The 576,716-nt window shown below is 38.2% G+C and overlaps 3 protein-coding genes, 1 non-coding gene and 1 pseudogene across 7 annotated transcripts in view; 3 read left to right on the plus strand and 2 right to left on the minus strand.

Moving 5' to 3' along the window:
* Nucleotides 1–21,377: 21,377 nt before the first annotated feature.
* NEDD1 (NEDD1 gamma-tubulin ring complex targeting factor) lies at nt 21,378–75,211 on the minus strand. 2 transcript variants are annotated; one of them, XM_053585363.1, is made up of 15 exons: nt 75,133–75,211; nt 72,923–73,066; nt 69,294–69,388; nt 64,787–64,903; nt 61,495–61,635; nt 49,613–49,842; nt 47,902–48,103; nt 47,335–47,530; nt 44,212–44,340; nt 40,579–40,626; nt 29,990–30,192; nt 28,983–29,139; nt 27,914–28,070; nt 22,099–22,165; nt 21,378–21,687 (listed from the first exon to the last, which is right to left on the minus strand). In XM_053585363.1, the coding sequence occupies exons 2-15, from the start codon at nt 73,056–73,058 to the stop codon at nt 21,583–21,585; spliced, it is 1,983 nt and encodes a 660-aa protein (XP_053441338.1). In that variant the 5' UTR covers nt 73,059–73,066; nt 75,133–75,211; the 3' UTR covers nt 21,378–21,582. The 2 variants fall into 2 exon arrangements, with proteins under 2 accessions (XP_053441338.1, XP_053441339.1); XM_053585364.1 differs by lacking the exon at nt 75,133–75,211 and adding an exon at nt 74,572–74,859.
* A 39,071-nt stretch (nt 75,212–114,282) lies between these two features.
* CFAP54 (cilia and flagella associated protein 54) lies at nt 114,283–453,926 on the minus strand. Its single transcript, XM_053586325.1, has 70 exons — nt 453,525–453,926; nt 443,945–444,050; nt 441,340–441,483; nt 439,592–439,763; nt 435,429–435,487; nt 428,307–428,450; nt 425,576–425,689; nt 425,350–425,451; nt 419,276–419,474; nt 408,296–408,477; nt 408,049–408,214; nt 407,051–407,136; nt 404,389–404,523; nt 403,206–403,356; nt 396,610–396,686; nt 383,733–383,861; nt 383,256–383,382; nt 381,710–381,796; nt 381,496–381,617; nt 368,956–369,132; nt 365,106–365,198; nt 364,690–364,875; nt 356,246–356,382; nt 349,180–349,327; nt 341,364–341,519; nt 338,207–338,329; nt 328,241–328,366; nt 326,284–326,398; nt 324,062–324,148; nt 322,907–323,033; nt 309,775–309,889; nt 309,328–309,425; nt 296,866–297,096; nt 294,536–294,678; nt 292,859–293,037; nt 291,088–291,315; nt 286,557–286,780; nt 286,328–286,463; nt 283,637–283,745; nt 269,316–269,468; nt 267,337–267,531; nt 265,577–265,664; nt 265,051–265,260; nt 262,229–262,295; nt 260,163–260,345; nt 255,960–256,046; nt 245,118–245,240; nt 241,892–241,945; nt 236,773–236,971; nt 235,209–235,288; nt 233,435–233,604; nt 226,908–227,013; nt 224,309–224,456; nt 222,478–222,635; nt 222,126–222,305; nt 221,897–222,023; nt 216,258–216,413; nt 206,620–206,725; nt 205,613–205,706; nt 203,402–203,404; nt 197,476–197,571; nt 196,829–196,970; nt 182,288–182,461; nt 180,308–180,531; nt 174,580–174,750; nt 157,893–157,999; nt 153,798–153,939; nt 143,902–143,976; nt 116,910–117,042; nt 114,283–114,904 (listed from the first exon to the last, which is right to left on the minus strand). The coding sequence occupies exons 1-70, from the start codon at nt 453,839–453,841 to the stop codon at nt 114,897–114,899; spliced, it is 9,516 nt and encodes a 3,171-aa protein (XP_053442300.1). The 5' UTR covers nt 453,842–453,926; the 3' UTR covers nt 114,283–114,896.
* LOC128582740 (U6 spliceosomal RNA) lies at nt 215,909–216,015 on the plus strand. Its single transcript, XR_008379186.1, has one exon. It is a non-coding gene; the product is annotated as a U6 spliceosomal RNA (small nuclear RNA).
* An 87,473-nt stretch (nt 453,927–541,399) lies between the features above and the next one.
* The window catches only part of CDK17 (cyclin dependent kinase 17), a 108,084-nt gene continuing 72,767 nt past the window's right edge, over nt 541,400–576,716 (plus strand). For all 3 annotated transcript variants that reach the window (XR_008378899.1, XM_053584842.1, XM_053584841.1), the window contains exon 1: nt 541,400–541,533. The gene's annotated coding sequence lies outside the window, so the exon portion shown is untranslated. The remainder of the gene's footprint in view (nt 541,534–576,716) is intronic.
* On the plus strand, nt 552,134–552,420 carry LOC128581703 (non-histone chromosomal protein HMG-17-like; annotated as a pseudogene).

Below are 576,716 nucleotides of genomic sequence, written 5' to 3' on the forward strand. Positions count from 1 at the left end.
CAAGGAAACGGTGATAACATTAATGTCTAAGCCACAGCAGTCAGTTACGATCATATATTCATTCACCCATGGATTCATTCACAAGAGATATGAGGTTGAGGTTCCCCCAGTGTTTAGGGGCCCTAGGGATCCCCTAACAGTCAATTAGACCCAGTTGCTGCCCTCCAGAATGGGATTCACCTGAGCCGCGCATAGAGCCCTCTTACTGACCCCAGCTCTAGGACACATCCAGACTTCCGAAGACGCTGGTGCTTTTTAATATTCAAGACAAGCTAGAATCTGCCTCAACTCCTCCCTCCTCCTGCAAGAATGGATTGGTTTGTCCCTGAGTTCCCCAGAGCAGAGCAGAGCCTTCTTTAATAGCTCAGTGAGAGGGATGAACGAATGATTTGATTAAACAATGCACGCCCAGGATCCCTAGAGGAGGGTGGAAGGAAGGGGCAAACCCTGCCACTCAGGAGACAATACCACTGGTGCTGGCATATAACCCGCAAGGTACCCTTCCTTCTGGATAGGACCTTGCATCTTTGAGCCACTGATCACTTTCCCAAGAATAGTAGAGACTCCTTCAGCTGAAAGTAGTAGGGACCTGCTCAGTTTAGCTCCTCCTCATTGAAAGCTTCCAGGGGCAATCTGGGTGCCCTGCTATAGTTATATTTAGGGGTTCCTTGTGGTTGCAAGAGTTCAAAAGCTTTCCCTTAGAATTCTCCCTTCAAGGAGTTGCTCAGATGATAACTTCCACAGCTGAAGGGAGTCGAATCTTTGTTAAAAACAAATGCCAGGCTAATGGGGATTCTCTTCTCAACTTATTAGGTCTTTGGAGGTTTTAATTCCCCAAACACCATCTGGACAGGGCAAAGTCTGTTTCCTTTTTCTATCTAGCCCAGCTAAGAATGAATTTTTTTCTTTAAATGAAGTTTAGGAAGATATATTCATCTTCTATTGCCAGGTAACAAATTACCACCAACTAAGCTTAAAGCTGTGATTATTCATATCACACAGTGTTCGTGGACCGGGCATCCCTGCACCAGGTTCTCTTCTCAGGGTCTCACGAGGCTTCTGTAAAGTCTTGGTTCGCCAAGAGCCTCATCTGGAGGCTCCACTAGTAAATATTCACATCCAAGCTCCCTGAGGGAATTCATCTCCTTGTGGTTGTTTACCTAAGGTCCTGTTTATCTTGCTAGGTATTTTTCAAGATTCACTCTCAGCTCCTAGAGAAGTGGTTCTCAATCTTCCTAATACCGTGGCCCTTTAATACAGTTTCTGGGGGGTCACAACCCACAGGTTGAGAACCACTGTCCTAGAGGCTACTCTCTAGGCTTTGCTACATGGTCCCTTCCATTGACCCTCTCACATTTCCAATCTCTCTTTTAAAACTCACCTGATTAGATTATGTCTTCCCAGATCATCTTCTTTTTATTAATTCAAAGTTTACCAAGAAGAATCTAATCATGGGAGTGATATCTCATCATATTCAGAGGGAAGGGCATTTTATACATGTCTTAGTTCATGCTGTTATAACAAATGTCACAGACTGGGAAGTTTAAACAAAAAAACATTCCTCGGCCAGGCATGGTGGCTTATCTCCGTAAATGCCAGCACTTTGGGATGCTGAGGTGGGAGGAATACTTGTAGGCAGGAGTTCAAGACCATCCTGGACAACATAGCAAGACCCCGGTCTCTTTAAAAGAAGAAGAAACAATAATTGTCACAGTTGTTTGCAAACAAAGAAGGAGGAGGAGAAAGAGAAGAACAAGAAGGAAGGAAGGAGAGAGGGAGGGAGGGAGCGAGGGCGGGGAAAGGAAAGAAAGGGAAAGAAAAGAAAAGATGCTGGGAAGTCCAAGATGAAGGTGTCCTGAGGGCCAGTCTGGAAGGGTTCCCTTCCTGAGTGCAGAGGGATGACTTCTTGCTCTATCCTCATGTGACAGAGGGAGAAATCATCTCTTCTAAGGGCACTAAGCCCAGCATAAGGATGATCTAATCACTTCCCAAAGGCTCCACCTTCTGACACCACTGGGGAGGTACACATTCAGTCCACAGCAACAGCACGTGCATATCAGGGCTGGGAATATTGGGAGTCATCTTAGACTTCTGCCTACCACAGAAGAAAATCAAGGAAAATAAACAACAAAAAAGTTACAGCAAGTGCTAATTTACAGATGTCAGCTTTCTACCTAAAATGTCTAAAGTCCAGGTCTCTAGGACTTAAGAAGCCCCCTTTTTACCCGGTCTTGAGCCCTTAGCCCTCTCCAACCTCTGCTTTCTCTCCTCTGGCCTCTGTGTGAGTGGGTGTAGAACCCAAGCCGCAGTTCAGAGGAGAAAAGGCGCTTCCTGAGGGCCAGAGGGAAGAAAGGCCACTGACACCCACCCCGTGGTGCCTCTGACGTGACAGCCAGGCAGCAATTAAAAGCGAACAGATCCGGAAGATACACCTGGGTTCAGAGCCCACCTTTGGCACTGAACTCACCAGGGAAGCCCCAGGTCACAGTTTCTGAAACTTCATTTCTGCATCTTTAAAAAGAAAATGAGATTTCCTCGATGTCATTGCAAGTACTGGGTGCTATCATATACCATACTTAACGTAGCACCAGTATGGTCAAGGTGAAACAGTTGGAAGAAAATAAAATCCTCCAAGAAAGCAGCTGAGAGAAGGAGTTGCTGTTTCTCACTGCATCTACTGGGTACCCTGCACCATGCCAGAAACTATGGGGTCTACAGGTGCCCGTGAAGCATGAAATCTGACCTTAAGAGGTGGATGATCTAGTTGGAAAGACAAGGCAACTTCCCAGGGAACAGTTAAATTTTTGCAGAGAGATGGATTGTGAGCACAGAGGGCTCTCTTTTCCGAGAAGGACTTTTCACCCAGGACCTACAAGCTCTTGGCCTCACCAGATGTTCACCAGGGCTTTGGAGGCCTACTTCCCCTCAGCAGCTCACCTTGCCATGACCAGAGTCCTCAGAGTGAGCACACTGGAAGTATCACACTCACGTGGGCCTCACAAATGAGGCCTTCAGTGAATGACACAGCAGGCCAGATATGTTTAGTTATCGGGCAGGGGCTGGCTCCATTCCCCTCTGCCGGGTAAGAGAAAATATGAAATCAGACTTCCTTAGAGAACCTGCTGGGACCAGAGATGGCTAAGGGGACTACTGTGCTATTTTCCTACTCCTCCTGTAACAAATTGCCACAAATGCAGTAGCTTAAAAAAACACAAATATATTATCTCACATTTCCGGGGGGCAGGGGGGAGAATTTCATAAATCAGCTTAACTGGGCTATAATGAAGATGTGAGCAGAGCTGCCTTCCTCTTGTAAGCTCCAGGGGAGAATGTCACCATTTCCAGCCTGTAAGGGACTGCTTGCACTGCGTGGCTCAAGGACCTGCGTCCCTCTGATCTCTGCTTCCTGAATCACATCTCCATTTCAGACTGTGGCATTCTTGCCTCCCTCTTGTAAGGACCCTTGTCATTATATTGGGCTCACCAGGAAAACCCAGGATCCTCTTCCTATCTCAAGATCATTAATCACATCTGCAAAGTCCCTTTTGCCATGTAAAGTGACATAGTCTCGGGGTCAGGCTATAGATATTTCAGGGGCCCCTTACTTGCTTACCACAGGCACCTGTGTCCCTGAGTCAGACTCCCCCGAGCATGTTCCTGTCTCCCACTCCCAAATGATTTAGAAAAAAGCTACTCATCTTTAGCTATTTACCTGATCTACCCTACACACAAGCAACTTGGGGATTAAACATATTTCCTTAGGAGTATGTTTGTTGCAGTTATCATGAGAAAAAGATGTTGCGCTCTACATATCACAAGAGAATAACTGATCATTAAAACCTGCTTAGGGATGCCCTGATAGGTCCCATTTAATAAGGTTTGAAAACAGAACCTATATATTTTTGACAGCGTGCTACCATTCTTCACTTTAATGTTTGCAAACAACTGCAATAATCTATAGCACCTATGTTCTCCTACCCTGCTTTCTAACTATTCTCTACATTGACTTGATACTTGCAGTTTTTTGACAGTTCAGTGACAGGCACAAATTACAGCAGTGTTACCAAGGAAACGAAGGCACCTCAAAAACATAAGATTAAAATAAAAGGAGGAGGGAATAGTCCAAATTGATATTAATGAGTCATTGTCCAAATGTAATCAAGGACCACTGGTCACATTCTGGCGGTTGTTTCAGGAGGGATCCCTGGGTCGGTCGGTCAGCGGGGAAAGCCTCCTATGTGGACAAGAATGCTTGTCTCCCACAAGAAGCAATGGCTCAAAGTTTCTGGAACCTTCTATTCTCCCTTATTTATGCATCTCTTCTATTTGGATCATCTCCTTTGTTTTTCATCTCTTCCTGCCTTTCCCCTTCTGAACACATTAGTTACTATGGAAACATTGGTGTGAATGTCAGAAGGCTCGGCTCAGAAATGCTTCATAAAGTCAATTTATAGAATGGTCTGACATTTATCTCATGTTTGGGAAATTTAAAGAATTTGTGATATTCACGACCACGGATAGGGGTGGGTGGGTAGTAAACACTGCTATTTATGGATTTTAAAATTTGCTTTATATATACACTGAGAAAACAACAGGCTTTGTCTTTTAGGGAAGGAATAGCAACAAAAACAGGAGTCTGGCTTGGGATTTGAAATTGGATTCAGTTTCCAACAGTTCAGGAAAGGATTTCCACTTGCTAAGTTTGTAAGGCTGACTAGAATCTCATGTGTCAAAATAAATGCTTTTTGGGAAAACCATGGTTGGCTTATTTTTTTTTTTTAACTTTAACCCAACAGTAAGACAAATGGTATTATTCATAATAATATACATAGGGCAGCAAGACATAGAAATGTTAATGCCCATGCTGTAAAGATCCTTATTTTACTAAAGTGAATTCCAAAGTTAGTGAATAATAATTACAGCTAACAAGTACAGCACATGTATTATGTGGCAGGTTTATTGGCAACTACTTCAAATGTATTCATTTATATGAGCCTCATAATAAACTGGTGCGGCAGGTGATCTCATTATTTTCTTTTTGCACATAAGAAAACTGAGGCACAGAGAGGGGAGGCAATTCAGCCAAGTAAATAGTAGAAACAGGATTCAAACCAAAGCAGCCTAGCCCGAGAGCCTATGGTCTTAGCCAGCGTTCACAATGTGGCTCAGTGGGTAGGGCGCCGGCCCCATATACCGAGGGTGGTGGGTTCAAGCCCAGCCCCGGCCAAACTGCAACAAAAAAAATAGCCGGGTGCCTGTAGTCCCAGCTACTCGGGAGGCTGAGGCAAGAGAATCGCTTAAGCCCAGAAGTTGGAGGTTGCTGTGAGCTGTGTGAGGCCACGGCACTCTACCGAGGGTGATAAAGTGAGACTGTGCCTCTACCAAAAAAAAAAAAAAAAAAAAAAATCAACTATGCAAATAGCTTTGAGGCATCAGTTCTGGATGAAAAAGACAATCCAGGCACTTTAAGTATTGTCTTTCCGAAGTTGTTACCCCAAACCTTAAGGCTTGCCACATTTTAGTTGAAGACACTGTGCGTTCCTAATGATTACAGTTTGATAATGAGCGTAGCTTAGGGTTCAATTTGGTTTTCAACTTGCAGGCTGTTCCATATTTTGTTATATATAAAAGTAAAATGTTTTGCTATACGATCAGCAGGAAAGCTAGAAATAGATAAAAAGATATTGAGCTGAAATTCCATTGTATTCACCAGAAAATGTCTAATTACAGAGAAAATACAGAGTCAATCTGTATAGCAGCATTTATTCTTTGCCACCCAGTATTTCCCATTTCCTCTGGCCATGCTCCCAAAGTCCTTTGAGAAAGTGCCACTCTGCCCTCAGTCTGTGTTTGACCTACCAGACCCCAGGAGCAATCAGGCGGTCCAGGCCTGAGCCAATCAGTGCAGCTTATCCTCCTGACCTTATTGATTGGTTCAAAGATGGGCACGTGTCCGAGCACAGCCAATGAAACACCACAAGACTTTTGCTGGGAATACTCCAACGGAAGAAGGGCTGCTCTAGCCATTTTTGCTGCTGCAAGGGGATGATCTAGAGTGCACACGAGTCACCAGGCAGAGAGACTAAAACGTTGGGAACAAAAAGCATGTGTAAGATTTACGAGAAAGCCAGCCAAATGGCATCCTTGGAGCCTTCGGTGCAACGGTGTCCAAAATGTGTTAGACTTTCAATTATTGAGTCACTCCTGACGTTTTTAGAAAAAAATCTAAACTCGTTTGAGCTGGCTTACAACAAACAGAAAAAGGCTGGCTGGACACAGCACGAAGCCATATGTGTCCTTGAAGAACAGACATTACGTTTTGTTCACCCTGTTCATAAACAAGTGAACCTGCCCTTTTCTAAGATTTCAAAATCCATGAACCTCTAAAAACCAAAAATCTCCTTGTAACTCATTTAGTGACAAATCTCACATGACCTGCATGAGGAGTCTTTGCTTATCCCAGTTTATGTCAATATTTCTGCGTTTTGCTGCAGAACGATTAATGTCTGTGATTACAGGATGCTACACAGACGCTATCAAAAGTGTCATGCTGTATAAGATATAGACAGACGATTTTATCTGTAATAAATCCAAAAATATAAATTCTGAAGCTTCAAGGGATTCACATAAAAGCTAATGAATTTCTAGTCACATGATAATTGAATGAATAAATTGATTGAATAAATAAGTACTTAATCTCTGAATAGGATGAGACTTGAATTCCAAGACTTGAATTCTCAATCTTTACATTGTAAACCACAAGACAAAAGCATCCATCATACCAAAATTCTATTGAAAGCAAAATTATGCTTGCATGCCAGACGATAAACATATATGAAATCAAACATCAGTTTGATAAACATCAGGACAAAGTGAAAATTCGTAAGTTCAGGACATAAAGCAAAAGGAATTAAGTATTTTCAAGAATAGTATCAAGAGAACAGAGAATCTGGAAAAAGAAGAGAACTGTCTGCCTGACTCAACTGCTCTACTAACTATAAACACGGATTGTAAGAGGTAGAAGAAATAAGATTCTGAGCACATGTGGTCATGACATCAACTAAATCTTGAAATTCATATTCCATGTCCACATGGAATTTATTCTAAGTCCTCTTTCCCAAGTTCTAACATTAGAAATATAAAAAAAGTTACTTTTTATTGACTTTGTAGCCAAGAAATCTATCGTGTTAGGCAGAATCAAAAAGAGTTCTAGAAACTAATATTACCCTCAAAGTAGCAAACACTGGCGGCCATGACTCATCTGCTTCCTTCTTTATATCCAGAATCTATAACAGTAGCTAGTACACAGTATGTATTTCATAAGTGCTTTGTTAATAAATGATATCTTCTGATACTTTGCCATCTGCCAACAGGGACAAGTTTACAGTGGGACAATTGACAGAGGGAGGAGAAAAATTAAAGAAAGAAAAAGGCCTCCAGGGTGGTGACTCCAGTAACATGAAAAGAAAAGAAAATCTGAACAGGTGCAGCTAGAAGTCTATGTAACTTACTTAAAACACTGACCCATAAATCACAGAGTAATCTTTAAATTTGGAGAAGACTCTTGACTGATAAACCATAATCTTTAAATTTGGAGAAGACTCTTGAAAGAGGAATATGCTTATATTTATAGAAATATATTTTATATATGTGATATATTATATAGGGTGGCCGTAAAGTTCATTGCACATGATTTTAAACTGTACACAAACTTTATGGCCACCCTGTATATTATCTATGTCATATATGATATATTTTGTAAGTGTTGTATATCATATATGATATATTTTATGTATGATGCATACTAACATGATGTATAATATGACATGAATATTTTATAATACATATGAAATATATACAGTATATCATATATGTAAAAAAAAATATGTACCAAGTATCTTACTATAGCTAAGGAATGGTACAAGCCTAAAATGTGTCTAGCTCAAAATGGCCCTGGTCTGAAAAATACTGAATCATTATCTTTCTATTCATAAAACTTCTAATGTCTAAACCACCAAGCTGTAAGAGCCCAGCAAGCTCCTCTTTCCTGCCACACCAAGACACTGCCAAGTTTTCCTACTTCCATGACACTGCTCAATCCAACCTATCTTTTCCATGGGAATAGTTCTTGAATGTCTCCCCCACTCCAGTTCCTTCTCCAATCTTCCTTCCACATAATTGCCAGATTAGTTTTCTTAAAGAAAACTTTGATCCCATCACTGTTCAGAAGCGTCAATAGCTCCCCGTGATCTTCACATTATCCTGGTTTGCCACCTGCTTCTCCGGCTGCCCCTTTTCAGTGTCCAGTACTGAAGCACGCTCCTCTTAAGCCTTGGTCACAGCCCCTTTTCTTATTCTATATAGTCCCCTGGCCTTCATTAATATCTAGAATGTCAATGTATCTCTTTATCTCTTTTTTTAATTATATAAACTACACATACTATAAAACTTAACCACTTTAAAATGTGTACTTTTAGGTCAGGCGTGCTGGCTCACACCTGTAATTCTAGCACCCTGACAGGCTGAGGCAGGAGGGTCATTTGAGCTCAGGAGTTTGAGACCAGCCTGAGCAAGAGCGAGTCCCCATCTCTACTAAAATTACAAAAACTAGCCAGGTATAGTGGCGGGACCCTGTAGCCCCAGCTACTGCAGAGGCTGAGGCAGGAGGATCACTTTAGCCCAGCAGTTTGAGGTTGCTGTGAGTTAGACTGAGGCCCTGGCACTCTAGCCTTGGGAGACAGAGTGAGACGCTGTCTCAAAAATTAAATAAATTAAATAAAATAATAAGTACATTTCAGCAGCATTGAGTACATTCACAATACTATGCAACTATCACCAATATCCAGTTTCATAACTTTATCACCATCCAAAATAGAAAGCCCCATATCCAGGAAGCAGTCCACCCCTTACCTGCTAGCCCCCAGTAAGATCAAATCTGTGAAGCAGTCCACCCCAAGCCGCCAGCCCCCAGTAAGCTCAAATCTGCTGTCTCTTGCATTTGCCTACTCTAGCCTGTCCATGTAAACGGAATCTTACAATATGTAGCCTACAGCGTCTGGCTTCTTTAACTTAGCAAGATGTTTTCAAGATTCCTCCACGTTGTAACATGTATTCAGGGTCACATTCCTTTGTATGATGGGACAATGTTCCATTTTATGTATATACTACATTTTGTTTATTCATCCATCTGTTGTGGACATTTGGATTAAAAACCTTTTAATTATTGTGAATATTAGTTTTTGTTTAAATACCTGATTTCAATTCTTTGGGGAATATACCTAGGAGTTGAATTGCTTGATCATAACTGTATTTTTACTAAGGAACTGCCAAACTGCTTCCCACAGCACAGCACAGCAGCTGCACCATTTTATATTCCCACCAGTAATAAAAAAGGGTTCCAATTTCTTCATATCCTTATCAACACTTATCTTCTGTTTTTTTTTTGTTTGTTTTGTTTTTTAATTATGGCCATACCAGTGGTATCTCATTGCAAAATCTCATTTTGCAAAGTGACTTATGATGTTGAGAATCTTTTCCTGTGCTTGTTAGCCATTTGTCTTCTTTGGAAATAATGGCTTTTTCATTTTTTTTTGCCCCTTTCTGAAATGGGTTGTCTTTTTTGTTGTTAAGTTGTAGTGTGAGAGCTGAACTAATGCCATCTTAGGGAGTTTCACCACCATCTTAGGAGTTAAGTTTCATTTCCCCACCATTTTGTTCTGTAAGTTTCATTTTCCAGTAAGCACAGGCAATTCCCTGAAATCACCCAGATGGTCACCAGATGGTCACCCCCCAATCAGAAGCCTTACTCTGGATCAGGCCACATAGTGGCCAATCCTGAAGTGTCCCATACCCAATACCTCTGTACGTCCCACCCGCTGTGCTGAATTATAAAAACCCTCTGCCCTGGAGCTCTGGGCTCCTGGCGTGGATCCATTGCAGAAGAGCCCCTGGGAGCCCAGGCTCGAGCTTGCAGCAATAAAGGCTCTTTTGCTTTTGCATCGGACTCGGCTCCCTGGTGGTCTTTGGGGATTTCGTGATCTGGGCATAACAGTAGAGTGGTGAGAGTATTTTATTTGCTTGTGGCTTTTTTTTGAAAGTTGTAGGAGGTTTCTAAAAATATATTCTTAGCTATCAGATCCTTATTATATATGTATTATTTGGTAGTATTTTCTCTCACACTGTGGGTTGTCTTTTCATTCTCTTAATAGTGTCCTTTGATATCCATGTTTTTACCTTTGGCAAAGTCCAAATTATCTGCTGTTGTTGCATTTGCTTTGGGTGTCATATTTAAAAAAAACATTGCCAAATCCAAGGTCATGAATACTCGTCCCTGTGTTTTCTTCTAATAGTTTTAAAGTTTTAGCTTTTAAATTTCGATCATTTGAGTTCTCATTTTTGGGTATTTTATGGTATGAAATAGCAGTCTAGCTTCATTTACTGGCATACTGATATCCACTTGTCCCAGCACCGTTTGTTGAAAAGACTCTTCCCCTCCCCCATAGAATGGTCTTGGCAACTTGCAACAAATCAGTTTCTACAAATGTATGGAAAAACCTCATTGCCTCTAGACCCACATGTATCCAGCAGGCCTTTCAGCCTTTTCCATCTCAGTATCTCCCTCATCTTCAATCTTTCCAAACATGTTCATACTCCAGTGTTCTTTTTGAACAATATCGTTCATCTAGTTGTGGGAGCTAGAAACACCCCCTCTCCTCCACTCTCCATATTTGATTCCTACGAACTGAATCTCCATAAGTTATCTTGAATCTGTCCAATTTTCTTGAGCTCCTCTGCCATCCCTCAATCAGGTTACTGTAGTCTACCCTCTGTACCATTAAAATAGTCTCCCAAGTAGAGTCAACTCCCTGGGTCCATTGCATCATTCTTTTATTTTGCAGGGAACTTTTTTACAAAGATGAATTTAATTCTCTCTCTCCTTATCCCTTTATCCCTTCCTCAAGCCCCCATCTTGTCTAAAATTCTTCAATGTCTTCCAATTACTGTAGGATAAAGACCAAATTTGCAGTGGTAGTATGCAGGGCTCTGCAAGACCTGTGACCTTCCCCTCTAGCCTGATCATATGCCCATCTTTACCCTTCAGCTGGGTAACTCCTACTCAATCTTCAGGTCTCAGCCCAAATGTCACTTATTCAAATGACTCTGCTAAATCACATCTCCTTGCTAATAATTATTATACATGTAGCACATGCTATATTTCTAATAGGGCTTTTCCTATTAAGACATTTTAAAATGATACAGCTGTGGGGTTGATTTTAATCTGCTCCCCTCTAAATTCAAATCTCCATGAGGTACGCACTATGTAGACTGGAAAAATTCAAGACCCTTCATGATAGGAACTTTCTAGTCTTATTCACAACCATTCTCCTTCACATTCTCACTCTTAACTTCTGATAAAAAAATCCTATAAAATTCTACTGTTATGTTTTGTTCGTGTTGTTGTGTGCCTGATTCCTCTTCCTCTTTTTTCCTGTAATTATCTTGTTATTGCGCTAGCCCATTCTCTTTTATCCTTCATTCATTTAAATTTAATTTTTGGAATACCTGCTATGTACCAAGTCTTGTGTGAAGATAAAGAACAAAACCAGGCTTGATTTCTAATTCAAAGGAAGCAGGGAAACAGGTCTATAAACAAATACTAAAAACCCAGATAACAGTTAAAATAAAAATGTCAGGTAATGATTCTCTGCCTGAGAAAGTGAGCAAAGGCTCCAATACAGAACGTGTCATTTTGGCTAGGTTTTGAAACATAAGAATGGGAAAGGATAAGTTATTAGGTATAAACAATGTCAAGTTATGATAAAACATGTCCCCAAGCTTGTTTGAGGAGCAGCAAGTGGTCCAAAATGCCTAGCACATTGGGCCTTCGCAGAGAGTGAGACTGAAAGGTCAAAGATCTGAGCAAAAAGTCTATGCCACTATCTCTTAGACACGACAGGTAGAGCCCTCAGCCAACTGTCCTTTTTCTTACATTAAAAGGAAAAGTACAACTTTCTAATCAAATGTCAGTGCATTGTGAGATCAGATGCAACGTAATGTAACACTGTGGTGGATGGATCCTAGGGTGGCCCCTATGAATCCTAGACCCTAATGTTCATGACATCCCCAGATTTTGGCTGGAACCTGTAACTTACTCCTCGCCAAAACAATATGGCAGAAGGAATTTCACTGATGAAATTAAAGCCCTAAATCAGTTGTTTTTGACTAATTATAAGGGAGATTATTTTGGAGGGAAGGCTGATTATTCAGGTGAAAGTCCTCACAAGAGGCACTGGACCCTCCCCAAAACAAGAAACTCTCCTTGCAAGCTTGGCAAGGGGCCAGCCATGCTGGAGAAGCCAAGTGGCAAGGAACTTCAGGCAGCCCCAGTAGACAGCCTGCAAAAAGCCAGGGCCCTTGGTCATGTAGCCACGAGAAGATGAATTCTGCCAAGAACCTGAATGACTTTGGAAATTAATTCTTCCTCAGTCAAGCCTCCAGATGAGAATTCAGCTCTGGCCAACACTTGTACCCCTGCAGACCCTGAGCAGACAACCCAGTTAATCCATCCCAGACTCTTAACCTAGAGAAAGTGTAAGTCGTTTGAAGCTGCTACATTTTTAATGACTTGTTATGCAGAAACAAAAAACTGATAGAGACTTTAAGCTAGATGTTTTTAATGTTGTCATTTTTTTTTACATTTTTTGCCAAAATAGCTTATGCGTCTGACCCTTTAGATATTTGACTGACAGAAAACACCAGTTAGAGCAAAATTTAAATGTGTTTCCAGCCAACTTCTCACTAATGTAAAGTGACAATACAATGCTTCCCTTTGATGTGCTCAGTGGGATATGCAACTTTTTTATTTATTTGTTTATTTATGCTTAGTTGCTAAGACTCTTATTCTTAGCAGGTCTTTTTTGGGGGGAGGGAAGGGCCTTTACTGAACCAATAGTTCTTAAGTAAAAAAAAAAAAAAAACAGAGGCAGAAACATAGCTGCTTGGAGGATAAAAACAAAGTCTTATAGAAACAAATGGAAAACACATTTACTGCACAACATACAATCCCACATAAAACAGTCAACAGCCTGTTTTTCCTGCAGTATGTCCCTTGCCTTTGCTATTTGAATCAGTTTCTTCCCATATGAATAATTTTATAATAGGGAGTTGATGATCCAGCATCAAATAAATCATCCCTATGACTGATATGGTCAATTTATATATCATAAAAGCAAAGAAGGGATTCAGACTCTCTATGATACTTTAAAATGAAAATATTATGCTTCAAGTTATACCATTCATCTTGATTACAAAATAAATTCACAAGCACTATATAAGTACATATGTTTATGTGTTTATTTTATAACATTATAACTCTGTAACATCCTTTATAACTTTTTACCTAACTTTATAAAATTATAACATTTTTTTCATCTAATGCATTAGACAAGATAAACATGTATCATTGAAGATAATTTTGTTAAGAATACACCCTATACAAAAACCTACCAAAGATAATTAGAAACCTACCTCACTTATGAAAAATAGAATTGAAACTCTGAGATAAAATACTAGGAGGGGAATACAATAACTAATCCTCTCCAATCATGTTAGAATTTAATCCCCATATTAAAAGATGGGCCAGTATCCAAAAATAAATAACTCCCATCTATAGGTTAATAAAGGGTGAAAACTCAATAGATGGAAACCATTTGTCATTTATGTACATACCAAGGCTTAGAACTATGAAAATTAGAGCTAATAGGATAATTATTAAGCATAAAAGAGACTCCTCAAGCTAACAGCCCACCTAATGTTTAACAGGTAGTTTCTAGATGCATTCCAGTTTAAACCTACTGTATTTGATCAGGGTCTGCTCAGGCCTTCGACATTTCTTACATAACCACTGAATAGTCTCCTAAATGATTTTGAGGCCCTTGCTTTCTTTTCAAATCTATTTTTTTATTCCAGTCAGAATCATCTTTCTAAATCTGATCATGTCATATTCTGCTTAAAAGTCTTAATCCATTTCTCTTTGTCCTTGAAAAATCCTAGAGCCTTGGCATGCACCCACAACTGCTGGCGACCTGACTGGCTCGTCTCTGCAACCCATATCCTGCCCTCTCCATCTGGCCTTTACTTTCCATGCACACTATTTCCAGCCTGGGCGGTACTTCCCCCTCCCTCTCCCTCTTCACCAGGACTATTTCTACTCATCTTTAAACATGTCATACAAAGCCTTTTCTGATTTCCCCACACCTACCTTCCCCAGTCTTCTCTCTGCACAAGCTCCTCCTTGTGGCCCACGTTCCAGCAGTTCCCTGCTATTAAATTCAGACAACTTTGTTCTTTGTTGAAGTCATTAACTTTGTTAAAGAGAGTTCAATAACTATAGTAATATTTAGACATCCATTCTTTGCTCTCATTCTTTTTGGCAGACCAAGATTCAGTGTGATGATCTTTTTTAAAATGAGAAATAAAATGTTTTCTCATTTCACTAGTATTCAGTTGTCTTTTGACATAGACGTGCCTCGTATAAATTTTGAACAGTTCCATTTGTCTGAATGCAAGATGAAGCGTAATTGATTTTTGACATTTTAATTTTAAGTGAGCTGGTTGTCAGATTTCACTTGAATAAGTCCCACGATATCTACATCAAGGACACGTCGACTATCTTCAAACATTAATGTCATTTTACTCTGTTCAAAAATTTGTCCTACTACTATAAATGCTATTATTCAACATGTGTAAAGGATTATAGTTTATCAAATTTCAAGTTTATTGTGAATATTGTACACACCACACAGAAATTAATAATTTGTAACAATCTTTACTTGTTCAACATTATTGAACGACAGGTAACATTAGACCTATGTAAGAGATAGTACTGAGCCTCCACAGAGGTCAAAGAACCACACCAGACATTGGGTGGAGAGAGAATTCAAAGACAGCCTCTGACCAGAGAGGAGACTGGAGAAAAATTACCCCAGTTCTGTAAGAACTATAATAATGGTAAGAAACAAATTTTTGAATGCACAGAAGAAAGCATGATTACCTTTGGGTCAAGGAACAGTATCACAAAAGAAGTGACATATGAGACGTGTCCTGAAGGATTTGTAGTTTTCCAGGCAGAAAATCAGTGAAGGTGACGGCCCAGAGCCCCGAAAGGGCACATCTCTCCCTGGAACCTGAGATTGGAATAGCAAGTGCAGGATACGTGAAACAGCAAGAGGTAACTCTGCAAGAAAGGACCAGGACGCTACACCAAGGACAATTAGATTCAACTTTTATTAGGAAACAACACTAGTGGAGGTGTACGTAACACACAAGAAGGAAAAGAGGAAAACAGAAAATCTAGTTGGGAGGCTCTTGCAAAAATCTCAAAAAGGTATGATGAAGCTCCAAACCACAGCAGCTGGGATCAGGGATGTCAAGAAGTTTACCTACTGCTGCAAAAAAAACAGCCAAGAGAATCTCAGGGACATATAATAAGCATTTATTCTCAATTGGGCAGCACTTGCCAATCTGGCTGAGCATCTTGGCAGAACCATCTCTGCTTTACATGATTCTCATCTTCCTCTTGGAACCATCAGCCAGCCCAGAATACTATGTGTGTTCTTTTAATGTCTATGTCAGAATGATAACAACAGGTGAAACATGCAAGACCTCTTCAATCCTAGAAATGGAACTTGCTTTATTGGCCAAAGCAAATCACATGGCCAAACTCAAAGTCATAGGAAGGAGAAACATACTCTACCTTTTTAGTAGCAGCAAGTCTGAAATCAAATGGCAAAGGACAGGAGCATATTGGGAATATGCCCACCCCATCCAAGTGTTCTCAAAGCCACCACTCAATCACAGCATTGGACTTGAAGTTAAGGACCTTGTGGTCTGTTAGGTCCAAAAATCTGCCCACCAACACACAGACACACACAGACACACACACACAGACACACACACACACACACACTACTATAATGGTGAAGGTGAAGCAGGGACAAGATAATTGCAATAAATATCCTGAAGGAGGAGGCTCATGTCACTGTTCCACAGCAATTCTGAAATCTGTTGAATGGAAATTTTCTTGATTAGGTCTCCGAGGGAGTGCCTACCTAAGACATAGTTCTCCATCGCTTTTGACTCTATCCTTCAAGATGTTCTTTTTTTTTCCATCCTCCTCAACTACACCTGAAAAGGACTTTCAACCATACAGCACTTTTGGCAACTGAGCAACTTTCTCAGCATACTTCCTGCCTTAGAAATTTGAGGGCCGAGAGGGTTTTTAAAAAAATATTTTCAGGGCGGCGCCTGTGGCTCAGTAACTAAGGCACCAGCCCCATATACTGAGGGTGGCGGGTTGGAACCCAGCCCCAGCCAAACTGCAACAAAAAAATAGCCGGGCATTGTGCTGGGTGCCTGTAGTCCCAGCTACTTGGGAGGCTGATGCAAAAGAATCGCTTAAGCCCAAGAGCTGAAGGTTGCTGTGAGCTGTGACACCACGGCCCTCTACTGAGGGCAACAAAGTGAGACTCTGTCTCTGAAAAAAAAAAAAAATTTTTTTTTTTTTTCAAAAAGCCTCAGTCTCCTTAAGTCTCAGATGGACTGTGCTTCTGCTAATTCATTTCTCTAAAACTATCTGAATTTTTATGTATTTGATTCCACTCCATGTACCAAAAACCTGCAATTCTTTACTATACATACGCTCCCCGTTTCCCTCTCTCAATTATGTTTCTACCAGTAAGGACATTTTAGACCAAGGTGAAGCCAGGCCCTAAGCTTCCTAAGCCTCCTCTTTACCAGCTGAATGTGTCTACTACAGACACCGAATTACTTTTATTCTCAGGTATCCTTAACACCATTGAAATCTATTGAAGACTCCAAAAAACTGAATCTATAACCAACGTGGGAAGAATTGACTTTTAACGATATTGAGCTTTTTGATCATGAACATGGCTCTGCATTTGTTTACATTCTCTTAACACTGTTTTGTAGTGTTTGTTATACACATCTTGCATATAGAAATGCAACTGATTTTAGTACATTAACTGTATAACCTGCAACCCTGTTAAACTCACTTGTTTTTTTATATATTCCATTGGAATATTCTACAAATGTCATCTGTGAATAGAGACTTTTTACTTATTCTTTTGCAACCTGAATGCCTCTCATTTCTTTTTCTTGGCTAACTGCCCTGGTTAGAAGCTCCAATACTATGTTTAATAAAAGGCACATCAGATGCCTCTGCTTTGTCCCTGACTTTAGGGGAAAAGCACTCAAGTTTTTCATCATTAAGTGTGATGCTAGCTTCTGAGTTTTTTTGGATATCCTTTATCAGGTTGAAAAAGTTCTCTTTTTATTCCTACTTTGCTGAGTTTTTGTCAGGAACAAATGTTGGGTTTTGTCAATGGTTCTTACTCTATCTATTGGGATGATCATATGGCCATCTTACGTTAGTCTGTTAATACAGTGAATTACAATTAATTTTTTAATACTAGCCTAAATTTGCATTCTTGAGATGATGTGGCTTGGGCGTTTGATCCATCATGTTGAAATCTGATCCCTAGTGTTGAATGTGGGGCCCAATGGGAGGTGTTGGGTGTTAAGGACGGATCCCTCATCAAAGGCTTGGCGCCCTCCCCACCGTGAGTTCTCACTTTATTAGTTCACATGAGAACTGGATGTTTAAAAGAGACTGATACTACCTCCTTCCTCCCTTGCTCCGGCACTGTCCATGTGATATATCTGCTCTCCCTTTGCCTTCCTCCTTTTTTCGAAGCTACCTGGAGCCCTTGCCAGAAGCAGATGCTGGAGCCATTCTTCTTGTACAGTCTTGTAGAACTGTGAGCCAAATAAACATCTTCTGTTTATAAATTACCCAACTTTGGGTAGTTTCTTTATAGCAAGACAAATGGAGTAATAGATGAGATAAACTTCACTTAGTTACATATTATCTTTTTTACACATCAATGGATTCCAACTGCTAAAATTTTATTCAGAACTTTTGCATCCGTGTTCAACATGAATACTGGCCTGTAGTTTTCTTGTCATGCTAATGCCTGACATGGTATCAGGGTAATGTCGCCCTGAAACGGTGAGTTGGAAATTATCCACTACTTTTCCATATCCCAGAAACATTTGTTGAAAATTGGAATATTCTCTTCCTTAAATATGTGGAATAGTTGACCAGTGTAGCCATTTAGGTTTGGCATTTTGTCAGAAATATCCCATAGTGCTGTCATCCTCTCATTCTTGATATTAGTAATTTATGTTCTTTCTCATCAGTCTGCCTAAAAGTTTATCCATTTTATTGATCTTAAAGAACTTGCTTCTAATTTCACTTGCTTCTAATTTTGCTTTCCACTGCATTAATTTTTTTCCTTCCTTCTTTTTCCCCTTACTTTGGGGTTCTTCCACTCTGTTTTTATAACTTCCTAAGATGGAAGCTGAGGCTATTGGTTTTGAGATCTTTCCTTCTCCCACTTACACATTCAATGCTATAAATCCCCTTTGTAAGTACTGCTACCAATGACTCCCACAGATCCTGATATCTTCTGTTTGCATTTGCGTTCTTTCCACAATAATGTTGTATTACTTCTTTTCTTCATAGCTAAACTATTTTTGTCTTTATATTTAAAATGAGTTGCTCATTCTCAGGATAGTTGAATTTAAAAAAGTGAGACTCAGGGCAGCACCTGTGGCTCAAAGGAGTAGGGTGGAGGCCCCTTATGCGGGAGGTGGTGGGTTCAAATCCGGCCCCCACCAAAAAAAAAAAAAAAAAAAAAGAGAGATTCAGTCTGACAATAAATATGGGTAACTTTGACAATTTACATTTAATGCAATTTTTGACATGGCTGTTTGAATCTATCATCTTAGTGTTTAATTTCCATTTGTCCCATCTATTCTATTCCTTTTTTTTTTCCTGCCTTCTTTTGAATTTTTTATGCTTATGTTTTATCACCTTTATTGGCTTGTTACCTTTTGGGGTATGGTTGCTTTAAGGGTTTATTGCTACATTCCCACCAGTTTACTTTCATATGACATTACACTGCTTCACAGTACACGGACCTTAGAGCAATGTGCTTTCCTTCCCATCCCCCCAACCTTGATGGTACCGTCATACATTCTACTTTACACATGTTAACCACATACCTTATTATTTTTTGCTTTAAATAATGTATTATCCTTTAAAGTAAATTGAAAATGAGAAAAAAACATCTTCTGCATGTGGTCACCACTTACTATTTTGGTGTTCTTCATTCTTGCATGCCCTTGCAGATTTCTGTCTGGTATCATTTTCCTTGTGACAAAAGGCATTTTTAACATTTCCTGTAGTACAAGTCTGCTTGTGATGAACTCTTTCACTCTTTCAGCTTTTTTCAGTATAAAAAAGTTATTTCATTTTTGTTTTTGGAAAAATATTTTTGCTGATATAGAATTCTAAATCAAGTTTTTTCTCTCACAACTTTAAAGCTGTTGCTCAACTATCTGAAATTCTTATCTTCATCTGTGTCTTTTTTTCTCTTGCTGCTTTAAAAAATTCTCCCTTGTTGCTGGGTTTGAGGAATTTGATGATGACACACCCTGGCATAGTTTTCTTCTTACTTCTCGCAGTTGGGGCTCCTGAAATGTCCCAGGTCTCATTGGTTTCTCTTTTTTCAGGGGCACCTATGTTGCCTGACGGTGCTTCATGTCCAGTATCTAACAACTTTTCACATATTTTACCTTATTTCAAGTGGTAAGGTAACTCCAATTCCTATTATGTCATGTTGGTCAGAGACAAAGTTTCAATTTTAAGTTTCCTTTTTTTTACATATCAAATTATATCAAATTTAATTTTTTGTATTTACTTAGCTTTTAATTCCCAGATCAAAAATGTTTCATCTATACACATGAAATTATTGAGGTTGTTTTATTAATCCCACATCTTTTAAAACACATTATGTGCATTTATTTTTTTAAAAGGCAATAGGAAAATATCAACAGATTTAAATACAACAAGTAGGCAAAACATACTAATACTTACATCTTCTAAATCTATTTGATAGTGATATAGAAGGGAACTTGTTACAAGTCATAATGTTTTCATAATCTGTCAGGAAAAGATCACATTAACATCTCTATATGCTTTAATACAAAAGTATTCTATGAGCTACATTGGGAGAAAATCAAATTCCTGCTTTTACTTTTAGAAGTAATTATTAGTATGCTTATGCTTACTAACTATACGCTTAAAATTTTCCATCATTTTGGAAAACTATAAAGTTAGTAAGCTAAACTAGATTTTTTAAAATTTTAGTAAATATTTTCATATCAGAAGTCAAATTTGGGCAGGAGAACAATATACAAAGTACAGAGTTTAAATCTTTGGAACAAGAGACAACCAGAAGATGAAAAAGTCAGTAGGTCTCCTAATCTTGCACCACTAAAACTGTAGATCACAGCATATAGATGCTCTACCTACTGCCAAAGAGGTATAAATTCTTTTGACAATTAACCTTTCTAAATAACTTTCTGGTAAGGTCAGTCATATAAAAATATGCACTGGGAGGCGCCTGTGGCTCAAAGGAGTAGGGCGCCGGCCCCATATGTTGGAGGTGGCAGGTTCAAACCCAGCCAAGCCAAAAACTGCAAAAAAAAAAAAAAAAAAAAAAGAAATTATGCACTGTGCACAAAAGAATTAAAGAAAGCTAATGATACAAACCATAAAACACAATAATCCACACTTGTCGCTTGGGAAAACAAAATGGCGATAATACTACAATATTTAATATCTAATATGAAATTTTCACTGATTATAAATTGAGTCATATCAATCTGAAACTTTAAGATATAATTTTGCATGTTATTAATTCATGAGATAATTGGCAGATATAGCTCTTATTGAGCCTTACAAATGCTCAATGGTTTTTTATAGGTAAAGTTAGTTAAAAAATACCACTCAGGAGTAGAGACCTGTCAGAAGAACAATATAGTGACACAAATGCAAAATAATATAATGTAATTTGTGCAATTCAAAATTCCAAAAATTGTCTTATCAAATGTACATGTAATAAATAATAGTCAGACTTGACTTCATCAAGTTAACAAAATAATTGCTAGCTAACCCTATACTGTATTAGCCAATGGCTTAGAAATACAAATTGCCATTTTAAAATTACTTTGTCCATAAAAATAGAAGGCATATCAAATTTCTTAAATCTCAACTACCCAAAGAAGTTTGAAAGGCAATTTGTCAATCAAAAATATAAGTCAAAAAATGATCATTAAAAAACATACATTACCTATTTTTATGCATAATTTTCTTCTCTTAAGAAAAAGGGCACTTAGTGTATAGCTAAGGCTTTCACAAAACAAAGATCCTGTTGACTTTCGTATTAGACAGATGACATACTGTAGTTGTTAATATAAAAATATAAATATTTTTGACAGAGAAGATTAAATAGTGGTTATTGTAAAACCCCATTACCCTTTTACTTGAAAAAAAATTTTTTTCCCCAGAGGCCATGAAAACAATACTGATTCTAGGTCATCTTGTGCTGACAGAAACTTCCCAAGTCACAAAACATTACGGCATCCACTGAAACTTCAAAAGTGGGCCCGCAGTCTTTTGTTTTCTTCTCGTAGTCTTTCAATTTCAGCCACTAAACCTTCATTCACTGAGTATCTTTCCAGCAACGAGTGCATTTCATTCTAGAAAAAGGGGGAATGCTTTTTAAATTATTGGTATTTCATATTTATTTGGCAAGCTATGTTTTACATACTTTCAGCTCTCATTTCTCTCATGTTCAACTTAACAACTCTTACTGCTTTAATATAAATGAAAGATCATTGGTGAAATTAATATAATAGGAAAATATATAATATATTTGCATATTTGGGAGACTTTTACTAATGGGGCAAAAGTCATAAAGAGGTAGCATGTTAACTATTACAAGTCAAAAAGGTGACTAGTTAAAATCTATTTTATTCATTAAATTTCTAAAACTCCCAATTTTTTATCTCAGAAACTAGTTATAATATCTAAGTGAAAATATACTGGAATTGGAATTGTTTAGATCCACACACTTTCCATTCATTGAAAATACAATTTGGTACACATACCAGTTGCATATGAAACTGTTTAATCATCTCCACTTGCAAGTTCACAATGTCCCTATGGCACGCTTCTCTAAGACAGAACATAGAACACTTGTTAGAAGTGTAACGGTTTAATCAAGACACTGATTAACCTGTAGATGTTAATAATTATAATAAAAATATCAATGAACCCAGCATTTATTTGCTATCTGCTAGCCACTGTTTCTTATACCTTAAATGTAAGAATTCATTTAATCTTTACAATTATGTGCAATTATTACCTCCATTTTATCAACAAAGTAACTGAGCTACCAAGCGGTTGGAACTTGTCCAAAGTAACACAATTAGTAAATGGTGGAGCTAGGTTATAAACGTAGGCTATCTCCCCCAGAACTCTCACTATACTATATTCCTTTACAGAAATTACCATTAAGAAAATTATGAAATATGATAATAAAAGCAGCACCATACAACTTACAAGCTAGAACATTACCAAATCATACAAGCTTCCTTTGTGCTCCTGACACTTAAATATTGAGGAAAAGCCCCCCAACCCCAGCAAAAGTTTCTACTCTCCTGAATTTTGTTGAACTAAGAAATATTTAAAAACAAATACATTTGTATAACATGTAATTCATAGTGCAGTGTTTCACTGTTCTCGATTTTGACCATTACAAAAAGGGTACCATAACCTATAAAGCCTTAAGTAGGTTATATTTAAGATTCATGTTCTATATACTTGTAATTCATTGCTTTGCACTCACCTATCCACTTTTCTATCTAATAATATTTTGATTGTTGCAAGTTTTGGGTTTTTTTTTTTGAGACAGAGTCTCAACCTGTCACCCTGGGTAGAGTGCTGTGGCTTCACAGCTCACAGCAACCTCAAACTCCTGGGCTTAAGCGATTCTCTTGCCTCAGCCTCCCAAGTAGCTGGGACTACAGGCACCCACCACAACTCCTGGCTTGGTTGTAGTTGTCATTGTTGTTTGGCGGGCCCAAGCTGGATTTGAACCCACCAGCTCTGGTGTATGTGGCTGGCACCTTAGCCACTTGAGCTACAGGTGCCGAGCCGACTGTTTCAAGCCGACGTTGTTTTTATTATTACAATGTTGTCATAAACAAGCATATGTGTATCTCCCAATCCTCATGTGCCAGTATCCTTAGATGACATCCTGGTATACTTGCTCATTTTTATAAAATCATGCAAATTGTATTCCAAAGTGGAATAGCAACAGTCATTTTCATCATCAGTGTAACAGAGTTCCTCTTGCTCTGTATCCTCACCAAGACTTGCTGTTACCAGACTTTTTATAATATTTTCTCATTAAATGGGTATGAAATCTTATTGCATTCTCAGTTCCCTGATCAATTATGGGGTTGAACACCTTTCTGATGTTTATACACAATTCTTCCTTGAAATGCCCATTTATGACTTTTTCTTATTCATTTATGAGAATTCATTATATAATGCAAGCCTTTGTTGGTTATATGAGTATTTTCTTATTCCTTCATGTTGCTGGTGGTATCTTGTGATAAACAGTTCACATCACTATGCCCAAATATACTAACCTAATAATGCAAATTCTTCTTTTCTTTTTTTTTTTTTTTGAGACAGTCTTACTATATAGCCCTCGGTAGAGTGCCATGGCATCACAGCTCACAGCAACCTCAAACTCTTGGGCTTCAGTGATTCTCTTACCTCAGCCTCCCAGTAGCTGGGACTACAGGTGCCCGCCATAACACCTGGCTATTTTTTGTTGTAGTTGTCACTGTTGTTTTAGCTGGCCTGGGCCAGATTCAAACCCACCAGCCTGGGTGTATGTGGCTGGTGCTGTAACCATTGTGCTACAGGAGCTGAGCCTTTTTCTCTCTATTTTTATAGGTAGTACATTTCCTTATTTATAATAACTTCCCTACCCTGAACTTATAGATAAATTCTCTTATGTCTAAGATTTTACCCTTTAGATTTACTTTTACACTACATGGAACTGATTTTTTTCAGCAACATGATATAGGAATCAATACTTATTTTCTATATGAATAGTCACTTGTTTTACACACATTTTCTATATGAACAGTCAAATGCCACAACATAATTTATTGATCATTCCCTGTTTGGCATACAAATCTGCAAGGCTACCTCTCTTACATATCAAACCTGTATGTATAGGTTTCTTTCCAAGCTATTTGATTCCTTTGGCCAATATGTCCACCCTGTGCCAAATGCTATACTATTTTAATTATATTTTAATAATTAAGACTATTCAACTGACAAACCCCTTTCAACATTATTCTTCTCTGGAGTGTTTTGGTTATTCTTCGATTTTCTTTCTTCCATATACATTTTGGAATCATCTCATCACTTTCTTTCAAATCCCAGTTGGGATTCAAGACCCATTTAGGTGAAGTGATAACTTTATAATATCTTTCCATTTATTTAAGTGTTAATTTCTTCTAATAAATTTTTTATATGTTTCTCTATAAAAATCTTCACAATCTTTAGTTAGATTTATTCCTAAGTACCTTATTTTTTCTGTTGTAATTCTAAGGGTATGTAAATAATTTTTTCTTCTGTTTTCAGTTATTAATAAAAGCTTTATTAAAAACTAATCAACTGAAGGTATCTGAGAACCACCAAAGTAGCCAGTACTTGAAAGGCCATGGTCTTGCAAAAAGGGAAGTCTAGGTAAGTCCCACATTTACCTCCACTTTTCTCCCTGGAGTACGTGCTGACGCCACAGCGTAGAGAAATGAGGCCGAGTCAAAACAGTGGCCTAGACCTTGACATGGTCTCACTGGGTGAGGGAGCATTTATAGTGTGAAACTACCAACACAGCCAAAGCTAGAGGGTCCAAGATCCTGAAGAGGAAAGGCCTGGGGAAAAGTAACCTCAACAATTTCCCCTCAAGACTCTGCTGACTCTTAAGCAATGCTTGGACTTGGTTAGAAGGCTGGGAACCAAACATTAAAGAGCAGATAAAGAATTTTGGCAGGCTAGTGATGCTGGCAAAACAGAAGTTGAAGTTCAAGGCCCACCAAGGTCAGAAGACAGTGAATACTCCAGCCATTCAGCTGACGTCCTAGAAGAGCAAAGACTAAACCCTAGGAATAAAGGCAAACTGGAAATAAACCAGTCCTCAGAAAACCTGAAGCCTAGCAACTACAGATCTCTTGCCAAAAGACACTTAAATCTTCCTGAAAGATAGCGTGAACAGATGCCCAGACTTCCGCTTAGGATGTAATCTGTCAAACCTAATAATGAGAACGAGCCTGGTAACCTACAAAATCATATGTTTTTTATTTCAACCAAACAGCCAACAATGCAAAGAAATCTAAATGAGCTAAAATTCAGAAAATCATGAGTCCTTCCTGGGAAAAAAAGAACCATGATTGCTTTCCTCCTCAACAGAGTAGAGCAGGAAAAAGCTGCCCGACAGGGTACAGAGAACTAGCTGAAATTCTAAGATTTTTAAAGGCCAGGTGAAGACTGGCTCGATGGTTTAGGATCCCAAAGAACACCAGCCACACAGAAGGTCTGCATTCACCCCCCAGCTTTCCCCCCAGGCCTTCACTGAGTACTTAGGTGACACTGAAGGACAGGAGAAGCAGGACGGCTGACAGCGACCCCTAAGGCACAGAGCCTGGTGGAGAACCAGAACAGGAGACGGAAACTGGGCACCCCTCTGAGGCACTCCAGGCCCTCGTGGAGAGGAAAGGCTGGGAGAACCCCGCAACATGCTCCTCTGTCTCCACAATGACACATACGTGTAGCCGTGTATGACCTGCTGGAAGCTGACAGCAGATCCTTCAGCCAGTCTGGGTCCTTACCGAGGCCCCGGAAGAGGCTGTCTACAGAAGAGGCAGAGGCCCCTCCTCCACGCCAGGCAGAGATATGCTGGACATGATGAAGGCTGGAGGCCGAAGGCAGGGCAGCAGAACCAAGAGAAACCCTCATGGCACCGTAAGCCTTCACGACACACACTGCCAAAAGAAACTTATCCCCCAGGGATAGAAGGAGGCAGACACAGCTTGCCGGAGGCACAGAAAGCCAGGGACAGAGAAGAGAGTAAAAGAATCAACCTCCAGCAACCCCGAAAGGTGGCAGCAGGCTGTAAAACACAGAAGTTTTAGCATCATCCCAGCACTCTGATCCCCGGCCTGTTCACAGAAAGGTCCTGTGCCCATGGCCCTCAAATCATCTGAAGCCACTGATGACCTGACTGCCAATGCTGACCAGCAGATACGTTACCTTACTCCTGTACTTGAAAGCATGGATAGCTCTCCATAACCTGTGTGCTGAGGCCCTGATAAGACCCTTCCCGGCCTCGTCTCTGGCCACAGCACCTCCTTTCTGCAAGGAATCCACGAATGTCCCATCATTTTCTCTGCTCATGCTGTCCTTACACAGTTCAGTTCAAAATAAATTTCAGTGATACCTTTCTGAACCTACCCCAGGAAAAGAACTGCTTCTTTCTGTTGCCAGCACCACTTTGTTCAACTCACAGTCAGCTGTATCCAGACAGTTCTAGTTTTATGCCATAAATATTTATGTATTCCTGAAAAAAAAAACTCATATTCTTTAAAACTGTGTATTAAAAATAAAAGAACTAAAGGAAAAAGGATTAGGGCAGACCACTCGATACCTATGCAACTTCGTAACCGGAGCAGTAACAGAGATAATTAAATCCTAATAAAAATACTAGCAAATAAAGACATAGTAGAAGTCTAATAGATATTGAATAAGAAACTTTACCTTGAAAAGGTGACAGCAGAGGAAGGGTTTGGGCTATGAAGTTATGGAGGTAAAGGGCAAAATGCACAAAGATAAGGAATAATCACAGAGTTAAGCGCTTCTCGCAGAGCACACAGCTAAGCCAAGAGAAGAGGAAGTGAGTAAGAAACGGACTCGGAGAGGGAGTTTGCTGCTTTCGTGTTTAGGTGTATTGTTCCATGAGCAAACAAAATCTCCTCGTTGTACTGTCCACACTGTCCTATTTACCAATTACAAACGAATTAATTCACATTAAAGAAACAGACATCACGGCAGTGTACACTACACCTGTCCCAACTAGACTGTAAGGCCTTTGGGGCAGATCATCCATATCTTGTACATATACTAGACATAGTAAATGCCAAAATGATCATTTCTCCTAAATTTTTAAAAATATTTTGAACGTTAAAAAGAAAAACTGCACATTCTTTAATATTCTTGCTTATGATAATCCAAACCTGAGCTAGAAAATTCATCAACTATAGATTAGAAAGGAAAAAAAACAAAACAACAAAACCCAGCAAATTATAATAATTGAAGAAATATTGAGATAAGTAAAAGTAACATTCTAGAAAGTATTCTTACAATGGATGAGAAAGACAAAGATAGGTCTGTGAAAGAATTTTTTAGACGAAGTATTATTCTAATGTATTCTATTTGAAAATATTCAGAATGTTCTTTAAAATATATTTCTATACGTTATTGCTACATGTATCAACCACTAAATAGTCACCTATAAATACTATATGTAAGAACTCCACTTGAGCTTTTCAGAATTTGTACATATTTTGATGATATAAAAACTCACAATGGCAGCCTGTCTGCTAGAATGCTATGCCAAATTATTTAATAATTACACCTGGCAAATGTGCTTTTTTTCTGGCCAATCATCAATAAATTTAGTACAAGATCAACAAAACTTGTTGTTATGTTTTCTAGTTTTATGGTCACCAGAACCTAGACAAAAGCAGTAACCACCAACATTCCTTATAGTTCTGGTGCTACATCTAGTAAAAAGCAAAACATTTAAGTTCTAAATAGAAGAAATAATTTCTCAATTAGTACCTAAAGTCATCTAATGTTTCCTGTATCATGTTCTGAATAAAACGGATCTGAATAGACGTCAATGGTGCGTTGGGCCGGCTGTTTCCAATGGTATCAGCTATTTTTTCTGAGAGTGAACTGGCAACTCCAGCAGTGACAGAGGATGCTATCTTTGGATCTAAAATAAATAGAGAAAATATTAATAGTCAGCTTGGACTAAGAGACATCAAACATTTCTAAATAAGATTTGGCATGAGAAAACTTGAACAACTGGCAAAGAACTGTGTTCCTGTGACATTTAGAAAAATTCACCGACTGGATACAAATCTTAGAAACTTTCTATGACATTATTTCTAACAGTCATTTATCTATCTGTATTAACTGCCAGCTGTCTAATGTAATGACATGAGACAGAGGGATTAATCTTGAAGAATCTCTGAACCATTTCCTCTTATAAAAGATGAATGTGACAAGGTGTACCACAAACTAGATAAACCAAGACTATTAAAAACAAACAGAAGGAAATCAGGAGTAAAGTAGCGCTACAGGAAAAGCCCTGGAGTGTAGACTAATGCCATACAGCCACAGAAAGCTTAAAGACAAACACAGATATTTATGTAACAGATGCTTCTACACAAAGAGCTGCTTTCTATCTTTGAATAGATAACTCTTATAGCCGAACCTAATATTCGTTTAAATGCAATGAAGTTTTTATGGGTCTGTAGCATCAATTCTAAGAATAAGACTTTAATATGATGAAGAGAAGATTTACAATTTCAGGGAGTTAACCACCCCTTTTCAAAGGGTCCTACATAATAATTCTATCTGTATCACATTAAATCAAGACACTTACGTATTACACTGAAAATGAAATTCACACCAAGAGATGATCAGATCGATGTAACTGAATTTAACCATTCACATGAATTTCATTATCTCCAAATAAGAGTCAAACTAAAGAAATTATCTATAAACTAACCTCTATGAATATTTTTAGTTTATGGTCACTCTATTTCTCTTTTACAAGTTAAATACTTAGGAGTATTCTGAACTTAACACTTTCAAATATCAAGAAGTGTTATGTACTTACTTGGAGTTGAGGATCCATTGACTGGGGGTTCATATATCAACTGGGCTTCAATTTCTTTCTCTGGCTTTTCAAATTTCTCAGAATTTCTTATTTGATTAGATGATAGAGAGGTATTTAAATTTCCAGTTTCAGCACCAGAGGTGATCAACTTTGCAAGCTTTACATTTAAAATAAATAAAAAATTAACATATGATCTCTTATTTAACTAATATTATACAAAAAATTTTTTATCTACCTTTCTCTTTTTTTTCTAGTAGATAAATGTAAATGAAGGAATAATAGGAAGGGACACGGAGGAGGAAAAAAATACAAAGACTAGCAGCAAAACAAATTAACGCTTACTAATAAGAAACAATGTCAACGATAACATGATGAAAGTTCATTTACAAAGCATCTGTTGTTGAGAATCATTTAAAATAGAAATTGCTAGCAAAAAAATTTAAAAAAAAAAATCCCAAGTGGTAAAACATGTTTTTATATTTGCATGATATCAATGTCATTTTAAACAATTATGTAAAAACAAAAACGCACATATTGTACACCTCAAAGACTTGGCCTTTCTTGTAATACTTGATCATTCTGAACCCTTGAAAACGAAATTTTACACTGTATGTTGTATTTTAGAAAAAAGTAGTAATTATGAATTACATTCTCAGAACTATTAATTTCCTCTAAGACTTAAGAATAAGTGACCTGACAACCCATTTGGTGTTCTATGCTGCAACAGAAATCCCCAAGAATTCTGGGATAAAGTGTTCTTTTACAGGCAGATATATCAAGTATTTCCTCTTAGAAAAAAACAGCATTAAGTTTATATCTGCTGTTACCTTCAACATATCCAAAGCCATATTTCAAAAGTATTTTTTAGTTATTAAAAAATGACACCAAGATATATAGATATCTGTCTACCTCGTAAGGGCAGCGCATTGTCATTAACGGGGGAATGTCCACTGGCAGCTTGTCCACTTCCTAGTGATAAACACCAGGAATCATTTTTAGGCAGATACCTGTTTGAAGGCGTCTTTAGGTTCCTGTTTTCCCAGATACATTTTCTTAGACTCAGCTGTCAGATCATGATTTTCATTTTCTTCTTTCCCTGGAGATCCCATAAAGACATTAAGAGGACTAGAATGCAATACTGGAGTGCTTGAAGTTACTGGATTTTTTCTTGGAGGAAATACTGAGTTCAACTGTGGTAGAAAGTCAAGGCCTGAAAAAAAAAAGGAAAAAAATTAAATTAGCATATGACAGATTACAATCATGAGTATTTTAGAAAAGTACTTAACATGGAAGGCAGATTACTAAGGTGGAAGATCTGGGATGTGGATTCAGAAGACGAGTTTGTGGGGGGGAGGAGACAAGATGGCTGACTGAAGCCAGCTTTCCACAGAGGCTCCTGTCCAGAAGGAGAGTTAAAGGACAAAAATTCAGCAAGTAACCTGGTGGATTTCAGCTGCACTAAGAGAAAAGGTTAAAGAACGCACGTCAATCCCACTGAGGCGAGCTGATGACAACAAGGATACAAACAAAAGGCACAAAATCCATCACCAAGTAGACGGGAGTCCCCTCCCCCATGAGAACGGCTCAGAGTGCCCCACAAAAAAAAGAGCAGAGTTCACAGGTCCTCCCACTACACTCCACAGGACAGACCCTCTAAAAACTGGACCTACCTCCTCTACTAGGGTGCCACGGCGTCCTCCTGCCAGGCATAAAACTGTATAAACTATATATAGTTTCTACGTGGAATTCTGAGCTCCCAGCGCTCCCTTCACTCACACTGAGGTCTGGAGGCCAGTCCCCCAGGAGTTCAGAGTCTTGGGTGATTTCTCGAGGAGTGTGGACGGGGCCTCGACTGCAGCTGGTCAGTGCCGGCTCCAGGGCACGGGAGTGACGAGAGGAAGGTTGGCGGAGAGGGGACCGCACCCAAGTGGCAGTTCCCTGAGGCACACTGCGACGGCTGTCTTTTGGTGACAATACGGCCAGGCATAAAACTGTGTAAAACTGTGTGTGTTCTCTGCCCGCAACCCCAGGCTCCCAGCGCTCCCCTCTGCTCTTGGGCGATTGTTCAAGGGGTGTAGACAGTGCCAGGCTGCAGCCAGTCGCTGCAGACTCTGGAGTAAGGGAGCGGAGAGAGGACGGTTGGCCGGAAGGGAGCTGCACGGGAGCAGCAGTTGCCTCAGGCATAGAACAGCAGCCCTCTTTTGCTAGCAATACGGCTCACTACAGAATATTCTGAAGCCACACCCCCTGTCTCCCTGGGCAACCAGAGACTCTGAGTTTAGGATTTGCCTGAGGCAACTCCAACCTGCAAACGGGGGGAAACTCCCAGGGCGGGGCTGATCCAGAGGTCCGCTTTACTAAATCTAAGACGCACCTGGCCCTCAGGGGATCGTCAGCCTATAGACAATACAAGAGCAAAGACAAGCTGATTTGGAACTCAATTCAGCTTCTCTTCTGCAGGGGAACCGCAAAATTGTTCTGTTCTGTCAGTAACATTAATCAGGGGTGAGACTGGACCTGAGTGAAACCCCCCCAACCTTCATCAAGCACCCGAGGTTGTCAGGCCTCACCTCCTCCTGCTAGAGAGAGGCAGAGCGCAAGGGCCTGGCAGACTTCCTTCTGATTCAGGCAAGTGCAAACTCCTGGAGAACCGATTCACTATAGGCAACTGGGTCAGCCAACTGCAGGGCTATCAGTGACTGGATGTGACAGTGGTACAAGGTGGGGAAGGAGGCAGCAACCTTCCCAGACTGATCTATTGGCTGGGTGGCTCCTCCTAACTCCACGCAGCACTGGAGCAAGCCACACCAGAGTAGTCACCAGACCCCTGTGATCCAATTCCCAGAAACCTCTTAAACTCTCTCACCCGAGACAGGTGCAGACTAAGAAAATTGATTTGGACCTTTTGAACTGAACCAATTGCCTGAGGACAAATCAGGTGGTGCCCTGGGTGCACGGTGGTAGGAAGGTTTGATTTTTCTTTTCCAATTGTTTGCCGGTGGGGGGGCGGGGTGACTTAATTGCTGATATTTCTCCACAGCTGAGACTTCAATCCAGAGTATCTGTTTCACTAGGGTGGACCAGAAACCAGCTGAAAACAAGACAGAACCACTTAGCCCCACCACACCAGACAGGGCCTCAGTTTCTCAGGCCACAACACTGTACAGGCCCTCGACAAAGCCCCAGGGGAAAAAAATCAAAGGAAGTAAAACAACCATGGGGCGGAATCAGCGGAAAAACACTGGTAACATGAATAACCAGAATAGATTAATCCCCCGCAAGGAAAGATATGGCATATGTAATTGAAGATCCTATTCATAAACAACTGGCTGAGATGTCAGAAATCGAATTCAGAATTTGGATGGCAGACAAGATTAACAAAGTGGAATTAGGAATTCGAGGAGAAATTCAAAAGTTGTCTCAAGAATTTAACGAACTTAAAGACAAAATCACCAAAGACTTAGACACACTGAAGCAAGAATTTGCAGCCCTCAAAGATATGAAAAATACAGTAGAATCCCTCAGCAACAGAATGGAGCAAGCAGAAGAAAGGATTTCTAACATTGAAGATAAAGCCTTTGAACAATCCCAAACTCTCAAAGAGGAAGAGAAATGGAGAGCAAAAACGGATCACTCTCTCCGAGAGATCTGGGATAATTCAAAGAAGGCCAATATCCGAATCACTGGAGTTCCAGAAAAAGATGAAGTGGCCTTGCTGGGCACAGAGGCCCTTCTGCATGAAATTATGAAAGAGAATTTTCCAGACATGCCTAGAGATTCTGAAATTCAGATAGCGGACAGCTTCAGAACCCCAGCACGACTCAACCCCAATAAGACATCCCCCAGGCATATCATAATTAACTTCACTAAAGTTAATATGAAGGAGAACATTCTCAAAGCTGCCAGGAGAAAGAAAACCATTACCTTCAAAGGGAAGAATATTAGAATGACTGCAGATCTCTCTGCTGAAACTTTTCAAGCCAGAAGAGGGTGGTCACCGACTTTTAATCTCGTAAAGCAAAATAACTTTCAACTCCGGATCTTGTATCCAGCTAAACTGAGTTTCAATTATGATGGACAAATTAAATACTTTAATGACATTCATATGTTGAAGAAATTTTCCATAATCAAACGAGCTCTTTAGGATATTCTCAGATCCATCCTCCATGATGACCAACCCAATCCTATACCACAAAAGTAAACTCACTCAGAAACTTCGGATCAAACTCCAATTTCCACACTGGCGAAAGGATTAAAAATGCCCACTGGACTTTTGAAAAACTCGATACCCAAAACTTCACCAGACTTATCAATATTCTCCATTAATGTGAATGGTTTAAACTGTCCTCTAAAGAGGCATAGGTTAGCTGATTGGATACAAAAACTCAGGCCAGATATTTGTTGCATACAAGAGTCACATCTTAACTTAAAAGACAAATACAGACTCAGGGTGAAAGGATGGTCATCCATATTTCAGGCAAATGGTAATCAGAAAAAAGCAGGTGTTGCAATTTTATTTGCAGATACAATAGGCTTTAAACCAACAAAAGTAAGGAAGGACAAGAATGGTCACTTTATATTTGTTAAGGGTAATACTCAATATGATGAGATCTCAATTATTAATTTCTATGCACGTAACCAGAATGCACCTCAATTTATAAGAGAAACTCTAACAGACATGAGCAACTTGATTTCCTCCAGCTCCATAATCGTCGGAGATTTCAACACTCCTTTGGCAGTGTTGGATCGATCCTCCAACAAGAAGCTGAGCAAAGAAATCTTAGATTTAAGCCTAACCATCCAACATTTGGATTTAGCGGACATCTACAGAACATTTCAGCCCAACAAAACTGAATACACGTACTTCTCATCAGCCCATGGAACTTACTCCAAAATCAATCACATCTTAGGTCACAACTCTAACCTCAGTAAATTTAAAGGAATAGAAATTATTCCATGCATCTTCTCGGACCACCATGGAATAAAACTTGAGCTGAGTAACAACAGGAATTTGCATACTCATACAAAAACATGGAAGTTAAATAACCTTATGCTGAATGATAGCTGGGTCAGAGATGAGATTAAGAAAGAAATCGCCAATTTTTTGGAACAAAACAACAATGAAGACACAAATTATCAGAACCTCTGGGACACTGCAAAGGCAGTTCTAAGAGGGAAATTTATAGCACTGCAAGTCTTCCTCAAGAGAACGTAAAGAGAGGAAGTGTACAACTTAATGGGACATGTCTAGCAACTGGAAAAGGAAGAACATTCCAACCCCAAACCCAGTAGAAGAAAACAAATAACCAAAATTAGAGCAGAATTAAATGAAATTGAAAACAAAAGAATTAATACAACAGATCAATAAATCAAAAAGCTGGTTTTTCGAAAAAGTCAATAAAATAGATAAATCTTTGGCCAACCTAATCAGGAAAAAAAAGAGTAAAATCTCTAATCTCATCAATCAGAAACAACAAAGACGAAATAAAAACAGACTCCTCAGAAATCAAAAAAATCCTTAATGAATATTACAAGAAACTTTATTCTCAGAAATATGAAAATCTGAAGGAAATTGACTGATACTTGGAAGCACGTCACCTTCCAAGACTTAGCCAGAATCAAGTGGAAATGTTGAACGGGCCCATATCAAGTTCGGAAATAGCATCAACCATACAAAACCTCCCTAAAAAGAAAAGCCCGGGAGCAGATGGTTTCACGTCAGAATTCTACCAAATCTTTAAAGATGAATTAGTACGTATATTATTCAACCTGTTTCAAAAGGTAGAAAAAGAAGGTAGACTACCCAACACGTTCTATGAAGCAAACATCACCCTGATCCCCAAACCAGGAAAAGACCCAACAAGGAAAGAAAATTATAGACCGATATCACTAATGAATATAGATGCAAAAATATTCAACAAGATCCTAACAAACAGAATCCAGCAACACATCAAACAAATTATACATCATGACCAAGTTGGTTTTATCCCAGGGTCTCAAGGCTGGTTCAATATACGTAAATCTATAAATGTAATAAAGCACATAAACAAAGTAAAAAACAAAGACCATATGATTCTCTCAATCGATGCAGAAAAAGCTTCTGATAATATCCAGCATACCTTCATGATGAGAACACTTAAGAAAATCGGTATAGAAGGGACATTTCTTAAACTGATAGAGACCATCTACAGCAAACCCACAGCCAATATCATATTCAATGGAGTTAAATTGGAATCATTTCCACTCAGATCAGGAACCAGACAAGGCTGCCCATTGTCTCCATTGCTTTTTAACATTGTAATGGAAGTTTTAGCCACCGCAATTAGGGAAGAAATGGCGATCAAGGGTATCCATATAGGGTCAGAAGCGATCAAACTTTTGCTCTTCGCAGATGATATGATAGTATATCTGGAAAACACTAGGGACTCTACTACAAAACTCTTAGAAGGGATCAAGGAATACAGCAGCGTCTCGGGTTACAAAATCAACGTTCATAAATCGGTAGCCTTTATATATACCAACAATAGTCAAGTTGAAAAAACAGTTAAGGACTCTATCCCATTCACAGTAGTGCCAAAGAAGATGAAATATTTGGGAATTTATCTAACAAAGGACGCGAAAGATCTCTATAAAGAGAACTATGAAACTCTAAGAAAGAAATAGCTGAAAATATTAACAAATGGAAAAACATACCATGCTCATGGCTGAGAAGAATTAACATTGTTAAAATATCCATACTACCCAGAGCAATATATAATTTCAATGCAATTCCTATTAAAGCTCCACTGTCATACTTTAAAGATCTTGGAAAAAACAATACTTCGTTTTATATGGAATCAGAAAAAAACCTCAAATAGCCAAGACATTACTCAGAAATAAAAACAAAGCAGGAGGAAATCACACTACCAGACCTCAGACTTTACTACAAATCGACAGTGATCAAAACAGCATGGTATTGGCACAAAAACAGAGAAGTAGATGTCTGGAACAGAATAGAGAACCAAGAGAGGAATCCAGGTACTTACCATTATTTAATGGTTGACAAGCCAATTAAAAACATTCAGTGGGGATAAGATTCTCTATTTAACAAATGGTGCTGGGTGAACTGGCTGGCAACCTGTAGAAGACTGAAACTGGACCCACACCTTTCACCATTAACTAAGATAGACTCTCACTGGATCAAAGATTTAAACTTAAGACATGAAACTATAAAAATACTAGAGGAGAGTGCAGGGAAAACCCTTGAAGAAATTGGTCTGGGCGAGTATTTTATGAGGAGGACCCCCCGGGCTATTGAAGCAGCTTCAAAAATATACTACTGGGACTTGATCAAACTAAAAAGCTTCTGCACAGCCAAGAACACAGTAAGGAAAGCAAGCAAACAGCCCTCAGAATGGGAGAAGATATTTGCAGGTTATGTCTCCGACAAAGGTTTAATAACCAGAATCCACAGAGAACTCAAACGCAATAGCAAGAATAGAACAAGGGATCCCATCGCAGGCTGGGCAAGGGATTTGAAGAGAAACTTCTCTGAAGAAGACAGGTGTGCGGCCTTCAGCAGACATATGAAAAAATGCTCATCATCTTTAATCATCAGAGAAATGCAAATCAAAACTACTTTGAGATATCATCTAACTCCAGTGAGACTAGCCTATATCACAAAATCCCAAGACCAGAGATGATGGCGCGGATGTGGAGAAAAGGGAACACTTTTGCACTGCTGGTGGGAATGCAAATTAATACATTCCTTTTGGAAAGAGATATGGAGAACACTTAGAGATCTAAAAATAGATCTGCCATTCAATCCTATAATTCCTCTACTGGGCATATACCCAGAAGACCAAAAATCACATCATAACAAAGATATTTGTACCAGAATGTTTATTGCAGCCCAATTCATAATTGCTAAGTCATGGAAGAGGCCCAAGTGCCCATCGATCCACGAATGGATTAATAAATTGTGGTATATGCACACCATGGAATATTATGCAGCCTTAAAGAAAGATGGAGACTTTACCTCTTTCATGTTTACATGGATGGAGCTGGAACATACTCTTCTTAGTAAAGTATCTCAAGAATGGAAGAAAAAGTACCCAATGTACTCAGCCCTACTATGAGACTAATTTAGGGTTTTCACATGAAAGCTATAACCCAGTTACAACCTAAGAATGGGGGGAGGGGGAAAGGGATGGGAGGGAGGGGGGAGGGGGGTAGAGGGAAGGGGATTGGTGGGATTACACCAGCGGTGCATCTTACAAGGGTATATGTGAAACTTGGTAAACGGTCTGTAAAGCTAGTGAATGATGCCCCATGATCATATCAATGTACACAGCTATGATTTAATTAAAAAAAAAGGTGGAAGAAAAAAAAGACTAGTTTGTTTCCCACCTATCCCCTTCCTGGATGTGTAGGCCCTAATAAAAGTCTTAAAACTTCTGTGGCTGTCTGTAAATGTAAATGATGATATGCATCTCCCAGATTCATGAGGCTTAAAAGATATTGTATGTGAAAACGGCAAAATGTTTTAGTATTTGTTTTAGTAACTAAAAATTCTTTTGTTTTTATTAAGTCATATATACATAGAACATGAATACATTTATGCCTTTGTGGGATTCAATGTGCTGATTGTTTGTACAAATTAGAGTGCTTACATCCTACTAATTAACATAGTTTTCATCTCATTTACTTCATCACAGTGTTAAGATATTTGTGTTCAATACTTGATAGATTTGACTTGTACCCTTGCAATATGCTCCATAGGTGTGGTCCCACCATTAACCCTCCCTCTATCAAACCACTCCCCTCCCTTCCCATCCTTCCTTTGTCCTGGGCTATAGTTGTGATTCATCTCTCATATGAAATTGTGAGTGATTATAAACTGGTTTTTATAGTAGTACTGAATATACTGGATAATATCCAGCATCCTTTCTAAATCAGAACACTTAAGAAAATAGGTATAGAAGGAACATTTCTTAAACTGATAGAGGCCATCTACAGCAAACCCACAGTCAATATTGTATTGAATAGAGTAAAATTGAAATCATTTCCACTCAGATCAGGAAGCAGACAAGGCTGCCCATTGTCTCCACTGCTCCTTAACACTGTAATGGAAGTCTTAGCCACTGCAATCAGGCAAGAGAAGGCGATCAAAAGTATCCATATAGGATCAGAGGAGATCGAAGGGCTCAACTACAAAACTCCTAGAAGTGATCAAGGAATACAGTAGCATCTCAGGATACAAAATCAATACTCACAAATCTGTAGCCTTTATATATACCAACAATAGTCAAGGTGTAAAAACAATCAAGGACTCTATTCCCTTTACAATAATGCCAAAGAAGATGAAATATCTGGGACTGTACCTAACAAAGGACATTAAAGATCTCTATAAAAAGAACTATGAAACGCTGAGAAAATAAACAGCTGAAGATGTTAGCAAATGGAAAAATATAGCATGCTCATGGATGGGAAGAAATGTCTATACTTCCCAAAGCAATCTACAGATTTAATGCAATCCCTATTAAAGTTCCTTTATAGATCGTCATACTTTAAAGATCTGGAAAAATTAGTACTTTGTTTTTATATGGAAACAGAAAAAACCTCAAATAACCAAGACATTACTCAAAAATAAAAACAAATCAGGAGGTATCACACTACCAGACTTCAGATTATACTATAAATCTATAGTGATCAAAACAGCATGGTACTAGCACAAAAATAGAGAGGTAGATGTATAGAACAGAATTGAAAACCAAGAGATGAACCCAGACACTTATCATCATTTGATCTTTGATAAGCCTATCAAAAATATAAATTGGGGGAAAGATTCCCTATTTAACAAATGGCGCTGGATGAATTGACTGGTGACTTGTAGAAGACTAAAACTTGACCCCATACCTTTCTCGTCTAACAAAAATTGACTCTCACTGGTAAAGGACTTAAACTGAACACATGAAACTATAAAAATTCTTGGAGAGAGTACAGGGGAAACACTTGAAAAAATTGGCCTGGAGAATACTTTGTGAGGAGGACCCACCAGGCAATTGAAGCAACATCAAAAATGCATTACTGGGATTTGATCAAACTAAAAAGCTTCTGCACTGCCAAGAACACAGTAAGTAAAGCAAGTAGACAGCCCTCAGAATGGGAGAGGATTTTTTCAGGTTGTATTTCCGACAAAGGTCTAACAACCAGAATCCACAGAGAACTCAAACTTATTAGTAGGAAAGAACAAGTGATCCCATTTCATTGTGGGCAAGAGACATGAACAGAAGCTTCTCTGAAGAAGACAGGCGCACGGTCTACAGACACATGAAGAAATGCTCATCATCTTTAATCATCAGAGAAATGTAAACCAAAACCACTTTGCGATATCATCTAACTCCAGTAAGAGTAGCCCACATCACAAAATCCCAGACCTACAGATGTTGGCGTGGATGTGGAGAAAAGGGAACACTTCTGCACTGCTGGTAGGAATGTAAGCTAATATATTCCTTTTAGAAAGAAGTTTGTAGAACACTCAGGGATCTAAACGTAGACCTGCCATTTGATCCCACAATTCCTCTACTAGGTGTATATCAAAAAGATCAAAAATCACTTGGCAACAAAGATATTTGCACCAGATTGTTCACTGCAGCTCAATTCATAATTGCCAAGTCTTGGAAGAAGCCCAAGTACCCATTGACCCATGAATGGATTAATAAATTATGGTATATATACACCATGGAATACTATGCAGCATTAAAAAATTCTTGATTTAAAATACATCTATGATATATATCTCAGAAGGCAGCCTTGAGAGATGGCTCCTAATCATCCCTGCCTCTGCATACATGCCTTTGGGTAATACTCTCCTAATAACCTGCTTCTTTTTTATTTTTTCTTTTTTTTTTTAGAGACAGAGTCTCATTTTGTCACCCTTGGTAGAGTGCCAGGGCATCACATCTCACAGCAACCTCCAACTCCTGGGCTTAGGCGATTCTCTTAACTCAGCCTCCTGAATAGCTAGGATCACAGGTGCCCGCCATAACACCTGGCTATTTTTTGTTGCAGTTTGGCCAGGGGCATGTTTGAAACTACCACCGTCGATATATGGGGCCAGCGCCCTACTCACTGAGCCGCAAGCACTGCCCAAATAACCTGCTTCTAACAGAGGAAATATGGCAAAAGTAATGGGATGTTGCTTTTAAGATTAGGTTACAAACAGACTGTGGCTTCCATCCTGGATACCCTCTCTCTCTCACTCACCTGCTCTGAGGGAAGCGGGCTCCCATGTTGTCAGTTGCCCTATGGAGAAGCTCAATTGGCAAGGAACTGGTATCTCCAAACCTACACTAGCCACATGAATGGGCTCAGAAGCAGATCCTTGTCCAAGCTGAGCCTTGCGTTGATGCAGCTCTGGATGACACCCTAATTGAAGCATCAAGCAACTTACAGCCAAAGGTATCCATGCTCCAATTATTAACCCACAGAAATTACGATAAACGTTTGTTCTTTTAAGCCTCAGAGGGTTGAGATAACTTGTTACACAGCAATAGATAAAGATAAAACAACATCACTTTAACTTATCATGAAAATACTTCTAAGTAGATCTTACCATCTCCTTTGCCTATAGACTCTTCACCTTCCTTGTTAACTACAGCATCTATAACAGAATCAGAAAATCCAATTTAAAAAATAGTTAAAAAGAAGCTGTATCAATTTAGGCTTCCTATTCATTTCCCAATGAGTTCTGAGATTAATAATCTCAAGAAGCAAAATCTGAGTGAGGTTAAAGTTGAAAGCTAGCAGTAACTACTAGCCAACTGATTTAAATTTCCCCTTTCATTCTTTGAGCTTCGTGCACAGCAGTGAATATGAAAAGCTGACTCTATGGTGCAAGTCATTTAATGAAGCATCGAGGTACAACAGAAGCCCTGAAGATCTGTTATCCAGCTCTGCCCTGACCACCTAATAGCTTTTTAACTGTGGACAAGCTTCTAATGCAATCAAGTTTCAGTTATTGTATCTATAAAATGGGGATAATGCCTTGATGATCTCGTAAGATTGTTTTGGGGATCAACTGAAATAACATAAAAATATTCTGCAAAGCAGTACAATGTTATTAAAAAATAAGGTTTTATTAATATGTATTTCAAGGGTAGAATACATATAAGGACCAGTAATATTGTAATAGTAACTTACCAATTCACAACCAAAATTGCTTAACTCAATTTTTAAGATTGAGTTAATCTTAAAATTAAGATTTTAATTTAATCTTAAAGTCATTAATAAATTTACCAGAAATTCAAATGGCTAATAAGCACAATATAATTACACAGTTGTGGAAATGTCACCTTACATGTATGCATGTATTCCCCAATAACTGCACAGCGTGTATGTGCACACACACTTTTATTTATTTATTTATTTATTTGTTTTTGAGTCTCACATGTGTCGTTGGTAAAGGGCTGTGGCATCACAGCTCACAGCAACCTCAAACTACTGGGCAATTCTCTTGCCTCAGCCTCCCAAGTAACTGGGACTACAGGTGCCCGCCCCGGTTGTAGTTGTTATTATTGTTTGGCAGGCCCAGGCTACATTCGAACCTGCCAGCTCCAGTGTATGTGGCTGGCACCCTAGCCACTGAGCTACAGGCACCGAGCCCACACACACTTTTAGAAGTTATTAGTTTCCACTTAAATAAGTATTCATGCTTACAAGATAAAGAAATTGAGGCATATGTCTTAACACAATAATTAAGTAAACGAGATGAGGTATTTATTAACCAGTGCAATGTAAGCACTCCTAATTCTATATGAAATCAGCACACTGTACTCCATAAATGCATTAACGTATACACGATCTATGTGTTTATGATTTAATAAAAAAAATTAAAAAAAAAGAAATTGAGGCATAAATAGAGTGTATTTACTTCAGTTGAGTTGCATTCTTGACAATGAAAACCACCAGCACTATCATCAGTAACCATGTTTCTTATTATTATTAATATGAAATCCTAATGACAAATTTTATCACATTTTAAAAAATAGAAAAAGCGATTAAAGAAAAAAGTAATTTATGGGTGGTGCCTGTGGCTCAAGGAGTAGGGCGCCGGTCCCATATGCCGGAGGTGGCGGGTTCAAACCCAGCCCCGGCCAAAAAAAAATCACAAAAAAAAAAAAAAAAAGAAAAAAGTAATTTATTTATTTAGCTTAAAAAAATGTAAGAGAATGTAGTCTATAATCCAAACACTTCCCAAAAGCTTCTTCCTACAAAAGGTGCTCCAGGGAAATCTCACATACCCAAACTCCCCAATTCAGTACTAACCCCAGAAACCTTTCTTACCTTCAGCCCCACATCCATCCTTACTCTACAAACTATGTAGTCTGACCTCTCTTCATCCCGAAATGAAAAGAATCCTTCCCCTTTCATGAGGTGGAATATAGGGGAGTGTGACCTGGTCATTTTCGGGCTATGGTAAGGCAGAAGACACTCAATAATTCTGTACCATCATATATGTATTTATTCCTTAATTGTAGAAAATTTGGAAAAAGGACCATTTTAAAGTAAAAAATAAAACTGTGTAAGAGCATGAGTGGATGTAACAATTTTTTTTTTTTTTTGAGACAGAGCCTCAAACTGTTGCCCTGGGTTGAGTGCCATGGCATCACAGCTCACAGCAACCTCCAGCTCCTGGGCTCAAGCGATTCTCCTGCCTCTGTCTCCCAAGTAGCTGGGACTACAGGCGCCTGCCACAATGCCTGGCTATTTTTTGGTTGCAGCCGTCATTGTTGTTTGGCGGGCCCGGGCTGGATTCGAACCTGCCAGCTCAGGTGTACATGGCTGGTGCCTTAGCTGCTTGAGCCACAGGCATTCTGCTACTCATGAAACTTAGATTCTCTCTAGTTTTTCACTATAGATAAAAGTAAATGTACAAATCTTTGTGGGCTTTCTTGAATATTTTCTGAAATAAATTTGTAGAAATGGAATTATCAGGTATGACTATTTTACCCTCTAGAAATTTACCCATATTATTGATAATATTGCTATTAGCAATGAAACTATTCCATTAAGGAAAACATTATCTGGCCGGCGCAGTGGCTCACACCATGCATGCACAGCATGCATGTGCACACACACTTTTATTTATTTATTTATTTTTTTGAGACAGAGTCTCACATGTTGTCCTTGGTAGAGGGCTGTGGCGTCAGCAGAGCTAGTACTCTAGAAGGCCAAGACAGGCAGATTGCTTAAGCTCAGGTATTCAAGACCAGGTTGAGCAAGACAGAGACCTCCATCTCTACTAAAAATAGAAAAATTAGCTGGGCATTGTGTAGACACCTATAGTCCCAGCTACTCAGGAAGCTGAGAGAGGAAGATCATTGAGCTCAGGAGTTTGAGGTTGCTGTGGGCTAGACTGAAGCCAGGGCCACACTAGCCTGGAGCAACTGAGTGAGACTCTGTCTCAAAAAAAAAAAAAAAAAAGTGTGTGTGTAAATATATATATCTATATTACAAAAAGCACAGCTAAACAATGTACCTTGTTCACATACTATGATTAATGATACATGTTTCCATTTATCAAGATGGTAAAGTTTTTTTTTTTTTTTTTTTGAAAAGCAACACCTACAAGGTAAGGGGTGGTGATGTGTGCCCGCACGTGCACACACATAGAGTACTTTATAAAATAGTATAAAAAATGGGGCAATCTGGGCAGCGTCTGTGGCTCAAAGGGGTAGGGTGCTGGCCCCATATGCTGGAGGTGGCAGGTTCAAACCTAGTCCTGGCCAAAAACTACAAAAAAAATAAATAAATAAAAAGGGCAATCTATCACCTAGCCATATTTCTCCATGAAAACATTTAGTAAATACTAATTAAACACTAATAATAATGTATAAAAATTTGTAAATTAGGAATTTTTTGTATATTAACACATCTAAAATAGAAGTAGATACAAGGAAAGGATTGCCTATGAAGGTAAAACTTCCTCCACAAACTTCTGTGGAAATTAAAATATGAACCTGAGAGCTATCTGCATAATCCCCATGTGAAAATTACCATATATTTTAGAATGATAACATCTGAAAATCAGGGCAAAGAAAAAGATACCACCACAGGGACTGATAAATTAGCAAATTGCTATGAATAGTTAGACTGAAGCTACTACCCACAACTTTTAGCCAGAATAAAAATGTAAAAACTACCAGCGTTACAAAAAAATATGATCTCCTGATCTGAGCAAACTCACCCTCTCTGATAGGTGAGAACATGTCACCTAGACTACTTTTCCCAGTATCATCAAAGCTGGAGAAATCCTGATTTTTTCCACTGTCTGTATCCTTAGATAAAATATCTGTATTTATGCTTCGAGGCAAACCTAATAGGAATTAGATATAAAAATAAGTGTTAATACATCTTAATAAATTTCACAATCGGAAGCTAGGTTGTAAAAATTAATGCATTACCCACATTGCTGGTAATATTAAAACTTTATCAGGAAAAGAAAAGAACAAACAGTAAGAGCTAAGCAAACCAGGAGTTTCAGGGAATGAGGGGTTCCTCAAAAGCAAATCGCTTATTTGTTCACTACCAACATCTTATTTTAGCTCCTTTGATGAAAATGTTCTAAAATAATATATGTACTTTGCTGCACTCTCAAGTATACTGAATACAACTTACTTTTGACTCTTATGATCATCCACAAATGACTGAAAAAAATGTCCACAAGACACACAGTGCAATGCCTAACATACAGCAGGATTCGATGACAGTTAGTTCTCTTCCCCAACTTAGAATGAATGGGACTCTTTGTTTCCCTTTTCTGACTTTTTCTTCACTATCATGAGTTAACTTAACATTGCCCTCAGCATTACTGATCTCAAATGACTTCACTAACCTCTGTAGTTTACTAAGAGGAAGGCAATCACGTATCAAACTTATACAGAACAGCAGGGTAGACCACAATGAAGAGGCAGCAGCAGTTTGCATTTGCTGGCCATACAGGATGCCTGGCTCTCGGGCAGCAATGTGGAGCCCGGCAGGCTCAATAGCTTCCCACTCATTACTAGGATAAGAACTGAGTTCGTGAGATTCAAACACTTGGAGGAAAGTCTGGGATCTGAACTGGCAACATGTTACTGTGCTACATTTTCAAAAGTATTTCATTTGGCATCTCAGTTGGAAATGAAAACTGAAAAGCTTGAGATGAAAACAAAGAATACCCTGCATACCCAAAATGCCCCAGAGCAGCTCATGAAGTAAACTTTTCTAATAACACCTGTTAGAAAGCTAAAATAAAACAGAATAATTTGTTTCATTGCTGGAGAATGATTACACTAAGAATTAAGTTGCTATAGTGAAAAAATTCCCTCTCATTTTTTTCCAGTTTGAATATCTTAACTCCAGCCTCTGAAATTTTAGGAAACAGATGTTTGGTATCATTTGCAAATAGTGCCAAAGTCTTATATTTTTATTTTTTAACATAGCTGTTTCCTATCAAAAATGAGCACCAGCAAAATGTGAGAAGTTCTTTTGAATAACTAAATTAGGACACCTTCAAGTTGAAGCAACATACGTTTTTTTCAACCCTTAGATTAATCTTACACAAAGCTTAAAATAATAGTAAAAGCGATGATGACCAAGATGACGACAATGATACTAGCAATGCTATAATCTGCTGAGTGTCTACCATGTGCCAGGCACTTCTGACACATCTTCTCTCATATTCACATGACCTTAAGAGCTAAATATTGTCCCAGCATATGAAGAAAAAAGTGAGATTCAGGGTAAGAAAATTGCCTAAAACCACCCTATAGGAAGTGACAGACTTGAGACTAAATAAAGCGACTCTCAATGTTTCAGAAGGAAAGAAAAATATATGTGTGTGTATTTGAAACAGAATGACTAAGCAAATGTGGCAAGATTCATAAAATTTATAAAGCAGTGATTCTGTGAAAGGGCAAAGCTCAAGAGTTCTTTGTACTAGTGTTAAAACTTTTCACTAAGTTGGTCATTCGAAATGAAATTAATAAAATCTGTTTGCAGGGACAGAACACACACTCATTTTGCTAGAAATTTTGGGACTTTACCAAGAGTAATCACTAATCAGTGACCCAGCAGACCCAAGTCTTTCATTTCCTAATTAATGTTATCATTATTCAGTAAGAGCTTCCTCATTAAAGCTCATGAATTAAAGCTCTCTGAAGGAGAAACTTCAGAGAATTTATACCAAATGAGAGAATATTTTGTTTAATTTTAAAGATTATAAATAAAATTAACATTGTAAAATGATTTTGAAAATAACATGAACTTTCATAATATAGCTTATTGAACATTTTGGGGCTGACATCATCCAAAATTATATTTCAAAAACAATTTTTTCTCTAGGACCTAATATTTTTCTATGTATAATGACTTTTATATTAGGATTATATAGATATCTATCACAGGAAATTTACTATTTTTTAAACTATTCTATATTATCAAGGTCAAAAAATTAAAGTTTTGCTTCTACTTTTAAACAGCAAACTCAGAAGACACCAACAAATATTTTTGCCCAAGTACTTTACTATGAAAATTTAAAAAGACATAGATACATGTATTTCTAGCTAGCATATTTTGGAAACATACCAGGATACAGGTAGACTTTTAAAAATATCTGTTGACAGTGCAGCATAACTTCTTAAAATAAAAACAAAAAACATTTTCACAATTTTACACAATATGATCCTTAGTGTGGGCCCAGAATACAATAAGTATCGGAAGCTTATCATTATACCTTCATAAAGTCTAAAATGAATTACTGTTTCAGAACCATCTCATCAATCTGATTATCAGAGTAGAAGAAATCATTTCAAAACCTGCAATATTTCCATTTATTTTTATTTAACAAACTACAAATAGACTGCTTGATATGTGCCAGGTACTATTCAGTATTTAAAAAATATTCATCACTTGACTTTCCTCTGAAATACAAAAATAAAAGGAGCCATTAATAACTTTTTTTAAAACTAGGAGATCAAATTATAATGAAAGTGTCAAATTTTCATATCTCCACTAATCTGAAGACACAATGAAAAGTCTACACAATGAATGTAGTAGTGTTAACAATGAATAATTTTGGAGTTGGCCTCATTCTAGTTTTTAAGATAATATTTCTCTTAACAGTTCAGCTAAATAAAGTAATTGCCTTTTTGTTGACTTTCTTGAAATTTATACCTAAAGTTAAACTTTTCACTTCTTCAATAACATCTAGTACAATATTTTTCCCTAAATACTCAAGTGAATGTTGAGTTCTAGGTTCTGAAATAATAATTATGTATATATGGAAGAACCCCCCCTCCCCCAAATATGATATGTAAGCAACACTTACCTGCTTTGTCTTGAGCAGCAACCGCTCCTTTCCCCACAACTGTTGTCATGGGTTGTGGCAGAACGGTAGCAACGGATGTGGTGGCTGCCTCTCTGCCAATTCCAGAATTCTGCACTCCTCCACTAGTGCTGCTCACACTCACAGTTCGTCTGTTCACTGCCGTGGGCTTATTTGAACAGCTCTTATTTAAACCTGACTGAAATGGAATGAAATATTTTAAAGCTCACGTTACTAATGTTTCATACTACACATTAATATTTCATAAATTCCCTGTTAAATTAAAAAATAAATTTTTCCCCTTACAAATCTTAAGCTTGCTGGTGGAGCTGAGCTTCCCTGTGAACCAAAAAACTCTTAAAATAGTTTTGAAGAGAGGATATATGCAAATTAAGTACCAAAAACTTAAAACTAAGCATCAAATGGTTTTTACTAAAATTATCTAAAATGCTGTGATATAAAAACAATTACAAAGCAAAACTACACAGTTTAATTGATAGCATATAATTTCCATATTCTGAGTTAGATTTATTTAGTAAAATCAAAAATGCAGAAGAGAAAATATTTCACCTTACTGAGAGCAGTGGAGTACTGAAACGCTATACACTGCACAGATGTCTTGTGAGCACTGATGGTTTTAACTGGTGATTTCAACATCCTTAAATCATATTGATATATTTTCCCACGGGAAGATCCAATAGCTAAAGTGGCTCCATCAGGCATAAAATCTACTGCAGTTAGAGGCGCGTCGGCCACTAAAGTCTTCACTACCCTTCAGAAAGTAGAACCAAGTGTATGCAGACGCGTTAGTATATACAGCTGTAAAAGCTTACCTAACATATAAAACGCTGTACACAAAAAACAAAGTTACTTAGAACTAGGCAAACAGCATACAGATCCCAATTGTTTAAAGCAGAATGTGAGAATCTGACTTCGAGACATTCCTAATAAAATGGCACATAAAGAACTGCTGGACGTCCCAACCTATTTTCCTATTCTTGTCCAAGAGATGCGTTCTGTATCTTCTAAAGGCAGTACCTATTTCTAAGAGTGTGACAATTCCTGTGTGTTACTACTACACAAACAGGTTCTCGCCTCAGGGCTGAGGAGGCTCTAAGTAGCCACTTTCCATTTGATGACCCGTGTGGGCCTCTAGAGGACCATGACCTTTCACAGGGGAGCAGCTGCTACTTTATTCTTAGTTGTCCATCTCTCGACCAAAAAGCTAAGAGGAACAGAGTTCGTGTGGCTCAAAACCTAATGCAGAAAGATGGATACTCATCTGCTGAAGCTGGGCTCTGTGCTGGTGTGTCTGGGAGAAGAGAATAATGATTTGCTAACTCTTGGGGTTCTCAGGAAATTAGTCCAAAAAAAGAGAGTAAATTAAGTAACAGTAAAAATTCTAATGTCATTAACATGGGCTGACAGTGAGACCTTCCTTCATTGTAATGTTAATCTTCCCCATGATCTTTACATAGTTAGATGTCTTGAATACAACAGCGGCTCTCCTGCAGCTCTTTTGTTTTAGTTGAGTTTAGCTTTTTTTTTTTTTTTTAGCTAACCAAGCACACCTACAACTGAAGATGGGACAATGGGCCCAAATGCTCAGATTACGTCTCCCGTGCTCTAGATCAGTGTTTCAGTGTTTCTCCACTAGGGCATTTTACATGCAGGCAATAGCTGACAGTATCAGGACACAATTTAGGTATCACTACTGGCATTCGGTGGGTGGAGGCCAGGGATGCTGCTCACTGTCCTCCAATGCCCAAGGCAGACCCTCCCTCCCCCACAGCAAAGAATCATCCAACCCAAGAGGGCCACAGATTAGAAACTTGCTCTAGATAACAAATCAGTTCTAAAGCAAATTAATCACACTGCTTTAAAAACAAATGTTTAGTTGTGTTAAGAAAGAATAACATGTATGCTAAAATACAGATGTGAAGTTATTAATATGCTATTCCTCAACATTCATGTCCTAGAAGTATATAGAATAAAACCCATGCCCCGGCAGTGCCTGTGGCTCAAGGAGTAGGGCACCAGCCCCATATACTGGGGGTGGCAGGTTCAAACCCGACCCCAGCCAAAAAAAAAAAAAATCCATGCCCCATCTACTTTGCGTTGCATTAGAAGAAAAAAAAAAAAATTCTTATCTTGCTAGGTATATCAAGTATATAAACTTCAGATCCCCAGACATTAATCAGAGCTCTACACAAATCACATAAATCTGCTAATGAAATAACTTCATTACTAAATTAAGAAATGAGCATATCACACTACTTACTTCTTACTTGAAGTATCATACAGAATGATTCTTTTATCCAAGCCTACAGTTACAAATAGCAATTCATTGACGGGAGAGAAGCAGATGCCTGATGCTGGAGCTCTGTGTGTACTGTCAAAGTTATGGTACGGACTCTGACTATTCACATCCCAGAGGGTTACCACTCCATTATCCGAAACACTGCCCAGTAGGGATTTCTTAAACAAGGAGTACTTCAAGTGCCGTACAGACTATGAAAATAAAAGAATAAACTTTACGCAATTATAAGATTCATAAAGACATTTTCTATAAACTATATAAATAATAGCCAACCAAACTATTCACATGGGGTTTAGGATTTCTCTGGTTTATAAAGTGACAGGTTTCAATCATGACAACTATGATATCATTTAGTGGACTTGACTGTGAAACATAGCAGTATTCTGTTAATTAAATATTTGTTCCCATTTTATCATCTTGGAAAATAGCAACCTCAGTCTCCCTCTTTCAGAGGAAAAATACAATTCATTGGGATAGTTTATCTTAATTCAAAAGGGTTAGAACATTCCCATAAATAAAAGGCCCAGTTACAGTCAAGTCACAAACAAGTATAAGGGAATGGAGAGAGAGAATAAGTAATAATATTTCTTGTTTTCTATATATATTTTAGGTATTTAGATATATTTGAATCTAAGAATCCGATGGTACAGACAGTTCAAGGCTTGAAGTGTGATAAAAAATTAAACGGCAAAGGACAAATTGGCCACACTCTAGACTGGGGAAGTACTGTATCCATTCTTGCAAAAGCATCAGCCCGAGGGCAATGCTGGCCTCTCTCTAAACCCTCATCTCTGGGGACAGTAGAGACACCTCTCTCTTCTAGTTTCTATGCTTCAGTACAAACAAAGATCCAGTTTGAATAAACAGGTCTTAGATTAAAACTGGCTGAGTTTTATCTACATTTACTGAAATGTTGCTTTCAAACTTATACTGATGTTATTGTTTACTGTTCTGAGAATTAAGTACTTCACGTTTAAACTAATTTCACCCACAAATTCATATGCTACTTACTTCTAAGATGTTTCAAAATAAAACTATTAGCCCCCAACAAATGTTTAGGAATAACATAAAACAAATTCTAAGAAAACAAAAGGAGTATTAGTTACCAGGCAATAGTACTTATATGTTAATCCATTAAATTTGGCTCCTTTATTTTCATATGGCTAAAGTACGGAGATAAAATGTTGACTTATATGGTTTTTATCTTTGTTGAGAAAAAGCATGCCACTTGAATATACAAATCTTTCATCTGCTCTACATTCAAGAAAAATTACATGAATCTTGAATATCTAAGAGACATAATTAATGTTTCTAAAGCCATACAGAAACCTATCAAAACAGAAGGCAAAGCATTCATTTTAAAAGACTGTTATAGTCCTTTACACAATCTAAATATGGATTAAATGTACAAGTAAAATTTAAAAAGAACTGAAACCATAAAATCATAAAACTGGGTGGATTCTCAAAATTCCTGAAGTTCAACCTCTTAGCCACAGCAGGAATTCGCCTAAAACATCCTGAAAATATGGACACCCAGAATCTCCTTGAACATAGTCGGAAACAAAGAGCTTACTCCTTTACATAATAAAACTTTGTGAATAACAAAAATGTATTTCTTGATTAAGTCAAAACCTAAATTCCGAGTGGCGCCTGTGGCTCAATGGAGTAGGATTGCCAGCCCCATACACTGGAGGTGGTGGGTTCAAACCCAACCCCAGCCAAAAATGGCAAAAAAAAAAAAAAGTCAAAACCAAAATTCCATATATTGCTTCAAGTTCTTGGGACCTCCAAGGCAACTCATTAAGGAAAAAAAGCTAAAGGAACCATAAATGTTCCACTCAGATAGGCCTCAGGTAGACACTCAAACTCTGCAGGACTTAAGACACTCTCAACTCTACAAACCTCAATGTTTTCATTTACAAACAGAAAACACTCTTGTTCACCTGTCAAGATTGTTTTGAGGATTAAAGAGCATTGTGCACAGAACCAGGCACACAAGAGCCGTCTCCCTGTTCTCACAGGCTCACACCTTCTTACTCACTGTGTCTCACACGTGCATGTGCACCGTCCAACCAACCACCCTGACTTCTTTAAATGTATCCCCTTTATCTCTTTGATAATATTAACAGAATTTCACTTCTGAACTTCAGATCATCTCTTTAGAATATTAAGATATTAGTTAATAACCCTGGATAAACAAAACATTGATCTACCAAATTATATTTAAAATAAATATTAACTCCTTTTGGGTACTGGTAGCACTTACCAAGCTCCATCTTGTTCTGGACTAAACAATTTCTAAGAAAAAAAATACTATCAAGAAGCTTATGAGGAAAAAAATAATCCCAGCGCTATAAGCAACAATGCTTTTTTTTTTTTTTAACACGATACATCATCAATATGTAAGAATCTGTGTATCTGTAGAGGAGGGAGATTGTTTCTAAATATAAAAAGTATACTACTCACTACAAATGAGAAGTTGGCAAACTTATTCGCAGAAGGTCAGAAATAGCCCGTGCTGTTGTACAACTGAAGTAGTTACAGACAATACATAAATGGCCAGCCACAGGTCATAGTCTGCCAACCCCTACTATAGATATTTGGAAAATTATAAAAATCATCCCTAATCCCACCACCTAAAGAGAAACTGGTTAATATTTGGGGGGGGCGGGCATATCCTTTAAGCATTTTTCTGTGTATACATACATGTGTGTAAATTTAACAGAGTATCAATAGAAAACAAGGGATCATGCTTTGCTATTATAAATAGTCATGTCATTAGTGTTTTCTCCTACATAATTTTAAGAACTGGATAATACATGGATGCATGAATATATCAATTTATCTAAATAATATAATATCAGACATTTAGGTTCCTTCTAATTTCCAAGTGCTCTACTATCATTTTAAAATATTGCTAATTCATGAAGGAATTTGTATTTCATTGCTATTCATACCTTCAAGGTTCTTGGTTGAAAAATACTAAAAGTTCATCTTCTTTTGTGAATTTCCCATTAATTTACTTTGCCTACTTTCTATTAGGCTATTAAGATTTTTAACTTGCAACAGTTCTTACTATGTTAATTCTTAATGCTCCCATAGTTTTTCAGTGCTTTTCCTAATTCCTTTTATTTGGGTTGAATTTTGTTGTCTTGTATTTTTAAATTTTATGAAGTTATATATTTAATCAAACTTGTTCCCAATGACTTATAAATTTGTTATACTTAGAGAAGCCTTCCCATTGCATACATAAGAACATACATTCATATTATCTCCTTAACAGACATTATAAAGCTGCAGAAAATAATACAAAGATAAATACTATATTCACACATATGTAAACCTATATACTCACATACTACGTATACACAAACACATATGGTATTCCTTTGATTCCGCCCCTCCCTCTCCTTGGTTCTCAGCATCTTTGTTCAAGCTCCCATCATCTGTCACCTGAGCCAGTGCACAGTCATCCTACTTCCGTTCTCAGTGGCTCACTACCCACCCTTCACTCTAATGCAGAAGTAACATCCTCAAAACTGGAAATCAGAACACATTTTTCTCTTGCTTAAAATCCTTCCAATAGGGGAAGTCTGAGAAAACGTTGGTTACAGCAGTGGCAAAGTTTTTGAATCTCCTTTAATTCCTGTGTAAGCATGCACATGTGTATGTTTAAGTGTGGAAAAAGGCAGGCTTGAGAATACCTATCTTTAGAAAGCCCTGCTAGTTGGTCCTTGGCTAGGATCCGCAAACTTGGGTTTTGGGAATGTTCCCACTATCCTAACTGGTAAGAGTGGCTCACTGTACTGAAACTGTGAAAAGACATGGTATATAGCTGAATGCTTAGTTTCCTTCTGAGAGTATGGAATTTTGGTATATACTAGGCAGAGGGTACCTTGGTAAAAAGTCCCCAATAAAACCCACGGCAATGAATCTCCAACATGCTTCCCTGGTAGATAATGTTTCGTACATGTCATAATTCGATGCTGGAGGATTACCGCGTTCCTGGTTTCCCACAGACTTCACCCTATCAGATTTTCCTTTTCCTGATTTTACTTTATATCCTTTCAATGTCATAAATCGTAGCTCTGAGTCCTGTGAATCTTCCCAGTGAATCATCAAATTGGTGGCGTGTACACTGTTACACTAAATAACAAATCTAAAATCCCACGCACAACATTTACAACAAAACTAGAATAGGTATTCCCATGAAACCCAAAATACAGGCTGCTAAGTCAAACAATTAACATCCACAAATCCTTCACGATTTTAGTGCCTGTGCAGAAAGAAGCAGAGGGAAATAACAAAAAATCTGAAACAGATCTAAGAACAAAGCTGCCCATAATAGCCAAAAGGCTATACAGAAAAGCATGATGTTTAATTTACGAGATCAGCCAAAACCAGGAATACCCACTGAGTCAGAAGGTCTATGTAAAAGGTCTGGAGGGCAAGAGTAGTTTAGCCCCAGTGAATAACCACAGCTGACCAGCCAAAGGGCATCCCTCCCATGTTAGGGCCCCATCCTGCAGAGACACTTCTGGGAGAGGAAGCAAACCCGAACACAAGGAAAGTGACAGACCTTAAGGACAAAGGTCCACATGCAGGCAGGAGAACAGAATAGTGCCAGGGAATCTAAGAAAGCACTGTCATGAAAACAGACAGACAAAATAAAAACTATCGGAAAACAAGAGAGAGCTCTGTAGGTTAAAGAAATCCTAAGACTCATCTCTGTCCAGAAGTTCAGAGAAACTAATTTCACAGATAAATCCCGCACAAAGTTATTATGAAAAGAAAGAGAAAAAAGGAGAAAAGTACTGTCAACAAGTGGCCAAAAGAACAAAAAATAATACATGGCATTAAGAAACAACTTAAATTAGAATGAGAGAATGCAGAAATAAGATGTCAGAACTTGGAAAAGAATTAGAAATTGTAAGTCTCTTCAAAAATGAAGGCTAATTTAAAAAGAATCCAAGAATAAATACCTTAATATTGTCCTTTAAGGACAATACCTTAAAGATAGATAAAAAAGAAAGATTTTTAAAAATCAAGAAGAAATAAGGAAAAACTCTAAAAAACCTGAAAGTGATAAACCATTAGAAAGTAAGCAAAGAGGATATAAAAACAATAAAAACAACAAAAAGCACAAAGATAAAGAACAAATACTAAAAACTATAAGAAATATTTCCAAAAAAATAAAAAAAGATTTGAAACCACGTATTAAATAATATACTATACATCTAAGAATAGCAATATAGAATAACCAAGATCAAGACATTCTGGTAAAATTAATGGACCTTAAAGAAAATAAAGCCTTTAAACATCAAGGAAAAAAGAAAAACTGATTTATTATAAGGAAAAAAATAAATTATCACCAGACATTTGAGACCAAAGGTAACAGAGTAACATACTTATGCTCCTCATGGAAAGAAAATGAACTCACGACTAAAACACGCTGAAGGAACTTACACTCTCAAAGAAAAAGTCAAAAGCAGAAGATACATACTCACAAAAACAGTAACATACAGTGCTCGTTGTTACTATAAAAATTTGGAAAATAGCAAAAAACAACAGAGAAATGTTTACGTCAACAGTGGAAATGAACAATGAAGAGTAAGGAGATGAGAATAATTGGGACAGATCACTAATGAGATAATCAGAAAACAGGATTAGACCAATATAATGATTATACACGTATAAACCACACAGAAGACAGAGCTGTGCACAAAAACACTATAAAAAAATATTTCACTAACCTTCCTTTAAAAGAAAACTGGAAAAGAAAAATAGAAGGCAAATAATTAGCCTTTAAGAAGTATATATAAATATAGATTACAGTTAATTCATGCTTACAGGTCAATTATAAAACTGAAGAATATAATATATAGGAGAGTAAGTATATTCAAACACAACAGAAATATACAGAGAGTATGTTACCACATAAACATTTCATACCAATACTCCTGTATTACATGAAGACCTCTTATAGATACAAGACGCTATAGTCAGTCAAACTTTTTGGGTGCTGAAATTCAGGTATAAACATAACTAAATAAACCAAATTAAACTCATTCTTGATAAAATAATTATTTTTAAAACTGTAATCAATCATTATTTACATTTCCAAGATCTCTATACTCAAGGAGCTTCTAATGCTTACAAAATCTATACATGAAACATCAAAAGTTTCACTTAAGAAAGCTAAAATGGATTTAACATATATTGAACCATGTTGTATTTAAAATCCCTCAGAAAACCAGCTACATTTAAAGATCATTTTTTAATCTAAGGAATCAATAAAATAGATTGACATTTTCAACTGCTTGGGAAAAGGCTGCAGTCTGAGAAAGGCATGACACTGGGTGAGCGATTTGTGAGCCTAAGCTGCTGAACTTGCCGAACAGTGATGTGCACGGGCAATCTGAGAAGGCTGTTGGGCCCGGCAGCTCTGCAGAAGCAGCGAGCTTCTTCCTCCTCTGTAGAAAGACATGACAATCCACATAAAACAAATAGCTTCTATTCAGCTCAGACATTTTGAAGTATGATTGTCAATACATTCAGGAAATCTTTATTTCTGATATGAAATTCAATATGATGCAGATACTATGAGATTCTATGGTTTTGTCACTTTCACTAAGAAACCAATTTGGTAAATTTTTTTTTTTTTTTTAGATAGTCTCGGTCTGTTGCCCTCCGGTAGAGAGCCATGGCCTCATAGCTCACAGCAACCTCAAACTCCTGGGCTCAAGCGATTCTCTTGCCTCAGCCTCATGAGCAGCTGGGACTACAGACACCCACCACAATGCTACTTTAAAAGATGGAGTCTCGCTCTTGCTCAGGCTGGTCTCAGATAATCAACCCACTTCAGCCTCCCAGAGTGCTAAGATTACAGACATGAGCCTTAAAGATTTCAAATCTTTGACTGTTCATAGAAAAAAATAATAATAATTTATTCATAGATGCGCCTTGCCTACTATTTTGCTCAATAACCCAGACTCTATCTACAGTAAAACTGATCAACATAGAAATTGGGCTGAGTACCAGTGTGTTGAGATGCAATTATATCAACTTTTTGACAGACCTGAATTTTTTATAAACACTGTTTAAATTTAAGAAACAAATATTGCATGTATTTATAAAACTTAAACAAATTTTAAGAAATTTTCGTAATTTTTAATAATGAATGCTCAAGTAGCAATTCTATGCTTTTGTCAATTGCTTGTAGGAAAAAAAAAACTAATTAAAATAAACTCCAAAGATTCCAATGACGCTGGCTGTAAAAGGGAAACATGGTGTGCAGAATCAAAAAAACCATGACTTTCCTAAGAAAACTGGGACTGCATCCTTACATACACAGAGGCCAAATTCTATCTCCTAGCTCATGTAGTCTGTAAAGGTGGTATAGCTTATCAGAGAAAAATGAAATAATACACTATACAAAATGTAACTATTTGTTCCAATAACAAAGGGAAAAACATAACACACTCCATCCAGTCTTTTTCTTCACTTACTTTAATGCTCTTCTTATTCTAATTGGTCTAAAAACACAAAATAGTATTACTAAGGTCAAGTTATGGCTGGGTTTAGAAGGAATGCATTAAACTGAAAGATGTTCAAACCAGTTTGGAGAAGTAAATCACAAAAGCTGTTTAATGGGTTGTTGTCTCTACCGAAAACAGAACAACTAGTAGGCATGGTGGCACAGGAGGCTGAGACAAGAGAATGGCTTGAACCCAAAAGTTTGAGGTTGCTGTGAGCTGTGATACCACAGCACTCTGCCTAGGGCGACATAGTGAGACTGTCTCAAAAAAACAAAAAAGATACGTTAGTGGATAGGTACTACAATTCACTAAAAGCTCACAGTAGCAACTAATGTTCATTGCCCTCTTACCCAATGTTAGGCACTGTGATAAACACATTCGCAATCTGATTTAGACATTATAAAAGGTCCTGTTGAAAGTATATTACCATTCTCACTTTACAGATGAGGAGGAGGCCTAGAGTTAAGTGACTTGTTCACGGTCACTCCGGCAGCTAAGGGGCTGTACTCCCCCCACTCCTTAGGAGTAAAGCTGCACCACGAGATCGCACAGAGAGGCACACTGCCCAGAAAGGAGGCAGCAGGCACACAAAAATCTCAAGTTCTGGCTTACCTGACTTTAAAGAAGAGAAAACCTTTAAGCATTACTGTTTCCCTAAATTAGAAGATAAATATAATTCCATTTTCCCTATGCAAAGCAATCAGAGAAACTCCTCTGTAAAATCATCAGTACGGCAACCTGTCACCTAGAATTGTAAAAGTTACTTCTTTTAATGTGAGGAAGAAGTACAAAAAAATGCTGGGTTCCTGTACAAGGTGACAAGACAACAGTGCAAAGGAGAATACTGCAATGTTCCCAAAAGCTTGGGATCCTCACATACTCATCTGCTCCTGAGCCAGAAAGAAAACAATGCCACCACTTTTGAAGAACTGAGATTTAAAATGGTCAATTAAGATTTGTGAGATCTGAAAGTCCTGGAATCTCAGTTTTCTCACTTGTAAAATGAGAACAACATATACCTCATAAGCCAGTAGCAAAGACTCACTGAGAGAACTTAATATAAAGCACTGACCAGCGTTGAATCACAGTGAGTGGTAGGTATTCTATGCAGTGATAACTTCTGCCCAGAACTGGCTACACAAATACACAGAGATTTTCAGCACACGCCCTATTCCCTCCTCTAACCCCAGATCTAAATACCCAAGACTTGGGCGGCGCCTGTGGCTCAAGGAGTAGGGTGCCGGCCCCATATGCCAGATGGGGTGGGTTCAAACCTAGCCCCGGCCAAAAACCAAAAAAAAAAAAAAAAGAAGAATTAAAATAAATAAATACCCAAGACTTTTGCTCAGCCTACCACTGAGACATCATTTCCTTTAAAATGCTTTTCCCCACTTCCCCCACTTCTTCTCAAATGGGTTAGGTACCCCTCCTTTATGTTCCCTTGGAATCCTACAATTTATTGTGTTTCTAGCACTCAACATATTATTTGGTTAATTGTCCACTTACTAGTTTATCGCTGTTCCTAAAATGTAAACTGTCTTATTCAAAGCCTTGTCCTCAGCACTTAATAATAAAGCACTCAGTAAAGCCTATTAAATTATAGGAATCAATGAAAAAAATAAGTGATGTATACATAATTTTTAAAATTCAATCATTTTATTTAAATGTTTAAAAGGTAATAAAGAGTAACAAGAATGAACACTTAAAACGTTTTTCTTGAAACATTCTAAAAGATGAGAATAAGCAGAATAAAAGCAGGAAAGGAGCAAAAAAAAACTTCTATCAAAATACACACAGGCTACAGAAATAAAACAATTATGAATTATAGGAACTAATTAATTTAAAATTTCCAATATAAATTTTGTCTAATTAGATAAAGGATATTTATTAAAAAAAAAAAAAACTTAGTTACTAACATGCTTGTTATAAAGTGTGAATGTTTCTGCCTAAATCTGGGACAAAATTAAGAGAGTTGCATGTATCTTATTTCTGTTATGTCTTATCTTTTTACTCTCATAATACTTTTTTTTAATGAAGAGAAACTCTTAAATTTAATGACATTAATTGTAATATGTTGGTCTTTTCATTAATGGTTGTGCTTTTGTGTTCTCTTAGAGAATCTTGCTTACCTTAAGATTTTAATGATACTATCCTATGTTTGCTTTTAGAAGATTTACTGTTTCATTTTTCTCTTTTATGTCACTTATGGCCCCTTTCAAATTAATTTCTGTGTATGATGTGATTATAGGGTTCTAATTGCATCAGCATTATTTATTGTGAAGATTAACCTATCTCCACTGAATTGCCTTCCTTGCAAAACTGGTTACTGTATACATTAGTTTCTAAACATTGTTTTATTAATCTAGTTGACTACTGTTAATATGAAATCTCACTGTTTTGATCATTGTAGCTTTGTGGTAAGTCAAAGTATTTCTGATTTGGCCTTGACTGTTCAAGGTCCTTGGCATTTCTGTCTGAATTTTAGAAACAGCTTGCCTATTTCTACCAAAATATCTGCTTAGATTTTGATTGGTATTATGTTAATAAGTAGATCTATAGACCAATTTAGGAAGAATTACTATCTTAAAAATATTGATTCTTCCATGAACATGGTATAAACTTTTCATTTATATAGACTTTTAATTTTTCTCAGTAGTGTTTTCTTTTTCTTTTAGAGGTCATGCATGTTTTGCTGGATTGTTACTATGTATTTAACTTTTTGATGTTATATTATAAATTGCATTTCTTGTTGTTAAATTTTAATTTCCAATTCCTTGTACCTTATATAGAGAAATGCAGCTGATATTTGTATATTGCCCCTTTAACCACAAATTCTGCTAAATTCACTTAATAATTTTGACAGTTTCAATTCTTTTTAAAGAATCTATAGGTTGTTTCTGCATTGCAATGTATACATACTATATTGTGTCATCTGTGAATAATAGTTTTATTTCTTATTTTCCCAATAAAACTTTTATACATTTTATTTTTTTCTTTATTGTGTTGACTAAGATCTCTAACCCAGTGTTGAATAGAAGTGGTAATAGTTAACATCTTAATTTTGTCCAAATTTAGGAAGAAACATTCACACTTTATAATAAGCATGGTAGTAACGGTAAGTTATTTATACTTTCTTATGTTTTTCAAATAGAGCCATTTTGGGGATAACCTGTGAGTAACTATATATATTTTGATATACTATACATAGTATATATGCGGTCTGACAATTAAGTTCACAAACTCGTCACTACAGTCACCTGTGAAGTACTTGCCTTGGAAAGCTGTGCCCAATGCCAGCACCTAGTGCACCCTGCAGAGTAATTCTGGAGCTCTTTTTCTGGAATGGCCATCAAAGCTGTTGTCATATTACCCTTAGTGTCTTCCTTTCAGTATTTCCTTTATCTTCAGGTAATGAAAAAAATCATTGGGGGGCAGATCAGGTGACTACAGAGGGTGTTCCAATACATTTATTTGTTCACTGGCTAACAACTCCCTCACACAGTGTCATGTGACCTGGTGCGTTGTTGTAATTCAAAAGCCATACCTTTCTGATGCCAAGATTTTCAGTTAAGATTTTCCTAACCGTTTCTCCATCGATGTTTACCTGGTCTGCTATGCTTCTCACAGTCAGCCAATGAATCTGACAATGTTTTCATCAGTTCTGCTGGTTACTGGCCGCCCTGACCTCTCTTCATCAGTGACACTTTCTCTCTCCTCAGAAAAACACTTAATCCATTTGTACACTGTTCTTTTTCTTCAGGGCTTTATCCCCACGAACTTGAACTAACATATGCATGATTTCACTTCCACTCCTCCCAAGTTTAACAAGAAATTTAATGTTTGTTTATTCCTCTAATTCAAGCTCCTACAGACTTGCGACAGCACACAAAATCACGCAACTATAATGAACACCACTCAGCAAGACATCACTACACGTCAGCAGGAGCACAGCTGTGAGACACTGATACGCCTTGTCGTGAAATTTTAATGAATTGTTTGTACAGTGCTTCCAAGTAAGCACACGGTGGCAAAATTCACAACTTAATTGTCAGATCTTGTAGCTATATTCTAAGAGGATGTCTTAGAATTAAATTGCATAATCAAATTTCAGTAAGGACCACAATCTAGTACGAATTAGTTTATTTAAACATTTTTAAATACTACCATTAAAAAATAGCTAGTAGTTTTACAAGGTAGCCAAACGCAAATTTAAAACATTTAAAAAATTTTAAAACCTAAATTCACTGTCTCATATAATTCAAAATCTATTTTACCAGTGTTGTTTTCAATAAACCCATACTGTACCTGATTACTACCATGGCCAAAAGGAGTACCAGACAAATTAGTGGTTACACTGTGCAGAATAATTTCACCACTAACAGATCCAGAAGCAACATAGCAATCATTCCAATTGTATGTTACACAAGTGACTTCACTTTTATGATCCTGAAAGAGAGAAATGAAAGTAAACGCGTTGCCCCATAACCTTCAAACAGCCCATTGTCATGTTTTTGTAAATAATAAATATTATCTATTGGTCGATCTAATATTTACTTTAACATTTTTCCCAAATAACCTTAAAAAATTATTCAATTGAGTAACTATCTAATGAATACCAAGTCTATTCAGGAAATAGGTTTTTTTTACATAACCATAATAATGATCCAAGCACTCTGAAAAAAAAAAAAAAAAAAAGACATTATGGAAAGGCAATTTTCTGCAAAGCATTATGTCTACCTTAAAGATTTGCTTCCACTGACACATAACATCTATTACAAGTTGACTATGATAAGAACTCCTGCCCTTGAGAGTATTACTGCTCAAGTGAGAAGACAGGACATTTATATCATGGAAAATGGCACAGTGATGCTAAATGAGCGGTGGAGGCAGCGTGTCAGAGGAAAGAGAAAGATGTCACTGTGAACTGAGCCGGCAGAGGAAGCCTTATGGGAGACATGAAGCTTGAGTTCAACCTTAAAGAATGGATAGGACAAAAGTCACGGGAAGGGGAAAGAAGCCAGACCTTTCAAAATGGAGCAGTGAGAACAACAAATGGGCAAGTCCCGTCTGAAAGATAATAACTAGAGGCTTCTCCCATCTGCTGAGCACCTGTTAGTGCCAAGAGCCTGAGAGGCAAGGTCATTTTGTCCATTTTACAAATGAGATGCGCGAGATGCCAGAAGTCTAAGATACCTGTGCAAGCTCATCTAACTGCTCAGTGATAAGCCCAGGTGCAGTCCCACATCAAACTCCAAAGCCTCCACCCTTTGACTATACCAGGCTGCTCTCAAATCCAAATGGGAATGAATCCACCTTGGGAAAACAAAACTTTTGGTTTTCAAACAAACTGAGGGCACAAGGGCTGTGTTTCCAACATCAAATTAGAGAGATGTCTAGCAGAAGCACAGAACAGTGATTAGAGTTAGGAGGACAGTTTTTAACAGTTTGGTACCATATTTCAGTAATATAAACAGACTAACCTCTGTATCTAATAAAATTAGATTTGTGTAATAACAAGAATAGCTATGCTATTCCTTTTCAAATGGTCCTTCACTTTCAGAGATTTCTTTACACTTTATTCCTTTTCTAAATCAAAGAAACAAATATCTTGAGACAGCAACAGTAAACGTTTGATGAGAAGAAAAAAGGAATAACAGACATTTGGTGTATCATTCCTGTTCGGGAAATAAAGAACAAGGGGTCCAGTACAATGTCCATGACTTTGTAAAGAGCCAGGTATCGTCCTAATTTCAACTATGGAAAATGAGTTATTTAGTAAACATTTACCAAGCACCTAGCAAGTGCCAGAAATTGCCTTAAAACCCCAGGGAGGGCTGTAGAGGAAGACTGTAAGGGTGAAAGGGAAGATTTTCCACTATCACAATTAGTCAAAGACTCATTAATGGAATGAATGCAGGAACAAAGCACTCTAAGGATTCAAGGAAAAGAGAAAACACTATCAGGACTGAGAGGGAAGCTGAGAAAGGAAAAGTGAGTAGAACTGTGCCAGCCAGGGATGGGGCAGGTGACATTCCTAACATGTGACACTGTGTGACAAAACCGGCCATGGAACCTAATCTCTTCTCAAACTCTCTAAGACTCCCTATTCATAGCGGAGTATCCCTCTAAATACCTTGAATTCAAATATTTCATAATTTAAAAGACAAAACAATGTATCTCTGGATTTGCATTTCATTTTCATTATTAGTTGTTTGACATGGAACCAGTTACTTAACATCTCTGACTCAGTTTCTCTACCTGTACACAGGAGGAATGCTACCCAATTCGCAGAGTTGTTGAAATAAGCAGAATAAATATCTGTAGGCACAGCAGTTGTCATACAAAAGGACTCAATTTTTTTTTTTTTTTTAAAGTTAACTATTCTCATTACTGGCAACTTTTCAACTGCCAATGTACTATCTTTTCCACAGCAAAGATTTTAGAGTTAAGACTCTTGAAAGCGTATCTAAACCTAAAATAATGACCTTCTAAAAGTAATACTTAAATAGCAATTATAGGATCATATTTTAACTTACCTAGGAGAAAATAACTTTTCTATATACCATTTCTCTAGTAAGAATTAACTCAATGACATTAAGACATATACCAAAATGACAATGATGTCTGGCATTTGCTACAAAATAATCTGGAAGTGGGAGGTCAGAGAGTGTGTGAGTGCACAGATAAAACCATATTGAACATGAGCTGATCACCGCTGATGTCAGATGATGACACAGCTGATGGGCTAAAGGAAGATCTTTCTCTGTATGAATATATACAGAGGTTTAAATTTTCCATTATTAAAACTTTTTTAAAGACAAAAATTAAAACTAATATTAAAGATCAACTTCTAAGAAATACAAAGACCCAATAACAAAAAGTAGAATTAAAAGAAGAAATAACCAGAGACTTTCTTGTAACAAATATTTTTACGTTCTGAAACTGCAAAAAGCTATTTAAAGAAGTTATAAACAGTAAATCATCTTATAAAATATTGTATTACCAAGTTAAAAACACACACACCAAAATAATACAAAACAACAGCAGCTAAATATACTACAGAACTAAGAAGCCAAACCCCCAACTCTGATTGCCATGCTAAATATCACCCTAAAACCAGTATCCTCCTTCCCAAAGAACCCTAAAAAACCCCTGATGATGGCAAACCATAATTCAGGGGAAAAAGAAATGAAGGAACTGGTTCACTCAAGCAAGACCAGAACTAAGTTAAAAAATAAAGAGAAAGTTTTAAACATTAATAATAATGCCTTGGGCGGCGCCTGTGGCTCAAGGAGTAGGGCGCCGGTCCCATATGCCGGAGGTGGGGGGTTCAAACCCAGCCCTGGCCAAAAATCACAAATAATAATAATAATAATAATAATAATAATGCCTTAATGATATACATGGAAGAAAAAAGACAAAAAGGAGTTTTTGTTAAACAGGATCTTTATTTTCCCTAACAAATCTCACTTCAATTCTGAAGCAGTTTATTTTTATCATAAAAGCTCAAAATTAAAAGTTTGGTTACGACTCTAAACACATTGTAAGATTCCCATTTTTTGTAACTATTAAAAAAAAAAAAAAACAAATTGCTTACCTTAAGAGATCGATGAACTCGTTTTGATTTTAAATCCCAAATATTAACAGTGTTATTAAGGCCTCCGCTTACCAAATACATGGATGTAGAATTTAAATTGACATATGTCTGCTTTTGCTATTTAAAAAAAACAAAAAGTTAATTTAATAGAGTGAACCCAGTTCTCATCCAACATTTGTAGAGTATATGACAAGTTATTGGTAGAATAAACCATGCTAATATTTGTACTACAGAGTTACCTTTCATATGGCTCCAACAGTTTATAAGGGGATCAAAAGCTTCAAGGAAATCAAACACATTCTGTTCTCTTGCACAGAAGGGTGACAACAGAGGAAGCTTAGAAAACACCTAGGGGTCTTGGTTTCCCATCAGGGACTGCTAGCCCTTCATACCTCCTCTTGATAAAACCTTATCTTGTATTTCCACTGAGTATCTTAAATTAAAATCAATTAGTTATTTGACATAGAACAAATTCTTTAACATCTCTGTTAGTCCAGAAAATGCTAAAGATAGAGGGGTGGTTAAAGAATTTCTAGTACAGACTCCTCATTTTACAGATGGGGAATGTTCTTTGAAGAGGTCAAGATACTTGCTCTAAATCTCCCAGCAAATTTCCCTCCAAGAAGCCCACGTCTCAAACATCGTAACATCAAAAAACCTGACTCACATTCTTCACATCTCTATAAAGACACCATCCATCCAGTCTCTCAAGATAAAAATCCAGATAGTGCTTGATTCCTTGTTCTCCACCCCCTGCAATCTATCAGTAAGTTCCATAAACGTCAACCCTAAAATAACTCCCACATGGGCCCCTCTTTATCTATAGCTACTACTAGTACTAACCCAACCATGGCAGCAGCCTCCTATTTCACTTCCCTGTTTCATTCCCACCTCTGCTTTCATATGTTGCATCCTCAATAAGCAGGGTAAACTCAAAAAATATAAATCAGATCATGTCTCTCCCTTGTTTAAAAATCTTTAATGACTTCCAACTACATCTAGAATCAACTCTAAATCCATCAAGCTGGCTTTCTAAGCCCTACTTCTCTGGGACCTAGTCTTACCATGTTCTTTCTCATCCACTAATTCTCCAGCCACACTGACCTATTCCTTAAACATACTACCACATATTTGCCTCAAGGTTTCTACATAGCTCTTCTCCTTCCCCGCTCAATTCTCTGAACCCTAACTGGATGGCTTTTTCTAGTCAACATACAACAACTTGAACGCCATCTCTTCAGGAGACTTCCTTGACCAATAAGGTAACTTGCTGTCACAATATCTAATTTTAGTCCTCTCTATAACAACTTATCAACATGTGAATATTTGTTTGCTAGTTGACTGCCTGTCTCCATCAGAATGTCAGTTTCATTAAAGACTCTATCCATGTTCAATAAATATTTATAAAATAAATGGCTAAATACAGAGGTTATCTATGAATGTCACCTATGTGGTGGTGCCATCACTAACTATGCTACGCAGAACGTAAAGGGGCATAGTCTTTCCTACTTACCTACAGACGCACTACAAAGTTATAATAATTGTTCTTGTCTCTAGTTGAATGCCATAGGGGGAAAAAAAAAATCAGTGAAATGAAGTCCAAAGGAAACAGCATATGACTTAGTTAAAAGGCAAGCCTTGTAGATTTAGGCTTACGCATCTCACCATTCTGAGCTTCTGTTTCTTCAGAAGGTGAAGGTGAGGACTAGATCTACTGTTGAAAGGTGAGGACTAGATGAAAGTTGAGGACTAGATCTACTGTTGTTACCACACATCTCAAAAACATCCTCTGCTCAAGAGAGTTCTTAAAAGGGTGTGGCTAGTCCCTTCCTACTACCAACCCCCACCCCCAAAGGCTTCTTCTAGCTCTGAAATTTGGACCAAGCGTATCAACTAACATGTATAAAAATAGAAGGATGCACATTACATCAACGTTTCAGTATTCAGTATTCACAATTCTTTTGCACATACCATTCTAGTAATTGACTTTGGTTTATTAGAATCTGGTTGTCCCTGCAAATCAGGACAGTGTGCTAAGAACAATGAAAATGGCCTTTAAAGAAAATGGATAAGGATGGTGTCCCTTAAAGATCACTATATTGGGATTCCAATTGCTACAACGACCTATAGTTATTATTAAGGGATCAGAACAAAACCTGTACTTATAGCTGTAGATAGAAGATCTTTTGTTTATGTTAATGTATTATTAATGTAGCTAATGAATTTAAATAATGAATGGAAGCTATGCAGTTATGACAAGAACCCTGTACCCCCAAGATACAACACAAGAGGTGCAACTTTTTAAATCTTAGAATGACAGCTGGTCAAATTTCTAGGTCATTCAGTAGCCTATTATAGCCATAATAATATTTTTAACACCAATCTGTCTACCTTAAAAAGGTAAAATACAAGATCAAAGAAAATAAACACGACCCTAAAGTTCCACTGTTAAAGTAATTTTAAAATAAGTAGGATTAAATTTTATTTTCCCAGTGGAAAAGATCTAATACCTCACAGACCACAGGAGTAACAGCCCTTGAAAGGACTACAAAGAAGAGGTCATCAAAACAAGATGTTCAAAAAATTATTAATAAAAGCAAAAGAACCAATGCTTACAAAGTATTTTAAAAAGCGAATTAAAGTAAATTCAATATTAGAGCCAAAATGATCTCACATTTAACCACCTGCATTAGTACTTAACTGTAAGAATGAGGGCTAAGAAGTATAGAAACTAATTGGGAACATTCACAAAACCCCTAGAATTGTGTCACACTTGTCAATATCTTTTTAATACTTAAAAAGAAAAGGTCCCAAACACCGATTCACTGATTCCAAGGTATAATGTACACAAGAAGCATACATAGTGTGGAGATGGAAATCAAAACTGTGCTGGTATCGACATTAAATTCAACAAATGATTGTTAACCATCTATGACAGGATCCAAAGACCTGAAGAGGACTATCATGTTTTGCCTGCTCTTCAAGAGTTTAATCTGCCTTTTATCAGCCAGGGATGTCCTCTGCTTCAATTTTACTGAACTCAGTGTGAGGGTGCCTCAACTCCCATTTTTACCCTCAGCAGATGTTCTCACTGCCCCAGCCTCCAACTGGGGAAACTGAGGGTTGGAACTCAAGTTCAAGCCAATCTCACTGGATACCTTTAGGAAAAGATTGATAAAAAAACGTAAGCCCTCTTTAAATTAGCTGAGCTTACAGTTTATTGTCCTGATGTTTTCTTACCAACGGAGTTATGTAAAATTATGATAATTCATAATAATTTAGAATTTGTGATAAAAACTTTGACCCTAAAAAAAAAAAAAACCCTATCCATTATTTATGTTTTTACTTAGCCCTTATCCTATTTTAAAAAGCAATAGCTTTGAAGGAGTATGTGCCACTGGAACTCAAGAACTGAAACTGGAATTAATCCCTCAATTAGCAGGATTAATTTATAAAAACAAAAGGATAAGGGAACAATAGGCAGTGAGAGCTTCGTTTAAATCCCTGGGAACAAAGCTCATTTGACAAAGCCATCCTGTTCAAGGAGGGCACGGGAGGTTCAGGCAGGTCCACCAGGATGAAGTGGACAATCTGAAGCAGAGGGCTGCCACAGACACGGATCTTTTAGGGAGGATTTAAGCCTGAGGTCAGTAAAGTAATGTGTGCCATTAGGATTCCACACGATCAGGTCAGTCAAGCAACCTCGGTGGGCACAGCCCTAAAACAGGCAGCAGCAGGGACCCTCCCGCAGAGGGAAAATGGAGAAAATAGAAAATTTTTTTTACTAAAATCTAAATCTTCAACTGTTTCTCTAGGATCCAACATTGTTTCACCTAAAGATGCTTCAATAAACACACATACCTACCTTTAAGTATTACTGTATTTTTTTTTTTTAACGTAGATAAGGATCATTTTTATTTGAACTTGGCTTTAAAGTTTGCAATGTGCCTTACCTCATATTTTCTTCTTAGATCCTAAAATTAATTTTTTTATTAAATCATAGCTGTGTACATTAATGCAATCATGGGGCACTATGCATTGGTTTTATATACAATTTGACATATTTTCATCACACTGGTTAACACAGCCTTCATGGCATTTTCTTAGTTATTGTGTTAAGACATTTATATTGCACATTCAGTAAGTTTCACATGTACCCTTGTAAGATGCACTGCTGGTGTGGTCCCACCAATCACCCTCCCTCCCCCTTTTCCCCAGATTCTTAGGTTATAATTGGGTTATAGCTTTCATATGAAAGCTATAAATTAGTTTCATAGAGTACATTGGATACTTTTTCTTCCATTCTTGAGATACTTTGCCAAGAAGAATATGTTCCAGCTCCATCCATGTAAACATGAAAGAGGTAAAGCAGATCTCTCTACTGTATTATTTTAATGACACTTTTGAACACCTTTATATTTAGTTGCCAGCGTAATAAACCAGCAATTACCACTCAAGGAAACCTAAGATTTTTTTTAAGATTGTTTTTTATTTCTAAATCACTTACCCCTTCAGCAAGCTCTAAAAGTGGAAAAGGTTTACTTTTGCAACTTGAAACAACTATTTTGTCACCACTAGAAGATGCTGTCACTAGGAAGTTATCTAAATGAAGAGTTAGGGAACATCAAACCATCCACAGCATTAGACTGTTATTATAAGAACCGCAGCTGTAAAAGCAAACACACTAAGAAGACAAACAATGAATACAGCCTACACTAGGTTTTAAAAATGGGTCCGTTTACTAATTACTAAGACTAATTCTCCTTGTCAATACTACAGAGAAGAACTGTCCTTTCTGGCTGTGCTATCACTTGAAAGCTATTTAACCCATGTGAAATACTACTCCATTTTTAAAGAGTAGACCAGAAGGTCTAATTTTATCCTTCAAGAATGAGAGCATGATAAAAGCAGCATCAGCAAATATCAGTCAGCCTTTAAATCTATGAAAACTGTTCAAGATAGTTATTTGTTAATAACCCAGTACTTGGTACCAATTTAAGATAGGAAGCAAATATCCACACTGGTCTTTCATCTTTCCATTACAAGAAAAATAAAGGCTAATATTTATTCAGGACTGGAATTTTTATGATAGAATGTTTCAATCTTAAATGTATTAAGAATGACTATTACAGTCACTAAGCAAATATGTAAGTGTGGTTCAGTAGCAACTGTTCATGTTATAGAAGAGTTTTATTTTAACTTTATTTTAAATTAAAGTTAATTTGAATTAATTTTAATTAAAAATTATATTTTCTTTATTTTACAGAAATTGTAAGTGAAACAATCAGTAGACACAGAACAATGTATTTTAAAACCAAAGTTATTGGATACAATAATATAACCAAGAGACTGATTATGAGTCATAAATTAAAATATCAATAAAGTTTAAAACTATGCCTTTAGCAAGCCAAGTCTGTGAACAAATGCAGTGGAGAAAGGTAAAGGAGACACTCAGAATCCTAGCTGCATGACTTTGGGATGGTTTGCATAACATTCAGATATTCTATGAACAGAAAATGAATTAAAATTGTATTATGAGACACGATTCAGACAAAATTATTTCTACTTAGATATTACAACATTGAGAAAAATAAACCATTTCCCTTTCCTTGATCTCTTCCACTACTTTTCTCCTTAGAGTACAGAAAAGGATTGAGGGAAGACACTAGGAAAGGATAATGTAGTTGCTTTTTAAATTTCCCTTATAGTTTTAGAAGCCATGAGAAAAGAAGGAACATGACAAAGTGAGGAATATAACCTAACAGACCAAAAACAAAAGAGAAAAGAAAAAGAAAGAAGGAAAGCTAACCTCCCCGGCACCTCATTTTAACCCTGTTCTTGAAATCTACGCATCAAGGACTCCAGGCTGCCAAGTCCCAGAACTTTTTATTCTTCAGATTTTCATTTCCATGGAAGGAATCAAACAATTAGATAAAGGCTTTCGGTGCACATCTACTTTTACAAGAAAACTGTACAGAAATATGGCCAGTTTCCAAAAGTTATACAACACATTTTCATAGCCACGTCAGTTTTTTGTTTGTTTAATTTTGTTTGGTTTGGTTTGAAGACAAGAGTCTCACTTTGCTGCCCTGCATAGAGTGCCCTGGCATCATAGCTCACAGCAACTTCAAACTCTTGGGCTCAAGTGATTCTCTTGCCTCAGCCTTCCAAGCATTTGGGACTATAGGCACCAGCCACAACCCCTGGCTATTTTTTAGAGATGGGGTCTCGCTCTTGCTCAGGTGATCTACCCGCCTCAGGCTGGTCTCGAACTCCTAAATTCAGGCGATCTACCCACCTCGGCCTCCCAGAATACTAGGATTATAGGCGTGAGCCACCATGCCCAGCCAGCAATGTCAGTTTTGTTGATAGACTATTAAGTAGTACATCAGTAAATTCCAACTCCTGGTAAAACTCCTTGGAACAAAAATAAACCAATAAATAATTCATCTAATTAAGAATTGCTACTCTTCTCTTATACAGTAACAGGAAAAGTTAAACTCTAAACATAATGAAAATCTAAAAGTAGAGAGCTGCACTTCGTATATTTCTCATGTTCTTTAAAACATTTTCCTGACTGTACATCTAGGACAGCGGTCCTCAACCTGTGGGTCGTGAACCACAGGAACTGTATTAAGGGGTTGTAGCATTAGGAAAATTGAGAACCACTGATCTAGAGAGTCCTTCAAAAATGTAGTCACTTCACCAGGAGTTTGATTAATACAGCACCAAAGTAATTTATTTTATTACATTAATACAATATAAGTAATGATAAAGAGGTAAATTTAATTCAGTAAGAAAGTTCATTTTTGGGCGGCACCTATGGTTCAGTGGGTAGGGTGCCGGCTCCATATACCGAGGATGACGGGCTCGAACCCAGCCCAGGCCAGCTAAAACAGCAGTGGCAACTGCAACAAAAATAGCCAGGCGTTGTGGCGGGCACCTGTAGTACCAGGTACTCAGGAGGATGAGACAAGAGAATCGCCCTAGCCCAAGAGCTGGAGGTTGCTGTGAGCTGTGACACCACGGCACTCTGTCCCCCGCCAAAAAAAGAAAATTCATTTTTGTTAGATACTTGCAAGAATAATTAGGTTGGCATAAAAACTTCTGGTATTCTTGTTCACAGATCAGTCATATTTAAAAGCTTTGGTATTTTTCCTTTCATCAGGAAACAGAATATCAATATTTTGGTATTGATAAAATCAAACAGATGTTAAAACTTCATCTGTTGTTTAAGAAATAATGCAGAAGTCTCACAAAAGAATAATTTCTAGCATCCAATTATATAGGACATTTTCATAGAAAAGGTGATAAGAGTATTTTATTTATACCAGTGGTTCTCAACAGGGGGTGATTCTGGCAATTCTGGAGACGTTTTTGGTTATCACAACTGAAAACAACTGGCATCTGATAAGCTGAGGCCAGGGAAGCTTCTCAACATCCTCCAATGCACAAGAAAGCCCCCACAACAAAGAATCTGTCCCTAAATGTCAACTGGGGTTCAGAAACTCTAGTTTACAATTGTCACTCACTCAATTATTTTATAAGAACTCATCAAGACAGGGAGGATGTCTACCATTAACCTATAAAGCTTAGGAAAAGTCAACCTAGACAATTTTACTATGTCTGTTTAGGAAATGCTATTTTCATCATGTACAGAAAGGAAAAGAAATATAGAAAATTTATCAGTAACACGGGGACATTGGACAATTTTTTATCTCTTCCCCATCTTGCTCCTAACTTTGAGTTCTATCTTTAATTTCCAAATCAGATCCACAAATATCCAAATGTAGAAGCAAAGACCCATTACAAAATCTTTCAGGATTATTTCCACCTACCTTATTCCTTTTGGCTTAACAACAAACTTGATGACATAACTAATTCTAAGATATAAATCTGATATACATTTTTTTAAATAGGAATGTTTCTGAATGAAGTTGGTTGCCATTAATTTTTTTTTAATGGAAGCAGCAGAGGGAATCAGAGCACATTCACAGGGTATGTTTTGCATACTATTTAATTTTATCCATCTTTGGTAACAATGCAAAACATATTTCTCATTATGAAAAAAGTTACAGTGACACCAGTTGCTTAACCTAATAAAAAGTGGTTAGTTAAAATGTTTTAAAAGGATACTATTGCTGCTCCAACATATTGAGCTGACTCCATGTGTTGTCGTATGTGGGTTGAACTTATCCAACAACGTCATAGAGGAAGCATCCCATATTTTAATATCATCTCCCGATGAAGCAAATCTGAGGTTTTCCTGCATGACTGCACCTACAAAGAGTTTAAAATAATATATTTTAAAAACAAGGATAGGCCAAAAAAAAAAAAAAAGTTAAAATGAATCAGCTAATCTAAGACAAGTGATTCTACTCATCCACTTCTGTTGCAACAGCATCCTGGCAACAAAGTAGTTGAAGTGATTATATCCTAAAACATAAATCACATCACATTCTCTTAATTGGCCCTTCCAACTCCCCACAGCAATTATAATGAAATTCAACCTCCTCAGCCTGCCCTACATGACTTGGCTCCTGTGTAACTCTCCTCCCTCTTTTTTGGGGGGTGTGGGGAGACACCAGTTTCTGGACACATCAGCTTTCTTTCTATTTCATGCAACAATGCAAGGTCATTCTCACTTGGGGATCTTTTCATTTGCAGCTTGGGATGAAAGCTGCTTGGAATGCTCCCCCCAGATTTCCCATGGTCATCTCATCATCCTTCTCCAAAAGGCTAATCAGCCCCTCACCAATTCCCCTATATGCCAATACCTGATTTCGTTTTTTTCATGGAATCTCCTACTACCCAAAATTCATATTTTTTTCTCATAATAAAACTTTGGTATGCAGAAGTGCCAGGAACTTTCCTGGCACACAGTAGGTACTCAACAAATAACTTTATAAGTAACTTCCCAATCTTTAAAAATCTATGTGATAAACTAGCATTTCTACAGGTCAGAATCCAGATCCAAAATTAACAATATAGCCAAAGGATAAGTCCCTATAGTCTATAATGCCCTTACTCATATTATTTATTCATGGTAGATAGTTCAAGAACCATAATCCTAACAAGGTGATTTTGCAAACCAAGGCAGTCTAGAAGACAGATGCCAAGTAAGCTGCTCTAGACAAATACATGAACAGAAAAAAGTAGTAATGGATGACAGAAGAAAAAAAAAATCCTAGAAATACTTAGGAGAAAGAGGAAGGGAAAGGGTATGGCAATGTTCCCAGCCACACCTTCCTAGTATGGAAGACAGGTCCCCAAGTCATCAACAAAATATCGATAAAGGCATAATAAAGTACACAAACCGTTCATTCTCCAGTAACAAAAAAAAAATGCAATGTGTGTAAAAGAAAATAAAACTTTTGTTAACTAGAATATCACTCGTGTGCTTCATTATGCTCCATTCATCAGATAAATACAGTGCTACTAAAAGCATTAAAGTTGCCTACTGAAACAAAGACATACAATGTTTGATTTGATGTCTTAAACATGTGTAACAAGTGCCCTCGTGGTCCCCTCTAGTACTCAAGGAACAATGAAGTGCTAGAACAGCCATCTATGCCCAGTAAACACAACCACTAAAAGCAGTCTACATAACATTGCACCACGTCAGTTGAGCAGTGTGGCACCGTGGGCAATTACTGAAGCCCTGGCTCAGAAAATGTAGGTTCAAACGATCTGCCCCAACTCAGGTGTCATAACTGACCGAGTCACTTAGGGTCTGTTTTCTTCTTTGAAAGCGGAGCGAGAAAGAGGACCATCTGTCCACCTACCATCTGAGAACTGACCACATAGTGGGGAGGGACATTAATTGCATCAGTCCCTCAAAGAGGGTCCCATGGAAAGCGAGCAGTCAGTTCAGGATACAAGGCGGACTGGCAGGCCCGGTGTGGGGACCAGCAGCTCGGGCTATCGCAACGCTCAGCTGAAGTAAGTTTTCCAACTTTCATTCACCAAAAATGCATTTTACTTGCAGGAGAACTGTCCAACTGGGGTTACCTCGTAAGGAATATGCTTTCAAGTGCCTGCCAAGAGGCATATTTGAGCTTCACGAAAAGGAAGACAGACTTATGGAGAGAAGGCAAACTTTCCGGAGCGGCGCACCCCGGCCGCCGCCCGCCCACCCCGCTGACCCGGCCGCCGCTCCCGGGGCACTTCCGCGCCGAACGCGCCGCCGCCCCTGCCCGGCAACCGCCCGGAGCGCCGAGCCGGCGGGGCGCGCGGAGCCCAAGGCCCTCCGCCCAGCCGGAGCTGGCCGAGGACAGCCGGGGGCCCGGAAGGCGCACGGACGCGGCAGGCGGCGACGCCCCGACCCCAGGCCTCCGGAACCTCACCTCTCCGCGGCGGCACAACAGGGGGCCACGGCGCGGCCCGCTCCGCGCTGGGCTTCCGGCTCCCGCCCGGACTGTTAAACTTCGGCGGCCGGAAGTCCCGCCCCCGTGACGACGACGGCCGAGGCGCGGCTGGAATCCCGGGATCGTCCGCGGGGCAGGAGCCAGGCGTGAGCGCAGCGGAGGCTCCTGCTGGGGCGGCGTCCCCCTAGGGACGTTATCCCAGCGTCGGGACGCCCCAGCGACCGAGCTCCGGCTCCGGCATCTGCTCTTTTGTCATTCATTCTTTTGCTGACTGCCTACTGTGTGCCAGGCACTAGGCCAGACTCTGGGTGTACAGTGATGGGTTTAGCCTGGGGACACACGGGTGCAGTGAGCGCTCCTGGAGCTCACAGGCCACTATATGAGGCTGACGTTAATGAACAATTGTGTACTAAAATAAAAAGGGAAACTGACAGTTGCTACAAAGGAAAGGTTTATAAGATGGACAAAGGCCCATAATAAAGGAAATAAACGTGCTTGTGAATTTAGGAAAGGATTACCTGAACAGGAAGTCATGGAGAGCATGTAATACCACCTACCATTCACAAACCAGGAAACGCACTCAAGCTAAGAAGTAACCCAAAGAGCGTCTGAGCTAAGTGACTTCAAAACCCATGATCTTTCTGTCACGTGCTGTTGCAGGCTCAGGAACATCAAACATCATCTGGGAATTCATCTAAAGGGAATGCGTTTCAAGGTGGAAAAGGGAGTTGTTGAGCTGAGTTTTCAAATGCACTTTCCAACAAGGTCTTTTATAGCCCTCCTGGCAAATTTTGCTGAGAATACTTATCATAAACATAGGGCAGCTCTTAGGTAAACAGTGTTGTAATACTTTCATCGCAAGTACTCACTAAATGTGTACTTGTGGATATTTACATCCATATTGCAAATAACTGAAAACTTTTATTTATTTATTTTGAGACAGTTTAACTATGTCGCCCTTGGTTAAGTGCTGTAGCATCACAGCTCACAGCAACCTCCAACTCTTGGGCTTAAACGATTCTCTTGCCTCAGCCTCCCAAGTAGCTGGGCCTACAGGCACCCGCCACAACACCCAGCTATTTTTTGGTTGCAGCTGTCATTGTTATTTAGCTGGCCCAGGCTGGGCTCAGACCTGCCAGACTGGTTGTATGTGGCCAGCACCCTCCTCACTGAGCTACAGGTGCTGAACCAACTGACCAATTTTAATAAGCATTTTTTTTTTCAGAGCAAAAATTGAAATTCTAACCAAGTTGGGAGGTTGATGGGAAGGAGCAAAAAGAGAAAGACAAAAAGTAGCAACTACCTTAATTGCATAGGGTGTAGTTCTTGAGGTCATGAAATCTTAATTTTGTCAGGGATGGGACCCAAAAAGTCAGGAATTGAGAAAGTAGAGTAAAGGGCTGAGGGAAGGGAGAATCCATACAAATGAGGAAAGGAAACCTTAAAACCGAAAGGAAGAGTAAACCTCTGACAGTTGAAGCCAGCAGGAAAATTGAGACTATATTAAAAACTATATGACATAAAATACATATCATAATAATATTAGATGATATAATGATAGATATTACATATAAAAATATTAAACACGTACTCTTGCTAAGCACTATTGTTGTGTGTATAGATGTAATGTGTATATGAGTGTGATATAATTTCACCCTTCTAAGAACGTGTGAAGTATATACTATTGAATGCATCCACTTTAAATATGAAGAAACAGAGGTTAAGTAACTTACGCAAGGTCACACAGTTAATAAATGGTGGAGATGGGAATTGAGCCCAAAACACTACAAAGATTGTGCTCCAAATCATTAATGCTACAAAGTCAACAGCCAAGATATAGCATAGCAAGCCAAATGAAAACCTCTACTCCTCCCTCCCCACTGGTGCTATAGTGAGGATCTCATCAAATCTTATTTTCGAGTCTTCTCATTCTTGTTCCTACGTGCATACTATGCATATGTTTCCTTAGTCTACAAGCAATAGAAGCCAAATATGGGAAGTCTTGCTAATACATACATATACGAATTATACAGACAAATACAGCTTTTTGAAAGTAGACATCAAGATGAGTAATATTTGTGCACACAAAAAGAAATATTTTTATAACACTAAAAGGATAAGTAAAATTAGAAGCCATGTCAATTATAAAGTTAGGTGCTAACAATAACAGAATTTTCAAATATGTGAAGAATGAATATCAAGGCTAAAGGGGGAAAAGGCATATCCATAATCATTGCTGAAGACTTCAACAGAATTCTCTCATAGTCAACAGAACACACAGATAAGGGGAGAAAAAGTAAAGATCTGGAATGTGTGGCTACTATCAATTACTATAACTGACATTTATAGAACACTATACCCAACTACTGCAAACAAAACTTTTTTTTCAAATATACATGGAACATATTTATTATAGACTATACGCTGAGCCATAAAACAAGTCTCAATAGATTCAACAGAATAACTTTTACAGAGCATGTTCTCTGATCACAATAGTATTAAACATAAACAGCAAACAATAACACATTTAGAAAAGCTCCAGCTGAAAATTAAACAGCTTTACTTCTAAATAACTCATAGGTCAAAGAAAAAAATTGGAAAATATTTGAAATGAATGATAAGTAAAATGCAACAAATAAAAACGTATGGGAAGGGGGCAGGGGAAAAAAAAAACTATGGGAAAAGCTAACGGTAATTAGAGAGAAATATTAAAAGTCTATATTATGAAAAGAAAGGTCCAAAATCAACTACCTATTCTCTTTCTTAAGGTACCTTCAAAAAGAACAAATTAAGCACAAAGATTCGAGTACAGAACAATGAAATTGTAAACAGCTGAACAATAGAGAAAAATCAGTGAAACCGAAGCTGATTTTTTGAAATGACCAATGGAACTGAAAAATCTCTAGATAAATTAACAAGAAGAAAGAAAAAATACAGATTACCAATATCAAGATTGAAAAAGAAGCCATCAATACAGATCTAAGGACATTTTAAAAGATGAGAGAATAGCATGAACAATTCTGTACCAATAGATGTGTTAAATAAAATGGACAAATACCTTGAAAGACACAAATATTAAAAGTGACACAAGAACAAATGGATTATACACTTATATGAGTAACCCTAAAGATACTACAGAAATTGAATTCAAAACTAAGAAAACTAATTTATAAAGAAACCCCCAGGATCAGATGGCTTTACTGTTGAATTTCACCAAAACATAAGGAAGAAAAATACCAACCCAATACAAACTTTTTAAGGACACAGAAGAGGAAAGAATATTTTTTACGGCAGTGTTATTTTGGCACTAAAACCAGACAAAGTTGTTACAAGAAATAACCATAGACTCATACCCCTCATGCGGAGAGAAAAAAATGATATATACTATATATGATATATGCAAATTACATCCAGTAGTGTATTAAAAGGTTTATACATCATGACCGAGTGAGACTTGTTTCAGAAATGCAATATTGGTTTAACATTAAAAAAATCAATTAACATAATTTACCACATTAATAAAATAAGGGGGAAAAGTCACAATTCACCACATTAATAAAATAAGGGAGAAAAGTCACATACAGGTTACAAACAAGATAGGTTCTATTGTTTTGTTTTTAAGTTGAATTTGTATGTAAGTTGGAACAGGTACATTTACCTATTACCTGTAATAGCCTCCGTTCATAAGTTCAAGTTGTATGTCAGTCAGATGTTTGTAACTCGGGGACTTACTATAATAGCCTCTGTTTGTAAGTGCAAGGTGTATGTAAGTCAGGGACATCCTGCAATTATAATACTAGATGAAGCAAAAGCATTTGAAAAATTCCAACATTCTTCCATGATTAAAAATGCTCAGAAAACTACAGAGGGAACATCCTCAAATGGTTCAAGGGCCTCTAAGGGAAGCCCAGAGATGGCAACTTTCTTAACGGTGAAAGACTACAGGTTTTCTCCTACGATCAAAAACACTACAAGGATGCTCAGTCTCACTACTATTATTCAACACTGGAGGCCCTAGCTAATGTAATAAGACAAGAAAAAGGAAAAGAAGGAGAAGGTGAAATAAGAGAAGAAGAAAATAGCCTACAGAAAGGAAAGGAAGAAGCAAAACTCTGTTGCAGACAACACGGTTGTGCCCTGGAAAATCATAAGGAATCCAGAAAAAAAGCTCCTAGAGCTAATAGTGGATTTAGCAAGGCCTATGCAAGCTCAATATTTCTTTATACTAGCAATGAATAACTGGAAAGTGAAAAAAAATTATCATTCTATTTCTAACAACATCGAAAAGCATAAAATATTTACACATACATTTGATAAAGTATGTGCAATAATTGTTCATTGAAAACTATAAAACATTACTGAGATAAGGTAAAAACATGAATAAATGGAGAGCTTTATCACATGCATGCGTTAGAAGCTTCCATATTGTTAGAATGTCAGTTTTTTGCCCAGATTAATCTGTATATTCAACCCAATTTCCACAAAATTCCAGCAGCCCTTTTTCTGAACAAATTGACAGGCTAATTCAAAAATTTATCTTGGAATGAGAATGACACAACCCAAACAACTTTTAATAAAAGAAAAGTGAGAGGGTCAACGCATGATATTAATCTGTATTTAATGCAAACTAATTCATGGTGACAGAACACAGGGAGCACTTACCCAAGTGCAGGGAGAACTGCACTATAAAGGAATGCAGGAAATAATTGGTAGTGATGGAAATGTTCTCAATTGTGCAGGTTTCAAAGGGGCTTCAATACATCCATCAAAATTCATAGAAAGGTATATTTTAAATGATGCAGTTCATTGTGCATATACTATGTGCAAATACATTTTTAAAAGATCTCAGAAACTAAGAGTTCCTGTAAGAAATAAAGTGATGACTCAGTGCCCGTAGCACAGTGGTTACAGCATTAGCCACATACACCGAGGCTGGTGGGTTTGAACACAGGCCAGGCCAGCTAAAGGACAGTTGCAAGGACAACTGCAAAAAAAAAATAGCTGGGTGTTGTGGTGAGCACCTGTAGTCCCAGCTACTTGGGAGGCTGAGGCAAGAGAACCGCTTACCCCCAAGAGTTTGAGGTTGCTGTGAGTTGTGCCACCATGGTACTCTACCGAGGGTGACATAATAAGACTCTGCTTTAAAAAAAAAAAAAAGAAAGAAGATTATGCCTTTTACTTATATGAGAAAAATTTAATTCTCAAAAAGAAAGAGATACCAAGACACATAATTGTCAAATTTCAGAACACTGCTTCAAAGAGAAGATTTTAAACATTCTCAAAAATACGATGTTACCAAACAAAAAACGATGTTACCAAACAAGTTTCAAGAATCAGAATGGCTTCCATGCTCTTAATACTAACACTAGAATTTACAAGACAATAGAACAATAACTGAGCAAAAATGATTTCTACCCCCAAAATTTCTGAGCAAAATGATCACTACCCCAAAAATATCTAGCCATATGATCCTTCAAGTCATGGAGCAATAAAAACATTGTCAGACTGTAAAGTCTCACTAAACTTACCTCCATTCACTCCATCAAAAAGCTTCTTTTTGGAAGGAGGGATGGGTGCAGAAAGGAAGAGTGAAGAGAGGGAAGGGGGGGTGGCCTTGGTGTGTGCCACACCTTTTGGGGGCAAGACACGATTGCAAGAGGGACTTTGACTAACAAATGCAATCAGTGTAACATGGTTTATTGTACCCTCAACGAATCCTCCCCCCACCCCCCCAAAAAAGCTTATTTTTGGCATACTCCTTTGTTTGGGTGTATCCTGGCTGAGAAAAGTGAAAGGAATCCTCAGGATGTTAGTGAAAGAAAATCCCAGGATGACGGGTGAGCACTGGGCCTAGAAAGACACCAGTCTAGGCAGCAGGTCAGAAGACTCCAGAAGAGCCGTCTTCAAGAAGAGTCACACACACTCACAGACTCACACATCCCCTTCCTGTGCTTAGTTGTCTTGAGAAGAGATTTACAGAACTGGGGGTGAAGAGATCAGGGCTTGATTCTTCACAGCATAGGCAGAAAACTAGAAAACCAATCAGCTACCCCAAACAACAGCCAAACAACAACCAGCACTAGGGAAAGAAAAAGTTGTGCAAGAAAGAAAATGTAGTCATAGAAACCATAAGGCCCCTGTCATGAATAATATTTACAGAAGCATAAAAATGTGAACACGGAATGTTAGTGTAACTAAAACTATGACACAGCTGCATTGGGTTGGCAGGGCTGTGGGAAGGATGCCTGGGGTGTAGCTGGGGTGGAGAAGTGTGCTGAAAAAACTGTTTCCTCAACTTCTGTGGTGGAAAGGCAAGAGGTAATGCCTACAAATTAAAAAAAAAAAAAAAAGAAAAAGAAAAAAGTCACAAATTAGGTTGTAATTATTCAGCAAGACGGAGATGAATACCAGAAAAGGTTAAAGAGAAATACATGCAGTAAGGCTTTAAAATATGGTTAACCTAATTCTTTATACCCTCAATGAATCCCAAACAATAAAAATAAATTAATAAAAAAAGAATAAAAAAAAAAGAAAAATGAAAAGAATAGATACAGGGGAACTGACTCTGATAATGACCTGAAACTGATTTCCCTAGGCCAAGACATACACTGGTTTTCCATGAGCTCAATTTGCATCTTCTTTCTGAAAATAATGAAGCAATAAAAGTTTGAAGAAATTGGCAGAAAAAGAAAAAAACAAAAGTGAGGGCTTCCCTAAATTAACACAAGGGATTCTCAGTCATATGTTTTATATCTATATATGTATTTGTGTAGGTATAGATGTGTATTTAGAATCAAAGATTAAAATTTTTCTTTGGGTGAAAATTAAATAAAATATGATTAAAAAAAGAAACAAGGCAATACCTTGGCCCTACCCGTCACCACCCACTTACCACTCCCCCAGTGGCCACAGTTTTGCCTTTGCCATTATTGTTCTGTTGACACACATCTGTGGGCCCACTAAGTTCCCAAGTTCACGGCACTCTGTGCTGGGTATTAACAATGATTGAGATTAATAGCATCTCTTCTATGGAGAAGTTCAGGTTATACCTGATACAGTGGATCAGGATACAACGCTGTAAGTATTATGATATTTACCACATGCTGAGGAATCAGGGTGCAGGAAGGAATTACTACTGTCTAAGCAGCTAAGGATGGTTTCAAAAGCAGAAAGATGACATAGACTCAGAAATGAAGGTCTTCGGGTAGCGTTAGAGGGCCTGCTGTGTGAATGTTTCCCCTCCCCCTCCGGCCCACAGGAGGAGCCAGCTGTCCTGTGTGGCTCTGCACGCTCGTCCTTGAATTCTCTGGTGCTTCATTCAGCTTTGGGCTCACACATCACCTCTTCAAAGATGCTGTTCCCTCATTATCTAAAATATCCCTCACACCCACCATGCTGTCTCCCCATCCCACTCTAATTTATTTGTCTTCAAAGCACCTGCCTAGAGGACATTATACAGTTATTTACTTGTTTTGTTTGTTTAGTCTCTTTACTGGAATGAAAGTGCCCCAAGAACAGGAATTTTATCCTGTTTCGTGGCCACTGTATATCCGTAGTGCTTAGAACTATGCCTGGCCTGTATAACGGTACTCAGGACCTGTTTGTTACACGTGTGAATGGATGAAGCATGAATGTCTCCAGTCCAAATCTCCCACCTGAGTGAGGACCCCTGTGCTCAGAGGCTACCATTCTCTCTCTGCCAGAACATTCCCTCTTCCAAAACTCCTCAAAGGCTCAGACAAGACATTTTCGAGTCAGAGCTGACATTTCCCACTTCCTTCCCTCCTTCCCACCAACATGCAAACAGCCAATCACCAAATCTTGTCAGTTTTATTCCTGAGACTCTCTCCCATCTGGCCCCTTCTCCTCAACTCCACTGCTGTTACCTTGATTTGGATCATCCTCATCCCTTGACTAGATGATTGAAACAACCTCCTCCAAATTTGCTTTCCAGGTTTCCGTCTTTTATCCCTCCAACTGTCCTCCCACCTCCTACCATAATGCTCTTCAGAAAATGCAATCTGACCACATGACTATTCTTCTTAAAACCAATATCCTCAGAATAAAGCCAAACTCCTTTGCCCGGCTCCTGAGGCCCTTCGTCATTCCTCATGCTGACTTCCCTAGACCTTTTATGGCCACCCAGCCAGTTACCCTGATCAGACAGGCCATGCACCACCCAGTCTAGCTTTTGACCTTGCTCCTAGTTCTGCTTAGAACATCTCCCACTGCTCTCCACCTGACTCTTCCCAATTTGACCAGATGACAGGGAGTCTGGGGAAATTTCCCTCCCTGGTGGGTGCTGCCACAGCATTCAGTGCCCAAGCCCCAGGGACTGTAATTCGTGTGCTACTCATCAGCCTCCTGCACTGGACTCTAAGCTCTAGAGACATAATGCTTGCCTGTGAAAAATAAGTCTTTTGTCCCCAGTTCCTAGCATGATGCCTGACACAACGAAGATGGTTAATGGATGGTTGATGAATGAATGAAAGGACACATGAATCTGGTTTGTTGTGTTTTGTTTTTTTTCTAGAAATCTGTTTTTAGAATTTAGCAGTAAAGTGGAAAATGGATTGCCAGTGGGGAGCCTGAAAGCATGCAGACTAGTTAAGAGCTAATTGACATATTCCAGACAAGATGAAGAGGGCCTGGACTCAGGCGGAAGAGATAGGAATGGAAATAAGGAGTCAGAATCGAGACTTTTGTTCAAAAAAACAAAAGATATTTTATGAGCAAATGCAATTGATTGAGCACTGTATATTTTCTGAAGGATGGCTCCAGTGTTTTAAATTTAGACAAAGGGCTGGGAAGCCAGATATATCTGTGAGAAGCAATCAATCCACAAACTTCACAGAAGTGAAAAGAGGTGATTGAAGGGGACAAAGCGGTTAGGAAGGCACATAGAGTTTCTGATACAGAAATAAAAGAGTGTTTTAACTGCCAAAGAAGCAAGAAACTGACAAAGAGAGTGAAGATTTCAATGCAGAGGATGTAATAACCAGAAAACTTTGCTTCAGCCCTTAATATAGCAATAAAATTTGCAGACAGCCTATAATATTATACTGACTGAGAAGTTATACATTATACAAGCTGCCTTCCATTTTGATGAGAGATATATAAAAGTAAGCAAGCAAGTTTCCAGGATTTATTGGGGGGAAAGAGCTAACTTCCAGGGCATGTCATAGGATCAGTGCAGTCCCATCTCATTTTCATTTGACATCTCTACACCCGTCACATGAGAGTGATGCTGAAGCAATCCCGAAAATGTGGGAAGATTCTATTAGGACATCTGTGCTATTAGCCCAAGTATGGGGAAGAGAAAGAACAGCTCCTATTTCCTAGGAGCCTGCTACGCGTAAGACACCACGGTTTATATACATCTGCCCTCATCCCCATTTAAAAAAAAAAACATGAATTATTATGTCACCATAACTGACTTTAGGGGATTCTTCATAAGGATTGTTTTCTTCAAAGACAACGAAAACCTATAAATACATTTTTTTCTGAATAAGTAATGAGTGAATGTTGTAAAACATTTAATCAATGCAAAAAGGTGGAGTTTAAAATAAATCTTCCCCTGTCCCTGAGAGTGAGCCACAATTTCCTCCCTCTAAGACAATAAATAATAATAATTTCTTTGTGCATCATGCAGGAATATTCTGTGCATAAGTACAATGTTACATAATTCATTCAAAATCCATTCAGCATACACAGAACACAAACATTAGCTTATCATACATCTATTCCGTGCTTTATATTTATTTATTTTTTAACTTAATGATACCTAGTAGAAAATTCCCCATCTTAGGGCATATTGGCTCATTATTTTTTTGTCCACATAATATTCCATTATATGAATGTATCATGTTTTATTTAGCAAAACCTCTATTTGTGAATATTAAAGATGTTTTCCAGATATTCTCTATTCGTACATAGTTTCTTATATACGGAAGTAGAACTATATATGCTAACATTGTTCAATAGTAATATAATGTGGTATTTTAAATGTTCTAGCAGACGTATATAGAAAGTAAAAAATAATTGAAATCAATTTTCATAACAGATCATATCCAACCTATTATGTCCAAAACATATAATCAATGTAAAAGATGAATAATGAAACATTTTACAGTTGTTTTTTTTGTTTGTTTGTTTTTGTTCTTTTTGCAGGTTTTGGCCAGGGCTGGGTTTGAACCCCCCACCTCCAGCATATGGGCTGGTGCCCTACCCCTTTGAGCCACAGGCGCAGCCCTTTACAGTTTTTTTTTTTTTTTTTTTTTGAGACAGAGCCTGAAGCTGTCACCCTGGGTAGAGTGCCCTGGCCTTACAGCTCACAGCAACCTCCAACTCCTGGGCTTAAGTGATTCTCCTGCCTCCACCTTCCAAGTAGCTGGGACCACAGGTGCCCACCACAATGCCTGGCTATTTTTTGATTGCATTGTTTGGCGGGCCCAGGGTGGATGCGAACCTGCCAGCTCAGGTGTATGTGGCTGGCGCCTTGATCCACAGGCACCGAGCCCATTTTACAGTTTTTTACTTGTGCTATTTGAAATTCAGTGGATATTTTACTCTTAAAATTATATCTCAGTTCAGATGAGCCACATTTCAAGTGTTCAATCACCATGTGGTCTTTGGTTACCATATTGGACAGCACAAATTCATACATTCCTAGAAATGAAAATGCTCAGAGGAGGATGTGCTTAAATTTTTATGGCCATTGCCAACTTGTCTATGTCCCCCCTTAACAGTGTACAGAGGGTGGTTTCTTCTTCCATCATTTGCCAGTTAGGTGAAAAATAGTATATTACTGAGTTTTAATTTGCATTTATGGTATTACAAGGGAGGTTGAACATATTTTTATATGTATATGAGCCATTTGTATTTTCTTTTCTATAGAACATTTTTAGGTCCTTTGTCCTTTTTTTACGATGGCTTGGTCTTTTTCTTCACTTGTATATGGGGAGAATGTTCTAAATGTTCTAAATGCTGGAAATTTCTTTTCCTTTTACCCTCTTTTGGCTTTGGTTATGGCATTATTTTGCATGTTTACATTTTATACTGTCAAAATATCAATCTACTGTGGTTTCTGGATCTTATCCCATGTCAACAGAGGCCTTCTTCTATCTCGGATCATGAAGAAGTCTTTTCCATCATGACCTCTTCTAATCCTCACAATAAAGTTATGAAACTGGTATCATTATTTTCCTCCTGCACAAATAAAAGAGTAGGTTCTTAGGGGCATTAAATAAATTGCCTAAAGAGATTCAGCTACTAATTGCCAGAGCTGGAATTCAAATTCACTTTGTCAAATTCTAAAGAATGTGCATGCCCTTTTAACTGCACTATAATAATATAATTTGTGTTAAGTGTCCCTGCAACTCACCCAGTTCTTTAAAATCTTTGTATTACATTAAATATATTGGCCGGGTGTAGTGGCTCACGCCTATAATCCTAGCACTCTGGGAGGCCGAGGCAGCTGGACTGTCTGAGCTCACAAGTTCAAGACCAGCCTGAGCCAGAGTGAGACCTCATCTCTAAAAATAGCTAGGCATTGTGGCAGGCGCCTATTGTCCCAGCTATTTGGGAGACTGAGGCAAGAGAATTGCTTAAGCCCAAGAGTTTGAGGTTGCTATGAGCCATGGCACCACGGCACTCCCTACCAAGGGCAACAAAGTGAGACTCTGTCTCAAATAAATAAATAACAAATAAATAATTGTTATTAATAAATAAAACACCGCTTTAATTTTCACACCATATTTCTATAAAATTCCAGATAATAGAAACTGGCAGCTTGGGCACTCTTGAGATACGAGAGTGAGTGGTCTGTGTGGAGTGGAAGAAACCAGGAATATTCCACTGGACTTCACTGATCAGGGAAGGGCAACTCATGGGAATTGTGGCATTCAGTCCATGTCATAAAGAAAACCTAGAAATTAGGGGAGAAAACAAAAGACAAAAAACTGTAATAAACAGAGGTCAGTTTATTGGGCTGATAGTGAGAATGAGTAACAAAATTCAATAAGACCAGGAAAAGCCTGGACTTAACAGATCAAAACATTCGAATATTTTCATGTGAGTAGCCAGAAGTCATTGATCAGTTTTGAAAAAGGCAATGAAATGATTTCCTTTTTCAAGGAATGTAAGCGTTATTAGAAAGAGAAAGAGGGAAAGAGAGGCAAAGAAAGAGAGAAGAGAAAGCACCAGATTACTTGGGTTCTGGAGAGGAAAATGAGCCTCATTATCATATTACATTATTGGGTGTAATGCTATGATCGTCTTTTCCACCAAACTTTACTCCAAATGTTCAACATGGGTTGTTTTCAAAACTTAAACTTGACCTTTAAAGAATTTTTACCCTTTCAAACTCTGAGACAAGTTTAAAAGAGAAGTTTCAAAACTGTCGAAAGCAGTAACATCACTGCTGGGATAAATGTACAGCCTCCCAAAGTGAATATCTTGAAATATGTTTTCTTGTTTTTATTTTATTTTTTAAAAACCAGTCACTTTATAATTTTATCTCATGCCAAAAACATAGTTAAATTATCATAAGGGAGAAGAAAATCTGCCTTTCTTTTGTCATATGCCTTAATCCGTGTATCTAGTTAAGAGGGGTTCACTAGCAGCTCAGTATCTGGCAAGTTCAAGGTCTGTGAAGGCTGCAGCTTCTCTTGTCCAGCAAAGAAAAGCATGGGGTCAATTCTCTTTCTGGGAGCAGGGGTGGAGGGGTCCCAGATCCCAGCCATCCTGGTGTTGAGGTATTCTACAACAAATACTCAGGACAATCCTGCTTCTTGTGTCACAGTTCTTTTGTCCTCTGCTTGACCTTGAAATATTTATATTCCCTGTGGTTCTGCCCTCCACCGTCTGGATTTTCATGCTGTATCTTTTTCCAGAAAAAACAAACATTCAAACCTATGGCTTTAGTACATGTTTCCATTCTCTTTGATTCTAAAGCAGACCACCCACAGGCACCGCAAGCCAAAAGCGCTACTATAAATGTAAATTTACTGTTTTTGACACAAAATCTGCTCCTTCTCCTACTATAATCTTCACCTCAACCAGTTGACTCATCCCTCACCCAAAAGACCAAGCCAGGATCCATTCCGTCAATCAGCAGATCACACAGATATATAGTGTCCTTCAAATAAGTCTCTACTGTTCATCTTCATAGGCTCTACATTAATTCAGATGTGTGCTAGTCCGAGCTATTAGTGTTACCTCCCTGTGAGTCATCTCACCTCTCTCTGTGTCTCTTTCTAATATCTGCTTTATACCATTCCCAGAAAGGTCTTCGAACACAGTGTCTCTGATCACGTCATTCCTCTCCTGAACATGCTTCAATGGCTCCTCTTCATTTTTTCTTTAGAGACAGAGTCTCACTTTGTCGCCCTTGGTAGAGTGCTGTGGTGTCACAGCTCACAGCAACCTCAAACTCCAGGGCTTAGGCGATTCTCTTGCCTCAGCTTCCCGAACAGCTGGGACTACAGGTGCCCACCACAACACCCAGCTATTTTTCTGTTGCAGTTCGGTCGGGACCGGGTTCAAACCCACTACCCTTGGCACATGGGGCCAGCACCCTATCCACTGAGCCACAGGCGCCACCCTTCATTTTTAGGACAAACTTTCTCATACCCATTCATTCAGTCACCAAATATTTGTTAAACATTCACCCTGACCCAACTGCCACAGTAGATGCTTGTAGGTGGGGAAAACAAGACCCATTATGTGTTCTGCCTAAAAGAGCTACTAGTTTTGCTTCAATAGAAATAGGTTTCAACTTTATGGGGGCAAGACATGATTGCAAGAGGGACTTTACCTAACAATTGCAATCAGTGTAACCTGGCTTATTGTACCCTCAATGAATCCCCAACAATAAATAAATAAATAAAAACCCTACCAAAAAAAAAAAAAGAAATGTTTCAAATTCTTTGGAGAAAGTCATGGAACAGTAAAGACTTTATTGAAATTTGCAACACAAATGCCGTGATTCAGGCTCTATCTTTTTTTATCTCTATGGAAAAATATCAGACAACCTAAGAATCCAAGAGGTCCCAACCTGAGCTCTTTGTCTACTGAAGACCTGCTCTTACTTTTACTCATTGTGTTTGAACTATGATCAGGCTCTTCTTAAAAAGATCAAAGGAGGCTCCAGCCCAAAGAGTGACTTGTTGCATTGCTTGTAGCTACCAACTGATACGGAAACTTAAAACACCATTACCTGAATTCCTTTACCTCAATGGAGACTGTTCCATCCACCTGTATCAACACGGGTTCACCTTGGGGTCAAATAGCTGTCTCGTGCTTTCTAAACACAAAACATTTTTTTTTTTATTATTAAATCATAGCTGTGTACCTTAATGTAATCATGGGGTACCATACGCTGGTTTTATATACAATTTGACACATGTTCATCACACTGGTTAACATAGCTTTCCTGGCATTTTCTTAGTTATTGTGTTAAGACATTTTTATTCTACATTTAGTAAGTTTCTAAACTTGTACCCTTGTAAGGTGCACCATAGGTGTGGTTCCACCAATTACCCTCCCTCCACCCATCTTCCCCCCTCCCCTCCCCTTCCTTTCCCCCTTCCCCATATTCTTAGGTTATAACTGGGTTATAGCTTTCATATGAAAGCTATAAATTTGTTTCATAGTAGGGCTGAGTACATTGGATACTTTTTCTTCCATTCTTGAGATACTTGGCTAAGAAGAATATGTTCCAGCTCCATCCATGTAAACATAAAAAACATCTTTCTAAACACAAAACAAAAGATGCTACAGCTTTGAAGCCCCATGATGGGGATATCACATCTAATTGTTTCTACACCTGCTTCCTGTCTATTTCTATAATAAGGGTGCATTAAGTTGCTTTATGTGCGTGGCTTGACTTTGAATAAGAACAGCTGAACTCATTTTAAACTAAGAAAAACCTAGAAATTATATTAGAGGGAATAATCTTTCAACCAATGACCTCATGGATTTTTTTTTCCTTCTAATTTCCGTGAATCTCAACACATCTTTTGTGAAGAAGAAAAAAAATGCTTTCTGGATGTTAATGTGACTGCTGTAAATTTTTGCTCAGATTCACCTGGACTTTTATCACTGATTTCAGATTATGAGGAGATGGGAATTATCTTGGGAAAACTGTTTTTGAAGGCTGGCTAATAATGGTGTTAGGATGACTCGTAATACAGGAAGGTATGCATTAAGCAGATCGTCGAAACTTTTAAAAAATTTGTTTGATATATTTCTTCTCTGCTGCCACAATCTAGACAAGAAAAGGGCATCTTGGGTGCTAGTAAATTCTGTTTCTTTATTTGTGTGTTGGTTATGGGGTGGGTTCAATTTTAATACATTCTGTAGCTGTACACCTAGGATTTATGCAATTTTCTGCAAGTATGTTATAGTTTAAGAAAACAAATTTAAGAACTGCCTCATTGCCTCCCCCTTGGAGGATAAATAGACATATCTGTGTATACACAAATGCACACACACACACACACACACACACACAAGCTTCTCCTTCATGCAAAGAGGTTATTTTTCTAAAAGTATCTTTTTCTTTTCTATTAGACCATAAATTCTTTTTTATTAGACTCCAAATTCCTTGGTGGTAGGGCAAATGTCTTTAGTTTGTGTTCTCAGGTAGACCTAGCACATAGAAAATATTTCATAAATATATGCTGCTGAATGAGTGAGGAAAAGGACAAATAAATGACCACTCTAAAAAATGGAACAATTTTAATAACTCAGAATAGGAACATAGTAAATTAATATTGTCTACTTGAAAAATGTGTGTGTTCAGGTTCAATAGGTAGGTTGAATCTCATGATCCTAGTAAGTCTTAAATGCAATGTTTGATCAATCAAAGCAGCTGATCCCTCAGTATTACCAAATATCATGAAAAGTAAGGTCTTTGTTACTCAGGGATTGACTATAAAGAGCATTGTAACTGCATCACCATGGGGTAAGAGGGACTTAGTGCCAGAGTGGAAGGTTCAGCACGACACTGTCTCCACACTATGGAATCTTTATTACGTTATAAGAAGGGTCATTGCTATTAGAGGAACCTGATATGTATAGCTTAGTTAGTTTTGTTTGTTGTTTTAGTCTTTATCTTGAAAAAAAAAAAATCCCATGCTTGGACTATTAAGGAGCCAATAGAATAGAACAACTGGGATGCTTCAAAATGTTTCTAGTTAATGACTTTTACTGTTGTTTTATATTCTATTAAGTTTTAGAATGTCCTTCTGGAATAATGGGTAGGATGCCACTATTTCAAAAGCAGATGGTGATATATTAGTTATACATTCCTGTACAACAAGTCACGCCAAAATGTAATGGCTCAAAACAGCAATAAACATTTATCTCCCATCATTTCTGTGAGTCAGGACATTTGAGAACAACTTGTGCAAATTGAGGTTCTAAACAGGTTAAGTAAGTTTCCCAAAGTTATACAGGTACTTAGTAATAGGGCAAGGATTTGGAACCAGATTCTTGACTCCTCGTGACCAGGAGTAACACAGGTGACCAGGATGCCAGTTAGGAAGCTATAGCAATAGCTCAAGTAAGAAGTAACTTGGGACAGCTGCAACCTATAGCACAAGCCGAAGAAGTAAAAATATTTTGGCAGCTGATTGTGGGACCACACTAAAAGCCAGACAAGAGGGTCTCTGGTCCTAGCATAGAAGGAGGTATTCTGGCCACTGCCCTCCCCATGGAACGAAGTCCACAGAGCTAGGAGACTGGTCTGCCAGGAGTCCACCTTCTTCCATTTTTAAACTCAGGTACACAGAATCCTGGAATCCCCAGTCCAGACAGCCCTTTGCTTGCATCCAAGCCTACATGGGATTCTTTCCCAGGTTTCCTCATTGCATCCAGGCTTGCTATTTGTGTACACAAGTGGTAGGTCTGAGAAGTGACCCATGGGGTTGACCAGAACTTGACAGCAGGAGGGTGAGGGATGCCCACATGCGTGTGTCTAAGGCTTCACAGTGTGCCGGAGGAGCCAGCAGCAAAAAGAGGAAGGAGACAAGCACGGCTAATGGCCATCTCTCCTCAGGCCTGTGAAGAATGCCAAGGAATTCAAGAATCTTCCATTATAATCTGGTCTTCCAGGTCATATGAAAGTGTATTTGTCAAGTTAAGAGGACAGAATATATTTCAGCTAAAAAAAAAATTATAGCTTGATTTATAACTCTTACATATTTGGATATAAACTGTATGAGCCTTTATTTGTACCTTGATGGATCAAATATGATTGTATTGGCCATATTGTTGGCTACATAATCCCCAATTCTCACACTGTAAATTCCTAGAAAAGTCAAATAAATATAGCCACTGTCCCTTACTATATAGGTGAGTTTGTAAGAAGGAATAAGAAATCCCCAATGAAAGAAAGGAAGAAGTGAAATCTGAGGTAGAGAGCATATGAAGCTTTTAGTTTTGTTAACCTATGGGCATAAGCTTTCTTTTTTTTTTTTTTTATTAAGTCGTAGCTGTGTACATTAATGCATTCATTGGGTATAATGTGCTGGTTTTATATACAATTTGAAATATTTTCATCAAACTGGTTAACATAGCCTTCACGGCATTGTCTTAGTTACTGTGTTAAGACGTTTATATTCTACATTTAGTAAGTTTCACATGTACCCTTGTAAGATGCACCATAGGTGTGATAAGTTTTAATGCCTTGAGAGCCTGGGACTGCTGAAGGTTGCAACTTAGAACTAAGATCCCTGCACAGAGCTGAGACCCTCAAAAGACTGTGATAGGCAGAATAATAATTCGCCACAAAGCACCCATACTCTAATCCCTAGAACCTCTGAATGTTATCACACTTGGCAAAGGGAATTAGGTTATAGATGGGATTAACTTTGCTGATCAGCTGACCAGTTACTAATCCTGAGTTATCATGGTGGTCCCAATGTCATCACAAGGATCCTAGAAAGTGGAAAAGGAAGAGGGCAGAGTCAGGCGATGCGAGGACTTGAGCCTTCGTTGCTGGCTTTGAAGATAGAAGGGTCACTAGTCAATGAATGTGGGCAGCCTCTAGAAGATAGAAAAGGTCAAACAAATAAAGTCTCCCCTAAAACCTGCAGAAGGAACCATCCCCACCAACACCTGATATTAGCCCAATCGGACACATTTTGGACTTCTATCTTATAGAACTATGAGATTTAAAAAAAAAAAAAATTGTATTGTTTCAAGTCCAATAGTTTGTAGTAATTTTTTACAGCAGCAGTAGTGAACTAATGAAGATTTCATCTGCCATAAAATGTTGCACAAGAAGATAACCATTCATTAGCATAGGTAATGAGCAAGAGCTCTCACCTAATTGTTCTGGGGCTCAAAGTAAAAAGTCTCCCTTAGGAATTTGTTACTATGGCCCTGCTCTTTACTACTTGCAGAGACTGAGAAATTATTGCAATAATTGCTCCCAGAGAGAAGCTCCCAGTAAACGCAAAATCCCCTCTGGAAAGACCTAACTTCAGCCCAGGCCACTAAAGATTTACACAGATAAAATTCTGATAAAACCCTGCTTAAAGTGACAATCTAAATTAAAATAAATAAAGAGAGAAAGAGCAACAGAGGGAAAGAGAGAGAGAGAAGAAAGAAACTAGATTACACAGACACAATAAACAGCAGGATGAATACCCCAATAATACCACATACTAGAAAAATATGATAATGATGTATGTTTGAAATGACTGGTGATAGAAAAGAAATAATCGGAATCATAAAATAGGGCACTGTGAGAAAAGAATAGACAGATTTAATAAAGAAGTGAATAGAAATTCTAGCAATGAAAAATGAAGCCTTTGAAATTAAAAATTCTATGGCTAGGTTAAACAGCAGGAGGATTTGATAGAGTTAAAAATAAAATTACCAAACTTGAAAATAAATCAGAAGACACTATCTAAAATGCAGCCTGGCAAGGGAAAAAGGATTGAAAAATATAAGAAAGATTAAGAAACAATATAATGAGAAGATCCAAAACATGTATTAAGAGTTCCCAAAGGAGAGACTAGAGTGAATGGGATAGAAACAATATTTGGAGAGCTTATTTTATATTTGGATGTCTTAAATCCAGCTGCCATGTCCATCAGGGACCATGGAGGACAGTGAGATGGTAACAGTCTCTTGACTCCCATTTGTAGCGTGATTAAAGTAAACAAAACACCACACATCAAATAATTATTGTCATTCTTTTCTATTTTACAAACTATGTGTTTATTCTCTGCCAAAGTATAATTTCAAAAGCTACAAATATAGTATTTAAAAAAATGTAAAATAAATATGGACTAAAATACTTATTTAACTCATTAATTAATGAGAGAAGCTGAAGGATGGTAAGATTTATTGAATGATCATTTTCAAGTATCAGAATAAGATTCGTAGTTCAGACACAAAACCTGTTGACAGGGCTGGGCACAGTGGCTCAGGCCTGTAATCCCAGCACTCTGGGCGGCCAATGCAGGGGTTTGTTTGAACTCAAGAGTTCAAGACCAGACTGTGCCAGAGTGAGACCCCATCTCTAAAGGTAGCCAGGCATTGTGGCAAGTGCTGATAGTCCAAGCTACTTGGGAGGCTGAAGGAAGAGAATCACTTGAGCCTAAGAGTTTGAGGTTGCTGTGAGCTGTGATGCCACAGCACTCTACTGAGGGTGACAAAGTAAGCACACACCAAGGCCCCCACCCCTCTCCCTCTCTCTGCTTTTCCTTCCCCCCTGACCTTAATTGTCATTAATTGTCCTCATATCAAAATTGAGTACATAGGATTCATGCTTCTCCATTCTTGTAATGCTTTACTAAGAAGAATGTGTTCCACTTCCATCCAGGTTAATACAAAGGCTGTAAAGTCTCCATGTTTTTTAACAGCTGATTCTGGGTAATTTGTGAGCAGACGTACTTCTCTAGCCTCCTCCCTTACAATCCCTACACCACCACCCTCCAGGCTTGTCCATTAGTCAAAGTGAACTTTCCATTTTTTGAAAAGTCCAATGCAATAAACAGTCTAATACAAGTGTCCTTATGATAAAAGGATTTTTTTCCTTCTGGGTAGATGCCCAGTAATGGGATTGCAGGATCAAATGGGAGGTCTAGCTTGAGTGCTTTGAGGTTTCTCCATACTTCCTTCCAGAAAGGTTGTACTAGTTTGCAGTCCCACCAGCAGTATAAAAGTGTTCCCTTCTCTCCACATCCACGCCAGCATCTGCAGTTTTGAGATTTTGTGATGTGGGCCATTCTCACTGGGGTTAGATGGTATCTCAGGGTGGTTTTGATTTGCATTTCTCTAATATATAGGGATGATGAACATTTTTTCATATGTTTGTTAGCCGTTCGTGTGTCTTCTGGAAACAGCCTAAATGCCCACCAACCCAGGAATGGATTAACAAGCTGTGGTATATGCATTCCATGGAATACTATTCAGCTATTAAAAAACATGGAGACTTTACAGCCTTTGTATTAACCTGGATGGAAGTGGAACACATTCTTCTTAGTAAAGCATCACAAGAATGGAGAAGCATGAATCCTATGTACTCGATTTTGATATGAGGACAATTAATGACAATTAAGGTCAGGGGGGAAGGAAAAGCAGAGAGAGGGAGAGGGGCGGGGCCTTGGTGTGTGCCACACCTTCTGGGGGCAAGACATGATTGCAAGAGGGACTTTACCTAACAAATGCAATCAGTGTAACCTGGCTTATTGTACCCTCACAATGAATCCCCAAGAATAAAAAAAAAAAGAAAAGAAAGAAAAGTCCAATGCAATGAACTGCTTATGTTATTCCAAAATTCAAATGTTGAAATACTAACCCTCAGCTGATGGTACCAGGAGGTAGGGCTCTGGGAAGGTACCAGGTCATGAGGGTAGAGCCCACATGATTGGAACCAGCACTCTTAAAGAAGAGACCCCAGAGAGCTAGCTGGTCCCTTTCACCACGTGAGGCACTCAGCGTCTGTGAGCCATGAGCCAGGAAGCAGCCTTTACCAGACATTGAGTCTGCTGTGCCTTGGTCTTGGATTTCCCAGCCCGCAGAAGTGTGAGGAATACATTTCCGTTGTTTCTAAGCCACCCAGTTTATAGCATTTTCTTAAAGTAGCCCAGACAGACTAATATAAAAAGCCACACTCCGCTTTTCCTTTGGGTCTCTAAATACAGAGGGTGCCCCAGAAGTACATACCCATTTTAAGAAAGGGAAAAAACTGTATTAAAATTATAATACTCTAACCTGGATAGAGTTGGAGAATATTCTCTTTAGTAAAGTATCACAAGACTCTAAAAGCAAGTATCCAATGTCTTCAATACTAATATGAAGCCAGTAGACAAACTAATACACACCCACACAAGAGAAAAACTCAATTAATTCTATTTAATTCAAGTTGGGGGGAGGGGAGAGGAGAGAAAGAGGGAGGTCAGTGAAGGAGCGGGGGTGAGGGGTATTGGTGGGCTCTCCCTACTGGGCACAATGCAAGGGTGTATGGCACACCTCCTGAGGGGCACAACTACATCAGGGACTTTACCTAAAAAATGCAAACATTATAACCCAATAGTTTGTACTCTGGAAAGTTTGAAAAAAATAAAACTAAATTGTAATGGTCAATACAGACCAATAACAATAGAGGAACACAAGTCACAATGAGCACCTCTTATAATTATAGAATTCAAATGTGACTTGAGTATGACAAATTCAGAACAGCTTTTTCCTTTCTTAAAATGGGTGCACATTTTGTTGGCACTCTCGGTATATTATTCTCTAAGCCTAGAATATTTTCATCCATCTTCATCAGGCTATTTCTTACCTTGTATTAGTTTAAAAGTTATTTTAGCCCAGGTTTCCAAGACAACAGAGCCTAAGGCAAGAAATCCGTGCTGAGGCTTCATGAAGGGGGCAGATGTGTGTCATCTGAGGGTGACCAAGTGTGAGAAAAAAATTGAGCGAAGAACGGATGTGAACTGTGTTAGCACCCTGGCCATGCTTCATGCTGAGCCCTGAAAAGACACAGGGGTTTTCTCAGCAGATGCTGTATGGGTGGGGCTTTTCAGGGTGACCGTACAGAGAAACCACACTTCAAAACCGGAGGGACGGAGACGTGAAGTCCATTTGCCCTGATCCTGCCCATCTCCCGTCTCCCACTGGACCGAGATCTCCTCCTCATCCCTGTGGCGTCAACTCCGCTCTCCTCTGGGTCATCTCTTCTGATCCTTCCTTCTCCTACTTGACTAAAAGCAACTTTTGGGAAATGAGGATGTGCCACACATCTCCTCTCCTGGCGAAGATTTTTGTCCCTGAAGATGGAAAGTCGGTGCTGAGAGGTGGACCTGCATGAACAAATGGTACTTCACGTATTATTCCCTGAGAAGTTTACCTCCCTGGGAAGCCTAAACCCCTTTCCTTGTGCTCCCACCTTTCTACATGTGTCCTGTTCTCCATTAAGATGTTCTAGGCACTCACATTCCAAGCGCCCTGTCAGGGACTCATCCTGGAGTCCCCTCTGTGTGTACACACATGGTGTGTGTTAATAAACTTTGTTTTTCTCTTGTTAGTCTGTGTTTTGTCAATCTAAGGGCCCAGCCCCTGGAGTAGGGCCCAGCCCTTGGAGAAGAGGATGGAAGAAAGAGGTTTTTTAGCTCCCCTACGGGTGTTTCCAGGATGAGTGGTGAGACGTGCTGGTCTGTGTCTCTTGCACTATGTCCAAGAGATTTACGGGATGAAACAATGACAAGAAAAAAGGGGAGGGAACTTGAGAAAGGTGAGTCCCGTGCCCAAGTCACCCCTCAGAAGGGCCCTTCATCTCACAGGGATGGGCTTGTCCTTCTATCCTTGTGTCACTTAGTCACTGGCTTAGCGGGACCTGGGGAAGCACAGCACTGGCACCAGCACAGTGGATGGTTTGGGGTGCAGAACCCTGGGGGGGTGTCTGTCAATTCTGTTCCCCTCATCCCATGATCTGAGTAGTGCATTTCATGGCCACCACAAAGAACTATAATCTCTAGCTAAGAGGCAGAGGCCAAGAGGGGGTCTGGAATTCTCAGGGCCCCTGGGTGGTGGTCCCTGACATCTTGGCAGCACAGTCCCAGGTAAAGGGCTGGAAGAATCTGAAGTGACACAGGAAATCTGTGTTTGACACAAGAATCTTGCCCACGAGTGTGCTAATCTCCCATGTTAAGTTAGGGGCTCCTAGCATGTGTGTTGTTCCTTCTGTAAAAGCACTACTAAACTTTATTGTAATTGTGTATTTATTCATGACATTCCCCACAGCGTGAGCTCTAAGGAGGCAGGGGCCATGTCTGTCTGACTTGTGGTCCTCAGAGGGGGCACAACCAAGACAGTGGAGCAGATGAGAAGCAGAGTGTCTGATCTCTGCCACTGATGCCTTGAAGACTGTGCAATGATCCACAGACGTTTTATCCCTAACACGCTCTATCTTTAAAATGAGTCACTTCTAGAGGTTACGAGGTACAAGCTTATAAAAAGTTTTGTGTGATGGAACTTTTGTACTCTCAGCATTTTTACTAAGCCCACAGGAAGAGACCAGAGTCTTGTAACATTCTATTCCACTCATGTTCTAAAGAATGCAGAAAAAGAGCTTCCCAGGACTTGCCAAGAGATGGAAAAATAGGTCTCCCACTCTCCCGTCACCTTACACATTCTACACAATTAAAAAGGGAATTTGTGGAGAGAGAGAAGCGCAAAAGTTTTGTGCTAATCTTCTCTCTTTCCATGGGTGATAGGTGAAGAAGAAGAATGTTCTCTGCTGCAAAAATGAGGAGCTGTGGAGAGAAGCACAGTAGACATCAGAGTGCTGGTGACAGGGGAACACTTAGTGACTTGTCAGCATCACCTGGGGCTACCAGATGTGGGCACAGCAGCTGGCAAGAAGGATTTGTGCACCTTGGGGTTGAGGTTGTAGTTGGCCATGGCATCTGTGCTTCCTACCTGCAGAATTCTGAAAGTGGAAGGCTGACCAGGGCAGGACAGAGCAGGTGGCATTTGCTGCAATGAGGTGCCACAGAAGGGACACCAGCCCTAAGCATCTTAGAGGTCTCATATTCCAGAGGACAGCTTTCCTGAGCTAGTGGACTCCACAGTACAAAGCTGTGGGTCCGTCACAGGGCAGGGATGAAGAAGCTGAGGGGCCCTGTGAGAGGCCAGCTGGAACAATAATGACCTTCATATCAGAAAACATGTCAAGGCCCTGACACAGCCTCAAATGGACCCACTAATTCTCCCTCACTCTCCCAGGACCGCTAGTTGAGTAGCACATAGGCGGCGGAAGGGCATCAGAGAGATGCACATTTGGGGGTCTGACATTCAGAGGACAAGAGCAGTTGTAAGGGCATCACAGGGGACTTTTATCCTCCTGGGCTTCACAGATACAAGAAGGAAGAAGAGAGATCCAGAAGAAGCAGGATTAAATGATGAGGGAGAGAAGACAGACCTTCCCTGCGCCTCCCTGCAGGATGCAGGCCTGTCTGCAGGACAGGGAGAGGAAGCCTTTAAGTTGGATATAGATTAGAAGTTTGATTTATACTGGACTGCACCTCATAGCACTTGGAAGTGAACCACCTCAACTCCCCAAATGGGATCTGTCATATGTTGAAAGTGACTGGGAAACAATATGAAGATCCTGGCAAGAAAATGCTCACAGTGGGGAAGAGAAATTCAACAGAGCTTGTCCAAAGGCAGTGGTTGGAAAAAAATAACAGGTTGTAAACCATGCTTTCTGGAGGATTTTAAGGGACAGGAGGATAGTGAGAAAAATAATATACTTAAACAAATGAAATCACTCTGGAAATTTCCATTCTCGTCAGAAAATAATATCCAATTGCATTTTTTTTTAAGTTAAAAATTATACATGTTACTGTTCCTGTTTTCTGCAAGGCTTTTCAGAATGAGATCTTTTGAGGCATAGCATTTTGGTAAGGCAGGACAGAGTATTTTCTCTCCAGAATGTACAGATCACTTTCTGATGCGATGGGCAGTGGCATCTCTAAATGGTCTTAGTTTGTGCAGCATAACCAAACTCATATTCAAAATATTTATGTCACACTCAAAGTAACGATCAAGCTAAAATTAAAAACTATGTCAGGGTGCAGTACTAGGAGAGTTACACCAGCATTAACGAGTAAACTTGGCTGTAATTCCATCTGAACACAGCAGAATCCCTGTCACCTGCCCTCCCAGCAGACCCATGCAGGTTGATTTCTGCCTACCACGTGCTCTGTGTAATTCGGACATCCTGGGATCAAAATGTGGTTTAGCATTTTTATATTGCCTTTGACCCGGAGCCCCTGTGGCTCTCAATCAGTTACATTTACAGCTCATCCTCCTTCACTGGGCTCTTCCCTGACTCTCCCTAGATGTGGACCAGCCCCTTTCCTTGGCTGCCTCATTTATCTCTCCCTCAGGAGGCATCTGGTGTACCAGAGGAAGGGGCTTTATGTCCCCCTGCTACTTCTCACCTTCAATCAATCTCTTTTCTCATTTTCTCTTTTCACTGGTTTCCTTAAGAAAGTTGTTTCCTGCTACTTTGCCCTATAAAAGAATTCCAACACCATCTCCTTCTTGCTCGAGTTTCCCACTCACCTACACAGGGCAGGGATGAAGAAGCTGAGGGGCCCTGTGAGAGGCCAGCTCACGGTGTTCTGTCAACACTGACTCTCTTTTATCCAAAGCTTCAGCCTTGTATAGCACTAAGAACTGTCAAAGGCTTTGCAATTTCAACCTCTCTTTCTGCTACCAGTCTCTGAAATCCACTGAAGCAAAAGATTCAGAGATAATGGGAAAATAATTGATAAGCCCCTTCCTTCCACTCCTCCTTAATTCCCTAGAGAGGTTGGTGAGGGGCACAGAGCCCTCCATCAAGCTTGGGATGGGTCTCTAGGCAATCTCAGAGTGAGCAAGGAGTAATATATTTCCCCACTAGATATACTAAGCGCTCCCCCCCACACACATACTTTTTAAAAACATCCCTGTCCCCTTCATTTCACATCCGTCACATGAACTATTCCAGAATACATTTAATAAAGAAGTCTATCCTAATCATTATGATTCCAATATACCAGTTGCATTGTATTCAAATGTGACTTGCACATGTGGATTTGCAAAGAGTTTCCCCAGATTTAATGAATCCTCAGGTTTGCTAATGAAAAGCACTGCTTCCGCTGGCGTGAGTTTGCCTTTCTAATCTGTTCCTTAAGGTCACCTCATTTTTCTTGAAAACGTACATTTATAATTTAACATTGCAGATCTTTCACAGTCCCTACTAAGCAATTATTTTGATTACTTCATTATCTTTCATTTTTTTTCCTAAGCTATTTAGGTTGGTTTCTGCCTACCGTGAGCCGAGTATAATTCCAACATTCTTTCTTCCTTCCTCTATTAGCATGATCTGCATTAGCAAGGGATTCATTTTCATTCTGAAGACTGAAAACAATTTCATTATCTGATAAAAATTGCCTTCTCATATGCTATAAGAAGCAATTCTCCTCATTTATGGTCTCATTAGGCATTTCATCTGCCCAATACATCTTCTCAATACTTCTTTCTGGAAGTAATCATCTTGTGGCTCAACTAACAATATTTTGGACTCAGGGTTATGTTTTCCTTCCCTCCCTCCCTCCCTCCTTCCCTCCCTTCTTTCCTTCCTTCTTGTTAGTCTTTTCCCAGAGCTGTCACAATATCATTTTCTCCATGAACCTTGTTATTTTCCTCTCCTCCTAAAACACTGTGGTTAGGACAGTGCCTGTGGCTCAGGGAGTAGGGCGCCGGCCCCATATACCGGGTTGAACCCCGCCCCAGCCAAACTGCAATGAAAATATAGCTGGGCATTGTGGCAGGTGCCTGTAGTCCCAGCTACTCGGGAGGCTTAGGCAAGAGAATAGCTTAAGCCCAAGAGCTGGAGGTTGTTGTGAGTGAGACTCTGCCTCTAAAAAAAAAAAAAAAAAAAAAAAGTTGCAGTTAGTCTTCATTCTACCATCTGGCTGTGTTGTAGTATGAATTGTAAGTTTATCTTTCTGCTGCCTTCAATACACTGTGAGCATCTTAAGGGCTGGGCCACAACCTATGGATCTTTATGTTGTTTTCAGAGCCAAGAACCGTGTCAAGTTTATAGCAAGGCTTTAAAAATGCATATTGAATAAATAAAGGACTAAACACGCATGCACAGTCATTTTTCTTGAAATGTGGTCTCATTTTATTTGAAAATATATTATTTCCAAAACACAAGAGAGGGTGGGGGAGCCAAGTGATGTGATAAGGAAATAGATGATCTGGATAAGCTGAAAGCAAGCTGAGGAGATAAAGAGGTCTAGAAGTAAACAGGGAATAAAATAGTCAAACTGTCCCACTGAGAGCTAAAATACCTCTGAAACTGCAGGAGGCAAAACTTCAAAGTAATATTCAGATTATTTGGATAACCAGATGGTGCAAGAACCAACTTCAAACTGGAGCTTCTGTGCAAGGAAGACATTGACTCATAACTATTTCTTTTCACCAAATTTCCAAAGGCTGATGCATATTGCTGAAAAATTCCCCAGTCTGATGTCATACTCTTGATTTATTTCTCAATTTTATTCATCCCAAGAGGAGGAAAAAAGAGTAATCAGAACACTTTCTCATTTCACCTATTAAACAAACACTCCTGCACGAGGCCCCAAAAGGCCAGACCCAACTAAAACAGAGTCACTCACACTGAATGCCACATAATTAAACAGAATTGAAAGGAAGCAGACAGATCCAAAGCAAACCAATTTTTCCTGAAAAAGAGGAGATTTCAGTCTACCTGAGTCTGTGTAAAGAGGAAATCTCCTCTATTTCAATCCTTTAAAAAGTAATCTGGAGTAACCTAAAATTAACCAATCAGGCTTTTTCTCCTTATATTATTCTGTTCCTTTGTTCCCACAATACAAAACCTACTGTTCTCTTATTGCCTATTGAGAGCTCTCATTCTAGTGTGTAGAATGGAGGTTGTCCCCAGCTCACGAATTGCAAATAGAAAGCCAATTAGATCTATAACTAAATTTGTTGTAATTTTCTCTTTTGACACACCATATGCATTGCTGGAAATGTAAGGAAAGCTGGAGGCACCATCCTACGGCATGAATATCAAGCTCTACAGGTGTGCCAGTGTGCCGTTAGGTTTTGATCATGTTAGGTTTAAAATGTCATTAAGCCTCTAAACGGAGATATCAAGAAGGCAAGTAGCTATGGGAATCTAGAAATTGGGGAACAATCTTGGTTGAAGCTAAATATTTGGAGGATTTCAGCATACAAATAGTTATGGCATGAAGTTATCTTGAGCGAGAGTATGGAAAAAAGAAAAAAAGAAGATATACCAGGAAAGAGAGAACATTTTTTTTTCTTAAAACTCTGGTCAGACAATCTTTTTTTTTTTTGAGACAGAGTCTCAAGCTGTCACCCTGGGTAGAGTACTGTGGCATCACAGCTCACAGCAACTTCAAACTCTTGGACTTAAGCAATTCTCTTGCCTCAGCCTCCCAAGTATCTGGGACTACAGGTGCCCACCACAACACCCAGCTACTTTTTGGTTGTAGTTGTCATTGTTGTTTGGCAGGCCCAGGCTGGATTTGAACACGTCAGTTCTGGTGTATGTGGCTGGCACCCTAGCTGCTGAGCTATAGGTGCAGAGCCTGTCAGACAATCTTTTAAGTTTTTTTTTTATTTTTTGAGACTGAGACTCACTTTGTCACCCTCGGTAGACTGTCACGGTGTCATAGCTCACAGCAACCTCAAACTCTTGGACTCAAGCAATTCCCTTGCCTCAAACCTCCTGAATAGCTAGGAATATAGGTGCCTGCCACAACACCTTACTATTTTTTTTTCTTAGAGACAGCATCTTACTCTTGCTCAGGTCTTTTTTGTAGAGACAGCATCTTGCTCTTGCTCAGGTCTTAAGTTCCTGAGCTCAGGTGATCCACCTGCCATAGCCTCCCAGAGTGCTAGGATTATAGGCATGAGCCACCACACCCAGACAATCTTTTAAGCATTTAAGTCAGGGGTCAGCAAACCATGGCCCACAGGCTAAATCTGGTCCATCACTTGTTTTTGTTCAGTTACTGACCTAAGAATGGTTTTACATTTTTATATGGTTGGGGGAAAAAAATTCAAAAAGAGTAACATTTCATGATATATGAAAACTATATGAAATTCAACTTGATAAAAATGTTCTGTTGGAACATGGTCGTGCTTTTGTTTGTACATTATTTATTGGCTGCTTTTGCACTATAATGGCAGAACTGACTAGTTGCAACAGGGATGCAAAGATTAAAATATGTACTATTTGGTCCTTTACAGAAAACGTTTGCTGACTCATGGCATTGTGTGAGGATGTTATGGCCCTTGCTGCTGCTTCCATGAGGGAAACCAACCTGAAGATGAACTATCACAAGGAAAGGGGCTTCTGAGAAACTTGCTGAGAAAAGGGTTAGAGCCCAGGTACGATAGTGAACCTCTGGACTGAATCAAGCCTGAAGCCCAGCGCACCATAACTTTCTCCTTGTCTCAAGTAATTTTATCTGCTTCTCTGAAGCAAGGAAGCTAGTCCACATCTATGGCTCATAGAGACTACCTACTTCAATAACTTAACAAAGCATCTTCCTAATCAAGGCAAATCTCTCCTTAAAGCAAATCCTGTACCAGATATTTATAGAATAAATGTTTCCTATCACTAGATGTAAACAGGCTTAGGATTATGTACTTTTGATGAGTTGATGTTTTTAACATTATAAAATGTTTATTTTCCTGCTGGAAATATCCATATTTTGAAATCTACCTTGATACTAGTATAGCTGCACCAACTTTCTTGGGTTCAGTGTTTCTGCAGGATCTGCTTCTCGATCTTATTTTTAACTTGTTAGCATCTTTCATTTAAAATGCATATAATCTCTGCTTTTAACTGGAATTTTTAGCCCATTTACATTTAATGTAATTAATAATATGGTTAAATGTAAGTCTGGTATAAGTCCCCCACACTAACAGGCTGCCTTTTTTTATCCCCCTTTCATCACTTTTAAGAAGGCATTCGACTATCATTTGGTCTCTAGTGTTTCTGGTGAGACATCAGCCTTTATTCTTATTGGTTTTTTCCTTAGTACTTTGTAATGTATCTTTTACTTCTGTATGATTCAAAAAAAATTTTTTTATCTTTGATTTTTAGAACTATGAGTTGCTTGGGAGTAATTTTCTTTTTATTTAATCCTGCTTAGAGTTCATTGAACTTCCTAAATTTGAGGTTGGCTAATACTTTAAGTCACATTTGAAAAAAATTTGCCATTATTTAAAAAAATTTTTTTTTGGTCTTCTCTCTCTTTCCAGAGACTTCAATTTCATGTTTCTTAGGATATTTAGTATTGTTATATAGGTTTTCATAGCTCTGCAATTTAAAACAATTTTTCTTCCAGTGCTCACTTGGGTAATTTCTATCTGTGCAAAAGTTTACAAATCATTTTTCTTCTCTGGTGCCCAACTAGCTGTTAAGTTTGTTTGATAAATGCTTTATTTCAGATATATTTTTCAGTTCTAGGATTTCAATTTGGTAATCTTTTTCTATTTACACATCCCTCCTAATATTCTTCATCTCTTTTCCCAACCTACCAATCCTTTCCAATAGATTATTTTAAAGTCTTCCTCTGTTAATTCTAACATCTAGGACTTTGGGGGATCTGTTTGTTTTTTCCCTGGATTATGGATCATATTTTCTAGCTCCTTTATATATACAGTAAGTGTTAATTATATACTGTACATTATGGGCAGTATGTTGTAAGCGACATGCTGTCTTCTCTTGAAGAGCATTGAGTTTTGTTGTAGCACACAGTTAATTTACTGACAAATCACTTTCATCTTATAGGGTTTGTTAGAGTGGGCTTATTTTTGTTTTACTGTTAGACTTCATCTTGGAATTTTGTTAAGTCCCTTTTAATTGACTGGATTTGAATTCCAAAACGTGTCTCTCCCTCATCAAGCATCTGCTACCATCTCTGCTCAGTTCTTTCAGCTCCCAGCTATTGCTTTCCAGGGGATTCCCTGGAGTCTCAGCATGCACGTGTGCAGTTTGGAAGTCAACCGACAATTCAAGGTGAATTTGTACACAGAGTTTGGGAGTCCCATGCTGTCTCTCTCTTTTCTGAAATATCCTTCCCTAATTTATAGCTACTCTGACAGACACATTGGCCTCTGAATACTCAGTTCTGATTCCGTCTCTACCTGATTGAACTCTATCCCCAGGTACTCTCAGAGAATCTCACCTAGTTTGTTTTCGTAATTCAAGGATCATGGTTTCTCCAGTTTCTGCCTAGTTTTAGTCATTCCCAAGGGACTTCAAACAATTGTTCTAATTCTGACTTTATAATTATTTGCACTGTTTTATTTTGGTCCAGACCTTAACCTTGCTATTGGTAAATGGTAGTTAATAAAAGCTACTCTGCTATCACCAGAAGTTAACTCCTGTCATTACTTTTACAAAACAAAACAAATAAACAAACAAAAGCCCTCGGCTTGTTCTAGGCAGAAATGAATTTTCTTGGATAATAGTCTAAGAATATATCAATGCTAAGAGCTACCTTAGGGATTGACCATCAAGGATGTGCCAGTCATTATCGAGGTGCTTTACCTACCCCAAATTTACAGATGAGAAAACTGAAGCACAAGAAGGTTGAGAAACTTGCCCAAGTTCACACAGGTGGTAAACAGGAAAGCCAGGACCCATCCTAGACAGTCTGATGTCATAGCTGGCACTCTTAATGACTGCAGTCTGCTGCTATTCAAGAATAGGCTGGACGTTCCTTGATGAAGACACTTTGGAAGGGATTTAAATTTGTAATAGAGAGAACTGAATTGATTAGCCTTTAAGTTCCTTTAAACTTATGAATCTATTACTCTATTAAAATTATAACCCTTAATCAGCTAAAAACGTTGTTGTGTCAGAAAAATTTGCCCTCTATCAGAAATCCAGAAAATGTTCACAAAAAATAATATTTTCATTTGTACTCAGCCCCTGCAGAATTATTTCTCTTTTCTTCACTTTAGAATCTGAATTCCAGCACCTTAAGCAGAATGTGTACTTGTGGTTGCCTGGATTGCTGAAGGACCAGTTGTATACCATGCTCATTCCGAATGCAGCATCAAGATATGTAAACCAGCTTACTTCGCGCAGTTCAAAGCAGCAGGCTTTGAAGTCTTGAAAACTTGCCATTTTGGAATGTTTTTCCACACCACCCCCAATACATTTGAAAAATATTTTTAACCAGTGAAATTATTCTAGGAAAAAAGCCACAGTGAAGTATTTTTTCCTATAACAAAAATTAAACCATTTTTGAGATTGAGAAAAATATTCCCTTCCTTGATATCCCTGCCTGCTATAGTGCTTCCCAAATTGTTTTAAACTAACTAGTCACAAAGAAATATTGTTTTGTAAAAATAAAATAAATGACAAATTCTTGAAAGAAAAGTCTAAAATCCTTAAATAACCTATAAAATGTGTTGCCTTTTACTGTAGTCTGATGTTGATGTAAGTTTATTTACAATATGTTATCATGAGAATGCACAGAAGAAATTATTTTCTGAAATTAGTACCAGCATTAAGGAATACCACTGTACCTCCTTTGTATGTGGGCTGTTTTTCTCTTACAACACTGTTGATATTTTATTTTTTATTTCTTTTTTTTAGAGACAGAGTCTCACTTTATCGCCCTCAGTGGAGTGCTGTAGTGTCACAGCTCACAGCAACCTCCCAACTCCTAGGCCTAGGCGATTCTCTTGCCTCAGCCTCCCAAGTAGCTGGGACTACAGGTGCACACCACAGCGCCTGGCTATTTTATTGTTGCAGTTTGGCCATGGCTGAGTTTGAGACACAGGCACCACCCCACTGTTGATAATATAAAACATTGTATTTAGACTGGGTGTGGTGACTAATATATTCTTAGACTATTATCCTGTAATCCTAGCCCTCTGGGAGGCCAAGGCAGGTGGGTTGCTTGAGGTCAGGAGTTCAAGACCAGCGTGAGCAAGAGTAAGACCCCCATCTCTAAAAATAGCTGGGCATTGTGGCAGGTGCCTGTAGTCCCAGCTACTCAGGAAGCTGAGGCAAGAGGATTGCTTGAGCCCAAGAGTTTCAGGTTGCTGTGAGCTATGACGTCACTGCACTCTACTGAGGGTGACAAAGTAAAACTCTGTCTCAAAAAATTAAATAAAATAAACATTGTGGGTGGTGCCTGTAGCTCAAGCAGCTAAGGCGCCAGCCACATACACCAGAGCTGACGGGTTCGAATCTGGCCTGGGCCTGCCAAACAATGACAACTACAACCAAAATATAACCGGGTGTTGTGGCAGGTGTCTGTAGTCCCAGCTACTCAGGAGGCTACAGCAAGAGAATCACTTAGGCCCAGGAGTTTGAGGTTGCTGTGAACCGTGACATCATGGCACTCTACCCAGGGTGATACCTTGAGGATCTGTCTCAAAAAAACCAAAATTATAATAAAAACATTGTATTAGCTTGTTTAAAGTGCTGCAGGAAAGCATACAACCAAATCTGTGGCTAACCCTTAGTGATTGGAAAGGACATAATGTCATCTTCAAAAAAAATGACTTGGGAGGCTGAGGCAGGAGGATCACTTGAGCATAGGAGTTTGAGGTTGAAAACATGACTTGGGAGGCTGAGGCAGGAGGATCACTTGAGCATAGGAGTTTGAGGTTGCTGGGAGTTAGGGTGATGCCATGGCACTGCATCTTGTGTGACAAAGCAAGACTCTGCCTCATAAAAAAGATAGAATTTATTCATTAATTTACTCAATTCTTGGCTCCATCTTACTTTTTTCAACTTCTTTTTTTTTTTTTTGCCTAATTTTTCTTATCGGTTTGAATTAATTTTATCCTTGTTTTGAAAGCATATTTGTAAGTTACCTTAGCATGTTTGAATATAAATAACCACATGGCCTAGATTTGACTGCCACAATTTAAAAAACAAGAACCACTGAGCCGTGAATAAAAATTGTGAAGCAAATGAGAATCCTCCCCAAAAAAATAATTTCACAAAATATGATGATAGTTAATATCTTAATAAATATACAAGTAAAAAAAATTGAGCGAATATCCTGAAGAGGCATGAAATAGAAAAAAAATATATAATGGGCCAACAAACAATGTGAAAAATGGTCAGCTTTGGTAGCAATCAAAGAAAAACAAAACTAAGTTGGATGGGAAACGTCTGTACACAGTGGGAACGGAAGTTCATGTGCTTCTTTGAAATCTGCATACCTGGACCCCTGTCCTCAAGGAGTAGAAAGATATGCAAGTAGGCATGTGCAGAAGGGAGTGAGGGTGCGTGTGTCACATGGAGGTGACGGGGGTAGTGGGCAGGACAGGCTTCATGGTAGAGGAGAGGCCTCTGCTCCATCTGGAAGGAAGATCTGGGGGCCACCACATGGGAGTCCTTTTTATTTTAAGTGACAAATAAAAATTTATTTATCACGCACAAACATGCTATTTTGAAATCTCTGTACACCGTGGAATAGCTAGATTGAACTAATTAGCATACGCATTTTCTCACTTGTTTTTTGTGGTGCGAACACTTCAGATCTACTCTTTTCGCAATTTTCAAGAGAATGACACATTGCTACCTATCACCATGTGTAAGTGAGACCTTGCAGTGTTTGTCTTTCTGATGCCTGGCTTATTGCAGTTAGTATAATGTCCTCCAGGTTCACCCATTTGGGGCAAATGACAGACTTCCTTCTTTTTAAAGGTTAAATAACATTCCTGTACGTGTGTGTTTTCTATATCCATTCATCCATTGAAGGACACTTAGGGGGTTCCGTATCTTGACTATCGTGAATAGTGCTGCAATGAACACAGGCGCGCGGGTATCTCTTTGACACAGTGATTTCATTTCCTTTAGATAGATACTCAGTAATGGGCTTGACAGATCAGATGTGACTGCCTAAGTGTCATTCCTTGTGTGACAGTCCTTGGCATATAGTGATAATTTTTTTTCCAGATAAAAGAGGGAGAAAGGACATTTTTGCCAGGGAACAGAGGCAGACTAATGAATAAAATCTATCAAATGGAGAAACGTATGCTTGAATGAATGAGCTAAGTTTGTCAGGGAAATACTAATGTATCTATAAAAAAGAGATTAAATGACCAGTCTCCAAAGGACAAAATGAAGATTTAATTTTTTTTTTCTTCTATGGATCATTACCATACACTTTACAACCAGAAAGAACTCTGGACAATTTCTTTGGCTCTAATTACATCCTGATAATTTTAACAGCATCTCCTCCAACCACTAGGTCTAAACACTCCCAACTTGAGCATTTTCTAGCCAATAAGTTCTGAAAAGGCCCATCTATGCTACACTTAGGGAATATAAACAGTTGCCTCAAATCTCCATCGTTTTCACTCTGAATTTTTTTTTTTTTTCCTGGCTATTAGGGAAGATAATTAGATAAGCTATAGAAAATATATTTAGCTATGACATAGGTTATTTTATAGTGGTCTACTTCTCGGTAACTTTCTACTCTGTACCTTTTGATACTTTTCAAATTCTATACATTAGTCCTGAACTGCTTTTATAACAAGAAAAGAAATCAGTCCAAAAAATTCTTGAGAATCTCGTGGGGGAGAATTAAATTAGGAAAGTTGTGAAACTATTTAGAAATCTTTGAATTTCTTAGAATCTACCGAGTTCTCATATTATGGGCAATGTAATAGAAGGGTTCAAGGTGGTTTGTAGTTGGGCAGAATCTGGTTTTAGATCTGTTCTATTCTAAACTATTAAATGCAAAATGTATGAATGTTATCTTAAACATAAAACATGAGCCAAAGAAACTCTTTTGCAATTAATTTCAAACTGTCTCCAAAAATCCAGTTGAAAACATACTTACTGTAATAAAAATTCCTACGCTTAACCCAGCTTTTAAACTAATGAATTTAATTTATGAAGAAAACTGCTGTCACTAAAGTGTTCTTAATCATGCCTGTGTTTATGACAAAAATGTCTGTTGCCGTGGAAATTCCAGCGTCAAAGTTGCGATTTATATGTCTTTAGTGAAGTGGAAAGCAAAAATAGGAAATGAATCTTTGGTAAAGAAAAACTTCTTAATATATTTTTTTAAACATTGAAATTATGGCTGGTAGATGGATTTTACAAGTGAACCTCATTTTGCATGACAGGCTACACCAAATTGTAAAAAGTTCTGCATAAATCTAATTTTGGAAAATCAAATAATTTAACATACAACGATGGAAGTTAACAATTGATAGGAATTGCACACAGGGAACCTGCCTCAGTTTAATTAGACATGTATTAAGGCTCTACTATCTTATATTAAAATTAATATTTTCTTAGATTGAGTCTTCTAAAATTGGGCATACGTATAAAGTTTAACATTAGTTTCAAAATGATTTTTAGTTGTCATTAAAACTTAAAATAATGAGATCAGATATGAACTACTCAGCTAAGTTATATAATAAGCAGAATCACAGCTCGCATTTAATCATTTTTTACTGATAGCTAAGCTAATGATCAGGCAAAGGTTGGCAGCCAACAAGAAAAGCAAACAAAGGGTTTGTTTTTAATTTATGAAAAGTATTATGTATGCCAGAAAAGTAGAGACTAATATTAAAAGCATTCAGCTTAAGAAAGAAAATTTTACAAATACAAATGAAACCTCTCTAACATTCTTCTTATAGCCCATTCTCCTCCTTCCTTCATCCAAGAGGGATCACAAATTTGAATACGGTATCAGTTATTAATGTTTACCTTTTTTTAGTGTATATGTGTGTATCCATAAATACTATGCCATAGTCCCCATTTTTAAACTTTATATAAATAATATCTCCCTATATATCCTTCTGCAACACTTTTCTTTTGCTTGATTTGCTTTTGACGTGAATACAGATTGATATGTCTCTATTATTAATTCATTTATGCATGTTGTTTAAAATTCTCTTATTTAGTCATTTATAACTTCCATATAACATCCTCTTGTATGAACACACAATTATTCATTAATCTGTTTTCCACCTGAGGGGTATGTAATAGGTTTTAATTTTTTGCTATTATAACAAATTCATCAGTGATCATTTTTACACAAGCCTCTTTGGACACACGTGGGAACTCCTTTTGTGGAGTTTGCCTATACCATAGGCATTTCAAATATGAGCAAATGGCAAGGAGGAGTTAAGCAGTTAAGTTCTGGGTCTACCCCTTCCTCCCTAACCCACAGTTAGAAGCTTGTTCAATCCCGTGCACACATAGATAATATCAAATGAATAAATAATGCCTTTTACCTGTTTTATAAATTACAGATGTCCTTAGTGACATTATGTATTGTGCTCTTAAGATTCCAGGCTTTATGGACACCCTGTAAATTCCAAGATACATTAAGGAAAACAGGGTCCCAGTCGCCAACTGAGTGAAACCCATGGGAATGTGGGGCAGGCTCCACACGCTCTCAACACCCTTGAGCTAAGGTTATAATAAGGCTGTGCAAAGACAATACAGCAACATAAAACTATGTGCCAAAGAGCACTTTTAACAGAGGCAAAGAAGCAGGGCACCTGGAAAGGGCTCTAGGAGTCCTGGGGGGCAGACACCCTCTGCACAATCATTTGAACTGGGTTGGAGGGATTCCCTTGATGTTGGCTGGAAGGGGAAGGAAGGGCAATGCAGACGAGAGGCAGAAACCAAGTTTCCAGCACTCTCCAGAAACTCACCATTTTTTCCCTGCAATTCAGTGAGGGACAGCAAATCAGCTGGGCTGGTGGAATGTGTGAAGTGCCTACACAGTGAAATAAACCAACACCACTGCATTTAAGCCTCCCAACAGCTGGCAGGTAGTCACTTTCTAAAGCAATCTTTTGGAGATTGATCTGGAGCAAGGAAGCGCTGGGCTCTGATTACCCCTCCCTTAGCTGCTGGCGCTCTGCCCCTTCTCTCCCTTCCTGGGCTTCCCTCCTCTTTTTGTCAGTTGCCCTTCTCTCTCTTTCAGTTTGCTTCCTGTCATTCCCTGTTATAATTAAAACAAAAGGGAAACCTCACAAGTGTCTGCTATAAAGCATTTACAGATACTGTTTACGCATTAAAAAAAAAAGAAAAAAGCTGCAAATTGTGTAATTTTGGTCTAAAAAAAATTCTGAAAGATATTTCTGGAAATAAACATATCTTTCATCTTAGTAGATTCTGAATTTTCTTTTTATTTGTACTTAAGCCCAGTTCATCATCATTCTCTTACTGCCTTGCACAGAAAGTTACAGCTTTAACTAGTGAGTGTTGCTTCTATTTTAGAAGACATGATGAATTTCTGGAATGATAGCTTAAAATGGGGAAACTGTTACTGTGTGGTCTAGTGCAGTTTTAGACAGTGTTTCTCTCAGGCAAAACAACACCCCAAAATAACAGCATCTGTAAGTAACTGAAAGTGGAGAAAAAGTTAAAAATGTGCTGAAATGTTACATTATCTGCTATAGTTGGAAGAGACCAGCCTTTCCCAGGGGAAACCAACATATTCTATTGGCACAGATAACACTAGGGACCCCCAACCCCATGCTTTCTATTCTGCAAGTTATGCATGAAAACCTGCTCCTGGAGCTGGTGACAGGTGGTCCAGTTTTAGTTGGAAGATTAACTACGCCTTCTTCTTCCTTGACTTTCCAATGTCCCAGAACCATGGAGTGGGTACAATGGCAGGGAAGCCAGCTTAGCAATAAAGAGGTCAGATTGTGCAGTCAGGATTTAAATCCTGGCTCTCCCTCTGACTGTGATCATTGAACAAGTTACTTAATTGTCTTCTGCTTCTGTTTCCTCATCTGTAATTTGGGGTCATTAATACCATGTGCATTGTGGTCATAACTCTTGGAAGACAGAGAAAAATAATGCCTGGGATGCACTTACTAACACGGTTTCTGACAGGGCAAATGCACTCGAAAGGGTGAGCTACAGTGGTAGGGGTGAGGGTGGTGGAGGATGGGCAATGCCCTGACTCTCTCTCTCAGAACTCCATAGTGCCATCGTGCCTGGGTTATATCTGTCCATCCATCTGTCTGGTTATATCTATCCATCCATTAACAAATATTACAGACCTCCACTGCGTTCCAGGCCTTGCACTAGGGTTCTATAAAAACAGTACATGCATTTATATTCACTAATATTTAAAACAGAGAAAAACAAAAAGCATCCAATTAACAAAAACTTAATAGCAACCAAGAATAGAAGATGGGAATACACATTCATGGGAAATTTAACATTAGGTTGAAACACACCTGTATTAAATGTATAGGTCATTTGGTGCTCCGTTCTGGCCTCCATGGCCAAACTTTGCACAATAAGTAGAACATCAAACATTGAAAAACATAAATCCTTCGAAGTGTTCTCCCACCCAGCAAAGACATTTTTAAACTCCAATCCCAGGCCAAAACTCCTGGAAGCCTTCACTTACAACGGAGTCAGCCGCCACCACACAAATGGCTGTTCTGTTTGAACTAAACTTTATTTCACGTGAGGGCACAGTCATCGGGCAAGGCTGTTTTTTGCTCTTTCTCGTTCATTACAACACGGCTTCCTTTCAGGCCTCTAGCCTTTTGTTTGTTTCTCTTCCATTATATTCCGCGTGCGCATCTTCCCTGGAGGCCCGGCTGTCATTTGTTCCATTCATTCCTTTCAGTCACCCAATATTTATTAAATGTCTACTGTCAGTGGCAGGAACTTGTCACTCTTCTCCTCAGTCACCTGTAAAGGTACCATATCATCTGCTGATTTAAGCCCAGACTCTTCATTCTAGTCCATTCTTACAGTTGATTTTCCGTTCCTACTGCGCATACTCCAGTCAGGGAGGGGGGCAGGCCCTTGGCACACATGCCCTACGTATTTTCATTTTTATGCCTCTGTTCTTTCATAGCGTCCTCCCTTCTAGAAATTTTTTTTAACAAATTTTCAAATACCAAAACTATTCTTATCCATAAATGTTTTGCTAAAGACTCCTTTCCTGTATGCAGTATTCTAGGGTAATTCCTGTTTGGTTTTTCTCAGACTTTGGAACTTCACAGACGTCTACATTTTAAAAGTTAGGAACCATGTAAGGGCTGTTTTTCTTCCCTTTTATTATCAACCGAGACTATTTTAAAAACGCCAGTTATCCCCTGCTACTACTGTTGCTTCGTAAAAGTAAAGGCCTGTTTAACACCAGTAGGAAGGAGGAAACCCATAATCCCGGAATAAAGGGTAATACATTAAACCAATTTAGCTACAGAAAAACACGTTTATGTTATTATTATTATCATCATCACCATTCTTTGCCGTGAATATCCATTCCTGGAGCAGCACTTAGGAAGCACTCATGGGTGGCATTGTTAGATACTGGACAAACGACTGGGAAATTCAATGTCCTCTTCCAGTTTGGAGGGGAAATGACACTCCTAGAACTCTATTACTGTATCAGGCATTGTGCAAAGCACCTTATTACTTCAACTTGCTTAATAGACACAGAGATCCTATGAGATAAATATTAGTACAGTAGAGCCTCTGTAAGATGACCTCCCAGGGTACTCTAACAAACCGGTCAACATAAGGAATGAGGCCTACTGCACTGAGATGTATGTGTGGTGCATGTCTGGTCCTGTCTATGATTGAGTCCACTTGAGAGGTTGGGTAAAGTGGGGAAGTGGTCAACTATACCCCCATTCTACAAATGAGGAAATAAAAGCTTAAAAAGTTGATTCCCTGAAGTAGCAAAGCTAGCAAGTGGTGAAGTTACTATCCAAACCCAGATGTATATAATTCCAGAGACAGTGCTCTAAAATTCTAAGCACCGTGGCCTCTAGGAAGCATAAAATACAGAAGTCATAGTTTGCTACAGATTTCTTCCCAAGCCATATAAAAAAATTCCAAAGTTGAACTTGCCACATTTTGTTTTGTTTTTCGAGACAGAGTCTCACTTTGTTGCCCTTGGTAGAGTGCCACGGCATTGTGCCATGGCATTGTAGCTCAAAGCAACCTCATACTCTTGGGCTTAAGTGATTCTCTTATCTCCTCCCAAGTAGCTGAGACTACAGGAGCCTGCCACGATACCCGGCTACTTTTTTAGAGACAGAGTCTTGCTCTTGCTCAGGCTGGTCTCTAACTCCTGAGCTCAGATAATCCACCCACCTCCGCCTCCCAGAGTGCTAGAATTACAGGTGTGAGCCAACACACCTGGTGAACTTGCCACATGTTAAGGTTTAATCCAGGGTTTCTCAACACTGGCCCATGGACATTTTGAGCTAGAGTGTTCCCGGTTGAGGGGAGCTGCCCTGTTCATTGTAGCATGTTTAACAAGACCCCTGGCCTCTACCCACTAGTGCTCTCCACCAGCTATAACAACTCAAACTGTCTCCAGCATCCTCAACTGTCACCTAAGGGCAAAATCCCTCCCAGTTGAGAACCACCAGTTTAATTCAATCTTACTGCAAGGACCTATCTAAAGACAACCTAAATACAAATAAACTACTATAATCCCGGGAACAACTGCACTGTGGGCAAACTCATTTCTATGAGGAGTTCTGTAAGACAGCTTTAATAAACAATAGCATTGTCATTTAATTCAAATACAATCTAAAACAGTCCTCGAAATTATAGTTTTTTAAAAAATTTTAGCTTGTGTAAAAACAGTCTTATTTTGGCCATTATAAGAGGACAGTACCAGAAACTTATTTCAAACCAAGAGAAACAACAACAATTAAATCCTTTCTAGGGTTACCGGATAAAGGAGATTCGGGAATAAGGGACACCACCCAGTTGAAAAGGCTTCCTCCTGATACAATACAGCCATTAGCAAGGTCAAAGAGTCTCTCGAGATTGAATAAAGATGGAAGCGAGATGTCAAATGGGACCTGAGAAAAAGTAAAAAAGTGTTCATGAAACGCATCGTTTTAAACTGTTGACTAAGTTCTCAAAATACTCAAATGCAAATTTCATACGAAAGATAGTTAACTTCTATGCTTTAGTAAGGCACGGAGTTCCGTATCTCTGCACTGCTGAAATGTCCCACAAGTGTATCATTCTACGTCCTCTTAAGATTGATAGATTAGTCTATAAAAGAGAAAATGCTTCTAAAAATAGGGACTCATTACACATCGTTGCAAGTGTGGGACTTTTTCGGCCTTGCTCTAATGAAATGCTTTCCTTTATAACAGATTGGCCAGTTGGCAAAACACCCCTCCTCCCTCATTTTGAGCACACACTCATGCCACAGTGACTGGGGAAGCAACAGCAAATTATGTTTGGAAATCACTCCATCTGAAAGAGGCACCAGGTTGCCACGAGCAAGAGCTAGTACAGCCAGAGTCGCTCTGAGCAAAATGAAAAATGGAAAATAAAGATTGCTTTTTGCAGTCAGAGCATTCTTTATTTGATTGGGGGGGAAAGGCAGGGAGGAGAGAAAAAAAAAATGAAGGAAAAAAAAACAAATGTTTACTGGGGACCCACTTCATGCCAATCAAGATAAATGCATTTTAAGATGAATGAGCAAAAGCCAAATAGAAGGACCACAGTGAATTAGAGTCTTGTGGGTCTGAATCCTGGTTAAAAAAAAAATAGAGCGGCCGTGACTCTCAAAGGAGTAGGGGGCCGGCCCCATATGCCGGAGGTGGCAGGTTCAAACCCAGCCCCGGCCAAAAACTGCCAAAAAAAAAAAAAATAGAGGACAAGTTTTTATTAATTTCTTGTCTATTTGTTAAATTAACCATTCATGCCCTTTATTTTCCAGAAAGATACTGAACCCAAATGTGAATATCACATTTGGAGGCTGGTTTTGTTAACTTTTATTCACTTTACTTGACTAAAAAAAAAAATGACAAACAATCCAAGTGCTTTCTATAACTTCAAACAAAAAAGAGAGGAATAAATAAAAATTTACAATATTCTCCTTTTTTGATTTATCCTGATGCAATCAATGTTTACAGATTGGGAAGTATTCTCTTTGGTTACTTTTTTTTTTTTTTGGTTACAGTTGGTTATGTTTTTTTTTTTTTTTCCTTTTTTAAAAAATGGAATCATCAAGTTTCTGTTATTAAGAGAAATCCCAGCGGAGGCGGAGCAAGATGGCGGCCGAGTAACAGCTTCCTTGCATCTGGGCACCGTGACTCTGGGGAGATAGGACTCCAGGCATCTCTGGCTGGTGGGATCTGCCTATCATCACTCCTATGAGGATACAGGGAGTCAGCGAGAGACTTCTGGACCCCAAGAGGAGGACTAAAACAGTGGAAAACCGCCAAGCGGTCGCGTGTGTTCAATCGCTCTAAACCCACCCACAACTGTAAGTTCAGTAGCAGCAAGACTGCAAACCAGAAAGGCCTTACCTGTGAACTGTTTTGGTGTCCTTGGACTTGGCACTGAGTTGAACTGCCTTGGGGAGGGCCTGAGCGGGAGTTGTCTAGGGCCCCAGTCTGAGCCGCTGAGCCAGACGGAGCTAATAGTGTTTGGCGGTGGGTCACATGGAACCATTGTCAGTGATCTGCCCCGGCAAGCTCCGCCCTCAGGGTCGCAGAGCTAGAAACGGGTGGGAGCTGGTAACCCAGCAACCAAGTAGCCTAAGGGTGGGGTCTGAGCCGCCTTGCAGCCCTAACCCTCAGGGGCAGAGTGAGACCGGTTTTGGCACACTGGGTAAGTGGATAGCCACTTCAGCAGTGATTCCAGTGAGAAAGCTGGGAAAGCTTCTGCTCAGAAAGTTTACAAGTTCAAAGTGCCTTTTAAGTGGGCTGAAGAGAGATTTAGGGTGTCTACCTGCTGGGGTTTGAGAAATCAGCAGCCTCCAGTCGTATCAGAACTGTGATTAACATCTCATACCCCAGAAGACCACGTGTTGCCCAGACAATATTCAATAACATATACAAACTGCTATGTTTTTGGTTGTGTACTTTTTTCTTTTTTTTTGTTTGGTTGTTTTTTTTTTTTTATTTTGATGTTGTTGATGTTCTTTTGTTTTTTAATTTCAATCTTTTCCACACAGATCCCTTTTTCTTTCTCAATTTTTCTAGTTTAATTATAATTTCCCATTGCTGCCTTTTTTAATAACTAGAACTTCATTTATGCTAGTGTTTCTACCGCTATCATTTGGTTTTTCACCCAATTTTACACCCGTAAAGTTTTCTGTTTGCTTGTTTTGGTTTGATTTATAGCATTTTTGTCTTTCCTCTCTACTTGGTGGAGGTGGGGTACGGTGTCTGATCAGGTTAGCAAAGAGCTGCTGACCTCAAGGGAACCACCCAACTGGGCACCCCCAGAAGGTGGGGTTTTTTAAGGTTGTGTCAAAGTACCCTACTGGACACCTATATTGCCCTGTCTCCCCCTTTCTGTGCCTCTCTTCTTTTTGTCAATATTCCTTATACCCACCCCCTCTCCTTTCTCTATCTTTCTTTTTTTTCTTATCACTCGGTCCTCCTTTATTTCATCCCTTTTTTGCTCTTCAACCTTCTCACCCTTCTGGTCCTGTAACCCTTAGTCCACAGGCACGAGAACTTAAAGAGCAAGAGGAAGTGAAAGGAAAATTAGGGCAAGGACACAGATAAAATAAATCACTCATGAGGAAGAATCAGCAGAAAACTCCAGGCAACATGAAGAACCAGTCCAGAACAACCCCGCCAAGGGACCATGAAGTAGCTACTGCAGATGATTCCACCTGTAAAGAAATGTTAGGAATGACAGAAAGGGAATTTAGAATACACATGTTGAAAACAATGAAAGAAATGATGGAAACAATGAAGGAAATTGCTAATAAAGTGGAAAATAACCAAAAGGAAATCCAAAAACAGAATCAAATAAGAGATGAATGATATGAAGAATATAAAAAGGATATAGCAGACCTGAAGGAACTGAAACAGTCAATCAGGGAACTTAAAGATGCAATGGAAAGTATCAGCAACAGGTTAGACTATGCAGAAGAAAGAATTTCAGAGGTAGAAGACAAAGTTCTTGAGATAACTCAGACAGTAAAAGAGGCAGAAAAGAAGAGAGAGAAAGCAGAACGTTCACTGTCAGAATTATGGGACTTTATGAAGCGTTCCAACATACGAGTTATAGGAATTCCAGAAGGGGTAGAAGAATGCCCCAGAGGAATGGAAGCCATACTAGAGAATATTATAAAAGAAAATTTCCCAAACATCACCAAAGATTCTGACACACTGCTTTCAGAGGGCTATCGGACCCCAGGTCGCCTCAACTCTAACCGAGCTTCTCCAAGACACATTGTGATGAACCTGTCCAAAGTCAAGACAAAAGAAAAGATTCTGCAAGCTGCCAGGAGTAAGCGCCAGTTGACCTACAGGGGCAAATCCATCAGAGTGACCGCAGACTTCTCTAATGAAACTTTCCAAGCAAGAAGACAATGGTCATCTACCTTTAATCTACTTAAACAGAACAATTTTCAGCCTATAATTCTGTACCCTGCTAAGCTAAGCTTCAAAATTGATGGAGAAATCAAATCATTTACGGATATACAAACATTGAGGAAATTCGCCACAACAAGACCAGCTCTACAGGAAATACTTCAACCTGTTCTGCACACTGACCACCACAATGGATCAGCAACAGAGTAATAACTCAGAAATCAAAGGACAGAACCTAACCTCCACACTGACGCAAAAGATAAAACTAAGCAATGGACTCTCACCAAATAAGACGAACAGAATACTACCACACTTATCAATTATCTCAATAAATGTTAATGCCTTGAATTCCCCACTGAAGAGACATAGATTGGCTGACTGGATTAAAAAACACAAGCCATCCATTTGCTGTCTGCAAGAAACACACCTGGCTTCAAAAGACAAATTAAAGCTCCGAGTCAAGGGTTGGAAGACAATTTTTCAGGCAAATGGAATTCAGAAGAAAAGAGGAGTTGCAATCTTATTTTCAGATACATGTGGATTTAAAGCAACCAAAGTCAAAAAAGACAAAGATGGTCACTTTATATTGGTCAAGGGAAAACTACAACAAGAAGACATTTCAATTCTAAATATTTATGCATCAATTTAAATGCTCCCAGATTCTTGAAGCAGACCTTACTCAGTCTGAGCAATATGATATCTAATAATACCATAATAACAGAGGACTTTAACACTCCTCTTACAGAACTGGACAGATCCTCTAAACAGAAATTAAACAAAGATATAAGAGATTTAAATGAGACCCTAGAACAACTGTGCTTGATAGACGCATATAGAACACTCCACCCCAAAGATAAAGAATATACATTCTTCTCATCACCCCATGGAACATTCTCCAAAATTGATCATATCCTGGGACACAAAACAAATATCAACAGAATCAAAAGAATTGAAATTTTACCTTGTATCTTTTCAGACCATAAGGCACTAAAGGTGGAACTCAACTCTAACAAAAATGCTCGACCCACCCAAAGGCATGGAAATTAAACAATCTTCTGTTGAATAACAGATGGGTGTGGGAAGAAATAAAACAGGAAATCATTAACTTCCTTGAGCATAACAACAATGAACACACAAGCTACCAAAACCTGTGGGATACTGCAAAAGCAGTTTTGAGAGGAAAATTCATCGCTTTAGATGCCTACATTCGAAAAACAGAAAGAGAGTGCATCAACAATCTCACAAGAGATCTTATGGAATTGGAAAAAGAAGAACAATCTAAGCCTAAACCCAGTAGAAGAAAAGAAATATCCAAAATCAAATCAGAGATCAATGAAATTGAAAACAAAAGAATCATTCAGAAAATTAATGAAACAAGGAGTTGGTTTTTTGAAAAAAAAATAAAATAAAATAGATAAACCATTGGCCAGACTAACTAGAAATAGAAAAATAAAATCTCTGGTAACTTCAATCAGAAACGATAAAGGGGAAATAACAACTGATCCCACAGAGATACAAGAGATCATCTCTGAATACTACCAGAAACTCTATGCCCAGAAATTTGACAATGTGAAGGAAATGGATCAATATTTGGAATCACACCCTCTCCCTAGACTTAGCCAGGAAGAAATAGACCTCCTGAACAGACCAATTTCAAGCACTGAGATCAAGGAAACAATAAAAAAGCTTCCAACTAAAAAATGCCCTGGTCCAGATGGCTTCACTCCAGAATTCTATCAAACCTTCAAGGAAGAGCTTATTCCTGTACTGCAGAAATTATTCCAAAAAACTGAGGAAGAAGGAATCTTCCCCAACACATTCTATGAAGCAAACATCACCCTGATACCAAAACCAGGAAAAGACCCAAACAAAAAGGAGAATTTCAGACCAATCTCACTCATGAACATAGACGCAAAAATTCTCAACAAAATCCTAGCCAATACATTACAGCTTATCATCAAAAAAGTCATTCATCATGATCAAGTAGGCTTCATCCCAGGGATGCAAGGCTGGTTTAACATACGCAAGTCCATAAACGTTATCCACCATATTAACAGAGGTAAAAATAAAGATCACATGATCCTCTCAATAGATGCAGAAAAAGCATTTGATAAAATCCAGCATCCTTTTCTAATTAGAACGCTGAAGAGTATAGGCATAGGTGGCACATTTCTAAAACTGATTGAAGCTATCTATGACAAACCCACAGCCAATATTTTACTGAATGGAGTAAAACTGAAAGCTTTTCCTCTTAGAACTGGAACCAGACAAGGTTGTCCTCTGTCACCTTTACTATTCAACATAGTGCTGGAAGTTCTAGCCAATACAATTAGGCAAGATAAGGAAATAAAGGGAATCCAAATGGGAGCAGAGGAGGTCAAACTCTCCCTCTTTGCTGACGACATGATCTTATACTTAGAGAACCCCAAAGACTCAACCACAAGACTCCTAGAAGTCATCAAAAAATACAGTAATGTTTCAGGATATAAAATCAATGTCCACAAGTCAGTAGCCTTTGTATACGCCAATAACAGTCAAGATGAGAAGCTAATTAAGGACACAACTCCCTTCACCATAGTTTCAAAGAAAATGAAATAACTAGGAATATACCTAACGAAGGAGGTGGAGGACCTCTATAAAGAAAACTATGAAATCCTCAGAAAGGAAATAGCAGAGGATATTAACAAATGGAAGAACATACCATGCTCATGGATGGGAAGAATCAACATTGTTAAAATGTCTATACTTCCCAAAGCAATCTACCTATTCAATGCCATTCCTATCAAAGTACCTACATCGTACTTTCAAGACTTGGAAAAAATGATTCTGCGTTTTGTATGGAACCAGAAAAAACCCCGTATAGCTAAGGCAGTTCTTAGTAATAAAAATAAAGCTGGGGGCATCAGCATACCAGATTTTAGTCTGTACTACAAAGCCATAGTGGTCAAGACAGCATGGTACTGGCACAAAAACAGAGACATAGACACTTGGAATCGAATTAAAAACCAAGAAATGAAACTAACATCTTACAACCACCTAATCTTCGATAAACCAAACAAGAACTTACCTTGGGGGAAAGACTCCCTATTCAATAAATGGTGTTGGGAGAACTGGATGTCTACATGTAAAAGACTGAAACTGGAGCCACACCTTTCCCCACTCACAAAAATTGATTCAAGATGGATAAAGGACTTAAATTTAAGGTATGAAACAATAAAAATCCTCAAAGAAAGCATAGGAAAAACACTGGAAGATACTGGCCTGGGGGAAGTCTTCATGAAGAAGACTGCCATGGCAATTGCAACAACAACAAAAATAAACAAATGGGACTTCATTAAACTGAAAAGCTTCTGTACAGCTAAGGAGACAATAACCAAAGCAAAGAGACAACCTACACAATGGGAAAGGATATTTGCATATTTTCAATCAGACAAAAGCTTGATAACTAGGATCTATAGAGAACTCAAATTAATCCACATGAAAAAAGCCAACAATCCCATATATCAATGGGCAAGAGACATGAATAGAACTTTCTCTAAAGATGACAGACGAATGGCTAACAAACACATGAAAAAATGTTCATCATCTCTATATATTAGAGAAATGCAAATCAAAACAACCCTAGATATCATCTAACCCCAGTGAGAATGGCCCACATCACAAAATCTCAAAGCTTCAGATGCTGGCATGGATGTGGAGAGAAGGGAACACTTTTACACTGCTGGGGGGACTGCAAACTAGTACAACCTTTTTGGAAGGAAGTATGGAGAAACCTCAAAGCACTCAAGCTAGACCTCCCATTTGATCCTGCAATCCCATTCCTGGGCATCTACCCAGAAGGAAAAAAATTCTTTTATCATAAGGACACTTGTACTAGACTGTTTATTGCAGCTCAATTTACAATCGCCAAAATGTGGAAACAGCCTAAATGCCCACCAACCCGGGAATGGATTAACAAGCTGTGGTATATGTATACCATGGAATACTATTCAGCCATTAAAATAATGGAGACTTTACATCCTTCGTATTAATCTGGATGGAAGTGGAAGACATTATTCTTAGTAAAGCATCACAAGAATGGAGAAGCATGAATCCTATGTACTCAATCTTGATATGAGGACAATTAATGACAATTAAGATTATGGGGGGGGAGCAGAAAGAGTGATGGAGGGAAGGGGGTGGGGCCTTAGTGTGTGTCACACTTTATGGGGGTAAGACATGATTGCAAGAGGGACTTTACCTAACAATTGCAATCAGTGTAACTGTCTTATGGTACCCTCAATGAATCCCCAACAATAAAAAAAAAAAGTAAAAAAAAAAAAAAAAAGAGAAATCCCTCCTTAAAGAATTCAGGGAGGCAGAATAGCCACCTGGAGGTTAAGAGCACGCGCTCCGCAGTCAGACCTCACCACATGCCAGCTGTGTGGCCAGGAGAAAGATTGGATCTGCCTGAACTTTAATTTCTTCATCTATAAAATAGAGACAATAATAGCTCCTATATCACCTTGTTGTTACAAGGATTCAATAAGTTTACATACATAAAACACTTAGTGCCTAACACACAATAATTGCTCAATAAAGGCTACATATTATCACCAGTATTGATTGAACACATCCTATTTAACAGCCACATAACAGTTCATGGGCTGGCTTTATCCTGATTTATTGAATTATTCATCATAGAGGTTGTTTCTCAGATTTTGTACCTGTTTCCAGATATATATATATATATATATATTTATTTATTTATCCATATCCTTGGGTACAAGTGCTTTTAATTTCTGTACTAATGATTCCCTAAAGTTATTTTATTTAGTCAAAAGATGGTTTACCTTTGACATTTTAACATTTATTGGTAGAATTACTTTCCAAATAGATTGTGGCAATTATATTTCAACCAGCAATAAGTGAGGGTTTCTCTATACCCTAGGTAACATATTATGGAAGGTTACAAATTATTGTTGTTACTTTGCTATTTAATTACTACTTTTTATTCAGAAAGCAAAGGGAAACATTTTGGACAGCTAAGATTAACTGGTTTATTAATATGCTGAAAATATACATGTTTACCATAATTATTTTGTTTGTATCTCATTGTTATTTAACTGCCTTAAACTTCCTATTTTATGGCGATGAATTAACTCGTATCCATTTTAATGCCCTGTAGCAGACAATTTTCTTTTCTTTTCTTTCTTTCTTTTTTTTTTTTTTGAGACAGAGTCTCAGTATGTCGCTCTCAATAGAGTGCTGTGGCGTCACAGCTCACAGCAACCTCAAACTCTTGGGCTTAAGCGATTCTCTTGCTGCAGCCTCCCAAGTAGCTGGGACTACAAGCACCCACCACAATGCCCAGCTATTTTGTTGTTGTTGTTGTTGTTGTTGCAGTTGTCATTGTTGTTTAGCTGGCCTGGGCCGGGTTCAAGCCTGCCAGCCTCTGTGTATGTGGCTGGCACCGTAACCACTGTGCTATGGGTGCCAAGCCAAGCAGATGATTTTCAATCACTATATGAAGAAATAATAATTAGTATTAAAATATCTGTATTTTCTTTTATGTTACACCTCTCATATTGTGAACTTCTTCCTTTGTTAAAGTTAGGAAGGGCTTATGAAAACAGAGTGGCCAAGTTAGTTTTTACTTAACATTAGAGTTATCGTCGTGGCATAATTTATACACCAGATACAAATAGAGCATCTTGGCCTCTGACCCTTGTCTCTGAACCTCCAAAAACAAGTGGCCATTTGTCAAAGCATGAAGATTAATTGCTTAGTTTATTTATAGAGGCCACGAGTGAAAGCTTCAGATCTGAAAGATAAAATAAAAGCAGTTGTCACCAGGAGTTATTAATCCTCCTTGTCCTCAGGAGAGCACAAATTATCCTAAAATGTCAAGACCCAACCTTAGGTTATTACTTCTACCTTTCAAGACACCCTAGGCATTTTAAACCCTTGGACAGACAAGTCAAATACTTCAAATTCCAGCTATTTCTATCATGCTGAAATGTAGGATTCTATATTTTCCTATTGCTGAACATAATTTATTATGTAAGCTTATGATTAAATTATACTGTATAGGTAGAAAAAGTGGATAAATCACTAATATGCAACTTGAACGTATATATTTTTTTCAAAATGAGAATATTCATGGAACCATCACTCAGATCAAGAAATGGACCATAATCAGTACTTGAGGAGTCTCCCCAGTGATCCCTCCTAGTTACCAGTAAGGTGTATACACATGTATGTGTATATACACACACATGCACATAGCTATACACGTACATACACGTGTATATATTATATATATTTTTTGTTTTTACTGTATATAAATAGAATCGCACCATGTGCAATATGAACTCTTTTATGTCTGGCTTTTTTGCTCAATATTATATTCTTGACATGCGTCCATGTTTTGAATGTAACAATGGTCTGTTCATTCCTATGGAGGCACAGCTTTCACTATATGGATGTATCACAATTCCCTTACTTTTGCAGTTGATAGCCATTTAAGTTACTTCAAAATTTTGGTATTGTGAATAAGCATATTGTTCATGCGCATAGGTACACGATCCTGTTAGGCACAGATATAAAAGTAGAATTTGCTGGGCCATTGCGCATGTGTATTTTCATCTTTAAGCTGACTTTACCAAACAGTTTTCTACTTTATTCCCCTACTAGCAATGTATGCGAGCTACAATTATTCCATTTCTTCACAAGCTTTGATAATTTCAGCTTAAAATTTTGGTCATTCTGATGTGTTTTGCATGCATGTGTCAACATACCGCTTTTTATTTTTTAATGTCATTTTCCTAACAAAACTAATAATACTTGGTTGAAGTGCAAGTCTTTAGTCCAATTAATACTGAGTTGTCTTTTTCTCATTGATATATATAGATATATAAGAATTCTTAATATATTCTGGAAACCAGTCCTTTCTTGGGTTATATATAAACATTTTATCCTACTCTGTGACTTGTTATTTTAACCACTTAATGGAATCTTAAAGTTCAGCCCAATATATCAACCTTTTTTTATGATTGGTACTTTCTAAAGTGGATCCTATTTATGAAATCTTTGCCACCACCAAGGTCATGAAGATATTCTCTTATGATTTCCTCTAGAATAGCAGTTCTCATGGTAAAGGTAATTTATGAAACAAAGATCTTATTAAATATTAAAATAAATAAAAAGCCACTACATCAAAATCATGAAGGCTAGTTTTTAAAATGCTAAGTTGGGTAAAAATACTAAATTTATCCCATAGCTAAAGCACATCAATGTAATAAATAGTTAAGAGAAAATAAATGTGCTTCAAGAAGTCAGAATTACATCTTCTCTCCAGAGAGTTCAAGATATTTATTTATTTATGTATTTATTTATTTGAGACAGAGTCTCACCTGGTCACCCTTGGTAGTGTACCGTGGCGTCTCAGCTCATAGCAACCCCAAACTCTTGAGTTCAAGTGATCCTTTTGCTTCAGCCTCCCAAGTAGCTGAGACTATAGGCAATTCCCAGTTATTTTTTAGAGACAGGGTCTCGCTCCGGCTCAGGCTGGTCTTGAACCTGTGAGCTCAGGTGATCCACCTGCCTCAGCCTCCCAGAGTGCTAGGATTATAGGCATGAGCCACGACACCCAGCCAAGTTCAAGATTTTTAAAAATAAAATAAAATTTGTAAGATCTCAAATAAAATAATAGCATTAAAAGGTAAAGTATTTCTTTAGCAATATTTCTTGACCTATTTCTGTATAATCTTGATTTACCTGGACAGTTAAAGTGAACCCACATGACTTTTTTACTAAATAAACACACCCATAAGAACTGAAGATTTTAAGGGATTTGCCCCAGGTTCCTCAGCTAGTTAGTGTTTGCTTGTTTATTGAGACAGAGTCTCACTCTGTCACCCTGGGTAGAGAGTGTTGTGGCATCATAGCTCACAGCAACTTCCAACTCTTGGCCTCATGTGATCCTCTTATCTCAGCCTCTCTAGTAGCTGGGATTACAGGCACTCACCACAATGCCCAGCTACCTTTTTCCCGTACTTTTAGTAGAGATGGTGTCTTGCACTTTCTCTGGCTGGTCTGGAACTCCTGAGCTCAAGCAGTCCTCCTGCTTCAGCCTCCCAGACTTCTAGGATTACAGGCGTGAGCCATCACGCCTGGCGCCCTCAGCTAATTAGCGTCAGGGTCAGGATCCATACCCAAGAGAGCTGGCTGCTCAGAACACATCCTTAACCACCTGCTGCATTGCCTCTCCTCAGCACCCAACTATGCTCTGAACTCCTTCCCACCATATGTGTCAACCCCAGGCAAGTCCAAGGCTCCCTGCAACCTGCCCTCTCCCACCTGACCCAGACTACTGCTCCTCCCACGAGCTCAATGGCTCTCTGCAAACCCGTGCTTCTCCAGCTTCAGTTCTGGACATTTTATGGATGGTTCTAGGGCTTCCACAGGGAATGAGAAGGTTTTTATTTTTGCTTTTGTTTTTGCAAATAGCTTTGAGTCCAAATTGTTGAGGATAAATTACTAAGGAATCCTGCTCCCTTCTCCGTCGGGAAGGGCTTTTGGAAAGAGACAGAATGAAAACAGCGTGGCAGGTAGCAGACTGAATATGCTTTAAGGAGCAATGTTTAAAAAATGATGATGATCTTGCCCGCCTAGAGAGAATCAAAGTCTGAAATAATGAGAAAAAGGGAAAGAAAGTTAATCAATTGGGGACACAAGGAAGGCATTCATTAAAATCTGGTCTGGATTTAAACTTGTTTGGGAAAGTTTTGAAAGCCATAAGTTACAAGTTATTTGGCAATGCTCTATTTTATGTGAGTTTCTGCATGAAAGCTAGATTCTGTTGTAATAAAGACTTTTATTACTCGTGTTCTTTTGTTTCAACAATTTTCCTCAATGAAAAGGGAAAATCACATTATCTTCCACGTAGCTCTGATGTTTCTCAATGCCATGCGTTTGTACCGAGCACCTTCTCCGGGGCCTCTCCCTTCTAAGTCTTCAAAGACCAACAGAAAGGGGATGCCAAATATCCCTATTCAATTAGGTTTTCTATTCTTGTAATTAGTAAGCACGATACTGAACAATTTCGAGCTTTCTGATAGGGATGAATCTAACTTTGCCTCCTTTCAAAAACCTTAAAGCACAAAGAGCAAGAACCATGAGAAATAAAATTTAATAGCTTCAAATAAGCAAACAGTGTTTTCATCCAGCGTTTTCACGTATAGGTTTCTCTACTGTGTATTTCATCTCTTCTTAATACATCACCTTTCTCTGAAGTTAATGATTTATTGAATTTTTTTCTAGTTCAAAGTAGAAAGGATAACATGATACTAGCTTACGTAAGAATCAATATCACAAATGACTGGTGGCCTATTTATTAAAAGTTTCAGTGGCTCAGTGAGTAGGGCGCCGGCCCCTTATACCGAGGGTAGTGGGTTCAAACCCGGCCCCGGCCAAACTGCAACAACAACAAAAAAAAATAGCCGGACGTTACAGCGGGCACCTGTAGTCCCAGATACTCAGGAGGCTGAGGCAAGAGAATCACCTAAGCCCAGGAGTTGGAGGTTGCTGTGAGCTGTGTGAGGCCACGGCACTCTACCGAGGGCCATAAAGTGAGACTGTCTCTACAAAAAAAAAAAAAAAAAAGGATAAGAGTTGACAGTGTTAGCTCCATTTTGAGTATATGCCTGTTATGTAGAACTATTTGAGAGAGCAGTTCTTAAAGACCAAAAGAAACCTTTAAGGAAATTGTGAAAGTTTAGTCCATACATATCCGGGCTTCTTTTGACTGCTCAAGACTCCAAGGCCCAGAGAAAAGAACCTTTGAAATCTGACATCCTATTGTACAGAAAGAACAGCTGGTCTCTTTCCCCAGGAAAGCATTTTCAACATAGAAAGAACTAAGAGAGGGTCCCAAACAGGGAAAATTCCCTTTAAAATGTCAAAAGCTCTAATTAGAACAGGAAGCATTTGTTACATAACCAACAATGCCACAATAAAATGTGCTGGGCATAGAGGCTCAATGCAAGTTCAGGGCCAGTGGATCAGGGCTTATAATCAGGGGTTGAAAGGAAAAGCTAAAGGAAAAGTTTCCTGGGACAGAAAATTTAACAGAAATATTTATATTCAATGTGTTATAAAATTGAATGTCTACTCCATATTCTCTGTAGAGATGCGAGAAGGTAAGTTCTCATGTAGAACTCACATGTGATTAATTATATCATTATCTTATTCTCAGAGGATGGTTTTAAAGCTTTGCTAAGACCTAATTTCTATACCGTGGGAAAATAGTTTCTGTGAAAAAGGAAGCCTGCATTTATTGACTGGATAGATGCTAGAATCTTTGTTTTGAAGAGTTTTATTTCATTTGTAAGTGAACTGTTATAATGGAGGTCAACAGAAAATGTGATTGAACTGCGGGTCATGTTGTATAATGTATTGATCACGAGTAGGTGACAGGTGCGTGAAGTTTTCATCTTGCTTCTACTACATTAGAAAATAAGCTTTAAGCTAGGAAATATGTTTCCTCATTCCTTTAGATTTGACTGATTCCAATAAATAAAGACTGATGGAACTTCCTACGTATTCATCGTTGGTTGGGGATTTTCATTTTTCCCTTTTTTAAGTCATTGTTGCAGTTCAGGTTCCCAGGAGGCAGACTCTCATAGAACTTAGTTTTCAGGAAGTTTATTAGGATTAGGGAATGTCCTTATGATCAGCATCTCTAGGGAAAGATAAGGAAGCAGGATTAGGCAGAGGGAGAGGTGGGCTGGTCCTTCAGAGTTATTCTGAAATGGGGTGGGTGGAGGGGTTGGGTCTTTGTGCCCCCATATCAACTACTGATTGGATGCAGGCTCTTCAGGAAGGGTACAAGTCCTTTAGTCAAAAGTAATTCCTAGAGAATGCTGAGAGCCGAATGCTGAGAGCTATCAGCCAGAATGTTTCCAGAGCTGGGAAGATGGGTTTTTCAGTCCTGAAGGGAGTAGCTTAATGCAGGAGCCAGGACAGGAATGAATATTTAATTTGGTGGTTAATTACAGTAACATTAAAAAATGGTAATATGGCAAAATGCTTTACAGTATATAACCAATACAAGCGAAGGCAGATTTAAAGTAATAACTAAGAATTCTTTTACCAGATTTCCAGAGGTTTCTTTTCTGGGTCACGGTAAAACAAGCCTAATACATTTCAAGCAGCACTTCTAATGATTGCTTTTTTTGATTACCCTTAGGAATAGTCCCTGTTCTGGAGTGTGAGGAGAACTCGAGATTAAACAAGAGTAGAAATTAGATTAAAAAATAATATCTTCCTACAAATTTAAATATGAAGAAATTCAATAATTTCACCTGAATCCTAACTTTACTTGAGAAATTCTATATGGAAGCTCTAGGACTTCCTGTAAAATTTCCAAAAGCTTAATCCAAAAAGTGGGGGTGTCCAAAGAGCCAGAGAGCCACTGAGCCCTTGGAAGGAGTGAGAGGCTGAGGCGGGTGAGAGTGGGGAGACTGCCCAGAGCAGGGAGAATTCCTTCACTCTGAATAAAGGAGAGCCTTGGACTTGCCAGTGGTGATGGACGTGGCAGAAAGGAGTTCAGAGCACAGCTGCATGCCAGGGGAGACACGGTGCTTCAGAGTGGCTGGAGATGTATTCCGAGCAGCCAGCATGCCTGGGCATAACCCCTGACTCTGATATTAACCAGTGGAGGGCCTTGGGAAAGCCCCTTAAAGTTGCCAGTTTTCAGTTTCTCACATGCATAAAAGGATAACAGCATCTACCCTTAATTACAGATAGGATTCTAAAGTCACAGGCTCAGCTTCAGAATTTACTAGTTTCCTATTGCTGCTATAAAAAATTTACCACAATCTCTGTGGCTTTTGACAACACAACCTTATTCTCTTTTAGCCCTGGAAACCAGAACTCTGAAATCAGTTTCATTGAGCTAATAAAATCAAGGGGTCAGCAGGGTGCTGCCTAGGGGTCCTAAGGGGAGAATCTACTCCTAGCCTTTTTTAGCTTCTAGAGGCTGCCTGTACTTCTTGACTCCTGGTGCCTTTCTTCATTTTCAAAACTGATCACTCCAGTCTCTGCTCCCACCCCAACGTGGCCTTCTCTACTTCTGTTGTTAAATTTCAGTTTCCCTCTGAGTCCCCCTTATGCATATAAGGACACTTGTGATTACATCAGGGAACACCTGGATAATCTCCCATCTCCTTTACTTTAATCACATCTGCAAAGTCATATGTGTCATATAATCCCAGGTTCCAGGGATTAGAGTATTGTCTTTTCTAGAAGGCCGTTGTTTAGCCTACCACAATATGTCATGAAATGAAATGGTTTAGTTAATAAAAATATTGTATTTACATCACATCTGCTCAATAGAGTATTGATAAAAGTTACTAGATTTTTCTCTTTAAAAATTAATGGCATTCCTGCAAATGCCTATTGTGCCAGAATGATCAGGTTTTACCAAACTATATACTTGCTCCTCTACCATACTCTTTCTCTCATCCTCGTGTGTGGGGCTGAGACCAACCTTAATCTATTGTCCAAATTAGGACACCTTTCAGAGCAAAGGGAATTCATATACTTGTAAACCATAACTCCAACTCAACAGGTATAAATTTTGTGACTGTGTCAGGCAAGCCAGAATGTACAATCACACTGTATGAAAACCTCCTATGAAATCTCCTGCCCCTCTTTTCTCCTGCAGTGGCTTCCTTGGAGATCATGCAGCACAGTCATCATAGTTACAAATCAGAAAAGAATTGCCCAACCATTATGGGACTTTGCATGAGAAGGAAACACATTTGTATTGTTAGCATGGCACGGCCTACTCTATCCAGCCTAAAACTCTTGTGCTCTGGCAAACTTATATTTTCCCCATTGCATTTTTACAATTCCATCAGTGTGAGGGTTTAACTACACTTAAAGCTCAGGGATCTGAATCTCTGTAACAAAGTGTAGGAAGCGAAGCTGTAACTGGAAACCCTGTAACCAGCCTCCCTCCTGAAGGGCTCTGTGGGGTCTATCTGCAGGCTTCTGACCTGGGACACAGAAATGAAAACCCTGGAGTTCTAACAATACTTGGCATTTCTTGATGCTTTTTATGAAGGAGCTCACTGGGCCTAACTTCTGGCCATGAGGAAGAGAAGGCTCTTTTTTTTTTTTTTTTTTTTTTTTAGAGCAAGAGCTTTATAAAGAAGCTGAACTGAAGTTTGCATTTTGTTCCTGGGACTTTGTTGCCTGGAATCAAAGCATGACAGGCTTTGTTAGTTAGCAGTTCCCACTGCAGTAGCAAACCGGAGGGCAGACCTTATGGGCACAATGTGGAAAGAAATCCTGCTCACGCTGACTTCTTTATTCACATCAGAATACACCACCAGCAGCTGCAAACTATTCTCACAAGGCTGCCAACACTGGCAATTTCTTATAGCAAGTCTAATAGAGTCCTCACTTTACAAAGAAATTTCACATGCCTTATTTCGTTTAACTCCTTTTAGTATTTCTAACGTGAACAACTGGACTTTGTCAGAAGAAAAGGGCAATAGAACAGGTGTAGGAAGGAGAGAAGAGGAAAAAGAAAAAGGCTGGGGGCAGATGGTGGAGGAATACCTTCCCTGAACTCTTCCTATCTACCACACGCAGGCACTGCGTCAAGCATTTTGAGCTAATGTCAATTCAGTTGCCAAAGTAACGTGCCAGTATTCATAGACACTTTCATGTTCATCCGGAGAGTACCTTAATGGCTGTCCATGAATCATACTGAATGAAAAAAAGGCCAATCTCAAGAGCTCACATTCTGTATTAATCCTTTTAAGTACCATTCTCAAAATGGCAAAACTAAAGAAATGGAGGACAGATGGGTGGTCTCCAGGGGTTAAGGAGGAGTTGGGGTGCGGAGGAGGGTGTGGCTAGGGAAGGGCAGAACGAGAAATCCTCGTTCTCTGAAATGTTCTCTGTCTGGACTGTTTCTGATGTTGCCCTGTTGTTTTGCAAGATATGACCATTGAGGAAAATTCAGTGAAGGGTGCACAGCATCCTGTATTATTCCCTATAACTGCATGTGAATCTCTACAATTATCTCAAACAGTTTAATTTTAAAAGACAGGCGAAAAAGAACATCAAGGATACGTCTGAGTATATCAGATAGTCATTTAACCTGGAAATGAGCTGACATGTAGATAGGTTAAAAGTCACTAATAAAGAAAGTTACTAATGTTCATATCAACAAATGATTCATTTCACATTATTTTAAGGCTGGGGAAAATAAAGACAATCACAATATATTGAATGCTTCCCCCTGGCATTGAGCTGGGACTCTGCCAAATGTGTTGGATGTTGCTTCATCATGTGTACACGACGTGGGGAGCAGCTTCCACCCCTTTACAGGGAAGGAAGTGAAGACCAGAGAGGTAAAGTGACTGGCTTAGAGCCACAGCACCAATAGGTGGCGGAGACAAGACTCAAACCATTTTTTTATTCACTAAGATCCATTGCTTCTGAGGCCTTCAAGACAATCTAAGTGACATGAGGTTTTTTCCACATAATGACTTGCCCACAAGGGCAAAACTAGGACTAAAACTTGTCCTGAGCGTTCTTCCCCCCAGACTACGCTACCACAGGTGGCTGAGAAAAGAACGTAATGGCCTTGGTGCCGGAAATACCACATCCAGGTGGAATACGGGCCAAAATCTCAAATGGCTAATGCCCAACGTAAACAAGGAAAATGAATACATTTACACCTGTGCCTTCTTTATTTAAATGTGAAGAACATTTGTGAAGAGAATTTCCAAAGGTTTTTTTTTTTTTTAATTGATTCAGGTCTGAGGCAAAAATATCCTCCCAGAATTGAAGCCAAAAAAGCAGCCTTCAAAGTGGAGTCTGAGCAGCTGAGCTGAGCAGCACAGTGCAGGTCATCTGCTGAGCTCACTTCCTCCCCACCCCCCCACAGCCCCATGATTACCTAGTTCAGGTTCACCCTGATTGTAAGGATGACTCGGACGAGGTGGTCACACATAGACAGCAGGGACTCTTAGATACTTTGTTAAGTGAAAATCATCTTTTGCATTGCTAGAATGAAGACTACTTTGGTGCTACTCCCTATCAGATAAAGTTAAAATGTTCTAGGTCTGTTTCCTTGTATTTCGTTATAAAAGTCATTAGAATTGTAACTGAGGCAGAACAGAATTGAGAGCCTATTCTCACTGGTCCCCAGAATCATTGACAAGCAAAGCTAACCCTGTCTCTGCACATTGGCTGACAGTGACAGTCAGGCCAGACTCTCTGTGGCCTCTTTGTCCAGTAACAAAATGAAAACCTAATTCCATTGCTAAGGGTCAGTGCTTTATCAAGGCAGAACTGATTAGTAAACTGAACGAAGGAAATGAAACTAAACATGTGACTTGGTTTTCAGCAAAATAGAAAGGAATGAACAGATTCGCTAATGACTCAACTCCTCTGAAGATACACAGTGTGACCAAATTTTAGGAAATTGTGGCTCTGAGGCTGAAGTACAGCTGTATACAGAAAGAGGACAGGCTTGGTTTACTAAGGAATGCGCACTCTTCACGTCACTTTTATAGTCAATGCGGAATATCAGGCTCATGCTGATATCTTAGTTTAAATTGCATCCAAGAATTATATCCCCAAATTGCACGTCTAACAAAAGTGAGACTGGTACTTTGAGTACAGATAACACAAAAGCTCCAGGTCCCTTGATGAAGGAGAGCATATTTCACCTTGACACTATTGCCCGCAAATCTCTGAGATGAGCATTTTGGAAATGCTATAAACAGCTTAGCCTTTTCTTAGCATTTTGAAGAGCACATTAATAGCCTGGCCTTTTCTTAAGGGCTTTCTTTTTCCCTTAGACAAATTTGACAGTTAGAACTGAATAGTGAGTGGATGGAATCAAAGTCAGCGCTGTGTTTTAAAAGCAGTGTGGAGCTGATGCCATCCGGCATTGTCTTCAAAAAGAATGTGAGAATATTAAGTGGATGTCTCATGAACTTACATACAAAGGACACTCTTCACTTGAGGACGGAATGGTAATGTCTCACAAAAGAAAGATGTAATTATAGATGCCACGAAATCCATTCAGACATCTCTTGCTTGGTAGAAGGAAAGAAAGAGAGCGAGAAGGAGAGAAATAGAGAGATGAGAAAAACCGCACCTTTCAACGTACCCAAAAGAAGTTTGCTTTAGTAGAATTAATTTTTTAATACTTAGTAAATACCTGCTATAGAATATGTGGAACTTTGTGTTCAAGGCTGTAAATGACAGTTTAGAGAGTACTGTTTTTATTACTATTTGAAAAGTTTTGTTAAAAAGAAACCAGTAACATAACAAAGACATCTGTACCAGAATGTTTATTGCAGCCCAATTCATAATTGCTAAGTCATGGAAGAAGCCCAAGTGCCCATCAACCCACGAATGGACTAGCAAATTGTGGTACATGTATACCATAGAATATTATGCAGCCTTAAAGAAAGATGGAGACTTTACCTCTTTCATGTTTACATGGATGGAGCTGGAACATATTCTTCTTAGCAAAGTATTTCAAGAATGGAAGAAAAAGTATCCCATGGACTTAGCCCTACTATGAAGCTAATTTAAAGCTTTCACATGAAGGCTATAACCCAACTATAGCACAAGAATATGGGGAAAGGGCCAAGGAAGGGGAAGGGAGGGGGGAGGTTAAGGTGGAGGGAGGGTAATGGGTGGGGCCACACCTATGGTGCACCTTAGAATGGGTACAGGCGAAACTTACTAAATGCAGAATACAAATGTCTACATACAACAACTAAGAAAATGCCATGAAGGCTACGTTGAATAGTTTGATGAGAATATTTCAGATTGTATATGAAACCAGCACATTGTACCCCTTGATTGCACTAATGTACACAGCTATGATTTAACAATAAGAAATAAATAAATAAATAAAAAGAAAGAAACCAATAGGCATATGGTAATGTAATAAAATTAGCCTGTTGAAATTAGATAGCCCAGCACCACCCTTTAAGATTTAAAATCCTCAGGCGGCACCTGTGGCTCAGTCGGTAAGGCGCTGGCCCCATATTCCGAGGGTGGCGGGTTCAAACCCGGCCCCGGCCAAACTGCAACCAAAAAATAGCCGGGCCTTATGGCGGGCGCCTGTAGTCCCAGCTACTCGGGAGGCTGAGGCAAGAGAATCGCTTAAGCCCAGGAGTTGGAGGTTGCTGTGAGCTGTGTGAGGCCATGGCACTCTACCAAGGGCCATAAAGTGAGACTCTGTCTCTACAAAAAAAAAAACAAGATTTAAAATCCTCAAAAAAGTGAAGTGGAAGTTGTCGTGTGTAAATAAACAGGGGTACATGCAAACCGTTCCAACACCCAGAAAGACGGCCCAGGTCCTTCCAAAGGTGCTGGAGACTCCTCTACCCTGTGGGTATAAACACACTCGGCCACTCCATTAATTACAGTTACCTAGCATATTTGGGGGGGTGGGGGAGGGTTACTGGCTAATTTTAAAAGTTGCCTGAGCAGATTGCTAGGAACTGCCTCTGTTCAGAGGAGAAGGAGGCCTGGAGACTGGAAGTTTTCCTGGGCTTTGTGGCAGATTGTATGTTCCAAAGATGGCTGCAATCATAGCTCCCAATTCACATGCCCATCTTAAAATTTGACTTTGACTCTTCCAATGAAGGGGCAGAGTCTATGTCTAATCTTGAATCTGGGTGGATTTTGGACTAGTAGGAAGAGTCATTATGTAATTTCAAGGCTAGGGCATAGGCCGTGATAGAGCTTCTGCCTGGTTCTCTTGGGAGGACCACTCTTGACATCTAGTCACATGCTGTGAAGAGGTCTGGCCAGCCACAGAGAGAGGTCAGTGTCACATTCCAGACCATAGCCCAAGCTATGTTCCCAGCCCCCAGCTAATGGCCCACAGCTGTCAGCATCAAGCACAGGCCATAAAGAGCCTTCAGTGAGTCCAGCCAGCAGCTGAGTCTCCTGTTCTCCGATCGGCTGTCCTTCCCAGCCGATGCTGCAGATACCATGGAGCAAAGACCACTTGCCCCACTATGCCCTTCCCAGCATGTGACCCATAGAATCCCTGAGCCTAGTACAATGGTAGTTGTTCATGCACTAAGTTTGGAGTGCTTTGTTACATAATAAAAGTAACAGAAACGGATGGGAATGGGGATGTGTGTGGTCAAAAGCAATGCATGCAGCCAGGCCTAGCACTGGCATCCTTCCAGCCTGTCTTTTGTGAGTGTACGCAGAGGCTTCATCCTAGGCATTATTCTGTTCTCAGATACAGCCACTTCTCAGGGAAACAAGTCTGCTTCCAAGGTTCTTATTCAGGTGAACTAAGGTAGGTCTTCATCGCTCAGGTCATCCCCAATCCTCTGCCCTACTCCAACAGTAGAGAAACTTGACACTCCTCCACGGAGAAAATGAAAACCACTGGTGAACTGCCAGCTTCTCTCGCCCTTTCCCTCCAAACTTACTCACGTCCTTCTTCTACCACCTCTGTCCTTCCTCTCCTGGCTTTTCCTCTCTTCCACTCATTTATCCTTCTGTCTCCTAGACAGATAATGTCTACTCCTCCTGATCCTTTTCCCTGTGGCCGCTCTTGTCCTAACACCCTGTCTTGTCTCTGTGTCTCCCTCTCAAACCTTCTTAAAGGTTCATCTAGGGTGGCACCTGTGGCTCAACGGAGTAGGGCACTGGCCCCATATGCCAGAGGTGGCAGGTTCAGACCCGGCCCTGGCCAAAAAAAAAAAAACAGGTTCATCTACACTTGCAACCCTCACCTTCTGAGTCTCACTTCCTCACCTCTCACCCACCACACCCTGTAGCATCTGCTCCCATTATTCTGGTAAAACATTCACTGGCTGTAGCTTAGTTAAAAAATGCAGATCCTGGATTTAAGAAGACCTGTATTGGACTCCTGCTTCCTTCCCTGAGCATTCCACTTAATTTTCCTGGGCATCACATTCCTCATTTCTAAAATGGGTAAGGGTTCTTGTTATGCTAACTATTTAAAACACTTAACAATGTCTGCACATGCCATGTGCTCAGTAAATATTAACTGTTATTATTATTACCAGTAGTAGTATTTGTGTTTCATGACTATTATCATTATTGTTTGTCCGGTGCTATGCTAAATCTGGTTAAAAATCTTGAATTAAAAAACAAATCCTTCTAAATTCATGCTGCCAAGAAAAACTACTTTGCAATCTCCTCATATAAATAATGTTTCTGATGTTGTGGCCCTGGATAACGTTTCCCATTTCAAACCAGGATCTGCTCCTAGAAAAACTCCTTTCCATGCTGATACTGGGTGAGTCTAGTAATTTCATGTCATACACACATATGTGCACACGCAAATTGATTTGTATTGATAATCATTGAACAGATAAGAAAATATTTAATTTGCCTTTGCAGCAACAAAAGTGTCTACACTGGTGTTCCACATGCAGCTGGTGGTTGATAATTACTGATAAAGAGAGTTTGTATAAAAGGACTCAGGCCATTCCATGGTCAGCCACAGTAAGAACAGAAAGAATATTTTTAGCATCATGTTTGAGTCCTACCTGGCAAGTTGGAAACGGCAATACTTCAAACCTACACCAGGCAATTAAGGATGGTTTTTATTGCTGCCTCACCAAAAATCATACCTAATGGTTATTGGTGTTCTGTGATTAATCACTGCAGAGGTAAGTGTAGTTCACTCACTCTCCTCCTTCATCTCCTTGCTGTTCTCAGTTCCTTTGTGTCTCAAGCTCTGTGTGTCAATATTTAGTTTAATTAAGAAGAGTTAATATAGAAAAGGATAATTTATAACAGGTATCTTCAGTAAAAAAAAAACAACAAAAAAGAAACAATTTGCACATTAAGCTGTCATTCCAGTGGCAAAAAATAGCTTCACTAAGGTGTGTGATTTGGTTTATCTAACAATTTACTTTTTTAGACAGCTCATAAATGTTAGGCTAGTCTTGCTTTCAGAGGAAGTACAGCATGGGGTTCGAGTGGGAGCCTCTTTCTGTGGACGGGTGGCTCTTTCACCACTAGGATCTCATGGTGGGATTCCACACATTGACCTAAATCCTATAGGATCCAACATACCAGGGAGAGAAAATAATCCTTTTTTTCTCTACTTTTAATACCTTTTATCTCCTTTTCTGTTCTTCTTCTTTCTTTCTTTTTATTAATTTTTTGGGAGGATTTTGTTTTTGTTTTTTTGTTTCTTTGAGACAGGGTATTATTCTGTCACCCAGAATATAGTACAGGGGCATGATCATGGCAAACTATAGTCTCAAACTCCGGGGCTCGAGTGATCCTCCACTCAAATGATTCTCCCACCTTAGCCTCCCAAGTAGCTGGGACCCCACAGGTACACACCAACACAGCCAGATAATTTTTGAATTTTTTTGTAGAGATGAGGATCTTGCTATGTTGTCCAGACTAGTCTTAAACTCCTGGCCTCAAGCAATCCACCATCTCCAGGTTTTTCTTCTCCTTTTCTATAAATATTCAAAACAAATTTGGAGCCTAAACATCTGATTGAAATTAGTTGAGTAGAGGATGAAGGATTCACACATGGGGTATAAAACTGTGGTAGGGATAATGATGATAATGATTACATAGCTAATATTTACTGAACAATTATTTAAGTAGGCCTGTGACAGATACTTAAAATATATTTTAATCTTCACAACTGTCAGAGGTTGGAGTTATTATCCCCTTTTTACATCTGTGAAAAGTGAGGCTTGGAGAAGTTAAATATTTAATAACTTCCCTAAGTTCACACAACTGAGACTCAAGACTGGGATTCCAATCTAGATCTATCAGAATCCAAAACCCACTGGCATTATAAAGTGTGTGTTATATGATAATAAGTTCTTTTGTTAAAACTGTTTTTAACTACAGTTTTTCCAAAATTGTATGTAAGCTTGATTTTATTATCAATATCTATCACAGTAAATTTATACATTTCCATTGTAAAAAATTAAGTTCCCCAATTAAAAAGTGGAGAAAAGACATAAATAGTCAAATGAATAAACAAAGGGAAGATTAAATTGCAGGTGTTCAAAACTAAAGAAAATTCAAGAAGAAGCAACCAAGTTACGTGATGTATACGTACAAGTCACTGTAAGAACTCAAAGATAAAGATAGCATTGCCCCTGCCCCCAAGAAGCGAATGATCTAGGGAAGGATGCAGGGTAAAATTTCACATCTGACTTCACATGTCACCTCCTCAGAGAAGTCTTCTCTGACCACCCTGTCTAAACTGTGAGCTTCCTCCCTGTCACTGTCTGTCCTAGGGTCCAGCAAACGTCTTCTGCGAAGGGTGAGACAATCAATAATTTAGAGTTTGTGGATTCTCTGCCAAAACTACCCAACTCTGCTGTTAACGGTGTAAAAGCGGCTTTAGACCATTAAGTAAACGAATGAACAAGGAAGGCCTGTGTTCCAATTAAACTTTATGTACAAAACAGGACGTGGCCAAGTATAGCTCATAGGCCATAGTTAACTTATCTGTTTTTTACCTTAATAGCATTTAACAAAATCTGAAATTATCTTGCTTATTGATTTGTTTACTGTTTATTTCCTGTAGCTCCAGGAGAATCGAATCTTGTTGCCTGTTCACACCTAGCTAGGGCCTCAAAGCAGTGCACTCGAAACATTTGTTGACTGACTAAATGAATGGATGCCACTTTGTAAAAACAGAAACACAAATTGCCAGTGGATGTGTGATCTCAGTTTGGCCTCAGTGATGATAAGTTAATAAGTATTTTTCACTTGTCAGATTTGTAATCATTAGAAGGGGAAGAGCAGGAGAAGGAGGAAAATTAGTACAGACGAGTATGTGGTAAACTGGTCCTCTCATCTACTGCTGATAGGAGAGGAAACTGGTGCAACATTTCTGGATGGTCATTTACTTTTATATAATAAAATGTGCACACCAATTCCAAAATGGACAAAGGATTGAACAGACATTTCTCTAAAGAAGTTAAAGAATGTTAATAAGCTCATGAAAAGATGCTCAAAGACTGCTATGATAAAAAATAAAAAATGGAAAATAATGAGTGTTGGAGAGAATATGGAAAAATCAGAGCCCTTGTGTTCTGTTGGTGGGAATATAACTTATTCAGCTGCTGAGGAAAATAGCTTGGGAGTTCCTCAGAAAGTTAAACAGAATTATCATGTGACCCAGCAATTCCACTCCTAGGCGTAGCCCCCCAAAGAATAGAAAGCAGATACTTATACACCTATATTCATAGAAATATCATTTACAACAACCAAAAGGTGGAAACAAACCCAATGTGCATTAACGGATAAGATGATAAACAAATGCGGTATATACATACAATGAAATATCATTCAATCTTAAAAAGAAATAAAATACTAATGCATGCACCGCCATGGACAACTTGACAACATTACAAACATCATGCTAAAGGAAGTAAAGCAGACGCTGTGATTCCATTAAGACGAGGTACCCCGAGTAGGCAAATTCATAAAGACAGAGATTACTATGGAGGTTACCAGGAGCTAGGGGAAAAGAGAATGGAGAGTTACTGTCTAACGGGCATAAAATCTCTATTTGGGGTAGTGAAAAAGTTCTGGAGACGGATGGCAGTGATGGTTGCACGACATTGTGAATATACTTAATGCCTCTGAACTGTACATTTAAAAATGATTAAAATTGCAAATGTTTACATTATGTATATTTTACAATGTGAAAAATGTTATGTGTACTTTTTTTACTCTAAAATCAAATTTCTGAGAATTAACTCTGAGGAGATGGTGCGGAAGGGTGAAATACTTAAGTACTAGAATCCATGAAGTCCAAGCTCCATTAATAAAGATCCAGCTATGTAAATCTTTTTTACATATTCATGTAAATTTGTCTCACTTGGCACAACACATACAGGAAAGAGACTATTATATAGGCATCAAACGTACAAGGTAGACTTTCCATACAAAGATGCCTTCATGAAATTGTTCAGTGAAAAAAACAAGTCACAGAATGTTTGTAAATCTTATAATCTCATTGCTGTAAAAATGCTAAAGTATTTATACATGGAGAAAATTTCAGATATTCTCCAAAAGTTAAAAGACATTATTGTCTGAACGGCAGATTTGAGATGATTTTAAATTATCCTTTTTATAATTTTCTGTACTCACTGAATTCTTTTTTACAAAGAATATTTTAACCAAGATAATACACTATTACAAACTCATGTTTATCACTTTTTCACATTAATTTAGATGGATTAGGCCCTTGATACTTATAATTAGATGTTTTCTGTATTTCCATTTTCACAGTAATAGTAATACTTGTAAGTCAATCAGATACTATTTTAAAGGAGAAGTACATACCTCAGAGAGTGGTGTTGATTCTTTATCAGTCGCAAATAGAGAAATTATTTCAGAGCAACATCCAATAATCATGTGCTAGAAATAAGAAGAGGGTGACATAGTAAGGTTGATAAATAATGGCAAAATATTGTGTATTGAATTTTAAAATATTTTATTTCATTTGTCTTTTCTTGATCATCACCTAAACCTTGTTCCCAGGATGATACAGAAGGACTCAGAAGTCACAATCCCTTAAGCAATTAGGCTTATTCGAATAGTACTTAGACAATTCTATGTATAGGATGGCCACAAATATAAGATCTGTAATTAATCATGAATAATATGTTATTTTAGGATTTTTTTCCCTTACACATTCTCTGTTAATAAGTTATAGAGGAATAACAAGTAAAGTAATTCACACCAAAATATTTTGAAAAATAGCTTTTTCTTCTGAGAAGACCCCTGGAATAAAGAGTTTCAGATCCCTGAAAGGGGTGGACCAGAAAAGCATGAGGATTGAGAAAGAAAAGAGAGGAGTGAACGGAAAGGAAACGAGCAGGCCGGCAGTGTGCCTGCATCCTCTATCGTGTGGACACAGACACGTTCATGTGTGCCCCTCGCCCACAGGGACTTACCCATAGGAAGGGTTGAATCTTCCAGATCCCCTGTCATTGGGATTTTGTGTAAGGAAGGACAACAGAGAACGACAGTCAGTTCTGGCTGAGAGGAGACGTCTCAGTGAGGAGCTGGATGGGCAGCCACCGTGCGGATGTGAGGAGGAGCAGAGCTCGGAAGCCAGGGCCCCTGGGGCACTGAGCACAGCCTAGGCTCTCCACTCACCAGTTCCATTTTCCTCGAGGCCTACCATGTTCCCTTTCTAGTCCTTGTCCATGCAGGAGCACAGCTACTGTGCCCCCACCACGCCTATAGATGAGCCAGTGTAAGCAGTTTGTTCTTTACTGACAACGAAGGCAGTCATAACCATGAGACTGTCAGGGATGCTGTGCCTCCTGCACAATGTTGTTGCCAATGTCCAGCCCAACAGAAGCAACAACTGGCCTTGATGTTAGTTTTAACACATGATGTACTATAGCACTCAGAATACTAAAATGATAAAAGTACCTTAATTTTAAAATTATAACTGGGTAATGCTGGTTAAAACCTTACAATAAAGAAGCAAACAACATCTGCACTCACAGCCCAAACCGTTGTTATATCTCACATTTAATAGCAGCATAAACATGAAAAAGGGATCGAATTTTAGAGTTCCAAAGCTATAGATAATTCAATCCTATTTAACCTATTCAAAACATTATATTAGGTGCTGCAGGGCACAAAGATGAAGAAAGAGATCCTCTCCTTACAAAACTTACAATGACTGAGAAAAATAGGTGCGCACAACTAAATAAAATATGAAGTAGAATGTGGTCAGAACACAGGTAGGTGTGACGCATCATAGGCTCCCAGGGGTAGAAGAGCGTAATTCCTCGTATCCTGAACAGGGAAGACCTCTGGGAAGAGGAGTTATACAAACTGATTCTTGAGAGAATAGTAGGATTTCAACTGGCACAGAACAGGGAGCAGGCTGTTGGAGGGGAGAGAGCCGTAGCCACACAGCGGGCAGTGGACATCCCGGCGGCACAGGGAATATGCTACATAGTGTTTACTTCAGTGTGTGTAGGAAGCACGGCAGGGAGAGCGGTGAGAAAGAGGATGTCAGGGGTAAAGTTTCACATGTCATGTCCAAGTAAGGAATTTGAATTTTACGTTAGATTTGTTCAATGTGTAGAATATTGAAGAGGGCTGGCCTGATGGAATGATGGAAGCGATTGCTTTTTTGTTTCCTTTGAGACGGAGTTTTACTTTGTGGCCCAGACTAGAGTGCCTTGGCATAAGCAAGCTCACAGCAACCTCAGACTCCAGGGCTCAAACAATCCTCCAGCCTCAGCTTCCCAAGTAACTGGGACTACAGGTGCCCGCCATAAGGCCCAGCTCATTTTTCTATTTTTTTGGCCGGGGCTGGGTTTGAACCCGCCACCTCCAGCATATGGGGCTGGCGCTTTACTCCTTTAAGCCACAGGCGCCACCCCATTTTTCTATTTTTAGTAGAGAACAGGATCTTGCTCTTGCTTAGACTGTTCGTAAACTCTTGAGGGCATCCTCCTCATCGTCCTCATCCTCCCAGAGTGCTAGGATTATAAGCATGAGCCGCCATGCCCAGCAGAGAGTGCTTTAAAAGCATAATTCTGACCACAGTTTCAAGTCAAACTAGACAGAAAGGTGATAAGAGAAATCAGATAGGAGGCTACTTAGACTGGCAGGAAGCAATTGTGGCTAGAAGTTGTCCAGCTTCAGCGGTTCTAGAAAGGACTCAGGGCAGACAGGACACTCAGCAATGATCAGAGTGCATCGCCCTGTGCTGAACTTCCCAGGGCCCCAGTCTACTTTACTAGACAGAGGGGAGCACACGTCCACTCCTGTACTCCCCTCATTTGTCTATATTTCTGATTGAGTTCTTAGGACTGATTAAAGTATGTTTTCTCTATATATATTAAAGGTTTCAATAACAGCCATGATGGGTTACCATCATGATTTCATCTAGAGCTATCAAGCAAAATGACAGTGTCTATGTCATTAATCATTTCACTAACAGATGAAGAGAGCAACATTGCCTGATAAATGCCTTCCACTGCCTTGTCTCAACATCTATCAAACAGAAATTTCACCTTGACAACATCCTATTACGGCGGCATTATTTGAGGGAAACCACATACGCACGTTCTGAAATGCGCTGACTGGAGGTGGGGCTGACAGTACCTCGTGTGACCTTGGTGCCACAGAAACAACGGGAGGAAAGGCTCAGAGCTCATGGGTCCTGGTCAGAAAGGGGTTGGATACATGCTGTGACTGGGAAGGGGATGGGCAGGGCACAGAATGACCCTTGCTCAATTTTTTCCCTTTCTCCTTTAAAAGAAGCATTTGTTGGTTCTGTGAGGGATGGCCCACTGGGTCAAAATGGGAAAGCCAATTCCTGGGTGGAGTTGAAATCCTACATTGTTTCCTGGCCCCCGGACTCCTGCTTCCCCCAGCTCTCCTTCACATGCTGCTCTGTTGTCTTAGCTAATCGCAGGGTGAACTAGAAGGCATCCTTCCAGACGCAGTGCGGCCTACCCCCTCCTGCCCCCAAACCCAGCCCCACCTTCCCACAACCCTTGCCTACAGAACCAAGTTCATCTGCCATTTATTCTTTCAACATCCATGGAAGGTCTTCTGTGTGCCAAGAGGTGGGAATAGGAGATGAACAAGGCACAGAGAGATTCTTAAGCAGCTTGGTGCACTGAGAGCAGTGGGAGAGACAGATTCTGTGGAGATGTGGGAGAGGAGGAAGGGCTTAATTCCACCCGTCCCTCAGCGCCACCCCCACTCCATCCACCCTGTACTCCCCACAGAAGCCTGCAAATTCCCTGCTTGTCCATGGAACTTGCATGGACTCACCAATCTAGATTATTTTCATGGATAGCAAGTTCCAGGACTTGCTGTCTCACCTCTCACTACATCTTCTGTCTGGAATAAGTTCTCTCCACAGGTGTCCAACTACTAAAAGTTCCACAAACAACTATTGGGGAGGCAATATGTTTCAGTTACTGGGCCAGATACTGGAGACATAAAGATGAATAAGACCCTTAAGCAAAGAAATTCACAGCTGAGAGAAAGAGATATATGAACAGCTAATTACTAAAACAATATAATTAAGCCTTAGATGCTTGGGGGTGCAAAGAAAAGTAGCCTATGTTGCAGTCTGCAGGTGCTGTAAAATGTTCGTAGAGCTATTTAAGCAAATATAAAGCCTAGCTCAACTTCCTTAACACACACGCCATCCATGTCAGTGAGATTTAAATAATAGTAAACTGGACTGCTTTGCATCAACAGCCATACTGCGGAGAAGAACGGATCCCAGCAACTTCGCTTTTCTGTGCCATACAGAATCTAGGTAACGGGGAAATGGGAAAGCTGGGCAAGTCAAGGGCACTGAATTGAACTGCATAATAAAGGGCAGAGCCAGAGTGGGAAGGAGAAAGCAACTACACAGTCTGTGCAGACTGAGTCAGAGGGATAGTTGCAGGAGTCTGAGCCAAAGGAGACGGATGTCGGAGCGCTGCCATGGAAGCCAGGGAGATATGAGAGTAAAACAGCTGGGGAAAAGAGAATTAAGGAAAAACAACTCTGTGTGTTATGAAAGGATTCCCCATAGGATGCTCCTGAGAGAGACTCTGTAAAGATCTAGATTATTTTCAATGGTTTTGACCAACAGACTGATGTTTCCTAGACTGCCACACTTCGCCAAGACAGAGCTGTCCGTGGCTGGGCTCATTATGGATGACATCTGGGTAACCCACCTGTGGGCTCATTATGAATGACATCTGGGGACCCATGGCCACACACATACCATGACTAAGTTCCTCCCTAATGGGAACCTCACTGTCTCAACTATGTCCTCACCTCCCAAACCTGAAAAACGTTTGTATATAATAGTTTCTCAAAAGACTTTGATGTAAATTTGCAATTATATTATGCTTGATATTTTCACAGTACCTTGGTATTGAGGATATGCTGCCTATATACTAATTTTAATTGTCTTGAACAATCCAAACATTCCATACTTGTTTGCTGAACTAACCTTAGGTGACCCGGCAAACATATTTTAAGTTTTTGTATCAGTATACTGCCATTCCAAAGAAGGTGCCTGCACCTTAAAATCAGGATAGTTTGCATCTTTCAAATGCTTTATAGCACCTGATAGGCTCTGAACATTCTCCTTAACTGTAAATGACAGAATAAAATAACTCAGTCATTCTGAACCAATGTTGTTCAGTGTAGAGGAAGGTCATAGAAGATTTTCAAACCAAAAGTCATTGGAACACCTGTTCTGAATACATCTGAAATTAATGTCTGTGATCTGAAGTTCTTGGATTATTCTGGACCCTAGGGATTTTGAGGGGGAAAAAGAAAATAAAGAAGGAAAGAAAAAAAAGAGAACAAGATTCACTACCTCCCATGTCAAGCAAAGGCACATTTTTAAAGATCCTTATGTTCAGTAGCTCACAAACAATCTATGCTGCTATAGAAATAAAGACATTAGATGATAGAAGTTAAGAAATCCTGTCCAATTCTGGACCAGAACTGATCTCTTCAAGTGTCCTAGTTAACTCCTAATTAGCTCCAAGTGAAGGTTGTCATGACAATGGACTAGCAAATTTAGTCAATGGGATTTATTTCATATAACCTGGAATCCAGCTAGTTTTTTTTTTTTTAAGTGCTAGTTAGTGTTGTGGGGAAAAAAAGACAAATTTATATAGTGCTCCATTTCTTAACTTGCAAATGCTATAAGCTAATTTTCTTGCCAATTCGTCTAAACAAACATCAGGGTTCCTTCTGTCCGGGGTCTCTCCTGCCGCTCTCCTAAATGTTCCTTCACGTATAGAACTAACAGAGCTGGGACATCTGTCTAAAATGGCCCATTTTAAAGCCGATGAAACACTTTCTAAGTTGAATCATTTAAAAAAAAAATTCAAAAACACAAGGGAAAACATCAGAATTGAAAGGGGGTTGCTCTGCGTGGGGGTTGATCCCCATGCACATACTGTTTCAAGACATGAAAGCAAGCCACAAACCTTCCTTAGGACAAGGTGGGTTAAGTAACCTCCCCATCTTACTTTCACACACTCTACTCCCCACTTATTCCTGACTTGTTTATATACAGTCAACCTCCTGACTCAGGTGCAGGGCTCCTGTTGATGAATTCTATATCCCCACCAGGAAGTTCTGATAACTTTCATTCCACCCGAAGAGTCCATCTCTATGTCTCAGAGCAGTAACTGAGTGAACAGATCATTTATTTTAAAGAAGAGAGGAAAATCAGCCACAGGAAAAGGTAAGAGACCAACCCCGGGTAGTAAAGTTGAGTGGCAGAGTGTACTCTAGAATCCTTACTCTCACAGATGCCCACTGTCCTGCCTCACACAATCTGAGCTGAAAAGACAGATGGGTGCAGGAGAAAATAATCATTTTCCATACACAAAGTGTACAGTAGTAGACTTCGAGACAATTTCTGCAAAGAATATTCCATACCATGGCTCAAAGACAGCAATCTGGTAAGTCTGGTCTATGGCTAAAAAAGTGATTGTAAGTGTTCCACAAAAGAAGTATAAAAATGAAAAGTGAGCCAAACTCTTCTCGGAAATAGACAAGAAAGGGCAACTGTGCACTTTATAAAAGAAATATATATCTATATCTGTAGTGATAAAATCTACTGGGTTTGAGATAGTTTGAGCTATCTGATCTGTTGGGGGATTTATTATAAGCACACTCAGCATGGTCATTAAGCATCGTAACTCATGTTGTAACATCTGAGGATACTGAAAAAGATGTGCAACCAAAATGTGAAGACGTCTGCACAGTGATAAATCCAGGCCCAGGGCACAGAAGACATAAATGCTGGAAAGGGGCATTTTGCAAAGGCTAACTGTACTTGCCTGATGGATTCTCTTATAACGGGGCTTGCTGCTTCTCTAACAATGAAAAATGCATTCACTCACTCTACTAGTAAACTCAGATTAAAAATGCCAACAAATACACTTTGAGAATCAGGAGAGTTACCAACCTTTATATGTTCACATCATAAAAGTGCATAGATGAGGCAAACAAGAAAACAAAGAGCTATACCAATAAAAGATATTTTGTTATTTGGTAACCCATTAAATATTAACCTAGCAGAAAAATGATTTGAGAAGAAAAGATATACTAGACCAAAAATTCAGAGAAGATCTTAAAAGGTTTCAGAGAACAAAAGCAGGCATGGGCTCCCGTAGCTGGGAATCCAACCAAAAAAGTGGCACAGGGAGAGTCCACAAGCAGAGGTAGGTGGCAGGGATTAAGGGCAACCAGTCTGCAACTGGGGCAGGAGGGTGGAAGGAAAATGAGATCAAAATATTTAGTAAGTATGAAAACTTGAGTAAAAGTCTATAGTTGAACAGATGAAAGATCTGCTATAATTACACAGAAAAAGCTCAGAATAAAAGACAAGTCGAGATAATCCAAACGTAAAAGAAAGGAACGTAATTATAGTATACTACTTGGCTGTGACCATCATTTACAGGGCTCATAACAAGTAAGCATTGAATATTGGTTTAACTAAATTTTGTGATATAATAATATTTAGAAGGGCGGGGAAAAGAAGTTGGGGAAAAGCGATACAGAATTCCCCACTCAAGAATGGACAGGGACTCCTCCATCCTCTAGGCCCAGGTGAGCTCAAAAATCAGATTCCCATTTCCAGGCACAAACAGGCTGCCTTTTCCAGGTCACACCCTCTGGGCTCTAGCAAGGTCATGAACAAGGTAGCCTGAGTCATTTTTGGGTAGTTCCACCTTGAGGAGGGAGTACACACCCTAATCCCTTCTGGGAGACAAAAACTATAAGGACCTGATAACCTTGCCCTAGTGGAGGAGGGACTACATTCATTTGTTAATGCACTCATTAACTTTGAAAAGATGTTTTTCCACCTACCAAGTTCTAGCCAAAAAAATCTAATATAGACCCCGAGACAAAGGGCCCAAGAAAGATTTTTTTCAGACTTGGGTCTTTCCCTTTGCCAGAACTATAGTGCTTTTTATTCCTTATGTATTCCTTTCTATCTAATAAAAATCCTGTCTTACCACTGATCTGTGGTCTGTGGGTTCATTCCTCGAATCCCTGAGACCAAGGACCTACTGAGGAAGAAATTCTGGTATCAAAAGTGTGAGCTAAATCCTTATGCAGTAGAACCTCTGTAAGTTGACCACTCGAGGTATGTAACAAACTGGTCAACATACAGAGGTGGTCAGCATAAGGAACTAGGCCTTCTGTACTGATACATACCTGAGGCATATGTCCAGTCTATGACAACGAGGTCAACTTAAGGAGGAGACATGTAAGAAAGCGCTCAATTGTGCAAGTTCTACTGTATACCATAACCAAGAATCAATAGATACTACTATATACCATAACCAAGAATCAATAGATACTACTGTATACCATAACCAAGAATCAATAGATACTACTATATACCATAACCAAGAATCAATAGATACTACTGTACACCATAACCAAGAATCAATAGATACTACTGTACACTATAACCAAGAATCAATAGATACTACTGTATACCATAACCAAGAATCAATAGATGCTATCTAAAATTGATACTTCAAGAAAGAACAATGATTCATCTACATTTCTGACTTTCCTCCTTTCAAGCTGGCAGCAGAATTATTGGTATAAGGGACAGTTTATTTGACCAATAAAATGTTAGTGGAAGAGATATGATGGGAATTTTATGAGCCAGGGTGCGATTTCCTCCCCCTTTCTTCCCTCTGGCCACAGTGACTGCCACTGTTCTGCATCAGAGATGCTGGCTCCAAGACAGGAGACTCGGATGAGGCCTCCAGCCAACCCTCGGACTTGGAGGCTATTTGTTCCCCCAATTTTCATGTCTGATACTGCTTATTATTTATAGATGCAGAATCAAATAAAAGAAATACTGAAAAGAGTTGGACGTGGCTGCCCCTGCAGAGCAGAGAAGTGGAGTAGAAAGATACTGGGCAAGAGGCTGCCCCTTTTTATTTAAGCCTTTTGGATCCATTTTTAATGGCAACCATAAATGCAGTATATACATCTTGAGAAATTGGATTAATGTGCAAACGAAAATTTAAAGAACAGGTAATTAGGAGCGAACACATATTCTCTGCCCCTTTTGCTTCCAGGGCAAATAAGGAATTTCCACTCTTCTCCTGCAGACAGAGAGACAATTCCAGCTTCTCTAGGACCCATCACTAATTTATCCTCTGGAGAATGAAGGGACTTATCTGACCCGTGTAAGTTTGGGGAAAGCTATAGAATGGGTTAGGCTTGCCCCCTTTTGGGTAATCTTTGTTTACATTTTTTGGAGGCACCTTACTTACAGGACTATTATTCTCTGCTTCCCTTGTGCAATAGGCTTGGTGGGAAGCAGAGGGAGAACGGGAAACCCTGTGGTTACACAGATGACTGTGACCAGGTGGGCAAGTCTGGATGATTCAGTGGTAAAATATTAATGAGCTTATTTGGCTACAGATCTAAAGCCATGTACTCCCATCAGCTTTATCAGCGATGATGCTGACATTTTAATCTCCATAGATTTGTCTCCTGTGCCCCATTTCTCAATGGGTTAAGAATTCAGGAGGGAAAAGATGTGTGTCTTCCCCAAAACACACACATAAGTCATCACAAAAAAACTTAGCTGTGTGATCAAATTAACAGCATACTATACAGATAATACCCCAGTTTTTGATTAGAAAAATGCATACAGAGGGACTTTACCTAACAAATGCAATCAGTGTAACCTGGCTTATTGTGCCCTCAATGAATCCCCAACAATAAAAAAAAAAAAAAAAGAAGAAGAAAAATGCATACACACAGAAAAAATCTGAAAGAACACATGCCTATCTGTATTTTCCAATTTTTCTTCACTTATTACTTAGGTAATAAAAATGTTTAAGTAATAGAGTGTGAGTGAAAAAGTGAAAATAATATTATAAAGTCACAAAGAACTGTTTCTTGGGATTTGCAGTTTTGTCTGAATGACTTCTCTGGATTGGTTTTGTTTTCATTCACTGTCAGATCCTCGTAATCATATGCTTAGAAGAGCTTTGAATTACGTATATGCCAAAAGTTTGGGTCGTGTCTGGTACTCAGTAGAAAAAACAAAGGTCCAAAGATCCATAAGTTCAAGTGTAGTTAGATAGTTCTGCTTTGTCAAAGTAAAATATAATTTAAATAATTATAGGTGATGACATTCATCCTTCAATAACAATGCTATTTTCCATTATTTAATAACTTACCTCCATTTCCTTATCAATTGATTTCTCTTCTGTTTCATCTATTGGAGATACATTTTCATTTGAAATAATTTCAGGAGCTACTGGCAATGATATTTCGGCTATTTGCACAAGATTAGATAGTTTCTCATGAATTTCGATAACTCTAAAAATAACACACATACATGCATTTTATTTACAATATTAAGAAAGGCATTTGTTTATTTGTAGAATCATGTGTACAATGTTAAGTAAGTTCTGACACTGCTAAACATCATTCCTTCAATCAAGAAACACGGGCAAAGAGACACAGTCTTAACTTTCATAATGTTTATGGTCTTGTTCTACACTCAGATAAATATATACTTACAAATTGGAAAAGATGCAATGAAAGAAAGGAACACAGCCAAAATACTGCCGGAGATGAAAATAAAGAAAATAAGCATCTTCGTGGGCAAAGTCTAGGATGTAAATCCTAAGGGCAGGCTAGGATGGTCTGGCTGCCCTGAGGTGAGAATCACAAGTCAGCAACGACTCTAAAAGGCCAGTCAAGGCGTCCAGAGCAGTTCAGTGCAATGGAGGGAAAAACAGGGAGAGAGGGAGAAGAATCAGGAAATATGGAAAAACAAAAGTCAAAGAGGAAGGCAGAGGACACAGAGGCAATGATGCCAAAGACAGAAAGCTTCAGGGCCACGGGGGCCAGTGAGCAGTTAATGCTCTGAAGGCCAACGTGGGTCAGAGGCCTGGGGGCAGAAAGCTGAAGATTCAAAAGTGGAAGGAGCTGCACAGCCACCCAGGCGGCCCTCAGTGACTACACCTCTGGCACAGTGGCACCTGCAGGGACGTGCAGTGGTGTGCGTGCCTGTCTTCATTCAAGGAAGGAGGAAAATTATTGTGAAAAGCAAGTAAATGACCCCAAAGCAGACTGACACCAGGAACATAGGAAGAATGTCAGTCCTATTTTCCCAGCACCCTCATGGTGCAATACTTGGTAGTCCTAGTGAGGGTTCTCAGCAACGAACAGTAAAAAACACCTTTAATCATATATAAGAGGATTTGAATGTATATAGTATAATTTAGAAGCTTTTATATTAAAAAGACAGGGATTGAAATGGAAAGATTTGTGGTTAAAAGTTTATTTGGAAAACATACCCATTTAAAAAAAAGAAATGGGTCATCAACAATGTTGGAGGAGCTATCTGGGGCCCTGCAGACAGTACCGGTGGGCTCACGGACCCATGCCTCCTCCTTCCCACACCAGCCAGGGGACACAGCCCAGTCACTCAACCTCTCTGACTCCGAGGTTCCTTCTATGACAAGACTGGAATAATAAAACCCACTTTGTCCAATTCAGAGGGCTTTTGAAAGGTTGAAAGGACACGACCATATAGATTCTTAGCCATAAGAGACCACATGAGGAAAGATGGCATTCTACAACTCCCTTCTTTATTCTAATACCTGAAGAAAGAATTCTTATTTTTCCTCCAAAAATAGCATAGCTTTCCTTTATAATTCTTGGTATTCTAGGAAGGATAAACTATTCCATGACTGTTAATGAGTGTCTAGAACTGTACTGTCTGTACTGCCAGAGTGAACAGCTCAGTCTAGCTCCATGAAGAACAGTCTGGGACTGGGCAGAGCAGGCTGTGTCCTGGTGCCAGGAGCAGCATCAGATGACCTGGAGTGTCAGCATTAGGCCTGGCCCCTGTTGTCTCACCCGCCCTACAACTTGCTTCTTTTGTCCTATGTCCTGCCTCTGCCATGACCTCCCTCACTCTCCCATATCTGGGTCAATGCTGGGTCCAGTTTTTTAGACCCTGAGTTTTAGAATACCATCTTTCCTTATGTGGTCTCTTAGGCTAAGAATCTATATGGTCGTGTCCTTTCAACCTTTCAGAAGCCCTCTGAGCAAGCATCCACCAGCCTGCTTGGGCTCGACCAGCTCCCTTGCTCTCACTGACTAACTCTTGGGCACTCTCTCACCCTACCTGTCACTGTCTGCAGGGCAGGACCCAGTTGGAAGTAGCAAAGTGGAAGCTAGGAAGTTTACGGGCAGAGGCGGTAGACAGAGAACTTGATCTTGGTCTCAAGAGCATAGCTACCATTTAGATAGAACTACATAGAAACTTTCATGCATGTTTATTGAGAATACTATCTTTCCCTTTGTTGCGTAATAAAAGTGCAAAGAATTAAAATATATTTTTCCTTATGAGAACTTAACTGGGAGACAAGGAAATGGATAATAAATTACAGATTTCCCCATTTGCAGGTTATCCAAATTCATTGTTTTCTGGCCAATCTTTTCTGATCTGTTTTATTTCTATTCTGTCTTCTCAAGGATAATCAAGACCAATTCTCCATGTACTAATCTTGAGCCTAATAAGAACACAAGGAAAGTCACTCTGGGTGGAAGAAATAGTCCATCTTCACAGTGCCACCAGAAGACGGGTAGGTGAGAGATTATCAGGTACCATTCCCCAGGATGGCCTCAGTGACAGGAGCTTGTCCCCCATTTTAATAACCCTGCTATTGATTGTAAACACACCAAAATTAAAGCTTAGTAGGTTTGGTGACTTTCTACTTGGTAGAAATTATAATCATTTTTATCATGTGGTTCTGGGAAAAAAAAAAAAAAAACTTCAATGTTTCTGAATTTACAAGGCTAGTGGATAATTTCCTGAGTGTGTTGCTTAGTCATGCTAGTATACAGCCCAGGTTTTCTGCCATTTCAAAGGAAGGAAGAGAGGGAGGAACGAAGCGGGGGAGGGAAGGAGGAAGGAAGGAATGAAGGAAGGAAGGGAAAGGAAGTTGAGTAATTGAAAGTATGCCAGCTCTTGAAACAGCCCTTGTTTTATTCTCTTTCACAGCAAGGCCAAGAAAATCACCCACAGTGAAAATCATGGAGTGTGAACAAGACTCTCCAGTAAAGGACAGAGAAGCATCAGTTCTCCATTCACAGAGAAGGGCAAAGAGCTGACGCTCATAGACACAAGCGTTAATGTTTTCAACTTTTCAAAGCATGTTAATTCATTGCCTTGCTTGATCCTAACAATAACCCCGAAATGTAGGCATAGTGGGTATCATCATTCCTTCTTACAAGGGAGGAAATAGAGGCTCAGGTCAAAAGGGCAACGAACAATAGAATCAAAAATAAACTAATGAAAAAATAAACAAATGAGGAATTTGGTATCATGAAAGAGGAAAAGAGAGAAACCAAGCATGAGCAAAAAGCTAGAGAAGTACCCCATGTGGTGGAGAGGGAGGAAAACCACCTGGCCGAAGCAGATACTTTTGACTTTGGAGCAATATAAAGTAAGGTTGGGAGGGAGGAAAGGGAGGGGCATGACAAGTGGCAGAGTTTGGGCTTAACTTTGTAACCCTGTACAGAACCACATGAAATTACTTTTCAACCACACTAAAATATAGGACATAGGACAGACAACATCCTAGTACTTTCTGTAATCTCAATGAAGCATCTCAAACTGTTCCTTCAACCATCCTAGGGACTATACTATTTCTGTTATTAGTCCCGTCTTGCCCATCAGGAAACTGAGGCACAGAGAGATTAGGTATTAAGTACTAAGTACTATACTTGGGTATTTTGGTTGCTATAATTTTACGGTTGGAGGTCACCACACATCACAAGGAACTGTATTAAAGGGTTGCAGCATTAGGAAGGTTGAGAACCACTGCTCTAAACAAAAGGAAGGTTATTCTAAACGTGTCTTTTAAAAGGTTTCTGGTGTTTTGTTTTGTTTTTGAGACAGAGTCTCACTACATCGCCCTCGGTAGAGTGCCATGGCATCATAGCTCTAGGCAACCTCAAACTCTTGGGCTTAAGCGACTCTCTTGTCTTAGCTCCCAGGTAGCTGGAACTACAGGCACCCACCACAATGCCTGGCTATTTTTTGTTGCATTGTCATATTTGTTTTACCTACACTGGGCCGGATTCGAACCCGCGAGCCTCGGTGTACGTGGCTGGCGCTATAATCACTGTGCTATGGATGCCAAGCCATTAAAAGGTTTCTTGTGCTTTACCCTTGTACATTCCTGAAAAAAGGCTGTTCTTATGAGAAATAATGGGAAAGAGAGAGTTGTGGATAATCTACTTTGACTTGCCTGTTCAGTGAAACCCATAACGAACCAACAGATATACAGTTAAAAGTGGAGTGCTTAATATCTGCCATCTTCAGGGGCTTCATATTATATGCATACAGCAATAAAACCTATAAGAAAAATTAAAGGCATCTAAAGTGTGACATCAAAATTACAGTTTGCCTCAAAAAAGACATTAGTTCTCAAAATCGTATCATTGCACTTTAAAATTTTTCTTTAGAAGAGAATTAGGATTCCTCCACCACCACCCAAATTCACTTTAAAAGGACATGATGTGAACAAGAATTGTGTGAAGGTTAAAAGATGAAAATAAATACATGTACTATTCGGTGACAATATTACATTATTTTTGAAGAGTGACATTTGGTACTGCACTTAAGATTAAATTTCAGTCTTTGCAGACCCTGCAGTATTTTTCAACTTTTTTTATCTCATGGCACACTTGAACCTATAGTTAACTTCCATGACACACTTAAATTATGTTGATCAAAAAAAAAAAAAAAGCTTGAAAAAAAAGAATATACTTACTGTGCTTTGAACTTCAATCAAAAGTAATTTGATTAATGATCTTTAAAAATTTTCAAGGCATACCTAATGTTCTCTTACGGTGCACCAGTGTGCCACAGCAGATCTGTTGAGAATCACTGCTCTACAACAAGCACTAAGCATACTGCTGGTGAATATCCAGCTTTGTTTCCTTTTGCTTCTCAATGTGTGGCTTTTCCATCAGGAGGCACGGCCACTTCTGCTCATTCACTTAGCTGTTCCCTTTTCACAAATTTCCAGCCCTTCTCTCTAAGGTGAAACTTCTTTTGATGATTTCTGCTCTAGTAATTTCCCTGTTTGGGTTCTGACAATCTTAGAGTCAGGCCCTTATGATAAAGAACCTATTTTTGTCATGAATTTATAGAATTCGAGATTCATAGAACCTTAGAAATAATATGGTTTAATTCCCCCACTTTAGATATAGGAAAGCAAAGGCCCAGAGCTGCCAGTCAGACCCCACAGTATGGTGGTTGGTGTGCTGAGCGCTTTTCCACGAAGAGAAATTGGAAGGCCTCAGAGGCTGCCTCTGAACTGTTACATGAATGGTGCCTGATGTGGTGTCACAGAGGTTAAGACCTGAGAGGAAATGTCAAGGAATAAGGAAGACTACAGCTCTCTCTGGCATGTAGCAAAGCTTTATTTTACCACAACTTATATGGGCAGTACTGCTTGTACACATCATTAATCAATAATCTAATGACTAAAATTCAAAGACCCAGGCCCTAGCCACCTGGTGTCAGGATGTTTACTGCTTAACTGACAACAACACTTTTAACCTTATCTAAAGTTGTTCTTATGCTAAGTAATCAGAAGTAACATACCATAAAAACGAGAGCTGGGGAGATCAAACAGATACAATGCAGAACACTGGGGGATCAAGCAGATACAAAGCTTGACCTTTAACAGACCATCTGGAGGCAGTCATTCATCTTTAGGGAGTAGTCTGGAAATTCCCGAGATATACAAGTACTTGCCTGCAGGCCTGCCTCCTAGTGACTAGGCCTTTAGCCACTTATGGAGTAAGTGACCAGGCCTTTGTCCGTTTTTTTGGAGTTCTATACAGGCTTTTCCTTTTCTAACTCTCAAAAGACTTCAAACTTACAGTCACAAAATGGAGCCATTTTAAAGGCTTTTTTTTAGGCTTTTCACCTATACTGAACCAAGGATTTTCTAACCTTCTGCTGTCTTGTCACTCCCACAGGACAGATAGGGGCTCTCTCAGAAAGTCCCCTTACCTGACTGACAAAACCTCTTCCAAAAGAAGGGCAATGGTCATGAAATAGTTATTTCTAGGAATCTCATCAAATAACCAGGAAAGACTAAAAGTAGTCACCAGATAGACCTTCCATCTGTTCTTCTGAGGGCAGTGCAGAGCGATTACCTGGGAGACTTTAAATGCATGATGAGACAACCTTTTATTCAAAGGGATGTTCCACCCCTACCTTCCCATAACTTGTCCACAAGCTATTGTCTGTTCTGGGTCCCATTCAGTTTCCAAAGACACTCATTTACAAACTACTATCCTTTGAGTCTATTCGGTGACCCTAAAAATTGTTTACTACTCCTCAAAACTGCCTACACACACCCGACTTCCCTCTCCCTTATAAAGGGTAGATAAGCTTCTGAATCTCACTGGGTAACTGAGTAATCATTTTTCTTTGACTGTCCTGCGCTTATGCCCATTAATAAATTTGTATGTTCTTCCTCCTGTTAATCCGCCTGCTGCTATTATTTTGGCAGATTAAGACCCAAATCTTCAGCGGATGAAAGGACTTTCTTTACCCCGACAGCTACATGCATTTCTCTCTGCTTCTTCACAAAGTAAACTAAAATAAGGGTAAAGGATTAAAAAAAAAAAAAAAAAAAAGGCGTAAATGCACAAGGACAGAAAGAACAAGAGAGGAAGTGAAGGAGACAAGATGATGACAACACTCTGGAAGACAGACAGCACTTGGCATAGGGGAAAAGCTGGGCCCAAGTGCCTGCAGCACGTATGACCGAGATCCCCGGGATGACTTGGGGACTGGAGGCTCAGATGCCTTAGGAGGCAGGAGTGGGCGGCAGTGTTAGACAACCTCCCTCATGTACCTTTTATGGGCCCTCACGGCCAGGAAGCTCCTCCTTCCCTTGCCTCTCTCCAGGCTGAACTTCTTCCATTTTGCTCTCTGCTGATGTTAAGTCAGAGAGGATCTGTACTGAAGGCCATTGGTACAGGGGTGAGGTGAGTACAGGGGTGAGTACAGGGGGTGAGGCATACTGAAATACTGGAATTAAGTGAAAGTCTGCATTCTGAACAAGAAACACTCCTCTACTCCCAATAAACCCTCCCAGAATGTAGGAAACTAGGCAGGAATCTAAAAGTGTCCTCTTTAGGGAAACCAAAAAGAGAAAATACTTACACACACTGACGTGTCAGGATCCTCCAATGAGACTCCTGGCCCCCTTTGCTGTCACCTTACCATGAGGCCTATAAATCAGTCTAAGCCAAAAGGCTTAGAGTGCCTCACTCCCAAATGAACAGACGGCTCAAAAACTAAATGTAACAGAAGAAAAAACCTGAAGATCAGATATACAGCACAAGACAGCAGAAGAAAGCCTCAAGGAAACTATAATTAGTGTTCTCAGAGAGAAGAAAGACAGGATCACATCCGTGAAACAAGAATACAGTGGGAAAAAAACAGCAAAACACAGTGCTGCTAAAACGATCAGAGAAGAAGGATGATCTCTTAAAAGTAAAAAAAAAAAAAAGGATCACAACAATTCAATAATAAATTAAAGATTTGAAATACATAATTGAATCCATTTCTCCAAAAGTAAAACCTAAATTTCAAACCTTAAATAGGAAAACAAAATATGAGAAAAGCAAACAGCTAATCCAACAGATTCCATATCTGAATAATAGAAATTCCAGAAGATACCAAGATAATCAGAGGGAGGAAATTATTTTTAAAATTCTATGAACTGAAGACTATTAATTTTCATTTTGAAAGGGCCAGTCAAAGTATCCAGCACAATGGATGAAAGACACCACACCAAGGCACATTATGGAATTTCAGTACACAGAGGGCAGAGGGGAGATTTCCAGAGCATCCAGAATCACAAAGAAAGAACCAGGAGTCTGGAAGGAAACAGACTTTTCAACACAATGCAGAATTGCCAGAGACAAGCAAATAATGCCTCTCACACGTTGAGGAAAATTAATTGGCAGCTTAGAATTTTATGCCTACAAAACAATGAATTAAGCATTCAAGTAAAGACCTTGTGTGAGACACTCAAGGTCTTTTTCCCTCCTGAGTTATGTCAGTCTGTCGCAAGCCTGTTAGTATCTCAGAGGAGTATAGTCAAGGCATGGGCCCTTGACCAAATCCAAATAAAATGTAATAACTAGTGATTAATGGAGTCCTGGCCTAGGGTCTGGAACACACAGGGAGCGAACTGTAACTAACATCTTACCCGCATTTTTTTTATAGAAAACATGCATATTGATAATTGGCCTCTGGATTCTATTGTTATCTTTACTTCTATTAATGAGTTTGGTCCCAAAATGAGTTTGATTACACGAACGGGGAGATATAAAAGACTCCTCCTCAGATACCAGACAGCAGCTTGAGACCATATCTTGTTACATTTTGGTGGTTCGTAATCCATAGATGAACTGTGTCCTGCGCAACTGAGGGAAGACCTTGGAAGCTGCCTCTGGATATACCAGGTCTCCCTAATGATTTCCTGTGCTTACTTTATCCTGCCATGCCTTAGCCTTTACTAAAGTCTTTCATGAGTATACCTTATGAAGTTTAGTGAACCCTTTGAAAATCAGAATCTTTAATAGACACTTCCTTGGGAAGCTGGAAGATGTGTTCATCTTTGCTCATAAGAGATCAAATCAAGACAGAGAGAAACATGAGACCCAGAAAACCCAACTCAGAGAGAGATGAAGGAATTCTCAGGAGGATGGTGAATGGACTCCTAAGATGATAACTGAGCTACAGGAACCATCAGTCAGTTTGGGGTATGTCTCTGGAGAAAACAAAACAACGGGGCTGAGAGATAAGTCAATGAGTTTAGCCATACGAAGAGGATTGCATAGCTCTGTGAAAGTCAGAGAAAAATCAGAGGATTCTAAAACTAAGTTAAAGAAATAGTATAAGGCAATTTTTTTCTTCAAGAAATGAGAAGCCAGAGGGAAATGCAAAAGTACCCTATATGGCTCAGCCACACAGGATATTTACATAGTCATAACATAAACACCGACTATGGTTTAAGGAGCTATGATAGAACTAGATTAGGGGAATGTGCAGAGGGGAAAGAGGGTGATGTTAGTCGTCTTCTTCCACAGTAATGGGCAAAGGTGACCGCTCAGGAAATCATCATGTGAGAGTAGATAGGTGGGGAAAAAAGACCAGGAAAAAAACAAAGATGGCTGAAAGGGTTGAAAATAAATGCATCTGAGGAAGGGGATTCAGGGATGAAGATGATGAGGAAGAAGACTCTTCTTTATTCATTTAAAGTCTTTCAAAATGTGATTTTTCGCATTACATAAAATTTGTCAAAACCTTTTTTAAAAGAAAATAAAATGAGTCCTAGAGAAATTAGGCCAAGACCCCACACTGTCTTAAGGTGTTTGCTCTTGTTACGTGTCTGTTAACCTTGACTTCGAATATTTTACAAAATATTTTGGTGGGATATTTTACAAAATCCCTAAGGATGGGAGTGGTATCTTATATCTTTTAAGTCATGCTTCCAGTACCTCATACATGTCAATTAGTATCTTCTTGTTTCTGAACTTTTCATTACGTACTTGAACAGCTAATAAAGTTTTCTAAAATATGCTACTTGAAACGTTTAAATAGATGGCCTGCTTCATGCTTAACCCCTGATAATGAAAATAACTTTTCCCCCTCCTCAAGCTGGCACTTGTCAATGGCTTTGCACTGCGAGTTCAAAACCTTTCTAACTGAGCCTGGCACAGACAAGTGAATTCAAAGAGGAACAGTCTGAGATCAGAATAGACTTGAACAAAAAGCTAACCTCATTTGTGTAGTTGTTGTGAGTGTGGACTCTGGCTCCAGAGTGCCTGGGTTTGCCTCCTCCACTCACTAGCTGTGTGATTTTGGGCAGGTCACATCAATGTTCACACTCCTACCTCCTCGTTTGTGAAATGGAGACATGGCAACCCCATCCCAGGGGTTGGTGTGAAGATTTATCGAGCCACCGTAAAGTGCTCACAGCAGTCCTCAGAGCACCACGCTTGCTGTTTTAGCCCACAGTCACCGCTGGCTCCTCACCAATGTTGGCACCTCATTCTTTATATTCTCTTAGACCTACTGCTAAACCCAATTTGGCTTCCCATTAGATGTCCCTGCCATTCCTTGACTAATCCTCCGGTCCTTAGCTCTATTCCCAACTTGTTCTCACTCTTCAGGGACAACTTTCACCCTATACCATTCTTCACACTCAAGGTTGGATTCTGATGGAGTCAGTACACTCATGACAGAATTTTCTTTTTTTTTTTTTCTTTTTTTTGTAGAGACAGAGTCTCACTTTATGGCCCTCGGTAGAGTGCCGTGGCCTCACACAGCTCACAGCAACCTCCAACTCCTGGGCTTAAGCGATTCTCTTGCCTCAGCCTCCCGAGTAGCTGGGACTACAGGCACCCGCCACAACGCCCGGCTATTTTTTTTTTTTTTGGTTGCAGTTTGGCCGGGGCCGGGCTTGAACCCACCACCCTCGGTATATAGGGCTGGCGCCCCACTCACTGAGCCACAGGCGCCGCCCCTCATGACAGAATTTTCAATGCTCTCTTACTTCTACAAAGACTTGCTTTTCAATGGCAAAGAAAGAATATGGTTTTCGCAAACACTAAGGACTACTGTATTATTTTTTCTTATATGTAGAATCCCTTCTACCCCAGGAGTGAGTGAAAGAAGAGCCTCTCATCTAATAAATTAAATTGACTCCTGGCTTCCCCATCTAAAGAATGGCCTGGCGTACAGTGTGCACGTGATATATAAATTTTATTAATTAGTAAGCAGATAAGTTCTATGTGTGCTACAAAGAAACTGATTTTAGGAATTGGAAAAGTCAGGCTCTCAATCCAATTTTTGTCACTAATGAGTTGCACATTGGTCAAGTCACTTCACCCACATGGGACTTTGCTTCCTCATCTACAAAACGTAAGCACTGAACAGATGTTCTCTTAGTTTCTTTCCAGTTCTGAAGTTTGACTTAGGTGGTACCAAAATAAGTGAGAGGTTTCAAGTGGAGCCTCCTACATCAGACAGCAGTGGGAGAACCACCACAAAGTGCATCAATAACAAGTTATATTTTCAACAAAGATCTAATAACCAGAATCCACAGAGAACTCAAACTTATTACTAAGAAAAAAACAAGTGATCCCATTTCATTGTGGGCAAGAGACATGAACAGAGCTTCTCTGAAGAAGACAGGTTGAAGGTCTACAGACAGATGAAAAAATGCTCATCATCTTTAATCAACAGAGAAATGCAAACCAAAACCTCTCTGAGATACCATCTAACTCCAGTAAGAGTAGCCCACATCACAAAATCCCAAAACTGCAGATGTTGATGTGGATGTGGAGAAAAGGGAACACTTCTGCACTGCTGGTGGGAATGCAAGCTAGTACATTCCTTTTGAAAGGAAGTTTTGAGAACACTCAGGGCTCTAAATGTAGACCTGCTGTTTGATCCTGCAATTCCTCTTCTAGGTGTATATCCAAAGGATCAAAAATCATTTGGCAATAAAGATATGTGCACCAGATTGTTCATTGTAGCTCAATTCATAATTGTCAAGTCATGGAAGATGCCCAAATGCCCATCGGCCCATGAATGGATTAATAAATTATGGTATATGTATACCATGGAATACTATGCAGCATTAAAAAAAATGGAGACTTTACCTCTTTTATGTTTACATGGATGGAGCTGGAAAATATTCTTCTTAGTAAAGTATCTCAGGAATGGAAAAAAAAGAATCCAATGTACTCAGTACTACTGTGAAACCAATTTATAATCACTCACTTGCATATGAAAAATGAAACACACGGGCAGCACCTGTGGCTCAAAGGAGTAGGGCGCCAGCCTTACATGCCAGAGGTGGTGGGTTCAAACCCACCCCTGGCCAAAAACTGCAAAAAAAAAAAAAAGAAAAGAAAAATGAAGCACAACTATAGCCTAAGATGAAGGAGGGAAAGGGAGGGAGAGGGGAAGGGAGAGGGGTGGGTTGATAGAGGGAAGGTTAGTAGGGGGACCACACCTATGGAGCATATTGCAAGTGCAAGTTGGATCTATCAGGTGTAGAACACAAATGTCTTAACGCTATAATTGGGTAAATAAAGCGAAGGCTATGTTGTTTAGTAGGATGTAACACTGCAATTTGTACAAATAATCAACACATTGAATCCCATAATGGCATAAATGTAGTCATGATCTATGTACAAATGACTTAATAAAAAAAAAAAAATGGAGAAACAAGAAAAAACAAATAGCAACAGCCCAGACCAACACGTCTCAGATTTGACTGTGTGCACATCACCTCTATGCTCTGCGCTCTGATTCAGTGGGGTCTGGGTGGGCACCTGAGACCTGCATTTCTAATGAGCTTCCAGGGATTCCAGTGATGCTGGTTCTCAGGCATACTTTGAGCAACAAGGAACTGGTACCATCAGATGTCAGTCCCCATATCATTTATACAGCCTTTTCGCCCCCATCTCCCAGCAGCTGGATGTAATTTTGGGCCCCAGTTGCAGGACCAGGCTCTAGCTAATCATTTAGTTAAGCAGACTCAGAACCCAGAGCACTTCAGAGGGAAACCCCAGCCATCTTCATGATCCCTGAGTTATAGCACTCCTGACTTCTAAGTTGCTAACACTGGGCTTCTGCTTTTATCACAACTTGGTAGTTTTCCCAGGGACCCTAACTCTTCCTTCACTATCTGCTATGATTGAGCTGGTCTTGAATACACAGCCTACTTTTTAGGGAGCCTGGAATAAAGTCTAGTTCTTATTAGGGGTATAAAATCTTCCGGAAAAGATCACTGGGTCCATATCTCCTCTTCGTGGATGGGCTGGATACCTGCACTGAATAAATACATCTTCAGAACTGTCTCAGTTCTATCTAAGTTGTGTTTTCACTTGCCAGATAGAGTCCTGCTTTTCAGTGCTCACTTGATCAGACTTCCTGTATTTGACCATCTTTGCCCATGTGAATCTTCTGTGGCCTCTGAATACTAGTCTAGCTGCACTCAGCACAATCAGCCTCCTTAAAAGTGTTGATTCCTTTTAACTTGTATTTCAGATGTCAAAAGGAAGGACAAGCTACCAATTCTTTATGGTCCCGCCTGCCTACAAGCTCAGAGTTATCTGAGCTTATAACCTTATGAAGTTATAAACAAAATTCAAATTTCATTATGGTCCACAAATGGGCTGGTATGAGATCCAGAGTATAATACTGGGATACTTAGATACAAAAAAGAGCAGGAGGATGAGGCAAGATAAAGTTAAAGGCCCTAAGGCAGCAATTGTCAACCTGTGGGTCGCGATGCACAGGAACTGTATTAAAGGGCCGCAGCATTAGAAAGTTTGAGAAGCACTGCCCTAAAGTATAATCTCGAGAGAAACTTGGGCCATCAAATGTGGCTGTGGTCACCTCTTTGTAGAGCTAAGCTGTAGTAGTACCTCTTCCTGCCTTCTTCAATCAGGCATTCTTTACAGCTATTTTAAAGCCAACACCTGACAGCTGCATTAAAATGATACTCTCTGGCAACCTCCGGAGTGTTTGTCCCTACAAGATTGTGAAATTGTTCAAAAGCTGCTTACTTTGCAGTAAAGTTCCAATGAACAGCTTGTAATGTGGTTCTGCTACAGTCTACTGAAGACAATTTTATCAACTAGGATAGAATAATTTCTACCTCCTACACTTAAAAAGTTAACCTTTTCCAAGTCACAAACTTAACTCCAAAGTGCCACTGGCATGGAGATCTTTAGCCTTCTGAATTTTCTGAAAAAATTCATGTCAAAATTCCTAATGCTGGGATTTTCACCTGCTGTCTGGGATTTTAGTCCCTGGCTCCTACTGGCATTTCTGCTTCAGTGCAGTGAACAAGCTGAAATGGGCCACATGGGTGGAACAAGTGATATTAACTTACATTGTCACACAACGATTTTGTTAGTCCCTGGAAACTCCAAAGCTCTAAGCCAGATATTAATTTTCATTACCATCCTGCCTAGAGGCTAGAAGCACCTGCAGCCAGGACCATCCTCTGAGTACTCAGTAGAGCACCGGGCTGAGCAGGGCAGACTGTGGAGTCAGATCCCTTCAGTCCTGACCTCTTGCCTCCTAGCATCTCTATATCGCATGCCTCAGTTTCCTCTTCCATAAAATGGGGCTTAATAAAAGCGCCCATCCTGTAGAGTTGTGAAATTAATGGAAGTGCTTGGAACATACACCGTCAGCTCTACGTGAGTTTTCACTGCTGTTAGTCACTTGCAGGTTTCCAGAGCATCAGCCAGTTGTTCAACACTAACTCTACACTAAAGTCCTAAAATGATGACTAGAAAGATGCTCAAATATGCCGATATTTATATTATCAACACATTTCCGCATTATCATCCCAATGAGCAGACTCTTGAGTCTGTAAAGGTTAGTTCATTTAAGTCAGTTCAGTGCTTCAATCTGAAGAGAAACCAGTGTATGGAGTCAGTGTTTCTTGATTTTTTTGTCTTTACTAAGCTTATGGCAGAAACTATATCTTTTATCATGACCCAATACATTCGTGCTCAGCTGTCATAGGGGAAAAAATGTCCCCAAATTAAGAAATGGAAAAACTGTGTGTTCTGGGTCTTTTTTCATAGCTCGAGAAAATGGCTCACAGTAACCTGCTTAAATCAGAATTTTTTGGTTGGTGCCCTGCTTCTAACCTGTGATACCAGTTCACACTTCCATGTCAATTCCCGGGCACAATTGTTGGATAAAACCTTGTTATTCTAATTATCGGCCAATGGCACAATCTTATCATTTGCCTCTTAGATGTTGCTTTGTTTTTCCAAAAGCAGCATGCAGACTCAGAACTTCCTGCCCCAGACTGCCTTTGTAATAACTAACACGGACAAGGTGTTTCTGTGACCTTGTGAAATGAACTTTCTACTCTCCTCTGCGCTTTTAAAAACTAGCTGCTTAGGTAAACATGTGCTTCCTAACTGTGTAATCCTCTCATTTCCAGACTCTTAGTGAATGGCCATAATCTTTCATTAGTTCCTCAGAGAGCAAATAAATTCTGACATAGGCTAAAGATCAGCCGAAGAAATTTTGTCTTTTACAGCACATATCATGAAACAAAAGTTTTAGAAAACAACATTTTCACTTATTATTATGTATATATGAATGCATTCTAATTGTTTGTGCATTTCATTTATTTTTAAAAAGTGCTACTCACGACCCACTTTACTGACTCCCTGACCTGTCAGTATTCTTGGAACCACAATTTGAAAACCACTGTTCTAAATTCTCTTCAAAGAGATGACAGATTCAGATTTTAAAATGTAGATGTAATACGTTTTTAAATGTATGTAGACAACACTTATGTAGACAACATTTTAAAAATGTTGATGTACTACATCAAATCCTGGGAACGGTTTGACTGGCAAAGAGTGGGAAGGAGAGTGCTTTACAAATATAGGAAATAGCATTCAATGTATCGGGAGAGTAATATGTTAAAGTTTCTCTTTTTGTCTGAATAGGAAGAGAGTTATAATTGACCAAGAGTTAGTAGCAGGTTTCCAGCCCCAGGTAGCAGAATGCATGGGGGCAAATATGGGGAGTGGTGCTGGAGAACAAAGAGAGGGAGGCCCAGGAGGCTTCATGATTTGACACGGGTCACACGCCAGTCAAGGAGGCGCAGAAGCTACCAGAGGCACAGCTGGAGGGGACAGCACTCAAGAGCTGGGAAGTGCAAGAACAGACCCATGCCGCAGACAAAAAGCAAATAAAAATGCTGAACAGGGCAAAACTATATGGCAAATGTTTCATGGCAAAAAGCCTGAGGCTCTTCTTAGAGAAAACAGCAATCAAAGGAATTCTATAGTGGAAGGTTCCTCTGTGGAAGGCTACATTGACCAACTGCTCCATTTTTAAAAGCTTGACCCATTTTCAAGTCTATCCTAAAATCTGAATTACTATTCAGTCTTCGACAGATCAGGGACCGATACTGAACTGCTCCCAAATACTTGTCCCCCTCCTTCCTTCTGCCCTTCAGTTCATCCTATTGCAAATTATTTCTCCATATATATGAACATAGACATGAGTAAAAAATAGATAGGGATATAAAGATGAAGATAATAAACATTCAAATAAGATACGTGCATGATACAAATTTGTAAACTGCATTTAGAGGCAAACTGAGGTTTTTCTCTCAGTTGCTAAACACTTTAATTTTGCTGGTTGGGCACAGTTTACTCTCTTTTCTGCAGAATGTTGGAAGCTAAAGTATCTTTGAGAAGATAATGTCACCAAACTGTAAAAGGTGCTTTCAAATAACGTTTACCAAGTGTATATTGCATGTATATTTGAAGTCATTAAACTTTAAAACAGCTTGGAACTTCTAAATTCATTTTATATAATAATGACAAGTACTATTTATTGAGGTTAGACGTTTATATGGTTATGTCTAATAACAGACGGAGGTAACCATGATACCAAAAAGGCAACTCGTCTATTCACGATCACAAAACTATTCAGTGGGCTTGGTGTCCATAGCTCAGTGAGTAGGGTGCCAGGTACATACACTGAAGGTGGACAGTTCAAGCCCAGTCTGGGCCTGCTAAACAACAATGACAACTGCAACCAAAAAAAAAAAAAAAAAAAAAACGGCCAGGCATTGTGGTGGGAACCTGTGGTCCCAGCTACTTGGGTGGCTGAGGCAAGAGAATTCCCTTGAGCCCAAGAGTTTCAGGTTGCTGTGAGCTGTGAAGGCGAGAGCGACATAGCAAGACTCTGTCTCAAAAAAACCCCCCCAAAACAAAAAACTATTAAGTGTCAGAGTTGAGATTCGAATCTAGGCAATTTAGTTCCAGAGTGTTTTTAACCAATTCGCTAAGATAAGGAAAAAAAATAAAATCATTTTACATTACATGTAAAATCATGTACAAAGACCAAGAGAAGATCTCAAAAGCAGCTAGTGAAAGATCTCAGAATTTATTCAAAGCAGAGTATGTTCAAAGCTTGACTCTCAACAGCAACAGCGGAAGTGAGCAGATGACAATTTGAATGGGCTAAAATAAAATAATTTTCCATCTTGAATTCTCTACCTCTACATTCACGTGTGAAAGTTTATTTCACACGTGAATGTAAAACAATCACATTTATCAGGCAAACAAAAGTTTCAAGAGATTTTGCCTCAGAAGATCCTCACCAAAGGAAATTCTATAGCATGTACTCTAAAGAATTGATTCTGGAAGGAATCAGTTCTCCCTCTAAAATGCAAGAGGTAGTAAAAAGAAAGCAAATGGTAAAAGTGTAGGAAATTCTAAAGGAAAATATTTCTTACGTAAAACAATAAAAATAGTATTATTTTGTGCTAAAAGACATACAGTAATACCACATAAGTCATCAGGAGAGTAAAAACAGTGATTGACTATAGACTTTAATAAGGTAAGTGTGTATGACACCCTGAGGGTACCGCTAAAAGCACAGGAAAAGATTACATAATTGCAAAACTCAAAGAAAAATGAATGATAAAAAATTTAAAACAAAAGAAGGCATTAAGGAAGAGAAAAACAAAAGCCAAGACAAGTAAAAATACAAAACAACACAGTACACTTAAAACCAAAGATGCCAGTATTTAAACTGATGGATTAAATTCTCCAATCAGAAGAATTATTGCTAGACTAGATTTTAAAATGTCCAAGTACATATCTTTTATAAGAAACACCACTAAACACAAGTACATGGAAAGATTGAAAGGAAAAGGCTAGAAAAATGTTCACTGTGGAAATAATAAGCAAAAGGAAGTCATTTTCCTATATTAACATCAAACAATGCAGACTTTATGGGAAAAACATTATTATAAAAAACTCATGTAATAAAAAAGTGTGATTACAAAAAGGCACTATTATCAAAATGATGAAATGTTCAATTCACCAAAAGATATAGAAGCTATCCATCTGATTTCATCTAAGATCACAGCCTCAAATTACGTAAAGCAAAATTTGAGAGAACTATACGAAAAAACTAAAAATGACAATACAGTGAGAGATTTAAAATCACTTCTCTTGGTAACTGACTTTTTGAAAATGCAGACCAGGCGGGATGCAGTGGCTCACACCTGTAATCCCAGCATCACTCTGGGAGGTTGAGGTGGGCGGATTGCTTGAGGTCAGGAGTTCAAGACCAGCCTCAACATGAGCGAGACTCCATCTCTAAAAAAAAGAAAAATAGCTAGGCATTGTGGTGGGCACCTGTAGTCCCAGCTACTTAGGATGCTTAGGCAAAAGGACTGCTTGAGCCCAAGAGTTCAAGGTTGCTGTGAACTATGATGTCATGGCACTCTACTAAGGGCAACAAAGTGAGACTCTATTTAAAAAAAAAAAAAAAAAAATTAGGGGCGGCGCCTGTGGCTCAAAGGAGTAGGGCGCTGGCCCCATATGCCAGAGGTGGCGGGTTCAAACCCAGCCCTGGCCAAAAACTGCAAAAAAAAACAAATATGGTAAAAAAAAAAAAAAATTAAAAAATTAAAGGCACACAAAAGTAGAAAAATCAACAAGAGTATAGATTATTTGAACAAGATTATCCAATCTGACCTACTAGACCTATATTACAAGCACAGTCTCAACAACTGCAGAGTACAAAGTCATTTTAAGAGCAATCAATTACCAAAACAATTAACTCCAAAATTTTTCAACTGGGGTGCCCCACCACACTGGTGTGCCATGAGAGGATCTTAGGTGTGCTGAGAAAATTTTTAAAGATCATTAATTAAATTACTTTTGAAAGAAGTTCAAAGAACAGTAAGAACATTTTTTTCACTCTCTTTTTTTTTAGTAGAGACAGAGTCTCACTGTACCGCCCTCGGGTAGAGTGCAGTGGCGTCACACGGCTCACAGCAACCTCTAACTCTTGGGCTTACGCGATTCTCTTGCCTCAGCCTCCCGAGTAGCTGGGACTACAGGCGCCCGCCACAACGCCCGGCTATTTTTTTGTTGCAGTTTGGCCGGGGCTGGGTTTGAACCCACCACCCTCGGCATATGGGGCCGGTGCCCTACTCACTGAGCCACAGGCGCCGCCCTTCACTCTCTTTTTGATCAATATAATTTAAGTATGCCACAGAAGTTTAACTATAAATTCAAGTGTGGTGTGAGACAAAAAGGTTGAAAAACACTGAATTAACCTCTCTTTGAGGGAAAAAAATCAAGTTTCAACAAGTATCAGTCATAAAGAACACTTGTATTACCACAAGACAATATAGTTTAGAAACAGATAGCAAAAGATAACTAGAAAAGTTCCATATGGTTTGCAATTTGAGAAACACATGTCAAATGGCTCATGAATCAAAAAAGTACGCCAAAATTACAAAACTATTTTTAACCAAATGATGATACAATGCTATAATCAAAAACTTTCGGCATGTAGCTAAGGCAATGTTTAGAAAGAAATTCATACCCTTAAAAATTATATATTATGGGGCGGTGCCTGTGGCTCAAAGGAGTAGGGCGCTGGCCCCATATGCCAGAGGTGATGGGTTCAAACCCAGCCCTGGCCAAAAACTGCAAAAAAAAAAAAAAAAAAATTATATATTATGGAGGAAAAAGCTGAATATTTAGCTAAACATCTATCTCAATAAGGCGATAGTTAAGGAAAAGAAAAATGTGGAAGAAAGATACTTGGATTAATGAAATACAACTAATAGAAAACTTCTAGTGCCAATGTTAAAGAAAAATTAAGAGAATACATGACAATGTTAAGGAAAACTAAGAGAATACACAAATAACCAATACAAGGGATGAAAATGGGAACATCATGATGCCACAGAAGACACATCAGACAGATTAAAATATGGGAAAAATTTAAATAAGAGGAGAAAATTCTTAGAAATAGTAACTTAAATAAAATTGACTCAGAAGAAATAGAAAGCCCCAATGTCCTACAAACAAGGGTGACAGAGTATTTAAAACTTGATTTGTCACACACACTAACCATCAGAACAGATAGTGATCTAATCAGATATGACACTAACTCTGAAAACCAGTACACCAGTGCTAATGCTTAAAGACTGCCTCAATTATTATCACTATGTCTCATAAAGAAACACTAGGTCCAGATGGCTTTCTTAATGCATTCTACTAACTATTCAAATTTTAAAAGTTATACAAACTTCACCAGAAAATAGAAAAATATAGTATATTTATCAACTCATTTTATAATTCTACCAAAAGCTTGATGCAAAAAGTACCTGACAAAAATAGTATAAAATATGAATAGCCCAATTTTACTCTTGAAAACAGCAGCAAAAATTCAATAGAAAACTGAATCTGGCAAAATAATATAATTTAATTTAATATAATTTAAGTATGACCAATCTGAATTTATCTCAGGAATGCAAACTTGATTAAACATCATAAAATCAACTAAATATTAAAGGAGAAACATTATAAAGTTTTCTTCAATAGACACAGTAAAAGTCTAATTTTAATTCTAATTTTCTAATTCTAATTTACATGATGAAAATTTTTAGCCAAATGGCAGTAGATAAAAACTTTCTAAACATGATAAAGAATAATTACAAAAAAGTAAAATGTCATATATAATGGTGACACATTGAGAATTTTCCCTTTGAGGCCAGGAAAAAGGAAAATGATCAACTTGAACAGGACTTTCTCATGATTCTTCTTTTCAAATGTATTCTACTAGATAATAAAGATTCTATACTGGGGCTGTGCCTGTAGCTCAAAGGAGTAGGGTGCTGGCTCCATATACCAGAGATGGCGGGTTCAAACCTGGCCCTGGCCAAAAAAAAAAAAGATTCTATATTGCTATCCATTCTTATCTATAAGATGTCCTCAACTCTTCAAGTTATGATGGCCTCATTAAAATGTATATAGAAATGAAAGACTTAGTTCTATGATTATCTTACATACCATAGGTTCTGTTTCCTTGGGAGGCTTGTCCAGAGGAGGAATGTACCACTGAAAGCAAAGTTCTTTGTGTAAAGCTTGTGTTGCCCTTTCTGATGTCACTGTGTCTGTATTAGGAGGGCTGGCAGTGGGCTTTACAGATGAAATGGAGTGTGCAGAACTTGTACAGCTTAACTAGGGAACAAACAAAAAGATGGGTTTAAGCACTGGCAATAAATTCATTCAATATACAAAATTAATTGGGAACATGGAAAAACTCTGGGAATCCTCTCATCTTGTTTTGTAGAATGAGATCTTAAAACCAACCCTGAATTACCAGCAAGAAGATTCTCCTACAGTAAAAATATGCTTCAGAACTGAGGGGACTCAACAGATGTCTTCCTTTTTTAAAAAAATTTCAGATTAATATGGGGGTACATACGATTAAGTTACACAGTTTGCTTTGGTAAGGTTAAAGTCTGACTTGTAGTTGTGTCCTTCACCCAGGAAGTGTGCAGTATGCCTGTGCAATGTACCTGGTGGGGGGAATTGATGCAACCCATCCCCACTTGAATGTAATTGAGGTTTTCTTTCATGTGAGCATGTAGTTAATCTACTAATTCTAATTTAGTACTGAGTACAAGTGATGCTTATTTTTCCATTCCTGTGACAGTTCACTTAAGAGAATGTTCTCCAAATTCATCCAGGTTGTTACAAAAGGTGTGAAATCTCCAGCTTTTGTGTGGCTGAATAGTATTCTACAATATACATATACCACAATTTTTTATTTTTTTTTTATTAAATCATAACTGTATACATTGATATGATCATGGGGCATCATACACTCGCTTCATAGACCATTTGACACATTTTCATCACAATGGTTAACATAGCCTTCCTGGCATTATCTCAGTTACTGTGCCAAAACATTTACATTCTACATTTACCAAGTTTCGCAAATACCCCTGTAAGATACACCACAGGTATGATCCCACCAATCCCCCTCCCTCCCCTCCCTTTCCGTCTTCCCCCTATTGTTAGGTTGTAACTGGGTTATAGCTTTCATGTGAGAGCCCCAAATTAGTTTCATAGTAGGGCTGAGTACATTGGATGGAGCTGGAACATATTCTTCTTAGTAAAGTATCTCAAGAATGGAAGAAAAAATACCACAATTTTTTAATCTATTCATGTGTTGATGGGCACTAGGGTTGTTTCCACATTTTTGCACTTGTGAATTGTGCTGCTATAAGCATTCAAGTGCAAATGTCATTATGGTAAAATGTCTTTTTTTTTCTTTTGGGGCAGATACCTAGTAATGGGATTGCAGGGTCATATGGTAGATAAATTTCCCAAGTGAAGATCTAGTGGATAAAATGCCCATGGAACTATTTCAGTCTAAAAGTCTCCATTGTTTCTAAAGACGCCTACTTTGTTTCTGGTTTATTCACTGGTATTATACTGAGGGTACATTTGTAATTTATTATCTATTTCCAACAACATTTTGTTGAAATGCCATATGCAAAATAAGACAGTTTTTGCTCTAAAGCTAAAATCCATTCATTCTAAAAGTCCTTTAATGAATGTGGCTGATTTGCAAGTTCAATCATTGGTAAATTTCCGTCCAGCTTCTTTATGGAACTTGGTCACTGAATCCAGAGTCTTTAAGAAACATAAAGGTATAGAACACAATTGTCAATACCACAAATCATTTAATTAGTTGTTTAAGGTAACTAAGAAAGCAAAGCAATTATCAACAAATGAGCAAGCTAGCCATAGAGATAATAATAGTGAAAATGGTATTTCAAGTCTAAAAAGGACCTTCCTCAAAGAAGTTTTGCTTTCAAAATTCACTTTCAAAATTAACTTCTTGCTATTCCTAAGATTACAGCATGGGAGATGGGAAGCAGTTCCTCTATTATACTCTTTTTGACATCTAAGAAATTCAAGGTTTAATGAACAAGGAAAGTACATCAGTGGCCAGAAATAAATCCCTGGTGTTTCTATAACACTTGGTTTCCCCATTATTTCTGAGCCTATTCAAGACACAAGGACTGTGAATGCAAGTATTCAAAATAAAGTGAAAAGAGAAATAAAAACATTGACCTTTCAAGTTGCCTATTGATGAAAGAAAAATTTTTTGACTGAAAAGTAACATTAAATGTAAAAACTTTTCAAAAATGTCTAGACACTGTTATAAAAAAGATAGTATAAGCCAGAACACTCATTTCTGAAAGCACAATCAAAATGCACAATGAGCAAGATTATTAGTGCTTAATTAAGAGTAATTATTTATCAGGAAGTTCATTTAAAAAATCAACCAAATAATTCAAACAATTTCTCTTGTTTCTTCATATCTAAGTGATTTTCAGAGGCTCTGACAACTATTTCAGCAAGTAATTCATATTTAATAGCTAGCTAAGCATTAAAATATAAAAGCAAATATCTTTTATTTCAATATACGCACTGTTTATTAAGCATGGTGATCCAATAATGATAAATTCTAATGGAACTCAGTATCAAAATGGGTATTTAATTTTTCATTATCTTGAACATACTATAATATCAAGTTGCTAATAGAATTCATTACATATGATAATCTATGAGTTATACACTGAGAACTTTTAATATATTTCTGTTATTCTTTGAAAGAAATAAAACAATAGGTCTACCAGGAGAACCCTAGTTCACCACAGTCTATAAACCACAACACATTACTCAGACATTTGACCTTACCTAGACAGTTACAGTCACACAGAGTGACTCAGCTTTGCACACAAAATGTAATCATATCCCTCTCGGGGAATTTTACTGTAATTTGTTTGGCACCTTTGTTTTTCCATCACAAAACCCCAACAGACTTGACAACATGCAGAATCATAGAACTGATCAATACAACACGGCAATGATTGTTCTGGAAGAGTCTCTCCTTTGTGGGGGAGAGTAGGTCTAAGTATTAAATTATGGAAATAGTTTGATTGAAATAGCCTCCTGAGTGATTAAAGGTTCAAAATGTTATTATAAAAATCAGCCAAGCTTGGTGCTTGTATGTGTGTATATATATATATATATATATATACATACATATATCCGAAAGCTTTATGCTCATTACCTGTCTACCCCAGTGAAACGAACATGATTATGTGGCTTGCACCTGTCAGGCAGGAGAAAGTGATCTCCAGAGCTGATTATCCTGGGAGAGTGTTACACTAATTATATCAAAAAAGAGCAAACAGGGTGAAACAATTCTTTGATAACACTACTGCCATTAGAAGTATCACATGTATTTACAATGTATTCCAGGCTGTATGTTTGGGTCAGTATCCTTAGGAGCTGGGTAATATAGGCTGCTCTTTATACAAAAATACTCAAGCAGAGCTCCTTTTTGAATAATACTTAGGAAGTCACATGTACTAGTTTCCACATGCTGATACAATATTCACATGAATAAATCCACCAAAACCACTGTTCTCAGCCTTCCCATCTCCTCCTTCCTATCCAAAATACCCAAAGTGTCTCTAGACACCTGCCTATAGTCATCAGAGACAGTCTCAGTTCCCCTGGTGGTAGGCGGAGCAGCTTCACCCACTGCCACTGCTCCCTTCAGTGGGGAGGGTGAGACTTTATGTTACCCTCCTGACTTTTCCACCCCCTCACTCACACCTCTTCCTTGGGGGAGCATTATTTAATTGGCAAATTTGAGAAGAATTTTGAGCATGTATGGTTCTGCTCTTTCTTCTTGGGAGTGAACTGTTTCTGAGAAGTGACAATTCTCTGCTCCCTCATGGGACAGATTTTAAGAGGCCTATGCCCCTCGTGAAGAAGGCTGTGACGACCCAATAATGTGGGGCTGGATTGGTAAATCTGCTTGAGAATGCTCAAAAGACTAATGCTTTTAAAAAGTTGTTATTATCCACCTAAAGCACAAGGTGGCTATATTCTACCAGGAAAAAATGAGTGAGGGTTCCCATTCTGGAGCAGTCACATTTTCAATTCTTTGGCAACAGAAACAGGGACATGTCCAGTACAGGCATGTCTATAACTACGAACATTAAAGAGCTAAATGGGGAACTCCAAAGTACAGAAAAATCAAAATAAAGGAATGTTCCCCCCCACCTCTGTTTTTAAAGAATTCTGTACAAATGAATCAATTTATCCATTTCACAAATATGTCTGGACGCTTACAATATGCCATGTGCACTTGAGCTTTGCACTAGAATCTTGAGCTCTATACCTGCAAAGCAGAACAGCCCAGCTTCCTCCACAAACGCGCTCACCTTCTGGCCACCACTGTGTCTGCTAGTGGCGTCACCGTGCGCTCACGATCATAGGTAGATGTTCCAAATGGCAGAAGAGGCTCTGTTCATTTCCTCCTCTTCGCTTTCCATTTCTGAAGGTCATCAGACTTGGTTGTTGTTGCTGTTTTCAATTTTCCTTAAGCACTCTCTTTTACAGGCATCTCCTCCTTCCTATTCTTATAGTCATAAACTTCCTTACTTCATTGTTTCCTTGGATAACTCCCTTTCATCTATCCTTTGCCAATCGGCCTATTGTCAGTATTGCTAGTAAAAGTAATATATTTTAATTTTTACATTCTTTCTGCTATTATTAACCCTGCCATTTTCTCTTTAAAAACTCCTCTGAAGTAACACAACTTTTTTTGTTGTAACCTGGCCACGTGAAGACTACAAGTACAGGGACTAAGCCTTACCCATTTGAGTTTTCTTTCTCCACAACTAAGAGTGTCTCTGGCATATTATAGGTGTTCACACACATTTGTTGAATATCAAATATATATTCTTATTTCTTAATAAAATCCTTTACTTTTTCAGTATCTTCCAACTCACCATCTTGGTAGTTTTTCCACACATTACTGTTATTCAAGATGCTAGTGGCTTTAATTAAAAAAAAAAAATCTCCATTTATATTTTTCTGTTTATGTCTCTACAATTCATACCTTAAAAGAAGTTTTCATATTATGTATTTTCAGACAGTCCATCCAGTTTAATAATACTTCCCCAAATAAAAAAAAAATCTTCAAACTCTTCATTTATTTAAAAATTACCTCTATTGGTTATTTCCACTTAAAAACAGCAAAAAATACACACGGTGAATGGTTTTAATTATGACACTAAAAGAAAGATACAAGAATTGGGCATAGATTAAGGAACTCTCACTCTGGTTTTCTTACAGGGTGATGATACTGAAATTTGTATAACTTCTTGGCAAAATGGCTGCCTAAGAGATGTTTTGTGTAGGAATCTAGAATATTCTGAGACATTTTAAAGATTCGTGAGCATAAGAAGACAGAACAGAGAGAAGTTGGGGGGGGTCATGGTATATGACGCACCCCTTGGGGGCAGGACACAATTATAAGAAGGACTTTACCTGACAAATGCAATCAGTATAACCTAATTCTTTGTACCCTCAATAAACCCCAAACAATAATAAATAAATAAATAAATAACTTTATATAACACTGACTCATTGATTAAAGTTTTAATTATTTGAAATAAATATAGCATTATTTGGGGGAGAAAAAAAAAAGACAATATTTCAAATGTGAACTATCCTAAAAACCATTGATGTTTGGTTAGTCTACCTACATGGTAACACAGAAATGAGCCTTCCTAGACCTCTGAGAGAGCTAGAAATCTTTGTGCCAGAATAGATTTTAATTAATGTGCTTCCTTCAGAAATATAAGGATGATTCTAAGAACTTTTACATAAATTTCTAATATTTTTAAAAGATTACCTTGGATGATGCTTCGTATAAGACTTTTTCGGGAAGAGGTGGGTTTTCCAGCCCTTGAAGAAGTTCTCTTGGAAATTCATCGATACAAGAAGAAGAATACAGCTCTAAGAATTTTTTAAGGAAAAAATGCATTTCTTTCTGACGCAAAATCAACTCGGAGTTGTAAAGGGATGTGAGAAGTGTATCATCTGGCACAGAAATTCCAGATCCCAGCATTGAAGATGCTTAAGGAAGAAAAGACCTTAGTTTACACTCACATCAATCCCAGGATGATCTCAATATTCTTGGCATTTGCTCACTAACCACTATCCCTGTTATCCCCACCCTAGGCTGCCTATAATCTGCGGCCACTTTTTGGGATTATACACTAATGGAATTGCTTCTTCCACACAGGAAGGAAAAAAATTTCAGAGGTACAGAAGGATGTTGCTGCAAGTTTTTGTTTGTTTGTTTGTTTGTTTGTTTTTTGAGACAGAGTCTCATTATGTTACCGTAGTAGAGTGCTATAGCATCACAGCTCACAGCAACCTCAAACTCTTGGGCTTACGCAATTCTCTTGCCTCAGGCTCCCAAGTAGCTGGGACTATAGGCACCCCGATACAATGCCCAGGTATTTTTTTGTTGCAGTTGTCATTGTTGGTTAGCAGGCCCAGACCAGGTTTGAACCCACCACTCTCAGTGTATGTGGCCGGCGCTATAACCACTGTGCTATGGGAGCCGAGCCTGCAAGTTTTAAATATTAACAATGGTGCCATATATTCCATATATTGGGGGCAATCCACTTCCCCTCAAAAAACCCCAGATTTTAAGGCAAGAATTTGGATGCAGGTAGTTCATTTGAATAGTGATCTCAGTGAGCACAAGAGAGGTGAAGAGCAAACTGTGAACAGGGAAAGAACAAGAGCCAGTTGGATGAATGGGCTGCAGCCACAGACAGCGAAGGCTCAGCTCACTGGGACCTTCTGAAAAACCATGTGCAATTGCTTGCTTTGGGAGACTGAGAGAGAAGCTCCCCACCTCAACAGTTAGAGGTTACTCCTACGTGTAGGGTCCCTGGCACTGCAGACTGTCCTGCCTGTAGACTAGGCAAGTGCTCTTGGCATCAGAGAAAGTCCAGAGGAAGAAAGTGGCAAAATGTGGTGCCTTGAGAAGTGCTGGCCATGAACTCAGAAGTGAGCTGAGCAGCCAGGGCAGCACCAGGCCTGGCTGCACTGCTCGCATCCATGTCCTTCCTCTCTCAGCTTTCCTTGTTCTGGCTCCCATTGCAACGGAGCTTTCAGCCCTGGCACCTTGCTGAGGGATGCTTTTCCCAGAGCTAACTCCTGACAACTGTCTTAGCCACTCTACGATTCAGCCTGTTTGCCCTGCTGGCTTGGCCATCACGGGGCCCTGGCATGGGTCAAACTATCTCTTCTGTCTATTTGGACTAATGAGCAACACTGGGTCACCAATTTCATGGGCACAGACAAAACACAATATACACTGTCACGAAATCAAAAGAAGGGCTGATGTGAAATGGACTTTACCAGGTTTTCTGGGTATTCTTTAGATAGCAATTAAAGAAGAAAAAAAACCTCATAGAGTTAAATATCCCACCTGGAATTATGCATTTCTTTTCCTTCTCTCCCCAAAGCCAAAATTTCATCTTGTTCATTTTGTTCATTTTATAAGCTGTCACATTGTGATCACTAGCTCTTAGCTATTGTGAGCTAGGCACTACTTGGCAGTCGTGGGTGCCTCCTTATCATGTTTTAAATATGTGAAATAAATCTATGGAATGTCTAAAGAAACCAATTCCATTGAAATGCCATTCCTTACAAGGGTCCATATATACCAGGTTAATAACCCCTAAAATTCTCATCTTCTGATAACAGTTCACTCAGAAAGATGTCAAAAGCATCTTATACTTCTAAATAAGAATCATGGTATAAACCAGAATTGGGGAAAAGTGTGTTCTCTCTTAAAATATCAAGAACCTACCTAGCAGTTTGTTCATATTATTAATCCTCTGAAGGTGAATATAGTAGCGCAGTAGAAGGATCCAGGTGATATCCACTCTGGTCTGAGTCCTGGTACTGGCATCTACGTTTTCATATATGCCATCATTTTGGTACAAAAATGTATCGCAAGTCTGGAAGACAACCTGATAGTCTGCTGAAAGTCAAAAAGATAATTTATGATATAATGTTATACTTCCCTTAAAAATAACCATATACAGAAAAAAGCTCAACTCCAACCAAAGACTGACACACCCAACTAAATTCAGTTTAAAAGATGTCTGTATTAGAAAGACACCAAACACAAAGTTAAAAGACAAACTACAGCAAAGAATATTTAGAACATAAGTGGATTATTTTTCTCTAATACATATAAACATCTTGCACCACTCCATAAGAAGTAATCAAGCACTCCAGTATCAACAGGCAATTCGTAGAATGGTAAACTCAAATAACCAAAATTTTTAGCCTCACAAAATATCAAAAAAATGCAAGTGGAAATGAAATACCATTTTACAACCTTACAGAATTGACAGACCCCAAAATCTGAAAATAATAAACATTGGTAAGGCGAAGAAAGTGGGATTTTCATTTACTGCTTAGCAAGATCTAAGAAAATTAAAAATGCAGACACTCATATACGTGTGTGTGTACCAGAGTCTTGCACAAAGAAGTTCATGGCAGTATTTATATTTTAAAAGGTAAACTTTTGCAAAGGCTCAGACTGTCTGGCAAAAAAGGAAAACAAAGGTAAACTTTAACAAATAAACAGAAATCTGTTCATTTGATATCTTTTAAAGTGAATAAATTAGATGTACAAGTGAGAAAATGTAGTGTATAATCTCAGTTCAAATTCCAGTGTAACTCACAAGTGCATGACCTTGAATCACTCTGGGCCTTGAACCTCTCTGGATTTTTTATTTTCTGAGTCTTAATTTTCTCTTCTTTAAAATGAGCATGTTAAGGATGAATATAGAAAGATCTTGAAAACATGGGTTAAAAAGTAGGTTTCAGATATATGGAGTTATAATATCATTGATACAAATTTGAAAGCACTCAATATAATTCCTTTGATATACACAATTCATTTGTGTATATATACACACATAAAAAATATAAACCATATATAAAATATTTGACTAGAATAGTGGTTACCTCTGGGGAAAAGATGAATAAGATCTTCTATGGTTAAGCATCTGTGTATGTTTTCGTGAATAATAACATGAATCCCCAACTCACCATCCAGCTTAGAAAATAAAATATTCCCAGTACTTTTGGAGTACCTTGTAAACCACTCTAATCCCACTTTGTTCTCAGAAATAACAGCTATCTAAAATGTTACCTTAAGGTCTGTGGTGGTGGCTCACACCTGTAATCCTAACCCTCTGAGAGGCTGAGGTGGGTGGATTGCTTGAGCTCAGGAGTTCGAGACCAGCCTGAGCAAGAATGAGGCCCTGTCTCTACTAAAAATAGAAAAATTAGCCTGCCATAGTCCTAGCTACTCAGGAAGCTGAAGTGAGAAGATTGCTCAAGCCCAAGAATTTGAGGCTGCTGTGAGTTATGATGCCATGGTACTGTACTCAGGGTGACAGAGTAAGACTCTGTCTCCAGATAAATAAATAAATACATAAAATTAAACGTTATCTTAATCTCACAGATATTCTTTATCCTTTAAAGATATATATTATCTATCCTATAACAAATAATGCATTATTAATATTATCTTTGAGGACTTTTACAGGGAGAGAATCAGATCACATGCATTTATCTATGATATGCTTTTTCATTAGACATCTTGCTTTTAAAATTATTCAGGTTGACGCATGTAGCTGTAATTCATTTATTTTTCATTGCTGTATATGAATCTACATGAACCATAATTTATTTCTCTAATGAACATGTGGGCTCTTTCCAATTTTAAATTTTGTTTTGTTTCAACCTACGCTATTGTGCACAAGAGCATTATACATATTTGAGTACATTTTAATCTGGTACATATGAGCACAAATTACCTGCTAGGTAATTTGCTAGGTTGTTCTTTCTCAGGTACCTTTTGACCCATGCTGTCTGTTACTTTTTCATATAAATTGTAGTGCAAGTTTATCAGATTCCACAAAATGCTATCTGCTAAAATTGTTACTGAAACTACCTTAAATCTATAGATAATTTTTAGAAGATTAGTATCTTACCGATAGTGAGCCTTTTTAACTAAACATGATATTTTCTTATCTCTTTCAATAAAATTTTATAATTTTTTGCTTTATGACTTTTTTCACCTTAATCCCTAGATGCCTTACTTATTTTTGTAGCTATTATAATAACATCTTTTAAAATAAATTATCTGTTAAAAATATACATAACTAAAATCTTATATCCACACTCTTGATAAACATTTTTATTGTCTATGGTTTTTAGGAATTTTCTGTGTGAATAATCTTTACACAGAATATTCCACCACTATTTCTTACTTCTTTTCCTAGTATTGTTGGGTAAGGTAGGACATTTGTAATAATTTCAAATCAAAGCATTTTCTTACTCCTGATTGTAAAGGGAATAGTTTTAACATTTGAATATGGAGTATAAATGCTAGGTGGGTATTTTTTTCCCACGTGTAACTTTTTCAAATTAAGAAAACTTTGATTCCTATTTTTAGAATCGTCAATAGGTGTTGAGTTTTATTGAACTTTTCTACACTTACTTGAGATGATTATTTTTCTCTTTTAGTCCGGTAAAGTAGTGATTTCATTTAATAGATTTTCTAATGTTGAATTGTATTAGCATTTCTGGAAATAATCACATTTGACATGATGTATCTTTTGATATGCTGCATGTTTTGATCAAAGTCATACATTTACATAATCAAAAATAAAATCCCCTCTCCCCAGAGGCAAGCATTATTTACACGTGTACTTTAGTTCTTCCAGTCGTTAGTTCCAGCTCTTAAAACGATTTCCTTATAGCACTTTCCTAAATGATCAGTTCTTGCGAATGTGTCTGTTGATTTTCTTCTGTGACAGATGAGATATTAGCTTACTCTTCAAAAATTATTTTTATCCAAGTCGCCATTTTTACTATATTTATGTATCAATGATGTTCTGAGAGCTCCTGCTAATTCTAACCAACACAGGCAACAGCCCTTAACGTCTCCCCTTGTGATCTAATAGTATCTATGCCCCTTCACTGCCTTCTTGCCAGGTTTTCTGATTTCAAAATTAAAAACATTTACATTCTGTTCTGTATCTACAATAAACCCTTCATTGTTTTGTTTATTGATTTCACTGAAAGTCAGTAAGGAATACTTGAATTATTGTGATGCTAAATGAATGGTTCACTCCAATATGACCAAATGGCTGTGGCTAAGAGAAAGTGTCACAACCTGTGATCCACAACGGATAAAGTTGTTAGCGCAAAGATCAGATGGATTATTTTTATTCACACCAGTCTCTAAATCATATCACGATCTAATTCACTTCTTATTTGGACCATAAATTCTTAAAAAATATTTTTTCCTAAAGTTTCTGAATGTCTTTTCCCTGTGGAGAGAAGTAATATTTGCATTCTTTACCATATTCCTAATACCATCTAACTTTTTAGTCATTCCACTAATGACTACGAAGAATCCATTCATGACCTTGCAGACATTCTTGAGCTCAAAACCCTGCCACTCCAATTTATCCTGATGTACCTCTAGACATACACAGCTTGTACTGCATAGCTGGCAGCATTGGGGACCCTTTCTTCCCTCCCTCCCTCCTTTTCTTTTTTTCTATTATGTCTTATACTTCTTTTTTCATTTGCAATTTTTTTTTTTTTGTGGTAGGGTACATTCTCAACTAAATTTCTTTTTTAAAAGTTTACCAAAAGTAAACCATTTGAGTCCTTCCAAGGCCTCACACTCAGTCATTTAGTAAAAGATACGGTTTTAGGTGAAATTCATTTTCCCTCATGATTGATCTACTGCTTTCTGGCATTGATTATTGCTGGTGGGAAGCCTGATGCTACTCACATTCTCACTGCTTTCTAGTTGACTGTCTAGCACTGTCCACCTCTAGAATACTTTTTATCAATCCCCCATTATCTGAGGTGATTTAAAATTTCATTTTGGGTCTGGGTCTAGGTCTAGGTCTTTTTTCACTCATCCTGTTTGAAACGGGGGAGGCCTTTTCAACTGGCAGGCTCATCTATCCCTGCAGCCCAGCCCAGCAAACTATTCTTGTATTTATTTCTGTGATGACTGCCTCCTGTTTACCTTCTACCTTGTCTTTATCCTGAATGTCAATTTAGTTGAATGTTGAAACTTCTTCACTGAGATAGTATCCTTCCCTCTGTCTGCCTGTCTCTCTTTTTTTTTTTTTTTTTTCTGTAGAGACAGAGTCTCACCTTATGGCCCTTGGTAGAGTGCCGTGGCCTCACACAGCTCACAGCAACCTCCAACTCCTGGGTTTAAGTGATTCTCTTGCCTCAGCCTCCCGAGTAGCTGGGACTACAGGCGCCCGCCACAGCACCCGGCTATTTTTTGGTTGCAGTTTGGCCAGGGCCAGGTTTGAACCTGCCACCCTCGGTATATGGGGCCGGCGCCTTACCGACTGAGCCATAGGCGCCGCCCCTGCCTGTCTCTCTTTCTCTCCACCCACCACCTCTTTCTTCCCCTCCACATAACTGGACACTTGATTTATGACCAATAAAACACTGCCGTGTTCTGTGTTAATTGGATATCCACCTGGAAAAAAAATTAGTCCTGACACAAGAATAAATTCCAGTTGAATTACAGATCTAAATGTGAAAGCTGAAACAAAGATATAAAGATAGGAGGGTAGCTTTATGAATTTAAGCAAGAAAAAATTTCTTTTCTTTCCTTTTTTTGAGACAGAGTCCTACTATGTCACCCTTGGTAGAGTGCTGTGGCGTCACAGCTCACAACAACCTCAAACTCTCGGGCTTAAGTGATTCTCTTGCCTCAGCCTCCCAAGTAGCTGGGACTACAGGCGCCTGTCATAACACTCGGCTATTTTTTGGTTGTAGTTGTCATTGTTCTTTGAGAGGCCCGGGCTGGACTGGAACCCACCAGCTCCGGTGTATGTGGCTGGCGCCCTAGCTGCTGAGCTACAGGCACGGAGCCAAGAAAAAATTTCTAAAGCTGAACACAAAAAGCACAAACCATAAAGAATATTTATAATTGGACATTAAAATTATAAACTTTAGGTTATCAAAAGATATTGTTAACTGAATAAAATGGCAAAATGAAGTGGGAAAAGATATTTTCAATACATATAATCCACAAAAGGGTCCTATTCAGAATATCTGTCTTTGGTTTATATCTGTAAGGCAAAAATAGAAACCCCCAAGAAAAATGAGCATGGTTCTTGAAGAAGGAGTTCCCCCTAAAAACTATTCCAAAGCCAACATTCTATACATAATAGTCTTCAACCTCTTAGTCATCAAAATAAATTTTAAATTAAAAGCACTTGGGAGATGGGTGGTGCCTGTGGCTCAAAGGAGTAGGGCACCGACCCCATATACTGGAAGTGGCGGGTTCAAACCCGGCCCCGGCCAAAAACTGCAAAACAAACAAACAACAACAAAAAAGCACTTTGGAGAATTTCTTAGCAGTATCCACTAAAGCTGAACACATGGACGTCTCAGGACCCAGCAATTCCACTCCTTGACATATTCATAAAAATGTATACATCTGTGCATGAAAATGTGTAAGTATATTCATAGCAGCATTATTCATGATAGCCCAAATGTTTATCAGCAGTAGAATGGACAATTAATTGTGCTATTATACTCACCAGAAAGATGAATCACACAAATATAATGTTGAACAGAAGTCAGACATAAACAAATATGGGTTGTATTATTTCATTTGCACAAAATTCCAACACTGGCCAAGCTTACTTGCTAGAAATCAGAAGGAAGAGAGATTGACAGGGGCCAGGAGGGGTCACAGTCTTTAATTATATTTCTTGACCCAGAGATGGTCATATGGGTGTTTCCTTTGTCATAATTAATCAAGCTGTATCCTCATGATTTTGTTCTCTTATGTATTTGTGTTATAATAGAGTAAAACATTTATTATCTGAAAAAAGAAACAATTTTGTGGTGACTTGTAGTTTAAAGATGTTGATTAAGAAGAGAGACCTTTTATGTGAGGACTGCAAGCCTCCTCTAAATTATTAGGCACCAGGAGACACAGGAATAAGATAGCAGTTATGTCCCACTCCCCGCTTTTGAAGCCAGAAGAGTGACCTACAAAATGAAGGTGAAGAAGCTAAGCCAGAGCAGAACAGCTCACTGAGTCTCCTTAGCCCACATTCTTTCTGTGCATACCTCCCATGAGAATCTAGTTAAGGTTTCACCGTGATGGTGAGAATGTTTATCTCCAAAAATTGGGGGGGGGGGAGGTAGTCACAGGTAGACAATAAGTATTGTTATATTGTTAAAGTTATTTTGCTGTTGTTTTCTTTGATGATTCTTTTAGATATTTTGTTAGAGTGAAGGTTACTTTTATGTTAAGTATTATTACATTGTTGGTTACTTTTCTGCCAGATAAAGTTTTCTAGGTTTGTTTCCTTGTGTTACATTATAAAAATTATTAGAATTGTACCAGAGGCAGAACAGTCTTTGAGAGACTACTCTCACTGATCTCCAGAACTACTGGCCTTCAGACAATAAAGCTTATTGGACCTAATCCCCATCCCTGCATTTGGTTGACAGTAACAGGCAGCCAGACCCTCTTCATTGGGTAACACCTTGAGCTCAGTAATCCTCCCTTGAAGTTGCTTGTTATGTGGACTCTAGACTGACTGATACCACAAGTGGCAATAAATTAACCCATTGATGCTGCACACCAGACACCAGAACCCACAGTTCGACATGTACAGCCAATCACCAGTGTCATTTCTGTAAAGCAATGACAATTCCTGACAAACAACCTTGCTGAATCAGCCCACTCCTCCTTCCTTCTTTTGCCTTTAAAAACTTGCTTGTCACAAAGGCCGAGCAGAACTCAAATCCAAAGTTGCTTAGGTCTGAGTCCTAGGGCAGCTGTCCTCATGTTGGCCCAAATAAATCCTCCACTTAAATGAATTTTGCCTCAAGTTCTTTTGGTCAACAATGTTCATATCATATAGGCACTTCCCTTTCCCCTCCTGAAAATCATCCCAAAACAACAAAGAAAAAAGATAACAAAAACGCAAATTCTATTTTCAATAAATCAGGGAAGAATTAAAAATCCAAACCACAAAATGTGTGGAATATACAATTTCAAAGCAGTTGTCATCAAGGAGAGAGTGCACAGGGGTAGGTGAGGAGAGGGAGGTAGGAATCTCAGAAAGAAACAGCAAAGTGCTCTTCTCGACAGTCAGCTCACACTTGTATATAGTGTTCGGTGCCAGTCGGTTGAGGCATCATTTTGAGACCAATTGTTCACAGTTTAGAGAAAAAGGAATAATTTCTTTTTTTAAAAAACACATCGTAGCTTTTCAAACCAAAAGTGGAAAAGCTGGTAAAACAGCATACAGAGCAAGTTATCATACTGCACTGGCTACAGAAATGCACAGTGAGAGATACAAGAAAAAATGAAACTCAGATTCTCCCATAGTTTAGAAACGGGAAATGTGGCTGCCTATATTAAAGTAATATAAGACCGTGAAGCAAGATCCGTGGTAAAGTCTACACCTACAGACTTCTGTAAAGCAATGAGACATGGCTAAAAGTTAGGCAGCCATTGTTTCCCAGCTTGCCTTCCAGCCACATAGCCTTCGCTGGTGCAAGATTTGTGACTTCCTCAACTGCTTCTACATATAAGACTGCTATTGTAAAACCTAAGACCAGTTTTTGAGAAATTTTGCAGACTCTCCATTGGAGGGAACACACTGATGTCAATGCGGCCACGCGTGGGAGATGACTCAATAGGTCCAGTGACTCTCTATCCAGGACCTGTCTCAGCCAAGAAGACAATTTCTGCTTCCCAACTCCATGAATCATCCCCAGCCAATCAAAAGACCCAATTCCCTAGCTCTTTGTACGACAATCTACCTTAAAAAATGTCAGCCCAAAAATTCTTGGGGAGATGGATTTAAGAAATCTCTCCATCTGCTCATTTGGTCCCTTGCAGTATTAAACCTCTTTCTCCACTGCAACCCCAGCTGTCTCAGTACTGAATTCCTCCTGGGCACCAGGCAAGGAAGCTGGTTGTGCAGAAACACTCTGGTCACCAAAATTTGTGGAGATTTCTCATGACAGTGTAAGATCCCATAGGTTGAGAGCTCTGTCCCATAGGACTGTTCCCCACTTCAGATATCAGGAGCAAGCCTGGGTTATTTCACCTGTGCTTTTGACTGACAAGCTATGAATCGGTGTTTCCACAAGCTTGGTTTCAATTAATTTGTTAGAGCTTCTCACAGAACTCAGGGAAACACTTACGTTTACCAGTTTATTATAAAGTATGTAGAGAGGAAGAGCTGCATAGTGCAAGGCACATGGAGAAGTGCACGGATCTTCAAGGCCATCCCCAGGCACCACCCTCCAGGCATCTCCATGTGTTCAGATATCAAGAAGCTCCCTGAGACAGTCCTTTTGAGTGTTTATGGAGCCTTCATTACATGGGCATAATTGACTAAACCATTGTCCATCAACTTAACCTTCAGTACCTCTCACTTCTCCCAAGTTTGGGGGGTGCCTTGGTCTTTCTGGTGACTATCCCCAACCTGAAGCTACCTAGAGGCTGCCAGTCACCAGTCAACTCATTAGCATATGAAAGGCACATCACTTTGGAGATTCCAAAAATTTTAGGAGTTGTATACCAGGAGACAGAACAAAGACTACCTGTGTACATAGTAGAGTAGAACCTCCATAATTGACCACCTCCCTCCACCTCCTTAAGTTGATCTAATTTTCATGGACTGGACGTGCGCCACATGTACATGCCAGTACAGTAGGCCTGGTTCCGTATGTTGACCACCTCTGTATGTTGACCAGTTTGTTACAGTCCTTTGGGTGAACAACTTACAGAGGTTCTACTGTGTTTCATAATATCACACACAAACAAACCTAGAGACTAACAAAACTTGTACAGTTGATATTGGTGAATTCATGTCCTAAAGTCTAAGATCTAAACATTATACATGTATTTTCAGTAATCACCACTGAATGTACATTCAGTCAACAAAATCATGGCACTTTGCAATGATGTAATCCAACTTGTGGAATTAAAGATGTACCTGCAAACATAAAGACTCAGCTCATAACTCATCTGAAGAATTATACTTTTGCCTTAGACATGGCTCAATTTTAGATGAGGTTGGACTCAGCAGCTTAGCTTATATTTGTCTAATCATAACAGCACCTACAATACAAAGAAGATCTGTACATGAATGATTGGCAGTAATTTAAGTGTAGCAGTCAACATGTTAAATAACGTGGTTTGAATCTAATGGTCTATCCTAGAACAACTGTTTTCACATTTGCACCTGTGGCACAAAAGTAACAGTGAGTGAAACTGCTGGAGCCTTAGCAGGAACCTCTGAAGGTGGTAGCACCAGCCTGTCCGAGTGGTCCGTGCGTTCTTTATTGCCATGGCCACACAGTAAAACGAATAAATTCATTATAATGTCAGTTTCACTTAAGAATATCCTTGGCGAAAAAGCGAAGTTGTTAATGTTATTAACTATTGACCCTTGAGTACAAATCTTTTTTGCATTCTGTGTGATAAAACAGGAAGCCCGCGCAAAGCACTTCTGCTACACACTGAAGCACCATGTCTGTCTCCAGGAAAAGCTCTTATGTGATCAAATTGCAAGATGAAAGTGTGCTAGCACTTTTTCTTCTTCCCCATGGAACACCATTTTTACTTGAAAGAAAAGCTGACAAGACAAATGAAGTGTTTTCAGATTTAGGCAGATGGCAAACATGTTATCAAAAATGAAAGAAATCAGCCCGATCTCAAGGCTAATACCAGACAGTATTTGCTGCCAAAGAGAAAATTCAGATTTTCAAGTGAAAATTTAGAATTTTGGACAACTTTTTGGACAATAAGAATAGTAGTGATATTTTGATTTTTTATATTGTCTAATGAAATGCACCAACATTTAGAAGAGTATCTTCCAAATATCTAATACATGATGTTGCAAATTCATGCGTGAGTAAAAGATCCCTTCAAATTGCAAGATAGACTAATGTATTTTGATGTACCAGAGTACAAAAAGTTCAAAGACATAGTTTCAGATTCTACACTGAAACTAACTTTTAAGAAACCACCACTTATCCAGTTCTGATTTTGTATCAAAGAATAGCCGAAAAGGCTCTTAAAATACTCCTCCGTTCTCTGTTTTGTTTTTGTGTTGAGACACAGTCTCACTCTGTCACCCAGGCTTTGAATGCTGGGGCATAATCATAGCTGACAGCAAACTCAGACTCTTGGGCTCAAGTGATCCTCTTGCCTCAGCCTCCTGAGTAGTTAGGATACAGGCACCCACCACAACACAGGGCTGGTTTTTCTATTTTTAGTAGAGACAAGGTCTCACTCTTGCCCAGACTGGTCTCAAAAAAATACTCCTCCATTTTCTAACTATATAGCTGTGTACGGCTGAATTTTTACTTATTTCTACCAAACATTATATTGCAACAGATTGCAAAAGTAGGCATAAGAATCCAACTATCTTTTATTGAGTCAGATATTAAAGGGATTTGTAATATGTTATTTATGTTAACTTGTAATGGGTCTATTACTTTTTTTTTTCCTTTTGAGACAGAGTCTCTCTCTGTTTCCAGTCTGGAATGCAGTGGCACAATCACAGCTCAGTGCAACCACCAGCTAACAAGCTCAAGTGATCCTCCTGGTTCAGTCCCCTAAGAGCAGCTAGGACTACAAGTACACACCAACATGCCTGGCTAATTTTATTATTATTATTATTTATTTATTTATTTATTTTTTAGAGACTTGGTCTCACTATGTTGCCCTGGCTGTTCTAGAACTTCTGGCCTCAAGTGATCTCCCTGTCTCGGCCTCCCAAAGTGCTAAGACTATAGGTATGAGCCACCATGCCTGGCCTATTATTTAAAAAGAATACTTCTAAAATTAATTAGTAAATTTAAATTTCTTCAGTATTAATTTCTTTTTTTTTGAGACAGAGTCTCAAGCTGTTGCCTTGGGTAGAGTGCTCCAGCTCCCTTCAGAAGGCATATCTTTAGTTTCTGTCACATTAATCTACCTTCATTATCATGTTCCTCTTAAAAGACAACGTTCTACAATGTTAGAGTGTTTGCCTGTTCCCATTGCCCTTGACCTGAGCTCATGAAAGGATCTGCTTCCTTGGCATGTTCTCCGATTCCTCCTTTCCTTTGGACAGAAATATGTGGTACAGACCTCTCTACTCCCAGTAACAAGGAATATTGCTCACCACCTCACGTATAAATCAATATTAGTATTGTTTAAAGCAAAGATTACTGAGGAGGTTTATTTTTTTGTAACTGGATTCTAATTTATGCAAATGCAAGGAAAATCAAACAAGTTTTATTAGTTGTTGTTAAGGGATTTTTCCCTTTAGCAATTCATTATAATGTAAACTTCACTGCCATCTGGGTATTTGTGATGATCAGGTGGGAATTTAGAACCTTTTTCTAAGCCAAACACTGGAGTGAGGGAAGTCATCACCTTGAATTAATTATCAGCCTGCCAGGAAAAGACTTCAGGGCAAAATTATTATTCTTGAGGCAAGGCAAAATGCAAAACAGATTGGACTTTAAAACTTGGTAATTTCAAAATTAAAATATTTAATAGTAAAGTAGTACATTGGTATAAAATGGAAACTGAAAGACTGGAATATGCTATGAAAGCCAGGAGCAAGAAAGTACAGTTCTAGCATTAAACTGAGATGAAGGCTACCTGATAACTGGATGAACTACCTTCACTCAGTTTAGGGGATGCCATTCTTTATGGTGTGACATTATTAATTAGTCACAGCAGCATCTGTCTTTCTATACAAAGGTTCAGAATTCTTTTCAGGTTGGCACTAGCTATAGACTGAATTTGTTGTATGTTACAGTCATTCAGCAAACATCCGTGTCCCTCTCCCTCCCTGTCTAGGCAGGGTATATTTCCCTGATATTGGACTTGGCCCTATGACTTGCTATGACCAATGGGCTGGGAGGTGAAGAGAGGCCTTAGATATGCTGTGTGATTTGGTATGAGGCTTTTTTGCTCTAGTGTCTACCATGAGAAAAGAATACCCCAGGTAGCCACTGCCTCTTTAGCCTGGAAGACATGATAAATACACATGGAAGCCAACCCGCTGCCTGAAGCAGAATGTGTGAATGAGCTCTTGCCGCTGTAGCCACAGAGTTTTAGGGTCCATTTTAGATGTAATTTATTAATAATCCCTGCCCTACAAACTGGTAGAGCACAAGGAAATGACTAAGATAAAGCAGACACATTTTCAAAAATAAAAAGGAGACAGTATAAAGAAGAAATAATCATGTTGGAAGTTTAAATCATAGTCTTAACATTTTTAGACCTTAGACCAGTCTCTCAGTCTAGAGATTAAGACAATGAGAGAGAAAATGGTTCAACAGGCAGGCATAGTGGTTCCTGCCTGTAATCCTAGCACTTTGGAAGGGCAAGGCAGGAGGAGGGCACAAGTCCAAACGGTGAGACTAGCCTGGGCTACATAGTGAGACTCTGTCTCTACAACAAAGGTAAAGATTTCCACTGTCACTCTAGCCCAGGTGACAGAGCAAGATCCCATTTCTTAAAAAAAAAAAAAAAAAAAAAATTAGAAAAAAATGAAGATTTCACAAAAGAACCAAGATGTCAATCAAAGTCTCTTGATTGGTTATTACTAATTTACTCTTTTTGTAACACAACAATAATGTGTGCTTCTAAAAAGGATGCATTCTTAGCATTCTGAGCCAGGGAGAACTGAGCTGCCAAGCAATGTCAAACAAAAGAAGTGGTGGCCAGACCCCGCCGGCTTCTGGGCTACAAACTGTCGTGTGTAGAGCTGGTGGCTTTGTCCCTAGAGAACCCAACTATGGGGGCTCTCCAGAAGAGCAAACACCCAGTTGAGATTCAGGCCATGGCTCAGAAACCTGATGAAGCAAAATTCTGCCAGGTTTGATGGAGATAAAAATGAGAAAACAAAGCCTCAGCATAAAAAGTCCATCAAATGGTTTCCAACCACTTTTAGATCAGAAAATAGCCTGGCTCACTTTTTTTGTTGTTGTTGTTCTTCTGTTTTGTTTTGGTTTTTTGAGACAGACTTCCACTTTGTTGCCCTCGGTTAAGTGCTGTGGTGTCACAGCTCACAGCAACTTCAAACTCTTAGTGCTCAAGCAATTCTCTTGTCTCAGCCTCCCAAAGAGCTGGGACTACAGGCACCCACCACAACATTCAGCTGTTTTTTGACAGTGGGTCTCGCTCTGGCTCAAGCTGGTCTTGAACTCGTGAGCTCAGACAATCCACCCACCTTGGCCTCCCAGAGTGCTTGGATTACAGGTGTGAACCACTGCGCTCAGCTGGCTCACCTATTTTTCAGAAAAGAGCTAAGGAAGGGTATGATGTCAGACATTAACACTTCAGCTCAGCTTGAGCCAATACTTCAGCAGAGGAAGCTGCTGGCTTGGATGTGATTCCAGTGACTTTAGGAAAACCACTCTACCCCTGCCAGATTAAAGTGAAAAACCCCCTCTTCACCTTTGGCTCAATGCTCACCCAGTACCAAGCAAAATTAGTCTAGAAGGAAGACTAGGACCTTGCTTCTTACCTCTTATCCAAGTACATAGCACACAAGAAGCACTCTGTAAATATTTTTCAAATGAATGAATGGACAAATATATAAATGGACTTTAAATGCTTATGTGACCACTGATCTGACATAGAGGTTTATATTATAGTTTACTAAAAAAAGGAGCCATAACTAAGCAAAGATAACATAAAGAATATTGAGGTCAAGTTTAAAGTCTGCTAACCTCTAATTCATTCACTCGATAAATATTAACATTCAATGCCTGCTATGTGCAAGCATTGTGCAATTTGCTGTAGATGGAAACCAAATAGATAAAGCTCCTGCCCTCAGGAAGCTGATGATAATGAGAAAAAGAGCACACAATCAAACATGCACACAAATATAAAATAACTAAGAAGAAGAACAGAAAACCATTTGAGAGAGTGGGAAGTGTGCATTTTAGATTAAAGGATCAGAGAAAGTCCTTCAAGCAAATATTCCCTAAAGGTCCCACTTGTTATGTGTGAACTGGAAAACAAACAGGTACAAAGAAGTATCGTTTTTCACAGGACCCTGCATCTGAAATGCATCCTCGTACTGAGTAACATGTGTGCACGTGCAGTGAGCTAAGGAGCTTCTATTTTGGCAGCCAGGCCCTATGACCCCTAACCCTGGAACCTCCCCAAGCCATCATCCCTTGCAAGCTAAAAGCCAACAAATTACAACAATTCAAACTTCAAAACTTGATTACATAATACAGATATCAGGTTTTTGTAAAATACGTAGACATCCAAACATACCAAACAAATAATCTGTATATGAACACAAAAGATCTACAGCAGCAAATTCTGGGATATTCGGTAAGGCCACTTGGTTAACTTCATCGGTTCTGGTGTTCTTCTTTCCAATAAGGAGGTTAATTGCCAGCACAGCTTCATTGACCTATAATTAACACATACATCAGAATTCACAAATATAATCTACCTGATTCGTAGATTATCCATTAGTTAATAATATGAAAAAGTGAATTTATAAAGTAATATTCCATATACATTGGAATCCTGACATTGGTGACCTCTGATACATAGAATATATCATAGTCAAACAAATCACTTAGTGTTGACAATTTAATTAATGCCTAAGTCACTTAAAATAAGCTATCTCACCTAGCAATGACAGATATTTGCCAAAATGTCAATAGCCAATATTTTCACAATATTTTCATTCTAGAAAAGCTAACACAAATGGAGCTGGTTCTGGCTAATAGAGATTAAAAACATTATACATATAATGAGTATTTCTAATCTTTCCAAAGAAACACAATTGGCACAAATCCCCAACAAGGTAAAACTTTCCTTTTCTCTTTTCAAAAGGTACATTGTGTCAATAAGCAGAGAATACAGACACAACAGTAGAAAGAAAGATTAAAACAAAAATCAGTACCCACCTGGGCAGCAGCTCTTATTGCAATCCAGGCCAATGAGTTGTACAATTCAAATTTATCTGCTGCTTGTTCTTTAACAGAACTGCTTCTTCTGAAAGGCTAAACATATGACAAATGTTTTATGATAAAGATAGCATAAAATTTCATGATAAATTTTGTCATTGTCTGAAGAAGACATTTCACTGGAATACTATGTAGTCATTAATGATAATATACTTAACTGACCTGAAAAGATATTCAACATATATTGGGGAAAGAAAAGTGTTGGTTACAAAATTGAATACAAAATATGATCCTGCTTTTCAAAAATATCCATGCACACATATGTTCCTTGAACATAGGAGCAGGGAAAATTATTGACAGTGGTTATCTCAAATTTTAGAGGTAATTAAATTTTATTGTATTTTCTAACTTTCCATTATGAGTTTGCATTACTTGTGTAGTAAATTAATAAAAATGGTGCTTTAAGTAAAATTAAATACCATCATAATAGAGAATCTATAAATCAAATATATTGTATGTAACAATGTCATAAATGAGATTATTATCTAAAGGTTTTTAATAGGTATTTGCTAACATCTTTATAACTAGGAAGTAGTAAAGAGACTGTATTATCATAAAGTTCCAATGAATGGAGACCTTTCTACATGGTTGTGTGCATATATAAGTTTAGTTTTTATTTTATTTATTTATTTATTTATTTTTTGAGACAGAGTGTCACTTTTTTGCCCTTGGTAGAGTGCCATGGCATCATAGCTCACAGCAAACTCAAACTCTTGGGCTCAAGTGATTGATTCTCTTGCCTCAGCCTCCCAAATAGCTGGGACTACAGGCACCTGCCACAACACCTGGCTATTTTTAGAGATGGGGTCTCCCTCTGGCTCAGGCTGGTCTCAAACTCCTGAACTCCAGCAATCCACCCGCCTCAGTCTCCCAGAGTGCTAGGATTACAGGGGTGAGCCACCACGCCCAGCCCATATTTAGTTTTTAAACATAAGAAAGTCAGTGTTACAGAAGTGAACAGAAAGAAACTATACCAGAAGCATATAATCTGGTTGTATATTTTTAAAGGTAACTAAAATAAGTTTTAATAATCTTTCTAAAGATTTGAATAATCTGGATAGGGCTAACTTAGAATTAGACCCCTTCGTGCTAATTTTCTGATGCCCATATGTTGACCAATTCTTTGTCAGCAAAACTGCAGAGTAAAACAAACAATAACAAAACTGCCTTTGACTTTGGCTAGACAAATACCAAGGAAAAGGAAAGGCAATTTATAATGCTGGTGCCAAAGCAGTACGTATTGTTACAAGGTGCAAGTGGGGCCTAGCCTAGATTAAGCGTGGGGGAAGAAGATACTAGAGAGATTTGCCTTTGGGAAACCTAAGTAAGATCTCCCTGTCCTAAGACAAAAAGGCCCTCATCATAGCAGAACTACTTAGGCTCTGGGGTAGCAACTGCTAGCCTATAGGTAATAAACTTAGGAAATTTACCTACCTAAAATCTGAAAACAAGACTAATGGGCATGAAATGAAGACTAGAGAATAACATTAAATGACTATAATATAAGACCAGGGGTCCAAATACTAAAAAAAAAAAAAAAAAAGCCCAAAATAGGAAGTAATTTTTTTTTTTTTGTAGAGATAGAGTCTCACTTTACAGCCCTCGGTAGAGTGACATGACGTCACATGGCTCACAGCAACCTCCAGCTTTCGGGCTTAGGCAATTGTCTTGTCTCAGCCTCCTGAGCAGCTGGGACTACAGGCGCCCACCACAACACCTGACTATTTTTTGGTTGCAGTTTGGCCGAGGCCAGGTTTGAACCCACTACCCTCGGTACATGGGGCCAGCGCCCTACTCACTGAGCCACAGGCGCCACCCGGAAGTAATTTTTTTTATGATGGTGATTGTTTTTTTTTATTACTTTTTTTTTTTATTGTTGGGGATTCATTGAGAGTACAATAAGCCAGGTTACACTGATTGAATTTGTTAGGTAAAGTCCCTCTTGCAATTGTGTCTTGCCCCCAAAAGGTGTGGCACACCTTCCCTCTCTCTGCTCTTCCTTTCCCCACCCTTCCCTCCTTATTTCTCTCTCTGCTCTCCCCTTCCCCCACCCCCACTGTGACCTTAATTGTCATTAATAGTCCTCATATCAAAATTGAGTACGTAGGATTCCTGCTTCTCCATTCTTGTGATGCTTTACTAAGAATAATGTCTTCCACTTCCATCCAGGTTAATACAAAGGATGTAAAGTCTCCATTTCTTTAATGGCTGAATAGTATTCCACGGTGTACATATACCACAGCTTGTTAATCCATGCCTGGGTTGGTGTGCATTTAGGCTGTTTCCACATTTTGGCGATTGTAAATTGAGCTGCAATAAACAGTCTAGTACAAGTGTCCTTGTGATAAAAGGATTTTTTTCCTTCTGGGTAGATGCCCAGTAATGGGATTGCAGGATCAAATGGGAGGTCTAGCTTGAGTGCTTTGAGGTTTCGCCATACTTCCTTCCAAAAAGGTTGTACTAGTTTGCAGTCCCACCAGCAGTGTAAAAGTGTTCCCTTCTCTCCACATCCACGCCAGCATCTGCAGTTTTGAGATTTTGTGATGTGGGCCATTCTCGCTGGGGTTAGATGGTATCTCAGGGTGGTTTTGATTTGCATTTCTCTAATAGATAGGGATGATGAACATTTTTTCGTGTGTTTGTTAGCCATCGTCTGTGTTCTTTAGAGAAGGTTCTATTTATGTCTCTTGCCCATTGAAATATAGGATTGTTGGCTTTTTTCATGTGGATTAATTTGAGTTCTCTATAGATCCTAGTTATCAAAATAGGAAGTAATTTTGAATTGAGAAAAAAGAATTATTGAGGAGGGCAGGCTTGAGCTTAGAATTAAAAAAATGCATTAGGGAAAGAATATGGTGAGTATTTTTTAGATGGGGGAGGTGTTCAACATTGTACAGGACACTCTAGCCCATGTAAATAAAAAAAAAAAGGAAGGAAATGAATATAGATTAGAAATGAAGAAGTAAAACCATTTTTCTTTGCAGAAGACGTGATCCTATAAGAAAATCCTAAGGAATAAACACACACACACACACACCCCTACTATAAACACCACTAGAACCAATAAATGTTTAGCAAAGTTAGAGAATATAAAACTCAACACACAAAAATCAACTAACAATAAACAATAAAGCAATAAACAACCTAATAATGAATAATTTTTTAAATTCCATTAATAATGGAAGTAAACTTAACAAAAATGTTCAAGCCTTATACACTGAAAAGTACAAAACACTGTTGAGAGAAATAAACTAAGATCTAAATAGCTTTTTGCAGAAATTGATAAGAATATCCTAAAATGTGTATGAAAATGTAAAGGATTCATTGATCTCTCAGTCTACCTTTATGTAAGTATCCACTGTCTTAGTAAATTTTTAAATGGAAGAACATGGAGGACATGCCCTTTTTAATTTCAAAACTTACTAAAAGGTAGAATCAAGACAGTGGATACTTACACAAAGGCAGACTTAGAGACTAATGAATTGATTTAGAGTTCAGGAATCAACATTTACAATTATAAACAAAAAATTTTCAACAAATGTGCCAAGGCAATCCCTTGAGGAAAGATAGTCTTTTCAACAAACAGTACTAGGACAACTAGACATCCAGGTTCAAAGAGAAGAATTTAGATCCTTACCTCACACCCTCTAAAAATATTAACTCAAAATGGACCATAGACTTACATGTAAAAGTTAAAACTACTAAACTTCAAGAAGAAAACATAGGAGAAAATCTTTGACCTCTTAGGTTAGGCAAAGTGTTCTTAGATATCCCACTAAAAATACAATCTATAAATGAAAAAAATGATAAATTGAAATTTATTAAACAAAGTCAAGCTACGAACTGAGAAAAAATATTTGCAAATCATTTGTCTGATAAGGAACTTGCATCTAGAATACATGTATATATGAACATACACACATGTGTGTACACACACACACACATGCACATGTAAAAGAAAACTCTCAAAGCACAGGTATGAAGAAAACAAATGACTCAATTTAAAAATCGGCAAAGGATCTGGTTGGACACTTTCCCAAAGAAGATATACAAATGTTCATATACAATAAGTACATGAAAAGAACTTAACATCATTAGCCATCAGGGAAATGTGAATCAAAACCACAATGAGATAGCACTTCATTCCCACTACCATCAAAAAGATAGATAGTGTTAGCAAGGATGTGAAGAAACTGGAACCCTCATATACTGCTAGTAAGAATGTAAAATGGTGCAGCCCACTTTGGAAAATAATCTGACAGATTATGACTCAGGAATTCCATTCTTAGGTATATACACCAAAAGAACTGAAAACTTTTATCTATACAAAATATCATATATGAAAGTAGCTCAACCATAACAGCCTAAATAGAAACAATTCAAATGTCCATCAGCTGTTGAATGGATAAAGAAAATGTGTCAGGCTGGGCATGGTGGTTCACGCCTGTAATCCTAGCACTTGGGAGACTGGGGCAGGTGGATTGCCTGAGCTCACAGATTCAAGACCAGCCTGAGCCAAAGAGAGACCTTGTCTCTAAAAATAGCTGGGTGTTGTGGCAGATGCCTTTAGTCCCAGCTACTTGGGAGACTGAGGCAAGAGAATAGCTTGAGCCCAAGAATTTGATGTTGCTGTAAGCTATGATGCCACAGCACTCTACCAAGGATGACAAAGTGAAATCTGTCTCAAAAAAAAAAAAAAAAGAAAGAAAGAAAATATGGTATATCCATATAATGGAATACTATTCAGCAATAAAAAGGGATGAATTCCTGTCACAAGCTACAGCATGTATGAATTTGAAAAACGTTATGCAAGGTGAAAGAATCAGGCACAAAATACTACAAAATGTAAGATTCCATTTATATAAAATTTCTTGAAATAGCAAATATATACAGACAGAAAAAAGTTTGGCAGCTATATGACACTGGGGTGGGGGAGGATAGGATTGACCACAAATGGCCATAGGGGACCTTTTGGGGGAGGAGGGAAATGTTTTCTTTGTTTGTTGGTTGGTTTTTGCAGTTTTTGGCTGGGGCTGGGTTTGAACCCGCCACCTCCGGCATATGGGGCTGGCACCCTACTCCTTGGAGCCACAGGTGCCACCTGGAGGAGGGAAATGTTTTAAAATTGGATGGTGGTAGTAGTTGCACACCTCTGTAAATTTACTAAACATACATGAATTGAAGTCACGGTTGGAAATCGTACCTTAACAGGTCTTTTTGAAATGTATGCATGCTGGTCTCTCTCTTTGGACTAATTTTCTCCTACTTAACTACTTGGAAAACTCCACTTATCCTTCAAAATTAATCTAATCAGTGAAGTCTCCAGCATATTCCCAAGGAAGAATTTGTCCCTACTTTGTACAACTTCTTCACCTCAACATATCATGGTTATAGTCCTTGTCACACTGCAATACAATTATTTGCCTCCTTTCCTAGACTCTGTGGGAGTAAGACAGTAAAGACAGTAAAGTTCTAGACATACATTAAGCTCTCAATAAGTGTTTCATTAATGAATGAATAGAGGAATGTTCAAGAAATAATCAATTCAGCTTAACTAATAAAAATCAAATACCTACTATGTACAAAATGCTTCAGAAAGAATATAGATGTTTAGCTGAAGTTACATAATGATAGATAATAGTTCCATTTTAAAAGTACTTATTATATACAAACCTATTATCTTGTTCAACCCCCCTAGTCACTGTAAGGGGTAAGTATTGTCACCTCCAATTCACAGATGAAGAAACTAGGCTTAGAAAGGCCTGAGTCATATGGCTAGCTAGTACCTAGGTTGTCATAAAAGTTTTGACAGAAATGTAAAATCCATGCAGGCAGACACAAATGAAGCCCTCCCAGCAACACCAACAGGCTGAGCAAGTTAAAACTTGCATGGGTGGATCAGAAAGGACGTGGTCAACCGTGTTTCTTGGAAGTGAAATTAACGGACCATAACACAGTCTGTCTCAAAACTTTCATAGTGACACATGTGTATCAATGAAGCTAGGATTCAAACCCAAACCAGTGCCATGGTCACTCTACTATATGGACACTACATGAAAATGAAAAATACTGCTTTCTTTTAAGGGTTTATAATACATCGTACTTATTAGGACATATTTCAAATATGGTCTGAATATAACTGAAATTTTTTTAAATTTGTTTTGGCTGTTTTCTATACTTCTAGTAAGTCTGTGACTTGCTAAAATATTTATATTGTGTCAAGACACACAGAAAGTAATGATCATATATGGAATTATACTCCTTCATGCCTTTCTTTCTTTCTTTTTTTTTTTTTTTTTTTTTGAGATAGAGTCTCACTATGTCATCCTGGGTAGAGTGCCATGTATCACAGCTCAAAGCAACCTCAAACTCTTGGGCTTAAGAGATTCTCTTGCCCCAGTCCCAGTAGCTGGGACTACAGGCACCCACCACAATGCCTGGCTATTTTTTGGTTGTAGTTGTCATTGTTGTTTGGCAGGCCCGGGCTGGATTTGAACCTGCCAGCTCTGGTGTATGTGGCTAGTACCCTAGCCGCTGAGCTGCAGGTGCTGAGCCCTCCTTCATGCTCTTAATTATAAACACTTCTCTAGTAAAGGCTAAAAAGGTGATACATTATCATCCCAGCATCTATTAATTTGTACTGCCACCTGCTATGAAAACAAAGATTTTTTTTTTTCTATTACTGGAAATAAACATGTTTATCACACCACAAAAATTAACTTTTTCTAGTTTGTAATTATTTTTTATAATTGTTTTTGCTGTCTGAAAAATTAAAGGTTTGATACCAACATTTCCTGAAAAGATCCCTTGGTGGGACAAATAATAATTCAATAAAGACAAAATAGGAAAGCCTACTACAATTTTAAAAATAAAATAAGTAAGATTACTGGACTCAGACACCTTTAACCCAGTGGGATTATTCCTGCCTCTAAGACCTCCCTTAGTCTCACCTTGGGTACTGAAGTGTGTGGTTCATGGACCAACAGAATCGGCATTACCTGGGAGCTCATTAGTCAGACTCAGACCCCATTCCCAACTTGCTGAATCAGAATCTGTAATTTCACAAGCCTTTTAGAGATGTTTCTGCACCTTAGTTTGGAATCACAGCATCCCTCTGCAACCCCCGCAGGACTCCCTCTTCATCCAGCAAATCCCACCTTGAATATCATCTCTTCCCTCTACATATTTTCATAATCCCATCAACCCAAAGTATTTCCTAATCCTAAAAGTCATCCCCATTTCCCTCCTTCTCCCTCATTCCCTGGCATCTATTCTTCTCTGGTTTATCATCTGTTGCTCCACAGAGAGACAAGAACAGGGTTTGAGTTTTCCTTAAACACTGCTCTACCACTTGCCCTAGAAGACTGCCTGGATTGTAGTAGGTGCTCAGCGGATTTGTGATGAATGAATCAAACAGTGATCTGTTTATAGGCTGTATCAGTGCCAAAAACCTTATTTGTCCATCCATTTAATCAATATGTCATTTTCTGCAGTTATCCTGATTAATACTAATGGCTTGCTGCCCAGAGTATTTACATACACCTGCATTTCATGGATTATTTTATTTATTTATTTATTTATTTATTTATTTATTTATTTATTTATTTTGTAGAGACAGTCTCTCACTGTACCGCCCTCGGGTAGAGTGCCATGATGTCACACGGCTCACAGCAACCTCTAACTCTTGGGCTTACGTGATTCTCCTGCCTCAGCCTCCCGAGCATCTGGGACTACAGGTGCCCGCCACAACACCCAGCTATTTTTTGTTGCAGTTTGGCTGGGGCTGGGTTTGAACCCACCATGCTTGGCATATGGGGCCAGCGCCCTACTCACTGAGCCACAGGTGCCGCCCTCATGGATAATTTTAACAGGCAAAAATGTCTATTTGAAACCATTTCCAGAGCCCTACATAAAATATCCAAAGAAGCATCTAAATATAAATGTAACCATAGAGTAATGAATTAATTTCTCCAAGTCACGCAGGAAAATCAGTCTCATTATTTCAATAGCACACTGTTACCAAAATAGCAAGCTTAAAGGCAATTAACTTATAATTTCTAATAAAATAGACTATTACCTTAAGCAATAATGGTGATGATGACATTCTTCTCTTTGGCTTCATCAGATGAAAATATAATAGGGCCATTTCTAGGTAGGAATTTCTTATCAATCTAAAACGATACAACATTGTACTTTAGTAAAAATAGCTTCACCGCTCATAATCATTTGCATCATTTGCCAACAATTCCTGAGCTGACGAAATGTAAAAATTGGCAAAACCAGCATCTGTCCCAAACTCATACCCTCCTTTAATAGTGCTGTTAGCCCTAACACTAGCATCTTCCTCCCTACTAAAACTGGAAACTCTTGAAGAGAGCTAACCATTGCTGTGTTGGCAATTCTCCATGACACGACTACATGAAGCCCAACATCTAAACCATCTTAGAATATTCCAGCAGACAAGCCACTAAAGAAGGGAAGATCTGGAGTAGAGGAACCTATCTTGAAAAACAGGCCTTTCTCTCTACCCTCCTTCATTAATTACAATCGAAAGAAACACATAGTTAAGCAATGAAAAAGCAATGATTGGGTGTGGGTTAGGTCTATGACTATCAAACCTGTCAGCTGCAGGTAAGTGCAGTTGAAGCAAAGGTGGCTTAATCTCAATATGGAGGTGAGTTTCACGCAGAATTAAGTTAGCCAGCCCCGATGCTGAGAACCAAAGTGAATATCCACCCAAATCCCTTCTACCTACCATTTCACATCTAGGGGAGGAACTTCTTGTTTATAAGTCAGTCATCCAGAAAAGAGGCCCCAGCAATCCTGGAACTGACAGTAAATCTAGATATGGCCAGAAGTGATTCATAATTCAGTACGCTAATGGAATAATGACCATCATCTACCTTGCCTGTGAGGAGGACTTGGCTTGGGGCCAAAAGCAACGAGCTTGCAATGGACAGCATGGACTACGCCTCCCACAGAGAGGCCTCCCAACCCTCCAAGCCTTGAAAGGTCAATGAACTACAGAACATGTGGCTCAAACCAAACCCACACAGCTTTAACAAAGAAAAGATATATTTTTACTCTGAGTTTTGGTCATTTCTCAAGCTCAGTTGTATAGCTTCACATAAACTCTCAAGTTGTAAAGTTGGAGATTTCTCTTCCATCATTATTTGACGTTCTATTTTGCCTGGAAAAGGAAAAAGATACACAAAGACAGTTTTTCCTTTTTCTGTTATTTAGAATGTAAGACAAATACTTCATGCTGGAAATTTGGGACATCTGATGTACTGTCCTTTGGTCTGCCTCATCTGGTTGTTTTTTTTTCTTGTAGGAAGGTAAGCCAATGGGGAAAGATAAACTGCTTCCTTCCCCGGGGAGCTTAGGCTTCCTCTGCCCACTCCAGTTGACCACACTGAGTCAAGATTCCTTTGCCTTTCCTGACACAACTGGTCTTATCATCTTATTTTTCCTCCATTTCCTTACTTTATGCTTTCACCTCCTCCTGCATCTCATTCCTTTTTTCTACATCCATTTTCCCCTTTTCCCTGTGTACTTTACAGATATCAGGGAAAACATCTGTGATCCCAGGTTTATTGCAGCACTATTCACAATAGCATCAATCTAAGTGCCCTTCAAAGGATGAATGGATAAAGAAAATGGTATATGAATGATAGGATACTATTCAACCTTAAAAGGCAAGAAAATCTTGTCATGAAGATCTGCATGTGTCCAGTCCTCAGGCAACCGCCAAGGTCCCTGGCGAAGGCGAGGTGCCACATCAGCTGCGGCAGTTGGGACGCGCTGGGCTATGGCTGAGGGCAGTACTCGCAGTGCTGGCCTCCGCAATGAGACAGGAGGGACCTCGACTCCATCCAACAACCCGCTGTCCCACTGCAGGCTGCATAAGATCCTGGCAATGAGGTGGGACAACAACAAGTTGTCTAGGAGCCAGAGACAAGATGGCTGACTGAAGTCAACTTTCCACAGAGGCTCCCATCCAGAAGGAGAGTTAAAGGACAGAAATTTAGCAAGTAACCTGGTAGATTAGAGCTGCACCAAGAGAGAAGGTTGAAGAACGCACATCCACCCTGCTGAGGCGAGGTGAGACCCCAAGGATACAAACAAAAGGTACAAAATCCATCACCAAGTGGATGGGAGTCCCCTCCCCCATGAGAACGGCTCAGAGTACCCCACAAACAAACCAGCAGAGTTCAAAGGTCCTCCCACTACACTCCACAGGAGAGATCTCTAAAAACTGGACCTACCTCCCCTACTAGGGTACCACTCTCCTGCCAGGCATAAAACTGTGTAAAACTGTATATATTTTCTACCTGCAACTCTGAGCTCCCAGCACTTCCCTCCACTCTCACTCTGAGGTCTGGAGGCCTGTCCCCCAGGAGTCCAGATTCTTGGGTGATTTCTTGAGGGATGTGGACAGGGCCTAAACTGCAGCTGGTCAGTGCTGACTCTGCGGCATGGGAGTGAGGAGAGGATGGTCGGCTGAGAGGGAACCACGCGGGAGCGTTGGTGCCCCGAGGCGCAGAGCAGCAGCCATCTTTTGGCAACAATAGGTCTCACTCCCGGATATTCCAAAGCCACACCCCCTGTCTCCCTGGGCAACCAGAGGCTGCCGGGCATCTACTCAGGTGGCAATCACGACAGAACAGATCTGGGATGGAAATGCAGGCCCCGTGAGCAAACGGTTTGCCTGAGGCAGTACTGGCCTGGGTAGAGCATGGGGACTAGAAACGCATGCGCAGAGCCGGGAAGTTCCCAGGGTGGGGCTGACCCAGAGGACCGCTTTACTGAGCCAAAGACGCATCCGGCCCTCAGGGGATCATCAGCCTATAGACAAAGGAAGACAGGAGGCTAGAACTGATAGGTAACCGAATACAAACCTGCAGGAGAAAGACAGGGCCTGAGGAGCAGGCTCTGGGAACTCAAAACAGCTTCTCTTCTGCAGGAGAATTTAGCAGGGACAGAAACAAATCCCCACAAAGCTGTTCTGTTCTGTTCTGTCAGTAACATCAATCAGGGGCGGGGCTGGAACTGAGTGAACACCCCCCAGCCTCCATCAAGCACCCGAGGTTGTCAGGCCTCACCTCCCCCTACTAGATAGAGGCAGAGTGCAGCAGCCTGGCTAAGCAGAAATAGATTTCCTTGTGATTTAGGCAGGTGCAAACCCCTGAAGTATCTGTTCATTACAGGCAACTGGGTCACAGCCCTGCGGGGCTATCAGTGACTGGGTGTGACAGAGATGCAAGGTGGGGAAGGAGGCATCAACCTTCCCAGACTGATCTATTTGCAGGGTGACTCCTCCTGACTCCATGGAGTACCGGAGCAAGCCATATCTGAGTAGTCACCAGACCCCTGCAATCCAGTGGCCAGAGACCTTTTAAACAATCCCACCTGAGACAGGTGCTGACTGAGACAATTTATTTGGACTTTTTGAATTGAGCCAATCGCCTGAGGACTATTCAGGTGGTGCCCTGGGTGTGTGGTTGTACAAAGGTTTGATTTTCCTTTTCCAATTGTTGCCTGTGGGGGGCAGGGTGACTTAATTGCTGGTATTTCTCCACAGCTGAGACTTCAACCAAGAGTAACTAGGTCAAACAGAGACAAGCTGAAAACAAGACAGAACCACTTAGCCCCACCACACCAAACAGGTCCCAAGTTTCTCAGGCCATAGCACTGCACGGGTCCTCAACAAAGCTCCAGGGGAAAAAAATCAAACGGTGTAAAACAATCTTGGGGCGGAATCAGCGGAAAAACTCTGGTAACACGAATAACCAGAATAGATCAACCCCCACAAGGAAAGATATGGCAGGTTAACTGAAGATCCCATTCATAAACACCTGGCCGAGATGTCAGAAATCGAATTCAGAATTTGGATTGCAAAAAAGATTAATAGAATGGAGAAAAATTGGAATTAGAAATTCGAGGAGCAATTCAAAAGTTGGAATTAGAAATCTGAGGAGAAATTCAAAAGTTGTTTCAAGAATTTAATGAATTTAAAGATGAAACCACCAAAGATTTTGACGCACTGAAGCAAGCATTTGCAGCCCTCAAAGATCTGAAAAATACAGTAGAATCCCTCAGTAACAGAGTGGAACAAGCAGAAGAAAGGATTTCTGACATTGAAGACAAAGCCTTTGAACGCTCCCAAACTCTCAAAGAGGAAGAGAAATGGAGAGCAAAGACGGATTATTCTCTCAGAGAGCTCTGGGATAATTCGAAGAAGGCTAATATCTGCCTCATTGGAATCCCTGAAAGTGATGAAGTGTCCTCGCAAGGCACAAAGGCCCTTCTACATGAAATAATGACAGAGAATTTTCCAGACATGCCAAGAGATTCTGAAATTCAGATTGCAGACAGTTTCAGAACCCCAGCACGACTCAACGTGAATAAAACATCCCCCAGGCATATCATAATTAACTTCACTAAAGTTAATATGAAAGAGAAAATTCTGAAAGCAGCCAGATGTAAGAAATCCATTACTTACAAAGGGAAGAATATTAGAATGACTGCAGATCTCTCTGCTGAAACTTTTTTTTTTTTTTTTTTTTGGCCGGGGCTGGGCCTGAACCCACCACCTCCGGCATATCGGACCGGCGCCCTACTCCTTGAGCCACAGGCTCCGCCCTCTGCTGAAACTTTTAAAGCCAGAAGAGGGTAGTCATCCACTTTTAATCTCCTAAAGCAAAATAACTTTCAATCCCAGATCCTGTATCCAGCTAAACTGAGTTTCATTTATTATGGAGAAATTAAATACTTTAATGACATTCATATGCTGAAGAAATTTTCCATAACCAAACCAGCTCTTCAGGATATTCTCAGACCTATCCTCCATAATGACCAGCCCAATCCTCTACCACAAAAGTAAACTCACTCAGAAACTTCGGATGAAACTCCAACTTCCACAGTGGCGAAAGGATTAAAAATGTTCACTGGACTTTGAAAAAACTCGATACCCAAAATTTTACCAGACTTATCAATAGTCTCCGTTAATGTGAACGGCTTAAACTATCCTCTAAAGAGGCACAGGTTGGCTGAATGTATACAAAACCTCAGGCCAGACATTTGCTGCATACAAGAGTCACATCTTACTTTAAAAGATAAATATAGACTCAGGGTGAAAGCATGGTCATCCATATTTCAGGCAAATGGTAATCAGAAAAAAAGCAGGTGTTGCAATTCTATTTGCAGACACAATAGGCTTTAAACCAACAAAAGTAAGGAAGTATAAGAATGGTCACTTCATATTTGTTAAGGGTAATACTCAATATGATGAGATGTCAATTATTAATATCTATGCACCCAACCAGAATGCGCCTTCATTTATAAGAGAAACTCTAACAGACATGAGCAACTTGATTTCTTCCAGCTCCATAATAGTTGGCGACTTGAACACTCCTTTGGCAGTGTTGGATCGATACTCCAATAAGAAGCTGAGCAAAGAAATTTTAGATTTAAACCTAACCATCCAACATTTGGATTTAGCAGACACTTGCAGAACATTTCATCCCAACAAAACTGAATACACATACTTCTCATTAGCCCACGGAACTTACTCCAAAATCGATCACATCTTAAGTCACAAGTCTAACCCCAGTAAATTTAAAGGAATAGAAATTATTCCTTGCATCTTCTCGGACCACCATGGAATAAAAGTTGAGCTGAGTAACAACAGGAATCTGCATACTCATACAAAAACATGGAAGTTAAATAACCTTATGTTGAATGATAGCTGGGTCAGAGATGAGATTAAGAAGGAAACTGCCAAATTTTTGGAACAAAACAACAATGAAGACACAAATTATCAGAACCTCTGGGATACCACAAAGGCAGTCCTAAGAGGGAAATTTATAGCACTGCAAGCCTTCCTCAAGAGAACGGAAAGAGAGGAAGTTAACAACTTAATTGGAAATCTCAAGCAACTAGAAAAGGAAGAACATTCCAACCCTAAACCTAGTAGAAGAAAAAAAAATAACCAAAATTAAAGCAGAATTAAATTAAATTGAAAACAAAAGAATTATACAACAGATCAATAAATCAAAAAGTTGGTTTTTTGAAAGGTCGATAAAATAGATAAACCTTTGACTAACCTAAACAGGAAAAAAAACCAGTAAAATCTCTAATCTCATCAATCAGAAACAACAAAGATGAAATAACAACAGACTCCTCAAACATTCAAAAAAATCCTTAATGAATAGTACAAGAAACTTTATTCTCAGAATTATGAAAATCTGAAGGAAATTGACCAATACGTCGAAGCACGTCACATTGCAAGACTTAGAATCAAGTGGAAATGTTGAACAGGCCCATATCAAGTTCTGAAATAGCATCAACCATACAAAATCTCCCTAAAAAGAAAAGCCCAGGACCAGATGGCTTCACATCAGAATTCTACACAACCTTTAAAGAGGAATTAGTACCTATATTACTCAACCTGTTCCAAAATATAGAAAAAGAAGGAAGACTACGCAATGCGTTCTATGAAGCAAACATCACCCTGATCCCCAAACCAGGAAAAGACCCCACAAGAAAAGAAAATGATAGACCAATATCACTAATGAATATTGATTCAAAAATATTCAACAAGATCCTAACAGAATCCAGCAACACATTAAACAAATTATACATCATGACCAAGTTGGTTTTATCCCAGGGTCTTAAGGCTGGTTCAATATCTGTAAATCTGTAAGTATAATTCAGCACATAAACAAATTAAAAAACAAAGACCATATGATTCTCTTAATTGATGCAGAAAAAACTTCTGATAATATCCAGCATCCCTTCATGATCAGAACACTTAAGAAAATTGATATAGAAGGGACATTGCTTAAACTGATAAAGGCCATCTACAGCAAACCCACAGCCAATATTGTATTGAATGGAGTCAAATTGAAATCATTTACACTCAGATCAGGAACCAGACAAGGCTGCCCATTGTCTCCACTGCTTTTTAACATTGTAATGGAAGTTTTAGCCACTGCAATTAGGGAAGAAAAGGCGATCAAGGGTATCCATATAGGGTCAGAAGAAATCAAACTTTCACTCTTCGCAGATGATATGATTGTATATCTGGAAAACACCAGGTATTCTACTACAAAACTCTTAGAAGTGATCAAGGAATACAGCAGTGTCTCAGGTTACAAAATCAACATTCATAAATAGGTAGCCTTTATATGTACCAAAAATAGTCAAGCTGAAAAAACAGTCAAGGACTCTATTCCATTCACAGTAGGGCCAAAGAAGATGAAATATTTGGGAGTTTATCTAACAAATGACATGAAAGATCTCTATAAAGAGAACTATGAAACTCTAAGAAAAGAAATAGCCGAAAATGTTAACAAATGAAAAAACATACCATGCTCATGGCTGGGAAGAATCAACATTGTTAAAATGTCCATACTACCCAAAGCAATATACAATTTTAATGCAATCCCTATTAAAGCTCCATTGTCATACTTTAAAGATCTTGAAAAAATAATGCTTCATTTTATATGGAATCAGAAAAAACCTTGAATAGCCAAGACATTACTCAGAAATAAAAACAAAACAGGAGGAATCACACTACCAGACCTCAGACTTTACTACAAATCGATAGTGATCAAAACAGCATGGTATTGGCACAAAAACAGAGAAATAGATGTCTGAAACAGAATAGAAAACCAAGAGATGAATCCAGCTACTTAACTGTTATGTGATCTTTGACAAGCCAATTAAAAACATTCAGTGGGGGAAAGATTCCCTATTTAACAAATGGTGGTGGGTGACCTGGCTGGCAACCTGTAGAAGACTGAAACTGGACCCACACCTTTCATCATTAACTAAGATAGACTCTCACTGGATTAAAGATTTAAATTTAAGACATGAAACTATAAAAATACTAGAAGAGAGTGCAGGGAAAACCCTTGAAGAAATTGGTCTGGGCAAGTATTTTATGAGGAGGACCCCCCGGGCAATTGAAGCAGCTTCAAAAATACACTACTGGGACCTGATCAAACTAAAAAGCTTCTGCACAGCCAAGAACACAGTAAGTAAAGCAAGCAAACAGCCCTCAGAATGGGAGAAGATATTTGCAGGTTATGTTTCTGACAAAGGTTTAATAACCAGAATCCACAGAGAACTCAAAAGTATAAGCAAGAAAAGAACAAGTGATCCCATCGCAGGCTGGGCAAGGGATTTGAAGAGAAACTTCTCTGAAGAAAACAGGTGCACGGCCTACAGACATATGAAAAAATGCTCATCATCTTTAATTATCAGAGAAATGCAAATCAAAACTACTTTGAGGTATCATCTAACTCCAGTAAGATTAGCCCATATCACAAAATCCCTAGACCAGAGATGTTGGCGTGGATGTGGAGAAAAGGGAACACTTCTACACTGCTGGTGGGAATGCAAATTAATACATTCCTTTGGAAAGATGTTTGGAGGACACTTAGAGATCTAAAAATAGATCTGCCATTCAATCCTATAATTCCTCTACTAGGCATATACCCAGAAGACCAAAAATCACATTATAACAAAGATATTTGTACCAGAATGTTATTGCAGCCCAATTCATAATTGCTCAGTTATGGAAAAAGCCCAAGTGCCCATCGATCCACGAATGTGGATATTTGTGGTATTTGTACACCATGTAATATTATGCAGCCTTAAAGAAAGATGGAGACTTTACCTCTTTCATGTTTACATGGATGGAGCTGGAACATATTCTTCTTAGCAAAGTATCTCAAGAATGGAAGAAAAAAGTATCCAATGTACTCAGCCCTACTACAGAACTAATTTATGGCTTTCATATGAAAGCTATAACCCAGTTATAACCTAAGAATATGGGGAAGGGGGAGAGGGAGGAGAAGGAGGGGGGATGGGTGGAGGGAGGGTGATTGGTGGGATTACACCTGTGGTGCATCTTACAAGGGTACATGTGAAACTTAGCAAATGTGGAATGTAAATGTCTTAGCACAATAACTAAGAAAATGCCAGGAAGGCTATGTTAACCAGTGTGATGAAAATGTGTCAAACGTTCTATAAAAGCAGTGTGTTGTGCCCATGATCACATTAATGTACATAGCTATGATTTAATAATAAAAAACAATAATTTAAAACAAAAAAGAAAATCTTGTCATTACAACAAACAGATGAACCTGGAAGACATTATGTTAGGTGAAATAAGCTAGACACAGAGAGACAAATACCGCATGACATCACCTACTTATAGAAACTAAAAACGTCAAACTCACAGGAGTAGAGAGAAAGCGGCCTGTTGGTTACCAGGAACTGGAGAGTGAGAGGGTTAAGGATGAGATGTTGATCAAGGAACACAAAGTTTTATTAGGAAGAATGAACTCTGGAGATCTATTGTATAACATGGTGACCATAATGATCTTGCCCTGTTACCTGAAAATTGCTAAGAGTATAGATTTCAAGAGTATAGATTCTCACTATAAAAAGGTAATAATACGTGAGGTGACAAATATGTTGATTAGTGTGACTTAACCTTCCACATTGTAAACATACACAACATCACAACATCACATTATAGCCCATAAACATATACAATTTTTATGTCAGTTAAAAATAAATTTAAAACCATTTAAATTAAAAAACTTCACAAACTTAAGGCAGGTGGGAATGCTAAAACCTCAGCCAGTGCTTGAAAGTTCTCCCCGGTGATGCATGTGGTCCAGCCCTCAGACAGCTCATGGCCCTCAGGCTGAGCCACAGCCTTCAAGTGTCGGCAGCAGCAGAGAACCTGGGTAGCAAAACTGCAGGAAAAGGAATTCTTATGATCACTGTAAAAGGGACCTCAGTTTCCATGTAGCCTGTGGAAAGGGCACAGAACTAGCTGGTGTTGAATTCACATCTGGGCAATAACCTTTAGTAGCTGCTGATTTGGGGAAAGCGACTTAACCAGACTATACCTCATTCTCCTCACTTGTCAACTGGGATTAGTCAGGCCTACCCTGACGAGCTATTGGAGGAATTAGCAATCTGGGGGGTAAAACACTGACTATGGTGGGATGTAGATTCTTAGCGAATGAGAGGGATCATCCTCATCTTTTCCTCACTGCTAAAATGGCTGTAATACAGTTATATAAGGGTATTATGTAAATCGGTGTTGCATATAAATTGTAAGCACACATGCTATAGCTATTTAATTTCAGTGGTATGCGTCTCTTAGTTACAGAAAATAACCAAAATGTTTAGCTAATTAATAAACTGATGCAGAAAAAGATATCTTCCAAGCATTATTTAGGTAACATTATTGATAGCTAGGTGGACAAAGCTGATTTTTTTTTTTTTGGTTAAACACGAAACTTTGTATAAGAGAAGGGTCAATTATAGTTATAAAATAAATGAAGTGCTCGCTTCAGCAGCACATATACTAAAATTGGAATGAGACAGAGAAGATTAGCCTGGTCCCTGCGCGAGGATGACACACAAATTTGTAAAGCGTTCCATATTTAAAAAAGAAAGAAAGAAATGAAGTGGTAGTACTTTTTTTCCTTTCTAGATGTAAACTTGAAACCAGCAGTGTTCTTTTATCTAAAATTGAGTTTGGCAGGGATATCTGTGTGTTTACTTATCACCAAGCTCTTTGTAACATCTGTAATTTTTATAGTCAGTAGCCACGTTTTTCGGAAGCCTATTATTAATAGGAAACAACATCCACGAATTTTGTCATAGTTCTGACCCCTGAGGCATCTTACCTTTCTGGAAAAGGATTTCCGCCTCCACCTCATTCTCCTCTCTTGCTGCTGTCTTGCAGAGTGTCAGGGCCGTTTCAAACAGACGGAGAGCAGGTAGCCACTTTGAGGGGTCCTTCCTTTTATAGCTATAGTATATTTGCTTGGCCATTGTATGTCCTAAAAGAACAACAGTTGGATGGGAGAGAACAATAAAAGTATAATGTTCATAACAAGGCACCACGTTCCAGACCACTCTTGTAGTAATGACATCCATTAAAAACTCTGGTGGTCTGCACTGTTTTTAGCAGCCAAGAAACAGTGAACTATAACAATAACCTTTGGAAACTTCATCTTTCTTATTTCAAAACATTAAGGGATACAGATGTTTTTGATATATGACTTGAGTCAGGCTTACAAATGTAGCAACTGCCCTTTCTCTCCTCCTCTTGCTTGTTTTCCAATGACTTTTACTGTCCTCTGTGTACTTGTGTGACCATTGGTTAGTTCCAGTTTATTAATTTTCCAATGTTTTCTTGTTTTTAAAACAAAGGATAGTCTCCTAATCTCTTTCAGTTCTAAAATTTCTCAAAGCGCTAAAAAACAACTTCCATGTTCCTAAGATGAGATTATTAGTAAAGAAACATCTGGAAGTTTTATGTTGTTTTCAATAAAATTTGCATAAATTAATAGGCAGTAATTTTCTTTCTATTAAGCAGTTGAGTACTAGCTTACTATGCATTTTTTTTTTTTTGTCATTCCAATTAGATGGCAAACCCATAAGGGCAAGGGCCACATTCTCCACTGTTTATATGGTCTCATCATCATTCAACATAATGAAGGACTGTTATATGCAAGAGGCATTAGACTTTATCTGTGTGCCCTCTAAGACAAAAGACATTTATTCAGCAAATATTTTCTGAGTGTGTAAGCACTGTATGAAAATGAGAAAAGAGTTAAGAGTTACTAAACGCTTTCTACATGTCCAGCACCATCTCAGGTACTTAACGTGCATTCTTCACGTGACACATGATCCACCTTCACAACTGAGACCATGATTATGCATATTTGACAAAGGAGAAGGCAGTGGCTCCATGAGATGGGTGGTCTTTTTACATTATTAAAATACTGAGTTTATTTCACAGGTATATTTTTGTCTCCCCACCATTTTCATGTCTGACCACTGCTACCACTATGTCCTATCATAACATTGAATACATACTTAGGGCAGGCTGGAGTTCCATCCTTAAAATAAACAGGCATTTTTGGATAACACATGCTTGGCATTTGAATCTGGACAACATGTATCAAACACAGTAGGGAAAGTTCTCACTCTGCCTTATAAAAAGGACAACCAGATATCAACTGTTACAGAAATCAAATAAGATGGAATTTTTTTGTTTGTTTGTTGTTGTTGTTTTTGCAGTTTTTGGCCGGGGCTGGGTTTGAACCTGCCACCTCTGGTCTATGGGGCTGGTGCCCTACTCCTTTGAGCCACAGGTGCCACCCAATATGAAAAATTTGAACCAAATGTTTAAACTAATTTCTTAAAGAGGCTTCCTCTACTGCTAGAAATCTCGTATAGCCTCCTGGTTGGTCCTCTGGACGCAATTCTTCACAGTATTGATGAAGTTGGCCTGGGAAAGAACCATCTTTTTCTATACTTGTTTGCATTTTTGCCTTCACGTCGTCTGCAGAACTAGGTCCCTTTGGGTGTTGTAGGAGTTTTTTCCTGATTTTTGAAGGCGTCTTAACATTTTCATCTTTGTGTTGATGGTTTTAAATCCTTTCCATTCTGTTTTGATTTTTGTGCATTTTTTGGCTAGAGTAGCTCATACAGATTTCTTCACTGAAGCTTTTTCTTTAGATACCTCATCATCAAAAGTATCTTCTCCTCCTCCTTCTGACCTTCCTTCTCTTCCTCCTCCTCCTCCTCTTCCTTCAGCTTCAGCAGCAGTGAGTTTTATCTTTTTCTGTAGAACCTTGCTACCACTGCCAGGAGAAAATCGCTTTCCAGACAGCATTAAGAGTTTCACTTCCTCTTCCTCTTCCTATTCTGGTTCCCTATCTTCTTCCACAGCTACTAAATGTTCCCCACTAATATGTACAAGCCCTGAACCACACTTCAACAAGTGGTGTCATTTCAAACCCCGGAGAGAAAACGCCGGGGGCACAGACATTTTCAAAGTTGCCAGTGTTACTTTAACTGCACGGCCCTCATAATTCACTGCCTCTGCTTCAACAATGTGCAATTCACACTTTGCACCAGCCTCTAAACTGACCATTCCTAAAAACAACAGGTGATCATTTTCATCAAGATCCACCTTAAAATGATAACCTTTGTCAGCCTTTGGTTCACAACTGAAAAGATAGTCCTGAGGCCTCAGGGGGCTCAGTCTCCCATTTAGATGGGAAAGAAGGCAGATGGAGATGAACAACTGCTGCTCTGAAGGACGGCCATGCAGGATGGGATCACAACCAGGGCCTAGCGAGGTTTAGCAACTTGCCCAAGGTCACATGGCGGTAAAGAGCAGGGCCATCACTTGAACCTAGTCAGTCTGGCCCCAGAGTCTCCACTCTAAACAATAATATTGTGCAGCCATTTAATCGGCATGCCACAGAGCTTAGTGTTTAATGGAAAATATGAATGGTCACACAGGCAATCAAAATACTGCATGGCCAATTCTGCAGCAGGGAAAGCACAGAGCTCTGTGATAGCAGTTAAAGGCACCCTGGCCCACATTCTGGAAAGGTCAGGGAAACCTTCCCAGAGAACACGGCTGTTTGGGCTGACAGCTGACGATTGCCTTGTCTTTGGGAATTACAAGAAGAAAATGTTAACATAAAGAGTAGAAGGCAACTATGAGAAATACTACATTGATACAACGGTTGAACACACACAGTAAAAAAATATGAACAGAATGGCAATGTAGATTGCAGAATATACATGCTGGGTTCCTAGCCGAAGCCATAGATCCTGACCAGAAATCGGTGCTACCATGCCACCTGAGGCTTTGAACAAGGTTCTACACACTTCTGGCCTTCACTGTCTTCCTCTGAAAAACAAGGCAGCAGAACTAGAAAATAACAAGGTCTCTTTGAAATTTTTTATTCCATGATAAAATAATTTTTTAAAGACCTAGAACTTTTTGCAATTTTTAATTCAGGAATGTACTATAGGAATGGCATGATCAGGGAGAAATTCCCAGGATCTCTCTCTGTCTCTCCCTCCTCTCATCCAGGGAGACGTCACTGTGCCCTTACTCTGGACCAAGCACGATGATAGCACATGGCAGAGCACATGGAGGTGAAGAAGCCCAGTCCTTCTTCTAGGGGGCCCAAAAGAACAGCTAACACCTACAAGGTTCTTAGACCAAGTGAGCCGCCCTCCTAAACACATCACATACCCTGTTCTCTGGTACCCACAGGAGGGGTATCTGTGTGTACTGATCTATTTCACACAAGAGGGAATGGAAGCTCAGGGAATTTAAATGACTTGTTCAAGGGAATTGAGCAAGAACGCTTTCTCCAGAGTTTGCATTTTTAACCCAGATAGTTATCAATTGTGATCAGATCCCAGGCAAGAAGAGAAAGACAAGATATACTAATATAATTATGTGAAATCTCATATTTTAATACATCCCCCATTTTTATATATTTCACTTGTTTCAAATAATACTAAACTGTTATTAACATAAGACAAATTTATTAACATAAGATAAAAATATCAAATATCTTCAAGTTATCATGGGACATTTATATGTATATATACATACATATTAGTAGTACTGTATATACTATTATTAGTACTATATGTTACATACTACATGCATATATATCATAGATAAATATAGGATACAGCATTACATAATTGGTACTAATATATAATAATCAGACTTAAATTGTTTTCTAGACTTTTGTTAAAATTAGAATTTTTACAAAAAATCTTGACTCTTTTCTCTCTTTCCCTAAGTAGATAACAGGCCCGGTGAGGGCACAGATGATGACTGGATCCCCATAATATCCCCGCTTCTCATCATTAGTGCACATAAATGGTCCTCAACAAATGTCTGTTGATTTAATAAATGTAAAAAATTTAAATGACTTTTATTCATTCCTATTATATAATTAGGAATCCACTTTTTCATCTAATAAGGAAGCTCAAGGTTTAGTCATTAATGGGAAAAATAAACTTAAATAATCACAATGCTTATTTCAGTTTTATGAAAATAATCTCAAAAGGCCTTTTTCTATCAGAGCCTTTCGCAAAGAAAAAGATGTTAAATGGATCTATTCTTGTGATTCGATCTATACTATAAAGAAGAACTGCCTGGAAAGCATCAAGTCACAGATGATTTTGTGCTTTATAATATTGAAGTGCTCCTTTTTCTAGTAAATAACCACTGTGTGAAAAAAGACGTCGTGAAACTGATGTTGTTTTGACAGGAAACCTGCTTTTGGTTTTGTTTTTTAAGTCTGTATTTAATATAATATACTAGAAAGCAAGCTGTTCAGCTTCAAGTGAATCTAAAACACAGCAACAGTATTGTCATTGAGTGGTGACACATCTTCAAGATTAGTTAAGTCAGAAAAGCAGAGAATACATTTGGTTTAACACAATCTGTATGATTCAACACAATCTGTACTTTAAGCTCCTGTAGAAATCAGATGTCCTGCTAATATAAAAAATTATGGAATAAAAATACAGAAAAATAGCTCCAGTGAGATTAGGAAACTGGAAGGAATTTGAGAGGCCAACTAAAGCAGCCTGACTTTATTAAGTGAGGAAATTTACCAATAGAGGGGAAGGGATTTACATAAAGTGATAACATTTACATCTGATGATAATCACAGTCATATAGTAACAAAGTCATATAATAACAATGAAAGGGGGAGCAGAAGGCAGATGAGGAGAACAGTCTCGACAGGTGTGTGCTTTTTGCCTTCCCTTCCCTAATCCACCAGTTTATCCTGAGCTGAGCTCACCTTCTGAGCAGAGTTCCCTGACCAGGAGCCAGAGCAAGGCCCAAAGGCTGGGCAGCTTTGACTGGGGGAAGACTGCTCCCCTGACAAAGGAGTGAGGCCAGATGGTTTTTGTTCATGGACATTAAATTAGGCAATTTTAAAAACAGAAGTACTTAACAGCATTAGATATAACCTAAAAAACATAATGCATTTTTACAAATTCTTCTCCAAAACCTTCTTTACCAGTTTGTGTCACAAATTTAAAGAAGTTAGATAACAGTTTAGAACACATGAACAGTTTCATTTAAGAAATGTACTTTATTTGATGTTTATAGCATTTTTTTTCCCAGTAAATTGCTAAAAGGGACAGCAATTTAAAAGTAGATGATGTGAGTATAATTGCAATCCAAATGATCAATATACTGGATAAAGTGCAACAATAGTCCAAAGCAAGTAGTAGTTACATATGTTATAATTACTGTGATCAACTTCATGCTTTATCTGTACATTAAGACCGTCCATTCATCACACAGAGTTTGGCACATAGTAAGTGACCAAAAACTATCTGTTAAAAAAACGGAGCCTGAGTATTCTTAAATATTGCATCTTTTAAATGCCCTCATATGAGAACCTGCCTAAAAACGACTTAAAATTTGTCATCAATTTCTCTAGTGCAATGTATGTTTAAATGTTCTTACCAATTCTCATTTTTATTTTGGCCAATAACAGGACATGAGGAAGATAGGTATTATTCAAAGGTTGCACTGGATTTGCATATTCAGTATTTGATAAAGGAAATTCAATTTTTTCTCCAAAATTTAGCATCTATAAAAGAAACATGGCAATGAGCAATTAGTGCGGTTTGGAGCAAGAAAAAGGACAGAAAAGTAAGTTTTTAAACCTTACAGACACGAAGTGTCCTGTCACCTGTTTAATAAGGATGTTGTGAGCTGGAGTCAACAAAGATAATTTTTCTGTTTTTAAAAAGTGAGATTCCTTGAATTTCTCAGCTTTGGTTAAGTCATCCAGCAAAACCAGACTTCTTGCCATCGTTAACGAAGATCGAGGAGAAATAAATTCATTTCCTTCAAGCAGATGTATTATGTCCTATTAAAATAAAATTATTCCTTTTGATAGTATTGTCTCCAATTCTCTGAAACAAGAGCTGGTCATGTTGATTGTTAGGCATTTGGGATCTAATGAAATTTAAAATTTTCTCCTTGTGTTCTAACTGGCAGGCCTCCCCCTAAATGTAAACGCAAACGAGGTGTCCTCCTACCTGAAGGTTTTTTATGATGTCTGCCTTTAAATGCTTTTCTTGCAGGCCCAGGACCACGGCTTGCATCAAGAATTCAGCCTGTAGCTCCGGGTTGTCTGCGCTTTTTGCCTCCATACATACTTCATTGATGAGGCTCATACAGTCTGTCATATCGTTCTCTAAAATAAGCAAACGTGGTTGCTTAAAATGGTGGGATCTTGCCTATAGGCACAGTGCAAGGGTACACTCCAAAACAACGAAGAGTAAATGTCTTACCACGAAAAATAAGTAAGTGAGGCAATGGTTATGTTAACCAGTTTGATTTAAGCATTCCACATTGTATATCAAATCAACACATCACACCCCATAAATGCATACAGTTATGCTTTAATAAAAAATTAAATTTAAAAAAATAATAATAATATTCATTCAAAAAAAATAGATCCAAAAAGTGATAATGTATATACAGGGAGACATGGCCATAAAGTTCGTGTACAATTCTTTTTAATTCAGAACATTTTTTGAACTTTATGGCCACCCTATATGTGCAATATCCTCAGTATTCATCACAGAAATATTATAAAATATCAAAGAACAAGAGCGTATTAAGACAGAAAACAAACAGACTCTCCAGGAAACATGGAAAAGAAATTTACTGCGATTTTGGGGAAAGTACTTTATGATATTCCAGTGCTGCAAAAGTAATAATGATATTACATAAAATAATTTAATTTGGGACATGGATAATAGAGATGGGTGAACAGAAAGGATAAGCAAGAGATTTTCTAAGCTCTGTAAGAACTAACATTCGTATGCATTGAGCTATGATAGAAAGTTAACCCATTTTATTCTGACAGTAATTCTGTGAAGCAGAATTTTCCCATTTTACAGGAGACTGAGTCACAGGGGACTAAGAGCACGGGCAGGAAGTGGTAGACACAGCATTTGCAACCAAGTGAGTGGGCTCCAGAATCTGTGCTCTTCTCTCTGACAGTCAGCCACTGTCCCCAAGGAAGAGAAGACTGAGAATTAGTATTTTTAAATCTCCTTGCCTGTCCTGCACATACTGGTAACATATATGCCACTTTCAATGGTAAAAAGGACTGTCAAAAATGGTTATTCTTAATAATCTGAATTTTTAATCTAAAAACAGATCAAGCTAAAAAGTTACAAAATGTTAACATTATGATAAAATATATTCCAATAAAGCATCCTTCACCTATATAAAATTAATTTTTATGAAAACATTGATTAAGAAAACAGGACATTTTGGTGATTATAAATTGAGCTATGATAAACAGTTTAGTGCAAATGTCCTTATGATAAAATGATTTTTTTTCTTCTTCACAGATGCCTAGAGTGGAAACAACCTAAATGCCCACGAACCCAGGAACAGATTAACAAGCTGTGGTATATGTATACCATGGAATACTATTCAGCCCTTAGAAAAGATGGAGACTTTATATCTTTTGTATTAACCTGGATAGAATTGGAACACATTCTTCTTAGTATCACAAGGATGGAGAAGCAAAAATCCAATGTACTCAATTCTAATATGAAGCCAATAGATGACCCAATACATATCCTCATAAAAGAAAATCTCAAATCAATTCAAGTGGGGGGGCAGGGAAATGAGGGAGTACCAGGAAGAGGAAAGGCGGGAGGGGGAGGGGGATCACAGTGTATGGCACACCTCTTGGGGGCAGGACACAATTGTAAGAGGGACTTTACCTAACAAATGCAATCAGTGAAACCTAATGCTTTGTACTCTCGATGAACCCCAAATAATAAATAAATAAACGAATAAATAAAAGAATAATCACACACAGAAAAGAAAATAGGACCTTTGTACCTTTCACGATTCCAATGCCGCGGATCTGTGCAACAAATGCAGTCACCAATGCTAAGCGGCACCTCAGCCACAGATGAATGTTGAAATATTCTCGGGCATTCAGGGAAATAGGGTCCAAAAACTCATTATCATCTTTATTTTCAGTTGTCTGAACAGTATTAAAATGATTAGTCATGTCAAAGTTCTAGGCTAAGATTAAATGTAAGTTAAGAAAAGCATCTGGTATCATTTCATAGCAGTAAAATTTAAAATTTAGAAATTATTTTTGTACATTCTATAAAATATTAAAAATACACACACAAAAAAAACATAAGTAAAGGGGGGGCGCCTGTGGCTCAAAGGAATAGGGTGCCAGCCCCATATGCCAGAGGTGGCGGGTTCAAACCTAACCCCGGCCAGAAACTGCAAAAAAATAAAAATAATAATAAATAAGTAAAATCATCCATAATTCTGAAATTCTCTATCTAAATTTTGGCATACTGTTTTTCAGCTTTTCTTTTCTCTCTATACCCAATGTGGAAAAATAGTTTAGCTGTCTAAATTTTTCATTACAAATTACATTATCATCAGCCATCTCCATGTCATCAAAAGTTTTTGTAAATATCATTTTAAGGACTGAAAGTAATAAATAATATTCACTAATATTTATTTAGTGCTTATGATGTGTTAGACAGCATGCCACGTGCTTTATATACATTATCTTATTCACTCCTCCCAAAAGCCCAAGGGGCTTCTTATCATTTCCATTTTATAGTTGGGAGAACTGAGACATAGAAAAATTAACTGTCTTGCTTAAGGTCCATCAAATTTTGGCAGAAGTAGGATTAAAACCTCTGTCTTCCTGAATTTAGAGTCCAGATTCTTTTTTCTTTTTCTTTCTTTTTTTTTGAGTGGTCCTGGGTAGAATGCTACAGAGTCAAGGCTCATGGCAACATCAAACTCTTGGTCTTAAGCAATCCTCTTGCCTCAGCCTCCCAGCAGCAACTACAGGTGTGCATGGCAACATCCAGCTAGTTTTTCTATTTTTAGTAGAGACTGGAATCTCAATCTTGCTCAGGCTTGTCGCAAACTTCTGAGCTTAAGCAATCTACCTGCCTCTGCCTCCCAGCGTACTAGGATTACAGGCGTGAGCCACCACACCCAGCCTAAATAAGAATCCAGAGTCTTAATCCACTGTGTTCCATTGCTGTATGCTGCTCCCATTCCAAACACATATTCCAATTGATTTACCATCCTCATTTTTACACTTTACAAAGGGTGGTGAAGGTCCAGAGCTACTGGGAGGAGGAGCAAGGGAGCTTTTTTCAGGAGGCAGTCAATGGCAGACACTTGGGAACTTTAAAGTCATTCAGTATAACCCCCACCGATGCTAGGAATTTCCTTCTGTGAATCTCTGACAGTTCATCATGTCCCACCAATCAGTAATACCTGTCACCTAATAGGGCTTGAAGGGATCAGAAAATGGACAGAAGGGAGGGAAGTTTAGGAAAAGAAGGGCGAGCTGCTTCTGGCAACAAGAGTAAGCAGTGGCCAGAGGCCCACAAGCAGGATAGTGATTAAAATGGGCACATCAAGTACTCCAAGAGTCTAGTATTTAGCTTAGCAGTACAGAAATAAATGCCCATCAACATAACTTATTAACCTCTCAATGCTTACACTTCTTGTTACTCATGAAAAATCAAGTTACCTTAATCTAAATCAGGGCTTCTCAATTGCAGCACTATTGACTGATATTTGGGGTCAGATAATTCTTGTGGGGGGGGTTGTCCCATAACAGTATCTCTGGCCTCTACCTAAACGATTCCAATAGATCCTCTTCTAGCTGTGACAATGCAAATATTTCTTGACATTGCCAAATATCCCCTGGGAGGCGAACTCAACCCTAGTTGACAACGATTGTTCTAAGTCATTTCTTAGAATTAGATTGCTTTTTAATGCTTTTATTGCTTTTAATAGAGAAAGAAATGAATCTCCATGGAGGATAATTAGTCTTACTAATTTGTAATGATGCTAAATATTAGCAATTTTATTAGTAGTGTTTGAAATAATGAGCCTGGGTTCTATGTGATGAATTTTTATTTTAATTCTAAACAACCCTCTGTTAAATCACTTGATCTTATCAAAGTCCTGTCACAGAATTTGCGACACCAGTTGTCAAGTAGATTTGGGAGCTTAAGTGGAAGAATTTAACTGTGAGGAATCCAAAGTAGGAAATAGCACAGGTGTCTTACTGGCAATGCTGAGGGAACAAATTCAAAAGTGAAAAGGGTGTCTTGTGAAATAACTTTATTTGCCAGAAAGATTATACTGAGATTGCTTTATGATGGCATATCTGGATGGGACTTCAGTGACTGTGACACCCAACTCCATCAGTTCACAAATGAGATGACAAACATTTTTAAGGAAAATTTAAGGGACTTGCCCAAGGTGTGCCAGTTAATAAATAGGACCTCAAAACAGATCTTTTTACTCTGAATTCATTGTTTTTTCTACTTTATCCCTTTGCTTCATCCAAATAATTAATTAAACAATTTCCTAGCAGGCCAGTAAGTTATGATATAACAAGTATTCTAAGGAAAGGCATTAAATTCATACACACATAAGTTCTTGGAGAGATGGGGTTCTCTGTGCTATCTTGTACCACCTTCTTCTTAAAGAGTTTTGAATCGTGAAGAAGCTGAAGTGTGGAAATTACTATTGCTGCACTGAAATAGAGAATACATCGTAAATGTTATTATGTAGTGTTATACTTGTGGCATTCCTATGTTATTTCCTTAGTCTCTTTCTCAAAAAAAAAAAAGAAAGACAGAAAGAAAGAAAAAAAAAAAAACTTTTCTGCACTCTCAACCACCTCCAAAACTGTTAGGTGCCCTTTGTGCGTTGCCCTAACCTCTCCTGGTCTTAACCACCCTCTTGTATTCATTACACTACTTCACTGCCTGTATGTTGATTTACAGCTAATTTGTCTTGCTCCCTATGGAATCTCAGCATCTATTCATAGTGTAGTGACTGGGTATAATAGACACTAAAAAGTACTTCCAAATGAAAACAAGCAAAAAATGAATGAATGTTTTCAAGATCTAATAATGTACTGATAATCATTATTGTAAGGATTAAATGACATCTTTATTCTTTTATTTGTTCAAAAATACACGTTGAGCAGCAACTGCAGGCCAAGAAGGAAAACTAAGAGCCGTGGATAGGGCAATAAATAAGCACTCCTGCTCGCAGGGGGCTTGCACTCGAGTGAAAGTGGGTGTGCTTATCAAATAGGAGTGCTTGACAAAGAGATGCCACATAATGAGTGCTCGCTATTATCATTATCAGTGTGTTGAGCTGCCTGGGGGGAGGGGAATGGAGAAGACTAAGTTGACATTTTAAAAGTTAGTAATCGGCATCCCAACTTTTTAGAATTTTTGAATTTTAAACTTCTAGGATTTTGCTGAGCTATTAAAATAGTTTAAATATTTGTAGAATATTTTCTGAGGTATTATTTGGGATTATCTAACCTGTTTCTGCTTTATTTTGATTTGGTTTGTTTTTTTTGTAAAGAGATAAGGTCTCTCTCTGTCACCCAGGCTAGAGTGCAGTGGCATCATCATAGCTCACTACAACCTCCAACTCTGGGCTCAAGTGATTCTTCCACCTCAGCCTCCCAAGTAGCTATAGATGGGTGCCACCACAGTTGCTAATTTCTTTTGTAGAAATAGGGTCTCACTCTTGTTCAGGCTGGTCTTGAACTCCTGGCTTCAGCCTCCCAACATGCTAGGATTATAGGTGCCCAGACTAACATGCTTTTTACGTAAAACAAAACTAAACTAACAAGCAAGAAAATAACAACAAACATACCCTAGAGTCAGTGTATATACAGGTAAAAAGTTTCCTATCTACTTGTCCTTCCTCCCTGAAGACTAGACACTTTTCCAAGGCACCTTGTTCAGCACAGCCCGGCCACTAGAGGCCTGGGAAAAAGACAGTTCTGCCCAGTGCAAGCCCATTCTTCCTATTCTGAAGCTCAAATTCTGATTTCAAGGGAAATAAGGTGTGAAGTTTGGCATTTTGCTAATTCAAAAACTTAATGAATAAAATAGTGGACATATCAGCATGCTTTAATCTAGCTGGTGGGAAATTTCTAGATACTCCACTAGACGGATGGAAAGCATGTGAAGATTACTCACCACCAACAGGCTAAAATCCCAAAGGAAAGAAGTTTTGCTCTGACAGAAAATTAAAAGGCTGAAATTTTCCTCTATTTAGGCAATTAAATATAAAGAATAGGAAGAAACACTTATTTAAAAAAACCAAAAAGATAAGATTTTGAAGGAGAGAGACAGCCGTAGAAGTAGATATGCACTTTGAATAACTTTGATTCCATTTGTTTCTTATTAACATTCACAATAAAAATGGTCAGTTTGTTCTCATAAAATCCATGCAGCTCACTCTACTTGTCACCTTAGGGGATGCGCCTTTCAATTTCCTTGACACATAATTTCATTAGAAATATCATGAAATGTCAAGCTAACCATCATTTGGAAAAGGGACTGTCCAACACTCTCAGTAGTATCCAAACAGAAGCTCGTGGGGGGTAAAGTTCACGTAAGAAAAACTCATTCATCTTGACAGTAGGCTTCCCCTAAATGACAACTCTGCTCCAAAAAGGCAATAACATCAAAGTTTCTCCAGGTTTTGTCCCAAAGGCCAGGTTCACGGATTTAAAAAAAGAGTGATTCTGATTTATTCGCACATTATTTGCATATGTCTATCACATCTTGAAATTAAAGTTCTATTATGACAGTCCCTTCTGTGGCCATTTTGTAATTTTTAGTTTCTCATTTCTTTCTTCCTGCCTAAAGGAAAAAATGATCACTCATATTCTCCATACAAGGGCATGAGACACGTGGAGAGCTGGGAAAAGAATGAAGATAAATGACAAATATTTTCTAGGGCTGCTTTTGCTCTGAGACATAATTTGGCAGAAAAAAGTTCTATAGAAAATTATATACTAAAAGTTCCTTCTCCCTTCAAAATCCATTGGGGAAAATGGCATATTATTATGCTAAGTTTATGTTACAGTCAACTACCATTGTATCCTTAAAGAGAGCTACAAATGTGAAAAGACTCTACACCTATAGTTCTCAAGCTTTTGTTTTAATTTCAACACCCCTATACACCCCTAAAAATTAGAATCCCAAGGAGCGCTATCAACATTGATCACATAAACATTAAACCGAAAATATTTTAGCTTCCTTAATTCATTTTAAAAGAAACATAATACACCCATTACATGTAAATATAAATAACACATTTTATGCAAAACTATTTAAAAAAAATAGTGAGAAGAATGTCATGGCTCTCCTTAATGTCTGGCTTAATAAGAAACAATCAAACTCACAGAAGCCTTTCACATCTACTTTGACATTCAGTGTTGTGTAAAATATTGTTTAGGTTGAAGTATATGAAGACAATGAGGCCTCCATTGGGTACGGCAGGAGTATTTTAACAGCTGCCTCAAATTACTGTTTTAACGGTCTTCTCTGCTGCTACACCAAAGCAGCATCAAAGTGACAACTATCATATGACAAGTGACAGTTTCTTGAAAGTTTATTGCAATATGGAATGCAATGCCACATATGGATGAACTTTTCCTACTCTGTTACATTAAAGTATTTGTCTTGTCTTGTTAACTGTGATTCTGAAACATTTCATTATATCATTTTTTGATACATTTTGTTATATAATTTTTTTAAAAAATCATGTTTATTAGTATTACCAACAGAAAATATTCACAGAAAAAAATTCTAAACATTAGAAAACTTTCAAGTTCATGGCGGCGTATACAAGCTTTCTGTTATTCTGACTTTTTGGTCAAAGTTCAAATTTTGTGACTGGCAACAAATTCTATCAGGTCTTTCTCTAGAAGTGGCATAATCAATTTGCTTATTTTCAATATGATGTCTTCCAATACCCAAGTTACAGTAACCACAGTTCATCAGTTGGTTTTTTTTTTTTTTCAAATAAAAATGGTATTTCATGAAGAAAGAAGCTTGTCCTGCCGTCAGTTCAAACGTGTTCTTCCTTAAAATAACCATCAGTTTGACATGAAGCTAACATGCCTAGGAATATTTCTCATTTAACATGCCCACAGGATATTAAACATACATGGAGATTTATAAATGAAACCAATTCTACTGCTTCACCAAGGACATTCTTAAGTAAAATTGGCTTTTTTTTTTTTTTAATATTTATTTATTTTTTTTTTTTTTTTTTTTTTTTGTAGAGACAGAGTCTCACTGTACCGCCCACGGGTAGAGTGCCGTGGCATCACACAGCTCACAGCAACCTCCAACTCCTGGGATTAAGCGATTCTCCTGTCTCAGCCTCCCGAGCAGCTGGGACTACAGGCGCCCACCACAACGCCCGGCTATTTTTTTGTTGCAGTTTGGCCGGGGCCGGGTTTGAACCCGCCACCCTCAGCATATGGGGCTGGCGCCCTACTCATTGAGCCACAGGCACTGCCCAAAATTGGCTTTTTTTTAATTGCAAGTGTATGTGAGTGAGGACTATAACAACCACCGGTACAGTTTCTTGCCACTGCTTTGATTCCCGGTGAAGTGCCAGAAATCTTACCATTGTTATTTGGGCAGCATCAATGTAAAGAACACAGGAGAAGGCAAATGATGTCTTAATTTTACTACTGAAATAGATCTTACTCCTGAAGCCACTCCCAAGGATCTGCAGACCACATACTGAGAATCACCCCTCCAAACACACCTTATGAATTTTCACCTCTGCTTTAGAAACCACAAAAATTATAAATCCCCCCAAAACCTATATTGTCATTTAGATTTAGATGTGGTTCATCATGAAACAGCCTTCTGTCAAGGTTCATACTGATGAGACGAGTGTATGTTTCCACTCAAAGGAAAGAGAGCTTTCTGCTGAATTAATTTCCTCTTTGGGAAATGCGCAGAGGATGATAATCTGAAAATCTTAAATTTAACTCTTCCTCCAAATTCTGAATCTAATGGAGTTTAATACATGAAATTTCGTTATAAACAAAGAGAACAAGGAGCAAAAAAATATACAATATATTTCATCTAATTTGATAGTTTCCTATTTTCTTTCAGTGGCTATACATTTTCACTTCTAGAATTTCTATTTGGCTCTTTTCTAAATCCATCTATTTTTTTTATGCTGTCTTATTCTTGCTTTATAGGTTATCGTTCATCTTTGATATCTTTGAACAATCTATTTCTTGGGCTGTGAAATCTGCCATCTATTACGTCTCCTAACTCATTTGTGGCTGTTTCCTCATTTGGGTTACAATATTTGATTTTGTCCTATCTGTGGTGGGAACTGTTTTCCACGCGAATCTTACATTTCCTGGGTAAATCCCTATGTGGCAGTTCTGGTTTTTCCTCTGCGCTAGCCAACTGGACCAGTTTTAAAGTTAATCTATCAAGGTTTCTGCCTTTTTGAGTGGTGTCATTTGGGACTCCAGAATTCCTAATGGCCTTGGCCTCAAAAACTGATTTCTCTTGGGTGACTCTTTCCATCTATCCTCTGGGCAGGCATCCAGTTCCCTTGCTAGTCCCTAGAGATGATTCTGGATGTCCCTAAGGGTAGAGAATAATTTTTGTCTGTAGTAAAGAAAAAGAGAAGACTGAACTCCTACTCTTCAGGGTCCCAATTACATCAGAACATCCACTTTTCCCTCTCTATTAATTAGCACTCTATCTATCATCATTCCCATTCCAGCCAGAAAAAGAAGGAGCAACTGGGCTTTCTTATTTCCTTCCCAGGTATGGAGCAGGAGGAGAAGGGCAGTGGCAGGCTTGAGGGCTGTTAGCCATTGAATACTAAAATGGAGTCATACTTTTTCTTCATCTATAAAATTATTTTATTTCTAGTCAAATCATACTTTATTTTATTCTGTCTTATTTAATAAATAAAAAGATCATTGTTGGATCATAATTAATTTTAAGTGATTAGAGTTTAATTACTGTTGTACTCAGAAACTAAACAAAATATTTATTTGCTAACAGGAAATCCCTGGGCCATTACAAAATTTTTGAGTTTTTTTATTATAACCAAGTAACTTTAAAACAATGATCCCTCCTCTTCCTCCAACTTCTACTCCTGATATACTCCACAGCACTGGCCATGCTATATAACTTACTTATTATGTTTATACTTTATTATCGGCCTGTTTTAATTAGAATGTAAACTCTATAAAGGCCAGACTTTTGTCAGCATTTGGATATATACTTTGTTTACATTGTACCTGTGAGTGTTGGGCCTCAGATATATGCCAAGAGCTTAGAGCAGTGCTTAGCATATTCTAGGTACTTAAAATTATTTTTTGAATAACTTAATGAATGATAAGAAGTGTGTGCATTACTCGGTGAATCATTATTGAACATGTCAGAGGATTTCATGAGAGACATGTTTATTATAAATAATATCTCTATATTATCAAGTATGAAAAAATCACCGTGATAGTATTATTTTTTGGTATGCTACTTAATTATTTATATGTCTGTGAGCATATGTATACAGGATCTTTTCAGCTCTGTATCCCCAGTCCTAGATCGGAGCCTAGCAGTGAGACAGTTAACAGAGACTGGGCCGAGTAAATGAATGAATCAATGAACAAGGTAAAGGAAAGGTCTGATGCCAACCATTGAAGCATATTTAAATAATTAGCCACCCACAACAGTTGGTTACATAGTTTAGCACAACGTAGTTTAGAAGATGTTACTTTTTCAAAACAGAGCTTGTTTTTAGCATTTTTATTCAATGCTTAAGAAAAAAAAACACTCCATAGGTTTTATTTATAAAAACTATAAGGAATTTCAGTTTGGTCTTTTGAAAAAAAATAAAATAAATATATAAACAAAAATCAAAGCACTGTTAATTTGTTCATTCTTTACGTGACATTAAACTTCTAACTATATGCTTTAATAGCAATTGCTTTGTTGAGAACTGTAGTTTTAGGAGAAGTCCTCTGAATAATAAAGACTAAGTACATGAGGGTTCTTGGAATTTCTAAAGCTTGCATGAAATTCAAGTATATTCAGCAAATTGGGGAGAGGAAGAAACTATTCTGCGTGTGAGGAGACTCACCTGTATGCTGCCCGGTGTCTCTGCAGGGCGATGGCAGCCAGCTGAAGTCTGCCCTCCACCACAATCTCCAACTCCCCAGCAGAGCACTGAGAGAGGTTCTTGTGGCCCAGACGCTCTTTCTCTGACAAAAGGATGTTTATCTTGTCTTCAGCTTCCGCCAGCAAAATTGTCTAAAGAAAGGGCACCACACAATCGCGTTAAGTTCACAAGTAACACAAATCATGTCTTATTCTTATTTACCAATTTTTAAAATGAAAGGAAGAGCTAAAAGGAAATCTGTACCTAATCAACAGAGAAGAGGGCGTAGTGAACAGGGAAAAGGCAACAAAACATGCAAGGGAAAGTGCCAGCAAGCAGGAGCCTGCACAGCAGTGACCCGTTACTGTATGTGAGGCCCAAGCTCATTATTCACAATAGATGCGTTGAATCTGTAAGGCTGTTACACACACTGCTTAGTGAATGCTAAGCCATTGCTCCTAGGGCAGATAACAGAGATAAACTCCCGCAAGCCTCTTGTCACAACCTCTTCATTGACTGCTCAATATACAGCCTGTTTAATACGTGTTCATACATTATTTAATACATACTGTTGATTGATTAACCTTGAGCTTACAGCCAGTAGCACTATAACTGATGTCTGAACAAAGCTTATCTAATTCTCTGGAAGGCACATAATGGCATTCTTGCACTTGGAAACCCCAGACAGCACTTCAGCGTTACACTTAAGGGTCATTTTAAGTAGCAAAATGCACAAAAATGAAAAAATGTGTAAAGAAGTGTTCAAAAAAAGCACAAAAATGGAAAAATGTGTAAACAAGAAGAACACTTGTTTACGCCATGAGAACTGAAACAAAAAGGCAGGCAGAGCGTCACCTCTCCAACCTAGCTGGGAATGTGTATATGGAGCAACTCAATTTTTTCTACGCTCTGGGTGTATCTACAAATAACAAAAAAAGTGCCAAGTGTTGATTTTGAGTTTACAAATAAACTTTAGTGGCTAGACAAATGGGCAAACATGGAATTCATGAATAATGAGAATCAACTGTCCAAATTACAGTCACCTACATTGGTAATACAAAGATAATTAGATTTTACATTAGACAATCAACAGTAAACAGAAATCTGACTTGGCAGAAGATAAAGGGACTAACTAATCTTTTAAGCAACAGGTCTTTAAAATCTGATTAGTACAGAGCAGGAATATTATGTGAATACTCCGGAAATTGAGGATAATGGTTAAGAACATGGATTTTTGAATCAAAAAGATGTAAGTTCTACTCTCGGATCTGTGTTTAATTAGTTGCATGATGTTAGTCAATTTCTTATATTGCCTAAGTCTCAGTTTTCTCATGTCCCAGCATAGCATGGTTCGAAAATGATTAATACCTACATCACAAAGTTGTAAAAGTTAAATAATCATGCAAAATGCCTATCATGCCTAAGCATTAATAAATGGCAGCTGTCATTGCTGTTGTCATCATTATTATTATGAAATGAGAAAAGGGCAGGGAATACTCATATCCCATCAAATAATAAATCATATTTTCTGAAGCACTTTAATCAGGTTGAAAAGTCAAAGCCTGACATCTCAGGAGATCTACTTTTTTCATAGGAGTAAACTCCTCCATCCCTGGCCTCAACCCATTCTTTATTATGCAAGAATAGATAGCTGATCTCCCAAGAGCAAACATAACCCTGAAAGTGTACCTGCCCAGGGCCTACTATTACATTTGGTAACTGATTTACTATGGTTTGAAAAAAATTTCAAACTTACCTTTAACATGCTGAAAGTGGACTCTTCTTTAACCTTTGAAAGGTTACAAAATGAGTATCCATTATCCTTTGAGTATAGCTCTGTAAAGACAAAATTTTGACCAAAGGGGAAAAGCATTATAAAGGAACAGAACTTAACACACCTTACTTCTCCACTTCTTCCAACCCCCAGATACCTGGCTATTTCCCCAAATTAGGAGGCTCTGGATCTAGGGGTCAGCTGAGTATGGGGAAGGTTGGGGCTTTGAGAAAAGCCCAGCAGGAAGATCTGGGGCTGGACTTTCTTGCCTAGGGAGAAAGGGAGAGAGTGAAAGGCCAGAGGATGGAGAAAACAAGGATTCTGGGTATGGAAGACCCATGAAATGAGTGTCAGTATACAATGACCCACAAATATTCATGAACCCACACATGATCAAATAAACGTGAGTCCTACATGAGTGCTTCTCACGTCCTTGGCCCCCCAGAAGACACTGAAGAGCTGGACAGACAAGCCGTCCAGAGGCTAAGAGGTAAAGGAGTCCTGATGCCGCAGCAAAGATTTGTTACCTCCCCGCCACTCCACACCTTGCTGACCTCACCTTCTATCACTACATAGCTGATGGCCAGGAAAAATAACAACACTTCTAAAGATTTGTGACTCAGACCACTCATATTCACTTGCCCGCAGGCTCCTCTGCCTCCTCAGCACCTGGGCAAGGTGATATTACTCCTCAGCCTCTCTGCATTTAGACAGGGTCTCTATCCAGTTAACTAAGAGGTCCAGACTGAGGCGAGTAAGAGCTCCTGTGTCACTTCACACTCCGTCTCTTCCCTCTCTAGGCAATCACCAGGTCATGTTGCAGATGGTGCCTCTGCAACATAGTAGCACTTGGCATGTGAGAAGCTTGGTGAAGTACAGCTCCTTTTAAGTCCCAGCAAGAACTAAACTTTTGCTGGATTAAGCCATGACATTTACACATTGATTTGACTGTATAAGTCTAGGCTTCTACATCCCATCAAAGTATATAGAGATAGAAGATAGAGAAAACAAAGACACTGGTAAGGAAGAACCGGGAAATGTGTGCCAGTACATAAGAGACCCAAGGAAGAGTTTGACCCACAAATATTGGGGTCATATGGAGAGGTAGGACTGGGGCACTGCTCCTTAGAAACAAACTGAATGTGTACGAAGGGAGCAATGGTTGAATAAACCATGGGCTTATCACAGCATAGCATACTACACAGCCAATGCAGTGACTAAAGCAAAGCAGTTCACTTGGAGTGGCTTCAGTGAAGATTTTCTGCATAGTAAATACATGATGCAGAAAAATCTGAGTATACTATTTTGTAAATAAATGGCAAAACCTACTGTGTGCGTGAAGTGCATAAATATGGATATATATGGGTAGGTATGTATCTGTATATGCCTAGCCCTAAGTACATATGCATATCATTATGAGCTTGGAAAAAAATATATCAATAGAAAAATATATGTTAGTTCATTCATATGGATTAGTGGGGATAGAATTAGGAATAGCTGGAGAAAGGGAGAAGAAAAAGAAACAAGCAAAAAATAAAACAGTTACCTTTCAAGTTTGGAAGGTTTGGTTTGCTCTTGTCAGCAACATGTCCAAGACAGAACGTGTTTTCTGAAGTACAATTTATTGTCGCGGCCACGCTTATGAAAAAGTATGCTTTCACGAAAACAAACTTTTTTAAGAGATGCTGTCGGCCAAGTGTAACTAGAATTGGAGGCAATCCTTTATTTATTAATTCATCAAGTGCCTAAAAAATGAAAAATGCAAAGGGAAAAAAGAAAAATCGTAAAATAGTTTTACGTTTATTATCGGCTTCAGTCCCCTTTGCAGTCCCCATTTGTTGTTGGGTGAAAGAACACAGGGAAGGACCTGGGTACCATAAACGGCAGGTCCGTGGAGAGAGAAAAGGAATGTCCAAGCCACCCCTGCAGTCCAACAGAGCTGCTGTCATTCCCCGGCTGACCTGTTTCCAGAGGCCTCCCTGCTACACGTAGCAGGGTGAACCTGGGCACCTTATCAAAATAGAGGAAATAGGAACGTTCGTGTCACCCGTGTGCGTGCCATCCACTCTGAGTAAATCGCAGACACTAGGTCGGGAATGGGAAGGGAGGGCTGGATAAGCACTCCTCCTACTCACTTTAGAGTCCAAGGTTAATCATTAGAACCCCTTCTTGAACACAGAGCAGCCCCCCTCCTGTGCATATGTATTTCTTTGGCAAAATCACAGCCCCAACTCTGAAGTCCAACTCTAAACCTTCTTAGGGTCTGCACCCCTGCAGTTGAGGTGGGCTGCAGAAAATCACACAGCTATGGTCCTATTTGAAGTACCTAAGCAAACCTCCACAGTGCCTGGCAATATTCCTACATTTTGCTGGTACATTCCCTCCCCCTCTCTTTCTCAGACAACCATTTCATGCCCTTCCTTGCTTGAAATTCTAACCCTCCCTTCCGTATTCCACCCTATCCCTAGCTAATAACCTTGCCGCTTCCACTTTCCTGAGAAGACTGAAGAAGTCAGTGTGCCCTGCTCATCTAGGGGCCACAGCTCTCCCTTCCTTCCTGCTACCCAAGGCTGGTGCCACCACTTAGGCCATCGCTCCTGACCTCGGTGGCTTACTCAGCCATTCTCTACAACCGCGTAAATGTTTCCCTTTCTACAGACATATTCCTATCAGCACATAGTGTCACCTCCTCCATCTTAAAAACCCTTATCTCTCTATATCCCAACTTTCCCCTCCCCTCCAATTCTCTGCTCCCCTTTACAGCAACACTCTGGAACTGTAAATATTCCAATTTCCCTCCTTTCATTTGCTTTTAAACCTACTCCATCCGTACACCTAAAACCTTTGTAAAGGTCACCAGGGCCTCTACCTGGCCAAATCCAGTGATCAGTTCTCAGTCCTCCTCTAACATATTACTTCCAATCTAAGACACCAATATCTCCTATGTTGATTAAATTGTCACTTTCCACCAACTATAAAATGCATTCTTATTTTAGAGATATTAAATGTGAAAAAAAATTCCTGTTTAAGACTCAGTGAACTGTGGTACTTGATTCATCAGCAAAATCCCACCCTATGGATCACTCCTCCTGAAAATACTTCCTCTTCCTGGCTTTCAGGCCACCACATCCCTCAGTTGCCTTCCTCTCCTATTCCTCTTCCTTTCCTGCACCTCTTGATAATGGACAGTCCTGAGACTCAGGCCTCTTCTTTCTCTTCATTCCCTCCCCTTAGATGATCTTAATCAGGCTCAAGGTTTTAATTTCATCTAAAGGCTGGGTGATGAAATCACAAGTTTTTCTCCTTAGTTCCAACCTCTCTTCTGAACTCAAGACTCACAAGATCAACTTCTGACTAAACTCCTCTACCGGAATATCTAACAGACATCTCAAACTCAGCAGGTCCAAAGTTGCTGTGTTCCTTTTCCCCTTGGACCACCACCACACACACAGTTTGGGAGTTTGTCTGCGTTGCTGGTTGACTGTGATGTGTCTGATGGACAGCACAAGCACCATACCTGGCACACAGCAGGTGCAACAGATTAGCTAACCTTTAAAACATAAACACATCAGGTCACACTCCTACTCAAAACTCCGGTGGCACCTCATTTTGCTCAGTTAAGAGCCTGAGTTGGGTGCCCCTACAAGGTCCTTCTCAACTTGACCTTTCTGACCTCATCTTCCCTACCATTCACACAGCTCTAGCCAAACTAGGCAGTCCTGTGTTGGGACCCTGGCACTTGCTGCGCCCTCCTTGTCGATGGTTCTTTCTCCAGATGTTGTATGCCTCGCACTTTCACCTGTTTCAGGTATGTTCATAAAAGTCATCTCGGTGAAGACTAACCTGATCATCCCATTCATCTAGCCCTGTGACCTAATTCCCTTTATGCATTGCTACATTTATTTTCTCTCACAGCATGATTCTTCTTCTAATACGCAATATAATGTATGTATTTATTATATGTTCACTTGCATATCTTTTTTTTTTCTTTGAGACAGAGTCTCACTCTGTTATCCTGGGTTGAGTGCCTTGGTGTCACTCATAGCAACCTCAAATTCTTGGGCCCAAGTGATCCTCTTGCCTTAGCCTTCTGAGTAGCTGAGACTACAGACACCCGCTACCATACTCAGCTATTTTTTAAAAAATGGGGTCTTGCTCTTGTTCAGACTGGTCCTGAACTCCTGAGCTCCAGCAATCCACCTGCCTCAGCCTCCCAGAGTGCTAGGATTACAGGTGTGAGCCACTGCACCTGGCCTGTATATCAATTTCACGGGCTGTTTTGCCCATGAAAACTTAAGCTCCGCGAGAACTTAACATTTTTCTGTATTATTGATTGACTGACATATTTGATTGACAGTATCAGAACAGCACCTTGACCATAATAGGCTCTTATTTAAAATTTGTTGAATTAATAGAAAAGGCAGATGTTGGGGAAAAGAGGGAAACTATTTGCCTTGTATAAACAAACACAAAGAAATACCAGTGTGGGGAAGACTCTGAAGCAGTGGTGGCAGTGGGGAGGCTGTTGCTGTTGTTCATTCCTTTTTGCTCACCTCCTCTCAGAGGGGGAATCAGGGCAGGCAGCAGAGCCGGACATGAAGCAACCCCTGAGATGGTGCTGCAACCAAACTACCGCTGTAGGATAATGGCCAACCCTCCCAGTCTAGAGAAATAACTTCAGGTGGGTTGGGAGGTGGAAGGAGAGGAGGAAGGAGAGGAGGTTTTTTCTTTTCTCTTTTCTCCACAGCAGTGATTTAATAAGCCTTGACAATTACATACAAACACTTGAGGATCAAAAGAAGATTAATTAGTAATGCTATTTAACACTTCTTTCTCTCCCTTTATGCAAAAAGATATATATAAAGTGTAATCTGCAGTGTCTTAAGCAGACCAACAGTACTTTTTTAATTAATTGGCTAATAGAAATCAGCTTTCCATAATTCTGTTAGTCTCTTTTTGCATAAAAAGAAATGATCAGACAGACATCCTTTTTACACTGAAAACAACTCTTTAAGAAAGTGCTTTTAGGATGCCCTGGCATTTATGACTAGAAAGAAATGAATATTCCAAAACTCCCCAAGGTCTTGTAACACTGAAATGAAATATGAATATGGATCGGTTATCTCCCTCATTCTGGTTCTTTCATTTCAGGCAATCTGCTTATAAATTAAAATAAATTTTTAGGAAAAAGCAATGAATCATCTGAAGAATAATTAAAAGTAAACTTTGTGGAACAAAATGCACAATGATAGAAAAGTAATAAGACTATACTTAATGAAAGGTGGCGATGTGCTCATCAAAATCATGGAAGACAAAAATAAAGTAATTTTCAGGAAGTTTCTCTCAAAATCTTTCATTAAAAAATGTACTTAATAAAACAGAAGGCTGTTTTCCAGCATTCAAAAAATTACGAAAACTGGGCGGCGCCTGTGGCTCAGTGAGTAGGGCGCCAGCCCCATATGCCGAGGGTGGCGGGTTCAAACCCAGCCCCGGCCAAACTGCAACCAAAAAATAGCCAGGCGTTGTGGCGGGCGCCTGTAGTCCCAGCTGCTGGGGAGGCTGAGGCAAGAGAATCGCGTAAGCCCAAGAGTAGAGGTTGCTGTGAGCCGTGTGACGCCACGGCACTCTACCCGAGGGCGGTACAGTGAGACTCTGTCTCTACAAAAAAAAAAAAAAAAAAAAATTACGAAAACTATGTTGCACGTCTCTGTATTAACTGTTGTCTCATTCTACAAACTCCTTCCCACATAGAACTGCCTTCAGTGACAGAATGCCACTACCCCTAAGATTGTTTCAAATGATTATTTAAAAATTTAAAGATATTTAAATGCTAACTGGGCATCAAATGCTTAAACCCCGATCATGCAGCGACTGGAACAAATACATTTAGATGGGCAGCCTAATCCTCTTTTTGTGAAAACTATTGAAGTTGAGGAGTTGCTTCTGAAAATGCCAAATGAAAACATTCCAAACCACTGACTGACAGTCAGAAATTGGACAGAAATAATATAATCAAAAGCAATATTGAGAACATGGGCTATTGTAAAATGTACAATGTCTTTCTCTTACAATCCAAGTCAGCCATGACCTTCTAGTTAATTAAGATAAATATTAAGATTAGAGATACTTGACATAGTTGGTTGAAGCCTTCTGAGTCCTTGAGTGTGGCCTTTTGACTGAATCTAAATAAATCCCCTTATTAAAAGGGATTTGTTCTGTGAAGTCTGGATTCAGTTAAGGGTCCACACTCGGGGGTCTGGGGGGCCATAAGTGGCTTTGAGGGGGTAGGTTCCCCACCCTGATGTAGGCTATTGCAAAATGTACAAAATCCTTTTCTTACAATTAAAGTCAGCCATTGCCCCCCAGGTAATCAAGATAAATATTAAGATTATGGATCCTTGACATGGCTAGATGAACAAACTGAATACGTATCTGTAATTACGAAATAGAAGCAGTAACTGCTATTTGCCCAACCAGAAAACAATTGGATCCAACCCTCCCTCTTTTCTAAGAAGTTTGAGGCAAAACCCTATTATTAGAAACAGAAAAGCATGGCACACAGCAGATTTTCAAAACCAAAGATTAAACCTACCAAATAGATTGAAATAACTCAAAAACTATCCACACTAAATACCCAACATTTATGAAATATTGTTCCTCCTCACCTGTATATTTTCTTTACTGCAAAGAGGTTTTCCTGGGTCAAATGACTGAACTATCTGTTAAAATATAAAGAGTTGAAACAAGATGATTTGAATATTCTTTTAAATGAAACTGTTAATACATTCTTCTAAAATTATGAATAGCTACCATTTTTATTGTTAAAGTAATGTTTATTCCAGTGAGAAAAGAATAGTATAGTATAAAGAAGAAAGTGAAAATCATGCATAAGTCAACTTCCTCTAGGTGATTGATGCTAATATTTTGATATGTTCCCTACCAATTTCACTTTGATATAATTTTTTAAATTATGTATAGATTTCTTTTCCATTTTCACTAAACACAATAGCATACTTTTCTCCCCATGCCATTAGTCTAATAGGTACATAATATATATATTTTTAAAAGTAGGTCATATTCTACCCTACAAATGCAGTATAACTTCTTTCTTATAATTATTAGGCATCTAAGGGGGACACTTCCCACTGCCACCTCACCATTCAACACCAGTTTAAACAACACCAATGACTATTTTTGTCTGCCTTTCTGATTATCGTCTTTGGATAGATTCCTAGAAGCGGAATTTCTAGGTCAGAAGATAAAAATATATTGAGAAAATTGGAAGGGACTGGCTCATTTTTACACACCCACCCACGGAGTATGAAAATGCCAAGATTATTGAACTTTTAACAACGTTGAATATTACCACGTTAAAAAATCTTTGCCAGTTTGAGGTAACATTGTATTTCTAGTCATAATGACTACTTTTGTGGTTTTCTTCCTGTTAATACATTTGGTTCTAAATGTAATTCTGCCTTTGCAAACATTTAGTTTGTCATAGGATGCTGTGTTATCATCAAGTAGGATGCATGCCTCTTGGTACAGAAAGCCTTTGTTAAAAGATGCCTTTTCGGGCAGCGCCTGTGGCTCAAGGAGTAGGGCGCCGGTCCCATATGCTGGAGGTGGCGGGTTCAAACCCAGCCCCGGCCAAAAAAAAAAAAATCACACACACACACAAAAAAAGATGCCTTTTCACAGAAGCCAGTACTGGCTCCTCCCACATCCCTGTGGTCACCAAGAAGTTACCAAGCTTTGGATAGGTTCCTCACACCTGAATGATAGCCTACCTCAAGCACCTGTACCTCTTTGTTTAAGGTCATTCTGTGGCCATAAGAATGTTCAGGAGAGACTTACAAGTCTCTCCTTACCAGTGAAGAACAAGAGAAATGTTCTATCTCATCTCTGAGAACCACAGTTGCCCACAGCAGTTACCTTCCCTTTAATACTTTCTGGATTGGTTTTCTCCCTTCTTTATCTAACTTTTGCACTCATTCACTATAATTTCTGGAATCTCTTCCCAACTATGCAACTTGTTTTCAAATTCTAGTCTCAGGATCTGCTTTTGAGGAAACTCAAACCAATATATCACATATAGATTTTATTGGGAAAAAGTATTGGTAAATGTTTAAACATTTTTTTTCCTTCTTTGAAGACATTTTTATTGTCCATAATACAAAGAAAAGTAACGAAATCTAGGAGGAGATCTTTGATGGTATAAATTGAAGAGAGTTAATAATGAGACTTTAGACTTGGTGTAAGAGCAGAATCCTAGTATGAGTATAATGTTAAAAATATAGATTTTTTAAAAGGAATATGAAAAGCCCAATAGCATTCTGAAGACTTTTTCAGTTCTTTTGAAAGTGAAATTTAATTCATCAATCCCTTTTTTAAATAACTAGCCTGCAGCCTAATAACATTGGCACCTATTTTAATTATAAACCCTGAACGCATTTCCTCTTTTAATTACAGTTTTTAAATTCCCAATTGAAGCTGGAACGCTGCAAATTAACTTCCAGACTATAAAATCTGAAATCAGAATCCACTGGGATATAATTCACCCACTCGTTTATCCCACAAAAGCTAGTTGATAAAAACGAAGTTTGGAATTTACATGTGAAAAATAGTTTTAGACCTTTTGTTTGTTTTTGTGAAAATATTGGCCATTGAAACAAACTCTACCTTGTTTCTCACTCTACTCAACTGGTTTCTCTTTCCTTCTCATCTCCCTGGACTCCCTCACTGGACTATAAGCTCCAGGAAATCAATAATTCCATTGATGTGTTAACTCTGTGTTCTATCCCCAGGACTGTATATGCACACCCCAGATACAAACATAGATGGGGTGTGCACACACACACAAATATGCATGGATCCTATTGCATAATAGATGTTCCTCTTAGGATGTTCTGTGGAAGGCCTCACACTTACCCTATTGCAATAAATAATGAAAGTTGTAACAGTCATATGGAGTAATAAACATGTATGTTTTGGGGAAATATGCTGAAGTAATGGACATACTATATGTGAATATAATGGCCACTTATGCAAGTGATTTTCAAGACTTATAGCCCATTCCCCAGGTTCATTAAAGTCCTCCAGATTTGAACCCAGTGAGCACTGTGTTGCATCTGTCCAACTCATTCCTCTCACACCATCTGCCCCAGGCAAAGGGAGTCACTGTCTCCTAATTCCTTTACTGTGGGCCTGTGAGAGTCTAAGCATCTGCCTGAAGCAAGATCACCCAGTGATCCCCAGATCACCGTGAAAACCAAAGCCGAGGAAAATGACAGCTCACTCTGATTTAATTTATGCTTTAAAGTCAACTCCAGTATTCATTTTCAAGGATGCTTCAATTATCCAATTTACAAAATACAAATTAAGCAAGCCAGGTAAAACTATCTCCGTTAAAATCAAAAACAATGAGACAAAATAGAGGGATGTTTTCACAGAAGTCAGAAGAAATTTGAACAGCACATTCTTAACTCTTGGGTATGAAGTATAAAAATCAAAAAGATCCAACTAAGGTATGAGGAAAGACTATTTTGATGAAGAACATTAACCAGAAATGATAAGATTAGACCCCAAAAATATAAGAGGTAGAGGCTGATAAATGTGTCTAATGAGACGGCCACGGTAACTACAGCAGTGTCTGTGAGCCAGAATTCAACTGCAAAAATCTATTCCAAAGCCACATCTCCTCTCATCCCCAACACACTTCCATTCCAGATAAATGAAGCCTGATGAAAACCTGATGTGAGTTGTAACCAGGCTTACCAAAGAGGTCTGGAGTACTGAAGACTTATAAATATTCTTCTGTGGGAGTACATCCCTACATTTTAGGAACAAACCTTTGAAAATAAAGAAGTGGCTTTGAATCAAATTGCAGGTTACCTTCATTTTTCCAATAGGTTTATAGCCAGCGGGTATTGAGCAAGGCATGTTTTTTCCATAAACAATATGCATTATCTCATTAAAAGCATCAGAAAAAAATCCCAAATCTATAAGGACTTCTATCTGTAAAAGAAAGCAAAAATAACACTTTTTAATTAAATAATTTGTTTGACTTATAACAAAAGGTTAGAGAAAAATCATCCAATTCCTGAGATCTGGAATTTCTGCTAAATGTCGGTAATGCGCTATGCACTAATGTGTACTAGACGCAAGTGGAGGAAGGCGTGGGTGTCTGTGAGCACGCTCATTTACATGTGCAATGAGCCATGGAGCTGACAACAGCAGCAGGCAGCTGCTCACAACAACGGGCATTTATCAGATGTCGCTCACTTCATCAGAGGCAAACATATAAAAATATGATAGCTGTAAAAAGTTTTAAAAAATCATTATTTTGTTCACATTATAAACTATGGCTTACAAAGAAAACAAAACAGTCCTGGGGTTTTCTAACACTCTGAGGAAAATCAAACCAGGAGACTACTTCACAATGTACCCACACAGAGACGGCGATCAGATGTCTTATCCATAACTAGTGGACACTGTCAATTTTAAAGACATATGCTTAAGAATATTAATTGATTAATCACTATACATCTCATATGGCTTATTTAGAATGGAATCCAGAAGGAGTATCAATCAGGAAATTGAAGCAAGAAAAGAAAATTCTTATTTCCATTCATTCATTCTACATATTTACTGAGCACATCCTATGCACCAAGCCTTCTTGGAGGTTACATTCCATTGGGATGCATATTTAGCTAAATGTAAGTAACACATGAAGATATAAGCAACAAGAAAAGGCTTAGCAGGGCGGTGCCTTGTGGCTCAAGGAGTAGGGCGCCGGTCCCATATGTCGGAGGTGGCGGGTTCAAACCCAGCCCCGGCCAAAAAAAAGAAAAGGCTTAGCAGTGGTTCTCAACCTTCCTAATGGCATGACCCTTTAATACAGTTCCTCATGTTGTGGTGACCCCCAACCATAAAATTATTTTCGTTGCAGCAAGATTGAGAACCACTGGAGAGGATACTAACAGGAACTGTTTTCAAGATTGTGCTCAGGAAAGAATTCTCAGTGGAGAAGACCTGACAGAGGTGATTTGGGAATGACGTTAAGGGACAAGTAAAAATCTGCTGAAGGAACCTCAGTAACAAAGGTCGTGCATGGGGCAAGAGCTCAGGGAGGGAGGAGAGTGCAGAGGTGGGAGGAAAGGGCAGCCAGGGAGGGTGTCAAGTGGAGCCTAAAAACCAGAGAAAGAACTTCGCATTTTATTCTCTGAGTGACAAGAAGTTCTTAGAAAGCTTTAACCTGACTTATGTTTTGAAAGCATCTAGTGATTTTTATAGAGAACAGAGGAAAGAAAATATGGAAGCAGGGAATAAAATACAAAATTGGATTAAGATATGTAAAACATAAAAAAAGAAAAATCAACTTATCCTCTGCATGTCTACCATTTTACTCTCTGTTTTCCTTTCATTATTATCTTAGGAATCTCAAGATTATGTAAATTTGAAAGAAATAAATAGAAGGTAAGTAGGAAAAATTGGATATGCAAATTACATGAAAATAAGGAACAGGGGAATTTTTTAACAGAGAAAATTTTATATATATATACATATATATATATATTATACATATATACTTGAATGTTGATTGCATACTTTGGTTCTTGTCTAAGACACATTAGGCACCAAACTCCCCAGTGCTATATAACATCAAAGTAAGCACATAAGGAGACATAGGAACTCTCTCAGAAGTCTAGCTTTTCCATTTTTCTCATTACCCCTAAGAGGAAACACTTCCCCGTACCTGTGTATGGTTAGTCTCCTTGGGTCTTGCCTATAAAATCTCTATACACAGACTATCTTGGCCTTGTTGTATCATACCATTCTGACCATTCGAAAAAGCAATAGCTTTAAATAATGGACATATATTTTCAAAAGTGGCCAACACTGTGAACACAACCAAGCCAGATGGTAAAAAGAACTGCCCATAAATCAACTCTTCACACACACAGACACAAAACCATCTGCACCCTTCCTAGGGACATTCGATATGTTGAGAAGAATAAATCTTCTGAGAAGTTGGCAGTTCTAAAGTTGAGCCAAGGTCAGGTGCAGTGGCTCACATCTCTAATCTTAGCACTTTGGGAGGTTGAGACGGGTGTATTACTTGAGCTCAGGAGTTTGAGACCAGCCTGAGCAAGAGTAAGACTCTTGTCTCTACCCAAAATAGAAAAACTGAGACAAGAGAATCTCTTGAGGCCAAGAGTGGGAAGTTGCTATGAGCTATGACGCCACAGCACTCTACCCAGGGCAACAGCTTGAGACTCTGTCTCAAAAAAAAATAAATAAATAAAATAAAGTTGAGTCAGGCACACTGATCACAAGGAGGTCTTAAAGCTCTCCTGGAAAGACACAGGGACCCTATGGAAACTTAACGGCGTGATCTCTTATTATTTGATGTGTCAAAAAGCATCACTGTCTGTTGTTTCTTTACTGACACTTCTGTCTTCCCACTCACTGACCCCTGATTATTTCAGAAGAATAAGCAAACTCAGCTCACACTGCTGCCATTTCTTCCTCTGTATAATCCATCAGTTGCCCTTTCACCACTTCTGTCAGAACCCTGGTCTGGTTTTTCAATCCTGCTATACCAGTAAGATCCCACTTCTCCCTCATTCTGCTCCAACACTTAACATATAAAAGATCTAATCATGCTATTCTCCTGATCACAATTCTATAACTAGGCTGGGCATGGTGGCTCATGCCTATGACCTAGCTCTCTGGAAGGCTGAGGTTGGAAAATTGCTGAAGGTCTGGAGTTCAAGACCAGGCTGAGCAAGAGTGAAACCCCCATCTCTACTAAAATTAGAAAAAATTAGCCTCAGGCCACAACAATGTACTACGGGCCCTCGATAAAGCCCCAGGGGAAAAATCAAAGGGAGTAAAATAACCGTGGGGCGGAATCAGCAGAAAAACTCTGGTAACATGAATAACCAGAATAGATCAACCCCCCGAAGAAAAGATACGGCAGATGTAATTGAAGATCTCATTCATAAACAACTGGCTCAGATGTCAGAAATCGAATTCAGAATTTGGATTGCAGACAAGATTAATAAAATGGAATTAGGAATTTGAGGAGAAATTCAAAAGTTGTCTCAAAAATTTAACGAATTTAAAGACAAAACAACCAAAGACTTACACACACTGAAGCAAGAATTTACAGCCCTCAAAGATATGAAAAATACAGTAGAATCCCTCAGCAACAGAATGGAGCAAGCAGAAGAGAGGATTTCTTTATCTTCTGATTGAAGATAAAGTCTTCGAATGCTCCCAATCTGTCAAAGAGGAAGAGAAATGGAGAGCAAAAACGGATTATTCACTCAGAGAACTCTGGGATAATTCAAAGAAAAGCAATATACGAATAATTGGGATTTCTGAGAATGATGAAGTGGCCTCGATGGGCACAGAGGCCCAGATTCTACATGAAATTATGAAAGAAATTTTTCGAGACATGCCTAGAGAATCTGAAATTCAGATGGCAGACTGCTTCAGAACCCCAGCACGATTCAACCCCAATAAGTCATCCCCCAGGCATATCATAATTAGCTTCACTAAAGTTAATATGAAAGAGAAGATTCTCAAAGCAGCCCGGTGAAAGAAAACCATTACGTACAAAGGAAAGAATATTAGAATAACTGCAGATCTCTCTGCTGAAACTTTTCAAGCAAGAAGAGGGTGGTCATCGACTTTTAACCTCCTAAAGCAAAATAACTTTCAACCCAGGATCTTGTATCCAGCTAAACTGAGTTTCATTTATGATGGAGAAATTAAATACTTCAATGACATTCATATGTTGAAAAAATATGCCATAAGTAAACCAGCTCTTCAGGATATTCTCAGACCTATCCTCCACAATGACCAATCCTATACCACAAAGGTAAACTCACTCAGAAACTTCGGATCAAACTCCAACTTCCACACTGGCGAAAGGATTAAAAATGTCTACTGGACCTTTGAAAAACTCGATACCCAAAATTCCACCAGACTTATCAATACTCTCCATTAATGTGAATGGCTTAAACTGCCCTCTAAAGAGGCATAGGTTAGCTGACTGGATACAAAAACTCAAGCCAGATATTTGTTGCATACAAGAGTCACATCTTAACTTAAAAGACAAATACAGACTCAGGGTGAAAGGATGGTCATCCATATTTCAGGCAAATGGTAATCAGAAAAAAGCAGGTGTTGCAATTTTATTTGCAGATACAGTAGGCTTTAAACCAACAAGAGTAAGGAAGGACAAGAACGGTCACTTCATATTTGTTAAGGGTAATACTCAATATGATGAGATCTCAATTATTAATATCTATGCACCCAACCAGAATGCACCTCAATTTATAAGAGAAACTCTAACAGACATGAGTAACTTGATTTCCTCCAGCTCCATAATCGTCAGAGATTTCAACACTCTTTGGCAGTGTTGGATCGATCCTCCAGAAAGAAGCTGAACAAAGAAATCTTAGATTTAAACCTAACCATCCAATATTTAGATTTAGCAGACATCTACAGAACATTTCATCCCAACAAAACTGAATACACATACTTCTCATCAGCCCACGGAACTTACTCCAAAATTGACCACATTTAAGTCACAAGTCTAACCTCAGTAAATTTAAAGGAATAGAAATTATTCCTTGCATCTTCTCGGACCATCATGGAATAAAACTTGAACTGAGTAACAATAGGAATCTGCATACTCATACAAAAACATGGAAGTTAAATAACCTTATGCTGAATGATAGCTGGGTCAGAGATGAGATTAAGAAAGAAATCGCCAATTTTTTGGAACAAAACGACAATGAAGACACAAACTATCAGAACCTCTGGGACACCGCAAAGGCAGTTCTAAGAGGGAAATTTATAGCACTGCAAGCCTTCCTCAAGAGAACGGAAAGAGAGGAAGTTAACAACTTAACGGGATATCTCAAGCAACTGGAAAAGGAAGAACATTCCAACCCCAAACGCAGTAGAAGAAAAGAAATAACCAAAATTAGAGCAAATTAAATGAAATTGAAAACAAAAGAATTATACAACAGATCAATAAATCAAAAAGCTGGTTTTTTGAAAAGGTCAATAAAATAGATAAACCTCTGGCCAACCTAATCAGAAAAAAAAGAGTAAAATCTCTAATATCATCAATCAGAAACAACAAAGACGAAATAACAACAGACTCCTCAGAAATCAAAAAAATCCTTAATGAATATTACAAGAAACTTTATTCTCAGAAATATGAAAATTTGAAGGAAATTGACCGATACTTGGAAGCACGTCACCTTCCAAGACTTAGCCAGAATCAAGTGGAAATACTGAACAGGCCCATATCAAGTTCAGAAATAGCATCAACTATACAAAACCTCCCTAAAAAGAAAAGCCCAGGACCAGATGGTTTCACGTCAGAATTCTACCAAACCTTTAAAGAGGAATTAGTACCTATATTACTCAACCTGTTCCAAAAGGTAGAAAAAGAAGGAAGACTACCCAACACGTTCTATGAAGCAAACATCACCCTGATCCCCAAACCAGGAAAAGACCCAACAAGAAAAGAAAATTATAGACCGATATCACTAATGAATATAGATGCAAAAATATTCAACAAGATCCTAACAAACAGAATCCAGCAACACATCAAACAAATTATACACCATGACCAAGTTGGTTTTATCCCAGGGTCTCAAGGCTGGTTCAATATACGTAAATCTATAAATGTAATTCAGCACATAAACAAATTAAAAAACAAAGACCATATGATTCTCTCAATCGATGCAGAAAAAGCTTTTGATAATATCCAGCATCCCTTCATGATCAGAAAACTCAAGAAAATTGGTCTGGAAGGGACTTTTCTTAAACTGATAGAAGCCATCTACAGCAAACCCACAGCCAATATCATATTGAATGGAGTTAAATTGGAATCATTTCCACTCAGATCAGGAACCAGACAAGTCTGCCTATTGTCTCCATTGCTTTTTAACATTGTAATGGAAGTTTTAGCCACCGCAATTAGGGAAGAAAAGGCGATCAAGGGTATCCATATAGGGTCAGAAGAGACCAAACTTTCGCTCTTCGCAGATGATATGATTGTGTATCTGGAAAACACTAGGGACTCTAGTACAAAACTCCTAGAAGTGATCAAGGAATACAGCAGCGCCTCAGGTTACAAAATCAACATCCATAAATCGGTAGCCTTTATATACACCAACAATAGTCAAGTTGAAAAAGCAGTTAAGGACTCTATCCCATTCACAGTAGTGCCAAAGAAGATGAAATATTTGGGAATTTACCTAACAAAAGACGTGAAAGATCTCTATAAAGAGAACTATGAAACTCTAAGAAAAGAAATAGCTGAAAATGTTAACAAATGGAAAAACATACCATGCTCATGGCTCGGAAGAATCAACATTATTAAAATGTCCATACTACCCAAAGCAATATATAATTTCAACACACTCCCTCTTAAAGCTCCACTGTCATACTTTAAAGATCTTGAAAAAATAATGCTTCGTTTTATATGGAATCAGAAAAAACCTCGAATAGCCAAGACATTACTCAGAAATAAAAACAAAACAGGAGGAATCACACTACCAGACCTCAGACTTTACTACAAATCGATAGTGATCAAAACAGCATGGTATTGGCACAAAAACAGAGAAGTGGATATCTGGAACAGAATAGAGAACCAAGAGGTGAATCCAGTACTTACCATTATTTGATCTTTGACAAGCCAATTAAAAACATTCAGTGGGGAAAAGATTCCCTATTTAACAAATGGTGCTGGGTGAACTGGCTGGCAACCTGCAGAAGACAGGAATTAGACCCACACCTTTCACCATTAACTAAGATAGACTCTCATTGGATTAAAGATTTAAACTTAAGAAATGAAACTATAAAAATACTAGAGAGTGCAGGGAAAACCCTTGAAGAAATCGGTCTGGGCAAGTATTTTATGAGGAGGACCTCCCGGGCAATTGAAGCAGCTTCAAAAATACACTACTGGGACTTGATCAAACTAAAAAGCTTCTGCACAGCCAAGAACACAGTAAGTAAAGCAAGCAAACAGCCCTCAGAATGGGAGAAGATATTTGCAGGTTATATCTCTGACAAAGGTTTAATAACCAGAATCCACAGAGAACTCAAACTCATCAGCAAGAAAAAAAACAAGGGATCCCATCGCAGGCTGGGCAAGGGATTTGAAGAGAAACTTCTCTGAAGAAGACAGGCGCGTGGCCTTCAGACATATGAAAAAATGCTCATCATCTTTAATCATCAGAGAAATGCAAATCAAAACTACTTTGAGATATCATCTAACTCCAGTGAGACTAGCCTATATCACAAAATCTCAAGACCAGAGATGTTGGCGTGGATGTGGAGAAAAGGGAACACTTCTGCACTGCTGGTGGGAATGCAAATTAATACATTCCTTTTGGAAAGAGATACGGAGAACACTCAGAGATCTAAAAATAGATCTGCCATTCAATCCTGTAATTCCTCTGCTGGGCATATACCCAGAAGACCAAAAATCACATCATAACAAAGATATTTGTACCAGAATGTTTATTGCAGCCCAATTCATAATTGCTAAGTCATGGAAGAAGCCCAAGTGCCCATCGATCCACGAATGGATTACTAAATTGCGGTATATGTACACCATGGAATATTATGCAGCCTTAAAGAAAGATGGAGACTTTACCTCTTTCATGTTTACATGGATGGAGCTGGAACATATTCTTCTTAGTAAAGTATCTCAAGAATGGAAGAAAAAGTACCCAATGTACTCAGCCCTATGAAACTAATTTGGGGCTTTCACATGAAAGCTATAACCCAGTTACAACCTAACAATAGGGGGAAGTGGGAAAGGGAGGGGAGGGAAGGGGGTGGTGGGTAGAGAGAGGGGGATCGGTGGGATCACACCTGTGGTGCCTCTTACAGGGGTATTTGCGAAACTTGGTAAATGTAGAATGTAAATGTCTTGGCACAGTAACTGAGATAATGCCTGGAAGGCTATGTTAACCATTATGATGAAAATGTGTCAAAAGGTCTATGAATCGAGTGTATGATGCCCCATGATCATATCAATGTACACAGCTATGATTTAATAAAAAAAAGAAAGAAAGAAAAAATTAGCCAGGTCTGATGGTGAATGTTTGTATCCCAGCTACTCTGGAGGCTGAGGCAGGAGGATCACTTGAGCCTAGGAATTTGAGTTTGCAGAGAGTGACAGTGATAGCGTTGTATTCTAGCCCTGGCCAGAGAGCAAGAGTCTGTTTCCCCACCCCCTAAAATAATTATGTAACTAATCCACCCACCAACCTAAGGCTCCAGAAAGAGTCCTTAGTTCTTCACTGGCTTTTGCACCACTCTAGGACAAAAACAGTTATCACATGCTTACACTACAATAGGAAATAAGTTAACTAACCAAAAATGTTGTTCTGGATTATGTCTTTAAGTGCCTCTGTAAATCTAACACATTATTAATGTTCTAGGCTTCTATCCTCTTAATGATAGCCCAGGATGCATCTGTTTCCTAATTCTGACTCTGTAATCTCCTCATTTCATTTCTCCCATGGCCCAACCTCCTCATTACATCTCTTCACAGTTTGGAATTGAAGACTGGGCCCCTGGTCTTCCCCAAGTCATGGCCCTCTGGCATTCTCCTGTTATATCTGCAGCCTCCACTCAAACCCTCCACTCCAGCATCACTCATCCACCCCTGCTGCCTGAACAACTTGCTACTTTCTCGCCTCTGTATCTTTCAAACTTCCACCAAGAATGTCTCCTTCCTGTTTCCTCCCCTTTCTTAAGGAATAGTAACTCTTTCAAGTCTAAATCTTACCTATTTGGTGAAACCTCAAGATTCAAAGCCATTTTTCCTTAAATGCCTAGAGACTTAGTGGTCATCACACTCATATAGAAATATTAATGAACAGCAGGTGCATATACCTTGTCTTAGGTGTCCCAGTTTTCATTTTATTATAAGCAAGTTCCATTTCTTTGATTCAAGTTACTACCATGGTGCTTTTAAATAGGAGGTACTCAATAAATGCTGTTTTAGAGTAAAATCAATAAATATCTACCAAGCATTTTTTTGGTGAGTTTCCACTAAACACTAATGAGAGTATGGACAGTAGGCTCTTGGTAAATGTCTGAATATTTTAAATTTAATTCAATAATTAACTGCTGAATATCAAGTATGTGAATTTATTCTCCAGATGCTATAGGTAATTAAAAGATGAATAAGATACAGGTCCTGGCCTCAAGAATTTTGAAATATCGAAGAGAGTACTAGAGGGAGAGAGGGAGGGAGAGAATATTACATGCAGTTTTTTTACAAAGTGTTACTGGAATTCAAAAGGAAAAGAGCTCGCAAGAGAGTTCAGGAACTCAGAGAGGGTGATACACAAACTTTCAGGGTCAGTAACAAACGATTTATTCCCTGGTTAAAATATATTAATAGCCAGCACCAAAACTCCTCTTAGGATTTTCTTTATTTATAAATAGAATTTAATGGACTATTTGGGTCTAAAAGAATGGGCCCAAGGGTCGGGTCTGGATGGAAAGAACAGTTCAAAGGGAAGTCTAATTTTCTCTCATGAGAAAATGGGAGGGATTTGGGGAACGAAGGCAAAAAGTGTTTCCAAAACAGGGGAAGAGAGGATTAAACTAGTGGTGGGCTGCAATCTATTCACTCCCGATTGCAGGAGCTGACTGCACTCATCTTGTCCCAGGTCCATCTTTAGCAACATCTAGTTAGTAGCCTAAAGTCAACCATAATGGTAATATTTTCACCATAGATAGAAACTGCAAATGCCACAAATCTGGATTGGTGTGAGGGGTGCTGGGAGCCAATTGTAAAGCATTTACCAGCACATAGCTGACTGGGTGCCATTGGATGAGAGGCCAAGAAATATTCTAAGCTCCAGATGCCAATATTCTAAACTGTTTGCTTTGCCTCAACTTAAACTTTCCTGTCTTCCCAGTTTCCAGTGAGGTCCACTACAGAAAGAAAGGCCTTGGGTAAACACTGTAGTAGGCATTTGCCTGTCAATAAATGCATGTGTCTGTAAACATTCTATGTTTGTAGAACACAGAATAGGGCTGAATTTGATAGTGGAGTTGAAGAGGCACAGAACAGGGGACACATTTTCTAAATGTTGAAATGATCCATGTACAAAAAAAAATTCAACAAGAGTGAGAACCATGCAACATGGGTGACCAGGGAAGTGAGCAGAACGAATGAGGGGCTTGAGGGCCCCACTCCACATGGTGTTCCAACCAGCTGCATGTGAATAATAGACAAAATCTTCACTGACCCTGGATTACAGGACTTATTGTAATTTAGTGTCTGTCTGGGCTTGTTAATTCAACTGCCTGTGCATAAAAATTACTCACATACCATCATGTCCATAAAGGTCCTCAGACATAAATTCATAGAACTTCAGAAAACTGGTTCATTTGGCCTCCTCCAGGAAGCCAGTCTGTCAGAAGTGGTGATTTCCAGGCTGACTGGTGCTGGGTAAGCCTTGTTTCTAGGTATAGCTGTTCTCACTTTACTGTGGCCCAAGCATAGTAACCGGCTCTTTCTCTTTATAAGGATGAGTAAGTTATTTTTATAGCAGTGTACCAACACATTAGAATCAGCTTATTATTATGAGTATTAGAATCAAATTAATGTGTGACAATATCCTTAATAGTTCAAGACTATCAACTGTCTTAAAAGCTTGCACATACCTTAAGGATTCTTGCTTCTAGATTTCTGACTAGGTCTTGGCAAATTCCAGAAACAAAATATTGGTATAAGGCGAGGAGAGGCAGCACCTATCAGGAGAAAAACATTCTTCATTTTAAAATATATTTTATCAAGTTAATAACCTAATAATCAAATTTAGCCAAATATTAAATTTAGAAAATGTTATATAATATACTAATTGATTTTCCAGACTAGGAGATTATACTGTTTGGTATAATTGAAATGATCTGCCTGGAATCTTCTTAATAATTTTATCAGAACTTTCAAATGCTACCAGAGACTTACAGTTCCAAGTAGATGCCATTAAGCACCCCAAACCTAGGTTTCACATCCCCTTAAGCATGAAAAAGTTAAAATCCAATTGATTATCTTCCTTGAAAAAAAATTAACTCAACATAAATGTATAAATCACTGTAGCCTATGGAAAATTTCAGCAAATGAGCTATCAAATAAATGCAAACTTTAAAGAAGGAGTGCCCAACCTGGACCCACGGGCTGCAAACTGATTTTGTAAGGACTTTTTTTGATTGTCTGTGGTGTCTGATACCACAAAAAGTATGCAAGGACCTGCTTTTTGCTTATCAGCTTTCCTTAGTGTTTGTGTATGTATATTTATTTATTTATTTATTTATTTTGAGACAGACTCTCACTATGTCCCCCTGGGCAGAGTGCAGTGGCGTCACAGCTCACAAGTCTCCAACTCCTGGGCTTAAGCGATTCTCTTGCCTTAGTCTCCCAAGTAGCTGGGACTACAGGCACCTGCCATAACGCCTGGTTATTTTTTTGTTGTAGTTGTCATTGTTGTTTAGCAGGCCCGGACCAGGTTCGAACCGGCCACCCTCGGTCTATGTGCCTGGCGCTGAAACCACTGTGCTATGAGCGCTGAGCCAGTGTTTGTGTATTTAATGTGTGGCCCAAGACAGCTTTAGTTTTTCCAATATGTAGCAGAGGCAATAAAAACATTGGACACCCCTGACTTAAAGCAAAGGAACTCAATCCATGTCCCCTAACTCCTACTTATTCATTTGAATGTCAGCGGCCATTTGTCTTCATTTAGGATTTTATTGTCAGCATAAAAATATCTGTAAAAGTCTACTGTGTGTTAGGTTCTGTTGAATGAGAACAAAACCTAATAAGCCCTTGCCTTCGCCTTAGCACATATTCTACTGATTAAAACACGAGCTTAGTCTCCATGTAATATTTTTACTTTTCTAGAATTAACTCCAAAGCTCAATTGCTCTTGAGGTCTCCTGAATATATATAAAGGCTTATAGACCATCAATATTTCAACTGACCTAGCTACTGTCCATCCAGAGAAAGGTGTTGAGGGGACAGTTTTGTCCAGACATTGGAACAGCTCCTGACCTCAACTCAAATCTGAAGCTTAGTTCCTGCAACTGTATCCTACCCTGCCAAAGGGAGAGGGAATGTTGGGATCCCCATTTAACAATCTATTTCCCATGGTTTCCTCCCTCTGGGTCCCACAGCAAATTTTATATTCCACACAAGTCTCCTTAGCCACTGGGCTTCTTCTGGAGAAGGTTAATGTAATACAAAACAGAAACTGTTTACTTCTTCCAAGTTCAGCTAGGGAACCTCTAGTTGTCAGTCAACTGGCAGCTACTAACATCAACTGCTTTCTAAAGGGATTAAAACTAGTTTTAAATGATTTCAAACATAATATAATACATTTTTCTACAATTATGTCCTGCAAACATGACACAGTTCTTTGTTCTACAATTAATGCAGCACAAAACATTAAGAGCTGGCAATTACCTTTGAGATTGTTTCTTTTCTTTAGTAAGAAATAGAAACACACTGTTTTATTGCTGCCAATTACTCAATTATTCAGAAAAAACATCAATTTCTTAAGCTTTAGAGAAGAAAAGTTTTCATTTCCTTTCCAATGCAGTGATATGTATGACATATGAATCTGATAAGGCAGCTAAAGATTACCCAGAAGATAGAACCATTTTCTCAATCCAGAATAAATCTCTTTAACATTTATTTTTATTAATAAACAATTTCTTGCCAAATCTGCCAAGTATTAAAAGCATTTCTCAACTTCTTCACTTTAATACATGGTTTTATAATTTAACAGTTAATATCAGGGGGCAACAATTATGTTCAATAAAAAGAGAGAGTTGAATTTAGAAGAAGAAATATGCCAAGAGAAGTTTAAAAATATTGGAAATAAAAGAATGGGATGAAAATTATGAAGGAAGGAGAAATAAGCAGAAGAGGAGAAAGAATAGATACTAAGAAGCAAACAGAAAAAAAAGATATTAAACAAAAAAACGAGGGGAAGAGCAGAAAGGAAGAAAATAGACAAAATAAGATGAAGGAGGAAGATATAAAATGACCAACAGTTAGAATATACTGATTTGTTTTTAAAATGCAACAAACTTCAAATTTGTGACATCTACTGTGATTAAGGAAAGAAAAGCTGTGTTTTGACTCACGGATATCACTGGACAATAAGAAATGTCTGTCTTTTTACCTAATAGAACCTGTTATTCTCTGAGATGCACTCTTGTCAGAGAAAAAAACAAGTGACACAAAGATAAACTTTTCTCAATAAAGAAATACTCTCATGGTTTGGTATTGACACAAAACTGAACAACTTAATGCAGTGAGTTACTAGTAGACTAGATTCCCATGTTTAAGATCATAAGATCAGACACATCTGATCAATTTCACCAACTGTCTGAAATATACATTCATGTTTGTGTATATAGTATATATGTGTGTGTGTAAGATAGAAAAAAAAAACAAAATCAAATAGACATTGCTTTGTATCAAAAAGTGCAAACAAATAAAATAATCAATACATTTTATTTTGAAGTCTAGATAAGAATCTTAAATATGTAGAGTTTAAAACTTAAACAAGAACTGACCAAGAATGGGAGAAGATATTTGCAGGTTATGTCTCCGACAAAGGTTTAATAACCAGAATCCACAGAGAACTCAAACTCATCAGCAAGAAAAAAACAAGGGATCCCATCGCAGGCTGGGCAAGGGATTTGAAGAGAAACTTCTCTGAAGAAGACAAGCGCGTGGCCTTCAGACATATGAAAAAATGCTCATCGTCTTTAATCATCAGAGAAATGCAAATCAAAACTACTTTGAGATATCATCTAACTCCAGTGAGACTAGCCTATATCACAAAATCCCAAGACCAGAGATGTTGGCGCAGATGTGGAGAAAAGGGAACACTTTTGCACTGCTGGTGGGAATGCAAATTAATACATTCCTTTTGGAAAGAGATACGGAGAACACTCAGAGATCTAAAAATAGATCTGCCATTCAATCCTGTAATTCCTCTACTGGGCATATACCCAGAAGACCAAAAATCACATCATAACAAAGATATTTGTACCAGAATGTTTATTGCAGCCCAATTCATAATTGCTAAGTCATGGAAGAAGCCCAAGTGCCCATGGATCCACGAATGGATTACTAAATTGTGGTATATGTACACCATGGAATATTATGCAGCCTTAAATAAAGATGACTTTACCTCTTTCATGTTTACATGGATGGAGCTGGAACATATTCTTCTTAGTAAAGTATCTCAAGAATGGAAGAAAAAGTACCCAATGTACTCAGCCCTATTATGAAACTAATTTAGGGTTTTCACATGAAAGCTATAACCCAGTTGCAACCTAAGAATAGGGGGAAGGGGGAAAGGGAGGGAAGGGTGGGAGGAGATGGGTAGAGGGAAGGGGATTGGTGGGATTACACCAGCGGTGCATCTTACAAGGGTATATGTGAAACTTGGTAAATGTGGAATGTAAGCGTCTTGGCACAGTAACTGAGAGAATGCCAGGAAGGCTATGTTAACCAGTGTGATGAAAGTGTGTCAAACAGTCTGTGAAGCTAGTGAATGATGCCCCATGGTCATATCAGTGTACACAGCTATGGTTTAATAAAAAAAGAAAAGAAAACAGTGGTGAGAGGGAAACATTTTTCACTCTATGTCTTTTGGAACGATTTGATTTTTAAAACCATGAATATGTTAACTTATTCAACATTCCTCTTTCCAATAAAATAAAAAATAAAAGTGTATGCTAAAAAAAAAAAAAAAAAAACTGACCAAAAGAACATTAGCAACATTTGAGAAGCATGAAGTGGGGCAAAAATATCACAGTGATTAAGATTTGTTGATTTTACAAATTACTTACCATTAGATTTTGCTTAACAAAATGCAGTTCACGTATAACATAATACAGACTTGCAACCACGGAGCAAATGTCAGCCCTGAATCTATCTGAAAAGAGGTGCATGCCTGGGAGAAGCTGGGTGATTTCATACTGAGCATAGCAATGTTCAGCTTTGGGGTGAGGAAGCGTGGTTCTAAGCAAACCCTGAAAAGGAAAACAAGTTGCAATAAAGAGCTATGTGTTTCATTTTCAATGATGAAATGTATATTACTTTCCAAAGTGCTCAGTGCCTGCCTAGCACACTAGGCTCTGAAATAAACGGTACTTATCATTTATATTATCATCATTATAGGTTCCAAATGCTTTTATCACTCAAGAGGGGCTTTTTAAATTCCACGGTAGTTGGATACTTACTATTTTCAAAGAAATTATCATTACATTAAATTATCATTTGTTGAGGGTCATTTCTATGTTGAGCACTGCTAGTAAATTCTTCATAAACATTATCTCATTTAGTGTTCATTTAACACATTACGAGAAAGGATTACTATCTCACAATTAATATAATTGAGGCTTAAACAATTAACTTACCTGAGGTCCACACAGCTAATGATGACCAAAAAAAAGATTCAAAGTCACATCTACTTAACTCAAAAATCTATGTTCTTTTCCATTATACCCAACTATAAGTAGAGGAAATGACAACTTATTTTAGAAGTCTAAATCAGACAGAGGTTAAGTCCAAACTTATAACATCTACTTAACTCGAAAATCTATATTCTTTCCACTATACCCAGCTATAAGTAGAGGAAATAACAACTTATTTTAGAAGTTTAAATCTGACAGAGGTTAAGTCCAAAATTATAATTGCATTAACTGAAAACATGATTTGTGTAAGCTGACCAAGATTTCTTGGGTAATTTATATGATCAACATTGTACTAGATAGATATTGTGGAGACAAGATGAATAGACAAAACTAAATTTTACAATGCATTCAGGAGTACTTCTTTTGTTATCTCAGTAATTAACATTTCCTGTTGACAAATGCATTATAAACTTATTTTATGTATCAGGAAAGAATTTCAGTCAGATTGTTTATTACGAGTATGAAGCATCCTACTCTAAAATACTACGCAGTTGTTGAAATTTTCAATTTCACAAATTTGCTTTAAAATCATAAAAAGAATTTACAGGCTTTTTAAATATATCCCACCAGCTAAGTTTTATTTCAGGTGTGGTATCACTTAAGAAATTGTGTGCACATATGCAAAAAGTTAAATATATTTTTTTAAATCACATTTTTAATAAAACATAAACAGCATTATCTTTAAGAACAAGGAGAATCAGAAAGTGAAATGCAATGTGAGGAGGCAGAGTCAGATTGCCACTTCCAGTTCTTCCTTTGAAGCATAAGCAAGAGGCATAGGAACATAAGTAAACTGAAAAGTCTGGCCTTACATAAAGGGAATCCCTTCCCCCAAGACCTTAGATTTCATAAGCTATCAGACTCCTCTGGTACACAGAACAAGGGTGTCCATCCTTCAAAGTAGGGAGAAACTTGAATAGACTGCAAAGGCCCCTGGCTACCTCTCCACATCTCAAAATGTCTTGTATCTCAGATAAAGGCTCCTTTCTTCTTGAGTGAAGTCAAACCAAAATCCTGAGAACTGTAAACACACCTCTTCTGTAGTCTTCAACTTACTTTTCACCTTCATCATAAGATATATTTTACATGATGTAACCAAGCAAAACTTAATTTAGAGCTCAGGTAACCTGGGACAAGTGTTTGGAGTCTGACAAGATGGCTTCACATTCCTTACCAGCATCGTGATCTTACTAAGGAATGCAGACTCAGTTTCTCTACCTGTAAAACTCCCTCTTCCGCAGTCTACAGGAGAAAACTAACTCTGCCGCATATTAAAGGTAAAGGTGCCACAGGGGGTCAGCCAGCCAAAGAAAGACAGGCTTGTGATTCAAGGTTCATGCTGTTTTCCTCCTACCTGTGAGTTTTATGAATATGACAAACTACTGTACTTTTCTTTTATTGACTAAATGTATGCTTTAGAAAAACATATATAAAGTTACCTGAAAGAGTAAGGCTGACAAAATGCAACAGTTGGTTCTTTTTTTAACATTCGATGTCTGAATAAATCTAAATAAGCATAACAAAAATAGTTATTAGCAGACAGCTTTCCAAAAATATTCTGATATCAATGTGTCTGTAGGCACATGTCTAGAATTTTAAAAATACAAGAAAAAATGTAAGAAAATATAAAGAAGAAAATAAAACAAATCTACTCATAATCCTTCCAACTAAACACAATTACTAACAATTCCTTTTATGTAGTTTTATACACATAGGAACAAATACAAACACACATATTAAGACTAGAATTATGCAATATATATACTACTTTATAAACAAATTTGCCACTCACACACGTAATGAACTATGTCATAATTTAAAAGAACTTTAATATTTTATCATATGAATGTATCATAATATAAAAATAACAATCTACATTTCGTTTTTTTCCAATGCAGAGGTAAACAATTGTACCTGCATTTTTCAGCACTTATCCCATCAGTTCCATTGGAGGGAGGTATAAAATTAAAAGTTTTGATGAGTATAGTTAAATAATTCTATAAGATTGAAGCAATGAATTTCCTTTCTAGCTATGTATTATGGAGCTAAGTATCTCCAGCAAAGATCAATGTCTGTTCATCTACTACTGTCTTATTTTACATCCCTTAGAAGAGTTTGAGTTTTTTTTAATATTGGTCTTAAAATTCACATTTGCATCTATGAGCTGCATTACTCCCTAAGCCTTACTTAAATAAAGCCAGTCAGCTTCACTCTATTAATGACAATGCCTGAGTTCAGCTTCTCCGTGTGGGTGTGCAAGTGTGGTGTTCTGCAGTGGGGAGAAGGTTCCTCTGCTCATGGAGTTCAGAAAAACAGCCAAAGCCTTTGTAGAATCACATCTCCTGTGGAAGTCAGACTGCCAGCTGGGCAACCAGGAAATGACTTTCTGCTCAGTGAAAACCCCTAGGTACTAATTCCAGAGGCTCAGAGAATCAGGAGCTCAGGAGTGTGATGACTGATCCTTTCCAAGCTGTGAGCCTTCCTTGGCTTTTATGCTCCCCACTGCCAAGCTCTGACAAGTCATTAGCTCAGACTTCTTTGCGGAGAGTGTATATGTCTATGGATGAGCTCTATCCCAAGAATGCAAAAGATCAAACTTGACAGAGGTTTAAATCTTTGATACTAAATCTTTTCAAAGTGGTACTTTCTTACCTCCCCTGCCCAAAGATGATAATTTTCTGAAAACAATGTGATTACTAGCCAGGAAGACTTAACTTTTTAAAATTCAATCTCTAGCTCTAAACACTAGGCTACCCACCCCCCAACACACACACCCTATAGATAAGTTAAAGAAATAACTGGAGAGGGGAAGGAAACTTGTGCTTCTACTCCCACCATATTTTATAATTTTTCATGTTAATTAAATTTTTGAGTGCTGGCTACATATAAACCATTGTTACAGACATTTAATATGTTATGTGTGGTAGACTGAATAATGCCCCCCCCCAACAAAATATTCATTTCCTAATTCCCAGAACCTATGAATATGTGACTCTACAAGGCGCAAAAAAAAAAGTTTGCAGGTATGATTAAATTAAGGATCTTGAGATGGGGAAGATTATATGTCATTATATGACAAGGATCCTTATAAGAGAAAGGCAGGCAGGTCAGAATCAGAGAAAGAGATGTGAGGATGGAAGCAGAGGGGAGAGGTAGAGGGCAGGAAGAGGGAGGAGGAGGGAAAGAGAAAAAGAGGGGGGGGGAAGAAAGAGAGGAAGATACTAGTGTTGGTCTTGAAGACAGAAGTCAGGGCCATGAGCTGAGGCGTGAGGGAGGCCCCTCGAAGCTAGAGAAGACGAGGAATGGATTCTTCCCTGGAGCCTCCCAAGGAGACAGCCCTGCTCGTGCATTGATTTTAGAACTTCCGAGACAATAAATTTGTGTTGTGTAAGCCACCAAGTTTGTGGCAATATTTTGCAGTAAGCAATAGGACATGAATACAGTGTGTAATAGGCCAAATTGTATACCCTAAAAATTCGTGTGTTGAAGTCTTAACCGCCACTAAACTCAAAATGACTATACTTGGAGACAGCGTTTAAAGAGGAAATTAAGTTAAAATGATGTCATGGGGTGGGTCCTAATCCATGTTCTTAAATAAGAAGAGGAGATTATGACATTGACATGCACAAGGGAAGGCTGTGTGGGAGCCCAGTGAGGAGACAGCCATCTTCAGGAGGGGCCTCAGAGGAAAACCAGTCAAGCCTGAGTTCTCAGACTTCCAGCCTCCAGAATCACGAGATCACAGCTTTCTGTGGTTTAGGCCACCATGCTATGGTACTTTGTTACGGCTGCCCAGTAAGCAGATCAGTATGTCACGTAATTCTTACCACTTGGGTATACAGATGAGGTAAGGCTCAGAGAGGACATGGATCTTGCCAAGAGGCATGGTTTCTAGGACTAGGACACTCTTGAATTAGGCCTGGATTGGCACCCCTCTACACTATTGTTCTTGTTCCCACACCAGCTGCTCCTTCACTCACTTGTACATTCAACAAGTAGCTACTGAACTCTGATTCCAGGTCAGGCACTTGACTTCCATCAACAAATAAAGCAAACACCTGTGCCCATGTGGTGCTCATTTTTCGGGAGGTGGGAGATGTTACACGAAGAGGAGATGGTCATAAACACTAAACATCACAAATAAGCAACTGCACAGCCCTCTGTGATATGAATACAACTATCCAAGAACCCAGGTGCCTCTCCAGGGCACCCACATAGGAAGCCAGAGCTGCGATCTGCCTCATTCCGACCTCACACTCACTGTGCTATCTTTGCTGATATGACTGCTCCTTGTAAACACCCCCAAATGCCAACTTTGGACAGAAACTCTTCACTGTAGTCTTGGAAGCCAGGAGGTGAAGAGCCGTTTGTGGCATTGGTGAGTGACGGGCCAAGCTCTTTCCATGTATAGAGCACATCTGGCTTTCTGAATAGGCCGTCAAGAGCTTGACACCAACACTTAAAAGCAGCCCTGAAACAGAAACAGAGCATCAATCAGGCAGTGGGTTTTCGGAGACCTGTTAGTAAATCTGTCTTCCAAAAGGCAAAGCAAGTACACCACAGAAACACACTGACTGACACAGGAGAGAACAAATCTGTCCATTCAGCATTCACAACTGTTTTTCTCAGGTCACATCAGATTCTCCGTCACTTCTCCGTCACAAGACGGAGCACTGTAGCATCATTGAAGCATTAAAATGTATGAAAGATAATATTTTTTTCACAATAATTAAAACTTCTTTCTAACAAACAAGTTTCCCTTGCTGTACTGATTCCCAAAAATCTACCTTTTCTTTTCTGCGAAGACGAGAAGACTCCCAAGAGAATGCAGTGCCTGAACTTTAAGACTTCTTTGATTGCTGGCTTGAAGAACATCTATATTTTTAATCAAGTAAAAGAACAAATGTCAGTTCTTGGAAAAATATTTTCCTTATATTTGCAAGAATATTTTCAACTGCATTATTCCTTAACCGTGTAGATTGCTAGAAGTCAACTTCAAGTTAATAGTGCCTTCAAAGGTCACATGCTGTATATGTGCAGAGAGCAAGCAACCTGTGCTCTATTTGAACACAGAGGACTGAGAGAGTGGATCTAACAGGCGGTAACAAGGAGGCTTCCTGGAGAAAGTGGAATAAAAGGCAGGCAGGGAGAGAGGATGGAGAGAAGCTCAGAAAAGACGTGTGAGGGGAAGAAAAGGATGGGTCTGTATGTGAATGACAGGTGGGATTGCAGCATGATTTTTCTGGAGAGGGAGAACGGGGAGTGTCACGAGAGTGGTACTGGTCAGATGCTGGAGGTCTCGAATGGCAAGTGGAGAAATATGGATGTAATCCTATAGCTGATGGGGAGGCTCAAAGGGTTTATTTTTTAGCAGAGATGTGACAAGATTACCACATATCAAATGTTTCCTTTTACCTAAATACAAAAAAAACAAAAACCCTTAATATCACATGAATTTTCTTTTCTTTGTTTTTTCTAATAAATGCATGGGTTCAGGAATGTGTTGCAAAAAAAACCCAACTGACATGAGAATGGTTTCTAATGAGGACAGTGCTGTCCCCTAGAGGGTATGTTAGAAATATAGGGCATCACCTGGTAATTCATAAGTTGATACCAAAGACACCAGATGACCTGCAAGGCACGGAAGCTTCCTCCACAGTGAAGGAAAAGATAAGAAACTGTTTATACCTAACTAAGACTAACTTCATTTACACATGAAAAGGGCATTTTTGCATGATTTCTAAATGCCCTGAGTTTTCCAGAAATGCAGCTATCCTAATACTTTCTTATGTTCAGAACTTTACCAAGATTTGCCATTTTAGAGAATCATGTCACAAAACTTAACAATGCTGACAGCACTGTGGTCACCAATACAATATGTCTGCATCAGTTTGTATTTGTAACTAGCATATTCATGGTGATTCTATATTCTAAATATAAGCATTTGGCCACTTTTTTATATCTTCTAATGCCCAGCCTTTACACATTAACACACAGATTCCTTTATTATAAAGTGATGTTGTTGTATTTATCCTTTAGTTTGTATTTTGGCTTCATAGTGATTCTTTTTTCAAAATAATAAGTGTAAGAAGAATATTTTAAGTATAAATTTTATTTTAGGATGTAAAATGGAAATTATAAAATGCCTGTTAGGGAAAAGGGGTACATTGGGTCTATAATATGCATTGAGAACATAATACTGAATTTGTAAATAAGGCAAACCAAGGAAAATGGAATCAGCTAGAACCAGAGCAACAGAGCAGTGTCCCCAACCCCACAGGGCTTTACGTTCCAGTTAAACAGGGATAGACAAAGGGTGACCTAGACTCTCTCAGTAGTGACAGCCAGGATAGGAGAGAGGGTACCGGAGGGGCTGGAAGCATCTTCTGTCTCCAGACTGTCGTGTCACTGCCTACAAGTGTCTGAAGAATCGACTCTACGTTCAAGCTCTGGCATCTACCCTTAACGGTAGCATTTCAGGATCACATACAAAAATCTCAACACTAATGTGGAAGATAATATTGAAAACATAATGGACAGATCTTACCGATAGTTTGGTAATAAGAAGAAATCACAAGTCCAAGCTGTGAATAGGGAAGTTTGCTCTTCTCCACTGAGCTAGCAACTCTGAATTGCTCCTGAGAAAAGTCAGGGGGTGTGGACATATGGATCTCTTCCGTCCCCGGGCAAAATGTCACCTTTGCAGGAGTGAATTTGGAAGTGTTTGCTCCTCCTTTCTCTCCTAAATTCATGAAAAAAAAAGAATAACAATAAAGAAATTTAAAGTGAAGAAAGAAGGGAAACTGGTGTGGAATATAAAGGGAGAAGAAATAGAAAGGGAGCGGGCAAGATTCTGTACATAGCTGAGACTTAGGTGCAATTTGAGGGACATGATTTCCTTATCTCAGCGTCCACGGTCATTTCCGAAGCTCCCAGGTGGGTATGGACAGGCTCTATGTCCATGCTATTTCATTAAGAGCACTACAGAGGGACAGTCAGCCAGAAAGCAAATGTTTAGATGATGCTTTTGCTTCTCTGGGACTGGTGAGTTTGCCTTTTTTAAATAGTTTCCAACAGTAAGATGTTAGTTTGCCTCTGGGGCAGAAACCTCTGGGATAGAAGCGATATACATGGGCAGTTCTGGCCTGAGACAGAAAGAAATGGGGAAAAAAACCTATCTCTTTATAAGATCAGAGAACACAGAGGGGAAAAAAAGAAAAAATATCCTAGGGGAAGTACAGAGTCAAAAGCAACTGAGAGAGAAGCTAATGCGCATTTTGAAGTCTATGGCCAGAGGACTAGAGCTACTGAGAATGCCGAGAATGTTTTGGTACCAGCTAAGATTCAGAGTGAGCTGGTGTAAACCTGCTTAGGAATTGCATTTCATTTTTTTTTCATGCCCTTCCCCAGTGTTAACATAAGGAGTAACTGAAAGAAGGTAACATGATGTGGAGGGTTAATGTTACATGATGTGGGTCTGAAGACAATATAGCCAAAAACTAGGGATACATATCATGGAAAGTGCTTTGTTTTTTTTCCCTATGATATGGGAGATGGCAACAACCATAACAAATAAGTAAATATGCAAATACAGAAACAGAACTCTGCCAGTGGTTATAAAAATAAAATTGGTCAAATTTCTAAAATATCCGTTGAGTGGAAATTAGTATCTTAACTATGTATAAATTTAAATCTATTTTTAATAACTTTACAATTATTTTAAGTTTATTTAAGCCTCTTATATAAGTTTATTCTTATTATGGGGATAAATTTGAACAGAAAGGATCATAAATATATATTAGGATTTTAAACGCTTTTAAATAACCTAAGTATAGCTAATTCAGAACTTTTCCCAACCTAAATTTGAATGTGCTCTCCTTCTCTTAAGAGGGCACCACTTAATCAGTCAAAGCTCTACTTTGGTTGAGTTCACAAACTGGTAATGTTAAGAAGGGAGAAAACAAAGAAATATATAACACTTAAATGTAATGCAATTCAGTTTTAAGCTAAAAGGAAAATCCCTAAGACCAAAATCTATGGTATTAATAAGAAATTTTGTTGATGCTTATTTTTAAATGTATCCATTTCTTTGATACTGATAAAGGAGTATTTTGGTAAAAAGTTCTTTTTAATCCATTATGACTCAGTCCATCTACTTATGAAAGTAAAAAAATGCCCATAGCATCATACCTGCAAAGAAAGTTGTATGAATATAAATGTACAGAATCAAAAAATTAATGAATATTATTTCCATATCTCCTATATCAAGGGATTTTGTTTTCGTATCTACTGTACTCAGGGGATTTTGCTAGTTTTACAGAAAGCATAAAAGCAGGTGAGCGAGAAAGTATCTTGGTTAAAGTGTAGGAGAGAATGTGAGACCCACTAGACAAGGAGAAGAAAGTGGAAGACATCAGGGAGTATGTACACACGAGGGGAGGGAAGATCCTGAGGGCGGGACGTGGACCATCCCAGGGTGGTAACACACAAAAATAAAGATTCAGGGATATAGAACAGGCATTTTACCTTGTGTCTGTGCGAGAAATAATAAAAGTAACTTTCTGCTGTGTCGCACTAATCTGTTATAATATTTGGATTTTTCCAGGGTCTCCCTAAAACATCTCAAGGTGTCTGACACATCCACGGGCACGCAGACAAGCTGTTTGGCTCTGGTGTATTCTGAAAGAAAAGGGAAGAGGAATGTGGGGGATGAAAATGCTGCACCAATCCAAGCTCATAGCAAGTGAGTCTCTAATTCAGAGAATTTCTTGGTCCCAATCTAAAGCTGCTAAATTCAAAGCCCCCAGATCTGTAGCAGGTGTTTCAACATTTGGATCCTTTTTTTTAAGCTTTTGGTATGGTTGAAAGTTCCTTTAAAAAAAAAATCTTAGAAAACTTTTGATTCTTATGAAATGCAAATAACTTCAGATCTTGCCAATTTTCCTTATGAAAATTTCCCTCCTACTTCTTCTTTTGCTGATCATAAAAAATGAAATAATCTACTCCTTTTCAGAAGCCTCTTCAAAGCAAAGGTGTCTCGAGAAAGAGCCGAAAGGAAGAAACAAAGAAGCTTGGAGATGGGCAAGTGCTCTCTGAAGGGAAGGGAAAGATAGTTTCCTACACTGGAGGGTTCAGAGCAGAGGACCGAGGGGAGAGGACTGCGTGTGGGTATGAAACTAACTGACCGTTTGAGAAGTGCCTGGAAAGGGGAGATGGTGGAGCAGAGTTGCTGCCAGGTCTCTGGAGAGGAGTGATGGTCCTGGGAAGTAGGCTACAGATTTCCTACATACCCTATGAAAAACAGGCCCAGGAGAGAGAAAAATCACAGCTCACAGGATTGGAAGACAGAGGAGTTTATTTCACAACAGGTTGGACCAGTGGAACATCCCCCTTTAAAATCTAAGGTCTTGGTAACATAGAAATTTATAGACTAATAGAGACATAAGGAATGTTCAACCTTTTTTTCTTTTCTCCACACATTGGGCCACACATTAAATACAATGAAAGCAGATGAGGAAAAAAAAAAAGAAAAGAAAAATGTCCATGAATACTTTTCACAATAGTTACTGATTCCTCAAATAATGTGCAGGTCAAGAAGCATGATCTTTGACCTCAAGAAGTTCACAATCTGGTCATATTTTCAGGGAGTATTTGGTAAAATGAGGGAAAGATGGAAAAAGAGATCAGCAGAGGCAGAAAAGGGTGAGCAAGAAAGACTTTGTGAAAGAGGAGATATGCCAGCTGTGTCTTAGGATACGAAAAATTTTAGGAAGATAGAGATAAGGGGATTTAGATAAGTAAAATGAGAATAGGAATAGAAAAAATTTATTTAGGACATTCACTATGTCAGAAACTATTCTACATAATTTACTGTGATTGTCTCATTGAAAACTAAAAACCAAAAGGTATGCACTGTTATTATCCTCTTTTCACAAATGAGAAAAATAAGATTTCCCTTAGGGGCCAGAAGTAGGTTGTGCAAACAGAGGTAGCGAAACAGCAGCAAAGGCGGTGAGTTCAGGGTCCAGGAAATGACACCCAGCCAGTCCTGTGAACAAAGTTTGCAGCAGTCCTGGTGAACAGAGCTTGCAGGAGTCCTGGGCCTCACTGAGTAACTGGGATTCACCCTCTCTAATGCGGAGCTCAGGAAAAGTTTTGATAGAAAGACTCCATCTAAGATTGGCAGAACTCTAACAGAAAGGGGTCGTTATTTTAGAAAGAGTTAGCAAGAGTTGTATTCATAACAGGCCATGATAGAAATAGGCCGGTGGCTGATAAATTAGGCCACAACAACACAGATACTACACAAGTCGACTCAACTGATAATGGTGGCCATGGAAATGAGGAGAGAATACAGGGAACATTCCCACATTAGAAGCGACAGGAGTGATTAATTGGCTATATGGTAAAAAAGAAAGGGGGAGAGTCACCTCTTCTCTTATTTTTCGGTTTTCAGGATCTCTGACTTGCTTCCTACCTCACTGAAAAAAAAAAAAAGAAGAAGCAGCAATCCAAGAACACCCCTCCCCCACACCTCCAGCACCTCTAGGCCATCACTCCTGCAATTCCCTTCTATCTCCAAATCAAGATTGTCCCCTCTGCTGCAGAACCATTCCTAGCAACACAACTTGCTGTTATTACCAGCTTAAAGAAAAAAAACAAAAAAACCTCTCTCCTGACCCTACTCATTCCCCAAGCTACCATCCTATTTCCCTGCTCCATTTCACACCAAAATGCTTCAAAAAATTGTCCATATCCATAATTTCCCATTCTCTCATGAACCTACTTAAATCCCCTCTCTGCCTTAAAGGTCCTTCTCCAACCTCTCCGAACACCCCTCCTTGGTCTCCTTTGATAATTCACTCCATCAGTCCAAGTTCTTAGCATTAGAGCCCCCAGGGATCTGTCTATAGACTGCCTGTCTTTTCTTCTTAATTTGCACTTACTGCCTTACCTCTCATACTCTCTCACTTTTAAATAATACCCATGTGCTCATGGCTCCCAAGTTTCTATCTCTGGCCCCAAATCTTGAAATTTGCACCCATCTTTCCAATGCTCTCTCTTCTCTGCAGTGTGCAGTGTGTGCAATAGACAGCTGAAATATAACATGCCCCAACCTCATTTCTGAGTCTTCCCCTCAAAACTGCTTCTCCCATTGTCTTTTTCCATCTTCTTAAAGGATGCCTCCCTTTTTCCAGCTGCTCAGGACAAAAGCTAGAATCGTCTTTTACTCCTTTTCTTCTCTCGTGCCCCAAATCGAACCCACAACAAATCCTGCCAGCCCTCCCTTCAGAAGATGGCCAGAACCTCACCACTTCTCAACAACTTCCCTCTCCACTGCTCCTCGCATGATGTTCCAAGGCCTCTCAGTTATAGCAAAGGCCCTTTACCATGGCAGAAAGGGGGCTAGAAAGCTTCCTGGAGTCTTTTTTATAAGGACACTAAAACCATTCACAAAGGCTGTACCCTCATAACCCAAATTACCTCCCAGAGGCCCCACTTCTTAATACTATCACATTGGGGGTCAGGATTTCAACATATGAATTTGAAGAGCCACAAATATTCAGGTAACAGCAAGCAAAGGAGGAAGGCTGGAAGCCTGCACATATTAATAATTTGAGACACCATCTCTAGACCTTACTTAGTTTTAAATATCTGTTAAAATTGGGCTGATAATTGGGACCTCCCTGCTCCCTGAGTTCCCGAGGACTTCAGGTTTCTTCCCTCATTAACTTTTCTCAGGATTACTCCTGTCCTATTCTCAGAGCACCCCTGTGCCCAAACTGGTGATGACTAGCGGGTTATTGTCTAACCTGTGTGTGAAAGTGTTTGGCCCAGTGCTGTCAGGGAGTAAGCATTCTATAGATTCAGGTTCACATTATTACTACTAATAATATATTTTTAAAACACTTATTGAGCACTCAAAAGTACCAGGCACCATGCAGGCACTAAGGAGACACAAGGGACCAAAATCAACATAGTCCCTGCTCTCACAAAGCTTACATTCTAGAATAAAATCTGAAAAAAAAAAAATGCTTGTAATAAAAAATAGTCTGAATAAAATCATCCTACTACTTTTTATCAAATATCTGCTCATAAATAATTCCTCTTTGCATTTTTCCTATATTATATTGCACTTTTTTTCCTTTCTAAAAGCCCTGGCATACATTTTCACTTGTCTAATTAGGGCTCGGTGCTGGTGCTGTGGCTGTCTACATGAGATAAATGACACAAAGCAATAAGGAAATATTACTCTCCTTGGAAGCTTTATCCTGACAGCTCTGTCTCAAGGGGGTTCCTCTCTGAACACTCCCATGGATAATTTAAGAAACTATTCCAAAGGCACTAATATGTTCAACCATTTGAAATGGGTAAGACAGAGAAGTCCGGAGCAAAAAATGAAAAACACGACCATGTCCGTCACTGTACCAAGGTAGAAATGAAAACTGAGATGTCAGTATCCCCTGAGAGATGGGTCTACCAAGGAAAGAGCCTACATTTGGTCACATCAATGCAAATGCCCCAGAGGCACTAATAAAACACCTCTGCGCAAGGGGTGAGAATTCCAAAACACCTGAGGGCTGAATCACCTTATGGGAAAACTTACATACCAATAAGGCCATAAGTCTACAAAGAGATCCCAGACAATGCAAAAACCACAATAAAAGGCATATCCATAAAGTTACTCCCCTAAGGAGCTTAACAAGCAGGCAAGTTACTCACCCATACAAGAATGATCTATAAAGTGAGGTATTCTCACTTCTCCAAACCCTACAGAGACCACACCAAATTACATATGCATTATTAAATAGTTGAAAGGAGAATAGGATGCTGTTAAATAATGAGTACACCAAATATTCCCAAGCACTGGAGCATTGCAGTATCTGTTCAGAAGAATTAAATGTATCAAGCTTTACCACCAAAGGCTATTATGCCAAAAGAAATCTATGATATTCTAAAGCAGCAATCTGATGTGGAAACCATCAGGAGTATACTCAGTCTTTAAAAAAAGAAAAATTGCAAACATCTCACGGTGGCATACATAGGACCCAACATGCTTATAAACATGTTAAAGATCTGAATTTAGTACACTGAAAAAAAAAGTAGCATCCTAAAAGTTTGCTGAATAAACCCAAAAGCAAGGGCCAGAGGTGATTCTAAGTAACAGAGGTCTTAGAATCTTGTAAAGAGCTACAGTTTGGACACTAAGTTTTTAATGATAGTGATTCAATGCAAAACTTACAATTAGTATGCAGGATTACCACAGTAAGTCAGAATAAAGTATTTGTCTCCCATGATTGCTGAAATATAACAAATTTTTTTCTTGAGTGGTCTGAAAGAGGGCAGTGGAGAATAGGCCTAGAAGCTCAGTGAAGCGTTCATGAGTTGAGCAATTGACCAGGGGTCCTCAAACTACGTCCCATGGGCCACATGCGGCGGTGTGATTGTATTTGTTCCCGTTTTGTTTTTTTACTTCAAAATAAGATATGTGCAATGTGCATAGAAATGTGTTCATAGTTTTTTTTTTTTAAACCATAGTCCAGCCCTCCAAAGGTCTGAGGGACAGTGAATTGGCCCCCTGTTTAAAAAGTTTGAGGACCCCTGAATTAGACAGACCAGGTTTGAATCATAGTCTCACTACTTAACAGCAACATTTCGTTTTCTCATCTGTAATGCAAGAACAATAATGTCTACTTCCTACGACTGTAAAAATTAAAGCTAAAGATAGTTCTGCTTCCATAAATCATTATTGCCATTACAATGTTTTTTAAATTTACTCTATTTGAATATTCTTGCTCTAATCATTCACTGGTCAAACTAACTGTGCTTCTGCCACTGTGGGAATCACTCCAAAGGGTCACTGCAATTCTGCTGGACCTGACTCCCCTCTGTCTCACCACCACCCTCCTGCCTTTCCAAATGCAGCTTTACCAAGAATCAAGCAAAGTGCTTTTCTGACATATTGCATCCATCACCAATAAGCACGTCCTGGTGCACTGATCTAGAACATTGCTAAGTATGTTCTTCTTATCTCTGTTTAGGATGGAAGGGATAACATATATCATACTGAGTTATGGATCCCAAAACAGAGCAAATCCCAAGACTCTGTAGACAAGATGGAGAAAAGGAGAACATGCCAGAAAGAATCACACTCTTTGATTGAAACTAGTAACACAGGACTGACCCCAAAAAAGTGGTTCTCCCATTGTTTGCTGACCAGCAGGGCATAATCTGATTTATCACTGTTAGTAAAACCTACAAATTCATGATCACTGACCTCACTGCACTAGACCCTCTGCATTGGTCTACAGCACTGCTCCCCTCCCTTCTCCTATTCTTTAGTGGCTCTCTCTATCTTATCACTGCTAAGCCCCAGAGAGGCAATTCTGTACTCAGCAACTGTGCAGGTGCAGATCACCACTGTTGTACCCACCACTCAAAATACCCCTATTGCCATCCCCATCAATTCCAAGGTCACAGAGTCATTCATTCTTCAAAGAAATATGGAGCTTCTACTATATGCCAGGCACTGATGAAGACGTTTAGGTTATATCAGTGAACAAAATGATAATCCCTGCCTTCATGGAGCTCACATTTTACCAGGGGAGACAGACTAGTAATCAATAAATACAACAAAAATCTAAATTATACAATATAACAGATGGTGAGAAGTGCTATGGGAAAAAGAAAACATACAGCAGAGTAAAGGAATTTGAAGGAAGCAGGCAGGGCTCAGTTTTAAGTTGAATGGTCAAGGTGAGCCCCACTGAGAAGATGAGATATACACAACTTAAAGGAGGGGAGGGGCTTATTGTCCAGAATCTGGATGGAGGAAGGAGCATTTCAGGAAGGAGAAATAGCTAGAGGAAGACTTTAAGTTGGGGGTGTCATAGCAAAAAAGCCCGTGACAATGACCATCCCTTCTGCCAAATACAATAGACAATCCATCCCCACCTATAAGATCTAGATCTCTGACTGTTGACTGCTTCCTCTTCCTTAAAACTTCCTCTCACCCTGGCCTTGTCTACACTACTGTCACCTGTTCCACTCGCAGCTCTGAGGCCAGGTCCCAACCTCTCTCAGACAGTGCTCCTCCTCTGCTCCTCTGTAGTTAGAGCTCTTCCCAGGTTCTATGCCCCTTTGTCCTGTGTACAAAGTAAGGTCACGCTTCCCTACCCCTTTTGAAGTTAGGTGTGGCCATGTGACTTTGGCTAACAAAACGTCAACAGACATGACATGTACCACTTTCAAGTGGCAGCTTTAAGAGCCAATGTGTGATTTCCCACATCTTTTTTTTTTTTTTTTTTTTGCCTGAAAAATGGAGAAAATAACAAATCTACCTCATTAGAGGACTGTAGGTCAATATTCACAAAGAACTTGTAAGGGTGCCTGATGTGCGATGCATGCTTATAATTCTTTTATGGGGGTTGTTACACTAATTGAACATGATGTAATTTACATGATCCATGTAAAGCCTTAGCACAAAGCACTTAGCCTATGTACATGTGGTCTGGCAAAGGCTGTGTTTGAAACCTGCACCTCCACATGACTTCACCACAAGTCTCTTAGGATAGTTCTCCTAAAGGGTAAAATTAGAATTCTGTTTCTTGACTGAGAAACAATCATGGGAGCTTGTGTCAAAATGGACATCCCATTATGAGTAGCAGTCCTTATACTCCACCTCACGGAACAGAGTAGCATGTGCAGGAAATAGACTTTGTTCTCCCTTGGGTTAAGGCAGTGAGATTTGGGAGTAGTTGGTTGGTGCTACCCAGGAGCTGCCCTCAGGTCTGCACTCCACATAACTCTGCCTGGGTGACCTCATCCAAACCCATAACTTCAACTAGCACCAATATACTGACGACTGAAATACAGATCTCCATCCCACTGTCTACTGAGTGCTTCTTAATACATTCTCTTAGAGCTGCTGGATAGCTCTACTCAGTTATCATCCACGTTTGGATGAATTACATCCAAGCAAGTAATTCCAAGTAATCTTTTGCTCTCACCTGCTCCTCCCTTTAGTTTTCCTGTCTGGGTGGAGGCGGCATCCTCCATCTAGACGTCCAAGCCAAAAACCAAGACAACTTGAATTCCTCCCTCCCTCATCCTTCCCTACATCTAACCAGAGAGTAGTCCTGTGGACTTCCTCTGCCTTTCTTTTTCATACCTGTCCGCTCCTCTATTTTCGTTGCCCAAGTCCAGACTGCAGCCAATCTCCTATCTCCACTGGGACCCCTTTCAATCATTCCCCATATTGCTGCCAGAAGGTCTTTTATGGCACAAACATGATTGTTTCACCTTCCTTCTTTAAATCCTTTTAGCTAGCTCCTTTCACTCTCCAGATAAAAGTGGATCTCTTTATCCTATTCTCTAAGACATTACATCATCTAATTCCTGTCAATCTTTTAACCTCATTTTTTGCCTTTTTCTTTTACATTAGCCCCATTTAATGACTTGAGTCTCTCCAAAGGAGATGCTAGCTGTTAACAGTTTATAGCAGCAGCATCAATAATAATATTACATGTAATAATATTATGTGTCTTTTCACTCTACGCCATAATCTTGGTTTCCGTATTGATCCCCTTCGACGGATAACAAGTCTATAGTTTCATTCATCTTCGTGTTCTCAGGACTTCGTACAGCACTTAACATATACTAGACACTCAGTGAATGTTTTCTGAATAACTGAATGACAGGCTAACTTATGGTGAATGAATTAATGAATTACTACATTTATTTATACACACATACATACTTAAAAACCAATAGAGAAATTGAGTGAAAGAATCCTAACACTTAAAGAGAGGACTTACATTCCTTTCCTATACCAGAAACAGAGACAAGCAGAGACTATAATTAAGACCAGACATTATTCCCATTTTCATCTTATTCTTTGCTTCATTTGTACAAGTTGCACTGCCAAAAAAAATTCCAAAAGGACTTATTACCTAAAACCAAAGAAGTTACGATGTTCACCAATCTCCTGCTCTCTAGTTAAAAGACCTCCCCCACGGGTGGGGAACCCATGGCCTTAAGTCCAAATGTGGCCTTCTAGGTCCTGAAGTATGGTCTTTTGACTGAATCCAAATTTTACAGGACAAATCCTTTTATTTTTATTAACACATTTTTGTTTGTCTTTTACATTTTTATTTTTAAAATGAGTGTTATTTTAAATACCAAAGAATAAAATAAGTTTCAACAAAATAATCCTCCAGTATGGTTTATTATTATTTTGTTGAAACTTCTTTTATTCTTTGGTATTTTAAATACATTCAATACCTTTCACAATAGCAACAAAGAAAATAAGATACCTAGGAACAGTTTTAGCCAAGGAGGTGAAAGACCTCGACAGGGAGAACAATGAAACACGGGGGAAGAAGACTGCAGAGGATACAAACAAATGGAAAAGCAGACCATGCTCATGCTCATGGAGCAGCAGAATCAGCGTTGTTAAAAAGGCTGTACTATCTAAGGTGGCTTACAGGTTCAACACAATCCCCGTAAAAATACCAGCGTCACTTTCTGCAGAACTAGAAAAAATAACTTTATGTTTCACGTAGAATCGGAAAAGACTCTAGCCAATGCAACCTTTAACAAAAGAACAAATCAGGAGGCATCACTTTATCAGACTTCGAGCTATCCTGCAAGCCTATAATAACCAAAACAGCGTGGTACTGGCACAAGAACAGAGATACGGACCAAAGGATCAGAGCAGAAGACACATATAATACCATCCTCCTGTTGTCATCTGATCTTTGATTAAGCAGACAAAAATATACAACAAGGAAAAGAATTACTATTCTATAAACGTGCTGGGAAAATTGGATACCCATGGAGAAGACTCAAACAGGATGTGCACTAACAAAAATTATTTTATGATGAAGGACTTAAACCTACGGCATGAAACTATAAGAATTCTAGCAGAAGAGGCTGGAATAACTTTTATAGATATCTTCCTAGGCAAAGAATTTATGAAGACCCCAAAGGCAATCACGGCAGCAACAAAAATAAATAAATAGGACCAGATTAGATTAAAAAGCTTCTGCACAGCTGAGGAAATAATCAATAGAGCAAATAGACAACCTATAGCCTGGGAGTAAATATTTACCTTCTTTACATCAGATAAAGGGCTAACCACCAGAATCTACAAAGAACTCATGTAAATTAGCAAGAAGATATCAAACAACACCCTTAAAAAGTGGGCAAAACCACATCACAAAGTCCCAAAGCTACAGATGCTGGCATGGACATGGAGAAAAGGGAACACTTTTACACTGTTGGTGTAAACTAATTGCAAACGAATACAGCCTCTTTGGAAAGAAGAGAATCCTCAAAGAGCTAAAAGTAGACCTTCCATTAGATCCTTCAATCCCACTACTAGGTATCTTTCCAGAAGGAAAAAAAAAATCAGTTTACCATAAGGACATCTGCACTAGAATGTTTATTTCAGCTCAATTTATAATTACCAAGATGTGGAATGAACCCAAGTGCCCATCTACACACAAATGGATTAATAAAATGTGGTAGATGGATACTGTGGAACACTATTTAGCCATAAAAAAATGAAGGTTTTATGTCTTGTATTTACCTGGATGGAGATGAAGAACATTCTTTTTTGTAAAGTATCACAAGAATGGAAAAGCAAGTATCCAATGTACTCAATAGTAATATAAAACCAGTAGAAGAATAAATACACACCCACAGAAGAGAAAAACACATTTAAACTCAAGTGAGGAGGATTAGGATGGAGAAGGAGAGGGGAGGGGAAATCTAAGAGGCACCATGTGTACCTTCTGGATGAGGGGCCCAACTACGACTTAGACCATACTTGACAAACACAAACAATGTATCCTAATCACCTGCCCCCTCACATTAATCAAAAATAAAAAAATAGAAAAGTAAAACATGGGCAAAAGACATGAACAGAAGCTTTTCAAATGAAGATAGACCTATGACCAATAATTACATGAAAAAAATGCTCAACGTCTCTAGTCATCAGGGAAATGTAAATCAAAACCACAAGGAGCTATCGACTAACTCTCATGAAAACAGCGTTTACACAAAAGTAAATTACACACTGTTGATGAGACTGAAAATTTGTACCACCTTTATGGAAACTAGTATAGAGAGACCTAAAAGAACCAAAAGTATCTCATTCAGCAATAACACTACTGAATATTCACCTGAAGGAAAAAAGACATTCTATAAAAAAGACATCTGCACTCCAAAGTTTATGGCGGCACAATTCATAATCACAAAGATGTGGAAACAATCCACCTGCCCATCAATACATTAGTGTATTGGAACTGGAGATCCCCCTAAGTCGGTGGTTCTCAACCTTCCTAATGCCGTGGCCCTTTTATACAGTTCTTGTGGGTCGCAACCCACAGGTTGAGAACCGCTGCCCTAAGTAAAGTATCACAGGAGTGGAAAAATAAACACCACGTGTTCACTGTTAAAATTGGAACTGAATGATCAACACTCATGTTGATCATTGTTGTGTACATGTGGTAGTAAAATTCAATGGAAATCAAGCAGGTGGGGGTGGGAGGCGATGAGTGAATTCACACCTAACGGGTATAATGCACACAACCTAAGGGATGGACGTAACTATAACCTTGACTCAAACTGGACAAAAATAATGCATGTAACAAAAACATCTGTACCCCTGCAACATTCTGCAAGTTTTTATAAAAGGAAAGAAATAATTCTCCCAGATTGACAAACACAATTAGAATGTCAGTAAGCAATAAGGGCTAAATTGATGGCTGCTACACACATGATTTAGATCTAATTTCCTCCACCTGACTGGCACGGCTGCCCCCCAGGGCTGGTTGGTGAGAGTTTATGGTCGAGTTCACCAGTCTGTTAACAGCTTTTGACAACACTGCACTGTCTCTCTGTTTGAAGTAGGATTTGTGAATAGCTGCATAGCTCAAAAGGAGTTTTTAATTTGGTCACTTATTAGCCCATCATGTCAAAGAAGACCCAGAGAATGCCGAAGGAAGAAAACAGATTTTTTTAATAAGGATTGGGAATTGCAATAAAATCTTATTTCTGCTAAAGATAAGATGATTTGCCTACTTTGTGATATTGCAACATCAACATTAAATTCAATGCTCATTAGCATTATAACAATCATAACAACCACAAATATTTGAGATTAGAGGATGAGACCTGAAAGGTTGTATTGCAGAAATTAAAAGGTGAAAAGTCAAAGAAAAGACAAGTCTTTCAAGCAGCAGTAAGAGCTGGTAATAATGCCATTGAAGCAACTTATAAAGTAGCTTATCTAGCTGGGAGAGAGGGAGGGAAGCCATTCAGTGATGTAGAAATTGTAAAAGAATGCATTGTTAGCAATCAGTGTAACGTGGTTTCTTGTACTCTCAATGAATCCCCAACAATAAAAAAAAAAAAAAGAATGTATTCTTGAAGTTATGGGATGCTTAACCCCTAATACAAGTTTCATAGTACAAAGAATAGCTTCTTCCAAGGAGAACCATAACTGATAGCAGCATGAGTTAGCCTTCAACTTAACAGAACAACTTCATGCAATACTTGCAGAGGAAAATACAGTAGAAACTCTGTACGTTGACCAGTCAAAAGACTGTAAAAAACAGGTCAACATATGGAGGTTACAACATAAGGAACGAGGCCTACTGCACTGATGTGTACATGTGGTGCATGTCCAGTCTATGAAAATTAGGTCAACTTGAGGAGGTGGTTAATGTAGGGAAGTGGGCAACTACGGAGGTTCTACTGCATATATTATTCAATTACTTTGGATAAATCAACTGATACTACTGACTTGGTGCAGGTTTTATACTTCATTCAGGTTATAACAAGATTTTCTTTGCTACAAAGAGTTACTTGCTTTGGACACTCTCGCAAACAAAACACAGAGAACAGATACCTCAACGGCTTTCAAGATTAATGTGATGTCAGACTGAATTTGGTAAATTTAGTGAACTTATGCAAACAGTGCTCTCATTTCTTTTCATTGTGTCAGCAAAGTCTCTGTACTAAAAGTACTTTTTAAAGTGACACTTTGCCACAAGTTGTAAGTATTGTTAACTATATTTCTGCAAATGCAACATGGCATTGTCAGTTTCATAGTATGCTCAAGCTGAATGATGAAGTATTCAGCCTGGATTTTCCATAGCATTCTATAGTGGGTTGGCTATCTCAGGGACAAGTGTTAGCCAAAGTTTTATCTCTGTAAGAACTAATAGTTAAGTTTTATGAAGAACAGAATTGGCATTGTGAATTATTGAAAGAAGATTTCCATATTTCTCTGTGATATTATATCAAATCAAAATGAATATTTGTTTGTAAGAAAAAAACTAAGTCTATATATATATATGTGTGGCAAAAAAATCCAAAAATACAAAAAAAAGCTCTGTTTTCAAAACACTTCTTCAAAAGGAAATTTCAGATGAACATTTTCCCCAGTTAGCAAAGGTTATTGATGAGCAAGATGATATATGTCAATCATTTAAAGAATATGCAGCTGTTATAGACCTATTAATTGGAGAATACAATGCAGGTTTAATGACTTTGAGAATCAAGACATCACGCTCAAATTAGCATTTTAGCCTCTGACCTAGTTGATATCACCAAGACACCTAAAGAACTACAGATGGAACTGAGTAAGCTCTCAGTAGATGACATTTTAAAGTCATTGTCTGATGCTAAGAAAGATCCAACTGAAACGGAAAAATTCAGAATACCCAGACCTTCCATAACATGCCCCCAAAATGCTTTCTTTTTTTCCTTTTTTCTTTTCTTTTTTTTTTTTTTTTTGAGACAGAGTCTCACTTTGTCACCCTTGGTAGAGTGCCATGGCTTCATAGCTCACAGTAACCTCAAACTCTTGAGCTCAAGTGATTCTCTACCCCAGCCTCCCAAGTAGCTTGGACTACAGGTACCCAAACATAATGCCCAGCTATTTTTAGAGATGGGGGTCTCACTCCTGCCCAGGCTGGTATTGAACCCCTGAGCTCAGGCAATCCATCTGCCTCAGCCTCCCAGGCAAAAATGCTTTCTTGCTTTTCACCACTATTGCTGCGAATCTATTAATACATTCTACCTAAGCAAATCAAGACACCTTTAAGGTCACGAATGACTGATACCCATCTAAAGGACCAACTGAAACTGTGGCCCTCCATGCTGAAACCAAATATTCAAATGTTTTCCAACAAAAAGCAGACACAATAAAGTCATTAAAAGGTGAGCTTACTTTAAAATTAATAAATGGTTTTCACTTTTTGAAATTATTAAGTACATAGTGGCTACATTTTTACAAATAGTGTACATTTTTAAGCATATCTAATCGAAGTTTCTTGAATGTGGCCTTATTTGATTACCGCTAAATTAATGCAGCCTTCCAACAGGCAAAGGTTCTCCACCCTAACCTATAACTTAAGCATGGTAAAGCCAATGGAATCACCTATGTTCACATGGACATGGAAGTTATTATGGGAGTGAAGACAAAACAAAGAAAATGGCAAAAGATCAAGCAGCAAGATTTCCATGTAAGATAAAAACAGAGAAAAATATGCAAATCAACATTTTCCCATCTCTATTTTATCCCATCAATTTCCCTTTTCCTTTTTTGTTATTTCCCTTCTTGAACTTACAGATTAAACTTTTTTAAAAAGTTATTTTACCCCCTTAAGTGATATTTATAGCAATATAAAGTGGTAAATATCAAGTGTATTATTTTCAGTCAAATAAACTTGCAAAAAGAGTCTATAAACATTTTAATAAAGGAAGACTTGGCATGCAGAATACAACAGCAAACTTTAAGGAAAATAAAGCTTCAAGCTAAAATTGGTTCTGACCTGAACTGACAAGCACTTTTAGTAACTCTGTGTAGTATATTGTTTCCATTTCTTCAATGGTTGAAGAATTAATGATAAGCTGCTTCCCAATGAAATTTCGGCAGGTTATCTTAAAAAAGAAAAATGAAAACAAACATCACCTAGGTATTTATAGCTTAAAATTTGGCTTACTTGAATGTTTCTCTCATTTTTTTTATTTGTCAAAATTAAGAGATATAAAGCAATGCTACAAACAAAGGCTGGCAGAATAGCATTTAATCATAAGAACTTTCTGGGAAAAAAGCAGCAACATAATTTTTCATATTTCTATTGTACAGCACAGCTGGAAGAGCTTAAGGCAAATTATGTAGAACAATTAGAATATGATTTTCAGTAATCCTCTAGTATAAATATATCTTCCATTATGTAGGCTGAAATATGTTTAAAATATTGGCTGCTTTTCTAATCGCATATTTTTCCACCCTACTCATAATTAATTCAATTTTAACTTCCCTGAAGTTTTGCAGAACTAACTTCCTCCGTAGTATTTTCACAATTTATTCTTTAACAGATACATTAGATCCACTGCAAAGGACTATAAGAAGCTGGTCAACATATAGAGGTGGTCAACATAAGGAACTAGGTTTGCTGCACTGATACGTATGTGTGGTACATGGTGGGGCAATGAAAATGAGGAGGAGCAGAGGTAGGAATGCATCCACTCTGCTGCGTAAACACTTCATCCCAGGTATTAACCAAACACTAACCTAGGTGCTGCCATCAAAGGATTTAGCAGATGTTAATTAAACGTCCCTAATAAATTGACTTTAAATTGGGGAGATTATCCTTGGTGGCCTCCGCTAATCAGGAAATGAGTCTCTGCTGTCCCAGCAGTCTCCAGGACTTCAGACACCAAACAGCAGCCAGGTGTTCACTTGTTCCCTCCTCACAGGATCTTCCCTCACTGACTGCCTCTAAACAACAGATTCTGCCCTTGCCTGTGGGGTTCCTTTCTGCTCATGATCCTGACTGCCTGCCCTATGGAGTTTGGACTTGCTTAGCCAGCCCCTCACAATCATATAAGCCAATTCCTTGTAATAAACCATTTGACAATTTAACAGACAGACAGATAGATAGTGCATATTGTGAAGTATATAGCTGGTCTTTGTCCTCATTTCCCTGACATACAACTCCTAAAATCCTTGGAATCTCCAAAGTGATGTCCTTTTGTATGCTAATGAGTTGACTAAAGATGGCTGGTAAACCCAAGGATGTGTTCAGTCAACAGAAAGACCAACCCTAGCTTTCAGCCCCAGTCCCCAACCTCTACAAAAGGTAGAGAGGGCTGAGAGTTAAGTTGATCACTAATGGCCAATATTTAACCATTGCACTTCTTTTCGGTTTTTATGGAGGCTTTGTTAAATAGGGATGGTCCTGAAGGGAGCTTCCAGAGAGCTAAAAGCTTAAAGGCTCCTAGTGGGTGCCACACTCAGGGAGGGCATGGAAACTCCCCTATACCTCAGCCTATGCATATCTTTGTTTCCTTCATAATAACATGTCTGTTTCCTTATAATAAACTAGTAGATGTGTTTCCTTGAGTTCTGTAAGCCACCATTGCAAATGAATCAAATACAAGGAGGATATCACGGGAATTCAGTTTATAGCTGGAACATCAATAGCACAGATAAAACAGCCTGGGGTTTGCAATCAGCATGGGATGTGGGGGTCAGTCTTGCGGGGCTGAACCATCAACCTTGGGATGTAATGCTATCTCCAGGTAGGCAGTGTCAAGAATTGAACCCAAGGATACCCAGATAATGTCCACTGTCAAACTGATTTGTTGCCTGCTGTTGGGAAGAAATTCCCACAAATCTGGTGTCAGAGTCATGTTGTAAGAGTGCAAGTGGACAAACTGGGTTTGTTTTTTCCACTCAATAGGTAAGCTAGATCTGTCTTACTAGTTCTGCTTCTCTGGTTGAACCCTGACAGACAGAGGCAGTTAGATACAGCAACACAAAATTCAGGAGAAAGGTCTAGAGTAGTCCTCACTGACTGTGTGCAAGGACTCACAAGTGCACAGCCTGATGTGGCGAGCAGGGGCAATATTTCAGCCCCTACAGGTGCCGGGGGCCTTCAGGCAGGATGCAGACTGCACAACTGTATGCGATGGCTCTGATTATGTAGTCAATACATATTTGTTAAATTAGTAAATGAGAGGACTTATCTCTTTTTTTCTACCTGGTTCAACTATACCATGACTTCCATGGGCCCTAGGCACTTTTGCCTTCATGGGCCATTCCTCTACTTAAAAATTATTAAAAATTATACTTTATGGTTGTGTTGACATATAAAAATATGAATAGCAAAAATGAAAACATTTGAGCTAAAGTTACTTTTTTCTTCTTATTTTAAAAGAAATTAAAATATTTAATGGGCCCCTGGCAGTATTGTGAGCTCTAGACGCTGTTTCTCAGTTGTATCTAATGGATAATATAAGCCCTGACCTGAATATTAGTTTCCTGTGCACGAGGACTTAATTTTCTGTTTACACTGTATCAAGAAAATACTGGTACATAGTAGGCTCTCAATAATGTTTGTTCACTTGAATGATAAATGTTTAAGTGAAAATAATAATGATCATCTAATTTCTTTGTATTTTATATATGCACTATTAAAGAATCGCAACTACATGAATAATAGAGATGGCCTTACCTTCTCTCCACATTCGGACTCATACATTGTACAAGGTTGTTGGGTGATATCTAGGCCCTTGAACTTCTGTATTCTCAGGAGAAGCTGGCGCTGTGCATATACCAGAAGTGGTGTCACTTGTTCAGTATACCTTTCACTAGACAGGAGTGAAGAATACATTAAAAAGTAAACATTAGTTAAAAGACTCAATTAAGTCTGATACTTTAATTGCCATTACAGTAGTACTTACTGTGAAATTCCATTGAACTGAATGGCAAGCGATATTAGTGTTTCCCATTTTTCCACTTGATATAAAATTTCCAGAGATTTTAATACAAAGTCATGGATCCATTTCAAATCAACCACATTTACATCATCTAAAGGATGCTCAAAAGTAAGGCTAGAACCACCATTATCATTTTTAATATTCCCATAACAGCTTGGAACATTGAACTCTCCTTCGTCTTCAATGGACTGCAAGTAGCACATTGAAAAAAAATTGTGAAATTTCAGATTTTACTACATGTTGTTTCTGAAAAATGAATGTGATAAAAATGCAAGATGGAAAAGAACTGAACAAAAAGAAAATTAAAGTATGTTTTGATTATACAAATCAAAGCTTGATAATTTAAGGCAATACTATCTAATACAAATTCCTGTGATTATGGAAATGTACTGTATTTGTGCTATCTGATATAGTTCAATATAGCCACTCAACACCTAAAGCTACTGAGCTTGTGAAATGTGATAGATGCCACTGAATGCTTCATTATATTTAACTGTAATTAATTCAAGCTTAAATTTATCCAGACACACATGGCTAATCAACTAAGATATTTAAGGATATTAAACCAAAAAAGTAAAAGTTTTTAGGAAAAAATAGGCTTTAATTTAAACAAATAATGAAGTTCCCTGTTATATTGGATACATTTCTTAATTCACAGAATAATATGCCCAATTCCTTGATGAAAATGTCAAACCTAAGGAAGAAAAAATCTTCTAGGAAGATCCTCTTTTCACCTAAAGAGTTACTATGTAATTATTTTGTTCATTTCCCATGAGTTTCTGATATATTTCTGTATACCTCTTGAAATCTTTAAGGGCCAAGCAAAGCCCCTTAGATTTATTTAAGGGCAGGCTATAGCCCCAAACCATTGAGTAATTCAAGTTCTGTCTAGCTCTATCTCAACAAAAAATATATATATTTGGAAAGGAAGGTATGAACAAAAGTAGTAGCTCAGCAGCTAGGGTGCCAGCCACATACTCCAGAGCTGGTGGGTTCGAATCCAGCCTGGGCCTGCCAAACAACAATGACGACTTCAACCAAAAAATATCTGGCATTGTGACAGGTGCCTATAATCCCAGCTACTTGGGAGACTGAGGCAAGAGAATCGCTTAAGCCCAAGAGTTGGAGGCTGCTGTAAGCTGTGACACAATGGCACTCTACAAAGGGCAACATAGAAAACTCCGTCTCAAAACAAAACAAAAGTAGAGGATAAACAGCCCCTCTAACAAGATCCACAGTCCTTGAAGTTAGAGAAGAACTTAGAAGTCATCTAGCTGTGAAATGCAATATGCATACCTAAAGTCAGGCTCTGTGGGTGTGAATATGAACTATTCTCCTTAGTAAGGTATCACAAGAATTGAAAAGCAAGTATCAAGTGGACTCCATACTAATATGAAACCAACGGAAGAAAACATACACATCTACACAAGAGAAAAACACAATTAAACTCAAGTGTGGGAGAGAGGAGAGAAGGATGCGGGGTTGGTGTGCTCTTACCTAACAGGCACAATATAAAGATTTATGGCACAACTCCTGAGTGAGGGACACAACTACAGCTTGGACTTTACCTAACAAACACAATGTAACCTAATTGTCTGTACCTTCATATTAATCTGAAATTTTTTAAAAATAAAGGAGTTTTGTCTCTATGTTATAAACCAAGGGAGATATTGGTTTATACTTTTATGGTTGATATCTCTGTCAGAATTAAGCTGGATTCATTTCTTTTAAAAGTAAATGATTTAATATTTATTCCATGTATGTTTACTAGAATCCCCAGGGAAATATTCTGGGTCTGTAATTTTCTTTATGTAAAAGTTTCTGATTATGAATTCAGTTTTGTTAATAACTTAAAATTTTAAATTGCACATGAACTTTATGGACACCCTGTATTTAGGGTAATTCAAACTTTCTATTTCTTCTTGTGTCAGATTTGTTAAGTGGTATTTTCCAATAAATGTAACCATTTCATCTAAGTTATAAAATTCATTAATAAAAACTGATCATAATTTTCCCTTATTTATCTTTTAGTATCTATAGGATCTGTAATTATATTCCTTTCATTACTAATATCAGTAATTTATGCTTTTTCTCACTTTTGTACTTGTGTGTCAGTATATTAGTTTTAATAATCTTTTCAATTATTAATTTTTGACTTTATTAAATTTGCTTTATTGTATATCTAATTGATTTCTGCTTTTATCATTTCCTTCATTTCTTCTTCTTATTTGCTTCCTTCTTTTTACTTGCTATACATTTAATTTGCTTTTCTTTTCCTAACTCCTATGAGTGAACATTTAGATAACTGAACTGGTATCTTTCTTCTTTTCTAATAAGCATTTAAAGCTATAAATTTCCCCATGTGCACTGCTTTATTTGTAGCCCACGGTTTTGAAATGTTATCGTTAGCTTTAAATATTTTCTTTCTTTCTTTTTTTTTTTTTTTGAGACAGAGTCTCACTATGTCGCCCTCAGTAGAGTGCTGTGGTATCACAGCTCGCAGCAACCTCAAACTCTCGAGCTTAAGCCATTCTCTTGCCTCAGCCTCCCAAGTAGCTGGGACTATAGGCAACTGCCACAATGCTCAGTTATTTTTGTTGTTGTTATTGTTGTCATTGTTGTTTAGCTGGCCCTGGGCTGGGCTTGAACCTGCCACCCTTTGAGCATGTGGTTGGCACCATAACCACTGTGCTACAGGCACTGAGCCAGCTTTAAATATTTTTTCTTCTTATTTGTATTTTCTTTTTTGACCCACAGGTTATTTAGAATTCTGTTGTTTAATTTCCAGATATTCAGAGATTTTTCTTCCTATATTGTAGTAATTGGTTTATAATTTAATTCTATAGTGGTCAAAATACATATTCTTTAAAATTTTAGTCTTTTAAATTTTATTAAGACTTATTTTTTGATTCTGCATGTGATCCATCCCGGTGAATACACCTTTTGCACTTGTGCTCTCTTTCCCACTTGTGCTCTTACTTCCAGGTGAAGTAATCCCACCTGGGTTTACTTCACTTCAATTTGGACATTAATTATCCAGAGTTAGCTCAGACTCTACATGTTTAAAGGCTCAATTCTCCAAAAGACTGCCCTCTCTTCAGATGCCAGACACAAGTCTCAAAGTCACCCACTTTTCTGACTGTTCAGCTATAAATTCAAGGTTTCCCATAACACCATTGGGTTTGATGATGTACTAGAATTACTCAACAGAACTCAACGAAAACACTATGCTTATAATTACAGTTTTATTATAAAGTAAACAACACAGAAACAACAAAATGGAGAAGCACCTGGGGTGCAATCTGAGATGATGCTAAACACAGATCTTCCAAGGCCTTTCCCAGTGGAATCAAGGCATGTTACACTCTTGAAACATCAATGTGGTCACCAACCAGGAATCTCTTCAAGCTTTGGGTGTTTAGGATGCAGTTTAAATTTTATTTAAATGTTATTAGGCACATACACATTTATTGGTATGTCTTCCTAATTAATTGAACCTCTTCTTATTGTGAAATGTCCTCCTTCTCCTCTCATAATACTCCTTGATTTCAAGACTATTTTATCTAATATAGTCTCAACAGCTTTATTAATGTACTGTTTTCATGGTATATGTCTTTTTATATTTTCATTTTTAATCTGCTTCTTTATATTAAGAATGTTTCACTTGTAGACAGGTATACTTGTCTTTTTTAAATCCAGTCAGACAATCTCTGCCTTTTAATTGGAGTGTTTAGCCCACTTATATTTAATATAGTCATTGATACGATGGAATGAGATTTAATATTTGTCTCATATGTTTTTTGTTTCTTTGTTCCTTCTTTCCTGCCTTCTTTGTAGTTAACTATTTGAGTTTGTTGGCTTTAAAGCTGTATTTCTTTTTTGGTAGTTACCCTAGAAATTATTAAATTTATCACATTTGTAAACTTGTGTAAACTTATCACATTCCACTTAAGAATTAACATTGTACTGCTTTGTATAAAGTTTTAAAAAAATATAATAGTTTAATTTTATTTGCTCTTTCTGTCTTTTGTGCTATTGTTGTTAAATATTTTCTTCTAGAAATGTTAACTATTTTCCCCTGGAAAGGGCTGTAATTCTAGCAGACATGAAGTAGTAGAACAGGGACAAACAGATAAAGCAATGGAATAAAGATCAACTGACAAGCTATATAATCTCTCAGGATCTATTTCTTTATCTGCCAAAAAAGATTGTTATGAGGACTAAATGCATTTAAGAATAATTTATGTAGGACCTGAATCTCAGTAAATGTTACTTTCCTTTCCCTTCAACAAAATAAATTTTGGGGGCAAGATATTTTTAATTAATAACAATGCAAGTTATACATTATGAAGAAAATAATAGTGAGAAACAAATGAAATACAGACAAACTAAACAGAACTCAAGAAAAATATCAATTCCTACTTATCCCAAACTGCACAGTACAAAGATATTTTTAAATTGAATATAATAAAAATAATCACCAAAATGTCCTTACCTTAACAGACTTGGTACACTGCAGATGTAGTAACATGTCAATAAGGAATTCTGCCCCCAAATAGAATGGTATGACAGAGATACAGAGGAAACTCTCCTGACTAACAGGAGATGTTTTATAAATATCCACTGTTTGTTTGAGAAGTATTTGTAGCTCCTGAGTAAAATTCCAAAAGACCCGACAGCAGTTCTGAAGCAAAGTCCAATAACCGCCACGGTGAGCGAGAACCTAATACAAACACATTCAAAAAAAACTTCTAAGTTCCAAAAGTTACATATATCTTAACAACTTGATCTTTCTGAAAATATTACATATCAGTAATAAAAAAAAAATTAACCACTTATATGCGCTAGACACTGGGTTAAGACATTTATTTGCATTATCTCATTTAATTCTAACAACTATAAAATAAGTATGCACTAGTACTCTACCCAATTTACAGATGAGGAAATGAAGACATGGGGCTAACTTGTCCAAGGTCATGTATCTACCAAGTGATGAGCTCAGATTTACACATCAGTGGTCTCAATCCAAAAATCCCATTGTTCTAAGTGCTAAGGATATAGCAGTGAGCAAGGGAAATTGAGTCTGCCCTCATGCTACTTAAGTTTATTTGAGGAGCCCAATGCTTACAAAGTAGCCAAATAAAAATATAATTGCATGGAATAGTAAATTTTATAAAGAAAACTAAAGCAGAAATGAGTTGGAACCTGAAGGACATGTTGGGAAAGAAGTCTTTCCTGAAGAAGTGACATTCAAGCAGAGACCTCAAAGTCACATGAAGGTGGCAGTCAGGGTATTGGGTGGAAAAGAGCATTTGAGCCTTAGGGAACAGCTAGTGCAAAGGAGGGTAGGTGAAATTGAGGGCCTAAAAGGGAACAGTCTTAGCGCTTTCAGGACTGCAGAGGCAGGAGTGGCAGGGGCTGGAGGAATAGAGTCCCATTATGTGTGCAGGGCCAGCTTTCCCAGACCCTGAAGCAGGCAGCAAGGAGAGCACACACAGTTTGATGCTCACAATCAGAGGGGGTGATCTGGGTTTACTTTATACTTTGTCAAATCATTCTGTCTACTCCATGGAGAATATGGCAATGCTAAGTCTTCCTCTCTTATCTATTCCTTTCTTATCTAGAAAGTCTTCCTTTCTTATCTAGAAAGAATAGATTTCCCTTCACTTCTTGAGACATTTGATGTATATGCCCTTCCTCCTATGAGAAAAAAATTGATATCTTTATAGCTAATTATTACAATCTAGGTTTTAATAATCTATCATGTATTATTTTAAAAGAAAAAAAGAAAAGAAAGCATTTAAGAGGAGACACAAATGGCAGGAGGAAGCAGGAGGTTGGAGCCGGAGCCAGGATTTCCTGTAACCTGCACTAGAGGAAAGCGAGAGCTCTGTGGTACCCCAAAGAGAGATCAAGACTCTAGAGAGGAACCTCTGGCATCCTGAGAGAACCCCACACCTGCAGAAAGATGCATGCACAGTCACAGAACTGCACAGACAGGGACAAAGATCCCCTAGGCTCTTGGTGGGTGAAGAATGGACGACAGATGATTAAAGGTGTCCACCCTCTCTCCCTGACAACTTAATGCATGCCTCAGTATCAGTCACACCTAAAAGTGACTGAGGCTAAATCCAGCAAGATGAGGTCTTAAAGTCAAAACTGAAAATATGTATAGTAAATAAATAAATTCAGTATATCATGCATGCCCAAGTTGATGGGCTGAGATTTATGTCCACTACGTTAGCAAATCAAAAGGACTGCATTACCATTGCTTTCCTGCAATATGAAAAGACTTTCAGAAAATGATCCAATAGACTCGAAGTTCCTCGATCCTTTTCTTTAGTACTAAGACCTGATGGAGAGTCTGAGCTGTAAATAGTGTGTGTCTTTGGCATATTCTCGTCAGCCGTTTTGGAATTAGCAAATGCAGAAAATTCGTCAGCATCTACAGCACAAAAATTAGATATAACATGATTGAAAACATAGAATTAAGTTCCAGAGAACACAACAGGTGATAAGCATAAAATCATAAAAAGAGTAATTCAGATAACAAATGATACATAAATCTGGAGAAAGGACAAGATCATCACAGACACAATGAACCAAGGAAAGTTCCTAGAAATGGAAGCACTTAGATCTATTATTTAGCCATCTGGGAAAATACAGGGAGTATGTCAGACAAAGGCAATGGTGGAAGGAACGATACAGGAGTGGGAATGTACATGCTTTTCAAAGGGAATCGTGACAGGATCCCTTTGTTTCTTAATTTCCTCCGGAATAGGCCACGCCCATGACACATCAGAAAATGAGTAGCACCCTCTAAAGTCAATGCAGCAACTTTGGCCACTCATTCCCTCTGCTGGGTAGCATAAAAACCGGAAGATTTCTCCTGCCACAAACCTTCTCTTAGAACTCTACATTAGATAGTAAGGATAAATAGCGAAATATTCTAATGCCAATTTCTAAAAAAAAAAGAAACTCAGGAAGCCATATACAAAAACAAAACTTTTTATGTCTATGAAATTTACTTTCAAATACTTCTATATACACTTAGTATGATGTGCAGGTGACAGTTCAACCTAATCTAATTTCTACAAGTCATTAGAAAGCACGCCGAGGACCTCAAACATGAATCAATTCTCCTGGGCCAGTTACCGAACTTACCCCGAGAACCCTGATCAGCAATAAGTTATATAGCACTTTAAATGTCACTATTAAATATCTATATAAGTGGGTTTGTAATAGCATAAAGATATTAAAAATAATTTTTTATTTGCAAAGTAGTGGTATTTAAGATAGATTACTGGTTAGTTTAGCCTTTTCCCCTTTGCAGGAAAGGGGTATAAAACTTAGTCAAGTCTGGCAGACTGCAGTCATCAGATTAAGGACACTGTTCACCTGCATGTCTCCACCTTCCAGAGACCCCATGACCTGACCAGATAACAACACTTCTAGATCCTGCAGCAAATTATTATTGCATTCATCTTGGAGTGAACTTTCACAGAGGTGCTAGTTGGAGATCCTAGTGCAAGAGTGGATTACCCTGAATATAAAATCAGCTAGTATGACTGTTTTCATGTCACTTGTATCAGCAGATTTGATGGAATTTGATTTAAAACTTACCTTCATGAAAATACAATACCTGGCAGCAAGTCTTTACCTATCTTGAACCACTAGAGGCTACTAACATTTAACAAAAGAACATTATGTTCTACAGAATGGCTAAATTGGTTTAGGTTGGAACAACTACATAGATATTTCCAAATATATGTGGTAATACCATAAAAATGTAGAAGATTGTTTTAAAATAGAGCAAATTAGAATTTCCTACAAAATATCAAAACCCAACTAAATTACTGGGTCTTTAGAAAATGGTATGTGTGTTGTGTTAATGAATAAAAATCTAGAGGCAATTTGATAGTAAATTAATATATTTATTTTACCTGGTGATAAGTTGGTCTTTCGTTTTTTAACTGTAAGAAGTAAATCAAGCATTGCTTTATAATTTTCTATAGTCAATTTTGCTGTCGGTAATACTGTTCCTGAATTATAGAGTGAGAATATACTAGGATCACATGATCGGAAACTGCAAGGGGGGAAAATCACATTAAAAACAATATAAGCAAAATTGAATTAAATCTATCAAATGCAATCAAGGTCTACATTTAAAAACATCTGTAAGTGAATGCTCCCAAATTTTGGATCATAAAGTATTTGGCACTTAATCAAGGCGAACATTTTCCCTTTTAACTTTTAAATTTACACAATGTAACTTTGCTCTTAGGAATTTTACCCATTTTCCTAATGGGAAATCTATACCCATTTCCCTGAAAAGGCCTTTGAAAATGGGAATAAAAATAAATCTGAACTCACTCCATGAGCTCTGAAACAATAATTTATGTCAATTTAAAACCACCTGACTTACACAAACCTCAATGAAGAAGGGTACAATATAGAGCAATGGGTCCATAATTAATGCCAATTAAAAAAGAAAGGTCTAAGCAGTAAACAATCTTCTGCTAAAAACAAACAAACATTGAGTGTATATGAACAGTTTTAACAAAGTCAATGTTAGCACCAAGTTACCCTGACATGAATTTGGTCACTGCCTCATCATGCATCAGTCATCATTCATGAGTGGAAGTTTGGAGACTCCACCATGTTTGGAAAACAATCCGGAAACCCTTCTGATCTGAACTATTTTCACTGTCATGGCCCCATGAATGGGTCACTTCTTCAAAAGCCTTTCCTGTTGGTCAGACAAGCTAACTGCTTCCTGAATTCAGATCTGGTCTAGCAGACAAAGGAAAGGGAGCTATCTGGAAATGTCTTTGCGAAGGCTTCATCTGGCAGAACTGAATTCTGCAGAAACAGAAACTGGAACCAAGTTCTCTTGGATTTCAACCTGCGTTTTTTTTCACTGCATTATTGAAATAAATATCCTCTTAATTCACACCCATCTTCAGCTCTTTCTTCCTTCCAATCCATTTGCTACGTTGCTACCAGAGACATTGTTTACCCTGGCCCTGCTCAAAACCCCTCAATAACAGTGATTTCCAACTGGTATGCCTTGGCACACTGGTGTGCCATGAAAGGATTTTAGTTGTGTCATGAAAAATTTTTAAGGATCATTAATTGATTTTCAAAAGAAGCTCAAAGCACAGTTAGTATATTTTCTTTTACTCCTTTTTTAAAATTTTGATCAACATAATTCAAGTATGCAGTGGAAGTTTAACTATAGATTCAGTTGTGCCGTGAGATAAAAAAAAGGTTGAACAACACTGTTCTACTATACATAAAATAAAGCTCAGATTTAACAGCCATGAAAGACCCTCCATGATCCGGTACCAACCTACTTTTCTAATTATTTTATACCACTCCCTTTCATATTCCCTAGATTCTGGCCAGACTGTGGTTCTCATCCTCTGTTTACTATCTGGGCTTGGACTCATGTTCTTTCAACTATGTAGACTGTCTATTTCCCCATCTGTATGTTTCTAAACACGACTATCCATCAAGACCCATGAAATCTTTCCTGTTAGTCCCACCCAGAGAAAACTCTCCTTCCAGGAACAAAGAAGACTCACTGTGCTCTTTACCTTCTATTGTTAACTATATTTATTTATGAGCATTTGTAACTTATCCTACCAGACTCTAAGTTGTATATCCTGTTCATCTTTGCATACGTCTTGCTCCTGAGCTCAGTGCTTTGTATATAACAGGTACTCAACAAGTATTTTTTTAAATGAATGACTCTGTCTATAGCATCCTTTTAATGGTTACAGAGCATTCCGTATTATGTACACATCTATTTTATCTCCTATAGTATTTAGTCAAAGAAACTCAATAATAATTTAAAAATGCCTGCTGAACTAATGATAGCAAGTTTACACTGTATGAGAAAATGTTTTCTCTGTTTATAGACACTTAAATTATACCTCTAAATGAATAGAGCTTTGCCCAATGTTTACCAATATCCATAGTTATTATATGACTCATCTTAAATGTATCTTGGAGTTACACTTTATCCTTGCACTGAAAGCTAGATTGAAAAACTTATTCAGATTTTTACAAACTATACTTCATAAGAACTTATATCCAGACTTGTTTAGGAAATATCCTTAAATAAAAACTTAAGGAATATATCAGCGACCAGTATAGAGGCACTCCGCAAACCTCTTTAAGGGGTTAAGAGTATGGTAGCTCTGAAAAAACAAATACAATCCAGTTCATGAAACTAAAATCATTATCATTCGTTGATAATATACTATACCTGAACATCATGTGGGAAATGCCATATTTCATTTTCATACGCTCTCCCAGCTTTTGTAAAAGCAAGTGAAAGTGTGCGATTGCCAGATACAGGTTCATCTGTGCTTTCCAGGGCATCTCCTCAAGAAATACCTGATGGAATCTCCTTCTTCTAATGTAATTTAATATCAGAGGATTCAAGCGATCTAGCAGGTATCGATGTGCAACTTTTCTAACATCAGCTCTCTTATTTCTGCCAAGAAAGGAAGAAGTTTTGAAATGGCACAAAAATGTACACATCTTTAATAAAGAAGAATGGTTCTAATTTGTACAAAATACATCAAGAAATCATTTGACTGCCCTTGTGTAAATTTTCTGGCTTACCTGTCATTTCCTCAGTGTGAAAATGTGAAATAGGGTAGTAAAGAAAGCACAAGGATGGACACCAGAGACAAAAACTCCAATTGCCTTCAACTCTCTTTGACATTCTTTTCCATAACCAAAGGCTGCTAAGATTAGACAACTATGGTATAATGTTCACGTGCATCAACTGACTTCAATATGAAATAAGAAAATCTTTTCTCTGTATTGGTCCTTAAGGAAAAAAATTCAGCAAAATTTTGTCTAACATTAGACTCTAGAGGAAATAAAACCTCAGTCAACAATAGTGAAATGACTTTGTAAATGCATATTCAAAATGGTCTAGAAAAAAATGACATGCAAATTTTAGCTAACAGTTCAGATTTCAAATACAGCATACATTCAAGTTTTAAAAAATCATTCCTATCAAAACTTAAAGTAGTCCAACTTGTCACAGAGTTACAGAGTTGTTTACAGAGCATAACTTCATGTCTTTAAGACACAATTAATTTTTTTGTACCCCTGGCAATGTTGCTGCCCCACTGGTCACTACCATTCTACCTGATTTATATAGTTCACTTATATAACTATTGATCTAATGCTGAATCAACATACATACACACAGAAAAAGAAGGATTGAAGGAAGGAGGGAAGGCAGATAAATGTTGTAAGAGAAGAACAGACATTGCGAAGAAGAGAGGGAGTGAGGAAGCTTCCTTTTTGTATGTAGTGTTTACATATCATTCTGTTCCAAATACTTTGTACTTTGTTGATCATTTCCTCTTAATTCAAGGTTCTGGGGCTTTTGTTGTTTGCTTGTTTTCAGTGATTTGCTATTTGGTTTCTCAACAAAAGTGAGAAATTGTATAATAATAATTGTATCTTCAAAGTTCAAACTATAATTTTCAAAATAAAAATCAATCTTGTCCTTGTGTGAGGAGATCAATTCTCCTCGAAAGGCCAGAAAGAATCAATGAATCAGCTGCATATCCCCTGCTGCTGGGAGTGAAATGGTTAGGGAGACTGGGGAGAGGCTAGGTTTCCTCCAGGTATCGTGACAAAGTTATGACAGGCTCCAAGAGGCTTGGAAAGGAGTTCACAGCCCACAGAGAGTAGAGAAGGCTTATCCTTCTATCCAACAAGGAGATCTGCGTCTCCATGAGCAACTGATCTGAAAAGACCCACCAAAGAGAAAGCCTGGAAACTCAATAAGGAAAATCTGCAGAAATTCTCAATGAGATGGAACCATAAAAGCAAGATAAAAACCTGAATTTAAAAAATATTAAGGAATCCTAAAACTACCTTCTATTTGATAAGTTCTAGCTTATGGAAATGAGCTCAAAGTTTGACATTAATGGAATCAGGCAAAAGAGTTATAATTAGGAAAGAGAAAGCAATGGAAAGTACCTTGTGGTTCTGAATTGACATTGGAGGTATTAGAATGATTTTAAATAGATGTAGAGATATTTGTATATCTATGTTTAGATAGATATAGATTTGGAGGGAGAGATAGATAGATTTATGTGAACAATTCTATTTCCTATCTCTGTCTGTTTAGAGGGCCTGGAAAGCAAATCCAAATAGCCACCAATATCCCCCACAACTTAGAGTCTACACACCAATTATCACTAAAAGGAATCAACTGATTCCAGGGCTGTCCAGAGCAGGTACAAGAGGAATGTCTGGTGATAAGTAAGAAGGAGCTTAAAAAAATGACAGGAACATATCAAAAAACTAAAGAGCCATTCTGAAAGAGTTCCTGCTGGTCAAATATAGAATAATTTGAGAATCTAGATAAATGATAAATAACGTTAATTTGATAAAGGGTGTCTATAAAAACAAACCAACCACAAACCCCATTCTTATTGATAAATGACAAAGATGCCCACTAACATCATTCTTTTAAGCACGATATTGTGGGCCCCACCAGACAATAAGGAAGAAAATGGGTATAATTATTATAAAGGAAGAAATAAAATGGTCATTATTCATAAACAATACAATTAATTTTTTTTAATTTTTCATAAACTTTAAAATGTAAACATAAGAGCTACAAATTGGGAGAAGCATTAGCACCCAAACTTCTAAAAATAAACAAGAAAACACAAGTTTTAAAATGTTGGAAAAGATATAATTAGCAGTCTTCAAAACAGAAAACTCTCACGGCCTAAAAAACATATGAAAAGATGCCTGACGTCATTAGGAGTCAAAGACATTAAAATTAAGGGAAACAATGAGATAAAATTTCATACCCCATTAGTTCACAAAACTTAAAAAATTTGATAAAAATATAAAGTATCAGTGAAAACACTGAATAATAAAATTTCCCATTCTGAGGGTTGTTTGCTTGCTTTACTTACTGTGTTCTTGGCTGTGCAGAAGCTTTTTAGTTTGATCAAGTCCCGGTAGTGTATTTTTGAAGCTGCTTCAATTGCCCGGGGGGTCCTCCTCATAAAATACTCACCCAGACCGATTTCTTCAAGGGTTTTCCCTGTACTCTCCTCTAGTATTTTTATAGTTTCATGTCTTAAGTTTAAATCTTTGATCCAGTGAGAGTCTATCTTAGTTAATGGTGAAAGGTGTGGGTCCAGTTTCAGTCTTCTACAGGTTGCCAGCCAGTTCACCCAGCACCATTTGTTAAATAGGGAATCTTTTCCCCACTGAATGTATGTCTCCGACAAAAGTTTAATAACCAGAATCCACAGAGAACTCAAACGCATTAGCAAGAATAGAACAAGGGATCCCATCACAGGCTGGGCAAGGGATTTGAAGAAAAACTTCTCTGAAGAAGACAGGCGCATGGCCTTCAGACATATGAAAAAATGCTCATCATCTTTAATCATCAGAGAAATGGAAATCAAAACTACTTTGAGATATCATCTAACTCCAGTGAGACAAGCCTATATCACAAAATCCCAAGACCAGAGATGATGGCACGGATGTGGAGAAAAGGGAACACTTTTGCACTGCTGGTGGGAATGCAAATTAATACATTCCTTTTGGAAAGAGATACGGAGAACACTCAGAGATCTAAAAATATATCTGCCATTCAATCCTGTAATCCCTCTACTGGGCATATACCCAGAAGACCAAAAATCACATCATAACAAAGATATTTGTACCAGAATGTTTATTGCAGCCCAATTCATAATTGCTAAGTCATGGAAGAAGCCCAAGTGCCCATCGATCCACGAATGGATTAATAAATTGTGGTATATGTACACCATGGAATATTATGCAGCCTTAAAGAAAGATGGAGACTTTACCTCTTTCATGTTTACATGGATGGAGCTGGAACATATTCTTCTTAGTAAAGTATCTCAAGAATGGAAGAAAAAGTACCCAATGTACTCAGCCCTACTATGAAACTAATTTAGGGTTTTCACATGAAAGCTATAACCCAGTTACAACCTAAGAATAGGGGGAAGGGGGAAAGGGAGGGGAGAGTGGGAGGAGGTGGGTAGAGGGAAGAGGATTGGTGGGATTACACCAGTGGTGCATCTTACAAGGATATATGTGAAACTTGGTAAACGGTCTGTGAAGCTAGTTAATGATGCCCTATGATTATATCAATGTACACAGCTATGATTTAATAAAAAAAATAAATAAATAAAATAAAATGTCAATATCCTGAAAGACAAAAAAATAAATAAATAAAAATAAATTAAAAAAAATAAAATTTCCCACAACATTGTTAAAAATTTAAGAGCAATTTAGCAATATGTAGTAATATTAAAGATGTTCATATCTTGGAAACTACACGCCTATGTATTTACCTTACAGAAAGTCTCACATATGTGTAAAGAAATAAGTACAAGAATGTTCTTTGCAGCATTGTTTACAGTAATGAAAAATGGAAACAATTTAAAGGTCCATTTACAGGAGACAATAAATGTGTTTTAAATTTATTATGCTATGTGTATTATATATTATATAATATATGCATAAAAATATATATTTGTATATTATTTATATTTATATTATATATGCTATAGTATAAATTATTTATAGATTATTTATTGTGTATATAAATATTAATATATACTATAATATAATTTATTATTAAATTGTTACATTTATTTAGTATCAATATTTATTTAAGATGTAATGAAATACCAAATAGCAGTGAAATGAATGAACTAAACATGAATAACCACCATAAAACATACCGCAACCATAATATTAAAGGGGGAGAAAAGCAAATTTCCAAAGAAAATTATAAAAAATAATAGCATACATTATTTGGGAGCATATACATGTATAATTGACATATAGAGTCACTCACCAGCATGACAAAAGCCACATTTGGAGATAGTACTATTTGTGGGATGGGGGGACTGAAACGCATTCCAGGGGAGGTACATAGGGATCTCAACTGTATTTGAAAGTTTTTACATGTTTTGTTTGGTTTGGTTTTTGTTTTAGGGTTTTTTTTGGTTTGCTTTGGTTTTTGTTTTAGGGGGGTTTTGTTGTTTGTTTTTTGAGTTTGATTTTTGTTTTAGGGGGGTTTTTTTTGTTTGTTTGTTCATTTGTTTGTTTTTGAGATAGAGTCTCACTCTGTTGCTCTGGGTAGAGTGCCAAGGCACCATCAAAGCTCATACCAACCTCAAATTATTGGGCTCAAGAGATCTTCTTGTCTCAGCCTCCTGAGTACCTGAGACTACAGGTGTGCGCCACTACACCAGGCTAGTTTTTTTCTATTTTTAGTAGAGATGGGGTCTCTCTCTTGCTCAGGCTGGTCTCAAATTCCTGAGCTCATGGAATCCACCCACCTCAGCCTCCCAGAGTGCTGGGATTACAGGAGAGAGCCACCATTCCCAGCCAGATTTTACATGTTAATGTGCATATTGGGTACATGAATATTAGTTATGTTGTTTTCTACACTCATCCAAAATGTCATAATTTAAATGAAGAAAATGTAGGAATAATCAAAGACAGAGTAGGCAACGAAAACAAAAAGAAAGCAAAAGTGGTTCAATTAATGTGGTGCAAATTAAGCTCAAAATCACTAAACAAGTAAAGAAAGACATTAAGTAATAAAGGTAAGGCATGTGAGGAATGTGTAAGAATTAAAAATGTGGGGAGGCGGAGCAAGATGGCAGCCGAGTAACAGCTTCCTTGCATCTAGGCACCATGAGTCTGGGGATATAGGACGCCAGGCATCTCTGGCTGGTGGGATTTGCCTATCATCACCCTTGAGAGGATACAGGGAGTCAGCGAGAGACTTCTGGACCCCAAGAGGAGGACTAAAGCAGTCGAAAGCCGCCAAGTGGTCGCGTGTGTTCAATCCGTCTAAACCTGCCCGCAATTGTAAGTTCAGTAGCAGCGAGACTGCAAACCAGAAAGGCCTTACCTGTGAACTGTTTTGGTGTCTTTGGACTTGGCACTCAGCTGAACTGCCTTGGGGAGAGCCTGAGCGGGAGTGCGGAGAACTTTGGCCTTTGTCTGGGGCCCAGGTCTGAGCCGCTGAGCCGGACAGAGCTAATAGCTTTTGGCTCTGGGTCACAGGCAGACATTGTGAGTGATCTGCCCCAGCAAGCTCCGCCCTCAGGGTCGCAGAGCTGGAATTGGGTGGGAGCTGGTAACCCAGCGACCAAGTAGCCTACGGGCGGGGTCTGAGCCGCCTTGCAGCCCTAACCCTCGGGGGCAGAGGGAGACCAGTTTTGACAAACAGGGTAAGTGGATAGCCACTTCAGCAGTGATTCCAGCGACAAGCACTTCCCTGAAAAAGCTTCTGCTCAGTAAGTGAACAAGTTCAAAGTGCCTTTTAAGTGGGCTGAAGAGAGATTTAGGGTGTCTACCTGCTGGGGTTTGAGAAACTAGCAGCCTCAAGTCGTATCAGAACTGTGATTAACATCTCATACCCCAGAAGACCACGTGTTGCCCAGAAAATACTCAATAACATATTCATACTGCTTTGTTTTTGGTTGTGTTTTTTTTTTTTTTTTTGGTTTGGTTGTTTTTTTTGTTTATTTTGATGTTGTTGATTGTTGTTTTGTTTTTTAAGTTCAACCTTTTCCATGCAGATCCTTTTTCTTTCTCAATTTTTCTAGTTTAATTATAATTTCCCATTGCTGCCTATTTCAATAATTAGAACTTCATTTTTGTTAGTGTTTCTACCGCTATTATTTGATTTTTCCAGCTAATTTTATCCCGTAAAGTTTTCTGTTTGCTTGTTTTGGTTTGATTTATAGCATTTTTGTTTTCCTCTCTACGTGGTGGAAGTGGGGTACTGTGTCTGATCAGGTTAGCAAAGAGCTGCTGACCTCAAGGGAACCACCCAACTGGGCACCCTAAAGGTGGTTTTTTTTTTAAGGTTGTATCAAAGTACCCTACTGTACACCTATATTGCTCTGTCTCCCTCTTTCTGTGCCTCTCTTCTTTTTGTCAATATTCCTTTTACCCACCCCCTCTCCTTTCTCTATTTTTCTTTTTTTTTTTTCTTATCACTCGGTACTCCTTTCTTTCATCCCTTTTTTGCTCTTAAACCTTCTCACCCTTCTGGTCCTGTAACCCTTAGTCCACAGGCACGAGAACTTAAAGAGCAAGAGGAAGTGAAAGGAAAATTAGGGCAAGGAAACAGATAAAAGAAATCACCCATGAGGAAGAATCAGCAGAAAACTCCAGGCAACATGAAGAACCAGTCCAGAACAACCCCGCCAAGGGACCATGAGGTAGCTACTGCAGAGGATTCCACCTATACAGAAATGTTAGGAATGACAGAAAGGGAATTTAGAATACACATGTTGAAAAAAATGAAAGAAATGATGGAAACAATGAAGGAAACTGCTAATAAAGTGGAAAATAACGAAAAGGAAATCCAAAAACAGAATCAAATAAGAGATGAACAATATGAAGAATATAAAAAGGATATAGCAGAGCTGAAGGAAATGAAACAGTCAATCAGGGAACTTAAAGATGCAATGGAAAGTATCAGCAACAGGTTAGACCATGCAGAAGAAAGAATTTCAGAGGTAGAAGACAAAGTTTTTGAGATAACTCAGATAGTAAAAGAGGCAGAAAAGGAGAGAGAGAAAGCAGAATGTTCACTGTCAGAATTATGGGACTTTATGAAGCGTTCCAACATACGAGTTATAGGAATTCCAGAAGGGGAAGAAGAATGCCCCAGAGGAATGGAAGCCATACTAGAGAATATTAAAAAAGAAAATTTCCCAAATATCACCAAAGATTCTGACACACTGCTTTAAGAGAGATATCGGACCCCAGGTCGCCTCAACTCTAACGGAGCTTCTCCAAGACACATTGTGATGAACCTGTCCAAAGTCAAGACAAAAGAAAAGATTCTGCAAGCTGCCAGGAGTAAGCGCCAGTTGACCTACAGGGGCAAATCCATCAGAGTGACCGCAGACTTCTCTAAGGAAACTTTCCAGGCAAGAAGACAATGGTCATCTACCTTTAATCTACTTAAACAGAACAATTTCCAGCCCAGAATTCTGTACCCTGCTAAGATAAGATTCCAAATTGACGGAGAAATCAAATCGTTTACGGATATACAAACATTGAGGAAATTCGCCACAACAAGACCGGCTCTACAGGAAATACTTCAACCTGTTCTGCACACTGACCACCACAATGGATCAGCAGCAAAGTCAGAACTCAGAAATTAAAGGACAGAACCAAACCTCCACACTGATGCAAAAGATAAAACTAAGCAATAGACTCTCACAAAATAAGATGAACAGAATACTACCACACTTATCAATTATCTCAATAAATGTTAATGGCTTGAATTCCCCACTGAAGAGACATAGATTGGCTGACTGGATTAAAAAACACAAGCCATCCATTTGCTGCCTGCAAGAAACACACCGGGCTTCAAAAGACAAATTAAAGCTCCGAGTCAAGGGTTGGAAGACAATTTTTCAGGCAAATGGAATTCAGAAGAAAAGAGGAGTTGCAATCTTATTTTCAGATACATGTGGATTTAAAGCAACCAAAGTCAAAAAAGACAAAGATGGTCACTTTATATTGGTCAAGGGAAAAATACAACAAGAAGACATTTCAATTCTAAATATCTATGCACCCAATTTAAATGCTCCCAGATTCTTGAAACAGACCTTACTCAGTCTGAGCAATATGATATCTGATAATACCATAACAACAGGGGACCTTAACACTCCTCTTACGGAGCTGGACAGATCTTCTAATCAGAAATTAAACAAGGATATAAGAGACTTAAATGAGACCCTAGAACAACTGTGCTTGATAGACGCATATAGAACACTCCATCCCAAAGATAAAGAATATACATTCTTCTCATCACCCCATGGAACATTCTCCAAAATTGATCATATCCTAGGACACAAAACAAATATCAACAGAATCAAAAGAATTGAAATTTTACCTTGTATCTTCTCAGACCATAAGGCACTAAAGGTGGAACGCAACTCTAATAAAAATGCTCGACCCCACCCAAAGGCATGGAAACTAAACAATCTTCTGTTGAATAACAGATGGGTGCAGGAAGAAATAAAACAGGAAATCATTAACTTCCTTGAGCATAACAACAATGAAGACACAAGCTACCAAAACCTGTGGGATACTGCAAAAGCAGTTTTGAGAGGAAAATTCATCGCTTTAGATGCCTACATTCGAAAAACAGAAAGAGAGCGCATCAACAATCTCACAAGAGATCTTATGGAATTGGAAAAAGGAGAACAATCGAAGCCTAAACTCAGTAGAAGAAAAGAAATATCCAAAATCAAATCAGAGATCAATGAAATTGAAAACAAAAGAATCATTCAGAAAATTAATGAAACAAGGAGTTGGTTTTTTGAAAAAATAAATAAAATAGATAAACCATTGGCCAGACTAACGAGGAATAGAAAAGTAAAATCTCTAGTAACCTCAATCAGAAATGATAAAGGGGAAATAACAACGGATCCCACAGAGATACAAGAGATCATCTCTGAATACTACCAGAAACTCTATGCCCAGAAATTTGACAATGTGAAAGAAATGGAGCAATATTTGGAATCACACCCTCTCCCTAGACTCAGGCAGGAAGAAATAGAGCTCCTGAACAGACCAATTTCAAGCACTGAGATCAGAGAAACAATAAAAAATCTTCCAACCAAAAAATGCCCTGGTCCAGATGGCTTCACTCCAGAATTCTATCAAACCTTCAAGGAAGAGCTTATTCCTGTACTGCAGAAATTATTCCAAAAAACTGAGGAAGAAGGAATCTTCCCCAACACATTCTATGAAGCAAACATCAACCTGATACCAAAACCAGGAAAACACCCAAACAAAAAGGAGAATTTCAGACCAATCTCACACATGAACATAGACGCAAAAATTCTCAACAAAATCCTAGCCAATAGATTACAGCTTATCATCAAAAAAGTCATTCATCATGATCAAGTAGGCTTCATCCCAGGGATGCAAGGCTGGTTTAACATACGCAAGTCTATAAATGTTATCCACCATATTAACAGAGGCAAAAATAAAGATCACATGATCCTCTCAATAGATGCAGAAAAAACATTTGATAAAATCCAGCATCCTTTTCCAATTAGAACACTGAAGAGTATTGGCATAGGTGGCACATTTCTAAAACTGATTGAAGCTATCTATGACAAACCCACAGCCAATATTTTACTGAATGGAGTAAAACTGAAAGCTTTTCCTCTTAGAATTGGAACCAGACAAGGTTGTCCTCTGTCACCTTTACTATTCAACATAGTGCTGGAAGTTCTAGCCAATACAATTAGGCAAGACAAGGAAATAAAGGGAATCCAAATGGGAGCAGAGGAGGTCAAACTCTCCCTCTTTGCTGATGACATGATCTTATACTTAGAGAACCCCAAAGACTCAACCACAACACTCCTAGAAGTCATCAAAAAATACTGTAATGTTTCAGGATATAAAATCAATGTCCACAAGTCAGTAGCCTTTGTGTACACCAATAATAGTCAAGATGAGAAGCTAATTAAGGACACAACTCCCTTCACCATAGTCTCAAAGAAAATGAAATACCTAGGAATATACCTAACGAAGGAGGTGAAGGACCTCTATAAAGAAAACTATGAAATCCTCAGAAAGGAAATAGCAGAGGATATTAACAAATGGAAGAACATACCATGCTCATGGATGGGAAGAATCAACATTGTTAAAATGTCTATACTTCCCAAAGCAATCTACCTCTTCAATGCCATTCCTATCAAAATACCAACATCGTACTTTCAAGATTTGGAAAAAATGATTCTGCGTTTTGTATGGAACCGGAAAAAAACCTGTATAGCTAAGGCAGTTTTCTGTAACAAAAATAAATCTGGGGGCATCAGCATACCAGATTTTAGTATGTACTACAAAGCCATAGTGCTCAAGACACCATGGTACTGGCACAAAAACAGAGACATAGACACTTGGAATCGAATTGAAAACCAAGAAATGAAACTAACATTTTACAACGACCTAATCTTTGATAAACCAAACAAGAACATACCTTGGGGGAAAGACTCCCTATTCAATAAATGGTGTTGGGAGAACTGGATGTCTACATGTAAAAGACTGAAACTGGACCCACAACTTTCTCCACTCACAAAAATTGATCAAGATGGATAAAGGACTTAAACTTAAGGCATGAAACAATAAAAATCCTCCAAGAAAGCATAGGAAAAACACTGGAAGATATTGGCCTGGGGAAAGACTTCATGAAGAAGACTGCCATGGCAATTGCAACAACAACAAAAATAAACAAATGGGACTTCATTAAACTGAAAAGCTTCTGTACAGCTAAGGAGACAATAACCAAAGCAAAGAGACAACCTACACAATGGGAAAGGATATTTGCATATTTTCAATCAGACAAAAGCTTGATAACTAGGATCTATAGAGAACTCAAATTAATCCACATGAAAAAAGCCAACAATCCCTTATATCAATGGGCAAGAGACATGAATAGAACTTTCTCTAAAGACGACAGACGAATGGCTAACAAACACATGAAAAAATGTTCATCATCTCTATATATTAGAGAAATGCAAATCAAAACAACCCTGAGATATCATCTAACCCCAGTGAGAATGGCCCACATCACAAAATCTCAAAACTGCAGATGCTGGCGTGGATGTGGAGAGAAGGGAACACTTTTACACTACTGGTGGGACTGCAAACTAGTACAACCTTTCTGGAAGGAAGTATGGAGAAACCTCAAGGCACTCAAGCTAGACCTCCCATTTGATCCTGCAATCCCATTACTGGGCATCTACCCAGAAGAAAAGAAATACTTTTATCATAAGGACACTTGTACTAGACTGTTTATTGCAGCTCAATTTACAATCGCCAAAATGTGGAAACAGCCTAAATGCCCACCAACCCAGGAATGGATTAACAAGCTGTGGTATATGTATACCATGGAATACTATTCAGCCATTAAAAAAAATGGAGACTTTACATCCTTCATATTAACCTGGATGGACGTGGAAGACATTATTCTTAGTAAAGCATCACAAGAATGGAGAAGCATGAATCCTATGTACTCAATTTTGATATGAGGACAATTAATGACAATTATGGTTATGGGGGGGGACAGAAAGAGGGAAGGAGGGAGGTGGGTGGGGCCTCAGTGTATGTCACACTTTATGGGGGCAAGACATGATTGCAAGAGGGACTTTACCTAACAATTGCAATCAGTGTAACCTGGCTTATTGTACCCTCAATGAATCCCCAACAATAAAAATAAATAAATAAATGTGAAGTTCGGATGAAAAAAAAAAAAAGAATTAAAAATGTGTACTAATGAAAGCAGAAGCTAATCATTTTACCACAGTAAGTTTTATCATCAAGAACATTAGGTCCACTAATAATTAAAAGTAATTTGACAATTTGTTCTCCTGACCTTCCCATCTGAATCACTGCCCCTACCACTGCCTAACAAGCCAGCCACACAACAGCATATCACTCTTCTCATATGCTTAATAAAATTTACCAAAATTTTAAACCGTCTTTCTGTGTTCACTTGTTGACTATGCTCCTTTCATTAGTACGTAAGCTGCTTGAAGGTAGTGATTTTAAATTTCTGGTCCACCAGTGCATCCCTAGTACACAAAACAATGACCAACACAAGTAAACTTCCACTGAATTAATTATTAGTTGATACCTTTCATTTTCTGGCATTTCAAAAATAGCTGAATTTTTGGCAAAAAAATCTCGTAGCGTTTCTCTTCTTTTACTTCTTCTGTGTATTATTTCTGCAGTCTTAAAAGAGGAGATAAAAAACATTACAAATTACATTTAAAATTTTAACATCATAGTATAATTTATTCATATTCTAATGCTTATCTATGGACATTGAACTACATTGGTTTCTATATGACTTTCAATTACAATTACTATCAAAAGTGACAGAAGTAATCTTGTACACAAAAAGATCTGATTATAAAAATATCTAATAATTTAAAAATTACATTGTATTGTATAATTATAAAACTATAATTGCTGTTATTTCCTTGTTTCATATTTTAACAAATTACAGTATAGCCAAGCATAACTAGATACACAAATCTCTTAATTTCATTGCCTGAAATTAAAAATTCAGAAAACTTACTTTTCCAAACTCTACTACTGCAGCTTTGAACCTCTTCAAAGGTTTGCTTCCCTTTTTATTCAAGCTACTGTCTCTATATTTTGGTTTTTTTATTCCAAGTAGGGATTCATTTCTCCTAATACAAAAAGACGAAGTCAGTCAAAAGTAGCTGCAAAAATTCGCAAAACTCCCGCCAAAGTAATAAACCTTTAATGAATGTTGTCACTGAAATTAGGCAACCATATTCAACCTGCTTGTGTCACGTACATAAATTAGACAGTGATATCTTTGGTCATCAAGAAATAGCTGGCATCTCAAAAGAGCAAAATGTGAAACACACCATTAAATACAATAAGAAAAGACAGTATTAAAGGCACAAGGTTGGTGGGAATGGAATTGAACTAAAAATAAAGTAACATGAACACTTTCCTTTACAATTCAGGAAAAAACTACATAACAGTGACCCGAGATGAACTACCTTGCTTCCAACATATTTTGGTCCCTTTGGTTCCCTACTGTGCAAGGTCTCAGCCACTGTTGCCTTCTGGATCAGAGGAGCTGAGCATTTAAGGTTCCTGCTAAACTTTTCCCCTTCTCCCAATCACCTACAAGGTTCCTAACTCTTCTTTCTTACAGACTCTAATGGACTGTAGTGGTAATCTGGCATCTTTTCTAAACACTGTAGGTCTCTTACTATTCCTCTATTGATATTTATTGCCTATTCTTCCTGAAATTTATATATTTTCTACAATTTATATTTCCTTTTGTACTTACCTTGCAGGTACAACAAAATGCTTCTAGAACACAATAAATGAGATCTGAAAACTTAAATCAAATAAAATATAGGGTTACATCAAAGTAAGACTAATGAAATGACTGGGTCTGAATGGGTGATTTCAAATAGGTAACCTCAGGGTACATAATAATGTACCAGTGGCTACTGGCCTTTCACTTTAATTTTGATGATGATCCTGGATCCTCTGGTTGGTTGAGATGCAGCAATTCCAAGAACCTCCCAGTTAGTTGACATTCATTTTGGCAAATGTTTTGCTACCTAAACTAGAGAGCTTTGACCAATGACCACCTCTGGGGACTTGGAGATCCATCTTCAGTCACTTAGATCCTGAGATTGATTTCCTTCTATTTTCCAACCAGCTAGGTCTTTCTATGTCCCCCCTCTCCCATTATTACCAGAATGCTTGGCCTAGCTCCTATGTTTTTCCAGAAAGAGATGACAAGGAAAGGAATTTATGGATGTACACACAGCCTACCATCTTTCCAACTGTCAGCATTTTCCTCCATATGCTGCAGGACCTTCATCCACTAAGAAAGATCAAATAGATTAAACTTCTCTCTTTGACCTCTTTACAGCTTTTTATTTTGTCTATGGGATGTATTAATAAATAGTATTGTTAAACTTTTATGTAGTCAATGTTACTAAGCTTTCACTTCATGGCTTATTCATTGTTTTGGTGACTTACATAGTCATGTGGCACTTAACAACAGGGATATTTTCTGAGAAATGTGTTGTTAGCTGACTTTGTTGATGTATGAACATCACAGTGGGTGCTCACACAAGCAGAGATGGTACAGCCTACTACATATCTAGGCTATCCAGTATATGGTCTATTGCTCCTGGGCTAAAAACCTGCACAGCATGTTTGAATACACTAGGCAATTACAACACATTGGTAGGTATTTGTGTATCTAACATATACAAACATAGATAAGGTACAATAAAAACATGGTATTATAATCCAATAGAAATATAAGATTACAATTTATACAAGACCTACCGCCTAACATGGTTGCACTGTTGTCATCTGGTATATGACTATACTAGTGCCTGTTTCTGGCGCAAGTGAATCTCAATGTCTGTCTGCTAATTATTTTCCAAGCACAACTGTTATACTTTATCTGACAATACAAATCCCTCCTTTCACTCTTCTTTATTTTTCAAATAATTTTTATTATTCTAGTCCACTCTACATGAACTAATCCAATTAGAATTTTTATTGGTATGATTGCAAGAGGGACTTTACCTAACAATTGCAATCAGTGTAACTGGCTTATTGTACCCTCAATGAATCCCCAACAATAAAAAAAAAAAAAAAAAAGAATTTTTATTGGAATTGTATTTACCCAAGAAATTAAAGATAACAGAAATCTTTAAAGTGTTCCATCTGCTCATCAAGTAATGTACAATGTCTCTTCATTTATTCAAGCCTTTTTAAAAACATCTCTTAGTCAGGCGGCAACTGGCACTGTGGCGCCGAGGGGAGGTGGCGGGACCAGGACCCAGAGAGGAGCAGCCAGCTAGGTCTTGACTCCACTAATTGGGATTCCTCACGTGGCTTTGAGCTTGGACCTCAGTGCCGAAGCAAATGTAGCTCAGCAACTTGTGACAGAAAGCGTCTACACAACGTCATTTAGATCTCAGTCCCTTGTCACCAAACTTGGCCTGAACCTCTCCCCATCTTGTCTCTGGGTAGATTGCCAAAGCCCTTTCAAGAACTATTCAAAAATTGGAGATGCCTGAAGCCCAGGGGGCAGAAAAAAGATGGCTGACGGAAGCCAGCTTTCAGAGTTAAAGGACAGAAATTTAGGAAATAACCTGGTGGATTAGAGCTGCACCAAGAGAGAAGGTTGAAGAACGCACATCAACCCTGCTGAGGCAAGCTGGGACCCCAAGGATACAAACAAAAGGTACAAAATCCATCACCAAGTGGACAGGAGTCTCCTCCCCCATGAGAATGGCTTGGAGTACCCCATAAACAAATGAGCAGAGTTCAAAAGTCCTCCCATTATATCCCACAGCACAGATCCTCTAAAAACTAGACCTACTTCCCCTAATAGGGTGCCATGGCACTCTCCTGCCAGGCATAAAACTGTATAAAACTGTATATATTCTCTACCTGCAATTCTGAGCTCCCAGCACTCCCCTCCACTCTCACTCTGAGGTCTGGAAGCCTGTCCCCCAGGAGTCCAGATTCTTGGGTATTTTCTCAACAGGTGTGGACAGGGATGGACTGCTGCTGGTCAGTGCTGATTCTGTGGCACGGGAGTGAGGAGAGGACGGTCAGCTGAGAGGGAATCACACAGGAGTGGCGGTGCCCCGAGGCACAGAGCAGCAGCCATTTTTGGCAAAAGTAGGGCTCACCCCTGGATATTCTGGAGTCACACCCCATCTCTCTGGGCAACCAGAGGAGGCTGGGCATCTTCTCTGGTGGCAGCCACTGGCAAAACACATCTGGGACTGAAAAGCAGGCCCCATAAGTAAAGGGTTTGCCTGAAGCGGTACCGGCCTGGGTGGAGCGTGGGGAATAGAAAACACACCCAAAGCCGGCAGATTCCCAGGGTGGGGCTGATCCAGAGGACCGCTTTACTGAGCCTAAGACACACCTGGCCCTCAGGGGATCATTAGCCCAGACAAAGGAGGGGAGGCAGAGGCTGGAACTGACAGCTAACTGTGTGCCGCTGGAATACAAATGGCACTGAGACTGGGCAGTGGCACAGACAGGGCCTGAGGCTCAGGTTCTATGAACTCTAACAGCCTCTCTTCTGCAGGGGAAGATAGCCGGGGAAGAAACAAATTCTACAAAGTTGTTCTGTTCTGTCAGTAACATCAATCAGGGGCAGGGCTGGAGCTCAGTGAACAGCCCCAGCTTCCATTAAGCACCAAGGTTATCAGGCCTCACCTCCCCCGGCCAGATAGTGGCAAATAGTAGCAGTTTGGCTGAGGAAATATAGATTTCCTTGTGATTCAGGCAGGTGCAAACCCCTGGAGTATCTGCTCATTGGAGGCAACTGGGTCACAGCCCTGCAGGGTTATCAGTGACTGGGTGTGACAGAGGTGCAAGGTGGGGAAAGAGGCATCAAACTTCCCAGACTAATCTATTTGCTGGGTGGGTCCTCCTGACCTCACGGAACACTGGAGCAAGTTATATTTGAGATGTCAGCAGACCCCTGTGATCTAGTTGCCAGAGACCTTTTAAACTCTCCCACCTGAGACAGGTGCTGACTTAGACAATTGATTTGGACCTCTTGAACTGGGCCAATCGCCCGAGGACTATCCAACTGGTACCCTGGGTCTGTGGTTATGGGAAGGTTTGATTTTCCTTTTCCAATTGTTGCCTGTGGGGGGTGGGGTGACTTAATTGCTGGTATTTCTCCACAGCTCAGACTTCAACCCAGAGTAACTGTTTCACTACGGTCGAACAGAGACCAGCTGAAAACAAGACAGAGCCACTTAGCCCCACCACACCAAGCAGGTCCCCAGTTTATCAGGCTGTAGCACTGTATGGGTCCTTGGCAAAGCTCCAGGAGAAAAGGTACAGACACCAGTCCCAGCTTTTAGTCAAAGAGCTAGTTAATCACTACTCCTGGACCCACGAACCCAAATTTTCTTTATCCACTCATCTAGTCAAACGGTGTAAAATAATCAGGGGGTGGAATCAGTGGAAAAACTCTGGTAACATGAATAACCAGAGTAGATCAAACCCCACAAGGAAAGATATGGCAGACGTAACTGAAGATCCCATTCATAAACAGATGGCCAAGATGTCAGAAATCAAGTTCAGAGTTTGGATTGCAAACAAGATTAATAGAAAGGAGAAAAAGTTCGAATGAGAAATTCAAGGACCAATTCAAAACTTGTCTCAAGAACTTCAACGAATGTAAAGACAAAACCACCAAAGATTTTGACACATTGAAGCAAGAAATTGAAGCCCTCAAAGATCTGGAAAATACAGTAGATCCCTCAGTAACAGAGTGGAGTAAGCAGAAGAAAGGATTTCTGACACTGAAGACAAAGCTTTTGAATGCTCCCAAACTCTCAAAGAGGAAGAGAAATGGAGAGCAAAAATGGATCATTCTCTCAGAGAGTTTTGGGACAATTCAAAGAAGGCTAATATCCACCTCATCGGACTCCCTGAAAGCAATGAAGTGGCATCACATGGCACAGAGGCTCTTTTTCATGAAATTATGAAAGAGAATTTTCCAGACATGCCAAGAGATTCTGAAATTCAGATAGCAGTTTCAGAACCCCAGGACAACTCAACCCAAATAAGACATCCCCCAGGCACATCATAATTAACTTCACTAAAGTTAATATGAATTCTGAAAGCAGCCAGACATAAGTAAACCATAACGTATGAAGGGAAGAATGTTAGAATGACTGCAGATCTCTCTGCTGAAGCCAGAAGAGGGTGGTCATCGTCTTTTAATCTCCTAAAACAAAATAACTTTCAACCTAGCATCCTGTATCCAGCTAAACTGAGTTTCATTTATGATGGAGAAATTAAATACTTTAATGACATTCACATGTTGAAGAAATTTGCCATAACTAAACCAGCTCCTCAGGATATTCTCAGACTTATCCTCCATAATGACCAGAACAATCCTCTAAAACAAAAGTAAACTCACTCAGAAACTTTTGATCAAACTCCAACTTCCACAGTGGTAAAACAATTAAAAATGTCCAGTGGACTTTCAAAAACCTCAATACCCAAAATTTTACCAGACTTATCAATATTCTCCATTAATGTGAACGGTTTAAACTGTCCTTAAAGAGGCACAGGTTAGCTGACTGGATACAAAAACTCAGGCCAGATACTTGCTGCATACAAGAGACACATCGTACCTTAAAATATAAATATAGACTCAGGGTGAAAGGATGGTCGTCCATATTTCAGGCAAATGGTAATCAGAAAAAAGCAGGTGCTGCAATTCTATTTGCAGACACAATAGGCTTTAAACCAACAAAAGTAAGGAAGGATAAGAATGGTCACTTCATATTTGTTAAGGGTAATGTTCAATATAATGAGATTTCAATTATTAATGTTTATGCACCCAACCAGAATGCACCTCAATTTATAAGAGAAACTCTAACAGACATGAGCAACTTGATTTCCTCTAGCTCCATAACAGTCAGAGATTTAAACACTCCTTTGGCAGTGTTGGATAGATCCTCCAATAAGAACCTGAGCAAAGAACTTTTAGATTTAAAACTAACCATCCAACATTTGGATTTAGCAGATCTCTACAGAACATCTCATCCGAACAAAACTGAATATACATACTTCTCATCAGCCCATGGAACATACTCCAAAATTGATCATATCTTAGGTCACAAGTCTAACCTCAGTAAATTTAAAGGAATAGAAAATATTCCTTGCATCTTCTCGGACCACCATGGAATAAAAGTTGAACTCAGTAACAACAGGTATCTACATACTCATACAAAAAAAGGGAAGTTAAATAACCTTATGCTGAATGACAGCTGAGTCAGAGATGAGGTTAAGAAGGAAATTGCCAAATTTTTGGAACAAAACGACAATGAGGACATGAATTATCAGAACCTCTGGGATACCACAAAGGCAGTCCTAAGAGGGAAACTTATAACACTGCAAACCTTCCTCAAGAGAATGGAAAGAGAGAAGTTAACAACCTAATGGGACATCTCAAGCAACTGGAAAGTGAAGAACATTCCCACCCCAAACCCAGTAGAAGCAAAGAAATAACCAAAATTAGAGAAGAATTAAATGAAATTGAAAACAAAAAAATTATACAACAGATCAATAAATCGAAAAGTTGGTTTTTTGAAAAGCTCAATAAAATAGATAAACCTTTGGCTAACCTAACCAGGAAAAAAAGTAAAACCTCTAATTTCATCAATCAGAAATGACAAAGACAAAATAACAGACTCCTCAGAAATTCAAAAAATCCTTAATGAATATTACAAGAAACTTTATTCTCAGAAATATGAAAATCTGAAGGAAATTGACCAATATGTCAAAGCATGTCACCTTGCAAGACTTAGCCAGAATCAAGTGGAAATGTTGCAGAGGCCTATATCAAGTTCTGAAATAGCATCAACCATACAAAATCTCCCTAAAAAGAAAAGCCCGGGACCAGATGGTTTCATGTCAGAATTCTTCCAAACCTTTAGAGAGGAATTAGTACCTATATTACTCAACCTGTTCCAAAACATAGAAAAAGAAGGAACACTACCCAACACATTCTATAAAGCAAACATCACCCTGATCCCCAAACCAGGAAAAGACCCAACAAGAAAAGAAAATTATAGACCAATATCACTAATGAATATAGATGCAAAAATATTCAACAAGATCCTAACAAACAGAATCCAGCAACACATCAAACAAATTATATATCACGACCAAGTTGGTTTTATCCCAGGGTCTCAAGGCTGGTTCAATACACGTAAATCTATAAATATAATTCAGCACACAAACTAATTAAAAAACAAAGACCATATGATTCTCTCAATTGATGCAGAAAAAGCTTTTGATAATATCCAGCATCCCTTCATGATCAGAACACTTAAGAAAATTGGTATAGAACAGACATTTCTTAAACTGATACAGGCCATTCTATAGCAAACCCACAGCCAATATCGTATTGAATGGAGTTAGATAAAAATCATTTCCACTCAGATCAGGAATCAGGCAAGGTTGCCCATTGTCTCCACTGCTTTTTAACATTGTAATGGAAGTTTTAGCCATCACAATTAGGGAAGAAAAGGCAATCAAGGGTATCCATATAGGGTCAGAAGAGATCAAACTTTCACTCTTCACAGATGATATGATTGCATATCTGGAAAACACCAGGTATTCTACTACAAAACTCTTAGAAGTGATCAAGGAATACAGCAGTGTCTCAGGTTACAAAATCAACATTCATAAATTGGTAGTCTTTATATATACCAACAATAGTCAAGCTGAAAAAACAGTCAAGGACTCTATTCGGTTCACAGTAGTGCCAAAGAAGATGAAATATTTGGAAGTTTAACAAAGGACATGAAAGATCTCCATAAAGAAAACTATGAAATTCTAAGAAAAGAAATAGCTGAATATGTTAACAAATGGAAAAACATACCATGCTCATGGATGGGAAGAATCAACATTGTTAAAATGTCCATACTACCCAAAGCAATATACAATTTTAATGCAATCCCTATTAAAGCTCCATTGTCATACTTTAAAGATCTTGAAAAAATAGTACTTTGTTTTACATGGAATCAGAAAAAAACTCGAATAGCCAAGACATTACTCAGAAATAAAAACAAAGCAGGAGGAATTACGCTACCAGACCTCAGACTACACTATAAATTGACAGTAATCAAAACAGCATGGTATTGGCACAAAAACAGAAAGGTAGATATATGGAACAGAATAGAGAACCAAGAGATGAGCCCAGCTACCTACCGTTATTTGATCTTTTACAAGCTAATTAAATAAAACATTCAGTGGGGAAAATATCCCCTATTTAACAAATGGTGCTGGGTGAACTGGCTGGCAACCTGTAGAAGACTGAAACTGGACCCACACCTTTCACCATTAACTAAGATAGACTCTCAGTGGATTAGAGATTTAAATTTAAGACATGAAACTATAAAAATACTAAAAGAAGTGCAGGGAAAACTCTTGAAGAAATCCATCTGGGCGAATATTTTATGAGGAGGACCCCCCAGGCAATTGAAGCAGCTTCAAAAACACACTACTGGGACCTGATCAAACTAAAAAGCTTCTGCACAGCCCAAGAACACAGTAAGTAAAGCAAGCAGACAGCCCTCAGAATGGGAGAAGATATTTCCAGGTTATGTGTCTGACAAAGGTTAAGGTTTAATAACTAGAATCCACAGAGAACGCAAACGTATTAGCAAGAAAAGAACAAGAGATCCCATCGCAGGCTGGGCAAGGGACTTGTAGAGAAACTTCTCTGAAGAAGACAGGCACACGTCCTACAGACATATGAAAAAATGCTCATCATCCCTAATCATCAGAGAAATGCAAATCAAAACTACTTTAAGATATCATCTAACTCCAGTAAGTTTAGCCTATATCACAAAATCCCAAGACCAGAGATGTTGGCATGGATGTGGAGAAAAGGGAACGCTTCTACACTGCTGGTGGGAATGCAAATTGATACATTTCTTTTGGAAAGATGTTTGGAGAACACTTAGAGATCTAAAAATAGACTTGCCATTCAATCCTATAATTCCTCTACTAGGTATATACCCAGAAGACCAAAAATCACATTATAAAAAAGGTATTTGTACCAGAATGTTTATTGCAGCCCAATTCATAATTGCTAAGTCATGGAAAAAGCCCAAGTGCCCATTGATCAACTAATAGATTAATAAATTGTGGTATATGTACACCATGGAATATTATGCAGCCTTAAAGAAAGATGGAGACTTTACCTCTTCCATGTTTACATGGATGGAGCTAGAACATATTCTTCTTAGTAAAGTATCTCAAGAATGGAAGAAAAAGTATCCAATGTACTCAGCCCTACTATGAAACTATTTATGGCTTTCATATGAAAGCTATAACCCAGTTATAACCTAAGACTATGGGAAAGGAGGAGAGGGAGGGGAGGGGAGGGGGGAGGATGGATGGAGGGACTGTGATTGGTGGGATCACACCTACAGTGCATCTTACAAGGGTACATGTGAAACTTACTAAATGCAGAATATAAATGTCTTAACATAGTAACTAAGAAAATGCCAGGAAGGCTATGTTAACCAGTGTGATGAAAATACATCAAATGGTATATAAAACCAGTGTATGGTGCCCCATGGTTGCATTAATGTACACAGCTATGATTTAATAATAATTTTTTTTTAAAGATGATAAAAACTTCTCTTAGTAAAGATGTCTGGTCTTCATATTAGCTTAAGGCCCATTAAAATTCCTGATAAATTTAATACAGCACTGCATAGAAATGGGTACATTTTCCACTATACTCTCTCTTTGGTATAGGAAAGCTATTGATTTTGCATCTAACAATCCTATTGAATTCTATTATTAGTTCTAATGTCTTTGGTTAATTATCTTTAGATTGTTACATTAAAAAAATTATTTGAGAATATCGATCCCTTTACCTCCATTTTCAGAGTACTTAATCGTGAAATCCATTTAAACATTTTTGTGACTTTGACATTTACAGACTTCCTGCTATATTTGCCTTGAGAATAAAATCTACATTATCTCTACTGAACTTACATGCTACCATTTTATTTTGGATTTTTGCTTCTATATATTACTAAATAAAATTGATCCATAATTTTCAATTTTTTGTTCTCTTTTTACAAGCCTTTATTATCAGAACCCACTGTCCTAAATTTACCAGGAAACTTTATACTCATGTTCTGAAATAGCTTTATATAAAACAAAAAATTATTTGTTTCTTTAAAATATGAATGAACTACACTAAAAAAAAAAAAAACTTGAGCTACCCAAGTATTATTACTGCACTAATCAATTCTTAGAATTTAACCTAACCCAGATTTCAACTATATTTAACTTATTAATACTACATTATACACACTATTGTCTAATGTTTGTTTAATCACTTCCAAATCTGGGATTGTTTTCTGTTTGTATTACTTGTATTTCTCATTTTCTTACCACACTGTTCAGAAATTTTCTAATTTATTCGCATTTTCAAAGAACCAGCTCAAGCAGTTACCAATTGGACTATTTTAAAACCAACATATAATTAATTAATTTCAATTATTTTTCTTCTTCCTGCATTCTTAGATTTATTTTGTTATTTCCAATTTCTTTTGATAAAAGCTCATTTTATTGTATTTTTCATGTAAGCTTGTTTAATTTTATTTTTCATGTTTAGTATTAGAAGCTCCTAAAGTTAAGAATTTGCCACTAACTGCTGCTTTAAATGCATTTGATGTGTAGGGTTTCTTACCATTACTTTCAAAATGTACATGTGAGTAATTTATTTGTTATGAATTATAGTTTTATTGCATTGTAGAGGAGCAGTCTTCACAAATTTCAGTCTTGGTAATCTATTGAGCTTTTTTTTTTAATATTTATTTTATTTATTTATTTTTTTTATTACATCATAGCTGTGTACATCAATATGAGCATGGGGCACCATACACTTGTTTCATAGAATATTTTACACATTTTCATCTCATTAGTTGACATAGCCCTCCTGGCATTTTCTTAGTTACTCTTTCATGTTTACATGGATGGAGCTGGAACATATTCTTCTCAGTAAAGTATCTCAAGAATGGAAGAAAAAATATCCAATGTAGTCACCCCTACTATGAAACTAACTTAGGACCTTCACATGAAAGCTATAACCAAGTTACAACCTAAGAACAGGGCGAAGGGGGAAAGCGTGGGGAGGGAGGTGGGAGGTGGGTAGAGGCAGGGGGATTGAAAGGATCACACAGGTGGTGCATCTTACAAGGGTACATGTGAGCCTTGGCAAATGTGGAATCTACTGAGCTTTATTTTGCAATTTAACATACTTTTTTTATTTCTTAAGTACTTGAAAGACTATTTAGACTCTACTGAATATACATGTTAAAATAATCTTATTAATTATATTTTGTACATCCATGTCCTTTTTATTTGGTCTTTTTTGAAGTGGCATATTAAACTTTGTCAATATTATGTTTCTGTTAAATTACCGTTCTTTTCAGTAGCCATTTCCATATAATTTCATTTTTTGTTAAGTAGAATATGAAAGTTCATGCAATATCCTCATTTTGATTATAAGTATTGTTGGTAGACTTATCTACTGTGAATATAAAGAGGTGGCATTAAGAATAAGTGATGAAGGAGATTATTCTTTAAATATACCAGGACAACTGATAAACTGGGGAAAAAAAAACCTTAAAGATTAATTTGACTGCCCCATAGGAGAATAAAAATTCTATATGGATATAAACATTAAATGTAAATTATGAAAATGGAAGAAAATACAGATGCATATTTGTCTGCTGCAATATTAGAAAAAAATTGTAAAAACATGCGAGGCATATAAACACAAAAAGAAAATAGATATGACGATCAAAGTAGAAATCAAGATAGTGTATCTGCACCTTTTCCTCTATTTTCTGACTTGGTGAAGAGCACCCAAAGCATCTTCTCAGTCTTGAAAAGTTTAAATTATTAACTTTGTTTTGAACTGAGTTATACAGCTCAGTCCTCAACTTGAAGTCTTTCATCATACAGTTGTTCAATGCTTCTAAGCCGCTTTGTCTTCCTCTTCCAAAATATCTGTTCTTAGAGTGGACTTCCACAGTCAGCCCTTCAAGTTCCCCTGCACACTGAAAGTGTCTTCTGATTTTCTTTAGTGCTAAGAATGTTATTCAAGCTTCTAAACATTCCATTTTGGTTGTAGCTTGTTGTTTGTTTCATGTAACACACATCTCTAATTCTGACCAATTCTCTTATTACCGTGGCCTGCTTCATTTAATGGAAAGAATTTCCCCTGTTAGCTTTTGAAAAAATGAAGCAATTATATTCTGAGTTTTGGTTGTAATAAATGCCCATTTTTGGAAGAATAAATACATCCTATATACATTTAAGGGAAAGCTGCTCTTTTGCTGCCATTTTAAAAATAGATCTTAGGTTAGTGATGTTTACTTTTATTAAAACAAGATAAACAGATCTATGCCCAGTAATGACCACTTGTCAGTCGTCAAGAGAAAAATTGGATTCATTTGGCATCTCTCTTAAGTGGCATGAGACACTATCATTTTCTTCTGGAGCAAAGAGAATGATTCAGGCTTAGAGAATGAAGGCGCAGGTCTAAGTTTTACTACATCTATTTGAAAAATTCCCTCTTCACATAGACAAATAGAAAACCCCCCAAAATGGCTCTGTTCCTTATTTTAAAAGAATTAGAAACACATAACAAATGACCAAGACTGGACCCAAAACTCTGTGTGAGAGGCAGGTGATGGCTTAGAAATACTATTATGTATCCTGACTCAATACCAAAAGACCTCCTGATCTATTTCCTGATGGATATCTAAACATGCTCTATTCTCATTTCTTAGTTCAACTGTATAAACTTTTTCATTTGGTTATTTATTTGCACACATGGACATAAATCTTCACTATTTCCCTAAGCGTTTGTTTTAACTGCGTATACCCCACTCTCTTTTTTACCTACCTTATATTTCTTTTTTTTTTTTTTTTGTGGTTTTTGGCCCGGGCAGGGTTTGAACCCGCCACCTCCGGCATATGGGACCAGCGCCCTACCCCTTTGAGCCACAGGCGCTGCCCCCTACCTTATATTTCTTAAAGTGACAATGTCACTCATTTTTTAAAGTTGTTAACACATATCAAAGCTATATTACAAGTACCTTCTCAGGAATTCATGGACAGGAACTGTTATCTCCACCGTAAGGTGAAACTTTTCATCATTCAAGCATTTTAGCATAATTTGTGTAAAGAATTCCAGGAATCTAGGTCTATGCTTAAATTTCATAACTGTAAAAACAAGGAAGATAGTGTATAGTTATCAATACACTCAGCTACTGACATTGAAAGATTACTAGTACTAACAGTCATTTTGTCCCAATAGGGCAGTTTATTAATCTTCCTTTTAGATCTCTCGCTTTTCAAAAATATATAGTAGTAAATGTAGTATAAACTATTGGTTTTCTAAGATTAATTATTCTTTTTTTTTATTAAATCATAACTGTATACATTGATATGATCATGGGGTATCATACACTCGCTTCATAAACCATTTGACACATTTTTATCACAGTGGTTAACATAGCCTTTCCGGCGTTATCTCAGTTACTGTGCCAAAACATTTACATTCTACATTTACCAAGTTTCGCAAATACCCCTATAATATGCACCACAGGTGTGATCCCACGGATCCCCCTCCCTCTACCCACCCCCCCCCCTTTTCCACTTCCCCCTATTGTTAAGTTGTAGCTGGGTTATAGCTTTCATGTGAGAGTCCCAAATTAGTTTCATAGTAGGGCTGTGTACATTGGGTACTTTTTCTTCCATTCTTGAGATACTTTACTAAGAAGAATATGTCTTGTGTCATCTGTATATCTTTTACCTTCTAAGTATCTCAGTGTTATAAAAGATTTCATTAAAGTTGTTTCTAATATGTGACTAATTTGGGGGGAAGTGCTGATAATTATCATAACAAGCAATCCTAATTTTTATTATATTTCACTCTACATTAAGTGATAATGTTACTATTTCTTCACAGCTAAACTTAAAAGTCACTAATGCTTCTTTCAATCACTTGGTTTTTGTAAGCTTCATAAAAACACCACTCACTACTAAAATAAGCCACCAATGTTCTGTCTTTCCAGACTTTAAATCAGGTACCTGCTTAGTTCTCTTTCATTAATTGGCAGTTGAGATTTTGCATTATTCTGAATAAATAAGAACCTGCTTAGGGCAGGTAAAATCTTTAAGTAGACAACAGAAAGAAAATCTACAGAATAAACTATCTTCAGCGGTAAGTCGACGTTCAGGTCCCCTACCTTCTTTCACGGCATTTTTGATTGACCAGTTTACAACTATAGGGTGCAGAAATATAGGGTCTTCTGTTCCTGAGAGTTCAGAGTTATCTAAAGTTAAAAAAAAATTAATTAAGTTGTAGGTTCTCTTTAGCATGAATAACAATAAAAATTCTTGGACAGGATAAAAAATAGGAAAATACTGAAGTACTCATTCTAAATTGCCTACCTGAAAATATCAATTATATAATTTCACTTAAGAGATAAAAACAATCAATCATTTCAATTACTTCTTTTTATATTTTCCACTAAAAGCTAAGAGGCCCACCACCAAATAGATGAAGAGTTTCTAAGGCATGAGTCTCTCTTATTCAGAACCTGTCATACATCAGGAAACCCAAGACATAGAAACCTACCAATTATATTAATTCTATTTGAACAAAATTATCTTTAAAAGGCAGTAAAGAATGGCACAGTCAGCAGAGCCAGACTTGCTAGATTCAAATTCTAACCTTGACATGTTCTAGTTGTGAGACCTTTCAAGTTACTCATCTTCTCTGTGCCTCGATTTCCTTATCTTTAAAATGGAGATGATGCCAGCACCTTTCTCTTATGCTGTTATGTATGTCATATGAGTTTTAATGTGTATAAAATATTTTAAATAGTGATTTGCATACAGAAAACACTATACAAAACTCGTTTTTATTGTTATTTAATTTACTGTTTAGCTAATAATATTGCATTGTGTTTTTTAATAAAATGTTTTTATTGATATTATAAAAGTAACTCGAGCTGGGTGCCCGTAGTTCAGTGGTTACAGCACTGGCCCCCTACACCAGGGCTGGTAGGTTCAAACCCAGCCAGGCCTGCTGAACAAAGTAATAATAATAATTCGCATTTCTAGAACACTTTACATTTTATGGAATTATAATTTTTATAAGTAAAAAGACAATCACAGCTTTCCTAAAATAAGGTTTACTGACCATGGGAATAACAGAACATTGGGTTTGATTCGGAAATTCAGCTTGAAACAGACATGGAACATGTCTCATTGAAAAAGAGACAGATGCAAGTCAGGAAATCCTGCTACAGTTTGACCACCAAGATATAACTGAGGCATACAGTAAAAGAGATGACGTGGGGACAGGATTCTACAAGTGTGGTCAGGTACCAAAAGACTAAAGGGCCAAAAGCAGAGCCTCATACATAGTATGAGGCTCAAATTTAGGTGCTCTCTTAACCTTGTAGAAGATTTGAAGAATCTGCTTTTTAAAAAATGTGACAATACTAATCATCATCAGAAACTAAATCAATTTCCCAAGGAGTTTGCCAAGCTACAAACTGCAAAATACCAATCATTGCATAACACATTGGTCCATTATGAAACTACTAAAGTTTAGTTTACTTGACTTTCTACTCTAGAAGGCCTTGGTTCAAACCACTTACACATTTACACCCCTTACACTATTCCTTTATTTCTCAGTTACATTTTTGCCTTTAGAACAGTCACTCTCACTTTTGTGCTACCTCTAAACCCCACCAAAGATCCATTTGGCATCATTTTCCCCCATCCACCCACCCAGTTGATGGCCACAACTGGGAGGGTGGCTCGTTATGCTTCTGTGGATAGAGGCCAGGGATGCTGCTCCAAGCCCTACAGTGCCAACAGCAGTCCCCAAAGACCTGTCTGGCCAAAAATGACAGTAGTGTTGAAATTGAGAAAACCTGCATCAGAGTCAAAAGATGGAGGCTCAAGTCCAAGGCAACTATGTAATCCTAAACAAGTCCCTTAATCTTTCTGAGCCATATCCTTAAAGAGCAGTTAGCAATCCCTTATTAACAGTGTTGTTAAGATTGGAGAAGCATGAATCCTATGTACTCAATTTTGATATGAGGACAATTAATGACAATTATGGTTATGGGGGGGAAACAGAAAGAGGGAAGGAGGGAGGTGGGTGGGGCCTTGGTGTGTGTCACACTTTATGGGGGCAAGACATGATTGCAAGAGGGACTTTACCTAACAATTGCAATCAGTGTAACCTGGCTTATTGTACCCTCAATGAATCCCCAACAATAAAAAAAAAAAAAAAAAAAAGATTAATGACCTAACGTCAAAGCACTGTGCAAACCATAAAGGGTTTACCAAATGCTAATCTCATCTTAATCCTTTGAAAAAAAATTTTCTCTTTTTTAAAAGCATAATGTTAAACAGAAGTATACAGGGGGTAAAAAAAAAAAGCGATTACATTGCTTTGTCAGTTTGAGTAGGTGTGATTCCAACAAGCCCAGCTGTTCATTTATTCTTTCAGGCAACGGAATCTGCTGCAGCTTCTTAGTCTTTGAAAACCTCTTAGAAGAACCCTAAAAACATTGGTTAAATAGCAGAATGTACTTTAATATATTGCAACAACTGTTATTTTCAAACAGCACTCTTAAATTATATTTTCATACTTTCAAACTTGGTAGATAAAACTATGGTTTACATAGCTACCATGCTAATTAATAATAACAGCTATTGTGTTCTAACTAAATGCCAGACATAGTACTAAGAGTTTCATGGAGATTAACCAAAATACTGCTTCTTTTCCCTCTCCTTCTCTCCCAGTATCTTCCACCCCTCTAACCAGCCCCCTCTGACACCTGCACTCTTAAAGCAGCTGAGGATATGGTGCTAAAAATCTTCAAAAGAAAATTCCTAGCCTGCCCACAGAAATGCATCCCTTTATTCTTTTTACTCCTTCCTTTTTCCCAGAAAGAGCTTCTGTACAACTGAGCTAATTGCCTTTGCTACTTTGCCTTTTATTGAAATATAACAGGATCAGTAATTAGTGGATTAAGGACTGGCCTATCTCCACTCAGGCTCCCACTATGTTTCCTCTGTCTGAGCCTGAGAAGTTCCCATCAATGTTTCTTGTACTCCAAAAAAAATAAAAAAATAAAGAAAGAAACCTTCCATAGCCCTGTAGGCTTTATGGGACCTTGAGTGGCTCTAATGACTTCTAACTCCTATAAATTAACAGTCCCTACAATATTAGACAGAAGGAAGTATCACAACCTTCTGCTGAACGAGCAGCTTCAAGGAAAGAGGCATGAGGCTCTACCCTACCATGATGTGGAGAGACAGGGGCCTGAGGTAGGCCTGGCTAATAAAGGGACTGGCCAATGGACCCGAGAAAAGACACTTGGTAAGAAAAACCCTCAAATTGCTTCCAGCTTAATCATAACTCCCTCTAGGTCAGCGGTTCTCAACCTGCAGGTCGTGACCCCTTTGGGGGTTGAACGACCTTTTCATAGGGGTCCCCTAAATACATCCTGCATATCAGATATTTACATTCATAACAGTAACAAAATTAGTTATGAAGTAGCAATGAAAATAATTTTATGGTTGGGGGTCACCACAACATGAAGAACTGTATTAAAGGGTCACGGCATTAGGAAGGTTGAGAACCACTGCTCTAGACAAAACAACACCCCCCACACTACCTCTCAAAAAAAGGACTTATTGCAAAAAAGTCATCCAGTAAGACAGGGATGATAATTTGGGGGGGGGGAGGGGGTTGTTTGTTTGTTTTTTTGTTTTGCTTGTTTTTTGACAAACAAGTGCTTATTTGGAAATTCAACATATAACACAGATAGAAATGAACCAATTCTGAGACAGTCTGGGGGAGCAAGAGTCTCTATCCCCACTCAAGGAAAAGCAGTAAAACATAATAAGCTCTCGTAGGATCCGCGCTTGGACTGCAGTGTACAAAATTAGCAGTGTCATAAAGAAGAGAATTGAGGTGTCACGGTTTCAAAAATCTGCTTTGAACACAAGAGAAAAAGCTTTGGCATTTATTTACTATATTAAATTATCCCCCCAGAAAAATAAATCTTAGATTTTATACTCCAACTGGGTATAAGATTTGGATCTAAGATTTTAGTCCAACGTCCAACTGGGTATAGGATGCTCACCCTCATTGCCTAACTAATGATCAATACTGGTGATAGTAATTGTTCAATAGGCTAGTATAGATTACTTTTTCATTTTCTTGACCATAACTCAAGTAAAAAAAAAAAAAACTCTTCACTATATTATTTTACTTCTATGTAAATATGACAAATTAAAAACTGACCAATTTCCATATATGTTTAATAATATTTTGTGATTCCTAAAAGACCCAACATATATATGTTTTAAAATGAGAAACAAAAAATAATTACCTCCTCTGGTACATCTTCTTGATCACTACTAAATAGAGATTTACATGCTGTTGTGATGTCCAATGTCTTTTTCCCGTAATTTATAATCATTATTGCCAGGTCATACTCCTTCCATGAACGCAGAATCTAATTTAAAATATTTATTAGTTATCTCTGTTGGACACTATTGTCTATTTTCAAGTATAAGACATCATTTTTCATAAATGTAAAAGTTCCATTATGTTTGGGGTCTAAAACTCCCCTGTTTTTGTTAAGAAAGCTGGGAGTTTACCTCTAGATTATATTTAATGCCTTCAGTGCAATTAAAAATGCATGCTTCCACTAGTTTAAATAAAAGACTAATAATCAGGATCACACCAATGTTAAGAGAAAAAACTTATAGACAAATTTAAGAGTTTAATTGAGCCAAAAACAATTCACGAATAGGGCAAATTCCCCAACCCCAAACCAGAATAGATGCAGAGAGGCTCTACTGGAGGGATTTAGGGACAGAAAAAGGAAAGTGATGTAGAAAATGGAAGTGAAGTATAGAAACAGCCAGATTGGTTACAGGACATTTGTCTTATGTAACATGGTTTAAACAGTTGGCTGCCTTTGATTGGCTGAAACTTGGTAATTGGTACAAAAATTGGTTATGATCTGTTTATATATCCAGTTAGGTTATAATTCATTCTATACAGAGAAACTTATAGGCCAGGCTTAAAATATGCAAAGAGGTGGGTGGCGCCTGTGGCTCAAAGGAGTAGGTGGTGGGTTCAAACCCAGCCCCAGCCAAAAACTGCAAATGAAAAAAAAAAAAAAATGTATAGAGGCAACTTTAAGCTAAACTTAATTAATATCAATAACGAATTCCTCATACCTCCAGGCCAGAAAGCCAGATAGCTTTCAGTACACTAAGTTGACTGCTAAGAAAATATTTCCACTAAAAAAAATCCATATTAAAATAAAGCCATTCTCAGAGGCCACATAAACATTACTTCTTGAGTTACTTTCTGTGGCACACAGCATGATTATTAACCCCATGATGTCTTAGAGGGGCATTTATATCAGTAAATGGTTTACCAGACATTCTAGGACAGGACTGGACTAGGAATAAGCTGTTTTGGCAGATTCTCCATGAGCCCTCAGGGGGCTCTGTACACTGTAGTCATAACAAGGAAAGGGCCCCTCAACCTCTCTCTCCTGTATTCCCTGTTACCAATTCTCTGGACTTCTTTAGTCTGGCCCCCACCTACCTTTGTAGAGTAATCTTCATCACCCAACTCCCTATACTTTAATCTCACAAAATATTGAGCCAAGTATAAAACCTGACCATCACTATTAAGGACTGAACTCTGACCTTTTTCTTTCACCCAGATTCTTTTCTAAGAGGCCCTGTGAGTTACACCTACAAACAATATACATTCATGGTTTACTTTCCAACCTGGTTCCTATATAGTGACATATGACAGACCCCCTTATCTTAACCCAGGCATCCAAGCAGACCAATGCCTTAACTCAAGCATCCCTTCCTCTGATTCCAGGCCTTTAGACAAAGCTTAACTCTTTCAACCAATTGTCAACTAAAGAAGCCCTAAAACTCACCTATAACTTATAAGCTCCCTCCTTGAAATGGCCTGCCTTTTTGGGCCAAACCAATGCATACCTTCCAATGTAATGATTTATGACTGTAATTCCTGTCCTCATAAATATATAAACCCAACCTGTAATCTGGTATATATTCTCAAGATGTCTTGAGAATTTGTCTATCAGGCCACAGTCACTCATATCTGACTCTTTAAATTATCTTACAGTTTGGATTTTTCCTTCTACACTGTGTTTCGGGATTTCATGTCTTCCCATAGCTGAGCCATTTCCCAGAGCAGCTTTCCCCACCTTATTTGTGCAACTTCACCTTGTGGTTAAAACCATGGCTCTAGTGTCAACTCATGGAAAGCTTACCCAGCCAACAATCTGATTCACTTATACCCAACTGCAGGCATGGGTCAAAGGAATGGGCTACATCCATTGTAAGCCCCTTAGGGCAACTAAGAATGTAAATAAGCCTGTATGAATTCATTGTGTATACACATATCCTACTGAATAGGTTAATATTTAAAGTAACAACTGTTACTTCTTATGCAGGGAAGGGATATAAAAAGTGTCTGAAAATTATAAAGTGGCTACATTGACTTGACAAGCCATATCTAACGCTAAGAACCAGAAATGTTTTTACAAAGCAAAGGTGCTAAATTAATGCCGACTATGGAACAGAATCTGGGAAGGAAAATGGTGAAATAAATTTTGAGTAAATAGATAGGGTTATGTCATGCAGGGCTTTAAATGCCCAATAAAAGAGTCTAATCTCATTATGAAATTTATATGAGGGGACAAATTTTGTTATTAGAAAACAGAAACGAGCTAATGTTTGCTCTCCACTCTACTTAATTTTCCTTTCCAGCATATTTAGAAAACATACAGAGAACTGTGCAATCATTTTCCCTTATTTTAATACACTGATACAATATAACACATGATAAAGAATTGTTTCCAATCAAAAGAAAAATAGAAGATCAGTTTTATTTGACACACTAAATGATGAAGAGAAACAGAAAGACTCCACCAGATGTTTAGCATAACAATTTTAAAATGATGCAAAAGTAAAGACAGATTTAAGATGAGGGATCTCAGAAGTGACACTTTAGAAAAATAAAAATACTGCCGGGGCTGATGCTTAAAGTAAAAGAAATTCAACCACCTGAAAATATCACCAGTTTTTAAGCAGAACAGGGAAAGGAAACAGAGCCATTTGACTAACTGGGTTTCATATGTCCTAAAGAAAAAATCCAATGTTGTTTATGTCAAATGAACACCTGAAATCTGGGATTTAGGGGTTAGTCCAGGATTCTGGGACTATAGGCCAGGCTGGAGGCCACTTCTAGAATGGCAATTCTCAACATCCCCATTTGGGACAAAACCAACTCAAATATCAAAATTCGAACACCTAAATATCAAATCAAATCCAAATATCAAAAATTAATATAGTTTTTTTTTAAGTTCAGAACACATTCAGGCCACTTCTACAGTTTATCACTGGGATTTCAATGATCCCTTAACGGTGGATAGGGGGGTCAGGAAATGCACAGAGCCAGCCCCAAAGCTGCTATGTGCTAAAGGAGAACATTCATCCAAGGCTGAGAGAGGCGGCATGTGAATCCAAGGACGTCAGCCTCCACTGGGCCGCAAACCCAGGCTGGAAACCCTGTTTATTCTAGGTGGCATGCTTGTCCATCTTCTACAGTGGCCCAAACGCTCCCATTCTTCTCAGGTATTTGAAACCCACCCTTATCCTTCACCTCCTCACTGTCAATAAACAATCTTATATCCTTTCCACAGAAAAAATGCAAGGCAAGTAGCTTTTCCCCATCCGTGAACCTATCACTACATACCTATAACCACAACCACCCGGCCCTCCTTGGGAGGGGAGAGGTGAATCTCCCATCCAGACTCACCCTCCCACAAGTGCTGGGACCCACTGCCTTCTACCTCCACAGCCCTTGCTCTAGTCCTTCCCTCTCCCCTCCCATATCTTCATTCTTTCCCTCTCCTGCCTCCTCCCCGTCCATATCCAAATATTTCGGAATATCTGAATAAGCAGATTTGGGGGTTTGGGGAGTTTATTTATTTGATTTCAGCAGAAGTTGCTATCGGCAAGTTGCAAACAGCAAGCTGCCTTGGAATATAGTTTCTTTGTTCAGAACACTGCAGTAGCCTCTCTTAGTTATTTGAATATAAAGTAAGTAGTTGTGTTCGGCCCCGGGAAGGAAAGTGTAGTTGGCGTTCCTTTATTTGAAAAAGACACCCCTCCCCTGGAAATATTAATTGATGGAAGTGTTTGGAGAGGAAAGGTCAACCAGATAAATATTCAGAGTGTCCCAAAAGTTGCCCCTAAAGTCGTCATACCTAGGGAAAATGGGAACTTGTAGCAAAATGTAGCTTTATTTACAAAATATTTATTGCAAATTTTTACAAAATATTCTGTATGTGTTGGCCACCACTTTGTAAAATGTGTCCCTTGGAAGGTGTACTTTTGGCCCAGCATAGCCCTAATTAACGTGTGTGTGACTGCAGCAGCGGAAAAGGAAAGGGGAACTTTGGGTGTGTGGGACCCCTGCTTTCAGTGGTTATACCTTGTGACAGTGACAGAACTAATAGTAACAGGAAGATCCTAGAGGTCAGAGAGGGGTTAGGAATGACAGAATATTTCTGGATTATTGTAACTCTTTGACTCGTCATCTTGCCCAGTGTTTGGAAGCAAGATTGGCCCCTTGGACTAAGAGCACCTTTGAGATTCTTAGATAATTCTCTTCCTTTCTCATTCTACACACTGTCCCCAGGTGATAGCATTTATTTTTATTGTTTCAATGTGGTCCGTATGCTAATGATTCATTTGTCTTTATGCATATTTGGCTTCTTCTGAGCTCTGCAGCCACTTCTTTGGATAACCAGTAGATCCCAATATTCAATCTGTTCAAAATTTATCTTCTCCCCTTTTAACGTACAAAATTACTTGTCATCCAGGGTTCAAAACTGCCCAGGCCAGATAGCTGGACATTACCAATGACTCTTCCCCTCTTTATTGACAGGTTCTCAATTTTATCTCATAAATAACTCTTCATTTCTTCCAGTTGTCTCTACTTCCCACCTTTTCCACACTCGTTCAGATTATCATCTCTCTCCTTCTAACACATCCCTTGCCTCAGGTCTTATCCCTCTCTAATCATTAGCTGTTTTGAAACTGGAATGATTTCTTTTTCGTAAAATACAAATCTCATTATGCCATTCCTAGGTTTGAAAGCCTTCAGTGGCTCCTCTCTGACCTCAGAAGATGGCCATTTGTCATGGTACTTATTCATTGCTTACCTAGACTATATTTAAAACAATCGGATGTATAAACAAAATCAAGTTTGGTGCTGGTAAGCTTTTGACTAAAGGTTCTGGTCTTCTGTGAAGAAATAAACAATATAGAGGCCCAAAGGCCATTTTTGTGTCATTTATATTAATATAACAGTAACATTATTGGTAAATGCTGCACTAAGTGATCTTCCAGGTCAAAAATACCGTTGTTCTAACCCAAATATTTTAAACTCCTGCCATTTCAACATCTACTTCCACCAGCCACATGAAAATGTAAGAAGTGATTTGAAAAGGATAAGCTGTTCTTCCTTCAAATGCTGAAATTGATTGAGGATTCATCTTTACCATAAAGCAGGGGTTCTTGAAGTATAGTCTGAAATATTTAAATAATTAAATTTGATTCTTCTTTTCTAAAATTGTAAAATTATTTCATATTTTCTCATGGATTACTGCCTGAGGTAATCAATGTTAATATTCCTGTATCTGTGTATATTTTTCCAAACCTAATATTTGCCTCTAATCTTTGCCATACAAATGTTTTATTACCGATCTTTTTCTGTGATCTTTGAATCATGTCCTTGTTGAGGAAGGTGTCCCCTGGTTCCAAGCCCATACAAATATCCCTGAATCCATCTGGACTTTATTTGGTTTGTGGTGTGAGGTAGGGGATCTAGCTTTATTTATTTTCAAACGAATATAGTTATTTATACCAGCAGCTTACATTAAATAAACCATTATGATTACCTATAATTTTCTTAATAAATCAAATTACTGTCTTTATCATATATTATAACAATTTCCTCTGCAGACCTGGGGTTATTCCTAGACTCTCTATTCTATTGCACTACACTATTTCCCTGTTACTCTGTTAACATCATGTTTTTATTGAAGTGGCCTTATGGATAATTTTAATTTCTAAGGAGAACTTTTAAATTATTCTAGTCAGCTCCAGAGAAACACTATTGGAATTCTGATTAGAACTGCATTAAGTTTAAATATTATGAGGGAAGATTTACATTCCTATGACAGTAAGTCTTTCTATTCAGGAACTTAGTATGGACTGCCCCATGTTCAGATCTTATTTTGTGTCCCTCAGTAAGATTTCACAATTCTTTCATTTAGATTCTTTAACATTTTTTTACATTTAAGATAGTCTGTATTATAAGCAATATAGTTTACTCTCTCCATTTCTGACTACTACTACTAGTATTAAAAAAACTGTCAGTTTGTAAGTATCTTATATGTAGTTACTTTATTTATATATTCTCTTTATAATTCTAGTAATTTTTTTACTAGAGTATTTTTTACAAAAACTCACGGGTATCTGAGACCTCTATAATTACAAATAAATTACCAAGGCAGTCATCGGGTAACAGAAGAGATACATTCCCAAGAATATCTTTAGGTTGGATTTGTATGTAACTCAGATCCCTCATGAACAGCACATACATATACAATAATAACAATCACAATAATACTATAATGGGTGGCTCATCTGTGGTAGTAATAATATAGTATAACATTGTAATAAAAATAATATCCCTATGCTATAATAATAAGTTACAGACACAATTGTGCTCTTTTTTTTTTAGTTCAAACAAACAGAACATTAAAACAAATTTATATAAAAAGTTTAGATAGGAGAAATTTTAAAAGAGAAAATTAAAGGTCAACACCTAATGCTGCATTGATACTAGGCTTACAGGAATGTTACGCTTATGTTGATCTTCTAACCTGATCAATAATAACCTTTCCATTTCAGACATTAATCCACTACACTGCTTAGTAATAATTGACGCTTTCATTGGATCACTGCTTTGCATATATCCCATTATTTTCACGTTATTCTTTATAATTGTGCCAATAGTCAAGCAGCTGACACCAAATGCTTTCCCAATGAATGATGGCGTCCAGCCTTTCTCCAAATGCTTAATTATTACTACTTTCATTTCCATTGCAATCACTTTTCTCTTCATTGCAGGCTCATCTGGACTTGCAATGGACTGTGCTTTGAAGGCGTGGTCATAAGGATAAACGCAAACTCTCAAAATTGAATAAGAAAGTTAAGAGGAAAGTGATGCCATGTGTAAGCAACTGTATAAACAATGAGACCAGCCGCCAACCTGAAGATGCCATGCCAGCGAATCGCTATGCCATGTGGGTGTGTTAACATGCCCAGAAGAAACTAGTTCCTGAATTGTTAATTCAATTATTTAATTATAAATTACCCTTATGGGGAGCCTTGAGGACCCGCTCAGAAGTACAGAATGCCATAAGATAGGCTGTCTATAGCCCAGGGGCCGTCTGTACTTTCCTTTCAGATAACATTACTTTATTTCATATTCTTACCTATTAGATGAGAAAGAACCTCTAAAAACACTGAATCTTACTGTTAAGAATTGTGGCTCAGTCAGTAAGGCGCCGGCCCCATATACCGAGGGTGGCAGGTTCAAACCCGGCCCCGGCCAAACTGCAACCAAAAAATAGCCGGGCGTTGTGGCGGGCGCCTGTAGTCCCAGCTACTTGGGAGGCTGAGGCAAGAGAATCGCTTAGGCCCAGGAGTTGGAGGTTGCTGTGAGCTGTGTGACGCCACGGCACTCTACCGAGGGCCATAAAGTGAGACTCTGTCTCTACAAAAAAAAAAAAAAAAAAAGAATTAGCAGCTCTTTCTTGTTCCTGATTTTTAAGTAAAGAGCTTCAGAAGTTTCCTATTTAGTATGATATTTGCTGTAAAATTTTGGTAAATGTCTTTATCATTATTCAATAGCTTCCTTCCATTCCTAACTTATTAGAAATTTAATCAGGAAAGGTTGCTAAGTGAGATAAGTGCTTGAATGCCTTCAAAGCATTTTTAATATAATCCTCTTGGTTTTCTATTTTAATTTGTGTTGTAATAAAATTCAAGTTCTGTTTTAATTCAGACTTGATCTTTAATACTTGACGGTAAGCCTATCCTAAGAATGCAAAGTGACCAGATGCCATCCAGGAGCTGAGACGGGTGACCTGAAAGAACAGATTTGAAGACACCACACCAGGGCCATCTCTGTCCTGATTAATGCTTTAGGGCCCTGGACTCTGCTTTTTCTGATATGAAAAGTACCACTCCTTTAGTTTTGTTTGCATTTGCCCAGTACCCGCGTCTATCCATTTCCTTTTCAGCCGTTGTTTTATCACCTTGCTTTAGGAGTGTTTCTTGAAATAGTGTATGTTTGAACCTCACTTTTTAGCCCATCTGGCAGTCTCTTAGTTCATTCACACTTAGTGAAGTGATTAGTATACTTAATTTTACATATACTTAATACACTTAAGTTTTACTCCTTCTATCTCAAATACTACCTTTTTCCTTCTTACGTTTGCTGAATTAATCATTTCCTCTCCCTTTCTTCCTGTTCCTGTTTCCTCCTTCTCATTCTTCCCCCTTCATTTTTTCTATCAATTTAGAAGCCATGCTTTAAAGTCCTACTCTGGTAACATATTCCTTTAAACTGTGCTTTAAAGTCCTACTCTGGTAACATATTCCTTTAAACTGTGCTTTAAAGTCCTACTCTGGTAACATATTCCTTTAAACCGTGCTTTAAAGTCCTACTCTGGTAACATATTCCTTTAAACCGTGCTTTAAAGTCCTACTCTGGTAACATATTCCTCTAAATCATCTTTAATTATGTACATTCTGTCAAAGAAAATAGTAATTTTATACCACATGTATTTTACCTGTGTGCATGTATACATACACATAAAAGACGCACCACCATGCACCAAGAGTTTTTACCTACTCGCATCTCCCCACAACCTAAACAGGGAGGAAGGTTCAGTTCTAGTTTCTCTTTCAAGAATGCCTCGTCTTTCCCAAGAATCCCTACTTAGCATTTATATTGCAAAGTCCTAGTCACATCATTATTATCTATTTAATTTTAATAATACATATATTGCAAGATTCATCGCTCCCATTATTCTTCTCCTTTTCATCTTGCCCTAGCTTGGGATTTCTGTTCTGAATCAATTGTCATTTAATAGAGTATTTCTTCAAGTGTTTTCCTCAGATAAGTACATGGGCAGAATACTTTTTAAATGCCTGCACTTCTAGAAATGTGTATTTTGCCCTGAGAAATGAATGATATCTTTCCTGGTTATTAATTGTTAGACCTCAGTCTTTTTCCCTTAGGGTTCTACGAATGTTGTTCCAGTGTTTCAACTTCTAGTTTAAAAAAAATCATTTAACTTCAAAAAAAGTTTGAAGTTAAATGATTCTCTTTCCATTGCAAATGACTGCTTATGCTATCCATGAGTTAATTCTTCTCCTCTCTAACTTTTTATACACATGTCAAGTACCAGAAACAGCACCTGTGACAGAAAGGTAATCACTTAATATTTACATGAAGGAGTGAAACAAAAATGAAAAACCAGTTTGTATGCTGACCACACATTTGCCTGTGTCTTCTCCCTGGCTAGACCTCCAGAGATACCACTCTTGATCAGTACAGCCTGAATTTGTCTTCACTGTTTGTCCTGTGTTTAGTGCAGAGTCCTGCACATCAATCTCAGAATCATCTCCAGATCCTACCTATTCTTTCAGATCTAACATCATTTTTTACATTCCGATTTTATAAGATTGTCATACTCCTTCTTTAGTGACTGATCCTTCAATCCTAGCCCTGCCACTTAAGCAATGGACGTCTTCACACCCACTTCCCAAACACAACTCCCGGGTCGAGATAGCTCTACATGCATGTTGCAGTGAGATCACAATCTGGCAAGATGATACCCAGGTTTATTGTAGTATAATGAATTAGTGTTTTCAGGTTGTGAAACAAATCTCTTCTGTGTGACCACATAGAATGCCTCTTAAATACATAAACACTATTTCAAGAACAGCAAGTTTTAGTTTGTGACGCACCACAGTTTCATCAAAAAGTTCAACAACACACTGAACTAGAATACAATACTCAGACCTTTACATTTGCTTTTGATCTAAAAATGCTTTTCTGCTTACTGTGATTAAAAGTGATTTGACTTTCTAAACCATGACTGCTCCTAAATTTTATGACACTAGATAAAGAATAAGATAAATACCTTTGTTATGTAGAGGATACAACAAGCTATCATGTGCTGTATACTTTCAAAACTTGCAGGATGTTTCTTCGAGTAGATGGTATTCGGTAGTCCTTGCAAAACCACTATACACTTTATCAAGATCTAAAAATCAGAAATATAATGATTTTTCATTTTAAAATATCATCCTTACTAAATATAAAATGCTCTATTTAGGTCATGTGAGCTTTAAGACATAAAATTTTATTGTCATAAACAATTACTGATCAATTGCTTATTAGGTAGAAAGGCACATACACTGAGATAACAAGGCTGTGTTCAATTTTGAGAAGAGCCCTTCATTCTAAACTAACTTGAAAACTAGCGAAAAGAATGAAAGAAATACACAAGTAACTATAAAATGAAACCTATTTTCACGAATGTCATAAAAGACATAGGCAGAATGTTGCAAGTATATGAGAAACTAAAGATCATATTGAGGCATAGAAGGATCTTGAAAACCATACAGAGGATCATATGGCATATTAAATATTATATAATGATCCCAGGTACTTGAAATAATACTTTCCTTTAAAATTAAGACCAGATATTCATCCCAGGAAATCAATTAATATTGGTGTTCATATTCTCCTTGCTTCATATTATATTATCTGAATTTGATCAAGAGTAGATGATTAAGTTTGGCTGTCGATATTGGTGCATAGTTCTGGGCAACATCACTGCCAGAAAAGTACAGCTGAGACTGCAGCCTTCTATTCATCACTGAGAGTATCCTCATGGACAAATTAATATATGAATGGTGATTCTTTGGGGGCACATTAATTGCTTCAAGCTCTCACTCTAACAACACTGTTTGAATTGTTACAGGACACTTATTTTTAATACATTTTTAACTCCTTCCCTTCCATGATCACCCTCTTACACTTCTTACACCATATCCCCAGTCATGTTAATATGCTAGTAGTTTTGTAGTTTTCTTGGAGCTCATGTAATCATATATATATGTAATCATATATATATATACACATACACATACATCTATGTATGTATAAATATGTAGAAGGAAGGTTGTTGTCATTTACAAAATGGGATTTATATACACTTTTCTGAACTCTGCATTTCTCTTTCAGCCATGCCTTCCTTGTAAGAAATCCTCCAATTCTACATGTATAGTGCTAATTCATTTTTTTGAATGGCTGTATAATATTATGTGGTGTAGATCAACCATAATCTATTCTTGTTGCACACTTTTATGGCTAATGTTGTACAGTCTGGAAGTACTGATACTTATCTTTGTCTCCAGCTTTTTTGCCATGTCAAGAATGTCCAGTAAACACCCTCATACATGCTCAGGTGCTCAGGTGCCAACTCTGAGTGGCAACCGAGGCACCAACTTCAAGATACTACCCAGGGAGGAGGAGACGCATTGTTCAGGACACAGTATACACAGTACACACCCCAAGTCAATGCCCAGCATGCGGTACTGTGTCCCCGTACATAGAACACATGGGTCCAGGAACCAAGGGGTGGAACAGGGAATAATATTTTACTGAGATAACATGGCTATGTCAACCAGTGATTTTATTCCATGGGATAAATTACTAACACAAGGATATCTGTGTGAGATAAATGTATTTCTAATTTTGCTAAAATTTTATTCCATAGGATAAATTACTGATAGAGGGATTACCATGTCAGGTATATTTGTTTTTAATTTTGTTTAAAATTAGATTTAATTTAATTAAAACTAAGATTGCTTTACTAAAATCCAAATGCTTGTAACAACAAATATTTCCCAAATCAATGAATTAGAATGCCTTGGTCCTGTCTTCACCAGCAATAGGATTTACAGAACTTTTTGATTCTGCAGGTGATATTACATTGTTAATTTAACGTGCATCTCTATGAATATTCAGAATTCAAGCATCCTTTCATATGTTTCTCAGCCACTTTGATTTGCTCTTTTGTGAATATTCATATCCTATCATGTCCCCATTTTTCTATTAGGTTATTGTCAATTTGCAAAACTCTTTGGTATATTTAATTGCCCTTCATACTATGTGGAGATATTTTTCCAAATCCATACATTTCCTACTGTCTTTGTTCTCTTCCCTTTTGTTACACACAGGTTTCTCATGTCCAGGAGTTATTCTTGGTTCAAAATATTTCCCCCAAACACTAGACTGCACATGTCCTGGGACAATTTTCCCTGAAGTTTTTTGCTTTGTTTTATATTTAAGTCTTAATTACAAGTGGACTTTCTATATATAGTATGAATAGGGAGAAAACTCTATTCTCTTTCAGATGAATATCCAGGTATTTCACCACCATTTATTAAAAATATCCATCCTCTGTCCACCACATGGGAATGCAAACTCTGTCATATATTATATTCTCACAAATATTAAGGCCCATTTCTGGAATCTCCCCTAATACAATTTAATTAGAGGCTTCTTTCTGAAGGTTTTTTCTCATAGCTAAAATTCATTCTCCTAACTGTAGCCTCAAGGAAATGAATTCTCTCAACTACCACTAAGGTTAGAAAGGACCTTGAACCTAAGATGAAATCATAGCCCTGTCCAACACCTTGATTTCAACCTGCTAAGACCCTAAACAGAAGACTCAGCTAATCCGTATCCTCTTGACCTATAGAAATTATGAGATAGTAAGTGAGTGTCCTTTTAGGCCATAAAATTTATGGTGATTTGTTAAGAAGCATGGACAACTGACAATCCTTTCAGCCAAGTTTCACACACCCTTTTTCCATAAATCCTAATTCTTCTATCACCAAGACACCAAGTATTTTTTTCTTGGGTCAGCCATCATACCTTTCACCAGATGATGTATTTAACAATACGCTTTAAATAAACACTGCCATTTCTAATATTACAAGACCATTAAAATGGAAATAACTTTTAAAACAAATTGCTAATATTTAAATGTGGACAGCATGTGGCGGAATGTTTCCAAAGAAAACACATTTTATGTCCTAATTTATGTTTGCCCAGACATATAAATTGTTAAAATGTCTTTCAGTTAACTCTTAAAATTTCTACTTAACTTGAACTATTTGAACTTTATAAGAGATATAAATGCTTTTCCAAAATGAATTACTGAGTTATCTTTACAAAAATACCTTTATTTTGGGGGGGTGGAGAGGTAGAGGAAATACACTTACCTGCACAACAGGTACCAAAATGATATTGTGATAGATTATAGGAGCAAGGAGGCCGTAACATTGAGTCACAGCTTGCAGGGCATAACTGGAATCATTTAGAAAATTACTAAGTTCCAGTGCCACCAACACTCTCTCACATTCAGTCAGTCTAGCCATCTGTAAAGAAACAGGCATTGTTACTCAAGTTGAACTTGAGTACTTAACTCAAGTACTTAACTCAGGTTTAACTTACTTAATCAGGTACTTAACTCAAGTGTTTCTAAGGGGAATAAAAGACAGAAAATGCAGTCCTTTTGGCTTAGCAACTATATGAAATGTTTGTTAGAAGATGATATAAATTTAGAAACAACTCTAATACACCAACAATGCTACTATGGACAACATAATCTTAGAATTAAACTTCAGATTTTTTAATAAAACAATGCAAATTCCACAAATAACAGAAAAAGAACCAATTTTCATCGTGAAGATAAAAAACTTGCTGTATTTTTTTTTTAGTTTTTAGATTATTTAATTTTTTTCAAGGAAAAAAACTTTATTAAGAACCAAAATCATATGGTGTTTAGAGATTTACCAGAAACATACAGTCTTGGAAAAAAGACATTTTTAAAAAAACTTCAACTTCTAAGCATTTTTTCCCTATGAACAGAAAGAAAAAGTTTATTTTTTTCAATTAATATAAGGGTACAACTTTTAGGTTCCATTGTTCTCACTTCCAGGGTGAAGTTCCATTTATAGAAGAGCCCCTCACCCAGGGCGCGTGTTATACACCCTCCTATTTGCTCTATTTTTATGTTAGTGAAAAATCCAGTTTTCAAAAACAAATGAATGTTAACAAGTAATAATTAAAACATAACATATGATTTATAATGAATATTAATATTATAATACTGCCCTCCCTTGATTAACAGATTGCCATTTCCCTTTTGATTTGTGAGAAAACGGTAAATTTTCAGTAAAGCAAATTAATCATCTACTATATTTGTGCTACTTTTGCTATTTAAATAAAAATGACAATAAAATGTAAAGCAAGGATTTTAAGATTAAATGCCACTTAAAATAATAGGAGAACATCCTTATTCTTCTTTCTCTTTCCTGGGGAAGGGTTTTTGTTATTTCTCTGTATATATATTTAAAACTATGTACAAAAAAACTGAGCAGCAACCAGAAGAAATTTCCATACAGCCAGTTTTTACTAGCATGACAGCCTAGCATACTGAAATTCATTGAAGTACCTTAAAATTGTCTTTTTCAGACCAAATATGTTAAAGTAGGAAACTAAAAGCAATGTAGTAGGAACAGGCTGGGTGGATGTTCAGTGGTTGGGCTGTTTAGGACAGTGAACTCAGCTGGGGCAAAGTCATGTTATTTTTACTTTCAGATACCGAGCACTGTCTCAGCCAACAATTTACTGGTTAACTAATTAATAGAAAAATGGATGGGTAGGAAAAAGCAAGCTTAAAGAAGAGAAAAAAAAAAAAAAGATGGCTCAATTCTCCATATCTGAGGCAAGGAAAGAAAGAAAGCAGAGTAAACCTCAAATAGGGATGAAAAATAATGTAGGATTATCAACCAAAGCAAGAGCATGATAGGCCTGCAGATGTTTATAACCATGCTGAGGAATCCATCAACAGGAGATGGGTTAAATACCCATCTCTGTACATGAATGCATTATTATAATTTAAAAGAATGTGGCAGATTGATCTATACCAGCATGAAAATATATCCAAGCTAAATGATAAAAAGTGTTAAAAAGGATGTTGCAGAAATGCCAAGTAGATCATGATCCCATTTCCATAAATAATAACAGCTTTGTCTATGCATATTTTTTTTAAATTAGAGAAACCATATGAAACAAAATTTTGGCTTTCTTACAGGTAATAGATGACAACAGGATTGAATTTATGCGTCACACATTTTTGAATCTGAAATGCATACTACTTTTGTACACAAGGGGAAAAGATAAATTGAAAAGAAGAGGAAAAAACAAACATGAACTCAGGCCTGTGAAATCCACACGAAATATCCACGAAAGCAGCACAATTGTACAATGATATGTCTCAGTCCATTTACAAGAGAATGTACAATCCAAATCTACTAAGTGTAAAGTACAAATGTCTTAAGACAATAATTAAGAAGGTGCGGGAGAGGAGAGCAAGATGGTAACAGCTTCCTTGCATTTGGGCACCGTGAGTCCGGGGAGATACGACTCCAGGCATCTCTGGCTGGTGGAATCTGCCTATCATCACCCCTGCAAGGATACAGAGAGTCAGCGAGAGACTTCTGGACCCCAAGAGAAGGACTAAAACAGTGGAAAACGAGCAAGTGGTCGCGTATGCTCAATCGGTCTAAACCCACCCGCAACTGCACAAGAACTTAAAGAGCAAGAGGAAGTGAAAGGAAAATTAGGGCAAGGAAACAGATAAAAGAAATCACTCATGAGGAAGAATCAGCAGAAAACTCCAGGCAACATGAAAAACCAGTCCAGAACAACCCCACCAAGGGACCATGAGGTAGCTACTGCAGAGGATTCCACCTGTAAAGAAATGTTAGGAATGACAGAAAGGGAATTTAGAATACACATGATGAAAACAATGAAAGAAATGATGAAAATAATGAAGGAAACTGATAATAAAGTGGAAAATAACGAAAAGGAAATCCAAAAACAGAATCAAATAAGAGATGAATGATATGAAGAATATAAAAAGGATATAGCAGACCTGAAGGAACTGAAACAGTCAATTAGGGAACTTAAAGATGCAATGGAAAGTGTCAGCAACAGGTTAGAACACGCAGAAGAAAGAATTTCAGAGGTAGAAGAAAAAGTTCTTGAGATAACTCAGATAGTAAAAGAGGCAGAAAAGAAGAGAGAGAAAGCAGAATGTTCACTGTCAGAATTATGGGAATTTATGAAGCGTTCCAACATACAAGTTATAGGAATCCCAGAAGGGGAAGAAGAATGCCCCAGAGGAATGGAAGCCATACTATAAAATATTATTCCAGAAAATTTCCCAAATATCACCAAAGATTCTGACACACTGCTTTAAGAGGGATATCGGACCCCAGGTCGCCTCAACTCTAACCGAGCTTCTCCAAGACACATTGTGATGAACCTGTCCAAAGTCAAGACAAAAGAAAAGATTCTGCAAGCTGCCAGGAGTAAGCGCCAGTTGACCTACAGGGGCAAATCCATCAGAGTGACCGCAGACTTCTCTAAGGAAACTTTCCAGGCAAGAAGACAATGGTCATCTACCTTTAATCTACTTAAACAGAACAATTTCCAGCCCAGAATTCTGTACCCTGCTAAGCTAAGCTTAAAAATTGAAGGAGAAATCACATCATTTACGGATTTACAAACATTGAGAAAATTCGCCACAACAAGACCAGCTCCACAGGAAATACTTCAACCTGTTCTGCACACTGACCACCACAATGGATCAGCAGCAAAGTAAGAACTCAGAAATTAAACGATAGAACCTAACCTCCACACTGATGCAAAAGATAAAACTAAGCAATGTACTCTCACAAAATGAGATGAAAAGAAGACTACCACACTTATCAATTATCTCAATAAATGTTAATGGCTTGAATTCCCCACTGAAGAGGCATAGATTGGCTGACTGGATTAAAAAACACAAGTCATCCATTTGCTGTCTGCAAGAAACACACCTGGCTTCAAAAGACAAATTAAAGCTCCGAGTCAAGGGTTGGAAGACAATTTTTCAGGCAAATGGAATTCAGAAGAAAAGAGGAGTTGCAATCTTATTTTCAGATACATGTGGATTTAAAGCAACTAAAGTCAAAAAAGACAAAGATGGTCACTTTATATTGGTCAAGGGAAAAATACAACAAGAAGACATTTCAATTCTAAATATCTATGCACCCAATTTAAATGCTCCCAGATTCTTGAAACAGACCTTACTCAGTCTGAGCAATATGATATCTGATAATACGATAATAATAGGGGACTTTAACACTCCTCTTACACAGCTGGACAGATCCTCTAAACAGAAATTAAACAAAGATGTAAGAGATTTAAATGAGACCCTAGAACAACTGTGCTTGATAGACACATATAGAACACTCCATCCCAAAGATAAAGAATATACATTCTTCTCATCACCCCATGGAACATTCTCCAAAATTGATCATATCCTGGCACACAAAACAAATATCAACAGAATCAAAAGAATTGAAATTTTACCTTGTATCTTCTCAGACCATAAGGCACTAAAGGTGGAACTCAACTCTAACAAAAACGCTCGACCCCACCCAAAGGCATGGAAATTAAACAATCTTCTGTTGAATAACAGATGGAAGAAATAAAACAGGAAGAAATAAAACAGGAAATCATTAACTTCCTTGAGCATAACAACAATGAAGACACAAGCTACCAAAACCTGTGGGATACTGCAAAAACAGTTTTGAGAGGAAAATTCATTGCTTTAGATGCCTACATTCGAAAAACAGAAAGAGAGCGCATCAACAATCTCACAAGCCATCTTATGGAATTGGAAAAAGGAGAACAATCGAAGCCTAAACTCAGTAGAAGAAAAGAAATATCCAAAATCCAATCAGAGATCAATGAAATTGAAAACAAAAGAATCATTCAGAAAATTAATGAAATAAGGAGTTGGGTTTTTAAAAAATAAATAAAATAGATAAACCACTGGCCAGACTAACGAGAAATAGAAAAGTAAAATCTCTAGTAACCTCAATCAGAAATGATAAAGGGGAAATAACAACTGATCCCACAGAGATACAAGAGATCATCTCTGAATACTACCAGAAACTCGATGCCCAGAAATTTGACAATGTGAAGGAAATGGATCAATATTTGGAATCACACCGTCTCCCTAGACTCAGCCAGGAAGAAATAGAGCTCCTGAACAGACCAATTTCAAGCACTGAGATCAAAGAAACAATAAAAAATCTTCCAACCAAAAAATGCCCTGGTCCAGATGGCTTCACTCCAGAATTCTATCAAACCTTCAAGGAAGAGCTTATTCCTGTACTGCAGAAATTATTCCCAAAAATTGAGGAAAAAGGAATCTTCCCCAACACATTCTACGAAGCAAACATCAACCTGATACCAAAACCAGGAAAACACCCAAACAAAAAGGAGAATTTCAGACCAATCTCACCCATGAATATAGACGCAAAAATTCTCAACAAAATCCTAGCCAATAGATTACAGCTTATCATCAAAAAAGTCATTCATCATGATCAAGTAGGCTTCATCCCAGGGATGCAAGGCTGGTTTAACATACGCAAGTCTATAAACGTTCTCCATCATATTAACAGAGGCAAAAATAAAGATCACATGACCCTCTCAATAGATGCAGAAAAAGCATTTGATAAAATCCAGCATCCTTTTCTAATTAGAACACTGAAGAGTATAGGCATAGGTGGCACATTTTTAAAACTGACTGAAGCTATCTATGACAAACCCGCAGCTAGTATTTTACTGAATGGAGTAAAACTGAAAGCTTTTCCTCTTAGAACTGGAACCAGACAAGGTTGTCCTCTGTCACCTTTACTATTCAACATAGTGCTGGAAGTTCTAGCCAATACAATTAGGCAAGACAAGGAAATAAAGGGAATCCAAATGGGAGCAGAGGAGGTCAAACTCTCCCTCTTTGCTGATGACATGATCTTATACTTAGAGAACCCCAAAGACTCAACCACAAGACTCCTAGAAGTCATCAAAAAATACAGTAATGTTTCAGGATATAAAATCAATGTCCACGAGTCAGTAGCCTTTGTATACACCAATAACAGTCAAGATGAGAAGCTAATTAAGGACACAACTCCCTTCACCATAGTCTCAAAGAAAATGAAATACGTAGGAATATACCTAACGAAGGAGGTGAAGGACCTCTATAAAGAAAATTATGAAATCCTCAGAAAGGAAATAGCAGAGGATATTAACAAATGGAAGAACATACCATGCTCATGGATGGGAAGAATCAACATTGTTAAAATGTCTATACTTCCCAAAGCAATCTACCTATTCAATGCCATTCCTATCAAAATACCAACATCGTACTTTCAAGATTTGGAGAAAATGATTCTGCATTTTGTATGGAACCAGAAAAAACCCCGTATAGCTAAGGCAGTTCTTAGTAATAAAAATAAATCTGGGGGCATCAGCATACCAGATTTTAGTCTGTACTACAAAGCCATAGTGCTCAAGACAGCATGGTACTGGCACAAAAACAGAGACATAGACACTTGGAATCGAATTGAAAACCAAGAAATGAAACTAACATCTTACAACCACCTAATCTTCGATAAACCAAACAAAAACATACCTTGGGGGAAAGATTCCCTATTCAATAAATGGTGTTGGGAGAACTGGATGTCTACATGTAAAAGACTGAAACTGGACCCACACCTTTCCCCACTCACAAAAATTGATTCAAGATGGATAAAGGACTTAAATTTAAGGCATGAAACAATAAAAATCCTCCAAGAAAGCATAGGAAAAACACTGGAAGATATTGGCCTGGGGAAAGACTTCATGAAGAAGACTGCCATGGCAATTGCAACAACAACAAAAATAAACAAATGACTTCATTAGACTGAAAAGCTTCTGTACAGCTAAGGAGACAACAACCAAAGCAAATAGACTACCTACACAATGGGAAAGGATATTTGCATATTTTCAATCAGACAAAAGCTTGATAACTAGGATCTATAGAGAACTCAAATTAATCCACATGAAAAAAGCCAACAATCCCTTATATCAATGGGCAAGAGACATGAATAGAACCTTCTCTAAAGATGACAGACGAATGGCTAACAAACACATGAAAAAATGTTCATCATCTCTATATATTAGAGAAATGCAAATCAAAACAACCCTGAGATATCATCTAACCCCAGTGAGAATGGCCCGCATCACAAAATCTCAAAACTGCAGATGCTGGCGTGGATGTGGAGAGAAGGGAACACTTTTACACTGCTGGTGGGACTGCAAACTAGTACAACCTTTCTGGAAGGAAGTATGGAGAAACCTCAAAGCACTCAAGCTAGACCTCCCATTTGATCCTGCAATCCCATTACTGGGCATCTACCCAGAAGGAAAAAAATCCTTTTATCATAAGGACACCTGTACTAGACTGTTTATTGCAGCTCAATTTACAATCGCCAAAATGTGGAAACAGCCTAAATGCCCACCAACTCAGGAATGGATTAACAAACTGTGGTATACGTATACCATGGAATACTATTCAGCTATTAAAAAAAATGGAGACTTTACATCCTTCGTATTAACCTGGATGGAAGTGGAAGACATTATTCTTAGTAAAGCATCACAAGAACGGAGAAGCATGAATCCTATGTACTCAATTTTGATATGAGGACAATTAATGACAATTAAGGTTATGGCAGGGGAGGAAAAGCAGAAAGAGGGAAGGAGGGAGGGGTGTGTGTCACACTTTATGGGGGCAAGACATGATTGCAAGAGGGACTTTGCCTAACAATTGCAATCAGTGTCACCTGGCTTATTGTACCCTCAATGAATCCAAACAATAAAAAAAAAAAAAAGAAGGTGTGGTAAAGGCTATGTTAACCAGTTTGTTGTAAGTATTTCAAATTGTATATAAAACCAGCACCTTGTACCCCATAAACGCTTTAATGTACACAGCTATGATTTAATTAAAAAAATGTGTAAAATTAAAGAATGAATAAAAACAGTTTCCCTAAAAAAAAAAAAAAAACAAGAATGTGTAATCCCAAAAGAATATGACCTTGAAACATCAAGAGGCAAATATAGTGAACTTGATATTTTTAGTCACTTTAATTCACTTACTTGTTGAGAAGGGAAAATCTCATTGCCTTTAATATTATCACAGAAAAGATTTTCTTCTTTAATTTTAATGTCACTTGTTACAAAAATATTTCTAAGAAAAAGGTACAAAAGAATTGTAGAAGTCTCTGCCAAAACATCTGAATGTAATCTGCAAAATAAAGGATGTTACAGGTATAAATATAAAATGATCTGGCATGCGAACTCACATTTTTAGATTGATTTGTTCTCCATATCTACACAATGGCTTCAAGAAAGTAACAAAAATGTGTGGAATAGCTCTATTCTTGCCCTGCTGTTTATAGTAAAATTAAAAACTATCCTTAAACAAGTTCACAACTAGGTTGGCGGCTGCTGCGGTCGCTTTGGTCACTCGACAGGTCAGCAGCCACGCAGCCTGGGCCCTGGCCCGCCCTTGAACGGCCCCAAATGCGGGCAGCCCCTGGCGGCCTCCATGGCCAAGCTGCCCGTGCAGAACGCCTCCGGCAAGCGGGGAAGCAAATGTCACTCTTACGGTGATTGGACAGTCATCCTACCATCACATTGAGCCTTTTTGCAAACTGACTGACTATGCCCATGAAATCTACGTTAATCCCGGGAGAGAAATTTTTTAAAAATTGGGAATAAAAGAGGTGAACAGCTTGCTTCCGCAGTAAAGGCGATTGCAGAAGTACAGATGGTGAACCTTACTTCTTGTATACTTTTTTCATGTGCCATAACAGAATCTCAGTGATCTGTTTATCAGCACTTAAGATATAAATTGTGAATTTCAGTTTAGTAATACCTCATCATTCATTGTCACAATAAAGATACAGAATTTCAAAGAAAAGAGATGACTTTTAAACCACATATATTCTTGTAATTATAACAGAATTATATTCAAATCTTTTTACCTGCTTTGACCTGTGTTAAAGTATTGTATTGCCAAACAAAATACTAGGTTTTCATAAAATAATTTTTTTAAGTTTCCTCCCTGAAAAAGCATAAAACATAAATCTCAGAATCAGTCTGAGAATAGAAAACTAAGGTACTAATAACACATTATACATTATAATTTAAAATTATCCCAGTGGCTCAGTGTGGGGCCCTAGACAAGGATCACTGCACTCCTGCCCAAGCTCTGCCAAGGTGGATCAACTAAGTGCCAAGTCCGAAAACACAAAAATAGCTCCCAGGTGTAGAGGCAACCCACGACCCATGCCCAGTAACTAAGAAAATGCCAGGAAGGCTATGTTAACCAGTGTGATGAAAATGTGTCAAACGGTCTATAAAACCAGTGTATGGTGCCCCATGATTGCATTAATGTACACAGCTATGATTTAATAATAAAAAAAATTATACACCATGACCAAGTGGGATTTATCCCAGGGTCTCAAGGCTCGTTTAATACACGTAAATCTATAAATGTTATTCGGCACATAAACAAACTAAAAAATAAAGACCATATGATTCTCTCAATTGATGCAGAAAAAGCTTTTGATAATATCCAGCATCCCTTCATGATCAGAACACTTAAGAAAATCGGTATAGAAGGGACATTTCTTAAACTAATAGACGCCATCTATAGCAAACCCACAGCCAATATCGTATTGAATGGAGTTAAATTGAAATCATTTCCACTTAGATCAGGAATCAGGCAAGGTTGCTCATTGTCTCCATTGCTCTTTAACATTGTAATGGAAGTTCTAGCCATTGCAATTAGGGAAGAAAAGGCGATCAAGGGTATCCACATAGGGTCAGAAGAGATCAAACTTTCACTCTTCGCAGATGACATGATCGTATATCTGGAAAACACTAGGAAGGGGTTTTGTACTAGGAATTCTACTACAAAACTTTTAGAAGTGATCAAGGAATACAGCAATGTCTCAGGCTACAAAATCAACACCCACAAATCTGTAGCCTTTATATATACTAACAATAATCAAGCCAAAAAAACAGTCAAGGACTCTATTCCTTTCACAGTAGTGCCAAAGAAGATGAAATATCTAGGAGTATACCTAACAAAGGACATGAAAGATCTCTACAAAGAGAACTACGAAACTTTAAGAAAAGAAATAGCTGAAGAAGTTAACAAATGGAAAAACATACCATGCTCATGGCTGGGAAGAATCAACATTGTTAAAATGTCTATACTACCCAAGCAATATATAATTTTAATGCAATTCCTATTAAAGCTCCATTGTCATATTTTAAAGACCTTGAAAAAATGATGCTTCATTTTATATGGAATCAGAAAAAAACTCAAATAGCCAAGACATTACTCAGAAATAAAAACAAAGCAGGAGGAATCACGCTACCAGACCTGAGACTGTACTATAAATCGATAGTGATCAAAACAGCATCGTACTGGCACAAAAACAGAGAAGTAGATGTCTGGAACAGAATAGAAAACCAAGAGATGAACCCAGCTACTTAATGTTATTTGATCTTTGACAAGCCAATTAGAAACATTCAGTGGGGAAATGATTTCCTATTTAACAAATGGTGCTGGGTGAACGGGCTGGCGATCTGCAAAAGACTGAAACTGGACCCACACCTTTCACCATTAACTAAGATAGATTCTCACTGGATTAAAGATTTAAACTTAAGACATGAAACTATAAAAACAGGGAAAACTCTTGAAGGAATAGGCCTGGGTGAATATTTTATGAGGAGGACTCTCCAGGCAATTGAAGCAGTATCAAAAATATATTACTGGGACCTGATCAAATTAAAAAGCTTCTGCACAGCCAAGAACATAGTAAGTAAAGCAAGCAGACAGCCCTCAGAATGGGAGAAGATATTTGCAGGTTATACCTCTGATAAAGATTTAATAACCAGAATCCACAGAGAACTCAAATGTATTAGCAAGAAAAGGACAAGTGATCCCATTTCAGGGTGGGAAAAGGACTTGAAGAGAAATTTCTCTAAAGAAGACAGACGCACAATCTGCAAACACATGAAAAAAAGCTCATCATCCTTAATCATCAGAGAAATGCAAATCAAAACTACTTTGAGATATCACCTAACCCCAATAAGAGTAGCCCACATAACAAAATCCCAAAACCAGAGTTGTTGGCATGGATGTGGATTCTACACTGCTGGTGGGAATGCACACTAATACATTCCTTTTGGAAGGATGTTTGGAGAATACTTAGAGATCTAAAAATAGACCTGCCATTCAATACTATAATTCCTTTACTAGGTATATACCCAGAAAACCAAAAATCACAATATAACAAAGACATCTGTACCAGACGTTTATTGCAGCCCAATTCATAATTGCTAAGTCATGGAAGAAGTCCAAGTGCCCATCAACCCACAAATGGACTAGCAAATTGTGGTACATGTATACCATGGAATATTTTGCAGCCTTAAAGGAAGATGGAGACTTTGCCTCTTTCATGTTTACATGGATGGAGCTGGAACATATTCTTCTTAGCAAAGTATCTCAAGAATGAAAGAAAAAGTATCCAATGGACTCAGCCCTACTATGAAGCTAATTGATAGCTTTCATATGAAGGCTATAACGCAACTATAGCACAAGAATATGGGGAAAAGGCCGAGGGAGGGAAAGGGAGGGGGGAGGTTAAGGTGGAAAGGAGGGCAATGGGTGGGGCCACACCTACGGTGCATCTTAGAATGGGTACAGGCAAAACCTACTAAATGCAGAATACAAATGTCTACATACAATAACTAAGAAAATGCCATGAAGGCTACGTTGAACAGTTTGATGAGAATATTTCAGATTGTATATGAAACCAGCACATTGTACCCCTTGATTGCACTAATATACACAGCTATGATTTAACATTAAAAAAATAAATAAATAAAAAGAAAAAAACAAGTTCACAACTAATGAAATCAAAGTGCTGAAATATGTATTACATCACAGATACACAAAATTAACTAATAGCAAAGTTTTCTGATTCTACTATATGAAGTTCCTTTCTATTAATATAATGAAACCACCATAGGTTTTCAAATGGTTGGGAAATAGGCCCAATATTTCAATTAATGAACTCTCTGAAAACGGAGCAAACTCAGCCATGGTTAAAAATAAGAGAAAGAGAATCATAACTCTAGTATTATTTCTAATTGCCTTTTCTAAATTGTAGTCAACAGTGCCAACCATTGGCAAAACCGTAAGATCTTCCTTGTGTCCACCATTCCCTCCCTTGCTCTTTGCCTCACTTGACGATAAACCCTCCCTTTTAAGCTTAGGTTCATCTACTCTCCATAACCCCTATCCCTGTAAAATAGGAAAGTAATTCCCACTTGAAGATTATCCTTTTCACCAGCATGTTAAACTCCAAAATTATCTTTACCAAGACAGTATTCCCACTCCTGCAACACCTACCAAAATTTCTCTTTGTATGACAATGACCTTCAGCACCTGACACATGCAACTAGTCCAGGCTGTCACTTCCTGGCTCCATTTCCTTCCTTACCTAGCTCAGACTCTGGCCAGTCTGCTCTACAGAGACCTTTTCAGCACATTCTGTTCTGTCCTCTTTATTTTATGCAATAATCAATTTAGCTGACCTTACAGAAGTGGCACTCTCCAACTTTTCTACCCCTGCCACAATGATCAATCTCTTATTTATTTTACTCCTTGATTCTTTCACTCAAGTCAACATTTGCTGAATACCTATTATGTACAAGACACTGTTCTAGACCCTGGGATATAAAGATGAATCAAACGTGGCCTTAGCTACAAAGAGCTGGGCTTTGCTACAAATTCTTGATAGATACCATCAACTGAGTCCTTACTGCTCTTAGCAACACTTCCACTTATCCTCATTGTCTTCTTTTTCACATTCCCCACAGAACTCTCCATCCCATGCGCTCTTCTGTCCTCCTGACTCTGCCACCCCACGGTGCCATCACCACTTGCGTTTTCTTGTATCTTCAGTCTTTCCTTCTCTCCCAGGTCCTTTCCCTCTACTCTCAAAAGTTTGTTCCAGAAGCCTTCTCCTCAAGCTTTTTCCTGCTTTCCACTCGTCTTTTACCACCAAACTTCACAAGTGGTCTTTGCTTGTTATGATTTTTTCATTTTCATTCTTTCCTTAGACATTACAAAATGGTTTCTGGACCATTTTCTGGACCATGCCACAAAGGTGATTCTTTTTTTTTTTTTTTTTGCAGTTTTTGGCCGGAGCTGGGTTTGAGCCCACCACCTCCGGTATATGGGGCCAGCACCCTATTCCTTTGAGCCACAGGCACCTCCCCCACAAAAGTGATCCTATTGAATTCACCAATGGCTTCCTAATTGCCAACTCTAAAAATCTCTCTTTGTGTTTACTCTACTCAGTCTCTTTGTAGCATCTAATTGAGCAACTGCTCTTCCTGACCTTGCACAGTATTTACTATCTCTGACTAGTCCCTCTTTTGGGATACTCTCATTCCCCCAGGCAGTGCACTTTCCTGGACTTTCAGTTCCTGGACAGCTCCTTTTCAATACCCTCCCTTGGTTCCATCTCTTGCTTCTACCCCTTACATATAAGCAATGTCCAGGGCTCATTTCCAGCCTTCTAACTTTTCTTATAAACAGTCATTCTGTGGGAAATATCATTCATTTTCAACATTTCAATGACAACCTCAATGGCCAAATTCATATCTTTAGCCTTGATTCTCCCTTGAGAGTCAGCACTAAATAAATAAACCTATTGCCAACTCATATTCACAAAAGCCTCCTGCTAGGAAACCACTCAAGATATCCAAATAAAATTAATTATCTTTCTCCAAAAACTTCTTTCACCTCTCATGCATCCTTAGTAAATATCATAGATGTTAGCTTGGCGCCCAAAGAACAGTGGTTATGGTGCCAGCCACATACACCAAGGCTGGCAGGTTCGAACTTGGCCCAGGCCAGCTAAACAACAATGACTACTGCAACAAAAAATAGCCAGGTGTTGTGGTAGGCACCTGTAGTTCCAGCTACTTGGGAGGCTGAGGCAAGAGAATCCCTTAAGCCCAAGAGTTTGAGGTTACTGTGAGCTGTGATGCCATAGCACTCTACCAACGGTGACATAGTGAGACTATGTCTCAAAAAAAAAAAAAGTCATAGATGTCCACGTCAGTAAACACTAGAAATCCCAATCACTTTTTACTCCTTTCTTTCTCTTATCCCCATGAGTTACATAAAACCCAAACCTCTTCCTCCTCCAAAATGTCTCTCAAATCCAGCTAGAACCTAACATCCTTGTACATAGTAAATGCTAAGTCAACATTTATTTAATTGAATGAAATTATATGTCTAATGTAAATAAACATTATCAATGCTTTGCCTCAATAAATATTTGCATTTTTAAGCACATAATCCTTGAGGAATGAATGGGGTCTTGCTCTCTTGCCCAAGCTGGAGTGCAGTGGTGTAATCATAGCTCAATGTAACCTGGAACTCCTGGCTCAGGCAATCCTCCTGCCTCGGGCTCCAAAGTTGCTGGGATAACAGGTGCGAGCTACTGTGCCTGGCTGGTTTTATCTTCGTATGTAAAATCTTTCAGGCATTAACAAGCAGGTGAGGGAGATTCTTGTTCCTTTTTAACATGTTGTTAAGACAGCTTAAAATCACACTAATGCTCATTTCTGAGGCTGCTCTTAATTTTCTTCTTTTAAGGAAAATTGCCACAAAGATGAGATGGCCTCCTGTAGTTTTCTATGGCTTCTAATGACATATTTGCAGTTGTTGATACTCTAACCCTGGGAGCCACATCAAGCAACGTAAAGCCATCTTACCCTAAGAGTCCACCTGTCAGACTCTAACCTTAACCACAGCTGGTACAAAAGTCCCCAATGTACATTTGTGTTTTCTGCATAATTGATATTACTGTGGTTGGTCTTTGGTATTTTTATTTTATAACTTTCATCCTTATGCCTCTATTTTTTTTTCTGACTCTAACAAGAACGTTTCTAACTAGGACATGAGTCCTTGGAATGTATACTCGTATTACAAATTCTTGTTAGAAACAGTTTTATATGAATCACCTTAACATGAAATTGAAAAGGAATTAATTCAAGACTTCACACCCTAACATCTATATTTCCAGTAAGCAAATTAATGTTTTAAAAGAATATTTCTGCTTACCTCCTCTGTGTAATAGTCATTATATTGTTTAAACTAACAACTGATTGTTCATCCTGAAGTGGTGAAGCAACAAAATAATCCCAAACTGGTGTGAAAATTTTCTCAGCCAATTCATAGTTGCCAGTCTGATAGGAAACCTGCAACAAAAAGCATGTTATCTTCAGCAATATTTTTGTTTATGAAATGTATATTTTAAAGGAGGATTTTTATAAGGTCCTATCATCCATTAATTTCGTATAGAGTTGTTCACATTTGCTTTTCGGTTCTACAGTGCCATAGTAAGGTAACGATGGTCATCGGCAAGGGAGACAGACACATTTTTAAAATATCTTTTATTTCTAAATTGCATGGAAATTTGAAACTCTGTAAGGATGTTTCAAATCCTCATAAGCAAAACAAAGATCACATCTGAGCCAAATTAATTTCATTTCCATCTATCTCAGCAGTGCACTCCATTTATTATAGATACTGTTATAATGAACAATCTGTTCCGAGAGAAACAATTAGATTTCCCAAACCCAATTTATGAAATATACCTATTCTTTTCTGGTTCTGACTGACACTTTCAAAGCTTTTGTGCAATAAAAACTTCACAGCTGAAAGAGTAAAGAATAAAACAGACGCTTTCTGAGAAGCGACGCTATGTTTTAAGTTTAGCAAATTTAGCATAATGCAAAATAAATGATTTTACTAGTAAAGCTCAGGAGGAAAAAAATCAACTTACCTATTTCATTCTATATAACTATGTATGTAACAATACAAAACCTCACCAAATTAGTTATGAGTCACTTCAAAACCTTTATGGAAGGGCATAAACTCATTGAATGAAGCATGTAAATGACACATTACTAGAATATTTTCTACTCAAGGGAACAAGTGAGAGGGCTAGAACTTTTCAAATCTGACAAATGGGTACTTAAGATCAATCAACCAGTACGGTTTATGAAGTTTCTACTCTGTGCTAAGATTGTAGGTAAAGATTCTTCAAAGCCTAGAAGTGGTCTCACACACCATGGAACTGGAATCAAGTTAAAGGCATAAAACACATGAAATCACAGAAAAACTACAAAAGATAACATTATAATTGGAGAGGCTTTAGAAAAGGAGAAATACAAACCTTAAGGAGAAGGCAGGGCTTGACCTGAGCTCTAAGACTAAGGTCAGCATGGTTTCAACAGAATCCGCAAAAGATCCAGTAGTAGAAACCACTGAGATGTGTTTAGGAAAGACTGGAAAGACACTTCAGAATTTGAAGAAAAGTGGGCAAAGTAATTGGGCAGGTTAAAATGAGACATGATGTCAAAAGGCCTTGCAAATAAGGTGGAAGTATTTACAGATGTCAAGCACTGGACTAAGAGTTCACGTTCATTTTTGTCCTAATTACATCTCTATCAAGCGAGCTCTATCACCATTCATATTTAATAGATGAGGAAACTAGAGTACTGAGAAGTTGAATAATTTATAGAGAGCCTGACAGCCAGCAAAAATAGTAGAGCCGAGTCTTAGCGTGGCAAATGGGTCACTTCTCTGGGCTACACTTGTCAAATGAAGGAGCTAGACTAAGGGGTCACTAAAACCATAACATTCCTCAGATTTACCATGGATTACAACACATGATGTGTAAGGCAGGTGATGAAACTATAATTGACTGTTCTTTCCTTTTTAAATATACGCTTTTTAAAATAATAAGAGTTTTTGTTCAATTAGTAAACATGGTGAAACAAGAACCCACGAGAAAACTATGATTTGTAAAATCATGAGGTTTTGTACGGTTTTTAACAGAGGAGTTCCACGCTATAAGCATGTTCAAAGGTAGAGACATGTAACCTGGTAGAGACATGCAATATAGATTTTAGAGGGGTTAGAATGAAATGAGAAAGAAGCACTAAAAGACTAATGAAAAAATTAACTATAGTTGATAACTCCTCCGGGATGCCTGATCTCCACTTGGCTTCCAGAACTCCACTCTTGGTTTCCTTTTTACTCCAAAAACCATATTCCTTGTCAGTTGCTTTTGCTAGTTCCCCAACTTTCCCCCAATTTCATTCTATTGGTATGTTCCAGGGTACAGTCTTTGGACTGCTCCTCTTTTCTCTCCACATTTATTTCTTTGGTGATACCATCCAGTCCCATAGTTTTATCACATGGCTACTCTCAAATCCCTCTCCTATCCAGACCTCTCTTCCAAACTCCAGATTCATACATCTAACTGACTGCTCAGCAATTCTCTCTATAGATAATAAATCTTGCCTCAACATGCCCCAAATTTACACTATCCCCCTGTCCCCAAATTCACACTATCCACAGCCTTCTCCTACTCAACTGGTATCAGCTATATACTTCCGATTGGTCAGCTAATACCTTATATCCATCTTTTGTTTTTCTCTTTATATTATTTCCATTAGGAACCCACCTACCTTCTCTTTCAAAACATATTCAGAATCTGACCACTTCTTACCATATCAACTACTACCATATTGGCCAAGCCACCTTCATCGCTTGTGGGTTACAGCAGTGAATGGTGTTTCTGCCTTTATTCCCTTATGTTCTATTCCCAACATGGCATCCAGGATGAACCTTTGAAAACAGAGGTCATACTACGTCATACCACTACTCAAAACCATCCAATGGCTGCTCAGTTCATTCAAGGCAAAGGCTTATGTCCTTGTAATGACCAAGACGTCTTTTCATGATCTGCTTCCCTACTTCCCACTCATTTCTTACCTCTCTGCCCAATCCTTTTATTGCCCATGGATTACTCCACTCCAGTCATATTAGTCTCCGTGCTGTTTATGAAACATACCAGATGCACTTCTACAAACCTTATGACTTTTCCTCTCGCTGTTCCTTCTGTGGAATGTGCTTCCCTCTAGAGAGCTACTCTGAGTAGCTCTTTCAAGTCTCTGCTCAAATATCACCTTCCTTGATCCCCCTACCATACCTAATATGGTAATATATCTTGCATCCCTCCACTTCATATTTCCGATTCCTCTTATAAAATTCCATTTGTTTTTTCCATAGCACTCATGATCTTCCAACACACTAGATAACATGTTTACTGCCTATCTCCTACCATGGTATTTGTTCATTTTGCTCAGAACAGCAGTTTACAAAGTATGATTCCTGGACCACCAGCATCACCTAGAAACTCGTTACTAATGCAAATTCTGATGCACTCAAGTTTTAGAATCATTGACCTGAAGAAATGCCTAGCACAGAGTAAGCACTAAACAAATAATGTGCTGAACAAATTTTAAAATCCTTCTTTTTCTGATAGTTTGCCTCTGCCCACAGAGGAAGATACCCACCAATTGTATTAGACTATAACATGGTTAGCAGGGCAAGGGTGAGTGCCTAAACCAAGCTGGGTGTTTCAAAGCAAGATGGGCCCTTCCCCAAAGCTTGGTTCTAACGTTGAGGCTGATGGCACTCCATACCAGGGGTCTTCAAACTACGGCCCATGGGCCACCTGAGGCAGTGTGAATTGTATTTGTTCTCATTTTGTATTTTACTTCAAAATAAGATATGTGCAGTGTGCATAGGAATTTGTTCATAGATTTTTGTTTTTTTTTTTTTAACTATAGTCCGGCCCTCCAACGGTCTGAGGGACAGTGAATTGGCCCCCTGTTTAAAAAGTTTGAGGACGCCTGCTCCATACACTAGGAGAATTTGAGAAACAGTGTTATTACTTACACCAAACACCCCACTGGAGAGGTGGGCAGACACAAGCAGGTCTGGTCTGACTCGAGCAAAAAAGAGAGAGTAGATCAGACCATTATAGGGACTAAGATAGGAGTGGGGAAAGTCCAGGCTGACTGGAAGGTTTAAATTTCCTGCTGATACCAAAGGAGGAAATTTTACCAGCCTGCCCAGATGTGGAGCCAAAAAAAAAAGAAGGGTGAGGCTTAAAAACAAGTCAGTTGCTGCACATCAAAAATGAGATCAGACTCTATTAAACTGGCTTGGGGCGGGGAGGGGGGGGGGCGGGATCAGATTCTCTTTCCCAAGAATTTAGAATCAAGATTGGGAGCCAGTTAGTTTATAGGTGAAATTTAAAGATACATATGATAAAAATTTAGGAACTTCCGTTTTTCCTCCAAAAATGGAGAAGTAAAGAAAGCCTCCCACTAGAAAGAGTACAACAAAGCCAATATGCAGAGAGAACCAAGGGAGGGGAAAGACTTTGGGTGGCCTGCACTGCGCAGCCTTCCTAGTGCCTCGTTGCATGACTCCAAGCCATGATGGTTCCTTTACTTGCAGTCGGGATCTTAACTGAAACCAAAAATCAAAATTATCTAAATAAGGTTACTGCAGTGGTAATATGATTGTCAAAAAAGACATTTCAAAGTTAGAACAGGTGACTTCTAGCATAGAATCTGGCACAAAGTAGACATTGAATAAATCATTCATCCATAAATAGATGAGTAGAGAGAGTGATGATTTTCAGTTAGAAGAGGGAAAAGAAGAGCAAGCTTTAAAAAGGGGGATGATTATTTTTTACCTGTAATTATTTTTTAATATGAATAGACACAGGCAAACAGTAAACCTTTATTAATCAAAGAGTTTTATTGAATTCACATATTCACATATAAAATAGAGACAATATATGAACTTCATTTCCCTTTCTCCCACCACTATCATGTTGCTGACTTGCCAATATTAATCACAAAGACTGGCTGATCAACATCAACCCAGGAAAAATAATTTTCTTTAAAAAATTGAGAGAAAAAGATGAAAACAGTAAAGGGAAGGGAAGAGAACTAAAGAAAAGACAGGAAACAGAAGGTCACTTAATAAATGAGAGACGGTGGCGCCTGTGGCTCAGTGAGTAGGGTGCCAGCCCCATATACCGAGGGTGGCAGGTTTGAACCCTGCCCCAGCCAAACTGCAACAAAAAAATAGCCAGGCATTCTGGCCAGTGCCTGTAGTCACAGCTACTCGGGAGGCTGAAGCAAGAGAATCACCTAAGCCCAGGAGTTGGAAGTTGCTGTGAGCTGTGGCACCATAGCACTCTACCGAGGGTGACAAAGTGAGACTCTGTCTCTAAAAAAATAAAAAAATAAATGAGAGAGAGGGGCCAGGCATGGTGGCTCACGCCTGTAATCCCAGCACTTGGGAGGCCGAGGCAGGTGGATTGCTTGAGCTCAGAGGTTTTAGACCAGCCTGAGCAATAGCAAGACCTCATCTCTAAAAATAGCCTGGTGTTGTGGTAGGCACCTGTAATCCCAGCTACTCAGGAGGCTAAGGCAAGAGAATCACTTGTGCCCAAGAGTTTGAGCTAAGGTTTCTGTGAGCTATGACACCACAGCACTCTATCGAGGGCAGCAAAATAAGACTCTGTCTCAAAAAACAAATAAATAAATAAATAAGATAGATGAAAGCTCTTAAAGAATTGGCACATGTGGGTGGCGCCTGTGGCTTAGTGAGTAGGGTGCCAGCCCCATATACCAAGGGTGGCAGGTTCAAACCCAGCCACAGCCAAACTGCAACAAAAAAATAGCCAGGCATTGTGGTGGGCACCCATAGTCCCAACTACACTGGAGGCTGAGGCAAGAGAATTGCCTAAGCCCAAGAGCTGGAGGTTGCTGTGAGCTGTGATGCCACAGTACTCTACCAAGGTTGACAAAGTGAGACTCTGTCTCTAAAAAAATAAAATAAATAAATGAGAGAGAGGGGCCAGGCATGGTAGCTCATGCCTATAATCCCAGCACTTGGGAGGCCAAGGCAGGTGGATTGCCAGAGATCACAGGTTTGAGACCAGCCTGAGCAAGAGCGAGACCTTGTCTCTAAAAATAGCTCGGCATTGTAGCAGGCAGGCACCTTTAGTCCCAGCTACTCTGAAGGCTGAGAAGGCTCTGAAGGCAAGAGAATCACTTGCGCCCAAGAGTTTGAGCTAAGGTTGCTGTGAACTATGACAACACAGTGCTATATCAAGGGCAACAAAATGAGACTCTGTCTCAAAAAATAAACATTAAATGAGAAATGAAAGCTCAAAAACAATTGGCACATGTGGACTGCACCTATGGCTCAGTGAGCAGGGCGCTGGCCCCATATACCAAGGGTGGCCAGTTTGAACCCAGCCCCAGCCAAACTGCAATAAAAAGAAATAACCGGGCGTTGTGGCGGGCGCCTGTAGTCCCACCTACTTGGGAGGCTAAGGCAAGAGAATCGCCTAAGCCCAAGAGCCGGAGGTTGCTGTGAGCTGCAACATCACAGCACTCTACTGAGGGCGACAAAGTGAGACTCTGTCTTTAAAAAACAAGAAAAAAAAAAGAATTGGCACAGGTCATATGTGGCCAACATATGACTTCCTGAAATCCACACAGACCTGTAGAAAGGCATGAGCTGGTCCGAGCCGTCAGGCTCACCAGCTGCTACCTGAGCAACCATGGTACATTACTTACTCTCACTGATAGAGCCTTGTTGGAATATGGTAGGACTGGCAGAGGAAGTATTAAATTAATTTCAATTTCTTCAACTATAAAATGAAAGTAAACATACCACCTCATGGAGTTAATTACAACAAATGGAATAATGAGTTTTAAATGCCTGGCACGTGGTGATTTTTTAATAAACAATATTCCCCATTTCTTATCTCAATAAGCCATTGTGCCCAGTATTTGCTCTAGTGGCTCAATAATCCAACAGAACCCGGCATTTGCTCTTCTGTCCATTTTACAAATAGGGAAATTAAGACCAGTTTGCCTGAAATAATAATCTCTTAGATCAAGATTGGAATCCTGCTCACAGATTTGTAGTTTTGTACATTCGCATCACATCATCTAGCCATTTTCTACTTAAAAAGGAAGAAGAAAAAGACTTGAGGCCAAAAAAAGTAGAGAAAAATAGCTCTAAAAAATGTACAATTCAGAAAAGTTGCTCAAAAATTTTTCCAGATAGACTAAATTGATATCCTACATTTAGGGGAAACCCAGAAAAGACTCACTTGACTTTATAAATGTTTACAGAATAATGCTGCATGAAAGTGCAACCTAAAATCCCCAAATCCAAGTTAATCATAGACACTTAGTGAAATACCTCCATACTTTGCTATATTTATAGTAATATGTTTTAAAGAACACAATTGTCCTAAAACTAAAAACTACTCTCATGAAAATTAGATTGCACTTACAAAATAAAGGTACATTAACTTGCTAAAACTTAAAAGCTTCAATTTAAGTTGTAAATTAAGGAAGGCTAATATATGAGAAAGTTTTGCTGTAGTCACTTAACATTATGACAAAGAATACTCAGAAATGAACTAGAGAACTGCAAATATAGTATCAATAAAGAAACACGGGTCATTACTTCATGACACTTCTCACTATGCCAGCCGTATAGCTCGGACTTAGTTTTATTAACTTTCAATGAAAGTTCTGCCAAATGGAGCCCAAGAGTCAAACTGCTCCCTGGAGAAAAATTAGGTCTGAATGAAATATTCAGTTTCTCACAATAACTCTATCATTGCAAGTTAGGGAATATATTAGATTCCAAAGATATCAAAATACCAGAAAACCATGAGCCAATATGACATGCAAAACCAATGCTAGACAAATCCTAGCAATTTAATTTTCTTTAAAAAATACGATAATATAAAACTGAGATTCTAGCTTATAATCCTAATCAATGACTGACAGAAAAAAATAGCATAATAGAAATATGATAAAATTGAGAACAGCCATCAGCTCTACAGCCAATAATAGCCCTAAAACTAGATGCTTAAGACCTACATTGGTTAGTCCCTCTTTCTAGTATCCTCTTCATAGGTGACATGTTTTAAGTCAGGCAATAGCTATTTCAGCAAAAATGTTAATGCATAAGTATACTTATGTGTAACTAAAGACAATAATACTGTTTATTCAGTGCCTAACATGCGATAAATGCTACAGTGAAATATTTGCCATGAATAATTCCACTTAATACTCATGAAACTTTTGGGATGTAGTTACTATTATTATTCTCACTTCCTAGATGAAGATCACTTATCCAATAGCTGGATAATTCTTTGTTGGGGGGGTTATCTGGTACATTATAGGGCAATTGTCGGCATCTCTGGCCTCCACTCACAAGAAGCTAGTAAGACCCTGCTAGGTTGTACCAACAAAAAATTTCTCCACCTAGTGACAAAATTATCTCGTTAACAACTACTATGCTGGATAATAGAAAAACAAGTAGCATTTTCTTCTTTATGCATTTCAATATTTTCCAAATTTTCTAAAATTAATATGTGGCACATTATAATCCAGAAAAAAGTGTCATCGTAAAAAATAATTCACTAATAAGAAAATAAATGATTCCTATTTTACGATACTAAACTGTAATAATGGAAAATACACAATACAGGAGCTTGAGAGTAATTGCTGTTTTTTCCCCCATCAGAAATTACCTAGTAACTGCTTAATGGAGAAAAACATAGTGGAAAAATTAGCAGAAATCTCTTCTACCTGTGTCAGGAACATCCGCGCTGTAACAGCAGAAAGAGGTGGATAAATCAGAATTGGTTTGGTTGTCTCCCCAATGGCACCACCAACAAGCTTTCCATTAGAAGAATAAGCAGCAATTGCAAATATGTACTTTTCATTGGTTTCTAAACCTTTCACTTCAAAAATGCTTTTACCATCAGCTGGTATCTATTAACAAAAGCATATTTCAAGTTAAACTTGGAGACTTGAAATAATGTGACTGTTAAAAATGTAATTAAGTAAACTTTATATGTAAAAACCTCTTCTTTCATAATTGGATTTTAATTGTGACTCAAGCATTTAATTAGAGAAATTAACTAAAATAATGACTTCATAAAAAAATTTAATTGTCATTATCAAGGCTCTGCTACCATTTTCTGACATTTAAGTCAACATACCGCTTCTCCTGAATCTGGGAGATGATTGTCGTTGAGTCGTACTTTGCCATAACTTCCTTCAACTTTACAGCCCAAAATGCAGTACCATGAGATCTGCCAAGGAGAACGATGAGCCCATTACTCACAGTCCATTTAAAAGGCATCCTATTCTTTCATCTCAATGTAGCAAAATGAATACTCTCCTAGACCAGTTCATGCCTGTAATGCCAGCATTTGGGGAGATGAAGGAAGGAGGATCACTCAAGCCCAGGAATTTGACACTGCCCTGGAGCACAGCAATATATATATATATATATATATATATATATATATATATATATAGTAGAAATATATATATATTTATATTTTTTTTTAATTTTAAGAAAGGAATACTTTTCTTTTTTTTTTATTAAATCATAGCTGTGTACATTGATATAATCATGGGGCATCATTCACTAGCTTCACAGACCGTTTACCAAGTTTCACATATACCCTTGTAAGATGCACCGCTGGTGTAAGGAATACTTTTCTAAATAAAAATATGACCATGCAAATTATAAACCACGAGATCCAGGTTTACAAATATACTTTGGTTTAATCTTAGAAAAGTAAAGATAAATATAGGGCTGGTTTACCCAGGACAATTGAGACTTTTCATTAGAAGAATAAGCTTTTCAATAAATAAATAAATATTATTTATTATTATTTTAACTACTATTAACTGAGCACTTCCTGTGTGCTAAGTATTGTTAGGAAATTTACAGATCCTTTCTGATAGTCACAACATCCCTGTGAGATGGGATTCCTGTTGACATTCTGCTTCACAGGAAATGCAGAGATGTTAAATAACTTTGCCCAAGATCAGACAGATAGTGGCAGGGGTTCACTCCTAAAAAGATTTAATCTTGATGAAGAAAAGATCAACACGGAAATGATTTTCGTATTTTATGTGATATGCCAAAAAGCAAGTGGGAAAAGAAACAGGATACTAACTTGTAGTATTTTAAATAAAATGTAAAACCGCATGTGAAAAAACCTGGAAGAAAGTACCCTAAATAAGAGTAAAGGTGGGGTTCAGATGGTAAAATGATGACAGATGATACATATTTTTTCTCCAGTTTATAAATTATCTTGATAGTTTTTTAAAATATAAGCCAAACACAACATGCAAATCCCGCAGAAACAACCAAACTTAAAGTTGATTAAACAGTTGGACAATGGTCTTTCTACCAAGATGTCAAAGTAATGGAGATTCATTACTGGAATAATCTGTTCTCACTGTAGTGGGAAAGGGAGCAAGTTGATGCCCAAGGGAGTAACTTTATGAACAAGCCACACTACCGGGGATGTGTTGGGAAGTCATCCCTGTGGCCTTTCCTTTTACCCAGAGGCAACTCCTAAGCTACAAGGAAGCTGGAAAGAAAGGAAAATGTAATTGTCTCTAAGAAGCAATGGCCTCCTACACTTTCTGCCTACTCCTCCTCCCGCCAGGTCAACAGAAGAACCCTAAAGGTGTCTAATCTACATGAGTCATTCTCAACCCTGCCTGTGCTCCAGAATCACTTCTTTAAAACATAGTCTGAACAGAATCCCCCACTGTCTTAAATTACAGGTACCCACACCTGCATAGCTTTAGTGAAGTAGATTCCTAATGTAAGTATCTGAACCTTTCTAGTGCAAAAGAAAACATCTCAGGTGTTTGTGGGATACACACTTGACCAACGCGTGCTAGTCAAAGGCAGGAGAATTCTAAAGACAGGGAGAACATGGAAAGAACCTGGAAGTTGGAGGCCAGGGGAAAACATCAGATGAATCTCGGAAAAAAATTTGAAACTAACTTCCCTTTAATTCCCCATGCAAAAAGAACACCATTTTTCATAAGGGGAGAAAAAAGGCAAATAAAATGTGTTATATGATTCAGATCATTATTGCTCTCAGTTCTAATATGTAAACCAGAATTTTGAGAGTAAAACTCTCTCTAAAAGCATTTTTACAAGCAGACTTTATATTTTGATTTTGCTCCACAGATGAAAATATGTTTGTGAAACTCTAAGAAGCAACATATACTGAGAATCTGCGTAAGAATAGAACCACCACAAACAAATCACAATTAACTTTAGAACGTAAATAACATCAGCATTTTCAACTATAAAAATAGATTTTAATGAAATGAATGTCTTAAAAGATTTTAAGACAAAAGATGGCTGAAGTGTCAAACCAGAAAACTTCTTTAAGCCCATAGCACCATCTAGTGCTGGTAAGAGGGTAACAGATGGTGATGATTTCCTGCAACTCGCCTAATGTACAATTCAACTAATGTATAATAACATAGACTAGAATGGGCTAATTAACAAGTCCTAAAACTGCAGGTCAAATATGGAACTCTTATGTATTCTAAGAATTATGAAATAAAATAAATTAGTCATCAAATTGAAATACATAAAAATTAAGATTTTGTTTAAAGAAACCAAAATATTTGAATAAAAACAAAACCTCTTAGTAAGTCATCCAATCTTGGTTCTGTACTAATTTTCCAAAGTCAGTGAAGCTCTTTTATTAAACAGATTCAAAAAATCCAAAAATTAACTTTAAAACTGCTAGCAATAGCAATAATGCATTTATTATAACGCAGATGGAAGATGAATGTTACTTCTATCCCCCAATTATAAAGCACCATGAAGGCGGCATAACTTCTCACTGATGCTCATCTTCCATTCTTCCAAAGATCCTCAAAGAATAGACCAACGCTCTGTTCATGTTTATCTTTACACCTCAGTCACTTCACATAGAGCTTGACAAATTACAGACGGTCAATAAATGCTCACTGGACAGACATTATGAAAAATATCATCAAATAACATTCACAGTCTACAACTTGTTGACTTGTGTTAAGTGAACTTTACTACATAAGTTCAATGTTAGGAGTGGAGAGACATCTGTTCATATGCCAAGAATATTATATGCATCATCTCACTTAATTTTCACAGTAAACAGAATTTACAAATGAGAAAGGGGGAAAATAACATCTCAGAAAATGTATTTCACTTTTGTAAGGTCATACTGCTCGTAAACTGCAGAGTTAAAATTTTAATCCTAAATCTGTCTGACTTCAAGGCCTACATTTCTTCCACTAAACTAAGCTGATGTAAATTCAAACAGAACATACTGAAGAGAATCAAAGATTAAATTTTATTTTTATATAACATCAAAGAGCATAGTGTTGATCACCTAAAAGAGGAAAATACAGTATTTAAAATACAAATTACATAGAACCAAATTCTTATGAGGAAATCTCAAGTTTTCATCACATTGAAGCCAAGTTTCAAGGCATCAGGGAAGGTAGAAAAAACTCATCCTTTAATAAATACACAAAGATTTATGATTTATAGTATAATTAGAATTGACCTTTGCACTAAAAAAATTACACATTTATATGGAAGAACTTTGGATAGAACCTCTAGATTCATCATCCCCAAATTTCCACACACTGCTGCCTCATTTTTGTCGTGGCCTTGAGAGCAACTTTTATCCTTTTCAAATGTCCAATCCACTTCAGGACAGGCCACCTTGAGTGTACTAGGACTTCAGCATATGACCGTGTCCTGGTGACAAAGATACTTAGAGGGATATGTTTCTCTGCTGCGCCCCTGAACAATGTATTTGAGTATAGCAGTACTATACAGAGCACACCATAAAGGGCAAAATGTAATGCAGAAACTAAGTATAGCTTAGACATACAATACTAACCCAGTGCTCCATGCTTATAAATAAGACTGTTCAGGTCCTAAAAGCAATTAAAGTGTCAACCATTGTAGACATAAAAATGTTCATGTTGCTTTGGATGGGGCTAAGATCATAAAAGACAACGTACCCTGACATCCGAAATAAAAGGAGCAGGTTTGAGTGTCACAGAACAATGAGTTCGGGATAACAGGATGGGTGGAGGAGGGACTTTGCTTTTCTTTCTCTTTGAGCTTTCCAAATATTTCTGATAAGAATATAGGGCATTTTGTTCTGCTTCAGTCTTCTCGATTAAAGAATATGCTTCCTGTAATGAAATGTGAAAATAGAAAAATACATTTCAAGAACTTGAACTTCATTTATATTGGCAGAATTCTGGTGGAGTTAAGCAACATAATCTTTCTATAGGCAGCTTCTTGAGCCTCAGAGGGGTGTGTGTGTGTGTGTGTGTGTGTGTGTGTGTCTGTGTGTGTGTGAGATAGCATGTGTGTGAGATCAGTTTTTCCATGACTTTGTAGAAGTAAAAGATGGCCACTAAATAAGGCTAAGCATGATCACCAGTGGCATATATTTCTATGTCTAATATGTTTACCATTATTATCATACATTAATATGGGACATTGCATTTTAAATCAAACTCTCTGAATATCTACCATATATATCATTGTCCTTAAAAAGTTTATAATACAATAATCTGCATTCATACTGATGAACTATATGCCTGCCCTTAATTCAGCTTGAGGTGTGACTCTCAGATAATGAGACTATTGGCATACGTGGTTCATGAAATGAATATAATTGAGAGTTTCTTATTATCAGCAAGAAGAAATAAGTAGATAAAAACACATTCTGTAAACTTAAAGAAAAGGCGAGGTGTTTTTAGGCTTTTTTTTTCCCTATTTCCTTTATTTATCAAAATTCACCATGCTCCTAGTTTAAGGATTCATAACTCCACTGTGGTTTGTTAGAAGAAAAATAACAGTTCCTCCCCCCATCACCTCTTCTTTCTCTTGTTTGGCTGATTATTTGGACCTTTACCTGTGTGGTATAATAAATATATTTGGTGTTTGTCCTCAGCTCCTGTCACAGAGCACCTAAAACCCACAGAAGTTCCTGATTGGTAGGGCTGTCTTTTGGCATTCCAAAAGAGCTGCTTTCCAGAATACTCGAGATTATGTTACTGAAGTGATTGGCACAAGGTCCCTAGACAGCCTCAGAATGGGGCTGGGCACCACAAAGACCAAGTCAGCATCACTTTTTATAAAGGTTATATTCAGAGAGATAACACATAAATCAAAAGAGAAACATAACAATTATACCTAAATAACATCTAAAAATAAAGCTAAATGTATCGGCAATAATAACACATGTAAATGAGTTAAATTAAATTAAAAGGTAAAAAGACTCTCTCACTGAGCTCCAAGCAAAAAGCCATGTAAGGATGAAAATTAAATGGAAGAAGGAGAAAGAATAGTCTTTTCTCAGCAAATGATGCTGACACAGCGTGGACAACTACACGCTTAGGAATTAAGTTGGACTCCTGCTTCATACCATAGACAAATATTATTTCAAAATGAATCATAGACCCAACTACATGTAAGGGGTAAAATTATACAATTTTTAGTAGAAAACATAGGAACAAATCTTTATAACCTTGGGCTAAGCAATGGTTTCTTAGATGCAACACCAAAAGCACACTGACAAAAGAAAAAGTATGTAAATCAGAATTCATTAATACTAAAACCTTTGTGTGTCAAAGGATACTATCAAAAAAGTGAAAAACAACCTACTTAGAATGGGAGAAAATATTTGCAAATCAGATGTTTGATAAAAGACTTGTATTCAGTACATTTAAAAAAAACTGTTAACAACTCAATAATATAAAGGCAAATAACCCCATTTAAAAATGAACAAAAGAATTTGAAAAGACATTTCTCCTAAAAAGATATACAAATAACCAACATGCATATGAAACAATGTCCATTAGTCATTAGGGATGAAAATACAAAATCAGCAAACTGACTCAAGAAGTAGGAAACTTGAACATAGGAATAATGATGAGAAAAACTGAAAGGGTTCACACGGAAGTGTCAGGTTCAATAATTTCGTGGACAAAATATTTTGAATCTCAAGAAATTGGTAACTCCTATACCACCATTTAAACATTTCTAACTAAATAGAAAAGTAGCTATCTGCTCAAATAATTTTATAAAAATTTATAACTTTAATAACAAAATAAAAAATGACACAGAGCAATCATCTTACCACTATAAATACAAACATCCTAAATAAAATACAAATACATTGACTCTAAAAATATATTAAAGAAATAATGGGATGTAATCATATTGTCTTTTCCCCAAAATGCAAAGATAATTTAAAAAGTAAATGGATATAATTTAGTATATCCATAAACCACGTGAGAAAAAAATGATCACAGTGTTCAGTCACCAAAAAGATATTTGAATATTTTTTACCCTTCATTACTGATTTCTTAAAAAACTCAATAAACTATGAATATTCTTTTTAGCATTATTTAAAAAATATTAATTTTAGTCAATATTCCAAAATGTTACGAATAGAATAGAAATAGTATGAAATAGTACTCAGTGCTAATAAAATTATCAATAAAATCCAGAAAAAGACATATTGCCTCTATTCCATCTTATTCTGGAAGTTCTAGTCAATTTAGCAAATACAGGAGAAGAAATTCTGGAGTAAGACAAGTCTGTCTACTAAATTTCAAACACATTTTACTCTAACACAAAATGTCTGCTATTTCCCCGACAGAAGATACATTGAAAATTCAAAGTTTCTATTTGGAAATCTGGATCTCAAGCTCAAAAGAGAGGGTAAGACTGGATAGGGATAGGATTTGGGTATGCATCAAAGTGACGTTTAAAGCTGAGTACACACTCATATATACTCCCTGTGGGAGTGGAGATTATAAAACTGTAATGTCACACATTTTACCCTAAAATAATGAAGCTTCACCTAGACTGAATAAACATTTTGTTTTTATTTTGTACTAGAAATGGTTAACATTGAGGTCCAAAATCATTAGCTGTGAGGTATCTGTGATGATAAATATTTTTTTTAATCCCACTTGTTCTGTGCCAAGAGACCTTGGGAAATACTTTTGCATATACAGGTCAAGAATCTTAGCCATGTGCAAAGACAATTGTTCCTTCATGTGGGAAGGGATACCTTATAGGGTAACCAGGTCTCTAAGCCTATGTGCCAGCCATTTAGTCCAAAACCTCATTTACATGCACATAGTAATAGGTGCCCAGTGTAACTGATGAATCACTGAATGAATGGATCCATCAGTCAAGGAGATAGGATGGCACCTGTCCCCTCTATTTGTCTACACTTTTTCATTCGTTCAACCAAAGTGAGGAGAAAAAACCTGTAGCAAATGGATAGAAAAAAGGATCAGGCCAGATTTTGAGGAAGCTATGTCATGAAAGACACTGAGGGAGTCAAGGCATAAGCAGTACCAGGTGAGCCCAGAGGGTGCAACCAGCCCAGGGCTGTGCATGGGCTCATGCCACCCCTCCACCCGCTTCCAGACAACGGAGCAGCCCCAGCTCCCTGGGAGGACAAATGTGCCCAGAACAGAACTTCCTACAAGGCAGCAACAAGTGAGAGCCTTGATGAGGAAAATGACAGAGCCAGAAAAGGTAGGTGGATTCCCCAGATAACTGTGAAAATACTTGGAGGGAAGAGATTCCTAATTGAGCAGTAGGGAGATAAAAGATATTTATATTTTGAACATTAAATGGTAATGTGGTTATGGTGGGCACCTGTAATCCCAGCAACTTGGGAAGCCAAGGCAAGAGAATTGCTTAAGCCCAAGAGTTTGAGCTTGCTGTGAGCTGCGACGCCACAGCACTCCACCAAGGGCAACATATTGAGACTCTGTCTCAAAAAATAATAACAATAAATGGTAATATGCCTTCAATTGAATTACAGGCTATATTTCAGGTTACATAAAAAAAAAAATAGGTAAAATCACTCCAAGCAAAAATTATTAAACACACACAAAAAAGGAACCAATGCCCTGAAACATAGTCCAGAGGAGTCTCTTTTTCCTCTGGACTATGTTTGAATCCTGTAAAATACACTAGCAGAGCAGGCCTGCTGGCCCTGATACTAGTGCAGATTGCCTTAGGACCCATCTGAATTGACTAGCCAACCATCCTGGGCTCTGCACATTTAATTCCAAAATTTGCCTTGGTAGTTCCTGCTCTAGGGAACCTGCTGAATATTAGGTTGACTTGACTCTTCTGTCTTCTCTCTGCATGCCAATGAAGGTGGGGCTTGAATATCTGTATTCTTAATTCTGAAGTATGGCAAGGACTGGAAGCCAGTGATTCAGATGAGCAAATCTCCCTTCGTCTCCTGCCCTTCTCTTAGCTCCCCTCTAGTCTCTTCAACATCCAGTGTCCTTGCCTTTCAGTGGACTCTCCAATACTTGCTCTGTAGCCCTTTTCATTCTGATCACAACCATATTTTCTAGCCTTTCCTCCCCTTTTACTCTTCCTCTCTCATATCTCCCTCTCTGTCCAACACTAAACTCTGAAACCACAAAAGAGAAACTGACACCCATTCCCTGATAGTGCTCTACTTTTTCATTCCTCTGAGTCTTTATCCATGCAATTCCCTCCTCCAAGAGGATCTTATGTCCTTTTCTGTGCTTCATGATCCATTCAAACACCATCTCCACTGACATCTTCTGAGATAGTCCCATGTATTTAAATGCTCCATTCTCCTCATTTCATAATGTCTTCATTTTAGCAAATATCATGTGACATATTACGTATGGACATGACTGTTCACATCCTCTAAACAGTGAGTGTCCGGATGGCAAGGACAATGCTTTATTTATCTCTTCAGGTGAAATCAATGTGTTCTGAATGAAAGACATGAAATTATGATAGAAGAGGGTGGTCTTTATTATAAAGCATTTTAAGATAGCATGTTTAAAATGTTCTGATTGTCTTCATCAATTTTAACTGCGGATCCCCTAATTTACATCCCATGACCCAATTTAAAATAGGCTGACATAATTTTAAGTGAAAAATAACAAAAGAAAAGTGTATTACAAAGTCCTTGATTTAGATAATTATATATCAGAACTGAAGGAAAACCTCAATGCTAATTAGAATCCTAACTTAGGGAGCTAATTCATTGAGCTGCTAAGAAGATTTCATTTTTGAGAAAGTGATTGGGGATTTTTTAGGAGGGTTCCTCAACTAGAAAAGAGAAGGAAAGGAAGCCCCTCAAAAAAGTCAGGAAGGAAAAATTATCATGGAAACAACTTAACAAAATTGTGAAAAAGTATTATCAACATGAACTTGCATGTTGCCTGTAACAGCAATGCCATAGAATACAAAGGTATTATAATTGCAAAATCTAGACAAACCACTCTCTAATTACAGATCAAGAAGAAGTAGGTTTCCATTACATATCAGATAATGGAAAATATATACTCACGTACTCCACTGTCTAGCACAGTGCCTGGAAAATAAGAAATACAATTGAACTTGAAAGAAGAAATGAGCCTTTCCCTACCACAGAGAAAGACCAAGGCACCTCAGTAGAAAGGGACTCCCATACCAACTAGCAAGGGAAATAAGTTCTGGATGGTCTCTGAATGCCGAGGTGTACTGCAACGCGCCATACCACAACAGCACAATCCTAACTATTTTTGTCTGAATGTAAATTTCTCTGCCTATAGTTTCCATTACAGAAAATAAGACCTGCCTCTCTTCAGAAGTTACACAACGCTCATGAGGACGGATTGATGCTAAATACATTTGACACAGTCTTGACACCCACAATGCCACAAAAGACCAATGGAAAAATATAATCTCGAGGCATGATTAAGACATATGTAAACAGTGATCACGAGACTGGAATGATGACGTGCTGTACTTACTACTTATCTAATAGACCTCCCTGAGGAATATTCCGAGTTCTCAACATTATAATATATAAAGAGCAGAAGAAAATGAAAAGAACACTGGGAAGGAATATTGTTGAGAATAAAATATACAGTTTATAGGGCAAATAAAAGAGAAAACAGAAAGAAATGCTTAGTCTGATATAAAGCTCTCAAAAGTAGTTCAAATAGAATGTCCGAAAGTACTTAAAGAGAAAGAGTAGTAATAGTAACAGTTCTGATACAACACAGCAGAAGGTTCCAGAATGCTTAAAGGGAAAAAGTAATCATAATAATAATAATAATAACAATGGTTAACATTTATTGACTGCTTAGTCTGTTACAAATACTAAGCATTTTATATGCATCATTGCATTGAATCTTTCTTAGAACCCCCACTTTAAAGATGAAGTAATTAAAATCTAAGAAAGCATAAATACCTTGACTTAAGTCTACAGGAGAACTTTAGTTCAAGGCCTTTATGATTCTAACCACTTGCTATTTTGTCTCAGAACAAAGCTAAGTTAAAAGAAACATGAAAAGGCAACCTGGATGAAATTTCCTATTCAATACCCTTAAAACACTTAAAAGGGAGGGAAAAACATACCCATGTAACAAAACAGCACTTATACTGCCTAAATCTATTGAAATAGAAAAAACATACATTCCTGCCTTAACCAAATAAAACATATTAATAAATATGCTAAATCTTCTGTCAGTAGTTTGAAGCCTGGGTTTGAAAACATAACCTCATAGGAGGGAGTCAGAATCAGAAAGAGTTTGCTCTTTTATAAGGAAGAATTTAGCACAGCATAATTAAAAAGAGCTGAAAAACATAGTTGATATCCTTCCCCCTTCCTTCCGCCAAAAAAGCAAATGAAATTGATTTCACTGAAATGCTACAAAACAAGAAAAATAATTAAATCCAATTACTGCTGACATAGTTAATAGACTGGTATTTAGGGGACATCAAGATGTAAATTCAGGAAATATTAAAGCCAGGAGTTATTAGAACTTATAGTAGCCCTGGGCTTCTTCATTACTTCTAGTTTCAAAATGGGACTTTACAATTAGATTCTGCATCAGTTATAACAAATAATCTGCTTAAAACGTAAAACTCTTTGCTTACAGTTGAGACATTATTAGTGGAATTTGGAATTGCTAAAATCATCTCAACTTCAGATTTACTTAGTTCCTAACAAATAGTGTCAGGAGAAAAGTAGATGCAACAATTTGGTTTCTTTGCAACAGAAGCAACTGCAAAACCAGACTGGGACCAAAGCAACCACAGAGAGGTAGGATGGTCTTCAGAATGCAGCTGTAATACTCTGGTCAGGACACAAGCCCTGGAATGAATGAGGTGACAAACTTTCTTTCCTTCAAGAAGACAAACTTCTTTTCCTTGTCAATCATTTTCTACACTGGGATGAATAAAACTCTCTTGGTCTTCGTATCCCTCTACAAAGATACGGATTCCAAGAAGGGAACAATTAACTGGCCTAGGGCATCACTAGTCTCCACCTGATCATGTTGAATGGGGAATAAAAATCCTCAAAAGGTGTCACTTGGCAGGGAAAATGGATCCTGCACAGAAAACAAAAGTAATCAATGCTGCCCTTGAAACTCTAGGCACTTGTATTGAGGGGCACTTCTGCCTCTTTCCAATGAGAATTTCATCTGCAAAGATGCTGAATGTTCAGCTGGTGGGCTCTTCAGTGGACTAAAAGCGACAACATGATGAGTACTGTATTTGATGAGAAGTAGATCAAAAATAGCCAGTATTGGTCTGGGTACAATCCTTTAAAGTAAACCTATGGTATAATGTGTAAAGAGCCAAAGTCAACTTCCGGGGGCCAAACAACCAAAACAAGAAAACTGAAAAATTTAACCCCCATAATCAAGGAAAAAAGCCAGTCATCTCATTTGGAAAGCCAGCAGGCTATTATTAAAGGTTTGTCCTTCACTCATGGCAACAAGTTGGTTCACATCAGTTGATTAGAAATAAACAGACATTTGATTAGATTATTTGAATCCACAGAGTTGGGAAGTTTTTAAAAACTTGAACAGAGCATGAATTACTTAACTTCTGAAGAGAGCCAGGCTTCTCAAACCTTTTTATGATATCAGGCGACACATCGATTACTAACTTGGGGATAATTTTATTACAGAATCATGATATTATAAAACATTCTGTAATACACCCGAGTTGAAAATGACTGCCAAGGGAAAGAAATTTATTTGTCTTCTTTCAAGAAAGAAAATTTGGCAATTATTTGAGCCATGACATCCATAGCATCGTTGTTTAGGAGAGTACTCTGAGGACTGATCATTAAGCCTTAACACTTGGATAAAAACAACCTTTGAGGAACAGAGGTGGCTATAGAGGATTTCAGGACTTCTAAATAAATATTCAACACGGTCCTAGTTGGTGAAAATCCTTGTGGAGAACCCCTCATAAAAAGGAGAACTTGTAACTGTATCTCATGAGGCTATCCTAACAGGACATTATACTCATAATTTTTTTGAAGTTAAAATCATTTCACCTCAAAATAATAGAAGGAAAAGATGTGTACTGGAAACATGAGAGTCCTCACATCTCCAGTGTGGTCCCAGTCTCCGTGGCAGGGAGGAAGAGACAGACAAGGGAATGGGCTCACGATGGCAGCATAAAGGCAGGACTTAGTCATAAGAAAACCAAAGGAAAATTCCAGAGGTTTTACTCTCTTCTGGCATTCAGAGGTCCCCAGATTAGTCTTGAGAGTAATATTTTTTATTTTTATGATTGGTAATTTAATTTTATGATTGCTGCACTTATATTTTGCCCACTTTTTAATGGGGTCATATGCTTTTTTTTCTTGCAAATTTGCTTCTTTGTAGATTCCAGATATTAACCCTTTGCTAGATGCATAATTTATGAATATTTTCTCCCATTCAACAGGTTCTGTTTGCTCTGTTGATTATTTCCTTAGCTGTGCAGAAGCTTTTTAGACATCAAGTACCAGACTTCAAAGTATATTATAGGGATATAGAAATGGTACTGGTACAAAAACCAAAACAGCATGGTACTGGTACAAAAATAGAGACATAGACCCATGGAACAGAATAAAGAACCCAAACATAAACCATCTACCTGGGGGAGGCACAGTGGCTCACACCTATAATCCTATCACTCTGGGAGGCTTGGGCAGGTAGACTCTTTGAGCTCAGGAATTCGAGACTAGCCTGAGCAAGAGCAGGACCTCATCTCTACTAAAAATACCAAAAAATTAGCCATGTATTATGGCAAGCACCTGTAGTTCCAGCTACTTAGAAGGCTGAGGTGGGAGGATCACATGAACCCAGGAGTTTGAGGCTGCTGTGAGCTACACTGACACCATGGCACTCACACCTAGGCAACAGAGTGAGACTCTGTCTCAAAAAAAAAAAAAAAAATCTACCTACAGCCAACTGGTCTTTGACAAAGAAGCAACAATATACACTGAGGAAAAGAAGCCCTATTGATAAATGGTGCTGGGAAAAATGGACAGCCACATGCAGAAGAATGAAATAGGACCCCTACCTCTCACTACTCACAAAAATTAACTCCAGATGTGTAGAAGATTTAAATGTAAGAGATGAAACCAAAAGAACTCTAGAAGAAAGTGTAGGAAAAACACTTCTAGATGTTGTTATAGGCAAAGAATTTATGACTAAGACGACAATGGCAATTACAGCAACAACAAAAATACATAACTGGGATTCGACTCAACTGAGAGCAGCATTTGTAAAGGAAAGACAGGATGTGTTTGCCATAGAAATGGGACTGAAGTAACAACATCTGAGCACTAGATAGTAGCAAATGACCACAGAAGCCTCTGCTAAGCAAAAGGATCTGAAAATGCCCAGAAGTCTTCCAACAAAAGTTAGACCCCTGGCTGACTTTTATCAGTACCCAACACCACTACCAACTCCCTCCTTCAAATATTGAAAATTCTAATTTAATGAGGCTCTTCCCTGCCATGCCAGGACAGACTTCTCCACCTTAAACAGGGAAAGCACTTGTCTATCTAAAATTCTTAGACGGGCATGAGAAAACTTCTTATGGGGCTGCACCCATAGCTCAGTGGGTTGGGCACCGGCCACATACACTGAGGTTGGTGGGTTCCAGCCCAGTCTGGGCCTGCTACTAAACAATGCACTAAACAATCCACAAAAAAATAGCCAGGCATTGTGGCGGGCACTTGTGATCCCAGCTACTCGGGAGTCTGAGGCAAAAGAATGTGAGCTGTGACACCACAGAACTCTACTGAGGGCGATAAAGTGAGACTCTGCCTCAAAAAAAAAAAAAGTCTGATGAGCTCATCTGCACTTCCTCTCCGGTCTCATGTGTTACCACCCTCTCCCCCCACATCCTCCTGCTCCAGTCACACTGAAGACATACTCTAGGCCTGTAGAACTACAAGCACTCTATGACCTTTCTAGGCATAGAAATGTCCTTTCCCCTTTTTGCCCTCCTCTTTCTCAGGAAACTCAGTATTCCTTTAGTATTTAACTTCACATCATCTGTCTTTCAGAATTCACCCTCACATCTCCTGGATGTTGCCTTAAACATTCCCCATGGTTGAGTTAGGTACTCCCCTGTTGGATTCCCCTAGCACTCTTACAATTAAAGCACCTGTAAAATGGACCCATAATTACCTATTTTTCTATCTCTGTTCTCATAGGCTGGATTTATATACTTATAAATCCAGGAACCCCAAAGAGAAGGCAATAAATTAATATTTGTTGAATAAAAAAAAAATTTCCCCTGCACTCAGCAAATTACCAGATACCTAGTGAACTCTCAATAAAAAATTGCTGAATGGATTACAGGCATTTGAAATTATTTGTTCATTGGATGAACTGATGGACAGTTAAGCAGGAGGTGATACATATCAGAAATCTTAATTTCCAGTACACTACCTTCTAACCTCAAACACCCATCCTCCTAGCTCTGTCAGATGCATTTTTCTGGTCCCTGACATGACCTCATAGAGACGTTCACTCTCTTAATATTTCCATAGTCACCAAGTCTTTATATACCTTAATAGTATCACTTCTGCACACACATTTTTTTTTTTTTTTTTTGTAGAGACAGAGTCTCACTTTATGGCCCTCGGTAGAGTGCCGTGGCCTCACACAACTCACAACAACCTCCAACTCCTGGGCTTAAGCGATTCTCTTGCCTCAGCCTCCCGAGCAGCCGGGACTACAGGCGCCCGCCACAACGCCCGGCTATTTTTTGGCTGCAGTTTGGCCAGGCAGGGTTTGAACCCGCCACCCTCGGTATATGGGGCCAGCGCCTTACCAACTGAGCCACACACATTTTTAATGCCACGATTTTTAACCTAAATCCTCATTCAAAAAAAAAATCTAAATCTGTACAAATCTCTGCTGTTGCAAATAATACCACTGCCATTACTTGATATTGCATCAAAATAATATCAGAATATCACACTTCCATATAGAGGGGGACGCCTAAAATTTTATGGTCTCCAATGTCAACTAAACTTAACTTTACCGTAGCCAGTCCTTTTACTTGCAGTCACCTCCCTCATCCATTCCTTCCATTCTCCAATCATCTTCGTTCCTCACCCTCCGTTGATGGCAGATATCTTTATCTCCTACTGTATCAGAATATTGAGCTCAGAAGGCACCAACTCAACTCTCCGCCTCCACACCAACAAACTTTTTATATCTACAGCTGTCCTCTTTCCCTCTGTATTAAAGGATGATGAGGTGTCTTCCCTGCAGCCCACCCTCCATTGATGATGAATCCTGTGTCTGTGCTTTTAATCTCATTCCCTTCCTCTTCTATAGGACTTTGCTCTGTTTATTAACCTCTCCCTCTTACATTTTCAATTTCTCTCTTTGTTCTGGCCCTTGATTTTTAGCATACTAATATGCTAAATTTTTTCTCTTAATCCCTTCTTAACTTCGTGTCCACACCTCAGCTTTGACCTACTTTTTCCTTTTTTGATTACCCAAGCCACTTGTAGCGTTATTCTCTGCATCTTCACACACTATTCACTTAGTCAATGCAATTAACTTTTGTGGGTCTATTATAGGGGCAAAAAGAAAGATCCCATAATTTGAAACATGATTGCTGCCAGGAAGTTAAATTCTAAACTCAACATAAAGTGAATCAGCAAGAAGACAAAACAATTTCCGTGCCAGGATGAGACCTGATTAAAGATATCAACAAGGGATTGGTCTATAAATTAGCAATATCCATCTGAGAGAACACGTACTTTAGCCAATGGGCTTTAAGCATTTTAATCCCATAGTTAAAAAATGTAGGGCGGCACCTGTGGCTCAGGGAGTAGGGGCGCCGGTCCCATATGCCGGAGGTGGCGGGTTCAAACCCACCCCTGGCCAAAAAAAAAAAAAAAACCACAAAAAAAAAAAAAAATGTACTAGTGTACTAGCCCAGGGTCACTCCAGTACTCTAATTTCCCTCATTTTGACTATTCTGATATTATTTAGTTTCCCATGTAGGTTGTATGGTGTTCCCACAGACTGTCCTATTTCAGGGGCGTTCAGGACTAAAGGTACAGATTGTTTCCCCTGTTAAGACTGAACTACATACAAAAGTTGAAAGCTGAATGTTAAGAGCAACTCATTATTTTTAAGAAAAAGAAATAAATCATTCATTATAACAGAAGTTGTACGTCAGGACTAAAGGAAGAAATGAAATAATCCTACCCTCAAAAGTTTCCATGAAGATGTAGAGGTCATATCTTTCTCAAATATTAAAAGAGCTTTCTCCATTAAGTAAATTGCTTTTGATAGTTTATTCTTCTTTATTTTATTCATTACACTCGATTCTGCAAAAGCAAACAAATAGTTTACCAAAAGGGCAAAATAGAAACTATCTTTCAATTTTTGGGGAAATATCAGTTACTCCAATTTTAATTACCTGTAAAACAATCAATGTCTCCAGATTGTTTCAGTTTATCTGGACCTTTGGTTGAAACATTTTTGCTAACTGTTGGCGTCTGCAAAACTGAATAAAAAGACTATCATTACAATTGGGTTTGTGTCAAAGACAAGAAATATTTATTACACATAATAAAGTAATACAAATATTGATTACTCTATCATATGTAATATTTTTTCATTAATAAATAAAACCTCAAATAAATCTACTCTGATGCAGTTTTATTAGCAAATCCTCTTTTGTTTGCCACAGTATACTTCACATCAGAATTTCCAAATTATAAAATATTTGATTTTTAAATTTCATCTTATATAAAATCATCTTGAAGATTGACGAATAGGGTCCAGCCTACTTTTGTTCACTTTACCTGATATGTTATGTACTACAGATGGTGGGTCCTAAATACCAATAAGCTGTGAAATCTCTGCCCACAGGCAACTTTCAAGAGAAGCTGTTTCGTCCATGGTCCCTGCAAGAGCTCTGGCTCACACATGGCTACCACTCCCTCCTAGGTGTGGCCAATAAAATCGGAGCCACTCTCAAGATTTTCAACTAAAACATGGAATTGTTCCAGTTGTTGATTCTGGTACATAACTGGGGTTGTCCATCATCACCTGATATGTAACTGGGGTGGTCCACCAAATACAGGAACTGAGATGAAGGAGGAAGAAAGATAGAAACTACAGTGCACAGACTCTTGATTTGACCTCCTTACCTCGTAATGAGGCAAGCACAACCTACAACTCAGACGCAGTTCACCTGTCCTCTGACACTGCTGTCAGACATCTTTCTTAATTTTTCACTAGTTTCTAGGATTAAAGCCCTTCAATCCCTTAGCCCTTCAATCACTGTGCTTGACCTCTCTTGGCTTTGTTGTCATTTCCCCACATGTGCTCTTCACTCAAGCCATAAGACAATTCCAGGAGTTCCTAAACTGCACGTGGAGTTATCTTCTTTCACCTTCTAAATGCTATTTTCTCTACCACAAATGACAGACACTTTCCCTACCTTCTTCATAAAAGTAATTTTTACTGCTTTCTGATCAACTATCACTCCTTTCAGAAAGTCATTCCTGATTTTCTTGCCTGATACAAATACTTCTACGTGCCTGTAACACTATAAGCCCATGTCTACTACAACACTTAATTAGCCTCAACTGTCATAACTGGCTCGCTTTTCTAGAAGCTTGAAGGTAGAAGCTTTCTTATTTGGTGCCTAATACAGTGCCTGGGTCTTGGTAGGCATCTAATAAATTTTTGTTCAATTGCCTTAACAAATTATTAATTTACTTTAATTCACACAAATAAACTTCCTGTAGAAGTTTACTTACTGACTTGGTATGTAAAACGCAAATCAATAATGAAAAATGTTGATATTAACCAGGGAAGTATGAAAAAATAAAATAATGAAACTTATCTGAAAAACAGTGTACTACAAGAACACAGTTTGCGAATTAAATTGATTTCTCTACTGGAATTTGGTTGACAATTGATTCAGAATAGAGATTTGCTTTCATGACCACTACCTTGCAATTTGTCAAGAAGCACAACAGCTATTCGGTGTTGAGATTGAATTAGTTGAAGATGCAAATCCATCATGAAACTATTTGCCGTGAGTTGTTTGTAACTCTCTCCATCTATGTCTTGGGTGTGCTTTGGTCCAATAGAGTTGAAGTAAAAAATAAAAAGAAATAGTTATCAAAACACACTAAAAATAGCTACATCCTATTACCTTCCTTATTGTCATCTTATTAGTAAATTCTGATCACTCAGCCCTTTGTACTTGGCTTACACATTGATAAATATCCTCTCGGAATTCATCAGTCTTTGACAAATTCCAAGATTCTTCATTCTCCTTGATCCCTTTTGGGAAGAGGGAAATATATTTCTGGCTTCTGAGGAAAAAGCCATCACAAATCATGCTTTACTCACCTACTTTCAAGGCCAGCCCTCTTCCTACTTAAGTGAAACTTCAGTCTGACATATGACTTTCCAGTTCTTACCTTGATGTAGCTGTGGTCAATTACTGATGAGCCATCTGACAAAATGCTTAACGTGTAATTCAAATGTATTCCACCAATTGCTTTGTCAAGAAGTTCATAAGCAAGAAGTAATTGTTCCACAGGTTTTTTCTAAAATGGTTTTATAAACAAGAAAAAAAACTTTAAGGGGAAATCATATGCCCTTTTTAACAATAATTCAGAACCAAATAACAAGTTCAAATAGTCTATCCAACATTAACAATGTTCCGTTTCATACTAAACATATTTCTCTTTGACTATATGTGGATCTCTATCAATAATGGTGAAAATAATAAATAAATTTCATCATTTTTATAGATATAAGTTCTTCACAAACATTTATATAACTTCTGTTTATGGTTTGCAAAATTCTTTATACCAACTGTACAAATAAATTTTTAAAATAGAACTCACACAATTGGTCATTTTTTTATGTATTAATTTAAAAAGTAAATTTTTTTTTAATTTCAGAATCTGACAGCTGGAAATTTAAACTTAGAGCCCATCAAATCCATTGGTTTACATCATGATTTTCAAAATCTAAACATTTTTAGTGTAATTATTCTCACAGAGAGACAAATATAGAGAATAGTATAAAGAGCAACCAGCTTTGTTCCAACTTTCAAATTTCCATATTTTTTCCAGAATTTTTGTAGCATATAAAGCATACCGGCTAGGCGCAGCAGCTTACACCTGTAATGCTAGCACTCTGGTAGGCTGAGGCAGGTGAATTGCTCAGGAGCTCAGGAGTTCAAGATCAGCCTGAGCAAGAGTGAGACCCCATCTCTGCTAAAAATAGAAAAACTAGCTGGGTGTCATGGCAGGCGCCTGTAGTCACAGCTACCCACGAGGCTGAGGCAAGAGGATTGCTTGGCCCAGGTCTGTCTCAAAAAAAAAGGACGGAGAAGGAAGAGGAGGAGGAGAAGACACACAAATACATATGCTTGAACTCTTCTATGTAACTCCCACAGTGCTATTCTTCTTCTCTGTCCCTAGAGGTAGCTACTGTCCTTAAATTTGGTTTTACCAATCTTTTGCATGTTTTTAAACTTTAACTACACATGTAGGTGGTTTTTAAACATATGCAACTTTTGCTGAAATTTTTCTTTCTTTTTTTTTTTTTTTTTTCAGATGGGGTCTTGCTCTGTCACCCAGGCTAGAGTCCAGTGGCCTCATCATAGTTCACTTGCAACCTCAAACTCCTTGGCTTAAGCAATCCTTCCCCTCAGTCTCCCAGAGTGCTAGGATTACAAGCATAAACCACCGTGCCTGGCCAACCATATGCAATATTGCTTTCCATAATTTTTAATTCTCTCTTACAAAATTATGCACACTGTTTTTTTCACAAAACCATATGTTGTTGAAACTTAGTGCTGGTGTGTATAATCAACGGGTTAGTGAGGGTTTGGCTATTGAACACAGAACTACTCTAGATATACATGTACCAAGCAGAAAGGGATTTAATACACAGAATTAGAGGTGTCCATCACTATTGGAAAGCATGGGAAAACAAAGATTGAGAAAGCTGCCAGTGACAATTTTGCTTCAAACTATTCTCAAGAGTTTGCTCGAAACTCTGTGTGAATTTAAAAGAATCTAGGAGGCAGCTGATAACAGCCTCAACACCTACTACACTGAGGAAGATGAATTGCCAGAGCTTGCTCAGAATGGCTGATGAATACACATTTTCCATGTCCCCTGAAGATTAAGACCTCTTTCGTCTCTTAAGCATTGCAAATTTATGCAAATGCCCTTCACTGGATGACTGACCTAAAACCATATGGAAATGAGATGCTGGAAATATAGTTTCAGCAAAGGTGACTATTTTTGTTGTTGTTGTTGTTGAAAATCCTTTTTTTTTTTTGTTTATTGTTGGGGATTCATTGAGGGTACAATAAGCCAGGTTACACTGATTGCAATTGTTAGGTAAAGTCCCTCTTGACATGATTGCAAGAGGTGACTATTGACTGTTGGCAATGATTCCAAGCTGCTCTAGTTCATTGGTCTGCACAGCTACAATGAATTGGTGTTACTCTGAGGAACGTGTCACAATTTATTTATATCCACTCTTGCCAATGGACATTTTATTACTATTACTAAGCAATGTAGTTGCAATGTAGTGTACTTATCTGCGAATAAACACAAAATTAATACTTCCTTTACAGTCCTTACAGCAGCATTTTTTCTGCTTTCTTTTTTTATTTATCTGTCTAAGACCTCCAGGCTCTTATAAGACAAAAGGTGTTTTTTTGTATTGTTTCAGGTTAATTTGAGGGCACAAAGGATTAGGTTATGAAGTTTGCATTTTTTAGGTAAAATCCCTCTTATAATTATGTCCCAAACCCAACAGGTGTGCAAAACAACCTAATGTTGTACCCATTAAGTGGGAGTATACCCTTCCTTCTCCCTCCTTCCCTCTCCCCACACCCTCAATCCTCTACCACCCCACACCTTAATGCAAGAGGTCTTAAATGAACAGATGAACAAAAGAATGATATCTTTTTTTTTTTTTTTATTGTTGGGGATTCATTGAGGGTACAATAAGCCAGGTTACACTGATTGCAATTGTTAGGCAAAGTCCCTCTTGCAATCATGTCTTGCCCCCATAAAGTGTGATACACACAGAGGCCCCACCCACCTCTCTCCTTCCCTCTTTCTGTTTCCCCCCCATAACCATAATTGTCATTAATTGACCTCATACCAAAATTGAGTACATAGGATTCATGCTTCTCCATTCTTGTGATGCTTTACTAAGAATAATGTCTTCCACTTCCATCCAGGTTAATACGAAGGATGTAAAGTCTCCATTTTTTTTAATGGCTGAATAGTATTCCATGGTATACATATACCACAGCTTGTTAATCCATTCCTGGGTTGGTGGGCATTTAGGCTGTTTCCACATTTTGGCGATTGTAAATTGAGCTGCAATAAACAGTCTAGTACAAGTGTCCTTATGATAAAAGGATTTTTTTCCTTCTGGGTAGATGCCCAGTAATGGGATTGCAGGATCAAATGGGAGGTGTAGCTTGAGTGCTTTGAGGTTTCTCCATACTTCCTTCCAGAAAGGTTGTACTAGTTTGCAGTCCCACCAGCAGTGTAAAAGTGTTCCCTTCTCTCCACATCCACGCCAGCATCTGCAGTTTTGAGATTTTGTGGTGTGGGCCATTCTCACTGGGGTTAGATGATATCTCAGGGTTGTTTTGATTTGCATTTCTCTAATAGATAGAGATGATGAACATTTTTTCGTGTGTTTGTTAGCCATTCGTCTGTCGTCTTTAGAGAAAGTTCTATTCATATCTCTTGCCCATTGATATAAGGGATTGTTGGCTTTTTTCATGTGGATTAATTTGAGTTCTCTATAGATCCTACTTATCAAGCTTTTGTCTGATTGAAAATATGCAAATATCCTTTCTCATTGTGTAGGTTGTCTCTTTGCTTTGGTTATTGTCTCCTTAGCTGTACACAAGCTTTTCAGTTTAATGAAGTCCCATTTGTTTATTTTTGTTGTTGTTGCAATTGCCATGGCAGTCTTCTTCATGAAGTCTTTCCCCAGGCCAATATCTTCCAGTGTTTTTCCTATGCTTTCTTGGAGGATTTTTATTGTTTCATGCCTTAAGTTTAAGTCCTTTATCCATCTTGAATCAATTTTTGTGAGTGGGGAAAGGTGTGGGTCCAGTTTCAGTCTTTTACATGTAGACATCCAGTTCTCCAAACACCATTTATTGAATGGGGAGTCTTTCCCCCAAGGTATGTTCTTGTTTGGTTTATCAAAGATTAGGTGATTGTAAAATGTTAGTTTCATTTCTTGGTTTTCAATTCGATTCCAAGTGTCTATGTCTCTGTTTTTGTGCCACTACCATGCTGCCTTGAGCACTATGGCTTTGTAGTACACACTAAAATCTGGTATGCTGATGCCCCCAGCTTTATTTTTGTTACAGAGAACTGCCTTAGCTATACGGGGTTTTTTCCGGTTCCATACAAAACGCAGAATCATTTTTTCCAAATCTTGAAAGTACGATGTTGGTATTTTGATAGGAATGGCATTGAAGAGGTAGATTGCTTTGGGAAGTATAGACATTTTAACAATGTTGATTCTTCCCAACCATGAGCATGGTATGTTCTTCCATTTGTTAATATCCTCTGCTATTTCCTTTCTGAGGAGTTCATAGTTTTCTTTATAGAGGTCCTTCACCTCCTTCGTTAGGTATATTCCTAGGTATTTCATTTTCTTTGAGACTATGGTGAAGGGAGTTGTGTCCTTAATTAGCTTCTCATCTTGACTGTTATTGGTGTACACAAAGGCTACTGACCTGTGGACATTGATTTTATATTCGGAAACATTACTGTATTTTTTAATGACTTCTAGGAGTCTCGTGGTTGAGTCTTTGGGGTTCTCTAAGTATAAGATCATGTCGTCAGCAAAGAGGGAGAGTTTGACCTCCTCTGCTCCCATTTGGATTCCCTTTATTTCCTTGTCTTGCCTAATTGTATTGGCTAGAACTTCCAGCACTACGTTGAATAGTAAAGGTGACAGAGGACAACCTCGTCTGGTTCCAGTTCTAAGAGGAAAAGCTTTCAGTTTTACTCCATTCAGTAAAATACTGGCTGTGGGTTTGTCATAGATAGCTTCAATCAGTTTTAGAAATGTGCCACCTATGCCTATACTCTTCAGTGTTCTAATTAGAAAAGGATGCTGGATTTTATCAAATGCTTTTTCTGCATCTATTGAGAGGATCATGTGATCTTTATTTTTGCCTCTGTTAATATGGTGGATAACGTTTATAGACTTGCGTATGTTAAACCAGCCTTGCATCCCTGGGATGAAGCCTACTTGATCATGATGAATGACTTTTTTGATGATAAGCTGTAATCCATTGGCTAGGATTTTGTTGAGAATTTTTGCGTCTATGTTCATGAGTGAGATTGGTCTGAAATTCTCCTTTTTGTTTGGGTCTTTTCCTGGTTTTGGTATCAGGTTGATGTTTGCTTCATAGAATGTGTTGGGGAAGATTCCTTCTTCCTCAATTTTTTGGAATAATTTCTGCAGTACAGGAATAAGCTCTTCCTTGAAGGTTTGATAGAATTCTGGAGTGAAGCCATCTGGACCAGGGCATTTTTGGTTGGAAGCTTTTTTATTGTTTCTTTGATCTCAGTGCTTGAAATTGGTCTGTTCAGGAGCTCTATTTCTTCCTGCCTGAGTCTAGGGAGAGGGTGTGATTCCAAATATTGATCCATTTCTTTCACATTGTCAAATTTCTGGGCATAGAGTTTCTGGTAGTATTCAGAGATGATCTCTTATATCTCTGTGGGATCAGTTGTTATTTCCCCTTTATCATTTCTGATTGAGGTTACTAGAGATTTTACTTTTCTATTCCTCGTTAGTCTGGCCAATGGTTTATCTATTTTATTTATTTTTTCAAAAAACCAACTCCTTGTTTCATTAATTTTCTGAATGATTCTTTTGTTTTCAATTTCAATGATCTCTGATTTGATTTTGGATATTTCTTTTCTTCTACTGAGTTTAGGCTTAGATTGTTCTTCTTTTTCCAATTCCATAAGATCTCTTGTGAGATTGTTGATGTGCTCTCTTTCTGTTTTTCGAATGTAGGCATCTAAAGCGATGAATTTTCCTCTCAAAACTGCTTTTGCAGTATCCCACAGGTTTTGGTAGCTTGTGTCTTCATTGTTGTTATGCTCAAGGAAGTTAATGATTTCCTGTTTTATTTCTTCCTGCACCCATCTGTTATTCAACAGAAGATTGTTTAGTTTCCATGCCTTTGGGTGGGGTTGAGCATTTTTGTTAGAGTTGAGTTCCACCTTTAGTGCCTTATGGTCTGAGAAGATACAAGGTAAAATTTCAATTCTTTTGATTCTGTTGATATTTGTTTTGTGTCCCAGGATATGATCAATTTTGGAGAATGTTCCATGGGGTGATGAGAAGAATGTATATTCTTTATCTTTGGGATGGAGTGTTCTATATGCGTCTATCAAGCACAGTTGTTCTAGGGTCTCATTTAAGTCTCTTATATCCTTGTTTAATTTCTGTTTAGAGGATCTATCCAGCTCTGTAAGAGGAGTGTTAAGGTCCCCTGTTATTATGGTATTATCAGATATCATATTGCTCAGACTGAGTAAGGTCTGTTTCAAGAATCTGGGAGCATTTAAATTGGGTGCATAGATATTTAGAATTGAAATGTCTTCTTGTTGTATTTTTCCCTTGACCCATATAAAGTGACCATCTTTGTCTTTTTTGACTTTAGTTGCTTTAAATCCACATGTATCTGAAAATAAGATTGCAACTCCTCTTTTCTTCTGAATTCCATTTACCTGAAAAATTGTCTTCCAACCCTTGACTCGGAGCTTTAATTTGTCTTTTGAAGCCAGATGTGTTTCTTGCAGACAGCAAATGGATGGCTTGTGTTTTTTAATCCAGTCAACCAATCTATGTCTCTTCAGTGGGGAATTCAAGCCATTAACATTTATGGAGATAATTGATAAGTGTGGTAGTATTCTGTTCGTCTTATTTTGTGAGAGTCCATTGCTTAGTTTTATCTTTTGCATCAGTGTGGAGGTTAGGTTCTATCGTTTAATTTCTGAGTTCTTACTTTGCTGCTGATCCATTATGGTGGTCAGTTTGCAGAACAGGTTGAAGTATTTCCTGTAGGGCTGGTCTTGTTGTGGCAAATTTCCTCAATGTTTGTATATCCGTAAATGATTTGATTTCTCCATCAATTTTGAAGCTTAGCTTAGCAGGGTACAGAATTCTGGGCTGGAAATTGTTCTGTTTAAGTAGATTAAAGGTAGATGACCATTGTCTTCTTGCTTGGAAAGTTTCATTAGAGAAGTCTGCGGTCACTCTGATGGATTTGCCCCGGTAGGTCAACTGGCGCTTACTCCTGGCAGCTTGCAGAATCTTTTCTTTTGTCTTGACTTTGGACAGGTTCATCACAATGTGTCTTGGAGAAGCTCGGTTAGAGTTGAGGCGACCTGGGGTCCGATAGCCCTCTGAAAGCAGTGTGTCAGAATCTTTGGTGATACTTGGGAAATTTTCTTTTATAATATTCTCTAGTATGGCTTCCATTCCTCTGGGGCATTCTTCTTCCCCTTCTGGAATTCCTATAACTCGTATGTTGGAACGCTTCATAAAGTCCCATAATTCTGACAGTGAACGTTCTGCTTTCTCTCTCTTCTTTTCTGCCTCTTTTACTATCTGAGTTATCTCAAAAACTTTGTCTTCTACCTCTGAAATTCTTTCTTCTGCATGGTCTAACCTGTTGCTGATACTTTCCATTGCATCTTTAAGTTCCCTGATTGACTGTTTCATTTCCTTCAGCTCTGCTATATCCTTTTTATATTCTTCATATCATTCATCTCTGATTTGATTCTGTTTTTGGATTTCCCTTTGGTTATTTTCCACTTTATTAGCAGTTTCCTTCATTGTTTCCATCATTTCTTTCATTGTTTTCAAAATGTGTATTCTAAATTCCCTTTCTGTCATTCCTAACATTTCTGTATAAGTGGAATCCTCTGCAGTAGCTACCTCATGGTCCCTTGGCGGAGTTGTTCTGGACTGGTTCTTCATGTTGCCTGGAGTTTTCTGCTGATTCTTCCTCATGGGTGATTTCTTTTATCTGTTTCCTTGCCCTAATTTTCCTTTCACTTCCTCTTGCTCTTTAAGTTCTTGTGCCTGTGGACTAAGGGTTACAGGACCAGAAGGGTGAGAAGGTTTAAGAGCAAAAAAGGGATGAAAGAAAGGAGGACCAAGTGATAAGAAAAAAAAAAGAAAAATAGAGAAAGGAGAGGGGGTGGGTAAAAGGAATATTGACAAAAAGAAGAGAGGCACAGAAAGAGGGAGACAGAGCAATATAGGTGTACAGTAGGGTACTTTGATACAACCTTAAAAAAAAAAACCACCTTCTGGGGGTGCCCAGTTGGGTGGTTCCCTTGAGGTCAGGAGCTCTTTGCTAAGCTGATCAGACACAGTACCCCGCCTCCACCAAGTAGAGAGGAAAGACAAAAATGCTATAAATCAAACCAAAACAAGCAAACAGAAAACTTTACGGGATAAAATTGGCTGGAAAAAAACAAATAATAGCGGTAGAAACACTAACAAAAATGAAGTTCTAATTATTGAAATAGGCAGCAATGGGAAATTATAATTAAACTAGAAAAATTGAGAAAGAAAAAGGATCTGTATGGAAAAGGTTGAACTTAAAAAACAAAACAACAATCAACAACATCAAAATAAACAAAAAAACAAACCAAAAAAAAAAACACAACCAAAAACAAAGCAGTATGTATATGTTATTGAATATTGTCTGGGCAACACGTGGTCTTCTGGGGTATGAGATGTTAATCACAGTTCTGATACGACTGGAGGCTGCTAGTTTCTCAAACCCCAGCAGGTAGACACCCTAAATGTCTCTTCAGCCCACTTAAAAGGCACTTTGAACTTGTTCGCTTACTGAGCAGAAGCTTTCTCAGGGAAGTGTTTGTCACTGGAATCACTGCTGAAGTGGCTATCCACTTACCCTGGGTGTCAAAACTGGTCTCCCTCTGCCCACGAGGGTTAGGGCTGCAAGGTGGCTCAGACCCCGCCTTTAGGCTACTTGGTCGCTGGGTTACCAGCTCCCACCCAATTCCAGCTCTGCGACCCTGAGGGCGGAGCTTGCCGGGGGAGATCACTCACAATGTCTGCCTGTGACCCAGAGCCAAACACTATTAGCTCCGTCTGGCTCAGCGGCTCAGACTGGGACCCTAGACAAAGGCCAAAGTTCTCCGCACTCCCGCTCAGGCTCTCCCCAAGGCAGTTCAGCTGAGTGCCAAGTCCAAAGACACCAAAACAGTTCACAGGTAAGGCCTTTCTGGTTTGCAGTCTCGCTGCTACTGAACTTACAGTTGCGGGCGGGTTTAGACGGATTGAACACATGCGACCACTTGCCAGTTTTCCACTGTTTTAGTCCTCCTCTTGGGGTCCAGAAGTCTCTTGCTGACTCCCTGTATCCTCTCAGGGGTGATGATAGGCAGATCCCACCAGCCAGAGATGCCTGGAGTCCTATATCCCCAGACTCACGGTGCCCAGATGCAAGGAAGCTGTTACTCGGCTGCCATCTTGCTCCGCCTCCCGAATGATATCTTTTTTTTAATGTGATGATATAAATATAAAAGGACTACTTGTAATATTTTACCATAGGTATAGCACTCACTGAAGACCTTTGAATGATATTCTTCATTTGACACAGAAGTTCTATTTCATTCCTAACTAACCAAAGTTATTTTTTTTTAAGGGTATTTGTTTTTCTAAAAGGATGATGGTTGTTGAATTTTGTCGAATGCTTTTGTTGAATCTTTTTGTCCATGTTTTTTTTTTCTTTCATCTGCTTATGTGATGTATTGTATTATAGATTTCTAATGTTAAGGGATCCTTGCATTCCTGGAATATATACTATATATCTATGTCTGTCTATATATCTATCTGTCTATTTAGCTATCCATCTATCTATCTATCTGTCCATCCATCCATTCAAGAATCAAGGCTCAAGGTTTCCCTAGCAACCCAAGTAGTATAAATTGAAATAACAAACCTACTTGAGAGCCCCAAGGATGGGCTTTCTCCCATCCTCTCCCTTCTCAGTCCACAAGGTGATCCCTGATCTGCCACCTTCTAGTCATTTCATTTTGGGAAAAATCACTTGCTCTTCACTTAAAATGGGAATGATTACAGTAGTAATTCACATCTTAAAGTTGTAAGGATTAAATGAGTTGTACATACATAGCTCTGAGAGTGTTGCCTGGCACGCAGTGAATGCTAGGTACATATATCTTATAATTCTTACTCATTTACTTTTCACTTATTTTCAGGATGTCCAGCCTGACAAAGAAATTGCTGTGGGCCGGGCACGTGGTTCACGCCTATAATCCTAGCACTCTGGAAGGCCAAGGTAAGTGGATGGATTGAGCTCAGGAATTCAAGACCAGCCTGAGCAAGAGTGAGACCCCATCTGTATTAAAAATGAAAAACTGAGGCAAGGGGATTGCTTAAGTCCAAGAATTTGAGGTTGCTATGAGCCTTCACACCATGGCACTCTACCAAGGGCAACAAAATAAAACGAAAGAAAAGAAAGGAAGAAAGGAGAAGGAGGAGAGGAAAGGAATTGTTGTGGACATAATCATGTTCCTATGGCAGAATTGCAAGTTAGGAATAGAGTGGATCCGTATGTCCAGACATGACTATGCAAAATTCACCCAGAAAATCAATACTAAGAAAGCATTCTTTTGTTGCTGCTGTTTGTTTGCATTCATGCATTTTTTTTGCTGTTGCTAATTCAAGTTGTCATAAACATTTCAAATCTAAAGTTTTCCAGTTTATTCACCTATATAACTACTATCATTTGCATACATAGATATAAGAAAATATTCTTTGTAGTCAAATGACCCTTTCATTTTTAATGGATGTTTCCTGCACTGCTGTCCAAATTTTGTTTGTTTGGGGGAGTACAGAGGTGTTTGGGGCTTTTAAGGATGGAATAAATATAGTGTGCCTAAAATCACAAGAACTTGAATAACTTTTTGTAGAAGTTTCAGTTCCTCCTCCCATCTTTCATGTGCCCAAGACTCATCTCTTATCCCTAGACGGTTGTTAAAAATCTGAGCTTCTTTGTGACTATGCCCATCAACCTACTGTAGTGCCCACTCATGAGCTTACCCTTCTAGCTGTCAGTTGTCCTTTCTACTTTGGCCCCTGGGATTTACCTTACTTTCTTGTGAGCTCTACAATGTGCTTGAAAGTATTTGTTCAATTCTGTCCAAATTTTCTAGGTGTTTTCCAGGAGGATTTTCAGTTCACCTAGTTTGCCATGTTTCCAGAAACAGAGGTCTCTAAGGATACCTCTTTAACACCAAAAAACTTCAAAGACCCCACACAGACTCGCATTCTACCATCATAATCATCATCACTACCACCACCATCATCCTCTTTACTATCATCTTCTTCATCATCACACCTAACATTTAATTAAAACATGTTCCAGGTTCAGGCTAAATGCTTTACATATTAGTTATCAGAAATTTATAATCTATTTGTTGAAGAAATAAATATTATTGTACTCAATAAAACTTTAAAGTTTTCTTTCATGTAATCACAATAGTACTTCATATTTTTTAAAAATAGTAGCAAGGTATATAATTTATCCTACTTAAAGACTCTGCTGTTGAACATAGGAATTTTGGATCCTAATTAAAACCAACTCTACTCTTTTTTCCCCATTTCCCTCCCATCTAAAGGGGTCTGAAAGCCTTAGGTTAAGATTCAGTGTTCTACATAAAACATAAGAGAAAAACTGAGTGGCTACCATGCGCCAGACTCATTTCCATAGTATTACAAATATCTTGTTACTATATAATAAGCCAATGGAATAGGTACCATTATAATTTTATAGATGATGACACTCGAACAGATGAAATAATTCATTCAAATAATTCATTCAACTCCAGTGAGGTCTTGCAACACCAAATGCTGTCCTCTTCGACCCCACTAATCATCTCCAGTCCATCTACCCTATGCCTCAACGTGGCTGGGCAGGTTATGTACTGTACAACTTCCTGGGATACCATTCACACTGTTGCCAACACATATTTGTACATTTATTTTGACAATTTCCCAGCAAATGATAGTAAATCATCCTGAGAAAAGGGTACCTTTTACTAGTTTAGATAATAATAGCAGTAGTTCAGAAAGGATCTTTAGCTTCTTAGGGAAGGTGGGAACATTGCCACCTTCTAAGAAACTCATTTAGTGGCTTTAATGGTCAGAAAATTTCCATCTTAAGCCAACATGTAGCATTCTGTAAATACCACTAGTATTTCTATACCTACCCACTAGGCGAGTGATTCTCAAACCCTAAAGTCCTTAAGAATCTACCCAAAGAGGAATAGGGCACCAGCCCCATATACTGGAGGTGGCGGGTTCAAACCTGGCCCTGGCCAAAAAAAATAAGAATCTACCTGAAGACTTTTAAGAACCTCACACCTGACATTATGATTATGTGTGGAGTGAAAAATGGGAAGTGCATACTGAGCAGACATTGTAAGGGTTCCCTGGGGAAAACCTTGGCAGATAGTTATTACGTGTCCTCAACTTCTTACGAAGGTCAGTCTCTTTTCCCAATTTAAAGTTTCTCAAATCTAGCTTTCTTCAGAATACACAATACAGCATAAAGAGCTCATACATGCATCCCCTGAAACTTGTAATTTGAGAAAGTAAATTCAGAATGACCCCCTCGTCCTTCTGTACATTCACTGTGATATTTGATTGATACCCAGTTTCTCAGGACTTTATCTATTATGCCAAGTGTGGCAGAAAGGAGGATAAAGTAACACTCTTAAAATTAATACTTGTCCTTCTATTTCAAAGGGCTCCCAAAATAAATGTGAAAAAGGTGGAACAGTACTAAAAGCCAAGTAGTCATTTATGTCTATGCATTAGAAAAACATCTTTTACATAAACACCTTGAAAACACCATTATTAGAACAGCAGTTAACTCCTGGGTGGTGGAGGAAAGGCAAAGTGAGCAGGGGAGATTAGTGGAGGAGGTGAGTTCCATCTGCCTGTAATATTTTGTTTGTTAAGCTAGCAGATGAGAAAATGGTAAATTATAACAGGTCTATATTATAATATTTTTTGTAAAAGATATAAAAATGTCCCTGTAGTTCTCAATGTGTGCAGAAACCATAAATTCTCACATTTTAAATATTTAAAATTATTTCTATAATTAACCATTATACATTTGCAAGTATATCATTTGAAAACAAAATTTCGTGTTTTTAAGTGTATTTTCCAAAATATGTTGTACATAAATACCTTTAATATTGGAAGAATGTCTGGGATCCCTTTTGTGGACTCATACAATTCATCAGTCCCTTTTCTTAAAGATAAGTCTGGAAAAGAAAGAATGAAAGGAGGGAAGGAGAAAGGTGAAGGAAGAGGGAAAAAAGGAAAAGAGGAGAGAGGAAGAGAAGATAGCAAGAAAGAAGAAGAAACAAAAGGGGGAAAAGGAAGAACCGGAAGAATGAAAGGAGGAAAGAGAAAAACAGAAATAGAATAATTAATTATAATCATAAAAATATTATGCTAAATTTGTTATCTGAATTATCTATGATCTTAGAAATGATTCAACACTTAAAAATTTGACTAAATACTAAATTGTTTCTTCCATTTGATTAAAGTTTTTCTTTATATAAGGCAACTTAAAAGCATATTTCAATATAATAATAATCTTTATTTTTTTTGAAACAGAGTCTCACTTTACTGCCCTCAGTAGAATGCCGTAGTGTCACAGCTCACAGCAACCCCAGAGTCTTAGGCTTAAGCAATTCTCTTGCCTCAGCCTTCCAAGTAGCTGGGACTATAGGCACCTGCCACAATACCCAGCTATTTTAGAGAGGAGGTCTCGCTCTGGCTCAGACTGGTCTCGAATTCATGAGCTCAGACTTATCCACCCACCTCAACCTCCCAGAGTGCCAGGATTACAGGTGTGAGCCACCACGCCCAGCCACAATATAAAAATAATCTTGATTATCAACAAGGTGATATCATGGTGATAAGACTGATCGTCCTATAAATTCTATAAAGTCCACTTAAAAGCATTCAAAGCATAATAGCACAGAAGCTTTAGAATTTGAGCAAATATCAGAGAAGGCTAATTTGAATTAAAGGAATATAAATTATAACTATTTATTAGCAATGCTAGTTATTATTAAAATTTATTTAATAATAAAAACTAAGCAATATATTATTTAACAGTCAATAAATGTCTTGAAAGAGACTGTTGTAACTAATACAGAAGAATGACTTGTATTTTATATTTTATGTGCCAATAAGAGGATGGGAATAACATGCTTAGAAAGTTGTAAGAATTTCTATATCTGAACAGGGACAATCCCTTATTACATAAATATACAAGTTTTCAAGTTTATAAATGGATTAAGCTTCAAAATTGATTAGTTTTTTAGAAATGAAACACTTTAATAAAGAATCAATACCTTAAGCTGTATTTATTCCATTTACAATCAAACAGTTTAAAACACTAGTCTCCCAACAGTAACTAGAATAAACAATAAAATTAAATAAGAAACTTTTTAATAAAATAATCATTGGGCCCTTTGCTTTCAATAATGAATAATCTAGAAAAAATTCTCCTGGCTGGAGAAAAGCTGCGAAACACACTCTACAAGCTAAGAAGATAGTGAAAAAATAAATATAGTGCCAGGATCTTGGGAAGGGAATATGTGTGGGAAAAACACAAACAGCTTTGCTTCTGTTCTCGCACCACAATAATCGACACATATTGTTATGCCCAAATGTGTGTGGGGTTTTCCATTTTCTGCACACACCAAGCAAGCAATTGATCCTGTAGCAGACACCAGTTGGGTGTCCTCCACCCCAATTCAATTCCAACACTATCTACTATCTGGAGATAGGATCACTTCCCGCAGGTTGAAGACTCAGTCCCACAAGTCGGCCCCCATCCCTGCTTCCAATGCCAACTGCAGCCTCAGGTTGTTTTACTTAAGCTTCTGACCACTGGCTATAAATCGAAGTTCCCCTGATGCCATTCTTGAATGGAATTTATTTGCTAGAGTGGCTCACAAAACTCAGAGAAACATGTTTTATCTTAAAGCACACTGAAGGATACAGATGAAGAGATACATAGGGCAAGGTAGGGAGGAAGGAGTGCAGAGCTCTCATGTCCTCCGTGAGCATGCTACCCTCTGCAACATCCACGTGTTCGGCTATCTAGAACTCTCTGTACCCTGTCCTCTTGGGCCTTTTATGGAGATGTCATACAACAGGAACAGGCAAAAAAGTTTGAGCCAATATTAATTAATAAAATGAGTAACAAAGTCCAAATTTGTTCCCTCTAAAACTCACGTTGAAATTTAATCCCCAATGTGGCAACATTGAGACATGGGGCCATTATGGGGTGACTGGCTCTGCCTTCATGAATGGATTAATCCATTAATAGATTAGAGGATTTATAAATTAATGGGTTATAATGGGAGTGGGACTGGTGGCTTTATGAGAAGAAAAGCAGAGACCTGAGCTGGCACACTCAGCGCCCTTGCCACAGGCTGTCTTGCACAGCCTTAGGACTCTGCACAGACTCAGACCAGCAAGAAGGCCCTCACCAGATGCAGCCCCTTGACTTTGGATTTCTCAGCCTCCACAACTGTGAGAAATAAACTTTTTTCTATATAAACTAACCAGTTTTAGGTAATCTGTTGTAAGCAACAGAAAACTGACTAAGACGCCCAGCAAGGCCTGTCTGTTCAGCCTCTTCTTGGCCTCTGTGCAGCACTCTTTCCTGCTGGAGGAGATAGGGCAGGACCCTTCTGAAATGGGGTGGTCTCAAGACCTACAATCAGACAAGAGAATTTCTTTATGGCCAGCTCCAAGACAGAAAGAAAGGAAGAGATTAGAGTTATTTTTAGTTTCTGTGGTCAACCTTGGAGAGAAAAAGGAGCAGGAGAAAAGAAAAGAAGAAAGTCAGAGAGAGAGAGATTCTGTTTTCTAAGGCCTGCTTCTAAGACGTAAAGCACACCAACATCACAACAGAAGACTGTCTTTGGACTTTATCACTCTGACGCCGTTCTGAAGCTACTTCAGAAACCAAAGACAAAAAAGCCAAGGACTTTAACAAAAGATATGCTTATTGTTTTAGTCACTTAGGAAATGGCAAGGACCATGGGAGTTACAAGCCACGAACTACCTATTTATACCTGTATGAACATGAAATTGGAACTGCATTTGTCTACTTAAATGAGGATTTTCTTTCCCTCTGTCACCCTTGAGACAGGAAGAACAACCCCTCCTCTTCTTCCTCCTCAGCCTTTTCAATGTGAAGACGATGAGGATAAAGATCTTTATGATGATCCACTTCCACTTAATGAATAGTCAATATGAAATACTTTCTCTTCTGTATGTTTTCTTAATAACATTTTCTTTCCTCTAGCATAGTTTATTGTAAGAATGCAATATGTAATACATATGACACACAAAATATGTGTTGATTGTTTCTATTATCAGGAAGGCTTCTGGTCAATAGCAGGTTATTAGTAGTTAAGTTTTTAGGGAGTCAAAAGTTACCCGTGGGTTTAGGGTTGGTGCCCCTAACCTCCATGGGCCAACTCTGTGTGTGCATGTATACACACACACACTTATACAGAGGGTGCCCAAAAGTGCATACACATTTTAAGAAAAAATAAAACTGTATTAAAATTATAATACTGACATCACATTTGACTTCTGCAATTATAAGACATGCTCAAACATGACTTGCATTCATCTTTTGTCATCAATATAAGTATAAGGATTTTAATATAGTTTTTCCTTTCTTAAAATGTGTATACATTTTTGGCACCCTATGTACATACACACATATATGTATATCATAATATCACAGAGTAATACCTGGAATTTGGAAAGGGAGTCCAGGGAGTATAGAACGGCATTAGAGCTACTTTCCCACTGGAGCTTATATCGTTTCTGAAAAGGGAAGCTGAAAAGCTGAAGGGTGCTTTTGACAGCCTGCGGGAAGCAATAGGGATTGGTATCCCAGGCCCACCAAGGATGAGAAGGCAAAAGGAATGCCATTTTAGGATTTAGAGGAAACTGAAAGTAAGTCTTCAAAGAGCATTTCTGCTTTAAATTATCTTAATCTCTCCAAGTGAAGCCCTAGAGTATTAGTGCCTTCGTGCACGTAGTAAAAGCAAACATAAATCTTCTCTGAAAGAAGAAAACATTGTCTGAGGCCTCAAATTATCTCCACAAAATATTTATCAATAATAATGTCCACTACACACTCAAAAATAATCAGAGTATCCAAAGAGTTGATGGATTGAAGAATTCAATATAATAAATGCAAAAGGAATTCCAGAAGTTAGGATTCCCTCCTGGCTTTCCACCCTATTCCTCCAGCAGCCTTCAAACAATAACAGGTAAAAGTTGTAAAAAAAAAAAAAAAAATCCCAATCTCCCAGCTCTTTGAGGCACATTCTACACAGCCCCCTAGAGGTCTCTCATGGGAATAAGTCCTGAGCCCACAATTGCAGGCTTCTCATTAACTTACTGTACAGTGTATCAGCTTCTTTTCCTCCCCTGCCTCTCTTCTCATTCCCCTATTGGGCTTCCCTGGCTGCAATTTGAAATAAACTACTTCACTCAAATCACTGTCTCAGAATCTGCTTCTAGGGAACCAACTTAAGAAAAAGGCCAAGCTGACAATACCTGAACTCAAAACTAAATCTTTACAGCACAAAAAATGGGACAACCAGACTTAAGTGCTTCCTGATTCAATGTGATACAGAGTAAACAGCAACACTTATAAAGTATTCTTGACAAAAATAAGGTACTTGGCAAGAATTCTTTTTGACAAGATAGCACCTGAATCTAAGTAAGCCTCTAGTCCTACCTGTCAGGCAGAGAAACAAGTTAAAGAATCTCACAAGGAGGCAAATGGCCACATCCAGAAAACAGGAAATCCTACAGGGTAAAGACTCAGTTTCTTTAAAATATAAATAGTTTGAAAAGGAAGTAAGAAAGGGAGGAATTGTTAAGGATTAGATTTAAGAGGCATGGGGGGTGTTTTTGTTTGTTTGTTTGTTTTTTAGACAGAGTTTCACTTTGTTGCCCTTAGTAGAGTGCCACAGCGTCACAGCTTACAGCAACCTCAAACTCTTGGGCTCACGCAATCCTCTTGCCTCAGTTTTTCATTTTTAGTAGAGACAGATGTCTCACTCTTGCTCAGGCTGGTCTTGAACTCGTGAGCTCAAGTGATCCACCCACCTCAGTGAGCCTCCCAGAGTGGTAAGATTACAGCCACCATGCCCGGCCTAAGAGACATGTTAAGAAAATACAATACATGAGCCTTCTTTGGAATGTGATCGGAATAAACCAACTTTAAGAGATGTTCTTTAATACAACTATGGATGGGAATTATGACTCATATTAAAAAGTGTTATAATAATGGCATTGTGGTTTTCTATTTAAAAAGTCCTTGTTCTGTTAAACAGATAAATGCACAAGGGTGAGTGTATGGGGAGGGCAGAGTATTTGCTAGTAAAATGACATGATCTCTGCCTTAAAACACTCAGGGGTAGGGGTCAGGAAGTATTACAGGGAGAGATGAAATAAAGATTAGCAAGATGTTGATCATAATTGGTATTAGATGGCGCATACACAGTGACTTATTTCACCTTTATATATTAAAAAAATTCTGCCTAATAAAAGTTTTAAAGGGAGACAAAAAGCACTTTAAAATAAGACATTTATAAAATGTGACTTTCAGCTATTTAAAGTGTTAGGTAGCCACATGGTTCTCAAACCTATGGTTCTCAAACTTTGATGTGTATCAAATTCACTGAGGAAACTAATAAAGACGAAAAAGGTCCACACTAGCTTGTGGAGGATGGAGCCTGGGCCTTGCTTTTTAAACAAGTTAAACTAATACCACACAAAGTTCAGAATCATGGCCCTAAAACTCTATCTGCAAAGCCACACTCCACAACTGAGGACAGGTCAAGCTAAAGTGGTGAATCTCTGAGGAAACAATTCCTTCATTACAGTTGTCATATAACTCTACATGGGGTGAAACAGCAAAGTAAAAATCCACACTGTTCTCTACATATGGGTTACCCAGTGAAACAGGTCAGGGCTTCACCCACAGGCAGAACAAAGAGCAAGGAGGGCAGAGCAGAAGGCCATCCTCCGAGAGAATACATCTTCTTGAAGGAGCAGAGAAGCCTAGAGACCAGAAAGGGCTGGGACAGGAAGAGTGGGGGAATGTGAGAGAAGAGGAGGCAGACAGAGGAAAAGGATAGGAAGAAAAGGAAAAGGAGAAACAGAACAAACAAAAAAGAATTTTCAGAAGAGGAGATTAGAAAAGAGAAGAGAATGAAAAAGGAGATTAAAAAGTAGAAGGAGGACTTGGTCCACTCGATAAATGCTTACATGAGCTGCTACTCTGTGCTGGGCAAGAGGCAGGTGGCAAGGAGAGGGGTGACCATGCATGCTTACTCCTTCAAGTGTTCACTCTTTGGAATAGGAGAAGGAAATAGAAGATAGAAGAGAGAAAAGGGAAAAGGAGAGAAAAGAGACAAAGAGGAATAGGTGATAATTAGGTATGTGAGTGAGGGAAAGGCAAAAGGTATGTGAGTGAGGGGAAGGCAAAAGGAGTCTTGTCTGCCACTGAGTCACAGGGCACAGAACCGTCTTTCCTTAATGTCCACTTAACTAAACCTGTAATTATCTAACTCTGATTTATAATCATCAATGAAGCACAATACTGAAACATCCAGTTTCCGTGAACAAAGTTAACCTGTATTCTATATTATACTTATATAATTATATTCAGATATGTGTATATCAACAATCTCATGCTTTTTCATCTAACATTTTACCTGGAGATTTTTTAAATTTTCTTCCTGGGCTTCCCAAACACTCCAATATTTCACATAATCGTAAAGTGATCTCTGCCACTACGACAATGTCAATGTCTTTCATTTTAAAGCACTGAATCACTTCGTTTATCAGCCACAGAAGATAAACCCACTGAGAAGAGAACATACACAGCAGAATCGATTAAAAGCATATTATTACATTGTAGAAAGAGTCACATTTTTCAAATCTTAGTACCTCCTAGAACTCACATCTTCTAATCGTATAGAAATGTGATACAGGTACCCTCTTCTTATAAATTACAAATTAATTAGAAATTAATATAAAACTCTGTGATCCTTAAAAATGATATAAATAATCTGTTTATGCAAATTCATAAAGTAAATTTACTTAAGTTTATAGTCTACACATTCAAAGTCATTCTACATTAGCGAATATTATCTGTATCCTCAAAATCCTCACTCTCAAAGCAACTGTTATGATCACTATCAATGTCTTCCAAATTAAAGAGAGGAACACAGGTATTTTGGGCTTTGAGCTAGGTGCTTTAGAAATTGTCTTTTATACCTGTATCCCCAAGGCTTAGAACATAAAACCAACCATCATACTTTGAGACATAAGATGATAAAGTAATATTTATGTATTTACATTATTACTTAACAGAGTTCCTAATAAAAATCACACTTATGCATCCTAGCTAATCTTAGGAAGTTTTAGAATCACCAGAGCTAAAATACTGGTTTTTACTAAAATATTTTCTCCTAAGTTTCCAATTCAAATGCTCAACTTTCTCCCTCTCATAAATAGTTCTTTAAAATAGTCGAAATAGATGGTTGCAGGGGGGTGGGGATGTGAAACTACTTGCTTATTTGTAGTCCCTATTATTATTCTTCATTGAATTTATCCCAATTCATGTGACTTTTGATACACTGTATTTATTCCACTTTTAAAAACCCAAATCAACTATACATGCCCCCAAACAAAATTTGGACAGAGGTGCAAGGAACACATATTAAAAGAAAGGCTCATGCAACTACAAAGAATATGTTCTTAACATACATTATGCAAATAACAGTAGTTGTGAATAAATATTTCAAAACTCTAGATGTGAAATGTTTACAGCAACTTGAATTAGCAATAACAAAAAAAAAAAAAGCATGTAAAAGGAAACAAAAAAAAGAATACTTTGTTACTACTGATTCTCTGGGTGAATTTTGTATAGTCATGTCTGGACATACTGATCCGCTGAATTCCTAACTTGCATTTCTGCCATAGGAACATGATTATGTCCACAACAAGTTCTTTGTCAGGCTGGACATCCTGAAAATAAAAGTGATAAGGTGAGTGAGTAAGAATAATAAGATACGTGTACATAACATTTACTGTATGCCAGGCAATACCCCCGGAGCTGTATGTACATGCATACTAATTCATTTAATCCTTGTAACAACCCTAGAGGTGAGTTACTGCTACAATCATCCCATTTTACAGATGAGCAAACTAAAGTACAAGTGACTTTTCCCAAGATGAAATGACTAGAAGGTAGCAGATCAGAAGGATTCAAACCCAAGTAGTCAAGCTCTAGATTCTTCACTCTTAGGAAATGTTCTAGGCTCTTCAACCTCCCTAAAAATAAAAGTCTCAAGCATTTTTTTAAGCAAGTATATAAAATAATTACTCTCATTCAGCTTTGAAATGTATATATGCTTTTTCTAAAATTCTTGAAATAAAATAATAAGGAATTAGAGCAGCAGGGAGTGAACTGGTAACTACAGAGAGCACAGGGGAGAGACAAAGAGAGGAGGAACTAAACAGAACTCTACGTTGGGTACCAAGGAGTACTTCTCTTCTCACATCAAAGTTACACGGCTATTTTCAAAAGAAAACTAAAGTCACTCATTATATCTGAACTAGAAATAGTTTATGATTAAAATATACCAAACTTTAAGCTCTGTTGAGGCAGCTCTGTGACTTAATTTGCATATATAACACCGTAAGAGAGTACATGGGAGCACAATAGAGGTGAGTACCGTATTGAATTGAACTAAGACATAAATGACTTTAAAAAAAAAAAAAGATAAATAGACTAGCCTGAGCCATAGGGAGACCCAGTCTCTAAAACTAGTTGGGCGTTGTGGCAGAAGCCTATAGTCCCAGTTACTGAGGAGGCTGAGGCAAGAGGATCACTTGAACCCAAGAGTTGGAGGTTTCTGTGAGCTATGACACCCTGGCACGCTACCCAGGGTGACAAAGTCAGACTCTGTATCAAAGAAAAAAAAAAAAAAAGATAAATAAATGAAAGTTCCCTACCCATTTTGGGGGGTTGGGGGGGGTTAACTCTTCTACTATAATAACGACATTTGCTGCTAACCACTTTCTTTTGAAAATCAAATACCTGTCATAGGTTATAACATATTCCAACAAACTCAGAAGAAATGAAAAACATCGTAACAGTGAAACCTCTCATGTCTCTTATTGTGTTTCACTTACCTTGGCAAAAGCTAATATCATGCTCTATAATTGTGGGTCACAAACTTTCTTTGTAATAATAAAACCAAATTCTCGAATGAAATTCCATCAGAATCCCAATACCATATACAAAACTAATAAAAATAGGTTATGATGCTCCTTCTTAAAGTTGGCCTTCTATAGAATCCCAGAGAAGCTCTGGGACTCCTGGGAATTCTTTTTGGGAAACCAGAAATCAGTTTCATGGAAGAAAATCTTTCCATGGACTGGGTGTGGAGGGGGAGTGGTTTTGATAGGCGTCTATAAGCAATTGATTTATTATGGTCTCTGTGCAGTCCAACTTCCTGACTAATGATAATCTCAGGCTGTTCCCCAGAGCTAGCATCACCACCTCAGCTCCACCTCAGATAATCAAGCACTAGATTCTCACAAGGAGTACACAACCTTGATTCCCCACATCTGCAGTTTACAGCAGAGTTCCCATTCCTATGAGAATCTAACACCACTGCTGATTTGACCAGAGAGAGTTCAGGTGATGCAAGCAATGGGGAGTGGCTATGAATACAGATATAACTCTGTAAGATTTACAAGCCCACTGCTCACCTCCTGCTCTGTAGCCCAGTTCCTGACAGGCCATGGACTGGTAGTGGTCCACAACCCGGGGGTTGGGGACCACAGCTGTACTAGAGTTTTTACCCAAACATTCAAACATTTAAGCCATTTCTAGATACTGGCCATTATGCGTAAAGTGACTTCCAGTAATAACCAAGTTTTGTTTTCATGGAATGAAAAGCAGTATTTTTAATTTGAGATGGGGGTCTCACTCTGCCACCCCAGCAATCAGAGCTCACTAAGCCTCATACTCCTAGGCTTAAGTGATCCTCTTGCCAGGAGTAGCTAGGACTACAGGCATATGCCACTACACCCAGCTAATTGTCTTACTTTTTATAGAGACAGTGTCTTGCTTACTATATTGCCCAAGATGATCTCAAACTCCTACTCTCAAATGATCCTCCTGCCTCAGCCTCCCAAAGTGCTAGGATTACAGGCACAAGCCACCACACCCAGATGAAAAACAATATTTCATAAAACATATTAACCATCCATTTAAACCACTGCCTCAATTTCTTTTATTATTAAAAGTACATTGTAGCTTGCTTGGGAATTTCCCAAAATAAAGAGACACCCAAAATGACATCAATGATGAGAAAAAACATAAAATTACAATCAAAATCTAATTCAATGCTATATTCCAATGATTAAAACGATATAGAATCTTAGCAAGGTGAAATTCCTGTGACATTATTAATCTGGACTTAAATTAAGCATTATAACCTCCTTCCACACTATTAAAAACTATTCAAAATAGCTATTTTACCTGAGAATAGGTGCAGACACAGAAATGCAAGGTTGCTGCCAAATGGAAAATTTCGTCTGAATATCCCCAAGCCTTCACAAAGGCATCTAAATTAATAAGTAGATGAAAATAAAATTTTCAAATAGAAAAAGCACAAAAACATAGAAACTTTATAAAAATGACACAAATGATATGAGGGGGGCAAATGTCATGTCAATAAAGACAAAATAAATGCTTCTATATGAAAACTAATGTAAGTGTCTCTAATCCAAATAAAACAGATTATTATTATCATTAATCCATAGTATGTATGCCAACTATGTCAAAAAAGAAACTGAAGAGACTTATTGAAATATACATAAAATATGGTAATTGAAAGAAAAATAAATAAATTATTCAGAAATAAAAGTTGTATCAGTACTTTGTACAAATTATTTACCTCAACTGACAGGCTACATAATGTCTTAATAACATGGCAAAACATAAAAAACTCAGAATTAAATATTTTTCAATGATCTAAAAAGTAGAGGTTGCAGATTTTCAATTACATATGCAATAACTTTTAAGACTTGAAAAGTCCTATAATGGAAAACATTGCTTGCTTGAAAGAGAGAAAAGACTACCAAATCTTCCTTTCCTAAAGTGAACTGATAACTGTGTCCTTTGATTTGCTTGCCTGCTATCCTTGCATTTATCCCAACAAGCTAGCAGGTAAGTGGAGCCTCATTCCTCTACTCAAAACTGTCCTTTGGAATAAAATCCAGCATTCTTACAGAGCTTAGTAACCACATTATCTAGCACCCAACTATTAGTCACCTTGTCACCTGCCACACTCCCAAACTTCACCACTATCACCAGTGCATTCCAGCCCCTGTCATTCCTTCAATAACCAAACACACCCTCACCTAGAGGCTTCTGCACCTCCTGTTCCCTGGTACTTGAATGTTCTATCTCACATCTCACCTATGAAAAGCACATTTTATCAGATAAAACTTTCTACAAAGCAACTAAATACTCACAAGCAGAATCCATTTTTTTTAAAGAAATTAGATTTGACTGTCCTTCCTTATGGTTTTCCAAAGGAAAAATCAAACCTTTGCTTTTCTTCACATTGATTAGTGGTTCAATTGCAAGCAGAAGAGATAAATCCTTCTCTGCCTTCTTTGACTCTGGATCATCCTGTCCCTTTGAGAAATGCATCCTATGAGTTAATTCAATGTCATTTTTAACAAAACAGAAATAAATAAATGGTTTTGCATATGTTACCTGGAGAAAACAAATAAGATTCCCAGCTAAAGATTCAAATAAACTCCATTCCTCATAATTAAAAGCTAACTTTACAAATTTCACAGCAACATCCATAGAAATAACATTTTTCCTTTCTATCATAAGTTCCAGAAGAGGGGTTCTTGGAAAATCAAATATTCCATCTGTAGTAGCATTTGACACTAGAAAAAGGAAGGGAGAGTTTGGGTATCATTCATGCAAAGAAATATTTATTTGCTAAATATTAGCTATAAGACACTGCAAAGCACTGGGGGGAAATGGGACAGAAACAGATGCAATGCAAGACTACTAAGAGGGGGAGAATGGAATCTCAAACATAGAGGATTAGCAAGAGTTTACCAGCCAAATAGGCAGCTCCATATAGACTGGGAACTCAGGGAAGTCATCTAAAATAGGGATACAGCTTTTAGAGTCATATAAAGTCACCAATAAGATAAAATAGGAACTTATAGCTAAATGTACCATTATTTACAAGACATTCATTACAAAATTTTATTAAAAGCAGCCTAGCACTTAGAGAATATTTTGTAAATACCCTCAAGAATGTTGAGAAACTGCATCATGGCTCAGCACCCATAGCTCAGTGAGTAGAGCACCAGCTACATACACCAGAGCTGGAGGGTTCTAGCCCGGACTAGGCCTCCTAGTGTAATGTAACCAAATGACAATGTAACCAAAAAATAGCTGGGCATTGTGGCGGCCACCTGTAGCCCCAGCTACTTGGGAGGCTGAGGCAAGAGAATTGCTTAAGCCTAAGAGTTTGAGGTTGCTGTGAATTGTGACAGACACCATGGCACTCTATCCAGGGTGACAGCTTGAGACTTTGTCTTAAAAAAAAAAAAAAAACAAAAAAAGAAAAGAAAAAAAGAAATTACAACATTCATACATTTCTGTGGGAATGTAAAATGCTGCAATCACCTTGGCTAATAGCATGGCAGTTTCTTACAAAACTAAACATGCACTTACCACATGATCCAGCAATTTCACTTTTGAGAATTGATCACAGAGAAATGAAAACTTATTTTCAACAAAACCCTGTACTCAACTGTTCATAAGCAGCTTTATTCCTAATAGCCAAAAAGAAACAATTCAAACATCTTGCAATCAGTAAATGGTTAAACAAACTGTGAAGCATTCATGCCATGGAATACTACTCAGCAATAAAAAGAAGTGAACGTTAATACATACAACTTGGATATCTCTCAGAATTATGTTGACTAAAAAAAAAAAAAAAAAAAGACAACACAAATATAGTCACCTAATTTATAACAAAGGGATACTCTAGTCAAGAGGTAAAGGAAGATCTCTTCAATAAATGGTTCTATGTCAACTGGATAGTAGATAAATCTTTTTTTTCTTTTTTTATTGTTGGGGATTCATTGAGGGTACAATAAGCCAGGTTACACTGATTGCATTTGTTAGGTAAAGTCCCTCTTGCAATCATGTCTTGCCCCCAGAAGATGTGGCACACACCAAGGCCCCACCCCTCTCCCTCCTTCCCTCTTTCTGCTTTTCCTTCCCCCCCATGACTCATGCCAACAAAAAAGACCTAAATAACCTTATGTGAGAGGTTAAACAATGAAACTTATGGAAAAAAAGAATAAGAGGGCTTGGTGCCTGTAGCACAGTGGTTAGGGTATGGGCCCCATACACCTGGGCTGGTGGGTTCAAACCCAGCCCAGACCTGCTAACCAACAATGACAACTACAACAACAACAACAACAACAAATAGCTGGGCATTCTAGCAGACACCTGTAGTCCCAGCAACTTGAGAGGCTGGGGCAGGAGAATCACTTAAGCCCAATTTTGAAGTTTCTGTGAGCTGTGATGCCCTGGCACTCTACTGAGGGTGACATAGTGAGAATCTATCTCAAAAAATAAGAGAGAGAGAGAGAATATATTTATTTATGACTTTGGGGGTAACAGATTTCTTAAACATAACATAAATAGGAGCAACTATAAGAGATATACTGATAAATTAGACTATATTAAAATTAAGACTTTCTATCCTTCAACAGATACCATTAAGAAAATGAAAATATAAGCCACATGTGAGAAAAGATATTTGCCATGCATGTTTTTAATAAAGAACCTATATCCAGAATATATGAAGAATTCCTACAAATCAATAAAAGGCAAGTAGTCCAATAGAAAAATGGACAAAGATTTGAACTGGCATTTCACAAAACATGATATCCAAGTGCTAAAAAGAAGTTTAAAAAGCTGCTCAGAGACATGCAAATAAAATCAATAATATTGCCCCATTGAATTTACATCAAAATGGACAAAATGAATGGACACATAATATTAAGTGTCAGGGAGAATTTAGAGCAATTGGAATACTCATAAAATGCGAAATGGGGTATAAAATCGGGGGAAAAAAAACTTTGAAAAACAGTTGCTAAAGCAAAACACAGGAATATCCTATCTACCCAACAGATCATGAGGTAGCTACTGCAATGGATTTCACCTATAAAGAATTAATGGAATGACAGATGGGGAATTAAAATAGAGATGGCAAAAACAGTAAAGGGAAATGACTAGAAAGTGGAAAATAATCAAAAGGAAATACAAAAACAGAACCAAAAAATGGATGAAAAATATGAAGAATATAGAAAGGATGTAGAAGCTCTTAAAGAATTATAGGAATCAATCAGGGAACTTAAAAATGCAGTAGAATGCATCAATAACAGATTAGACCATGGAGAAGAAAGAATCTCAGAGCTAGGGCCTTGAGCTAACCCAGCAGTTAAAAAGGCAGAAAAGAAGAGAGAAAAGCAGAACATTTATTCAGAGCATCATGAGACTTCATGAAGCATTCATACATATGAATTATAGGTATTACGAAGGGGAATAAGAATATCCTAAAGGAATGGAAGCCACTAGAGCAGCGGTTTTCAACCTGTGGGTTGCAACCCCTTTGGACTGTATTAAAGGTTTGCAGGGGTGGTGCCTGTGGCTCAAGGAGTAGGGTGCCAGCCCCATATACCAGAGGTGGTGAGTTCAAACCCAGCCCCAGCCAAAAAAAAAAAAAAAAAATGCAAAAGAAAAAATAAAAAAAGGTTCAAGGCATTAGGAAGATTGAGAACCACTGCACTAGAGGATATCATAAGTAAAAATTCCCCAAGTTTCACTAAAGATTCCAAAATATTCCTTTTAGAGGGGTATCAAACTCTGGGTCATCTCAACTCAAACTGAGCATCTCCAAGACACATTATAAGGAACCTATCCAAAATCAAGATGAAAAATAAAATTCTGCAAGCAGCCAGGACTAAGCACCAATGACCTACAGGGGTGGAAATCCATCAGATTGACAGCATATTTTCCAGCTGAAACTTTCCAAGCCAGAGAGAATGGTCATCTAACTTTAACCTTCTTAAACAAAACATTTTCAGCCCAGAATTCTGTATCCTAACAGCCTGACAAGAGTGAGACCCCGTCTCTAACAATAGCTGAGGATTGTGGTGGGCACCTATAGTCCCAGCTACTCTGGAGGCTGAGACAAGAGAATTGCTTGAGGCCAAGAGTTTGAAGTTGCTGTAAGCTATGATGCCATAGCACTCTACCAAGGGTGACAAAATGAGACTCTGTCTCAAAACAAACAAACAAACAGAATTCTGTATCCTGCCAAACTAAGCTTCAAAATCAATGGAAAAATCAAATCTTTTACTGATATACAAAGATTAAGGAAATTTACCACAACAAGATAGTCCTACAGGAAATACTTAGACCTATTTTCCACACTGACCATCACAATGGACCAGGAGCAAAGTAACACCCCAAAACTAAAGGACAAAACCTATCTTCCCAATGGCACAAAGGATAACACTAAGCAACAGACTTTCACAAAATGAGATGATTAGAACTCCACCACACTTATCAATTTTCTCAATAAATGTAAATGGCTTCAATTCCCCACTGAAGAGGCAAAGGCTGGCCAATTGGATAAAAAAGCACAAGCCATCTATATGTTATCTCCAGGAAACACACCTAACCTTAAAGGATAAAACAAGACTCAGAGTGAAGGGTTGGAAAACAATATTTTAGGCAAATGGAAATCAGAAGAAAGGAGGTTCACAATCTTATTTTTGGATACAGGTGGATTTAAAGTAAATAAAATTTAAGAGAGACAAAGATAATCACTTCATACTGGTTAAGGGAATAACACAACAAGAAGACATTTGAATTCTAAATATCTGCCCACCCAACTTAAATGCTCCCAGATTTATCAAACAGACTTTAATTGACTGATCAATATAATATACCATAACACCATAATTTCTGGAGACTTACACACACACAAACACACACACACACGCACCATAGAACTGAACAGATTCTCTAAAAAGAAACAAAGATACAAGGGACTTAAATGTGACCCTACAACAAATGGGCTTAATACATATATACAGAACACACCATCCCAAAGTAAGGAATAGACATTCTTCTTGTCAGCCCATACAACAGTCTCCAAAATAGATCATATCCTAGGACACAAATCAAACATCATCAAAATTAAAAGAATTGAAAGTATACCTGTATCTTCTCAGACCACAAGGCTATAAAGGTAAAAATCAACTCCAACAAAAATTTTCATTCCCACACAAAGGCATGGAAATTAAACAACTTTATGCTGAATTACAGTTGGGTCAAGGAAGAGACAAAGGAAGAAATTAAATTCTGAACATAACAACAATGAAGAAACAAGTTACCAAACCTGTGGAATACTGCAAAAGCAGTGCTAAAAAGGAAATTTATCACATTAAATGCCTACATCTGACAAACAGAAAAAAAACACATCAACAACCTAATGAATTATCCTAAGGAAACAGACAAGGAATGACAATCTAATCCCAAATCTAGTAGAAGAAAAAAAATAATTAAAATGAAATCAGAAATAAATGAAATTGAAAACAAAAGAATTATTCAGAAAATTAATAAAACAAAAAAGTTGGGTTTTCAACAAGATAAATAAAAAATAAATAAACTTTTGGCCAGATGAACTAGAAACAGAAAAGTAAAATCTCTAATAACCCTAATCAGAAATGAAAAGGGGAAAATGACCATAGATACCACAGAGATACAAGAAATTATCTCTGACTACAAGAAACTCTATGGCCAGAAATTTGACATTGTGGAGGAAAGGGACCAATACCTGAAATCACACCATCTTCCTAGACTTAACCAAGAAGACACAGATCTCTTAAACAAACCAGTATCAAGCACTTAGATCAAAGAAACAATTAAAAAAATCTCCCAACAACAACAACAAGAAAAACACTGGCACCGAAGACCCCATTCTTGGCAGGGGAGGGCACCCCCAGAAAAAGGGAAAATTAAAAAAAAAAATTAAAAAGTAAGCTGAAGGAGTCAGAACAAAGAAAGTTAGCTAGTTTACCTTTAAGCTAGCCATTGCTAAATTTCTTATCTGAACAAGTTTCCAGCCTTTCCTGAAACTCTAGCTTATTAGGGATACAGCTTATACCAATATCCTGCTGAGTCTATGAACACTCTTAAAAAGGTGGTCATAAAAAAGGTTATGACAAGACCTGGAATAGATACACCTTCTAGGTCATTTTCTGCTCATTAAACAGACAAAGCACATACCATTGTGGAGATTTGCATTTGGCTGGGGCAGAGACCAAGGGAATAGCTTGACCCCTGAGATATGGGCAGTAAAGCTTAACACCCCTTATTGCAGAGGAAAATCCTCTGTGGTAGTAATGAGAGGAAAAAACCTCTCTCCCACCAATTCCTCAGAGGAGATTAACACCAGTGGTGTTTTACTCCACAGTGAACTAGCAAAGCTTAACACCTCCCTAGGAATCTATGTGTGTGACTCCAGACAGGAGGCTTCCTCCACACAAGGCTCAAGTTTCAGATGCTTCAAAACTGCTCAAATCCTTAAAGTTAATAATAATAACAATAGGAGCTGATAGCTCACTCAAAGAAACTACTGGTGTCTTTGTTCCCTCCCTCAGCTTACCACCTGGGCAGATAGATTTCAATAAAAGTTGTGTGGAACAAAGATTAGGGGCCACTCACTGGAGCCCATGAATAGGCAGTGGTCCCCTGAGCTCCCACCTTTGAAAATTCTATTCTGTGTCTCGTGTATCTTTCTTTATCATCGTTCCTAATTTTATATTTCTTCAGCCGGTCTTCTAGTTCCATAGGTCTTAGCAGACCCTGCTCTGGGGGCAGGACCCCTGACACTGGACCAGATGGCTTCACACCAGAATTCTATCAAACTTTCAGAGAAGTGCTGTACCTACACTGCAGAAACTATTGCAAAACATTAAGAAAGGAACCTTTTCTGGGACACATTCTATGAAGCAAACATTGCCCTGATTCCAAAGCCAGGAAAGGACCCAACTAAAAAGGAGAAATACAGATCAATTTCACTAACAAATATTGATGAAAAAACTCAATAAAATCTTAGCCAATAGATTAGAGCTACATATTAAAAAAATTATACATCATGATCAAGCAGGCTTCATTAATTCACCATATCAATAGAAGCAGAAACAAACATCATTTGATCCTCTCAATAGATGCAGAAAAAGTATTTGATAAAATTTAGCATCCTTTTCTAATAAGAACCCTTAAGAATATAGGCATAGGGGGCACACTTCCTAAATTGATTGAGGCCATCTACAACAAACCTACAGCTAATATTACACTGAATGAAGTAAAACTGAAAGCTTTTCCACTTAGGACAACCTTGTCTGGTTGTCCTCTATTGCAACTGCTATTGAACATAGTTCTGGAAGTTCTAGCCAAAGCAATCAGGCAAGAGAAGGATATAAAGGGCACCCAAAGGGAGCAGAAGAGGTCAAACTCTCACTGTTTTCCAATAATAGGACCTTCTACTTAGAGAACCCCAGAGACTCAACCACGAGACTGTCAGAACTGTTCAAGAAATACAGTAAAGTCTCAGGGAATAAAAATCAATGTCCACAAGTCAGTAGCCTTTGTATACACTAATAACAGCCAAGATGGGAAGCTAATTAAGGACACAATCCCATTCACAGTAGCTTCAAAGAAAATGAAATACCTAGGAATATACCTAACAAAAGAAGTGAAGGACCTCTACAAAGAGAATTATGAAACCCTAAGAAAAGAAATAGCAGAAGACATTAACAAATGGAAGAACATATAATGCTTTTGGCTGGGAAGAATCAACATTGTTAAAATGACTATGTTACCTAAAGCAATCTACAGATTCAATGCAATACCCATTAAAATACCAATGTCATACTTAGAAGAACTGGAAAAAATAGTTCTTCATTTCATATGGAACCAGAAAAAAATATGCATAGCCAAGGCAATTTTTAGTAATAAAAATGAAGTTGGAGGCAACACCCTGACAGACTTCAGGTAATATTACAAGTCCACAGTGATCAAAGCAGCATGGCATTGGTACAAAAATAGAGACATAGACATATGGGAGATAATAGAAAACGAAGAGATGAAACTGGTCTCTTTCCATCTGATCTTCAATAAACCAAACAAAAGCATACACTGGAGAAAGAATCCTTATTCAATAAATGGTGCTGGGAGAACTGGATAACCACATGTAAAAGACTGAAACTGAACCCGCACCTTTCATCACTTGCAAAAATTGACTCAAGGTGGATGAAAGATTTAAATCTAAGGCATGAAACAATAAAAATCCTAGAAGAAAGTGAGAGCAAAACTCTTCAGTATGTTGGCCTGGAGAAAGATTTTATGAACAAGACTTCTGCACCAATATCAAAAACAACAGAAATAAACAAGTGAGACTTAAGCTGTAATACTTCTGCACAGCTAAGGACACAACAATTAAAGCAAATAGACTACCTTCAGAATAGGAAAAGATATTTGTATATTAATGAATCTGACAAAGCCTCCATAACTAGAATCTACAGAGAACTCAAATTAATTAACAAAAAAAAAAAAAAGAGCCAACAATCCCATCTATCACTGGGCAAGAGCCAACAATCCCATATATCACATGAATGGAAACTTCTCTGAGGAATACAGATGAATAGCTAACAAACATTTGAAAAAAAGCTCATCCTCCCTAGTCATCAGAGAAATGCAAATCAAAACCACCCTGAGATATCACTTAACCCAGTGAGAATAGCCCACATCACAAAGTCTCAATGCTGTAGATGCTGGCACAGATGTGGAGAAAGAAGAACATTGTTGGTGGGACTGAAAACTAGGACAGCCTATTTCTTTGGAAGAAGTATGGACATAGAGACTCCTCAAAGAACTCAAATTAGACCTCCCATATGATCCCACAATCCCATAAGCATCTACTCAGAAGAAAAGAATCATTTTATCATAAGGACATTTGCACTAGATTGTTTATCATAGTTCAATTTATAATCCCCAAGATGTGGTAACAACCTAAATGCTCATCAACCCAGGAATGGATTAACAAACTATGGTATATGTACACCATGGAATACTATTCAGCCATTAAAAAGATGGAGACTTTACATGCTTCGTATTAACCTGGATGGAGTTGAAACACGGTCTTCTTAGAAAAGTATCACAAGAATGGAAAAGCAAACATCCGATGTATTCAATACTAATACAAAGACAATAGATTATCTAATATACAGCCACATAAGAGGAAATCTCAATTCAATTCAAGTTGGGAGGAGGGGTAAAAGCGAGAGAGAGGGGAAAGAGGGGAGAGGATTGGTGTGCTTCTACTTAATGGGCACAATGTAAGGGTATATGGCACACCCTTTGAGTGCAGGATACTACTACAAAAGGGACTCTACCTTGCAAATGCAAATATTATAACCTAATTGTTTGTACCCTCACACTAACCTGAAACTAAAAAAAAGAAAAGATGGGTGGCGCCTGTGGCTCAAAGAAGTAGGGCGCCAGCCCCATATACTGGAGGTAACGGGTTCAAACCCAGCCCCGGACAAAAACTGCAAAAAAAAAGAAAAGACTAAAGAAATTGGTCACTGCCTTGTGAAACTGATGAAATAAGAGACAAGGCAGACTAGCGCATGTCAGAAGTAAAGAAAGGAGACACTGTACAAATCCTATAGACATTAAAAAGATCATAAAGAGATATTATCAATAATTTTATGAAAATGTTTAAGTACTAGGTAAAATTAAAAAATTTCAAGAAAAATACAATCCACCAAACTGATAGTTTCTTTTTTAATGAATAAAAATAGCCAGAGACAGTGATGCACTCCTGTGGTCCCAGCTACTGGGAAGGCTGAGGTGGAAGTATGGCTTAAGCCCAGCAGTTCTGGTCAATAGTACTCTATACCCACCTGGTGTGCACAGTAAGTCCAACCTTAATATGGTGGCCTTCCAGGAGCAGGGGACCACCAGGTTGCCTAAAGAATAGTAAACTGGCACAGGTCAGAAATGTAGCAGGTCAAGAATGAAAATAAAACCCAAATAAGTTTGTATCTACAGGGGAAATTGAATGCATAGTTTAAAAACTTTCCACCAAAAAACAATTCAAAGTCCAAATGTCTTCACCAGTAAATTCAACCACATATTTAGGAAAACATAACACCACCATGACACAAACTCTTCTGGATAATGGAGAAAGAGAGTATTCTTCTCAACTCATTTTATGATGGTAGCATGACCCTGAGAGCAAAACCTAAAAAGGATATTAGAAGACAGGAAAATCTCTCTCATGAACAGAAAAGCACAAATGTTAAATGTTCGCAAACAAATCAAGCAATATATCAAAAGGCTAATTCGCACCTCCAAATAAGGTTTATTACAAAAATATAGGGTAGTTAAAAATTATATAAACAATCAATGTAATTCACCTTAGTATTTAGTAGAAATAAAAGAGAAAGTCATTTGTTCAACTCAGTAAATCTCAATAAATCCACATAAAGCTTTTGATAAAACCAAATAATTATTCAAGAGTAAGAACAGGGGAGGGAGGAGGTTTGAAGGAGGGTAAATGGTGGGACCACACCTATGGAGCATATTGTAAGGGTACAAGTCAAATCTATCAAGTATAGAACATAAATGTCTTAAGACAATAATCAAGTAAATGAGGTGAAAGCTATATTAATTAGTTTGATGTAAGCACTCCAAATTGTATAAAAAAATCAATACATTGTACCCCACAAATGCATAAATATATTCATGATCTATGTGTATATGACTTAATAAAAAATAATAATAATAAGAGTAAGAACAAACAAAAAACTCCCAGCAAACCAGGAATAAAGGAAACTTCCTTAATCTGAAAAAAAGTATCAGTAAAGATCCTTCCATAAATATTATAAATAATAGCAAAATGTTGAAAGCTTCCTATCTGAGATTAAAAATGAGACAAGGATGTCTGCTATCATCACCGATTACTTTCATTTGTTATTGAAGATCCTAGCCAATGCAATAAATCAAGAAATAATAAATACAAATAAAAAAATTAAAATATTAAGAATCAGGCTCAGCACCTAGTAGCATAGTGGTTACAGCACCGGCCACATGCACCAAGGCTGGCAGGTTCGAACCTGGCCCAGGCCAGCTAAACAACAATGACAACTACAACAACACCAACAACAAAATAGCCAGGCATTGTGGCAAGTGCCTATAGCCCAGGTATTTGGGAGGCTGAGGCAAGAGAATTGCTTAAGCCCAAGAGTTGGAGGTTGCTGTGAGCTATGATACCACAGCACTCTACCAATGGTGACACAGTGAGACTCTGCCTCAAAAAATAAAGCTAAATTAAATAAAAATAAAAATAAAATATTAAGAATTGAAAATAAAATAAAATTGTCATTATTCACACATAATTGTATACACACAAAAAAAAACCCAAAATCTAATAATTATTTGAAATATAAATTACTCTAGCAAGGTTGCCAAATTCAAGATCAATATAAACTGTATCAGTTTCTTATTTCCATGCTAAAATTTTTTGTTTTTCATGTCTACCACAAAATATTACCTTAACATCTTACTTACTTATTAAAAGTTCTTTTCCTGCCAAAAATAGTTCTGAGACAACATCACGAAGCTCCACTTCTTCTGTAGCAAGAGGTCCAGTTTGCAGTATTCGCCTCTTTGAATCAGAAAGAGCTTCCACGACAGCCAGGAACCGGGATGCAGTGGAATCAAACATCTCATCCAATACCCTTTCTGTGATTGTACGTGGCCACATCAACTGAAATAAAATAATTCAGTCTATTTTTTAAAGATAGCATAAGGCAAAGGAAAGTAAGGTATGCTTAATTAATGATAAAACGGAGAGTGCTTAATCTAAAAATGATACAGCCACTTTCACGGTTTTCATTTTTTGAGATTTCACTCAGACTCCATTAAAGTTTATGTCATTCTGTCATTGCATTGAAGACTTTGCTGTTTATTTATATGTCTGTGTTTCCAAGGTAGCATACAAAGGTGGTTTTGTTATGGTCTTTTTGTTAAGCCAGCATCAGTTTCCCTATGCTTTATTACAACCTTTAAGGAACTGATACTCAAACTTTGGTGCCTGAGAATCACTTAGGGCTGCTTTTTAGATTCAAGACCAAATCTCCAGTGATTCCATGTGTATGGGTGAGACATTTTTAATAGGCAATGCAGGAAATTCTAGCACTTGAAAGTCTTCAAACTCAAATTCAAAACAGTATTTCATAGTATAAATAACTAGGCTTGTGGTTAACTCTAAGGAAGAATTGATCAGCTGTATACTAATAAGCTAGTGATTGTTAGACCATGGTGTGAGTTCCCAGTCACTCTGTTTTCCTGGACCAGAATATTCTTTTCTCTGACAAATGGCCTGTTCTCTGCATTTAGACTACCAGTAAGAATTGTATATCTAGTTAGCTTTTCTAGAATCTATTCTCGGCTATAAGGTCCCAACCATCTTCCTCACAATTCTCTTGCTTTTATTTCTTCTTGGAACAAAGTCAGAAAGACAAAAACAAAAGCAGGGATAAAGCTGCTTTAGATTATTTTTCCCCAAACACCAGCTTCTCTACTCACTAACTTCTGTGCTTTTTCAATCCATAGGTCACCTGATACGTTAAAAACCTCTTTAAAATTTAAACTTCACACCCTGCCTTTTCCTTCCTTATAAACAGAGGTAAGGGTTTCTCCTAAGATTTTTATTGTGCATTAAAACAGAGCATTAAAATATATATGTAACAACATAATAAACTTTCTAATAACTAGAAGTATTCAAAATGAAATGGTAAAACCCAGATAGATAAAAAAGTGAAATCACTTATAAAAATATCATTAAAAAACTAGCAAAATGAAAAATATTTATCAGGGGTATAGATGAATACTAAGTAAAAGGTTTTCAAATATAAATATTTTAAAGATCTATAAAAAAGAAAGTTAAAGCAATAAAAGAATGGATTATCAAGTATGACAAGCAAAATATTAATGTCACAAAAACCATGAGCTCGGGCGGCACCTGTGGCTCAATCGGTAAGGCACCGGCCCCATTTACTGAGGGTGGCGGGTTCAAACCCGGCCCTGGCCAAACTGCAACCAAAAAATAGCCGGGCGTTGTGGCGGGCGCCTGTAGTCCCAGCTACTCGGGAGGCTGAGGCAAGAGAATCACTTAAGCCCAGGAGTTGGAGGTTGCTGTGAGCTGTGTGAGGCCACGGCACTCTACAGAGGGCCATAAAGTGAGACTCTGTCTCTACAAAAAAAAAAAAATGAGCTCATTCAAATATATTTTAAAAATTAAAAATCTGCAGTAGATAAATGGTCAAATACTGAGAAAGATACTTCATACACACAAAAATATATATAAAGAGTAAACACAAATATAAGGAAAAACTGGACCAGAGAAGTAAAGCTAAAATGATGAGCCATTTTATTAAAACTGAATTTGCAAAAGAAGTTTAAACAAATAATAATATCAAAATAATAATAACTTGTGGTAAAATTGGTACATGCAGGTGTCACTTTGAAAATAGAGATAGGCGCCTGTGGCTCAGTAAGTAGGGCGCCGGCCCCATATACCGAGGGTGGTGAGTTCGAACCCAGCCCCAGCCAAACTGCAACAAAAACTAGCCAGGTGTTGTGGCGGGCACCCGTAGTCCTGGCTACTCAGGAGGCTGAGACAAGAGAATTGCTAAAGCCCAGGAGTTGGAGGTTGCTGTGAGCTGTAATGCCACAGCACTCTACCGAGGGTGATAAAATAAGACTCTGTCTCTAAAAAAAAAAGAAAGAAGAAGAAAAGAAAATAGAGATATCCATTTGGAAATCAATTTGGCAATATATGAAGGAGAAATAAAAAGTATTTGTTTCCCTTGATTCAGAAATCCTACATCTTCAACTTTATTTATAGGAAATAAAGAAAAAAATAGTATGCCTAAAGATGTGGCTGACATCAATAATTGTAATAGCAAAAAAATGGAAACTAAACTAAAAATAATAAAAATACTAGACAAATTATGGTACATATACTACATATACTATATGGTACATATATTACTAAGATATACAGTACTATTGTTTAAAATGCCAGGATGGATGAGAATCTGGATGACACCACCATATAGTTTGTTCCACCTTTAAATACTATGGTCTCCATGATATTTACTCTATGAGATGTACTATGTTAATTGCCCAACATCATATGCCTACCCTAATCAAGCTCTATTTCTCTGTCCCCCCCCCAAAATTTTGCCTATTCTGGCTTGTAAGCCATGATCATGTGCTGGTCCTTTACTTAGTATGTTTCCCACTCTTCTCTGTGTCTAGTCAAATCCTGCTCATTATTTCAAGTCCATTCAAAAAGCAAGGATTTTGACTTAGTATTTCTATATTCCACTATTCTTTAAACCACAGTAGGCATTTAATACATGTGTAGTTCTTGGATGAATGGATGAATAAAAATAATAATAATAGCTAACATTTACTGGGAACCTACTATTAATAAATGCCAGGAACATTCTAAGAGCTTTACATGTAACTCATTTAATTCCCACCACACCACTACCATTATTTCCTACTTAATATTTATCACAAGCTATAATTATTTTACCATGTAATTTCTTCACTAATATAATCTTCTTCCAGCTTGTCCACATACCAGATATTTAAAATATATTTGTTGAATGAATTGCTACATGATTGATTATTAGGAGTTTGTATGAGTCATCCTTTCAAAGAATCTTTTAGAAGTCAAAATGATTTACTGTGGGATAACAACTGACTTACAAACTCACAAATGTTTTAGAAAATAGATTTAATGCATGTTGAAATGACTATTTTGTAGAAACATACTAAAATTATTTCATACAGATGAAGCAGGACATTCTGCAAAACATATCAATGTAATACAGCATGACATTATAAGGTTGTATTGACTAGTCTGTAAAAACTACCCACTAAATAATTATAATTGTCCTCCAAAATAAATGACACCAGAATTTTATCTTTTATTATCTTAAAAGAAAAAAGAGATAAATGAGTTTTTTTTTGTTTTTTTTTTTTGTAGAGACAGAGTTTCACCTTACCGCCTTCAGTAGAGTGCCATGATGTACACAGGACTCACAGCAACCTCTAGCTCTTGGGCTTCCGCGATTCTCCTGCCTCAGCCTCTCAAGCAGCTGGGATTACAGGCACCCACCACAATGCCCCGCTATTTTTTGGTTGCAGTTCAGCTGGGGCTGGGTTTGAACCCGCCACCCTTGGTATGTGGGGCTGGCGCCTTACTCACTGAGCCACAGGCACCACCTGATAAATGAGTTTTTAATGTACTTTTATCTGGGATTTTAAATGAGTTTTTAATGTACTTTTATCTGGGATTTTAAACATTTTTCTTTGGAAATATAATTAATTCTGTAAGGATGATTATAAGTCCTAATAAGTAATGTCAATCTTGCAGTTTTGGATATTTAAATTTGGTTTGCTCAAAGAAAAAAATGCTGGTGAGAAATGCTGTCTCTTGCTCTTTTACAAAGACTCTAGCATTACTATTTAACAATACACAGGTGACCAGTTCAACAGCTCATCCAAGAAATTGGCTTATAATTTGGCAATTTACCACCCCCACTAATTATGTACTATTGGTCAGTAATGGAACTGGTTTATTTTATTAATTGATTTGTGGAGCATATGTGCAGATTTATGACATGGATACACTAAATAGCGGTGAAATCTGGGCTTTTTGTGAAACCCTCACTCAGTTAAGTAAACATAGTACCCATCAGGTAATTTCGCATCCCACACTCCCTCTCCCTTTCCCACCCTCTTCCCTTCTAAGAGGGCAGTGTTTATTATTTCATTCTCTATGTCCATGTGTATTCATTATTTATCTCCCACCTATAAGTGACAACATGTGGTATTTGACTTTGTTCCACCCATGATCTTGCAAAAGACATGACTGCATTCTTTTGTATGGCTGAACAGTATCCCATGGTGTGCGTTGCATTTTCTAATCAGCAATTAATGAACACTTAGGTTGGTTCCATTTTGGTACTGGGAATAGTTCTGTGATAAACATATGAGTATGGGTATCTTTTTGATGTGATAATTTCTTTTTTAGGGGGGCAGAGTTTTTCCTAGGTTCTCTTCTAGAATTTTCATAGTTTCAGGTCTATAAGGGATCTGACGTTAAAGGGATGTGTAAAATGTACTTTTGGTAGACACTGTCATACCGAGTAGCAATGGTAAGGTACTGTGTCCGAATATATTTGTATTTAAATATCAAGATTAGTTTAAAAGGGAAAAAAATGAATTACTCCTAAATGTTTTAACAAGAAATGGGGACAGACAGCAACAGTCAAGTAGTGCAAAAGCAGTGGACTTGGAGATACCTGTTCCACCAATGGCTGCCTTGGTGACTCTGAGCCAGCAATTTAAATATTCTAAGCTTTATTTTCCCCAACTGTTAATAGAAGAAAATTGAACCAGGTGGTTTTCAAAACCCCTTCCAGGTTCTGAGATCTTATAACTCTTCTGCAAAAGCTGCTCATCCTTTGCCCCTTCACTTTAATTTTCAGTCCCTACATAGAAATTCACAGAAGAAAGTGGCCATCTAGAACAGTCAGGAGAAGTTTCAACAAGATATGAAACTGGTTTTGAGGGATACTGAGAATCAGAAAAGAAAAGGGACAGGCGCCGGAAGAAGAAAATTAAGAGGGAGGAAGGGGGAAGAGGACCCCACAGGCAAAACCTTGTCCTATTCCTTTCCCTGGGATAGTCCTTAGTGCTTGTGGTTGGGAGGAGCTGTGTGACTAGTTACGATAGGTGAGAAAAGACTCATGCCACTTCCCTGCTGAGTATCACTGCCTGTGCAAGATCTTCCAGAGCTCTCTCCTATCCCCTCTGGAGAGCAACCAGCAATTTTCGAAATGAGGGCTACTCCTCAGCCTGGCCATGGGCGGCTTTCATAAAAGCAGAGCTTCTGATAACTATAATAACATATGACTCCAGTGGGAAATAAACTGTTGCTTTAAGCAACATGAGGTATGGGGGCTGTTTGTTGCAACAGGATAACCTAGTTCCTGAACACTCCCAAAGGTGAGGAAACCTAAGGCGATGAGAAAGGTGTTTCCATCTTCTGTGCAACCCCAAGCCTGCTAAGCTAACACAAAGCAGTCAGAGACACAGGCACGTGCGGAAGCACTCAGAGACCTGTGTATTTGCAAGAGCCTGTTCATTCAAACCTTTCACAGGCTCTTCTTCAGCTTTGAGAAAGAGATGAAGTTGGCTCAGCACCCATAGCTCAGTGGTTAGGGTGCCAGCCACATGCACCAAGGCTGGTGGGTTCGAACCCTACCCAGGCCTGCTAAATAACAATGACGACAACAACAACAAAAATAATAGCCAGGCGTTGTAGCGGGCACCTGTAATCCCAGCTACTTGGGAGGCTGAGGCAAGAGAATCGCTTAAGCCCAAGAGTTGGAGGTTGCTGTGAGCTGTGACACCAAATTGGGAGATCATTCTATTTGCCCATTGGTGCACAGAATCAGGGACAAGATTTAACAATGAGGGGCTAGGTTTAAAAGACATATCACACAACTACACTGCAAAAAAAGAGTCTTAAATTGAGAAGATGTTTTTAGACTTACACTTTGTGCTTCCTTTATGTTAATTCTTATCTTTGGTCTAAATATAGATTTGACTTTTCTTCTAGATTCAAAGGCTCCTCTTTTGAAGATCATCACTGCCATCTGCCTCCAAAAGAGGAATTATATAATGAAGTAACAATAGGATACACTTTTCAGCTACTAATATTAAGTACTTAGATCAGTCATAGAGTGCAGTAAATTTCTTCAGTTCATGAAATTTTTATACCTTTATTGCAGCCTCTCTATAAAGTCTTGAGGATTCTTCCTGTGACTTTGAGAAACTCAGTAATTCCAGTTGTCTTAATTCATCAATTTTAGCCAATGCACGACGAGCAAATGCCTATATGCAATTAAAATAAATTTAATTAATAATAAGCTAGAATACAGTGATTAAAAGTGTATAAAGACAATGAGTTTTATTCTCCAAGACATTTGATTTGATCTGTAAATTAAGCCCAGGCTGATGCTGACTTCCTATAGCATGGAAGCCATCTATCCAGTCTATCATTTGCTATAAGCATCACCAAACTCTATAAATCTAAGGTTAATAAGCTGTCAGATATGCTAATTTTATAAATTATGAAATTCAAAAAAAAGGATGGAAAACCAAAATATGGGTTAAACAGTAGCTTCCTACAGATTATTACTTCTCTGGGATGTGCACACACACACACAACAGTTAGTTGCCATTCTCAAATCCGAACCTTCCTACCATAACATGCTGTGTTATCTATATAACTGTTTATGACATCCGCTACATTTTGAGTTCCTTCTAGACCAATCACAATATTAATATATGTGAAGGGCTAAAATTTCCAATAAGGGGGACTGGAACAGTGGCTTATGCCTATAATCTCAGAACTGTAGGAAACCAAGGTAGGAGGACTGCTTGAGGCCGAGAGTTCAAGACCAGCTTGATCAACATAACTATACCCTGTCTGTACAAAAAATAATAATAAATAAATAAATTTCCCAACGTGGAAGACTCCCAATAGGAATGTTCAAACAAATGTTCCCAAATGTTCAAAACTACAAAAGTGGGCAAAAGACATAAAGAAAAGTTTTTCAAAAGAAGATAAACAAATGGCCACAACCCCCGAAAAATTGCTCAACATCACTAATCAGCATCACTAATCATCATCATTTAGTGCAAGTTAAAACCACAGTGAGATATCTATCACCTTACCCCTGTCAGAATGGCTTTTTTTTTTTTTCTTGAGACAGAGTCTCACTCAGTGGACCTAGATAGAGTCCCATGGCACCATAGCTCACAGCAACCTTAAACTCCTGAGTTCAAGCAATTCTCTTTTCTCAGCCTCCCAAGTAGCTGGGACTACAAGTGCCTTCCACCATACCTGGTTAGTTTTTCCTATTTTTAGTAGAGTTAGGGTCTAGCTCTTGCTCATGCTGGTCTCAAACTCCTCAACTCAAGCATTCCACCCACCTTGGCCTTCCAGAGTGTTAGGATTATATGCGTGAACCACTGTGCCCAGCTAGAATGGCTTTTATTAAAAAGTGCAAAAACAATAGATGTTGGCATGGATGCAGAGAAAAAGGAATGCTTACATTACACCATTGGTGGGACTGTAAATTACCACAACCTCTATGGAAAACAGTATGGAGAACTCTCAACAAACTAAAAGATCTACTATTTGATCCAGCAATCCTACTACTAGGTATCTGCCCAGAGGAAAAGAAGTCATTTTATCAAAAAGACACTTGCATTTAAATGTTTATTGCAGCACAATTCACAATTTCAAAGCTAGGGAATCAACCCAAGTGCCTGTCAATTCATGTGTGGATTAACAAAATGTGTTGTACGTGTATGTATACCATGGAGTACTACTCAACCATAAAAAAGGATAAATTAGATGGAACTGGAGACCGTTATTCTAAGTGAAGCACCTCAAGAATGGAAAAACTAAACTAAACTCTGTAATAGATTGGAACTAGGGCACATGTGTGCCCAGAGGAAAGTAAAAGGCATTGATAATTAAGCAGGGGGAGGAGGAAGAAGGGAGGGGCAAAAACCTCCCTTATGGATACAGTGAACCCTACTCAAGTGATGGGCCCCCTTAGAGTCCTGATTCAAGCATAACAAATGCTATCCATGTAACAAAAATATTTGTATCCCCTTAATATTTTGAAACTTTTAAAAACTATACAAACATTTCATTATTTATCATTTTAGTAGCTTTAGGAAAAAATATGTCATCATTAGAAAAAAAGAAATAGAGTGTATTAAATGGTGATTAGAAAGTGTACCAAATGGTGGTTAGCAGAGAAAAGCAAGTCAAGAATATAGTAAATGGTAAAGAATACAAAACCAAACAGGGAAGGAAACTGGCTTGTATACGAGCAAAATGAGGATGGAAAGACAGAAGGTAGAAGATTTTGAGGTGGTTATCACAGTTAATAATAATGCATTATATATTTCAGAATTACTAAAGAATAGATTTTACACGTTCTCACTACAAAAAAGTGATAAACAGGTCAGGTGACAGACACATTCATCAGCTTGAAATAATCATTCCACAATGTAAATGGTAATTTATCAAAACTTCACGTTGTACCTCATAAGTATATACAATTATTATTTGCCAATTCAAAATAAAAATTTTAATTAAAAAAAGATAACAGAAATCATATTCAGAAACGGAGCAAAGAAGGTGGCAGTTAAGAGAGAATGAAAAAAAGAGCAGAAAGGAAGGAAAGAGATCAACAGAATGGAAAAAAAAAAAACAAGCGAATTTCCACAAATAACTTGGTGAACTTTTGGCTTTGCTACATTTCAATTCTTTGGTGGGTTTTTTTGTTGTTTTGTTTTTTTGTTTTTGTTTTTTTTGTTATGTTTTGTTTGCGTTGTTTTGTTTTTCCTCATAGGCACCTAAGGTAGAAAATGCTGGATGAGCTGTATTTTAAAATATTGGAATGCTGTGGATTAGAAAGTTGCGTACCTCTCCGTGAATACCATCTTGGCAGTCGTAGTAGCACTGGCAGACGGCAGTGTAGAGAGTAACTCTCCAGGTCAAGTACCTGATGGCCAGGAGTGAGACAGACGACTCCATACATACGCTGGCCCACAGGAGATACTCTAAGGCCTGCAAAACAAAGGGTACAATCAGATCTATTTTCAATTTAAGCTAATAATGATAGTTTTATTTAATATCAACAAATGGTAAATTGTAAGCACAGATCACTGACTACATAAACCAAAAATACCATAAACAATGAATCACGAAAAAGCAAACATTTAAAAAGTAAAGGAATGGAGAACTCAAAATCTCAAATTAGCCATTTTATAATGTCTTTCTTCTTAGCCCCTGAAGCTTCTTGGCTCAATTTATTAATATTTCTCAAATGTCTATGGTAGTGTAGGAGCTATCGCCAACAATACAATTATTATTAGCTAGCTGGAAGCAGAGTATCATTCTGAATATTAGCTGGTATACCAGCTAGTAGAGAGGTAGAGAAAATGAAAAGGCTCACAGCCAGTGAGCTAGGGGCCAGTGATGCTTAATAGAAAAGTTCAAGATTAGAATCAAAAAAGAAAAAAAGAGAGAGAGAGAGAAAAGAAAGTAAGAACAGAACCATATGCACTCTTATTTCACCAGTTCCTACAATAATGGCAGGAACATAACAGATATTCCCAAGCATTACTGAATGAATTCAGTAGAATAAGCCTAAAGTCAGCAAAACAAGCCACAGGATAGCTAGTAAGTATTATTCTAGATTGTCAATAATAATAAATTTGGACAGCAGGATAAAGTTCCTCTTTCAATAACAAATGAGGCCTCCAATCATTGAGGAAATCATTAAAGAAAAAAAATAGTGTCTCAGCGCCTATAACTCAGTGAGTAGGGCGCCAGCCACATCCATGGAGGCTGGCAGATTTGAGCCCAGCCCAGGCCTGCTAAACAATAATGACAACTCCAACCAAAAAAAGCTGGACGTTGTGGGAGGTGCCTGTAGTCCCAACCACTTGGGAGGTTAAGGCAAGAGAATCACTTAAGCCCGAGAGTTTGAAGTTGCTGTGAGTTGTCACATCACAGCACTCTACCGAGGGTGACATAGTGAGACTGTCTCAAAAAAAAAAAAACAAAAACTGCCCACTTTAAAAAGGCAAATCAGAAACATCCAGGAGCTTCATATACATAAAGCAAACCCACCAGACTGATATACTATTTAATAGTAAAAATGGGCAAAACATTGATAACCTTCAGACCCTATTACCATCTCTGGAGCCTTCAAAGACAGGATATATAAGATGTGTGCAAGCAGCTCAGTGGAAATCTAAGAGAAAGGCAAAGTCTAAAAGGCCTGAGTTCTCCAATAGTCAGTTTTGATGCTAAAGGAAGGAGAATGTTGAAAGTAGATCAGGATTTAACACAGAACTGTAACATTCTTTGCCATCCACTGTAATGTAAGCTTATATCACTAGAACATAGTTCACTTTGGAAAGAAACTTTGTTCTGTTCATAATTGTACCCCCAAGCACCTAGAACTTTATCTGGTATATAGTACACATGCAATTAATACTTGTTGACTGACTGACCTTCATAGAAAAGTTTCAGTTTATGGTGCTAAATATGGAAATATTTCAAGCAATCATAGAATCAAAGGGCTGAAAGTCAATCTAAATTTCATCTCCACCACCATATCCATCACAAGCATCACAGAGGCCCTGCCACTTCTCTCTCCAAGAGTTTCTACAGCCAGTAAAAAGAGACACACCATGTGGCAGCAGAAGATAATTTTAAACCTGAAAAAATATTCCATAATCTAAAATAAAATCCATTTTGATATGCCTCCAGTACATTGGTCCTAGTTGGGCTTTTTGGAACAACACAAAATAATCTAAAACTCACTTCCAAATTATATTCTTACAAGAGTGTGAAAACAGGGGCCAGTTTGCAGTGACTGACACCTATAATCCTAGCACTCTGGGAGGCCAAAGTGGGCAGATTGCCTGAGCTTACGGGTTGGAGACCAGCCTGAGCAAGAGTGAGACCCTATTCTCTGAAAACAGCCAAGTGCTGTGGCGGGTGCCTGTAGTCCCAGATACTCAGGAGGCTGAGGCAAAGGTTCACTTGAGCCCAAGAATTTGAGGTAAGCTATGACACCACGGTACTCTACCCAGGGCATCAAAGTGAGACTCTGTCTCAAAAAAAAAAAAAGGAATCTGAAAACATCTGTGCAGTCCTCTGGCCTCTCTCCAGGATAAATATCCTCCCTGGCATTTCCATACCTCACAGACCTGCACTGCCCTTCTCCATCATGCTTAGTCTTGTGTGGCTTCACGCCAGGGTGTCAAAGTCCCTTTAGCATGTATGAGAGGACCACGGTATAGTCTCAGTCCCTGGTTCTGGACACTGTACCTCTAACAAGTCAGCCCAAGATCACTTTATCGCTGGTGTTGTTGCTATCATTGCTATTGTTGTTTGCTAACCTTGCTGTGAACTGATATGAAATTGACTATCACCAAAAATTGCTGAGTTTCTCACATCCACTGCTCTCTGACAACCTTTATTTCATATTTTTGCATTTGGATCATTGTGGTTTGATTGGTATGGGATTAACCCACTTAAATTTAAGTCTTTCCAAAATCCCTCGGGACTGCTGGTATTAGAAATTTCATATTTCCAAATAAAAATAGGTTCAGCCAGGTGCAGTGGTTCACACCTGGAATCCTAGAACTGTGAATGGCAGAGGTTGTTGGAATGCTTGAGCTAAGGAGTTGGAAACCAGACTGAGCAAGACTCTGTGTCTAATAAAAATAGAAAAAGTAGGCAAATGTTGTGGCAAGTGCATGTAGTCCCAGCTATTCAGGAGGCCAAGATAAGAGGACCACTTGAACCTAAGACTTTGAGTTTGCTGTGAGCTATGGTGCCATAGCACTCTACGCTAGCATTGACAGAGTCAGAGTCTGTCTCCAAATAAATAAATAAATAATAAATAAGTAAATAAATAAATAAAAGTTTTAAAAAATAGCTTCAGTTTGGGTTTGGATTTAGAGTTAGAATTAAAGACAATCCCAAATTTTTGCGTCACAAAGGACCTTAAACATAGTCTAATTTGACTTCAAGAGGCTAAATGGGCTGTGGCTATAATTCAGGTCTCTGAACTTCCTATTACAGTGTTCCTTCCACTAGCCAGAAAAGCCTTGATAAAGGGGAAAAGCTCACCATAAAAAACTTAGGGTTCTGGAAAACTATATTTCAAATTTAAACATGGGGCAGCACCCATAGCTCAGCTGTTAGGGTGCCGGCCACATGCTCCGGGGATGGTGGGTTCTAACCCAGCCTGGGCCTGCTAAACAACAACAACAACAAAAAATAGCCGAGTGTTGTAGCTGGGCGCCTGTAGTCCCGCTACTAGGGAGGCGGAGGCAAGAGAATCACTTAAGCCCAAGAGTTTAAGGTTGCTGAGCTGTGACGCCATAGCACTCTTGAGGATGACAATTAAAAAAAAAAAATTTAAACATGGAAAGTCATTTTCAAAAAATGGCTCAATTTGTAGCATTATTTTTTACCCTTAAAAGCTAGATATAAATATTTATATTTAAAAATTGATAGGACATAGGGGATACAGTAGGTCTGTTCTTTTCAAAAAGAAAGTTGGAAAAGCCAAATGATGTCTGTATCTAGAATACAGGCCTTGCAAGGGTGTTTCAAGAGTCAAGTAGGAAAAACAACCAGCTTGGCCACAGGATGGCACTGCAGCTTCACTGTTATCAGCTATGTCGTTCCCTCATGACACAGAAGCAACTTCAAAGTTGGAATTCAAAGTTTATGTAACGATATGTGAAATAATTTGATAATAGCTACTCAAAACGCATACTTTGCCAAATTATTTCAATTTTGAAATGAAAGAGAAAGCAATAGATTCTTAGGCTGGATTCTATTATATTCTTTAATGTTTTCTAAGTACTATACAGTTGTTTTGTTTTGCTTCATTTGGTTTTGTTTTGAGACAGGGCATTGATTCAATAATAATAACCAAGGCCATGATGCTTTGATCCTATAGAAATGGGAGTTTAGATGGCTCTAGACTTGTGTAGGGGTGTGGAGAAACTTGCCCTTTTCCCTAAAATTTCACTGAAACATCAACTTATAATTAAAGCAGATCAATAAGAGAAGGATCTATTTACCATGCACCTGGGGAGAAATCACAAAATGATATCCCAATTTTTCAGTGGAGTTAAGATGTGTTTATACATGCCATCTAGAGGGGAGGGAGAAATTCAATTGAATAGGGCCATAAATGGTTGCTAGGGAGAAGGAATTGCTGGGGGAAGGAATAGACTGATTTGTAGATTAACTTGAAAGACAGGTATTGAGTCTCACTTTGTCAGCCTTAGTAGAGTGCTGTGGTGTCACAGATCACAGCAACCTTAAACTCTTAGGCTCAGGCAATTCTCTTGCCTCAGCTTCCCAAGTAGCTGGAACTATAGGTGCCCATGACAACGCCCAGCTATTTTTAGAGACAGGGTCTTGCTCTGGCTTGGGCTGTTCTTGAACTCATGAGCTCAGGCAATCCACCAGCCTTATCCTCCCAGAGTGCTAGGATTACAGGTGTGAGCCACTGCACCTGGCCTGGGTGACTTACTTAATTTGGGCCAGGTCTCCTTATGTTCTTGACCTTCATTCTTACAATAAACAGAAAGGGGGAAGGGGAGTCAATTGTCCCCTTTCATCTTCTGATCAGATCAGTCCAGTTTATGGAGATGGAGGGAAAACCTCTTGCAATGTGTCTTGACCTTGAATGGCCTTTGATTCAAAATATTCTTTATACTAGGAAGTCATATTTTGGGACGAAATTTCCTGAGTTCCTTCAAGTAACACCATGAACAGCCTGAGGATCCCACACCTATTTCTCCTCCTGTCTATGCTTAAGGTCACTACAGTATCCAGGTCCCTAAAACCTAGGAGAACCCGGACATAGTGGGACCTCCAAGGACTTGTCCATTTTTAACATCAGCTCAGGATTCAGTTTAACATCTAGAAGGTAGGGAATTTCTGAGAGAAAATGATTAATTTCCTTGAAACTTATTATATTAAGGAAACTGCAAGAATTCCATCCTGATCTTCAGGTGGCAACAGTATACCCATCTACCACCCTGCAATTCTTGCATCCCTCACTCCTCTTACTCCCATCCCATGACAGTGAGACCATACAACTATTCTCCCTCACCCCTTATTTTGTCAGAGACAAACTCAAGTTATGTGAGGAAGAGAGGAGATGTCTTGTGTAGGTTGTAAATAAGAAGTTATTTTAAGATGACTATCACTTTAAATTAAAATTCTCTCAGCATTAACAAGTACAAACACTAACAGTGAAATGTTGGCACAGACGTCTTTGCCCTTCAAAGCTTTGGCAGCCAAACCCTGCAGCAGACCAGACTATGATGGTCCTGTGAAGCTGTATTTGTTGTTATACCAAGTGCAAATTCTTTCTAGGAAATCATTTGGAACCAAATGTAGAGTCATTAGAATAGTCTGTAGGCCAAATTTACATTATACATGGGACAGTATCCCTTCAATTTAATTCACACTCAAAATGCTGGCACAGAGCTTGTTCAAGTCACTGACAGTAACAGGTTTTTTTTTAATTTGAGGAGCAAAACAGAAAGAGAACACACAATTCATGTTATTCATTGAGCATGCAAATATCTTTACTTGCATTTTAATTTTTAAAATATTGTCAACATTTAAAATACTTAGCAATGCTTTTAAGAAATAAGAAAAAAGTACCTCTCCTGGATGTTAGAATATTGGGGGTAAGGTTCTTTCATGAAATAAAGAAAAATAAAGGCTGGGCATGGCAGCTAACACTTGTAATCCTAGCACTCTGGGAAGCCGAGGCAGGAGGATCCCTTGAGCGCAGGAGTATGAGACCAGCCTGAGCAAGAGTAAGAGCCTATCTTTACTAAAAACAGAAAAATTAGCTGGGCATTGTGGTGGGCACCTGTAGTCCTAATAGCTCAGGAGGCTGAGGCAGGAGGATCAGTGGAGGCCAGGAATTTGAGGCTGCTGTGAGCTAGGCTTACACCGTGGTGCTCTAGCCTGGGCAAGAGAGAGAGAGAGAAAAAAAGAAAGAAAGGAAGGAAGGAAGAGAAGGAAGAGAAGGAAAGAAAGGAAAGAAGCGTGGCACCTGTGGCTCAAAGGAGTAGGGTGCCAGGCCCATATGCCAGAGGTGGTGGGTTCAAACCCAGGCCCAGCCAAAAACTGCAAAAAAAAAAAAAAAAGAAAGAAAGAAAGAAAACAAAAGAAAGTATAAAGTAGTAATGTTGCAGATGCCAGCAACAACTCAAGCAGGGTCTCCACTGGAGTAAATTTACCCTTCTTGGATTGTGTTTCAATAACTGGAAAATGAATACAGGGAATAAATATGCTCCTCCCCACCCCCCGAGCAAAAGTGCTATCAAAGTTGTAAGGAAGTGACTAGAAGTGCCTCAAGCTTCCTCAAGCTAAAACTGAGCATTAAGTACTGGGAAGTAAGAATCTTATAAAATAAAATCTCCTTGCCCTTGTTTTATGACTGGGTTAAAGTGTTTATTTGCCTAATCAGCATATAGGCATTACGTACGTGCAAGCACTTTAAACCTAGTGAAATCCAAGCTCCATAGCATGACATCAAAAGGGTAACCTTAGTTTATCATCCAAACCAGGACACTTTTAAGAGTAAAACAGGGTACTGTTAATAATGATTCCAGGACAACAGGCATAAACTAGGACTATCTTGAGCAAGCCCTAGGATGGTCACCCTACCTAGAGATAGAGCAACCCAGATGGATGTCCAGTATCCACGGTGACAAGTATGACCATCTGAGAGACAGAATCACTTGAGATTACCTATCAACTTCAGGAATTCCCTCTCTTCTCATTAATACTTTATTGTCCACATTTTACATATGACCACTATCAAAGTAAAACTAAGAATAGTAAAACTATGTATTTGTTAAATTTTATATTATATAATTCACTAAATATTCTTTAACATTCCATGTATTATGTAATGAAAGTCTTAAAGTAAAATAGGAAATATAGGAGAAAATATTCTGTTAGTTCATTTCATACCTTGGAAGACTGACCTATGACCATCAGTTTTCTGCAAATGGTGTAAATGTAAATGGTACCTAGATAAAGAAGAAGATTGTTACCCGTGTTACATAGTCTAATGTGGAATTTCATATTCCAGTTTCTGTGGTTTAAGTCTGTAGTTCCTGGAACAAGTGATCCCATGAGGAATTCTAATAATGGTAAAGAGTTATAATCACCATAATTTTTCTTGTAATGTGTAGAGAAAATCATTTAAATAACTAATATGGCCATATTTTAAATATGTTGACACAGGAAACTTTTGGCCTCATTTTAAAGGCAATTTAAGTTTTGAAATATATTGAACAAAAGAATATCTTTAGTGACATATTTACGTACCCTGTAGTTTTATTAATTCATATAAAACAGTATTGATTGTCATGATTTCCTTACAGTTGGAAAATAAAGATTTATTTCCAAATAATATTAGAATACATATTTAAATCAGCATGGTACAATACTCAACAAGGGGTCTCTTAATAATTTAAAAATCGTAACACATAACAGTTCACATCATATTCATTCACAGACCCATATAATATACAGGTATATAGCATTATCAAAATATGTCCTATAAATGCTCTGATGAAAAATCAGCATTTCTAAGACCTATCTAAGATCATTCAAGTATGCTTTTGTGTCAAACTATGAATTAAACAAGGAGAAAATGCAGGGTTGGAGGAGGAGTGGGGAACAACATCCATCATATATCTCTTTGCATACCAAAGACTTTGTCAAGCTATAAACATATTAAAAAAGGTAGTAATGTGCTTTTAAAAGGCACATACATATAATGACAGATAATGGAAATATTTTCTACAAAATATCTAATGTCCATAACCATCAAAATTCAACAATTATGAATCCTTTGTTTTTGCATTTAAACTTTAAAAACTTCTGAGAAAACAGAATCTGCACCAAAACACCTATCACTTGATTAAAACATACCTAATAAACATTAATTGCACAAATCGGTGACAAAAGAACTTGAATAAAATTTAAACACATACAATGCACAGCACTATAAATTTCATGGAGAATGCAGTTTGTTCTTAACATTCTAGGACTCAGGATTCTTTGTGTGACTCCTTTCGTGATACGTATTTACTCCACTTATGATTCATGGGGGAAGAAACAATTCAACTAGTAGCAGCTCAAGCCCAGCATCCCTTTCTCAAGTTGGCTTTTTTCACATCTACTATTAATCTTTAATAATAAAATTGTATCACAGTTACTTTGTTGAAATAAAATAGTCACCAAGTCAGGATATGTGCAGGAAACACATGCCTCTCCACAAAACATGTGATGTAGGTGTAAGCCAGGAGCCTGTACAAACACATCAGTAACAGGGAACTAGGGAACTTAAGAAGGCCTCAGGAGACTGCCCTCAAGAATGACAAGGTCCTTCTGTATTTCGAAAATGTGCTTTAACCTTTCTAGCCCTAATATGTTCTGACTACAACTAAATCCTTCTTTGATAATTCAGGATCTTGGCATGGCTCTCAAATTCCCCCTGCGGAAGCCAGAATGAGAGAGCAAATGGTAAAAAATGGAACATAGACTGAATCTTGATGATCTCAGGATATTTCTGGAAGTTTTCTTTGGTTTTATTTTTAACTAAATCCCTAATATGAGTTTATTGCCTGGTCACGTGAACTCTTTCCATCAAAGATGGCCACCATCAAAATAATCTATCTGAGGGTCTAAGTTAATTGGGCTCAGGTTAGTTGAGAAGTAAGTATTAACCAATATCCATACACCACTTAGATATTATAGAAAAACCAAGATTGGTTAAATATCTTAAGAAACTCAGGGTGTACATGTATAACAGTTAACTAAAAGTAAATAGAGTAAGTTGCCTGATTGAAAAGATCAAATGTATTTTGATAACTTACTAATATATTTTGGACTACTTAAATGACAAATCGTCAAAACTGTGGGATCTTTGCACTTGTTAATCCCCCAGTTAGAATGCCCTTTCCCCCAATATCCAGATGGTTAACTCACCAAACTCCTTCTGGTCTTTGTTAACTGTCATCTCAGTGAAGTCCTCCCTGACCATTCTATCTATTTAAAATTGCAGCCCACCCCCAGCTCTGCCCCTGCTCTCTCTATCCCCTTCTTGCCTTTATTTTTCTCCATAGAACTCACCACCATCTGACATTATTTATTTATCATCTCCCTGCTGTAGAAGTAAGCTTGGGAACAGGGTTCTTGTGTGTCCTCCACTCCTGTGTCTCTGGCACCTAGAACAATGCCTAGTGCATGGTAGACACTCAGGAAGTTTCAGGTGAATAAATAAAAACAGGGACAGTAGTTAGTGAAGCTAAGTGTATATATCTCCCACAACTCAGCAATTCCAATCCTGGGCATAGATCCCAGAAAACTCTTGCACAGGTCTATAAAAGGACATGTGCAAGGATATTCATTGCAGAATTATCTGTGCAATTAGAGAGGTCAGGCAAAGCAGGTGCCCATCCCTAGGGCAGTAAGGATATATGAAATACAATTCAGCAGGCAGAGTTAACAAATTATATTTACATACAGAACTTGGCTAGGTTCTAAAACCATAGTTTTTAGTAGGGGAAAAAATTAGAAAATAACAAAATATAGAACATAATGCTATATGTATTACAAAAAGAAAAAGTACACACCAAGAAGAGCATATAAAGAACAAAGAAATAGTGAATTATTTTAAGACTATTAGGGGCCCAGCCACAATGGCTGACACCTATAAACCTAGCATTTCTGGAGGCCAAGGCAGGAAGATAGCTTACTGCTGGGAATTTAAGATCAGCCTAGACAGCATACGAAGATCTCATGATCTCATGTCTTAAAAACTTTTAAAAATTGGGCGGCACCTGTGGCTCAGTGAGTAGGGCGCTGGTCCCATATGCCAGAGGTGGCGGGTTCAAACCCAGCCCCGGCCAAAAAAAAAAAACTTTTAAAAATTAGCTGGGCATGGTGGCGCACGCTTATAGTCCTAGCTACTCAGGAAGCTGAGGCTGGAGGATCACTTTAGCCCAGGAGTTTGAGGCTGCAGTGAGCTGTGATCATGCCATAGCACTGCAATTTGGGCACCAGTGTGAAATTTTTCTCCTAAAAAAAAAAAATAGAAAGAAAATTAGGGGGAAGGTTTTGTGATCTTAGAAAGATTGAAGACAGAGAATGGTGCAGCAGCATTTCTACTTCTCCAGCAAACAGGACTCAGCCCTTGGGCTCATCAGAACTGCTGCTCCTTTTCAGTCTGCCCCTACCAAGATCGGGGAGCAATTCAAGTGGAGAGATGGCAGTGGCATCTCAGGGATGTACTGAGTCTCTTGAGGATGATCAGGCATAAAAGCCTACCAATCACTGGACTAAAAAAATCTCATCAAAGTTGGTCTCATCTGTGGTAGCAAATGTAAAGTCTAATTTCAATAAAAATTTCAAAACACGATTTCGGGTAAGTGAAAAAGGAAAAGTCTACAAAATATACTTTCTGTTGTCATGGATGAGGGAAAACCCAACATATTCCCTTTGAAGTTATTTGGCCCTGGTCTTAGACACATCAAACATGCTGTCGTTATTATTTCCCCTTTAAGAATGTATTATCCAGACAATAATGCAGTCAGTAACTAACTGTAACTTTAAAGTAAAGAAAAGCAGATGTTACATTTCTATGGCTAAGATCAATGTACGTATATGTGTATGTATACGTATACATGCGTGTGCGTGTGCTCCTCAGAGCTCCTCAGTCAAAAACAAGTGGAAAAGAAGGTCACTATGCAGAAAGCCAAAGCCACTGGCCAATTGTTTGAAGAGAAGATTAATAAGTGGCTGATACTTAGAACCAGTCTAACCAAGTGGTCCTTTGACCCTTCTCCACTGATTATTACTACCTGTGACCTCTGCTTTTCACACACTCAAAAATGATTATTCTCTTCAGTGAAAACTCAAAGACATGCTTTCAAAGTCCCTATTTATGGGGACAAACTAAAATGTAGTACAAATGTAAAAATAAATAAATAAATAATAAAACCATAATCATCCTATTATGAAATGCATGTGTTTTAAATCACAGGGTAATCAGTTACCATCAACTTGGCATTTCAATAGCTTTCTGAAAGACACAATGGAAAATAAAACCCATTGGTAGATACCATTGAAGATAATCCAGCAGAGGTGCTCCTGTGGCAGAGCCACCTGCATGATGAGCCTCAGGGAGGACAAGATGTGCAGACACTGGATCACAGACTCCTTATTCTGCAAGTCGACATCACTGTCACAGACCAGCTGGTACTTGCACATATTTTTGCCACTTAAGGCTTGAAACTGAAACACGTGGGAAAATGTAAATAGGAAGATAAATAAGGTTTATGCAACTCAGGAAAACGTTTCTTCAAAATAAAATGGAAACAATTATGCTTAATTCTATTGATTGGTGTAGAGAAAAGTAAGATAGATCTATCTCTGAAACATTTGTTTTGTTAAGATTAACTTTCCTTAGTCAAAAGAAATTCAAAAGCAAAAAACAAAAAAGTATAAAAATTCTACTACTAAAAATACAGAATTGAATCTATTTTTGTAAGCTCACCGAGTGGCATTTTAACTTATTTATTAATTCAGATGTAATTATTACGCTACACAATTCATTCAGTCAGTGCTTATTGAGTCTCTCTATTTGTCATGCTCTGCTAGGAAACAGGGATGAGGAAGAAACAGCCCAGGCTCTCTACGGAGGGAAAAAGAGTTCCAGGCACAAGCAGCCTTAGCAATGCTTGAAGTTGATGCTGTGGTCACTGAATTTTGTAAGATTAGATAAGAATGTTTAAGATAAACAAATGAGGGCCTGTGGTGGCCCAGAGTCAGAGAATGGAGAGCATTCCATGTCATTCTAAAGAATGGACTTAAATGGCAAAGTCAAAGGGCAGTGGAATAAAACAATTGATTTACACTTCAGAAATTAATCCTGGCAAAGTGTGAGAAATAAAAAGCAGAGGGTGAGGGTCAAACACTACAAACAGGGAGGCTAGGAGGGACCTTTTCCTCAATAGGGAGCAGGCTTACATTGCCCACTATTCTCATTCACACATTCTTTATGATACAGTCAAATTGAACTATTCATGGTCTCTCAAACATGCCTTGAAATTTTCTTTTTATCAACCATATACCGTTTCTAACGCCTTGAATAGTTATCACATTTGGAATAACATGGCTTTGAAGTTAGACTGATCAGGGTTAAAACATTAACCCTACCCATTGCTATAAGTGGGCTGGTTTCTAAATCTAAAAAGCTTCAATTTTCTAATCGGTATAACAGGCACCTTTCGGGACTTGAATGAGGCTGAGATGATAACTCATATAATGCCTTTATTTAGAATAGTGCCTAGCACATGGTAACTGTTCAACCAGTGAATCACTGGAAGTAATTGACATAATAATACTGGTATAGTTAAAGCATAAAATTTTTATATCAACAGATCTAGGTTTAATCTCAAGAACCATTGTTTTATACTAACTATATGATCAGCTTTATTTTTCTCCCCTGTAAAATATAGATAATAATAAATCTAACTCATAAAGTTATTGTTAAGGATCAAATATCAAAGATCAAAAAGTCTTCCAAAGCACTTTGCAAACTAAAAGCACTCTACAAATATTAGTTATTATAACAACAATAACTGTCTGCTAGATGAATGAATGATTATAGTGACCGGATCTCCAAAGCATCTTTATAAAGCTTAATAAGTTCACTTTATTATCCAGCACTAAAGTATTTATTATGCAACTTACAGCACATGGCTAGATGCTATGTGCAAAGGAAAGACATTTAGAAGCTGTCACCTAAGAGATATATTGCATAGCTAATCATAAATTGTAACTATTTTATCTGCATCTTTCATTTTACCGTAAGTCCAGCAGTTTTATCTTCAAAGCCTCTTGGGAAAAAAATAGCTTTGAATTGATTAACATCTGCTTTATTCTCATCGAAATTGGTACTGAACTGCTGAAGGTATCTTCCATAGCACTGTAAAAGAGCCAGTTTGTATTCCTGAAATAAAAAGAAGACTTAAGACTTGATTTGAGTTTCAAAATATCATTTTCTTTATCATTAAAATTAACATTCATATTCTTATTATTCTTAATACTATTGATGTTGATTATTACTGTTACTACAACCATTTTCCAAACACTTAGCAGGTGACAGACACTGAGCTACACAAGTTTCGCACATCAATCCATGTAATTCCCCTCACAAGCCTATTATGACCTGGGAATGTCATAATTAAAAAGATGAGAATGTTCACTATGGTACTGTGTGTGGTAGGTGATGTCTACATACACCTAAAATTCAAACTCAAAATTATACCTTCACCAGATCATGGCAACCAACCTACTCAGTCAGAGAAGTAAATGGGTGGGTCTTGCTTCTCTGATATTGCTTAGGCTTAAAAAAAAAAAAAAAAAAAAAGGAGGGAAGGGAAAGGGGGAGTGGGAGGAAGAAAGGGAGGGATGGAGAGGAGGAGGGGAGGAGAAAAAGTGGAGGGGGAAAAAGAAGAGGGGGCAGAGGGGGGAGAAGGAGCGGGAGGAGAGGAAAGAGAAAGGAAAGGTGAAGGGCAAAAGAGAAAAAAAGAAAAAATGCAGACTGAGGTGAGTAATCTCATTGTCTCTTTTTCATCTGCCAACAGTCTCTGAAGCTGCCAAAGGACAAAAGTCTGAGCCATGAGATCCTTCTTAATTCAAATTCATGCTTATGTTCCCATTATAGAGTCAAAAGCCTCATTTCTGTTATCCACAGGGCACAGTTGACCTGGAGGATTTTGGGCAGGGCATGTGAGCAGTGCTCTAGAATCAGTTGCAACCCTTCCTCAGCTTTCTTCCCTGCAACCTTCTCCAGGAAAAGCAACTGCCCTGGGTGAGAACTGCCTGTCCAGTCCTAGCCCTGGGGAGGTGTACACAATCAAACACTATTTTATTTAAAGTTCTATTAACTTCTTTGTTATTTGCTCACTCATGAATCTGTGGTCTTTCCCATTCTAACTTGATTTATATAATATATTCACATCTAGGTTCAAAATAAGAGTATTCCACAAGATGACCTTTACTATAACTAAAATAAAAATAGGAGTCCAGAAACCAAAGTAACAACTTAAGTTTGTTTTCAGGATTACAAATAATTTCAGTGGCAAACTTTTCCATCAGTGAAAAGTAGATAAATTTTATTCTTTGGTCCTTCAACAAAGTTTTAAAATATCCTATCGAGGCCTTTCCATCTGAAACATTCTGAATCCTTAGCTACTATCCATCATCTACCTTGCTTTATCAGCTTGTAACCTGCACCTTCCTCCTTCACCAATGTCCATTCCACCCACGTGGCTTCGCTTCAAGCAACTCCAAATTGTGCTTTGTATTTCCAACTTCTTAAATGGAGAATTTTAAGGATGGAGAGGAGTCTCTCTTCTACTTCTTGTCAAAACTGTTATTCCATATATGGATAAAGTGTACCATTTGGTAAGCTTACCACCTGACTTTTTGTCTGTACTTTTCATAGCCCTATATTTTCAAGTTTTGAACAACTGTGGTCCATTTATGTGTGGCTAAGCTATTCTCTAATTTTGGCAGAATAAATCTTAGTTCTTCATTATGAAATTTCCTCTACCTCTTACCATCTATTTGGAAAGTCTGCCTTCCAGACCAAAAGGATTCAAGTCCAGAGAATAGAAATGAAAAAGAAAAATGAAGCTGAGAAACGAAGGGTTGAAAAAACACTGAATACTGCCCATATCTGGCCAAAAATCCCTTTGTCCAACATTCATATAACTTGGACTTATAGTAATCTGGGCCTCTGCCAAAGCAGAAGGGGACAATTCACATGATTATTAACAGAAAATCCAGTCATAGTGTGGTCTTATCAAACCAAGTCCATGGTCCACAGCATTTCAAAACCTAGATATTCACATAAGGCACAAACTCAGTTTGGAATAAAATACTGAGCAAAAGACAGGGTATGTATGGTATAATGGCTTTAATTACATACTGCAAACCATTAAGAAGAAGTTGAAAGTCATTAAAACAGGACACTGGGAACCAGGTAACAGAGCTGCAAGGCCAGGAGCAAGGAGGGTTGTTGGCTTTGCAAGGCCAGCCATGTGAAAAACAACAGGAAGTGGTGTCTGGGCTCTTTTGTGTAAGGTGGGAACATGATGACTCAGCATTTCCTGTTGCGCACCCACCACACCCTCTGTTAACCCTGCCTGTGCCTCTGCCCGTCCCCAGCCAGATGCCTGTCCTTTCAGGAAGCTCTCACCTCTGGAGAATATCAACCACAAAATTAAAAAGCAAACACTTTTTTTTGGCTATGGTAGCTCGTTAAAATTATTACGTATTCATTAAATTTTTCTAAGGAAAAATCAAAACAAGTAAAATAGGAATGGTATCAAAAGAAACACTGTAATAATAATAAGAAGCCAAATGAGTTTTGTTTTGGTTCTCTCTTGTGTAGGGCCACTTACTTTCATCTGAAAAAGGCTATCTCCAACCTTCAAAAGCTTTTGGTTGTAATAGTCAATTGGCAGCCTGGGGGCATATTTAGTCCAGATACCAAACAGAGAGGTGGCACTGTAAAAATCATACAATAAAATGACATTTTTAAAGTCAGCAGGAAACTTCAATTAATTAGCAAGCAACCCTTTAAAACTTACCTTGTGCTAAGCCTTTCCAATGTGCTTTATTGTTAATATTTAATTGTTAATAATAAATGTAATTATAGTTCAAATTATTGCTTCCTATATGCCAAGCCCTTTACATGCATTTGTTCAGATACACTTTATTTTTTTAGAGAAATTTTAAGTTCACAGCAAAACTGAGCAGAAGGTACATAGAGATTTCCCATGTAATTTCGCTGTTCCCACAAGTGCACAGCGTCCCCTATTGTCCCCATGCTCCTCCAGAGTGGCACATTTGTTACACATAATGAACCTACATTAACACATTCTTATCAGCAAAAGTCCACAGTTTACATTAGAGTTCACTCTTAGGGTTGTACATTCTATAGGTTTGGACAAATACATAACATGCATCCACTATTCAAAATAGAGCAGTTTCACAGCCCTAAAAATCCTGTGTTCCACCTGTTCATCCCTCCCTTCTCCCTTAACGCCTGGCAACCACTGACCTTTTTAGGCAAAAAACTATCAATTTTCCATAGTTTTGCCTTCTCCAGACTGTAATATAGGTGGAGTCATACAGTACGTAGCCTTTTTAGAATGGCTTCTTTCGCTTAGTAACATCTTAAGTTTCCTCCGTGTATTTTCATGGCTTGATAGCTCATTTCTTTTTAGCACCGATCAATATTCCATTGTCTGAATGTACCATATTTATTTATCCACTCACCTTCTGAAAGACATCTTGGTTGCTTACAGATTTTGGCAATTAGGAATAAAGTTGCTATAAATATCCACAAGCAGATCTTTATACCGACACGAGTTTTTTCAACTTGGTTGGGTACATAACTAGAAGTACAACTGCTGGATCTTAGAGAAAGACTATGTCCTTCCAAAGTGACGAGACCAATCTGCATTCCTGCACCAATGAATGAGTGCACCTGATCCTCCACATCCTTGCCAGCATTTGTTGTTGTCAGTGTTCTGGATTTTGGCCATTCTAACAGGTGTGTGGGATATTTCATTGTTGTTTTAATTTGCATTTCCCTGATGACATATGACATGAGACATCTTTTCATGTTTATTCATTATCTGTTTATCTTCTTTGGTGAGATATCTGTTAAGGTCTTTGGCTCATTTTTAAAATCAGGTGGTTTTCTTATTGCTGAGTTCTAAGAGTTCTCTGTACACTTTAGATAATAGTCCTTCATCAGGTATGGCTTTTGCAAATATTTCCTCTCAGTTTATGGCTTATCTTTCCATTCCTTCGACAGTGTTTTTCAAAGTGCAAGAATTTTTAATTTTACTGAAATACAGCTTATCAATTTTTCTTTCATGGATTATGTCTTTAGTGTTGCATATAAAAAATCATTGCCAAACCCAAGGTCATCTAGATTTGTTCCTGTGTTCTCTTCTAGGAGCTATATAGTATTGCATTTTACATGTGTATGTGATCCATTCTGAGTTAATTTTTGTGAAGAGTATAAGGTCTGTGTCTAGATTCATTTTTTTTTGCATGGAGGTAACTGGTTGTTTCAGGACCATTCATTGAAAAGACTTTTCTCCATTGTATTGCTTTTGTTCTTTTGTCAAAGATCAGTTGACTATATTTATGTAGGTCTATTTGTGGGCTATGCATACTGTTCCATTGATCTGGTTGTTCATTCTTTCAACAGTATCATAGTGTGGCTTCATAGTGTTAAATTAAGTTTAGCCTAAAGGTGCTTCCTTACGTATTTTCTGTTTGGCCTAAAGATTTCTCTATACATATAGACCTGTAACATAACTGGATATGTAAGAAGTCTATAACCTACTCTTGTGCCAATAACCAAATTTTGGCCAAGCAACGGTGGCCAACTGTTCAGATTGTGTTCAAATGAGACAAATGCTGAACTGTGACCAATCCAGCTGCTTCTGCTCTCATTTCCATTTTCTGTATGTCATTTTCTTCTTCCTGTCTATAAATTTTCTTCAACCACATGACAGTGCTGGAGTCTGAACCCATTCTGATTCAGGGGCTGCCTTATTCATGAATTGTTCTTTGCTCAACTCAGTTAAATTTAATTTGTCTGAGGTTTTTCTTTTAATTATAATAAGTCTTCAAATTGGGTAGTGTCAGTCCTCCAACTTTGTTGTTCTCCTTCAATACTGTGTTGGCTATTCTGGCTCTTTTTGCATACCATATGCACTTTTTTTTTTTTTTCATTTCATTCTCACAACCTTCAATATCCCAAAGATATGGTGATGAAGTCTGTGGCCCAGTGCATCTATGTGTTATACGTGTATAACTGTGCTCTCCAGGCCTACGGAATGTGAGGTCCCTGAAGGCAAAGACTTTTGACTATATTATTCATTCCCCAATCCCAAGAGTAGTGAATGCCTAGTACATGTAGGTACTCAATAAATAATTTGTTGATTGAAAGAATGAATGAATGACTAGGGAAAAAATAATTATTTATTTTTATTTTATTCTTTTCTATGAAGGGTTCAAGGGCTCAAGTATCTAGTTAATCCATTTAAGGTTATGTTTTCTTTCACTAAGTAAAACAAAAAGCATGCAATATTTTCAAAATGACTTTTTTTTTTTTTTTTTGAGACAAGAGTCTCACTTTGTCAACTTGGGTAGAGTGCCAGGGCATCATAACTCACAGCAACCTCAAACTCCTAGGCTCAAGTGATGCTCTTGCCTCAACCTTCCATGTAGCTAGGATTACAGGCATCTGGCTTTTTTTTTTCTTTGACCGGGGCTGGGTTTGAATCTGCCATCTCCGGTATATGGGGCCGGTGCCCTACTCCTTTGAGCTGTAGGTGCCGCCCAGCACCTGGCTATTATTAGACATGGGGTCTTGCTCTTCCTCAGGCTGGTCTCGAACTCTATACTTCAATCCACCAATGTTGGCATCCCAGAGTGCTAAAATTACAGGTGTGAGCCACCAAACCCAACCTTTCAAAATGGTTTCTGATCCGAGTTTCAAAGAGTAGCCGATTATTGCTTATTTTATTCATTCATTTAGTTAAAATTTACTCCTTCTCTCTCTTCTGGAAATTATAAATATCCCAATAAAAATCCAAATTTCCCCAAGAATTGTCCAATCCTATCTCATAAATTTCTAAATAATGACAATATTATGGACTGAACATTTCCCCCTAACACTCAAATTCATGTGTTGAAGCCCCAATCCCCAATCCCCAGTGTGGCTGTATTAGGATTTAAGGTCATAGGGTAGGGCCTTGGTCTGATGGGATTAATTCCCTTGCAAGAAGAGACACCAAGGAGCTCACTCAGAGAAAAGGCAGCTTTCTACAAATGGGGGCGGTGGGGGGAGAAGTCCTCACTGGAAACCAACCATGTCAGACCTTAATCTGGGGTTTCCAGCTTCCAATTCTGTGAGAAATTTATTTTTTAAGCCACTAGTCTATGATATTTTGTTGTGGCAGCCTGAGCTGACTATATACAATCTAAACTTAAGAACTGAAGATGACTCTAATACTTAAGCCATACATGGTGGAAAAATAATGAAACAATTTCAACAAAAACATGTCAATTAATCCATTAGGATAATTAGACAATACTGATTGAATCACTGAGTCAGGGGAACAAGTCAGGGGAATGTCTTCATGAACTGATTAAAAATATTGGGGGTAGAAAAATATATACATGTGCCAAGTAATAAATACCAAGCCAAATAAATGTGGCAAATAGAAACCACAGAAGGTTTTATTTTGTTTTGTTTTTATTGTTGGGGATTCAATGAGGGTACAAAGAACCAGGTTACGTTGATTTCATTTGTTAGGTAAAGTCCCTCTTATAATTGTGTCCCGCCCCCAAAAGGTATGTCCACACTGTGACCACCCCACCCCCTCCCTCCTTCCCTCTCCTCTCCCCTTCCTCATCCCCTACCATGTACTAGGTCATTAATTATCCTCATATCAGAATTCAGTACATAGGATTCTTGCTTCTCCATTCTTGCTTAGTAAATTCTCCTCTTTACTAAGAATTATGTGTTCCACAATTTATTAATCCATTCATGGACTGATGAGCACTTGGGCTTTCTCCATGACTTAGCAATTATGAATTGGGCTGCAATAAACATTCCGGTACAAATATCTTTGTTATAATGTGATTTTTGGTCTTCTGCGTATATACCTAGTAGAGGAATTGTAGGATCGAATGGCAGGTCTATTTTTAGATCTCTAAGTAAGTACACCATAGAATATTATGCAGCCTTAAAGAAAGATGGAGACTTTACCTCTTCCATGTTTACATGGATGGAGCTGGAACATAGTCTTCCTAGTAAAGTATCTCAAGAATGGAAGAAAAAGTATCCAATGTACTCAGCCCTACTATGAAACTAATTTATAGCTTTCATATGAAAGCTATAACCCAATTATAACCTAAGAATATGGGGAAGGGGGAGAGGGAGGGAAGGGGATGGGGGAGGATGGCCAGAGGGAGGGTGTATTGGTGGGACCACACCTACGGTGCATCTTACAAAGGTACACGTGAAACTTACTAAATGTAGAATGTAAACGTCTCAACATAATAACTAAGAAAATGCCAGGAAGGCTATGTTAACCAGTGTGATGAAAATATGTCAAATGGTATATAAAACCAGTGTATGGTGCCCCATGACTGCATTAATGTACACAGCTATGATTTAATAATAAATAAAAATAAATAAAATTAAGTTAAAAAAAAGAATTATATGTTCCACTTCCATCCAGGTTAATACAAAAGATGTAAAAGTCTCCATCTTTTTTTTTTTTTTTTATTGTTGGGGATTCATTGAGGGTACAATAAGCCAGGTTACACTGATTGCAATTGTTAGGTAAAGTCCCTCTTGCAATCATGTCTTGCCCCCATAAAGTGTGACACACACCGAGGCAAGTCTCCATCTTTTTAATGGCTAAATAGTATTCCTTGGTATACATATACCACAGCTTGTTAATCCATTCCTGGGTTGGTAGGCATTTAGGCTGTTTCCACATTTTGGTGCTTGTAAATTGAGCTGTGATAAACAATCTAGTGCAGTGGTTCTCAACCTGTGGGTCGCAACCCCTTTTTAACAATGAAAATATATTGCAGCATTAGGAAGGTTGAGAACCACTGGTCTAGTGCAAGTGTCCTTATGGTAAAAGGACTTTTTTTTTTCTTCTGGGTAGATGCCTAGTAATGGGATTGCAGGATCAAATGGGAGGTCTAGTTTGAGCTCTTTGAGGGTTCGCCATACTTCCTTCCATAAAGGCTGTATTAGTTTGCAGTCTCACCAGCAGTGTAAAAGCGTTCCTTTCTCTCCACATGCACGCCAGCATCTGCAGTTTTGAGATTTTGTGATGTGGGCTATTCTCGCTGGAAAACCACAGAAGTTTAAAAAAGGGACAGGTGTTTTGTGTTTTACCTTTTTCACTTTTCATTTGTGGGTTCATAAAATACCACAGTATTAGAAAAAATATAATGAGTTCAAGAACATCATCAAATCTTGCTAGAATTCTTAAATTACGTAGATGAAATACTTAATTCTTCTAAACTTTACAGATGCAATAATGATGAGTATGTTTATTACTCATAAAAGAAAAATACCAGCTTTGTTAAATCAATCAAGGTTATATAATAAGAGAAAAAAAAATTTTTCAGTGAACCCTAAGTTCAGGTTAATGGAGCTGCTCATTGAAAATAGCTTACATAACAGTAAAACAAAAACTATATAAACTAAACTAAGAAGAGATGTACATCATTTAACAAAACATGTTAATGTACTTGTGATTACTAATTGATTATAACTGCTGCTAGACATTTAGAATGCTCTAAAATAGAAAATGATAACTGTACAACCAGGGTATCTAAGTCTTACATGCATACAGCAAAAGCATATTTTTAAAAAATGTATCACACTCTTATTTAATGACATGATGAAAATTTATATTTAGATGCAATGAATTTTATGCTTATGGAAGCTCAAGTTATAATAAGAAACAAATTTTGATTTAAAAAAAAAACTATCTGTCAAATATCTTATAAAAGCAACCTCTACCTCCTGGACTCCTGTTCTCCACACTGCCATTCTTGCTCCTGTTGGACATGATCACCAAAAGCATATTTCAAAATAAAAATCACACACTAGGTGCAGTGGCTCATGCTTGTAATTCTAGCACTCTGGGTGGTCAACACAGGTAGATTGCTTGAGCTCAGGAGTTCGAGACCAGCCTGAACAAGAGCAAGACCCTGTCCCTACAAAAAATAGAAAAATTAGCTGGGCATTATGGTGGACACCTGTAGTCCTAACTACCTGGGAAGCTGAGGCATGAGCCCAAGAGTTTGAGGTTTCTGTAGGCTATGATGATGCCACAGCACTCAACCTCAGGACAACAGAATGAGACTTTGCCTCAAAAATAAGTAAATAAATAAATATCACATAAGGTACCAAAACTACACAAGGCTTTTCCATTCCATTGAGAATAAATGTAAACTCTTTAGAATGGCCTCTAAAACCTTCCAAAGCCCTACCTATTTCTCTAAATCTCATCTCATACCCTTGTACCCACCTTCACTTTGCTCCTGCTAAATGAGATTCCATCCATTCCTCCAAAGCACCTGGCTCTGTTCCATCAGGGATCTTCCTACATGCTTGTTTCTCTGCTTAGCTTCTCCATTTGTCTGGTCAACCCCCTAGTATCCTTCTAATCTCAACTAAATGGCATGTCCCCTTTCACTCATTTGAAAGCAGGTCCCTACTATCTTCTCTTCAAGACTCTGCTTGAGTCATGTGCTCTGACCACCTTACTAAAAATTGCAGCCTCCTTCCTCCAGCTCCATAATCTCTTCTTCTTTTCTCCCTGGTGTTTATCATTTTCTAGGTGATAAATAAAATGTGCCTTTTTGCTATGTTTATGGTCTAGTTTCCCCTCTAGACTATTAACTCCAAGAAGGGAGAAATTTACATCTGGTTCACTGCTGTATCCCTGGTGCCTGGTACAATGCCTGTCGCACACAAGTGCTCAGCTGCTGCTTCTTTCATACCATTTGTGTGTTGACTTGACTCATTGAAAGTCTGTCTCTCTCTCTCTGGACTACTAAGATCTAAATTGTGTGAGCGGCTGAATGGTTAAGGGCCATGTCAATCCTTAATGTTTGTGATTCTTATAGTCTGTTTAAAGATGGGACAGATGATGTACTCACAATTTGCCCCAGGTCTACATTCCTATATAAAATGTTCATGATAACTGATAATACAAGGATCACAACCCTTGAATACTTTCATTACTATACATTTATTGAATGTTTACTATGCCCCAACTCCTAGGTTAAATGCTGGGGGTAGAGCAATGAAAAGCAGATACATTAACCAAAGTCACCAGGGTGCTTACATTTTAATAGGTAGACAGACAACACTCAAGAAATCAAATATGTAAAAAATACAAAATGATGGCTGAAACTGCATTAGATAGAAAAGGCCACTTTAGGAGGTGACCATTAAGCTAAGGCCTGATGGAGGAGAAAGAGCCAGATGTTTTAAAAACTAGGGGAAGAACATTCAGACAAAGGAGATAGTAAATATAAAGGTCTGGGGTGAGAAACAGCTGGAACTGTTATTCTGGAAAGCCCTAAGAGAAAAGTGAAGGATGACAGGTAGGGTCAGATCCTCAGCCCCTGGAAAGTATCAAAAGGTGTCTTAATTTTTTCCAAAGGCAACGGTAAGCAATAGACTTGGGATCAGAGTAGGTGGTTTATTTATAAAGATCATTCTGATAGCTCTGTGAAGGGTAAATTTGAGGGAGAGTGCCTGAAGGGAAGATGAGAAATGGTAGTAGTTTGGACTGGAAGCTGATCGTGGTGATGGGAAGATAAAAGCACAACCCCATAAACTGTTTAAACCTAAGTATACATAGGTTAGATATAGAATGTGCGCTCCCTTATCCCATCTTGGTTCTCATCTTGCTTGGTCAGTATTTGCCACAGATGGTCACTTCTTCCCTGAAACATTTCCTCTACCCGATTCCAGTACACCAAGCATTTACTTGTTTTTCTTCCACCTCCCTGGCCACTCATTCTTATCCTCTGTTGACTTCTTTTTAGTATCCCTACTTGTTAACATGGGGAGCATCCCAGGGCTCAGTGCTTGGACTCTCCCTTTTTGCACCTCACTCCCTTAGCTATTTCATCAAGTGTCATGATTTAGACATCATTAACAGTATATCTCTTGTGACCTCTAGAGTCAAATGTCCAACTACCTACATAATAGCTCTGCCTGGATGTTGAATTACACCTCAATATATATAAAAGGAAACTCCATCGCCATCCCTCCTGCTCTTCCCACAATCACAAAGTCACCCCAGGTCCTCCCCACTTGCCTTTCTTCCTGTGTGACCGCTTTACCTAGAAAACCTCATCAACTGCTCCCACATCTCTTTCTCATCTTTCTTAAAGCCACTTTGCCTGACCTTCCCCGACCATGTTCCACACAACCCCACTTAAATTTGCAGCGTTCATCCCATATCCTCTATCCCCGTTCCCTGTTCTATTTTTCTACCTAGCATTCATCTCCTTGTAAAAGTATTTGCTTACATTATTTTGTTTAGTGACTGTCTATCTTCACAAAAATATATACTCCATAAAGATAAAGATGTTTACATCTTTTCTTAACTTTACATTTTCCCAGTTCCTACAATGGTATCTGACATACAGTAGGTGCTCAGCAGTTGTTAAATGAATGAATAATAAATATGTTAAAACTATCTTTATATTAAATGCACGAAAATTAAAACTATTCACTATACTGGTATTCTTTACCAATTATCAACATCTGTAACTGTTCAGTTTGCAATGTATTTGACCAGAAAAGAAAGATGCTAATATAAAATGGGAAAGAAACTTAAAAACAGGTAGTTTGCAGTCTGTAGTAATACCCCCCAAAGGAAAACAGATGTGCAGAACGAGTCACAAAATTAAGAAAAAGTCACCCGTAACCCTAATACCAATAGAAAAAGGATTTAAAGTGCATATGACATACTTCACTGTGTCAAGAACTAACTTTTTCAAGAACCTAAGCTACCTCAAAATCATCCCATTTTCTCCACATACAAAAACTCATAGACAAACATGAAATGTTGTGAAACCCCTGAGTGGGCCAAAAATTCATTAGCATAGAGTAGCAAGACGGAGACGCTCAGAAACCGTACACGAGATGCCTTATGAAACGTTTCTGGATTGATTTTTATTTTGACCCGCACTGGAAGCCCAGATGTAACATCTCCCAGGAGTTAAAATTGTGAAGCGCAACGAACCTCCACTTCTTCAACTTCATGACTCCGGGGCGCTGCAGCCAGGCCCGGCCGGCCCCCGCCCGCGTCCTCCTCCGGCCCCCGCTCCGGCCGGCGCCCCCCACCGGCGCCCCCCACCGGCGCCCCCCACCAGCGCCCCGCCTCCGCTTACCAACGCCGCCGGAGTTCCTGCCGCTGTTGCTCCGTTGTAGCCAAAGCCTTCTTTTTCTTCATAAACCCTAACAACTCGCGGATGTCCTTCTCGAAAGAGGCCAGGAGTGGGTTTTTAGCGTCCAGAGGCCCATAAAACACGGCTAAGGGCAACGAGTCCTCGGGGCAGGCCCAACCCAGCGGCGAAGTCGGGGGGCTCTCCGTCGACTTCGAAAACGCGGTCGAGGTCGGTGGTGGGGTGGGCGGCAACTCGGTAGGCGACTTGGACACCGGGGACTCGTCTGAGGGAGAGCTCGAAGTGGCGCCCTGCGCCGCCATACTGCCGCGAGCCGGCTCGGCTTGGAGTGAGTGTACACGCGGTTGCCTGGCGACGGTCTCCCAGCAACCACGTACCCAACCTTGCGCTTTCCGGGACACACAGCGGCCCCTGCTGGGCAGAGGAAGAAAAGACCGAGTCCGGAAAGGCCCCAACCTCCCGAGGTTTCTTGCACCGTGGCGCCCACCACACAGCCCTACGAGACGAAAATAGAAAGAAGGTTCTGAACAGAAAGCCTGCGACTATTAGAGCCAAACATTTACAATCACAAATCCAGACTATACTCTTTTCCTATTTTGGCCACTTAATATTAATAACGATAACAATGATGAGCATTAACGTGTGTCAGGCATTCTTCTACATAATTTCATTTATCTCATTTAATCATCATAACAACTTTACAACTAGTATGCTATTAGTATATCCATTTCTCAGTTTAGAAAACCAAAGCTTTCAAACAACTTCAGATCAAAATTATTCAGGGGGAAAAACAACAATACAGCAACAAAAATATGTAAATTTTGCAACATCACCACGACTATTTACATAGCATTTACATTAGTAATCTAGAGACGATTTAGAGTCTCTTGGAGGATGTGTGTAGGTTATATGCATATACGATACCATTTTATATAAGGAACTTGAGCATACACAGATTTTGGTATCCCTTCAGCGGTCTTGGAACCAGTCTCCCAGGAATAGTACATGGAACGGATCCAGTCTCTTTCCTCTATTTGTAACTTGAGGTCTGAAAATGTAGGGAGAATAGTCTGTGCCTCTAACAGTTATGATTCTATTTATTAATTAGCCTTTCAGCCTTATTCTAATTATTGCTATATTCTAAATTAGTGTGCATTTTACTTAATTGTAAATATTGGGCATTAATATCTTCCAGTAGTTTGAAGTATTGTCTTTTAAAATACAGCAATTTTAGGAAACTTTACTTCTGATGGGGAAACTACAGGTCTCCAGGAAAATACTTGGAAGCAAGGAAGATCTTCTTTCCCTACATATTATGGGCAACAGTAAGAGTTGAATTCATTAATTTAAAGTACGAGTTTCCAAATAATAGAGACTGTGCTTTCCTTATAAATTATGAAGTATCAAAAATTATCTAAGAGAAGGACTAGAAATATTTGATTGCTTAGAAAAATAGGTTTTTAACACTGAAAGTTGTTACCAGTTCTGTCACACTTAAAAACAAATAAAGGTGGTGACCCTAACACCTTGGGAACCCGATTTCACATTTAAGATTAAGAGGCTTATTGGACCACAGACTGATTTCTTTCAGGTCTGACCTAATTTCTTGCAGACTCTGTGGACATGTGCTAATTTGTGAGACTGGCCTAATATGTCATGTGTACTATACTCTAATATTCTTTGGGAGAAGATGATTTTGCTCATTGAGACAGGTAATCGTGGCCAGAGAACCTACCTAGCAAGCCATGAAATGCAGTGACACCTCACTATAGATGCCCAATCCTCTGATCAGGACATAGATATGGTGCTTTGATTGACAAAGATTTTATCTTGATTCAAGATGACCAAGAAAAAATTTAAGATTTCAAAGAATTTAGGCCCAGAGAAAAATGTTCATCACTGGATATCCCCTCCCCTCAATATACACATATATATGTATATATACATATATATATATATATAGGCTTTTTAAAAGAAAAATCAGCTTGGTAAATTTTTTTCTGTCTTCTGATCTTTTCCTTGTTCTCCCATAGCAGACTTGTCCCCTTCAGATCAAAGGCTGATGTAATTTGCCACTGAGTGCTATCTATTATATTGATGAAAGTGAAACAGCAGGGTAAAATTAAATTAAAGTGGTCAGAGAGGAGGAAAGAAAATAAAAATAAAACAGACTAAATGGTGTTTTTTCTTCTAATCTGGCTGCTCTCACAAACAAGCTTTTTCGTAGTGCAGACACATTTCATAGTCACTGGTAAAAGAAAATATGACTAATTAAATTCAAATACTTGAATTATGAAACATCGCATCTTAGTCATTTTGCTCCTTGCACATACTAAACCTAACAATGCTTAACTTGCAATGGTTTTGGGAAGCTTGTCTGAATATGTAAATGGGTGTTATATTCTGAATCATCACTGGGGAAAAATCGAAGTTTCCATTTTGTTCCTTTTAAATTAAATTTGAGGCATTTTTAACATTTTAGAGGTGTTATCTTCCTTGTAATGAGATTCAGCCATTATAATATCTTTTCTATGTCCTTGTCACTTTGTATCATTCTTTTCCCTGTAATGAAAGAAGGGAGCTGTGCAGCTATTGTGTCTGACAGGGCTAAGTAATGTAAATAGCTCCCTTATAAATAATGTAAATTGCTGTTTCCTTATAATTAACATCTTTGCAGGCTTCAGGGATCCTTTTTGCCCATTCAAAAGTCTTTTTATATCTAAAGCTACTGCTAGAGAAAGAATAAATAAGGTTAGTGCTTTTTCTATTCCTAATTTAGTTGTTAACCATTTGGACTACCCCCAATAGATATACAGATAGTCTTTTTAAAAAATTAAAAACAAAATGTCTCCTTCCCATCTCACCACCTAATATTTAGTTATCTTTTCAACTTTCTTCATCTATTCGTTCAGATAAATGCAACCATTTCTTTAAAGTCTATGCAATGCATAGATGAACTGACATCTACAATTCCCACACTTTTCCCTACAGGAAGCAGAGGACACATACACAATTACCAGGTGGAATACACGGTAGTAAAGGTTTCAGGAATGTTAAGAGAGTTCCAAGATGAATTTGGGGACTGGAGAGAGAACAGAGAATTCTAGAGATTATGTGTTTAGCTCTGGACTGGGACTGCCCCTCATTCACAGAGAGACCCTTGCAACAGGGATTTGCCTTCTTACTCTGGTAACCTGGCACCCACGCCTGGCGCCTGGCACAGAGTACTACTCAATAAATCTTTGTTAGAACAAGTGAATGAAAAAAAAAAAAAAAGTAAAAAGGTGAGGAACAATTAGAAGGATATCCCTGACTGAGAGAAAAACCTGAGTAGGGTACAAAACCATAAACAAGCTGTCCAGTCTGGTGAGTCACAGGCTGTAATAGATCCAGAGATGGAAGATAGGCAGAAATTAAAAGCTTGATCCAACACAGCGTGTAGGTGGATGGGGTGCTGAGAAAATTTTGACTTGATTCTATATTCAGCAGAGACCCTTGGTTAGCAAAACAGCATAACGTAGACATTAAAGGTCCAAATTCTGCAGCCAAAGAGCAAGGCTTGAATCCCCCGTTCCTCCAAGTTATTTAACTTCATTGTGCTTTGTTTTCTGCAGCTATAAAATGGGAGTAAAATAATATGACCATCCTCTTCATGATTTTGTTTTGTTTATAATTAAATTAGTTAATATATGTAAAACCTCATGAAACAGTGCCTGGTGCATACTAAGTGCTATGTAAATGTTTGATAGTATAACTATCTATCCAGCTGGGAACCGGAAAAGGTTCTTAGGCAGAAAAGAACATGATACAGTCTGTGTTTTATGTATTTTAGAAAGGAATGTATGGATAAGAGTAAACAAAGTTTTATCTTATCTCAGCTGCACAGAGCATCATAATGATTGTATACAGTCAATAGGGCACAAGTAGCTATTCTAACACTATAGACCAGTGATTATTGACTGGTGTGCCGTAGCATGGTGCCAGAAGAGGATCTTAGGTATGCCACAAAAATGTTTAAAGATCATTAATTACTGATATGCTCCCACCCAATGGGCCCAATGTAAGGGTGCGGGACACAACTACAGCAGGGACCTTATCTAACAAACGCAACATTGTAACCTCTATGTGTATACCCTCATAATAATTGGAATTTTTTTAAAAATCATTAATTAATTATTTTTGACATAAATTCAAAGCACAGTAAGTATATTCTTTTCTTTACTCTTTTTTTTTTTTTTTTTGATCAACATACTTTAAGCATGCCATGGAAGTTTGGGGGGTGGGTTTCTTCGCATTTTTTTTTTTTTTTTTTTTTGCCAACGCTGGGTTTGAACGCGCCATCTCTGGTATATGGGGTTGGCACTCCTTGAGCCACAGGCGCTGCCCATAGAAGTTTTAACTATAGGTTCAAGTGTGCTGTGAGATAAGAAAGGTTGAAAAATACTGCTATAGATAGACAGGTCCAATCAGTAGGAAGCTGAATTCTAAACAATAAAGGTAAGGATTGTCAGAGTAATACATAGTTTATACAACAATCATATAGGTGGGACGCATTCTTCTTAGTAAAGCATCACAAGAATGGAGAAGCAAGAATCCAATGTACTCAATTCTGATATGAGGGCAATTGATAACCTAGACAGGGGTCCTCAAACTATGGCCCACAGGTCACATGCAGCGATGTGATTGTATTTGTTCCTGCTTTGTTCTTTTACTTCAAAATAAGATATGTGCCGTGTGCATAGAAGTTTGTTCATAGTTTTTTTTGTTTTTTTTTTTTTTAACTATAGTCCGGCTCTCTAACGGTCTGAGGTACAGTGATCTGGCCCCCGGTTTAAAAAGTTTGAGGACCCGGGCAGCGCCAGTGGCTCAGTGAGTAGGGCGCTGGCCTCATGTGCCGAGGGTGGCGGGTTCAAACCCAGCCCCGGCGAACTGCAACGAAAAAATAGCCGGGCGTTGTGGCGGGCGCCTGTAGTCCCAGCTGCTCGGGAGGCTGAGGCAAGAGAATCGCGTAAGCCCAAGAGTTAGAGGTTGCTGTGAGCCGTGTGACGCCACGGCACTCTACCCGAGGGCGGTACAGTGAGACTCCGTCTCTACAAAAAAAAAAAAAAAAGTTTGAGGACCCCTGAATGGGGGATGGGGAATGAGGGCAGGGAGATTTGGGGGTCACGGTATATGACACACCTCTTAGGGGCAGGACACAATTATAAGAGGGAATTTACCTAACAGATGCAATCAGTGTAATCTAATTCTTTGCACCCTCAATGAATCCCAAACAATAAAAAGAAAAGCAATCATATTATATGCAATATAATTAGAAAACAATATAAAAGGTATTATATCTCTATGCAAAATTAGTGAAAGAAATTACAACAGAATGCATTTATGGTCTTGAAGTAAAGGCATTTCTAAACGCTACCAAAGTAAAAGATAAAAGGGAAATACTAATCAACCTGAATATATTAAGGTAAACTTTTGTAGCATGAAAGATACCAAAACGAAAGTGGAAAAACAAGTCACGTACTGGGAAAAGTTATCTGTAATGCATAATGTACTATATAAGCACCGTATTGATAAATATCAGTTTGCAAGCTCAGACTGATGGAAAGATGAGATAAAACATTGCTTGGGGAAATTAAATATATTCGCTTATTACAGAGTACCAGTGAAAGCAGTGTCATCTTGATACACAAGAAAGTGATCAGCAACATTACCCAAGACATGGACATTCAAGCTTCCATAACCTAAAACCTCGCCAGTGGTGCACAATTGTGTCAGGTGATATCCCTGCATCTTTCAAGTCTGTGACGCACAGATACTTACAAATCCTTCTGGAGGTATCAATAGGATACCAAGGAAGTGCTGCCATCTCCACTTCATTTAATATAGAACATTATTAGATCCATGCTTCAAGAAGTCATCTCATTAAGTCATTAGGAGTACAGAATCATGGCTGAGCGTTCCTGCATTAATGAATCCTACCCTATCCACCTTTGTGTGCCATCCTGCTGGTCTAACATTCAAGATACACTACTCCACACGTTCCTTTAGTTTCAGCTACAACCTGTTAGCCAGATCCTGCAATTTCTTTGGCATGTGGGCTATTCCTTCTCAGAACAGGGTTTGTAATTTCCTGCTTGGGCTGTGCTAAAACCTGACTGCTTTTCAGCCAGAAGGCAATGAAATGTATTGGGGGCATATCTTGAGGAGAACAAGCCCCATCTTGAAAGGCACCTGCTTCAGATTAGATCTTCGCATGGTTCCCCCAAGCAAGCAGAGTGGTTTGGGGCTATTTCTGCCAGCCTGCAGGGCTTAGAGAAATTTAAGAGCTCAAAATTCTTAAGCTTGTCTACCCAACACTCTCCACTTCAGGTCTCTTGGAAATTCTACCTACCTGTCTCCCCGTCTTTTCTTGGAATTTCTGCTGTATAATCAGATCCTGCACCTGGTTTTGAGCTAAGTCTAACCTGGAGTTGTCCCTAGCTATAACAGAGGCACTCTGTCTTTCAGAGCAAGCCCTACGTTGTCAATTAACTACCCTAACACAATTGGATCCCTATTGCCTTCATAAAGATGGCCAGTTGAACTCTAAACTCCCATCATAAGAGTCCACTTTTTATACTTTGCTTTCATTGTATTAACCTGAGTTTTCTAAAATATAGAGTCTGAGACGTTGGCTTACATGCTAGTGCTTTATTTGATAGTGTAATTTCCATAAAGCAAGAACGAGGGGAAAGGGAAGTGGGGTAGGGACAGGTGAAAAGGAAATGCATTGCTGGCCAGTGTATCATGAAGAAACACATCCAGTTGCCCCACCATGTGAAGTGTCTCCCAACAGGCTGTGTAGATTGCTATACACCAAATTTCACAGTAGTCCATGAGAGGGAAAGGTAGAGAAAAAATAGACCTGCTGTCTTCCTCCTGATCAAGATTCACCTCTGAAACTTCCAAGTTGGATCACCTGCCCCCTTAGGCAGCTAGTGTAGATGCCAAATTTCATACCTCATGATACAGTTGTTTCATCCTAGTTCAAAAGTGGTAAAGGGAGCCAGAAATTCCAGACAGTGGCCTCAGGTGGTAGAACCAGCAGACGAGCATGGAGGCAGTCGCCACAGCAGCTGCTGGAATTCAGCGAGTGGCTAAGGGCCCAGTGGGTAAGAGAAGACAGGAAACCCAAGGCATTACACAAGGTGTGCCCAGTACACACGTCCTCCTGGAAGCTAATGCCGGCCACATGCTGACATGCACAGCAGCAAGATGGGAGGAACCTGAATTCCTAACACCATGAAGCCACAATACCAGACCCAGATCACTCACACCCAAATTATTACGTGAGAAAAAAGTAAACTTGCATCTTTATTATTTTTTTTTTTTTGAGACTTACTTTGTCACCCTCAGTAGAGTGCCAGCTCACAGCAACCTCTTGGGCTCAAGTGATTATCTTGCCTCAGCCTCCCAAGTAGCTAGGACTATAGGTGCCCACCACAACACCCAGCTATTTTTAGAGACAAGGTTTCACTCTGGCTCTGGGTGGTCTTGAACTCATAAGCTCAGACAATCCACCTGCCCCAAGCACTAGGATTATAGGCATGAGCTACGGCACCCGACCTAACCTTGCATCTTGTTTAAAGTACTGGTAATTGGAAGTCTTTATAGGAGTAGCCAAGCTTATATACTAACTAATATGCCTCCTGACTCAGAATTTTTATTTCTTGCAATCAGCTTTAGAAATCACACATATGCATAACGTGCCTGCACTGTTTATAGAACATACAGCAGAGATTCACTGCTAACATTAAATACTTATGATTGTAAAACATTAAAAATGATCCAAATGTACATCAACGGAGCAATGTGTAAACTATAGTGTATCTATCGTATCAAATACTAGTCAGCATCCTAAGGGATTTAATCTTTATATTTTGACATGAAAATATTTTAAGACATTTTTAATTAAAAAATTGCAAAATGATATAAACAGTATAGTAACACTTATCTACAAGAAAGTGTGACAAAATGATACTGTAATATTTGTATTTATACCTATAGTTGTATGTATTATGAGAGGGGAAAAAGAGATCAAAAATGAGAGTGGGACTAACCATGTTGAGTGCTATCAATAAATTGTTACAGTGGTTACATCTGGAAGGAAACTGAAATTGAAAATAGGAATCGAATGAGATTTTAAACTTCTCTCAATTGTTTTCACTTTTTCAACAAGGAAAAGGCATCCTTATATTACCTGTGTTAATTTTAAAATATAACAGTCGATGTAAAAGGAATCTTTGTTTTATGTTCTTTGCTATACATTCCAGTTTTTCTATAGCTAACGTATATTAGCTTGGTGATTAAAAAAAATACTTTTTTTACCTAAAATATAAAGATTCAGGCACATGACAATATATAACTAAAAATAAAAATTCAATGTTCCTTAAATAGACAAAATTTCTACTAACTACATCCTTTTGGTGAAAGTAATTAGAAGCATATTCTTAGACTACATAGCATTTGCTTCATTTACTAAATCTCAAATAAGGCAGAAAATATTTTGACCCATTCATGCATTTTTAAGACTGAAGCTGAAGACATAGGGTCTACACAACTCCCCAAATAGCCATATTTCTTCAACTGCATGTCCTCTCTCCCACTCACCTTTCCGACCACTCCCTAACTTTTTTCTTTAAACATGAATTTAAAGAGTACAAGTCCCAGCTGACTACAAGCCAGGGTGTAAAGGGGAATCCCCAAAAAGATATTGCAATTCAGAATATTTAGTTCCCTAAAGAAAAGTTTAACTAGGGTTAGAGGAAACTGAAAGAATATTCTTGGGATCTGGTCTGTCATATAATATGTTGTTAAAAAAAAAAAAAACTAAAATTTTTATTGACTTTCTGGTTTGGATCATAGCTCACAGCAACCTCAAATTCTTGGGCTTAAGTTATCAATCCTCTTGCCTCAGCCTCCTGAGTAGCTGGGACTACAGGTGCCGGCCACAACACCCACCTAATTTTTCCATGGCTTCCTGACCAGTGACTACACTTTTAATTTGGTTCTTACTGATGGGGTGCCTTGGCTCACACCTACACTCCTAGCACTCTAGAAGGCTCAGGTGGGTGGATTTGAGCTCAGGAGTTCAAGACTAGCCTGAGCAAGAGCGAGCACCCTGTCTCCAAAAATAGCCAGGCGTTACGGCAGGTGTATATAGTACTAGCTACTCAAGAGGCTGAGGCAGGAGGAGCACAGGATCACTTGTGCCCAGAGTTTGAGGTTGCTGTGAGCTATGATGCCAAGGCACTGTGCTCAGGGCAACAAAGTGAGACTCCCCAAGAGTAACTAAATAGTCCGGGCGTGGTGGCTCAGGCTGTAATCTTAGCATTCTGGAAGGCCAAGGCAGGTGGATTGCCTGAGCTCAGGAGTTTGAGACCAACCTGAGCAAGAGCAGGACCTCGTTTCTAAAAACAGCCGGGCGTTGTGGTGGGCGCCTGTAGTGCCAGCTACTCGAGGAGGCAAGAGGATCACTGGGGCTCAAGAGCTGTGACACCACAGCATTCTACTGGGGGCAAGGAAGTGAGACTCTGTCTAAATAAATAAATAAATAAATTCTTTCTACATGGCTGAATGTTAGCTGCCATTGATTTTATTTGTTACCAGACTGAGATGAGAAACAGCTATATCTTTCAATTCTACAAAATCCCAGAATTTTGTACCATTTCATTCTTCCTTGCTTGTAAATCTGATACTGTCATCCTTTTCTGAGTTCATCTCTTCTTTGCATTACTTTGGCAGATATAACCAATCACAACCAACACTTGCTTTTTGTTCCCCAACCCTTGACCTAAACCCTCAAGTTTATTCAGTATATTTTCCCCTACCACATTACATTTTTACCAAATGTTTCACCACTGAATATCGCTATCTTTCTGGGCTCCAGTAACAGCTTCCTTGCTGGTCACTATCTGGCTTTGTAGCCAGTGCCACACATTTTAAGTTTTTTTGTTACAGCAGTACTTGAATTCTAGCACAAAATCCGATGACACTCCTTCAGCTAAATTACCCCTAGGGCAGCAATTCCATGGCTTACAAGAGCAAAGTTTTAACCCTTTTTCACATTTGTGAATAATAATTGTGAATAATCAGCTGAACATCTGACCCACACAATTTCTTCACATTGCGTCCCAAGATGAAGGAACAAACCATATCTAAGGACAGAGGAGGAAAAACGATAGAGGAATCACTCAAGGGATCTTAAAGCTTCATCTCCAAAGTGGCATCCTTCACTTGTGCTCACATTTCATTTTCTAATGCAACTCAAGTTGTTCTCAGTAGGGCTGAGAAGTATCATTCCCCATCAGGGAGGAACAGGTGGTAATCTGAACAATAGTACAAACCAACAGAGTCCCTCAAATTTAACATAATACAAATTAAACATATGTCTTTCTCTCCACTTCTCCCTTCTCCCTCTCAGTAAATTACAGGTACCATTAGTGGAGTCTCCAGAATTTCATAGTAGAAAAGAATTGGTATAGCAGTAGGTTAGAAGAAAGAGCTAGGAGACCAGATTCTATCCCATTTCTATTCCATTCCAATCTCTGAACTGGCATTGCCTGATGTAGCAGTCACTAGCGACATGTGGATACTGAGAATTTAAAACATGGCTAGTAAAAATTTTAGATGTGCTACAAGTATGAAATATAGAATCCGTTTTAATTCTGATTCTATGTCAAACCTTCTGATACGAGTTTTTGGTTTCTAAACAAAAATAATGAAAAACACTTTAATTATTTTATGTAATCTAAAATAGATAATAAAATCATCAAGTGAGTTCATATTTATGTTTTTCTCCTTTAAAACTGTAGGATAATTGCAAGTAATCCACCAACCTCTTTCCCACTCAAAATAAATAAGAGCTGGGAAATATGTGGGTGACAGAAAAATTGGATTGGAAAGGGTTAAAGATTTCATACTTAAAAATATGTATCTTTAATAAACATTTTGACAATGATAACATTTTGAAATGACAATATTTGGGGTATATTGGATAAATATTAAAACTAATTTGACTTGTTTCTTTCTACCGCGTTAGGTGGCTACTAGGCAATTTAAAACTGCCCACGTGGCTGTCATTTTTGGCTTGCTTATATTTCTGTTGGATAATAGTGCCCTAGGCTGTCTTTTCCTCTTCATCTCTACCGTCCCAGCCTTAGCCGTTCATCTTTTTTTTTAATTCCAGTTAATTTTTTTTTTTAGGCCTTCATCTTTCAATGAGGTTTCTGCAAAAGCCTTTTAACTACTCCTTCTGACTCCAGTCTGGCCTTTTTCCAACCTACTCTTCAAAGGGACTAGAAAGATGTTTTAACATGCAAATCAAATCATGCTAACTCAGCTAGATTGATATCATCCCATTACCTTCCAAATTCTGTAGTTCTGCATATTATATAATTCCCTCCCTAATGACCTAGACCCCTGGTTTTCAACCTGGGGTCCTCCAAGCCCTGCGAATACACCAAAGCTTTCTAATGGTATGGGCATATCTGGTTTTAAGAGAGTCAGTTTCCAGATTCTGTTTTTATATTTTCCACATACTTATCTAACTTCAAAGGCGCCTGCAATCAAAGTTCTCTCCATGAAGCAAAAAATTCTAATTGATATTTACAAAACACACCATTCTTTTCCAATACTCACACAACATATATCAAAATAGATTATATGCTGAGCCATGAGACAAACGTCAATAAATTTTTAAAAATTAAATGTATTCAGAGTGTGTCTTCTGATCGAAATAGACTAGAAATAAATACAGAAGAACCTCTGTAAGTTGACTACCCAACGAACAATAACAAACTGGTCAACATACTGAAGTAGTCAACACAAGGAACTAGGCCTACTTTACTGATGCGTATTTGTGGTGCATGTCCAGTCTATGACAATTAGGTCAACTTAAGGGGACAGTCGATGTAGGGAGGTGGTCAACTATGGAGGTTCTACCATAACAGAAAAGTAACAGAAAAATCTCCAAACAGTTGGAAACCAGCATACTGCTAAATAATCCATCAGTCAAAGATAAAGTCTCAAATGAAATAAAATATTTGGTGGCAAAGGAAATGAAATATCTATTGAAAGTAAAAATACAACACATCAAAACTTGGGGACCCAGGAAGCAGTGCTGATACATTAAATTTATAGCACTAAATAAATGTTTATATTATAAACTAGGAAAAGTCTCAAATCAATAATCCAAACTACCATCTCAAAAAACTAGAAAAAGAAGAGCAAAACAGACCCAAAGCAAGCAGAAGGCAACAAGTAATAAATATAACAGCAGGAATCAATGAAATTTAGATGGGACCTGACTGATACATGGACATAAATTTATACTTAGTACATATATTTATTGCGAGTAGTAAGTGAATAACACAGTATATGCAAAACGCTTACAACAGCGCCTAGCCTGAAGTTCATGTTCAATATGTTAGTTTTTATTATTTGTTTACAAAAAATTTGAATGAGAACAATTAGAATAAGGAATTGTGAAAGCTATTGTTTTTTTTAATAAAAATATTCAAAAGCAATTATGAAGGTGACAAGTTCACTCTTTCAAAAGATTTGTTTTGGAGACTTTGTAAGCTCACGAAAAAATCTTACATGTCTATTTATCCACTATCGCACATTTTTAATTCTCATCTTAATAAAAAACCCTCTTCACAAAATCATCAGTGCCATGCTGAATCACCAGATTCCCTGTCAACAAAAGTACCTGTTTATTGTTGTTTGTTCCCAGTTCCTCACCACATATGAATTTCTTTCAACTCTCTGGGTCTGAGGTCAGAAACAGTGAAGAACTTGATAGAACTTGATAGTGAAGGCAGAGATTGTGTGAGTGTGTCTATGTGTTATTTGCTGTATCCACAGTGCTTAAAACAATGCCTGATGTTTCATAGTAATTCCACAAATACTCGTAAGAATAAGTGAATGGATGGATGGATGGAAAATGGATGGCAAATGTGGAAGATAAAGGAAATGAAGGATTGAAAATAAATTTAAATTTTCAAGACAGAGCACCTGCAAGAATGCTAATAATGGTAATAGTCAAGATGAGGCCTGTAAAGAGATCAGGAGATTGCTACACACAGCTTTCAGGTGGATAATTAATGCACGTATACTCCAAAAATCATTCTCCATAGAATCTGCAACTGAGCTTCTGCTGGGCATAGTGGAACTGAATGTAAAGGTGGTAAATTTCAGCCAAGAGTTTGAAGAACCAGAGAAAGCTGATCTGGAGAGAGAGACAAAATGTCTCTGAAAAGCATAAGCTGGAGAGAGAGGATTGCCTATGTTAACAAGAGTTTTCTGGTCCTAATTCTAATCCCTTCCAGAGGCCCAGCCTCCCTGCCTTTGTTTCTGAATATCCTCATAATAAATTCACCTTCTGGGGGAGAATAGCTAGTAACTAGATTTGTTTTCTGAAATCATCAATTAGACAGGGAGGAAGATGACCACTTCATTTTTTTAAATTTAATTTATTTTTTTCACTCTCTCATCCAGCCAACCTCCACTTTCTGGGCTCAAGTAATCCTCCCACCTCAGCCTCCTGAGGACTGGGACTAAGGTGAACACACCAGGCCTGGCTAATTTTTTTCTTTTCAGACTTGGGTCTCACTATGTTGCCCAGTCTGACCTTAAAGTTCCACCCTCAAGAGATCCTCCCTCCTTAACTGCCCAAGTTATTGGGATTATAGGCATGAACCACTGTGCCCAGCTGATTCATTTGGACCCATATTAAATCTGATTTCCCTTCCCTCTTCAGAAATATTTGTGCCTCACTTGGCCCTAGATTTTCAAACACTCTTCATTATGGTCTTGAATATACTTCCAGACTTTTTTCTTCCTTTCCTTTTAGGAGACATCTAATATCACAACATAAGTGTATTTTTTCCTACCTTAACCTCCAAGGACAAAGCATCCTTATTTCCTAAATCTCTGAGAGCCTGATAATATTCATCCTTTTAATAGTGAATAGTTCTGAAAGAAGGAAGAGCTCTCAAGAAGGGTGTGATTATTAGAGACAAACACTGTAGAGTTCTCTAGTACTCATGTCTGAGAGCATGATGTTACTTTCTTGGAATTTAAGAAAAAATGAAATGAAAGCCCCATGCAAAAGAGCAGGAAAATTTGAGTTACAGAATATTATACAAGCAGTGAAATACTTGTCATTTACTCATCACTTCGTGGCTTCAACTCCTCTTCAGAACACCTTGAAAAGGAAGCCTACAAATTTCAAACCACCTTTTTGCAAACTGATTTCTTCATATCACTAGGCTCCACGCAGTCACAACCCACGCTCTTTCAGTTGCTAAGAGTACTGGGTTGTCACAGAATGTTCCAGAGGCTCCAGATTTCTCCAAATTGGGAACAATAATTGGAAGCAAAGTTCTTGTTTTTCAAATATAATACTCTCTAAAACCAAAGAAACAGGATCCATAGTATTTCAACTACTTAAAACCAATTTCCCAAAGCAAGGGAAAGCTTATAAGCTCTAAAATGCACTAATAATATCTTATAACTTGGAACTCAAAGATGGTTTATAGAGCCATTTCATATTATTAGCTTCACTTAATTAGAAATTAAAATCATAATATGGCATTAAAAATATTTCTTCCTAACAAGAGCCGGTAACTGTGATTGATGAGATGTATTACAAGAGGCTCTGAGTTTTGTAATTCAATGACATAAGGAAAAAAATAGGCAAAAGTTTAAGAATGTAAAGAAATAAGTTATATAGTAGACCTCTCTGTAAGTGGACCATGAAGGGACAAACTGGTGAATGTAAGGAGGCGGTCAGCCTAAGGAACTAGGCCTACTATCCTGATACATACATGTGGTGCATGTCCAGTCTATGAAAGTTCGGTCAACTTAAGGAGGTGGTCAGTGCAGGGAAGTGGTCAACTATGGAGGTTCTATTGTATATACAGTGTGTATATATATATATATATATATTTGTGTGTGTGTGTATATGTATATATATACACACATATGTGTATGTATGTGTGGATACATGTTTCTTGAAAATGTTCAAACCATGCAAAAATAAAAAGTGAAAGACTCTCCACAACTACCACCACTAGGTGGGGTCACCATTATTATATTTTAGGGTGTCTTTTCACACTTCTCAAAATATGCATATACAAATTTACAGAAATACATTTTTTAAAGACAAAAATCTTATACACAAAATCAGTACAGCACAGTGCTTGAGAGGCTTTATGCAATACTACCTTGATTCAAATCCCAGCTCTACCACTACTATGTTACCTTTTCCAAGTTACTGCTACAAAATTCCAATCTTGAAAAAAATCTGAGATTAAGATGGTCAACTAGATGCAAGTAGTATGTGCCTTTTCTATAGAGAGGAACCAGAGTAGTAAGTAGGTACTCACGTTTTGAACAGATTGTATGGGGAGAATGCTAGGGTTCACCAGAGAACTGATAGGAAGTATCAAAAGTAAGTAAGGAGAGGGTTCAAGGCAGCTTACCTAGCTGGGGACTGGCTAGTAGCTGGGAGAAGCTCCTGGACATGGAGAAACAGTAACACAGAAACTCCCAGGGCTCCACACTCCAAAATAGGCTTTTACAATCTTGGCTATAAGAGACCACCAAGACCACGCAGACCTCAGGCCTAACATACAGAGTTGGCTAGAGGTTTCAAGAGATGTTGCTCCCCATAAAGGAGGAGGCTAGTGCAACTCCAGCAGGGCGCCATTCTGAAAGCCTAGATACTGGAGATCTACAGATGTGGCGGCTGCTGTTGCACTGTTGAAAAGGGAGAGAGGAAAAACAGTTCTCCATCCACCCTTGGCAAGGTCCCCATCACCCTGTTGTGAGATGCTGTTAAGACTGAGCCAGAAGTGGACATCACTGTCCCAGCTTCTTTTGAACTTTGCTTGCCTGGAAGGGGCTCCAGTCTCTCTGATCACATGGCCAAGGCATTATTTCGAGAATTTAATGTTGGGCTGTGCCCCATCATTGGGCTGAATTCAGGCTAATGTGGCTGCAGCCTCTGCCTAGCCAAGGAAAGACAAGGCAACCAGACTCCCCTATGCATAGCTAGGGGCAATATCCACTACCCTGCAGTAGTCTGCAGTGAAACTGAGACATGAGAGGATCACACTCCCCAGAGCCTCTTACCCATGCTGCTCACCTGAGCTGGACCCCACAGCCAGAGCCATTTTGAGAGTTTAACACTGGGCTATGCCTCACCCTTGGGGCCAGTTTGAGGTGACATGGCTTCAGCCACCACCTAGTCAGGGAGGGACAGGACAGACAAAGCTCTCCTAAGTACATTTAGGACCATACCCACTACCCTACTATGGACAGCTATGGGACTGCAGACTAGTCTGGCCAATCCATCACAACTTACACCAACACCACCAGGGACTGTTTGGGTACCAGTGGGTTGTTCCACCAATGCTATTGCCATCACCCACATCATACCAGCTTCCTAGGGACCTGAGATCCCTCCCACATTCCTAGTCCATGGCTTCTCCACTAGCTTCTAATCAAAGCCACTTGGAGGCCCAAGAATGGGCACTCTAGGACCCACTAACACTGGTGCAAACCTAAGTTGTTCTGGGGCCTAAAAATAGTCACACTCAGCCCACTGCTGCTACCACAGGGCCTAAAGACTGGCTCGGTTGGTGTCCAAGTACCCAGAAAAGTTTTGCCATAGCCTCAAGTAATAATTGTGACATAAGCCACTGAGGAAATCACAGATACCACTGACCCTGTGTACTGCCAAAGAAATCATAAAAATATTACACTACAGCGGTCACCCAAAATCAAAGCCAAAGTGTCTTACTCAACCAACATAACCAATATAATATTTATATCTTCAGGAAAAAATTCTTCCCTCCTCCCATCCCCCAGTGAAAGTAATTTCTAAAAATTGGAAAATTGGTTGCTACATCAGCTGTGTAGACATGAACAAAAAGACAGGAAACATAAAAAAAAGCAAGGAAATATGATACCTCCAAAGGACCACAAGAATTGTCCAGCAAGAGATCCCAATCAAAAAGAAATCTTTGAAATGCCAAATAGTTAAAAATATTGATTTTAAAGACGCTCAATGAGTTGGAAGAGAAATCTGAAAACCAGTACAAAGAAATTAGAAAATCAATTTAGAATATGAAGTGAAAAATTTATCAATGAGATAAATATCTCAAAAACATAAAAATAAAAATAAGCCAGAAATTCTGTAACTGAAAAATTCGCTGAAGGAAATACATTTGAAAGCTTCAAGAATACAGAGACCAAGCAGAAGAAAGAATCTCTGAACTTGAAGATAGTTTTTTAAAAATAATCTAGTAAGACTAAAATAAGAAATAAAGAATAAAAAGAATGAACAAAACCTTTGAGACATCTGGGACTACAGAAAGTGACTGAACTTATAAATTATCAGTAGAGACATCAAAAAGCATAGAAAATCTATTTTTTTTTTACATATACATGTGTTTATTAGGTTTGCATTTTTTGCCTTCACAAAATTAAAGAGGCTTACAATGTTTAATGTAAGGACTAGAAACAAAAACCTCATAAAGAATGAATGAACATAAATACATTCAGAAAAGAAATCAGAGAATTGCTACATTGAAATATTAAGCAATAATAATAATAATGCAAAGAAAGTAACATTCGCATTGTCAAATAAGAGTGTGTCTATTATAGAATGCTTTGACTCTGAGATTCAATATGGAATCATCAGTTAACTTCTTTTTATTATTTTTTTAAGTCTCAAAAAATAGACAACTAATATTTATAAATAAAAGTAAAAGATAGTTTCAAAAAACAGATCATGCCAAATCTTATAGACAATATAAAAAGAAGAAATACTTCAAAATCATTCTATTTGATCTGATACACCTGATATTAAAATTGGAGAGACTATATTATTGTAAAGGGGTTGAGGATGCCATATCCCAAACAATAACAACAAAAAGGACAAGAAAAGAAAATAGTGACTGATTCTCACATAAATTGGATTTAATTTTGACCAAAGTACATTACTTAAACATTAATTTTTAATTCAACTTGTTAATACATTGTTTGGCATAGAAAACCTATTAAAGGAAATAATTTATGAAAATGTCACAAGTCTAATAAGGGGGGGAGTTAAAAATCCAGACATTGGAGGCTCAGAGATCCCAACCAAATACTATATGTTGCAAAAAGTACTTCATGACAGCATATTATATTCAGAATGTCTGAAGTCGAAATGAAGAATTTTAAAATTAGTAAGAGAAAAGCTTCTAGTCGCCTATGAAGGAAACCCCATTATACTGACAGTCTTCTCAGCCGAAACCTTCCAAGCCAGAGAGATTGGGATGGCATTTTCGAAGTGCTGGAGTCTTGTCAGCCAAGACTTTTATATTCTTTCAGAATAAGCTTCATAAACGAAGTAGAAATAAAGTATTTCCCAGACAAGCAAATACCAAGGGAATTTATTACCATTAGATCAGTCCTTTAGGAAATACTCCGAAGGGTCTAAAACATGGAAACAAATCCCCATCATGAAAACACATGAAAATAGAAAATTCGTAAGTCTTATAAATCAATCACAGGAAGGAGGAAGAGGATGTAATCAAATAACAAATGACACAATTTCACCAAACCAAAAAGACAGAGAAAAAGAAACCATTCCTAAAACAACTAGAAAACAACAACGTGACATGAACAAAGTTTCACATATCAGTATTAACCTTCAATATAAGTGTGCCACTCAAGAGATGTACAGGGAGAGAATGGATTTTTTTAAATGATCAAATTTTATGCTGTTTATACGAAACCCATTTTACTCATAGGGAGACATATAGACTGAAAGTAAAGGGGTGGAAAAAGATATTCCACACAAACAGAAACCAAATGCAAGCAGAACTAGCTATACTTACCTCAAATAAAACTACGTGTGTGTGTGGAGAGCTGCAAATGCTTCTTATGACGATATTCTTATTTATCTTTTCTTTTTAGAGACAGAGTCTCACTTTATCCCCTTCAGTACAGTGCTGTGGCGTCACAGCTCACAGCAAGCTCCAACTCCTGGGCTTAGGTGATTCTCTTGCCTCAGCCTCCCAAGTAGCTGGGGCTACAGGTGCCCGCCACAACGCCTGGCTATTTTTTATTGTTGTTGCAGTTTGGCTGGGGCTGGGTTTGAACCCACCGCCCTCAGCATATGGGGCCAGCGCCCTACCCACTGAGCCACAGGCGCTGCCCAGATATTCTTCTTTCTCTTAGGATACTGTTACTACTTTGTGCTTCATGTTTGGGGTTTTAATAACCTATATTTTTTTGTATGAAATAAAGTACAACTCTATTTTTGTTCAGATGTGTAGCCAATTGATACATTGTTATTTACCAAGCAGTGTGTCATTCCCAACTTATTTGAAATGTAATTGTGATTAGATTTCCATATATAAAAGCTTCTTCTCTACTTAGTTTTTTTCTATTGATACACTTGTTTTTTTTTTTTTTCTGATAGTACCACATGCTAATTAGTGTATTTTCATAACTGTTAATGTCATGCTCATTTTTTTAAATTTCAGGTTAATATGAGGGTACACATGATTAGGTTACAATGTGTTTCTAAGGTCAAGTTGAAGTTGTAGTTGAGCTCTTCACTCAGGGGGTATGTGGTATACCCTCACATTGTACACATTAAGTGAATCATGTTTATTTTAAAATTTATTCCACTTGCAGATTATGGCAGAGATAGTCGGCAGAATACCCACAATTCATACTCCTCTTGTCAGATAAAGTACTGTTGCCAGAAAGCAGCTGTCTAGCTGGGGACTATATTTCTTAATGCCGATAACATCTAGCTAGAGCCATGCGACTAATTCTTGCCAGCGGTATGTAGGCAAACACAATATATGTCCCTTTGAGGTCCAAGTAATGGAGATGGCCTTCTTCATGGTCATTATCCCTATCTAAGGACCTAAGAAGATGCCAGAGCCTAAGAATGGATGATGCTTGCGTTTCAGAATGATCCTCTGGTAGTCAGCCTTACCAGGAAACCTGTATTAACATGTGAGGTGAAAGAAAAAGAAACACTCTATTTTATTAAGTCCCAAGGTTTTGGGACTTATCCGTTACCTTAGCTAATACGCAGATGTTGTATTGTCAAATGACATTTTTTTTAATTGATCAGAAAAGTCATTAGATTTTAATTTTTATTTTTTTCTTATTGTTAAATCATAGCTGTGTACATTTGTGCAATCAAGGGATACAAGGTGCTGGTTTCATATACAATCTGAAATATTCTCATCAAACTGTTCAATGTAGCCTTCATGGCATTTTCTTAGTTATTGTATGTAGACATTTGTATTCTGCCTTTAGTAGGTTTTGCCTGTACCCATTCTAAGATGCACCACAGGTGTGGCCCCACCCATTACCCTCCCTCCACCCTGACTTCCCCTCTCCCTTCCTCTCCCTTGGCCCTTTCCCCATATTCTTGTGCTATAGTTGGGTTATAGCCTTCATGTGAAAGCTATAAATTAGCTTCATAGTAGGGCTGAGTACATTGGATACTTTTTCTTCCATTCTTGAGATACTTTACTAAGAAGAATATGTTCCAGCTCCATCCATGTAAACATGAAAGAGGTAAAGTCTCCATCTTTCTTTAAGGCTGCATAATATTCCATGGTACACATGTACCACAATTTGCTAGTCCATTCATGGGTCGATGGGCACTTGGGATTCTTCCATGACATAGCTATTACAAATTGGGCTGCAATAAACATTCTGGTACAGATGTCTTTGTTATATTGTGATTTTTGGTCTTCTGGGTATATACCTAGTAAAGGAATTATAGGATCGAATGGCAGGTCTATTTTTAGATCTCTAAGTATTCTCCAAACATCCTTCTAGAAGGAACGTATTAGTGTGCATTCCCACCAGCATTGTAGAAGTGTGCCTTTTTCTCCACATCCACGCCAACATCTCTGGTTTGGAGATTTTGTTATGTGGGCTACTCTTACTGGGGTTAGGTGATATCTCAAAATAGTTTTGATTTGCATTTCTCTGATAATTAAGGATGATAAGCTTTTTTTCATGTGTCTGTAGATTGTGCATCTGTCTTCTTTAGAGAAGTTTCTCTTCAAGTCCTTTGCCCACCCTGTTATGGGATCACTTGTTCTTTTCTTGCTAATACATTTGAGTTCTCTGTGGATTCTGGTTATTAAACCTTTATTGGAGGTATAACCTGCAAATATTTTCTCCCATTCTGAGGGCTGTCTGCTTGCTTTACTTACTATGTTCTTGGCTGTGCAGAAGCTTTTTAATTTGATCAGGTCCCAGTAATGTATTTGGGATACTGCTTCAATTGCCTGGGGAGTCCTCCTCATAAAATATTCACCCAGGCCAATTCCTTCAAGAGTTTTCCCTGCACTTTCTTTAAGTATTTTTATAGTTTCATGTCTTAAGTTTAAATCTTTTATCCACTGAGAGTCTATCTTAGTTAATGGTGAAAGGTGGGGTCCAGTTTCAGTCTTTAAATCGGGAATCTTTAAATAGGGAATCTTTAAAGATTAAAGGGAATCTTTTAAATAGGGAATCTTTTCCCCACTGAATGTTTTTAATTGGCTTGTCAAAGATCAAATAACAGTAAGTAGCTGAATTCATCTCTTGGTTCTCTATTCTGTTCCAGACATCTACTTCTCTGTTTTTGTGCCAGTACCATGCTGTTTTGATCACTATCGATTTATAATACAATCTCAGGTCTGGTAGCGTGATTCCTCCTGCTTTGTTTTTATTTCTGAGTAATGTTTTGGCTATTCGAGGTTTTTTCTGATTCCATATAAAATGAAGTATTTTTTCAAGATCTTTAAAATATGACAATGGAGTTTTGTTAGGAATTGCATTAAAATTATATATTGCTTTGGGTAGTATGGACATTTTAACAATGTTGATTCTTCCCAGCCATGAGCATGATATGTTTTTCCATTTGTTAACATCTTCGGCTATTTCTTTTCTTAAAGTTTCATAGTTCTCTTCATAGAGATCTTTCACATCCTTTGTCAGATAAACTCCCAAATATTTCATCTTCTTTGGCACTACTGTGAAAGGAATAGAGTCCTTGACTGTTTTTTCGGCTTGGTTATTGTTGGTATATATAAAGGCTACACATTTATGGGTGTTGATTTTGTAGCCTGAGACATTGCTCTATTCCATGATCACTTCTAAAAGTTTTGTAGTGGAATCCCTAGTGTTTTCCAGATATACGATCATGTCATCTGCAAAGAATGAAAGTTTGATCTCTTCTGACCCTATGTGGATACCCTTGATTGCCTTTTCTTCCCTAATTGCAATGGCTAAAACTTCCATTACAATGTTAAAGAGCAATGGAGACAATGGGCAACCTTGCCTGGTTCCTGATCTAAGTAGAAATGATTTCAATTTAACTCCATTCAATACGATATTGGCTGTGGGTTTGCTGTAGATAGCCTCTATCAGTTTAAGAAATGTCCCTTCTATATCAATTTTCTTAAGTGTTCTGATCATGAAAGGATGTGGGATATTATCAAAAGCTTTTCTGCATCAATTGAGAGAATCATACGGTCTTTATTTTTTAGTTTGTTTATGTGCTGAATTACATTTATAAATTTACATATATTGAACCAGCTTTGAGACCCTGGGATAAATCCCATTTGGTCATGGTGTATAATTTTTTGATGCGTTGTTGGATTCTGTTTGTTAAGATGTTTTTTTTTTTTCTTTCTTTTTTTTTTTTTGTAGAGACAGAGTCTCACTTTATGGCCCTCGGTAGAGTGCCGTGACCTCACACAGCTCACAGCAACCTCCAACTCCTGGGCTTAAGCGATTCTCTTGCCTCACACTCCCGAGTAGCTGGGACTACAGGCGCCTGCCACAACGCCCAGCTATTCTTTTTTTTTTTTTTTTTTTTATTGTTGGGGATTCATTGAGGGTACAATAAGCCAGGTTACACTGATTGCAATTGTTAGGTAAAGTCCCTCTTGCAATCATGTCTTGCCCCCATAAAGTGTGACACACACTAAGGCCCCACCCCCTCCCTCTGTCCCTCTTTCTGCTTGTCCTCCCCCCACCCATAACCTTAATTGTCATTAATTGTCCTCATATCAAAATTGAGTACATAGGATTCATGCTTCTCCATTCTTGTGATGCTTTACTAAGAATAATGTCTTCCACTTCCATCCAGGTTAATACGAAGGATGGAAAGTCTCCATTTTTTTTAATAGCTGAATAGTATTCCATGGTATACATATACCACAGTTTGTTAATCCATTCCGGGGTTGGTGGGCATTTAGGCTGTTTCCACATTTTGGCGATTGTAAATTGAGCTGCAATAAACAGTCTAGTACAAGTGTCCTTATGATAAAAGGATTTTTTTCCTTCTGGGTAGATGCCCAGTAATGGGATTGCAGGATCAAATGGGAGATCTAGCTTGAGTGCTTTGAGATTTCTCCATACTTCCTTCCAGAAAGGTTGTACTAGTTTGCAGTCCCACCAGCAGTGTAAAAGTGTTCCCTTCTCTCCACATCCACGCCAGCATCTGCAGTTTTGAGATTTTGTGATGTGGGCCATTCTCACTGGGGTTAGATGATATCTCAGGGATGTTTTGATTTGCATTTCTCTAATATATACATGAACATTTTTTCATGTGTTTGTTAGCCATTCATCTGTCATCTTTAGAAAAGGTTCTATTCATGTCTCTTGCCCATTGATATATGGGATTGTTGGCTTTTTTCATGTGGATTAATTTGAGTTCTCTATAGATCCTAGTTATCAAGCTTTTGTCTGATTGAAAATATGCAAATATCCTTTCCCATTGTGTAGGTTGTCTCTTTGCTTTGGTTATTGTCTCCTTAGCTGTACAGAAGCTTTTCAGTTTAATGAAGTCCCATTTGTTTATTTTTGTTGTTGTTGCAATTGCCATGGCAGTCTTCTTCATGAAGTCTTTCCCCAGGCCAATATCTTCCAGTGTTTTTCCTATGCTTTCTTTGAGGATTTTTATTGTTTCATGCCTTAAATTTAAGTCCTTTATCCATCTTGAATCAATTTTTGTGAGTGGGGAAAGGTGTGGGTCCAGTTTCAGTCTTTTACATGTAGACATCCTGTTCTCCCAACACCACTTATTGAATAGGGAGTCTTTCCCCCAAGGTATGTTCTTGTTTGGTTTATCGAAGATTAGGTGGTTGTAACATTTCTTGGTTTTCAATTCGATTCCAAGTGTCTATGTCTCTGTTTTTGTGCCAGTACCATGCTGTCTTGACCACTATGGCTTTGTAGTACAGACCAAAATCTGGTATGCTGATGCCCCCAGTTTCATTTTTATTACTAAGAACTGCCTTGCTATACGGGGTTTTTTCCAGTTCCATACAAAATGCAGAATCATTTTCTCCAAATCTTGAAAGTATGATGTTGGGGGAGCAAGATGGCAGCAGAGTAACAGCTTCCTTGCATCTGGGCACCGTGAGTCTGGGGAGATAGGACTCCAGGCATCTCTGGCTGGTGGGAACTGCCTATCATCACTCCTATGAGGATACAGGGAGTCAGCGAGAGAGTTCTGGACCCCAAGAGGAGGACTAAAACAGTGGAAAACCGGCAAGTGGTCGCGTGTGTTCAATCCGTCTAAACCCGCCCACAACTGTAAGTTCAGTAGCAGCGAGACTGCAAACCAGAAAGGCCTTACCTGTGAACTGTTTTGATGTCCTTGGACTTGGCACTGAGTTGAACTGCCTTGGGGAAGGCCTGAGCGGGAGTGCGGAGAACTTTGGCCGTTGTCTAGGGCCCCAGTCTGAGCCGCTGAGCCAGACAGAGCTAATAGTGTTTGGCGGTGGGTCACACGTATCCATTGTCAGTGATCTGCCCCGGCAAGCTCCGCCCTCAGGGTCGCAGAGCTAGAAACGTGTGGGAGCTGGTAACCCAGCAACCAAGTAGCCTAAGGGTGGGGTCTGAGCCGCCTTGCTGCCCTAACCCTCAGGGGCAGAGTGAGACCAGTTTTGGCACACTGGGTAAGTGGATAGCCACTTCAGGAGCGATTCCAGCGAGAAAGCTAGGAAAGCTTCTGCTCAGCAAGTTTACAAGTTCAAAGTGCCTTTTAAGTAGGCTGAAGAGAGATTTAGGGTGTCTACCTGCTGGGGTTTGAGAAATCAGCAGCCTCCAGTCGTATCCGAACTGTGACTAACATCTCATACCCCAGAAGACAACGTGTTGCCCAGACAATATTCAATAACATATACAAACTGCTTTGTTTTTGGTTGTGTATTTTTTTCTTTTTTTTTTTGTTTGGTTGTTTTTTTCGTTTGTTTATTTTGACGTTGCTGATGTTCTTTTGTTTTTTTAATTTCAATCTTTTCCACACAGATCCCTTTTTCTTTCTCAATTTTCCTACTTTAATTATAATTTCCCATTGCTGCCTTTTTTAATAACTTCAACCTCATTTTTGCTAGTGTTTCTACCGATATAATTTGGTTTTTCACCCAATTTTATCCCTGTAAAGTTTTCTGTTTGCTTGTTTTGGTTTGATTTATAGCATTTTTGTCTTTCCTCTCTACTTGGTGGAGGTGGGGTACTGTGTCTGACCGGGTTAGCAAAGAGCTACTGACCTCAAGGGAACCACGGAACTGGGCACCCCCAGAAGGTGGGTTTTTTTTAAGGTTGTGTCAAAGTACCCTACTGTACACCTATATTGCCCTGTCTCCCTCTTTCTGTGCCTCTCTTCTTTTTGTCAATATTCCTTATACCCACCCCCTCTCCTTTCTCTATCCTTCTTTTTTTCTTATTACTCGGTCCTCCTTTCTTTCATCCCCTTTTTTTTGCTCTTCAACCTTCTCACCCTTCTGGTCCTGTAACCCTTAGTCCACAGGCACAAGAACTTAAAGAGCAAGAGGAAGTGAAAGGAAAATTAGGGCAAGGAAACAGATAAAAGAAATCACTCATGAGGAAGAATCAGCAGAAAACTCCAGGCAACATGAAGAACCAGTCTAGAACAACCCCACCAAGGGACCAAGAGGTAGCTACTACAGATGATTCCACCAGTATAGAAATGTTAGGAATGACAGAAAGGGAATTTAGAATACACATGTTGAAAACAATGAAAGAAATGATGGAAACAATGAAGGAAATTGCTAATAAAGTGGAAAATAACCAAAAGGAAATCCAAAAACAGAATCAAATAAGACATGAACGATATGAAGAATATAAAAAGGATATAGCAGACCTGAAGGAACTGAAACAGTCAATTAGGGAACTTAAAGATGCAATGGAAAGTATCAGCAACAGGTTAGACCATGCAGAAGAAAGAATTTCAGAGGTAGAAGACAAAGTTCTTGAGATAACTCAGACAGTAAAAGAGGCAGAAAAGAAGAGAGAGAAAGCAGAACGTTCACTGTCAGAATTATGGGACTTTATGAAGCGTTTCAACATACGAGTTATAGGAATTCCAGAAGGGGAAGAAGAATGCCCCAGAGGAATGGAAGCCATACTAGAGAATATTATAAAAGAAAATTTCCCAAACATCACCAAAGATTCTGACACACTGCTTTCAGAGGGATATCGGACCCCGGGTCGCCTCAACTCTAACCGAGCTTCTCCAAGACACATTGTGATGAACCTGTCCAAAGTCAAGACAAAAGAAAAGATTCTGCAAGCTGCCAGGAGTAAGCGCCAGTTGACCTACAGGGGCAAATCCATCAGATTGACCGCAGACTTCTCTAATGAAACTTTCCAAGCAAGAAGACAATGGTGATCTACCTTTAATCTACTTAAACAGAACAATTTTCAGCCCAGAATTCTGTACCCTGCTAAGCTAAGCTTCAAAATTGACGGAGAAATCAAATCATTTACGGATATACAAACATTGAGGAAATTCGCCACAACAAGACCAGCTCCACAGGAAATACTTCAACCTGTTCTGCACACTGACCACCACAATGGATCAGCAGCAAAGTAAGAACTCAGAAATCAAAGGACAGAACCGAACCTCCACACTGATGCAAAAGATAAAACTAAGCAATGCACTCTCACCAAATAAGATGAATAGAATACTACCACACTTATCAATTATCTCCATAAATGTTAATGGCTTGAATTCCCCACTGAAGAGACATAGATTGGCTGACTGGATTAAAAAACACAAGCCATCCATTTGCTGTCTGCAAGAAACACACCTGGCTTCAAAAGACAAATTAAAGCTCCGAGTCAAGGGTTGGAAGACAATTTTTCAGGCAAATGGAATTCAGAAGAAAAGAGGAGTTGCAATATTAATTTCAGATACATGTGGATTTAAAGCAACTAAAGTCAAAAAGGACAAAGATGGTCACTTTATATTGGTCAAGGGAAAACTACAACAAGAAGACAATTCAATTCTAAATATCTATGCACCCAATTTAAATGCTCCCAGATTCTTGAAGCAGACCTTACTCAGTCTGAGCAATATGATATCTGATAATACCATCATAACAGGGGACTTTAACATACCTCTTACAGAGCTGGACAGATCCTCTAAACAGAAATTAAACAAAGATGTAAGAGATTTAAATGAGACCCTAGAACAACTATGCTTGATAGACGCATATAGAACACTCCACCCCAAAGATAAAGAATATACATTCTTCTCATCACCCCATGGAACATTCTCCAAAATTGATCATATCCTGGGACACAAAACAAATATCAACAGAATCAAAAGAATTGAAATTTTACCTTGTATCTTTTCAGACCATAAGGAACTAAAGGTGGAACTCAACTCTAACAAAAATGCTCGACCCCACCCAAAGGCATGGAAATTAAACAATCTTCTGTTGAATAACAGATGGGTGAAGGAAGAAATATAACAGGAAATCATTAACTTCCTTGAGCATAACAACAATGAAGACACAAGCTACCAAAACCTGTGGGATACTGCAAAAGCAGTTTTGAAAGGAAAATTCATCGCTTTAGATGCCTACATTCGAAAAACAGAAAGAGAGCACATCAACAATCTCACAAGAGATCTTATGGAATTGGAAAAAGAAGAACAATCTAAGCCTAAACTCAGTAGAAGAAAAGAAATATCCAAAATCAAATCAGAGATCAATGAAATTGAAAACAAAAGAATCATTCAGAAAATTAATGAAACAAGGAGTTGGTTTTTTGAAAAAATAAATAAAATAGATAAACCATTGGCCAGACTAACTAGAAATAGAAAAGTAAAATCTCTAATAACCTCAATCAGAAACGATAAAGGGGAAATAACAACTGATCCCACAGAGATACAAGAGATCATCTCTGAATACTACCAGAAACTCTATGCCCAGAAATTTGACAATGTGAAGGAAATGGATCAATATTTGGAATCATACCCTCTCCCTAGACTTAGTCAGGAAGAAATAGACCTCCTGAACAGACCAATTTCAAGCACTGAGATCAAAGAAACAATAAAAAAGCTTCCAACTAAAAAATGCCCTGGTCCAGATGGCTTCACTCCAGAATTCTATCAAACCTTCAAGGAAGAGCTTATTCCTGTACTGCAGAAATTATTCCAAAAAACTGAGGAAGAAGGAATCTTCCCCAACACATTCTATGAAGCAAACATCACCCTGATACCAAAACCAGGAAAACACCCAAACAAAAAGGAGAATTTCAGACCAATCTCACTCATGAATATAGATGGAAAAATTCTCAACAAAATCCTAGCCAATAGATTACAGCTTATCATCAAAAAAGTCATTCATCATGATCAAGTAGGCTTCATCCCAGGGATGCAAGGCTGGTTTAACATACGCAAGTCCATAAACGTTATCCACCATATTAACAGAGGCAAAAATAAAGATCATATGATCCTCTCAATAGATGCAGAAAAAGCATTTGATAAAATCCAGCATCCTTTTCTAATTAGAACACTGAAGAGTATAGGCATAGGTGGCACATTTCTAAAACTGATTGAAGCTATCTATGACAAACCTACAGCCAATATTTTACTGAATGGAGTAAAACTGAAAGCTTTTCCTCTTAGAACTGGAACCAGACAAGGTTGTCCTCTGTCACCTTTACTATTCAACATAGTGCTGGAAGTTCTAGCCAATACAATTAGGCAAGACAAGGAAATAAAGGGAATCCAAATGGGAGCAGAGGAGGTCAAACTCTCCCTCTTTGCTGACGACATGATCTTATACTTAGAGAACCCCAAAGACTCAACCACGAGACTCCTAGAAGTCATCAAAAAATACAGTAATGTTTCCGGATATAAAATCAATGTCCACAAGTCAGTAGCCTTTGTATACACCAATAGCAGTCAAGATGAGAAGCTAATTAAGGACACAACTCCCTTCACCATAGTCTCAAAGAAAATGAAATACCTAGGAATATACCTAACGAAGGAGGTGAAGGACCTCTATAAAGAAAACTATGAAATCCTCAGAAAGGAAATAGCAGAGGATATTAACAAATGGAAGAACATACCATGCTCATGGATGGGAAGAATTAACATTGTTAAAACGTCTATACTTCCCAAAGCAATCTACCTATTCAATGCCATTCCTATCAAAGTACCTACATCGTACTTTCAAGATTTGGAAAAAATGATTCTGCGTTTTGTATGGAACCGGAAAAAACCCCGTATAGCTAAGGCAGTTCTTAGTAACAAAAATAAAGCTGGGAGCATCAGCATACCAGATTTTAGTCTGTACTACAAAGCTATAGTGCTCAAGACAGCATGGTACTGGCACAAAAACAGAGACATAGACACTTGGAATCGAATTGAACACCAAGAAATGAAACTAACATCTTACAACCACCTAATCTTTGATAAACCAAACAAGAACTTACCTTGGGGGAAAGACTCCCTATTCAATAAATGGTGTTGGGAGAATTGGATGTCTACATGTAAAAGACTGAAACTGGACCCACACCTTTCCCCACTCACAAAAATTGATTCAAGATGGATAAAGGACTTAAATTTAAGGCATGAAACAATAAAAATCCTCCAAAAAAGCATAGGAAAAACACTGGAAGATATTGGCCTGGGGGAAGACTTCATGAAGAAGACTGCCATGGCAATTGCAACAACAACAAAAATAAACAAATGGGACTTCATTAAACTGAAAAGCTTCTGTACAGCTAAGGACACAATAACCAAAGCAAAGAGACAACCTACACAATGGGAAAGGATATTTGCATATTTTCAATCAGACAAAAGCTTGATAACCAGGATCTATAGAGAACTCAAATTAATCCACATGAAAAAAGCCAACAATCCCATATATCAATGGGCAAGAGACATGAATAGAACCTTCTCTAAAGATGACAGATGAATGGCTAACAAACACATGAAAAAATGTTCATCATCTCTATATATTAGAGAAATGCAAATCAAAACAACCCTGAGATATCATCTAACCCCAGTGAGAATGGCCCACATCACAAAATCTCAAAACTGCAGATGCTGGCGTGGATGTGGAGAGAAGGGAACACTTTTACACTGCTGGTGGGACTGCAAACTAGTACAACCTTTCTGGAAGGAAGTATGGAGAAACCTCAAAGCACTCAACCTAGACCTCCCATTCGATCCTGCAATCCCATTACTGGGCATCTACCCAGAAGGAAAAAAATCCTTTTATCATAAGGACACTTGTACTAGACTGTTTATTGTAGCTCAATTTACCATTGCCAAAATGTGGAAACAGCCTAAATGCCCACCAACCCAGGAATGGATTAACAAGCTGTGGTATATGTATACCATGGAATACTATTCAGCCATTAAAAAAAATGGAGACTTTACATCTTTCGTATTAACCTGGATGGACGTGGAAGACATTATTCTTAGTAAAGCATCACAAAAATGGAGAAGCATGAATCCTATGTACTCAATCTTGATATGAGGACAATTAATGACAAGGTTATGGGGGGGGAAGCAGAAAGAGGGATGGAGGGAGGGGGGTGGGGCCTTAGTGTGTGTCACACTTTATGGGGGCAAGACATGATTGCAAAAGGGACTTTACCTAACAATTGCAATCTGTGTAACTGGCTTATTGTACCCTCAATGAATCCCCAACAACAAAAAAAAAAAAAAAAGAAAGTATGATGTTGGTATTTTGATAGGAATGGCATTGAATAGGTAGATTGCTTTGGGAAGTATAGACATTTGTTAGGATCTTATTGAGTATTTTTGCATCAATATTCATTAGTGATATTAGTTTATAATTTTCTTTTCTTGTTGGGTCTTTCCCTGGTTTGGGGATCAAGGTGATGTTTGCTTCATAGAATGTGTTGGGTAATATTCCTTCTTTTTCCATATTTTGGAAGAGGTTTATTAATATAGGTACTAGTTCTTCTTTAAAGGTTTGATAGAATTCTGACATAAAGCCATCTGGTCCTGGGCTTTTCTTTTAGGGAGATTTTGTATAGTTGACGCTATTTCAGAATGGTAGGTGGTGTACTTCCAAGTATTGGTCAATTTCTTTCAGATTTTCATATTTCTGAGAGTAAAGGTTCTTGTAATATTCATTAAGGATTTTTTGAATTTCTGAAGCATCTGTTGTTATTTCATCTTTACCATTTCTGATTGATGAAATTAGAGATTTTACTCTTTTTTTCCTGGTTAGGTTGGCCAAAGGTTTATCTATTTTATTGACCTTTTCAAAAAACCAACTTTTGGATTTATTGATCTGTTGTATAATTCTTTTGTTTCAATTTCATTTAATTCTGCCCTGATTTTGGTTATTTCTTTTCTTCTGCTGGTTTTGGGGTTGGAATGTTCTTCCTTCTCCAGTTGCTTGAGATGGCCATTAAGTTGTTAACTTTCTCTCTTTCTGTTCTCTTGAGGAAGGCTTGCAGTGCTGTAAATTTCCCTCTTAGAACTTCCTTTGCGGTGTCCCAGAGGTTCTGATAGTTTGTGTCTTCATTGTCGTTTTGTTCCAAAAAATTGGTGATTTCTTTCTTAATCTCATCTCTGACCCAGCTATCATTCAGCATAAGGTTATTTAGCTTCCATGTTTTTGTATGGGTATGCAGATTCCTGTAGTTATTGAGTTCAACTTTTATTCCATGATCATCTGAGAAGATGTAAGTAATAATTTCTATTTTTAAAAATTTTCTGAGGTTAGATTTGTGGCCAGGGATGTGGTTGATTTTGGAGTATGTTCCATGGGCTGATGAGAAGAATGTGTATTCAGTTTTGTTGGGATGAAATGTTTTGTATATGTCTGTTAAGTCCAGATGTTGAATGGTTAAGTATAAATCTAAGATTTCTTGGCTTAGCTTCTTTTTGGAGGATCTATCTAGCACTGCTAATGGGGTGTTAAAATCTCCAACTACTATGGAACTGGAGGAAATCAAGTTGCTCATGTCTGTTAGAGTTTCTCTTATAAATTGAGGTCCATTCTGGTTGGGTGCATAAATATTAATAATTGAAATCTCATCATATTGAGTATTACCTTTGACAAATATGAAGTGTCTATCCTTATCCTTCCTTATTTTGGTTGGTTTAAAGCCTATTGCATCTGCGAATAGGATTGCAATCCCTGCTTTTTTCTGCTTTCCATTTCACTGGAGTATAGATGACCATCACTTCACCTTGAGTGTATATTTGCCTTTTAATGTAAGATGGGATTCTTGTATGCAGCAAATATCTGGCTTGAGTTTTTGTATCCAGTCAGCCAACCTGTGCCTCTTTAGAGGACAATTTAAACCATTCACATTAATTGAGAATATTGACAAGCCTTTCGAGAGTCCAGTGGACATTTTTAATCCTTTTGGAACTGTGGAAGTTGGAATTTGGTCAAAAGTTTCTGGGTGTGTTTACTTTTATGGTGGAGGATTATGCTGGTCTTTATGGAGAACAGGTCTGAGAATATCCTGGAGAGCTGGTTTAGTTTTGGCAAATTTCTTCAACATGTGAATGTTGTTAAAGTATTTAATTTCTCCATCATAAATGAAACTCATTTTAGCTGGGAACAGGATCCTGGGTTGAAAGTTATTTTGTTTTAGGAGATTAAAAGTCGATGACCATCCTCTTCTACCTTGAAAGGTTTCAGCAGAGAGATCTGCAGTTATTCTAAGAATCTTGCCCTTGTAGGTGATGGATTTCTTTCATCGGGCTACTTTCAGAATTTTCTCCTTCATATTAACTTTAGTGAAATTGATTATGATGTGTCTGGGGGATGTCTTATTCTGGTTGAGTCATGCTGGAGTTCTGAAACTGTCTGCTATCTGAATTTCAGAATCTCTTGGCATGTCTGGAAAGTTCTCCTTCATTATCTCATGGAGAAGAGACTCTGTGCCTTGTGAAGCCACTTCATTGCTTTCGGGGATCCCTATAAGACGAATATTGGTTTTCTTTGAATTATCCCAGAGCTCTCTGAGAGAGTGATCTGTTTTTGCCCTCCATTTCTCTTCCTCCTTGAGAGTTTGGGAGCATTCAAAAGCTTTGTCTTCAATGTCAGAAATCCTTTCTTCTGCTTGCTCCATTCTGTTCCTGAGGGATTCTACTGTGTTTCTCAGATCTTTGAGGGCTGCAACTTCTTGTCTCAATGTGTCAAAATCTTTGGTCATTTGGTCTTTGAATTTGTTGAATTCTTGAGACATCTTTTGGGTTACAGCTTGGAATTCTAATTCGATCTTATTTGCTATCCAGATTCTGAATTCTATTTCTGACATCTCAGCTATTTCTTTGTGCATGGGATCTTGCGCTGTGTCTGCCCCATTGATCCTTGGGGGAGTTGATCTAGTCTGATTATTCATATTGCCAGAATATTTCCTTTGATTTCTCTCATGATTATTTTTCACCATAGCCTCTGGTCGTCCTCAGCATTGGGGTGATATCTCTCCCAGATTAGACACGGAGGGATCACTCTATTGTTGCTGGATCCTTGCAGGGAGTGACCCTGTGTAGCTCTTCTGGGGCTGCCCCAGCCAGGGAGTTTTGGTTGTGGGAGTAGCTCCAGAGTGTGACACCCCCAGATCCAGCAACAGGGAGGGGGGTGGTGCACATGGTTCTGGGAGTGCCTGGCACCCAGTGACTTTGGCACAGAGGGCCCAAGGCTCCAGTATTCTTTGGTCAGGAGAAGGGCTCTGCCCAGAGGCAGGGAGGGCTCCAGAGGGCAAGCAGCTACCAGAGCCCCTGGCCAGACAAGCAGGTGGTGTGGAGGCAGGGAGGGTACAGGAGGGAGGATGCAGGGTTGCACAGCTCCCAGAGTTTCTGGTCAGGGCATGGGGAGGCTTGGCAGGAGGGTTAGTGGGTCCCTGCACAGCTCTTCCAGAGGTCTGGGAGGGTGCTGATCACAAGTCCCAGTGCAACTCTTCCAGATGTTGGAAGGTGCCAATCACAGGTCCCCACTCTGCTCTTCCGGAAGTGGGAGGGTGCCAATCATGGTTCCCGGGGAGGGTGCTGATCGCGGTCCCCGTGCAACTCTTCTGGAGGTCTGGGAGGGTGCCAATCGCTAAATGACATTTTTTTAATCCAGTCAGGATTTGAATTGGGATCAATTTTTTTTATAAATTAAGTTAAGGAGAACTGATATCTTAACAATATTGAGTTTTCACATCTGGGAGAAATTTCATCTTTCCATTTATTCTGGTATTTTCTTACAGCCTTCAATAAAGTTTTGATGTTTTCTTCATACAGATTCTACACATTTCTTAGGTATATTCTTTTATGTTTTATACTTTTGTTGTATTAAGACTATGATTTTTTTCTGTTACACTTTCTATTTGATTATTGCTTGTACACAGAATATTTGCTTTTGTAAGGTTGTTTTCTATCATCTTACAGAATTTTGTTAGTGCCTTTGTTCATTGGTTTTATTTCTTGCAGCAAATGATGACAGTTTTACTCTTCCTTCCCTGTATTAATAGCTCTTAGTTCTTTTCTTTTGTATTATTGCATTTGCTTAGGATCTTGAAAATAATTCTGAAAAATAGCAGTGATAGCTACTTCTCCTATTCTTCCTTTTAAATAAAACATCTTAAGTAATCAATCATTACATATAATGTTTCATAATGATCACTAATAAATGCTTTCTACCAAATCAGGGAAATCTCATTCTATTACCACTTTTTTTAAAGTTGTGGATTTTTTGTGTTGTTAAATCAAAGTGGAGCTTGGATTTTATCAAAATTCCTTTCCGCTCTGTTTAGATAATTTATGATTTTCTTTCTGTAACATGGCATATCATATTAATATATTTTCTAACATTAAGACACATTTGTATTTTATGTAACCTCTCAGTCATGACATATAGCTTTACTGTATAGCATCATTTAGTTATTTTTTTATTTAGTATCTTTGTGCCTATTTTCATATCAGGGATTGGTAAATAGATCTGCATGGGCATGTGTGTGTGCACATTTGTCTAACATTCTGATGAGAAATATTTAAGCCTGAAGAATGAAATTCAAAACTTCCATTTTTTTCTACGCTCCATGAAATTAAATATGATACTTTTCCCATGAATATTTGAAAAACTCACTTATAAACTCTATTAAAGAAGTGTCTTTTAGTAAAGAAAGATCTTATTTTCTAGTTGTACAGTTAACTGAACTGTTCAAGTTTTCTAACTCTTTTTGAACTTTTAAAATCATTTTTAATCTTCTAGAGAAGTATGAATTTATTTTTCTGAAGTTTTTTTAAGATCGTTCATAATATTACCCTTTAATTTTTAAGAATTCTTAAAAATTATATCTGTACCTTTGTGATCTTTCATATTTTTAATATTACTTATACAAATCTTTTCTCTTTTGCTAATTGAATAGGCCAAGATTTGTTTACTTTAACTGGTTGTTTACAAAAAAAATCTATTGGAAATACAGTAGAAATCTTTTTTTTTTTCCAAATTAAAATTTTGACATGTTGCTTTATATTTAGAGTTGCTTCACCCAAAAAGACGTCTGGAGGTAGAAAATCATATAGGACACATTAGTTCTTGTTTATCCATTTGTGTAAGTTTATCCTGTGTGCCTAAGTAGATATTCTGTGCGTTCAACCCTATGGATTGTTTTATTCTGATCTTCCACATGCTGACTTATTTTTGGTCTATTCAATATGCAATTTTCTGGAGAAAGTATGTTTTAAAGTTTTTCCCCTTATAATAGTTTCTTCATACTTTGTCTTTCTGATAGTTTTTGTTTCACTGATTTTAATGCTATATTGTTGAAATGATATTCTTCCTCGATGATGTCTTCTTTATGAATATTATTTTTATCCACCTAATTTTATTCTGTTTTGTGAGTACTTTTTGCATTGGGAACAGCATGTTAAAATGTAACTCTTACATTTGCCCATAAATTAGTCCAAGGTAGGTGGTAAAAGCCCCCCAGTATTTGAATGCCAGGCTTCCCAAAATCCTAAGATCAGATTTGGCTGTATTTGGAAAGACTGTGCCTTATGAGCACAGTTCGCTCACACAGGCAAACTTTTTCCACTACATATTTAGTTCGGTTTATTATTAGTTCATTAATTCTCAACCTATTCAGCAGTTCAACTCCTGTTTGCATGAGTTAGATGGGGAGTGACAGACACAGTGACGCTGCCGTGAGATAATTAAATTCCGTCTTTCCAAATCTTGCAATGGTTGCTATTATCTACTTTTTATTTGAATACATTTGAACTCCAACTACCAAAACCCAAAGGTAGATTTTGTGATGAATTTTCTGAATAGTGGATTTTTATTTAACATAGAAAAAGGCTTTTGGATGTTCTCAGTAATGTAATTGTTCACTCAATGTCAAAAATGGTAGAAAGTCAGATATAAACCAGTAGATACTACCACCTAAGCACAAAATGTACCATTTCCTCAACTAGTACCACATAAAGTGATGAAATAATTTTTGGCTAAGAGAAATTCAAATAAGTAAAATAATTGAAGTAGTAGTTGTAATGACCTTTCATGCCTTGGTATCAGTCTTTCAGGTCAAATATGCCAGCTGAAGTTCTTCATGAGTTTGAGAAATTGTTGAATTTTTTAAAAGTAGTAATAATAATTACACAGCTAGTTATAAAAGGAATGACATCACTTATGGACAAGAAAAGAAATTCCTATTTGTTAATCATTCTGGCACTTGCTGTAAGTATCTTGAAAATGAGTTTCATCCCTTGAAGAATTCTATTCTTTTACACAGATATCAGTAAATACTCCTCCAGCAGACAAGTGGGGTCATCCTGTGTAGTGTGGAAAAAGAGGGGAATAAAAATAGATGACAGTGCTCTTATTAGTCAGTAGATGTTTTAAAAAGACGTTGATCAGAGCATAACCTTGAAAACCGGAAAAGCAAGTTTTGCTATGGAATATTGGTAACTGGGTACTTGGACAAATCAAACTTAAAGGACAATTCCCAACCTTCTCTACTTGATGCCAGTACATGTTCAGTACACTGGTTCATAATACTAATGCTGAGGATATTTTCTAATTAATGAATGTTCAGTGGAGAAAAGAATGAAATAGGTTGGATGCAACCACTGTAGAAGCTCTGTTATGTTAATGGAACATAGACTATTGCTGCAAGAAATTTTATAAGCAAAGTTTGCATAATGAAGAATTATTAAGGAGAACCAAGGGAAACAAAAATTAAAGGAAAAGGTATGTACTTCAGATACCTATAATTTATTTCAGATAAATTACAAATATGTCCTAGTAATTTTTGTTGTGGTTCAATGTACAACAAATGCATAAGCAATTACAAATACATTAGGACCCAGGCAGTATCCGTAGCTTATTGGTTAGAGTGCCAGCCACATGCACTGAGGCCGGTGGGTTCTAACCCAGCCCAGGCCTGCTAAACAACAATGACAACTGCAATGAAAAAATAGCGGGCGTTGTGGCAGGCACCTGTAGTCCCAGCTACTTGGGAGGCCGAGGCAAGAGAATCACTTAAACCCAAGAGTTTGAGGTTGCTGTGAGCTGTGATGCCACAGCACTCTACTGAGGGTGACATAGTGAGACTCTGTCTCAAAAAAAAAAAAAAAAGAAGAAGAAATACAACAACTCTGTAAGTTGACCACCCAAGAGACTGCAACAAACTGGTCAACATATGGAGTCAGTCAACATAAGGGTCTAGGCCTACTGTACTGATATGTGGTGCATGTTTGGTCTATGAAAATTAGGTCAACTTAAGGAGTAGGGAAGTGGTCAATTATGGAGGTTCTACTATAATTAAAGTTTAATTAGGTGTCCTTTATTTTTATTTGCTCAATCTGGAACCCAATGGGAGGGGTAGTTGTTTTTTTTAATTTCCCAGAACTTAGATAAAAATAGCAGCCTCTTTTTGTTTTATGAATATAATCAATCCATACGGATCTCTCTGTTCTGTGCTCTAATTCTGTTTCCTCACAGGAAATTTCTTGTGTTTCTATGATGTGATCACCTGCTCTCATGTGTTGGTTCTCCTCAAATGTTTGTGACTTCTTGGTTCTCTACTCAAACTTACAATGTCATATTCAAATGGACCTATTTTGGTGGCTGGAGTGTTTCAACTCCTGGAATTCCTCCTTTTCTGATGCAGTTACTGAGTAAGGAAGAGAGTCTGTGTGGCCAAATGGGCTTGCTTTCTGGACACAGATGCTCTCCATCCCTTATGGCCAAGGGAAATAATGTCCTGGTTTGCCTGCAACAGTCACAGCTTACACCTCTTGTTCTGGCATAATTTTTAATAGTGCTTTCTTTCACTCAAAAGTGTCCCAGTTTAGACAAAAAAAAATTGCATTTTCATCTTTTGTACAACAGATGGAAGTTAGCTGGGATACTGTCCCATTTCTCTCTCTGGACCCAGCACCCACTCTGGAAGTGTCTGATCAAAAATATCCCAGTTAATTTAGAGAGCAGAACTCATAGCTTTAACCTGCAGGCAGATGCTGCAGCAGGCACTTGGAGAATAAAAGACTAATGCAGCTCTGTCATTAATTATCCTACTGGCTGCCTGCCCCTGCCTCTGTTACTGAGGATCTTAAGTTTCTTTATCAGGGATCATCAGAACTATTATCTTTCACCTAAATAGGACTGTAGACTTTTTCCTTATTCCTGGTACATGTTGTTATCCACGTCTAGCCCCATCTGCTAAAATATTCTATATTAAATCCATAATGGTACCTATAATATTACCCATAATAACAATAATTATAGGTGAGATGTGAACACATTATATGTCAGGCACTGTTTAAAGCTCTTGTGTTAATCCTCACAACCACACTATGAGGTGGTTACTATTATCTCCATTCTCCAGATATGGAAATGGAGGCATAGAGAAGGTAAGCAACTTGCCCAAGGACTAGAATACCCAAAGACAGTGGGCAACTTGCCATGAACCCAGCATTTGACTCTATCTTCTTAACTACTACCTGAATCCCTCACGTCAAGCAACCCTCTTCCTGGCTTTCTAAAATTGTTTGGGGTTTAGCATTTCTAATTACTTGTCATTTCTGTGGGATTTGGGAAAGGAAGGAGAGGTGAAGACATAAGCTTAGTTAACTATCATGAAGCAGAAGTTTATCAAGCTACTTTTTCCAGACTCCAGTGTTTTACCATATTGAATTAAAGAAAGGCACTACTCTAAATGATGATTTGTTATTATGCGATCTTGACCTAATAGCCAACACTTGCACATATGCACAAGCTAATTCCCACACCTTTATCCATGTAGAAACCTGGAAGAAGATATGTCATATGAGCAGGAAAGGTCCCATGGAAATTTCAACAGGCCTGTGGATACGCCACCATAGGTACAAGATGGGCCACTCCAGGATCATGATAGAGAACGTTTTGTAGTATAGCACCCCAAATCATATTATTTTAAATCAGACAGGGGCAGTAACAACCCAGGCCAATCCCATCATCTTGAAAGGAAGAAAAGAAATTCTGAAGCGATCAAATGACTTACCCATTATCTCACAGCTAATTAGTGTAATTAGCGATAAGACCAGAATTACAGCTAGTGTTCTAACTAACTCCCCCCCCACCCTGTTGAATTCCTTCTGTCTCACTGCCTCTCTACTTGGTTGCTTTGGGAACCCAGTTGAAAAGGAAAATCACCAAAATCATGTTATCTAGAAAGGCTTGGGATACATAGGTTTGAGCTAAATATTCTGGACTCATACTTTCCCAAAAATTACTATCGAAAATTTAAAGAAACCCTTTAAAAGTTGATGGCCGCATCTGTCACGGCTCTGTGCATTATTTCTCAGGGTTTTATGTGATAGACTTGCTGGTATGGTTAACCACACTTTTCACCCCACATAGCCTTGACTTTATCTGTTCAAAGGTATTAAAGTTTTCACTTTCCCTGACTCACTCGCTAAGAGCAATGGATTTTTAGGCCACTGTCAGGGGTAACCCACATCACCCCCTACTGGATAAACTTATTCTACTGTGAGCCAGCAAGCTTTAAAAAGTGAATGCTCTTCTTTTTATTTCTTTTGTTTTTCCTCATAGCAAGTTGCTTTCTGGGTCCTGGATACATTCTAAAAGTTGCAATATTTGACAAGGTAAAAAAACGGAATGTGAAGTAAAGAGAAAGGAGGAGAAATAAGAAATATTTCACAAATTGTCAAGAGATGAATGTTTCACATTCTAAATAAATAAAAATGGCCTTCTTGTCCGGGAACAAAAGGAGGTATGAACAAAGAAAAAGGGAAAAAAATTAAGGCGCTAGTAAGTATTTATAATATCCCTTGTTAAAAGGAAGAGGTATCTACTGATTGCAAATACTTTCTATTTAGAAGCCTATTCAAAATTCTAAAAAGTTTCTTGCTCAGAGATTTAAGTTCAAGATAAAAGCAATAATTACTTTTAATTAATATCTATACTTCTCTTTAACTCTCTCCAGCTAAGAAAGTACCAGAGCTGGAAAATCCACTAGTAATATCTCCAGCTCCTACAGGTCTCTGAGACACTCAGGTAACCCCCCATTTCCTCAGCAGATGCCCCTCCTTGGAATAGAAATGGAAGCTCCCCCATTACCATCATTCTTAACACCTGGCCAACCATTTGCCTCTTGCTACTGAAGTCTCTAGTTCAGTGCTTTTTTGGTTTGTTTGTTTGTTTGTTTTTGTGGTTTTTGGCCGGGGCTGGGTTTGAACCCACCACCTCCTGGCATATGGGGCTGGCGCCCTACTCCTTTGAGCCACAGGCGCCACCCTCTAGTTCAGTGTTTTCAACCTTTTGATTTGACAGCACACTTGAACGTATAGTTAAACTTCCAGGCACTTAAATTATGTTGATCAAAAAAAGAGGAAAAAACAATATATGCTTACTGTGCTTTGAACTTCTTTCAAAAATAATTTAATTAATGGTCTTTAAAAACTTTCACGGCACAGCTAAGATTCTCTCATGGCACACCAGTGTGCTATAGCACACCGGTTGAAAATCACTGCTCTAGTTCTTCCTCCTCAGGGGCAGCAGAGTATCCTCCAACCAATACTCCTTTGGATCCAAGCTAAAACATCTTTTTCCTGCATTCTTTTCTTAATAGCTCTTTTTGCTTTAAAAAGTCACCTCATTTGTTCACATAGTTGCTGTCTGTCAGCTCTCCTTGGAGAAGATTGTATTTAATCTGTTCTATTCAACATGCAACTCCAGTTTCTAAAACAATGCCTGACACGTAGGAGGCACTTGAAAATAGTTGTGGAGTGAATAATTCTATTTGGCCTCCTTGAAGTTTCAAAGCCTCTAGGGCTCTGGAATAGAGAGCTCTCCCACACTGGCTATCAACTCTCAAGCTTTGCTCACAACCATCATTGCCCAGAAATGTCCCACCTCTATAATTTTAACCCCATAGACATTGGCTCCAGTTGCTGTCTCCTTTTTCTCTCTTTCTCTGGTGCATTCTTTATTATCTCATTCCCAAGAGTTCAGGACTCTGTAGTATCGATAGTGACAAAAATGGGTCACCACGATTCTCTAATGGTTTACCTCTTACTTCTTGTCTCTAAGGCTGAGTGTGGCCACTAGCTTAAGTTCACCATTTCTAAGTCTCTCTCCACCCATGCATAGGGCTTCTGTTCCCACCACTCTACCAAGACTGCCTCTGCCAAGCTCTCTTCCCACACAATCCCATTAGACGGTTAAAAAGAAAATAAATTTAAATCTAACACCAAGTATTGGAAGCATGTGAAAAAACAGGAACTTTTACACAACGGAAGTAAAAATTGGCACAACCATTTTGGAGAGCAATTGGTGAAATCAGGTAAAGCTAAAAGCAAGAAAGTCCAACAACATACTCTGCTAGAGAAACAGTCCCCTTGAGCACAAGAAGACATACACAGCATATGAATGTTTGTTGCAGCATTATGTGTGATGGCAGAGATTTGGATATCACCTACAAGTTCATTGTGGTGGAGACTTGTACCTCTACCTTAAAATTCACCTTCTACTTCATCAGTAACAGAACAACCAAATTGTAGGCATGTGATCACTTAGAATTCCTTTTCCCACTCTCCTTTGTAGCTATGACCATGTGATTAAGTTTTAGCTGACAGATGTCAGCAAAATGGGGAAGTGAAGCCTCTTTCCTTTTTCCCTTATGCTGTTGTAATGCAGATGTGTCCACTGGAGGTAGCGTTTCCCCCTTGAATTCTGAGGTGACCTTGTCCGTAAAGGCCCGCACATAGTGGGGTAACCAGATAGAGGGAGCCTGGATCCCTGAGCCTAGGACATCCCATAGAAAGCTATCTCGTTTATGACCCTGTTATTTTGGTTTTTGTTGGTTACCTTTAGTCAAACCCAATGTTAGCATTTGAAACAATGTGTTCGTGAAGAGGACTACAACACAACAATAAACAAACACAAGAGAGCTGTCAATATGGATGAATCTCAGAAACATAATATTGCAGAATAATATGTACAAAATTATATCATTTATTTTATTATTTTTTTTAGAGACAGGGTCTTATTCTGTCACCAGGCTGGAGTGCTGTGGCATGACCACAGCTCACTGCAACCTCAAACTGCTGGGTTTAAACAATCCTCTTACTTCAGCTTCCCAAGTAGTTAGAATTATAGGCACATGCCACAACAGCTCATTTTTTTTCATTTTTTTATTCTTTGTAGAGATGGGGTCTTGCCATACTGACCAGGCTGGCCTCAAATTCCTAGCTTCAAGCAATCCTCCCAACTCTATTGCCCAAAGCCGTGGATTTACAGGTATGACCCTCTGCCTCTGGCCTATACCACTGGTTTGAAGTTTAAAACACAAAATAATATATTGTTTATGGATTTCCACATATTTATATAAAAACATGAATATTATTCATTACAACTTCAAGATAATGGTATCTTCTTCTTTAGAGCAAGACCTTTTCTGATTCTAGAATGATTAACCAGTTGCATTACTGATCAAAGCTAAACCAATGAAGAGCTGCTCAACTCAGTATGTCTGTCAATGTCGAGAGTTTTCAAAGTCGATCTGTCCATCCCTCCAATCCCCCTTATAAACCATTGCGACTGAAATAAATCCTTCTTTGGCAGTATCTGAGTCATTCCTGAATGACAAGAGGTGAGATAAACTGTAGTTCTGGGACGTGACTTTGTGAAAATTAAGCTAAGGATAATATCTGGCCAAGCTTCGGTAGGAGAAAGCAGAAGTGGCCACTGTGGATTAACCCTAATTTATTCATAGTCACCCACTCACCAGTGTATATTCCAAGTTAAGGTTAGGAATACTGACCCTGTAAATTAATGTCAATGAAACAAGATCTGGTAACATTATTTTTTTTATATGGGGGAAATCTGAGCTTGAGATGAAGAAGGCACAACTCAACCAATTAGACAATTTCAAATTCCTAGTTACGGTGAGAATAACAACTCTCATTTGTTAAGCTCTTACCTAAGGTGCCAGAAATGTTACATATATGCACTTATTTAAAATGATTTTCACGGCTTGGTACCTGTAGCTCAGCAGCTAGGACTCCGGTCACATATACTGGGGCTGGTGGGTTCGAACCCAGCCCAGGCCTGCTAAACAACAATGACAACTACAACCAAAAAATAGCCAGGCATTGTGGTGGGTGCCTGTAGTCCCCAGCTATCTGAGAGGCTGAGGCAAGGGAATCACTTAAACCCAAGAGTTTGAGGTTGCTGTGAGCTGTGAAGCTACAGCACTCTACCCAGGATGACATAGGGAGACTATTATTAAATAAATAAATAAATAATAAAATAAAATGATATAATTTTCACAACAGCACTGTATTATAAATTCTAAAACTACCATCATAACAGGGGACTTTAACACACCTCTTACAGAGCTGGACAGATCCTCTAAACAGAAATTAAACAAAGATATAAGAGATTTAAATGAGACCCTAGAACAACTATGCTTGATAGACGCATATAGAACACTCCACCCCAAAGACAAAGAATATACATTCTTCTCATCACCCCATGGAACATTCTCCAAAATTGATCATATCCTGGGACACAAAACAAATATCCACAGAATCAAAAGAATTGAAATTTTACCTTGTATCTTCTCAGACCATAAGGCACTAAAGGTGGAACTCAACTCTAACAAAAATGCTCGACCCCACCCAAAGGCATGGAAATTAAACAATCTTCTGTTGAATAACAGATGGGTGAAGGAAGAAATAAAACAGGAAATCATTAACTTCCTTGAGCATAACAACAATGAAGACACAAGCTACCAAAACCTGTGGGATACTGCAAAAGCAGTTTTGAGAGGAAAATTCATCGCTTTAGATGCCTACATTCGAAAAACAGAAAGAGAGCACATCAACAATCTCACAAGAGATCTTATGGAATTGGAAAAAGAAGAACAATCTAAGCCTAAACTCAGTAGAAGAAAAGAAATATCCAAAATCAAATCAGAGATCAATGAAATTGAAAACAAAAGAATCATTCAGAAAATTAATAAAACAAGGAGTTGGTTTTTTGAAAAAATAAATAAAATAGATAAACCATTGGCCAGACTAACTAGAAATAGAAAAGTAAAATCTCTAGTAAACTCAATCAGAAACGATAAAGGGGAAATAACCACTGATCCCACAGAGATACAAGAGATCATCTCTGAATACTACCAGAAACTCTATGCCCAGAAATTTGACAATGTGAAGGAAATGGATCAATATTTGGAATCACACCCTCTCCCTAGACTTAGCCAGGAAGAAATAGACCTCCTGAACAGACCAATTTCAAGCACTGAGATCAAAGAAACAATAAAAAAGCTTCCAACTAAAAAATGCCCTGGTCCAGATGGCTTCACTCCAGAATTCTATCAAACCTTCAAGGAAGAGCTTATTCCTGTACTGCAGAAATTATTCCAAAAAATTGAGGAAGAAGGAATCTTCCCCAACACATTCTATGAAGCAAACATCACCCTGATACCAAAACCAGGAAAACACCCAAACAAAAAGGAGAATTTCAGACCAATCTCACTCATGAATATAGATGGAAAAATTCTCAACAAAATCCTAGCCAATAGATTACAGCTTATCATCAAAAAAGTCATTCATCATGATCAAGTAGACTTCAGCCCAGGGATGCAAGGCTGGTTTAACATACGCAAGTCCATAAACGTTATCCACCATATTAACAGAGGCAAAAATAAAGATCACATGATCCTCTCAATAGATGCAGAAAAAGCATTTGATAAAATCCAGCATCCTTTTCTAATTAGAACACTGAAGAGTATAGGCATAGGTGGCACATTTCTAAAACTGATTGAAGCTATCTATGACAAACCCACAGCCAATAATTTACTGAATGGAGTAAAACTGAAAGCTTTTCCTCTTAGAACTGGAACCAGACAAGGTTGTCCTCTGTCACCTTTACTATTCAACATAGTGCTGGAAGTTCTAGCCAATACAATTAGGCAAGACAAGGAAATAAAGGGAATCCAAATGGGAGCAGAGGAGGTCAAACTCTCCCTCTTTGCTGACGACATGATCTTATACTTAGAGAACCCCAAAGACTCAACCACAAGACTCCTAGAAGTCATCAAAAAATACAGTAATGTTTCAGGATATAAAATCAATGTCCACAAGTCAGTAGTCTTTGTGTACACCAATAACAGTCAAGATGAGAAGCTAATTAAGGACACAACTCCCTTCACCATAGTTTCAAAGAAAATGAAATACCTAGGAATATACCTAACGAAGGAGGTGAAGGACCTCTATAAAGAAAACTATGAAATCCTCAGAAAGGAAATAGCAGAGAATATTAACAAATGGAAGAACATACCATGCTCATGGATGGGAAGAATCAACATTGTTAAAATGTCTATACTTCCCAAAGCAATCTACCTATTCAATGCCATTCCTATCAAAGTACCTACATCGTACTTTCAAGATTTGGAGAAAATGATTCTGCGTTTTGTATGGAACCGGAAAAAAACCCGTATAGCTAAGGCAGTTCTTAGTAACAAAAATAAAGCTGGGGGCATCAGCATACCAGATTTTAGTCTGTACTACAAAGCCATAGTGCTCAAGACAGCATGGTACTGGCACAAAAACAGAGACATAGACACTTGGAATCGAATTGAACACCAAGAAATGAAACTAACATCTTACAACCACCTAATCTTCGATAAACCAAACAAGAACTTACCTTGGGGGAAAGACTCCCTATTCAATAAATGGTGTTGGGAGAACTGGATGTCTACATGTAAAAGACTGAAACTGGACCCACACCTTTCCCCACTCACAAAAATTGACTCAAGATGGATAAAGCACTTAAATTTAAGGCATGAAACAATAAAAATCCTCCAAGAAAGCATAGGAAAAACACTGGAAGATATTGGCCTGGGGGAAGACTTCATGAAGAAGACTGCCATGGCAATTGCAACAACAACAAAAATAAACAAATGGGACTTCATTAAACTGAAAAGCTTCTATACAGCTAAGGACACAATAACCAAAGCAAAGAGACAACCCACACAATGGGAAAGGATATTTGCATATTTTCAATCAGACAAAAGCTTGATAACCAGGATCTATAGAGAACTCAAATTAATCCACATGAAAAAAGCCAACAATCCCTTATATCAATGGGCAAGAGACATGAATAGAACTTTCTCTAAAGACGACAGACGAATGGCTAACAAACACATGAAAAAATGTTCATCATCTCTATATATTAGAGAAATGCAAATCAAAACATCCCTGAGGTATCATCTAACCCCAGTGAGAATGGCCCACATCACAAAATCTCAAAACTGCAGATGCTGGCGTGGATGTGGAGAGAAGGGAACACTTTTACACTGCTGGTGGGACTGCAAACTAGTAAAACCCTTCTGGAAGGAAGTATGGAGAAACCTCAAAGCACTCAAGCTAGACCTCCCATTTGATCCTGCAATCCCATTACTGGGCATCTACCCAGAAGGAAAAAAATCCTTTTATCATAAGGACACTTGTACTAGACTGTTTATTGCAGCTCAATTTACGATCGCCAAAATGTGGAAACAGCCTAAATGCCCACCAACCCAGGAATGGATTAACAAGCTGTGGTATATGTATACCATGGAATACTATTCAGCCATTAAAAAGAAATGGAGACTTTACATCCTTCGTATTAACCTGGATGGAAGTGGAAGACATTATTCTTAGTAAAGCATCACAAGAATGGAGAAGCATGAATCCTATGTACTCAATCTTGATATGAGGACAATTAATGACAATTAAGGTTATGGGGGGGAAGCAGAAAGAGGGATGGAGGGAGGGGGGTGGGGCCTTAGTGTGTGTCACACTTTATGGGGGCAAGACATGATTGCAAGTGGGACTTTACCTAACAATTGTAATCAGTGTAACTGGCTTATTGTACCCTCAATGAATCCCCAACAATAAAAAAAAAATAAATAAATAAAAAATAAATAGCAAAAAATAAATAAATAAATAAATTCTAAAACTGAGGATTAGCTAGCGGTCACATGGATAGATAGGGGTTGAACCTGGATTCTATTTAAAGAGCTATTTGATTCCAAAGACTGTATTCTTTACCACTGTTCTAGACCTCTTACCACTTAGAACAATATCTATTATCATGGGCTAGTCCAATGTCCAGGTAAACTAAATGGTTGATTACATTGTGCAATTAAAGGCCATTGTACAATTAAAGGTTTACCTGTCCCCAAACATCTTCCCCACATTCTGTAATACCATTGACATGTATATCACTTTTGGGGGTTATGTTGTTTTCTCCATAATATCAGTAAACTTTGCCCCTTATGAGAGATAATACATTGATTTGTAGATTATACTAACAAATTCAATCACAATTGAATAACAATCTATTAATACTTAATTCCCAAAGGAATGAGATACTGGTCACATAGACTTCAGTGGGTAATGTAAAAGTCTTTTAAGAATCAAGTCTTCTTAAGAGGAAACCCTGTTTTGGACGTGGAGGCTCACACCTGTAATCCTAGCACTCTGGGAGGCCGAGGCAGGTGGATGGCTTGAGCTCAGGAGTTTGAGACCAGCCTGAGCAAGAGTGAAACCATATCTCTACTGAAAATAAAAAAAGTAGCCAGGGATTGTGGCAGATGCTTGCAGTCCCAGCTACTCAGGAGGCTGAGCCAGGAGAATCACTTGAAGCCAGGAGTTTGAGGTTACTGTGAGTGAGGCTGACTCCATGGCACTCTAGCCTGAGCAAGAGAATGAGACTCTGTCTCATAAAAAGAAAAAGGAGGAAAATCTCTAACAGAGGAAATGTGGATGATGAATTGATACGATGATAGGGCTGTGTGCTTGTGGGTTTGGTCAGCTCAACCTGAAATGGCATGTTCAAGTTTGAGGAAGCTTTGAAGATCATCAATCTCAGTTCCCCTCATCATCACACCCACCAACTATATCCTTTATGGAAAAGGAAGCTTAGCCCCAGAGAGATTTGTCCATTTGTCCACAGTCACATAAGTAGATTTTAACTGTGCTAAAATGAAATCATAAGCCTTTTAAATACAAGGTCACTTCTCTGTTAAAAGTTGGGAAGGGAAAAAAATGCCAAAAGAAAAAAAAAGAAGAAGAAGAAGAAGATAATGAGAACAGCAAGAAAGAAAAATTTGGCTCGATTCATAATTTTAACCAACAGAAGCCCACACGTCCCCCACTGTCTTTTTCTGGATTTGGATGGCAGAAAGGGAAAAGACAGAGGCTGGCTGGGTGGTGGGGCACCAGGAGCATTCTGCCTCTGCTCTGAAAGAAATCTGTGCAACTCACCGAGAAAGCTAAAGTCTGCTTTCTGCTTCCTCCTTTCTTCAAGCCTACAGCTGATCTCAGAAGAAAAGGGGCAGCTTCGATAATGGGAGGAGAGCTGCTTTAACAAACTCAAGGGATGTATCTTATCCAATTTCCAGCCTAGTCTACCCGCCACCCACTAACATCCTGAGTAAGAAGAGTCCAAAGCTCTAATGACAAGGAGTCTGCCACCTCCCTGGACAGATCTCATCTTCGAGCCCAAAGCAAGCATACTGTGGTTCTCATCCACAGGTCCTAGTAATGAATACCCTCTGGAGCCACTCCAAACGGGCCCCTGTCTCTTCTGCAGAATAATCTTTCACATACTTGAGTATAAGAAGAGTATAATAACAGCACTGACATGTAGTGCTCACCACGTGCCAGGCACTATTTAAATCACTTTACTTATCATTGGTCCCATTTTACAGATGAGAAAAGAGAGGCATAAGGAGGTTAATAAACTTACCCTGCTCCCACAGGAAGTGGATATTCAGGTTAGGAGTCGAGTCCATTCACTCAGTTGCTGTGTTCCATCAACTTTTCTTCCCTATTTCTCACTGGTCCTTCAGATGCTCCTCTTATGACAGGATTCTCCATCCTTTCTCCCTTGACTCTGAATCACACTCCATTTGGTCTGTGAGGCTTACGAGCAAAGTTACTGCAACTGGTTGAGTTCATTGGACAACAGGCAATGAGACAGTTTATAGCAACAGGATGTTTATTAAGGTTCCACCTGGTGTCAACACCCAGGGAAAGTGAACAGAGCAGGGGAGGGGTCAAAACAAACCCAAGACATTGTCACAATTTTTTTATAGGCCTATTGAAGTATATGTCATAAAATATTCATACACTACTCTAAAAATGTAACGTATTTTCAATTGACTGGATATATAAGATCAGCTGATGTTTTGCTACATTAAATTAATCATATTTCCTATTTTTGTCCCAAGTTTTATTGAAGCAAATTTACTCAGAACCCATTATTAAAATGGGGCATCATAGTGTTTATGAATATGATAATGGAAGCCAGTTTACTAATTCAGGCTAATTAAGTAAAAAAATAAAAATTAAAGGTATATTAACCTCCCCAGAGACATGACTTATCTTTGAAAATAAAGGTACATCGTTCTGGCAAGTGTTATGAAACTGTCTGCAGATACCCTGAAAAAGATTATCAGGTCCCTTATTTGTGTGCCATTTCTGTTTGTTTGTTAGTTTAATAATGATACTGCTGGTTGATCAACCGAGTTGTTTTAAGAGTGTCACAGTATATTAGCAAGTCTGTAAAGTAATAGATAATTAGTCCCTAGGAGAAAAAAAGGAGAATGTCACAGCCCCCGCAAATCTGTTGCCTGTCAGATGCTTATTAAAGTGGTGGCTCCAAATGCTATTAAAATGAATCCTTGAATTCTTACCTTGTTTATTTTACAGTCTATTTATGAAATGTTCATAGTCTAACGCCCCATATACTTGTGTTCTTATTTTTATTATATTATCAGTTTCAGTAATCACAATTCGTGACTTAGCTAACGGTATAAGTATTGAAAATCATACAAATGTTTAAAGGAAAATTGACAGGAATATTTATTATCTTAATAATAAATAACTATGAAGTACGGAAATTAAGGAAGTTTTCAAAGGGAAATTAAAAGCAGGAAAGTTAAAATAACAGGAAATAGATACGATGAGGAAAAATCGTTCCACCTGCTAAATTAATATACTCTCATTCAATGTGGATTCCAATATGGTGTTGTGAAGCCACATTGTTAAGTTCACCGAGAAAATATTTGAAGTGGCAATTGTTGTTTTTTTTTTTTTTTTTGGCAATTCCCATGTTCAAGTTGAATTACTTCTACAAAGGAAGCCAGTCAGATTCCTCTTGTTTAGATTTTGCAACAGGCCACAACATCTCTCATACCTAGCAAAATTCAGGTTAGCAGCCAGGACACCATACCTAACTTCTTGGTATTTGAAGTAGTCTAACCCTGGTTCTTTCACTAAACTGATTCGATTCCCTTGTTAATTTTGCATAAATGTTCTCCATGGAAACAGCTCCTTATTAGTCATACTGAGAACAGAGCAAAATAACTTGGCGGCTGGGTATATCAATTAAAATTATCAGCAGGTTTTTTGTTGTATACTCCCTTCAACTAATGAGTTTGATGAAAGTCAAAGGCAAATTAAATGCTTATCAAATAAGCTGTTCTATATGTGCAGTTTTCCCATGAATGAACTCAACATTTTCTTTAAGACTTACATAATAGGTGTTGCTCACTTTGCCAAGTCCTTATCTTGCTGATGATGTAAAGCTGACCTGTAAGAGAGAAACATTAAGAGAAGGGTCAGTAGGAGGCCCTGAGCCAACTTATAGCTGCAAAGGGAAATTGACTAATCTTAGAAATTTGTTTTTTCCTTCCTTGTCCTAGGTTTGATCCAACTGGAGGAAATTGACTGGCATTTCATTATTTTCCTTTACAATAAGCTGGGAGCAAGCTGCAGAGGAAACCAGTCAGGTCCCAGCAGAAAGGAAACTGCCCAGCACCTTTGTCAGTTTCCTGCCACATCCGACCGATAGCAGAAAGAAGAGGATGTGATGTTATAGTGCTGGGACTTGATTCTGAGATGCTGCTGATAAAGGCCCCCACCTTCCATTCAGCACTAGTGATTCACACTTACCCAATCTAGGTTCAGACTTCAGGGCATGCCTTTTAAGAATCCCTTAACTACCCAGGCCTTTAAAATGCTTCTGTATCTATGCAAGATACAGAAAGCCAAGAGTTAAAATAAATTCTTTATAAACAGCACCATCATGATCTATCCAGCTCCAGAAATAAACAAGATCTGTTTCCAGGGAAATGAGCTCCTTCAGACTTTGATCAGCTTACCATTCCCAGGGAGGAAATGTCTTCTGATTTAGTCCGGGGCTACGGGTGTGTCAGAGACATTTTCTTATAATCTGTTTTCCAAATATTCCTAATAAGGATTGTGACAGCTTTACTCAAAAATTGTAATGACATCCCCTTGATGACTGTATAAAGTTCTGGTTTCTTTACAATGAATTTGGGAGACTTGCACAGTAAAATCCCTACCGTTCTGGACTTGCCTCAAACCACCCCATTATTGTTATTCTTTTTTTAAAAAAAAGTCCACACATGGTGTCCCAAGCTTTCAGAATTGGGGCTTAGCTAAGCTATCATCCTAAATGTTCTCAACATTGCTGTTTTCCCCTCCAAGTTTTGTCCATAATTCAAGTCTAGTCCAAGTTCCTGCTTCTGGATCAAGTCTTCGCTGAGTATTACAGGTACAAAGAAATTGTACAAACCTTGTAATATGTATTGTCTCTAATTCTCCCTTTGGAGAATAGCTTTATTGATGGAGCACAGCTTGCCCTCTTTTGTTATATAGTACTGAATTTTAATTCTTGCATTCCTATTTAAGTTAGTATGTTTTTGTAATAACTTCAGGAGGAAGATTATGTATGTTTCATCTTTATAGGCCTGCACATCGTCTAGAAAAGCATCTTCAATTTGGCAATATATATTTTACATTAATTTATTGAAAGCACATGGTATTAAACAGGAATAAACACTAATCTAGCACTACAATAAAAAAATCCCTGGTTTGGGGGATTTAAATTTACAGACTCTTAGATTTATGATTTTATAAAAAATGCCTTGACTATTTTAACCAACCAATCAACCAACCAACCCATCAAACAAATAAAAGCAAACCAAAAATTCTTCAGAGTATGGCTGATAATGGTGCAGTTTCACTGAATGTAACAAATGTATCACTCTAGAACAGTAAATGGATGGTGGAGGAAGCTGTTCCTGTGTGGGTGCAGGGGGCACATGGGAAATCTCTGTACCTCCTGCTCAATATTGCTGTGAACTTAAAACTGCTCTAAAAAATAAATTCTATTAAAACAAGAAGAAAACCTCCTAAGCAACTACTGCAGTGAACCCGTTGATCCACCACCACAGATGACTCAGCAATGACGTCTGGTGTCCACCCCCAAACGTCAGCCACTTGACATGTTTCCACCATCACTGTGGTAGAGAAGTTCCAGCGCACTGCGTGCGTCTGGTCTCCACCCTCAAACGTCAGCCACTTGACATGTTTCCACCATCACTGTGGTAGAGAAGTTCCAGCGCACCGACAAGGAGGAACTGTATATGCACATTGGCTGGAAGGGACTCCTGGAGGCTCTGCCTTCTCCATTAGATGCCTGGAGTGGCCCTAAATAAATCATAGAAAAGCAAAGGAATAGAACTTGAACCACTGAGGGTGGGAAACAGGGAGGATCCAGCAGATAAATTGTCCTTTATCCATCCATAGTCTATTCTGAGATGTATTGGGTTTCTTATAACCTCTCTAGACACCAAACAATCTACTGTGTTTTGCTGTGAAGCTGTGGCCAGCAAAATAATACACCACCTTAGATTTGCTCTCCTTCCTTCCCTGACTCACTCTCTTTTTTTCTTCATTCTTAGTTCCCTAGAATTCTACCCCTCTCTAAAAGGATGGATATATAATTTTGAGTTCTATTTTCCAGAACATCTGAACATGTATCAAATGTCAAACCCTGTGCTTACTCTTGGGGAGAAGTAAAACATAATCTTCTATAGTTACAAATGCTCTTTTTCTATTTTGTTTTCTTCAATAGGTAATGTATTCACAAGGTCAAAAAAATAAAGTCATACCGGGCATGGTGGCTCATGCCTGTAATCCTAGCACTCTGGGAGGCTGAGGCAGGTGGATTGCTTAAGCTCATGAGTTTGAGACCAGCCTGAGCCAGAGTGAGACCCCATCTCTTAAAAAAAATAAATAAATAGCTGGGCGTTGTGGCAGGCACCTGTAGTACCAGCTATTTGGGAGGCTAAGGCAAGAGAATCACCTGAGCCCAAGAGTTTGAGGTTGCTGTGAGCTGTGACGCCAGAGCACTCTACCAAAGGCAGCAAAGTAAAACTCTGTCTCAAAACTATATAAATAAATAAAGTCACACAGACCGGTACACAGTGGGCACCTCCCTCCCTGACACTGATGCCTCCTGAACCCCGTTCTCTTCCAAATGACATATCTTGGAAGCTGTTTCATCTCAGGATGTACAAAATCTCCACAACATCTTAGGCTACATAGTATTACAACATGTGAATGTACCATGATTTATTTACTCATTCCATTCTTGTGAAACTTTAGATTGTTTTATTCTGATTCTATCACAAATAATTCAGAAACGAATAACATCATATATAAGCTGATTTTCACAAATGCCTGCATAGCCATAGGATAAATTCCTAGAAATGATACTGCTGGCTCAAACAGTATCAAACTTCGACCTGCTGAAGAGTGTTTGTTATTAAATGTATATCCTCCACAATACAATGTATTAATAAAGTTTTTGCTTTTTGCCTATTTGGTTGGGGAAAAAATAGTATCTCAGCATATGTTTAAATTGGACTTCTCTTATTATGAGCAAAGTTAAATGCAATTTCAGATGTTAGAGAATCATTTGTTTTTCCTTTTCTGAAAACTGCTTATTTTTTTTTGAAAAAATCTTCACTAAGGGAACAATCGTTAGAGCCTCTATTTTTAAAAGCTTGTGTACCATGACTCAAGGAAAATTAAATTGAGGACTTTAACACAACTCTTACTATCACTGCTTGAGAGTCTGCAATGTATATCCTCCCCAAGATGCAAAGCCTAGTTCCCACACTCAGTGAGTGCCCAGTCTGGCAATAAAGATAGTGGGAAGAGGGAGCAAATCAGGCTAAAGAGCAGCCAGCTGTCCTAATTCTAATGCCTGAGGACACATGACACACTTAGATGATGAAGGCTGATGCTGGTACCCAAAGTCTCAATGTCATGGCTGGGTGCACTGCAAATGGCATCTCTAAGCAGTATTGGGACTAACAGAGAGATAAAGGGCAGTGCCCTGGTTCTAAGAAGAATGCTTGGGCCCAGTGTGGTGGCTCATAATCCCAGCACTCTGGGAGACTGAGGACCACTTTAAGTCAGGAGTTTCAGAGCAGTCTGAGCAAAGCCAAGACCCTATCTCTACTAAAAGTAGAAAAATTAGCTGGGCATGGTGGCACGTGCCTATAGTCCCAGCCACTCAGAAGGCTGAGGCAGGAGGATCACTTAAACCCAGGAGTTGAGAGTGCTGTGAGCTAGACTAGGGTCATGGCACTCTAGCCTGGGTGACAGGGTGACACTCTGTCTCAAAAAAAAAAAAAAGAATGGTCCAACTCCAGCTAGCAGTAAGGAGGCCGGAGACCAGGCAAGGACTAACACAACATTAAAAGCTTTCGAGTAAAGGTCTTTACAAACCGTTATAAGAATACAGAGAATAGGAAGGGTTTAAATATTCCTAGAAAGTAGGAGAGAAGTGAGGTCTAGAAAGGTCACACACTGAGATGACTTTTGAATAGGGCCTTGAAGAATAACATGGAACAACCAGGCAGAGAGGCAGAGAGAGCCCTTATATGCAAAGGTGTGGACGTCTCAGATCTTTTTCTATGAATGATGACTGATCTGGAGTGGCCAGAGAACAAGGAGGTGTGTGTGTGTGTGTGTGTGTGTGTGTGTGTGTGTGTGGTGTGTGTGTGTACACAGGCAAGGGGTGTGAAAGATGGGCAGAGTGAGGCATGAGCTCATCCTTGTCCTTTGATTAAATCCTTTTCCTCTTTAGGGATTCCCAACTGAGCTCAAATTTTCTTATAAATTTTATTTGAGATACATGAAAAGGCCTGGCATAAGCATGGCTTGGGATGATGTATAAACAGCTTATTTTAAAGAAAATAGAGGGAGAATCCCATTAGGTCAGAGAGCATTGGTCCCTAGTAGTCATGATCCCTCTCGTTTCTGTGAAATAAAAAATGAATCCCAGTGGAGCAAGATGGCAGATTAGCGACATCTCCTTAGCAGCCACTCATGGTGAGACAGGGCAAAGATGAACCCCAGGGCATGAAAGTTAATGGGTATGTTTGTAAGGACAGAGCAGCACAGCCCCAGTGGTGGAATAAAGTGAAAACTTCTAAAAAGAAAACAAGGATGTGTATACCCCTTTTATGTTTATGGTAATTAAAACTATTGGAATAAAGAACAATAAAAGGATAGATACAAAGAGAGGTCAAGGAGTGAAATTAGCTACATTACAGAACACTAATGATACCCGCTTTCTAAAAACACCCAGTAGATTTTCACTAATGAATACTCCAGAGCTGTAATCATTTTTTGAAAATCTGGTTGGCTTGAACGAGAAAAAAAATACATGATAATTATATTTTTTCAATGAGACATTGCCAAGGTCTATCCATGCCAAAATGCTGAGGAAAATTTCAATGTGAAATGAATCACAGAAAAGAGATGATAATGAGAGAGGTTTACAAAGGCCCTGTCATCTTTAGAGACATTGGCATTCTCTATTTATCTTTCAGCTCCTCCTCAAACTGTTCTCCCCTAATCTTTGATATTTATATTATCCACTCCCTTAAAATCTAACACTTGACAGACTCCAGGGATTAAAAACAAGAGCTAAATTCCCAAATCTTTACATAAAAGGTTAAACTAGAAACAGAGGTTCCATACTTTGGAACTTTGATGGCTCCCTATTTTAATTTTTTTTTTTTTTTAAAGAAAGAGTCTCATTCTGTTGCCCAGGTTAAAGCGCTATGGCATCAGCCTAACACCGATCTCAAACTCCTGGGTACAAGTGATCCTTCTGCCTCAGTGTCCCAAATACAGGCACCACCACCTTGCCCAACTAATCTATCTTTCTTTCTTTCTTTCTTACTCTGTGTCTTGGGTAGAGTGCTGTGGTGTCCTAGCTCACAGCAACCTCAAACTCTTGGGCTCAAGTGATCCTCTTGCCTCAACATCCTGAGTATCCCGCTTTCTAAACACCCAGTAGATGCTGGGCTAATTTTCCTATTTTTAGAAGAGCTGGGTCTCCCTTTTGCTCAGACTGGTCTCAGACTCCTGAGCTCAAACAATCTACCCTCCTCGGCCTCCCAGAGTGCTGGGATTACAGGTGGGAGCCACGGCTCCTGGCCTGGGACACCTCTTCTCCTCCATTCCTTGAAGTGCCATTAACACAAGACTGTTTCATGTAACAGACTTTTTTAAAAAACATTTCGGAATAGCAGTGGGTAATTGAGCTTAGGACAGAAAATGATTAAAATTTCTACATTATAATCAAAATAATTACCTATTACTGAGCCCTTAATATGAGCAGAGACACTAAGAAATGGGCTGGGGGGGCGGTGAGGGTAGAAGAAAAACCTGGGCTGCTAAACCAGGAAGTCTGGAGGGCCCATAAGAATATGGATATGACGTTAACTAGGTAACCAATGACCAACAGAATGCGATAATCAATGGCCAATAGAAAAGGGCAATATTGCCTGGAGGTGCAGAGAGGCCAATGAAAGACTTGCGACCAAGTTCAAAGAGTATTTGCAGTGCTTCAGACCTTTGCATTTTCATGTCTCTTACCTTTTCTCCTGTGTGAGAGGGACCCACTTCCAACTCTCTTTGGAAATGCTCTGAACTCTCTCCTCCTTGCTTTTCTTAAAAAAAAAAAAAAAAAATCTGTCTTTGTTACTCTGAAACTTGTGTGGGCTACTTTTGCTCTCTATCCACATTGCCTGTGCTGCTCCAGTTTTATTTTCAGTTTCTACTCACTTTTGCTTTTGGTTACCGTGCTTGGCCGAGTAATCGAACCAGATCAACTGAGGCCCCCTGCCCCAACAAATACATTGCCAGATATTGTACCAAGGATTTTATATGCACTATTCTATTTAATATTCACAGTATCTTTATGCCCACTATCATACAGCTGGTAAGTTAGGGGCCGTGATTCAAGTTTTTCTCACCCTACAGTCGGCACTAATCAGTACTGTTGTAAAGGTTATGGCCTTCAGAGAATCTCTTACTGTATGTTTGCAACAAACTTGGTTGCCTGTTGAATGTTCATTCTATTTCTTGTCCCTTCTTAACTTTGATTACATTAAGGAATCCAACCTGTTGTGGTCCCATTCCGGAGAGCCGCATCCTTATTGTTCTTAGCAATTACACTTGGCAGTGATTGTTTTAGGCATGGGTAGATGATGCCTTCTGGCCAATAAGATGTGAAAGGAAGTATTCTGGGCTGCTGTTCTAAGAAAGGTTCCCTCCTCCCTAGAGAGATAAATAGAGAGATAGTCTATTCCTCTAAATGTTGTCCTGTCCAACAGTGTGATATGTGGAATTGCTGTAGCCTTCTCCTAACTATGCGGGGGTTCCCTTGAAGACAAAGACAACCAAGAAAGAATGCAAAAGGAAAGTTGGGGAAAACCTGATCCTTCCTGTTGGCCCACCAACATATTTAATCTTCAACATTCCTCCCTCTGGACTATTGGGAATAATAATGTCATTATTTATAGTCATTTTGAGTTCAGTTTTCTGTTATTTGCAAAAAATATATATCGTAATAGACTCTTTGGTTCCTAAGATCTAACCTGGAAGGACTCAGACTTGCTCTCTTTCTAACATCTGTAGCCTTCTTTGAGTCCTAGACTTTCTAAATCTTCCTCTCAATTTTGGAGAAACTCCCAAATCTCTATTAATTTTCTATGTAGAATAATGCCCCCTTGTCTCACCTTCTCCAGGGGCCCCTCCCCACCACTTCATTACCAAAAGGCTCATGTAATGAGTACTGAACAATTCCTTCCCAGAGATTAGATGCTAAATAGCAGCAGTCCTACTGTGTGAGTCTGAATCTCAGCTGCATGTCTTGCTAGCTTTGACAAGTGTAAGCTTTGACAAGTCACTTAATTTTTATAAGGCTCATTTTCATCATCAAATGAGACTAATAATAGAACAATTGTTGTAAAGATCAAATGATGTCATCTACACAAAGATTTTAGAACAGCGCTTGACACTTATAAGCATTCAAGAAAAAAAATGCTGGCTGGAAGTAAAAGAAACTAGCTAAGGTAGGCAGAAAGGAACTTTCCATTCTCTGTGTTAGTAGCTCATAGAAGAGAAAACTCAGCTTAATAACCAGGCTCAGAAAAGACAAGGACCGGGGCAGCCTTGAGAATCTAAATAGCAAGAAAGAAGTCATCTTTTTCAGTCTTTTGTTTCTGTGCTCAAGATTCAAATTCCTAGAAGCAAGCATCTGTTGGGTCTGTGTTTTGTCATGGACATACATCTTGCTTGGTTGACAAAGTACCTTGGCTAGTGGTCCAGCCAGATTCCCTCCAATAGTGCCTTAAAGCAAACTCAGAATACTGTTACCCAAAGAAGGAGTAAAGTGAAAAACAGCCTAACTAGAGTGATTACTCTACATTTGTTGTATTTCTAGGACAAGAGTTATGTCTTATCTACCACCTTGCCTAATGTTCTAATTCAACTATTGTCAATATTCAAGATCTGTTTGCTGGTTTTTTATTATACAAGTTGACTTATAACATGAGTTATTTGTATTTTCAAAGCTTAATCCAAAAGAAAACACACTTTTTTTTCTTGGATATTGTTTGAGCTCAGCAAGATGTCAGTCAATAATAATTATGAAGGGATGTAACAAGACTGTTTTTGAAAGATGAGAGAGGTAGAGTAAGGGCGAGGTTGCCAACAACAACAATAACAAAATATTCATATGTGTATATCAATAGTAAAGACAGACAGGGAAGGAAGCATAGACAGTCAAGGACATGGTTGTCAGCCTGTCTTCTGAATGCTTCTCTCGATTGGCATAGATTTCATGTATTTACTAAAGATAAAGTAAAAAAAGAAAAGGAGAAATGATAGGAAAGCATCTCCATGGTCTAAGTGGATATTTTGGTTTCATCTTCAGAAAGAGTGTTCTTTTGACCTCAAGCATGGTCAAAAAGGAAGATTCTATGTTGCATCTATGGGCAAAAACCTTAGAGAAAGCCTTAACGTCACTGTTTGTCACGTCTATCATCTCCACATTTTCAGCCACCAGTTTGCATCCATTTCTTCTTATAAACATTTCCCCCCCTTCAACTTCATTCCTATTGTCAAAGACAGCCTGGATAATCACCTATCCCTACACCAGACAGAGAGCACTTCCTACCTCCCAAGAGCGTATTTCTGCTCCATTTCTTGCTGTAGAATCACAGCACAGTCAGCTTCCTTCAAAATCATTTTGTCCTCATGCCTTTTGAGTCATACTTAAGCTCCTGATGCAGAGGTGACTGCAATCTGGCTTGAGATATTTGCTGACTCTACTAATCCAACTGGGCGGGGGTGGGAAGCTGATGTCCCCTTCCTTCCTCACTGCTCATTGTGCACCCCACCCCCCTGAAGCTGCACATGTGGAAACAGTGGCAAACAAACAGGGTGGGAAGCCATGGTTTTGTGCAAGACTGTCTAAGGAAAGAGAAGAGTGTGAGAAGAGGGAGCAGGCCCAGGACTACGTAAGTGGAAAACTCTAACACTGAGTGGTCAAGTCATAGAGGCTGAGCCTGAAGGAAAGCAGAGATATAGATGCCAGGAAGGTAGGGGGGAAACCAGAAAAATGGGGTCGTATGGAAGCCGGGGGAAGAGAAAGTCTCAAAAAGTAAAGAGACAGAAACAAAATGTGGCACATAAGCACAGTGGACTATTAATCAGCCTTTAAAAGGAAGGAAATTCTGACTCATGCTACAACCTGAAGATCTTCAAGAACCTTAAAGATGTTATGATAAGATGTATGAACTAAGACAGCCACTAAGGACAAATACTGCATCATTTCACTTACAGAAAGTCCTTAGAGTAGCCAAACTCACAGAGAGAGAATGCAGAACGGAGGTTGCCAGGGACTGGGAGTAAGGTGACATGAGGAGTTATGGTTTAATGGGTACAGAGTTTTCGTTTTACAAGATGAAAACAGTTCTGTGGATGGATGAAAAGGTGGTGATGGTAGCACAGCAGTGTGAATGGACTAATGTCTCTGAATTATACTCTTAAAGGTAGTAGAGATGTTTGTGTTGTGTGTTTTTAAACACAGTTTTTTTTTTGTTTTTTTAATAAAAAGAGGTTAACAGCATCAGATGCTGCTGAACAGTCAGGTATAGAGAGGATTGAAAGTATCCCCTGTGTCTAGTGTCTTAGAGACTGCTGGTGACAAGTATGAGAGGGACCCTGCCAACATTCACATGTAAATATCCATGCATGTTTAACCGACTTCAGTAAAAGTGAGTCAGGACAGATTCAGGCCATCTCTGGTTCCACGGCTAACCTCTTCCTCCTGGCCTGGCCCTCACCTGGTACATGGCATCCTCCCTGGAGTACGGTCTGGTTCCCACACATACTTCACCATTTTCTGCGTAAGGTTTAGGTGTTCTGTTTCCCCAGGTGAGGTACTTATCCTTCTTCTGTGCCACTCGTGTCTCTCCCCAGCTTCCAAACCATCATTACACACTTCCCTCCTACAAATGAGCTTAGAAGAACTCAATCTGGCCTCAAAAATTTCTACCATTATCTTTATCTCCATTATCCACTAATAATTTTGCATGTAAAATATGGTAAAAGGTCATTTTTCATTCATTCAACAGTTACTTTAAAAATGTAATATTCCAGCTGGGTACAGTGGCTCATGCCTGTAATCTTAGCACTCTGGGAGGCCGAGGCAGGAGGATCACTTGAGATCTGGAGGGCCAGACCAGCCTAAGCTAGAGGGAGACTCCATCTCTACTAAAAATAGAAAAAATTAGCAGATAAAGTATTGCATGCCTATAATATTCACTAGTCAGGAGGCTGAGACAGGAGGATTATTTAAGCCCAGGAGTTTGAGGCTACAGTGAGCTATAGTGATGCCACTGCACTCTAGCCTAGGTAACAGAGCGAGGCCCTGTCTCAAAATAAACAAATAAATAGCATTCCCTAAACACTGACAGAGCCATCTCTACTCCATACCAGCTATTGTGACAGTTGCTAGAGTTACAGTTTCTGCCTTTGAACAGCTCACAGTCCAGGGAGGAAGAATTTATTTTCTGTGCTTTATTCAGAGATGTTTTTGTCTTGAGGTTAAATTTAAAAATGCAAATGGCAAAGGAAAAAAATATCTCTCTACAGAAAGATTTACAACTATTTTGGGAGACAATGTAGCCTTACAGTTTCAGTAGGAACTCCTCACTGCTGATAAATTTAGTATGAACTCACCACTGTGGCCTCGCTATCTGCCTACACCATACCTTTTACAACAGAACTTTCCAGCACTAGCTTTTTCAGCTCCCTTACACATATTCTATGCTCCAGTAAAGCTGAATTACTTTATTTTCCTATTTCTAAAATGCAACTGATGATTATAAGACACACCACCAATTAAGGAACCTTTCAGGGGAAAAAAGGAAACAACCATAGTACATTCAGATAGTGGGTATAAAATACATACCAATTATACCAATTTGGAAATGTTAAAATGGAAGTAGGGAGGAGGAGGGTAAATATATACATTTTAAGTTCAAAGATATACAGTGTTTGTTGCTCTTAGAAATTGCTATTCTTTACATTTGGAACATCTCTCTTCTCCTTATCCCTACCTATAACCTATTCCCCCTTTTTTTTTGAGTGTCACTATGTCGCCCTCCGTAGAGTACCATGGTGTCATAGATCACAGTGACCTCAAACTCTTGGGCTTAAGCAATTCTCTCGCCTCAGCCTCCCAAGTAGCTGGGACTACAGGTGCCCACCACAACACCCAGCGATTTTTTGTTGTTTTTGTTGCAGTATTCATTGTTGTTTTAGCTGGTCCGGGCTGGGTTTGAACTGCCAGCCTCGGTGTATGTGGCCAGCGCCCTACCCACTGAGCTATAGGCGCTGCCAACCTATCTCATTTTTAAGGATTTTTTTTCTCTCATGAAACCTGTCCTGACCCTACCAACCAAATGTGATCTTTTGCTTGTTCATTGGTTTATTAGACAAATATATATTGAATGCCTACTATGAGTCAGGCACTGTTCTAAGAGTCAAGGATGAAAGGTTACCCAAGACAGATAGTCCTGGCTTCATGGAGCTTATGTGCTACATGGGGAGCTGTAAAAAGCAAGCTGATTGACAAACAAATGAAATAATTATAAATTGTAATGAATGTCATGAAAGAAAAAAGTGCCGAGGTACAGACTTAATAGACATGACTCTTCTTTATGATAGGTGGTCAGGATAGACCTTTGCAAGGATGAAAACCTGCGGGGAGAGAAGGAATTGGACAAAAGGAGAAACCCATTCCAAGCACAGGGAGCAGTGTGCAAAAGCCATGGGAACGCCTTGTGTCTGATGTGCTTGAGAAACCAGGCCTTTCCTCGCTTTGATCCTTCAGACCATTTTATACCTTCCTTTGGGGGTTATACCAGTTTGCCTTGATCACACACCTTGGCATTTTATCACCCTTTCCACTAATTAGTGGATTCTTGAGGGCAGTAATTGAGTCTAATTCACCTATGTTTACCTTTACAGACCTATGAAAGTATCTTGCACAAAATAGATGTTCAATCCTTTTTTGAATTCCATAACTATAAATTGAGGACCTATTTACTTAGCCCACTATAGAATTTTTTTTGGGGGGGGGCTACATTTTAGTTGTATACATTGGGTTTTTACCAAAGGTTGCTATCATAGCCATATTAAATTCATAACGGTCTTTGATATTTGTTCTAGAATGTTATTGAAAACATCATTTAACAGATTCTTCACTGTCTCCTCTACTAGGGCCTTTCGCAATTTGGTGCTAGCAAAAATTTCCTTCTGAACTGGTTGGCTTCTTCCCTTCTGAACTCAAGATTTATACAGAGGATTGTGCTTCACCTTACAATTACGATGCGATGAAACTCAACATCAATTCAACTATTTAATTTGAACAATTAAAGCCACATGTTTATCCATATGGTTGTAATATTTGTGTTTTTCTTTTTCCCAGATTCTGACTTTTCTTCTTATAATGATTAATATCACAGTTTGCCAGACCCCATGCCAAGTGCTTTACATGAGTTGTCTCATTTAATGTTTGCAATAATCTGAGTGTCACAGATTAAAAAAAGCAAACAAACCTAGAGGCTTGGAGTAATAGCGAACAAATAGTTAATACTACAGCCTTCCTAAATTGAACCCAGGCAGTCTTACTTCCCCAGACATCCTCTATACCCCCTTTTTTTTTTTTGAGACAGGTCTCACTTGGTCACCCTTGTGAGTAAGGGTAATATCTTAGCTCACAACAACCTCAAACTCTTGGGTTCAAGTGATTCTCTTGCCTCAACCTCCCAGGTAGCTGAGACTACAGGCACCCATCACAACGCCCAGATAGTTTTAGAGGCAGGGTCTTGCTCTTGCTCAGATCTCAAACCTGTGAGCTCAGGCAATCCACACTCCTTGGCCTCCCAGAGTGTTAGGATTATAGGCATGAGCCACCGCACTTATACTGTATTTCAATATCTTAACATGTGGGATATTTCAGGAAAGAAGAGGAAAAATATAAATCCATATGCTTATATGTGCATATGTATATTTACATAATTGTGTGAATTGAATTAAAAACAAAATACAGTAGGTAATGATGGCCTATACAGGTCATTACGAAGTATACCATATTCATAACTCTACATCCATAATCCACATGAATTGGACCTAAATGAATAGAGTATTTTTAAATGAAGTTTTAATGCACAATTAAATCTCAGAGGTAAGCAATTCTGTTTTAAATTTTCATCAGAATATAAATTTAAATAAAGAGTTTCTCAAATTCTCAAGTTCAAATTGAGCCCAGCATACTGCAATAAATTTCAAAGAGAGAGTTTCCAGCTGCATTGCAGTAAAATTCCTTGGATAATATGTGCCATGTTTTAATATAAGATCGGTTCCCAATTGGGAATTGGATCATGGGTTCCTGGCTCTTTCAGACACTCAAGTTGAGCTCATAGGGAGATTTTTATACAGTTTAACACATAAATAACTCTGCATTCCCTCTCAGCCAAGATTGGTTTTACATTTTTATAGAGATGATTTGTAGAGAGAAGGGCTTTATTGGAGTTTATTCCCTAGACAAATTCTATCTTTTTAGATGGTATTCAAGGCTATCTTTTTTCCCTTATGGCAAGAGTTTACACCAGCAATAGTTAGAAAATAGGGCCAGTGATATACTGGGAATTGAACAAATTTCCAGCAATACTTATTTCCCTTCACCAAAGCTACAGAGGTGAGAAATCTCAGTAAGAGAACCTGTTTCAGGTACAAACAAAGCCACAGAAGGAAATGCGTATTGAGACTCATTTAATGAGAGCAATCGCTTTTGATTTGCAAGAAGAACAGGTGTTCCACCAGCAAAAAAAAAAAAAAAACAGAGTTACCGCACAGAGCCAACAGGCAATTGGAAAATTGGCAAAACCTGAATTACTGAAGCACACTTAAGAAAGAAAGGTAGAATACAAAATTGAGTGTTTTGCTTATCTGTCACTGAGATTACTTGAGAATATTTCTGGAGGGTTGGGGGAGTGGAGTTGTTTGCAGCTGATGAGAAAATTCAACTCTTTTTCATTTTGAAGGGATTAGTAGAAAAGGCACAAACTAACTGCAGCATACTATCAAAGTGTTCAGAAATCAAATGAACAAAATTAATACAGTCAAGAGCAGTGGGAAAAAAATGCTTTCAAACAATAAGAAAAGGATGGCATAAGATGGTTGCAGAAAGACTAAAGAGGCACAGGGGATGAAAGATGAGCAGGAACTAGCTTCAGAGGGCTGCACAATCCAGGCATCTGCTCGTAGAAACGGAAGGTCTGCCAGGCAGGAATTGCAAGATGGTTCTGTGCGTTGTGGAATGCTATGCTGTTGATGGGATGGGGTGAAAGGAGTACCAGATAGGATTTACTTAAATGTTTCTTCTGAGGGTCAGGCACAGTGGCTCACACCTGTAATCCTAGCACTCTGGAAGGCCAAGCTGGGTGGATTGCCTGAGCTCATGAGTTTGAGACCAGCCTGAGCCAGAGCGAGACCTCAGGCCACTTGTTCCCAAGTTGCTGGCTGTTTAGGCTCAACGTGGTGTGTCTTTCCGTATGTCATTCATTATTTCTTCATTCAACTGACTTTTACTGGGTGCCTACTCATTGCCAGACACTGTACTGGGCTGGGAAGAAAGCTGAAGAAAACAAGAACTTACAGAAAAGAGGTGGTGTAATCAGGTCTCAGAAAAATTGTCTCATACTGTTCAAACTCCCAAGAGCCTGTTTGACATGAAAAAAATTCATTAGTTTGTAATGGAAAATGTTAAGGACTCGAATTGAGAATTGAGACCATTCCTGATAAACAGGTAACATGCAGCCTAAGGCGCAAGATCATGAGACTCTGGGAATACAGCTTAAGAGCAAAGGGAGCTGGATTTGTTTGAAACCTGGTACCCTCTCCAAAGACACTTTTATACTTTCTCTTTAGTTCCTTCACCCTCAATATCCCATATTTACCCTTCAGCTAAAAATTCTGCTTTCTCAGCTGATACTTATTTTTTGACCTGCATCTCGGATTCCTTCACACTGGTGTAGAAATGAAGAGCCCATGCTTTAGAGTTAAGGAGACCTGGGTTCAAATTTTGGCTTAGCCATTAGCTGTGTGACTTTGGGTAAGTTGCTCATCCTTTCTAAGCTTCAAATTTCTCAGATGTAAAATGAAAGAAATTATAGTTATTACGAAAGTTAAACAAGGGTGGCATCTGTGGCCCAATGGAGAAGGGCACTGGCCCCAGATGCCAGAGGTGGCGGGTTCAAACCCAGCCCTGGCCAAAAACTGCAAAAAAAAAAAAAAAAAAAGTTAAACGAGATAATACAAGGTCTGACAACTAAGTTATCTAACTCATCCTAGAAGAAGTGCTACATACCTCATTGCTGAATACCACTGCAGTCACCTTTGAAGTGCTTCCCCGGGACATCTGGTGATGGTAGTGATAGTCAGCAATGAGGTACTTTTTCTAGGATGAGTTGCAAATTGTCTGACCTCACACTTAACTTGAATGAATTAATACATTCCATTCCTATACCTTTAAAAATTGCTACGTGAATATTTTTATGCAACAAATGAATTTCATAAGATATGTTTACAAATGAAGGGTGGTAGGGGTGGCTGTTATACACAAGAAGCAACTACAGGTTATAATAGCTCAAAAAGCACTTTGTTGTCCAGAATTAAAATTATTCCACAAAGGCACAAATGTATCCATGATCTATGTAGATAGGACTTAATAAAAAAATAAAAAATGAATTAAAATTATTTGTGACATATGTTTAGAGATGTCTATTTATATTGCCTCCAGCTAAAATTGAAAGAAAAAACTACTTCTATGCTTAGGAATCCTTCGGTTTGATATGTGCTGCTAGAAGATAGTAGATGTGAAAGCGTGTTTACCTACTGAGCACATGATTCTAGCTCACGGCAGTTAGCAGATAAAGAGCTGAAAAAACACTTGTATGTGTGATATTATTCTGAAAATTCATGAGGCAATGTGGTGGTTTTGTTTTTGTTGTTTGTTTATTGTTTTGTGAAGACTCAATTTGGAAAGGTGGAAATTTTCCAAAAGCTTGCCTTGGCCCCAGCATTTCCCGTCTGAAGCATCTGATGAGACATCTGACTGCATTGCTAGGCACAAGAAGCCACACATAAGCCTTGTGCTTTTTAAATGGTCAGGTTGGATTATGGCTTAGGATAAGGGAATAATGGGGAATTGGTGCCTTTGCCAAATGCAATGCTCCACTCTGAATCTACTGAAGTTTCTCCTATTCTTTTGAATTACAACGTGGAGTAATTTGCAATTATGCTATTTCTCTTTTGGCAAAAAAGTGTCAGTTTAGTCATTTTCAGATGTTTATCTGTCACGTAAGGGTTGAAAAGTTTAAAAACAATTTTATTTCATGATCCCCTTTGGGGAATCTCAAAAGCCCTGAATTACTTAAAATGGCAAAGAATTACTTTTTCAAGCAAAAACTCGAATTGCAAGCAAAATTTTGAGACTGCAGTGCACACGCCATGTTTGGCAATGCTTCTGGTTTTTTTGCGTTGATGAAAAAAGAAGCCCAGCTCGTCACTATGAGTCACAGCTTTCTACATCACCTTGCATAGGATTAAAGTTTCTGCCAATAGTACTGAAAGAGGTTTTGCCTATAGCTATAGAAGTCATCAATTTCTTTAGACACTAGTCTCTGATTTATTGGCTTTAAAGAGATTTTTCTTAAGAAATAAAAGCAGAATGTGAAGTCATTCATAGGAATTCACTTTTAAAATAATTTCATAGGAAAAATTCATACGTGGTTTGATTTATTTGATCACATGAATAAGATCCTGAGGTTGATATTGAAATTGGAAACTGACCCAAATAAAAGCCATGAGCCCTTTTGGCTAAGTTGCCATGTGGTCCCTGTGGGATAAGACGATGGGAACAGACAATTACGAACAACCTACATAGATGTGGATTCTCCCAGTTTTATTCAAGAGTGATGAATGTGAACTTGGAATGTTGGTTTTAACCATTTTCTCACTAACATATGCAGCCTTGATGATGCTGCAGACTTTGAAAAGATGGCAAAATTATCGACGTAAGAATGAGGAAATGATGCAATGTGTCAGTCTGAAGAGTCCTAGGAAAATCTGGTGTGTCTGCCTACCTGTAACATCATTCTGTTATTTGGGGCTTTCTTTCCTTCGTTGCTATGAAACGTCAAAGTCAAAATTAATAAACTATCACAAATGACAAATGTATTATCATGTAAGACTGTGCTATGAACTCTTCAAGTTAAACAAGGGCAGCCTCCACATTGAAATTTGCTTTGGGAGAAGAATTTTAATTTTCTTTTTTTTTGCAGTTTTTGGCCAGGGCTGGGTTTGAACCCACCACCTCCGGCATATGAGGCCAGCGCCCTACTCCTTTGAGCTACAGGCACTGCCCTTCTTTTTTCTTTTGTTTTTGTATAGGATAGATTTATTTCAAATTACTTCATTTATGTGACTAAACAAGAATGATAGATGGGAAATTTTTCTAAGTTTTTTATGTGAAGGGAAATCGATTTCTAATGCATTAAAATAAAGTGTGTGTCAAAATTTAGGGGGATGTTTATATGGATTTTTGTGAGAAAATGATCTTTATCCTCCATCAGATCAAAAGAAGTGAATGAGGGCCGTGCTCACTCCTGTAACCTTAACACTCTGGGAGGCCTAGGCAAGTGGACCCCTTGAGCTCATGAGTTCGAGACCAACCTGAGCAAGAGTGAGACCCCATCTGTATTAAAAATAAAAAATCAGCCACACATAGTGAGGAGTGACTGTAATCCCAGCTACTTGGGAGGCTGAGACAGGAGGATCACTTGAACCCAGGAGTTTGAGGTTGCCGTGAGGTAGGCTAATTCCATGGCATGTTAGCCTGGGTAACAAAGAGTCTGCCTCAGAAACTAAAAACAAACAAAAAAGATAAATGATTCCCTCTCCCGATAAAAAGGGTTAAGAACCACTGATCAACAATAGCCACTTTATTTTAGGGTAAGTAAGGGGAGCCCCTGGAATATGAAATAGTCACATAGCTAATGAGTGTTAGAACTGGAATTTGAACCAAGTTCTTTTGCATCTAAGACCTCACCTCTATATGTGTAACCATTACCTTTCCTCAGTGGGACATCTCACAGTCACATAAGAAAGTTCTTTGGAACCAAACCAAACCAAAATAAAATGAAACAAAAAACAACAAGTCAACCAAAAAAAATTCTTTGAAAATAAGACTTTTGTTCTAAATGTATGACTGTCAGATTTTCTTAACCTTGACTCCCTACCTGTCTAGACCTGTGCTCATTGCCAGCTGCTTAGAAAATCTACCTGCCACCTACCCCATCTTGTTCCTGCTTGTTTTTCTTCTTTAATGACCGATGTCCCAGTTTCCAATCCACCAGCAGATTTCAGCAACTTAAGTAACCAGCACTAGCCTTTACCCGGGTGTGTCCCTAAACCCAAACCTTGGCTTTTCCTGCTGTGTCATTTTTCCATTGTCTAAACTCTGTGAAGAGTAACTGATGCTTAGTGAGTTCTTGTGGCATATGCTAAAATAAACCATGTTCTTTAAAAAGCAAAAAAAAAAAGGAGAAAGCAAATTTTTTATTCTCATGTATATAAAGGTCATATATTTTAAAAATTTATTTCAGTACAGCATCTTTTTAATGACCTGATTTTTTTTAAGTTTGAGATTCTTTTCTTAAATTTCTGATTAAAACAGCAAAGTAGAGTTACCATCTGGACTCTAAGTAGCTCTTCTCTCTCATTTTGAAGGTGGGGTAGGCCATTTGATTATGTCTGCTGTTGTGTGTGAACAATAAATACCAATAACACTAGCTAACAGTATTGACATCACCATGGTACCACGGTGCTGGGAGGTGTATGAGCTCACCTTACAGCCACTCTGGGAAGTAGAAAGTGTTATCCCAATTTGTGGGTAAGAAAATTGAGGTCAAAGAAGTTAAGTGGCTTGCTAGGAATGCATTGTTATATGTGACAGAGACAGATTTAGAACCTAGCAGTAAATATTTGTTTTTTTAAAACTTTCTATCATAAGGGGATTGGTAAGGTCTCACCTAATGGGCACAATGTAAGGGTATACAGCATACCCCCTGGGTGAAGGGTTCAACTATAACTTGAACTTTACCTAACAAATGCAAACAATGTAGCCTAATCATTTGTACCCTCAAATTCATCTGAAATTTAAAAAAGAAAAGTTCGTATCAGGGGCTGGGCTGGTGCCTCATACATGTAATCCTAGCACTCTGGGAGGCCTAGGAGGGAGGATACCTTGAGCTCAGGAGTTTAAGACCAGCCTGAGCAAGAGCAAGAACTATCTCTATTAAACGTAGAAAAATAAGGGGTGTTGTTTGTGGGCAGCTACTCGGGAGGCTGAGGCAGGAGGATCACTTGAACCCACAAATTTGAGGTTGCTGAGGCCACAACACTCTAGCCTGGGTGACAGAGTAAGACTCTGCCTCAAAAAAAAAAAAAATTCATAATAGGTGTAGAATGTAGACAAAACCTTTCTTGTTGGAAATGAGTATAATTTACAGACAGTTTAGGAGACCTATGTATCTATTTCTGAAAATTGAACTTGCATTTGTTAGACCCTAGTCCAGGGGTGGGAAATCTGCAGCTTACTACCCCTTTCAATCCAGTTTCTCTGCCACTTGCATTACTCCCCAGGTCTTATTTATTTGGGGCAGGAAAGAGGTTGGTGGATTACTCGTGATTATCCTATAGTTTCAAAAGAGAAAAACATAAATAAAAACTTACCTGATGATTTTATTATTTGTTTTAGGTTACACAAAATAATTAAAACGTTTTGTTTATTTTTGTTTGTCATTGTTTTGAGCGTGACGCTTGGGAAGCGATCTCGTGGATGAAGTCCGGGCTGCTTCTTCCATGTCTCACGCAGAAAATGGTTTCTCTCCTTCCACCTTTCTCATTTCTTCTGCTGCAAACCAGGCAATCTTTTGTCTATATCTTTTCATTTTGCATTATAAAATTCCATCTAGCCTTTCCTCAGAGTCAGAAGAGGATGGTCTTCCTGCTTTCTTGAATGTCTGTTCCTTACATTGCTCTCACAAGCTGAGTGATGAGAGTTCCCCTGTAAGAAAGGTGTGTTTGCACTTTTCCTCCGCTTTTCTCCTCATCTAATGAGTAAGGGATTTTCCATCAGCCAGAAAAATAATTTTTTCCACCATTTGTAGGACCTCCTTGAAAATCCAGAACATCCACAGGACTGATCAGCTCTGTCTACTCTTCCCATAAACTTTGTGTATTCTAAAATAACTGTCGGTTTTTTCAATAGAACAGGTTGTTTCTTCCTCTGACCAGTGATCAACTGTGTTTGAGAGCCAGAGAATGTACTCAGATTGTCACTAACCTCTTGTCATGGAATGACAGGCACATCATTTTCATATCACACTGACAGGCACACAATTCCTGAAGTTTCTTTTTTTCAGATCACTTGGAGAATCCTTGCTAGAAGACATAACTGTTTCTGTTGTATGTAACTTCATTTTATGTAATTCTTGAGCTCTGGATGGGAACAGGAAAATCATTATCTCAGACAAGGTCTGACACAGGATCAGAAATTAAGACTACATGTGGCTGGGCACCTGTAGCTCAGCGGCTAGGAAGCCAGCCACATACACCAGGGCTGGTGGGTTCAAACCGAGCCTGGGCCTGCCAAACAACAATGACAAATACAACCAAAAAATAGCCGGGCATTGTGGCGGGTGCCTGTACCCCTAGCTACTTGAAAGGCTGAGGTAAGAGAATTGCTTAAGCCCAAGAGTTTGAGGTTGCTGTGAGCTGAATGATGCCACAGCACTCCACCAAGGGTGACATAGTGAGACTCTATCTCAAAAAAAAAAAAAAACTACGTGTGGCCTTCTAGGTCTGTAAGTGCAGGTTTTTGACTGAATCCAGTTTTTCAAGAACAAATTATTTTATTGTTCACTTTTACATTTTTATTTTACTACTAATTTTTTTTTTCAAGACAGAGTCCCACTCTGATGCCCTGAGTAGAGTGTCATGGCATCATAGCTCACAGCAACCTCAAACTCTTAGACCCAAGTGATCCTCTTGGCTCAGCTTTCCAAGTAGCTGGGACTGCAGTTGCCCACCACAACACCAGCCTGTTCTTTTTAGAGATGAGGTCTTTCTCTTGCTTAGGCTGGTCTCAAACTCCTGAGCTCAGGCAATCCACCCACCTTGGCCTCCCAGAGTGCTAGGATTACAGGTGTGAGCCATTGTACCCAGCCTATTTTACTAATAATTTTAAAATGAGCTAGTTTAAAATGCCAAAGAATGAAATACATTTCAACAAAATAATCCTCCCAGATTGACCAGCACATTTAGAACATTGGTAAGGCAAAAGGGCCGTACTGACAGCTGCGGTGCTCATGATTTAGTTCTAACTTCCTCCACCTGACCGGCACCACTCCTGCACCAGGGTGGTTGGTGGGAGTTTATGGGAGTTGAGTTTTATAGTCTGGTAACAGCTTTTGACAACAATGCACTGTGTTTCTGTCTGAAGTGGTATTTGTGAATAGCTGCACAACTCAACAGTATTTTTTAATTCTGTCTGCTCAACAATCCATCATGTCAAAGAAGACCAAGAGAACACCAAAGGAAGAAAACAGATTTTTTAAGGCGGATGGGAATTCCATATTATTATTGTTGTTGTTATTTTTTGCTAAAGATAAGACTGTTTGCTTTGTGATACCACATTATCAACCAAATCAGTGCTCGTAGCATTATAACACCCTGGAGGGCCACATATATTTTACATTAGATCTAGAGACATGAAAGGTTGTATTACAGAAATTAAAAGATGAAAAGCAAAAGCAAAGACAATTCTGACAAACAGCAATAAGACTTGGAAATAATGCCACTGAAGCAACTTACAAAGCAGCATATACACTCAGGAAAAAAAGGGAAGCCATTGGGTGATGTAGAGATTGTGAAACAATACTCTGTAAGGTTATGGGATGCCTAGACCCTACTAACATCACCAGGTACAAATGACTGCCTCTTTCAAGGAGAACCTGATCAGCAGCATGAATTAGCCTTCAACTTAACAGTACTGCTGCATGCAATACTTCAAAGTAAATATATGTTATTTAAGTGCCTTGGATGAATCAACTGATACTACTGACTCAGCTCAGGTTTTATACTTCATGCAGGTCGTAACAGAAGATTTTGTTTGTTATAAAGAGTTAACTGCTTTGGGCACTCCTGAACTGAACATGGGGGATAGATATCTTCAAGACAACTTTTAAAATAAATGTCACAAAAGTGAACTGAATTGGGCAAATTTAGTGAGAGTATGTACAGACAGTGCACCTTCCATGACAGGAAAACATGAAGGGTTTTTGCACAAGGTTAAAAAAAACAGATCCAGATGCTCTCATTTTTTTTTTTTTTTTGCACTGTATCTTGCATCAGCAACATCTCTGTGCAAAAAAGTTACTATGTTAAGTGACACTTTGCAACAAGTTTTAAGTGTTCTTAACTACATCTAAGCAAACGCCATACAGCATCATAAGTTTTGCAACATGCTAAAGGTTTTTTGTTAGTTAGTTTGTTTTTAAGAAAGAGTGTTACTCTGTTGGCCAGGCTAGAGTGCCATGGCATCAGCCTCACTCACAGCAACCTCCAACTCCTGAGTTCAAGTGATTCTCCTGCCTTAGCCTCTTAAGTAGCTGGGACTACAGGTGCCACCACCAAGCTGGGCTAGTTTTTTCTATTTTTAGTAGGGATGGGGTCCTGCTCTTGCTCAGGCTGGTCTCAAATTCCTGAGCTCAAGGGATCCTCCCTCCTTGGCCTTCCAGAGTGCCAGGATTACAGGCATGAACCATCATGCCCAGCCTGACGTTCTAAAGTTGAATGATGAGAGGTATTCGGGGTAGATTTGCCACATCATTCTAAAGTGGGTTGGCTATTGCAGAGACAGGTATAACCAAAATTTTATCCCTGCAAGAACAGATAGTGAAATTTTATGAAGAACACAATCGGCAATGTGAATTATTGAAAAATATATTTCTATAGGAATGTAGCATTTCTGTGCGCTATTATGTCATGTCACAATGACTTGAATATTTCTTTGCAAGATAAAACTAAGTCTACCCATGATACGTGGCAAAAAAATTCAACCACCATTTCAAAAAAGCTCTTTTTTTCCAAACACTTTTTCTTCAATAGAACATCTCAGATGAAAACATTTCCCACAGTTAGCCAAGGTCATTCATTGATGAGCCGGATGATATATATGAATCATTTGAAGAATATGCAGCTTTTACAGACCTATTAATTGGAGAATACAATGAAAGGTTCAATGACTTTGAGAATCATGACATCACACTCAAATTAGTATTTCAGCCTCATTTAGTTGATATCACCAAGGCACATAAAGAACTACACATGGAATTGATTGAGCTCTCAGTAAATGACATATTGAAGTCATTGTTTGATGCTAAGAAAGATCCTATTGAAATATGGAACATGCAGTAGAATTAGAATACCCATGCCTTCAGAAACATGCCTGGAAAATGCTTTCTTGGCTTTTCAGCTTCGTATTGTTTTGAATCTACATTCTTCCACCTAACCCAAATCAAGATGCCCTTAAGGTCACAAATGACTGGTGCCCATGTAGACAATCAACTGAAACTGCAGATCTCCGTACTGCAACCAAATATTCAAATGCTTTCCAACAAAAAGTAGACAAAACAAAGTCATTAAAAGTTTAGCTAACTTTGTAATTAACCAATACTTTTCACTGTTTGCAATTATCAAGGACATAGTTAGATTTCTATAAAATAATGTACATTTTTAAGTACAAGTATATCTAATTGACATTTCTTGGATGAGGTCTTATTTGACTGCAGCTAAATTGGTTCGGCCTTCCAACATGAAAGAAAAGGTCTCCCCCACCTCCCATCCACCCGAGCCCATTTCACCTTTCTGCAAACAGGAGCTGTTAAGTTGGAGCAGCAGTGGGTGAAATCAAGGCAAGTGATTTAGGAGGATAAACTAAATAGTAAGTCCTATCTAGGAAGTCAGTACTCTCCAGGGGAAATTATGGCAGAGACAGCAACAGAGTGTGCAGATTCAGCTTGCTTGAAGACATGGTCGTATTCAGCAATGGAGAAGAAAAATTAAATGATCCATAGGGTAGCTGACCGGGAGGGAACCCAACCAAGGGAGACCCTCCCTTCCCTCAGGGACTCCCAGACACACTTTGGGGAAGACCCTCCAGAGAAGTGGGGAGGTTCTAGACTAGAGGTTATAGAGTATTACGCCAGCAAATAGGATAACCATGAAGAGTCTAATGTGAATAAGTGTTTATGTTAACAGTAAGTGAAGAACATAAAACAGATCTACCTGAACACTCTTAAAATGTATAATATGAAATAAAGGCTAGAATGAAATACTGCAAAATGATAAAAGTTACTGAGTCTGAATTGTGAAGTTATGTGTGATTTCCTTTCATTTCTAATCTAAATCTTTTGTAATATTGTTATAGCTTAATTTTTAAGGATTTTACCCAAAAAAAGGTAAAGGGAGAAGAGATAAATTAACCAATGTTTTACATTTTATTGACCAACATTTTACATTACATAAGAACCATAAAAAGTTTTTAAAATCTCATATTTTTTCCTTTGTCATCTTTTCAAAGTTGATTTTCAAGCTGCTTCTAATCCATTCCCTGTTTTGAACAAAACTGATCACTCCCACTCAGGCTCAATTATGAGAGGTATTGTTTAAGCCTGTTGTACTTTTCCGGCTTGGTGTCACTTGTGTGAGCCATACAGACTTGTCTAAATCTGAGTTGGATGTCCATGAAACTGCAGGAAAAAGCTGCCACCAGTTTGTAAAACAGCATAAGGCATGAATCAGATCCAAAGGAAAGGCAGATTCTCAGGTGAACAAATCAAAATACTTAGATGCCAAACTTGGGAGAGTGGGGTGGTTTCAGACTGAAGTTGGAAACTCGATGCTAGGGAGAGAAATAGAATATTTCACATTTAACAGGTTTACAACTTAAATAAAACTAAACCTACTTCTGAAGGTTATTTTAAAATAAAGTTTTAAGGATTCGCAGTATGTCTCTCTTGCGAAATAAAATGCTTAGCCTCTCTAATAAAAGTTTAGTTCTTATCTTAATCTCGTTATGTTTAAACAAAAGCCTAGGCAGTGACCAGAGAACTGATTTAAAATTTTAGTTTTCAAAATATTGCTACGTAGCCAAGAACCTTGAAGAATGGCATGGCCCACATACAGTTTGGCAGAGGATTAGAGGCTATTTCAAGATGTCCTGATTTCGTTTGTTTTATCTATTTATCAAACCAGAGAGGCCTTTTGTCTCTACATATCCACGTAGTAGATTCACTGTTTTCTAAAACTAAATTCCCATTGATAACCAAATTACTACTAATGAAGATTTAAAATAAATACATTAAAAGCTCTAGAAGGAATCGAAATAGGTTGCCTGCCTTGTACCTGATTTGGTCAAACTACTTGTTATGCGTATCACAAGGCCAGGGATTACCAGTTAAAGCACTTCTACATTTCTATAGCACTCAATGCTGGATTCCTAATTAGTCACCAGTAAGTACTTGTTGATTTGTCTTGTAAGCTGTGTAACAACCTGCTTTGATTTCCTACTCCTCCCTCTTCTCCCAGCTAGGAGAGTTCTCCTCTGTCCCTTAGCAGTATAGTTGAACTTGTGTCTTATGCTCTTAGCAATTTCAGAATTATGGTCAGCCCTTCTCTCCCCTGTTGGACTCTAAACCCTTTGAAGACAGAGAGAACGCCTGTGTGCTGTTCCCATTCCTTATGGTGCCTGGCACATCGCAGACACCGAGTACAAATTGATGGAAGAAGTGCTTGAAGGAAATAGTTGAAAGTCAATATGAGAGGCGGATGACTTCTTCTAGTTCCCAACCCTAAAATTGCTTATCTCTGATAAAATAAATCAAGGTTTATAGTTGTACTTGTAAGTGCACAGTATAGGAAGCAGATGAGAATCGGACTTGTGCTTCATCTCCCTTACAGGGAAATCTCTGCAGATCACAGACTACACGTGCTTTGCTGGTACTGACTATTGCCTCCCTTTTACATTCTGAATGCTGGGTAATACTTATGATAAATAATACACTAAGATGTAAACTTTTTTTTTGTCTAAATGGAGCTGACTAGTCTTCTAGCAAAAAATGTTTATTTTTCTCCAGTCCTTTTTTAAAAATATCATAGTGCCTTTCCATAGAAGATAGATCATATCTCTTGAGCACTTTCATCAGAGTATTTTTCCACGACTTTTATAGTCATGGTGTGCAGGAGTGGAAGGAAGAACACTAACATTTACACGTTGCCTGTTGATAGCCAAATATTGTGTGAGGCATTTTTATATGTGGTGTCTTGTTGAATCCTGCCCTCTGAGATATGACCATTTTACATATGAAGAAACTGAAGCTCAGGAAGAGTCTTATAATAAATAATGAAGCCGAGATTCAAACCCAGGTTCATTTCCTTTTGAATCCTGCAGTTTTTCTACTGCATTATGCTAAAGGTTTTTAGGATATTCATGAAAAATCTTGGCATGTTTTATTCCCTCCTGCCCCGTAGGTGATAGAAGGTAGTGAGGGGAGGACGCGTGATGCACAGAGAGGCACTGGCTTCCCTAACGAGTGGCACAGCTAAAACGATGTGAATTATCCAAGCATATAAAATCTTTTTCTTTTCTTTTCTTTTTTTTTTTTTTGAGACAGAGTCTCACTCTGTCACCCTGGGTAGAGTAAAGTGGGGCATAGTTCACAGCAGCCTCAAACTCTTGGGCTCAAGCTATCCTCCTCTCTTAGCCTCCCTTGTTGCTAGGACTGCAGGTGCCCATCACAACACACAGCTAGTTTTCCTATTTTTAGTAGAGACAAGGGTCTCACTCTTGCTCAAGCTGGTCTCAAACACCTGAGCTCAGGCGATCCACCTGTCTTGGCCTTCCAAAGCGCTAGGATTACAGGTGTGAGCCATTGCTCCTGGCCTGGGATACAACCTCTTCTCCTTCATTCCTTAAAGCACCATTAACACAAGGCTGTTTCATGTAACAGATTTTTTTTTTTTTGAAACATTTGGGAATACAGTGGGTAATTTGGCTTAGAACAGAAAATGATTAAAATTTCTATATTATAGGGCTGGGCGAGGTGGTTTATGCCTATAAACCCAGCACTCTGGGAGGCCAAGGCAGAAAGATTGCCTGAGTTCATGAGTTCAAGACCAGTCTGAGCAAGAGTGAGACCCCTCTCTAAAAATAGCTGGGCATTGTGGCAGGCACCTAGAGTCCCAGGTACTTGGGAGGCTGAGGCAAGAGAATTGCTTGAGCCCAGGAGTTTGAGGTTGCTGTGAGCTATGAAGCCACAGCACTCTGCCAAGGATGACAAAGTGAGACTGTGTTTCAAAAACAAAATTTCTATATTATAATCAAAATAATTACCTATTGTGCTCACTTCAGCAGCACATGTACTAAAATTGGAACAAAAATAATTACCTATTATTGAGCCTTTAATATTTTGCTGGCTATTGTACCAAGCATTTTACAAGCATTATTTCATTTAATATTCACAGTATAAGGATATCTTTATACCCACTATCATACATCTGGTAAGTTACGGGCAATCCACCTGCCTCAGCCTCCCAGAGTGCAAGGCTTATAGGTGTGAGCCACTGTACCCATCCCTAACATATATTTTTTAACAGACTACATTTCTAAAATTTTGTATCGCTACAAGAAAATTATACATATATATAATTTTTATTCTTGGGGATTATTAGTATATATACGTATTTTTTGAGACAGAATCTCACTCTGTCATTCTGGGTGAGTGCCGTGGCATCATAGCTCACAGCAACCTCAAACTCTTGGGATCAACTGTTTCTCTTGTATTAGCCTCCCAAATAGCTGGGACTTCAGGCACCAGCCACAATGCCCACCTATTTTTAGAGACATGGTCTTGCTCTTGCTCAGGCTAGTCTCAAACCTGTGAGCTTAGGCAATCTACTCCCCTTAGCCTCCCAGAGTGCTAGGATTATAGGCATGAGCCACCATGCCCGGCCTCAAGGAAATTATCTTTTAAACAGCAAAAGCAGTCTCTGTAAACTGTCTTTTCTAGGCATATGAAAGGTTAATACTGAAATATTTAGCACTTTGATGCCTTCCAATCAAACCAGAATTGAAAGATAAGTGTTATGAGCTCTAGTGGACAATATTGTGATCTACCTAAGGCCTTTGGATATCAGGGTGCCCAAAGAAACAGGATGTCCTACCCAGGGGCGATTTTCTCCATGCCTAAAGGGAAAGCACCTTTAATTGCGCAGATGATCTACATTATAGATCAGGAGTATAAATGGAAAAAATTTATATTAAATAAACACATGAGATGAACAACACTTCAAAATTTTCAGATTATGCCCATGTCAAGGAAGTAGAGGGAGAAGGAAGCTGACATTTATTGCATATTATTAGTATAATAATGTTTTAACAGGATGTCCTCCATCTACCAAGGTCAACGTTTTATAGAGGGTCAGGTATTAGGTTTCAGACAGGGCTCACTTTGCTATTACCCTCTGCTACTCTCTTGACAAAAAAAAAAAATCTGTCAAGAAAAAAATATAGCTTTTATTACATTGCATTTTTAACACTGTTAGAAAATTCAGGCTTTTACAGGCAGGCCAAATAATACAGTAGTTTCAAATGCCATTCAACAGCACAGCGCTTTGGATCTCTTTTTTAACAGTATTATTTAGGTATAATTAACATACAATAAACAACACATATTTAAAGTTTCCAATTTGATAAATGCGCATCTCTAAAGTGATCACCACAATAATAAAAAAAAAAACCACACACACACTTATCATCCCCTTGAGCGTCCTCATGCTCCTCTGTAATCCTTCCTTCCTCCAGACCTAGGCAACCACTGATCTGTTTTTTGTCAATATAATTTGAAGTTTTTATATTTTTTCTTTTTGAGACAGAGTTTTGCTTTGTTGCCAAGCCATCCCTTTGCCTCTGCATCCCTAGTAACTGGACTACAGGAGCCTACCACCACACACTGCTAATTTTTTATTTTTAGTAGGAATGGAGCCTTGCTTCTGCTTCTCTGGTCTTGAACTCCTGACCTCAAACAATCCTCCCACCTCCGCCTACCAGAGCACTGCAGGTGTGGGCCACTGCATTGGCCAATTTTTTAATAATTTTATAAAAATGTAATTATACAGCGTGTAGTCTTTTCTGGTCTGACTTCCTTCCTTCTGTTAATTACTTCATTCATGTTGTATATCATTAATTCGTTCCTTTTCATTGGTGAGAAGTACCTTTTGTTTTTCGATACTGTTTGTTTTTTCCACACATCCCTTCACTTGTTCCTCTTTTCTGTTCACCCCTGCTCTCTTTATCAAAATTATTAATACTTTCTCTATGGGTTGGTGCCCGTAGCTCAGTGGTTATGGTGTCAGCCACATACACCAAGGCTGGCAGTTAGGGCCTGGTCCAGGCTGGTTTATCAACGACAACTACAATAAAGAAGAAAAGTAGCCAGGTGTGGTGGAGGGCATCTGTAGTCCCAGTTACTTGGGAGGCTGAGGCAAGAGAATCACTTAAGACCAAGAGTTTGAGGTTGCTGTGAGCTATGATGCCACACCACTCTACCGAGGGTGACATAATAAGACTGTCTCAAAAAAAAATTTTTTGTTTCTCTGATTTGTACATTTCTGATTATACCCTTGTCATTTACCCAGGCATAATAGTCATCTGTGGTTTTGGATTTCCCTCTTACTTCTGTTAATAGCACTCTCCTATCCTTTGTTTTTCATTTATTTATTTATTTATTTATACACAGCCCCAGGCTAAAATGCAGTGGCATTAGCCTAGCTTACAGCAACCTCAAACTCCTGGGTTCAAGGGATCCTCCTGCCTCACCCTCCTAGAGTGCTAGGATTATAGACATGAGCCACTCTGCTCTGCCTCTCCTGTCCTTCAGACAACTGCATCATCCTTATTCAATGTGGTCTGGTGGGACCCTTCTGATTAGAGGGTGGACACTTACAACCCAGACTGGGCCAGAGTTCTTCCTTGAAATTATCTGAATGAACCTCCTTTCTCTTGGCTTAGGAACTGTGACAGTGTAATCCCAGATCTGTGTCAGTGAACTTGTAAAGAATGAGATTGGCACCTAGACTGAAACCCAGATGACAGATGGGCTAAAGCCTGCTGCCCCCTGGCTTTCTGCGGGTTAGTTGAGTGGGTGCCTTCATCCACTACCCTACTTATGGTAAGAGAACCTTTTTCTTGTTTCAGGAGGATCCCTCTTCCCATACTCTCAGCACATGTGATTCAGGTAAAACAGTCTCCACCCTGGCTTTAAGGGTAAAGCACGTTTCCATGCCCTAGCCACACACTCAATTGCCTTGGCCACAGTGACAGTCAGTGATTTAAGCTGAGCAAATTAGAGCTAATGTTTGTGCTACTGAGGATTTGCTCCCTTTTTTTTTCTGTGCAACTTGAACCTGAAATTGTAGAGCTAGATATTGTAGCTAACTTTTGACCTAATGAGTGGATGAGCCACAGCCGCCAAAAGCAGAACAAAAGTAGAGATACCAGGTCCTAATGACATCTGGCCTATTGGCTAAGATATTCACTACCCCTAATCTTTTCAGGTACATAAAAAAAAAATCCCCTTTCCGTATGATTTATTTGAGTTGCTCTTCATGGTACTTACAACAGAAAAACTTGTGATACAGTGCATTACATTAATTGCCTCATTTAACCCTTACAATTTTATGTTAATATCCCAGTTTTGCATATGGGGAACCTCTTAGTGAAATAACCTACCAGCATTTCACGGAAGCAAAGCTAGGACTCCCATCCAATCCAGTTGATACCAAAACCCTATAACTGTGCAATATTGCTTCAGGGTAGAACCCTGACCTGCTTAGCTTATGTTTTTGTCTTCTTTCTTTCTATTACATGGAGTTTAACACTATCAATGCAGCTTTCTCATTGTAGAAATAAAACTATATTTATAAGGCTCAATTCTCCTCCAACTTTCCCCCCCTTCTTACCTTTCTTGACCTCTTTTCCTTCTCCCTCATTTTTTATTTTTCCATTTTGCCGATGTTAAATATGAAATATTTGCTCTGGTCCTCTTTTCACAGTTCATATCAATCCTAAAACGATTTGGAGGGGTTAGAGTTGGCTTGGGTAAGATAAAGTTAGTTGACTGGAAACTTGCACTTCTGAACTGGTAGCTAAAGACCAGAAGACTACAAATCACTCCTATTCACTTACCTAAAGGTAAATCATTGGGTCAAATTTCAAAGATGACAACCATAAAGTCACCACTACTCCCTCCCTTCTCTCAGGAAAAAAGATCATAATCATTCCCACAGTTTGCAGAGAAAATAGCCAATTGCCACATCCTCCTTCTTAACCTGCTTTATACGGAAAAACCTATATTGCCCCAACTCCTACTTTTCAACAACGCTTTTTTTTTTTTTTAAAGGAAGGAATTTGTTAAGTCTTAAAGATAGCTTCATGTTATTCTTTATTGTTCAGAAAGCTGAAATGAACTTTGAATGTATTTTATTATTGAAGAGCCCACCTCTGCTTTTCCTCAGAGGCAGAACATCAATCTAGTTAAGAGCAGTTAAATATTTTATTTCTTATTTTCTTTTCTTTTTATTTTTCTTTTATTTGTGATACAGTCTTACTTTGTCACCCTTGGTAGAGTGCCATGGCATCATAGCTCACAGAGACCTCAAACTTTTGGCTCAAGCTATCCTCTTGCCTCAGCCTCCCTAGCAGCTGGGACCACAAGGCGCCTGCCACAATGCTTGGCTCTTTTTAGAGACCAGGTTTCCCTCTTTCTCAGACTGGTCTCTAACTTCTGAGCTCAGGCAATCCACCAGCTTCCGTGATGGAATTACAGGGGTGATCCACCGTTCTGGGCCTAATATCACATTTTAAGAAGAAAAATACTATTTAATCCCTTCTTGGTCTCTTAACAGAACATTGTAGATATGCAGCCTTTCTAGAAGCCTGGAGATAACACTCTCCAAGCATTTTCTTGGTAACTAGAAAAAACATTTCGTTTTAAGACAAAACATTTGAAAATTATGTTCATCATAACTGCTAAGACAGAGTTTGGTTTCTAGATTCACTTCCCTAGTAAGGGTACATGACAACATTCTCCTGAAAGGTTTTCATAATGCTCCCTGGACTGGACCAAATGTCTCAGATGTTATTAATCCTCTTGAGTTAAATCCAGTACTCCAAATTTGGAATTTTACATGTAAACAGGGAAGAAAATTTCCTCTTCAAATTTGTAACTTGTAGGTCCATAGAGATATTCTGACAATGATTTTAAGTAAATTTGGTTCTACAATTAACCTTCCAGTGACAGTCTACAACTATATCATTATGCAATGGTATAGAGCTGTTTTGCAGATATTGAGATTGTACAAAATATTTATAAAAAATAAACATTAGGGTGGGGCTACATGTTTTGTTTTTGAAGCTGGTAGAGAAAAAAGCCTTTGATGATATTCTTCTCACATATAGTTTCATTTTTACCAGATATAAAATGATTTTGCTCAAGTGTTATTGGGGGAAGACAGTTGGTTGCTGCCTTTAGCTTGATTTCCTCCATTCTTGTTGCAAAAGAATAGACTTCCTGAATGGTTCAGCCTAGCAAAACAGGGACTGGAACCAGACAAAAAGTTTAGTCAATTATCTAATTTGAGAGTTTTTTAAAACAAACATTAATTAATAATTGGAAATGGTCCAGAAACCCAGGCGTGGGGAAAATTGTTTTGTAAATAAAACTATGTATTGATGTTGTACATAGCAGTGGTTCTCAAAATTTATTGTGGAGCAGAATCTTAGAGGATTTGGAAAAACACAGCTTGCTGGTCCTCACCCCACAGTTTCTGATTCAGTTGGTCTGGAGTGGGGCCTGAGAATTTGGATTTCTGAGAAATTCCCAAGTAACATTGCTCTTGATGGCTCAGATACCTCACTTTGAGAACCAGCAATGCAAACTAGCTTATTTCTTTTCAATACCTTACTTTATAGCTTTCACATTTGTTTCCCAGATAATGCCATTCTCAGAGTGTAAATGACAGCCAAGATTTTTTGCTTTCTGTGTCCCAAGTTCAACGACCTCCAAATTCTCCTCTTAATGTTTGTGTATATGTCCTGTGACACAGCTATTCTATGGTTAACACATTTTAGGATACACTGGTTTTACTGGAAAGGAAATTATTTTTAATCTCAGAACTTCTCGGAGCTTTAAATATATAAATTTCAAATATGTAAATGTACATTGTGAACCTCCCAAAGGGAGATAAGTATGTGACATTTCCCAAGTGCATCTGAACTTGTAATTCTTCCTCGACCATTCTCTGCAACTAAGCCCTAGGGAATAACCATTAAGCACAGTTTGGGAAATACTCTTAGTAAATAATTTTGTAATAGAAATTTTGATGTAATTTATAATTAGTTTTATAAAGCAAAAAAAAAAATGTCTACACAACAACCTAGGACAAAGATAGACTAATATGCATAAAACATTATATATGAATTTTAAATTGATTTAGAAAAGTAATTAAATAGGCTCATTCATCTATTGTTCTGATTATGATGTGACCTTTTCTTGATCAAATAATTTACTGGGCAATATAAAGAAAGAACTCACAGATTCTAATCTTTGTTGATCATCAAGCCTTTCCTGACCTTACCACCTAAAATACCCCTGCTGGCCCCCATCTCCAATTTATTTTCCATTACCCTTTCATTTTTTTCATAACACTCTCATGATTATAAATTATTTTATGAATGCCTTAAGTGATGTACATGTTTATTGCTTGTTTGCATCATTAGAATACGGTTCTATAAGGACAATACCTTGTTTGTCTTATTTACTTCTATATCTTCAACATCTAGCAACGTGCTTGGCACGTGATATGCAGTCAGTAAATTTGTTTTGATTGAAAGAACAAATAGATCAATAAAATAATCACCTAAGTTCTAATTATGAAATTTCAATATGGTAATACAAGATGCAGGAGGAAGAGAGAGTTGGAGGAGACAGAATAATCTTTTTATTTCTCATGGAGTAATTTCAATCCAATGATGTGAAGGTGGAGTTATCAATGCTGAAACTCCCTTCTTTGATGATTTTCAATATTCACTAAGAGACAAAAAGCATACTGTTATTTTTTAAATAAGGCAAGTGTGTTAAATCCTTGCATATAAATAAACCTTGTATAAACATAAATTTTTCTCTATAACTGAAAAAGAACTCTGAAAATGATGCTATTTCTTGCTGTATTGTAAAGTTCACTTTGACTTTTTAGACAAATCTAAAAAGCATCATTAACAGTGCTTTTTAAAAAACACACTTGTTCTAAAGAAAAGCTTGTTATATAATTCATTCATATTTGCATTTTTGTATGGCAAACACGTGTTAAATATGTGTAGAGCATAATTGTTGCTAATTTGCAGGTCCTGGTAATTTTTAAGGCAGAAGTCTAAGGGACATGTATGAATGTTCGATATTAGATTAGATATGTTCAATTTTGGCCGACAAAACAAGAGAAAAAAGTCACCAGGCATGATTTTTAAGGGGAAAGGATTAATCCAGGAATCCAAAAAATCAAGTGTCAGAAGTCCTAAACACATTACGTGATTTGAAATTGCATTAAAATGTGTTGCCTATTTCCCAGTGTTAAAATAGAAAAAAATACTCATATGTCACTTCACAGGCCTTTCATGTGGTTAATTTTTTTTTTCTTGTTTAAGTTGTCTACATCCGGTCCCTATTCTCCCCTTTCAAGTCTCTCATTATCTCCTGCTAGGGGTTTAAGTTTGTTTTTACTTTATGCTTTTGTCCTTATTAGTGACAAAAAGTGGGTCACTATTACTTTAGTTTATCTTCACTTTCACTCTGCCGTTCATTCCTGAACTAGCTTTTAGCCTCTGGGAAAAGAAGAAAGTAAAAACATTTACAGAAACTGGGCCAACCCCGCATGACCCATCTCCTCCAAGAAAACAAAACCTAACTTAACTGCAACAGTAGTTAGTCCTGCTTTTATAGCATCTTGGTTTCCGCTCTCATAACGTTCAGATTTTTAGTATAATTGCTTGTAGATTATCTTAAATCAGGCTACCCTCGGTCCTTAAAGAATCCAGCATCTTGCCCTGAATATAATAAAATATATATTTAAAAAATCGCACTGTAATTTAAATGAATAAATGCTGCATGACCGTGAATGACCGTGGCACTGGTACTCACTCACCCTCGATAAAGCAGGAACGTTGTGGGTTCCAACACGTTTCAATGTGGGTCCATTGACACCAACTCTCTAGAAAGTCAGGGGAACACTGTGGCACGGACACCTGGGACAATGATTACCTGTATAATTTAAGCGAGAGTTTTGGTTTTGTTTGGGGATGGGAGAAAGACGAAGGGGCTGTTACTCAGTTAATTCCTTCCCCAGTAGCTCTGCCCTCTCTTCTCACTCCAGCCATCCTCCCTCAGTCCCCAAAGCGAGGCGGGGGGAGGCGGACGCCCCCTCTGCGTGGTGGGGGAGTTTCCCGGGGATACCCGCCCCAGCCCGGCCCGCAGGCCCCGCCCCTGGGCCGCAGGCCCCGCCCACCACCGCCGCCGGCAGGGGTCGCGCTGCCCCCGGAGAGCTGTTCAGGCGGGGGTGGGGGAAGCTCCCGCAGTCGGTCGCCTTTCTCCGCTGCCGCTGGTTGGATCGTTTCAATAAAAGTCTTTTTTTCTCTCTCTCTCTCTCTCTCTCGCTCGCTCTCCTCCGGAGAACAGGCGGAGGCGTCAATCCGCAGCCGCCAAGTGAGAACGCGACGCACACGCAGGGAGCGAAAGCGGCCGCCCGCAGTCCCCTCCGCCGCCCCACGGTCCGGCCCCGGAGCCGGCGAGAAGAAGGAGCCAGCGCCCGTCGGTGCCGCCCGGCCAGCGCCCGCTCCGGCTTCTCCGAGAGGGATTAGTTGGCCGTCCGCGCGGCTCGGCGGCCCGGGAGCCATGTTGACCAGGGGGCTTGGCAACGCGTGAGGCACCCGCGGCCCCTCCCGGAGGCTCCGGACCCGCGGCGAGAGCCGGAAGGCGGCGGCGGAGGCCTCTGCGCTCGGAGGCGCCTCGGCTCTGCCGGCCGCTGGGACCCGGACCTGCATCCGGCTGCTGCGGGCGTCGGCGGAGCCGCCTTCCCTCCGCGCCGCGCCGCGCCTCGGGTCTCCCGCACTTGCTGGTGAGTTGGCGGCCGAGGACCGCCGCGCTTTCCGCCGCTGCCCGGCCGCCGCGGACCGAGGGGGGCCGGGAGGCTGCGTGGGACGGAGGCCGGGCGGGGGGCGGTGGGGCCGCGGAGGCTCAGGCCCTGCCGGGAAGTTGAGCGTGGAGGCGCGTCGCGGCGGCTCGCGTGTGCCTGTCAGCCCTGGGTCCGGCGCGGTGCCCGGGGCGCCCCGGCATTTCCGGGGGTGGGTGCGGTGCGGGTGTTCGCCGGGCTCCTTCCCGGGAGGCGCCCGCTGCCGCTGCCGCCGCGCCGCCTCCGGTGCTTGCGGCTGCTTGGGTCTCCAGGGGAGGCCGATCTCCCCGCGGGGCGGACAGGGGAAGAGACAGAAAGTCCCCCGAGGCACAAAGGTCCCCTCGGAGCGGGTGGAGCGGGCGGCGTGGGGGAAGGCAGGGGCGCGGGTCGGCGGGAGGCGAGCGAGGGGGCGGCGGGCGCGGCGCTCCCGGCTCCCTCCCAGACGTCGGGGGCGCGGAGGAGGGAGACCCCTGGCGTGGGGCGCGGGCGGAGACAAAGCTCGGGGCAGCCTCCTGCTGGCGGGTCACACCCCGGAGCGTTGGTGGAGAGCGAAGGGAACGTGGGAAACCCACAGAACCCACACGGCAGGGAAAAGGGGGGGAGGAGGGTGCCAAGCGGTGTCGCCGGCGCAGTCGCTTTTCTCAGCGTTTTTGTGCCCGATGCCATTGCTCCCCAACTCAGCTGGATAGCTCCAGATCGCCTCCCTGCCAGCACCCCCACACTGCCACATTGCTTCTCCTGCGGTTTCCCCTTCTTTCTCCCCCTACTTTTCACCACTCCTTTTCGGGTAAGCGCTATTTTGCCTTCAGCTCGGGGAACATTTCTAATGACAGGATGCCTGAGCTTGCTCTGACCCTGAACCGCCTTGAACTCCTCTCTCTTCCTCCCACCCTTTCCTTTCTGGGATCTATAATGTCACATGGCCATTAACAATTAGCTTTTCTTCTGCAAAAATGGCAAAATGATTTAGCTGAAATCCGTGGCGCCCCTGCTTTACTTCAGTATGTCCACCAAAGATACGTCGTGGGTCATGTTTTATCACCCCCACAGCCAAATGAATAATCAGGTCCTAACAGGTCACTTTCTGGATACAGAAGTGGCAAATTTTGGTTTGAGTCTTAGCCGTTCCTACGGTCAGCAAAGCCTATTCCTGGCACCCAGACCTTCTTTCACGTATCAGGAAATACAACTCAAAGACAATTCTTTCCTCAAACTTTGCTGTTTCTTTTTTGAGTCTTTGTTGATGGATTTCTTTTAAAGGCGTTTGTGCAGGAAGATCAAAGTAACAAATGAGTTACTGTGTTTCAGAGTCACTTTGTTCCCAGTTGGGCAGAAGAAAATGAGTGTGATTTTGAGACCTTTGATGCCTTGAGTAGACCACATGCTGGAGCTAGAAGTAGGGGTAAACTAAAATTTAAGAAAACAACATTTCTAGTGGTAATAGCATTGTTTTTTTTTTTTTTTTTATTGTTGGGGATTCATTGAGAGTACAATAAGCCAGTTACACTGATTGCAATTGTTAGGCAAAGTCCCTCTTGCAATCATGTCTTGCCCCCATAAAGTGTGACACACACCAAGGCCCCACCCCGCTCCCTCCGTCCCTCTTTCTGCTTTTCCTCCCCTCCCCATAACCTTAATTGTCATTAATTGTCCTCATATCAAAATTGAGTACATAGGATTCATGCTTCTCCATTCTTGTGAATAGCATTGGTTTTGTTTGGTTCTTTTATGAGTCTGGTTGGCTTATTTAGTAAACGTCTGGGGTGTTGCTTTGTTGATGAAGTCATTTCAGTCTTTGTAATTCTAACATCTGCATACTTCCATAAACAATGGGTTGGAACAAAAGAAAAAAGTGTGACTTATATTTAAGGAATATTCTTTATATATTTTTTGTTATGAGAGAATATTGGAATGTAAAGAGTTGGAAAACCATCTCATAGGTCAGATGCACTAACAGTTTGAATGCTGGGCTTCAAAAAAACAATGCTCTTTTTGAATTTAAGCTTCTATAAAATTATAAAAATATAAGTAGTTATTTATCATTTTTACAATGGAAATAAAAAGTATTGAAATACGAATGGAAAGAAAGTGAAAAGAAAGCCAGTTTGATGTAGAGACATCAATGTTGATATCTTGTTGCTTGCTGTCATTAAAGAGTTGGCACTATAAAAATTATTTGTGAAAGAGATCAGTGTAGTAACTAGTTTTTGAACTGTAGGTCTCCCTACCCCACCCCAAGATTTAAAACATTTTAGAGACCTATGTGAAACCAACAGGGTTATTAATAGTTGCTATTTTATATAATATTTATTGAAAGCCTATATTGAAGATACATTTTTTCTTTCATATTTGCTAGGATATAATTAGATAATTGAAATTTAAGTGTTGGGCGGCGCCTGTGGCTCAAGGAGTAGGGCGCCGGTCCCATGTGCTGGAGGTGGTGGGTTCAAACCCAGCCCCGGCCAAAAAAAAAAAAGAAATTTAAGTGTTACTGGAAGGAACTCTACCAAAAAGTTAACAAAGTTTCTGGATGGTAGGACTTATTGTTTATCAAAAACATTTGTTTTAGTATTTTGCAAATTTTCACATTACAATCAGAGGAAAAGATAACTGTAGAATAAAGTATCATTAATATTTTATTTTGCCTATTACTGTACTAAAAAGAAAGCTTCTATAAAATGTATCATTCTCATGGATTCAGGCCCAACAAAGTAACTTTCAGTATTCAGTATTTGAAATACTGTAGCCTGTCACATGTAGCTCTGATTACCAGAAGGAGAAAAGAAATAGAGACACATAGTAAGGAAAGATGAAATTGGAGGAACAGATCAATATGTCTAGTAGCTTTGTGTTTCCAGTAATCTTATTTTAAGAAGTCACTGATATTTACACAAATAAAAAATTTAAATTTTATTTGCTTTGTAGCACAGATTAACTGTGCTAAGATTTTAAGGTATATGTTTGTTGATGTGTTTGTTTTCAGATATTGGTTCACTCCTACCTACATAATGGTAGAAAGAGATGGCATATAAAATTATTTTCTCTGCTCTCTCAAAGCTCATTTTTCCCCCTTATTTGCAGCAATATTTTCTTTTTTCCCTTATGATACAACTGTTTTATTGTGAATAATGGAAGCTATACTGGCAACTGAGGTAGCTATTTAAAAGTAAAGATACTTATGGCCTGTGATATTAAAGAAGTCACCTGAACACAAAATTTTTACTATTTCCTTTGTTTCTAATAGTGCTGAATATTTATAAGGCATTACATTTTGAATTTCTATTGCCATTCTCTTGTCTTTATAAAATTATAGCATCACATCCTGGAGTTCTTTTACACAGCTTTTCTATTTCTATGATGGGTGATTATTTAATGAACTCATTACTGTATTATTAAATAAATATGTTAAGTACAGCATACAAAATATTGTCTAGGGTACTCAATCTATTTTTTTTTTTGGCCAGGGCTGGGTTTGAACCCGCCACCTCTGGCATATGGGACTGGCGCCCTACTCCTTGAGCCACAGGCGCTGCCCCAGTACTCAATCTATTTTAAAAAATTGTCTCTCCTTTTATACAGGGAAAGGAAGAACAGTGTTAGGTTCTTTTGGATTTTGAATAAGTAATTTTTGCTTAAACTTTTAAATAGGAAATATTATTTAAAGTGTTTTTTAAAGTAATTATGGCATTTTGCATTTTAAATGCTGAAAAAATGTGCTTTATGTTGCATTTGCAAAGTGAAAAACTGCCTATAATAGGAAACCTGGTATAGCTCACTACCATTCAACCTAGTGAGCAATTAGCAGTTTCTTTGAACTGGTGGAGAGAGAACTGATTAGATTGGCTTTTGAAAATTCTTTGTCATTATTTTGCTGCCAGTACAGTTAGTTGGGTTACTTATGATATCTGCAAAATACTGAGAGGAACTGCCAAGGGCCAGAAAATCTATTGAATATTACCTAAGTGTAGCTTACCATTCCTAGCCTGTTTTCCCCTTCCTGTTGGCCAATGTGAAAAATCAATAGACATGTACCAGAAAATCTAATAAATAATGTTATTATTGACTACAATAACCAAAGATGCTGAATACTATATTTGAGGAGGTAGATTTATAGATCCCATGGCATATTGTGATGAGGTGAAAATTATCTTGCTCTCTAAAGTCCCCTTTCTAAAATAGTTTTTTTATGTAACCTGATTTGTCTACTCAAGCTGCCATAGCAAAATATCATAAACTGGGTGGTTTAAAAAACAGACATGTATTTACTCACAGTTCCAGAGGCTGGAAGTCTGCGATCTGGATGCTGCTACCTTGTCAGCTGCCTCTCCCTGTGTGCTTTCCAGGCCTTTCCTCTTTTCCTGCAGGAGAAGGAAGAGAGAGAGAAGGAGACTGGGAGAGATATCTCTCCTACTCCCTTTCACTTCTTTTAAGGGCACAAATCCTGTTATTAGGGTCCCACCCTCAGGACCTAATCTAAACCTATTTACTTCCCAAAGATCTACCTCCAATAACTATCAAGGGAGGTTAGGGCTTCAACATAATTTTGAGCACACACAAACATGTAGTCCATAACATACACTGTGTAAAAGAAATTACCTTTTCTGGTAGGCATTATGGAAAGTGTTATTTTGTTAAGTTCTCAGATGAGCCTATCATAAAGGTATTGCCTCTGTTTTCATTTGAGGAAACAGAGACCTTAGGTTAGGTAATTGTTTCCAGGGTCCTACAAGCTATGGTAACATTCCAGTTTAGGCATTCAAACCACTTTTCTACAATGCCTTTATGGAGATGGATGTTAAAAAGCCAATGTACACGTCTGTACTTTTTAAACATTGGTAACATTAGAGAAGCTTATCAAAATTAGATTAAAATCAAAATGCTAAAAACATACTTAGAATATTTACAAATTTTTAAAATTATGGTCTTATCCGAGTTCTTTGTGTATAGCATGAAATGAATGTGGGTGCTAAAAATAAAAATTGAGCGCCCCCGTTGCTCAGTGGGTAGGGTGCTGGACTCATACACTGAGGCTGGCAGTTCGAACCTGGCCCAGGCCAGCTAAAACAACAATGACGCTTGCAACACCACCACCAAAAAAATAGTTGGGCGATGTGGCGGGTGCCTGTAGTCCCAGCTACCTGGGAGGCTGAGGCAAGAGAATCACTTATGCCCAATTGTTTGAGGTTGCAGTGAGCTGTGACGCCACAGCACTATACCCAGGGTGACAAAGTGAGACTCTGTCTCAAAAAATAAATAAGCAAATTAATTAATTAAAAAATTATACTTGGCATTGTGATGCAAATACTGTTTGCCTTTTTTAAAGCTTATATGTTTATTTATTTATTTATTTTTTTTTTACTTATTTATTTTGATTTTACATGTGTTGTCTTCAAAGGGAAGACAGCCCATATGCATGATGTTATATGTAGGTTGTGTTAGTATTGGGTGAAAATTTTGCCTTCAGGTAAATAAATTATATTTATTTATACATACATACATTGGTTTTGGCATTGGGATTTCTTATTTTAATTAAAGAATAAATTTTGAACTTAAAGTTTTATTAATATGTGGGTATATACCAGCGGAAAATGGAAGTATCAGACCAGATGGCACATTTGTCACAGTAACTTTTCATATTGAAAACCAACCCTTATGACAGAAAACCTGCAAATTAGTATTATGCAATTTACTTATACACAACTTTATGGCCATCCTGTGTATCTCATTTCTTGTTCACATCTAAGGAACAGAAAGTGCTATTGACTTGACCTAAAAGAGGTCCATAAAAGTGAAAAACCATGAAAGAAAATTTACTTTCTTTTGTTGCCATAATGGTTAATTAAAAAAAAAAAAGATTTTGTCTGCCTTTTAATGGCATAATTTATTTCCTTTTATGTACTTGTTAGTGTAAATACTTTTTTTTTCTGAGACAGAATCTTACTATGCTGCCCTGGGTAGAGTGCTGTGACATCACAGCTCAGCAACCTCAAACTCTTGGGCTCAAGTGATTCTCTTGCCTTAGCCTCCCTTGTACCTGGGACTACAGGCATCGGCCTCAACACTCGGCTATTTTTGTTTGTTTATTTATTTGTTTAGCAGGCTCTGTGGGTTCAAACCCAACAGGGTTCAAACCACCCTGGTGCATGTGGCCGGTGCCCTAAGCACTGAGCTATGGGCGCTGAGCCAAGTGTAAATACTTTTTTTAAGAATACTATAAATTTTGTGTATATGTTCATAAACAGTTGGAAAGAACCCAAAGATAATTTCTTTTTATTGTTTCAGGTTCATTGAGGGTGCAAAGAATTAGTTTACACTGTTTGAAGTGGTGGTGTATGTATACCATGGAATACTATTTAGCCATTACATCTTCTGTATTAACGTGGATAGAGTTGGAACACAGTCTTCTGAGTAAAGTATCACAAGAATGGAGAAGCAAGAATCCAATATACTCAATATACTCAATGCTAATAAGATCATTTTTTTTTTGACAATATTTTTGGTTAGTTACTTTGGCCTTCTCAAGTTATGTATTTAATTCTGCTATTCTTACAATTGATGGTTAATATTTGTTACTAATATATGTTTATGTTCAATATGAACAAAAGTTTATATTATTGTGAGAAATTGCCAAGTAATTATATTGATAGTTCTTACCACTCCAAATTTAGATGGATTGTCCTCTAAATTAGTTAAATTTAACCAATGTATTAAATTTAAATATATATTTTTAGTTTTTTTTAAAGTTAAACTTCTTAGGTAACAAGATTCGAGCTTTTAATATTTTTTATTACTGACTCTGCTGCTATTTCTGGTGCGAAAAGAAGCTTTTCGTTGATTGTGAGGTAAATTTGGATTCCTTAAGCACACTTTGGCCCCTTATGTCTGTCCTGTTAAATTAGTTTTAAGAAGAGATCTTTATTTATGGCTCAGTTTGACTTTTATTTGATTTGTCAATTTAGGTGTGCAATCAATTAGTATCTTTAAAGCGTTTGTTATTGTACTGAACAACATGATATTAGTCATTGTTTATGCTGCAAACATATGATTTAATATGGTGATATTGTAACATGTGAAGTAACAGCAATATTGGCTGTCTGGGTATCTGTCTGTAGCTCTCTTGTATCTTCAGTGTCCCCTGGAAAGTCTTCATCAATATTTTTGGCTTTGTTCCCATCACCTATATGCTGGTAAATCTCCACCTCTTTATTTCTAATCCAGACCTCCTTTTCTGAGTTCTGTTCCAGCTACTTCCTAGATGGTACCTTCGTGCTCCCTTCCCTATGCTGAGCTCTTGCTATCCCCTCCATTCCCAGTCACAGTGGATGGCACCACCATCAGCCCAGTCACTTAAGCCAAAAACCTCCGCAGCTTCTTTTGCATTTCTGTTATGTTCCTTCCTCCCAGCCCAGTCAGTGAAACTAAATCCTGTTAATTTTAATTTCTAAATCTTTTCTTTTCCTTTTTAGAGACAGAGTCTCACTCACAATGTCACCCTCAGTAGAGTGCTATGGCGTCACAACTCACAGCAACCTCCAACTCTTGGGCTTAAGCAATTCTCTTGCCTCAGCCTCCCAAGCTGCTGGGACTATAGGGGCCCACCACAATGCCTGGCTATTTTTTGCTGCAGTTGTTACTGTTGTTTTAGCAGGCCCCGGCCGGACTCGAACCCGCCAGCCTCAATGTATGTGGCTAGCGCCGTAACCACTGTGCTACAGGCACTGAGCCATTAATTCATAAATATCTTTAAAATTTTTTTTTTCATGGGACAGCACCTGTCGCTCAAAGGAGTAGGGCACCGGCCCCATATACCAGAGGTGGCAGGTTCAAACCTGGCCCTGGCCAAGGAAAAAAAAAAAAACTGCAAAAAAAAAAAAAATATTTTTTCATGTGCCACATTCTTATGTAAGAGTTTTAGACTGTCTAACCTGATTCACTACTTCCAGTTTTGCCCCCCTGTTAATCTGCTGTTATTCTTTCCTTCTTTCTTTCTTTATTCTTTGTGTGTATCTTCCCCTTTTATTGCTTTTTTCCTTCCTTGCATCCGTCCCTTCATCTGTCCCTGTCTGAAGTGTTTGCCTACACCGTACGAAGCACTATGGTAGGTTCTAGGGTACAGAGATGAGGAAACTGGCGTGCTGACACTACAAGGCAATGGCACTTACTTCGAGAGAAATTCTCATTTTTGAGCTCAGACGTCACGTCCTCCCAAGTTGTCTTTGTTCCATTCTGACAGAGTTATGGTGGTTCTGCTATATAGTGTTTGTCTGTGATAGTACTTAGTATGTTGTAATTGATTGATTATAAGCATCTCCCCCTTTTGGGTACCTACCACATTTATTTTATTTCTGTCTTTCCCCCATATTATGTGCTGTTTGATTGAAAGATGTGATGGGATTAGGAGAAACAACACTGAGTTAGTAAATTAGCGTCAGTAGTCATGGCCTAGAAACAGTGAAGACTAAATTTTGATACAGTAGGAAATAGAAAGCCATCAAAGGTTTTGAACGTTGGAGCTACATGATAGTGGCTGTGTTTGTGTGAATATTCTAGAAGTAGTTTGTAGACCAACTTATAGAGGCTAAAAATACTGATCAATCTCAAGGGTGAAATGTAGTATACCTGGAAAAAAATCTCAGTCCTAACGAGACTGAGCTCGAGGTGTGTACTGGACTTAAATGCATCACTACTGAGGTACAGAGCTGCACTCACGTCATTCCCAGTAGTACCCTGATCGTTCATGTACACAGTTGACAAGAATCTTCATTTTTCAGTAGAATTACTGTAATTAAATAAAGCTGTTTTATGGTCTACTTTTTAAATTTACAAATTGAGTTTTAAATTATATGTCTGCTATGGGGTTGTAAGGGGTGAGTTATAAGTAACAGATTCATTTTAGAAATCATTTTGAGATTATGGCTTGTTGCCATCTTGTTTCAAATGTGACATTTAAAATACATTTTCATAATTTATGAGATCTGTTGCTTTCTCAGATACTTCAGTTGATAGGAATTTTTTATATTGGTTAAACTTTTTGAGACCATGATTTATTTAATATACATTTGTTATTTCAGAGAGAGTGGAGTCAGCGTTGTGTCACACAATAATTTTTGCTCCTAAGGGATTTTTGTCAATCCTTGTCTTCCCTGGATATTCTTATTATTTAAATTTCCATTTTCTTCTGATCCTTTTTCTTCTGAAGAAGCTGTAAAATCATTGAAAGATTTATTTTAGGTGCGTTTTTTGGGGGGTGGGGATCTTTGACTCAAGTTTCCATTATATAAAATTTAGAATTGGTTGTGTGTTCATATTTTTTCTCATAAAGACTACTTCAAAAATAATTGGTAACCATGTCATCATAAGCTAGTTACTTGAACGTTTAAGGGTCAGTTTCTTCTAAAAGATTGGAAAATAAATAATAGAAACTACTTGATACAGTTAGGGAAATTAAATGAGATAATGACCGTTAAAGCTCTTTACAAAGTGTCTTGCACATAATAAGCACTAACAGTTGCCAATTATTTTTATGTTACTCTTTATGTAATAAGAGGAAAGAGTGGTAATAAAATCATGTAACTGAACCATCCCTCAGGTTGATGAATTCTAAATCAGTGATTCACAAAGACAAGAGAATCGAAATCATCTCTTTGGCTTTTTAAACTGTGCATACCTCCTGGATTTTCTTAGGTGCCTCTACCCACACGGATGTGAAAATCACTGTGGTAGTGAGTTAATGTTACTAAGGAGTATGTTGCATCCTTCGTGTTTGTTGGAGGGGCTGTAGACAGACCAGTGGAATAAATAATCTATAATATCCAATTGTTGTTTCTTACCTAATGACCAGTAGGAATAAAGAAGTCATAATCTTCTGTAAGCACATTAATAAGCTTTTCCCTGAAGCCAACCACAATTTTCTTTCAAACATTTGCGCTTTTCTGTTCTCCTTTAGGCCTGTGCTTTACCATTGGTTTGACATCTTAACAGTCTAGATGCTTTCCTTGTTAGTTACTCACGTGTGTGGCTTTTATGTTTTTTCTGAAATTAAAATGGAAAAACTAGTCATTAAACTTAACCATCAGAAACTTAATCGTCAAAAGAAGAGATTGACATTACACTTTGCTCTGGGTCAGAAAATCTGCCTGCACGTTTACTGTTACCTTTTATTGTTTCTTATCATATGTTTTTCTAGGTCAGTTGCCTTAACTTGAACTTCAGAAGCACTATTGTTGATTAAAAGGAGAGGGGGGAAAAAGTGAAAGGTGTGTATGTATGTGTGTGATCTCAAACTCTGAGCCAAAACAACAGAACTAGTTTCTGCATTTGGGTTTTTAATGTTCCAGGCAATTCCTGATGGGTACTGAAGTTCTAGAAACGCTTTTCTAGGGTTTGGCACCATATTAAGGAAAGGAAACACTCATATATACGTTGAATTTAAAGTAAAGGCAGAGCAGTGTGAAGAGGAGGAGGCGAGAACGACCCCCAACCGGACAAAGCCCGAGTGTCGCTGCATCCCCATGTCCAGCGCCTACGTCCCGCCGCCCTTGCCACAATGCCCAAGAGAAAGGCTGAAGGGGAAGCTAAAGGCCATAAAGCCGAGGCGAAGGACGAACCACAGAGAAGAGCCTCAAGGTCCTCTCCTCCAAAGCCAGAGCCCAAGCCTAAAGAGGCCCTAGCAAAGAAGGGAGAGAAGGAACCCAAAGGGAAAAGCTGACGCCGGCCAGGAGGGGAGCAACCCAGCAGAAAATGGAGATGCCAAAGAGACCAGGCACAGAAAGCTGACGGTGCTGGGGATGCCCAGTGAAGTGTGTGCACTTGTGATAACTGTGTGCTTCTAGGGACTGTACAGCTTGAAAAACTATTTTTTATCAAGTTTTATAAAAATGCAGAATTTTGTTGTACTTTTTTTTTAAGCTATGTTGTTAGCACACAGAACACTTCATTATTTGTTTGAGAAGGGGCATATGTCACTAATAGAATGTCTCCAAAGCTAGACTGATCTGAGGGAAAATGTCTCTTCCCTCTAGTTTTGAGAGACTTCCTCTTGGCTCCCAAGAGGAGGGATTCCCCGATATTGACACACAGCCACCTTGGCACAAATGCCTTGCGTTATGGAAAAACTAATTTGTTTTTATGTCCTATTCTCCCTCTGCCTTCAGCAGAGTCTTAACTCTCTTAAACCCAGTCACCTCTTGGGACATGACCCCCAATAATTGGTTACCAGTATGTTAAGGAATCTGGATTTTTCCAGAAACACCACTGAGATGGCATCCCTCAAAAGAGCAGCGGTTCCACTTGTAGATTGTTGGATCTTCAGATAAATTCTGCCATTTTCATTTCTTTTCCTGAAAGTCAGGGTCGGCTTGTGAAAAGTTGTTAAACAACATGCTAAACGTGAAATGTCAACCCTCACTTTAAACTTCCCTGCTCAGAGCATCCAAGGAAGACTTCACTGGGTTTTATAGTGACTTTCTGATTTTTGGTAGACCACTGAGGAAGGGAGTTTGAAAGTTGTTATGTACAATCGTCTGCCCATGTTCTCCTGAAGTACCATGATTGTTTATGAAAAGTATTTTTAATAAAGCTGGATACAGTTTGACTTGGAAAAGAAATAAAGGCAAAGTGATTAAAACTTGCTGTCATTCTATCTTAGTTTTTTCCTCCCTTTTTTATCCTACTTTGGGCTTTCCAGTTTTATCAGGTTTGGGGATTTTTCTTAAGTTTATGTATAATTGTCTGTTCCAATTATTTTATATTCCTCTAGTAGATATCTTTGTGTTACTCTTTAGCTTGTTTCTTACCAGTGTTACTGTTTTCTATCTGTATAATCTCAATTATTATGTTTTTGAAGATTATTCTTAAAATGTAGGGACATATAATAATACAGAAAACAGGCAATCTAAATTCCCTAACACACTTCAGATATTCCCTTTCTCTTTTTTCATATAAAGTTTTGTGTTTTTGTTTAAGATCCTTTATATCTTTCTTTCTTTTTTTTTTTTTTTTGAGATGGGGTCTTGCTATATTGCCCAGGCTGGTTTCAAACCTCCTGGGTCATGTGATCCTCTCACTGCAGACTCCTGAGTAAACTTGAACTATAGGTACAGGTCACTGTGCCCAGCTCCGAGATTCTCTATGTAATGTAACATAAGTTTTTTTTTTTTAAGGTACTGAATAATTCATATGGTCATTTTAAATGTTTGCCTTGTTCTATCAAAATAGATTTAACCATTTCATAGTATATCATAATTGCTGCTTTTCATTTTTTGCTGTTTTAAATTGTGCTAACATACTTGAACGCGTGACACCCATCCCTGCTCCTTCCCCTAATTTTACATTTCTTTAGGGTCCATACATATCTGGAAATAGATTTCCCATTCAAAGTCTGTGAACCCTTTTCTGCTATTTACTGTTACATCAATACCACTAGTAATGTGCCACATCTTTTTTTTTGTGATATTACATTTAAAATACTTGCTTTTGATAATTAGTTTATTAAAAAATATAATTAGAGTAGAACCTCTGTAAGTTGACCACCAAAGGGACTGTAACAAACTAGTCTAGATATGGAGATGGTCAACATAAGGAAGTAGCCCACTGTACTGATAGGTACGTGTATTTTACTTTCTTGTACAGCTTTTATTAGATAATATCATACAAAATCATACATAGTCAAAACAGTATAATCATATATATAGTATTATACAAAATCAATACATTTATGGTTTTCTCATGGCATAATCATTCTTTTTGAAAAAAGAGTCAATCTTGGTCTGTTTCTTATTCTTTAGTATAAACGTAAGTGGAGAAAGTATCAAAGCGCTGTCTGTACCACTCAGTGTATCTGGGCACATTCCACAGTAAGTAACATCAGCTGCATTATCAGGTGCCTGACATCCAACTCTTTTGGAGTCTCTGCAATTTCTGTGTCATCCTCACTTCTTCCACTTCATCAACTCCTTCATGTACTTTTACACTGGTCTATACTTTGGTCCATTTTGGTTGGAAAATTGCTTCTGTGTCGGTTCATTACAGTTTGCCACAAAACTTTCAAAATCTACTCTTTCAAAGTCTGCCATGTGTGATGGACTATCTGGTAGGACCAAAGCATTCTGCTCTTGAGCTGTTGCAAGTCCAATTTTCTTGAAACACTTCTGTGTAGTTTCTGGCTGAACATTATTCCAAGTATTTGTTACCCTTCATGATGAGGCTTCTGTTAGGCATCACCTTGAAAAAAACAGTCTGTACTCATTAGTGTAAAAGATACCATCTTCGAAGCCTCTGGTGAAGTCCAGCAACTTTTTGCTCAAACTCCTCTGCAACTTCTTCTGGAACTTCCTTGGATTCACCATGCAAAACTTTCTGGGAAATCTCATGGCACAGTTTTAATTTCTTGAGCCAACCACTTGATGGTTGGAAATCTGCCACTCCCAGTTCCTGAGTGATTTTTTTTTTTTTTTAGCAATGTCTTGGATGATGAGCCTCGAGATTCTGTTGTTAACTGCCCCGATTTGTTTGAACCAGTTTAACGTGGCTTCATTGACTTCTTCGAGCGAAGTTTTCTTCCTTTAACGCTGTAGGTCTCTACTTTCCTTACCATATCTCTTCAAGTACTTCTGTTTACATTTTTGAATGTTGGTAACTATGGTCTTACTAACACTAAAATACTCTGCCTATCTTTCTTTGGCTGCTACTTTCCCCAAAATGTAGATCAACCTTTTTCTTCAGTGTCAGCTCATTGAGTTTTTTCCTTTGGGCCATCATGTCTCTGTTAACTATAAAACTTTCCAGTAATTGTAGGATGTACCTACAATTCAGACTGACCCTTCACTTGAAAAAAATCTTCTGTAACACATGATAAACAATAAGACATTAGACCTAATCCAACATGTGGTGATAATAAAAAATGAAAAAAGAATTTGTATTAAAGAACAACAATACAACTAAGGGGCAAAGCCCATATTTTCTACCCCTTGCCATAGAGTAAACTAACTGGTCAAGTTATAGAGGGTAAATTAATATTGTGTGTCATAGTCTAAGTGGCCAAGATACAACTAACAGATGGTCAATATATAGAGGTCAGTCTTCCATAAAGTACATGTGGTGCATGTCTGTTCTGTGAAAATTAGGTCATTTTAAGAAGCTGGTCTGTGTAGGGAAGTAGTTGATTATGGAGTTTCTACTGTACTTACATTAGAATTTCTTTGATTGCTGGGATATTGTCCCTCCCAGCCCCATATTTCCCGTATTTCTTCCCCAAATTGCTAAGGAGAAAACTACTATTTCCTGAATATTGATATCTTTTTTTTATATTATTTTGATACTTTGTTTTATATCGAATTGTTATATAGAGGGTGGATGTAAAGTTCGTATGCAATTTAAAATAGCAACATAGTAAATTGCACACAAACTTTATGGATACCCTGTATTATTATTCTTTTTAAAATATCTGAGATAATTTGTTTTGGTGATCTCTTTTTATACTTGTTCCAGTTTATTGTAATTAGCAGCATTTTAAAATATATCTTACTATGTGGTAGGGCGAAACACTCATTTTTTTCTCCTAAAAATTTTGATATTCTTATGTATGTATTTTTATTCTACTTTTATAAGTGGCAGGTTAAAATAAATGTAGACTTAGATGTGATAGTGAGGAAATTTTATGGGAGAAAAACTGTAGTTGACCCTTTCAGCTCCCTAGATTTTTTTTACCAAAACTGATCTCCCTACTGGCAAGCTTGAATTATCAGCATATTTATTAGATTTCCATCAGAATTGTCCATATTGTACCAGGTTTTGCTGAGAGTATCTCAATATAAGATTAGGTAGTTTATGATATATTTTATCAGTTTATTTATGTTTCCCACAAATTTGAACTTAACGGGTTACCATGAAGAGAAGGAGCAAATGGCATTTAGCTGAGGGTAGTAGGTAGCTTTCTCAGTGGAGATGATGCCTAAGACAATTTGTTTCACAAATTAGAGAAAAGAGAAGAGAAGCACTTCCTCAGATAAAAGAACATGTAAAAGGGGGTATGTAAAGATATTTTATATTTCTTTTAAAGTAGCGTTCTTCTCTACCAGCCTAAGGAGTATTTCCATGTACTAGATATAAGGAAATAAGGTTGTTTGTGGAGGAGGTGGTGCGGCAGGAGATGCGATCAAAAGGGAGATATTGCAGTAAGGATTTAGGATTTTATTTATCTATAGAATTGAACTATTGAACTTTTGTTTTAGGCAGAGTAGTATTTTCTGCGTTGGGACAATTTTGTAAACAAAAGAGCCACTTCTGAAAGTTGGATGAACAACCTTTCATGATACATCGACATTTCAGAAGTAGTCTCAAAAAGTTGCTTCTCTATGTGAAAAATACTAAAAGGAGCTACTTGTGCCTTTCCCCCCTAGTTTGGTTTGCCTCAAAGACATTAAAATTGTTTATTACCTCTTACGAACACTTGGAAATATGTGTTCAAGTGGCAAACTTGCTGCCATTTTCATCTTCCAATAAGGAAATGTTTCTATATATTAGAAATCGGTTTCATCATTTTACTGGTGAAATAAGAGATACAGATTTACAAAATGAAGAAATGATAGATCTTTTTATGTAAGTATCAATATACTTTATAATCAATAATACAAACATTAATTGTTCTTTTACAGATGATTTTGTTTTTCTTCAGACTTTAAATACCTGCTAATGTAGGTGATCATATAGCACTTTCCATTTAATAATAGTAATTCAGTTAAATTACATAGGGTTTCTGAGACTAGGCTAATTTTAGCAGCTGTAGTGCATTTCAGCACTTTAAATAGAATGAGCTTGACTTAAAATACCTCCATTTTACTAAACTTACAGAGGCTTTTTTGCTATGTAATTATTAAATGAGAACTATCTTGTCTTCTGGTGTGTATTTACTTTTCAGAAATGAATTTTTTCCTCCTTTCTTATTTGAACGCTTCCAATCCTTCTACTTTTGTAGTCATTTTCAGTTCTTTTTAAAGATTAAATTTAATTTTTTGAATAGATGAAACTCCAGAGTACATGTAGTGACATATCTATAGGTCAGTCTCATTTCCTCCTTTGCTTGCTCTTTTCTGTTTTCCTCCCTCATTCTTATAGTATCCGGTTTATCCCTCCAGTGATTTTTTTTTTCTTTTTTTCAGTTATAAACAATAGTATATTTTATTCTGGTGCTCTTTTAATATCTAGGTAAAGATCTTTATTGTTGACAGTACTCCCCTTGGCCATCTGGTGACTGTAGTAATATTCAGCAGTGAGGTATGTGGCACTTTAGGATGAGTTTGTGAACTTAAATGTCCCACTTCCTATATAATATTTTCTTTTTTTTTATCAACAATTTTTTTTTTTAATTGTTAAATCATAGCTGTGTACATTAGTGCAATCAAGGGGTACAATGTGCTGGTTTCATATACAATCTGAAATATTCTCATCAAACTGTTCAACGTAGCCATCATGGCATTTTCTTCGTTATTGTATGTAGACATTTGTATTCTGCATTTAGTAATTTTCGCCTGTACCCATTCTAAGATGCACCATAGGTGTGGCCTCACCCATTATCCTCCCTCCACCCAACCTCCCTCCTCCCTTCCCCTTCCTTGGCCCTTTCCCCATATTCTTGTGCTATAGTTGGGTTATAGCCTTCATGTGAAAGCTATAATTTACCTTCATAGTAGGGCTGAGTACATTGGATACTTTTACTTCCATTCCTGAGATACTTTGCTAAGAAGAATATGTTACAGCTCCATCCATGTAAACATGAAAGAGGTAAAGTCTCCATCTTTCTTTAAGGATACAAAGAGAAGGGAACACTTTCACACTGCTGGTGGGACTGCAAACTAGTACAACCTTTCTGGAAGGAAGTATGGAGAAACCTCAAAGCACTCAAGCTAGACCTCCCATTTGATCCTGCAATCCCATTACTGGGCATCTACCCAGAAGGAAAAAAATCCTTTTATCATAAGGACACTTGTACTAGACTGTTTATTGCAGCTCAATTTATATAATTTCTTGAACTGTCAGCTGAGAGAGCCTAGAAGCAATGATACCTCTGTACCAATGAGCACACCCAGTACCCAGATTTTGGTTTCTAATACAATTCTCCAATAAAAGGAACTAGGTCTTCTTGGAGAAGTGACTGATCCAAGGATTAGGGCAGGAAGTAAAAATACAACATGCACCTGGGACATCTTGTAGTGTTAAAAAGTAAGGAACTACTCAAACAAAATAATGAATGGGCTATGTCAAAGGGATACAGTCAACCGAAAGAGCTCCCAGTGGCCAATATGGAATAATTGGAGCAACAGAATAGAGTAGTGTTGGATTAGAAGCCAAAGTACAAAATTGTATTTATGAAATCATACTAATAGAAATAAATGATTAAACAGATAAATGGGGAGGAATAAACAAATCTCCTAAGCAGAGGAATTAATACATAGCTCTCAAGGAAATATAAGTCTCCTCTCATTAACTGTGAGCTACGCAAAGTGACTTCCTTTCAAAGAATGCAGCATGGTAACTTAACATAGGAGAAACCCAACACATGCTTCCAGACACATGATCAGAGTTAGTGTCAGCAGTCAGAAATAATGTTGATGGTATGATGTGTTGAGAGTGGCACTTCACCTCATGGTCTTCTCCCTACAAAAAGTATAACCCCTGTGTAATGAGAAAAACATCAGATCATAAGAAACATTCTGTAAAATACCTCAAAACTTCAAGGTCATCAAAAACAACAAGGATGTCCAAAAAACTGTCACAGCTAAGATAAGCCTAAGGAGACGACCATTACAATATAATATGGAAACTGAGGATCTTGGAACAGAAATAGGACAATTAGGTGTAAACTAAGGAAATCTGAATAACTAAATGAACTTAGTTAATAATAATGTGTCATTATTGGTTTATTACATAATGACAAATGAACTATATAAATGTAAGATCTTAATAGCACAAACTGTGTTCTAGGGGAAATCTGTAATTTTTTTGTAAACCTAAAACTATTCTGAAATAAAGTTTTTATTTTAAAAATAAATGCCTTTGTAATTCTGATACTGGCAAATTGTCATTTCATATGACTCTCTGAATTTACAAGAGACCTGTTTTCTCAGAGCCTGTCCAGGTGCATGTGTTGTCAGACTGGTTTATTGATATTTCCCTCAGTATTATTGTTTTTTTTTTTTTAATATATATTTAAGAAATATTTTACTTGTTTTTCCCTTTTGTAAACTCTTACATACTTTGTTTTCTTGTTAGGTCATTGATCTTTTTCATTTTGGTTTTAGGACTTCTCTATATGGAGAACTTCCCTTTATTGTGATTAGATGGATTGCAAGTACATGTTTTTTAGATTATGATTTTTTGTGTGCAAAACTTTTCACTTTTATGTGGTGATGTAGTTTTTTCTTTTATGTTTCTGGATTTTAAAATAGAAAAGTCTTTACCACTCCAAGATTATAAGGAAATTCATTCATATTTTATTCTGGTACTTATGATTTCTGTTTTTTTACATTTAGATTTCAAAGTTTGGATTCTTCGATTCCTTCTGATCTTGAGACATTTTAAATGCCTAACTTCGTATTTCACATTACTCCTGTAGCATACCTGTGGCCTTATAGGTGCCTTAAATGTTTATAGTACAAAGACATGCTTAAACATTTGGTGAATAAGAAGTCTCCACTTTCTGGAAAGGATATTAAGACAAGTATTTCATTGTGTTGTAATTCTGAATCATGGTTTGTAAATGATTTTACACTAATGAAAACTCCCTTAAAGTTTCTTTTTACTATTAAATTTTAGTATATTTTCTAGTACTTTTCCACTGATTATCAGTATTGTGCCTTATTCACATATTCAATTTTCCCCATCTTGTTTTTCATGGGATTCCTGCTTATTTTATTAAACCGGTCAGTGATCTTTTTTTCCATCTTCCTTAGAACTCCTCACTGGTTTTATGGTCCTCTGAGATTACTAAACTCTTTATTTGGTATTCTTTAGAAATTTAATTAATGGGCCAGTTAGCTGTTTCAGTTCGTTAAGAAACTGGAGCAGTAATGTCAGTGGATGCTGCCTAATGTGCAGTGAGGATTTAGCATCACCTTTTATAAAGGTGTTCATAATATTTCCCCACAAGGGGATGAAACTAATATCACTGAACTGAATTTTTAACAGACATTTGGGAAGCTATCTGATATTGTGGAATATTGGCTCCTGGAAAATACCACCAAAAATTTCCTATTGAATTTATTGCTTATAGAAGTCCACGGATGGTACCACCTTTACAGAGTTGGTGGCAACTACGGAAGTGGCAGTTCTGGTGGAAGAGCACCAAACCAGGACAGGACAGTTGGAGTATTTATATTAAGGTTTAGAGTCTGCTTTAGGATAGGTATTTTAATATGAAGCTTGATAAGAATTAGGTAAGGAACAATAGTTTAAGATTGACAGAGCAAAGCAAGGGTTTTGAAGTGAGATTTTTTCAATCTCGGAAAATGAACAATCATTTGCTCCTATTTATTGAAAAACTGAATAATCTGATGTTGGTTTATATGGGATTTTGGGGAAGTTCCTGAAATGAACAATGAAGTTATTTGTAGGTCTTATCTGCCTAGCCAACAGTTTCCTGGAATAGTGAAGTCATGTTGTTGAAGACAGCTGTACAGTGATAATGTAGATTGTAAACTTGATGAAGACAGTTTCAGTTCTTAGTGTCCATTTAAAACCACAATAAACTTGAACATATATTATAACATATAACAGAAAAAGTCTGGTTCATAGGCCCATCTGCAAAGAAAATGCATTCTCTTAGTGAATGGCTTGAGTTTGAATTTTTCCTTCTGAGGAATGAGACCTACCTGACCTTAATAACGAACATGTTTAACATACTGAAAGAGGCAATTGAATATATCAGTCTGCAGCTTAGTGAAAGATCAGAGATGGAGATTTGGGAGTTATTGGATAGATGCTATTGAAGCTATGCACCCTGAATGAGCTTACTTGAAGAAGAAATAGAGTGAGAAGAAAAATGCCTGGGCCTTCAGAATCCATTTCTAGTACATACAGCCACACTGGTGTGTGTATGTGTGGCCAGGGGTGGAGTGAATAAACCTGCCAGAGAGATTAGGATGTTGTTACAGGGAAGCCAAGGAAAGTGTTTTTAGGATGACGAGGGAGTGATCAAACTCCTATAATTATAGGGAAGGAGAGGTGAGGGTATTGGTGTAGGTTAGTTGAGGAAATTTCTACCTTAAAGCTTCTGTCTTTAACGCCAAGCATGTGTGTTAGCACAGGCACTCAGTGGTGGTGGGTTGGGGAAAGGGTCCTCATGTAATTGTGGATAGTAGAGATGGTTTGGAGTAGACTTGGGGAGCGTGGGAGATCAAGCCCAGCACAGAAACATAGTCAGGTTATTGACCATTGTTAAGGCCCGTTTAGGTTTGCAGATCCCAGCTGCTCTGCTGTGGCCTCTTCTGCAGCACTGATGAGGATGAGGTAGATGGTAGAGGAGGCCTGAGGTGGGTGAGCATGTATTTGTGCATCGGGATAGACACAAGTGGATGTGCCTTCTTCCTGCTTTCCATTTCTGGAGAGACTGTGCTCTGAGCTTTGTTTGTTTCTGATGGCTGTCTTTTCATGTCTCGATTGTTATTTAACCCATCTGCACTTATTTTTACTTCAATGGGAAGTAAATTAAGTAGTTCCTCCCTGTCCCTGGTTGCCACAGGGTCTTGAGATTGCTGGTGTTGCTGCTTAGGAAGAAGGGGGTTATTTGGATAGAATTACTAAGGAGGAATAGAGTTTACCAGGAGGTCAGAGGATAGGCTAGTTGTTCCTGGTAAAGTGATACCCTTGTGCCAAGCTGAGGCCAGAGCAAAACCCTTTAAGGGAATAGAAGTTAAATAATTTCCCTGAGGCTATGAAGCATTCGCTGGAACTGTGTCTTTGGAAATGGGGCTGAAAAGTAGCCAGGTCCTTATATGCCCAGGTGGAGAAAGACCTGTTGGCCTGAGATAAATTTTCACTTAACAGCTTTTTTGTGCATTTGTAAGATACAGACTGTTGACAAAGCTATTCAGTCTGTCATGACATCCTTCATATAAGAATTGCCTGGTAGGAAATTCTGTTTGCAGATTAGTTATTTGAAAATGAGAATATTTTCATAGAAGTAAATTTAACATCTTTGATCTCACATCACCCCATTATTTAATCTCTCGTTTTGGCTGATTGTGGAAAGGGGGTTATTGGTGTGTAGCCTGCAATTTCATGTACAGGACATACATTTTGGCCAGGTGTGGTGGCTCATTCCTGTAATTTCAGCGCTCTGGGAAGCTGAAGTGGGAGGATCTCTTGAGCTCAGGAGGTTGGGACCTGCCTGAACAAGAGCAGGACCCCTGTATCCCAGCTACTCTGGAGGCTGAGGCAGCAGGAGGATTGCTTGAACCCAGGAGTTTGAGGTTGCTGTGAGCCAGGCTGATGCCATAGCACTCTAGCCTGGAGACAGACTCTATCTCAAAAAACAAACAACAACAAAAAAAAACCCCAACCAAACAGTACAAATATTTTGTGTCTGTAGTTTGGGAGTGTAAGGTAGAGGAAGTAACATCTGTTGAATACTTACTGTGCTAAGCACAATGCATGCATTCAAATTTAGATCTCACGAGCTTTTGAGGTAGTTGTTAATCCCTTTCTACAGAGAGAAACTAAGCCTGGCTTCCTCAGTGTGACTTCTCACTCTCACAATGTCCATACAAAGGAATCAGGACTTGTGTGGAGATTGGGCTTCCTCTACAACTTACTCTTGATTTCTTTTTACAAAAGTAGACGTCTATGCTGTAAACCCTTGATCACTGGTGCTATTGTATGTACTGTAATTAACATTTCACTATCAATGTTAATTAAATGTAGGAATATGTTATCTCTCAGCTTTGGAGGATCAAAACTGAACAGATAGTAAGCAATAATGAAGCAAAGAGAGAATCAAGGCCCATATGGTCAATCTTTGAATAACTAGAATCCATTTAATTCCATTTAATGGAGAATTCAAAGATAGCCAGAATAATACCCTATTTGTCAGAATTCTGGTTAATTCAAGTATTACCATTTTTAAATAATTTTCCATATCCTCGTAGGAAATCTTTTTTTAAACATATTTTAAAGGCTATCGTTTGTAATGCATATATACACATTTCACCCTCTTTTTTTTTTGGTCATTTTATGTTAATCTAATAATGGTACTTTATTTTTTCTGTTTGTAATATGCTGAGGTTTCTTAAATAAGTGAGATTAGAAGGATAGAAGATCCTACAAATAATAACAAAAGCCTTTGGGAAAAAAACAAAGTCATTGCTGTTGAGTTTAGTCAAATACAGATTTTTCTTTTTACTTTTTTGTTTGAAATATGACTACCTAGCCTTTACCTTAGATCTTATAAAGAAAATAGAGTAGACTTGTTAATTGGCTCATTGTTATGTTTCCTCCCTGTTAGGATTGGTATGTGCACAATTTATTTTCCATTTAGCAAGTAATGTGGTAGAAGATTAAGGTGGTTCCCCTACCTCCCTCAAAAAAAGTTACAAAAAACCTTTTTGTGAAGGTGATGGTAGTTTTATAGTTTTGAGGTTAAGTTAGTTAGCCCTAGGAAGATTCTTTTGGGGTGGAGTATTTTCAATGTCTTTGAAATTAACTGACCATATAGGAGCATGGCTTTTTTTCTCTCTTAAACAGACCTTTCCTTCCTCAAAGAAAAACTACAAGAAGGTTGAAGAGTGCTGGCATTTTTAATATGTTGCCAAGTCTTAACTGTTGCCAAGGAAGGAAAGTTGGCCACTATCCAGTAGAATTTGTCTTACAAAGACATTAATAAAGTGTTAGTTTTTAAGAAATGTGATAAACCACTGTGTCATAAATTACAGAATAACAAAATAACAGTTGTCCGTTCAGATGTCTTTTGGAGAGAAAGGCTAGAAAGTTGCCTACATATGTTCTTTCTCTCTTTTTTAAAACATGACAAGCAAATTCATATTTACCTTGTGCCAAGTCTACTAAGAGCATTCCTGTAGCCGGGCGTTGTGGCAGGCGCCTGTAGTCCCAGCTACTTGGGAGGCTGAGTCAAGAGAATCGCCTAAGCCCAAGGATTTGGAGGTTGCTGTGAGCTGTGTGACGCCACGGCACTCTACCGAGGGCGATAAAGTCAGACTCTGTCTCTACAAAAAAAAAAAAAAAAGCATTCCCGGTGAAACCTACGTGAATATTTAGGAAGCAGGAAATTTTATGAGATGTATACTTTAAAAACATATCGAAGACAATCTGCTATATAAAAGACAGTACATGCAGAAGATGATATACTTTTTGCTTAGAATTGAAAAAATGTCATGTGATACAGAATTATTATTTTTGAAAGGAATTAAGGTTTCATCTGAATAGTCGCTATAAGAATATGGCCTTTTAAATACCTAAATGTATATTATTACTTAATTCTTTCTATTAAAATGAGATCTCTAAAGTGCTGTTTTAATTTCGTACTTTTGGAGGTAAGTGGTTAGAAGGGTGACTGATTAGCTGGGCTCCCTGTATCTTCACTGTCAGTGGGGTCATCGCATGTCACCTGTGGTGGCAAGTCTGGTCATTTTCAGCCTTCTGGGTTGATGTTGTTCATTTTGAGGCGGTACAGTACTGTTGAATTGTTGGTGCTACTCAGAAGGTAGAGTAGGATGTTAATTTAGAGGTATTTAATAAGAAATAATATGGCTTGATACAACAAAATTGTTTTTCGGATGTGAATGATGTGATGAGGGTAGAAAGGGACACAATGTTTTTTAAAAAAACTTTAACATGTTTTAGAAATGTGCCACCTATGCCTATACTCTTCAGTGTTCTAATTAGAAAAGGATGCTGGATTTTATCAAATGCTTTTTCTGCATCTATTGAGAGGATCATGTGATCTTTATTTTTGCCTCTGTTAATATGGTGGATAACGTTTATGGACTTGCATATGTTAAACCAGCCTTGCATCCCTGGGATGAAGCCTACTTGATCATGATGAATGACTTTTTTGATGATAAGCTGTAATCTATTGGCTAGGATTTTGTTGAGAATTTTTGCGTCTATATTCATGGGTGAGATTGGTCTGAAATTCTCCTTTTTGTTTGGGTGTTTTCCTGGTTTTGGTATCAGGTTGATGTTTGCTTCATAGAATGTTTTGGGGAAGATTCCTTCTTCCTCAGTTTTTCGGAATAATTTCTGCAGTACATGAATAAGCTCTTCCTTGAAGGTTTGATAGAATTCTGGAGTGAAGCCATCTGGACCAGGGCGTTTTTTGGTTGGAAGATTTTTTATTGTTTCTTTGATCTCAGTGCTTGAAATTGGTCTGTTTAGGAGCTCTATTTCTTCCTGGCTGAGTCTAGTGTGATTCCAAATATTGATCCATTTCCTTCACATTGTCAAATTTCTGGGCATAGAGTTTCTGGTAGTATTCAGAGATGATCTCTGGTATCTCTGTGGTACATTTCTAAAACTGATTGAAGCTATCTATGACAAACCCACAGCCAATATTTTACTGAATGGAATAAAACTGAAAGCTTTTCCTCTTAGAACTGGAACCAGACAAGGTTGTCTTCTGTCACCTTTACTATTCAACATAGTGCTGGAAGTTCTAGCCAATACAATTAGGCAAGACAAGGAAATAAAGGGAATCCAAATGGGAGCAGAGGAGGTCAAACTCTCCCTCTTTGCTGACGACATGATCTTATACTTAGAGAACCCCAAAGACTCAACCACAAGACTCCTAGAAGTCATCAAAAAATACAGTAATGTTTCAGGATATAAAATCAATGTCCACAAGTCAGTAGCCTTTGTATACGCCGATAACAGTCAAGATGAGAAGCTAATTAAGGACACAACTCCCTTCACCATAGTTTCAAAGAAAATGAAATACCTAGGAATATACCTAACGAAGGAGGTGAAGGACCTCTATAAAGAAAACTATGAACTCCTCAGAAAGGAAATAGCAGAGGATATTAACAAATGGAAGAACATACCATGCTCATGGATGGGAAGAATCAACATTGTTAAAATGTCTATACTTCCCAAAGCAATCTACCTATTCAATGCCATTCCTATCAAAATACCAACGTCGTACTTTCAAGATTTGGAAAAAATGATTCTGCGTTTTGTATGGAACCGGAAAAAAACCCTTATAGGTAAGGCAGTTCTTTGTAATAAAAATAAAGCTGGGGGCATCAGCATACCAGATTTTAGTCTGTACTACAAAGCCATAGTGGTCAAGACAGCATGGTACTGGCACAAAAACAGAGACATAGACACTTGGAATCAAATTGAAAACCAAGAAATGAAACTAACATCTTACAACCACCTAATCTTCTATAAACCAAACAAGAACATACCTTGGGGGAAAGACTCCCTATTCAATAAATGGTGTTGGGAGAACTGGATGTCTACATGTAAAAGACTGAAACTGGACCCACACCTTTCCCCACTCACAAAAATTGATTCAAGATGGATAAGGGACTTAAATTTAAGGCATGAAACAATAAAAATCCTCCAAGAAAGCATAGGAAAAACACTGGAAGATATCGGCCTGGGGGAAGACTTCATGAAGAAGACTGCCATGGCAATTGCAACAACAACAAAAGTAAACAAATGGGACTTCATTAAACTGAAAAGCTTCTGTACAGCTAAGGAGACAATAACCAAAGCAAAGAGACAACCTACACAATGGGAAAGGATATTTGCATATTTTTAATCAGACAAAAGCTTGATAACTAGGATCTATAGAGAACTCAAATTAATCCACATGAAAAAAGCCAACAATCCCATATATCAATGGGCAAGAGACATGAATAGAACCTTTTCTAAAGATGACAGACAAATGGCTAACAAACACATGAAAAAATGTTCATCATCTCTATATATTAGAGAAATGCAAATCAAAACAACCCTGAGATATCATCTAACCCCAGTGAGAATGGCCCACAATCACAAAATCTCAAAACTGCAGATGCTGGCGTGGATGTGGAGAGAAGGGAACACTTTTACACTGCTGGTGGGACTGCAAACTAGTACAACCTTTCTGGAAGGAAGTATGGAGAAACCTCAAAGCACTCAAGCTAGACCTCCCATTTGATGCTGCAATCCCATTACTGGGCATCTACCCAGAAGGAAAAAAATCCTTTTATCATAAGGACACTTGTACTAGACTGTTTATTGCAGCTCAATTTACAATCGCCAAAATGTGGAAACAGCCTAAATGCCCACCAACCCAGGAATGGATTAACAAGCTGTGGTATATGTATACCATGGAATAGTATTCAGCCATTAAAAAAATGGAGACTTTACATCCCTCGTATTAACCTGGATGGAAGTGGAAGACATTATTCTTAGTAAAGCATCACAAGAATGGAGAAGCATGAATCCTATGTACTCAATTTTGATATGAGGACAATTAATGACAATTAAGGTTATGGGGGGGAAGCAGAAAGAGGGAAGGAGGGAGGTGGGTGGGGCCTTGGTGTGTGTCACACTTTATGGGGGCAAGACATGATTGCAAGAGGGACTTTACCTAACAATTGCAATCAGTGTAACCTGGCTTATTGTACCCTCAATGAATCCCCAACAATAAAAAAAAAAAACTTTAACATGGATTTGGTAGTGAAACTGGAATAATGCAATGATTCCATAGTACCACTTGAGGCTTCCAGTGACTTTTATAAAAAAAAAAAAAAAAAAAAAAAATTTGTATTCAAACTGTTTCCTTTTAAGAAGACTGTAATTCCCTAGGATTTGAGACCCTGTTGTGCTTCTTTCGAGCCTTGTATGTTTCTTAAAAAAAAACAAAAAAAAAAAAACCAATAATAGCTTCTTCTTAAATATCTACTTCCAAGGAATCAGCTAATGCTTCTAACTAAGGCAGTGGTTCTCGCCCTTCCTAATGCCGCGACCCTTTAATACAGTTCCTCATGTTGTGGTGACCCCCAACCATAAAATTATTTTTGTTGCTATAATTTTATGGTTGGGGGTCACCACAACATGAGGAACTGTATTAAAGCGTCGCGGCATTAGGAAGGGCGAGAACCACTGCCCTAGGGCATACTTGAGTCAGCATAATGGTTACATAGAGAGGTATCAAAATATTCCATTTTCTAGTGAATATTAAACTAAAATGGGGAAAACTTCAACAATTGGAATATTAAAAAGTGGATATTTCCTATTTATGTTCATTTTAATTATTATCTTGGGGAGCGGAAAATACCTTTTAAGAATGAGTGGCAACAGCATCAGCTTGCCCTCCAATTTTAAGAGGCACGGTGCCCAGAGAGGGCTCCAAAGCTATTTTGCTGGCTGCCTGCTCTGTGGCAGCTGACTGGCCAGCTGCAGAGCACATTGGTCTGACCATGATTGCTTTCATCCTTGAGCAAAGCAAGTTAACACAATTTAAATCAAGAGATACATTATAGAAGCTCCTGACCCCAGGATAACCTCTCATTTCCTACCTTTGAAAGAGGGAAAGTTCAGTTTCTTCCTAACTTGCAGCCACAAAAATGCATGGAAGCATAGAGCCACATCTAGAGATTGTGGCCTCTTGATTTTCTTTACGCCATATACTGGTAGGTCCAGAGTTAGATCTTTACAGTTTTCCTTTGGAGTAAACTGGAGGAACATTAGCCTTAACCTACTGTTCTTTGTTGAAGAGAGAAATAATTCCTTCCCTCTTACACTCATTATTTTTCCTCCTGAAATCTTCGTAAGCCATTCCTATAGATGCAGTATAGATCGAATGATGTAGGCTGTGTTTATAGACTCTTTTCCTGAGAGGATTCCAGAGTGTGACAACTCTGGGCTGTGTTGGACAGAGACCAGTGTTTCTTGATGTACGCATTTTTAAAACCCATGCTTGCTTTTGATAAATCTAGGCCTCCCATTATTCTCTGAATAGCCTTACCAGTCACTATAATGATTCTTCTTAGGGTTATTTTCTAGAGATTTCAACTTTGCTTTCATTGTGACTGCATATAAGAACAAATAATTATAATCAATTCCCAGCTCAACCTCTAAATCCATTCTTCTCTCCCATTCATTGAGAGTGTCATTAGTATAAAATAACTCTGAGGCTGAGCAGGGTGGCTCACTCCTGTAATCCAGCACTCTGGGAGGGGTGGAGGATTGCTTGAGGCCAGGAGTTCCCGAGACCAGACTAGGCAACAGAGTGAGACCAGGTCTCTACAAAAAAATTTAAAAATTAGCCAGATGCAGTGGTGTGAGCCTGTAGTCCCAGCTATTCAAGAGCCTGAGGCAAGAGGATTGCTTGAAGCCCAGGAGTTTGAGACTGTAGGGGGCTGTGATCTCACCATTGCACTGCAACCTAGGCAATAAAGCAAAAAAAAAAAAAAAAAAAAAAGTTATTTAGTTAATATCTATTTAGAAAAAAGAAAAGGACGCAGACATTTAACTAAAGTCACTTATGTTTACGTTGTGTCCCTTTCCGTTGATTGATTGTATTGAGGCATCTACATCTTGGCTAAATCCTAAAACCACTGATACGTATTTATCACCTCTGATTGAGTTATGGGTACATCATACTGTTTTTGGATGGGACAGTGCAATCTAAATTGCAGTTTATAATTTAATTTATTTTTGAGATATTTTTATTTTCTTCATATCTGTTTTTCCTAGATATTGTGATATTCTAGGTGTAATAATATAGTAGATATATGATAGTAGCTGTGACTTATTATATCTAGAATTAAGGGAGCTTTTCAGACGGATATTTTACTTTACCTTATATGAGGGACTACTAGGTCATGCTGCTTATAAAAGAAATGACTAAAATGGCTTGCTGTGTAGGAGGGGTAACATCTGTGTTCATACAATAAATGGATGTGGCCTAGTTCTCTGTTGGAATGTCTAACACTTGCCAGTCTAACTTGCCTCTGTTCTCGGAAAGAGTTTATTAATAATTTTAAATAACTTGATTTCATTTAAAAGTACACTGGCTAGTCTAGAAAGGCTAGAACTAATGGGGGGTATTTGCTGGAGGGTTTTTGACCTTCCTTGTGTTTGAATTCACTTCTCAAGAAGCATTAAAATGTAGCTAGGTGTAGTTGAAAACCTTTTCTAACTAACTGGGGAATTGAGAATGGAATTTGTCTTTATGATTCTGCTGTAGGAAAAATGTTCCCAGGTCTACTTAAGGAGGGAGGAGGAATGCTTACAGGTCTTCTGCGGAGACAGTGTTTATAGTATTGTTTGCTTTGTACATATAAACCTAGTTTTAAAAATACGTAAAAGAAAAATCAGGTAAGATTACTTCATACAAAATAATTTTTCAAGCACATTTTGGGAAGATAGTAAATGAAATTTGTTGACTCTGTATAACTTGATATTGCTAAAATTGCTAAAAACGGTGTGGTTTTCTTTTGAAAAAGGTCAAGAATGCTCTGACTTTATTCAAGAATATTGCCTGATTTCACACAAACTGAAAGGAAAGGCAGTTTGTATTTCACTAGTGATCTCTATATCAACCAATTTATTAATGTGAAATTAATGAAAGAACACACAGGAAACCATTTCCATAGTTTCCTGTCACTGAAGGTGCAATGTCTGTACATATACTCACTAAGTTTAGCAAATTCAGTTCATAGTAAGGACACTTATCTTGAAAGTTGTTGAGGATATGTTTTCTGTTCACAAGTGTTTAAAGCAGTTAAATCTTTGTAGCAAAATCTTCTGTTAGGACCTGAATGAAGTATAAAACCTAGGCTGAGTCAGTAGTATGAGTTTGATTCATCCAAAGTAATATATACAGTAGAACCTCCATGGTTGACCACCTCCCTACATTGACCTCCTTAAGTTGACCTAATTTTCTTTCTTTATTTTTTTTTTCTTTGAGACAGAGTCTCACTTTATTGCCCTCGGTAGAGTGCCTTGGCGTCACAGCTCACAGCAACATCCAACTCATGGGCTTAAGTGATTCTCTTGCCTCAGACTCCCAAGTAGCTGGGACCACAGGTGCCTACCACAACACCCGACTATTTTTTGGTTGTAGTTGTCATTGTTGTTTGGCAGGCCCAGGCTGGGTTCGAACCTGCCAGCTCCAGTGTATGTGGCTGGCGCCCTAGCTGCTGAGCTACAGGTGCCGAGCCAAGTTGACCTAATTTTCATAGACCAGACATGCATCACATGTACCTGTCAGTACAGTAGGCCTAGTTCCTTATGCTGACCACCTCCGCATGTTGACTAATTTGTTGCAATCCTTTGGCTGTAACAACTTACAGAAGTTCTACTGTATTTTCCTCTTCAAGTACTACATGAGATTGTTCTATTAAGTTGAAGGCTAATTCATGCTGCTGATCATTTATGGTTCTCCTTGAAAGAGGCAGTTGTTTGTGCTTTGAAATGTAATTGGACGCCTGAGCATCCTACAACTTTGATAATGCATTCTTTCACAATTTCTGCATCACTGAATGGCTTCTCTTTTTTCCCCTAAGTATGTAAGCTGCTTTATAAGTTGGTTTAGTGGCATTATTTCCAGTACTTACTGCAGCTTGAAAGAATTGTCTTTGCTTTTGCTTTTCATCTTTTACTTTCTGTAATACAATCCTTCATGCCTCCCTCTCTAATCTAAAATATTTGTGGACCTTATGAATGTTATAATGTTGATGAGCATTGAATTTCCTTAATAAAAGTGAGCAAATCATCTTTTTAGCAGAAATAAGATTATTTTGTAATTCCCAATTCGTTTTTTATTTTTTTTTTGTCTTTTTTTTAGAGACAGAGTCTCACTTTATTGCCCTTGGTTTTTTTTTTTTTTTTTTTTTGCAGGTTGGCGGGGGCTGGGTTCAAACCTGCCACTCTCAGTATGTGGGACTAGCGCCCTACCCACTGAGCCACAGACACCGCCCCTGCAATTCCCAATTCTCATTAAGGAATCTGTTTTTTCTCTTCAATGTTCTTTTGGTATTCTTTAACATGGTGGGCTGTTAAGTAGATAGAATTGAAAAATCCTATTAAGCTATGCAGCTATTCACAAATTTACTTCAAACAGAAATACAGTGCACTGTTGTCAAAAGCTATTAACAAACTGACCAACTCGACCCCCATAAACTCTCACCAGCCAACCCCCATAAACTCTCACCAGCCAGCCCTTTGGAGGTAGTGGCACCAGTCAGGTGAGGGAAGTTGAACTTAATCATGAGCACAGCAGCTGTCAGTGTAGCCCTGATGGCTTACCAATGTTCTAACTGTGCTGGTCAATCTGGAAGGATTATTTCATTGAAACTTATTTTATTCTTTGGTATTTTATATACATTCATTTTAAAAATATAATAAAAGTATTAAAGATGAACAAGACTATGTTAAATCTGCCATTCAATCCTGTAATTCCTCTGCTGGGCATATACCCAGAAGACCAAAAATCACAACATAACAAAGATATTTGTACCAGAATGTTTATTGCAGCCCAATTCATAATTGCTAAGTCATGGAAAAAGCCGAAGTGCCCATCGATCCACGAATGGATTAATAAATTGTGGTATATGTATACCATGGAATACTATGCAGCCTTAAAGAAAGATGGAGACTTTACCTCTTTCATGTTTACATGGATGGAGCTGGAACATATTCTTCTTAGTAAAGTATCCCAAGAATGGAAGAAAAAATATCCAATGTACACAGCCCTACTATGAAACTAATTTGGGACTCTCACATGAAAGCTATAACCCAACTACAACTTAACAATAGGGGGAAGTGGGAAAGGGGGGGGTGGGTAGAGGGAGGGGAATCGGTGGGATCACACCTGTGGTGCATATTACAGGGGTATTTGCGAAACTTGGTAAATGTAGAATATAAATGTTTTGGCACAGTAACAGAGATAACGCCGGAAAGGCTATGTTAACCACTGGGATAAAAATGTGTCAAATGGTTTATGAAGTGAGTGTATGATGCCCCATAATCATATCATTGTATACACTTATGATTTAATAAAAAAATTAAAAAAAAAAAATTGAAAAATTGTACTTAACCAAACTTTAATAACTTTTGCTGTTTGTAAGGCACTATTAAAAAAACTAAAAGTTTATGAATAAGAGAAAATATTGGCAATGCACATATCTTGTGTTCAGAATATATAAGGAACTTTTAAAACACAATAATAAACAAAGAAGCAATCTAATTTTAAAATGGGCAAAAGAACTTAACAGACACTTGACTTCATAAGAGATATATGATCAGCCAGTAAGTATATAAAAAGGTGTTTAACATGATTAGCTATCAAAGAAACATAAATTAAAACTACAAGATAATACTACACACCCACTAGAATGGTTAAAATAAAATAGACTGATCACAAAAAAAAAAAAAAAAAAAAAAAAAAAGACTATGTTAATAATAGGGATTTGCTCTGTGAAATTTAGATTCAGTGAAAAGGCTGCACTGGAAGGACTAAAAGGCCATATGTGGCCTTCAGACTGCAGGTTCCTCACCCCGTCTTACAGAGTTAAACATACACCTGCCATATGAACAAGCACTTTTACCAATGTGGCCAGGTGTTTACCCAACAGAAATGAAGACATATGTCCATAAAAAGATTATGCAAGAATGTTCATAGCAGATTAAACTGCAATATTAAAAAAAAGTGAAAACCCCAAATGTTCATTAGTAAGCAAATGAAGAAAACGTGTCACATCCATACATATCTGTAGCAATTAAAAGAAACAACTGCTGACACACAGAACATAGATTTTTGTTTGTTGTTTAAGAGACAGGATCTGTCTGTCGCTCATGCTGGAGTGCCATAATGAGATCATTGTTCACTGTATCCTGGCACTCCTGGGCTCAAGCGATGCTCCCAACTCAAAGTGCTGGAATTACAGGCATGTCTCATGTGTGTTATCTCAGAATCCCGATGCTGAGGAAAGAAGCTACACATGTAAGAGTACATATTATGTAATTCAGTTTATATGGAAACCTAACAAAGGTACTGCATTAAGGGGTAAAAAACAGGAAGTTACTAAGGGCCTGCCAGGTCGTCTTCTAGCACCATGAGCTCCAGCATCTTGAAAATTCAAACACAGTATTTATTTTTTTAAGTCACAGTCTCTTGAGTGAGTGGCACTTCATGAAACCCAAGAGTTCTGTGTAACCCCACTTGAAAAACCATGTACTGAGAGTTCTAATTATAATGATGTAAATTGATAAATTGTGTTTGCTTCCTTTCAAAAGAGGAAGGTTTAGGAACTTTGATTAGATGTGTTGAGTGTATATCTGTGGGTTATTTCTATAATTGTCATTGGCCCCTCAAATATTTTGGATGTGAAATAGCACATGAGTTATTAATCATAAAAGTGTGGGGTCTTTTTATGTCAGTGTACCTTGGAAGCTGAGAAGACATACCTAGAACACCTCATCTGTAGAGTGGAAATGATTTGGTCAGTATTCAACCCTCCACTCTCTTAATTCCACTCAGCAGTAGATGTGAGATGAAATATATTCCTCAAAGACCAAACCTGCTTTTATGTTTGTTATCTTCTCATTAATATTGACATTGCCCTGGGCTATTTCAGCTCCTTGCTTTCTGAATTAAAAAATTGTATGTGATTAGAGCAGAGGTCATTTATATACAAAGGTGGCTGACAGCTGAACTAGAGAATCCTCTAAAACACACACACACATATATATATTTTTTGAGGCAGAGTCTTACTCTGTTGTTTAGGCTGGAGTATCATGGCATTAATCCAGCTAGACTTCTGGGCTCAAGTGATCCTCCTGCCTCTAAAATAGTGGTTCTCAATCTTCCTAATGCCATGGCCCTTTGATGTAGTTCCTGGGGATCATGACCCACAGGTTGAGAACCACTGCTCTAAAAAGTAAGATTTTATAACAAAGTGCTGCAAATATTTCATGTTCAATTAATTGTTTTATTGACGTGGAGAGGCTGAGTTTATCATAAATACAATTGTTTTAACAGCTTTTGTAAAGCTCACTCCTTTGATGTGTATAATCATCATCATAATCTAATTTTAGAACATTTTCATCACCACTAAAAGAAACCTTGTACCTATTTCTCCTTATCCTCCTCCATTCATTCCTACCTCTTAGACCTGCGAATGTTAAATGAAATCATTCAGCCCACCAGTTTAATATTAACAAAGTAGACTAATCTTTTTGCTCTGGAAAAAGGAATTTGTAGAATAAATAAGGGAAACAAAACTACAAGAAAAATAAAAATAGAAGTTTGAGAAACCACAAATTTTATATGCACTCTAAAAATCAATATAACAGAAATGGGAATAATAGGAAAGTTATTAATGAAATCCTATCCTTAGATAACATCTCTTAGCAGTACTAATATATTAATGATGTAGGGGAACTACTTCTAAGTTTTAAAAGTCCACGGAAGGACGTAGGAAGTCACAGTTTAATTCGTATTTTTTTTCTTGCATTGTATGATAATGACATTTTCAATTTGGTGAAATATTATTTGCGGTGTTTGAAATGATAAAATTAATATTAATAGCTGTTACAGAGAAAGACTCAGAACATTTCATGCAATAAAAATACTTAAACGAATTACTAGGAAAAGATTTAGTTTAAAGGAAAAGCTACTTATGTTTGGAAGTAATGAAATAGCATTCATCTACAATTTTAGCAATTTACACCTTTCACTAATCCACATTAATCTTTTCCTCTAATGATTTTTGAATAGGTGAGAATTTTAAACTGTAAGTTCTTACATAGATGCCAATTTAGGTCTTCAGAATTTTTCCAGTTCTTGAGATTCTGATTTTGCTTGTAAGATCTGTACACTGCCTTTGTTATAGAGTACAGAAGGGTTATTCTTTCAAAGCTAGAGTATTAAAATAGATGCACTACTTTGGTATTGATTATTTATAAAATTGCTTCAGTCATGAGAAAAAAAATCAAACAGCCCAGTTTAACTAGATTTTGTAACTAAATATTTACAAGTTATTACCTATGTATCTAAAATGGAGATTAAAAAACCTTTCAGGCGATATTGGGTATTAAGCTAGTTTCCTTCAGCTTCAAACTTACCCTTCCAAACTCTTTTGGGAGCAGGAATCCTACACATTGCCTTTCTCATCCACATC

The sequence above is a fragment of the Nycticebus coucang genome, chromosome 3, assembly GCF_027406575.1.
Source record: "Nycticebus coucang isolate mNycCou1 chromosome 3, mNycCou1.pri, whole genome shotgun sequence".
Taxonomy (NCBI): Eukaryota; Metazoa; Chordata; class Mammalia; order Primates; family Lorisidae; genus Nycticebus; species Nycticebus coucang.

What these genes read in the sequence shown, in the direction of transcription:
- NEDD1 (XM_053585363.1), bottom strand. Translation starts at nt 73,058, where the DNA reads ATGCAGGAAAACCTCAGATTTGCTTCATCGGGAGATGATATTAAAATA. An exon ending in CTAAAGACGCCTTCAAACAG is followed by an intron (nt 29,140 to 29,989) that starts GTATCTGCCTAA and finishes TTAAATGTAAAG; the next exon opens with CTTGCAAAGTTGATCACCTC. An exon ending in AACAGTTTCATATGCAACTG is followed by an intron (nt 21,688 to 22,098) that starts GTATGTGTACCA and finishes CCCTTTTTCTAG; the next exon opens with AATGAAATGCACTCGTTGCT.
- CFAP54 (XM_053586325.1), bottom strand. Translation starts at nt 453,841, where the DNA reads ATGGCGGCGCAGGGCGCCACTTCGAGCTCTCCCTCAGACGAGTCCCCG. An exon ending in CGCGGATGTTCCTGACACAG is followed by an intron (nt 356,383 to 364,689) that starts GTAGAAGAGATT and finishes TTTTTGTTGCAG; the next exon opens with GTTTCCTATCAGACTGGCAA. An exon ending in TATACGAAGCATCATCCAAG is followed by an intron (nt 174,751 to 180,307) that starts GTAATCTTTTAA and finishes TTTGTTCCCTAG; the next exon opens with TTAAGCTGTACAAGTTCTGC.